Source organism: Lutjanus erythropterus, chromosome 8 (assembly GCF_056507025.1).
Source record: "Lutjanus erythropterus isolate fLutEry1 chromosome 8, fLutEry1.hap2, whole genome shotgun sequence".
Classification (NCBI taxonomy): domain Eukaryota; kingdom Metazoa; phylum Chordata; class Actinopteri; order Lutjaniformes; family Lutjanidae; genus Lutjanus; species Lutjanus erythropterus.
In genome coordinates, this window is record NC_139324.1 from 41,008,681 (window position 1) to 41,585,396 (window position 576,716).

General features: G+C 39.8%; 2 protein-coding genes across 2 annotated transcripts; both read left to right on the top strand.

Annotated features, from left to right (window-relative positions):
- Nucleotides 1-4,245: 4,245 nt before the first annotated feature.
- On the top strand, nucleotides 4,246-316,133 carry LOC146323346 (partitioning defective 3 homolog B-like). Its single transcript, XM_084725533.1, has 26 exons — nucleotides 4,246-5,274; nucleotides 23,456-23,557; nucleotides 64,073-64,226; nucleotides 72,471-72,565; nucleotides 85,867-85,937; nucleotides 96,936-97,019; nucleotides 98,963-99,088; nucleotides 104,338-104,587; nucleotides 105,719-105,827; nucleotides 108,009-108,148; nucleotides 108,854-108,982; nucleotides 129,615-129,806; nucleotides 132,672-132,830; nucleotides 137,824-137,977; nucleotides 145,827-145,932; nucleotides 146,239-146,369; nucleotides 154,290-154,334; nucleotides 171,299-171,514; nucleotides 177,171-177,399; nucleotides 194,789-194,899; nucleotides 195,342-195,719; nucleotides 224,946-225,063; nucleotides 285,408-285,484; nucleotides 313,637-313,852; nucleotides 314,875-314,985; nucleotides 315,165-316,133. The coding sequence occupies exons 1-26, from the start codon at nucleotides 5,158-5,160 to the stop codon at nucleotides 315,277-315,279; spliced, it is 3,735 nt and encodes a 1,244-aa protein (XP_084581659.1). The 5' UTR covers nucleotides 4,246-5,157; the 3' UTR covers nucleotides 315,280-316,133.
- Nucleotides 316,134-399,677: 83,544 nt separating this feature from the next.
- LOC146323347 (neuropilin-2-like) lies at nucleotides 399,678-550,828 on the top strand. Its single transcript, XM_084725536.1, has 18 exons — nucleotides 399,678-400,620; nucleotides 421,877-422,057; nucleotides 441,931-442,112; nucleotides 457,205-457,432; nucleotides 461,782-461,937; nucleotides 462,041-462,210; nucleotides 470,741-470,896; nucleotides 483,251-483,395; nucleotides 490,494-490,669; nucleotides 491,375-491,548; nucleotides 493,422-493,566; nucleotides 515,377-515,445; nucleotides 516,369-516,536; nucleotides 523,435-523,703; nucleotides 524,623-524,719; nucleotides 528,622-528,654; nucleotides 545,811-545,873; nucleotides 548,028-550,828. The coding sequence occupies exons 1-18, from the start codon at nucleotides 400,545-400,547 to the stop codon at nucleotides 548,351-548,353; spliced, it is 2,814 nt and encodes a 937-aa protein (XP_084581662.1). The 5' UTR covers nucleotides 399,678-400,544; the 3' UTR covers nucleotides 548,354-550,828.
- Nucleotides 550,829-576,716: the final 25,888 nt, after the last annotated feature.

A 576,716-nucleotide genomic window follows, 5' to 3' on the forward strand; every position in this document is an offset into this window, starting at 1 on the left:
TCCATAGTCGGGGGTGATGGAGAGACTGCATGGTGGACAAAAAATTAGGTGTCCATGTAATCAAGTGCTTTCATGTACAGTATGTATTGTATGTGTACCCTGTGTGTGTGTGTGTGTGTGTGTTTTACACCATCTTCTTATAATGCTCTCTTCTCTCCCACTGTGCACTTTAATGCTCCTTTTTTTTTGCAAAGCAGAACATGTTCTACTACACATATTGATTTGTTTGCAAGAGTCTGGATGCACCTGGCCCAGCAGCAGGGGAGCATTCACATCCTAGCATGTTCGCTGTGGTTCATAATGGAGGAGGCACGACACGGGACACTGCTGAGGTTACGATTTTACCATATGGGGCGAGGAGAGGGAATGAGCAACCATATGGATCAACTGGGCAAGGTTTGAACACGAGTGTGTGTGTCTCGGTGAGTGAAAAATTTGGCAGTTGGGTTAAGATTGGGTGTAGGGTTTGGCTGAAGAAAGTCAGATCAAGCTGTTTTTATGTCCTTACAAATACTGAGCTAAATAATATAAAAATACAGTGCTTTTATGTCACGAGGCAGAGCATTAGGTTTTACATTTTTAATTTTAAGCGTTTTCATAGTGAGTTACCATTGTTATTACCTCCATGTGCAGCCAAGATATTCAGTTTGGTGCATTGACATAAACAAAAATGAACAATGTAGCTCCACTTCCTCCCACTGCACAAAAATAGAGCCCAAAATATCTCAGATACAAGCGCTGCTGTCTTGCACTGGTGACGTTATTTTGCATCTTACAATAGGTGACTGCTTTTGGCCTGTGGCCCACCATTAAGTTTCAGTTTAGGCCATCCAAGGTAAAATTTTTGTGCCCCCAGGATAATAGTCCATTTTCCCTCATAAGCAAGACTAAGCAGAAGTTAAACCTGCCTCTTTGAAGATGAAGTTTCAGTTTAGTCTGAGAATAGCTCCATTCCTTCATTCTGCTTAGTTTAATCCAGAGCAGACTAGATCTAAGACTATTTTAAGGTGTGTCTGTTCAAGTTGCCTTGACTTTCAACAGTTTAATCAGGCATTTTAGTCTTTGCTATGCTGCTTGTTTTGTTAATCATATTTTAGCCTGTGTATTATTATATTTGGATGCTTATTAGAATTTATTATATTTGATTTAATTAGTTGGCATTTGTTACACTGTCTGATTTATTTTGTTTGATATGTTGGTCTTCTATTTATCATCACATTTCAAATAAATAAATCACATAATTTGTCTCCTCGGGATGAATCATTAACCCAAAGATTTGTCTTTTTCATGCTGTGTCTTGGTCCCTTATACAAGGCGCTACACTTGATTTACCCACTCTTCTGTGTAGAGCTGCAATGATTAATCCATTATTAGTCAACAGATACATTAATTGTCAATTTTTCTGTTAACTGACTAAACGTTTTGAGTCATTTTTTAAGAAAGATGTCAAAATTCTGTGATTTCAGTTTTCTCCCCCTCAATTTTTTGCTTAAGTCCTCCACATAAATTGAATATCTCACAATTTCATTTATCAGAATATGTTTGGATTGTGGATATCATTTTATGATCAATTAATCCAGAAAATAATCGACAGATTTACCAATAATGAAAATAATTGTTAGCTGCAGCCCAAATTCTGTGGCTACGGCATCAAGCCTTTCTAAAGCAAATATGTTACTAATGTGGCTTTGTTCCATTCATGGGTACAAGTGAGCCATAGCAGTTTGACTGGAGCCTGCATGAACAACACCCTGAAACTGTAGCAGCTAAATGGAATTCAGCCATCATTCATTTCATTATTTATACCCGTGCTTTGATGACATGTCAAAATGTTCTCTGTGAAAAATGGCTACTGGCAGTGTTGAAAAAAAAATCTGATGATAATACAGTCTGTACAAATAAATTCTAAATCGATGTTGACAAATCTCATGTCATGTTCTATGAGATGAAATAGTGACATTAAACCAACTAGCTTGCAGCACATTCATTTATAATTATTACATTTACCATGTGGCTCTGGATATTTTTTTGAAACACTGTGATCAATATCATATTCATGTTATTTGTGGAATTATAAGTCAAAAACTATTCATTCCAAACAGACATAAAGGGGAAAGGTTTTTTTTTCTGTTACTCTGCAACTTTGCAGTTCTTCAAACATTTCAAAATTCATATCCTCAATGATTATTCAAGTGCACTTCTAACTTTCAAACTTTTTACCAAAGAAAGAAGAAAATGCATGCATGCACAATGTTCCTCCTCCCCTGAGGTTCATTAGTAGCAATGGAATTCAGTGACCCAGAAACTAAACCTAGCCCAAATCAATTAGCAGACGTACACATGCATACATTTGAGCTGCTAATTACAAAGCCAAACCCCACCTCACAGGGAGGGTTCTCCTCTTTGAAGATGAACCAAACTGTGAGAAGTCAAAATGTTTTGTAAATACAGAGTTTTTGTTGGCTTCAACATTACAATGCTGAGACGGTGTCAGCTGCTGGATCTTCCAGGGGTTTGATTAGATTCCAGTTTTTGGGGAGATGCAAATTTCACTGTCTGCTGTATTAATGTGGATCCCTTTATTAGAGCATTGACATTCAATTATACCCACAAAATTGTCACTGCAGGCATGCCATCCTAAGATTTTAGTAAGGTAATTATAAGGTATTTATTTCCATTTATAATATTTAATAATAAATCAAACAGACTGGTGCCTTTTTTTTTGCATGTTTTTACTAATATTTTATTGATTTAGCTTTTTATAAGAGAAAAACAATGATGAAAAACAAATAAACAAAACAATGACAAAAAAACCCCAATTAATTAAAAATGAATAATGACTTTATTTTGTTAAAATATCCCAGTAAGCCATGACAGGCTGAAAGTGAGCCAGCATGCATGTCAGCATCAGTGATGAAAAATGACTGCATTTATTTGTACTTTAGTTATGTGTCATAACTTTTATGCTGCTTTATACTTCTACTCCACTACATGTTAGAGGGAAGTACTGTACATTTTACGTCACTACATTTAACGGGTGCCTTTAGTTGCAGGTTACTTTGCATGATGAAGTTTTTAAAAAATGATAAGGAAACATATAAAATACTATAAAGTCAATCACCCACCATGATAAATAATCAATAAAATTAGTTGCATTGCAGTCAGGTTTCTTATCTCAGAATAATAACTTAGTATTCTCAAAATATTGATTTAGCAAATTGAAATAATGAGAACTTTTTCAAAATCAGGACTAATGATACTAAAAAAAATAAAGATACTACAGAGAAGTCATTATTCTTAAGTACATTTCTCATAGTTTTGAGATGCTTAGTCATTATTTTGAGATCTTTTTTTTGTCATTGACATACTGATCATTCTTTTGAGTTAGTTATTATGTAAAGGATAATGTACAGAAAGCAAGTCGTTATTGTGAAATAAATCCTGACAGGATGATGAAAGACCCTAACACCAAATATTAATTTTAAAATGATTTTATGGCTTTATTTTACAATAGTGACCTGCTGACTGTACATGATCCTGCTTGTTAGATGGTAATGTACCAAAAAATATAAATACTTTGACACAAAATATTAATTTTAAAATGATTTTATTGTTCCTCCAGAGTCTATGATCAAAAATGTGTCCATAGCAACAAAGATGTTAGAAATTGTCTGCTGTACAGAAATAACAGACTTTAGAATACTGTAACTGACCAATCAGAATCAAGTATTTAACAAAACCATGTAATAATGTATATTGTCCCGCTTATTAGAATAATTTGATGATAAATATTAATTTCTAAATGATTTCATGGCTTTAAAACTGATTTTATTGCTCCACCTCAGTTTTTGATCAGGGCTGCGTCCATAGCAACGGTCTGTCCTTCCTAGCAACGGTCTGTTGGACATAGCAACTGTCTGAAATAACAGACCTTATTTTAAAATGCTCTAACAGACCAATAAAAATCGAGTATTTAACAAGCCCATGTAATAATTTGAGATGCTAACTCATTATTTTGAGATACTATCTTGTGATTTCGAGATACTAAGACACTGTTTTGATAAAATTTCTCATCTGGGTGAGAAACTTTATCAGACAATGATTTTGTTTCCCGTTTTGGTTGATCAGTAACTGTAGGATAACTTATAATGTGACTCCATGGACTGTACCTCTCTCTGCGGTCTTTCATCCGGCAGTAATTGCAGCACTTCCCCTTTAAGAAAGTGACAGTAACAAGCGGTGGAGGAGCTGGTCAGGAACTGGCCAGGAGCGGACGGCAGTGAAGGAATCTCAAAACTTTTCCAACACACACTCCCATGGTCCGTTAACTGCTCTCACTTCGCCTCCTGTTCGTCCACGAAAGTGAAAATAACGGCCCCGCTGTCCTGCCGTGTGTGTCGGTGATGAAGTGGATGCCACTGGGCGCTTGGAAGAAGGAAACTTGCGAGAGGAAAAACTTATGGAGTGATGCCCGAGCGACTGCATCCCTCCCTCCAAAGTTCAGCTAAGGTGGCTAACGTTAGTTAGCTAGCGCAGGCTGCTAACTCTGCTGTGAAAGTTTGGATAAACTATTGTTCATCCGTCATAACAAGTAGTGACAAATCACCTGATGTAGTGGAGGAGGGTGAACTGACGGCTTTCATCCCGGGCTTGTTGTCTTAGCCGCTCCAGGTTACAGTATCAAGCTAATCAGGAGCTAGCTGACAGACAGCTAGCCTCTGTCAAGTGAAGTTCCCCAGAGTTAGCTTAGCTAGATTAGTTAAAGCTAACTCCCAGAGAGAAATGACAATGCAATCATTTCTCGTTTACTCCATCATGAAAACACTGCGGTGTTTTTAACGTTTCTGGAAACTGAAGTTTATACATGAACCGACTGAAGTAGCATCGACTCTTACTGGATGTTACTTGAGGAGATGTGAGGTGATGAGGGAGGAGATCTGTTGACTCTGATGAAGCTGCGTGACTTTTGAAGAAGTTGGTTTGAGTGATGTGAGTGTTTTTCAGCATTTGATCCCAAACCACGACCTATCAGCCCCGCAGTTTTGTTCATTTTGGTCACATCTCTGCCTCTTAATCGAAACTTTCTGGTGGATATCCTGCATTATCATCACCATTGTTCATCATCACTGCGTCTTGGATGAAGTGGAGAGTGCTATAATGAAGGTGACGGTGACATTTGGGCAGACAGGTGTGGTGGTGCCCTGCAAGGAGGGGTGGACTGTGAGGGACCTCATCCAGCAAGCCACGCAGAGATACAGAAAACTCCTGGAACAGGTATCACTCACACAAATACAACATGTTTTCTCATATAATTATCCATCAAATAGTTCTATTTTGGAGATCTAAACAGACCTTAAAGGGATAGTTCATCCAAAAATGAAAATTCAGTCATTATCTACTCACCCTCATGCTGACTGAAGGTCGGGTTTAGTTATTTTAGTTCACAAAACACAGCTGGAGTTTCACAGGAAAACAGTGTTGCGGAATCTCCCAAACAATGTAAGTGAATGGTGACCAGTTTTCAAACATAAAAACAACAGCAGAAAACATAAAATGCCTCCATGCTGGTAATCCGTTGTAATCCAAGTCTCTCAAAGCCACCATCAGGTGGTCAGAAACATGGCATCTTTGCTTTGTGTCTGCCAGACGTGTAAAACCATATGATAATAGATTTGCCAAAACAACTTTATACATTCATGTTTTTTTTTTTTTTTCAGCTCCACAAAGAGTTATTAATACAGCTTTAAGCATTCTGAGTGCAGGACTATTACTTTTGATTAAATTTATGCAGTAACAGTGATGAAAAATGACTAAATTTGCAGTAATCACTGTAATTAAGCACAGTTCTGAGTTGTTTGTACTTTATTTATGTGTTATCATTTCATGCTGCTTCATACTTTTACCCCACTACATTTTAGAAGGAAATACTGTTCATTTTACTTCACTACATTTATTAGGTGCCTGTAGTTATTTTTCATATGAAGATTTTAAAAACCTATAGAGAGTAATGCTCTAACCTAGAACTGTGTTTTGGTAAAGGTGCTGCATCCAGTCAAAGATGGTACACAGATATATGATACGACATGATGAATCAGATAGAGTGAGACAGATATATTGGTTGGTCAATATTATTGGCCCGATATTGGCCTGTAACGACTACATTGTAATATATTGGTGTAGGCGTGTATGTTGTCTGATATGCACAACATGAGGACTTTTTTTTCTACAGAACATAATGGAGAAAGTTTTCATTCATAGATTTTTACAGGCAGCATTTAGGAACTATTTTTGATCCTTTCTTTCTAAGTATGGTTATAATTATTAAGAAGAATGAAGAATACAGGCTGATATGTCAATATTATATTTTTTACTCTGTTTTATTGGTATTGGCCCCAAAAAACTAGTATTGTTAGGGCTCTTTAGTGACTTGTTAATGTGTAATTCCAGAATAACTGCCTTGAGGACAATATAGTAGTTAATGAGTTACTAGAGAACAGACTAATTACTTTCTGCATGAGTCGCTCCTCATTAACTCTGATACCAGAGTGGCACAGACTCATGAACACACTGAGTAGTTACTTAGTTCAGACGAACTCAGTATGTTCAACTAATAATGAAGTAATTAGTAATTAATGAGTTGTTACTAGTTTGTGCCACTCAGCCTCTGGTTCATTGATAATCAGGAGCAACTCGTGTAGAAAGTGGTCAGTGTGTCGATTCACAGATATTTAGGAACTAATCATTACCTAATGATTTATTAATACATTATCTCCCAGTCAGTTATCTGTTAAATTATCATTATCTACTCTGTAGCCCTCAGATCACATTAATCAAGAATTACTGATTAATGATTCATTAATTAGGCTATTAAGGTGTTCTGATTCATCCCTCACTTGGTTTTTAGTAGCTATGACATATTAATATACAGCAGTCATTCCCAAACACTGGGTCAGGACCCACAGGTGGGTCACAGGAGATTTTATGTGGGTCCTCAAATAAATAAAAGACTATGAAAAAATTATGCAAACGTAAGATTTATATCTGCAGTACAGCTTTTGTAATTTAGTTTAGTTATACACTGAGCATGACCACTGAATTCTACCCAGAATTAACTGATAAGGCTTATTGTGACTTGGGTCGCAGTGATTTGTGATTTTTAAGAAGTGGGTCCCCTGGAAAGAAGTTTGGGAAACACTGATATGCAATATTGTAAGGTGTTACCCAAACAATTATTCACTCAAACAAAGACTAGTAACGATCATTTTGAAGAATGTGCAGCAAAGGATATGCAAAACTATCATGCTGGTGGGGTATTTGAATGTTATATATTTTTTTTGTTTTCCCCAAAGATGTTGGTTTTTGAATCGAGGCAGACATGACACAGACATGCAGAAGAGGTACTGCTTGTCATGTTTTGTAGTTGGTACCAGCTTACTATGAATGGAAACACTTAACAGTTTTTGATGCTTGCTATTCAAAAAAAGTTGTATGATTTTGAAGTAACCCTCTACTGATACTGTGGCAGGTACATCAAATGTACTCACCTCATACATCACCTGCAAGGTACATGATGGAAATCATTCACTTTCATCGATACCAAATACTCCATCTCGCTCAAGAGCATGAAGAAAAGCATGAAAAAATGTAATTTTAACTCTTTCTGAGTCTTATTTGACCTTTGAGCCACCAGTTAGCTACATTATTCATTGCCAGAAGTAGTTTTGTAATAATGTCTTAAGATTTTTATGAACTCCTGGAAGACTTAGAATAGAGGCAAGATAACTTTTTATGAAACAGCACTTTCATAAGATTTGAGGTTTCCCCTGAAGTCATAAAAGAATAATCAAAAGCTCTGTCATTTTTACACCATGAAAGCGCCATACGATTTTCACATCCCAAAGTCTTGGGAAATTAGACAAAGCCATGGAGGTCCAGTTCTCCATAATTGCTGTATAAAAAATTAAAAGCATATCTGATATGAATTGTGATGGTGCAGACAGGAGCAGCCACAAGTCGTTTCCACTTTAGTTGTGAGTGTAAAATGCAAATGACTCCCTCTGGTGATTCCTTTATGACTGCTGTTGATTCCGCGCGCTGCTCTCGGGGCAGGAACCCCGTGACCCCCATCAGACGACCACATCTTCTCAGTGACTCGCTTCATATTGGCTCCATTATTCAAAGAGCACACCAGTCGTGCAGATAGACAGCCTCAGTTGTGATGGAGGGGGAAGCTGTTGAATCTGCGCGTGTTTGTGTTTATGTGAGACGGGCAGAACTTGGAGATGCAGTCATTTATTCCACCCTCCTCATTTTCTCGCCCTCTCTACCTTTTCTGCCTCTTAATCTGCTTTCATCTACCTGTACATTGGCCCTCCCCCTCCGTGTGTTTTCCCCGCTTCGTCTTATTTATCATCCTTTTCTTCTCACAAGTGCATCGCCTCCTCACTTTCCACGTTGCTCTCCACATAACTAGAAACCCTTGCTTCCCTTTGATTTGAACTTTTCTTCCTCTTTGAACACTTCCTCCTTCGCCTCTTGTTCTCCTTTCATGAGATAACTCTGTTCCACCTAGAAGTAGAGATCAGTAGCCTACATTTTAAATTTATTTAAGTCTCTAAACTAACAGCATCTGACAGTAGGGCTGAATTATCAATCAAATTGTTTATCTAAATTGCAACATGGCCTACTGAAAATTTCAAACTGCAGGAGGGAAGTATTAGTTTAAGACTAAATGTGTGTCATGATATCATTTTAAATATTATTTTATTTAAGTATTGTCATACAGAAGTGATGTCCTGGCCTACACATCATATTCTACAGACTTAAGATGGAAAAATGATCATTCCTTCTAGTATCGCAGTTGCAGCATCTGTCAAAACAATTGCAATTGGATATTTTTTCAAAGTTGTTCAGCTCTTATAGGCAGGAGCAGTATATACTGCCTTAGTTAAAGTTGTGTCATTTTAAGTGCTCAAACTAACCAACTATTCTGATATTGGATAAATCATTTTGAGCATCTTTTTAAGATAAAAAAGCCTCAACATTCTCTGATTTGAACATCTTAACAAGCATCTACTTGGTTGTGGACAAAACAAGACCTTTTAGGAGGTCATTTGGGGCTTAAGGGAACACTGATCACTGAGCATTTTCTGACATTTTATTGACCAATTAATCAAAAAAATAATCAACAACTCAATTGACGGTCACAATAATTGCTAGTTGCAGCCAGAATAAACTGATGATATTGCAACTCTTTTGCATTTTCTAACATTTGTGTAAACGGTGTCTAATCTTTAAGCCTCTGGGTTTGTGTTTCCATCAGTAGCTGTTGACTGATAACTGAAGGCCTGCGTTTTCACACCAGACGTTTCGGTGTGTTGCAGCAGGAAAAGAACAGGTGAAACTGATAACATTACAAACAACTGCATTCCATTTCGGTGAGGTTGTTCCAGGGACCTACTGTTGTGCACACTGGCTCACTGGGACATGTGATGGAACTGAGCCATCCTTGATCAAATTTTGTTTGTGCTAATCAGCTTGGCCAGCTAGCTATCACTCGGAAAATGGAAACTAGTTGTGATACCACAAGATGTTGGCCTACTTTTTGTTCACTTTGTTTCATCACCTGCTGAGACATCGACAGCATCTGCACACTCAGTAGTGTGTCTGTTCACATTATCAGGAGGGGATCTGTCCAGGATCTCTTTCATGAGTCCAGTTCTGCTGATGACACGTGATCAGACTGTAACCTCCTCACTCCGTATGTTACCTTGTGATCTGAGTGATGACACAGAATACAGAGACACAGAGTTACACAGACGGTGCTCAAATAACAGACGGGACTAAGCAACTGTTAATAAGCAAAAATGTCAACCCCCAAGCTGGTTAACTGCCTTTAGAACTGAAGTGATTTTACAAAGATTTTTAATACCCCCATGGATATTACACCAGGCAAACAGCCTGCACTGACATCATCAGTCGGAACCAAAATTTCACGCACCATGGATAACATCAGGGGATAACTTTAGGAGACGATGTAGGGGTGGGCAGTCTGATGATTTCAGATTGAGATAGTGATCTAAGACTTCCACTTTTAATGCTTGAGGTAGGCTTTTTAATTTTAATTATAACTCTTCAAATCCACATTTAAACAAAACTCTTGATTTTAAGACCATGATTCGATTAGACTTTTTTTTTGCACTGACCGTTACACCATTGTTTTTTTGTTTTTCTCGAATAATTGTTCTAAAGATAGTCTTTGTGGTGTTAAATATGATATGAAGCTATTTATTTATTTCTCATGGACAGTGCATATTAATAAATATTATTGTAGATATACCAAAACTAACCAAAAGGCTAGTTTTCGTCTGTAGTCCCTGGCCAGATGTGAAGTTGGCTACCTGAAATCAATATAAAAATTGAGAATTATGCTTTGTCTTGTTGTTCTTTTTCTTCAGACATGGTGGTTGGAGAGAAAAAAAATACTGTGAGAATCTCAGATCCTGCCTTAAAATTCTGTTATTGAGTTTGAAACCTCATTTGGATCTGTGTTATATGAACAAACCCAGAAAGTGTTGAAGCAAACTACTCTGTGCTGATTGGACTGATTACTTCTTGTGGGTCTCTCATGGGTGATGTGTTGTAAACAATGCAGTTGAGTTGTGCGTGATTAAAAAGTGTTATTTTATGATGATGTTACCTTTTGGCTTCCGTTTACAACTTCAGATTAAATCTTTTAGTCACCATTTTGAAACCTGTGTAATATCTTTAATGCAATACTGTGTTTTGATGGAGAAATTTATAGGGTGTGTTAAGTTACAGGTTAGTATGCTTTTACTGCAGAAAATTCTATTTCTTCTTCTTTTGGTATTTCTGGTTTTAACTTACTAAGTACTTAAGACAAAACAAACACCAAGGAGATATACATTGATTTTTTTTTTTTTTTTTTTTTTGGCTGGGGGTGGAATTTAAAAATGAAAAACAGAAGGTTAATGCACACTGTGTTGTGGTGGTACAGTTCATCTCTGGACTAACAGGAGAGCAGCAACATGTCAGGTGTTATTAATGTTGACTGAGAGACGGAGTGAGTGCTCCAGGTGTGTTTTCCTGCAGCCGCGGTGTGTTTAATGATGCACCTCCCTGCTCCATCGATTAGGCCTCCAAGTGTTTTAAATACTTAGTTTCCTGTATGAGTGAATGAAGCGCCTTGTTAAGTAGATGCACACTGTGTGTTTTGGCCTTCTCTCCTACAGCTCTTCTTCTTCTGTTTTCTTTTCTCTCTTCCTACTCTCTCCCACACCTTTGTCAGCACTTTAAAATCTCCCTTTGTAATTTCTGTTTTTACTTCTCCTTTCGCTGTAATTCTTCCCACTTTCTGATAGTTTTGGCGTCTGTCTCTTCTCCTTTTTTGTTGTTTGATGTTTTAAATATTCTCCCGTTGTTTGTTTTCACTTCTGTCAAACTCCCCTTTCACCTCCTTCGACTGCCTCCTCCTGAACGTCTTTCTCCTCCCCCTCTCGTCCCTCCTCTCTGGGATGGGGTATGCGAATTCTCCTTAATTGCTTCATCTCATCCCTTCTTCTTTCTTTGTGTTTGTTTTTGTGTATTTTCTTGCTCTCTTTCCATCACTCAGTCATTTCCCTGCAACACTAATCTGTTGTAGCTGTGTAATTATGGCTGTTAATGTGCTCCAGGATTAGAAAGCCAGGATATGTGTGTGTTGTGGAGCAGTCCAGTCCCTAATCCTCCCTCCCAGTGCTCGGCAAATCACGTTTTTAAATTGTCACATAGACAGCTCGCTTTCTGTCTGTCTCTCTCCCGGTTCCCCTACCCCCATTTCCTTCACCCTTCTCAGAAAGTATGCCACTTGTGTTAAAAACATTTTTTAATCATCTGTGTTGCCGCATGCATCCACTGTAGCTAACTGACTCTTATCAGCTGCTTTGTTGGAGTTCCCACAGCGGTGCTTAAGAGGAGCTAACGCTCAGAATAGGCTTTAAAGCTACTTTTTAGTGACGGGATCCATCAGGTTTAGTCTTAAGTTTGGGATTTGTTTTCTGTTTTAGCTGCATTGATTTTAAGTTTTAGTTTTGCATTGATTGCAGCCTGATTACAATTTTTTATACTCCTTTGTGTTCCCCGTATGGTTTCGTCAAAGAATAGAAGGGATAAATAGATAAATGGACTTTTAAAGTCCATAATAGTAAGTAAAAAAAAAAGAGGCACAAAATCATGATCAACGACATTAAATAACGGCTTTTTTTGTTGCTAAGGAAAATTTGAATTTGAAAATGTTGTTAACTGTTAATGTTAACTGTTAAAACTTTAAATATATAATTAAATACTTAAGTTTACATGTCAAATTAAAGTAAATAAAACCTAATTGAAATGCACTGATTAAACACTTAAGTAACAGTTACAGCAACATAGACTTCAGTTGGTTTTCATATTCACTGAACTGAGGCATCATAATTTTAGATTTGGTCCAGTAGGTCCCAGTCATGTAGGAACTGGCACGCAACCCTTGGTGTGGTTGACAATTGATTTTCTCTTCATTCATTAAAACACATTTTATTTAAAATGTCTGCTTTGTTAACACAACTTGTTGATAATATCAGTAGATACATTATTATTTGTAAAACAGTAGGTATAGACGGAGCACAACTATAGAAAGAAATGGAATATGATTTGGTTTAATATAGCAGTCTTGATATTTGGTCCATGCAGCCACACAGAGGGGTTTGGGACACCCGTGTAAAACGGACACCCGTGTAAAACACAGTTTGCCAAGCTGAAGGTTGGAACTGTACTTTTGAATTTCTAAGTGTCTTGCCAGATAAGTCAGTTAGCAGCCTGTCACTCAGCAAGAGTTTTATTATCAGGTTAATTGCTTTCACCTCACTCAGTACATCAGGGAACTAAGTACACCATGATCTGTAATTATTTGTTATAAAACCAGGAAACAAAATCAGCTTGCTGACAGCTATAATATGGAGCTATCACTCTTGATGGATGAACATGGAGGCAAATTAGGAATTGTGTCATGGGAAAAGGAGAAAGTGGTATCAAAGAATAAATTAAACAATAATATACAAGGTTCTTGTAGAGATGTAAGGGGTGAATAAACCTTTAGAAGTAATCAGAGCAAAGATGATGAATGCAAAAAGGGAGACAGCTGGTGTAGCAGGGTGAGGAGGACATGTGGCCAAAGAAAGAGGAGGGAGGGAGGAGAGTGGAGGTTGTTTTTTTTTTAAGGGGAGTTGTCAGGAAGTTATCAGCTTGTTGACAGACTTCTTAATTACCTTTGGACAAACAGAGAAGTGTGTGCTTGTGTGTTTATGGATGCATGTCTATGTGGTTTCAGTTTTAACTGCTGTAGGGCGGCAAGTAATGATTATTTTCATTCGATGAATCTGTTGATTATTTTCCTGATTAATCAATTATTGGTTGTTGGTCCATAAATTGTCCAAAAATGGTGAAAGCTGTAGATCACATTGTTTTGCAAAATCCAAGATGACATCCTCAGATGTCTTGTTTTATACACAACCACAAAATATTTAATTTACTGTCCTAAAGGAACTAGAAAATATTCACTTTTAAGAGGCTGTAGTCAGAGAATTTTGACTTTTTTCGTTTAGAAGAATTACTCAAACTGATCAATTCTCAAAGTAGTTGGTGATGAATTTATTGCAGCTCTAGTCTGCTGTATTTTGTGTCACGTTAACTTTGACAATCAGTTTCAGTCTGCTGCAGGGCTGCAACTAACAATTATTCTCATTGTTGATGAATCTGTCGATTATTTTCTCGATTAATCAGTTAGTTGTTTGGTTCATAAAGTGTCTGAAAGTGGTGAAAAATGTTGATCAGGTTGTTTCTCAGAATCCAAGATGATGTCTTCAAATGTCTTGTTTTGTCCACATCACAAAGATATTCAGTTTACTGACATAAATAAACTAGAAATTATTTGAATTTAAGAAGCTGTGTGTAGTATTTATTTGTTTTCAGTGAAATGTGGTTTGAATTTCCATTATATATGCATGATATCTTTTTGGTATTAGTCTGCATCTATACTATACTATACTGGTGCGACATCTTTTTGTGTGTGTGGTCCAACTCTGCCAGAAGTGTGGAAACAAACTGTGAAACTTGTTGCTTTTGTAAGCTGACGGTGTGTGTACACGTGTGTATGCTTACTCTTGCACTATACTGTAAGGTGGATGTGTATGAAAGGGTTCCTGCCTATGTGGGTGTGTGCTGTACTTTCATTAGCCCGGGCAAGGAATGCTGATGAGGTGTGGCCAAACAAGCTGATAGAAATGGCAAAACATCCTGGCCCTGTGCCAGAGCAAAGGCAGTTATATCTGAGAGGGAGGGAGGGGAAGGGAGGGGAAGGGAGGAGACACGTGCCACTGTCTCTGCAGACAAACCGCAGGAATGTGTTGATCCAAGCCTGACACCTATCCTGTTCTGTTCTGTTTTATTTCCCAGGTTATGTAGGGTGCGATGGCACACATGCTTTTCCAAATTAGCCTAATAAGCTTGCCAGTTAGACTATTAATATAATATAATAATATGATGATTGTCCTGTCAGGATGATCTGCTCACCAGACAGTGAGAAAGTTAAAAAAATCTCATTTATGAGTTCTGACCAGTAGTTATGATGTTAATGAAGTCTGAACCATGAATATACACTTAACTTTGCCTCATTAGATAAGTGAAGAGTCGCTTTTTGCACAGATTAAATTTGGAATGATGAAATGTTAACGTGGTGAGTAATGGTTACCATGGCATTTCCACTGGCAATTTTCCTGCTTTGCTTTTCACAGAAGACTAGCTTTGTTACTGCCTGGTCACGAGGTGGGTCAAGGGACCAGCTTTCACTATTTTTCTACAGAAATTACCTGCAGCATCAGTACCTGCCTCTACGAAATAATATTTTGTCACAATAATACTTTACATTATTGGCAGAACTGACCTGTTTGATGACACTGTGATGATTCCAGACCTCTCACCTTCGGTTTAAGACTTAAATATGTTGGAATTTTTTTCTGGTGGAATTGATGTGAGCTGTTGCAGACTCAACCTGTTGCAGAGGTTGCCAAGTATTGGAGATATCAGGCGTAGAGATTCCTGTCTTCTCCCAAATATAATGGGACTAACTGGAACTCCCATTTGAAAAACTCAGTATCTCTTTCAAGAAATCATGACCCGGTTACTCAAGATTAAATGATTAAACGTTGCTGCCCTTGCTTGTCAGCTCCAGAAATATTAGTCTGTTAAACTATTAATCAATATTTTGTTCAGTCTGAAAAGTTAAAGCATTTAGTGAGTTGTTATGTTTTGCAGGATAATTTGCAGTATTCGGATCACATGGCGCAAAGTAGCGCTCATTTCAGCAGCTTTTAAAACACGGCATGCCAGTTTGATTAACAGCTTCAAACTGTCTTAACATACAGTATTTTTTGGACAATATTTAACATTACCAGTTAATAATTTGTACACAATTTTAACTCCCTTCCGAATGCTTTCTTACTATTAGAGTAGTCAACTAATCTAAATTAAAATTTGCGTTTAATCGGCAGGGAATCCCTATTTCTGGTAGATTCTCCCATAGAAAGAAAGTAGTTCTTACATGAACCTGCTCATAACAAGGTCTATGGATTCTCTTGAGTAAACAGGCATGAGTTCTTGAAAGAGACATTGAATTTTTCAATTTTTTTTGGTGCTTTGAGAACCACAAGCCAAGTGCCATCTAGTTCCATTTAATAGCACTACAGTTTAGCTGAAAAATGTGTATTAGTGACTTTGCGTGAACTGTCCCTTTAAAGTAAATCCTGGATCACTGTTTTACAGTGTAACCAAGTCCACTTCTTTGCCCTGTGTCCAGTTTTGGAAACAGCATGCATACCAAACTCTTGTGTCAACTGAACTGAGTAGAAAGGCTTTTACTGTTCAGAGATAAAGGATGGGGGAGGGAGAGGTGGGGGGTTAAACACATACCTGAAAACACTGATTAATCTACATGGTGTTTAAACTCTGGTGGGATTTCACCACAACCTAATAGAATAATTTCTAGATCATGTCATGAGAGTCAAGTACCTAAAATTACCCAATATTATCTGTAATAGTATCAAGCAAAACACTGTATTTAGTGCTAATCCCCTTGATTTTCAGATTAGATCAGTGTGTTTACAACTCTTATCTCTAGTCCTACAATATCTAAGTGCCCCTCCAGGTTTTTTAAACTGGCAGACTGTGAGGCACAGGGTTTCTGCAGTTCACAAAAAAATATGTAACACATTAGCCATGCACTCCCCCCTGAATATCAGATTAGATCACTGCGCTCACAGCGATTATCTCTCCACCTCTGTATTTATCGTCATCTTAGCTGTATGGCTGCCTACTGTAAAAAGAGATCAAAAAGAGTTTTTGACCTAAAACCACAGCAGTTTTCCTTGTGCAATTAAAACCTATAATTTGATAGTGATTCCTGTGTCCTGGCTCACATCTGCTGTGGTCAGTTTAAATACAGAAAGTTAATGTGTTTTTCCACTGCGTTTGCAGTTCAGTTTGTGCAGCTACACTAGGGATGTTCCAGTAGTACTGTATTCTAGTGCCTGCTAGTGTTGCAGCGAAAAAAAAGAAAAAAAAAAACTTAATTAGGCCTTCTCTAAAATTTGGTATCTCAATCATCATGCACAAAATCAGTTTAATAAACCAGAAAACAAAGAGTTCATTTTAATTTGTTTTAGAGTTTCAGATTAGTCAAAACAAACTATATTTTCCTCTTGCAGTGCAATTTGAACTAAGGATTTTTTAAAACCACTGGCACAATCACAGTAATAATCTGAGCAACAATTATTTCCAGTGTTCATTTATGTCGACTGTGTGGATGGATAAATGAATGTCCAGCAAAAGGCTTCACACACAGCATGAGAGCAAATAGGAATTTAACGAGAGTCCAAATTTAGCATTCTGCCATTCAGTGTTCAGATATTAAAAAAGAGGTAGCAGAATTCACTCTCTAATGAAACTGATGAGAAAATGTATTAGCAGATTCACTATTAGAAGCAGGGATGAGCGTCCCTAGAAATCACAATGGTCAGTAATTATCCTTCAGCAGCAAAGTAAGGTTTGCAGAATAAAAACATCCTTGCTGTTATAACACTGGATTTTCCCTGGATGTTTTTGAGACAAAGGCTGCAAAGGCTGGAGAACATGCATGACATGCCCAGTGTATGGAATTTGTTTAAAGGGGTAGTTCACCCAAAAATGAAAATTCAGACATTATTTCCTCACCCTCAAGCCGACTGAAGGCTGAGTTTAGTTTTGTAGTCCACAAAACACTGCTGGAGTTTCACAGGAAAACAGCATGACAAGATGCCTCCATACTGCTTGTCTGGTGTAATCCAAGTCTCTTAAAGGCCCAACATACCAAGTTGACTTGAAAGACATCATTTACACCATGTTTTAGTCTAAACCTTCACTGTGGATCCTTAGCTTGGAGCCACATTCACGTGAACACCGTCTGAACTGTGTGTGTGTGGTGTGATAGTGTACACACACAAGTGGACAGAGCTTTAGGAGACTTGGAATACACCGATGAGCAGTATGGATGTACTTTGTTATATTTTTGCCAGAATCTTCTGTCTCTGTTTTTGGATAAAAGACAAGTCAAGAATGATGAAGGAAAATAACTTTCCAATGTGACCAGTGAACAGGTACCAACAAGTGGGTACAAAATGCTCAATTTTAATTAAAACTAAAACTAAAAATCATAATATGTAAAAGTAGAAGCACTAAAATCTAATAAAAAGAGGTGTGTATTATTTGTCCTGTGTAGTAGGCAGAATAATGTTGGGTATTGATTTGGAGTTATTGGCTCACAAGCTGTTGAAAAAAAAACAACCAAACTCTAATTAATTAATAACTTTCGCTAATATAGTAAAGTCAGCACACAGGCATAAAGGCATAAAAATTAAAAGCCTTTGTATTTTGTTGCAGTTTTCAACAAAATTGGCAGTTAAAAATACAAAAGTGTCCCACTTCTGAGTTAGATAGAGTGGGAAAACCCTTTTTACCATTTTGAACTTCCTGATCTTGTCTTCGTCTGTCTCTCTGTTCTCTGTTGTGCACCAGGTGTTAAATGTTGGAGCTCTTTCAGTCCCATAGAACTCAGGAACATCAAATCTCTTAACTCGTTCTCCAAATCCTGCTTGGAAAGTGCTTATGTGCTTTTATGTGTGTTGGTCTGTGTTGTGCATTCTCTCTGTGATGTTGTATGGTATGTTTTCTTAATGTTTTTCGTTGTATGGTTATGTCATTGTTTTGCTAATTGTGCTTATGTGTTGTTGTTGTGATGCTTTACTCTGTGCTTATGTGCTCCTGTATTTACATGCTGTCAATCAGCTTTTATCTGTGCTTATTTGCTGTTTTATGTTACTTTTAATGTTATTTTTTTTTTTATTTTATTTTACTTTTCTCCATACCATCTACCTGCCAGGGTCTGTGGATGAAAAAAATAGCCTGTATGGTTAAATCTGGCATAGTGGGTGATCATATTCATTAATGTGCATTGTCCCTTCTTAAATAAAATAAACATTAATGTAAAAGAAAGCGAGTGATAAAATGGCATCACTTTAATGGCTAATCCATCACTTTAAAGGATAATTGCGGCAGCAGTGTTGCGTATTCCATGTCTGAAAAGGGCTCATAATAACGTGAAATGGAGAAATGAAATCACCATTGCTTTTATGATCACATGACATCACATAACCAAGTTTTTGCTCGATAATTGACTAATGTGGTTAGTAATAATAATAATAGATTTTTGTCAGCTGACTTTTGCAGCACTAATGCAGCAGCTTTGCAAAACATAGAAGAAAAGAAAAAAGATTAACGACAGCCCAAAGAAAATATTATACTGCACAGATTACTAACCACGCTAAGCGAGCAACCTGCCTGACGGCCCCACATCCCCAGGGCCCCTGAAAGCTCCGTGTTTACGATGTGTCAAATAGCCTGTTGTAATTTGATGAATTGCTAATTTGTTCGGGACCATGCACTTTGAGAGCACAATATTAACTGAAATGAAAAGTGCAATGTGTAGTCGGCTGTGTGAACTATACCGCGGGTCAGCAGGGGCCCCCTAGGGCCTTGATGTGGTTGATGACGAGAGTGGGCTTTGTCAACATAAAAGACTTAATTGAATACAAGCTGTACTGTAATATTTTACTGTAAGCAAGCCAAAGAAATAGCACAAGTTATTAACCATTAAGAATGTAAAACATGTTAGAGTTTGTCTTTTTGTGGGCTAGTCACTAAAGTCACTTGTGCAGTGACTCACTGTGTGTGTGGTGATGGACTGAGGACTAAATGTGCAAAGCAGAGGGCAGAAAAGATAGAAAATATTTCACATGACACTTTGACACTGAAAATTCCCCTGGTAATCATGAAAATATTCACATATGCTCTCCCAGAGTTAATACGCCCTCAAACCCTGATTGATAGTGCTCTAGGAAGATAAACGCCGTGCAAAACGGAAAATAAAACAGTGTAAACACAATGTTTGAAAATCTCTCTCTCTCTCATGCATCTGGCCTGGGTGTTGGCCAAGTCAGAGTTACAATAGAATCATACAATGAATTCCAGCAGGAGGGGAGGGAGGGAGGGAGGAACAGGGAGAGACGATTTAACGGTACAAACAGCCTCAGTGTCTGAGTCTTGTGTAACAGTGATGGTTGGTTTTGTGACATCGTAGAAAGACATTTGTGTTTTTTTGTGGTTTGGACCCAGGCCATATTGAAAGTGAGAGAAATGGTTTATCTTAAGTAAGAAAACACAACCGTGTTGGTTAGTTACATGTACATATCAGCTGGTACCAGGTGGCAGTGAAGAATGACGAAACTCGAGATCAAACCTGATCTGTAGTTTTTTTTTTTTTTCGCGTAACACATAAATAACAGGGTGGCTACAGGTCGTAAAATATCTTAAATTTACATTTACTAATAAAGGCCTGAAACAGTATCAAATGTCTTAAATTCTGCTTGGGAATGTCTTAAATATTTATTTATTGAATACCAGTGAGTTGAATTCAAATGGTTCTGTTATCTTGATAAAGTCTTAAAGGTCTTTGCCAATAAATTTCAGGGCTCAACAATAAGGACTGTCCACTTTTCCAAGACAAGTAAAATGTCAGGCAAGTAAATCTAGCAACTCACTTGCCTGTGAAAGTGGTAAAAAATAATTAAGCTTATTAAATTGAATATCCTGGGTTTCGGACTGAAAGAACAAGACATTTCAAGACATCACCGTGGACTTGGGATGGACACTTTTTACTATTTTCTAATATTTTATAGACATCGTGGCTTTAGAGTTAACATAATGGTTAACCTAAGTTTATGTTGTTGTTTGAAATCTGCTAATAGATAAAAATGTTTGTACAACAGCAAGTAAAAATCAACTTTGGGCAAGTAGATATCTGACCAACTTTATTAACGTTGAACCCTTAAGATATTCTGTTTGTAAGCCAGAGAGGGAGCACATGTGGGGCTTGTCTGTAAAATAATTGGCTGTTCATGTGTCACTCATAGCACGCTCCGTTATCATGGGATCATCAAAATCAGTTGTTTTGTGCTTTCATTGCGGTTTGCATTCAAAACATTTAAATTAAACTATACATAATGACTCTATTGCTGATAGCTGTTGGTATCATTTTATCGCCCAGGTGTATAACTGATAGTGTAACATATGTATGTGCTCAAAAGAGTATGCCATATATTTTCACATTTGATGTTTAGTATTATTGCAAAATTGTCCTTAAATTGAATTAAACAGTGTCATTAAAAGTCTAAGAAGTTAAAGTAAAGTAAAGTAGTTACATTTAACTACCTGATACATGTAGACACCCATATCTCAGTTTTTTTTTTTTTTTAAACTATGGAAAAGTTTTGTCATCAACAACACTTTTGTACTCCTTACTGCTAGTTATACCACACTAAGTGCACTTTAAAATGTTATTTGTGTTAAATGCTGCTTTTAGTCTTATTTTTGATCCCACATTCAAACAGCTTCAAACTTTTGGACCAGGTTAGTGAAAATAAAATCTTCTCAGCCCTTCTCATCCAAAACCGATGCTGCTTTGTCATTTCCGGACGTCTCATACGAATATGCACAGTGTACCTTTTAGTGGCTGTATGGGATGCTGCCAGAGCACATGGTTAACATTGTGAAGTGGTTGCAGTTTGGGCAGATTTAGGCACAAAAACTGCTTGGTTAGGTTTAGGAGTCATATTTTGGAGTTGCATGATGCATGTAATGCAATGTACTTTTAAACTTTTAATATCTTTTTGGTTTCACAGGAAACATGAACCCCGGTCTCTTGTGATTGTTTGAGCCATCCATCCACCTCACGTTTTACCCTTTTTCTATGTCCAAAGCCTGCTGTATCTCACACTGTAAAGCTGCTAAAGAGTACCTTCCTTGTGCATCTGTTTGAGTTGCCAAGGGGTGTGACAGAACATCAGTATTTGATGACTTTGGAATGAGAATGTACTGAAATTAATGATAGGCCTATTTCATCTGTTGGTGTGTTGATTTCTATGTAAAACAGGTGAGAAAGGAAGATGTGTGTCTAACCAGATCTCATGTATAAAACAATTTTACACTCTGAAATGATTCAAAAAGTGCTTTGCTGCAGAGCCGTGTATACTGCAGGAACTGATATTGACAGTATATCCAGGGACACAGAGCACCTTGCTCTCTCTTACCGTCTCCCTGATGGGAGTTTTTGAGAAGCATTGACAAGCCCCTGACCCTGAAAGAGTGATTTAATGGAGCAGCATCTTGCAACATTTTGAGTCATACCTTTCCTTGGGCTGTTCGCGATTTTTGTATGTGCGCGTGTGCTTGTGTGCGCAGATGTGTGGTGTTGTCTCAATATGTTGTTCAACAACCAGCTCTGTGTAGTCAGCTGTCCAGTGCAGTGTCGATGCCATTAATCACAGAGCCAACACGGCGGAGAGCGGCAGCGAGGAGGGAGAGAGAAAGGGCTGGGCTGGAGTTGTAATCTGTACAAGGCACCTAGGGGAAAGATGTGGAAGATGTAAGGAGGAAAGAAACAAAGAAGAGGGCATAAATGTGAGGAGTGGGGAGGGGGTGCTGCACAGAGAGAGGCAACCTTTATACAGTAAATGAGGAGCAGAGGGGAGGAGTTGGTGACCAGTAGTAGGAGGTCTTTTGCTATGAGCATTCACCATATTTTATCTTAAAGGTCCACTGTGTAAGATTTACAGGGACCTATCTGCAAAATATATCAGAAATGGAATAAAACATTGATAAGTATGTTTTCATTAGTGTATAATCACATTCGTTTATTCGTTCTTTACATCTACGGAGGGTGTGGGTCCTCTGTCATTGAGGCCATCATGTTGCACCACCATGTTTCTACAGTGGCCCAGAACAGACAAATCAATACTGCTTCTAAATCAGTCATTTTGCATTTTTTGTGGGTTTCATGGCCACTGTAGCTGTGTTCCTGCAAAGTAAAAAATGTCTGGATGGAGGTGTTTCTTTCCTCTCCTCTGTGTTTTATTTCTGGGGTCGGAGCAGACGCTGAGCAGAGCAGAGAGAAAGAGACAGGTGAAGGTGAAGTAGATGGCATTATCTCGCTGAGCTGCTGCAGCTCGCATGCATGTGATGTCTACACAGACAGTGTTGCTGCACTGTCTTTCTACATTGAGTTTGCAGAAGATATATAAGGAGAAGAAAACACTTGTAACCGCAAAGCAGTGTGAATTTTCACTTTTTTTTACTGTTTCGCTGAAGAAATGCTGAATCTGTAGATGAAGTAATAGCTGGGGAAACACTGCTGTGGGTTCTCTTACACACTTGACAGGAGAGGTGAGGTGTATGCCATCTCCAAGCTAATCACTAAATATCAAATACACCACTATATGTGGGTGAACAAAAATATTAAAACCAACCAAAACAATTTAAAAACGGCCTTTCTTTATTTTGTGTTTTTGATCAACCCTCCCTGCTTTGCACCCCACCCTACCACCATATCTTGTTTTAGTAGGAGATACACTGCTTTAATGAAGTAACATGCTTCACTGTTTTGTTGACTGAGTTGTTGACTGAGAGTTTCTGGGCTTGTGCTCGTCTGAACAATGTCTGTATTCCTGATGGACAAAATGCTGCACATTCTTGATTATTTTTATCAAATTACAATGAATGTTTTGCTGCACTGTAAGTCATTAGTAGTTAAATTTTACTATTGAGGCCCCTGTACTTGTGGTTTGATTTGATGAGATGTGATAAATGGTCCTCACACCTGCAGCCACCATTTACAGGAATCAGATGTACATAAACAATAGTAGAAGTAAAATGATTAGAATAGGTGTCAGGTTTATTCACATATTACATTTGTTCACGTTGGTTGTGACCTGTGTTCCAGGAAGGAGATTTCCTTGTCCGGACTCACCATGTTGAATACTGTGACGGGGGGATTCTGGACCCAGATGACATACTCAGTGATCTGGTAGAAGACAAAGACAAGGTAAGAACCTCTTGGGCTAGAATTCAGTGTTTTGCGTTTGCTGCTTTTAATCTGATTAAGTAGTTAAAGTGATTGGTGAGGCAGTTTTGCTTCATTTAATTTCACTTCCTTTAATATGAAAGCACGGTCATGTGAGCTGTTTGCATTCAGTGGTTTTATGTGACCACAAACAGCCATCTGACATTTATCTTCTTAATTAATATCCGTGAAGTGAAACTAACACGTGTGAGGTTAAGGTTTAATAGCCTTTAATTAAAATGGCCTGTTTCCTGGATGACCAGTACACAGATGTGCATGTGACTCGACAAATATCTGACCAGGCAGTCCACAAAGGAGGGGAACGAGTGCCGGGCAGATCACTATTTAATTCAACCATCTTTATCCCTACAATCCTAAGGATACCTCTCAGATAATGCATATAATCCTTTTGATTTATACCCATTAATTAGTCACATAACCGTGTGTATGTGCTTGTGCTAAAACTTAAGCGGGTATCTGTGCCTTGTGTGTTGCGTGTGTGTTCACACTTGAGAGTATTGAGCTGCAGTGGCCTATAAGCCACTCCTTTGGATAGAATATTGCCTCACAAGCAAAATTCAAAGGGAAAAGGTTTTAACTTGCCTTCAGCGTTAGGCAGTGTCATTAGCAATTCACTTTTGGAGACTTTGCAAACTTAATCCATATATTCCCCGTTTTTCTTATTTTTCCCCTGAGGAATGTGTCATTTTTCATTTTCCCCTTTGGAAAGTATAATTTTTTTTCATACCATCCCAAAGACTGCGGCATTATGAGAATGTGATGAATGCCCCAGATTAAGAGCTTTTTGAACCATGACTTTGGACCTTAAATGAATCTCAAACCTTCTCTTTGGTGGCTCTGCACATTAAAACAGTGTCAACATGTTTTAATGAGTCTGTGTCCTGTAGTGAGCTGAATTTTTCATTTAGGTCACAGTTTTAAAAAAATGCTGAAGAACCTACTGGCTAGAAAATGTAATGTACAGTATATTTTCCTGTCCTCGGCTCATACTGTATGCCTTTAAGGATGTATAAATACTGCAGGATGTGTTGGAGATTCTCTGAACTAATTAAGAACAAAGTTGCATAAGTTGGCAGTTTCTCTCGGGGCCCTAAGAACCTTTGAAAAGTACTGAAGTCATTTCTTTCTCTCTAAACACGACTGGCGCCTCTGTTCATGCCAAAATCATTCTGCTGGTTCAAGTCTTGTTTTTTAGATCTTGTGACCAAAATAATTTTGTTAGGGTGACTCTGGCTAAATGGAAAATGTCTATAATCTTGACAAGGTAAAACATGATGCTGAAATAATATTCCCACATGACATTTTTAGAAATATTTGTAGCCTAGATTGTTCTTTCTGCTGGATGAGTTTTCTTGATTAACACCATCAGGGGGGTCGGTGTTGCATGTCACAGCTAAGCTGCAACCCAGGGGCCGTATGACTCCTCTGTGACAGCAGCAATATAGAGTCAGGAGACCAGGAAGTGACCTAGGGGATTACTATTATGAGAGTCTGTTGCCATGGTTTCATGACTCAAAGAGCAGCATGCACTGGTCCTGCTTAGTGTTAGAAACCAACTTTTTCTTCCACCAAAGTAGCGGGTGGATTTTAACTTTTACCAACCACTTATATTTTTTACCACTGTACACCATTGTAGTTTAACATATATCACATTTTAAGTCTTCTATTCAGGGACTGTGACTTTTCAGTGATGTAACTGGAAAATTGGGCATGCGGGTTGTCAAAAAAAGAAATCATAAGATTGTGATGTTCATGCTATCTTTGGCAATGGCAGCTCTGTCTGTCGTCCTGTCTGTTAGACAGCAGGCGAGCGAGCTACAGGCCGGTGATCTGACTTTGGCAGTAATGGATTGCATCTAACAATAGCATGTAAGGTCTATACAAAAAAGTAACTGTATTTCATTACAGTTTTAGAGAACTTTGACAATTTTGGTGACTGGGATGGTGTGTGAGTAAAAATATAAACCCCAGAATAATTTTTTGACAGTCAACTTTTAGTGTAAATAACACATAACAAAGTACATTTAAAAGCACAGAGTTTACTGCACAACAGCGCTACTGTTACTCTTATCAAATAAGTCTATAAAGACTGTCCCCTTGTGGTGTGACTGGAACAGAAATGGTTAAAAACAGAAATTACTCAGGAATTACTTTGCTGATATGAATCATTTTGTTCAGTTCAGATTTAAAGTCAGGCCTTTGTAAACTAAGTGCATCACTGTTTAAATGCACTTCTGTATCATCCGCAACATGGCCTGAAGCTCAGTGCTGATTGTCTGCTTGGGCCGTGATGATAACTGCATAACCCTGATACCGCGGTCATGGGATGCCTTCTTAAAGGAGTTAGACTACTCTTATGACAGTCCAGTAAAACCTAATTATATGTGCAGCCGTGGTAGACCGCCGTCCCATGGGATTACTTCTTTTTCACTGCAGTAAGAAAAAAAAAACATACTAATTGTGACTTTCTTCAGTTCAGTAGTTTGTTCGGTCTGCAGTGGTTTCTGTGGCATTTGCTGCCTTTTAATATTTCTTTAACAGAAAGTAACAGAGCTTACAACAGCACCCTCAGTGACCAGTAGGGGAACTTCACTGCTAAAAGCAATGATTTGATCAGTGACCATGGTGACTGAAGTCATTTCACTTTAAAAATTCACAGAGGATGCATTGAGTTAGTCATTTCATGTCAGAAAAGCTACCTCACACTGGCTAGAAGTAACATGATTAGATAAGTGCTGGATCATTTGAATAGTAGGTTGAGAGCTGAAGCTGGTTTAGCAGGTTTCTGTATCATGGACAGATAAGTGACTGTAAGTGTGTGTGTATGTGTGTTGTTTCAGCTCTGTCTTAAACTCTCTCTCCTTATATTCACTCAAAAGGAATAGTAATTCTTTTTATTAATATGCTTTGAATGCAGTGAAGCTGCACAAAATACATTTGCAGCGCAGAAACCAAATATAAAAGCACACGCATACCACAAAATACACTTTTCAATACTGGGATCAAATAAAGTGCCACACACTAATTCCCCAAACACACATATGGCGAGAGACATAGACACACACAGAAATAACTCGCGCAGAATGATACCCAGCAATACACACTTCTGAGCACCAGAGATTGCATATGAAATGAAAGTGTGAAATATTCATTGGATTCTGAAGCGAGGCTCTCATAGTATTACTGAGCTGAGATTAATAAATGGCTCATAATCCCAGATGAGTGTTTTACTGTAGGCAGACTCAGACTGCCTGGCTTTAGGTTTATAACCACAAAGAAAGCAGAGAAGATTTTTGAGGTCTGTTGAAGACAGAGGTCAAAAATACAGCTTCAAAAATCCATGGCTGAAATATACCCAAGTGATGCGTTTGAGAGAGAGAGGGCTTGAATTTATGAAGTTTTGAGGTGATACATATGAAGCAGCTGTGAGGAAATGTGGGTGTGTGTTCTTTAAATTGATGTATGCAGCTGTGTGTGTCTGTATACTGTCTGTCTGTCTTGCATAGACATAAAAATGCTGTAGTTTGTAACAGTATAATGCCAACAATGGTAACACTCGTTCCAAACTGCTGAAGTGATGTACCTGCAAATAAAGGCACAGCAACACATCATACAACAAGAAGAGAGATATTTTGGAAAGCACATTTTAAGTACATTCATCAGTTCAGTTCATTATACTCAATATGAATGACTTGTGAACAATATTGCCAAAGCATTGAGGACACAATAAAAAGGGTAGTACAGTTCATTTCAATAATGATATTAGAGAAACGTAAAGATAAAACATAAACATAAAGATCAAGAAATGGCATAAAACTAGTTAATGCATGCTCTGTGTGTATGTGTTTTCCTTATGTATATTAGGCTTAAGATATATTTGTCACAGTTCAGTGATGTTTTAGTTGTGTCCCTCAAGTTGTGGCATGCAGTCACATATTGTGCAGCTAAATGTGCTGCACGTCTCTCTCAAACTGTAGTAGAAAGTTTAGCTTTTCATTGTCATCTACGTCTCTGAAGTTAAGGATTTGTAAATCAAATTTTGAAGTATTCAGCTCTGATGCTTTTGTATTTGTCACGTTTTAAGAGGAAGCACATCTCTATCTCTGCTTTACCTGCCGAGCAGGAACCACACTCTTTCATTTGTTGGCAGGCAGACTTCTGGCGTTGCCCTGTCTGACTCACCTTGTCCTCTGCTTCCACACACACTCTATGCAGGAGCCACTCGATGACGACTGCAGGACATTTTTCAGGATTAGTGAAAAAGAAAAATGTCTCTGTGCCTGTTTGGGAGTATTTTGGGTTTAGTCCCGATGATAAAAGTGAGCCAGCCAACACGGGCAATGGTGTCTGAACATCATCTCCATTCAGCTCACTGCTGTGTTGGTATATGCCGTGGCAACAAGTGTCATCTGGTCCTCCAGCAGCTTTCTGTGGAAGAAGGGTGCTTGCTTTTTATCTATTCATTTCTTTTTTTTTTGTTATGAGCCAAAAATACTTAAACCCAGCAAGTAGAGCTGCACAATCCACTCTTTTTCATCTGATTCTGAATTACTGATGCTATACTGAAACCACTGCTCTTTTAGTCTTGATGATGATGACGATGATGATGGTGATGATGGTGATGATGCACATCCAGTCAGAATGTCATTTGAAAAGCTTGTTTAGTTTGTGTAATGTAACTTTTGTAGTGACGTCCTTCAACCACTGAGTAGCGCTGTTGTATTGAGGCTTGTTGCATTCACACAGCAGATAGGCTGAGTGACGGCCCACATTTGCATAGTTTCCCATGATGCATTGCAGAGAGTTTAAGTTCTTTCTTTTCTCTCTCATCAGTAAAACAATATACACATTTTAAATGCTTTACAAAATGTGAACTGCAGATATAAAATGTTAAGTTTGCAGAATTTGTTTTATAGTCTTTTATTTATTTGGGGACTCTGATAAAATCTCAAATGACCCACCTGTGGGTCCCGACCCAGTCTTTGGAAATGACTGGGCTTGCCTACACGCAACAAGAACCTTTTTTTTCTTTTTTTCTTAAACAGAAAAGCCATCATAACTGAATACCTCGGTGAAATATCAGGAAGGTATGAAGGTATGAAAAAAAATGGTCTGCCCCAGCCTGCTCTAGATGGTTATTTAAACTGAGTTAGAAAATCAGAAATTTTATTCAGTAGCGGGACCCTCAATATCACCACTTCTACCTCAAAGAAAATGATACAACTACAGCAGGTGGAAAATAATGTGGGGAACATATTTTTATGTGTGTGGTGTGCAAGTTTACCTTTGGACCACCACTCTCTCCCCCACCTCCTTTCTCCATTACCCTAATGTCTCCCTTGCATGTTGTTTTTCAAGCCCACTCACAGCTTTCTGCCAAAGAAAATGAAAAGTAAGCAGGAAGTATGGATTCCCATCAGCAGTTTCTGTGTTGCTGGATGTGTAATTCCTAATGTATTTTCCCCGTCTTGTAGGTATTGCAGAAACAGCCTTACAGAGACCAGGGTTTGTTTAAAAGGTTAGCTGGTAATGGAGAGAGAGGGGAGAAACACTGCTGCCTTGTATGATATTGATGTTTGCTGTGGGACATTAATAACACACACTCTTGATCAAATAGGGTACAACCAGACACACTCACACAGCGTGCGTCTCTTTTCACGCATCAGTGTTAAACATAAATATTCTTTTTCAAGCACGCACACACATGATCACAGCAAGCATCCATTTACAGTACCTGTCTCTTTTTTTCCACTAATACACACAACCCATTCTATGAGTCTATTAGTATGCACCGTGTGCATCTGTGTGTTCATATGTCGTACAGTGGAAACCTCTGATCACATCTGTCTGGGTTAAATCATCACTAAAAGCAGATCATTATAATAGTTTTTTCTCTTTTTATTTTTCATGCAGATTACCATCTAACTGACATTTGTATATTTTATACATGAATTTAAAGTAATAACACGCACAGCTTTGCTATTTATTGACTTTTACTGACTGGTTGATAATACAGTAGGCATACAGCTGTTTCAGACCCTTTTCAAATTACTGTATAAATTACTGTACTGTACTGTGTGTAATTGAAATACGCTACAATACAGTCCAGCACTGTATATATATAGTGCAGTAGTGCAGTTTGTCATAAACTTTGAGGTGAATACGTTTTTTTATTCAGTGGAAATTATGATTCATGATTTCAGTTTGTGCAATGCCAGCTGGAAACACTGCAAGGCAAAATTTCATGGGAGTAAAGAAAAAAAGAATTACTGTAGTTTTTAATGTTTTTTCCATATGTAATCATGTATAAATTTACTCAAAAGGAGCACTGTTTACAGACTTCATTACTATAAGTGAATTATTTAAAGGAGAAATATGTAACAATTTCGTGTTCAAAAATAACTACTGCAGTCCAAATAGTGAGTTGGAACCATAGACCTTGTATTAGATAGGTTGAAATCCTATTTAATGTACAGTCTCTGGTTGAAGCGAGTTGTTTCCCTCTCTGCCCCTTCCTCTCCAGACACGAGGAAAGTCAGGCAGATGTGTGCAACATCGTGAATTGACAATAACAAGCGATAATAAGTCCTCCACTGTAAGTTGAACAACTGTTTATAACTGACTGTTGTCTGTCAATGTAAAGTTGAGTCCCGTTATCCTGAAAACAAAAGCCAACTGCTCTGCACTACTCCTTCCTAAAGATTATTGATGATTTCTTATGACTCATAAACAGACACTTGCTCTTTCGGCAAGCACCAGGCATTAATCTGAACTCTAATTAACATGAAATGGGCAAACAATAATAGTTATTATGACCCGTAATGGATATTTGAAAGGAGAACACTGCAGCTGTATTGTTGTTGTCAGAGTAGTGAGTATTTTAACTTAACATGCTTCCTTGATTTCTCATGACATGTTATGGTCATTTTATTATTTATAACAGTAAATACTTTGCAAATCTTAAACTTTTTGATCCATGGAAGTGGTCAATCATTAAAAGTGTGATCACTATAAGCCGCTTCCACTGAATATGTGCTTTGCACGTCCAACAAGTGTAGCTTTTACCAGGACTTTCTGTTGGCTCTGTTTCTAGCAAAATGGTTATATTCATGATGAATGAAAGCAGTTTGCTTTCTTCAAAGGATTTTTTTTATTGGCCCTTTTCCACAGCATCAATATTCATGACAGACGATACACTGTTTATTATGGTTTAAGATATATCTCAGTAAGTACATGATTCAGATACTCTGAGTTATGTTGTCAGAATCTGCGTTAGGAGAGGAAAGCAAAGCAGATTGATATGTTCTTGTCATTTTTAATAATTCATACTGTACTACACGGTTTATTCAATACCTTGGAAACTGCACTGGAACTGTTTTTTTTAATCTCCTTGAATAGCTTTATAACATATTCATTTATTATGTTAATAAACCTGGTATGAACATCAGAAGAAAGAGTTTGACATCTCTGAGGTTTCTGGGTTCTGCAGTGGGCAACTCATCAAAGAAGTTTAGTTCAGTCAGGCCATATGATGGCACAACAGTGTAATTTTCTGGAGAACTGTTTGTAAATGGCCTTGTTAATCCTGTTAAAGTACACTTTAAATTGATCAAACTTGAAGCATGTCTGGCGATTATGCTGTCTGGCTGGCTGATGAGATGAAACAACCTCTAAAAGTCTGACTTGGAGACATTAAGATGGACAGTTGGTGGACTCGAGCCAGCTCAGTGGGGAGCGTATTGTGTGTTTGCCACACACACACACGTGTTTTCACCCGAGTGTGTGTGTGTGTGTGTGTGTGTGTGTGTGTGTGTGTGTGTGTGTGTGTGTGTGTGTGTGTGTGTGTGTGTGTGCGTTAGTTTTCCTGTCAGCCAAAACCATTTTCCTGAGAAGACAGAGGCCAACAGTTCAAGTCTCACTTTTGTTTTGTATTTTAACAAATGCTGTATTTTCTTTCTTTCTTTAACTTTATTTTTTTGTCCATCTGATTTCATTTCTGTTTGTCTAGTCTGTTGCCATTACATGTTGGGGGGGGGGGGGGGGGCACACATACAGTCAGACTGGCATTCATATAAACAGCGTCTGTGGTGTTGGCATACTGACTGAAAATGTAACATGGCTTTAAAATGTGCACTGAAGATAAACTTTACATTTCACAACAAAGGAGAACCTGTGTTGAGAATTTATTTTGTTCAAAACAAGGTTGCACCTTATGATTATTTTCATTATCCATTAATCTACCAATTATTTTAATGATTTATTGATTAATTGCTTAGTCTGCAAGGTTCAACATTAATGTTCTTCTTGGGCAAAAGGGTCAGGGTCATTTTTATTTATGCCTATGCAAATTGTTTTATTTACTTGTGGTTATTAAAAAAACATGAGAGGCTAATGTTGATTATCATATATACTATATACTATAACTAAATAGTTTAATAGTTTAATTAGGTTTTACCGCTTGCCCAGTCTGGCAAATGAGTGGCCAGATTTACTAGCATAATGTGGCATTTTACTTGCCCCGGCCTTATTGTTGAGCCCTGAAATGGAAAAAAAAGACAAAGAAAAGAATATCCTTACATTTGAGAAACTGTAAACCAGCAAATATTTGATTTCTTTTCTTGAAAAATGACTGAAATTAATAACTGAAGTATTTATCAATAGATGTCAGTTAGTTTTCTTTCATTTGTCTCATTTCATTTGTCGACTAACTCATTAGAGTTCTAGTTTTAGATAAAGTTATTTCACCCTAATTGCATTTTTTGACTCCAGCCTACATTTTAATCAAAGGTCTGACATGGCTTCAAACATAAGCAATGGCCCATGTCTGAATGTCTGTTTTTATTCACTTTAAATTCTCTTTTTCTCCTCTAACAACTCTAATCCGACTTTGAAATGATTTATCCGCTAGTTAAACCTAAATAATTAAAATAATTAAAGATCACTACACTACCAGAGTCATTAACAAAGTATCCAAATCTCTGATAATGAGGAAATTATTCAGATTAGGTTCCCTGATATCAGCAGGCCCTTCCTTCCCTTCTGTGCTCTCTAATTCTACAGTTTTCCATATCAATGATCATGAAAACTCTGCTGATCAGTGGTGAATAACACAAGCTGCTGCTGCGAACAGATGCAGCTCTGTCAAACTTGCTAATTTATTTCTGTCTCTCTGCCTCAGCACTGCCTTTGTAACTTGTAGCATACACGCGCATTAATGCTATATTTGCTAGACGTGATAGTTCTTGATAGAAATTCATTAATTAAGGGCTTACAGAAATGTTCATTTAGCCAGTGTAAGTGAGAAATGATAATGTCAGGCTGTTGCACAACCTATTTAGACATGCACACACAAATAAACACACACAGCAGAAGTAATTTGGCTGAGCTAATGTATGTGTTGCATCATTTACAGATTGATTTCTGTCCTCACTGATAGTGTGAACTCATAAAAAGCATTACAGTGGAGCTGGAATATCATCATTCAGGCATTCATCATTACTGATCGTCTTAGTTTAACTTTTTATAAGGCAGTTAACTGTGGGGCTACTAGTTCTATTCTTAAGTTCAAATACAGTTTTTTGTTTGTTTGGAAAGTATTTAAGGCAGTTGATTTAATATTTTGTGTGCTAGTGTCTTGTTCGACATCTGTGTATGTTTGTATCCTGTAGTGAGATTAGCCAGAGAATTAAACAGAGGAAAGGAGAAAAGGTGACGAAACTTTAAACTTTGGGAATTTGGATAGTTGGACTCATGAGGCAGGGAGAATATTGTTGCCTTTTCCTAGAGACTGACTGCATGTAAACTAGGGGTGTGCGATATGACGATATTAGATCGTGAAGGATTAGAACGTGTAGACGATCTGCCAAAGTGAGGAGATCGTATGGATCGTTCAGGGTCCCTAACAGGCGGACCCACACGCCGTCCTATACGGACCCGGACCTATAACCAATAAACTATTAAGAGATTTTAAATTTTGACGGGACGCTTCTATTTTAACTGGCGCAACTTTTCTAGTCTTTACGGCGCTGGTTTATTTGATCAGGAAACACACAGACCAACTGCAGAGAAGCTGCGTGTGCGTGTTAATGACGGAGTTTATTACAACAGTCGAAACTAACGTGATGGTTAATGACATCGACACCAACCAGATGCTCTTATAAAATTAAACAATTGTCTATACGTAAAACAGGAGCGTCTGTGAGAAACTTTCAGACCTTCTGACAGCAGAGTGAACAGGTGAGGGAGGAGAGGAGGGCAGACTGATCACTAATCAATCACTGATACCGTCGTCCTCTCGGACTGATTAAAAAATAAAAAATGACAAAACCTGGATGTCCACACAAATAAAGTCTTTGTGTGAAACACTGCAGAGTGTAACATCGTGCTGTTTACAGACAGTCTGCTGTCATTAGATTGCTAGAGACAGAGGGTCGTGTCTAGAAGGGAACCCTAGACCTGCGAAAGATCGCGCGAGTTTGATTATTTTAGTAGAAATAACGGACACAAATCTCGCGAGAGTTGCGCAAACAAAGAGTTACCTTCTAGACACGAGCGAAAGAGGTGCGCAGCTCCAAAAATAGAAAATCATGTCATGGTGTCCATGTTTTTAATGTGGCGGGCCGCCATAAATAAAACTATTCACTGAACCACAGAGAGTCACTGAAACACTGATCACTGGCCTGCTGTGATGAAAAAAATACTCACATTCTTTACTTAGGTATTTTTACATTGTGGTATTAGTGTTTTTACTTAATCACAATTTAAAAACCTTGCATGTTATTGTTTCCTTTTTTGAAAAATCAAACATTTTTATTGCTGTTGTTGTACTTTAATGGTATTCTTGTTGGTATTTTTTGATTACTAAATACAGACCTGCAAACTCATAAGAGGAGAAAAAGTTGGCATGTTAGTAAACCAGTTCCCTGTCCTCTGGGGGTCTGGGAGCATCTGTCCTGCTCCAGAAGAAAAATGTTGTGATTTTAACATGTTAACAAAACATTCTGGTGACTGTTTCAGTTAAGAGAGTTAGTTCCATCCTCTGTTTGTGGCTTTTGCAGACATTACTACCTTTACTTTTACCTTTGTGCTTGAAAAAAAAAGTAGAAAGTAAATTAAAAACAGTAAATGTAAATCTAAATACATAGCATAATACATAATATAAATACATGTAAGATCGTGATAAAATCGAAATCGTGATTTTCTAATAAAAAAATCGTGATATGATATTTTTGCCATATCGCCCACCCCTAATGTAAACCCTTGAATATAACACTTCATGAAAATAAATGTTACGCAGCTCCCCATTTCCATGTGTTTGTTCACAGGTCAGTAAGGCGATGATGCTGACATACAGTCCAAAGGTCAATGCGGTGTATACATATATGTCTATGGTTATAGCTGTGAACGTAGCAGCGAAGCGCAGTGTGTGTACAGTTGAGTCTATTTGTCTTTGAATAAATTAGGGCTGCAACTAATGATTATTTTCAAAGTCAATTAATCAGTAGATTATTTCTTGATTGATTGATTGAGAATTGTGTTTAAAAAGTCAGTTTCGCAAATGTCTTGTTTTCTTCACAACTCAAAAATATTCAGTTTACTATAAGAGGAGTAAAGAAACCAGAAAATATTCACATTTAAGAAGGTGAAATCTGAAAATTTTGAGTATTTATTCTTCAAAACCTACTGAAACTGATTAATTGATTCTCAAAATAGTTCCCAATTACTTTAGCTCCACTTATCAGTTGGCAAAGTTAAAAGGCTGGTGAATTTTTTCACTTTTTTGTATGTCATGTCTTTATTTTTAACATCAACTTATGGAAAGCAAGTCACTGATTACCGATGACCAATACGGCGCCCTATATAGATAATTCTTAGACCTTTTCTATAGTGCTTTTCACACTACACTTAGCCCCAGGCTAAGGAAGCTTTCACACTGGCACAATCCTGGAACATTACAAAGTGGGCTAACCCTGACTTTAACCTAAGGCTTGCTGGCCCTGCTCCAGAGCAGTGTTAGCCCTTAGTTTGTGGTGTTCTCCCCTGAAAATCGAGTAAACCCTGGGCCAAAAAATGCCAGTTTGAAACAACGCTAACAGAGTGAAGTTGTCAGGGAACATTCTAAAATATTCACATCAGTCGGTGTATGAACACAGAGATGTAGTAGAAGTGCAGTGTGAGTCATACACCCCATGCTTAGCTCAACCCTTGCTTAACAATGTGTGTGTGTGAAAAGGGGCTCAGTAAGCCCAAGGTTAAGGATAGTCCAGGGCTGAGAATATGCAGTGTGAAAAGCCCTTATGTGGACTGTGCACCAATATGACTATACACAGGTACTCACAAAGCTTTCCATACCATCATATACATTGCCAACAAATTCAGTACAGTTCTTACTTATAGTATTGAAATATATTAAATCATGACCCTGTATCTTGATACGTATCAGATTCTTGCCAATACACAGCTCTAGTGAGCATGAACTTTGGATGTAGCTACTGGAGATGAATGGATGGGATTAATGAAAACCAGTAAGCAAAGATGGCTGGAGCAATGGAGAAAAGTTCAAGAAAGAAACACAAGAAAAGGAGAGAAAAGGTGGAGATGGGTGGACTGATTTCTGGTGTTCCAGTTACCACAGGAGCGCCTAATGGAGAGTAAGTGAAAAATACAAAAATCTTTTGCAGTATGAATAGATTGTCTTTATTTTAACTGAGGTCTGGTCTGAAAGTGCAGAAAATGTGAAGTTATTGTTCACATATGGCATCAGCTGTATTTTTAGATCTCTGGTTCTGTTTACCCCTCTGTCTTACAAACTCTCTCAGTCTGCTCTCTTGCTTTCCAACCTTTTTTTGATGTCTCCTCCTCCTCAACTCTTCATCCAGCTCTCCCACAGCTCCACATTTCTGTCCTCTTATTCTCTCTTCCCCTCTCCCTTTCCATCTCTGTTCTTTCCCCTTTCACCTACTCACCAGCTTCATTCTGTCATTTAGAGGAGCAAAACACCAGAGCCAGTCAGAACGAGGCAATTATGACCCTGTTGGAAGGGTTATTATGCATAATGCCCCATAATCCTCCTCTACAGTTTTCATCATAGATGACATGTACATTAAGTCTGTGCAGTATATACGTACTGACAGAAACCTCCTAACAATGTGTGAAGAACACCAGCCTCAGCCTCATGCACACTCTCACATACACATGAAGACGGCTATAAAGCACTGATTAGTAAAGATGATGCACTTGTAATGTGATTATTTATAGCTGCTTATTCTGGTGTGACAAGATAATGAAGACAATAGACACCAGACAGACGGACAGTATTTGACTGGATCCCTATGTACAGTCTGCTGTGTACGCTGCATATTTGTGCATTAACATTGTTGATAATAAGGCTCTTATAGCATTTTGTGTGTGTGTGTTGCTGGTTAACATGTTGACATTAATTGAACCATGATAAAATTCGTGTGGGTTAGCTTCTGACACAGTCCACATTTAATCACAATGTTTTAATCCCAGGCAGTTTAAAAAACCCCCTGATACTTAACTCAAGCAGACAGGCATCCAGCAAATCTCATTGTTCACCTTGAAGCTATGTCTTGAGCGTAATAATCACATTAACCGTGTGTTAAGCATTTAATAAATTAGGATTTTTTTGTAGCTTTACCAGTATCCTTAAGTCTTGCTGGCATTGTTTCCCTGTGCTGTAGTGACTGAGTAAATTTAAATTTAAATTTTATTATAAAATCAATTAACAGGTTTCAATGGTATTAACTCTATATTTAGGTGGAAGCCAAATATTTGGCTTTTGGTATCCAAGTTTCATCATGTGTCTGTAGTCGACCCTTTCTGCTCTTCTGTATGCAGGTCTTCTGCATCGTCTTCTCAAACTTAAGAATATCATGGCTACTTTTGATATGTGCAGATCTTCTGCAGGCCACACAAACCTTTAATCACAACTCTGATCAACCCACAACACTGATCTTAACAATGATGAAATATAAGATACGTGTTGGTGTTGATGTGACAGGTCACCAAACACGGTGTCACACCTAAAACTAGATTAAACTAGGTCAGATCAAAGAAGAATAACATGTGGGTTTGTTTTATAATATTAATTACTTATTTAAAAAAGTAATCAGAAATATATTAATTATATAATTATGACCTCTAAAAGCCCACCATTGGGCTGCAGCCCACACTGGGAATCACTGGTCTGTACTGGAGGGTGACATGGGAACAACACAAAAATCCCCGTGTCCTGTCCCAGTCCCATGACAGAGTAAAGAAATAAGTCCTGTCCCATCTAGGTGTGTCAAGATTCTTCAAATACATGATTCCATTTTGAGGTCATATTTTTTTTTAGCAGTGATGGTTATGCCATTTTAGACGACAGAGTCTTCATTTGTAAAGACAGCAGATCATTGACTTATTGACAGCTGACATACACATTTTCAGATTCTCTTTAAAAAAAAATACTGCGAGAATCATTGATTCTGCCTTTGATTTTGATTATTAAAACTGAAATCTCTTTTCGATTGAAATTTTGATTTCATTTGAAAATGTTCCCCCCTCAGTCTCGTCCCAGTCCTGCAAGAATGATCCTTGTCCCATCCTGTCCCCGTCAAACCACAGTCCACACACGTCATCCACTGGTCGGGACGCTGCAACCAGCCACCAGAGCAGACAGGAGAGAATGAAAAAAGACAACAGAGGGACTAACATTATGTTTGATACAAAGAAAATGGTGTTTATTCATATTAGAGCTCCATATTTATATGTAATAAACTGACCTGTTGGTTTTGTGATTCCTGCTCCTGCCTGCTCTCGTCTCCCCGTCACATGATGAATAGTGAAATTGACTCAATCCCACAGGAATCCTGTGTCATGTGGGAATCTCTAAAAAATGTTAGCCTCTAGTCTTTACCACTTAGAGTATGTCCCTCACCTGATTTTTGTCTCTGACTGGCTGCTCTGTTATCTCGAGCTCCCGGGGTTGACCTGGCTTAACCCTGGACTCAATCCATCTAATGAAAAGCTTTTCTATTCAAGTGCATGTTTGAGTGTTTTCTGTTGATATTTTACTTGGCCTGTGCTTTTACTTTGTTATAAATTATAGGTTATATTATCTTAATTAATGAAAAACAGGTCAATCACCTGCAGGTTCCACTATGTCTGGTAATGGCAGTGGTAATGGTTCTAAAATTCTGCTTTTTGGCCTGCTGCTGGTCTCAGAGTTTCTTTGTCTTTACATTTAATTTAATTTGCTGAATGTTTAAAATACCTTGCGTTTCACTGGACCTATTGAGGTGAATAAAGACGCATTGAGAATAAAGGCCTGTTGTCTGTTTTTCCAGCTTGTCCTAATCATATTTATCAATAGATCTTTCAGGGCAGCAGAGTTCAGACATATTTTCCCTTTAAAATGTGCAAAGCTTACAAACTGGCAAAGGTTAAGTGAATGAGTGGGAAGGGCAAACATACACAAGCATGTGTTTCTCACACAGACCCACACACACACACAGTATGGTCATATAATACTAACAGTATTGTTGCCACCTTTGCCCCTCGGCCCTCCATACGAATTGGCCAACATGGGGAGAATAATATTGACCTTCCTCTAAAGAAAGCAGTGCTGCTTATTGCTTTCACACATTGCTGTTTCTTTTTTTTTCACTGGGTAAGTTAGTGTGTGTGTGTGTGTGTGTGTGTGTGTGTGTGTGTGTGTGTGTGTGTGTGTGTGTGTGTGAAGATGTGGTGTGATTTATGTTCCACCCGTGTGTTTCTTGGGTCCTGACAACGCTTTGTATCACTGTAGGGTTTTCACAATACCAGAATTTTAAACTTTTATATAACACTGTCTTAAAAAAAATACATAGCAATACTCAGTACCTTTTTTGATACCATAACAAAAAGAAAAAAAATCCTAGACACAGACAGCAGGATACTTAATTCTTTTCAGTGAATTAACACCCTGCACACAGTGCTGATCCAGTCAAGTCCCTGAACACTGTCTGGTTTTGCTGCAAGCCAAATTTCAGGCAGAACAATAAAGACCGAACTGAAGGGATGTTTTGAACGAACACTTAAAGCTTTTCTTTTTTATAGCTTTGATACTTTAGATACTATCAAACATTACTATTATACTGTTTTAAACATTGTGGTATTGAAAAATATGGACGTATTGAAGCTTTTGACAGCTGTCCACACTGGCACCTCCCATTCTCCACTGCAGCTCATGCTGTCTTCCATTATAGTCAGTACGATCATTTATTTTTCTTTTATGCCAAAGGCATAATTAAAACAGATCAGGACAGGAAAATAATAACTCATACTACAGCTACATTATTAATCAATTATTGAATTAATCAAAAACTATTTTGATAATCATGAAATTGGTTTGAGTATTTTTTTAAGAAAAAAAATTCTCTGATTCTAGCTTCTTAAGTGTGGATATTTTATGGTTTCTTTACTGCTTTATGACAGTAAACTGAATAACTTTGGATTTACAGCAGGAAAAGACATTTGAAGACGTCATCTTGGGCTTTGGGAAAGACTTATTTACATTTTCACCATTTTCTGACATTTTGTAGACCAAACAAGTCAATCAGTTAATTGAGAAAATGATCAACAGATTAATCGACAATGAAAATAATTGTTAGTTGTAGCCCTAGCTCATATTTACACACGCTTACCAACCAAAAAAAATTTATTGGTCCAAAAACTTCACATAGCACTTTCTCTTGTAAATTTGAAATTATAGTAGTCTGTATGGTTTTCTGTCTGTTATATATACAGTATGGTATGACACTGTAACACAGCGTCAACCAGCATCTTACAGACTGAAAAACATTGATTTATTGATAAGTATTAATAATTAAAAATTAAATAATCATAATAATAATAGTAGTAATAATATGCTTTACAGTGTGGCATTAAAAACAACAACATGCATAAAAGAAACAAGATAAAAAAAATACATAAATTCATAAAAATGCATAAAATCAGTCAGTGTATTGACACTGGATATTTGACATTTTTCAGTACTTTCAACACTTTGCAGTGTCTACACCAGCTGTGCTTTCTCTTCTCTCTGACAGCGAGGAGTAAATTAACTTGGATGCTGTTATGTTTGGGCGTACTTAATGTCTTATAATAGTTAATGAGATGATTCAGTTATGTTTAAGGGCCTGATCAGAAGAGAAGAACACAGTGTTTCAACAATGGTTAGGGTTCTCATCATGTTATAGCCATGTTATATTTATCTTTTAAGAAGAATCTAACATTTTATGTCCTCCATTTTGTGTCAAGTTTTCCCTATGGTATTAGTATTAAGTTAGTATTGTGTATCGTGACAACACTACACCACATCATCTTCACTCATTAAATGTATGAGTGCCAACAGAAATCTGCTATGAACGCAGCTTCTTGCATCTTTATATTTTTGTAACCATCTTCAGTGGTTCATCACACACGGCCATGTATACTTGAGTCCTTCAAAAGGGTACGAGAGCTATAAAGTCTTGCCTGTCCACTCTGCGTGTGACTCAGATGTCATTCCTTTGTCATTTTCTTTATGTGACCGTGACATTTTTCATCATATAGTAATCATATGTTTTAGTTGTCACTGATGGGTTGTCTTGTGTGGGTGTGTGACAGAAGGTGCATCTGGTAGTCCTTGAGAAGGGTAGAGGGACCATAAACCTGATCTTTCTTCAGGTGCTGAGATATCTGCTATCAGATGACTTGTGAATTATATTTGATGAGGCTATGGCCTCATTGGTAGATTGCGTTACACTGACACATATATCAGTCTACACTGACAGTACATATATATTAAAGTGGCACCATTTACTATATGTGCATACTGTATGTACTTGTGTCATTGAATTATCAGCTTTTAGTGATACATGACTTACTAGGTCCTGTCTTGAGCATTGATTTAGTGTCAGTCTGTATAGTGGCTATCCTCCTTTGTATTTTTGATAGGCTAAAAGGGTTTATGTATTAGTAATTCAGGTCTGTAAGATAAAATAATAACCATGATAGTGTGAAGGGCTGCATGATTTGGTAAAAAAAAGTCATATTGCGATTATTTTGGAAATGATCAGTTTTGCATATTTATTTAAGATTTTTTGAAGATTTTTCTCACACAGTTTTCCTTTTTCAGAAAAATTTGGTTTTGCCGTATTGCGATTAATTGTGCGACCCTAATAGTGTGTGTGTGTGTGTGCGTGTGTGTGTTTCAGGGTGTGGGCTGTGGCCAAAGCAGGGCAGCACTTTCTTAGATCATAAATCGTATTTGTCAGTTAACTCTAATGGGGATATTACTGTGTCTGTGTCTGTGTGTATATATTTTAGGTTTGGTTATTGGTGCGCGCGATGAGCTCTTTATGTGTGTGTGATCGCAGTGAATCACCTGTCAAAATGATGCTGACACCCGCCACCTCCATCTGTACATCTTTCTCTTTTGCACAGATACACAGACGCTCAACATAACTCACGAGGAACACAAAGACTTCAAACGTAACCTTTAATGCTGCGGAGCCTCGTATGTTACAGACATGTCATGTTTCACTTGATCACACACACAGATGGGTGATACAACATAACGCATGTGGCACATTTTGAATAGGTTCGTAATGTTCCATTAGTTTGATTGCTTACAACCTGTCACACATGATGAGTAGAAACAATAAAATCAGAATAGAGCTAAACTCGATTAAATGGCTGTTTTTATGTTGTAATTTAATGGTTTAATTTTAATATTGCTCATTTATGACACAAGTGATGTGAGTAGATTGTTTCACTTAGGCACAGATACATGGAGATGAAAACACATGCACAAATATACTTCTGCACACACACACACACACACACACACACACACACACACACACACACACACACACCCTCACACTCTTCAAAAGCAGTGGAGTGGAATAATGGACAAGGCGATGGAATAGTGGGGAGATTTTATCATTCACACTCTCTTAACCACCAGCCATCTGCTAAATGCACACATTCTCGTCTTTGTGTCTGTGGGTGTGTGTATGGTTGCACATGCATATGAACGGATCAGTGTAATTCCTTGAAGGCTTGGATGAACACTCATCATGTTAAACTGGCTGATACTGTTAATTCATCGGCGGAGTCTCATTTCAAACAGAACTGTGTGTCTTGCTTCTCTGTTACTGATAAGTAGAAAAGACAAAACACACAAAGTATATGGTGTATACATGAAGTATGCTTATAACAATGACTGAAGTGCTGTAACTGGAGTAGAAAAATGCCATATTTGCAGTGTTTGAGGTAGTTATCCCACATAGAGAAACCAATGCAAATGCTTCGCAGTTAGTGTGGTGATAGTTGAAACATGCAATTCCTTGCATGTGCATTTGTGTGTGTGTGTGTGCATGACCAACAGACCTGGAGCTTGTCCATGGTTAATCTCAAGTACTCCTCGACTCATCAACCTAATTTTTTGTGTACATTTATGTCTATATGCTGAAGGACCTCTGTGATTCGAAAAAACCTTGTTATCATGCCTCCATACTGGCAACAGCCGTGTCCAGAGGCATTACAGTGTTTCCCATACATTCATTTAATAAGAACATCGGCTGCTAAGAATTGTTTCTCTTATTTTTCTTTTGGCTGTGTTAAACAGGGAACCCTTGTTTTGCAAAACTTCAGTGCCATTTGTACTCTCGTTTCTGTTAAAATTATCACTCTTGTGCAGTCTTTTGTGGGTCTGTAGTCTTCTCTCTGTTTCACTCTCACAAACTCATGACAGAGGACCTGTCTGTGAATAACATGGTGTTCTACACTAGACTTTATTTGGGCAGGCATCCAAGTAACAGTAACATCATATGTACTCTACAGAGAAACTCAGAGAAAGAGAGTTTCTTGTTTAATATATGTCTCTTTATGAAGTTGTTTTGTAAAAGCTTGTACGTGCACGTAGTTGGTGTTGATGTTATTTGGTTCTACGTTGGTTTAGATGGTTTTAATTGGCGACGTCATTAACAACAATCCTCAGCGAGTTGTGTTTTTTAGGCGACTTTGTAAAACATCCTGCTGATGAAGAAAGTCAAGAGTGTGTGACTGAACAGTAAAATAAGGCAGAGAATTAAGTAGAAATAAAATGGTGAAATAAGAAACAACCTACTAGAAATAAGGCAAAGTTTTCTTTGAAATATTTTCAATAGGCAATTGCAGGAGTGGTAAATTTGCTCACAGGAACTTGATACTATGTAGTCTCTGGCTTTTGTTTGATATTTAGTGTTGTTTCTTACGCCTGGTCTGTTGTTAGCTTGCACGCCTTAGCTTAGACGTTGCTTGCTGGGTAATATAATCCAGGATTTAATTTTTTATTTATGTTACATGAATGCTGCAGTCACCCTGAACCCTGAGAGCTATACATCTGAGTCGGGTACAGCTCTATTTACATCCAAAAAGGATGAAAATGGACTTGAAAATAACAAAAAATAATCTTGTTCTTATTATTTCTAGTGAATAGATAAATGTCTTCATTCACTAGATTGAAAAATATCAAAATAGCCTAAATGATGCTGTGTCTACTCCAACTGCCTATAACATGGCAATGAACCAGTGTTTTAATACACATAGAGCTCCACCACCAGAGTTTCTAATTAATGGAAAATTTTGCTAAAGGTCATTCAGGCTTGGCTCGTGTATCATTATCGTAGCGAAGTTGCTCGTTATGACAGGATAAAGAGGAGACAACAGTGAAATCTCACAATAATGAACCTAAATGTTTCATCTCACCTTCACCTCATCCCTCTGCTCTCCCCATCCTCCACCTCAACTCTCCCCATTTACAGCAGTTATCCTCTCCACACTCATTCGTTCCATCATCTCTCCCTACTCCAGGTCCACGCTCTCCTGGCTGTTTGTGCTGCCTTCGCTTCTGTCTTTTATATATTTTCATTGAACGTGGCTCCTCTCTCTCCATGTCCTGAGTCCTCTGCCGGTACTCCACCCCTTCACTTCCCCTGGCCCCCTTCCTTCCTCTTTGCCACGCACCTCTTTCGTTCACCCTTTCCTCTAATGAATCCAATGATTTTTGAGTCACACCTCAGTGTGTGCATCTGTGTGTGTGTGTACTCCTAATTCGTCAAAGGCACATACAGATGTGATCCAGACCTGATACATATGTCGACCCTTCGCCAGGAACCAGGGGGGTTAATTGAGGGATGGCATTTGCGAGAGAGGGAGGAGGATGCTGGGAGGGGCGATGAGACAGAAAGCCAGAGAGAGAAAGAGAGATGCAATGAGTGCATTAAGGGAGCAGGAACGAGACAGATAGGTGCAATTTACAAGAGCGTATGAAAAGAGGAGCAGCAGGAGGGTGCAGGAGAGAAAGGGGTTAATTGCCAGAGTGAAAAAATGGAAGACAGAGGGAGGCTGGTAATTAAAGAATTGCAGAAGAGATGGTGAAATAAAGACAAATTTGGGGTTAATGGTGACGGTGCGTGACGGGTGCAAGGTGACAGCATGAAGCAACCAACCAGCAGGACGCTGAAGACTGATTTTAAGTGGTAGTGAGGGGGTTAACAGAGTGATTGAAATGAAACAAAGAGAGAGCCAGAGTGGGAGAAAGTGAAAGGGTTAATTATGAATATAATAAACGATGAAGCCTGTAGTCTTCATGAACCTTGGCTCTTAATTAAGAAAACACAGCTGCACCTGGGACCCACCTAGAATAGATGGATACACAGTACTGCATGAACGTGTGTGTGTGTGTGTGTGTGTGTGTGTGTGTGTGTGTGTGTGTTACTAATTGTTATTGTTATGAAGTCCACCTCCTCATGGATTCATTGTGCTGATGAATTATCTTAATGAAGTGCCTGCTGAATGTGGGGTTTGCTGGGATAGACTAACTAAATGACCAGATGACTTAGAATTGACTATCATAATGCCTGTGTGTGTGGGCACACAGGAAAATCAAGCATAATGGGCAGAGCGATAAAAGGGAAAGAACAAAACAAACTAAAAAAAACAAACAAAAAAACAGCAGAGTAGTAGTTCTCATTTAGAGCCCCCATTCACTTCCCTTTTGTTCTGTCTGTTCTTTTTCTTTTTCTTTCTGTCTGCTCTACTTACAAGATCTTTGACAGCGTGTTACAAACTTGGAGGACTTAATCACATTTTCAAGGATTAAGAAAAGAAGCTTTGTCTTCAGATTGATGGTGTGGCATTTCTGATTTCTGAATATTTTGTGAGCTCCAAATCATGAGGCCAAGGCAGCACATTAGAGTTGTCACAATACCAGAATTTTAAACTTCAATAAAATACTGGAATAAAAAAAACAATACTGGATACTACAACAAAAGGGGGGACAAAGTCAGAGGAAAACAAAAAAGATTTATTTATTTATTTCAGGTATTTAACCAAAAAGCCACTGACTTCAGGACCTTGGAGGTGCAAATATGTCAACTCATTTCTGTGTTTTAGGACTCATTCCTGCAGCACTCTTTTACTTTTAGTCAGTATAAATACTGTATATGTGCATGCAGTAGGGCTGTCACAATATTAAATTTTCACTACACGATAACTGTGGCCAAAATATTTCACAATATTGTATGTAGAAAACAGGGAAAAATGCTATGAGTCAAATCCATTGTTAACTTGGTTTATTGTATGTTTTGTCTCTTTTTTTGGCAAACGATTTGCACTAAAAATACAAGTACAGGGAGGTGGAAAGAGTCTGTTTTTTGTTAAATGTGAAGAAACAAATTATTTAGAGCATACAGTATGTTTATGAGTAAATAAATTCTTTTAAATTGGACTTTGGTTTTTATGTTTTAGCTTTAAAAGAACTGATTGCTGTCCAAATGAGAAATCAGATGAAATAATCCAACTCTTAACTGGCAGGGCACTCAGCCAAATTCCCTATCTCGCAATGTTAACGAAAGTAAAAAGTAATTTGTGTATCTGCCTCGTGCTTTGGCTTCAATCCCAAATTTAATGGGCTCCTCCTTGGCCCCTGTTACACCTTTCCAGCAAGCCTGATGAAAATCAAGGCAGTAGTTCTTCCGTAATCCTGCTGACAAACAGACAAACAACCGGCACTGAAAACCTTGGCAGAGGTAATAATTATTTTTTGGAGTATGAGAACAGCCAAGTTAGCTGCGACCCAGATCTGAATGGATGAAAAAAAAAACCAGCCTTTAAATCCCTTACATGGAACCTCTGAAGACCTGCCAGTCTCATTCTGTAGTTCATTATGGTTTCACTGAGACAGCATAATTCGCTGCTTGATCTAATGACTTAAAAGCCTCAAGTCGTAGCCGTGCAAGTGTTTGAAGGTATTTTGCATTTTGCTGCAGCACGCCTCAGGCTGTTTCAAGAAAATAGCGTATTGAAATCAACCTGAGAGATTGTAGGCTAATCTGAAACTTCATCTACAGACTCCTACAGCTGAGATTTTGGCAGTGTGTGTAATGCATATTGAGGCGGATTGTCCCTTTAAGTACACATCATTTAGTGTCAAGGTGGATTTGATTCATGGTCTTGTGAATAGAAGATATGATCTGTTAGGAAGATTAATGTAATCGCTCTGTGTTGGCTATGAGCTTTACTCTTCACCTCAATCATAGAAATGTTAGAAGGACCACCTCTCATGTCAACCTTTTAGAAAGAAAAGCAGTGTGTGTTTGTGTGTGTGTGCTTTGTAGGCAGTGTGTGTGTATGTGTTCAGGAGAGATTTATGTGTGTTTTCATCACACATACACACACATACACACACACACACACACACACACACACACACACACACACACACACACACACACACACACACACAGCTACCAGCAGTTAGCAGAAAGATTTACATACATTGACAGAGTAATGCGCTGGGCGGTGAGAGCTTTATAAAGAGTGAACCTGTCCCTGAATGTGTGTGAGTGATGATAACAGCCCCATTTAATTGCCTAACCCCTGCACACACACACACACACGCACACAGATCATCAGTTCCCTGAGTGGGCGTCACATAATTTCTGTCATTCACCTTGAGGAGGTGGAGGTAAGACAGTGTGATGGAGGGGTGGGAGAAAGGTAGTAAAAGAGTAAGAATCAGTCAGCAAGAGAGATAAAAAGCTAATACGAGGTCAGAGGTGTTTGCATTAACTGTTTCTTGGCTTTCACTTTGGGAAACAGGTGGAAATTCATTTAAAGCTCTGCCTTTTTTAATGTTCAATGTTCCAATGGCATCTTGGCAAGATAATAACTGAAGTACAAAATTTAGTTTAATCTCGTCACAAAAAAAACTTTTGCACTGTCTTTGTCTCTCTAAGGTTCCTTCCTCATTTTGTCCCTGAACTTCCTGTAGAGGACCTGGTTCTAGGACCTAGATGCACAGGTCCTCATATTTTTGCAAACCTGGCACTTGCTGCTAGAACCATGGATAACATCTTAGCTTGTTGCTGTTAGCTCCTAGTCAGCAGTACAGGTTAGCAGGGCTGCCCCTGACTAAAGATTTTCCTAGCTGACCAGTCCTCAGTTCAGTTCATTAGTTGACTAAGCGTTGCCAGAAGCAACCCTTTGCTCCGCTTCAAACACATACATAGTCTATTTTTGATGGATGCTGCGCCAATCAGCACAGAGCAGATCGAGCGTACAGGAAGTCAGACACAGTAAAAGCTTAAAGAGTCCAGTCAATTTTCAAAATAAAAGACCCTGTGCAGACTCATGATCATGAAGACAGACAGAGGAGAAACTATTTAAAGGAAAGAGGACCAAATCAACAAAATCTGAGCAAGTAAACATAATCAGGCAGGCAAAAACAATCCACTGCTGAAACGCTCCTGGTGGGGACGTGCAACCGTGTGGAGGACGGGTCAAACCCGTGGCGCAGACATGCCGTGCTCAGCGGTATCGAACAGTAAGAACTGATGACAGACTTAAATGGTTGGGGTAGCAGGCAAGTAATATGACTGGTGTATCCCTGAACACAGAGTAACACAAAGATTATTTTAAAGTAAGCAAACATTTTAAATTGCAGATTTGTGTTGCAGGTCCCCCTTCCTCATGCACAGATGCACACTTTATTATGGGAGCATCTGCAGACACTAATGAATAGACAGAGTGATGTTACACAACTCCACATAGGAAGAGATCCCTCCAATCAAGAAGATAATTTAGGTCAAGCTTTAGGTCACAACATTGTTGCCAACAGTCTATAATTCTCAGTGTGGAACACTTCATTTTCTAATTTTCCCATCTGCACAGTTTATTTTGATGCTAATGCTTTGGCATATAAGCATTTGCTTGAGATTTAAAACCCATACAAATTCAAACATGTAAAAGACAAATTCTGCCACTTCACAGACATGGCAGTTTAAAAGCTACAAGAACAACACCATGATCAGAGGGAAATTCAGTTAGACAACACTATACATTATAAAACATGAGAAAATTATACGTTTTACTTATCTGTCTGCCTTTGCTTCTGCCTCCTACTTATCTCCATGAACCATCTACAGATAACCGCATAACAGTATGTTCAGACTGCCAACGACAAAGCATCGGGCTAGAAGTCATTTTCGATTGAAGCCGGCAACGCGAATCCAGGAACTGATGTCAGACACTTGTTGCCGGCCGTGAGGTGCTTCAAATCAAAGCTGGACTTTTAGCGCTCCAGTGATGTTAATGACACATCAACCAATCAAACAATCTTTATTTCCCCACTTCGGTATCCTGTCTCCCCACAATTCCTGTGCTGTCTAAACAATGGAGGCAAAACTTATTCTTGCTGTTATTTTCCATTTTTATTTAAGCCTACCCTTTTTCTTAGCTTGACATCAACAAAAAAATGCAGCTTGACGATTAGTGTTAGCTGACAGTACACACAAGCGCTTGTTGATGTCAGCGAGTACCAAGCGACACTCGGCAACTTGGCAACGGTGTAGCTGACTACGTTTTGCTATTTTGTAGTTATAACACCAATAATGTGAATGTACAGCAATGACAGAGGATGGAAACAAGCAATCATTTGCATTTTCTTTTGCTGATTTATTTGAAATTTGGTGAAAATTTGTGCTACATTTGTATGAAAATGTGGCTGATGACATATGATAAAGACAAAATGCACAAAACATGAAGTCTTGGTGAACTATGTAACGTTCAGTTTAGCTTTACAAGAGGCGGTCCTTTTTAGAAGACATGGACTGAACCAAGGAAGCTGCTTTAGGGTGATGGCTTGAGGTTTTTTTTTCCCCCCAATTTTTTCATTTGAAATGGAGGATTCTCTCTTGGACAGAAATGTAAATTTTTTTCTTCATTTTGGGTATATAATTGGTTTGAGGTGACGTCAGCTCTGAAGCAGATAGGCTGTCTGGGGGTCAGGAGACAGCCTTTCAACAATTAACCCCATAATCCCCAGAGCGGTTACAGATTATAGACATGTGAATGACTAAAGCAGCAACCCTCTGTTGTGTAGAACATGACAGGGACCCTCCACCAAACATGTTTAAAGATTTCAAAACTCTTAAAGCTACAAGAGAACCGAGGATCATTAAAGAACACTCTGAAATCAAACAATGTTTGTTTCAGTCCCTCTTGAGAAAGCTAATAATACATGTACTGATACAATCTTTGTGTTCTCTTTATTCTCCTGTGTTTGTGCGTGGATGTATGTGTGTAGTGCATTGATCCAGGTTCAGGACTGTCAGCTGACAGTTATTACTGCTTAGCATTTTGACATGTTAATCCTCAGATAATCACCATCAAGAACACTTTGTGTGCAGTGTGAAGCTGTGTTTTCATGTATGTGCTCGAGAACATGGTGTGTAGGGGTGTGTGTGCAGCCTAATCAGTCATATCTGACAGACAGCAAATCCTACTTCAAAAGCCACTCAGACACCCATTGTTATGTGGAGAGCCAATTGAATGAGATAAGATGTTGGAAAGAAAAGAGAGGAGGAAGGAAAGCAAGGCTGCTTAAATGAGCTATCAGGGGATGTGAGAGACTAAACCTTGACGTTGGTTTGAACACTGACAACTTTCAAAGGTTCCATGAATCACGCATGAACATCAATAAATCATCAACATCTTAGGCATCGCTGTAATTACGCACAAAATGAATACTCTTTTCTTTTTCAACTTGACAATAACCTCCTGTGACAAAGCGAGGGCCATAAAATGTTTTCCTGAGTTTGGTTGTGAATAAGCTTGATGAAAAGCAATGACCTTGGTTTTGAAATGAGATTTTCAACAATCACACATGGGTGTAACATTCAAGAGTTGACTCTTGTAATAGTTGAATACTGTGTGAGAGTTTGTAAGGATAATGCTCTTGACAGTGGTTAGAAAATGAAATGTCAGCTCTGATAACTAATAGAGTTGTCATGATACCAGAATTTTAAACTTTGATACAATACTAGTACAAAAAAAAAAACTTAATACCACTTTCAATACCGTGTCATGTCCCAGGCACATGAAATGGGATCAGTTAGTAGTTAAATGTAACTAGTTAGTAATTAAATTATAAAACAGATGTCATTGTAATAAGGATCAGTATTGAGGCAGATGCAGACATTTTAATCAACCTGTTAAAATGCAGATCTTTTCTTTTCTTAACTTCCCCGTCTTTTGTCCACCTCCGCCTGTTAGTGTTACTGCATTGCTCTCCTCTGAGACAGCTGGCCTCTACAGTGTAAGCTGCATGTGCAAATGAAAATTAAACTACTTTGAATTTGGGTGAACTGCAACTTACTCAGAGATCTGACACCCGAGTTGGCAAAGGACGCAGATTTGCTAAACTCTGATGCTAATGAATCGGTTATGTCTCTTCTCACTTTCCAAAGAGCAGTGTACAAAACAGTCAGGGAGAAGCTATTAGCCGGCACGAACAGATGCTATCTCTGGTTAAAATCAAAAACATTTTCAACGACTGGTTGTATCGGCTGTTGCTAATTAACTTTAATTCAGTGAGTAACTTGATGGTGAGCCAAAATTAAATTTAGCTGTTGTTAGGTTTTCGTGCTCTCAGCAAGCTGATATCCGCTCTGCAGAAGCACAGTACGATTGTGAGTGTTTTTGTAGATCCTCCCACACTAACAAAGATTTTCTCTGGTAACTCACTCTGATTGCATTGCTATATTTTCCCAGGTTAACTGTCATCAATGTTTAAATGTAGTAGTTTTGAACTAGATTGTTCATTAAGAAGCCTGTAAAAAATAAGGTGTTTCAAATTTTGTAGGCATCAGCTGTTATTTCAGTATGTCAGATACACATTTAATAATCATCCATATTCACAATTAATCAACATTTAAATAAAAGATAAAAGATGGACATTGTGGCTCCACCTCTTCCCTGAAAACAGAAACCCACCCACACAGCTGGATGACTCAATCACAAACACAGCTCAGCTGGCATGAAACTCCCTTTTTATGACGCCAAATAACTTGTTAAACCAAAAATGAACACATGAACAAACATCAGAGTGATAAGAACTGCTTTATGCCTTTAATCAGTAGGACAAATGAAGATATAAAAGGAAAGGGGGTGAGAGAGTGGGGGAATGACAGGCAGCAAAGGGCCATAGATGGTAGTCGAACCCACAGCTGCTGCTGCAGAGGACTCAGCCTCAGTACATGGGGCAAACGCTCTACCAGCCGAGCTAACAGGCCACCAGAACTCCTGACTTCAGCAGCATTTTTTGCATTGTCCATTAGCAAAAGAGAATGTTTCCAAATCCCATTTGCTTTCACTATTTCCTCTAAATTTGTGAATCATAAATCCACCTGTAAAATCTGATTTGATACACAGTTTACTCCTTTCTTCCCAGTGGGTGGAGCTTGTGCAGTTTCATCTGGTTAATAGGCTCCCATGGTTTATGAGCGCTGTTGTTCAGACGGCTACTGGTGGATCATTGAGAATATGGCCTGCACAGAATGTGTCCATCTGTGCCACTGTGTGTCTCCATAATGTTGTTCCATATGGCCAAGTGTGGTCTACACACAGCCTCAGGGAGGCCGGTGGTAGATGGTTAACACACACACACACACACACACACACACACACACACACACACACACACACACACACACACACACACACATGCTCACAGACACTTACACACAGATATTCTCTCATGCACAAGCAGTATATGTATGAATACAAGGACAAGCACACAAACATTCACGCACACGCATGCAAATATGGATGCAGGCAAGTACACACACTGTCTGCATGAATGAGGAAACAGAAGTTGTCATTATATTTTGGCTGTGTGACAGACACTGAAGTTCTGCCTTTCTGAAGTTCACAAAGTTGCTGCTGATGGAGGATGTGTTCGTTTTGACAGCTGGAATCATTTCTGCTTTTTCTGTCTCTCAGTAACATGTCTATAGAATGTCTCTCAGTATGTATTTTTATCTTGCTGTCTGTTGCCTGTATGTAACAGTCTGTACTGTATGTCTCGACCCCCCTCCCAGCTGTCTGTCTCTCTTTCTGTCTGTGTTTCTCATTCTTCACTGTGTTTCTGTCCTCCATTAATCCTTTTCTTCCTGTCTGTCTTGTCTGGATTTCTCATGGTCTGCTGAGAGGTAAGGTGACTGGAGATCAATAGAGGGTCACACACACACACACACACACACACACACACACACACACACACACACACACACACACACACACACACACACACACACACACACACACACAAACAAACCTAAGCTGCTGAGCAGGTGAATTTCATTCATCCATATTCTCCATACGGAGACATCACCATCCTGATTATCGATTACTGCGGCGATGGATCGCCTGCAGCAGAGAGGTCATAGTCAGAGATATGTGTGTGTGTGTTTGTGTGTGTGTGTGTGGATATTTTTGTCCCCATCCTTGTGTGCAATGTAAAGAGGCCCCACAGAACCTTATTTCAGAAAACATATCAATGGTAGTAATGGTGTCACAATTCCAATATTAAATTGAAAACTGGCCAAAATAAGCTTTCAATTTCAAGAATAAAATCCACCCCCGCCTGCTTGCGGCGACTGGCACATGTCCGGAGGAAAAAAAACAAAACACTTCAAAGACGACACAGCAAAGCTTACTGACCATCATATCAGACTTTATACCATATTGACTGGATCTTCTTAAAGAAGAATTCGAAAATGTAAATAACAGTTGAGGGGGGCGGCTTTTATGCCTTTACTTTGATAGGACAGCCGAAGTGAGGACAGTAAAGGGGAAGAGAGTGTGGGGGGAATATCATGCAGTGAAAGGCCACAGGCAAGGAGTCATGCTACCACTGCTGAGAACTCAAAGCCCAGCATGCTCTACACAACTGAACTACCACGGTGCCCCATCTAAATCACAGTTTTCGGGGCAAAGAAAAAAATTGTGACCGTAAAATTGTGAATTGTGACACCTTTAAACAGTAGTCAATGGCAAGAGACAATTTTTTTTTGTTGTGATTGGAGTTTGTCAATTTAAAAGATAATTTTACAAGTCAGGAAAGTTGCAATTTATTGTACTTTTGTTGTAGTTTAGTTTAGTTTTGTGTGAAACTGCTCAGTGAACTACACCTCTAATCTCACAGAATGTAAGTCATCAACAGCAACAAAGCTGTCCCTTGTGATGGTTATGACAATGACTGCTTGTCGTTTTATCAGCTGGGAAGTGAAAAAACGAACAAGACCGCTTTGCTTGTGTGACTATCTCCTGCACTTAAGTGCCCACTGGGTATGTAGTCTTCACTAGGGCTGCACAATTAATCGCAAAATAACCTAAATCACAATGGGGCCAAGGTATTAATAGTTAGTTTTTTTTTGTCAGTGAAAGTGAAAATTGTTATGTAGAAATGACAATTCCCACTAACTGTGTCGCATATCACAGTCACAATTTGAGTCAAAATAATCCCAATGACTCTTTTACCATATTGTACAACCCCAGTCGTCGTAGTCTTATATCTCAGCAGTTTTCTGACAAACAGCGACTTTCTTGATTTGTAAAATTATGTTTTAAATTGGCAAACATCATATGCATAATTTGTGGCACAATTCAAACAGGATCAGAAAAATATTTGTCTCTTGCCGCTGACTTCTGTGCATGTTTTTTATGAAGTAAGGTCCCATGGTGGTCCACCAGAAGGGGAGGGACTCCACCTCTCTATATGTGAAAGCTTGTACAGTGTATATGTATCCCTTTGTGTAATTGTTCAGTTTACATGTATTGTAGTTGATGTTTGACTCTTTGGAGATTACAAGAGAACAGAACAAGAGAGAGATGGAGAGAAAATAACATGAAGGAGTAAAATAGTGAGATTAAGAGTATGGAGGCTGAGAGAGTGAGCGCGGGTGTATCACATTCATGTGTTAATCGATAAGCTCTTTGTTGCTTTGTGGGTGTATCCAATAGAGCAGAGTGCTGGAACATGATGATTTACATCAGCTGATTTGTAAGGAACCACTACAACTCAGAGGAGACATGGGGACAGAGAGGAGGAGGAAGAAAAGGAGCAGGAGAGGAAAAAGAGAGCAAAAGGAGGCAGGGTAGACGAGAGAAAACAAAATTATGAGGAAGGGAGGCGACCGGAGAAGAGGAAAGGCAGGAGGAGGGAGAGGATGCTAAAGAGAGGAGGTGAAGTGAAGCCAGAGGGGAAAACGGGGCTAAGCAGGAATATTTGCTGATGAAAGACGAAAAGGCCAACTTGTACATAGCCTAGCATAGAAGAGCTGACCCGCCTCAGGGTTCATTCAAATTCTCTTTGTGATCTGCACAATTATTTTTATGGGCACCACGCAGAAATGTGCAAGGCTTTTTAAAAATTACCTCTCATGCTAGGTTTAGAGTGTGTGTGCCTGAGTGACCTTATCTTACCAGCACTGCACTGACTTCTTTAACTGCTGCACCACAAAGAGCTGCATCAAAATTATGTCATGAGACATAAAAGTACCTTTTTCTTACTTTGGCATTACATCAAAAGGGCAGAGACGGGAATGACGGCATGCTGATAGAAAGCGTCTCACAGGGCTTGTGGAGTGTAGCACCATAGTTCAAAAACACATTTAAAGGAGAGCTCTGTAATATATTTACTGTAATAAATCATGATATGTCATCAGAGATTAAGGAAACATGTTGAAATACTTGCTTCTCTGACAACAACGCTACAGCCGCGGCTGGAATGATTGTTTTAGTTTGCTCATTTCTTCAGAGTGATTGAAATTAGTACCAAATGTTTGCTAAATGAGTAAGTGCAGGGTTTTTTCTGTCTCCAAATGAGGCTGAGGTGGTGTCATCCTGATAATGTGCTCACATGTCCATGTGCCTTCACCTGAGTCAAGCAATCATTTTATTTTGTAAGCGATGTATTTTAGCAGTTCTTATAATCAGATTGAAGAAAATGACAATTATCATGTTGTGTTTATTTTATTAAAAAAAAAGATGCCCTGTTTAACATTAAATTAAAGGCAGCATAAAATCTGATGTGATAATTTACACGTTAAGCAGTTAATTTTTAAAAATTCAAATCAAATTTCATAACCTTTGTTTTCATGCAGTTCTGCAATTCTAATTACATATGACAGAAATCTACTGAGAGCAGTGCTTGTTAGTATTTACCATGAAGATGAATGTCTCGATAGCTGGAGGCGGGAAATTTGATGGAGGCTTCCTCGTAATTCTCTCTGTGTCTGTTTCAGTTGTAAGAAATCATAGTCTTTTACTGTTAAATTTAGCAAAATGTTAATGAAGTCTAGCAGGCAGTGAGACAGGCAGCCAGTGAACTCAAAGCCCACAGTGTGAATTTTCAGAGCAGTGGGCTTTTGTTTTCAGGATATCAGGCTTAGTTTTACATTGACAGATAATGATAAACTTACAGTGGAGGACTCTTCACGGCTTGACATGGTCAGTTTATGATGTTGTGCTCGTCTTGCACTCCTGCAGTGCTCTGGGGCAACAGCTCACATCAACCATGAATTGTATTTTAAATAAGATTTCAACCCATTCAATTTACAGTCCATGGATACAACTCGCTATTTGGACTGTTGTGCTCATTTTTGCGTGCACCTTTGCTACATATTGCTCCTTTAATTTACAAAGCATGGAGTTTAAATCACTCTGCACGTCCCACAGTGTGTAGGTTTTCTGTCTTTTAGATGAGAGCGACAGACAGATATACAGGCAGATAATAACAGTAATTGAAGCACTTTGTCTTCCCCTTTCTTTGCTTCTCACAGGCAGAAAACTGCTCTTTTGTTTAGAGAGGAAACACACGGATGACACAGTAACAGACAGTGAAGGGCCAGGGGTGGGAGCTGCCAGGGGGGCAATAAGGTGCACTTCAGATGCAGCTTCTGTTGTGTAGAGCTAGGTGGTGCTATCAGTCTATCCACTGTTATTGTGTGTGTAGGTGTGTGTGTGTTTGTGTCACAGTGATCAAACCTGGTCCCTTTCTTATGAACATCAGAGTAAGAGCTTTGTGATTTTGAACCCTGGAAGACACATTTATTATCCTGAATTTATTGTCGTATTCAGATCATTGGAGTTCATTAATAACACTCTGTTTTAATGAAAAAGCAACACCAAAAGCTGAAATAGCACAGTTGGCAGTAAATTAGCATATTTGCAGGAAGAAAAATAGAAAATTGTTATTTTAGTACACCATCTTACCTTCCCTCAATCCTCTAATGTATCACACCCAGATCCAACTGAACCAACTGTAACCAGCCCATAATATAATCTGCATGTCCTGATTATACACAGACCTGCACACATTCCACATATGATGGACAGGCACCTTCATATGTGGCCATGTCACCCTTTCAATTTGTTGTTAAGGGTATGGTGATGGATTGATCATTGCTAAAGAAATTGCTGACTCCATAAGATGCCTAAGTACACACACAGACACACATGTACACAAGCCTGAACATCATAGATTTTTTTTAATGGTAAGTGGTCATGAGTGGAAATCAAAGCTCAGCTGAGCACAGATAGCTTAAGCATATTTAAAGATTGGCTTGTGCGTGTGTGTGTGTGAGAGTGGATGTGTGTGCCCTGTCTGTGAGCTGTGTATATGCCCATGCATTTGGCTGATTGTAGCATTTCATTGATCCACTCCAAACTAATCAATCAGACCCTAATCGACCCGATCAAAAGGGCATGATGTGAAAAAAGATGGTTGTTTGTGTGTGTGTGTACGTGTGCGCACACTATTGCCGTGTCATGCACTTAAATCCTGAACTGCTATTAATCTGCCCACCTTTTTCATGTGCTCTTTTAATTTTAATAAAAGGAAAGGAACCGACTCTGCACTTCTCCCTCCGCTCTTAAACCCACTCAAACTTTGGTAGATGCTGAGCAGTGCACACAATAACATGTACGTTTTATCAGCTGTAGTCAATTAGTGTGAGTTAAACTAAACTTCAGAATAACACTGTGGGCTGGTCTCTGGTAAACTATGTTGACATTTATAAAGATAGTGATTGAATTATGTTGTCATTAATCATGCACACAGTATATGTCCAAAGGTAACGGTAAGTGGATCCATCCAGTATCAGTTGATCCTGGTCCACACAGCCATACAGGTGTTGCCTAATTACAGACCTCCTCTCAAGTCTGTGTATTGATGAGCAGGTAGACTGTGTGATTGCCATCTATCTCGTCTTAGCTTTTTAAAGGTGCAGGTCAACTTTATTGTGGCATATATAATTATACAGGGTACAATTATGTGTCTGCCTTATGGTAGCTGTCCTCCATGCAACTGCAGGTCCCACCACCAGCGTTTCAGAAGTGTCTCAGCAGCAGAGCGTTTTGCTTGCCTGATTGTGTTTACGTGCTCACATTTTTTTGATTTATTTCTTGCTCCTTGCTTTTTGTGCTTCAGTCATGGATAATTAGGCTACATAGTTAAATAGTTTCTTTTTTGTCTGTTTTTATGATTGCAAGCCTGCACGGGGTCTTTTTATTTTGAAAATTGACCGGCTTCTCTGTGGTGTTTATGTGTCTGACTTCCTGCCCGCTCGATCTGCTCTGTGCAGATTGACACGGCAGCCATCAAAAGTGGACTGCACGTATTCGAAGCTGAGTTCAGAACCCCTTCACAGACAGTGCTGCGGTGCTGCTGGTGGAGTCACAAGCACTGTGTAGAATGGCCACGATCAGACATGAATAAAGCTGTAAGACCTACATGTTTTTGATGGTGGGGGAAACCAGAAGGTTTAGTAGTGAAATTGACCAGTAGTAGTAAATGTTTGGTTACAAGGTTACAGTTTGCATATGAATAAACACTGCAGAAAAAAGTTCAAGAAGCTCCTGTGTCTTTCTTCCCAGCTGTTGGCTAAAAGTGAAGGGAGTCTGTGGGATTACAGATGGGAGCAGAGTGAGCTGATCTCTGGCTCAGGAGCACACTGTGGTCCACCTAGGCTAGATAAATATATTTATTCAGTGCTGTTTTATTAGAGCTTTCAGCTTTTGTGTTGGGTATGAAACTCACATTGTCATGCATTGAAAAAAATGTCTTGAAGCATTGAAACAGTGGTCACTTAACTCACTCATGTATTTTCAGAGCATTTGGCTTTTGTTTTCAGGATGACTTTACATCGACAGACAACTGACAGTTATAAACAGCTGATCAACTTATAGCGGAGGACTTGCTGTCGCTTGTTATCATCAATTTACAATGTTGCACTCGTTTTGCGCTCCTTCAGTGCTCGTGCAGCAAGCCATTGTGTATTAAATAAGATTTCAACCTATTTAATACACAGCCTATGGCTCCAACTCTATTTGCTGCCGTTCTCATTTTTGCATGTGGTTGCATCTTGCTACTTTACAGAGCATGGAGTTTAAATCATTCTGCTTATAGTTAAAGGCATGGATCCATTACTTTTACATGTAGCTTTTCTTTCTTTGAGATGAGACAGACAGGTAGTCAAGGGGATGCACTGACAGCTGCATAGATTAAAATGAGAGCGCTTCTGTTGCGGACAAATGTGAGTTAAAAACACATCTGACATACTTGTGCTCTGGACACTGGGTAAATTTCAACCTGCAAGTCTGTGAAGATTTCCAGTCATCCAAGTCATGGTATTCGTAGCAAGGGTTGTTGTAGGCAACTGAGTTTCATCTCTCATCCAAGAAGCTTCTTCATTTCTAAAGAAGTTTCTTCCGTTCTGAAGAAGCTTCCTCAGTTCCTCAGTTCTGAAGAAGCTTCCTGGATGAGAGACGAAACGTCTTCAAGAACTCTATCAAGTCCAGTCGCCTACAACAACCCTTGCTATGAATTTGAACCTGCAAGTTAAAAACAACTGATTTTTTCCAAATATACCGACTCAATTTTACAAGCATTTGAGACTTTGAGAACTAATAGAGTGGACCAGTGTGACACACATCAGTGTATTAGTTTCTGTGTGGAGGTGTTTGATTCTGGTTTGTTGGGTCAGGCCTCTCATTGATTTCTCAGGTCAGGTGGTCCAACACTCCAACACACAAATACACCAAGTTACCTCTCACTTTCTTCCACTTAAGGAGTATAAGGAGTGGAGAAGGAATGGAGATTCTCATCAAATTCTTCAAATTCAAATTCTCAATTACAGTGGCGACCTAGACCTGGGCTTTTACTAGTTTTAGCGTTGAAACCTCCATCTTCTTTTCTGTGTAAGGGTTTAAATAAAGTTGAAATTATTGAATAGTTGACCACCAAATGGATCATGGACATTTTTGTAATTTAACAAAGCAAAGTGGGAGTCAATGAGCAATGAAACCTAAGAATCCCAACAAAATGACACAACAGACAAGGGTTGGAAATCTCTTAGCACCTCATGATTCGATGTGATTACAATTCAGAGGGGTAAAACAATTATCAATGGATCTTGATGCATCAAAAACATTTTTTTGCTATGCATTCTCACTATATGACTTTGTGCTCCTTTTAAACATGGCACATTTGTAATGATTATTACCGCAGTTAGACACAACTTACATACAGTGTGGCTCTTACAGGTCCCTTTCCCCTTGAACTCCATATTCTGTAAGCCCAAAGGCTTCCATATGTGAGCTGGTAGGATGGCTCAAACTCACCCATCCTCACAAATAAGAATTGTTTTACATTTCTGATATTTGACTTTTCTTTATGAATTCTTAATCTCACTAGAAAAAATAGATTTTTACCTCCCAGTCCTACAACAAATCACAGTTTCATATAGTTTGTACTGTAGCCGGTTGTTGTTTTCCACTTCTTCCCAAACCCAGATGAAGACAAAATAAATCATGATACAATTCTGAGCTCAAGTACTCAAGCTCACTCATGGATAAAGGCATTTCTACATGAGGTTGTCAGGAACACAATCAAAGTAAAATGTGTGTTTTGACAGTAAGCTGAAACTGAAAAACAGAGAACAAAATCAGATGTTTATTAGCATCTTTGAGTCTGTCGAGGTTGTTGACAGGATAGCTGATGGGAAGGTTAAATGTTACGTATAATAGCATGACGAGAGACACACACCGGCAGCGGCGCTCAATTGTGAAAGGTAATGATTAACTTATTACTTGAAGGCTGAATTTGGTGTCTAGTGTACCTGAATACAATTACTTTCAATTAAGCACTGTTCTTGAGACCGGGGGAAAAAATGGATTCAGGTACAAGAGGTTGACTGAAAATGGACGCGTCATTAAACTGCCACTTGACAGTGTGACTCTCTCAGACAGTCTGAGGGTTTATGTTTGGTTTCTGCTCTTACTCTCTGACATCTCAGAGGTTTTTACAGTACAGCACATGTGTCAGTCCCTCTCATCATTATCATTATGATTCTCCCTCAGCTTCTGTCTCTTACATTCTCAGTGGCCATTTCTGTCTTTGTCTCTTTCTGTGCTTTCTCTCTATGCAGTCTCACCTTTCTGTGTCTCTCACTCCTCTCTGCTTCTCATTCTAAGGCGGCGGTGTCATTTTGTTTGGCAGGTCTTTGAGTCCCCTGTCGTACAGAACACAGGCGAAGTCCTCCCCTCTCTCTTCTGGCTGTCTTTGCTTTCTTTCCACCTCTGCTTTTTAAGAAACTCTGCGAGGCTATGTTGAATTTGTCTGCCCATTTTTCTTCTTGTCATTCTTTCAGATGTTCTTTTTTAAGAATCTCCGCCACTGCTCTTTGTGTGTGTTTATCTCAAAGCTATTAGTCCTGTTCTGCTCTCCCCAGCAGACAATTACTGAAACCGGATAAAAATGTAAGCTGTTTTTATTAAATACATGTGTATTTTTCTTCCCATCTCCAACTCTGCATCGCCCTGTTTTTCCTTGTCTGCTTAATTGCCATCTCTGCAGGTAACTGCTGGACAATAGTTGCTAAAAGTTTTGCACCAAAGCACCGTGATAGAAAAGTGACAAATGCTAACTATCATTATCATATTAAAAACGCTCTGGTTACATAACCAAACCAAGGTTTTATTCTCATCACAGAAGGGTGTAACTTCACTGCTCTGACAGGAGAGGGGGTAGGGGATGAGGAAAGAGCCGAGAAAAAGGGATGACTGTAAACAACAAGCAAGTATAAACAAAAAGTTTTGTTATTAGAGGGAAGATAGAACCAGACCCTGAGAAAGTTGTGTGTTAGATGGAAGAAGGGAGCGTGAGAGAACATGAATGTGTTAGAGAGGCATCTGTTGTACTGAATAGTTGGTGAGATATGGATGAGGAGACGGTGGGAGAGGTGTGATATTGTAAAACACTGTTCCCCTTTCTGCCTGGTGAGGTAATGCAAGAAAGAAAGTGCACATAGTGTATCTACACACAGACACACTCACCTATAAAAAGCTTGTTTACTTTTGACGCAATGACAATGTTTGTTTACATCAACTTTCAGCAAGAAAAACATATACATATTTAATGGTTGCATGTTGATTTTTTTCTTTTTTCATGATGTGAAATCAACAACTATTTTGATAAATAGATATTTTTTTCATCCAATAAATTTTACTATATTTACATGTTACCGAATAATCACATACAGCCTCTAAACCTAAGAAAGAGAGAACACAGTGTTCTTTGAATTTTTTAATATAACCATATAAGTTAAAAGTCTGTGTGGTTCAAATATGGGAAAAATTGTTAGTACATTTGTGTGATTATCTGCCAAAACTAAATGTTACAATATCACTGTGGTGCCTTTACATTTACATTTATTCATTTGGCAGACACTTGTGTCTAAAGTGATGTACAAATGAGGTACAATTCAAGTCTCAGTAGATCAAGGAGAAGCCTTCATGAATAAGTGCCTCAACCATCAGTTCCACCTGACACAAGTGCCACAGGGCTCTTTTTTGGGAGAAAGAGCCAGAGAAGAATCAAGGGGGAGAGCAATGAGAGCCTAATTTATCAAAAACCCAATGAAGAAACTTCTAGTTAAAATCTGCTTTAATGTTTAGGTTGGTCCTGAAGAATAAAGTGCTGGCATCACTTTGCGTTTTAGATTAGAATTACATTTTCATGATGTTGGCTTTGTTGTTTTTTTGCTTTCTTGTGCAGAAGAGACAGCCAGCAAATGACAGTGCAGTAGCTTGCATCAGTGCGCACACTTTCATATGGTTTGTCCCTGTTAGTAGCACGCATGTGTGCGCTCGCGTCTGTATGTGTGAGAGAGTTTGTTGTACACTTGTGGGTTCCAGTGTAGCACGAAGCCTCTGGCTTTACTGGTAAAGTCCCCTTTCTTTACTCTTGGTCACTATAGACACGAAACACACACATGCATACGGACACACACACGCAGGTCTATTCAGCTTTTATGTGGAGGCCCCTAGAACACTGTGTTGACAAGCTCTGTGCTATGTTAGGCTAAACGCAGACTCAGTGCAATACTCAATAGACAGGGATTCCACTATATAACACAGTTATAGCCAGCACGGTGTCGCACACACGCAAAAAGGGAGACACGAATGGAGGCAGTTGTCACACAGTAGACACACACTCTGTCGCAGGAATGCTGGGCTCCTTGGACGTCCTCTATAGCGTCCTCATCCACAAGGTAACACAGGACTTGTGTGCATGCACACACAAAACAACACATGATTTCTTTTATCGCTTCGTTTAGAGAAACGTGACCAGTAGGGCGTATTAGAGTCTTTGTCTTCAGATATGCCATGAAATGGTAAAATTAAAGTATGGCTCATGTTTAAACATTTTTAAGTGTGAAAAATATGTTTGTCTTAGGTTGAGCTACTTAACGGTGGATCTGAATCTGGTGGCAACTTTTCCTTTACTTTGAATGCCTCTAAATTTTGCTTCAAATTATATTGTATAATGCAGCTGAATGAAGCTAATTGGAGTGGCTGTGAGTGCAGAGCCTGTAGGGAGCAGCAAATAGAAAACCTGAAGTGACTGTGAGTGCAGTTATTTAAGAATCTTTGAACAGAATTCCTGCTGCTGCACTCTGATCAAATACTGAGCTCATAATGGATGGAAACAATAGAAGAAATTAAATAAGCAGGTACTTATGTTAGTGTGTGTGTGTGTGTGGTTTTTCTTTTCAGCTGATGGCGGTGTATGAGGAACAGGAAGCCCAGCAGAGAGGTGTGGCTAACACAAGCCTAGCTCCCAGCCCAGACCTCTACCAATCAGAGCTCTCCGTCTTCCAGCCAATTGCAGGAGGCGAGATCGAAGTCAATTCCTCAGCCCTCAAGTCCAGTGAGTAATTTTTTTATTCGTATACTGTGTATTTGTGTTTGCAGCATCCAGCTTCTTCTGCTGTGCTCATAAAATCAAATCAAAGGAAGTCTTTGTTTGCAGACATAAGTTTGAAGTGACGTTTGACAATTCAGAGCTACATTTTGAGATTTGTGTGATTTACATGTAGACATTCGATGGCTCCACTTCATTGCTTCATGCTTTGCATTCAGTTTACTGTCTAGTATTTTATGTTCATTCCCAGAAGACTTTGAAGTACTCTAGATTATAGATTATTTTGAAAATTGCACAAATTAAGAAGATATTTGGCCCAACGTAGGTGTAATATAAACTATTACTCATTCAATATTTATCCCAGCCACATTCATGTGCTCAAAGTTATAATGTAGTGGCTCTTTGTTCTCTAGGAGAAGAACAGTGACCTTAACATTAGTTAGGTCCTGACATTTATCATGGCATCACTACTAGGGGTGTCACAATTTCAATATTAAATTAAAAAATTGAAATTGAAATGACCTCCAGTTTCAGTAATCAAAATCAAAGGCAGAATCAGCGACTCTCAACTTTTTTTTTTCCTGTCCACGCCCACTTACTTGCATTGTCTGGTGTGTAAAGGACAGCTGTGAGGGCATGAAACCAATGATCTGTTGATCTTTACAATTTAAGACTCAATGTGACTATAGTGTGATAATGCCGTAACTGCTGGTGCAAAAGAACAAAAAGTATCAAATAGTGACCTTAACATCAAATCGAATCTAGGATTTGGAGAATCACACACCTCGTTCAGTCGATGGCAAAGAAATTGTATTGTAAAACATTTGTTGGTTCCAACTTCTTAATTGTGAGGATTTGCTGTTTTCCATGGTAATTTATGATGGTGAATAAAGAATCTTTGGGTTTTGATCTGTTGTTTGGACAAAATAAGCAATTTAAAGACGTCACTTTTGGCCCTGGAGAAATGTGATGAACATTTTTTGACTTGTAGACTAACCAAGATAATAATTATAAAAATAATCTGCAGATTAATCAGTAATGACAATAATCATTAGTTGCAGCAATCTTGTCCAAACATCTTGTCCAAAATATTTCTCTGGCAACCACAACCACTTTTTGTCTGACCTCACTGGCTCTGAGAGACCAAACGCCCCAAGTATTTCCAGTCCTTCCACCGCTGCCGAAGAGGGTCAGACTCTGTAAAGAAGAGCCAACACTTGTATTACAGGAACTTTGACGTTTTACCAACTCCATGCACCTTCCAAGGTGAAGTGGTAGCAGAAATCCAGAATGTTCTGCTTCTGGGAGTTTAGAATTCCCAGGTTTAGTGACACATGGGTTAAATGCTGTTTCAAATGAAAAAACGTCTTCAGGGAACGTGATTTTACCTTTAAGGGATAACCTGCAGGTCAGTGCATAAAGGGGTCAATGTCAAAGCCAGTGTTCAACAAGAAACAGGTTTAGTGGGGCTGAAAGTTGATGTGGAGGTTGACTGCAAGGCCGAGTCAATGAAGGGCTGGACACATGGCTAAAATAAATTATCTGTAAATTTAAACATAAAGGAAAGTAATAAATTATAAAATACATGTTTGACATTACTTAATGTCATACTGGGTACAGTATAGTCTCGAGCCACATATTCTGTAGACAATAGGAATGATGTTAACTTTGAATTACAGTCCAGATAAAGGTCAGGATGTGATGGGCATTTTCTGCAGGACAGTGATGAAAACAAGACGAGGACAGCTGAAATGTTGGCAGCACTGTCTCTGAGATGCAGATTGAGATGAGGATGAAAGAGAAGACAGGAAGTGTATGTGTAATGTCAGACGGCAGGACGAAGCCTGATGTTTGTGTCTGCTTACTGTTACCTGGAATAGACTTATCTCAATGACCTTTCTTTCTTTTTTTTTCTTTCTTGGTTCCTCTTTCTCTTCCTCCCTTCATCTCTTTCTGTCTTATTTCAAGTCAAGCGGCTGCTCAGTAGAGGTCCTGTAGATGTGAGTGTGAGAGGGCTCAGAGCTGTCACAGTCCAAATTTTATTTCAGCTTAACATAACAAACCATGTGTGTGATGGATTGTGTGTACCTACACTTTGCCAAACCCTATGCATTACTTCCAGTTTCCTCCTGGCACCGGCTAATCACAGATCCCACTTCCTTTAGTTATAAATTGTAGACTCTGTATCTGCTCTGTTGCAGTCTGTACCATCCATCCAGTTGAGCGCTTGACATTTAAACATAATCTGTCATGGTTGTTTTCAAAATGTCATTAATATGTCAAATGAGGTGAGATAATACTCCTCCAGCTATTGTAAGTTGCACTCTATCAGCAAGTTTCATTATTTTGCATTCTTGTTGTGTTTGATGATACTATTGAAATTTCTTGAAAGATGTTTAGCAGTTTCTTGAGCTCAAGGACTCTCACGCTGAATCAAAATAAATAAATGTTGTACATCACGGCTGTCCTCAACTTTCAGTCAGATTATATTTGGCTGTTGAACATGAATATTTGATGATTCACGCTTTTTTTGTTAAGTTCAGTGCACCACACTATCAGCCTTCATGATTAGGGCTTCAACTAATTACTTTTTTTAATCTGCAGTTAACCTGTCAGTTATTTCTTGATTAATTGATTGATTTTGTGGTCTATAAATTGTCAGAAAATGGTGTAAAATACTGTTCACTGTTTCCCAAAGCCCAAGATGACATCCTCAAATATCTTGTTTTGCTCCAAAACCAGAGATATTCAGTTCACTATCATAAAGGACTAAAGAAACTGGAATATATTCACATTCAAGAATATAAAATCAGAGAATTTTGACTCTCTGGTCTTAAAAAAATGATTAACGGTTTATGTAGATTTTGACATAAATCTAACTTTTGTTAAATGGACATATGATATCATCTGATATCAATCGCAGGCCATTGAACTGAATCAAATTGGAACTGTATTGAGATATTAACAAATATCCTATCATTTTCCAAACGATCAATATAATATGTTGTGATGAAACCTGTGATTTTTTACGTCTGTTAACCACCAACACATGTTGTCACACATAAATATTTATGATTATTCCTCTTTGGAATTTATATTCATGGACATTTTTTTGTAATTTTCTGTTTTATCCTGCTGTTGTAATGCACACTGACTGACAAAGGAAAACAAAAAAAGACGTTCGGCTGGAAGAATCTCGGTCGACTGAGGCGTCTCTGACATGGCTGGAATCTGTGACTTTCAGGATTCAGCTCTACTGTACAGGAGATTATAGCAGCAATATTCTCTTCCTCTCCTCTCGTGTTAAATCTTATTTCAAATACTGTATATATTACAGCAAAACTCATGTATCTTGTATCTGAAAAGAGAATTGACTTTTCAGCTGGTCTGACCTTGCCGAGTCGTGAAGGGACTTCAGCTGTATGATCCAGACACTGTTAAGACAGGAAGTTTAGTCTGTTTCACTATGGTCTCCTGTCAGCGGAGATTAGTAGTAATGTGTGACTGTCATGGTAGATTAGAGGTAACAGAGCTCTGGAGACTTTCACTGTCAGGGTGAGGAGGCCAGACTTAGGCCTCTATCTCTGTCTAATGTTTTGTCTCTGACTCTAACCTCTCTCTCTGTCCCTGCATGTCTTGCTCTCTGTCTCTTGCTCATTGTTTCTGCTTCTCATTGTCTTTTTCTGTGTCTCCAAATCTTCTTTTTGTCTTTTTTTCTAATCTACTTTTCCTTTGTGTTAATCATCTTCATTCTTTTTCATTTCTTGATTTTGTTTGTTTCTTGTTTTTGTGATTGGTCTCCATCTCTCCTCTTCTGTCCTCCCTCCCTCTACTTTTGAGTTTGTCTTTACTTGTTATTTCACCTATCAGCTCACACAATATTTAACACTTGAATCTCTATGAGGGACATATAGTCATGTTAACAAGGATCACTTTTCAAATTTAAGTGAAATAATTAGCTAAATACCTGATCAGTACAGCCGTTGTAGTCAGAGACCTCCGATTATAGTGTTTTTTCAAGTGGTGCACTTACCATGACTGTTGCAGCTGCCTTAATTTTACTCAGATTTTTATTTTAATAAAAGGAATGCTGAAATGTCAAGTGTCAAATACTTTGCTTTACATATACGTAGTTTGAATAATGAAACTAATGATGGCACGATTTCAATTAGCTCCTTCAGTTTCAGGGCCATGTTGTGTTTTATATGTCTTTACTACAACAATGCAATTATATTTCATTTTTTTGGCTTTTAGAAGATATATACTGTTAGTATAATTTTCACCAGTGATATTGGAGCATTTATTGTTCATTGGAGGCACAACTATGTTAGCTTAACTTTCATCCTGGCTCTCGCTAGGGGTGCAACGGATCGCAGTTGACCCGTGTCCCGAACCGTGACTCAAAACCATGATATGATCCGAACTGTGAGTTTTTTGATCCATTGCACCCCTAGCTCTCACGGACCAACTGGTCTGGCTGGGCGACTGTCTCAAGGCCCACTGCATTTTTTTCATTGTCCAGTAGCGTTGCAGTGGATCACAAAACTTATGGTTCGGGTCGGGTTTGTGTCTTGACAGGCCTGCTTCAGTCTAAAACTGGGTGTGATGGTCAAGGGAAATGTAAAAGCATAGAATTAAATTGAGTGTCTTTAAATTTTGACCAAATATTTTCTGTTTATTTTTTGTGTTCTCTTTTCTTCATTTTAATTTCATTTTTCCTTTTTGTCTCACTGATTGTCTTCTCCCGTGTCCCTTTATATATTTGTTTCCTTCATATCTTTCCCATTTTTACGTCTTTTGTCCTCCATCCTTTTATCCTTCTTTCATTGGCTTTCTTTGAAGAGATGAATTGATTAAGGGGCTTCATGTAATCCATACCCCCCGGCCAGTCTTAAGAGCACCAAGGGTCCATTTTGTGACAATCAATATATGACCCTACAAATATCATTTGGCATGTCTTCTGAGTATACCACTCATTTAGAGGCTTCCTCCACCCTCACCACCACCTTTCTCATTTAATTCCCAGTGGAACTATAGAGGCTAACATGACAATGTTCTTAATGTATATGTGGATTGATGGGTCCTGTGGATGTGGATGGTAGATGAGAATTGGAGTACCGCACGGATCATAATAATACCTCCAGTGATAAATGTTATTTATTTTTAGAGCTTTCTACAGTGTTCTCACCACTTCACTTTTTTCAGCAGCAGCACAGGCAGCAGTGCTTGTGTGTGTCATCCATCAGCTTCTGTTAAATGGTGATTTTATGCAGTGGGCTGGTGAGATGTGAAGAGGGACACACGATCATATGTTAGCTACATGCACACAGAGATCTGCAAATCAGCCGCTTATTAGCTATTTGGACTCATGAACACCAGTGTGTTCACTGAAGGGATATTAAAGGAATGGATCACACATTAACATCTCTCTCTCACACACACACACACACACACAGATCTGCTTCTTATAGACCTTAATGAACACATGGAGCAGAGCTCGCTCACATCTACAAAAACAACATTCAGGAACGAGCTCCCTGATGACACTACAATGGTATGTAATCAACAGATATGGACGTACGCACATAAATGTCTCAGGCTGTGCAGGCTCATGAGTTTGGATGATTAAAAGAAGAAGTAATGAAACCCTTCACTGCTGTTTCTATCTATCTACTATCCACCAACCACCAGTCATAACATGGTATCATTCTTTATTTATTTCCTCTTAATAAGCAAAAAATGGTAGACATATGTGAGTTTCCATGGAGTTGGCAAAGTGCAAATTGGACATCTGTTTGAAAAAACACTTTCTGTTGTGTGTCTTTATTGGCATTTTGACTTTTTGTATTAGCTCTATATAAAAAAAGTGAATACAAATATAATATCTTATTAAATTTGTCTTGGATTAAGTTGTAGCTTTGAAACTGTATGTGTTGAAATCTGCAGCTGCTCCAGTAAATACTGAAGCGTATGCAGACACATTTACATTTATCTATTTATACTGAGGATGCACTGATCATGGCCAGAGAACGGAAACGGACCGTTTTCACCTGGACCAGCTGTGACCGTTGAGCAGCCGGTCAGCGTCACATGTCCGATTTTGTGCTCATTTGTTTCCTGTTCTTTGTTTTTGAAATGAAAATTGGAAAATGAAAAACACACAAGCAGAAAATGAGCTGTTTCCTGTTTTTTGTTTTGATATTAAAAATGAAGCATGAAAAAATTATGTTATCTGTTTTTCTTGGACATGTACGCCTATTATAATTCTCACTTTCTATTTCGGTGCACATTGAAGAACAACAATGGGAAACAGGAAACAGATCATTTTCCTTTTCTGTTTTCCATTTTTTTTATCATCAAAACAAAGGACAAGACATGAGTTGTCTTCCTTTTTTTCCTCTTATTTCTAAATGGGAATCCGTAAGCAGCTTCTTTTCCATTGTTGTTTTTCTCATTTTAAGACGGAAAACCGTTGGTCGCCAAGTACGCAGACGAACATCAACGCGGTGGTCACAGCCGTGCACACGCACACACACAGCATGTTGTTAGCATTAAGAGAAGTGATAAACTCCAGTATACAAGAGATGGACGCAGCTGAGCAGCTGATGGTGTTGATGCCGTCATTTAATTTTTGATTAAAGAGACAAAACTATTTGTGTATTCTGGCGGTTATTGTTCTTGGACTGAAAATTGTAATTGGGCAAAATTGGAATTGGCAGGTCAGACTTTTAAAAAAAATCAGAATTGGCCAAGAAAATTGCAGTCTCAAATTTATATAATGGTTTTCTTTTCTGAAACTAATATTAATACACATATGAGACGTATTGTGTTCTCGCAAAAACGTCAGATTGGGAAGTTCTTGTTTTTGTATGAAAGCACACTTTGACTTGGACTCATGTCACAGGTACATTGCAGTGACAGAGTGGAAATTCATTTTGTCAACTTAACAACATAAAAATATTCATCTCTCCTCTGTGTTTCTTCCTCATCAGGCTTTGACACTCCTCTCTGTAGTGTGGCTCAGGGTCTGTATCTTGTCATCTAAAGGATTATTATTAGACATGAATTTTGCTGAACTGTGAACTCCATCAAAATAGCATTCGCAATTTTAAGGCAGTCACGTGTGTGTGTGTGTGTGTGTGTGTGTGTTTGTGTCTGTGTGCACTCATATTGTGCATGTGTCACACAGACTGGCTGTAGACTCTGAAGCAGTACAGATGCAGTCTTTCTCTTTTCTCACAATTTTTCCTTCCTCCCTGTCATACCTTGTGTTCCATTAACAGTCTGATGGGAAGTAGTCAGACTGTCATATTGGACTGACAGAGAGCCTCTGGTTTAACTGAGGAAACTGGGAGGGAAAAGAGCTCGGCTTAAAGAAAATGCAGCAGATTTAATGTGGATTAAAACAGAAAAAAAATGTTTTAGAATGGCAGATCAACAGGTTGTAGAACATCTACTTTAAACATTTTCACTCGTTATCCAGTGTATGCAGATGTGCAGCACCTGATTATTAATTGATTATTAAATTAATCACCAACTATTTTGATAATCAATGAATCTGTGAGTAATTTTTTAAGAAAAAAAGTACAAATTCTCTGATTCTAGCTTCTAAAATTAGAATTTTTTCAGGTAGGTAAACTGAACATCTTTGGGTTATGGTCAAAACTACTGTATCCACTGATTAATCTAGTCAAAGTTAATTTAATAGTTGATTAATAATCGATTAATCCATTAGTTTCCAACTGGGCCACTCTGAAGGGGGCAGGAAATATAACAGGGGGTCCACAAGGCTTTGTAAAAAATTAGATTTGCACGTTAACTAAAATGACAGTTTATTCAAAAAATCTGTATACAAAACTATTAATAAGAATTTTTAGTGGGCCTCACCTCTGACCTCTTAAGCTCTGTGATAATGAATCATTATACACTTGGTGAGGATGAGTGTGTACAAGCCTTCGCTGTTGGGTTGTTGATTGAAAAAAAAATGTTGGTTTATAATAAAATCGATCAGTCGTTGCAGCTCTAATCTCCTCTGCTAAACTGTGACTGTAGTCTGTAGTGAAGATGCTCATAGAAAAGCAGCACAGTGACTAACCTGAACTTTGAATCATGTTGTTGATGTGTAGAGTACATTTTATCACCTTGTCATTGATCTCTAGGTATCCACTCACATCTCTAAGTGCAGGCTTCAATAGAAAATTCTCGAAGCACTTATCAGATGTGTGTGTGTGTCCTTGTGTTTTCTAATAGATACCCCCCTGTTGGTGAGAAGCAGCAGTGACTCAGCCCTCAGCCCCCCACCGACAGAGACTGAACCCTCCCTCAATGAAGACACCACCATCATGGTAAGAGCCTGAAGTGCACACTTACAACACATTATACACACTGAACATACACACCGAGAGACAGAGGATACAGATGTACTGGTGAGAGGCTGACGCACACAAACACACGTAACCAAGTGATGATGATATATGTGATATCTGATGCATATAATAATCAGCTTTGAGTCAATTTTAAAAGCCTTAATTCTGGAAAATGGCCCATAAAAGCTGTATTTTTTTTTCCAGCTTTTGTTTTAATTCCATTTCCTGTTGATATTTTTCATGAGTTTTTGTCCCAGTAGCAACAGAATGGTCGTGCCTAAGAATGGCGATGTCTGACATTTTGTAGGTCCCCGAGGAAGCTTCTTATTTTTGTGACCCAGTCAGCTTTTGTCAAACACCAGCGTCGGGTCAAAATCTCCACTTTGGCACAAAAAGAGAAAAAAATCTAATTGGAGCGTTTAGTAAGCACATTCATCCTCCCCAGAGAGTAAACCTTTATCCTGGACATCCCATAGTCGTATTCCTCTAATGTCAGCAAGTGACTCTTAAGGTTTCACAGACGAGGCTTTGGCCTAGACTCTTGACTAAAATGTCTGCTGAAGCTATCTTGACTCAAAGCAACTTGCGCAGACTTATCTCATAATAGTTGTAGATTTAACCAGTAGTGGATTAACCTAAACTGCAAGAGGATTAGAGCTAAATTGAATCTAGTACTGGTTAGTACTTCCAGCATGATTAGTGCTTATATTAATGTTTGAGAGGGAACATGTAATATTTAAAAAAAAGGGTGCTCAAACTTTTTCCATTGGAAAAACTGAAATTTAATGCTGGACCGTCGGCCAAAAGCACTCATGAATTGTTAAGATGCTTGGATCCCAAGTTCTCCTAATTGACTGACTTCCTGCACAAAGTATCACTCTGCCTGCCACGCTCAGATTATGAAAAAATAATTAATAATGAGGGATCCTGCATACTTAAAGAAAGGCCTTTTTCTTTTTTCTGCTGTGATAAAGACCACAGCCTCAGTACAGGGTGCATGTTCTACAAAGTCAGCTAACAAAAGAGCATATTTACCTCATAAAAATAAAACAGAATAGATAACGATTTATATTTGAATTTTTTAAAATTGATGGTAATTTTTCTTTCACTAGAAACATTCTGTAAGACCAAATCGAACCTTATGGCGGGCCAGCTTTGGCTTATGGGCCCCACTTTAGGCAGCGCTGGACTCCATAGTCTCTGACTAAGTAAGCCAAATTTAGCTAATGAAATCTACTTAAATGTCCCAGTTTAACTAGTACAGATTAAGATCCTACTGCTGTCCTAATCTAAGCCCTGTCTGTGAAACCTGCCCTAAATGTGAGAAACATGCACTATGGCTCAATAATCGCTATCATATACAACATATATTTGTTTAAGAATATATTGATTTACGGGAATTAGACAGTGTATATTGCATTTTCCTCAACATCAATCAGATGATGCCTTAAAAGGTATAAAAAATGTCTTTCATCAGTTCTTTTTGTCGACTTTTCTATCGTGTGGCGTTCACATGTGGGCTCATCAGGTTTTGTAAGATGTCGATTTAGTTTGATGAATCATCACAGTCACTACGAGCTTTCCTCTGTGCTGTCGTAATCTTATAAGCAGATCGCCATGAAAGATACTAAGCACATTAACACTCCCAGGGGGATAAACCCTTTGATTTTCATGATCCCTTGGCCTCTGCTCGAGTAGGATTCCCAGGACACCGCTGCTGGTAATGCTCAGATCATAGCAAATTGTTGATCAAGTCTTTTATACTTTTACTACAAACAAATGAAGGTATTTCTTATTGGAATGACCAAACGTCCCTCATCAATAAATGTCACTGTTTCTGCCTTCCAAACACACCAAAAATGTGTAGTTGGCCAAAGAAATTTGAGGTTGAGGGTGGAGCCTGTGATGTCTTCATGTTCCTTCTAGTTCAGAGACACTTTGTCACCTCAAACTCCACTAACTAAGATGAATGGCTCTTCTTTTTGTCCTTCTCTTCTCATCCTTTCTCAAAAGGGCAGAGGGCAAACACTTTTTCCTTTCTGCTTTTTGTCATCTGCGTCTTCCTCTCCTCCTTACTTACCCTACTCGTCTCCCTTTTGTTTCACAAATCTTCTCAAATTTTCAGCATTTTGGTATAAAAAAAAAAAAAGAATAATTATTATTATTTGAGACAATTTTAATACTGATTGTCCACATTATTGATGCACCAGGACCAGCTGCACTCTTCTCTCTGATAGTGGAAGAAGAGAGTTTTTATCAGCTGTTGCAGTGACCATTGATGCTATAATATCAGATTGAAAACATGGGAACTGTGTGTTCACAGTAATGCAGGGCAAGCTAGCTAGCTAACCAGTTATCTTAACTCTTAGTGAGGCTAACCAACATTACAGTGGTAAAGTTTACATACTTACTGACTGCCATAGTGCTGCATGAACCTTCCAGCTGTCATACAGTTTACATTGTCAGTGATTTCTGTACCAAAGATCTTTTACAGCCAACTCAGTTTTTATGAACAGATGGAGAAGATAACAGACACAAGCCTGTGATTTCAAAATAAAATTTCAAAATAAAGGTCTCTCAACATTAACATCTGAATGTGAAGAATTCACAAAATAACGTGGCTAAAATACTTTGTTGCTAACGGTAGTGGAAATACTGAATTTATTTTTTAATGCAAATTTAAATTTTTAGTGTTAAGGCTGTGTCAATTTTCCCTCCTTATATTGAAAATTGGGGTCAAATATCAGTGTTTTTCAAATCATTATATTACATTATTAGTTAGAAATTCTAGTATTGTGACACCACTCATCCAAATGGTGTCAATATTAATAATGTGGATCAGTGTCTAATGTAAAGCCATACAAACTACAGAATCTTTCTTTTGTTAATCATATCTCATATTTTGTTCTTTTGTGTGAAAACTTACATTTAAAACATAACCAGCAGTCCAGCATGACTTAAAGTAACATTCAAAAGTGACAATAACAGAATTAACTCTCTAATTTTCCCATATATCCTCTGATATCCTCACCATTTCCACTCTCACATCTTATAGGAGGTAGAAGGTATATTATATAATTATCATAAATTTTTTTTTTGTTCTCTATGTGAAAGTGAAACACTGAATACTCTCCTTTTCCTTCCTCTGTTCTCCTCTTCCTCTCCTTTGCTCTACCTTCTTCACTAATGACTCTAGTTTTAGACAAATACACATCTTTTCACTAATTTAATCAAACTGCAGAGTCATGCGCACAGATATGCATCGACTTACAAGAATGTGATCATAACAGTGATCATAATACGGGGTGTCAGTTGCGTAGAGACAGAGTTTTGAGTACTTGTTATGATAGTGTTTCAGTTTCATACACCCTGTAGACCGTTGGACACTACAAATCCCCCAGGTTCACTGGTAAAAGGAACTCCACGCCTGATTGGACTCTTGAGTGGCGAGCCCTCTTCCCCTGAGATTATTCACTGGACAAACATCCTTTTTTACTCGCGCTGTATTCCCCGTAGGACAACCTGTTTGCAAGGTTCAGTTCTTTAGGGGAATGTCTTTGGTTCTCGGAGGTGGCCAGTCTCCCTGCGTAATGCTGCTGAGGCTGCTGCAGTGGTCGGAGATGATGTTGTTTTTCAGAGAGAAGTAAAGACCGACTGCATAAGGAGGAACAGGAGGACAAGTGTTCTAATAAGATAACATGTGGCACGGAGTATTTTTGTCCATACACAGGTTTTTATAAATGAGACTGTCCTTGCTCACCGCAGTTTCAAAGCAAGAAATGCTCAGACATGGTGTTTACTGCTTATTTCACTCCTGATATGTTTTGTAACGTGAAAAACACCACATGGACATGTTAATAAGTTTAAAAACACGATTGCTGAAATCTGAAATCATTCCTCTTCTTCTTCAAACTTGGTGCCATCCTGAAGCAGCTGTGTTACAGTTTCAGCCCTGCTCTCTTTCTCCACAGGCAGGCAGTTATGTTGTTTTTTTTTTCTTTTCATCAAGTAAAAAGAGCCTCAGGTCATGTTCACTTGATGCTGATTACATCTTTTTTTGCCAAGGTACAATTTTTTTTTTGGAAGCTTGATAATTTATTCTCAAAATTGTGTTGCGCTTGATGTGGATAGTCAGGCAGGTTGCAATTTCTGCTCTAAAATATTTGCAATTTTGTGCCATTCATTCGTGCCGCTGTTGGTGTGTAAAGGCCTTGAGTGTCAAAAATGTCCCTGTACTATTTTTTCCCTCACATCGTTCTGTGTGCTAGATACTCGTCAGTGCCTCACATCTCTTTCCTCTGTCTGTGCTTTTCTATCCCACACCTGCTGTGCTACAATAACTACTGCCTGAGTGCTGAAGTGGTAAATGACTCTGTGACAACTGTAAATAAAGGAATTCTCTTTTCTGTTTTTCTCTCTCGTCTTCCTCATACATCATTTTCTCAGCCACTGTCAGTCTCCGTTACTGTCCCTCGCTCTCACTCACAGGCGCACTCACACTCCACACTTAGTCGCTCGCTCGTAGGTCTGTCTCTTCTCAACCAGCCAGGTTCAGATAGAGGTAATGGCTCCGGGTAATTGTTCAAATTGTCACTTGGCCTTTTGGTGAGAGCGATGAGGGGAAGAAAGTACTCTTCTTGCAGTAATTCTCTGTCTTTCTTCTCTCTCTGTCTCCTCTCCTACTCGCTGTCCCCTCTCTTTATTTAATTTCAATCCACAAAGATTTACTGGCGCAGCTCTTTCGTTCTAAATGCCACGCACAAATGAGTACAGTAAGCCGGTCCCTCGGTCACGCACGCACACACACGCACGCACGCACACACACACACACACACACACACACACACACACACACACACACACACACACACACAGGGCTGCAGGTTAATCACAGTGTGTTAATCAGACTGGGAGTATTTGTTCTTGCCCAGAATACCACTGGGGCTAATAAGGACATACAGCACTTATTTATCATGCTACACCCAGGTGTGTGCGCACATGTGTCTGTGTGTGTGTCACGGCTTTTGTGTATTCAGCCTACTTGTGTATTTGTCAGTGAAGCAATTTTGTATGTCTGTGTATGTGTATACTGAATGTGCAGGTTGTTTTTACGTGAATGTGTCACCTCTTTTGTCTTTGCACCTTTCCTGTTCGTGCTGCACCCAGTGCCTTTGTGTACAATTGCAGAACTGAACACATATTCATTAAATATGCCAAATGAATTGGACAGGTACTAAACAGAGCTGTAGCATAACAGGAACCTATTATTTCCACCAGGTCGCACTACTGATGCCTGAAGGAAGTAGTGTTGTACTTATGATGTGGTGTTGTTTATTTCCTACTTAATTAATTCATTAATTCATGCTAACTTGAACATAAAAACATAAAAAACATGTCTCCTTATCATTGGACTCTATTCTCCACACAGCACAGAGCTAATGCAGGTAAGCAAATCTGTGTGCTCATGAATAAAGATGGGTATTGTTACGATTTTATCAATACTTACCGATACCGCTCATTGATCTGGTACTTTAACTGCACTCTTATTGGTTCTTTTTTCACTACTGAATAATTGCTTTTTAGAAGAGCTACTGCCGCCCCTACAGGTGGATTATTTGATTTCCTGTTCACTTCTCAAATTTGCCAAATCTGTCATTTAAATAGCAGTGTGCCAGGTGCAGGCGATCTAGATCAGTGGGTCCCAACCTTTTTTCCTCAGAGCCCCCACCTCTACTTGTATATCAGGAAAGCTGAATCGAAGCATGAATTGCTGATAATAGCTCAGTAACATCTGATTTATTGTGATAAAGAGCTGAATTAAACATTTTGTACATAAATATGTCATTTATCAAAGCTCTAAGGTGCTAAAAGAATGAAAGTACACCTCACAAATGCTTGAAAAGTGCAGTAGGAACCCGAAATTGTGATTTTAGTCGACGTGGAAATTAGATTTTGAGGACCTCAGAGCAGACAAAGTCTTGGGGGTCCCCTGTCACTTCTAAAGAGGGCCCAGACCCCAGGTTGAGAAACCAGTCCTCTAGATAATCTGAATAGAGTCTGCTTTGTCACTCACTTAAACTGATACTGTACAAAGAAGTAAGTCCTGCAATGAAGTTAAAAGTTTGAGAGTTGGAGACATTGTTATTCTGTACAGTTTAGCAAATTTATCTAATAGAATGATTAGCACAGTGTTATATTTTGAATATTTTTTTGTTTAGCTCCCTGCTGAGACCTCTGCCCCTCTGACATGGCATTTATCAAAACACACGATCAGTTCAATTCATCATCCGCATCCCTGAAGAGATATTTCAAGACAGATCGCCTCAGGTTTATCACTTTCATACAGACGCACACACACACACACACACATGCACACACCAGACACAACGTACAGAGGCACACAAACTTTCTGTTCATTTATCATACTCAGTCTGGGAGCGTTTTCAGGGAACACTTAGCTTGATTGGTTATTCAGTAATTAGTAATATCACTAATAGTTCACTGTTTTTATCCGCTTTTAGCAATTATTAGATTGGACCGAGAAGACTAAATGCTTGCAGCCCATTTATTATAAGAATAGTTATTCAAGGTAGGATTATCCATCACTGAGTTAAAATGGAAATTCTGCCTCTGTGTTCTCCAGTTTTTGGAGGACCACTAATGCTCACAAGTATTGATTGAGCTGTCCAAGGTCGGCACACTAATGCATTAATTTTTTCCCCCTGCAGTTGTCCGTGATATATTTCTAATAAATCTTTGTCATTTAATAGGTATATTTTTGAGCTCTTCTCTTATAAAACATCAGGATTTTCAATCATTACTTCTAGTGAACTTTTACCTCTCATGTAGAAAAACACGAGAGGTATTTATGATACTTTACAATTTCATAGAATATAATTATTAATTACTGAAAGCCATGATTGGCTGACAGTGCTGATCAACCTTGAAACATATGCTGCTCATATTAAGGCTTTTGGTTTTCTTTTTTCCAATGAATTTTGCAGCTTCAGTCATTGTTTAAGAATGTGTAGCTTTAAAAACCAATGTTATTCAAGGTACACAATGTTTCTACAACTGGAAAAAAGACTAGTATTATGTAATTGAGCTAATTCATGAAAATAACATCCATAAATGAAAAAGTGAAATGCTGTCATTTGTTGTCATGGCACTCCAGTGACTAGGGATGATAATGATTAATTGATGATCGATTATTCCAGGGCTGCAACTAACATTTATTTTCATTGTTGATTAATCAGCCAATTATTGTCTTGATTAATTGATTAATTTGTTTTAACATCCAAAGCCTAAAATGACGTCCTCAGATGTCTTGTTTTACTGACAACCCAAAGACATTCAGTTGACTGTCACAGAGAAGTGAAGAAACAAAAAGATACTCCCATTTAAGAAGCTGGATTCAGAGAATTTTGGCTTTTTTGCTGTCAAAAATTACACAAAATGATTAATTGATTATGACAATACTTAGATTAATGTAATAATCAATTTGTAATTGATGAATAGTTGCAGCTTTAGATTAATCAGCTATTAAGAATTTGGGCGATCAAGTAACATTTAATCGATCTACTATAAAATTAAGACCTGAAATATAACAGATTATTAGATTAATTCTATGCCTGTGCTCCACATATTATCTGATATTCGGATATACATGTTTAATATGTAGGCCTTTACATCTTGATATGTTTAATAATCTTTGTAATGCTGTGAAAATAAAACTTTGGTTGAGGAGGAAAAATGTTTATGCTTTTTTAAGAACGCTCAGTCAGTTAATTGATTGTTAATGTTACCAATGATCGATAAAGGACAGTGCTGAAAATTTGCAACCCCCACCAGTGATGTTTTTTGGAAACTTGACATGCATTTAAAAAACAACCCTGTTGTATCCACAGCAAACTGCGCCCACATCCTCAGACACCACCACACTGATCTCCAGTTTTCAGGATGACTGAAATGTTCAGTTGTGCCTCAGCTCAGAAACTTTGTCTTTAGCTGCTGCAGTTTTCTTGTTAGTGCCTGATTTGTACTGTGCAACTCTCAACAAAGATGACAGGAACAGAGATGGCTCCATCATCAGCTGTGTAAAAAAGAAGTTTAACTCTTTTGTAGTTGTTTTATTAATCATTAATAATTGACGTGGCATTTTACTTGCCCTGGTCAATCCTTACTGTTTTTTGGGCTTTTGTGCCTTTGTGTGAGTGTATTTCTGTCATATCTTCAGGACAGAGAGACTAGGGGAATGAAACCTAGAAAAGGTCCACAGGTGGGAGTTGAACCCAGAACATGGAATTGGTAGAAGCATCCACATGACGGGATATCACTGTCTCGAAAATTACGTAAGGTTTTAAGCTTTTTTAAAGCAAAAACAATTGAAAACAATCCACATAAACCGTTCAATGTATATTTTACTATAATACTGTGTCTATATGATATTGTAAGGTTAATATAAATAATGAGACGCGTTTATGCGTTCAGATTCATTTGCTTGTTCTAAATTACCCTTTGATAAGTAACGCACATCGCTGGCCTGTAATTAATATGCTGCTCCTCCAAAGAGCAGTAGAGGAGACTATTTCTACTTGCTGTTATTAAGTGAGACATACAATTAAGCACCAGAGACTTTCCAATTAATGTATGAGTGGCTGTTGTTATGACAAAGAGGTTAGGATAATTAATGTTACCTGTCATCTTGTTGTAATTAAGCTCACATGACAGCATCTGCAGCTAGGCCAGACTAATTGATTTCCAAGCCACCAAATCCCAAACATATGGTTCCAGTATCTCCAGTCTGTCATTCACTGTCTTGTCTCATCTCACCTCTGTCCAACTCCTCCTTGAATTTTTTTTCATCCTTTTCTTTTGTCAAATCTTCAGCCATTGTTTCTCGACCCAGCCTGAATATCTTCAGCTCCCTGACATCCTTCTTATATTTCCTCTCTTTGTTGCTCATCTGTCTTGCTCTCAGCCTCTCTGCTCGCTCTCTTTCCCTCCCTCTCCCCTTGTCTGACAGGTGGTGTAGGTCATATGGCAACAGGATGAGAGGTCAAATGTGAAAGGTCATGTTAAGAGTCCATTAATGCCTACTGCTAACATTGAGCCTTATTGACCTGCGTGTGTTGGTCTGCATATGCTCACACAAACACGTGGACACTGTGAGTGCACGCCTCAGCTCAGATATCCACATGTGCATATGAATGCATGATTCTGATTATTTCACCAGATGTTTTCATACAATTATCAAGACAAGGCAGATGTATTTATGTGGCAGTTTTTTTATAACAGTTCATGAGTAACGGAATTTCAAAATGTTTTTATTTCAAAATAAGATAATAGCAGAACTGAACTCAGATTTAGGGCAAACCTTTGGACAGTCACTTATAAAGTGATTTCAGGAACAGGAAGGAGTACTTTATTATTTCTCTGTCAAATATTTTTTTCAAGATAGCACACAAGATTTTGAACAAAACATCATGAACACCTGAGCTCAACCCTAATGCTTGTGGTTATGATGTGTTGCATTGCATTACATTGTAATGTTTTGGGGTGGTCCTTAAAATATCATGCAGATCACTGTGGCAAGTATATTCAAGCAGTTTACCCTAATATTTCTGGTTTTAGCTTACTTCATTGGCACAAGAGATCTTGAAGGTGTCGACCAACCCAGTAATAACCCAGTAATAAGAATTATTACACACACACACACACACACACACATATATATGTATATGTACATGTATTCCAATCAAATGATACCTGCTTTTGATCCTCTTTGTACCCAGATCTATAAAAGACTTAAAAAACCCAAAACAAAATGTATGGTTTGCTTGCATTCAGTTATTGCAAGTGTTCTTTAATTTAATGCGACATGTAATTGGCCCTCTACCTCAGAATCTGGACCCCATACAGTCTGTGGTGCGGTAAGGTCATGTGATGTATGTTTGTCAGAGCGGGCAGTTCAGCATGTTGAGATGTCAGGCTACAGTATATGACACAGCAGCAACGTCTGATAAAAATAAATGCATTAAATGCGGCATTATTTTAGGAATGCTTACATGCACATGGTGGTATTGAATGAAGTAAAGAGGGTACTGGTATTGGTACTAGTATTGTAATTTTTTAAATGATAGCCAGCCCAGTGATTTTCAAGAGAATCCAAACCACTCACCTAAAGGACGTAGCAAACCAAACGGCTGCAGTCTGAGCTCGACACAGAGGGCAAAACATTTTTCAGACAACAGCGCTCATAGTTAATTAAAAAAACAAAACTCTGAAGATGACATTGAAGTATAGTATCAGAAACACGCTACACGCCTGTAAAATTTCATTGGAGATGTAGTTTTTTTGTTTGCTAATGAAGTAATTGTTGTTAAACTTTGGTAAAATTCATATTGGAAATGTTTTGTAGATTATTTTTCTTAAAATATGGATAGAAAACCTCAGGAACATGTATCATATTTTCCAAAAGATTAAAGCACCCCATGATGGTTTTGCTTTGAAGCGCAGAAGCTAACAATAAAGCAGCTGGCCTGGAGGTGACATCAGAACTTTGGGCCTCTGCAGACCAATTAAATCAATACTTCACAGTGTTTTACAAAACATTATAAGCTAAATGTCCAAAAGCGTATGCGCTTAACAAAGATGGAGTTTGTTGCAGGGCTGTTGTGTCTAATTTTATTATACTCTGCAGATATTCATGATACAGTGTGAACTCTGTGGACTCACAGACACATGTGGGAATGATGCAGATGTGTGCTGTCATACACAATGAAATGTGTACATACAGACAGACTGATAGCAGATGAAAGCAGGTGGCCGCAGCAGGAGGTCGTGACAGAAAGCTGCATTCAAGTCAAACAGTTTCCAGCAGCCTTCAGAGAATATACAGGAAATGACAGAAATATGTACATCCTGTTAGATCCTGTAGGCTGCCTGTAGTCAGATAGTTACAGCTGAGGAAACAAAATGTTAAGTGTTCTTGATTGCTGATAAAACAGAATAGATCCCCCTACTGTTTAAGGCTGAACAATGTAGAAAAAAAAATCAAACTGTAATTATTTTGACTGATATTGCAACTGTGATATGATTTGCTAATGATAATTGTTTTTTTTTTTTTTTACATCGTTAGTGTTATTTTGATTGAAAAACATGTTGAAATGACTATGGTACATTTTGCCTTTAACAAATATTGCACCTCCTGTGATTTGAAAATTGCAGAAAGCCGTATTGCAATTTCAGTAAAACAGAGATTAATTGTGCAGCTCTAGTACTGTTCCCATAACCCTCTGTTCTTTGTCTGCCCTGTAAAACCCTTTGTAAGTCCTCTTTTTGTTAAGTGACACATTAATAACCTTTATTATTGTCAACTACACAATATGTGCTTGATAACCTTCGTTGCACAACATTAAACTGATATATTAGCGTTAAAATTACAGTTTCTCAGAATCTGTCAATTTTCCCAATGTGTTTGTTGTAAATCGGAGCCGGTTATTCCATCGATCGGGCGACAGCCAGATATTTGCAGTCAGTGAAGAGCAACTGCGGCGCCTGATTCTAAAAACTGTGGCCAGTTTGATCTTGTGAGGTTATCGTTGCCCGCGTGTACAACGGACACAAATCTAACCAGCGTGCTTTTTGCTGTGATCGCAGCTGATCAAATCTGCGCAGGCGTGGCTCATCTTGAACGTGTCTACTGGAACATGTTGGTCATGTAGCTTTGTCCCTGTGGAGCTCACCTCCTTGTGTCTCTAACACACACACACACACACACACACACTCACCCTCCATGTCATTGTATAAAGCAATTATTACAGCTCCCTCGGCTCACATTTACACTGCTCTTCCTCACACCTCTCTCTCTCTCTCTCTCTCTCTCTCTCTCTCATTCGCTGTTGCCAGGCCCATTGACAGTGTTATTTATTACTGCTTGACAACACTGTCTTCTTGCCTTCACATATTAATTGCTATTTGTACATCATCCATCCATCAATTTAGCAGCTCCTCCACTCATCACTTCATTCATTCTCTTTATGTATTCCCCTGTCTTTCAAATGGCAGAGACGTACTTGTTGAGCTCATATTATGTGCAGTGCAGTAAAGCCAACATTAAAACAGGAAGAGTTCTTTAAAGGTGTTGAGTACAACATTCAACCTCGTTAGATGTCAGCAAACAACTATTTTATGTAAATTACTTATACTTCTTTCTAATAATGTAAAGATATAGTGGAGATATGGCTTTCTGGGCAGTGCAGGTCACAATCCCTGTACTCTATTGTTATCTGAGCTTCTCGGTTTAGCTGGGTCAGCATACTTCCGTGCATATTTGTGCATGTGAGTCTCTCTCCTGGCTCTGAGTTTTAGGAGTCTCCACTGGCAATAATCATGCCTAGAGGGGAATCCTAAAATTTGGGAAATTTTTGCAAGATTTGTACACATTGTTTTTTCATTGTGCACACTTTACCAACTAATTTTGTTTTATAATGTGACAACGCTTTGTTTAAGACCTGGGTATGTACAGAAAACTATTAGTTTGGGTTAAAATTAACAGAACTGGGGTTCCCTTCTAGACAGTAGAGGCAAAATGGCAGCTGCCTGGTTACAACATTTCATCTATTACAGCTAAACGGTACACTAAAATATGCTTCTTAAAACATTTTAAGCAAGAAATAGACAACGTAGTAACTAGATCAATCAATTTATAAATTGATTATTCATTGATTATTAAATTAATCACCAACTATTTTGATTATTGGTTAATCGGTTTGAGTAAAGTCAAAATTCTCTCATTTCAGCTCCTCAAATGTGAATATTTCTGGTTTCTTTACTCCTCTGTGACTGTAAACTGAATATTTTTGGGTTGTGAGCAAAACAAGACATTTGAAGACGTCGTCTTGGGTTTTGGAAAACACTGATCCACTTTTTTTTTTTTTTTTGCCACTTTCTGATATTTTATAGACAAAACTATTAAGAGATTAATTGATAAAATAACCGAGACACCGGTGCTCTGCTGTGACCTCTGGAGTAAATGTTGTATACAGAACCTTTTCTTAGTCTCTCACTCGCAGCTTTTTGTTTATTTATGCTGTTTACAAGTCAAATCCATCCACGTCTCTCACTATCCACGTCATCTGTCTTTCTTTTTTCTTTTGTTCCACTTTTGGACAATGTGAATGTGCTGTCGGAGTTTGCTGTCCTTCTCCTTTTATTGTCTCTTCTCCAAATGCCACTCACCGACTAACAGGAAGGTGTTCTGTGTGTTTTCTCTGCAGGCAGCCGGTCCCGCTGCGGAGAGGCCAGCAGGGGCAGATCGACCCCAAGGCAAACACGTCTTCAACGGCAGGTCAGTGTGTTTGTATATGTGTGTGATTGTAGCTCTTGTGCTGCAGTACTCCACCTATATATACTGTGTAAATGTGAAGAGAGCTTTTGCATATGTGTGTTTGTCTGCATTCATGTTTATTGATGCTCATGTGCGTGTTTGTGTCCTACTTTCTCTTCATTAAAGCTGGAGTCTGATTCAGATCAAGGCCCTTACAGATATAGTTAGTGTGAAGAAGCTCCATCATTAGCCCAGTACAAAAGATTGCAAAAAAACAGGGTCAGGGTCACACACACACATACACACACACACATGTGTAGACTGCCATACACACATGGCCTCAAAAATAAACAGCTACAAACACTTATTTTTTTTCTTTTTTTTTTTTTTTTTACAAACATCTGAACACATAACACACACGCATACACTAATGAGTGCTGCTTAATTAAGGGTTAGGGGTGCAGAATGCCCCCATGTCTCCTGTGGGCCTCTTAAACGTGTGTGTGTGTGTGTGTGTGTGTGTGTGTGTGCTTATTTTGGCAGTGTGTGGGGGGGAAGAGGAGGGCGGCTCTGGGATTCTAACAAGGACCCAACCAATACTGGATTTGGGGGCCGATACAGGATTTTTAGATCCAATATTGATATGTTTGCCAGTAATCTTTTAAACAGAATGTAACATACAGACACACATTTTTTGCAATTAAAGTTCTCAAAGCTACTGCAAGGAGTTTTTAACTGGTTATCAAATAGTCTCAATTTATGGTCGATACCTTTATGTGACCTAATTAAGTTAACGAGATGGCTGTTTCTGTTTAGTTCTTCTTAATGCCTGCCAATGGGTTGGAGTTTCCTTAAAATCAGATGAAACGAGCCTGTGTTTGCACCGTCCCAGCCAAAACTAAAGTGAGTGAGTGCGTGAGCTAATTCAAAATAAACAGAAGGATAATTTAGATAATTCAGATAATTTTATTTTTAATGTTATATTTTGAGGTTATTACAGTGGAAACACTACTGAGAATCAACAACATATGAAAGTTCCTTGTAAAAGCTTTGGCACTTGTGAGAAAGATTAGAAAGATTTTACAGATTAATAATAAACTTAATAATTATAAATTAAATAAAGCAATATACATATGTTTACATTAAACCTGAGTTGAGCAAAGTGTTCAAATATACATACAGTGTATACAAAACAATCTATATTATGCTCTGTTAAATTCATACGGGCACATAGCAGACAACATACACGTTGATACCGAAATAGACCAACTGTTGTTTTATTGATCCTTAAAGAGTTTGTTTTGTGCGTCTCTTTAATGACCAGGGTCTTATTGTTGTTGTTTTGGACACCAGACCAGACAGATCTGAATCTTTCATAGAGTAGAAGAAATAAGTTACCATGCACCCACGTGGCATTTTTTGCAACCTGTCTTTTAAAACCCTCATAGTATCCAGTTAAGGATTTGTAATGTTGGCGAGTTCAGCCAACGTCCCATGGGGTTTATTTGGCAGCCATCTTGAATTGTTGTCCTGCTCACAACCCAAAGATTCAGTTTACTGTCAAAGAAGACTAAAGAAGCTGACAACAGAGAATTTAACTTCTTCTAATTTTTTCTTAAAAATTAGTCAAATAAATCAAATTTAGTTGGCAATTAATTTAACAGTCCATTAATAATCGAATAATTGTTTTTTCATTACAGCTCTAAATCTCACTCAGATATATTCTGCGTGTCCTCAAATAAACCTTAAAAAATGGTTATTTCATGGGTTGATGGATTAGTCAATCAACAGAAAACTATTCAGAAACGTTTCTGAAAACTGATTAATTGCTTTTTGCACCTTTTTTTGCAAAAATGCCAAAATCACTGGTTCAGACCTCTCAGATGTGAGTATTTGCCGTTTTCCTTCACAATATTGACAGAATAAAGTTGTGGAGGAATAAAGACACACATTGAAAAGGCTGGAATCAGATATTTTTTCTTAAAACTTTTTCTTGTTGCTCAAACGATTTATTGATGGTGATTGATTTGTTAACTGATTTCTTGATTAATGGTTGCAGCTCTACATACAAAAACAAACTAACCCATTTTGTCATGTAATTTGGACACCAGCAATCAAATGGAAAGGTCACTGACATGGTACAGTCGCTCTTTATAAGTAAAAACAGGCAAATAAGACATTTTAAGCTCAAAACAATGTAACTTTTGCTATCTTGTTTTGTAGTAATTTCCAGCAATAGTAATGAAAATAATCACAATTATATATCTTTTCGAAATTCTTCATCTGTAGTCTATTAGAGAAAGCAGCAGAAGTGGTGAGATGATGTTCACTGCAATCACCCATCGCATGTAATATGCATTTTGCATACTTATTTCTAATTATTTTTTGCCCTGTTGAACTCATCCTGTCACAGAATAACTACACACCAAAAAACATCATCGTGACGTGACCCCAAAAGCATTCTGTCCCAGCCGCCCGGTTCCTCCGTTAATGGCCTTGGCGCAAGTGAAAATAACTTAATGCAATTTAAATTTTGCTCATTTTCGTGACGTTACCCGAATGTCTCTCTCAGACAGTCATAAAAACACCAAACCAAACCAAGGCCAATCTTTGCAGTAGCATGACCAATATGAAACCGAGGAAGTGAATGGTTCAGCTGTAAATTTAACAAAGTGGCTTACATCATGTTACATCATTGATCAATGTGCTGCTCCGTCTGACCTCTGGTAATGGATAGGGTGTTACTGTGTTTTTAAAATCAGCAGGTCATCACGGCCGCGCAGTTAATCCACAGTTAATTCATAAATACTAAAACAAAACAATATGCAGTTAACCTGTAAAGAGGAGATGTAGGGACAGAGAGGCCTGAGAGCGCTGCGTCGAGAGAATAATGTCTGACCTCAGCCTCAGCTGTTTTATCCTCTCTCCATGGCAACCAGCTGCAACCACAGAGCAGAGATTAGATCATAGCACACAGACACACTCCAATCCATCAAGTGTTAAATAAAGGTGCTCGCTCTCCTGACTTTGCTTTCTTTCTATTGAGTCGTCATGATCAAGATGTGACATGTAGTTACTGTGATACAGAAGTCACCTGGATTAATAATGAGAGACACATTCTGATTAAAATAAACTTAATGTTAAATTCTGAATAAAAGTGAATATAGTTTGACAGCTTACCTAAACCCTAAATTACTGAATAGTGCAAATATATGATGATCTGATAAAATATGACACATTGCTATAGATTACAGTACCCAACAGCATTAAGTGTTTAGGGCTGGGCGATATGGACGTCGTTTCTTTCACAAAATATTAACACAATAAGGTTTTTGATAAAGAATCATCAATAATTTGGATTTAAAGACCAAGTTTGTAACACCAAATAATAGAACAGCTAGAACAGTCTGATAAACTTAGAAAATGACTTCACTTTAAACATAACAATCGTATAATTGTATATCACAATATATAAAATCTAAGCTGATATCTAGTCTCATATCATTATATATATATTAATTGATAATTAATCATATGGAAATGGCAGTAATTGCACCTCATTTTACTAATTTAGTTTTGTCTGGTGGAGCCGTCTGTTAGATAAAGACACTTAAAATTAAACTTACAATCAGAAAAAAAGTGAGAAAAAATAAAATTTGCCTTTTGTATCTTATTAATTATTAATGATCAATCAACTGTTAGTATTTTCAACCATTAGTTAATGAAAATGCTCAAAAATGCAGCAGTGATATTGATGTAATGTCACTATATTAACCAGCCCGATAGCCCGAAGTACGTGTGTGCCATATCGCTTTAGTTTTCAGTGTTCATGCTGTGATTTATCGTGATAATGGAAATATTGTGACTTGTTAAAAGAATGAAGCCACACCGTTTCACACAGCAGCAGCAGCAAACATAGACCCTGTTACAGCCGACGTCATCAAAACACTGAGCGCACATTTCAATAACGGAAACGGCAGTCTGAAGTTAACAAGCTGCAAACATTGAGCTGCATGGTTTATCAGCACCAAAATCACCAAAATGTCTGGTTGTTGCATGTACAGTTGTCAGAATCAATATTCCACTGGTCGACTCAAATTGTACAGGATCACAACCGTTTCAGAGCTGAAAACGAAAGCAACTTTGCTACCAGCTCCACGGCGGAGGAGTTACTTAGAAAAAGGGGAGCAACTTCAGTCATGTGGAAGTGGTTTTACAAAAGATCAGATATATAATAAACCACAATAATATGTATTGCCAGGAGAGTAGTATTTTGTCATATCATCAAGAATATAGTTATCACAGAATACCCTTAAATATTGTGATATTATATTAGACCATATGGGCCACGACTTATAGTACTGTAGAGTTTAGTGCAGTGAATAAAAAAGTAATGGATTAAGACACACATCCACACACATTTGTTTGATTTTCTCAAGAACTTTTTTTTTTGCTCGTATCCTCTCATATACACACACTCTCACATGCACATAAACCATCATCTCAGCTGTGAGTAATGTAAAAGTGAGGTAATGGTTTTTATGGTCGCCGGGGAAACGATCCTTGAAATTGCAAAAAAAGTCCAAAATGAGTCGAGGAACGCGGCCATAAATACTGGACCAGTAAAGCATACGTTAAATGAATGTGCATGTCTACTGCTGTGTATGTTTCTATGCACATTGTGGCCCTCCCTGTGTGTGTGTGTGTGTGTGTGTGTGTGTGTGTGTGTGTGTGTTTTAGTGTGAAGCTACAACTATAAATACAGTAATGGCTCATCATAATTTTAACCACACAGCACGGTGACCGGAAAACTCATTACCTTTGAATCAAAATGTGTTTTTTATACAGGGAAACAGATTTACTGTAAATTGGTTTATTGAAATAGCATTGCAAGCACATTATATTTCTTTGTGAAATAAGGCACTGTACTGGAGGTGTTTTAGAAGCTCAGAGGTGAAAAGGTAAATAGGTTCCACTGGATGCACAAGACAAACTGGATGTGAAATGGGTTTTCGGGGGTTAACAGAGTCTATTCATATGTTATTCTGGGCCTTAACACTTCTATTCATCAATAGTGACGATCCCTGCTGAGATACTTGGGTCTTTTGACCGCTTTTCTGTTCCTTTTCTTTTCTGCTAAACATTATGATGTTGTTTTGTGAGTGGAACGTATGTGGAGGTGGAAAAATTACATAAACATGTTAGCTTACAATAGCTAGCAGGTTTTGTTGCCTTGCTTTGCTTTTTTTTAAATAATGGCTGAAGAAGGTTTTTTGAAAATGTACGGCCACTCACTCTCCAGGGCTACGAGCATTACTTGAAAAAGTTCATATTAAAAGGGATAATTCTGTAAATTCAGACATTATCTGCTCACCCTCATGTCGTTTGAAGGTCCGGTTTAGTTCTTTAGTCCACAAAACTCTGCTGGAGTTTCACAGGAAATCTCCAAAATAGTTGAAGTGAATGGCGACCAGTTTGCAAATGTAAAAACACAAATCATAAAATGCCTCCATACTGCTTGTCTGGTGTAATCCAAGTCTCCTGTGTGAGAAAACAGCATTATAATAAGGTACTGTCATGCTGCAGAGATGCCCTGGCCTAAAAATCTTGTTCTCCAGATGTAAGAAAACATGTTTATTTGGTAGAGACACCAACAAATCATCAAATCATAACACTACTAATATTTTCCTTTGTAAAAATGAAAATTGTAATGCACAAAATAACATTCCCAATGACTGTATTGCATACAGCTATTTCAGGCAAAGAAAAATGCGAAATGATATTTTTTACCATATGGTGCAGCCCTAGATTAATGATGTATATAAATAAAAACACAGGAATGTAAGAAACTGTAAGATACTGTAATGTTAGTAAGTACGCACAAACATCATGTCATCACTGCATACGTCTGTGTGCCACGTGGGCCACCAAGGTCAAAAAAGTCACGAAACACCCCTGACAAATATATCAACGACTGGCTGAGTCCATTGCCTGGCTGTTAGTTTTTGTGGGGTGATTTTTGTCATTTTATTTTGCTAATTTAATGGTCTTCATGAGTGACAGGTGCTGCGCTCTGAGTTATATTTTGTTTGTGTTTGGTCAGGTTTATATGAGGTGTGTTAATGAGTCAATTAAAGCTTATCTTAGTTTGGTAAAAGAGAGAAACTTGAATTCACAAGGTCATCAATTGTACTTTTCTGTTTATTTTGTCACAGCTCGCACACATCTCCCATCAAGTTTAAGCTTTACTTATCTCTGTTTTTCCGTTTGTCTTTTTTTGACTGGCAGTGGCTTCAGTTAAGAGATTAAACTTCACTTTTAAGCCATCACTATTTCGATTTTTGCACTCGACAACACAGCAAGATGACATTTTAGCTTGGTTATGTCGCCTCCTAATCTGTGTTTGGCTCCAGTTTTTCCTTCGTTTTACCTCCAGCCAACGCTGTGACGCAATCTGGACATCGGCCCAAAAAAGACTATATCCATTCATCTGTCCGTGTCCATTTTCGTCTGTTGTTCCTCTCGATCTGTCCAGTTCTTCTGTGTTTATTTGTGTTTAAATGTTCATTAACCTTTAGCTGTATTGTACATTTTTACTAGTTTGCATTCTCTTTACTTCCTCCGTCCCTGATGCTTTGCTCTTTGAAGACCAGCTTAGGGAGAAAATGAGAGAGAGAAAGGGAGATGATAAATAAGAAGAGGGTGAAATGTAGTGAGAGGAAGAGAGTGGTTTGGTAATGCACATTCTCCTTTTTTGTTATTTCTCCTCTGTGTTTCTGTCTTTCATGGCGAGGATCAGTGAAGTGGCAGGTGGATAAAGAGAACACCTGCTCTCTTCATCTCTCTCTCTCTCTCTCTCTCTCTCTCTCTCTCTGCTTCGCTCCCACTCTGTTTGGCTCTTTTCTCTCTTGTTCTCTCACTGCGCTCCCTCTCTCTTTTCTCAAGTCTCACCCATTTTGTCTCTCTCTCACCCCCACTTCATTTTTTGCAGTGATGCAGCCTGTCAAACATCTCACACAAAAAAAAAAAAAAAAAGGAAACGCAAATGGATCTCAAGTGCTTGTGTGTGTGTGCTTTTGTGTGTGTGTGTGTGTGTGTTCTAGTGGGAGTGTTAGAGATCAGAGGCACAGCAGCAGGAAGGGATAGAGGGAGGGGTGGATGTTATTTTTCCTCTCATATTAATGCTATTCATTAGCCTTGTCTAATTAATTCAGTGCCTCCTCCTCCCTTCATTTCATCATGTCTTGCTTCCAAATCTCCCTCGCTTCCTACCTTCCTTTCCCCTTTTCTCACACCCTGATTTCTTCTTTTTATCTTCAGTTTTATCTCTTTATCCATGTTTTTTTGGGCACCAGTTTTGGTTCAACCATTGACAATGCATTGACTTTTACTTTAGCACCACCATCAGGTCCAGATTTATTATAATATATATATATATTTAATTTTTTTTGCATACATTGGTTTTTGACCAAAACTAATGGGATAACACCCTCAACTGAGATGCTTAAAATAAACATTCTCTGCTTTACATCAGCACATTAGCACTGTCATCATAAGCATGTTAGCATTTAGCTCAAAGCACCGCTGAGCCTCAGAGAGCCGCTACAGTGTCTGTCTGTAAACTCTCATGTTGTGTCCCAAATCTAGACCACATGCAGACCAAGCATGCTAATTTTTTAAGCAGTGGTGAAATCACATTTTTGGTGGTCCAAATATAATCATACGTAAAAACAATACAGAAGAGGCCATTTAGCACGGCTTTGTTTCACTGTGACACTTGTGTACTTTTCCCAGGAATTGTGATGTAGTGTTTCCTGAAGCCATTGTTTGCAATGAAAAATGAACTAGACTTCACAGCTAGCCGAGGAAACACAGTCCATTATGTCCTTAAATGTGTCAAATTCTGACATCTGAAACTCCTGTTTCCAGTCACTCCTAAAGTTTTGTTGCTATTTCATTTTTGTCTTTTTTCTTTTGTATTTCTGGTTCTTCTGTAAGGATCACGTTAGTAGTTAGAGTAGACGTAGTAAACCAAAAGTTGAGTAGCTTTGACATATTGGCAGCTAGCTGGTGACGAGTACTGGTCATTGTTTTCACACAATGTTGATCTGAAAGACACAAAAGAATTTGGGATGTTTGTGAAACTGTTGATGAAGGTTAGCAGCGTGGGGATTAGGGTTGCATATTTTGTGCATTTTTCTTAACCAATAGTTGTAATCAACTGATTTTGATAAATTATACAAAACAAATTGCAACTTTCTTTTGCGTTTTCACTCGCTCCTGCAATTTCATTGCAAAAAATGGCAGAACGTTGCAACATCCGTTGCATATTTTTAGAAAAGCTGACGTGAAAATCAGTCATTTTAGGCTGTAACAATACCCAAAACAGCCATGATATCGTAGACGGACTGGATAACATGTGGAGCATTTTTTTTTTTTTTTTGATAAATAAACTAAATTTTACTTAATCCATCAAAGTCTTGTTATCATCCCTGGTTTAAACATCTGACTGCTAGATGGCAGTGTTTTTATCTGTCTTCACTGTTTTGCATAATATAGTAAACTTTTTGAACTCAGATTTTATGCATATGGTGGTGTGTTCTTTATGCTATTACAGTTTTACTAAAATTAGATACAAAAACAGCAATATATCAACTTGATTTCAGTATTGCAGTAGGCATATATTGCATTGTAACCCCTGTGTGAGATTCTTCTACAGACCCAACCCACTGCCTTTACTCTTATATCTGTTTTAACCTTTCTTCTCTACTAATATAACCTCTGTCTTTCTCTTCTCACTCCATCTTTATTTTCCCACCCTCTCCTTCTTTCTCCTCCTCCCTGTATCCTTCTCTACTTTTCACTCTCTCTCTCCGTCCTTGCCTCCCTCTCTCTTCCCCTCTCTTGCAGTCCCTTGTTTCCCATTGTCTGGATTAACTGAAATTTGCTGAGTGACGAGGAGGCAGCATCACTTGTGTGTGTGTGTGTGTGTGTGTGTGTGTGTGTGTGTGTGTGTGTGTGTGTGTGTGTGTGTGTGTGAGTGAAAGAGAGAGAGAGTGAGGGAGAGAGAGAGGAAGACAGAGACAAAGAGAGATGGAGAACTTGTTTTTGCACTTTGCATCTCTCCCCTGTTGCCACCCACCATCATCAACCACCCTCTCTCTGGAGTTTATCAGCATCTGTACTGCTATCAGTTCATGGGGGTTTAGGGATGGATGGATGGTCTAGAGAGAGAGAGGAAGACAAAACGAGCAGAGTGTGTTAGAGACAGAGAGAGAGAGAGACAGAGAGAGAGGGTAGAACTAAAGAGCACAAAACTAAGTTCAGACAAACTCACTTAGAAAAAAACACACACACACACACACACAGGGAGCAGGGAGAAGGTCAGGGGAGGATTAATGGCTGTGCTCTGATAGATAAACTAATCAAACAAACAAAGACTTCAACACGCACACACATTAAAACACAGACAGAATGTAAAGCAGACACACACTTGAATAATCCAAACTAGACAGAGAGATTGAAAGAGAGGAAGAAACTCATAAAGATGAATGGTACAAAAAGTTTTGACAAACGCACTCACAGATTCACACACACAAACACAAACACACACACACACACACACACACACACACACACACACACACACACACACACACACACACACACACACACACACACACACAGTGCAGTCTGTAGTTTTGTTGACTTTGAATAGAGTGAATAGAGTGTTGGCGTTCCCTTCTCTAAGGGTTGGGTTCACAGCCATGGATTAAGTCCTTTACAAAAAAGTAGGCCTATTTTTAGCGCAGTGAATGCATCCATGGAAAGTGATGTCTAGGAGTCTAGGATGGCGCCTTTCAAACTTTTCCTCAGAGACACACACTTTGAAGACTGTTTTTATTTTCTTCTTCGAGTGTCTGTTTGTGTTTGTATGTGTTTGTGCGTAGGGCTGTGACAGTGTGGACTTTTTCTTTCCATGGTGATAAGGCAACATATGACATATTACACACAATGTGCAGATCTCAGCATGAGACTGACCCTTCAAAATAAAATTTGTGGTGATGACGGTAATGAGCTCAACCACACAGTAGGCATCACATGACCAAGTTTATCAGCACAGCTTTTTTTGTGTGAGAGACCTTATCTCAAATTCTGATATTGTGCTTTTTTTTGTCTTTCTCTGTGTTATTGTCCCTGTATGTTTTCTTCTTCTTTAAGTCCATATTGGTTGTTTTCTAGTTAATGTAAATCTTGTGTCACAGATTTGTTTGTCTGGCTGGTTAATTGTTACGCAAAGTGTATCTCAAGCAAACAGGAAGCCTTGAAAGTAGATATAAACTCATGACAGTCAAGTGCAACATTTTTTTTGAAAACTTCACAGTGCTGTAGCTACAATTAAAATGCTTCAGTGTGCCTCAGATTTGCCTGTTGATTTTTTCTTCATCCTGGGATCAACACTTTCCATAAATTACAACAGAGCAGTACAACATTTTTGAAGTATACAGTAGGCCTATTTCTCTCACTCCCCTTGTCCAACATTTGCAGCTATTTTCTTTTGCAGAGCAACTCTGGTTCCCAAAAAAGTGAGGAAGCTGTGTCAAATATAAATCACCCATTCATTTGTGGTAATATATTTAATGTTTTACCTGATCAACTTCATTGATTTTTGTGAATATATGCCAGCAACTTGATTGGGTATGAAAAGGGCGTCCTTGAAACAGTCAGCAGTGCACAAGCGTTGATGATGTGAGGTTCACCGCTTTGTGAAACACATGACTGTATGACGGATGATACTACATGGGCTTGGGAACACTTTGTAGAACCGTTGTTTTAGTTGACCAAGTCAAAGCTGCCCTCTACTGAAGTGTGACAGAACCGGTGCCTCTATTGCATTTCATTATACTAATATTACACATCTTGTTTTCTTCCCACTGTTTTGGTGTTTGTGGTGTGTATGTGTGTCTGTGTGTTTAATTTAATGTGTGTGTGTGTGTGTGTGTGTGTGTGTGTGTATAGCTTAACAAGAACAGTGGAGATCATGGGAGAGGACAGTCCCCTGGGAATCCATGTGGTCCCTTACTGCTCATCACTCAGTGGACGGTGAGATCTATACACACACACACGCACACACACACAGAAATCCATGCACAACAACAGATGCCCATCTGTGTGAGACCGAATTCTGCCCCTTAACCCCGAAAGGTCTTATTTACCAGCCACAGAACATCCTAGAGTTATATTCTCATAATCCTGTTCTGCAGTTGTGAGGAATTTTGGACCCTGGCACGACAGTACACAAACATTGCAACCACACACACACACACACACACACACACACACACACACACACACACACACACACACACACACACACACACACACACATATGCACACAATGGAAAAAAAGAAAAGGAAGAAAAGTTTTTCTTTGGGTGTGTGACAGTCAGACAGTGGACGGGGATTTCCTAAAGGAAAGCAGGATGAGTTTTTATGGCTGTTCTCATGACTCACCTGACCCTGCCAATCTCCTCCTTAAATTCCTCTCTCTCTCTCTCCGTCTCTGCTCTCTTTTCTCACTCTTTCTTTTTTTGCTGTCCTTTCCTGAACACCGCTTCCATCCCTTCCCGCCATTCACCATCATCCCTTTCACCTCGTAACCTAGTTTTATCTTTTTGCAGCTGAAATCTTTTGTGTGTCAGTGTCATCACCTCTGCTGTGTTGAGCTGTGACTGATGGTACTGACATGTTTACTCGTTTCTCCCATTTTACCAACTGTCTGTAAATTTCAAAGGCTCTTTATCTGGTCCTTTATCACGTGTTAAGCACAGATTAAACGTGATTTTATTACATGCCTTTGTTAAATACTTGAATCTGCAAGTCTTGCTGTGAAGAACAGACGGTTGCTATGGACACAGTTCTGATCATAGAGTCTGGAGGAGCAATAAAATCATTTTTAAATCCATAAAATCTTTTTTAAATTATTTTTTTCTGTCAAACTATTGATTTCTTTGGTAAGTTAATGTTGCATTGGGATCCTGGGTCGATGATTTATAATGCAGGACGTGGGAGACTGCTGCTAAGTTAAGTTGATGTATTTACTGTAAGTTTCTCAAACTCAGCTCAAGTCAGTTTTATTGATATAGCACCTTTCATGAAGCTCAAGGCACTTCACAAATCAGAGTTTAAACAACACGGACAAGAAACTAATACAAACAATAAATAGGGCTGCACAATATGTCTTTATTTTGACGGAAATTACTATTCTCATATGTGATACAATTAGTGGGAATAATCATTTTTGTATCATAATTTTTGTTTTCAATGAAATAAAATCAAATCATGATGATGTAATATTTTTGGGATCTGGACTAAACAAACATTTGGAGAACGAGATTTGCAGAAATCTGCAGCACTACAGTACTTTTTATATTTTATAATGGTGTTTTATCACACATTTTTCCGTTATCAAAAGATTACAGGGTTCTGTTTGAACTCCGCCATATTGGGATTTTAATAATATTGTGATTAATTGTGCAGCCTGAACCAAAATGAAAAATTTTGCAAGAAAATGACAATGATAACATAAAGAAGCTGATAAATAAAAGTAGAATTGAGAAAAAGACACACTAACATAAAAAATGTAAAAACTATTGACTGAAGCTTAAAAACCTAAGGTTATTACTATAATTAAAATTTGAAACTGTATTATTAATTATTAAGTTAATTATGACAGTTCATCATTATATCTTGTTTCAGTGTGTGCTTGTGTTACTCAGCCTCTCTGTCTTGTTGTCTGTTAATGTGACCACTTTGCTCCCAGGGTGGGTTTTATCAGTTAAAGGTGAATCATATGAGCACTGATAGAAATCGGGGGGGGTGATCTGACATAGACTTGTTTGACTAAACCATATGGATGGTCTCTGTGGACCATCCCATCAGACACACAGGTCCTCTGGGACACACACTGAAAGTCATTCTAAGAAAGCGTGCATGCAGTGCAGTGACGGGAACATCCCTTAATCTCCCTGTCCCTCGTTGCTCAGGTCTCTTGGTCTTTCTATCCGTGGAGTGGAGGAGGAGAGTCGCTCAAAAAAGGAGGGTTTGTTCCAAGAGGAGGAGTGCATCGTCAAGATCAACAACACCGACCTCATGGACAAGACGTTTAGCCAGTGAGTGTAACACTGTTTGTGTGTGTCGGGTATAAAACATGTTAATAGCTGCAAAAGCATGTCCCATTTTAGAGACATATTAGAGAGCAAAATAAATCTGGCTGCATCTACAGTATTTCTAATGTATCATATTACAACATGGTGCAGCAAGGTGCTGCTTTTCCAATAAAATGAATGTATTTGTTCTTATATATACACATTTATTCTCACCTTTAGCACTTTTTCGTTGTGACTTGCTGAGAGATGTCCGCCCTCTCTCGAATGGCGCTCTCCTCGTGGTCCTCAAAGTGCCAAAACAATACTAAATTCAGCGCCAAATCATTATTTTTATCAAATTAAACCCACCAACCAAATCCCCCGTGCAGAATGATACATGCATCTACTTGTGATAGTGTGGGATGTAAACATTAATAGCAAAGTGTAAATAAAAGAAATCTTCGTTGTATATATGAGTAGATTTATTTCATGTCTAACAGCACTTGAAGTCAGGTCTGGACGGTCTTTTGTTGTTTTTGCTTCTGTGTGTCTTGTTTCTCTCTCCATTGTCAGAGGACTCATATCACTGTTGCTCTGCCATCACAGAGAACAGCAGAAGACACACTTGGCAGCTGTTTGTTGAGCGTCGTTTCCAAATTCATTCATGTGTGTCTGTTCGAGCCTTTATGTGTCTGCGTGTTTCTCAGTACAGTTTTCTTACTGTATCTCCGCTTGAAGAAGTACATTAACATGAGAGTATTTGAGGATTTAACGTGATTACAGAGCATTAAAATGACAAAAGACACACCTGTAAAAACGATTGCCACAGATTACAAGGACTGATGTGGATGTTCTAATGATTACAGCACATTACAGCGTCCATACAGTCGACACAATAGTCCTTGTCCAGCGTTCAGTGTGGTAATAAGATTATATGTGAGGTATTTTATGCTGTACTGTAGGTAAATGGATTATCACCAGAGGGGGTTTGCACCTATTGTTCAAAGACTTGTGCACAGTCCCGTGTGTGCTCACACACAAACACCAATATGCACACACACACACACACGCACAGAGTTTTTACAGTTTTTTTTACTGGCACACACTCATCTTAAAACATATGTTCATAAGCATCTGAACAAATGCAGAAAAATGTCAATGTGAATAAAACAAGCTAGTCTTTAATCCTGTGTAGAAACCATTTCTTAACACTGACAGGTTTGAGTGTGATCTTACACACACACACACACACACACACACACACACACACACACACACACACACACACACACACACACACACACTCTTGCCAGTATTGTTCTGTCATGGCAGGTGTATTGAGATGTGTAGCTTGGTCCAGTGAAATATGTGTAAGTAGGCCACTGAAAGTCCACTGCTCTCTGTGAGTGCACACACACACACACACACACACACACACACACACACACACACACACACACACACACACACACACACACACACACACACACACTACACCCCTCCATTGTCCCAGCTTGGCAGCTGTATTGAGGTAGCCTGCTTAATTAGAATATCTCTTTTACACAAATGTGGCTGCACACGTTGTCCAATCAGGAACAATAATGATATCATCTGTGCACAATGGTCCCAGTACACACTTCAACACACACAGCTCTCACATCTAGTTTCATTGTTCCTGTATTGTGGTCTTAATACAATGAAAATCACTACAAGTGTCATTCAGCAAGGTGTGACTCAAGCACTTGCTTAGTATGTTCAGCGGTTTCAATATGCAAATTAGCAGAGCGGAGAAGCGATGGCCACCATCTCCAAACACACACGTTCACATGTAGAAACAATTCTTACTTAGTGCATCATTCACAGAAGTTGTCCTCTGGGTTTACACACAGAATAATATGAATCAGTCGCTCTGTACTCTGTGAATGCTGGCAGATATAAGAGGTACAGTTTTTTTTATACTGTGTGCACACAACTCGGTCATTCAGTACGTTTTACCTGTGAATTAATAGTTTTCACCATGTAGGGCAAATTTCAGAGACAGAGATTAGATTCATCCAGGAGCTTTCATGAACGAGACTGTGGTGTAGGGCTGCACAATTAATCGAAATTTTATCGAAATCTCAATGTAGCTTTCTGCAATTTTCAAATCACAGGAGGTGCAATATTTGTTAAAGGCAAAGTGTGTATCAAAAACATTTAAATGAATGAATGTGGTGAGGCAGAGACATCCTGTCCTTCACATGAGATTCTACAGATTTAAGAAAACATCCTCATTTAGTACAAATTCCTGCCAAATAAAATCACACTTTAGTCATTTTAACTTGTTTTTCAATCAACATAACAATAATGATGTAAAAATGATCATTACCTCTATTATCGCAAATCATATGGCAATTGCAATATCAGTCCAAATAATCGCAATTAGATAGTTTTTCAAAATCGTTCAGTCCTGCTGTGTAACTAATGGTCTTCACAAAAACCTGGAATGGAATACAGAACACCATGACTGGTGTGAATCTTGAGATGAAACAACGACAGAGACAAAAATAATTTATTCACAAAACTTAAGCAAGTGTGAAAAAATATTTTAAAACAGATTGTGTCAAACAATCCAGTTAATGAAAGTAAAACCAGACTCCTCTGGCTGTCCTGGCTGCCAGAGGTTTCAAGCTAAAAAGAAGTTAAAATTAATTTTAGAAAATTCTATATAATGATTATTTATAGCACTAAGGCCATAGTCCTTATCACATTGGCTGGAGTTTGATCCAAGCTTATGGTCTTTTGCAGCATGTCATCATAGGATCCCTAATAATAAATTAATTCTGAATCTGAGCAGGAAGGCAGTGAAACACTGTGTGCAGGAAGTCAGTCAGCAGCATGGGATCATTGTGCCGTTTTGCATCTTAACAACACATTACAGCAGGTGTTTGCTTTTGGCCCACTGCCCAGCATTAAGTTTTAGTTCTGGCACACCTGATTTAGATTTTCACAATAGTCCACGCTCCCTCACAAACGGCACTAAGTAGACGTTAAACCTGCCTCTTTGAAGGAATAATTTAAGCTTCGGTTCGGTCCTGGAGTAGCTCTGATCCTCCCTTTTGCAGTTGGCTTACTTTAATCCAGAACAGGCTAAATCTGAGACTGTTTAATTAAAAGTCGCCTTCAGTTAAGACGACATTAAAAGGCATTTTTGTCAGGGACTAGCTTTAAGTCTTGTCTGTGAAACCGGCCCTTTATCACTTCATTTGTTACCTGCTCAGGGAGTTTAGTGCATTAAATTACATTCTCTTATCTTCACCTCCTAAACACCTAGCATACAGTATTATATTTGTAAATTGATGAAGTATGATAAGACATACAAGTACATGTACTTGGAAGCCTTCATTTAGAAAAGCAGCTCATTGATTGATTTATTAAGAAGAAAAACTTGCCTTCAATCACATTTTATCACCAGTTTTGTCCTCAAGTCTTCCTCTTATATTAATGTAGAATTTTAAAATATTATCATTGCATATCTAATGTATTCAAATTTGTATATTCTTCATAAATGACTCTCTAAAGATAGTCTCTAGTTACAGAAACATTATGATCATTATACATCTAATAATAATCTAGACGGGAAATAATAGGAGTGTAATCCAATCAAATTGAAATAAACTGGATTTTCTCTGTCGGTTATCTGAGGTGAATGATGGCGTGCACCGATCGCCTCTGACACAACGGTCCCTCTAACTTACTTAGTATAATGTGATATAAACTAATTCTCTGCAAAATTGTCTCTTTTATAGATCATGAGATTATAATGGGCCACTGTACAGGTGTCATGCTTCTGTGTTGCATCTGCTGCTCCGTCCTGCCTTCAGTTTATGAAGATAAATAAACAGCAGCAGACACAGTGAAATGCCAGAAATAGATGCAGCTTAGATGACTCTGGCATGCTTTATTTTATATAAATAAAGTAATTTTGTTCGTACAGAAATAGTTGTGGGAACTTATGCTGCGTGTTTTAATAACAAAAAGTCAATTTTTACTTGCCCCTGTACAAAGTAGCTTATTTATTAGTGATAATCACATAGCAAAATATATTAAAAAGTAAAATTAATTGTCATGTTTCATCTAGAACCGGAAGTTTAATATGGTAATAAAGAGAGAACAGCCGGAAATCTCCATATTTAAGAGGCTAAAAACAGCATTTTCCGAAATTTTTGCATGAAAAAAATACTTCAACAATTAATCGATAATCAAAATAGTTTAATGGTTTAGTTCTTTTTTTAAAAATTGAGAAGTCTAGCTTGTTTTTTATTGGAACAGTTTCTTCAGGAAACGTCACATCATAATTCATGGGAAGAGTGGACAACTGCTGTGTTGCGTTGTTGTGTTAAATTACATATGTTTATTTTTGTGGTGAACAAAAATGCCACCAGATTTAGGGGCTTTGTGGGCCGCGGGGTGAGGGCTTAAAAATGTTAGCGTCTGTCCGCGGTCCTGGGTCCAGATCCCTGCAGGGGTGGGGTCTTTCTGTGTAGAGTTTAATCTGGGCGTTCAGGTTTCCTCCACCATCAGAAACATGCAGATTAGTCCAGTTACTCCTGTCAGAGCCTTTGACTGGAGAACGTGGCTCAGAAGTGGACATGCTCCTCTGGTTCTGTGGCACAGTGGCTGCTCACTAGTACTTGGCACAGAGAACTCATTTCCCTGTAGGTTGTACTGTGTGTAACTGTGTATGCAGCAAATAAACTTGATGTAACCTCCCTTACCTTTTTACAATTAAATTACAGACTAAATAATCAGTTCCATTAATTTCAAAAGTAATTAGTTACAGCAATAGTCATCAGTCTTAGATTTGACTATCATTTAAAATCAGTTTAGTAAAGATGTATCATCCTAAGAAATGCTACGGTGTATTCCAACTTTTGAAAAACTTATGCCACATTTATAATAATTAGTAATTAACTGGAACTCTTTTCATTTGTCATTTGTAATTAGATTTATACCATGCATCTTATATTAATATTTTTCTCCTAATTGAGTTATATGTCCTTTGATGCTGCCTTTGCTTCTCAGAGATTGATAACTACACACAGTGTGTAATGGTGATTAATGGCATGATTAGTTTTAATGGTGAATGTGTGGCACATGTAGTGCAAGTACTTTACTTAAAACTCAATCCATAAAACTTTGTGTCTACTCTTCCCTTTTTTTCATCTGCACTGATCACTCACCTCTCTGTCTGTCTCTTCTTCTCTCCCTCTCTCTACCTCTCACCCTCCCAGAGCTCAGGAAGTGTTCCGTCAGGCGATGCGTTCCCCCGTCGTACGTTTGGAAGTAGTTCCCTCCTCCAACAGGGAGCGCTACGAGAAGAGCCTGATCGGTCAGCTGTTTGGCAACAGTGCCGGTCCGGACAGCAGCCCCCGAACCGCCAAGACCAAAGAACCTCCACCTGTCAAAGCCAAACCCGTGTTTAAACCCTCTGAGAGTCCAGCCACGCGATTGGCAGAGGACGCTGCCACCATGGAAGCTGCTGTAAGTTGTTCTGCTGCAAGTCAACTTCAGAGACATCTCGACTTTGAGAACTTTGTGAGAGTTTCTAAATCTCGCTGACAAACAAAATAAAGTAGCTGCAGGAACACTTTTTAAAAGTTAACAGTTCAGACACTGCAACACTTCCTGACTGGACATAAAAAATGGAGACAAAAGAAAATGTGACATTGAATATAGGAAACAAGAAGACATAAACATTCAGTTTCTCCTAGTTTATCACGTTCATTGCAACATGAAGAACGTTCTGCGTTCTGTCTGCGTACCGTCAGTGCCCTTCACCCACCTGATAACTGCTTTCTGCAAAACATCCTTCCAACAACTTGGAGCTGCTCATAAACTGAAATTTAAACTTATTTAAAGGTATCAGATGTCATGATTTCCCATGCAGTTATCAGTCTTTCCACACTCTAGCAACAGCTGATTATCGTCTTTTTTTTAATAGAAATAAAAAAAACCAACTGTTTATCTTTGATTCTGTAATGCAGATAGTGACGTGAAATCTGGTGGTTCCTAGTTCATAGTTAAATAATTCAGCATTGATGGCTTTGGATCCTTCATTTTCACTTTTAATAGTGTGTTTGGATCATTTTCACACATCATATTATTGAATTTATACTGATACATGTTTGTCAATAATCTCCACATAATACCAACAATAACAATATGAAAATATGGTGTTTAAAATGTTAAGCTGCTGTGAACATCTTCAGTTCAATTCAGTACAGCAGGGGCTGGTTGTTACGGCAGCTTGTTATACAATAAAAAAAACACTTTCTAAAACACGGTTGCTAAAGCACAGTAAAAAGATCAAATAAAAAACAAACTGTAGAGCATTCAGTTGACAGATTGCAGAGAGAATTAAAGATTTTTTGGTGGTTAGATTTACAGGCAGGTAAAACAACAACACCTCAACGGTAACAGGAAAAAAAAAATCACTAGTAAGAACGTCCAGATTGTTGCTTTTTGGAGGAACTTAAGGAAGGAGCTTTGCTTTTCAGACTCTTTCTGTCTTTTATAGTGAGGCTGTGAAACCAGCAGATAAATCTCTCAATAGAAGATTGATAAACTTCTGTTATAGCCTTATCTTTTGATGTGTTTCAGTGCTCCACTCAGACACCCAAGGGGAGAAGTGAGAGCCCCCTCCTGAAGAAAAGCCCCGCCCTCGCCACCCTGGTGACCAATAAGAAAGGAGGACGAAGACTGAGAATCGATCTAATGAAAGGTGAGGAGAGCTCTTCTGTAAATTCTGTGCTTTACTGATGAGTGGATTTGGTCTTGTGCAGTTTGTCTTTTAAATTCTCTCTGTTCAAAGATATTCATATTCATATATACGTTTTCCACGTGGTGACTGTAGTGCAGCCATGTGGATTACCTGTAGATCAGTGACACTCACTTTGACTGCCTTACCTGGGGGTCACTTTCAATGTTATTGATCAGATAAAATGAATGAACATTAAAAGGCCCATAATGCTTTATTTTCATATTAACTGACTTATTTACTGAATTAACTTGCTGCAAGGACTGACAGATAAATCAGATACTTTACTGCATTTAATAACTGCACTGCATTTTAGTTATAAAGGCTTTGGGACAACATGAAACATGCAGTGAGCTTTTCCATTTCACAATCACTGACATGTTGGGATGATTCATAAACATGAACCACAACAACGTAGCACATTCAAGCTCTTTTAGTGTGAAAGACACATTTATGGGATCAGAATTATCCTCATTTCTGCAAAACTTTCCAGCAGTGGTCCTTGAGGTTTGACTGTAGAATTTATATTAAATACAATTTTAACCTATGGCTTCAACTCGCTGTAATTAGTTTGCAGTGCTCATTTTTGCACATGCAATTGCTCCTTTAAAACCAATTTGGATTATTTTTAAATGTTTTTATCTTTCTTTTATCTTCAAACCTAAAAATAAAACTTGAAAATACTCAAAGGAGATTTCTTAAGACAAAATACTCTCAGATTTGGGGTCTGCGGGGCGCCCTCGTAGCTCAGCTGCTAGAGCCTGCCCCCCATGTACTGAGGCTATCCGTCCTCTGCGGCGGCTGCTGGTTCAACTCCCGCCTGTAAGCTCTTCAGCTGTCACTATCAAAACTAAAGCAAAAAGCCTAAACCGTGATAATAAAAAAAAAAAGATTGGGTGTCTGGTGTCTCATGTACTTCTCTTGTGGGGGTCCTTGGCTTGAAAAAGTTTGGGAACCCCTGTCCTAATTTATCCCATCATGCAAAACTTGCATATCTGTCCCTCCTTCCTGGAAAAACAGTGTAAATAATGTTAAAACTGTAAACTGACATGTTTTGTGTGTGTGTGTGTGTGTGTGTGTGTGTGTGTGTGTGTGTGTGTGTGTGTGTGTGTGTGTGTGTGTGTGTGTGTGTGTGTGTATCAGATCAGCACTCTGGTTTCTCATCTGTTAGTTTTATCTACATATTTTTCCACTTTTCTCTGTAATGTAATGTTCCTAGTGTACATTATTAACTCTCTTTATTTCTTTCCATTTTCTGAATGTACATAATTGACCTGCTTTATTTCTCCTGCTGTTGGCCCAGCATTGCTTATTTTTATAAAGCTTCCTTTCTGTGTTCCCTGGCTGACTCTCCTTCCTCTCACCCTTCCTCTCTCCATCTTCCTGATTCCCTCTCTTCAGGGTCTATTAAGTCTTTATTGATCTGTTCATTTCTGCTGATATGAATTCATACTGGACCAAACTGCTGACTTGGCACTGCTAAAGAGACCAGACTAAATGAAGTCTATAAAACACACAACTAGTCCCTCTGTCTGTGTGTGGTCTTCTTTTTTGTTCATGCATGCGTGTTTATTAGCGCTTTCACGCACTCTTGTGTCTGCACGTGTTTTTCCACTGATTACTATTTTAATCTTCATCACTTCTCTTTTCCAGAACATTCACTCTCTGTTTCCGCTGTGTTACACTCATTCCTCTTTTACCTTTTCCTCGACTCCTCCTCGTCTTCTTTTCCTCCTCTCTGCCCCGCACCTGAACCCGCTTTTAAAAACCTTCACACCTGCAGATACTGTAGCAGCAGCTACAGCTAAAGGGTTTAAAGTGACACACACACGCTTTATGAAGGCTTTAAATTATCACACTTACAGTATATAGTCAGGAGCTGAGTCAACAACACTGTGTTGAAGTTCTCAGAAGTAGTTTCAGGTGTCTGTGTGTGTGTGTGTGTGTGTGTGTGTGTGTGTGTGTGTGTGTGTGTGTGCATATGAGATTTTTACTCTGTTGAAGACGAATATAGATGCAGCGAGTAAACAGCCCTCCAGGATGTTTGTGTGTCGAGATAAACCTCGGAGTGTTACTTATGCTCACATATTGTAACTTTTCTCTCTCTTCACATTTCTTTGTGTGCGTTTGCATGTGTGTGTTTAGGTTCAGAGGGCCTCGGTTTTACAGTCGTAACCAGAGATTCTTCAGTCCACGGTCCCGGTCCCATTCTCGTCAAGAACATTCTGCCACGTGGAGCCGCTGTCAAAGATGGACGCCTGCAGTCTGGAGACCGCATACTGGAGGTACAGGGCAGCTGATGGTTATTATCTCTGTGAGGCGCAAGCCTGGAGGGGTCTTGTTTGGCCTTGGTTGTGTGTGTGACTGTTACATCTATCTGTCTTTCATAAGCTGTAGCAGGTTAGTTTTAAAGCTAAATTAAAGATATCGTATAAAACTGGACGACTTTAAGAATACATTGGTACCAAACACATCATGCAGCTTATTGCTGCACCACAGTTAAGGCCTTTTCACACCACGTGTTCTGTGTTTGTCCACGGCTGAACAATCAATTGAAATTTTATCAAAATCACAATACGGTCTACTGCAATTTTCAAATCACAGGATGCACAATATTTCTTAAAGGCAAAATGTGTGTCAAAAAATACCTTCAAAAAAATATTGCGGTGCTGCAGAGATGTACTGTCCAACACATCATTCTCTAGACTTCAGAAAACATCTTTGTTTAGTGCAGATCCCTGAAAAAATCAACACACCATGATCATTTTAATGTGTTTTTCAATTAAAATGAGAATAATATATTAAAATGTCTACTATTGTAAATTATATTGCAATTGCAATATCAGTCAAAGAAATTGAATATTAGAATAGAAACGTTCTTGTGTAACGCATTTTATTAGACTACAAAAGATGTGAGGCATTGAAAGGATGGCGAGGACAGGTGACGTATGCTGATAACGGTGGCGTTTTGTTTTTGTGTGTGTGTTCAGGTGAACGGTGTGGATATCACAGGCGTGGGCCAAGAAGAGTTGGTGTGTATGCTCCGTAGCACGCGGCAGGGAGAGAGTGTGTGTCTCGTGGTTCTGCGGCAGGAGGACATGTTCCTGCCCCGAGAGATGGTAAGAACCAATCACCATTCTGCGTTGTCAGCCAGTGTAACAAGATTTTCTGATTGGTTGTCGGGTCAGTTCTAAGAATAATGGTTTGTTACTCAGTTTTTTTTAAACAAGGCAGCCTCAAAGACAGGCGGACACACGACTACATCGCCAGTTTTTGTTTCAAATTTCCTCTAATTCTGCGATTTTTGGTCCAATCAACAGGCTTGCCTGGATGATGCACAGCTCAGCAGCCTATAGGAAGGCTGTTTATTAAAGGCATTAACACCAAACATCATCAGTTTTTTTCTTAATGATCTGAAAGATGAAACACCTCCCTGTCCAGTGATGTTCACTACTTACTACAGACCATGTAATGACATGTTTTATAGAACAACATTCTGATTGAATCAAATGAGCCCATTGTAAAACTTTATACTGATAGTATTTTGTGCCAGTCTTTCCCTGCCTCTGTTTCTGCTGAATTTCAACACTGTTTTGATTAATAAAACACTTATTTTATTCATCTCTGTTCTATTTTTCCGTGCTTCTTCCTTCATTCTGACTTGGCATGATCATCTACTGTGCACGCATTGATGTTAATTATATTTCTCTTCATGTTCTCCTGACAGTCTCTTAACCTGTCGCTGTCTGCTCTTAAAGGGACAGTTCACCCCAGAATCTCCTAATATGTTTAGCACTATTTATCAATTTAGATTGTTTTGTTGTGAGTTGCAGAGTTTTGGAGAAACCAGCCGTAGAGAAGTCCGCCTTCTGTCCCGTGTATCAGGACTAAATGACACTTGGCTTGTGCTGCTCAAAGCACCAAAAGAATATGTTTGAAAATTTCAGTGCCGGTGTCAGTTTCCAGAAATCATGACCTCAAGATGATCCACAGACATTGTCGTGAACAGTCGCACCACAAGTACACAACTAGTAGCACCAGATGTCTCCACAGCCGATACCTCCAAAACTCAGCAACTCATACCAAAACTGTCTTATTACTAATAGCACTACTGGCCAGGTTGAAAATTTGAACTATCCCTTTAAACACAACAATTCATTTTTCATGCTATTTTCTTCTCTCCTGTCTGCTTTCACACTTGTACATTAAATCTGTCACTCTTTTGGCATCCTTTGTCCTGGAAAGCAGTGGTGTTTCTTGCAATAATCAACGATATTTACATTTTATATTATGTTTTCAAACACAAAGAGCAATAATATAATAATAATAATGATCGCCTTTTTAAGAACTGTTTAATATGTAGTTGTGCTGCAGCTAGTGGCATGATATGGTCGCACATTGTCATAGTAACAGACTGTGCTTTTTTGGGAGTTACTTAGGAGCCAAGCAGTCAGAAAAATAATGACCATCAGAGCAAGTGATGGAGAGTTTTGATGGAGTTAAACAGAGCTCAAAGAAATCTCACACACACAGTCTACGACTTTGATTTGTCACTTCCTCTCACATACATCTGCGCTCAGACAAACAGGCTCACTTTCTTATTATGAGACCACCGTTTTTTTATTTGGCCCAATTTGCTTTTGTCTCCTCTCCACCCATCATGTCTCTGGTTCATTTTTTTCCCAACTCCCACTGTATTTTATTCTTTTTATGTTGCCTTTTGTGTCTCTTTTCCCTTTGTGTCTCTTTCCGCTCTTATCGACTGATGTTTCCTCAACGGCTGCCAGGAAGTCACACACACACACACACACACACACACACACACACACACACACACACACACACACACACACACACACACACACACACACACACACACACGCACACACACACTTGCGACCCTGAGCCCCGTAGGAAATTCTGTTTCTCCGGACGGGAAAAGGAGCAGTGTGTTGGAGTGTGTACATGTGTTAACATTAAGGGTCATTTATGAGTGTTGTATCTCGTCCATAGTTTGTGTGTGTGCACATGTCTGAACTCCATGACAGTCGTCTTTGTGTGCTGACCAAGTGTTATTGAATACCTCCACTTGTCACAGTGTTCCTCACATACTTCTTTACCACCATACTGCTCAACCTCTGCTTTGTAATCAATTTTTAATTATGTTTTAGAGCTTCTCAGATAGACTGTTGTTGTAAACTGGGGAAATACATGAGACTTTTGTAAACAAAGTAGGATACAAACACAGCAAATCACTCATCAAGGAAAAAACACTTATGCAGGTGCCAGACATGCGTGTTATAATTTCCAGCATATTCTGCCAGATAATCCCCATAAATTCCCATTGACTTGTTGATTCACTTTTCAATTTCTTCGAAAAACACATCTTTGACAAACTTCAGCACAAAAGTTTAACTTTGAGTCAGTTGCTGTATGACTTGACCACGTGGGTACAATACCAAAATATCACTCACACAGTCAGGAAACCGATGTCCCTCAGGCACAGTATTATTCATGCACATGTTCAGACGCACTTACTCGTCTGCGGCAAGAAAATAAATGAGCATTGTCCTTCTGCTTAAAAAAAACTATGCGCAGAAATGTCTCCCACAGGTAAAGTTTTGTTCTCTTAATTGTTGCAGTCTATCTGGAGGGCTGCTTAAAGCAACGATTCAAGGACGAGGCTGCTGTTTATGGCTGTGTGCCGGTTATTGTGTGTGTGTGTGTGTGTGTGTGTGTGTGTGTGTGTGTGTGTGCGCGTGCACTGAAATGAATTTTATACGCTCAGACCAACTTCAAAGGCTGATTCTTCCTGTTCAAGTATATTTTTTAAAAAAAGGACAGTTTTAAAAGGACAGTGATATTTAGCTTAGTCACGATAAGATATGATGAGGCCTTTAGTTTTTCTTTCCTGTATTTATGGAGTTATTAATTTCTTCATGGACAAGAAAAAAACTTTTTTGAGTAAGTCAATGCAAACACTAACTGTAAGACTCACAAATAGACAGAAATGAAACAAGAAAAAATCTATTTGACTGCAGATGCACAGCAAACATATAGAATTTTAGTTCATATTAAATAAAAAAAACAAAAAAACTAACTAACATATAAATAGATAATGCTATAAGGTAAATCCTCAATTAAATGATGCAACAAATATCCAAGTAAATGTAAATATAAATATATAAATGAGTCACTGCAGTTCAATGAATGAATATGTTTTTATTTAAAAGGCATGTTTTTGAAAGGACTATTTTTATTTATTTCAGAGGGCTTTTATTTCATAATGCAACATTTATTTCAGTGTTTTTTCAGCTTTGTTTCCTGCTCTGTGTCTGAATCTGTGAAATAACCACAAACCTTAAAGAGCTGGGAAACAAATGAGCCATTGTAAAGTAAAATTCCCCTCAAATAAAGACATATTGCTTTATGGAATAAAAGTCCCATGAAATAAATGATACTAGTCCTTTGCAAAACATGCCCTTTAAGTAAAAAACCTATTTATTTATTTAACTATGTTAACTCCCTGATGTATTTGATATATTGCCTCATTAATTTTTTTCAGGATATTTTATGTTCATATTTATTTATTTCATGGGTATATTAACTTATATATTTATTTATCCATTTATCGATTTAATGTGGATTAAAGTGGCATTCAATACAAATGCAGTTGGCCTAAATGCACAGACAGGGTTGCTCTTGTTTATTCGTGAGAAAGTCATGAAGCCTCATCAGTATCAGGACATTTTTTTGCTGAAATAATCACAACGATGTCAGATTGAATTTGAGCTGATCTGTATTCTTTTCACTTATTCCACGCGATCATGAATTTTAGTTTATCGCTCCTCGTGCAGATATCCAGAGATCCAAAGCAGCGTGTCAGGAGGACCTTTCAGGGCTTTCTTTATTGCAGTGTTCACAGCTGATGCTGTTGGTAAGGAGGTGTCGGGAATATCCCAGTACACTCTTTAAATGTGAGAATTGTTGTTGCTGAATTTAAATGAATGAGGATGCAAATTATATCTGGGCAAAATAGAACAGATGTGGCGGAAAGATGTGTAAAAGATGTATCGCTCGAAATGCAGACTGATGAGGCTCCAGCCTCATCGCGCTGAAATGAAGACTGAGTATGAAAAATGGATGGTTTGACTCTTTATTGCAGTTTAGTGTGAAAACTGATAAATTACATGGGTAAGCTGCAGTTTCTCATAGACACGCTTAGCTCAGCTTGAATACATCATTCGAGGTAGATGATGAGCGTGTGTGTGTGTGTGTGTGTGTGGATGGATGATATTAAGACTGAGGAAGATGAAGGCCTGCAAACTGAAAAGGAGGGAAGGCTCATTACATCATATACCAACGCTGTGGTGCTCTGCTTCGTGTCAGACTTTGGTGCTTCTTCTACTGAAGCCTGTGGGAGATGATTGGAGAATCACACTGAAAACCAACGTATCTATGTTGGTTAGCTAACAGCTGCGTACATGATATAACATTAATGCTAAAAGATGGAGGCTAAAGCTAGCTTACATCTCAGCAAATATTGGTGAGATGGTGAAATACAGGATAGATGACAGAAATACACTTGTTAAGGTGGGAAAAGGAAGCACAGGAACTCGATTAGTGCAGCGGACCTTGAGACGGATCGGCCAGCCAGACCAGCCGGACCGCAATCGTGGAAGACAGACAAGATAAGAGCTAAGCTAACCCAGTGTAGACCTGATACAGCGAGCCAGAGAGAGATGCATCATAGTTAAACCACTTTGATTCTGCATCAGCCCACATCCTCCTCCTCAAACCCCACAGAACAGGTGATGCAGCGGTATCTAACAAGTTTGGCTGGAGGTAACATTACGGCAGCTAGTAAACTAGTGTTAGTGTTTGCAGCTGATGTTAGAGCAGATGAAGACAGAGTTTAATCCACTCACCACCGGAGACGCCACCGTCCAGACTCAAGAAACGCAGAGTATCGCTCCTCTCTGAGCTTCCTGCACACCTTCAACATGGAGAGAAATGGAAAGCTTGACGCCTCTCCATGGGAACTGAAAAAAGAGAGTAGTAGTAGTTTTGGATCAAGAAATATTGTTAACAAAGTCTGTGTTCCTAATTCCTCCTCTCTTCCTTTTTTTTTAAATCCTGAGGCAGCTGCTTTATGATGATTGACAGGCCTAACAGCTAATGTTCTGGGAAAATCACATATTCAAATGAAATTAAAACTCTTAAGTGGATTATTCTGGTTTTGCACATACATTTTGTGTTTGTGTTGATCGTGTTGATGAATTTTCATTTAGTGTGTAAGGTATAAATTTTGACATATTTACATCCTGTGTGGGTTTATTTAAATCCGACTAAATAGACTTAGAACTAAACAAAAGAAAAACCTAACTGATGAAAACTAACAGTGAATTTAGGATATGATCACAGTTTAGCTAATTTAATAACGTTAATCTGTTACTTAACTCAAAATATACACAAGAAGCTCATTAACAACATTAACATAACTTGCATGCAAATAAATTCAATTAACATACAAATCAAATGAAATCAAATGAACATTTAAAACACATACAAGGATAAAAGGAAACAACAGAAAAGTAAATATTAAAACAAACTTTTTCACGCTGCTGCTACAATTCACTTTTGGTGGAATGTACTGAATGAGTTTATTGTATTTGTGAGTGAGGAGGAAAAATTGTCAGTGTTGTCTTTCACACTGCGAAGAGTATTTCAATCAGCAGACGTTTCCCTGTGTCTGCCGTCTCCCTCAGTGTCTCTCTCTTGTCCTCAGCCTCTCTTCCTGACTGACAGCGCGCCCCAATAGAATTCACCTCTGTCTAATTAAGGGCTGATGGAGTTTGTTCCACAGTCATAACAGCTTTTGAGAACAAATGCATTTGCAGTTCTTCACAGTGAAGCTCTGAACGCACAGCGTGATAGACATTTTTACATGTGCTGTAGTGTGGAACTATAACAGTGTGTGTGTTACAATCCCAAGTTGCTCTAGAGGAGAAGGGAATAACATAAAAGTAGACAAAGAATATCAGCAAATTTGTTCAGTATTTCAGTCTGCTGTTACTAGATGTGGACACTTAAAAGTAAAATCAGGGAGAGTCCCGGCCAATATAACGAACAAACAAGCCCTGTGTAGAAATAAAATGACAGTGCTAAATATACGAGACAAAAGGAAAAGTTGCAGTGCTAAAATCTAACTCCCTATCAACACAAGAAAAAAAAAAAGAAAAAAAAACCAAAGAAATAAACGTAACAAAAATGACAGTTCTGTCCTACAGGGCCTCCCAGTGTAGAATTAAAAGTAGTTTTTAAGATACAAAACAAACTGGGAATAATAACTTCAAATAATTAATTGACTGACTAAAATGTAACTGCAAAATTATTCTCCTGTGCACCTGTCGACCTGCCAGTTTGCAAAAGTTTTTTGCTCTTAGTAGCCATCTTTTTATTTAATGACAGTTTTGCACAGTGTTGGTATAACCTGAATATTTTCTTATAAAAATAAAGACAGTGAATGAGAAGATTTGTCCAAACTTTTGAGTGTTACTATACAAAAGATCTGTTGACTAAGTCCTGACCAGAGGTGCAGCTCCTCAGCCTTTATACAGTTACCCTCAGATAGGCTGTGATTGGCTGCAGGCACCCAGATTCACCAGCTAATGGCAAGATATAGACATTGAAACTGTGGTGAAAGGTGTCATGTTGTGGGTATGATATGTTCATATTATTTTTACTATTACTGCTCCTGTTACTGAGAAACTTATGCATCACATGCTGGAATTAGGCAGGACGTTAAATCTCTAAATGAAACAACGCTGCAGCCCTTACCAGCTCCACAGTAGAGGAGTGACCTCAGTGTGGAAGTGGTTCGGTTACAAAAGATCAGATGTACAATAAACCACGGTAAAATGTAAGAAGTGCAGGAACACCAACAGCAAAAGGAGGCAACACAACAAACTAATTTACCACCTCAAACAGACGCACCAGGCTTGAGTATGAGGAGAGACAAAAATCCTGTGAGGAGAGCTCAACAGCTATCGTGAGTTCTAAACCAATATTGCAGAATAACCTGAAATATTGTAATATTTTTTTAGTGCAACATAGCCCACCCCCTGGTAGTTACTTCAACCTGTTGATGTATGCAGCAAAATGAAAAGCAAGATGTTCTGTGACGCACAAACACCACTCATGCAGGCAGAGGCAGTGTGTCCTGGGCGTACAGAACAACACAGCTCATATTAACACATTTTATCAGTTACTCATTCACCCCTGAGTGTGTCCTGAAACCCATCCTCCCACATGCACACTGTGGGAGGAAAGTGGGAGTCATCCGTTACCAAATGTTTTAGCGGTGAGGATTTTGCTCCTCGGTTAGCTTTCTTCAACTTTTGTGGCGTAGTTAGAATGAAGTAAAAGTCTAGGTGGGAGGAGACGGTAGACAGAAAAGGTCAGAAATGTGTGTTCACATTCCAGACAGCTCAGTTTATCAAGCATCCCAGGTTATTTGAATGCTTGTTTGGTGAGCGCTAGTCTGCAGACATACGTGCACATGCACACGTTTCACATCATAGCTTTCTTAAACAGCAGCCTTTTGTGATTGTGTGGATAATGAATGTCTTCTATTAGAAGCAAAAGCAAAATCTCACAGGGAGGTTGGACTTATAGTGTGTCTGACTTTGACTTACAGGCAGTATTATTTGCTTTTAACCACAATCACACTCTAGTTTTTGTTGCCAAAACTTAACCACACCTAAAGGTCTTATGTTAGTTTTTTCAGGTTGTACAATTTTCAGTTAACAGTTCAAATACGGAGTATTCAAAACAGGGAGCGCATAGACGCAATTAATTTCACACCATGTTTGTCTTTTCACAACTTAAAATCAAGCATAAGCCTGGTAGTATTATCACACCTCACTAACTGACATACTTTCCAGGTCTGTTTCTCTTAAACTGCAATCACACAAACTTGTGTGAGTGTGCCACATCACATTCAGCCAATGACCACAACTTCAGATAAATGTGCAAATGATGCGTCTTTGTATATTTGAGTGCACATTCATCAGACATTTTATAAACTAAAAAACGTATCAATTATTCAAGAAAATAACTGACAGATAAATTAACAATAAAAATAATTGTTAGTTGTCATTGTCAGTGGTGGAATTAAGGAACCTGCTCAAGCCAAAATATGGGAAAAATATGAAAAAGATGATCTCTGATTGCAACAGTAGGAGGGGGTCAAAGGAAAGTCTTCATCACGGAGACAGAGGACGGAGTAAGTGCCATAATAGGTGATGTTGCATGGTCAGAGATTACAGCGGAGGATGTTTCCCTGAACAGCGATCTGCATAAATCTGCATGTGAAGATACACCTGACACACCTGACAATAGGTAATACATCATTAAATTAATGATGATAGGCTTTATGTGTAAATTTACAGTTTTATTAGAATTTGAAATGCAGTCAAACAGGATAATGTCAACTTAATTATGAAGTCTAATTGTCTTAAAAAGTCTTCAAACTAATGAAATATACAATCATTAGTGAAACTCTAGCCAGCAGACTGATTGCACATTACTCCTACAACAGGTCTTGACCACTTGTAAATTGTTTTTGCAACAAGTTCTCTTAAATCACTCGTGCTTGTTCTTGCATGAGGCCCAATATTTTGTATTCAAATTTTTTGTAGTTATTTTTCTGCTATGTTCAGTTTGTCTTTGTGTGCTAAGGACAAAATTGCACATCTCCATTTCCCATCATTTGTCAAAAACTGAAAGAGATTTCTTCAGTACTGAGGAACAGCGTTGTACCGCTGCCAAAAGCAGGAAAAAAAAGCAGGTTGTGCCATTTTGAAGTCTTTTTCTGTTGATAGTGTGAGGATGCAGATGGGACGGGCTGCAAAGGGGTCATCATTTCTCAAGATTTTTTTTGTATGAGTTTAACGTTGTTGTTTCATAAAAAAAAACAAAAAAAAAACATCATGCATAGTTCCAGCATTTTTATATGGTGTTCTTGCAGACTTTTAACAGTGATATAGCTCCAGTTTGTGAGAACTTTTTTTTTGTCTTTTAAGATTTGATGTGAAGGTTTATGCCAGCTTGTTTGTGTTAACTGAGAGGAAACAGAAGAAGGATGATGATGAAATGATGGAAGGATCTTGTCTATCTTCTCCTCCCCCTCTTCCGTTGTCTCATTTTAGCCCACCATCTGGTGCTGTCTGCTAATGTCTGTGCTCGCTGTAGAACAAAGACATTACACCACCTCTACACACACACACACACACACACACACACACACTTACTCAAAGTCACTCTTTCTATGACATGCAATCATACTCATACAAATTCCACAATATAACAAGTATACATCCACCTGCTGTGTTGGCTCTCTGTAAAGGCATCTTGTGCACACACACACACACACACACACACACACACACACACACACACACACACACACACACACAATCAGTCACACATACAACGTAAAAAGACATTTCTTCAGTCATTTTCTTCACACACGAACAAGCATACGCCTGCTGAGTTGGCTAGTGCCTTGAAACTAATGTTTGAAACAAAGATGCTCTTTTCTGCTTCCAGACATTTCACACCTCTCTTTCTCCTTCTCCCTCCCATGCGCTTGTTCTTCCATGGAGTATAATTTTTCTTGCATGTCACCGACAACTCCCTCTCCCCCCCTACTTCATATGCCAGTCTGCTGAGAGGCTCTTAAAAGTTTTCAGTCCAGCACACAGGAATAAAAATAAAAAAACAAAACAAAAGGATACTTTGCTTTCATTTAAAAGGTGTTCTGTTCAGTATCACAGCATCAACATTTAGTGATTTAGCAAATTATTAAAGCATATTATGTACTGTGGACTTTGAGCAGCTTTTATCTCTGTAGAGAATTTAAAGGCATAATATGCAACCTCGTCCTAAAAAACGCCCATTGCAGAGACTCATTAAAACACAATCCATTTCAATCATCACTTATGACCCACTAAAGGAGTGTGGTGTTTCTGTATCTGCAGACACCCTGCAGCCCTCTGCCTCTGTTTACTCACTGTCTCATTATTTTACTGTGCTCAGGATGCTTTACCAACCCAGAACGTCAATATTCGATGTCCTGGCAATAAGGCTCAACAATCAGATATCTTTTGGGGGCATTTAGGAAAATCCTACTGAGTCTACCTTTAAAGCTCCTGTCCAGGTATGTTTTAGGACATTCAGAAGGGCAAAGTTCATTAAACTACTTACAGGTTCTTAGAGGCACACTCACTCCTTTCTCCCTCATTGTAAAAATCCTGAATGTCTGAGTTTGAATTTTGTTTTTCAGAAGTTTTAACTGCTGGACACAAGATTAGTCATAGACTGATTTTTTTTCAATGGCTGGTGGCGATATTTAGAGAGCAGGGCAGCCAAAACAAATCTAGTCTAAAAATTCATGTGTAATTCCATTATTCCTTGCACATTACAATCTAATATACTTGGTTATCTTAGCCAGTAAAATGTTGTTTTAGATGACTGTTTTATTATTATTGAAATAAAAAAATCACTGGGTTATTCTGTGTATTATATGATATATTTAATGGTAGCCAGTAAAGGCTTTAGATTGAATTAACTGTCATTTTGGATGGGAGAAACATGTTATCATTTAGGAAAGACGACGGTGACTGCCGTTTTCAGCAAGATGCACCGTCTTCACCACCTTCCCAAAACTCACCCGGGGGAGCGTTCACCACATCGATCTATCACTACACAAGACGTCTCCTTCTTCACTGAGTCCGTCCTCAGTGTGTGTGCTAAGGAGGCTTCCACTTTGCAAACTTAGTTGTGTAGTTGACCACGATTGGCTTCCAGACTGGTTTCCAGTTCGTGCTCGTGTCTGGACTTTTTAAACTGAGGTTTAAGGTCAGCGCAGAGCAACTTCCCTCCTTCAGCAGATAAATGTGAAAACAGCCTCTGCACAAAAAAACGTCTGCACAGTGAAGCTCACTAATCCAAGTAAAGTGATGAAAATCAAAAAATGTTTTAGCCTCTATCCACATTTTAGTGTAGGGAGGCTTTAAGTTAGGATTGATTTATGGATTACCAAAAACAGAAATAAACAACATAAAAAACAAACAGAATCGAGGCATAGTGGGATTTCTGCTATTACATTCATCTACATCTAAATCTCTGTAAACACAAAGGCATAAATAATAAGTAATATAGCACAACCTAACATGATGGATGAGGATATAAATATAAACCACTGACAAACACAATCTGGCTGCTAATACACAGGATGAATGAAATGTTTAAGTGTGATTCCATCAAGCTATTTATGTAGCTCTGCTTTTAACATCCAGAATGTGATGAGCTGCAAGACTGTCCTCCGTCCTTTTCCTGTTTTTTTTTTTTTTTTTTCACAACAGGAAACATTCTCCTTAGTGCCAGATGCTCCTCACACACACACCAACATATTAAACAGTTGGCAGCTGGTGACAGAGCACATTCAAAACAAAACAACTTTATTGAACAGTTTCTTCATTCTGATTATCCCTCATCCATCACCACTGCAGCATGAGTGAGTGTGTGTGTGTGTGTGTGTGTGTGTGAGGAAGAGTGCGTGTGTGTCTGCAGTCTGTTGTCTTTCTGCGCGTGTGCGCGTGTTACATCTCACTGATATCGTCACCAATGTGACCTCACAGAATCACAGTAGATCCCCCATCTGTTACACCCTCAGAGACCTGTGTATGCACACACACACACACACACACACACACACACACACACACACACACACACACACAAACTCGTTGGCAGCTTGGCGTCTCTGCAGGAGCTGCCATCATCCCAGTGGAGAGCAGCCGAGAAGGGTATCATGTCTCTGTTCTCTCCCTCTCTGGCTCCGTCTCATCTCCCATCTCTCTGCTGTTTATTGAAGGTTTATCGGCTCTTTCGTTGGCCTATCATCTAAAGTCGCTGCTGTGTCTTAAAGCCCTCAGCACATGAGTGTCACACACACTCGTACATGTCAGTTGTGGGTTCAAGCCACCCGGGATCAGCATCGGTATTGTCGGAGCAAGACGATGACTCACTCTTATCGGCAAAAACGTTCAAAGTTACAATTTTGTTGTTGAGAGGAACAAAACATGGAAGAATCATCCACAGTTAGTTTCAAATTCAAGTAAAAGTTCACAAGTAGAGTGTTTGGAACAGGCAGCCTGCACTGCTAAAATGTTTACCACAGTGAGAAGTGAGCGAGTTTGATGTTGTCAAGAAAAAGGCAGGAAGTATGGCGTGCAACTGAACGCACGCTCCTACACAGAGCTGCTTCCACGCCTGTATGTCTCCGGACTAATGAGGATATCCTCATTGCAGGGGCTACTTGAAAAACTATGAGAAAACACTGGTGACAGTTGCACAGTAAGCATTAAAAAGTCCACTGAAAGTGTTGCATTTTTCTTACGTGCAACACAGAAGTTTTATAGACTTAATGAATTAACAAATGTATATATTATCTGTATTTACATTGCGCTTTTCACGCTAGAGCAGTTCCTAAGATGCATTGCCGTAATGGAGCCCTGCCATATCAGGAAAAAACAGGTTTTACCTCACACTGTATTTTTACCGTTTAAAATGTCCTGCACCACTTTTTTTATTTTTGCTGTAATGTCAGATGCCCTAAATGAAGTTTTAATTTTTCTTAATTACAAAAGTTCTGAGCAGTGGTTGAGGGAACAGGTGGTTTTAAATAATGATAGATTTTTGTACACTGTGTGGGCTAAAACACACTCTACAGTATTTCTCTGCATATTAACAGTTGAGAAGTCAGACTGATTAAAATATGCAGTAATTAACAGTGGCCACCAAATTTGGGTTTTTACAACTGATATCTTTGCAGGGTGCGGGTTACAGGAAACCCCTGGCTGGACACTTTTTCCCCACTGGACGGCCACAGACTGCATTCCTTGTTGTTTCCAAAAGATAAAGCCTGGTGTGCAAAAGATTCCAAATGGGAAAAGAAAGCTAGATGTCAAATATGGTCTGAAAAATCTGCTAAAAAGTCGAGAAATTTGAGTTTGTAATAGTATGGAAATCTGAAATGGAATATATGTCGGATTCCTGAGTTTGACATTTTGGGAAATGCATGTATTTGCTCTCTTACTGATGAGTCAGATGAGAAGATTGATTCCACACTTATGTTTGTAAGTTAAATGTGAAGTTACCACCATCAGCTGGATAACTTAGCACAAAGGAAATCGCTCATGCGTTTCACACATGGGAAAAATTGGCCTTCAATGTTGCTATTTTAACCCAGACCATGATTTCTTTTACCCTGAATATGAATTGTCTGGCAGAAAGACTTCCCCCAGCACCACCTTGTTCTGTCCAAACGTAACAAAATCTGCCTACAGCACTAATCAAGCTCAATAATTAACAGTTTCTATCTGTTTTATTAAACTTGTATGAAAAGTGAAGTGATAAAAGCTAGAAGAGAGAGACATACATGTCAGCACGGGTTGAAATAAACAAACTAGACATAACAGAATCATCACTGGAACAACATTTATGATTTGTGTAACGGTAAACAGCGTGACACTTCCTCTATCTGTATCACACACATAAAGAGAACAGTTTTGCAGGTTTGCACAGATCTATATCTTTTTTTTGGAGAAACTGCTTGTTTCTTCTGCTTTTTGCAGCACAACCACACGACCTTTCAGACATTTTTGCCTCTGCTCCCAAAACACATAACACTCCCAACACTCATTTCTTCAATCAAATTTCATCAAAAACGTTCTCTGTAAAATATTCCCTTTCAACATGCAGAAGAACAACAGCTCTGCTTTACAAACTGTTGCCAAGAAGCAGTTCGGTGTTCATGCGGGGAGCTTCGGCACATGAACAGAAGGCTGCCCAGCGCGCACCATGACCCCGTATTACATCGTGACCGCCCATGACCACTTGTAGCCTTGGAAAACGAACCCTGTGCAGCCAACATCTGCTGTGGGTTCCACGAGACCTGCAGGCTGGCCTGCCCCGCGTACACCGACCTCTAATACGCAGCTCCGGGGGAGATTGTGTACTGAAGGCATTAGTGCTGGACTTCTGCTGCAGAAGGCTGTAGACATCAACAAGACAGAATTAACAGCACTGTATCTGTATCTCTCTGCACAGCTCGCTCACAGTTTTATTCCTGCCAACCAATTCCTTTTGTTTCCACCCCCTAGATCAGGGCTGTCACAGGCCACATAGATCCCAATTTGTTCTCAAATGGGTGGGACCAGTAAAACCACTGTATAATAATCTATAAATAAAAATAAACATCTCTAAATTTTGTAAAGTGCAAAGAAGTGCAAGTTCATTCTCAAAATGTTTGCAATTAATGAGCCATCTTTATACAAAACACATGATGAAAGAAACACAAGTGCAATTTCAGCAGCGTCTCAGTTTTTCTACAGTCAGTATGCTGATGTGTGCATTACAATAAACAGATCACAGTGGATCTTCAAATACACAAAACATTAATGTTCTGTAGAACTCAACCACAATATAGAGTTTTACTTTTTTTAATATTTGAAGTTGAACAGTGTGTCGAGATCTAGAGTAGAGCTGGAACAAGTATTCGATTATTAATTTATTATCTAAGTAACTGACAACTATTTTGATCATCAGTTAATGGTTTCAGTAATTTTTTAAAGGAAAAGTTGGGAAGTTCTCTGATTTCAGCCTCTTAAATGTGGATATTCTCTGCTTTCTCTACTTTAGTCCTACAAAACAAAATAAATGAAAGGGGCAGAAGACTCACATGCAGCGCCAGAGCCGCAGGTTACTGACCCCTGTTCTGGACCAAACAACTAATCGATTAATCAGGAAAATAATACACATATTAACTGACAGTGAAAGTAATCGTTGCAGCCCTAATCTAAAAAATCTTTTTAATTTCTGCAAATTTCCTGTAATGCTGGCATTCCCACACAACATCGACTGAAGTGGAAGCATTTACAAATGGTTTCCAATGCTGAGTTTTGGCAGTGACTTGCTAACAAGATTCCACCGATACTGTTGTAATATAAAAGTTTGATACAGATAGTTTTGTACTGCAGCTGCTCAGTATCTTTACATTGTCTGTGTTTCAGAGAACTGTATTCTAGTCTGGAATCAATGACAGCTCTGCAATCTTTTACACTTTGCAAAGTCATTCGCTGAGCAAGATTAGACCCTCTGATGGACCGGTTCTTGCCTGTGAACTGTTGTTTCACAGACCTGCCCGAGATACTGACACGGCTCCCCTGTACTGTGTTTCTTTCCCCATGGACAAAGTGTGTCAGTCCTAACAACCACTGTGGTTGGCACCTCTCTCCCACCGTCTCTCTTGTTCTGTGTTTTGTGTGTCTCCTTATCCTTATAGGGTTGTGAATGTCCCTTAGTCCCACTAAGATTGTGGACGAGGGGTCTACTGCTACAGCCTTTACACTGACCATTAGGGGATGGAGGGAGAGGAGGGTGCAGGGGATTGGACGACAGGGGCCCATAGCGAGTGGTCAGTGATGGGACAGTTATTTTCATAAATCGAAAGCATAGCCTATAATGTCAGGGTTTTTTCCCTGGGAGTACTTACCTCTGCCATTTGTGTGTGTGTGTGTGTGTGTGTGTGTGTGTGTGTGTGTGTGTGTGTGTGTCACACCTATCACCACATTTAAGCACAGCAGCTACTGTTGTTTGGCCTTGTAAAATGGATCCTTGGGCAGTCATTTACACTGCATGGGGCTGTACACACACACACACACACACACACACACACACACACACACACACACACTCACACACTGCATGGCTGTGTGTGAGCAGCTCTCATTATGAGACCATGTTGCTGAAAGCAGGTGTCCTTAAACACAAATACACATATAATGGAGTGACAATGAAGTGTGCAGCGCAGCAGTATTAAAGTACACCCTGAATATCACTCACACAACTGATAACTACAATTCTCATCATCACTCTTCTAAGCTCCTTCCTCATTTGATCTTAAAAAAAAAAAAAATCTTTCTCCATTTCTCTCCCTGGCTTACAGTTCATCTTGACCTTTAAGGGTGAGTTGAGGGCAATAGCTTTTGAAAAAATCAACAAAATTCTAGTTTTTTTTAAAAGAAATAAAACGTAATTTACAACACTTCTTTGCTTTACAACAAAGAAATTGCATGCAGCAAGTTCTTCACATAAAAAGAGACATACTACAGTGACCATAAAACAGAAATATAATGCCATAATTAATGTAAAATAAGTTAAGAATAGAATATATTTTAACATAGATAAAACCCACTTGGTAATACTAGTAAAAGTAAGATAAAAATAAGGATAAAAATCAAATGCATAGCATGAGATAGAAAATAAACCCATTGAGATAATAATAATCATAATAATAATAAAAATAAATATACTGTACGTGGTAATGAAAAGAATAGGCCAGTTGCTGCGAGTGCTTAGCCAATCAGAAATGTTCAAGCGCTGCAGGCCTGAAAGTGGTACCCTCTGAGCAGGCGTTTTTGCGGTGGCAAAATTGTTTCCCTGTAACTCATTTTGGACCCTGGTCCCAGTGGTGGACAATCACCTTGTTCCTCTGAAGGTTCCTGGTCCCTGGTGAAAGTTCCTGTGGTGAAAACGTGGCTTTAGTTTACTGCTCTAAGCCCATTTAAACATAATGTGTTTTTCCTTCTTTACTCCCACACACGTTTCTCCGGCTGAGTTAAATAAAACAACACACATACTCGTTCTCACACGGGGACAGACACTGAGCTGTCTTTTTTAATAGCGTGTCCTCCTGTTGATCCATCATTGTGGCAAACCCATTTAAATGTTAAACGACCAGTGTGAGCAGGTTCATCTATGCAAACAGCTTTTTCTATAACCGGATGGATTTGATAGAGTTCATGTAGCAAAGATACAAACACCTTTTTATGGCAGAGAGCAGAAAACACACACATGGGTGCACACCACTGTTTATTATTTTACTGTTACACACAGATATAACCACCTATCATAGCAACGGGGCTGAGATAATAGAAATGTTTCATGAAATTGCAGCATGCACCTTAGCCTTGTCCACCCCCGTGTGTGTGTGTTTGTGTGCGTGTGTGTGTGTGGGTTTAAAGCAATTCCAGTTAATGAAAGCGAGAGGTCTTGTTTAATTTTAGGTTTTTTTTTTTCTTAGCGCAGCCACGGAATAGAAACACTTTATTTTTTATTCACTCAGTTGTAAAAACCAACAGAACAGTCAGTTTGACACAAAGTGATGATTCTTTTTTTACTGTTTGTTTGTCTGGTAAAGTATCAGAGGAGGCCTGGAGGCTGTGCTTATTCACTGTTTTATGGGGAAATTGAATTCATCACCTAGATAAACAACTTTACATACATTTGCATATTTTTGTCAGATTCCATAAAACATCTCCCAGCCCTGTGGGTGGTCCTGACCCCCAAGCTGAGAACTGCTGCTTCAAACTTTCCTGCAGTATAACAACACCCGTCCTCTGCTCTAAATTCATTCTGGCACCGGTTCTGTCCCGTGCTGAGTGCAAGAAAAAGAAATCATAAATTAACAAAGCGGGGAACGTTAAACCGGATAAATAAAGAATGTAGAGGTGGCTGAAAAACTGAAAACTTGCCAAATCATGAACATTACTTCGGACAGAATCTCAGACACTAATAAATTCTCAGTGTAATTATGCTCAGAAAGTAGCTAACATTTCTCTTCTGGGTGTTTTGAAGTTCTTTCCAAGGTCGTGGAGCTTCCTATCAGGTCTGGGCAGTCTGTCTGATGGAGGGGAGTTTTCCAGCAGGGAAAACAGTTTTCTGCAGAGTAGAGGACTTTGTGTCGGCTTAACGCTGTTAAACCTACAATCCCCACAGACAAACACTGTCTAAACCTGACTCTGCTGACCCACGCAATCACACACATACTCACACACACACACACAAAAAAACACACACATGCTCAGACTGAATTCATGCATATACATAGAGAGGCACATGCAGACTAAAGCTTGGCACACGCACACAGACAGAGAAGAGTCTAAAAACTGAAAAGTGAAAACTTCAACACAGAAAATATATTCACAGGCAGTTCTACAGACACACAGCTCATCCTTTACCTTCCTAGAGTCGTCGGTGTTTATACCCTTTTCCTGTTTGTCTAAGAACACTTCTCTTACCTTGAAATATGTGTTGAATATTCAACAGGAAACACCTCTGGATGCTTGCAGCCCAGTCACAATTTAGTCCAATACCTTTAAATCACGACCACACTCTCTCACAGATAAACTTCACTGTAATTGCTTGGCGTGGATTTCTTCAATAAATCATACAGTGGGAACTGACGAAAAGCTTGGGAAAGAGTCATTATCTTACAAACGCTGTTTTAAAAAATTGTTTTTAGTAATCAAGAAGTCCGCTTCCAGTGTGCATTTTTGATCTTTTCATATATGACAACTAGGGTTGTTCTAATATTGATACCAGTATCAGAAAATGTCTCTGACACTGTATAAAATGTAGGCTAATTCTGTTTTTTTAAACTTTACTCCCTGATGTAAGCTAATGCTAACACTTAACTCCTTGAGTCAGCTGAGAAGTCCGTCTCCAGTGGACTTTTTAATGTTTTTTAAAATACAAGAACCTTTGACAGGTGATACCTTCATCCCCCCGTCTCTCCTCTTCCTGTCCTCTTGAAACAGAGAAATACAACCATTTACCATCTGAATTCAAGTTCTTCCCATTTTACCGAACTAAGACGAGCTTAAGTGGCTCATTAACTCCTTGAATAACAGACTTGAAAGAACTTGACAGAAAAACATAAAACCCACTCTTCCAGCCATCAGCAGTTCTGGTTTGGTTGAATTAAATCCATAATTCCCAGCTCATGCTCTGGTTGACTGGGTGTTGCCTGTTGCACTGGATGACTGGTTGATTCCATCAAGCACGGCACGTCTGCGCCACGGTCCTGATCCGTCGTCCACATGGCTGCAAGACCCATCAGCAGCGTGTTTTGCTCGCCTAATTATGTTTCCTTGCTCATATTTTTTTTGATTAGCTTTTTTTTCCTGCTCTTTGTGCTTCTATCATGGATAGGCAAGCTACGTGGTTAAATAGTTTCTTTTCTGTCTGTCTATGATTGTGCACGGGGCCTTTTATTTTGAAAATTAACCAGATTCTCCCTACCTTTTCTGTGTCTGACTTCCTGCTTGTTCGATCTGCTCTGTGCTAATTGATGCGGCATCTGTCAAAAATAGACGTATTTGAAGCGGAGCAGAGCGGAGAGCAGCTTCTGGGACGCACCGAGTCGCTGCTGGTGGAATCACAAGCATTTTATAGAATGGACAAAAACTAGACCAAAGAGTGAGAGACCGAGATATACGTCCTCAAACCTTCCACATAACAACTCCCAGTTCAGCCCCTGAATAAGCTGTGAGTTTGGTAAATGCAGTGTTATCCAACACAAATTTGGCTGAAGGAAACATTACTGCAGGTGGTCGCAGTTAAACGAGTCAGCTGGACACACATGTGTTTGCAGCTTACATCAGAGCAGATAAAGACAAACCTCCCACCCTCCAAACTCATGAAACATGGCGTATTGTTTCTCTCAGAGCCCCGTGAACTTCGCTTCAATGTGCAGAGAAATGCAAAGCTTGACAGGTCTGCGACTGTTAATCTAAGATCTGACGGCTGCTGTTTGGAGGCAGGGTTTTGTGAGGGATCAATTTTTGCAGATCATCCAATTTTAACATTGTGTCTACTGATACTATGATAAAATATTAGTAACAGCAGTGGTCTAGTTTTTAGATAATAACATTTCACATTTAAAGCTCCTTTTTTGTTTGTTCTTCTTTTTCTGACCCTTTGTTATTTTGATGTTATAGTAAGACAAGAAAATGTTTTAGAAGTATAAACTATATTGTTAGAATATCTAGTTTCACAAATTACATGTATTTGAGTTTTCAGAGTGATTTTTGCTTAGTGCATTTTTGATAAATGTTGTTTTTACTCATCATCACATTTTGAAAAAGTATAATCCATATGTAATGCAGCAGTGTTACGTCTCCTTCGGAGGCTTCAAACACACACTTTCATCTGGTGGGATCCACTCGGTTTCTTTGTCTCTGGTGTTTTTCCCACTCACTCTGTCTCGGACTTAGTCATTACTGCCATACCTCCTCGCTGATAATATGGTGTTTTTCACCATCCCTCTGGGCTTATAATAGTCATTTTTATCTATACAGTCAGTCTTTCGTTCTTGTTTCTCTGTCATTTTTACAATCTTTCTTTCCTCTCCATATTCCCTCCGCTCTCACTACTTTTGTCTCTCTGGCTCTCCGTGTTTGCCGTATTCTCCAATTACCTCTTGAAAATGCACAGGTCATTTTATTGATATTGCTGAGCTGAGAGAAGAAAAAAGGTGCGTATATAAAAGCAGACAGTCCAAATGGCTTTTTTCTTTTTCCTTTTTTTTTTCTTCTTCGAAAATAGACTCTGGCTGCAATTTTTCACTCATAGAGAAATTTAGCTGAAAAGCTCCTTCTGATGGTTTCTCTCAAATGGAAAAGCTTTTAGTTTAGCTTTTGGAGACTATTCAAGCCCAATGAGCTGACCTCTGTCTCCTCACCCTCACCCTTTTCCCACCCCCCCCCCCCCTCTGTCCCTCATCGATGTCTCTCCACTTCTACCCCCCCATTACTTGCTCTTTCTCTCTCCTGCTCCTAGAAGGAAGAGGTGTCCCGTGTGCCGGGCTTTGTGTGTGAGAACGGGAAGGAGCAGCTTATGTTCGAGGTGCCGCTTAATGACAGCGGCTCGGCGGGGCTCGGCATCAGCCTCAAAGGAAACAAGTCCAGGGAGACGGGAGAGGACCTTGGGATCTTCATCAAATCCATTATACATGGAGGGGCTGCGTTCAAGGTGACATAATGTTCTCATACAAACAAACAAAAATAAATAAAAACAAAATGTCCTAGAATTAATTGGTGTATTTGGAAAGCTTCAACTGAAGTTAGCGCTTGGTAAAGATGCAAAATATTCTCCAAAGGGAGTCAGTGGGAGTTCAACTCTTCAGTGAACATAAAGTGAAGCAGTATGGGAAATAAATAACAGAACTTACCGGTGTTATTTATGAGACAGTCTTCTGGGGAGTGTTGTTACCACCTCAGATGTCTCTGCCTCTCTGCTGCCATGTACCTCTGTTCTATTAACTGGACATTTCACCCAAAAAATTATTTTCCTCTGGCCTATAGTGCTATTTATTCATCTAGATTGGTGTGAGTTGCCAAGTTTCGGCCCGCCTTCTCTTGAATATAATGAATGAAACCACTCACAAAAAGGTCTATGGAGTATCTTATGGTAACCAAGTCATGATTTCTTGGAAAGAGACACTGCTAACAACAACTTTGATAAAAAAAAATTAAAATAAAACCACTGTTGTCCATTAGTATCAAGTCAGCTCATTTGCTACACAAACAGTTAAAAGATCCTGAATAATTACTGGTGAGGTGTTTGTAGGAGCCTAAATGCAATTTATTGATTTTTGTTCTTAAAAAGCAGGTAAATAATATATATAATAAATAATTTAAGTTCCTTAAATGAACAGTTAAAAATAGCAGCAGTTTAAGTTGATTGATGTAGAAAAACTTTGAAGACATATTTCCAGGTATTTTCAGTTCATATCTAGAATAATTTAATAATTTAATCTTTCAAAATAGAATTGAATAATTTAAAATTACCTTAATTGATGCTCCTGTTGGGGGGTTGACCTCAGATCAGTTAGTCACGGTATACTGTACTTTGACCTCTCCCTCTTTTTCTCTGGTTACAATGAGTAATTTTGTAATCTTGGACACTTTTGATCATTTTTCTGAGCTTTTTGTGTTCATCATAGTAAATAGTTACATTTTCCGAGTGGTTCGAGGACTTTGATGTGGATTAAGACGAGGAGAATTGTTAGAGCATCAGTCTTCATTCAGTGGACACCTACAATGTTAGTGAGATTCAGTTCTGTGACAAACGTTAAGCTGATGATGTATTGTATAAAAACATTAAATGGCATTAGTTACTTAAGATTTGTTTAGACGTTCTATAAAAAGTAAAGAAAGTTCACCTGTAATGTTGTTGGTTTGTCTCAGGAACACATTGACCAAAAAACTCCTTTTATAAATGTGTCGGCTATCATAAAGGCTCTAGATGGCATGAAATTATGATCAGATGTCTATTTTAAGATGCAAAAAGCCTCAGCTTCTGTAGGCTGCAGACTGCTTTAATGTGAAAACAGTCTGGATGGATAAACAGATCTGCAGGTAAGAGGAAAAATATGTATTTTTTATTTTGGAGTGAACTGTCCCTTTAACCTTTGACCTCTTACTCAGCAGGACACACATGTCACACAGTGTGAGACATGTCATACACAGCAGAGAGACAGACAAGCACACACACACACACACACACCTGTACTGTGTTAATCTGACAGACAGACTGCAGTAGATGGAAGCAGGTCTGCTGCAGAGACACTGTAAATAACACACCAGAGACGTCAGACAGATGGAGCCGATGGTAGACTGATGGTGTGTGTGTGTGTGTGTGTGTGTGTGTGTGTGTGTGTGTGTGTGTGTGTGTGTAGATGACTAGAGTCAGACAGCTAGAGGAAAATGGTTGTGTGTGATTAAGTGTCTGTCAAGTCACGTTTTTGATATTTTGGATTTCTGCTCTTTTGACTTCAGAGAGAAAGCTACAGGTGAGCGACTGTCACGTGTCCTGGTGTTGTTAAAAAGAGGAAACATTTAGGGCTGCAACTAATGATTATTTTCATTTTCCATTGCTCTGTTAATTAATCAATTAGTTCTTTGGTCCCTGAATTTTCAGAAAATTGTGAAAATATTGATCACTGTTTCCTGAGGTTCAGATATTCAGTTTACTCTCATAGAAGAGTGAAGACACCAGAAAATATTCACATTTGACTCAAAAAGATTAATTGATTATCAATATAGTTGGCAATTCATTTAATAGTCTATTAATAATTGATTAATCAATGAACCTTTGCAGCTTTAGAAACATAAATGTACTGCAACAATATTCAGTATTCCTGCTAATTGTATAAGGACACATGAATGGGTAATAATAATAATAATAATTATTATTATAATAATGATAATAATAATAATAATAATAATATCTTAATTTATAAAGCACTTTTCAAAATTCACAGTTCTTCACAAAGGGCAGCAGATAAAACGGACAGATTGGAAAGTCATCAGGTTTTAAAACAAAAGAGATAAAATAATTTTGTGTAAAATGGCAAGAATAGGAAAATAAAAAAAATGTAAGAAATAAAAACAGTTAAAAACTCGGGTAAAATCAGGAAAGCCTCTCCGATAAAAGAAGGGATTTAAAAGGGACCATTGACTCAAGATTAGATGAAACACAAAGTCCTGTAAAACAAACACAGGTCTGCAGTCCAGTAAACTGAAAATCCACACAATGTTTTAATTAGGGCTCCACAATAAAATCAAAATTTCCCATCATTTTGACATCACAATTTTCATCCTCACTGAAAAAAACTTTAAAATCATTTGTTGGGGTCCTTGTCTTGCTGGTCCTGTTGGGGAGATTTGTCGACCAGAGCATCTCTGCAGCACGACAGTACTTCATTATGATGCTGTTTTGTGTTTTACCTTTATCAGAAAGTTTCAGCTTCTGTTATATGGACATTGCACTCGGCCATGTTGCCGTTCCAATGATATTTTGATTAACTGTGCAGATCTAATTTTTGTTTTGCAGGATGGCCGTCTGTGTGTCAATGACCAGTTGGTGGCGGTAAACGGAGAGTCCTTGCTGGGATGCTCCAATCATGTGGCCATGGAGACACTCCGCCGCTCGATGTCGCAGGAGGGAAACGTGAGAGGGACGATCCAGCTGGTGGTGCTGAGGGCTCTGAAGGTACACACACACACAAGCACACACAAACACACACATGAACCAAACGTCAGATTTTGAGCCATTGTTTGGGTTGTCCATTCTGGGCTACTGTAGAAACATGGCAGAGCAATCTGGCAGCCTCTGTGGAAATAAATGGCTCATTCTAAGGAAATAAAAACACAACAGCTCTTATTTTCAGGTGATTTTACACAAACGAAAACATTCTTGTGCCAGTGGATCCACCTAAATCTTACACACCGGACCTTTGTGGTATTTACAATAGGCTTAAATGCCTGTTTTTATTGTCAGAGACAGACAGAATCTAGGTTAGGACACCTGCTGTGAGGACATGCATGCCATGACAACAAACAAGCATGCTTCTTTTATCTTCACTCTGTAGCTCCTGTCCCCTCTGTTGGCTCTCACTGACTAAAAGCATCTTCTTTTTTTTTTCCCAGCTGGCTATCGCCTCTGCCTCTTTCTACGTGTACTGACTTTTTAGCCCTTCCATCCATTCTTCACATACTTGACACTAGTCTCCCTGCTCTTACCAGCGAAGGCAAAGGAGCATTTACACTTCAGCTATTCAGATTTTGTGTGTCTGTGTGCCTCTTTGTGTGTGAGTGTGAGTGTTCTTTGCTCAGCTGTATCTGTTTTCTTTATAAGTAAAAAAAGAAAAAAAGATGCTTTTCATTTCAGCTGGTTTCCAGCTGATGCCTTTTACGCGGCTCTGCAGAATGTTTGTGCAAACGTTTGTGTGCACAAAGCTGAGCTGAGTGGTTCTTTGCATGGTGTGCTGCTGGTGGGGAAAAAAGCTACATATAGTATACATCCTGCCTCATATGCTCGCACACGAGCACAACAAAAACATATCCACACACACATCCAGCTTAATTCAACCAAGCTCAGAGCCTATAACTGTCTGAAAATGCAGCACAACTCCTCATACAGGCTCTCATAGTATCACACATTGACAACTGCAACTCCTTAGTGACAGGCCTCCGTTCAAACATCTGCAGATGATCAAGAACGCGGTGGCACATCTGGTCTTCAACCAGTCCAAAACAGAACGTGTCACCCCGCTGTTCAGAACCGTGACGCTCACCTACAGAACAGCAGCCAAAGCAGCTCCTGCCTACCTGAACAATCCCTCCCCCTCCCCCTCAACCAAAGCACGAAAAGCACCTGATACAAACACCACAACAGGTCGCTAGCTGGTCTCTTTGCTTTTGAAGTTCGCTAAACTTCATTTAATTTGAAGAGCTCAACCTCCCTCTCATTCTTTAAGAAAAGACTAAAGACCCTGCTTTTGACAGGCGCACTGCATACACACAAACTGTTGCAATAAAAAAAAAGATCAATTCATGTGAAATGCATCCCTCGTATGAATTTTAGAGCAAGTAAAACAAAGTCAGATGCAGCAATACCTATTTTTCAAGATAGTATATGTATGTATATGCCACCTATTTAAACAGTAACTGTGATGCAATGCTGCTACTTGTATTCTGTTGCTCTCCGAGCCTGTAAATGGATGAGCACAACTAACAACACTCAGAAGAAGTTCCTGTATTTAGGTGGAGGTAGAACCTCGAAGTGTAATGCAGCACAGTTCAGCAGCACAAACTACAGCCTTCAAAATGACATCAGTTTGAACCAGTGTCTCTCTAATTGTACATTATTAACCCTCATGATTGTTGGGTTTGTTGCGAGGCTGTTGTATTAAACTGCATTAGTTTTAGGTATGTGTGCCTGATAATAATACATGACCGTGTGTGTGTGTGTGTGGGGGGGGGGGGGGGTTGCTCTGGCTCGCAGGACTCAGGACGTCCCCTGTCAATAGCTTGATGGTGAAAGCTGTTAGTAACATCAAAGAGTTGCATCCATGTTTCCCTCTTTGTCTTAAGAGTGGGAAAGAAAGGAAGATAAAGGCAGATAGATAAGAGACTGTACCTTAAAAGCCTTTTTTGGGCTTCAGTATTGATGCTTTTAACATTGCAGAAGTGGACCACTCTCCCTTTTTTTCCCCCACTCTGATCTATTTTCCCCTTTTTTCTTGTATATGTCCTTTGCTCTCTCACTTCTTCCTACTATATTCATCTCCATCCATCTCTCTCTAATCTCTCTCTTTATCCAGCTGCTCTTTTCATTCAGTAATTGTCCAAACAGCCTCTGTTTCCACGTTAAACAGGTATGAACCTGCACAGGATCCATGGACATAATCTGAGGCTGTTCCTCAACATCAGCACTGTGATTATCACAAGATCTGAATTTAGAAAACCGATACAAAAGAAAGTCTTGCTAATCTAATTCTTTTCCTGTCTGTTTTACAGTATTGTGGGTAGTTTTCCAGTGATTTATGTCTTTTATTTCATCTTAATGATTTATATGTTTATGATGAGGTTACATGAATTACCATGAATTCACACATCCATAAAAAAACATGATTCCTTCATTTAGCGCCAAGACTTCACTATCAGAAATGTAAACGAATTAACAGCATGTGATGCATGACTCAATGCAAGAATAATACATTACAATTTTCATGTTCACTGAAAAAAAAAAGTTTTCTTCCATCTGGAGAACAAGATTTTTAGGCCAGGACATTTCTGCAGCACTACAGTACCTCGCTATCATGCTGTTTTCTCAAAAAAAAAAAAAAAAAAAAAAAGGGATTTGGTTCTGGTTCTGTAATTTGGATATTGTACTTGGCCACATTGTGATTTCATTGCAACTAAATGTCCAGCTTTAGATGATTTAAATACCTTAGTTGTTAGTTAAGATAATGTTCTAGCACTAAGTATGCACGGGATAATGTCAATTCTTGTACATTCCTGATAGATCATTAAGTTCTCAATGTTTTTTCATGCATGAAGTCATGTATATCTTTATTATAAAGTGTTTCCAATTTATCATATATTTAGATTTACTTGCTTGTCCTGACAGATAATAAAGTTACACTGGAAAAAAGACCAACAAATGTAATGTTAAAAGGTTTTTAGAGCCCCGTCCCTCGTAAGACTTGTGAGTGCAGAGAAAAACAGGTGATATATTGCAGAAATGAAACACGTCTGACTGAATCTAAAAACAATGTTTTTATACCCCAATAACTTCTTTTTGCTGTCTGAAGAAGCATTTGTTTTTAGTGAGTAATCTGATTGCACTCTGACTCCGGCTAATGGGATGTGTGCTGGGAGAGAGCAGAGGAAGGGAGGGGGCCCACAGCACCTCTTAGCACACTGAAGAGTGATGTGTCCTGGGTTGGAACTGGGGAGTAGCTGGGGCAGGAGCTGGTGTTGGTTGGGTGGGTGGGGGGTCAAGAGGAAGATGACAAGAAGGATTTATTACACACAAAGTACTTCTATGTCTCCTTTGTTGTTTGAGTGGAGGGGCCGAGTCCATGCAGAGAAGACGGAGAAACACTGAACCACACAGCCGAGATGTCATACATATGCATACATGTTAATGAATACATACAGTCTGCACACTAAGATGACAAATAAATGCAAATTAAATTCCTAAAGAAATAATAACACACTCAAAGACACACATCAACACTGGAATACATGCTTTGTTTGACTATTACAGGGCCCCGAGAGGGACATCCCTCATGGGGATAGGTGTCAGTGTGAGGGCCTCTGCCACACACACAGACACCCGAGGCAGGTTCACAGACAGTTACAACCCCACAGGCCATGGGAAACAGGCTCCCCTCTTTCACCTTGATCCTCCACCGTCTTTCGAGTGCCTCCCTCTTCCTCGCTTTGTTCTGTCTTCTTGAAATCTGACTGTGTTTGAATAGACTGCAAAAAGCCCTCACTCACTCCTCTGGTCGTCGCTCAATTTAGATGCAATCTGCATACCAGGCGTTTACATGAAAAAGGTTCAATAAAGGTAAATAAGATAGATAATGAGAATCATAAAAATGTGTTTTATATGTACATTTGTTAAAGCTACAAGACACTTCCATATTCTGTTGATTCTTGAGGCCCCTGTAGACAAAAGCGGCAGTGTTTCCACCGTAATAACCACAATATATAACATCACTCTAAAAAAAAATGTAAATATAGAGGCTAAAGCTTGAGATCCATACCCGAAACCGACGGGACCCAGGGGGTTTGGGTTGATCTGGGCTTCATTTCTAACATATTTCACGGGCTCACGTCGGGTTTGAGCTGTACATTTATTTATTTAGTTGTTTTTTTAGTTGTTGCCAATTAAAATTCCCTGCATGTATTATCCCTGTCACTGAAAACTCCTACTGTTTGGTGCAGAAAGGAAAGCTTGTTAAGAAACATGTCGGGCTGTAATCGGGTTCAGGTTGAAATATGCTAATGAGGGTCGAGTTTGGGTTGGTTTCAGACAGAAATTTATCGATATTGGACCTCGACGGGCTCAAATTTTCAGGCACGATTAAAGCACTCATAGAGGCACCAGTAATAAATTGAAACTGTATCATAACCAGTTAAAGGGCGACTTCGTCTTCATTCTTTTCCATTTATTTTTTGTAAATAGAAACTCCCACTCAGCTGTTAGCAAAAAGCAGTGACCAGTTACTGATCGTCTCAGTGTGAGAGGAGTGCGAGCGGTGATGTTGCTACTTTCATAAGATCTTAGCTTTTACAGAATAATTAACAAAATAAACTCACATAATGTCGGTAAGAAGCCGTACACATTCTGAATTGGTTTGGTTGAAATAAATTCTTAATCCACCACCTTAGATGTGAAAATATTCTGTCTCTCTGCTCCCTCTGAGATGCCCGGGTCCCCTCTCGCTCCTCTCAGCTTTATGTCTCTTCTGCCCCTAAAAAATAATGGACTTGCCCTTTAACAACTGCTTATAGTAGCTTTAACTTCATTTAACATTTTTAACAGATTTTTAAATAACATTACTCTGTAACAATTGTAGGCAAACACAGAAAACTAATAATAACAAAAAATGTTTGATAGCAACAACGGTAAACAACGTGTGTTTTTGAAAATGTTCAGTAATATATTTTTTTTGCCTCTGTTTCAGGATCAACCCGGGGTGTCGCCCAACCGCTCCTTTGACAGCTCCTCTGGCCTATCAGGACTGAGCAGCCCAGTGAACGGTCAGTCAGGATTGGTCAGTCAGACTAACGGCCCCGTTCAGCCTCCTATGGTGAACAACAGTCTCTATGCATTTAATGGTGAGTGGAATTTTTTTCTCAGCAGATTAACCGACATAACGTTTACAGTACATACAGCGTGACTTAGATTCACTTTTATGATTTGTATTTATTACTCTGTATCTTGTCTGTCTTGGTCTTTGTATATCAGATCACCTGACACCTGAAAAGTTATGATACCAGTACCCTGTTAGCTAAAGTTGGCGATTTTGGTGAGCAGTTTAATGTAGAAGGAAAAGTCAAGATGTAAAATGTGCTGTATGGCTGAGGGGGAAAGCTTCATAAAAAAAAATGGATGAACTCTTACTGGTTGATCCTACCAAGCACGGCACATCTGCGCCACGGTTCTGATCCGTCCTCCACGCGGCGGCACGGCGGCACCAGCAGCATTTCAGAAACATTTCAGCAGCGGAGCGTTTTGCTTGTCTGATGTTTACTTGCTCAGATTTTGTTGTTAAGGTCTTCTTTCCTTGCTCTTTGTGCTTCTACTCTTGATAGGCAGGTTACGTAGTTGTCTGTCTTTATGATTGTGAGTCTGCGCGGGTCTTTTATTTTGGAAATTAACCGGATTCTTCCTGCCTTTTCTGCGTCTGACTTCTTGCCCACTCAATCTGTGGCGCGGCCATAACATGATGCAGCTGTACCTGCTGGTATTTTAGGGTTAATTTGTTGGGCTTGTGGGGACAGGTAATGTTACCTACGAGCTCAAAGAATTCAATGAAACCAATCACAAATCCTAAAAAGTTTTCCTGTGCGGCCCTCAATCATTTGCTGACTCCCTAAATTGATACTCAGTCGTCCAAACTCTGAGAAACCTTGAAGAGGAGGATTAGTGAAATGTAGTGTAAACTCCTGTGAATGATGAGTTCAAGTCTCATTAGAGGCCTTTAAATGTTTTTTTCATTTTTTTAATATATAAATGTAATGACGTAGAGTAGTTCCAGACGGTGGACTCTATGTCAGCTTTAGCCTCACAAGTTTCAGGATGATTTAAAACAGTGGGTGCAGTTTTTAGCCATTTTCAACCCATGAAATCCCTATTTTTTGATAATTTTGTTAAGAAATGTCAATATTAACACCCACATTGATATGTTTTATTACAGTACAGTGATATAATTTAGTTTACAGCTTAAAAAAACAAGTTTTAAATGTGCACTATCTCTCTAAGCACAGCCTCTCTGGTTCTTTTTTATGTTTATTAAATCCCATCGGGTGGTGATATAACTGTGGTTATCTACACTAAGCATTATTTCCTTATATTGAAGAAAATGCCATTTGCAAGCATTCATTTGAGCTTTGGCTACTGGCTTTTGGAGAAATGCTGCCATATACACAAACGCTAATTAGACCATTTAGACAGTTTGCACTTGATGTAAACCCAAATGCTTTTACCTCCTTTTACTTTCAGGGCTGTTTCCATCCGAGGCAGTGGCTAGATTTTACCGGGGGAAACCCTGCGTGCTTTTGTGAAATTGCTCAACACTGATTGCTGGTTTCTGACACATTTTCAACCTGATCTCACACACACACACACACACACACACACACACACACACACACACACACACACACACACACACACACACACACACACACACTTTATAGTACAGAATAGCTACACAGATGCATTCTTCTCTAATAGCTGGGGCTGACGTCTCCTCAAACAGTGTTCCTGTTCATTCTGACCCTGTTCCATCCCCAGTACTCGCTGAACTCGATTCACTTTTCTGTTATTTAGTTTTTCGTTCTTTCTTTCCTTTTTTTTATTGTGTTGCCATTGAAGTAGCATCAAAGGTGGGCACATCATTTGCAGTAAGTTCAGTAAAGCACTGAATAAGTTTAGTAATCATGAAAAATGAACAATGTCTCTGAGATAAAACAAACTAAAAACAAACATAAACAAAACAGATATCACCATCTACACTGCAGCCTTAATTAGAGACTATTCTGCCCCTGTTTTTCTTTTGATTTCTCACCCAAGCTCTCTCTCTCTCTCTCTCTCTCTCTCTCTCTCTCTCTCTCTCTCTCTCTCTCTCTCTCTCTCTCTCTCCCTGCTTTTATTTTTCTCAAGGTTGTTCTGTTTGTTTGTTACTGCTTGCTTTGGCCTGCTGTAGAGAGTTATTTTAGTTCTTCTTTGTGCTTCATATCACTCTTTCTCGCTAACTCTATCTTCTCCAACCCTGTATCATCTGTATGGAGGTGAAATAAACAAGAGTTTGCTGATACTATCATGCTGACCATTAGTTCACTAAAATTTAACCTGAATCCTTTTTTATCAGTTTCTTCCACCATTTTTGTTAGTGATAATGTTTTAATGTTATTATTGGGGAACACTGAGTGACATTTTTTATCATTTTCTGACAATTTGGACCAAACAACTTTCATGATTAATCAAAAAAAAAAAATCCACAGATTAATTGTTAATGAATATAATTGTTGCAGGAAGGACTTGTGACAAGACTCATATGACGAGATGTGACAGGAGAAGTTGCAGCTTTAGAACCACTGCACTGACATCAAGCATTTATTTTCAATGGGAAGTGGAGCAATCAGCATATTTACAGATTTAGTCGAGCATCTGAATGGTGGATAAACATTTTATTTCCTATAGGTTCTTCACAATAAAAGCCCCTCGTTATTTTGTTATTGAAAACCTAGATTCTCAAGCTGAGGTGTGTGTACCACTGGTGGTACACCAGCTCCCTTTAGGGGCATGCAAAGGGATGTTAAAAATATATTTTTAAAATGAAATAAATTAATTTAATCGGATCAGATCACTGACATGTTTCAATATCAGCCTGCTACACAGTCAGATAGTTACAGGCTGAACTCTGATGGCAAGATAGTAAGCAGAGGTAAAATGAAGAAAATGAAAATGGTTCAACAACACTGTGATTGTGACTCCAAACGGGAACTATAAAGAGGAGCAGTGCAGCTCAGGAGGAGAAAATGACGCAGATGACAGTAAACCGAACACAGTGCTTGTGAAATGTTCACTAAACCTGCTCAGAACAATAAGGTGGTACTTTGAGAGTTCAGTATTTTTTGCGGTGGTACGCTGTGCAAAAAGTTTGAGAAACACTGATCTAAAAGCTTTTTAGTTGAAGCAGCAAAACTGGGAAGTGTTGGGTTTTCATGAGCAGGACAGCATTACTCCTGTCCAACTGAAAGCAAACCTTAAACAGTAAAATAAAGCAGATACCTGAAAGTACAAACAGCGACCAAGGAGTGAAACCAAACCACAGAGATTCAGTTAGAAGCTACAACACACAGAATCTCTTTCTCTCTGCTCTCCTGCACCAACATGAGCTGAAATGGAAAAATCTCATCTTCTGGCAGTGGGAAGAGGGTCAGTCGAATTTTTAACAGGTTTACCTGCATTTTAAAAAGTGAGCATGCCTGACTGTATCCATGTTTGTGTTATCTTCCTCTAAGCCTGTATGTGCACCTGTTTGTTAAAAGGTGTGTGTTTCTGAATGATATCTGCCTGTTTAGAAGTGTGTTAATGGCTGCTGAGTGTGTGTGTGTGTGTGTTGGATCAGGGATTGTTGGCTACTATCAAACAGTGTTGTTTTTGTGTGTTTACACTGAATCTGGTAAACAGCTCTGACCTTGAATACACTTTGCTGTTCACATTCACCTCAGCTGTCGTGTCATTTACATACAGATGTGTGTGTGTGTGTGTGTGTGTGTGTGTGTGTGTGTGTGTGTGTGTGTGTACAGTAAGCACGTTTCTCAGAGTTGTTTCGTGTGCTGATGTTATCGTCTGGTGTGTATTTGTGTGTTTTTGTGTGCACTTGCCAGTATTTTACCCTCCTAATGAACTATTTCACATACTGAATCCATTTTATTTGGCATTGAAGTCCAAATGAAAATGAGGAAATCTTTTCCTCGCACTGATGTGTGCTTTTGCAGAAGAATAAATTGAGTTTAACGATTCTCTACATATGTATTTATGCAGATGTGTTATTTTTGCATTTATAGATCTTTTCTCTTTATCTCTTATCCATTTCTGCATCTCAGTCTCCTGCCATGATTCTTTCTCACTTCTTTCTTTTTCTGTGCACTCAGTATCCTCCCCCTCTGCCCCGCTCTCTGGAGGCTTCATCTTCTTGATGGGATGAACTAAAACAAAGAACAGTTTTAGTCGAGCCAAATATTTTGCAGTCTTCCACAATTTTGACATTGAAGCATATTTAAATTGATTTTGTGATGGAAAACCAAAATTGTGCTCATGACCCACAGTGAATTGTTTTGAAGTTGGGCTGGGTAAAGTGAACTAAATCAAATATCACAATATTTTTAAGCATATACCTCAAGATTGCTGCATTTGCTACAACAATATTGTGAGGGTGACTGCCAGTGTTTTCAAAAAATATGACATTTTTGACAAATAATAACCACAAATGTTGGTACAGTGACTAAATGGTTAAAAAGAAATAGACCCTTTTACAGCTGACGTCATCAAAAAGTTGTGCATACATTTCAACAACGGATGTAGCGTCCTTTCCCCGGCCATCCAGAGGAATTGTCAAGCTGCAAACATTGAATTAGATTTTTTACCAGCAAAATCACAGAAATGTCTGGTTGTTAATTTGCCCACATAAATCTCTATATTCTGTATTTCTCTCCTGGTCATCCACACCTTACCTACAGTGGCTCTGCCCCCACTGCCCCCCCCCCCCCTCCAGTTTGGGATCCAAAGCATTTATGTGTGTTTTTTTTTTTGTTTTTTTTTTTTTTTTAACCATTTCTCCAGAGCTGACAGGTTCTCACGTGGTTTGCTTTGGTCTGCGTTGTTACAGTCTAGAAATGGCAGTAATTGCACCCCATTTGACATGGCTTTGTTTGCTGAATAAGGACAGGCAGAGAAGAGACGCTGTTTTTCCAGCGAGATCCTTATTATTTCATTATTCTGTTCGTTTAAATTATTTGTGCTTCATGAATTAATGTTTCTGCTAGAATTGTTTAAATAAAACTTAAAAAGAAAAATACATGTATTTTGTATCTTATTAATGATTCATCTGTTGTTTCTGGTCATCAAGGAGATGTTGTTAAAGATTTGTTTCCAGAGGGCTGCATCAAAATGAACTGATACATCTTTCTGTCAGACTGTGGTGGGCTGGTTTCATGGATATTTATATTGTGGACTGGTCTTTTACTAATGGTGAGAACTACAAGCTGTTCTGTGTGTTCTGTTTTTTTGAGGTATGAATATTGTAGAAAATATTCTTGAGTAAAGTCAAACTTCAGGGTTAACATGGTTTTGTTTCCAAAAAGGTGTTGCAAGTAAGTGACTCTTTTGGTTTTTCATTAATTAAAAGAGGAGGTGCAACTTTTTAATCTAATACTTGTAACGCGATGGAAGTTTATTAACACATTGTGTTTGTTCAGAGGTCAACTTTATTGTCATACAGTTAAGTTGTTTTAGTAACGTGAGTAAAATCTTTCACAGAACATCAGTTTCAGGTGAACATCAGGTGAACCTTCATGGATTAATAATCACAACCGGTTCATTCTGGTTGATGTGTGATAACTGTTCAGACAGAATAAACTCGAGAGTCTGACCAGAAAAATTAAACATCTTTTAATGATACACTCTAAGAATAAAGGTGCTAACTAGAAACCATACGAGTTCTTTGGCTTGTCCTCATAGGGGAACCCTTTTTGGTTCCTAGTTCCACTTGGAACCCTTCCGAAGGCTCTTACATAGAATCCAACATAAAGGGTTATATCTAGTGAAATCTGTGAAAGGTTTCCCTTAGTCTTGGTCATACAAAGAACCCTTGAGAGAAGATAGAACCTCTTCTTTTCATTGAAAAACCCTTTTGGAACCCTCATTTTTAAGAGTGTGTGAGCCTTTGTTTTAAATAATTAATTGATAAAACGTAAAGGGAACCCAGTGGATTTGTGTGTAAAGTTGTTGACACGCTGGTTGTCTCTCAGAGAGGACAGAGACGCAGTGGAAGAGACGGGAGGAGCAGAGATAAAGATGATTATACAGACAGGATGTAGATAAATACAGACAGACGGACGAAAACGTTGAGTGCAGAAGAAGTGGATTCATATATCTGCCATCGGAGCAAACCGTTATTGATCTGTCATCCGCACAGCAAACGCCTTTTTCACTTCAAAGAGTGGGAGTCAGTGAGAACAGCTTTGTGTGTGTGTGTGTGTGTGTGTGTGTGTGTGTGTGTGTGTGTGTGTGTGTGTGTGTGTGTGTGTGTGTGTGTGTGTGTGTGTGTGAGGTGAAAGAAGAATGAGTTTTTGACAGTTCAGCTGATTAAGGTGCTGGCAGTGAGGAGGAGGGAGGAAGTTTAGAAAAAAAAACTGAGTGGGAGATAAAATGATTTATGGGAGATCTGAAAGGAGAGATAAATGACAGGCAAAATATCAGATTGCAAGAACGGGACGAGAAGAAAACTAAAGCAGGTGATTAGTGCAGGGAGAGAGAGAGATAGAGATGAGAGGATGTGATATCTTCAGATGCTGCTGTTTTCCCTCTCCTGCGTCTCTGCTTTCAGTCACATGTGTGGATGCAAGCACATAAAGGACACGCGGTGAAGATTGTGCAATAATCCCAGCATGTGTTGTGTGGCAGCCACGCGCTCTGAGAAGTGATGACTGTATGTAAATTGTGCTTGGGTGGATTGTGCGTCTGTGTATCAACTTGTCATAAACTCGTTTATCAAGCAGACGCAGCCGTATCGCCGAGCTACATCTGCAGCAAAGTTCTGTAGATGTGGAGCAGCTGCGTTCGCTCTGCGGTTTTCATCCTCTTTTTGTTTCTCCACATCCAACTGCTTATCTTTCTCCTTTCTCTTTCACCCACTCCAGGGATTTTATTCTCAAGATCTTTCGTCAGTGAAGATCTCAAATGTTTTTAAGTTCAACCTACATCTTTTTAATAACAATTCAACCGTGTCTGTTTGGTCAAAGTGATCCTGCGTAATTTTTTTTTCAGTACACAGGCTTCACAGTTGGCTTCACAAACTATGTCAGCTGTAGTTAAGTTAGTTTTTTACTTTTTTATTTCAGAAAAAAGTATCAAGAATTTCTCATAAACTGCCCGTGTCAAGCTTGAGAGCAGATGGTTGGGTTGGTTTGTGTAAAAGTGTTGGTCCACTACTTTCTAAAAGCACCAGAAAGACAGCAAATTCTCACAAACTGCCGATATTTTTGTTCACTTCTTTGAAGGGTTGGGTGCTGCTCACTACTCAGCTGTGCTCTGCTCTGTCTGTAGAAAGTGCAGAACAGAGCAGTTCTCCTCAACACTGGAAAAGCAGGAGTCACCTGCTAACATGCTCATCAGTTATCTCTTTCTGTTCCAGTTTGTGCATCCAGTTTTGAACCACTTGGATAATTATGACCAAAAATAAATACGTTCGGATCTCAAACAGTCAGTGGGTGGGTCATATTCTACAGGCTGGAAAAAGAGTTTAGTTAAAGCTGCAGTGGAGAGGGACAAGTTTTTTGGATAAAAAAAATATCTATATTGCCAGAACAGAGGCTCGTAGGTAATCCGTGCACTCAGTGCTGTGGTGCATCCCTGGTTTGCTAAATAACACCAAGATTCTGAACAGAACTGGTTCCAGAACCAAAGCTAATTTTGTGCAGTGACACTGAGTGTCTCAGCAGCTAGAGGAGGAAGTGCATTTTATTGTAATTTGGTTTGTCTGTTCAAAACATCCTCACTGTAGCATATGAATGGACGGTGGAGAGGGAGGTTTTTCTGTAGTCTGAGAAGATTTTTTAAATATCAGAATTTGTTGTAACCAAAATAAAATCATAGCTTCTGCGCTCCAGAAAACAAAATCTTTCTGATTTGCTGCGTCTCAAATCCTCTTGTTGTTCTTTTTTTGGTTTTCAGCGACCAATGGGAATTATTCTCACATGGACGAGGAAGAGGATGGAGAGCTGTATGGACACGATGCAGAGTTCAGCAGCTCTACACAACACTCCTATCTGCAGGAAAGGTACGTGGAAGTTGATTTTCTTCGTACAAAGTTTGTTTTGTTTGTTATAAGTCTAGTTTGGTATTTATTTTCAAAACTTATATTTGAAGTTGGATAAATGTGTTCCCAAATATTTTGTTATTCGTTATTTTATCAGAGAAAATAAGATAAGACAAGCAGTGATGTTAGACTAGCAGTCACTTTGCATGTTGTCTTCATAGGGTCACCCGAAATTAACACAATAAGAAGAAAGATAAAATCACTAGTGTAGTGTAGGAGTGCACTACTTTTCCAACAATATTGATTATGATTATCAATTTGTTCCAGGGAAAACTGCCACACCTCCAGCCTGGCTCAGCCCCAGTCTCCCACCCAGAGCCAGAACCAGCGGCAGTTCCAGCATGTCAAAGCCTCCAAAAGCATGGACCTGGGTACGACTCAGAACCAGCAGCACACTGGTGGGGAGATTTTACTGTTCGTACGCTCTGCATGGTGGCTGCATGCATCTTTTCCTCACAGAGAATTTAAATATTCCCGCTGACGCACGGCTGCTGCACCAAAAGCCAAAAGGCATGCTTCTTAAAGCCACCTCTGCAAACGCACACCTGCAAATACTGCACAGACACACACATGCTCACAGCTACACATGCAGGTGGATGAACCGTTTCTGCTTGTTGCATGATGTCTGCGATGTGTGTTTGTGGCTCCGTGTGCCTGTTTCAGATAAGAAAAAGTTATCTGCTCATCATCGTCCGGACATGATTTGGCCTGTTTATTTTGTGTGGTCGTCTGAATAACGCGCACATCTGTCTGTGTGTTCATGGTTGTCTTTATGAAAGCATGTGTGAATATTTTAAACAAAACTCTACCCTGTTTGCTCCATCAATATCAGAAGAAAGTTCTTATGAGAAGAAGATCCGTAAAGCAGAGTATAAATGATGATGATGGTGACAGGAAAATAAACTGTAGAGGTGGTGAGAAAACGTGGAGCGACAGTTGATTTTCTCTTTGCCTCGCAGTGTTTTTGTCTGTGATTACAGCAGCTCTGGTGGCTGGAGAACACTCTGACCTCACTACAGGAATGACCAGCACTGACTTTTTTTCCTATACTGTGTAAATCTACAGTCACTTCTTAAAGCTGGTTCCAAATTGTGCGATCCGTTGGATGACGATGGTTTATGGAGAAAATGCTTTTCGAGCTGTAAGGGAATTTTTCACTGCAATACCGCGAGTGGCCACTGGGAAAAACTGGAGTCAAGGTTGAGCAGCACGGCTCTGTCTGGGTTCATACATCACATGAAGCTGGTTTGGAAAAAATATCAAAATGTGATTTTTTTGGCTGAAATTCTTTAATTGATATATGATTTGAGATAGTACAGAAAATGATTGTTTTTATATCATTATACTCATTTTCATTGAACAACACATTAAAATGATGTGATTTTTCTTTTGGAGCGATCTGCACCAAACAACGATGGCAACGATTTTGAATAATTTAATATCGCAGGGAACCAGTGAAAGCAGAGCTCAACCGTAAGGATTGCCCACTCGCCAGGGGCAAATAAAATGACGTGTCGGGCCAGTAAATCTGGCATCTCATTTGCCCGACTGAGCAAATGGTAAAAAATAATTTAACTATTGAGCTATTTTGATTTTCGATTAATCCTTAAAGTAACTTTTCTGTTTAAATACAGAGATTTTCTGCAGTTCTCTGTTTATTATCATATTAAACTAAATATCTTTGTATTTGGACTGATGAAATGAGACATTTAAAGACAACACCTTGAACTCTGAAAAACTGAGAGGGACGTTGGTCCTTCGACTTGAATCAATAATCAAGAAAATCCTGTCAGTACTTGTCCCTACTACTACTACTTTTGTCTCCCAGCCTTGATTTATTTTAATCTAAACGTCTGACAATCAAAATGAGATGGGTCAAAATTTGTATCACGGCTTCATCATCGTCTTTTATTTATGAAAAAAAAAAAAGAAGAAAACCGTGGTCACCTGTTGCTCCCTGACTGCTGATATATTCTGATGCGAAGGTTCAGTGACATTTCAGTGACTGTTGAAAAGTGGACTTTAGAGATCTGTGTTTGTGTGTCTGTGTCTGTGGCCGTGCATACATCTGTGTAATATGACAGCGGATGGTTCGGCACAACAAAAGCTTATTGTTTCAAATGTCACTTCCCTCAGTACTCCTCCTCAAGCTGGCTCCTCTGCCAGCCGAGTGCGAGTGTGTTTGTGTGCGTGAGAGAGGAAATGAGACAAAAGAGCAGGAGACAATTTGAATAGCTCATAAACATCCATTTCTCCATGAATAAGAGACTGATGGTATGTGCTGTATGTCTGTATGTTACCTCCTTTGTATTTTTACACACTTGCTCTTCGCTGAATGTTTGATAAACACTTCATTATCGCTTGAATGGTGTGATGTGTTTGTCATAGCCAAACTACCCGGCAGTAGTAATAACAGCTTATTAACAGACATGTCTGTCTCAGTTTTTTCTTTACTGACAGTAGGGGGACAGGATTTATGTAAGATTAAGATGTTTTTATATCCAGAAATAGTGTAAAGGAGGGACCTTACATCTTTGGGGATAAATGTTATCCCTGTAGACTAGCCTGAAATCCTTCTAGATCCCCCTTCTGCTGTTTTTTTTTCTTATTCCCAGCCTCTCCTCTGTCTCTGTAAAGTTCAGGAGAACAGCTTGCTTACACATCACGAACATGACAAGCCACAGCCACAGCTAAGAAGGTGTACACAGTTTCAGACCTGGATGAAAAACAGTACACAAATCTAATTATGTTTTCACTTCAGTGATGACAGTTCCAGTTTTCACAGAACAGGGGGAATGTTCTGGAAACAAATATATAGAACACAAACGACAAGAGAGACCTGAGCCTCCAGAAGTCCTGCAACAATCACTACAAAATATTAACCATAACCAGGTCGCTAATGAGGTAATAAAGTCAGCTAACTGGAGCATCAATTAGCAGTTTTTTCTTTTGTCAGCATACTTGCTGTAACCATATGGAAATGAGATTTTGCTCATTAGTACTGTATGTAAATAGTCTTTCAAAATCATTTCAGCTCTATAGAGGTGCATGTGGTGTAATCATGAAGTTCTGTTCATGTGTAGTTTTTGAGTAGCTGAGTTTTTATTATTTTTTACACACACACACACACACACACATACACACACACACACACACACACACACACACAACTTGTATAATGTCCTCTGTACCAACCATTTCATGTGCGGCTGCATAATTAATCATAAAATAATCGAAATAGCACTAAGGTGAAGTGTGCCATCCAAACCACAGAATCAGAACCGAATCGCATTTTTTTAAAAATGTGTCCAAAAAATGTATTATAAAGAAGAACTTAGTCCTGCAGAGACGCTCCTGGCAACAAATCTTGTTCTCCAGATGTAAGAAAACATGTTTGTTTGATACAGATCCAAACAACTGTCACGTTCTTACAGTTTGAATTTTTTTTTCAGTAAATATAAGAATCTTAACACAAAAATGATCATTCCTGCTAATCCTATCACAATCGCAATTTCAGAATAATCATGATATGACTTTTACCAAATTGTGTAGTCCTACATTGTAGTGCAGAATTTAAAGTAACAGAGGCAGAAATTTGTGTCAGAATTACTGTGAAGTCTGATAAAATGCTAAAAATCTGGTGGTATCACATAGTTTAGACCTCTTAGCTTGACCCTCTCAGAGAGTAAATAGCAAATTCTTAAAGATTAGAATAAAATTATTGTTCTGTGAGTTATTGTAAAATGTAATTTTGAAAAATATATGTATCATGTCACAAGCTGTCAGTGTTGACCTGGTCTGCCATGAAGGGGCTCCGCTCCTGAAATTTAGCGCTAACCCACAAAAGACTTGTTTTTGAGAAGTGAAAAGATTGATGAGCAGACCAACGGCCCAGCTGACAAAAGCTCAGCTGGGCCGTTGGCCAATCTGAAGAACTTCTGGCCAAGAAAAACTTGCAAGTATGATTCAGCGCACATAAAGTATGGATTTACTGCAGCGTGTAGCCATTAGTGCCCTGAATGTGTTCTCTGCTCGGAGACCTTCTCAAATGAGTGTTTAAAACTATCTGAACTTCACCGTCACTGGAAACAAAAAGCGCCCTACAGAAGCTGAAAAAACAGTTTGCATTAGTGTTTTTTTTTAACATCTTGCAACAGGAGGGTCAAGACCATAAGCAAATGCTGTCTGGGGGGTCTTGGCATGGAAAAGTTTGGTTTAGGCTGCTTCACCATCTTGGACAACTTGATTTGAGCCCTGTTAATGAGTAAAGCTGGCTACACCTTGCAAAAATAAATATTTTTACTCTTACCTGTAGTGCTTAATCGTTTTGGTGCGAGTTGCAGAGTCACAGAGATATCAGCCATAGAGATTTCGGCAGAAACTCAAAAGCAATGTCTCTTTCGTGACCCTTTCACCCAAGATAATCCAGTTTCCTGCAGGAACAACCATAGAAAGAACTAGAAAGAAAGTAATTCCTACATTGAACTCCTCACAACACAGTCTGTGGATTATCTTGAGTAACTGAGTCATCGAGACGTTGCTTTTGAGTTTTCCAAATGTATTTTTGGTGCTTTGAACACAACAAGCCAAGTGCCATCGAGTTCCATCATAGTCGAGATAAAGCAGACATCTCTATGACTGATATCTCCAAAACTCTGCAAAGTACACTACAGGCCAGAGGAAAAATATCTGGTTTGGATTTTGTGACTGTCCTTTTAAATGAGGACAGGATACATGCAGCACCAACATCTATGCAGGTAGAATTATCTTGTTAGAGACTTTGTCCTGGAAATATTTTCATTCTTCATTCTTTGCTTAAGCCTTTTTTTTTTGTTTCCAAACAGCATTACATGTTTATAAATACTGTGTCAACCAACTGGTGATAATAATGTATAATTACTGCATGTTATAATTTTGATCAGTGTCATAGAAGTGCTTTGTGTTGTGTGAGAACTACTTTTAATAACCAGTGCTGGTTGGGTACGAGTCCATGCTGTATTTTGGCTGTTGTTTGTTTTAAAGAAAGAAAGAAAAGGAGAAAGAGAGAGAGACAGAAAGCATTCTCAGCATTTTATTTGTGGGTCAGTTACATAATTTCATTTTTATTTAATTTGTCCTGATTTCATTTTCCAACCCATCCCAATTAAAAATTTAAGAAATAATTTAAGATTGGTTCCAAATGATGAATGAACTCCCTCCCTGATCCTCGCTGTCCTTCTCTTTCTCTCTCCATCTGTCTTGCCTTCGTCAGTGTTTGTCTCTCTCCTCATCTTCAGCTTTTCAGATTCTTTCACTGCGGATATGATCAGAAAAATGTCAGTTCTCAGACTCGGTTTAGGATCAGGCTGGCTAGGTTCTGTTCTTGTGGTGTGTGTGTGTGTGTGTGTGTGTGTATGTGTGTGTGTGTGTGTGTGTGTGTGTGTGTGTGTGTGTGTGTGTGTGTGTGTGTGTGTGTTGGCATGTTTGTATGCAGGATTCAACATTAGCCGTGTCACAAAAAGTTACTCTGTGGTTACAGAATATTCCATGTAGGTGGCCCTGTGTGACCACCGAGTTTTATTCCCATACTGTGAGCCTTCAACAACACAAAGTTCCAGTTCCACAAACATCCTGATCCTTTCGCACATTTTGTATTTTTTTTATATTTGTTTATTTGGTAGGATCCCCATTAACCCTCCCTAAATCAAAGCCAGTCTTCCTGCGGTCCACGTCTAAAAGAGGAACATACATTAACCTTACAGTCCACACAAATCAACATGTAGAAACATAGTCATCACAGATAGATAACAGATCCTTGTGGCTCGGTTGATGGAGCGTGCCCCCCATGTACTGAAACTATCAGTCCTCTGCAGTGGCCTTGGTTTGATCCCAGCATGTGGTCCTTTGCTGCATGCACCTCCTCCCTGCTACTCCATTTCCTGTCCTATAATAAGGGTGAAAAAGCCCCAAAATTACTAAGAAAAAGTGAAAAATAGCACTGATGAGTTCCCAGCAAAAACTATACATGGCATCCTACCAGTATGATTTTCCAAACTGTTTCCTTATTTGCTTCTCAAACAGATTTCTGTGTTAATTTCGTTAATAACAGCGGTGAAGAATTCCATGTTTTCATTGCTCTATAAAAAGCTGTGCGCTTGAGAAGATTAATGTTTGCCTTTGGGGAGTGAAAACCGGCCTGCTGTTGCCTGTCTGCTGACATATGTGTATGACTCTAAATTGTGTTTTAATTGACCGTATTCATATGATGGAGCTTTTGGACTGATTTACTGAACCTACTTAAAGTTCTAACATGCAGAGGAACCACAAACACAAAAGGGGGACTATGGAAAAATGAAACAGCAACAAAAAATTACATCTAAGGACATAAAGTACTGCAGCATGTGTTTGATCTGAAACAATGCCTTCAGCAAACACCACATCCTGATTCATGGGAAAAGTGGACGACACAAGTGTCACATGCCTTGGACCACCAAAAATGTACATTGGCCACCAAATTTAGGGATTTGGTGTTCTGTGGGGCTAGTGCTTAATATTATTAGCATCTGTTATGGCTGTGATGTTATGGATTTTTTTGACCGCGGTGAAAAAGCAACGTATTCCTGCAGCTCAGCTCAGTGGAAGGATACTGTTATAATGGCAGCCTGTCTTCTGTAAGGCACAGGGCTGTTCGTAAATGCGTGTGTCGCGTGCAAGTGAGGGCGAGTGAGCAGCAGAGAAGTGGGGGTGCTGCTAGCAGAGCAGAAACTTAAACTTAGCAGTAAGTAGTCAACCTGGCAGTAAATGTACAGTACAGGTGACAGTTAATAAACACTAAATCTTCTCAAGACCAAGAAAAAAAATCTGTCTGTTGTTGTTTCCCCACTGATGCAAAAGTGACAGGGTTAGCTGTGGAGGACAGGCTAATGTTAAGCTAATGCTAACGCGAGCCCTGTACCTTCACAACGTCGCCTCGGTTGTGGTTGCATCCCCTAAGAAGCTTTGTAATCCAGCCTTGAAGTGCAGTGTCTTTTTGGAGATGGGGGAAATAAATCAATCATGATAAATCCTGCGCTGAATGTTATCTGTGTTTCCATGATGAAAACAGTAGCTGTTGTTGTTAGCATGTTGTTACCATTCACTGGCAATCCCATGATTCCTTGGGTTGAGTATGAACCAGTCAGAGTCTGTGTTGCTGACTTGTTTGCCAGGATGTATTAATAGATCAACATGAGATTGACCCTCCAAAGTAAAACTGACTGTAATGCAGTTATTGATGCAGAGCCCGAGTGTCTATAACCGGTATGTTACTGAGACTGTCTCTGAGACGCCTCTGTGTGCGTCACATACGTGGCATCTACAGATATGCTGAAGTAGGCATACACACACACACACACACACACACACACACACACACACACACACACACACACACAGTGATCCACAAACTACTGGGCTGCTGAAGCAGTCATGTTGATTCACCGCAGACAGATGCCGTCAGACACACACGCAGTTAGAATTACCCGTTAAGCTTGGTTTTCATTAGAAAAGTATTTGCTGGGAGAAACCCATGTTACTGCTTGGTTTTTGTGGTCTGAATGTGTGTGTGTGTGTGTGTGTGTGTGTGTGTGAGAGAGAGAGAGAGAGAGAGAGGGTGCTACCAGTCAATCTGGTCCTCGTTGGTACTGGCCTGCTTTGTGGCTTCAGGAAGGAGGGAGAAAAAGCAAAAGAAAGACAGCAGGACAGGTAGAAAGTGAAAGGAGGATTAACAAGGAGCGATGGTGGAGAGAACAATGATCAAAGGAGGGAAGGAGGGAGGAGACCACCGCTGGACAACGTCAGTGTAACCAAAGGAAAAATGAAAACACTGGAGAGAAGTGAGGGTAAAGGGCAGAAGGTGAAAGGATAAGTCGAGGGGAAGTGGCAACAAGAGAGAGGGGATAAGAGACTAATGGAGAGAAGGGAGGGTGGATGATGAATGAAGTGAGAGAGAAAGGAGGAAGGGAAATGACTTCAGTAGCAGTGAAGCTCACTCAACATCACAGGGAAAAAGAGCCGCCACTCCGCCATCTTGTAAAACAAGACAGAAAGAATAATAGAGTGATGGAGAGACGAGGAGAAGCTGAGGAGACGGCAGGAAGGAGAAGTGCAATAAGATTACAACAGGGTTTAAGTTTATAAGGTTAAAGAACATGTGGACAACAGTTTGACTTTTGACCCTTTGACAAGCCGGGAACAAAAAATTAAAAATACCAAGGAAATGTGAAGGGAAGGGAGAAATCTGTCCAGCGATGGACAGAGTGTGAGGGCATTTATGTTAACATGTGTTTCTTCTGTTTCAGTGGCAGATGAGAGCAACGTCGGATCCCTGGTTGGAAACATTCCAGGTGAGTCACACCTACCGTACACCTGCACAGCATCTTTGTAATTCTCTAACAAAAAAATGGATTGATGGATTGATGGTCAAACAAACAGGACTTTAACTGAGGAGGCCAGGATTTGTGTCCTGTGTCAAACAAAAGTCATGGTTTTCTAAAGTTTTAAGTTTCTTTTCGTTATACGTGTCAAGTTCATCTCAACCTACTTATGTCATGTGTTACCTTTTTTAAGCCAAACCTTGATCTTTTCTTAAACATAACCAGTTAGCTGCGGTGTAAACAACAGTTTCATTACATTAACCACCTGTTAAAAAGGACGGCTCCAAACTCTGTCAGCGGAGGTTCGGTGAACAAAAGTTTTACAGTAGTTGTCAAAAGGAGATCACACAGAACAGCCTAAGTGTCTGTTATTTAGAGAAACAGTCTTGATTGTGATTTTTTTAGTGTATCTCTCACTTTCCAAGAGTCAAAAACTAATAAATGCCTTTGGACGGACCTTCTTTAGTGTATTTGGTGAAGTCTGGAGTAAAGCTACAACTAACTGTTACTTTCATTGTAGATTAATCTGCTGATCATTTTCTTGATGAATCAATTAGTTGTTTGGTCATAAAATGTCATAAAATTGTGAGAAATGTTGATTATTCTTTCCCAAAACCCAACATGCTGTCCTCAAATGTCCTGTTTTGTCCACAAGCCAAAGATATTCAGTTTACTGGCAACAGAGGAGTAAAGAAACCAAGAGATATTGAAGTAGCTGGAATCAGAGAATTTGGACATTTAGTTTGTGAAAAATGACTCAAAATGATTTACCAATTATCAAAATAGTCTGTGATTAATTTAATAGTTGACAACTAATTGATTAATAGTCTAATCTTTGCAGCTGTTGTCTGAAGTTGTGTTAAAAAAAAAGCAATATTAGGTTTCTTGGCTCAATTGATCATCATCACAAAGCAAGTAAACTAAGGGGGGGGACATTTTTCAAACTTTGTCTGATGGGAAGTCCACAGTCAGACTTTGAACACCTCTGAGCTAAAAGGTACCTGTGAGACGCAGATGACTGAGACAAATATGTCTGTATTTTACGACCTGGGACCCTCCCTTATTATGTGTCAGGAGAGAAGTAGATACAGAACATGCAGTGAATTGTAGTGTTTTAAAGACACAAAGAGTTCTCTGTCGTTTCAGCTGCTGTTTGTATCACTTCTCAGGATCCACCTCCATCATCTCTCTATGTTTGAAGTGAATATATACCATGTTCCCCTCGTTTCTCTCCCTTCTCTTCAGTTGCATTTGCATGCCACTTCACTTTTCCTCTTGCATCTTGCCTCTTCTGTCCCCTATACACTCGGCTGCTCTCTACCCCTGTTGAGAAATACCTCCTCGGTTTGTCAGAAGTGCAAATGAAAGTAAGATCTGCAGAAGGACCAGAGAGAGAAGAGAAGGGCAGAGACCACGGGCACTTAAAAACACGTGTAGACAGGCTTGTTCTTAAAAGGTAAGAGACAGAGTGAGAGAGGACAGACGGATGCTTTAAACCCTCTCGCTATAGTCACCTGCACACGCTCCTTTTTTAAAAGTTTGATGCCAAACTTTTCTTTTTCGCTTTGCCTTGAAGTCGTCCCCCATTACATTTGTAGCTACTTGAATGTAAGAGCACTCTGCTTCATTCCACTATATGTGCGTCTGTTGCTGTTTGCCACTTTATTGTTGTCAATCAGTCCGGCCTTTTTCCACATTCTGCTGCGCCTCAGTTTATACATGCTGGTAGTGACTTTTATGTGCTGGGTCATGACCATTTTAAAGGGAGCAAGCAAGACATGAAAGACAAGATATGGAAAGAATGCAAGGCAGATTTAATATCACTTTTATTAGAGTGAAACCCTAATAAAACAAAAAAAGACTCTTGTCTTCTTCTGACAGCTGAAAGGATGGAGGAAACATATTTTTCTCTTTTGAGTTTTCAGTTCATTGTTGGATTGAAGCTTAAGTGCACCTGTATAGTACAGCGAGTGTGTGCTGTATGAGCCAGAACTTGGGACAGCGGTTAAATGTGTTCTGGACAAGATACACTGATGTAAAAGGAGGAAGGCAGGGGAACATGTTGTTCAGGAAAAGAGGATTACTTCAGAGGGATTGAAATGGTAAACACTGAGAGGTAAGGCTTTGTGAGAAGGAAAAAAAACAGAACAGAGATACAACTGTGGAGTCATAAACTCTGGTTGCATATTTCTTGTGGGTTTCCAAAAGAAACTTTTGATCGTCAGTGAGCTGAATCTGAACATCTGAAGCTTTTGTCAGCTTTTATTAACTATGATGACATTTATGTGGCCCTGTTCACTGTCAGAAGAAAATGGAAAGACCTTGAGTAACTATGAATTGCTTGCAGATGTAAAATAGGATCAGTCTCATTGTCAATTACTTCATTTGTTTTCCAGTGCCTGGAGAGCACATTTTCTCTCACTGACAGAAAGGAAGCTTAGGAAATATATACGGGTAATTTGGGTACAGAGGTAAGTTAAGGTACAGAACACAGCCAGATTAACACTGGAATCACCTGCATTTACTTACATTTTCAAATGTAACTCTGTTAAAAGAAAATCTCTGCATTTCTTAGTTTTCTTAAAATGGGTTTATTAATCATTTAGTTAATTATGAGGCATGTTAAATCAAAAGGAGAAAAAAAAGAAAAATCATACCAAACTGCTGAGGGGTAATTTTTTACCTCTGAGAGAAACATTGGCTCCACATCTGGTTGCCTGGCAACACCCTTTGTTTACTCAAGATGTATTTTTGGTTTAGAAGTTTAAAACTTTGAATATTGTTTTTCCTCTACACAGATGATTTTAATTTCATTTCATTTCAATTTAGGGCATGTGTTACGTTTTTAAATAATTGTACAGTTTATAAGTGAATTTCAAAATATATTTGACTTCTTCTGTCTGCAATTAAATAAAGCATAATTGTAAATTATAAACTTTCTTAAACTGAACTTTAAAAAGTTGTGTTGAAGTTATTATTCAAACTAACAACTGCTGTAAATGATCCCTTTTGTGATTGCAGACACTGTTGCTCACTGGGGGGTAAAGGCGACCCTGTGGTTTTTCTAGGACGTACTGGAATGTTGGCAGTTCTAGGGTTATAGATTAATAAATATAAATATATAATAATAAGACATAAATAAAATGAATAGAAGTTTATATTATTCCAAAGAAAATCTTGTGGCAGAGATTGCTCAGATGCTGAAGGCATTCTTGTGATACTGATGACTCAAAAATCTTCAACTGTTGCTGGTGGAGGCATAAAAAAAAGTTTTTTCAAGGTATTTCAAAGAAAGGTAAATCACAGAGGCCTTCAGCATCCGGTCATGAACGTGCACAAAAATAAATTAGGCTGATCAGTCCAGTAGTACAGTATAGTATGAGCTGTGGACAAGCTTTAGGTCCGCTGGTCATGCACGCATAGACGAACGCATGATCCCCTCCTCCACACCTGACAGATATTCTAAGAAAATACAGGCTAAGGGTCTGGTATGCCTTTAAATGATATATAGAGGATCTGGAGTTTCAGTGCCCCTGGTCTTGGTAATGGAGAATTACAGGGAAAATGTGGTACCTGACTGTACTTTCTTGAGTTTGCTCTCCTTTATTGTGCTGCTCTGCAGGCTTCAGGTTGTTTTTGATACGCCTGTCTTGAACATGTGCTGCAGAACGAAAATACTTTATATGGTTTACCCTGTCCTATAACTCTGTTTTTATTGACTGGAGTCTGGTCCTGGACGGACAACATGGCAATTTCCAAGTTTAGATGAGTCATTTTGTTTTATTGTTGCCTTATGTGTTATCACTGAATCTAAATTGACCTAAATTTTAGGTTGCAGTGATATTTCCAGCCAGGTGAAAACTGATTGTTTTTAATCTGCAGTTTTGACTTCAGTTTCCAACCTCTTTTAGTTTTAAGCCTTTAACGACCCCTATCTTTTCTCCTCGGTTTGATTGCCAGACTTTTTTTCTTTTAACTCAAGCTCTATTTACACATTTCCTATACCTGTTGCTTGTCAGTGTGTCTCCTGTTTTATAATGCCACATAGCCTAGAGAGCTGTTAAAGAGAGTGTTTGCCTGGCAAGCGTGACAGTTTTTTCCAACCCACTTTCCTTTGCTCTAATGTATTTTTTATAACTGAAATGCTTCCAAAAAACCCTGCGCCAAGACGTCAAACAGCTGCATGGATTTTGGGGGGGAGGCGGTGTGGGGCGGGGTCCAGGGGAGTGAGGAGTGTAAGGACAATGACTTCTGGGAATGCTGTTTTCTCTTCCAGCAATGGTCTTTCCCTCCACACCCGAAGAAACCATGGGCACCACAAGCACACACACACACACACACACACACACACACACACACACACACACACACACACACACACTCTCTCTCTCTCTCTCTCTCTCTCTCTCTCATATGAAACTATTACCGTTATGTTAATGTTATGGTAATGGAAAGTCTCCATCATCCTGTGGAAAATGTGAACCTTGGAAGATTTCATATTATATTATAATTTTGCAGAATCTGAGATGCAAAGTGACGGAAATGGGAGACCGTATTACAAAGTGTGTGTGTGCATGCATGTGTGGAAACCTTCCCCGAAAGTGAGTGGGTGTGTGTGACTGAGTGTGTTTTTGTGACTAAATGCTTTTCCCGTGTGTAGGGGCTGCAGCTGAGTGAATTTATGAAACTCCCCTCAGTAAGTAAAAAAAATAAATAAATACTTGTCATTAACAAACACTCAAAAAGTCCCAAATTCAGCAGTCTGCTATTATAAATATTAACATAGAATAAAAAACACTTGTGTGTGTTTGTGTGTGTAGGGCTTTGTGGTCAGACAGGCCTGACGTCTTTGTGGTGGCACAGAGAAATAGGAGCTCAGTCATTCCAATAATAAATCAAATCAGCTGTGGGAGAGGTTAAGGCGTGAAAAAAGTTAGTTACAGTGACAGAAGAGATGCTTCAAAATAAATTTCAATTAGATTCATTCATGTCGCTGTCATAATATACAGTTCAGCCACACAGATATAAGCAGTGTCACAGTGAAAAATGGAGGGAAATAGAATATATCAGTCCATGTGGAGACTGATTTTCTCCTCAAGCCACTTTAAATAGGACAGTGAAGCACACACACTGCTGACGGGACATAAAACAAATGGTTACAGCTGTGTTTCTTTCACTGTGTTTTCCTTTGGAGATGGGGACAGGCCGGAGCTGTGTGTGTGTGTGTGTGTGTGTGTGTGTGTGTGTGTGTGTGTGTGTGTGTGTGTGTGTGTGTGTGTGTGTGTGTGTGTGTGTGTCTGTGTCTGTGTGTGTGTGTGTGTGTGTGAGACTGTGTTAGAGATATTTCCCTGTGAAAATAAGTGATGAGCAGTAAACATCCACAGGAATGATGAAAAGCTGTTGGTGTGAAAGTAGAAGGTGGTGATCTGTGTGTGTTTGTGGACAAATGTCTTTAATTGTAGACTTCTTAAGAAGCGTCCTTAATTGTGTGTGAGAGTGTTTCATACAAATAGTCCTAACACAGTTCCCTCTTAAACTGGTCCGTTCTCACTCCTGGTTCAGATACAGCAGCTGGGTCGGCGCCCCTCGGCTTCAAAGTACGATGCTGTCGCTGACGCTCTAGCATCATTTCTGGAGGTACCTCCCTGGGGCTGTGTTTTGATGTACCGTCAAAAGTCAGTGATGCGGAATCACAGCCTTTTCACATCACAGTACTTTAACCACCCTGATCAGTTACTAACTGAAAGAGTGATCCCAGAGAAAGCAAAGACTTCCTGTACGCTGCAGTGCGAGGCTGCGAGGACCAGCGGGTGATTTTGTGGATGTCATAGAGTTGTTACAACCCACCCAAAGGTCCAGAATATGCATGTTAGTTTGGTAGAAATGTTGCCCCAGGCCCAGTTTTTCTTCTGATTGTCCTTGTACGTGTTAAGTGATGTTGTTGTGCAGCTCTGGCTGCTCAGACACCAACATTATCAGCTCCTCCATGACTGCTTTGTTCTGACTTCAAGATAGTTTCTGTTTCCACGATGCCTCCTTCTCTTTTATTGGCCAAAGCCAGAGCTTCGAACTACTACCACTGTAATCGAAACTGCTTCCCCTCTGCCGCCGTGCACTTATTGAAATGACTGGAGTCCACATACAGAGGAGGTGGGGTGGATGGACGGATAAATTAGACACAAGAAACCAAAAGTCAATGATAATTCTTTTCAGAAAGTAGCATACATACGGTACGTTTCATTTGTGAACACCTGTATCAAAGTTAATTATTTTAACCCAAACCCAGGGGTCAGTAACCTGCAGCTCTTTTGCTTCTCTCTTGCGGCTTGATTTTTAATTTGCATTTATCATTTTCTAGGCCTTAAGTGGTTCTTACATTGTCAAGTTAAAAAAAATGCATAGCTTATACACAGAATATCAAAAAAAAGCTTTAATGTTTCATCAACTGAAATGTGCACCATAACTCATATCTGTAGCTTAGAGCCTTTTTAAATTTTTGTGGCTCATCTTGAGTCTCCCCAGGCCAAATCCAAAAACAAAAAGTCTCTGAGAATAATAGATAATTTGACCGTTTCTGCTCCAGACAGATTTTGAGTTGTTGTGCTTTTATTTTGAAAGTCTACACAAACATTGCATATTATATTTTCTACAAACTCATTATTATCTCCATGTTTAATCTACAGTAGTTACTGAGGCTGCACAATATGGTAAAAAAGTCATATTACAATTATTTTGACTAAAATATAATATGATACAATTTTTGCATCACAATTTTTATTTTCAATGAAAAAAAACTATTAAAGTCATTATCAAAGAATTGCAGGGTTCTGTGATTTAGTTATTGCACTTGGCCATACAAAAATATTTTGATTAATTGTGCAGCTCTTGGAGACTGCACAGCCCTGCACGTGCAAAACTGACACTCGAGAGTCACCTCCAGCGTCACAGTTTGAATCGAGCCACCGATACAAGTCGAGTCACGGCCGAGCTGGGAGTGAGAACGTGTTCCCTACAGAAGTGACGAGTGGTAACTTGGTCTCCTTTTGTGGAATTATTCTCATTTGTCGACACTTGTGAATACTCACTCCCGTGCAAAAAACACAAACAGGTTTTTCATGCAGTAAAGTGGTATTTTGAACACTCAATAGCTTGTCTGCTTCTGTTGTAGTTTTCTGTCTGAATATCTTTGTATTGTCTCCTTTTGGTTCCTCCGCCCACCGCCACCAGCTCTCGGTCACTCTCTCGCGCTCTCTTGCTCACTCTCTTTCTTGCCAACGCCATTCAGGCTTAGAGGCTGACAAACAGGCAGAGGAGCTTAGTACGAACAACATGTGTGAGTGTGTATCTGTGTGTGTGTGTGTCAGGGGACCAGTGTGATGCTGAGAGAGACTGGTGCAGTCCATTGTCTGAATCTCTCCCTAGTGGAACTTTGACTTTGACTACGACAGTCACACACTGACAAGACTCTGCCAAAACTGTGTCTTTAGGGAGCCACATCTCCCCGTATCCCTCGCTGTGATTGTCTCTTCATTTCTCTCATCTCTCCCTCTCTCTCTCTCTTGTTTTTTCCCCTCTTTTTTTCATTGTTTGTGGCTCTCTGTCTCTTTCAGACTTTGCTGAGGATTTAACCTGAAAGCCACCTTGTTAGACTGATGTGGATTGATGGATTAATTTGTCACACAGAGAGAAGTGAGAGGGGTGCATCATTGTGTGCGTCTGCGTGGTCGTGTGCACGTGTGCCAATACTTTTTAGACACAGAATTCAAACAGCTGAACTAAGCAATTGCTGCTTCTTCAATCGTTTTTACACTTATGCTTCACTTCATGTGCACAGGTGTGTGTGTGTGTGTGTGTAAGCCTTTTACCTTGTGCATGTTTTTTTTTGCCTCTGTCTGATGTGTTTAGCACACACTGATGTTTCATTGTCTTTTTGTGTGCACTCTTGGCTGCCTCTCTGTATATTGAATGCCCTCTGACCCCTCTCCATCTCCTCCAGTAAGCCAATAAAGGTGAGCAGTAATCAGGAGATGGTCGGCGCTGTCGTTTCTTGCTGGTGCAGCCATTCGTCTCTATCAGGCTCTGCACACTGATCACTGACATGTACTGTACTATATCGTATGATGCTTGAGGGAGAGAGGGAAGCCATTTGTTTCTGTCCCGGACTAATCAGTTAGATTCCCTATGATGGATTCATTCTGGAGGAGTTTGTGGAAGTGTGTGTGTGCTCGCTTGTGTCCAACAAAGATGTAACTCTAGTCCACATCTTGAACTACAGTTCTATTAACTAATGCTAAATTGAATTCCTGTCACTGCCCACAAAATAATACTAAGAAAACAGATTTGTTTTTTCCAGTAACAGACATTAAAAGGTTATTCAGGGTCCACCTTTCTCCGTGCACTGAGGTGATCTGGAGTAATGGCTGACTTTGAAAAGGAGAATATCAGTAATCTTAAACTTGCAGATAAAACAAAATGACACTATTATGGGTTTATGGTAAGGCAACAATAGCAATTGTGGGGCTATTAAAGATTCATGGTGTAACTTTTATGGAGATTTATTGGCAGAATATGGCAGAAATTGAATATAATATCCATAAGTATGTTTTAATTAGTGTATAATCACCTGAGAATAAGAATAGTTGTGTTTTTATACGTTAGGATGAGTTGTTTTTATCTACAGAGGGTGCAGGTCCTCTTCCATGGAAGCCACCATGTAGCAGTACTATGTTTCGATGTTATGAGCCAAACCCTGACTGTAGTTAGGCTGTTTTGGTTTTGCACTAGTTGGAGGTTGCTGGAAGAGGGGACCGACTGGGTGGGTGGGTGAACGGTTGTATTTCACTGTTCATTCTGCAAATAGTTCTGTTTACTTCAATCATTTGCTAAAACAAACAATTCGGTTCAGTTTGATCCTTTGAAAACAGTTCAGTTCATTTGCAAAAAAAGAAGACAGAAAAGGAGAAGGGAAGCAAAATATATTTCTCACAGATTTACTGGAGTTCCCTTCGCTTGAGTCCAGTCAAGGCAAGTCCAGTCTGTGTGTCAGTCAGGTTATCTCCAGCAGCAGCTGCAGCTTTTAGCAAGATCTGACTCAAAAGACGATCGCAAGACTCCAAGGAATGAATTATCTGGAGGTTTCAGCACAAGAACCACACAGGTTTATAAATGTAGACTTCAGAAGGGAAAAACAAAGAGGACAGACGCCACACACCTTCTGCTCCAACAGGACGGCCTCATCACTTCTGCTTAGCATTACGCCATCTTGAATTTCAGCAACATCGTTAATATGGAAGGTTTAAGTATGAAGGTGAATGCATGGTTTGGCTCATGAGTGGAGGCGAGTCTTTGACAGCGATGGATTGATGTGATGAGCTGAACTATAATAACCTCCCTCAGTGATGATAGCAGATCGCTACAAACAAACTAGTCATCAAACCACCAAAGCACTGATGCATAATGGGAACTGTGGGCCAGCTCTGAGAACTATCCTCAGCGCATGTAAACCTCACAAGCCAGAATCCTACAGCGCCACACATTGGACGTCAGGACGTCATCACACCAGTTCAAGCCTCTGAAGCTGAAGCCTTCCAGATGGTGAAAACTCTGAATCAATGTAAACTCAAACTCAGTCCATCAACATCGACTGACACAGAACTTTTCATCACTAAACTGCACTTCAGTCTCAGCCATCGTGTAGCTGGTCAACAGATTCAGATATCAGAATCAGATCAGAACTGGGAAAAAGTGGATTAGTTCATCTCTACGTTTATTGACTAAATTGCTTGCATCAAATGAAAGCAAAACTGACAAAAGAGTAAATTGTAGACACTATAATTGTGATAGTTATTTTGGTTATACTCTTATTTTCTTAAGTTTTGCATTTCAGATAAAGCGTGAATCATGGCCTGATTAATTACACTTTACCATTTGCTTCGCCACCAAATTCACCCTTGAGGATATCAGTGTAGAACTTTCCAGACATTGAAAGCTTACATTGGCCACTGTTGGGAATCAGGCCCGGTGCCTTGTTGTTATGGGATGGTTTCTGGCTGCCAAACATATGTGCATTGTTATTTTTTCAGTATATCTTTTAAGTTGTTGCTGTTCAGTGCAGCAGCATGTGTGTTAAGCTCAGCGGGAATGAGTAAATACTGACATGAGGCTGAGGATGATGTCACATGTTTTTATGGTTTATGATGCCCATTCAATTATTATGGAGCCCTGCGGGAAAGCAAAACCTCATTTCATCTGCTGGGAGATTGAACCAAATAGCTCACACACACACACACAAGTGTAATGTGTAAGAAACTGTTGCTTTCAGGAATGATCTCCCCTCCACAGCCTAGAATATACCTCACAGTAGCTGCACACAGCGGTGCACACACCTTACCTCTTATGAATGCTCAGGCACGTAACTATATAAATACATACACAGGAACAGAATTTTGACAGCCTGTAGGATGTTTTATATAGAAATTTCAGTATACGTCCTGTGAAACATTCACATAGCTACTGGTGGTAAGCAGTGCCCTCTTAGATGCCCCTGTGGTACATAAAACATGATAAAGGGCCCTCCAGGGTGCCCCTCAAGCGAAGAAGACGTGATGCAGGGTCCTCTAGGACAGCACTGCAGCGTTAGAGGACATGCTGAAGTGCCCTCTAGGGTGCCCTGCAGTGGAGAAAACAGAATGACATGTCCTTAGCGTGCCTTCTGGTGGACAAAATGGGATGACTTGTCCTCTGGGGTGCCTTCCAGTTGCTAAAAACATTATAAAGTGCTCTTTAGAGTGCCGTTACAGTGGGGAAATGTGGTAAAGTGCCCTCTAGCCTGCCTACCAATGGAGAAAATGTGATGACATGTCCTCTAGACTGCCCTTCCAGTGACAAAACGTGGAAAAGTTCCCTCTGCCTTTCAGTGTAGTGACTTAAAGGCTGCCTTACATGCTAGAACATCAGTCGGCCTTAAAATGGTTCAGTAGTTCTCTGTGTGTGTTTGTGTCTACAGAGATGTAGTAATTGTTTTTTACTTCATGCCACATAATAAAACCATTTTAATGTATCTGAACTGTTTCACCATAGATGCATTACTTTTGCCCCCCTGGTTCCCCACCAGATTCAGCCGGTGTCCGCCACTGATGACTGGTTTCACAATTCTCTTTTCTGTTACACATCATATCCTGCTATAGCGGCTGGGTGGGATAGTGAAATATCTCGTCCGTGATGTAGCATTTTTCTTCAGTTCTGTGTTAGAACATTGGGGAACTTCCACTGATGGGACAGTGAGAGAAGTCCAATTCACTCTGCACTGAAAAAAATAGGTCCTGGGTGTGTGTAATGTAGCGACAGAAAGCAGAAATTGAGTTGCATCTCCTCATGAGAGCTTTCTAAAGTGTGATTTGGTGCACTAGAAATTGGTGCTGTTGCTGAGTCCTGCTGGCTTTGTTGCTGCAGCGTGCTGCTAAGCCGCTCCTTGGTGTAATTTTGACTTTGAAAGTAGCCCATTGCCGTCCTGCCAACAAAATAGCCTTGGGATAGCTTGGCGTTCTCTCTCTTTGTGTGTTGTATTTAATTTTTTATTTCTTTTTTTTTCTTGCTTTCTTCTCTCCTACTCTCTCTCTCATTGTCACTCCCATCCTCTCTCTATCATTCCCAGGCTCTGTCTCTTTGTTCCTCTTTCTATAGCATCCTCTCACTGTGTCTGTTTTTCCCTGCCAACCCCCCGCTCTCGTATCGTCTCCCTCAAACCACATTTGTTACTCTTGTCTTGCTTGTCGTCCTCCCTCTCTCTGTCCCTCTCTGTCTCTGTACCCCCCTTACCCCCCCTCACCCTCCATCTCTCTCTTTAAAAGCAGCTTAATTCTATCATCTTACAGTTGGACAGCAGTAATTACATTTATGACACAAATCCTGCTACTCACAGCAAAATATGTGTGTGTGTGTGTGTGTGTGTGTGTGTGTGTGAGAGAGAGAGAGAGAGAGACCTCGTGTGTGTGTGTGTGTGTGTGTGTGTGTGTGTGTTAGAGTATGTGGATGCATGCTCATCACCCAGTGTTTGTGTGCTTGACGTTATATGTCTGCATTAACGCAGCCCAACACCACTAAGCTATTTTTAATACTATTTATTTCATCCTACTGTCCAGCTCTCTGCAAACAGACAAGTTTGGACTCAGAGGTCACTATCTCTGTATTCACTGTGTGTGTCTTCTGTGTTTGACTTATCAAACCGACTGCGATTGGCCTCAAACTTGTGTGAAATGACCCTTGACCCTGCCTCCTTACACTGAATTTAAATGAGGAACATCACACGCATATTTCATATGGAACGTATTAATCTGTAGAGAGCGAGGCGTGACTGATGTGTACAAATCTAGACACGTCTTTTGAGCCTAAGTGTGCCGGATTATGAGTTTATTGCAGCTAAAATAAAAATGTCAGATGCTGGTTTAACTTTGAGGGCGCTTGTGTTTTCAGAGTGTTGTTGGCAGCTGCAAACATGCTGGCTTTCACGACTCTGATTAGAGACTGAATAAAAGGAATAATACATCAAAAATCCTGGACAATTCCTGTTGAGTTTGTTCATGCCTTTACTGGCCTCGGTTCAAATGTTACTGGCAGCTCTAATCCGTGGTCCTTAGAGTTTTCAAACTGGGGATTATCTTTTGAAATGAGCGCATGCAACCTGTTATAAGAGTACACACCCTTCTCAGTCTCACAATAGATTTGTTTTTGCATACGGCATTTCTATTTATTTTTTTTTTATATCTTTGCCAGGATCGGAGAATCTACTGTGCCCTTTGACCAACGAGCTAATAAACTTTTTGCTTTAGTTTGCTTCAGGCTGGTGACCAAGGGAACACAGCCCTGTTATGAAGTTGCTTATTAATGGTCATAAGACATGAAGATGCTTCCATGCAGATGTATTACATGATAGAACTAGAAGGGCAATCAGAGAACTTCTAGACCTCTGGCAAGGCCAACGTTCTTGAGTATTTGCTGCCTTCAGATGGGGCTGCGTTTTCAAGAACAAGAGTTCAAGAACACAACTCTTGTGTGGTATTCATGGTCTCTCTTAGTTAAAATTGACACGTGTTGAGTTCACAAGTCATGTACGTGACTTTCTGGCGTTCCATATGACAACAGCAGTTGTTGCTCAAAATAGTCAGTTTTAGTCAACCCTATAAGCTTGTGAGAATAACAAACTATTTTTTCAATCAATTGACTTTTTTTTAATAAATCACCAAAGCACCTCAGAAAAATATTTTTTTAGTTTTTTGGGGGAACACTCTTGCAGAAAGGTGGTTGTCAGGGTGGTTACTGTGCATCTAGACCAGGGTCCTAGACCAGTCGTAGACGGAGGCTATGATGCACATTTTGGTTGGAAAAATATTAAACTTTTTTCTTTTAATTTGGTGTATAGGCTATACATATTTACAGGTGGAGAATATAAGAATCATTTTAGGATTACAACAATGAAAACGAAAATTTACACTTTGCACATCTTTTAGATCTGACAGGTGTGTAGGAGAGGCGACTAGACCAGAAAGTTGCAAAAGGACTTCAGCACACTGTCTAACTCGCAATATAACATTTATTTATGATGTTGCAGTTCTAGACCTTTATTGGGCAAAAAGCTTTTTTTCTCCTTTGTCCTATTTTTTTTAACATTTAAATTTTCATTTATCATTGTTGCAAAAAAGGTATTTTGCCTGATGAAGGTCTAGTACCAAAATGTCACAAATATATGTTACACTGCAAGTTAGACAGTGTTCGGGAGTCCTTTTGCAAATGTTAAAAATAACCACTGGAGGGGGGCAAAAGAGTCGCATGTAGCTCCAGAGCCGCAGGTTGCAGACCCCTAATCTAGACATTATTTTGAGAACACAAATGTCCAAATCAGCTGGACTGGACATTAACGGACTTTAGCCTGCCAGCTGCCCAGTGAAATGTCTGTGTGTGAACAGAGCTGATCATTGTCTGCAGAATTCACAGCGATGGTGTGTGTGCATGTTGTTGACATTTCTGTTGTGATGATGCATGATCAACCCAGGCGTTACGCCTCACCTTGAGTACATTTGATAAAACAGCTTAAGTCAAAGGAAACGCTTGTGTAAATGTTTTAGCATCAGTCACTCGATCTAAAAATGCTTCTTTGGAATTTCATATGCAGCTGCAAAGTTTGGAAATTACATCTGTGTCATTTTTGTAATTAATTGGTTGATGCATGCATGGTGGGTGGGATATGACTTGTTGTGACAGAACAATATGATTTACTGTTACAGCATGTGACACAAGATTTTCTCTGTTATCTTCTGTAGATGTGTGTCTGCTCAGCTGCATCAAAAAAGTAGAGGACCAGACTTCAATATGAATGAATCACATAGCTCTTGTATAATGTTTAGTGCTTCAGTGTGCATCTGAATGTCATGTGGACTGTTTATAGATGGGAGTGTCACACGTTATGGCCCTTGTCCGTCTCCTCTCACAGCAACCGACTTACATTATGCATGTGCATACCTTCAGTGTGTGTTATTACTCTTTGTGTGTGTATGTGTGATTGGTTAATGGTTGTTTAAATAGATGTGGAAGTCACATCAGCCCTCTCATCTCCTCTGCTTTTAGAAAAAAAACACACACATACACACACAAAGAGCAGCCGTGTGTATAGGGAATCATTAGCTAAAGTGATGCAGGTTTAGCTATCATGAATCACAGTGGCATCATATCGACAAGCCAGAGCCAGCCAGGAATCCAAAATGTGTGTGTGTGTGTGTATGTGTGTGTAAGGATTACCAGTATTTTGAGCTGGCAGCAAGCCCAGCCTTCCTCCCTTCTCCCCCATTTTTCTCTGTCTTCCTCTCTGCCACCGTGGTATTCCCCCGAGGAAACTTAATTTGCTCTCTCCCTGTCGTTTGTCCCTCCCATCCCTTTTCTCCACATTCTGCCCACCATCAGACTCCCCGTGTTTTGGGTGGCAGACACGTTCCCTTCTCTCCCTCTTTTGTTTTACAATTAGCAATCCTCACAGGTGGTGGGAACATCACAGCGGGCCCGAGGCTGAACTTGGTCCAACTTCTGGGTTTCTGCAGCAGGATAGAACAGTGTGTTTAAAGGAGAACATGTTAAAGAGATAGTTAAGATTTTTCAAAGTGTTGTTGTACACAGTGATTATCCATAGTCAGTGTATCTCTTACAGTACACTGGTAGAAATAAATGCGCAAAGTAGAATCATAAAGGGTTCTTTAGCTTGGCCCCATAGGAGAATCATTTTTGTTTTCTTGAACACTTTATAACCTTTCCGAGAGTTCTACCTAGAACCCAGTATAAAGATTATTTCTTTATGTTGGGTTCTGGAACCATCCGCGAAACGCTTCACCCAGAATCCCCTGTAAGAGGTTCTACAGGTCTTCAGAACACTGTCTGGGGGTCCTGTCCAGAACTTTTCCACCTGCTAAGGGTGCCAATAAGAGCCCACCCAGGGGGTTCTACTGAGAACCCTTTTATGTCCAAAGGATTTATTTAGCGCCTATCAAGGGGATCTGCTGAGGAGTTTTTTATATTCCCAGGATTGTATCTAGAACCCACCCAGGTGGTTCTACTGAGAACTTTTTTTTTATATTCCTAGGGTTTAAAGAAAGGATTTGTCTAGGTAAGATGTTAAAGATCAAAGATAAATAAACCCTTGGATTATTTATTATTATTTGTTGGATTATTGGTAGAAATCCCTGGCTGTGTTCTAGATAAAATCCTGGGAATATATAAAGGTTCTCAGGAGAACCACCTGAGTGGATTCTAGATAAAAGCACTGGCTATAAAAGGGTTATCGGTAGAAACCCTTGAGTTTGTTCTCGATAAAACCCTGGGAATGTTAAAGGTTCTCAGTAGAACCACCTGGGTGAGTTCCAAATAAAAAAAGGGGTTTATGTACTGAGAACCCTTTTGTGTCCAAAGGTTTTATCAAGCACCTGTCATGGGGGTTCTAATGAGAAGTTTATTATATTCCCAGGGTTTTATCTAGAACACACTCAGGGGTTTCTACCAATAATCCAAGGGTTTTATTTGTCTTTGATCATTATCATCTTAACTTGATGAACCCTTCCTTAAAAAAAGTTTTTTTCAAACACAAAATGGTTCTGGGTAGAACCACAGCCCTTCAGTAAGAACCCTTTTGGAATGTTTCTTTCTAAGCTGTCTATAGATGGTGTAGTTACCAGGACTCCTGCTGCTGCTCCAGACTGGTTGTATGACCGTCAGGTCACACACTGACTATGAATAAGTATCTCATACAACCCCACTTCAAAAAATCTGAACTGTTCCTTTAAGTTTGGATGCCTGACTTTTTTCTTTGTGAAGCCTCACAACTCATCTTCACAACCCGTCTGATCTTTACCTCCCTCTCCCTTGAATACTTCCACCATTGCTCTGTCTTCTCGCCCATCGCTCTCCTCTTCATCATCCTTTCTGCTGCATCCCTCCCTCCCTCAGTAATATCTCTCACAGTGTACTTGTGATGATGGATGGAGAACCAGTAACAGAGAAGCAGACCTCGCATCCATCACAACCTCAACAACAGCATAGTTAACTGCATCACTGTATTTTTTCTTTCCTGGCTTTGCTCTCCAGAGTTCAGCCATGTCGCAGTCTTTCTGGCTCCTCGCCAGTGTCTCCACAGGATTTTTAAACCAATCAGAGCGAGGCATGGCAGAGTCTCACAGTCTGATCACTTCCTACTGTGCACATGAGGTTGTTGTTTTTTGATTGTAGCAATATTTTTCATACCTATTTTAGTAAAATTAGAATGAAACTATTATCCAAAAAAAATGTTGTGCTCCACAAAATTTTGGAAGCAAATTCTGAGGGTTTCAAACGAGCTGCCGAAATCAATCAGGCTGACAGAAAGTTATATCTGACCCTTCATCTCTCTCTGTCCCCCTCAGCTCCATCAACCCCCATCGAACTCGGTCCCACCCTCGGCCTGAAGAAGTCCAGTTCGTTGGAGAGTCTCCAGACGGCCATGTCGGAGGTTAACAGAAAAAACGAATTCCTACCGTTCCACCGTCCTCGCCAAAATATGGTCAGGGGAAGAGGCTGCAACGAGAGCTTCCGAGCAGCTATTGATAAATCTTATGATGGGCCACCTGAAGATGATGATGGTAAGGGATGAAGAGGGTCATTTATGTCTGTTTTTGTGTTGTATTTTATTTTAAAAAAATATGGATATGCAGTCACGACGGAAAAAGTTCTTTTTTTTTAAGAGTTCTTTTTGACTGCTATTGGTATTGTAAATAATATTTCAATACAGAAACTTGTGAGTTTTCGAGAACCTTTTATGCAATCGAGTTAACACTAGACACCGTGCTCCCTTTGGTCTGCAGGAATACACCAGTCGAGTGTGAAGTTGATCAGATAAGCAGTTCTTGAGATGTGCAAAGGACAGTGGTCCACACAGACATGCAGCTACACAGACAGTGGCTTCAGTGCCGCTTATCGGCCAAATGGCACCAAATCTATCGTGGCTGTTCATTCATCACATCTACAGATGTCCATGAAATGTGGTCACAGTAGCACAAAGGAAAACTTTTCAAATTAAAAATTTCAAAATCAAATTAGGCACAGATGGGTCTTATATGGACAGATTCACCTGGACCCACAGAATCCGAGATACTTTTTTTTTTCCTCTGATACTTACAGTTCAGAACTTACAGGCCAAAACATGAAGTTCATTGAAATAGCACCACCCTTTGGCCAAACTGTGCCAAATCTGACGCTGTGCTCCCATGAGTCCTCACAAATACAACCGCCAAGTGTTAAATTGATCAGATGAACGGTTCTCAAGAAAGACATACATACAGCAGAACGGCAGTCTGTCCTCTATAGTTAGATATCTCTTTCACTTCTGTTCGTCACAGCAGCTGCTTTTTTCTTGACAGTTAAGCAGAAAAGAAATCACTGATCAATCACTTTCTTTCTTCCTGTACATGCATCCTCGGTGACTCTGGGTGAAGTTTTTCTTACCTGGCCTCTATCATTCTGAAAAGCCACCAGTGATCTCGGCACTGTTCACATCCTTATTGAGGTCCTGGTTAGTTTAGGAAATATCAAACTTTCTTTTCCACCAAAGCAACACAGGGGTATTGCCAGAAGAGCACAATAAGTGTCAGCGCTTGCAAAGCAAAGCAGCAGCGTTGTCTTTCGGTGTCTGTTTCTATTCTGATCCGGACTTCAGCTTTAAATATTTATCCAGGAGTTAAATGATAGCTGCTTGGTTTGTTTCACTGGAAGGTGCGTTTCAATTCCCAGCTGTGTTATTAGCAGCAAACTCTTATCAGTCAGCACCAGAGTAATGAGTCGGCCTGTTTCAGATCACTACACTCACACAGGACAGGACTAATAGGGCATGTCAACACCACACACACACACGGTGGCCACATCTGTCACTATCTCTCTAAATGTTCAACACTCTGAGAGCCGCTGTTAATTGACAAAGAACAGTTCTCTGAAGTTTCCTCCTTCCTTCCTTTATTTCTCTCCTTCTTTCTCTCTCACTTCAGCACTTCATCAGTCAGTCAGTTACCTCCTGACTTCAGCGTAAACGCTTATCAATTACTGTCTGTCAGTTTTTTGAGAGCTGGATTAGCAGGAAGGCGAACGTTGCTAACATTTTGACAGTGTAAGTGCACAGTGAATATTTAGTCGGGGGTCCGTGTGTCGATGATGCATTGTGAGCTGAATCCAGCTAATACCACAGTGCTTCACGGTTTCCAGTGAATTTAGTTGTCAAGAGGACTATTCAACACAGACTTTGAGTCACTGGCTTTGATGTCTCTTGTCAGCTGGGATGGATTATAGTGCTGGATAGTTGTTTCTGTCATTCTCTGCTTGTCTTTTTTTCCCATGTTGTGCCACTTTACATTGTGTTACCTTAGCTATGCTTCATTACTCTCTCCTTATATTTTCTTTATTTTATACGTATGTCTCCTTTAGGCACAATACAAAATATTAAATATTGCAAGAGAGATAGCATTTCTAGAATAGTTGTAGTGTAGTAGAAGATTGGTTTGTAATTTTGGTGCATTTTCCATAAGCAATAGTAGAAAACATTAACACTGTATAAAATTAAGAAGTTGAGAAAATTTTCAAGGCAACTTACTTCAATAGATTTTTGAGACCAAGTCAATCTCTGAAGTTTTAAAGAAGTTTTACCAACCATTAACTGTTTGCTGAGATAATTAGTTTTCTCCTTTAGGTAAACTTGAATCTTTGAGCTCTAGAAACATCCAAATATTTGCTTTTCAAAAATTTCTGAGTAAAATCATTGACATGTTAGTGAATAATAATTAATAATGTAATATTTTCAATTGCAACTATTTAATTTTCAAGCACCCAAATAATGAGAAATCAGGTTCACAGCTCACTGTAAAAGTTAAAGATTTAGGTTTGTCTAAAGAAGAAAAATAAATCATTGTTAAAAGATTATGAGTCAGCAAAACTTTATTTAGTATATTTCAAAACTCAGGAGTTTTAGTTTGATTACAAAACTCGAAAATGTAGTGAAGGCAGCTGCCTTGAAACAGTGAGTTCTCTCATCTTTTATACAATGAATTATTGATAATTGACTAATAATTTTTAATTAATAAGATAGCACATCTTCTATACTGTGACCATGAAAGGAGAGGATGAGTCCTCGACTGTAAGCTAAGCAGCTGGTTTTAACTGTCAGTTGTCTGATAATGTAAAGTTAAGCCCGTTATCTTGAAAAAAAAAAAAAAAAAAGCCCACTGCTCTGAAAATACACAGTTGTGAATTGGAGGTCAGTGGCTGCCTGTCTCACTCTTTTTTTTATTAAACAGGAGAAATGGCTACTTTCATTTTGCTGCTACCCACAGTTCATTTCAGCTCAACCAGCCTCAATTCACCAAATGTTCCATGTTGGTCAGAACCAACCGGTGATCTGCACACATGCTGGTAAAGAAGATGGAGGGTTTTCCTGACGCTGCAGTTTGTTTTTAACAACACACTTAAAAGAGGAAACAAAAGTATTTGTGATTGAGGTTTGGTGTTTCTGTGTGTAAGCTTGCTCTCTCTCTCTCTCTCTCTCTCTCTCTCTCTCTCTCTCTCTCTCTCTCTCTCTCTCTCACACACACACACACACACACACACACACACACACACACACACACACACACACACACACACACACACACACAGCTGACCACTGAAAACTGCTGAAAAACTAAAAAACAAGGTTTATGTGAATATCTGCTGTGGTCATTTTCAGTTTTTAATTCCTTTGGGAAAGACGAACCAGGTCACTGCACAAGCATGAAGCTGTAAATCTTAACATACACACACACACACACACACACACACACACACACGCACACACACACAATTACAATTCCATCCTGTTGCTAGACAGTCTTTGTAATTAAGGCTGAAGTGAATATCCACACAAAGTTAAATCTCAATTGAAGTAACTAATTTGGTTTGGTTATCTTATAAAATCTGACAAGTGTTCTGTGTGTGTGTGTGTGTGTGTGTGTGTGTGTGTGTGTGTGTGTGTGCGCGTGTGTGTGCGCGTGTGTGTGTTTGTGTGTGTGAGGGAGATCATTGTAATTCAAGGCCAGGCCTCCAGTCTGTTGAAGAAGTAATGAAGCATCACAGTTTACGCTTTGAACGTTTTTGCTTTCTTATTTCCAAGAATTAATTAATTCACTATAAAGTTAATAAATCTGCCACGGAGATGTCGAGTAGGGACAGTTTAGCGTCGTGCGCCTGTGTGTCTGTTGGACTGCTATCTACATTGTTGTGCACTTGTTTCTTTTGCGTGCTCGTGTTTGTGTGACAATATGACGTCTTCACTGTAAAGTGTCATACTGGGATTTTGCAAATGTTAGGCCGTTGGTACGATGGGTAAAAGTAAAAAACAAAATAAAACAAGGCAATGATTTGAAAAAAATGTTTAAACTGATAAACTTTATTATTTTTGTAAATACACACTCATTCTGAATTTGATGCCAGTAATAAATGAAAAAAGACAGGACAGGTGCAACAAACGACTAAAACGGTTGTGAAATGCTCAAAAAAGATCAGTTTGGATCATTTGACCGGTTCATTGGTAATATGATTGGACTTTAAGGGGGCATCCTTGATAGGTGCAGTTGATCACACATAGTTGGGGTCAGGTTCACCACTTCATGAAAAACTGCATGAGCAAATGGTCAAACAGTTTAAGAACAACGTTGCTCAACAAAAAACTGCAGGAATTCAGGGATTTCACCATCTACAATCCATAATATCATTAACAGATTCAGAGAATCCAGAGAAATCTCTGAATGTCTGTGACCTTTGACCCCTCAGGCAGCACTGCATTAACACTTCATGGACTCAGGAACACTTTGGAAAACCGTTGTCAGTAAACACAGTTTGTCTCTGCATCTACAAATGCAAGTTAAGACTCTACCATGCAAAGAGAAAGACATATATCAACAACATCCAGAAACACTGCAGACTTCTCTGGACCCGAGCTCATCTGAGATGGACTGACAGGAAGTTGAAAAGTCTGCTGTGGTCTTCAGATTGTTTTTAGAAATCATGGATTTCATGTCCTCCAGGCCAAAGAGGAAAAGGACCATCTAGATTGTTACCAGCGCTTTGTGATGGTATGGGGGTGTGCTAGTGCCCATGGCATCATGGGTAACTGTCAGATCTATGAAAGCCTCATTAATGCAGAAAGATGCATACAGGTTTTGGAGCAGCACATGCTGCCATCCAGATGTCTTTTTCAGACCCGTCTCCTACTGAAAATGTGTGGCACATTATGAAGCACAAAATACATCAACAGAGACCCCGGACTGTTGAGCAGCTGAAGTCGTGTATCAGGCAAGAATGAGAAAGAATCTCATTTTCAAAACTTAAACAGTTACTGTCCTCAGTTTCTAAATGCTCACTGAGTGATGTATCACCGTGGTAAACTTGTTCCTGCCCCAGCTTTTTCTAAACATGATGCAGGAATCAAATTCAGAATGAGGGTATTTTTACAAAAACAATAAAGTTAATCAGTTTGAACATAAAAAAATCATGTCTTTGAACTGCATTCAGCTGAAGACAGCCTGAAAAGTTTTTGCAAATCATTGCATTCTGTTTTTATTAACATTTTATACAACGTCCCAAAGTTTTTTGGAATTGGGGTTGTGTAATGAGTCACTCTGGCAAAGACTAACTCCATGGTTTTGTGCCACTGGACCTCATTCTGACTTTGTTATTGAAATTTAGACGGATATTGATGAATCCTGACAACGCTGACCTTGTTTGTCCTGAACTGGCAAAAAGTGATTTTCTTTGAGATGTTTTGAAATGTTTAATCAGCTTTTGATCAAGCCACCGCCATTCGTCTTGGTTGTTATTTGATCATCTTTGATAAATTAGATTGGTTCTTACATGGCAAACACATGGCACCACTCTTACAGCCTGTGTCACATGGTGGTTGGTTGAGTTATTCCAGCTGGCAAGCCAGTTGTAACGAAAAGTAAAGGTGTTTTTTTTTATTTATTTATTTTTTTTTACCAGAGTAACCAGTTTGAATCGATATTCCAGTGGTAAATCTTTCATGGTCTGGGTTTAGCACTTCTATCAAGCATCTAATTGGTTGTCCTGACTTACAAAGTTCATCTCAATGTTCTACAGTTGTTTATGATGATCGTTTTGAGAAGCAGCCCAACGTAATTATTTTCTTTTACTACTTTTATTACTCTCCCACCCTCTAATCCCATCAACCCATCTCTCTCCTTTTCTTTTCGTGTTCTCTAGACGATGGTTCAGAGCCGAGTTCGGGCCGGGACACCCCTGCAAGTAGTTCATCCCGCCAGGGAGCCGGGGATCGGATAGAGGAGAAAAACAAAAAAGACAAGAAAAAGAAAGCGAAAACAAAGAAGAAAGAAAAGAACAAGGTGAAAGGAAAGGAGAAAGAGAAAAAGAAAGCAGAGGAGTCTGAGGAGACGGAGAAGAAAAGCAAGAAAATAGGCTTCGCGCTGCTGAGGTTAGTAACTACATATGTGTGTGTTTGTTTGTGCTTTTTTGTGTGTGTAGGTTTATGCAGAGTGACAGATTCAGTGCTGATGGTACCTGGTAAAATTCTGTCCAGCATTTGATGTCTTAAACTGGTGTTTCTCAACATTTTTGAGACAAGATCCCCCAGAATAATCAGTATGGTGTCCGTGTTCTCCCCAAAAGAATCCATACTGCAGAAAGTCAGGGTGATCTAAGCTTGCTGGGAGCTCAGGGGGTTCTGTCGATGGTGCTGCTGTTTGACTTTCAGGTGACCCACCTCGAGACACAGTCTCCATTTTCTGTCAGTCTCCTGTTGGTTCAAGTCTCGAGCTGGAATACTTTCTTGAAAAGCCATCGCTGCAGTCGTCTTTCCACGTGGCAGCTACCAAAACTGACTATAGCTGTTTGGTTAAACACAGAACTGTGGAGCAAAATCTCTGTTTTTTGTGTACTTGTTAGCGATGAGAAGTCAGGCGCACACACACCTGGACTGTCACAACCACACTCAGTGTATTGTTAAAAACACAGTTTAAGATACGGCCCTCATTTCCCATCATGCAAATGTTACTTTTTCATAATGTTTGTGTGTGTTCAGAACATGGTGGATTTTGTTGGCAGTTGTAACTTTTGTGCTGATTTATAGCTTTAAAAGAAAAAAAAAATACTTAGGATCCACTGCAGATGTGCGTCTGAAACCATTTTCAGCTACACTGTCAGTGTGTGTTTGAGAGAAATTTTCTAAGTTTGAATTAAGGAATCAATCAAGGAATCAAGGTTATTTATTATCATGGGACAACACAATGAAATTTATGCTGCACAAACAATACAAGACAAGATAATTAATTAAGTTCAGAATAGAAAAGGGTAAAATGTAAAAAAAAAAAAAAAGAAAGAAAGAAAGAAAACAATATGTACAATGATTTACATATATACATATACAGATATACTCCCAGGAAATAATTCTTTATTGCCATGTTTGACCTTTTGTCAGGTTGAATGTGAACAACAGCAACAAGATGGTGAAGATGATACAATCAAAATCTTCACATTAAAAGTTTAACATCACAGAAACATTGCCAATCAACTTTGAATAAATTTGTCCACAAAGATGTAAGTCCTCCCCTCCTCCTCCTGCCTGAGCCTCTCCTGTTGCATCCCGTCAGCTCAGGGTCGACCTCGGTCTCGGACGTTGTGGTCACTTTAAAATGTGGGCACAAATGGCCTCTGGTTTCCCGTTGTTCGGCCGGCTCGGTTCCATTTTCCCAGCTGTACCGCTCACCTCTGCTCCTCCTGAGACGGTCTGCTGGCTGAACCGGCTGGTGGTTGAAAGATGCTGTGTGCATTGTTGATCGTCTCAGGATCAGCTGCTCTTTAATCCAAAGCCACGCTTCATTTTCTGATGCAAGCGAGTGTTTCCTTCATGGGTGAGGCATGTTTCAGCAATAAAGCCAAAAAAAAGCAGTATATGCACAGCTGTTGCCAAAAAAGACAAAAAAAAAATTGATAAACAACAGTGAGTGTGTTTGGTGTCATATAGAATCAACAGTCATGTTTTTATTCTCTATATCATATCCTGATGTCCAAATAATAGACTTGACCTAATTTTCAGACTGGTCATTAACAGGTTAACCCACTGGTTTGATGTAATCTGTCTTTTTAACATGATGTCAGAGTTTAATTCAAAGCTAAATGCAGATGTTATGTGACAGAAATCCTGTCTTTATCTAAAGTCAGAAAATCAGATAAAAGGAGTTTGTCAGTTACAAACACATAAACATTTTATCCGTTCACAGAAGCACAATATTGAGCACAATCTCTGCACACCTCATGCATTTATATTGTACCAGACAAAAATATCAGTTTAACGTGAACACTGGGGTCTTTTTTTCCTCTCCTGAAACACTATCACAGACACACAAAGACCCCTCTAAGAGTGGTGCCCCAATTTCCTTGAGAGGTGTGGAAAATAATCTCTTGGAACTATTTCATGTGATTAACTTTAACACTATATCTTCCTCTGTTAACGGAGCGTACGTCGACGCACAGCATGAATGAGGCGAAGTGTTTCGGCGCGAGTACTTTCTACCTTGATTTCGACCCGCTATCAGGGTTTTTTTTCACTGTGTTTGTTTCAGAAATGGGATTTCACATGACCATTACATAGATACAGATCTTAAGAAAAACACTTGCAGGCGTTTTGATCTACAAAATAGAGGCTCAGCCTTTCAAAACACACTTTACAAAAGCGGTCTGTGTGAACCAGAACACAGAAAAACACGTCCAGATTTCAAAGTCTGATTTTATCACCATGATTAAATCTCAGAATTGCATGTTATTTAAAGAGAAATATTAGGCAATTAGACTAATATGTACTAATTTTATTTGACTGAATAGGTTGAGTGTGCTTTCTTTGAAAGTCTCCACCTTTTTCTTCACCTCTTTTCCACCTTATTTTTCTCCCTCTTGCTTCAGTGTGCTTTCACTCTCTCGTAGCTATAGTATTTAGTCATTAGAAAGACATTTTCTTTTGGTGAGCAGAAATATTCCTTTTATGATGTTAAAATGCTTTCTTTGTCATGCAGATGAGAGTGTAAATGGCTCTTTTTACCTGGATGGGGGGTTGGTAGAAAAAGGTATGCAGTGCGTACTGTACAGAACGTTCCCTCCGTCTTCACCCTCTTATTTTAGTAATTTTATTTTAATGTCAGACCTGTGAACCTGCTTAAATCCTGCCCCTGTCTTTTTCAGTTCCTCTAAAAGTGTCAGCCCTTTAGCCATGTCAACCCAGCAGTGCACAAAATGCAACTTTGAGTTATAGGAAAAACTTAAAATAGTGTGTCGGTTTCATCAAATGGCCTTTTGTTTTGTTTTGATTTTCATACCATTTAACTTCATGATGCAGTTATTCAAGCTTCAAATGAAAGAGACCCTGCAACAAGGAAAAAAGCCCATGTAAACTTGTTAAATGGTCAGTTCATCCAAATCTTAAAAGACCGCCATGACCTCACAAGCAATATTTTGTCACTGAAAAAAATTCTTTTGACTCTGCTCTGAAACGAGGGTTCTTGTAGGGTCTAAGGGGTTCCCCAGCAGAAAGGGGAATAATTTATTTTCACTGCAGTTCCATTCATAAGTAACATAATGACAGATTTTATGAGTACTTGGTCATGAGTTTCATACACCAGTATTTCTGCTGTATCCATTAAGCAGTACTGCACATAAAAAACACAATTTAGCCTTAATGTTTTCTAAAACTAAAGCAAGTGTAGTCCAAGTGCCTTAGAAGTAGTGATTATATAATTAAAAAGATTATCAGAACATTAGAACCTCAACCTTAAGCATAACTAAACAACAACACTAACAACAGATATGAGACAAAACTAGAATTATTGAAGGACCACAGCTCTATTAAAACTACCGAGGAAATACTGTACTTTGTGTAATAAAACATTTAAAGGCCAAAAAGTCTCATCAGAAGGGTAACCCTGGGAAAAATCGTATCGAATGGGAGTCCGTGGTCTAATTTATGTCCGTTTAGAGGGTTCTTGATGCGAAAACATTTGAGAAACACTGATTCAGACGTGTAGCTCTTTACATTAATCTGACGTCAACGGAACATGTTCACATGTTCGTCTCATGTCTGAGCTCCCTGGACACTTTTATATACAGGACTGTAATCTTTCCAGGTGGGACCAGGTAACATTTCCTTATCACTTCAAACACGCGTCTGAAATGAGAGCTGTCAGATTAACGTAAAAGCTGCAGCAGGTAGAACATGCGAAGAGATGGAGAGAGAGAAATACTCGTCTTGTACCGTCTTCTAAGTTTACTGTAATAAATGTAAATACAGTACACTGTGAAAGAACCAAGTTGAAGTTATCTCCTTATCTGAGATCAGTCAACAAAAACTATTTTACCCTCACAGTGCAACCAGAAGATCAAACGAACAAACAAAAATCCCAAAAATCTCACCAACAGTCTGTCTTATACATGTTTTCAATGTTCCTGTCAGCTTTGTGGATGAGCCACACAGTTCGCTCCCTAATAACATTAAAGGACCAGTGTGTAGGATTTTTTAGAATTTATTTATTAACAAAAACATGACACAACTCACCAAGCAACAAAAAAATTTAAAAATAAACAAAAACAAACCAAAATACACAATCAAACCTACAAAAAACCTCATTCCAAATAAAATAAACACACAGCATCTATCATCATGACTGATATCTCAAGATATTTCAAGGCCCAGCAATTTAAGTAACAAAATTAAATTAGATATCATTCCAATATTAAATGGAGAAGAAGAAAAGTAATGACAAAACAAGATACCTAATAACACCAACATTTTTAGATTTTTTCCCATCAGACAAAAAAAAAATATGAAAAATGTTTAACTGAAAGACTCTTGTACATTTGTCTACTGCTGTTTTCACTCTCAAATAGCATTAAAGGACGTCTGGGCCTCATGCAGGAAACACTCATGTGAACAGATTTGTTCTTAAGTGATGTGTTCGAGTGATTCAGGAGAACTTAGTGGTGGCCCAGACCTGAGGCAGGAGTAGTATGCAGTCAGTCTGCTGTTAATCAAACCAAAGTTTTTTATCAAAGACCGTAGTCATTAGTTTGAAAAATAAATTACACTTCATAATTATGTCAACATTATGCCGTTTGACTGCATTTCAAATTACAATCTTATTCTAAAATTACACATAAAGCCTGTCATCATTAATTCAGTGATGCATTATTACCTGCTGTCAGGTGTATTGTCTCTGTATCTGTATCTTGTCATGCAGGTTTATGAACTCAGTGTCCATGGGGACATCCTCACTTATTCTGTCCTCTGTCACTGTGATGGAAACTGCCCCTCGACTCCCTGCTCCCGTTATAGTCAGAGAAATGTTTTTTTTATTTTCTTCAAAGTCATTTTCATATCGAGACATTTCCTCTTTATGTCAATGACTGCTCGACCCTCAGGTAACGCAGCATTAACAGCGCTCGTTTTTCCTGTTTCTTTGCTGTAGCAGGTCTTTTAATTCCACTGCTGACGCTGTTAATTACTGATTTTCCTTCATGGATCTCCAAAAGCAGGATGTCAAAATTATGTTGAACTTGTGAAGTTCTTCTTATATGTCTCATGCACACGCTGATAGACCTTCTGTGCCTCTGAGGTTTAAATGCATTTAATTATCATGTCTAAATCATGGCTGATTTATAATTAGAAATATCAGATTCATGACATCGGATTTTCACTGTTGTGCTGCAGATTTTTGTTGTTTCCTTCTCATTGTGTGTTTTATGCTGGTAGCATGAACTAATGTACAAACTGTAAAACCAACAGATCATCAGCAGCACAATGTGATATATTCCCATAAATTCACAGATTGCACACCTGAGAATCTCTATCATTCCTTCTACGCCTCCATCTTTCCCACAATCCTCTATTATTCCTTTTTCCGTAACAGCTCCGAGGCAATCCGAGACTCACCTAAAGATATCTTTTTTTTTCACCTCCTTCACCCCCTCACTGCGTCTTACCATCTTAACAATGTTTTAAGTGCTTCAGGGTTCAGGGAAGGTTACGTCCAATCCCTCCGTTCTGTGTTCAACCATTTCTCTTCTGCTCCGTTTGATTATGGTCTGGACGGCCTACGCAGCACAGCCGAGAATATCTCCAGTGAAATCCAACCGCTTCCCTCTATGCACCTATCCCTCCATCCATCCTTTCATCAAACCACCAATTCCCCCATCACGTCTTGCCTTAAGTGCTTTAAGAAACCATATAATACCACACAAGGATATATTAGACCTTTCCTCTGCACCCCATCTCTCATCACCATAAGAGGGCCTTGATTAGAGCCCAGTGATAATTTCACCCTTTCTCTCCATCCCTTCATTGTAGCCATATTCCTGTAACCTCTCTCGCTCTCACTCCCCCGTAATCTTTGCATCATTCCAATTTTTCCTCTCAGTCTGCAGCCTCCAGCTCCGACTCCCTATCTGCATTTGATTGCATGTAATGGTGGTAGACTGAGAAGGCAAATTGGTGCCATTCAGCGCAGTTCAATCCGGGCCGAGCTGCTGATTTGTCATATTCATCTAAGGCCAGCTTTGATTGGCCTAATGGTCTGGAGGAGAGGTGGTGTGAGATACTCGACCTGACTCCAGGTCTGTGGCTTTCAAGGAGTAAATGTTAATATTTGTCATATTGAACACAATATGTGATGCTACATTATGTTTCTGTCCATGTATCAGCTGTAAGGTTCACATTTCTGTTATTGTTATGATAATATAATAGATCATTTTTGGTTTTTGTCTATGTTTAGGTCACAGCTGGCCACTTATAATTTATTTAATTGAAGAAGGAAAGCAGAAGCACAAACATTTTTTTATACATCCTCATTTTGCCTCTGTGCCGGTGAAAGCCATGACCAGAGGCTTTAAGCCCTTTTTAAACAAGCGCAGGCTCTAAGGTGGATGGTGCTCAGGCATTCAGAGCGTCTCCAACTCCACTTTGCTAATTATACAGTTCACAATCTGACAGGAAAGTACGACACAAGGCACAAGGTTTTATTTAGTCTGTTAAATAATCATAGATGTGTTTTAAGTCTAACATGATTGCAACCAATCAGAGTGTCACATGTATTAAATTATATATGTATTGTTTTATACGTAATTTCTATGACCTGGTCCGCTGGGTTAACTTCACTGTCCGCATCACAACAGATGGGTCATTTCAGCGTCTCTGTTCGTATCTCTAACTTGGCAAATCAGTCATAGCAATGCGCCAGAGGCGAGCGCACCCGACTCGTAAAGGGAATGAGAGTTGATGTTATGATCACTAGCTGATGGGCTGCAAACGGGTGAAATAGGATGGAGTGTTTCCTTGTTTTTGTGCACATTACCGGTTGAATCCACCAAACATGGCACGTCTGCACTCCGGTTCTGGTCCGTCCTCCGCATGGCTGCAGGCTGGCTGCTCAGATTTTCTTGATCCATCCTCTTTCCTTGCTCTTTGTACTTCTACCATGAATAAGCAGGCTACATGGTTAGATAGTTTTTTTACTGTCTGTCTTTATGATCGTGAGTCGGCACAGGGGCCTTTTATTTTGAAAATTAATGGGTCTGTGTCTGATTCCTTCCCACGTGATGTGCTTTGTGCTAACTGACGCGGCATCCGTCAAAAATAGACTTGGTGCGTATTTGAAACAGAGCAGAGCGGAGAGCCGCTCCTGGGATGCGCTGAGGCGCCACTGGTGGAATCAAAGGCGTTGTGTAGATCGGCTGCGATCAGCTCCGGCTGACGTGGTGCGGCCGTTAACACGACGCAACCACATGTGGTGGAATTTACCGGTTACGTGCAATCAGACACACAAAAAGATGACTGCTGTGACATTACAGCCCACATGTAAACATGACTACAGCGGGTTACTTACTGAAAGCAGCCTCTCAGGTCATTGAAGTAAGAGGAAACCATATCGACATCATTAAGTGATGTTTTAATGATCAGAGAAGCTTCACTTTTGTTTCCATGTGCGCGTAACGCCACTGCCACAAATATTGTTAATAATTAAGCAGAAAAACTAAACTTTTAGTTATAAACAGACAGGACAGAGGGAACTGTTCAAAGGAAATAATCTTTTAGACAGCTTTGATGGAAGTCAGTATTTATGCGGCTGCTTTTCTCCAAGCAGTTTAAGTGTAAGAACTATGACTATGTTTGAGACCTTTTGGATAAGTAGAAGAACACAGGTGCAAAATTGTTTGATAAATTATTCTGACTGGCTTTTTACTCACAAAGCTTTTATTGCACTCTCAGTAACAAGATTTTGCTCTACAAACGGAAAATCGACTTACGTTTGGCAGCTTTTAAATCACAATGTTACGATGGTAACTGAAGGCTCAGTGGTCGACGGCTGTTCGGCATCGAGATGTACGATGTCATCTTCCATCGGCCCGACCCTAATTGCTAAAAAGGCCAGATTAAAATGCAGTTCTTTATGTCATTAATGAAGAGATGGTGCAGAAGTGTAGGAAGGTTTAATGTAATTACTGTAATCTTTCATTCACATTCACAACCCAGACATTAAAGTCTGACTCTGACTGTTTGTTTCTGATGCCCTTTAAAGTGGACAGCTGGCTCTGTCATCTGAACTGCTGCCACCTGCCAATCAGACATGCCAATCATCTGTGTGTGTGTGTGTGTGTGTGTGTGTGTGTGTGTGTGCGTGTGTGTGTGTGTGTGTGTGTGTGTGTCTGTGTCTGTGCACGGTGGTAACCATCCTTCCCTCATGAATATTCATGTGGTGATAAAACATGATTGGTCACACAGTCAGATGGTTGTCATACATTTGGCACATGAGTTGCTGTGAATCTTCCTCAGATGCTGTGTGTGTGTGTGTGTGTGTGTGTGTGTGTGTGTGTGTGTGTGTGTGTGTGTGTGTGTGTGTGTGTGTGTGTGCATGTTGTCTCAAAATTGTCTACAGTTGTGTGACCCTTTTGTTTCTTTCTCTTATGTGTATCTTGTCTCTTACTTGCTTTGACTGTTAAGGTTGATGAAGTCGACCCTCTGAGCATTTACTTTGCAATCACACACACACACACACACACACACACACACACACACACACACACACACACACACACACACACACGCACACATCTACAACCATAAGTTAATGTTTTACTGACGTAATGAACATGGGTTGAGAGTATGGTTCTCCGAGCTGGTCTGACGTCTGTGTGAGTGTGTGTGCATGTGTTTGTCACTGTGTGTGTGTGTGTGTGTGTGTGTGTGTGTGTGTGTGTGTGTGTGTGTGTGTGTGTGTGTGTGTGTGTGTGCGTGTGTCTGTGTGTGTGTGTTTGGCTGGTTGTGAAAAAGAGAGACGGCCTGCACAAATGAAAATATGGTAATCTATTAGGTGAGACTGGGAATGAACGCGACTGACCAGAACCAGAGACAGACTGGTGCTGCTGCTGTTGCCAGTGCATCATGTTTATGTGATTGTTGATTTGCGTCTCTTCATTTTCAGATTGAAAACGGTGTGAATTTATGAGAATCTATGATAATAAATGCATGGTTGCCTGTTTGGTTTCACGCACCTCCATCAAGCCCACATTGCTCTCTTTTGTGTGTGTTCTTGCATGTGCATGTATGTTTTCTGACTTAATATATTTTACATTCATAAGAATCTTTTTAAGGACCTGTATTTACTAAACTAAAATTTCATTGCTGCTTAATTGAAGAATGCAACAAAAAGCAAAAAAAATGGTTCCAGTTACAACCATCTTTCTCTATCAGCACTGAATTTGCTCCCATTCTCTACCTCTCATTGATGCTTCCTTTTTCTTTTTTCCTTCTTTCTTCTCTTCACTCTCTCCAGCTGATTATAATGTGGCACCTGTGGTTAACTTAAAAGGTACTGCATACTTTTACGTGTTTCTTCACTGTAAACTAAATTATGTCACTGTACTGTGATTAAACACATCAACGGTGGTGTAATTTTGTCATTTCATAATAAATTTATAAGTATCTGTATTTCATGGTTTTCATGTTTTTTTGCTAAGAGATAAGATACGATAAGATATTCCTTTATTAGTCCCACAGTGGGGAAATTTTCAGTGTTAGCGCAGCAAAGTGTATAGCAAAAATAGTAAAATCAACAGCAAAAAGAGACAATAAATAGCAGCAAGCAATATAAACAGGGAGATATAACTAGGAACAGGGAGATATAACCCTCTCTTTAGTATTTTCCGATGTCCACTGTACTGCAGCAGGGAACTGCAGGGCTATGGCTACGTACTGACACTCTTCCACAGACACTTGTCGGCCTTTTGGATTGCGACTTTTGCCCGTGTTGAGTCAAACCGTGCTGCGCTGATTTGTGTTGCATGACTTCTCATAATACACCGAGCTGTTCCCGAGGTCTCTTTAGTAGGCCCAAAGCACGCCAGATCTGCCTCCAAGCAGGCTGCGGTGACGTCTCGCCATCTGCGCCCTACCCATGACTGCCGCCCTTCTCCCCCTCAAACAAGTGTGTGTCGTGAGACTGCGTGCAGGAACGCAGAGAAAAGTGTTTTTAAATGTCAGCTGTCAGTACTTCTGTAGCTTCTGACTGAATCTCTGTGGTCTGAAGTTTAGTTTCTCTCCTGCATTGCTGTTTTTACTTTCTGGTATCTGCTACTCTTTCGTGTTCACTTTTAGCCATACGGCAGTCATGAAGTTACAGCTGATGAAAACTGAACATTTCTGCATTTTGCTGTTTTTTAAAAAGTGTTTCAATAACAAAATAACAGTGGACATTTATTATGAAGAATATATATGAAATTAAATGGTTATGCACCACTTTCGAGCCACTCAACTCAAGCTTCATCAAGCTTGTCTTCAGCAAAAGTACACACCTTGAAGTGGGTATCCTTATTGTAATGGCGATGTAGATCCTTTCCTTGCTGGGCTGATGTGCCGACTCAAACTGAGTCGAGCCCAGCCAGCACCTGTGTATGAACAAGAAGTAGCAGACAGACACAGAAACCTTTTCAAAAACAGCCACAAATGTGCTTCTTGTGTTGTCAAAGCTCCAGTGCTCTCTGAGTCTCCAGTGTGTCTGACAGCAGCAGCTGTTCATGGTTGGTTAGCTCTCACTGCTAGCTGAGCGGTGATCACTCTCTCTGGTCGATGTTGTAGCCACAGCGCCTATGGTGCTTGTCCCGTGCACCCCGGCCTGCCCCTCCTGCTCAGCATCTTGCCCTCTTTTTTAAAATTATACAGTGGGTGAAGTTGGGCTCAGACCTGGAGGTGCAGTAACACTTTAAAGTGCTCCTTCGCTGGGGCTTTTAGACCATCTCGATGGTGAGGGCTATAATTGTGCAGCCCCATCAGGTTTTGGTTAACGCATAATTTGTGGAAGGAGGCTGGTTAAAGTTCTTTATGCAGGAAAAAACCTCGTCATTTGACCAGACAGTGCCTGTCATTGTTTCATAATTAGACAGCACATGCTTGAAAGGGGGGAAGGGCCCACCAGCTGCCAATCAAACATCATGACAGGAAGTCATTGGAGTGTCACAGAATTATGTCATGCCTGCCAATCATGGCTGTGTGTGTGTGTGTGTGTGTGTGTGTGTGTGTGTGTGTGTGTGTGTGTGTGTGTGTGTGAGTGAGTGTGTGCTTGTGTTAGAAAGTGTGCTTTTCTTCCACAGTGTCTATCTGCTTACATGTATGTTTGTGTGCTTGCGCTCGTTATCGCAGCACACCTGTCAATCATCCGTTCCCTCAGGGATCCTTTGCCAATGATAGCAAAGGGAGGCGTGTCTGTGGAGTGGCAGAGGGAGGGAGTGAGAGAAGAGCAGAAGAATAGAGAGAATAGGTGAAGTGAGAGTCACAGATGTTTGCACTCGTTTTCTGCTCGTTTGTCAGCGGCTTTTCTCCTCATGGACCATTCAGAAGCACAAGTGTGGAACAGCCCTCTGAACACTCACTGTCTGTCATTCCAAGTAGCATCTCTTTGTGCGTGTGTTTGCTCTTTTAAAACAAAACTTAAATTTAAAAATTTGTTCAAGGAGATCAGCCGGGAACAGAGTGAGGAAAATTTAATCATCCTTTTATATGCATTTTCCAGTCGGTAAGCAATTATGAGGATATATTATGTACAACAGATTTTGTTTGCTTTATATTACTTACTTACAACTGTTTGGTAGCTTAACAAAACCGACCATGAAAAGAAACAATAATGGTAGATTTTTTTTATCCATCCTACCTTTTCCTGCACAGATGGAAGCTTTAAGAAACCTGTGCATCTATTTCTAATTAAATCTTTCACGCATGCAAATGAGAGTAGCCATACACTTTCCATACAGATTGTGGTGTTAGGCCATGAATATTCACGAGTCATCATTCTGTTCCCACTAATGGCAGAACAAGAGGTAATTTATTCATCCTAACTGGCTGTTAATCAGCTGTTCTTACTCTGATATTCCTTGTGAAATTGTGCTCACGCCATGATGTCGTAGCTTTAAAACACGTTCTGGACGTCCATGCGATGTGTGCGTGCATGTTAAACTTGCAGGTTTTTAGCCAGCTTGATTTTTTTCCTCCCTATCACACGTTCTTTTCAATTTTTGACTTTTTACTAAATCATTGTAGGAAAAAAAATGGCAAAATCAAAAAGTAAAATAGAGAATGAGGAAAATTAGTCTCACCTCCAGCCCCTTTCTAAGTCTGTAAATGTGAGCTGTGGTGCCACTCAGCAAATGGTTTGTGATTCATTACTCATGTCGGTCAGAGGACATTTTAAACAACTAACATGAAAGGGAAGTTCCTGACAGGCAGAAGTTATGACTAGAAAAAAGAAACAAAAATTAAGCAAATTATGTTTTTGCCTTCTGTTCAACACAAAGTTGCAAAGAGAGCGAAAAGGTCAAAGGTGAGTGTCATGACATAATGAGACAATCTACTCCCCATTCACTAATGTGGGCATGTACGAAAAGACAAAAGGCACTCAGCTGAATACGGCCCAGTCGGTCTTTGTGCTCGGCCTGGAGGCAGGAGAAAGACTTCTCGCTCTTCTCGGCTTTTCTTTGATAATTTCTTTTCCCATCTACGCTGTGGCGTCTCAAGTGTATATCCCTCTGTGTCTATTGTTTCCTCACTCATATGCAAAAGGGCACATGCACGCACAAAACTCCACACTTCCTCATTTAATTGCTGAATGTCTGTAGGTTCTATATGCTGCTGATTGTATTTTACGTATATCTTCATTCATTTGTGTGTGTTTGCATCCAGGCCTCCCAGGACAGTCCAGTAATAACAATATCATTAGGGACTGGAGAGAGAGAGCAGGTCTAATTAAGCTGTTAGGTGTCCATTATCTTTGTCATCATCTTTCTTTTCTCTCCATACGTCCCTTGCGTGTGCTGCTATATGTAGGTAAATCAAACATAGTTACAGATGGTTGCTTGTTTAATGTAGTCAGTATCATTCATCTTGAGTGTGAAACTCGGCCTTGTGGAGAAAACGCCTTTGCAAATGAACGCAGGGAATTAGGGAAAAAAAGACTTATGATGGAAAGAAAGTAACACAGTAAGGCAGGTCGAGTCTCGTCCCCAAACTCTTTAATGAAGTCACACAGTTGTAACTCGTGCAGAAAGTGTCTTGGCATTATGTCACTGAAATGAGCAGGGACATCCCTGAAAAACAAGATGTCTCTCCAAAACCTTTATGTACCTTTCTGCATTAATGGGGTCTTCACAAATGCGACAGTAACCCATGATGCCATGGGGATGAACTCAACCCTCATACCATCACAGTTGCTGGCTTTTGAAGTTAGTGCTGGTAACAATGTGGATGGTCCTTTTCCTCTTAAGACGGGAGTTCATGAAGTGCATAACTTCCAAAAACAGTTTGAAATGTTGACTTATTACACTTTTCCAACATGTGTTAGATGAGCTCGGGTCCAGAGAAGTCTGCAGTGTTTCTGGATGTTGTTGATATATGTCTTTCTCTTTGCATGGTAGAGTCTTAACTTGGATTTGTAGATGCAGAGACAAACTGTGTTTACTGACAATGGTTTTCCAAAGTGTTCCTGAGCCCATGAAGTGTCCTTATCCATCAATTCATGTCAGGTTTTAATGCAGTGCTGCTTGAGGGGTTGATGGTCACAGGCATTCAGTGTTAGTTTTTTAGTCTTGTCCTTTACGTTTTCTCTGGATTCTCAGAAACATTTAACATTTTATGGATTGAAGGTGGTAAAATTCTTTTTTCATGAAGTGAACGACTGAGCCTTTTGAGGATGATCCTTTAACACCCCTTCATGATACTGTCCCTGTCATGTGTTTGCCTCTGTTATGTTCCAAACGGGTGATTTTTTTGAGCATCCCACAACTTTTCCAGTCTTTTGCCGCTGTCCAAACTTTTTTGGAACATGTTGCAGGCATCAAGTTCAGTCCATATTTACAAAAAAAAGTTTGAATATTACATATCTCACCTTTGTACTGTATTCAGATGAATATAAGTTATAAGTTATAAAGTCTGTGTTTGCTTAAGTTTTGCAGAGTGACTTTTTTGGAATGAGGGTTGTGTGTCTGTCATGTCAGGTTTTATCTGTTTAATCTCCATCTGTCGGCAGTATTCCTTTTCAATTCATGGGTTTTTGTCTTTGGGCTTTTATCTGTTAGATGTTTTACTTTACAGTGATGGGTGTGTTAAGTTTGGTCTTAAGATATTTTCAGTCGCAGGTAAGATAAATTATGAAACCCAGCCTTTCCATCTTTTCATTTTCTCTTAAAAAGAGAAATAAGGATGATGGTGTAGAAGAGAGGAGAGGAGGGGATGGGAGAGGTTAAGTGCTGTGAGAGAAGTGTTTGATATCAAGGGACGACATGCTGAACGAGACGGCGAGATGAAGGGGTGACGGCGAGGTGAGCTATGCATGGAAGGAAACTGAAATAAGGGTAATAAGAGAAAAATGAGGTAAAAAAGGAGGAAAAGAGGTGAAAGAGGGGTAAGTGAGGGGAAGACAGAGAGTTGAAGGAAAGGGTAAGCCTCTAACTCGGTAGGTAACCGTAATTAGAGCAAGGCTCGTCCCCTGTGAAGCAAATACACACTGTTGCGTGCACACACACGGCTATAGCCTCTCATTGCCCATTGAACCCCCCTCTGTGGGCAGTGAATAGGCTTTTTTTTTACCCCCCCAGTCCACATTAAGCATTTCAAAGAAACGATATTAACTCAGCTCACACACTGCAGCCATGCACAGACATGCACAAACGAAACTACTGAACAGTCACGCACAAAAATCACACACTTTAAACGATGACCATGAATGTAGTTTTAAATAATGCACAGGCAGGTATAGTGATACTTCAAAAACATCAGCGGGCGTTGGGATCGGAAGTGCAGACAAAAGAATAATACATCAATAAATTCAGGAGATAAATAAAACATAAGGCGTGCGATAAGGTCACAGTTTGCATGTCGGGGATATTAACTATTTAGCAGGTGTGACTGGCTCAATTAACCACGTCCGTCTCACTGTAGAGCTGCTGGGGTAGAAAGAGCAGAGAGTCATAATGAGTAGAGAGCTGCTTTGTTTTCTTTCCTCTTTGCGTCATCATGTGAGCAGGGATATAACTGCCTTTTTATGAATAAATGTCAATCATCTTTTCTGGCATAAAAGTAGTTTGGCTTTTTTGAAGTGGGATTGCAGGAGGTACTTAGTTGTAGGTGTCGGTCGCCGCACGGCCACAGACGCATCAGGAGTGTCGATGTAGGAAGCTGAGCAATGTGTCACTGTGGACAGGCTCAGCAGCAAAATGAGTTTTAGCCACGTAATAAAAGGCCCACATAAAAAAAAAAAATCTGCATCATTTTAAGTATACACTATTTTTAGAATATTTTCACCCCTCTATCAGGACGTCAGACAGCCTTTTCCAACAGGAAATCGCTATCATATCGGCCAGATATCACCCTCTAGACTCCTTTAGCGAAAACACCAGTTTTACTTTGCAGAATACAGAGTTGCTCGTCTCCTGCTCACTTGCTTGGTGAGTTTAGATTTTGCTGCTTTGTGAATTTGGTTATTCCGATGTCATTTTTTAAAATGCACACAACAACAAACTGACTAACCAATTAAGGCAGTGGGAGATGAGAAACTCATATAACAGTAGTGTACCGTAAAGCAGTGAAAAATATTCTAAATATAGCATACACTTTAACAGATATTAATTTTTAAGTGGCTAAAAATATGTTTTACTACTAAATTTGTCCACTGCAGTTTATTGCTTAGGTCCCTGCACCCATACTCTTGATTTTCTCCAAACTGGGGTCGTTGCAATAATATAATAATATAATGAGGCCTGGTTGTAATCTGGAGCACTTTTGGAGAAAGTGAAGAAGTTATTTAATAGTCAGTGTTTTGTTACAGACATCCAATTTGATTTTAGAAGAAAAGTTGCAAAAATGTTGGTGAATGCTGTTAATTAGAAAGACTGAACAATCAGAAATCGGCAGGTCAGACACTTGAAAAAAAGAAAAGAAAAGAAAAGAAAAGAAAGAAAATTGGAATCGGTGCATTCCTGTTCTTCTATTAAGAAGAAAAAGAACAAAACAACAACAGCAATTTCATCCATCATTCCCTTTAAATATCTTTCACACCATGTATCTCCATCCACTGAAGTGGTGATGCGCTTAACTGATTTGTCTAAATGTTTTTTTTTATTCTCTAGCAAAAGCCAGTCTGTCCTGAAGCCATCATTGTTCATGCACATGTGGTCATGAAGTTTAGTCAGGTGTGTGTGTGTGTGTGTGTGTGTGTGTGTGTGTGCATGATTCATGCTGCTCTGCAGGTAATGACTTGTCCAGCGTCCAGTAGTGCTGAGTGTGCCGCTGATGCTGACCACACACAAACCGTATTGACTGCTGTGGTTTGAGTATTGATATGCGACCACTTAAAACAGGTGTCTAAGTCCATTGTGTGTGAGCCATCTTTTAATTTAGATTAGAGCTGCACAGAGCTCGTACTCGCAGTGTGAAGCAATACTTTCCATTAGTGCTGCAGCTAACAATTATTTTCATTTCACACTGTCGATTATGAATAAAGAAGCCAAAGGAGAATTTTGACTTTTCTTTTTGAAAAGTCACCCGCACTGATCAATCAATTATTAAAATAGTTGGTGATTAATTTAATTTAAAACTGGATTGTGACAGAACAGCCAGGGTTGTAAAAATCAAAGTGATGGACAGCGAGAAAGTCTAACGCATCCTCTGCTCCACACTTGTTTCTATGTAATAATGATCTTCTGTTCTAAAGAGGAGGGAATCACAAAAACAGTCAGGGAAGTTAAAAAAAAAGAAAAGCTAGAAACTTCACTTTTGGCAACATTTCAATTTAAATGTGACTTGACTGTAACGTTAGCTGCAGGGCAGCGCTGGCAAGACTTTAGCAACAGCAGCAGTAGTGCAGGCTAAAGGGTTACGTTTAGCTCAGGACTGTTAAGTCGCCTGCCAGCGACAAGTGGTCGATGTGGAGTCATATCGTTTAGGAGTTACAGAAGAGTGCGATTTACCTTCATATATGTGTGTGTGTGTGTGTCTGTGAGAGTCTAACGAGGGTCCTCTGGTCTCGACACTGAGTCACAGGCTGTGTCAGAAGCTCGGACACAAATAACTCGGTGTGTGTCTGCGTTCATGTCACTGCATTTTAGACGTGCATGCATGTTGTCTGAATGGTGTTAATGTGCAGTTTATTCCTCATGTGCTTCTGCAGCACCACATCCTGCTGAAGGCTGTTGAAACCTCCATACAGAGTTATTATATTATTCTGTTTTTTTTTTCCCTCTAAACTTTCTCAATGTTTCTGTTTGTTTCTCTGCTTCTTTCTGTCCAGATTCGGGAAGAAAAAAGAGGAGAAGAAGGAGGCCAAAGCAGCTCTGCAGCGACAGAAGTCAGACATTCTGAGCGACCATGAGCTGGAGAGGATGAAAGATGAGAGGGAAAGGTGGGAAGCCCTCTGAAAATGAGATGATTATGTTTTTTTTGGTGCTTTAAATTTGCTGACATCCAGCCTGAGATACTGTGTGTATTCACTTCTCTTTTCTCAGTGTGGAAAGTTCTGTAGCCATCTTTTTTTTCCTTCTTGGTTGGTTGCAGATGATTGTTCACTTATTATTATCATGGAGCTCATTGAAACCACTTCAGTGCATCTCTGCCATTCTTTTCCTTTATTGCCTGTCATTCCTTCCATTCTCTCCGTCCCCCTCTACTCCGTGCTTGTCATTCCTGAGCTCTGTACTAATGGTATGCTTCTGTGTGGTTTGTTTGAAGATGTTAAGATGTGGTAACCCTTGTTGTAACTCATCATCATTTGTCTTCTCATCAGAATTGTCAGCATTTCAATAATCTTTCTAGACTTCTTGACTGGCTCTCCATCTGTCTGTCAGGATCGAGGCGTCACACCCTGAGCTGCGAGACCAGCGGTCCAGAGACCAGCAAGGCGGCGGCGGCGGCGGGGGCTCTGCTTATCCAGATGTTGAGGATGACGATGCAGACCCCAACTACGCCCGCATACAATCCTTCAGAGACCGAAACGCGGGTTCGGTGCCACAGCCGCTGCCTCAGTCGCCTCCCTACAGCACGATTCAGCACGCTCATGCCCGCACTCCTTCCCCTCAAGGCCCGTCTGCCTTTCCAGGTCATGGGAATCACGACCCTGTTGCCCTCCCTGATGACGACCCCCTTGATAGGCTGTACGCCAAGGTCAATAAACCAAGAGGAGGTGGAACCACGTCTCCTCCTGTCTCTGCTTCGGCCAATGACAGGTAAGGAAACCTGGTCTTCTCTGACCAGCAGCATAAAAAGGTTTGGTTTAATAGTTTGACACTCACACCTTGAATTAAAATATGTCTTGTCATATTTTGAGTGTGATTTATTTCCCAAAAAATAGACAGACTGCACATTAAAAAAATTTACTGAAAAGTTGCAAAATCCAGCAACAAAGTTGGCAAGTTTCTGCTGACGTACTTGTTGCATATTCACATGATTAATGTGGTCACAGTTTGTCCCTGACCACTTCAGGTGCGTCTTGGGTCATTTACACACATGCTTCCATGTGGTCAAGCACTATTCAGTTGGAATCTGATCACCCAAACATTTTAATGCAAGGTGTAAAATGGGCTGTGAGGATTCATACAGTCTGTCTTGAATTGAATTGAATCATCTAATCAAGTATTATTGGTTTTGTCTTTTTGCAACCTGTGGATAAACGTGTTCCACTCTCTTCAGTTTCTCAGTGCAGTATTACGTTGCTGATGCTTCATATTTTCCCCTCTCTGTTCCCCTCACCTGTCTCAATCAGGTTTATGTGCCCCAAGCCTGTGTGTGTGTGTGTGTGTGTGTGTGTGTGTGTGTGTGTGTTTGTGTGTGTGTGTGGTTGACAGCAGTAGAGAGATAGAGTCAGACAAACAAAAAGGAAAGATTGAATTGTTTGTGCTTGCTTTGAGTTCCACATGCCCACTGACATACATATTGTGTGTGTGTGTGTGTGTGTGTGTGTGTGTGTGTGTGTGTGTGTGTGTGTGTGTGTGTGTGTGTGTGTGTGTGTGTGTGTGTGTGTGCCCCAGCAAAAAAAAAAAAAACATACCCGCAGGGCTCAGTGTGTTTCTCTCAGCTCCACAATCCTTACTCCTTACTTTTATTATGTCAGTCACAGTTCACTTACTTGTGAATATTTCTACCAGTACAGATATTCTCTCACACAGACACACATCCACCTTATTTCAGTACCTGTCTTCATGCAGGGAAGTAAACCTGTCTGACGGACAGTTCCAGGCTTCACAGTAATGTTTTCTGACACTGTCTTTCTCATATTGTTTCCTCCGTGCATAAACAGTGTCAACACTCATTTGACCTTGGTTTTTGAGGTGCACGTCTTTAAGAATTTTATTAAAAGCAAACTGCTGTGCGAGGCCAGTCCAAGACAAGGATGTAAAAGTCATGCCGGGTTCATCCAGAACTGCACTCAGGTCAAAGGTGAGACGCCACTGTCTTCAAGTAAAAATAAGTAAAGGCTGCTTGAACTTGAGTGTAATAAAAATAATTTGTCCTAAATAGAGTTTAGTGTTTAATTGTCAGTATGTAGCAGAGGTGGGTCCAAGTCATCGTTTTTCAAGTCACAAGTCAAGTCCTGAGGCCTAAACTTTGAGTTTCATGCTCTCCACCAGATGTTAACCAAAGACTCCTGACTTACTGTTCTTTGTGCAAATTCAACTGTTGAACGAAGTTGGAAGTTGTTGCGTCCACTTTTGTAATTTTTCAACTTGCACATTTTGCAAACTGTTCATTTGGTTGAACGCCTCATAGCTTTTTTTCCGATGGGAGTAACATAACGTCAGTTCTTCATGGGATCTCCTGAAACTTGTTTGGATGCTGTCAGACCAATTAATTAAATTAAGTGTCAACTTACTTAGAATGCATAACGTTACGTTAATCTTAGTTGGTTTAGGAAATTAATTACTTCATGACGTGCATTTTAAATATTCAGATGCCAGGCTTGGTGGAAGGTGTCAAGTGTTTTCATGTCAGAAGGCTCAACTTCAAGTAAAGTCATGAGTCGCTGATGTTCAAGTCCAAGTGAAGTTTCTTGTGTTTTTTAATTTTGTGAAGTCGTGTTCCAACTCATATGTCTGTTATATACTATGTTCTACAGGTTTCATCCCTTAACTGCAGAAAATGAATATTTTACATGTTTTAAAGGGGCATGTTAGTTAGGCTGCTCTTATAAAAGATCCGTCCCTTTCCTTTAAATCTTTATGTAAGAAACAGGAAGTGAATTTCTTTCTCTCACTACTGTCCATTTTTGGAATGGATGTATAAAAGAGAACTGGACACAAACATTTAGACACAAATGTGTGAAAATTTGTCGCAAATCAGGAGAAATGCAAGAGAACTGTGATCTGTGGAGAGGGGCGATGAAACACCAGAGTCTTCTGGGAAAATTGTGAGAGTTGACATGTATGTTAAAACATTGTATTTTTATTTATGTACATATTTTATATTTTAGAAACTTGTCCAGTACTACAGTTTCTAACACACTGCTACTTTATTGAACAAACTCATAATGAACTAGATGAATAAGTAAGTCTCATGGATCCAGTTTGGGCTTTTCCAGAGGACTTGATCTCAATGCTAATTTGTGGCTGTTTAGTTTAATTTAACCGATATTTATTTACTGATGTTCTTCCGTCTCTTTCCCCTTTTTAAAAGAAGAATGAGTATAAAAATGTCTGGATTTTGGAAATCTGCACCCGCAGTGCAGCCGTCCTGGCAGATAGTGCTGTTCATTTATCATCACTTCCTGAAACCTGATGATGCAGACAGGAGGAAGTGCAGGTATTGGCTGACAGTAATCAATGATGCCAAAAAAAGAAGGCAGTGTGTCAGCGGTGTATGTGTGTGTGTGTGTGTGTGTGTGTGTGTGTGTGTGTGTGTGTGTGTGTGTGTGTGTGTGCGTGTGTCTGTGTGTCTGTGTGTGACTGTGTGTCAAGGGAGGACAGGGCCGCCACGGTTTGCATGTGGGAGACGGAGATAAACAAAATCGCTAAGGACTCCATTCCATCAGCACCTCGGCAAAACACACACACACACACACACACACACACACACACACACACACACACACACACACACACACACACACACACACACACAGTAAGAGTAATGGAGTGATAACAACATGTAGCTCACAAATGTACAGAGTTGTGTGTTCATGGAGGCTGAATATGAGATATAGATAGACTGTCTGTTAGAAACTGAGACATGGATATTAAAAACCCAGACAACGAAGCAGCCACTGCCTCGGCCTTCATAATGTTGGATAATGATGATAATTTAAGAGATGAAACAACACCATCAGCTGAACTTAGACCACCCTGTCTGACTCGCGCCCTCCCCTGGACGCTCCGTGTGTGCGGCTGGAATTAACCTGTTTGCTCAGTCAGTGCATTAATACGAACTTTTAGACGATCTTGATTCAAAAATCCAGATCAGCTGGAATATTCAGTGAATAGCATCATTATGCTTGGTTTAAATTTGGCTGCCTCATGAACTGAAGAAGCCTCTTGGATGAGAGGCGAAAACGTCTTCAAGAACTCTGCCAAGTCCAGTTGCCGACAACAACCTTTTCTACATTTAAAGAAGTATAAGTCTTATTATACATCATATTAAATTCTTTGTGCTTTGAGTCTTTGCTTTCTTTTGTACTAGTGGTGAAACAAATTGTGCCTGATCAGTACAGGTGTCCAAATTTCAATATTAATGTGATTTTAATTTTATAATCAAAATCAAAGCTAGAATTTGCAACCGTCCAGTTTTTTCTCTCATCCCTGACTACTTGAATGTGGCGCTTGCGCAAAGAAAAAAATAACAATTCAAAGAAGACACAGCATAACTTACTGACTGTTATATCACACTGAAACTTAATCATTTGAACAGATAAATGACTGCTGTCAGGATGTAAAACCAACAATCTGTTTTCTGTTGTTTTCTGTCAGTAGTGTTATCTGCCTTCAAACTTTGAAGTTTCAAGGACCAGTTTGTAAGATTTAATGGCGTCCAGTGGTGAGCTAGCAGATTGCAGACACCTCTCTTGCGTTCCAGTCGTGTTGGAGAGACTACAATGGCGGGGAAACTTGCAAAAGGCCGTATGTAGAGCCGGTGTTTGGTTTGTCCATTCAGGGCTACTGTGGGAAACTAGGGCTGCACATTTTTTAACTGATAGTTATAAAAAACAGATAAATGCACATTAATGTATAAGGTCGGGACGCATGGTTGATGCAGGGGGAAAATTCTTACCCGTAACCACAGACAGTTTCGATGCTCGCTGTACTCCTGCTTTAGTTTCTTTGCGCTCCAGTTGGCATCATGTAAACTGGCTGGTGTGCTTTTTCTCAAGTTTTCCAAGGAATTATTCAAATAAACAGCACCAAGCTTTCTGCAACAGTTTTATTGTCTTTGCAGGATTTTGAACATCATGTCAGTTTCTATGGACAGCTGCTGACAAGGGCAACAGTGTGTGGTAATTTATATAGGTCTTAAAATGGAGTCAATTATATCCCCCAGCACATGTGCCTGGCTGCATGAGTGCGTTTGTGTGTGTGTGTCGGAGAGTTATTTATTTTTTATCAGTGGTTTGCTTTAAACAGCTCTATTATGGAAGGACAGTTATTTAACCACACAGCACAGTAATATATCACACTGTCTGCTTCTCAACCAGCCCACCACCTTTAATTGTAAAGGGCACAGCCAGCTCGATTCCTTATGCATGGCAGAGTTTAATGCAGACTCATTTAGTAAACCCATTATACACACACACAGACACACACAGACACACACACACACACCAGACATTTGGTAAAGATTATCCATACACCAAGGCATGAATGTGTTTTGGTAGAAGAAGCACTCACACAGACACACTCTCACTCACACAGGCCCAAAATAATCTACTTTTTCTTCTTGATCCTTTCCATACAACTACAATGAACTACATTTTCACAGGAAGTTAGCACATAGTTAGCTACTTAGCTAACTCTGCTGCAGAATAAACACATTACAGAAACATGAATTTATTTTCTGTGGTAGCAAACACAACACACATCCTTTCAGGAACTATTATGCTGCAACCTGAACACTTCAGCCTCAATATCAGTGTCACCGTTGTTGTTATTACTCCTCCTCGATGCTTTATTATCACTCTTTCTTCACTGGTCTTATATTTTATACTCAAGAAGCAGCTGTTACATGTCACAATGCCAGACGAGAGAATTACTCAGTGGAGTGGGTGAATTCAAAGGTCTGGACCCGAGCAAAGTGTTAACCAGGGACACACAGAACCTGCACCCACACAACTCTGTTTTCACTTCTGCAGATTTTACGCAAATTTTAAATAAATAGAGAATGTTATCAAGAAGCTAATTAATATTATTCTTATTATTACTTACAGATGTATATATTATTTATGTCTATATTTGTTTGAATATGTGTTGCAGAATGATTACTTGTTTGTTTTGCAAATTCATATTTGGTCTCTCTGCTCTAAATGCTCCAATGCTCTCTGCATTTAAGTAGCTGTGTGTCCTACATTTTGACTTTTCCAACGAGCGTTTGCTTAAATCAAATTCAAAGGTCCAACTCGAGCAGGGGTTCTCAACCTTTTGGCCCACTTCTTATTGTTCAAAAATGTCAGAGGACCACATTACCGAATAAATAACAAACAAAAACAGAAGACAAAAAGAGGGAGAAGAACTAATCTGCGCTGTGACAGGATTTCACCACATGCTTTCGGCTCAGCATCACCGTCCTCCATTATGGATCCAAATTTAATGTAATCAGGGTCATGTTCCCTCTCCACATGCACGCTGTCGAGCTTTTACTTAAACAGGGTTACCTCCCACCTCACTTTTCTCTTTTAAAAACAGATTAATTATGGGTCACTGCATCTGAGGGAACCTTGGCTTGTTAACAGTGGCATAACGTGATATTCAAACAAAACTAGACATTAAGACAAAAAGATTAATTTGATGTTTTTGAGAATTCTTAACCACGTTTAGAAATAAATATAACCAGCTTTGTAAATAAACAAAAAACAACAGCAACAACAACATATCTATTTGTCAGTACCACTGTCTCAGGTTGTCCACTGGTTGAGAATGACTCTACTAAAATCTTAATCATGTTTTAATGTATTATTGCTCAGAAACAATCTTTGTTATCTTAAATAATTATCTGTCACATCATAAGCAATTACAAGTCATCATCTTCACATTTATCCACACAAGACTGTTTTCAAAAATCTTAAGCTTCTCCTGAAATTCCATACTAACAAGATGTTTAGTACACTAAAACAGTATATGAGATTTTAATTTTTAGAATGAAACCTGAGTATGAACCCAATAGTACACAAGGTGCATACTGGAAAAAATATGTCCCACATTTCAATGAAGTAATGATGACAACAGACAAAAGAGGACGGCAACCAAGGCAGCTCTGGCATGACATTAATAACAATTAAATTCAAGTACGGTTTCACTTTTTCTTGCTATTATGGGTTACCATGGTTACGTGTCTCCAAACACCAAGCAAGCTCTCAGGAAGTGACGCAATGGACGCTGAGCAGTGTGTCCAACAAGATAAATACTACCGTTTATTCACACAAAAATATGTTAAACAGTCAAATTTTGGGTTTGTAGTGATTTTGGAGGCATCGTACGTCTATGTGAGTCAAAAATCCAGATCAGAGTGGATGAAGTGCTAAATTAGACAGAAAAAAAATGTGTATTTTTGTAAATGTAGTCATCTTAGTGTGGACGTACAGTCATTCTCCTGGTGTCCTCCCTCCTGCAGCTCCTCTGCCTCTCTTCCATCTCGGTACACAGATGGACAGATTGGGAGGCTTGAGGGGCTCACATAGGGAAGGAAGCAGCAAGGGAACCAGGGTGGGAGAAAAAAAAAAGAAAAGGAGCTCTTTAGAAGATTTTCAAGTGGAGTGCAGGATTCTTTGCCCACCATCTGCACACACACACACACACACACACACACACACACACACACTCTTTCTCACTCCCTCTCGTCACTGGAACCATTTTGTGTGCTCACACTCTTAGCTGCATGTACAAAACTGAGGTAGTTAGGATGTCAAACACACTCTCTCTCTCTCTCTCTCTCTCTCTCTCCCTCTCTCTCTCTCTCTCTCTCGCTCTCTCTCTCTCCCTCTCTCTCTCTCTCTCTCTCTCTCTCTCTCTCTCAGTCCATTTTCTGAAGTGACCACCCAAGCCTTGCATGAGTGCTGCCCTCAGTTTTCTTGAGTGGGTGCCCCCTCCCACCCTCGCCCAGCCACTACCACTGCCACCCCCTAACCCTTCCAAGTGCCCCTTGCAGGTTACCATAACAACCACGACCTCTGGCACTCCACCAATTAGAAAACAATCAGCCTGGAGAGACCAGAGTGGAGTGAGAGAGCATGAGAGAGGGAGAGGTACTGTAGCGCATGAGTGAAAGATAAGTAGAGAGCAAATAATGTCAAGACTGAAAGAAAGGTAAAGAAAAAAAAGACAGGACCAGAGAGGGTTTTTTTTTTATGGAGAAAGCACAGCTCCCCATAACCTAAGAAAATGAAAAGTGCTTCATATACACACACACACAAATATAAATGAATAAACAAAGCAGAAATAATTTCCAGTATGAAACACAGCACAATGAGGCAGTGACCAACCTGAAACAAAACAAAACTAAAACAGGACTGGAGATCTACAAAAAGGCTTGCCTCTAAAAATGGATTTTATGAAGCCGCTTCAACGAAAGATGAAGGAAATCTTGTTAGAGTTGATGTTGACAATACAGTTTAGGTTACACTTATGATACGATACGATACGAGATACTTTCTCAGACCCCCGGGACGGAAACTGCACACACATCTAAAAGCAGCTCAAGATAAGTGGAGAACACAGCAGCAAAATAAAGTTAAACTTGACAAGGAACCTCAACAATTTTTCAGGGTCAGCCATGTTTTTTGTTTACTTTTGGCACCGTCCTCCTGGAAAGCTTTGATTTGGGAAGTTGGACATTTCTACTGGGAAATTTCAACTCTTGACGTTGTTTCGAATGCAGCTTAAGTGTCAGCTTGCTGGGAATGAAAAGTGTTAACATTAGTTGATTCAGGACATGAAGGGAAACTGACTTATTGGCGGCACATTTTTAAATAACATACATTTTAAATTAAAGGGGAAGTTATCAAGTATTTCAAAATCAGAAGGCTCAAGTTCATGTGAAGTCACGATTCATTGGTATCAAAGTTTGAGCCATGTTGTGATTTTGGCGAGTCTAAAGTCATCAAATTTATGATTCAACTGTGACTTGAGTCCAAGTCACGTGACTCAAGCCCAGCCCTATAATGAATTCAGTATATACACAACTGACAGTTTAGATAGACAGCTGCCATAAACAAGTAAGACCATCCTCAAGAGAAAAATAGTCCCTCCTTCCAGTATTATTAGAAGAATAACCATGTGCAGGATTGAAAACACTTATCAAATGTTGTCACTTATCGATTGCCTCTCTGCTCCCTCTTCCTCCTCACTGTTGCTCCGTTTGTGTTTGTGTTTGAGTTTCTTCGACTAAAGAGGATAAACATGTTTGAAGTGAATTTGCGATTGGCTCTCACTTGTTACTCCATCTGCCATCGCGAGAAACTCTGAAAACTTTTGTTTGGTTTTGTTTGTGCTGGAGGAGAAGCCATTTTCTGACTGCTTTATTTCATACAGTAGCATTCTTTCCTTTTGAATCACAATGCATCAGACTTCATTTGAGACACTAGAGAGTGACGTATGTCAGATGTGATGTAGTGGCGGCTTGGCTTCTTTTGATCGCTAAAATGACACACATGGGTTAAAAAAGATGATTAGTGTTGGCTGGATGCAAAACAAAGGAAAAAACTGTAGGCAAACATAATAGTTGGCCACACAATTAAGCTAAAATGGCAACTCAAAGTTAAATAAAAGTTCTGGTTAAAACCTGATAAGTCAAAACCTGTGTGACAAAATAAACTCAACTAACTCATTTGTTTAACTCATTTAAACTACAGACAAGAAACAAGTAAAAATAAGCAAAGAATGATGAAACTACAAATAAATAAAATAAAAATGCAAGAATAAAATTACAACAATAAAATGAAAATTATTAGAATTAAGTTAAAGGAACACTGAGAAATAGAATAACATAAAAAACAATGATTGAAGCTTAAAAGACCAAAGTCATAACATGACTCCCAAATTAACATTTAAAAGCCAGACTAAAATGATAGGTCTTTATTTTCCTCTTAAAAATACAGACAGGGTTTGATGATCTAATGTACAAAAGTAATTAGTTCCACAGTTTAGGGGACATAAAAACAGAAGGCTTTTGTGGGACACATGAGGACTTTTAAAAGAAAAGCAGTGGAGAACCTCAGTGATCCGGCTGGAACGTAAAATGAAAGAAGATAAACTAAACAAAACATCAAGAAAGGAAATATCCTCACACCGGTTTTAATTATTAAAAAAGAGTTTAAAATTAAATAAAAATAAAAATACAACAGATCTCCTGACTTCAAGTTTCTCTGTTTGACTGAATTAAGACAAATTTCATTTAAACTTGACTTGTCCGGTCTTTCCACTGTTATAACAGTCTCATCCTCCTGGCTTAGTGCAACGTTGTGCAGACCGAAAATAAAATGTCAAAAATCACCCTAAAGAAACAACCAGTGATGGAATCAGACAGTCGACGATGTATTTGTCCAAACCCCCGACGCTGCAGAGGCTGCACACTGATCATCCGTCCGTTGAGGGAGCGAGCACGCCGCCAGTCTGCTCTCATTGGTTAATGTGAGCTTTTTCAACAAACACTTCCTGGAGAGTGAGTGACTGTACATTATCACACAAACTCTTCTTCAACAAGCCAAAACTTTCTAGCTCATTTCAGCTAAGGGAATAGTTTCCAACTAAGCCCCACCCACAAAAAATCATAATGAAAAGGGGTCTATACAGAACCTTATCTAGCATATTTAAATTACTGCAGATTGTGTTCATCTTACTTCACAGAGTGCATGAATGGAAAAAACATGCGTTCCCAAATTGTGTATTAAGAGTCAGAATGATGAAATAGAGACCAGGAACAGAGGAAGCTCGTACCAGAGAGATGAGCTTTTAGCTTTGCTTGGCTGGTCACTGGAGAGGCGTTCTTTCCTCCATGTTAATTAATCAGACATTCTTCTCAGCTTAATGACTGCCACACACACACACACACGCACAAACACACACAGACACACACAGGCCCCTTTTCTACACAGCAGTACATACTCACTGTCTTTATCTTGCACACTTCTCACACACTGTTCAGAGAGCTTTTAGTAGGTGTCAGGTTGGTCTGTGCGAGTGCTGTTTTCCACGTCATTCTCCTGTTGTAGGTAATTAGTTTTGGTGGGGCTGGGACTGTGTGTGTGTGTGTGTGTGTGTGTGTGTGTGTGTGTGTGTGTGTGTGTGTGTGTGTTAGAGGATGAAGCTTTGAGTAGTTACATGACTTTGGCGCTAATAAGCATTAAAGCAAATAATCTAAGTCACAAAATGTGCTGAAAAATAGAAACTTACAGGCCTGATCTGTAAAGGTGTCTAACACATTTCAGTCTAATGCAAGTCCTGCTGCCTCTTTGTGTCTGTACATGCGACTCTTTGCCGTTCTGACATGCAAGAAAATATTAACATATTTTTGACAAGTGACATGCAATTAATGACTGTCCTCTGCACAAAAACAACAGCTTTGGTTGTTTTCTAAAGCAGCTTAAAACAACTCATCTCATCCCTGACCATCTGTTGATTTCCAGGCAGTCTTTCCCTAATCTTTACAAACTACTTTTACTTTTTAAACCTTAAAAGAGTGCTGCTGGCTTGTATTTGTCCCACAAATTGGCAGTGCAGATGTACAGTATGCTCTTATGGGTTATTTGAAAGACTTATTTTGTGTCCATGTCAGTGACATTCGTCTGTCTGCACATCCCCTTCTTATGAACGCAATATCTCAAGAACGCCTTGACAGAAATTCTTCAAATTCAGTACAAACATCAACCTGGACTCAAGGAAGAAGTGAATAGATTTTTCAGTCAGATCTCAAACTCATATCCGTCCAATTCTTGTGAACATGATCTCTTAAGAACACCTTGATTGAATTTCTTCACCCACTTGGACTCAAGAATAAACCGATTAAAATTTGGTGTGTGATGTTTTTGGCCATAATTCAAGAAGTCATGACGTCTCATATTGAAAAGGTCAAAGGTCAACTTCACTGTGTTATAATGTTCTGCTTTCTATCAGAGATTTTTATGGAGAAGGACAGAAGACTAAGAGAAGACGGCATGTTTCTCAATGGAAATTATTCACTGGTTGGTGGAGACATTCAACTGCAAGGAGGCAATTCTAGTTTTGTCATTTATAATAGCAAATACAACTGCATTGTTATGGAAACTCTGTGGAAGGGAATGTGGAATTTTCAGCTAATTTAAGAACGAGTGGTTTCAAGGACTGTGGCGGATATGAGAGAGATGTTTGGAGTGTTTTTAAACTAAAGGGAGGTAAAATGGAAGGTTAAGTGGGATTAGGAATAAAGAGGAAGGGATGTGAAAAGAAGGAAAACGGATAAGAAGAGATGTATGGAGAAGAAAGAGCTAGCATGAGTGTTTGGAAGCTGCAGAAACAAATTAGCAGGAGGAAGTGTTGAAGAAAAGGGGGACTTCTTTCTGAAAGCAGGAAGAGAGGGATACAGAGTAGACGAGTTTAGGGAGAGAAGGGAAACATGCAAAAAAGCAGAATGTAGAGAGGAGAGGTTTGGAAAAGATGATTGAGTCAGAGCATGTGTAGGATTAAAAAAAGAAAGAAAGAGAAGAGGAAGAGAGAATATGGGGATCCAATTTTTGTGCGACTGAAAGGAGACATGAGTGGACCCAAATAATGGCAGGAATGAGAAAAGTGGATCAACGAGTGAATTGAAAAAGGAGAAAAGAGGAGGTAGCGAGGGATTCAGAGGGGAAGAGAGGCTAAGTGGATGTTTTGGGATAATTCAACAGATGAGACGGGGAGCAAGGTGGACGGAGTGAGGACATGCAAGGAGAATGAGCGAGGGGGGGGGGTCGGTGAATGTCCAGGGGTAAAAGGGCAAATTAGACGGAGAAAAGGAGATGGGAAAGTGGAAGAAAAGTGAGGGATAAACCAAACTGAGATGCTGGGAGGAAAGAATGTGAAGAGGACTGAAAGAGAGGAATGAGAAGAGGTTGTTTGGGGGGTGGGGGGGGCAAGTGATGGAGAGCAGACGAGAAAAGGGCCAGAGTGTGTGTTTTCCGGACTCAAAGCGCGTGATTCAGCCTGGCTAATAAGGAAAAGCTCTCAAGAGGCACTCGTCCGCTCCATCCCTCCCTCCCCACCTCCCCCCTTTGCTCTCGTCCCTTCAATATACCCTTTCTAGGTCTCTCTCTTCCCCCTGTTGCACTCTCTTCCTCTCATTTATGATTTCCGCTGCTCGTATTTGCACAAGTAGTTCTCAGTGAAAAATAAATTCCATGCAAAGGACATCCTCCCGCTGTGGAGCACGCACACGGTAAAAGGACACATGGGCACATAGACTCCGGCTCTTAAAAGGACACACACAAACAGATGAGCGCACTAAAAGTTTCTAGACACAAAAGGGTATGCACTCCGGGATGGAATTAGCTTTATACATCTTCCATGTTATTTTCCGTCTGTATAGATCCTGTACTCAATCTAATACCTTTTTCATACAGGGGGGATTATGAAAAAGTGAATTGAAATGCAATTTCAGTAGCTAAGCAACATGCAGACTCTATTTTTGTGGTCTTTGTTTGTATATTACATCTCAGACTCTATTTGGTAACTTTTTTTTTCATGTCTATAATTCATATGGTGCATTGCATTAGTGGAAGTTTTTTTTTGTGAGATTATTATTTCTCACCAAAAAGCCAAGACAACATGTATGTATAGTGTTTGTTTGTTTTCACGTCCATATATTCAATATTAGCTCATGTTATCACAGCGAATCCAGTTGAGGACAAGAAAACATATTTTTTTATGACTATTAAGTCTGAGTCATAAATGATACGCGACATTAACAGGTGTTTAAATATTAAATGTCATCTGTATTGTCACATATATATAGTGAGATTCTGTCTTTACATTAAACCATCCTGGTATTAAGAGCAGCCGCTGTGCAGTTATTATTATATGTTATTATTATAATTATTATTATTAGTATTACATGGCAGTTATTATGGGCATATTTCCTGAGTTTTGGTCCAGATCAGATAACCCTGAATTTATCGTTGCCCCTTGCAGAAAAATTGAAACTCACTTTTGGGGTGACAGTTTCACTAAAACATTGTTTCTCAATGTTTTTACTCAGCGTACCACCTCAGAAAATATTCGGCTTAACAAGTACCAAAATTATGACCATCATTAAAATACCAAAGCATAGGAGGCGGGGTTTATTCCTAATATTAAGATTATTTATTGTTGACTGCTGTCAATTATTTTAATTAGTATTTTGATTATTTGTTTTTAAATTACATTTTTTATATATTTTTTTTTATTTTAGGAGAGGGAGCTCCACCTGTGGTACTGATACCATAATTTGAGAATCTAGGCAGAATTTAGAATAAAGGCGTAATCATTACCTCACCGACTTCAGTCATTTCATCCAGGTGAAGGCGACAGAGAGGAAGTGGTTTCGATCACGTTGGCAGGGGGAAGAAGCAGGTACTGTCCACATGAATTATGTTTGCCCTCCCGTTTAGAGTTCACGCTGCTGAACTTCTGGTGGTTGCCGCCCGACTTTGTCCATTAAAATAGAAGAGCGGAGGCATTGTGGAAGTAGCTTGCGTCACGTGTCAGAAAGAAGCAAACGTGGAGGAGCTGATAAAGCTGATGTCTGAGTATCTGCTGTACAACACGGCGCCAGACAAGTACAAAGAAGAAAAAAAAGAAAAAACAAACTAGTGTACATTTTATGGACCTTTGGGTGTGTTATACCAGCAACATGACAATCATTAAATCACCTGTCTGTCATCACAGCTTTGAACACAACAGACACTTTTTTAAAAACACACTTTAGGTTGGATTATATTATTCTGATTAACGTAATGTCTGTTCAATATAATCTAATAAAACTAGCCTGGTTGAGTCCACATGGCCAGCAAACATTTGTCTAACAACCACGGGAAATTTGAGAGCCAGAGAGAGATGAGGTCATGTGAAGTAAAGGTCAGTTGGAGTGACTTCTCAAACTGTCTGGAGTGATTAGAAAGATTCTTAGTCGAGCTGAAATCAAGTGTAAAACAGGATAATGGTAGGGTACATTTTCAACAATAGGGACAAAAGTAATGGATTTGACTGTGGAGAAAGCCATAACACTGTTCTTTGGTTTGCGTGCTGAAGTTTGACCTCTACCATCTGTCATTTTTTCTGCTCTCGGGGAGCCTGAAACTGCACCTTTCTTTTAACAGTTCTCTTTCACAGTGCTCCGACATGGCCGGATATCTTTTTTTATCCCACTGTCAAAATGTGCGATGACAAAAAAGAGAAATGTCCTAATACTTCCTCAGAAATATCAAACATAATATTTCTCTAACGTTAACAGTTTTTGTGGCTAAACTTTCCCAAACCTTAAAAGTACTGCTGGCAGATCAATCGATGCTCACATGAATCATTTTAGTAATGATTTAGGAAGCCGCTGACAAACAATGTTGTCATGCCAAATGGGCATTAAATCAGAAAACATTTTTATTGATTTTTTTTCTTAAGACAATGACAAACAACCAATTTTGTTGTTTAATTAGGAGGACTTGGAAGATGATGGAGTACAGGGACCATTAAAAGGGTTATAGAAATACTTTGATTGGCCAGCTTGGGCTGCTTGTGGTTTCTCCTGCCAGTTTCTGATGTCAGTAAAGATTGTTGAGAGAGAAGACAGGAATCAAGAGTTGCTTTCTCTTCATTGACAAACATCTGGCAAAGCCCGTCCTCACTGCATGTCCTCAGTTTGCTGCCAAGTAACATGACTTGGACCTGATTAACAAATCTGATGACTTGATGATAACATAAAAAAAAAAGACCTGCAACTCAACTTGGACTTAAATTCAGTGACTCATGTCTTCATTGTCTGCGTTTATAGAATTTCACTATAAAATATCCATCTGATTAAAGGCTTTTTAATGTTTTGCCAGAAGACAGACTCTGACTTTTCTTCTTTTTTGGATGCCTTTGACTTCAAAATAATTGATACCTACCCCCAAGCTCAAAGATTCAATTCATTTCCCTTCATTTTCTGAATCAACTGACATTAATGTTGCTCATTTTCAGTAAGTGGACACCGAAGTCATAACCTAATCGAGTTTCAGGAGAGAACAGTGAAGGACTAAAGGTACTTTTCTGAGCTCCAGTTGGAAAAAAATGAGACCAAAGATAATTTTATTAACCTACAAAAACTATTCAACACTCAACCAAAACAACTCTTGCGTTATCCAAAATGTGCGGGTCAAATGTTAGGACCCTCCAACTCCTGCAGATGGTTATTCATTTTAATTTGGTAAAACTACTGGAAGAAGGCCTATTTTTCTTTAGAGCGTGGTCTTAGACTCATGACTCCACTTGGACTTCTCCTCCTGACTTGAAAATACTTGATACCTTCCTCCAAGTCCAAAGATTAAAAAGCCTGTCATGTAAAAAGTTACTATGTGAAACTAAATGCACTGTGCACCACGTAAGGGTCAAAAGTTACAACTCGCCAACTTTGTTCGACATTTGATGTTGCACAAAGAACGGTAAGTTGAGACTTTGTTGTTAAAATGGCGTCACATTAGTTAAAGAGCACATCAGGATCTCCATTAGCTGCAGCCGGACAGGAATAGGCTCTAATCATCAGTTTTTCTACGTAGATGCAGGATACCAGTGGCTCATATGTAAGTTAAAACACAGACTTTGGCCTATTATAATCAAAGTCAACAACAAAATCAAATTGGTCTTACAGAAAAGCTTCCAGGTTCTTCCAAGGATCTATAAAAAGGTTTTACAGCGCTTCCATCATTCCACAGCATCATTTCATTACAGTGACACACAACCAAAATACATTTTAACATGTCTGTTTGTCTGCTTAGTCAGGAGATGTTGGTTTAGTAATATTTTAAAGTGATCTTTACTGTTTTCCAGGATGAAATGCTCAGGCAGACAGTTCCATGCTACCATCACTCTGTTCTTCAACATACTAGTCTTGACTTTTGGTCATGTAAATCTACTATTGGTTACATGCCTGCTTTGATAGTTCTGTACATCTGACTCAGGTGTAACTGTTTCTATAATACCCACACTCAATAATCACTTGTTTAGGATAAGACTTGAGACTTTCTTGTGACTTACAAAACAATGACTTGGTCTCACATCTGGTTTGCTGCGATCGCCGTTCTGTATCACAGTCAATGAAAGAATGTAAAAAGGCTATTATAAAGATTTGGTCTCATATTCAGTAATTAGAAAAGGTGAATCTTCTCGTAGAATCGCAGTAGTAAATATAAATAAAACACTTATGACGTGGTTTCTGCTGTGACCAATCAGCCCTTTAAATTTAACACTGATTAGTGAATCTAAACCTACGCTGTAGGTAACCCCTCGTGTCAAGTATTAATCCAGCTTTAGAGAGTTGCCATCCACAGCTTTTCAGCTTGGCAGAGACATTCGGCAAATAGGCCTCCTGCCACACACACGGCTGTTAAAGTCAAAAGGGAGCGTTGAGCCAGACATCCTGCCTACATGATTTTATGCCAGCCAGTTTGCCACCTGTAGCACTCCCTCTCCCTCTCTGTCTGTCACACACACACACACACACACACACACACAGAGAGAGAGAGAGAGAGAGAGAGAGAGAAGGCTTGTCTAAATAATGTTATGCCAGACAATTTTCAATCTGTACAATACACACATACACACGAGCGCTGATTGTCAAGACGATAGGATGCCAACCTCTTCTGCCACTGTGAGCGTTTCCCTTCCACGCACAGGCATTTAGACAGCTCGTCTGATTGATGTCATGGCAGTCGATAGAGCGCTAATTACTCCCCGTGCTTGGACGGCGCCGCGTAAGGAGCAGTGTCATATCCTGTCAGCTGCATTTTAAAAACACGTGTCACTTCCTGTTAGCCTGCAGGGGAAAAGAGAGCAACAGAGCAACCTGACAGCACAAACCCCCCCACCCCCCACCACACATCTATTCTTGCCCCTTTCTTTCTTCTTATTCTCCCTCTGACTCACCTGCCAGCGTTGGTGATCTTTTGTTGTCAAACTTCATTAGTGGAGACGTCAGCTAATTAGAGCCCGAGCGCGAGCTTGGGAGATTACGAGGAAGAAGATGATGAAGAGCGAGATGAGAGAGATATGGCGGGAGGGAAGAGGGAGGCAGGGCAGAGGCGATGGAGGTGAGCAGATGATGAAGAGATTAAGATGGAGTGGGAGAGGGAAGGAGAGATGGATGGTATCAAGGCAGGGATGGAAATGACAGCGGAGATGATTACCTGCATCAACTGTGGAGGATAGAACGAGGAGAGATAGTGGTAAAAGGATGAATGGAGGTGCAAGAAATTGAAAATAGATTATGGAAACAGGTTGACAGAATGGTGAATATTTACAGCTCTAAATGAGTCAGTAAAGAAAAATGTGAACGGGAAATTGAATACATCCCGGAAATGTCAAAATGACAGAACATATAATTTAAAGAAAGCTCACGTCCATGTCAAGACATGAGGGACACGAGCTCACATTGATTAAGTTGTTTTTGTTACTTGCAAATAATCCTGTACACACGTGTGTGTGTGTGTGTGTGTGTGTGTGTGTGTGTGTGTGTTTGTGTGTGTGTGTGTGTGTGTGTGTGTGTGTGTGTGTGTGTGTGTGTGTGTGTGTGTCTAGTGAGACCAAGCAGCCGAGTGAAACAGAGATACAAGATACAGGCAGAGAGTGAGATAATGCATTGACCTGTGTCTGCTGTTGTGATGTAGTTGATACTTGTAAGACACAGCTGATAACGATCCTGGACTCTACAACTAGACACCAGGGACAACACACACACTCACACACACAGACCGGCAGACATTTTGTTGATGTGTGGAAAGAAAAAGACTACAACTCCCTCTTGTCATCATCCATCAATATTAAACTATATTTCCTCTGTTACACTGCTCACAGCTGTATCGACTGTGGGTTGTGCCCTGTCATTGCCATGAGATGATACCCTAGTCCAAAAATACTAAAATAGATGTTATCATTGATGCCTTTTTTCGACTAAACTACTGAAGAGTCCGATCAAATTGCCTTGATCATATCTAGTATTGAAAAACACCTCGTCATTCAGTACCAAAGTTCAGTACCTAAGGAGTAAATCTCATCAGCATCAGCATTTTTGTACAAAGATCTAATAATCCTGGTGATTTGCCCACATTACACGTTGTAGAAGCATGTTAACGTTACACCCTGAGACACGTTTATGACGGCAGGCGTGGTGTGTTTACAGACCGTCTGGTAAAAGAATTGAAACACTTGAAGTTGAAGGCCAGAAGCAGGCGAACTGCTCTGCTACTAGTCGACTTGTCATGTTTAGCCTGTTCATTTATGAGTTAATGAATTCCTGTGTTATGTAACAACATATATAATTATATTGAAGTTCCATTGAATTTAATTAAGTAATTATATAATTAAGTTTATTTATGCAATTTGTATCACTAGCTTAAAAGTTTTAAGGTTCCTTCTTTCCATTAGATCTCTTTTGAATAGGGAGTCGATGTTCATTTACTGTTGCATTGAAAAGGCTAATACAGTCATCTGTAACCCTGACATTTTAAAGTTTAAAAAAAAAGAAGATGTTTTTGTTTTGCATTGATCAGCATCAGCAGGATGCAAAGTCGCAAATTTTCTACTTTCCCTGAAAAGGGTGAAGGAACCATTTGTATACAGTGTGTACCATCTCTTAAGCTTCTAAATCAATTGCAGTTTACGTTTTCAAGCTTTATTGATTTTTCCAAATGGCTATCATGGCTTTGTGTTTGTGCTAATGAAAGGAAATCCTGCTTTACTACTTCCATTTTTTTCAGAAGGTCAACAGCTCTGCCAGTGGGTAGCATTTTTATCTTTTTCTTGTCTTTCTTCCTTCCAAGAATGCAAGACTTGACACTTACCCTGTTTCACTCAAACACACACACACACACACACACACACACACACACACACACACACACACACACACACACACACACACACACACACACACACACACACACACACACACATTGCAATATCTGGAAGGCAAACACAATCTTATTCTCTCTGAAACTGAATTTTAACACTCTACATCCATGAAAGAGATGTCAGTCTAACAACAAGAGCTTTAGCAGGTTCCTGCACATGTTTTTGTGTAGCCTCTCTCTTTTTTTACACAAATACAAACACAGTCTTACATGCACACAATTGCAAACATGCTATAAATCAGATTGAACTCTGAATGACATCTTCCCCACTGACATGTCTAAGAGGAGACCATACATCACCTGTAAGATCATCCACCCCTTTATGTTTGCGTGTGTGTGCTTACGTGTGTGTTGCTTCCTGTGTGGCAGATTACACCTCAGTCCTTTATTCCAGATTTATTAAACCTTTCAGCTCAGAGTCATCTGTTAGAGAGTGCTGGGAGACATTTGCTTCACCTGTTCTTTCTCTCTTTCTTTGACCGAGCCTTTTTTCTGTTATCAGTCTCTTCATCTCTCTGTCTTTCCAACAGTTTCTCACTCTCAACTCATCGAATGCAGCAGTTTGTTCAGTGGACCTACACTTCAGACTCTACTCACCCCTCTCATGTCAGTTTGGTACATTTGAGTTAGGAGTAATAAATATGAAACATCCAGTTGTACTTTCAAAATATAACTTTTAGGTTACTTAACGTAAATGAACTATGTGGAGTTGTTAAGTCATAAGTCTTAATTTAATACCAGTGCCTTGTACATGACCTACATAACCAAACAAGGCCATCAGTGAGAATATTGGCTATTTCTCATGATTAGTTCTGATGTGTGCTGGAAAGCAGAGTCTCAACTGAAGTGTGTGCACAAGAGCAGAGTAGCTTCTAACTGAATCTCTGTGGTTTGAAGTTTATTTTCCCTGTACTTTCAGATATCTGCCTTATTTTACTGCTTCATGTTCGCTTTCAGCTGTATATGAGTTAAAACATTTCCAGATTTTCCTGCTTCATAATAAAAGCTTTTAGATAATGCTATAACTGGGGGCTTTTACTGTGAAGAATTTACTGGAAGTAAAATGTTTATCCATCACTAAAGAAACGAGTGTCATCAGTTTAATCTGAGTCAAGCCAAGCAGCGTGTGTGTGTGAAAGAGGGGCTAAAGATTCACAGAAGAGGCTGGGAGGGATAAATACCTGGAACCACTACAGAGTCATTTAACCTGGGACTGAGTGCTGAATGTACCTTTTCCCACTGAGGACTAAAGTCAGATGTTAGTGGTTGTTAGTGGGGTTTTTCTCAAGTGCAAAAGGGGCTGTAGTTTGAGGCATACGGGCGCTGATGAAGCTGCCATGTTTGACGTGTTAGGAGTGAGAACGTTCCAGTCTTTCTATGCATACACCTTTTATTCATTATTCTGATGGAAGGAAAATACAGATGGATCATCGGGTGCAAACGCTGGTAATGGATTTGCCACATCACCCAGTGTGTTTTTAATTACTGATGTTTTTATTAAGCCTAGTTTTAAGTAAACCAGGCTGATAATGCCTCTTCAAGGTGTTAACACTTAATGTAGACGTTAAAGTTTAAGTATCTTTAGAAGAATTTAAATGTACGCTCAGTATATTTTTCCTGAATGGATTGTGTTTGACAGATCCCACATCATGTCTTGAAAGATAAATGTTAAATAACCATGACTTATGATCACATGTCGCTCTTTATCCTGGCTTCTACAGTGGAGTCTCGCTTTTAGATGACAAAGATCCCAAAACTGATTAAAAGCCAGCCAGAAAACACATTTTAAGGGTGTTATTATAAGAAATTGCACCTTTTATGACCAGACTTGTAAATATTTATAGGCTTTAATGACAAAGACATATCCTTTTACTGTGAACATTGATATATTTTAGAGCATATCTCACCACGTTATTAATGGAACTGGAGTCTCAATTATTAATAGCAGCATTATTAACAGCTATGCCGAGTTTCCGATTCTGATTTTAAACATTTATAGAATTATTATTGGTGTGACAGAGCAAGAGCAAGAGATTGATCTCCCTGGGCTTGTGGGTATGTGTGTGTGTGTAAGTCTGTGGTGTGTGTGTGTGTGTGTAAGTCTGTGGTGTGTGTGTGTGTGTGTGTGTGTGTGTAAGTCTGTGGTGTGTGTGTGTGTGTGTGTGTGTGTGTGTGTGTGTGTGTGTGTGTGTGTGTGTGTGTGTGTGTGTGTGTGTGTGAGAGAGAGAGAGAGAGAGACAGAGAGAGAGAGAGGAGACTGGACTGAAACTCATGCTTATTTTGAAAGATGTAAGTTTTATACATTTCATTTTAATTTGTTCTGCTCATGTAAAACACATCTCCAGAAAAAGAAACAAATATATGAAGTTGTTCATGATCACTACACAAATTAATTTGCACAGCTCATGAATGAAAAGGGGCAGGAAGAAGATAAATCTTATTTTGACCCGTACTGAAAGTATAAATAAGCAGCTGAAATAGATGGTCTGTCTATTACAGTTACTTGATAACCAGTGTTTCCACAGTACTGGACTTTCATACCTTGATACAACACTAATGTAAACAAAAACACAAAGAATGACAGCACCATCGATAACACCACAAGACGAAAAAACTCCCAACCCCACGAATTAGGACAATGGCACAACATGACAACAAAGAACTGAGGTCCCAGAAGAGTACTCAGATATACAGATTTTTTTCTTTATTTTCTGTTAAATAGTTTTTACAGCTTCAGTACACTCGACACTGTAATTGACAGATGTTGTACTGCTGTTGTATTGTTCCAAACACATGGAGTTGAGAGAACATTTAAGCATCAGTGTCTCTGACAGTCAATACAAACAGTAAAAAAAAACAAAAAAACAAAAGAATCCAGATCCACACAATAATTCACACAGTAAGTTAACTCATCACTTTCTTAAACTAAAAGATATATTTTTAAAACACTTTAAATCATCTTGTAGAGAGTTCCACTTTCACACTAACCAGTGAAATACACATCTGCCTTAAAGCAGTCAATATAAACATACACTTCTACAGACTCTATACCATGAATCATGTTACCAGAAGCAATACACATCACATAAGTCAGTCTCAGAGTTTTATTTCAGCAGCATCATTGCTATACTGCATATAAAAGTAGTAAATTAAATACTTTTTGTAAGTAAATGTTAGCTCTTCCTGCTCATCATGCTAGTGCCATTAGAAAATAATTGTTTATACAAGATGTTAGACCAAAAAAAATAGAAAACTGCACACAGCACAGAGACCCTTTAAATCAGCATCCTTCACATATGAAATTAACTTTTAAACTGTGTATATTGAGTTTGAGTTTTGACCCCTTGAGGCTGCCGTAGCTGGTCAGTGTGGAGTGTTAAAGCCAGAGTAACAGACTGAGTTAACAATATGAAGTCAGCAGCTATTTCCACAGATCTGAGTAAATATATGTCTGAAAGTATGAGCATGCATGTTGTTTTATTTTAAACGTGAAGTAAAATGGATCAGTTTTTTTGTTTTTGTTTTTGAGATATTGCTGCATTTGCAATGCTAATTTCCATTAGCGTGTCAATGGGAATTCCCATTATATATTAGCATTAAGCTAACTGATTTAGCGCTAGACATTTAGAGATAGAGAAAATCAATTCAGCAGTCAAAAAAATCGACTCAGGGATTGTAAAGAAGGATTTATTCCTCTCACCACTACTGAACAGTAACTAGAACATGTACCTTGTACCTTGTAATCTAACACATATTTTGTTTTGTTCAAAAGAGAAAAACTCAAGACACGTTTTTATATGACTTATTTTCTGTGTCAGTCCATCTTCCATTTTTCACTCCCAAAAATATACTCTATACTCTATAATATACTCAAAAACAAGAAACTTATTTTGTTCCACTTTAAGGATAACCTGACTTGAACCTGACTTTTTAGGAAACCCAAAATTTCCCAAATGAATGCCATACTCACAAAGTTATTTCTGACGTGAGATTTGAGTAATTAAAGAAATAAACATTTCAGTTGCAAACATGTTTTTGGTACAGAGTCATGTATCGTGCACAAGCCCAGAACAATGCTGTGTCTTTAGGCTGTTGCCAAATGAGCCAATCCCATTGGTGTTTAACGTCTACAAGCTAGTTAAAAAGTGAAGTCATACTAAAGTCTGCTGTTTTTGTGGCTTACTTGTTTCTCTGCAGCTAATCAATAGCTTCCTCAGGCTGTGGTCATGGAAATATTTGCATAAATGTGTGTGTGTTTGTGCGAGTATTGTGTTATGTCTGTGTTTATCATATTTATTTCTTCTTGAGCCCACCCTCTTCCTTTTATGTGGGGTCATAAATCGTATAAAGTACCCTTTTTGTGTGTGTGTGTTTACCTGTGTGTGTGTGTGTGTTTACCTGTGTGTGTGTGTGTGTGTGTGTGTGTGTGCATGCATGCATCTGTGGACAGAAAAAGAATGCTGTGTACGTTTTACCACCCTATTCTCCGAGGCCCTCTGTCAATAAAATGGAGCGGAGGGTGAGGTGGTGTGTAGGTGTGTACGTGAGCGCGAGTGTGTATCATCTGGAGCTCCTTTGTGACACAAATCATTTTCTACTGTGATGCATAAACATGAAACAGCACAGAACAGAGCCGAGCCTGCAGAGGAATAGAATAGAGTAGAATACACTTGACCATCGTCCAACAACAGCTTCAGGATAAGTGCAAATTCTTTGCTGAAGTTGAATATTTTTTCGCGTCTCGTTGAATCCTCCCGTGTCTTTTCACTGTCTTTACATGCAATCACACCACTTTTAAAATACACTCTTTAAGCAGATCTTAAGCCTTTGTTCCATTCCTCGCCTTCAGCCCCCTCCCTAAATTCCAATTCGTCCAAAGTGGCACCAATAAAAGAAAATGGGATGCCACTCGTGACTCGTGCACTTAAGAATCCAGCGAACAAAGCCGTCATAAAAATACTGTCAACAAGAGCGGTGAGAGACATTCAGTTTAATGAGGATTTGTGAGACATTATGGGAAGCCCTTAATGCAAAATATGTTGCTGAGAAATCTACATCAAGTGGATACGGGGAGAGGATTTGCAAGTTGTATTTGGGACGGTGCTACTCTCAGTGAACACATGCAGTCAGAAAGGGGTGGTCAGAGGGTGAGGGCAAGAGGAAAAGAAAGATGTGGGATGTAAATCGATTGCCTATAAATGTGAGTGTTTTATTTCTGTCTATGTGAGTTACACTTGTGATGAGCTGCCAGTTTGCCTGAGGTGGTTCTCTGCCTTCTACATTCTGGGTTACCACGGTCCCCATGGTGATGACTGAGGTGGTGATGAGCGTGATAATGCCTGATAAAATCATAAAATGTAATGTCACTTCAATAAAGCTAAGGAAAAGGATTGTAAACACTTAACATTTGGCTTAAGCAGAAACGGAAAAAAAACAAGGTGATAGAGCAATTAAGAGTAAAACATTTTTTTACTCAGTTATTAAGTGCAGTTAACATCTGATTTCTGCTGCTGACACAGCTCTCTTACTCTCCTTGGTTAGAATATGGTGCACAGACACACACTAACCCCCCGTCTCGACCACAAGCGAGTCAGATGTGCTTTCCACTCACACGTCTCACGCAACAGAAACACTTTCCTTTTTATCAGTGTGTCTTATGTCTCAGCTGTGTGTGACAGACATACACGCAAACTGAGGTGTTTATTTAGACTTAGAAGTCTATTTTCTTGATAATAGATGCTGGGTTTTTGCTCCGTTAACAGGCGTTGAATATCTGTTTTATCCATATTTAGCAGCACACTCCGGTTTAATCCCACAGACTCTCCCTTCACTTTACCCAGCAGCTGGTGAGCAAGACACAGGAATTTCAGTGTGTTTCTGTGCACATACCTCTTTTTTTCTTTGTGTGATTGTATGAATTTTGTGTGAAAAATTTTTGCTTCTCAGATTTTTACTTTTGTCTGAGTTTTGGATTGTTGATCAGACAAAATGAGACCTTTAAAGAGAGTGTTTGGATTACTTTAAGTGGAGTTTTATGAAGTATTTGAGGGAGTTAAGCCACTTAAAACAGATCCACCTAAAAAAAAAAAATCTTTACCTAAGCTCCGCCCACATGAAAAGTCATAATATTTAACAGAAAAGAGGTCTCTAGCTGGTCTCAATCTGCAATGTCACGACTGTGCTTCCAGTGAAGTATTCAGTCTAAGCATTTGATAATCACTTATATTAAACATATATAATCACAAATTAACATCAGCATTTAAACCTAAATGATATAAAGATTTAATGAAGTTAAACAGTACAACAAAAAGTAGAACACCAAAGTCTGTTCTGTTATGTGAGGCTGAGAGCAGAAACAATACACATGATTTGAGATGTGGGACCTGGTATATTGTGTTTTCAGTGCTGGAGATATTATAGTCATTCACACAGCTCTCTGGGTTTGTGTTTTCAAAGAGGGAATGAAAGGGTGAGAGCAAAATAAGAGAAAGAATGAAGAAAAAATGGGGATATAATTAGAAACCTGTATTTTTGAAAGGAGCTCACATTTTGGAAAACCAGCTATTAATGATTTTTAACTTCTAATATTAATATTTTGAAGGCAAAGATCAGATAGAAGATATGTCATTTTCTAGGAATTAATTAGTTTTGAATAGTTTTATTTTTTAAATTAAAATGGAATCAAAATTGCACTTTTTGAAATGTTCGTAAACATTTCTCTCTGTAAGTCACTCGCTAATCTGCGAGTAGCCTGAATGTGCTGCAGCGATGTCTAGCAGGTTGTTAAGCCTTTATTAGCACGCTTCTGGTATGTAATGTGGTGTAATTCTGGTTTTTGCCACTCCACCATCATCACTGGGGAATGTCTGTGTCTCGATGGCCAGACATACATGGACATAAGTGTTTGTTTGTTTGATTTTTCCTGGATAATCTGTTCATCTGTCAGGGAGAAATACTGCTGAGGACACACACACACACACACACACACACACACACACACACACACACACACACACACACACACACACACACACACACACACACACACACACACAAGCAATGCTCAGTCAGAGAGAAGATCAGGTGCATTTACATACATTTTTTGTGCATTTGTTAGTTGGTGGGTTAAGCACATATTTAGCTTAGCTAACATGTTTATTCTATTGCTTTAGTTTTTAGGGGTTAGTAAACCCTCTGTAGAACAGGGTGATCTTTGACTTAACAGCGTTTCCTTTCAAAGTGTGAAAAAGTTAATCTAGCTAAGTCTAGAGTTAGGATTAGTACAGTAATACGATTTGTTATTGTTAAAAATGTGTTTTTAATAGGGGAGCTGGGGGACTCGAGACTTCACTTAAGTCAGACTTAAGTCACAAACTTGAGGACTTGAGTCTTGCTTGACTTTACAAGACTCAGCTTGACTTTCCCTCGATATTTACTATTTGATTAAATATGTGAATTTTCCTAGATACAGGAAGAAGTTAATATGAGAAGTTTGGGTGATTTCTAGTGCAATACACACAAACCTGGCAACCTACAATGATGGAACAGAAATGAGAAAAGAGACATTAAAATAGAGAGGAGATGGAGAAAGCCAACATTAAGTTAAAGGTATGTTTGAGCTATAGGACCACTGTTGGACTCAAGCGAGGGGGTAAAGGGGGCAGTCACTCCCCCTGGTCCCCCCATGTTTGAAAAAACAATGCAAAAGTGCCCTCTTGGACAGCCTTGTGTTTCATAAAACGTGATGAAGTGCATTCTAGGGTCCATCTCTAGTGGACAAAATGTGGTAAAGCACCCTATTAAGTGCACTTTTAGTGGATAAAATATGGTAAAGTGCCGTCTAAGGTCTAAGGTCTCTAGTGGGCAATTTGGTAAAGTGCCCTTTAATGGACAAAACATAGTAAAGTGCCCTCAAAAGTCCCCTTCCAGTGGATAAAATGCAGTGCTTTGTAAAGTGCCCCTCTAGTGGAGAAAACACAACGCAGTGCCGTAGGTTACCCTACACACCAAATAATCATTTAGCCTCAACGTGCCTTTAAATAGTTAAATAATTCCCTGATGCCCCTCCATGTACAGGTGGTGCCCTTTTCATATTTTTCGCCCCCTCCTCTCAGACAACCGGGACTGTATAGGACTTATCTTATGATTTCAGAGCCACTCTCTCCATTGTTGTTCATTTACGAGGCTTGTTATTGATTGTTAGAAATTGTAAAATATCAATAAGACTTTAGGTGAAGTCTCAAAGTAAACTACAGAACTGAACTGATTTTACTGTGACTTTATTAAGAAGCTGTGCACACAACTTTTCATGACCGCTGGTTTTTGACTGATTTGAATTTGGAAGCTGTGGAGATCAGCAGACATTTGTATGAATTAACTTGTGACCTGCTTCACCTGAGCAGTGACTTGACTTCTCACCACGGTAACATGGGAATTGCTTGAGACTTTTGACACATGTGATTTACTCACACAACTGGGAACAAATGCCCCCAAAATCTAGGAAAGATCAATATTCATGTCACATTATGGGTCACATGCTGAGAACTGGTAACACAACACTTTTGTGTGACCTCTCAGAAGGCAGAGTTTTGTTCACAGACTGCCCTGGAGACTGAGAACGTGTATTGCTATTTTTCAGACTTTTCATGAATCGCCTGGCGGTGCATCGATGTGTTTCTCCGCCTCCTTCCATCAACTTGGTTTATGAAATTGCACACTGCAGTTCTAATGGTGCATATGGGTACATATGTGTATAATTTGACTTTCCATATTTCCATTATGTGTGGGTGTGTGGATATGTGTGCATGTTCATGACTCACTAGGGTTCCCAGGGTTCAGTGTTGATATGCTGCATATTTCCTCTGTTGACAGAGAGAAAGAATATTCATATGATTGATGTTTTTGTTTTCTTGGCTTTTGCCAGAGAAAAAGCAAAGAGATGGAAAAACAGATATAGACGTAGGCAGTCAGGATGATCAGCAGATAGATCTGTGCGTTGGTGTGTGTGTGTGTGTGTGTGTGTGTAGTATGTGTTTGCGTACACATACACATGTGTGTGCATGTGTACACAGGTGGGTCTGTATAGTCTTTATCTCCGCAGTCAAACTTCTGCAGGCTTTTGAATAAACAGATGGCTTCTGTTGTCAGCCTCATCATCAGGACGGCTGATTGGAGGTGATGTCAGTCAAAGTTCTCGCTGTGTTTTATATTATTGTGATGCTCATGTGATCCAGTTACAGTGCGACAGTTCAGTGAGCGTGACTTCTGTCAAAATCCTGAGTCCTAAAGTGACACGTTTCCTGTTATATGTGATTCTCTTGTTCTTTTTGTTAAATATTCATTTTATTTTACTTAATGATTGTGTTAATCTTTTCGCCTGTTGCACCATGGAGACCTGGAAGAGGACAGGCCGCAAAATCACATTAACTACAAAACTTTGATAACGAAGTTTAATTTATTAAAATATAAAATATGTGTTTAATAATACAATAATAATCAAATCTGGATGAAACAAAGGTGGCAGTTAAGATCATTGTAGCTGCCGTGGACAGGAAGAACCTGATTTTAGCTACGTTATGAAAAGAAAGTGAAGAATCAAACATAACACCAAGATTCTTGACAGTTTGACTCAAACTGAATATCTTTTGGTTGTGGCCAAAACAAGACATTTGAGGACGACCTCTTTGCTTTGAGAACCAATGATAAAAATTGTCCATCCTGTTCTGACATTTTATGGACACAACTGATCGATTAATCAAGAAAAAAACCTGACAGATTAAACAACCATGAAAATAATTGTTAACTGCAGCCCTGAATAATTGCGTGTAATTTTGCCAACTGGTGACATATAAGAGAAAAGCAAAGAGCCGAGAACAGAACCCTGAGGTACTCCATATTTCACATCAGTAAATATTAATGTATTATTGAATAAATATTGATATACTGGCCCTTATCTCTTAAGAGGGGTAAAGGATTGTGGATTGATGATAATACAGTCTTATAATTTAATTAAATTGTTTTATTATTATTGTATTATGCTGTACATGTGATGACCTGAATGCTTATTTCTCAGAATAAGTTTGTGTGCTTTTTTGCTTTTGTTCCTTTGTGTGTGTGTCTGTCCATATTTGCATCTTTGCGCCCACTTACCTGTGTGTGTGTCTTTGCGTGTTTGCAGCGTGGACAGGATCCAGCAGCTCCGAAGAGAATATCAGCAGGCAAGAAGAGAAGGAATGGTGCCGCCTTATGAAGAGCTGGACCCCCGACGCAGAGGGCATGAAAACGATGCACACAGGGTGAGGACCTCAGACACACACATGCACTGACATGCAAATGGAAAAGCCGCAGACGTTCATATGCGCATGATCTCTTCATCTGAAGTGTTTCTGTCCTCATATTTGTTGAAAGTTTCATCAGTCTGTGCATCATCAGGTTGAGATAACAGAGTGATCACTGTGTGCTTGTGTGCGCACACATCACTGTCTCCGTACAGTGTGTGTGTGTGTGTGTATGTGTGTGTGTGTGTGTGTGTGTGTGTGTGTGTGTGTGTGTATGTGTGAGGTTTCTAATTCCCTATCAGCTATCAGTATGATGACTGCTTCTACTGCGTTTGGCTCCTGATCAAGGCCCTTTAGCTGTCAGTTGTGACGCTCGTTGACGTGAACGGCTCCTGTAGGCATCGAGCTGATAGGACTTGATACGATCCACTTTTCACTGAGGATGAGACACGGAGTCGAGGTTTTTACTCACTTGTCATCGTGCAGGTTCTGTTTTCAAATCGCAGAATCATAATCACGTCCTCGCAGATCCACGTCTGGTCTCAGGCTCTGTCTGAGTCATGCTGGAAGAGGCTCAAAAACACATCTGTGATGCCATAATAACGGGCAAATTGTCGGTGTGCTAACACCATATCACCTCCCACGTTGGTACCAGGTGTCAACCTGCAATGACTTTGTTGCTGCTGTTGCTAAGCGAATTTAAGTACTGCTGTTATAAATATGTCTCTGGATATCAGATTTAATTTTTATAATTCTGAGAGTGCCATTAGTTTGCCCTCTTTGTTCATCAGACACTGACAATATGTTTTGTCTTCTTTGCTGCTGTCCATGTTTTATTTTGCTTCAGCTTTTCATACAGTACATCATTGCTAATGCTAATAGTTTGTTTCACTGAACAAGATTTTTATGGATTATGTTGTTAATAGAGCAGGTGCATGGAAAACCCTGTTAAATGTTAGCAGCACAGCATCAAGCTAATGATTTATTTCAGATTTTTGAAGGTTCTGCCAAAGCATTTGTACCACTTTTGACATTTTCAGATACCATTAATTCATACAACACTTTGTAACAATTTGTCAGTCAGAAAACCAGTGTGTAGGATTTAGTGGCATCTAGCAGTGAGCTCGCAGAATGCAAACTCTCATTCAGGGCTACTTTTTAGTGTAAATATACATTAAAGCCGGGCTCAGACTGCAGGTGTTTTGGGCTGATTTACCTTAGATTCACCTCTTGTGACAATCCCAGAGGAAATCTGTTCCAGGACCTTGATCTGTATTAATGATCGGCCCAGATTATCTGGTAGAGTGAGGGGTTTATAGATCCAATCTTAAACCCCCGACCTGCTCACAGACTCTTTGGGGCCGCCCCAATTAGATTTCAAATATGTTGGACATTTTTGAGCAAATGTGGACAATCACATCAGTACTTTTTGAGCAGGATGACAGCAGCCAATGAGAGAGACAAATCTACATGGAGAGGCAAAGCATACGCACTGGACCTTTAACATTTAAAATGGGTAAGACTGGCTGTTCACAGTGAAACTCTCATGCAGCTAGTTGAAGGTTGCAAATTGCATGAGAAACAACTTGGCAGTTACAAAGCAAAGCAAGAAACTGGCTGGCCAGATTAGTAGTTTCAATGAGGACAGTCCTCTGAAGCAACCACAAGATTATTATTATTATTGTTTTGTTCATTTCAGCGATAAGCCACGGTTGAGTTGAAACCAATCAGTGAAAATCAGGTGCGGCGCATCATAGTTTGTTGTGATCATCTGACACGTTCTCAGCATTTTGATCAGCTGTGCATGAAAACGGTTCCTCAAAGTTGAGAGTTTTGCAACTGTTGCGGCTGAGTTTCAGACAAGTTTTAAGTGAGGGCTTTACACCATGCAACTCAGTAGCTTCTTAGATTCACCTCACTTTCACCTAAGCGTGAAGGTTTGACTGTGTAAAGCCAGCATAAAAGAACCTCCTGAAACTGAGAGCTGATGTCATGGAAAATCTAAAATACTTACCAGCTATTGTCAGCGACTATTAAAACTCTGTAGTGATACACGAGTCAGGTGCCTCATGAATTTCACCTTCCCTCTTCTTGTCACCATGACATTTAAGCTTCCATGGCTTTTCGTGGAAAAAGTAAAATTGCCCTGAGCAACCAAAATGAGTTCTTCACGATGGAGCTAAAATTAATCTGCTATGACAAATGGACAGGTTTATTGCAGCACATCACAGTTTCACCGCTGCACCACGGTCCTCAGTCAGAGTCAGACACTTCGCCTCTCTGTACCAGGACGCTGTCAGGCCTCACCATGCTGTAGTTAAAAGGAAAATACAAAATAAATAGATGTTTGTTCCCTTTATTGAGTAATGAAAAATGCATCCCAGGGTTTTTATGGGCTTTTTGTGTGTTCCTCTGTGGTCATGAGTCCTCCGTTTTATATAAGAGAAGTACAGTTAGTACAGTAGAAGTCAGTGCTGTTTTCAGGAATCTAAATGTAATAACTTCGGTGTAATTCAATGCATGAATTGAATTACTGAACTTCTTACTCACAAGAACATTGTGGCGCCACAGAGTTTTGTGTCAACAGGTTGAGTCACTCACTGCAGCCGTTAGTGTCCTTCCACCTTCCATTGCATTGCTGAAATATCAGTTTCAAAGTTATTAAAGTTTTCTATATTTGGTTATTTTTAGATGACTTACAGCAGGTCTGGCAAGTGGGTCCAAAGTCAATTTTTACTTCCCCCTATATGTTTTTTTTATTTTTTATTAGGAGTTATCAAATAACAGCAACAGTCAATGGTGATGACTTTAAATGTGTCTTTAATCTAAAACACAAAGATATTCAGTTTGTTATGATAATAAATGAAGAAATCAGAAAATCTCCATATTTGACAAGCTGAAAACAGCTTTTTTTCTGCTGAAGTGCATGAAAAAGTGTTTTAACAATTAAGTGATTAGTCAGGATTTCAAACGAGGCAGATTAAAAATGATTAAGATAGAGGGGAGAAGAATTCAGTAAAATTGGACTGAGCTGTTGATAAAAGTGAGATCTCTTCAGGCAGATTGTTCCAGAGCAAAGGAGAAGGCTTGGTCACTGCTCTGTTAAACTTTGACTGTGGAGTAATTCTAAAGGGCACCGCTTCAGGACCTCAGTCTTAACTATTCAATAATGTACCGCGGTGTCAGGTCATGTGATGCTTTAATAGCCAGTAATAGAATTTTAAAATCAATTCTGAAATGAACTAATTTAATGAGGCTGCAACAGGTGAAATGTGATGCCATCATTTCATTTTTAGTAAAAAGTGTTGCAGCTGGATTTTGTGTCTCCTGTTTTTGGTTTTTAATTTCAACATGTGAAAAAGGCATCATAGTAATTAAAGGTCCAGTGTGTAAGATTTAGGGGGATCTATCAGCAGAATATTATAAAAATTGATCTTTAAAAGTAGGTTTTTGTTAGTGTATAATCAGTGGAACTTAAGAATCATGTTTTTGGTACATCAGAATGAGCTGTTTGTATCTACAGCGGGCGAGCGCTCATCCTCCACGGATGCCGCCATGCAGGTCTAATTACAATCTTCCACGGTTTTCGCAGCCTCTGTAGGTTCGCTTGGAAGTGGAGGGTGAGGAAAGGTGTTTGCAGTCTGATAGCTCACCTCTAGATGCCACTGAATCTGACACACTTGTCCTTCAAAGTATAAGGAAATGAACAGTCTCACTGTCTTTAAAAGAGAACACAAGTTTATTTTTTGTGTACTTAAGTTTGATAGAAACAAAAGTGCAGTGACTTGATGGTTAAAGTTTAAGTTGGAGTCAAATATTTTACAATATGTCATTTTATAAGGAATCCAGTATAAGAGGCTCTTTTAAAGAGATGATCAATTGTTAAATCATCAGAAAATTTACCAGCAACTTTTTAATATCAAAGTCAAGTCAAGCAAAAATCTTCCTTGGTTGTAGTTTCTTAATTGAGGGCATTTTTTTGCTCTTCTATGTGTGAGATGAAAGATACTAAAACTAATATCACTGTGAGCTATTTAAGACTTGGGTTTCCACATTTTATTGACCAAGTGGTTTCTTAAGATCATCAGCAGATTAACTGGTAATGAAAGTGTTTCAGCCCTATTCAGTTAGTTTCTTGTTGTTGTGTGGGATCATGTGTGTTCATGCATAACTGATGGATCTGCAGCTTGTCCACAGCTTGTCTTAAATACTACTGGACCAGTCAGAAACTTTTTTTTATGCGTCTTTGCCGGCAACAGCTGAGGCCAGGTGCATTAAGTTTCTATGATATCTCAGAAACGCCTTGAAGGAATTTCTTCAGACTTTGTACACCTACAACGAGCTCATGCATTCAGATGCACGCTTAAATTGTGGCTCATTCATGTCAATTAACGTCTGTTTCTATATGGGAAGTTTACATACATTAGTCAACTATAACTGAGAACATGATCAGATGTTAGACTGACACTATGAAGAGTTTCATCACATTGAACATCGTTCCTGTGCGCCCCACAGCTCGACACCAAAAGCTCAGTTGGCGGGAGCTTGTGTAGAGGCAGCACTGTCCACAGTCCATAGTAACGGAGCAGAGGAGATCCATAAACGGACAGAAAAAGGTTCAGGTTTTGTGGTTGTCATTTCCCCCTGTTGTGCACAATTCACAGACACAGACCTCCGCGTTGAGGATCTTCAGGACAGGGTGTGTTTTGTGCACTGAACAGATTGTAGGCAGCTTGTTTGAGACTGGATCTGTAAACCTCTCATTTTACCAGACAATCCGGGCCCATCAGCCATACAGATCAAAATCCTGGACCAGATTTCGTCTCGCATTGTCAGGAGGGGTGAATCTGAGGCAAACTTTGATTTGTGATATTCGACTACATAAATAAAAACTGATTTGACATAAAAACTGAGAAGGGAATCAAGCGAAGTGAAGGAGCAGTCACTGAGAGAGAGAACTGCAAACTATAAACAGCTGTTTTATGCACCTCCTGATGACTTTGAGCGATTATTATGGATGCTCTGATTAATCATGTAAATAAACAACGCCTTGTTTGTGATGACACTGGATTTTTGATGCGTTACGTAACTGGCCGGAACAAAACCCCATCTGTGCTCCAGGACCTTCTGATGTACAAATCAAGCGCTGGCTTTGAGAGAAAGTCTTCAAATGTGTTACAAACATCCACTTGGTCTCGTGAGCTGCTCGTATTTCGGTGGTCAAAGATCAAATGTCACTGCCACCTCACATAACTCTAGACTTCACACGCTAATTAGGACAAAGTTTCACACAAATGTCTAATAGTACACTAGCAGTGCTGGAGAGTCACTGCTTATCTAGGTATGATTAAATTATAAAACAAGAGTAATCTGAAAATCAAAATGTTGGCTTACATCCAAATATTCTTTTTGGGTTGCCCGGCGGAGATCTGCTCTCTGCTGACCGACCTCCTCTAGTTTGTATGTATTAGCGGTTCTGGGGTTCACTGAAGTAATCAGTTTTATGTAACAAAATACTCGAACCAGCACTGAGTGATTCAGAAACGTAGGACCTTTGTCATCGAATCTACACGGCGTGTTTATCCAAAGTTATACCCGACCCAGTTTAATTCAGATCTTAAAGTCATTTGCTTTGTGACCAGCCAGGGGCAAACTCCCTTCCCCTGCGATCGATAGCCACACATTACACTGTTCTCTGCCTCCAAATGAGAAAACTTTGTTGTTGTTTATAAAGCTGAGGGGGAGAGCAATTAGCATGCTTCAGAGGTGGGAATTAAGTTTGAAGTTTGAAAGTTATAAAAAGAAAAAAATCAAAAGAAAATCAGACCAGTAGCAGTTGCCACAGCGCCTAACAAGCCCCTCTCATTAAGGATGATGCATTTATTAATTAAAGCTGAGGCGATTATTTACCTGACTGGCTTTCCGTTGGAAGGGGTGAGGAAGGAGTGATGGTTATGGAGGTGAGCCGACGGCAAACTAATTCAATTTCACTTTTATTGGTTTGTTTGTTTCTCCTTAAGACGTTTTTATTTTTTGTGTAGGATTTGCTGAATGACTATGAAAAGCAAAAGCGATGGAAACTTAAGTGTAGGAGGAGAGAGTGAGACACAACAAAAAAAAAAAAGAGAAAGGGAGAGAGAGTTCCTCATGCAACGTTGCCACAGTATACTGAGTGTGTTTTTTTCCCCCTATGGCTCCATTACCATCTCATTGATTCATGGTTATGGGTTAGCTGTCTCTGCTAGCAAAATTATGTTCGCCTAAAAACAATTATCAAGCAACAAAAGCCACACCACAAGTTTGTTTCCAAGTGAGTGCTTTGTGTGCTTGTGGGTGGGTGTGTGTGTATTTTGGAAGACAACAACAGACTTTCTCCCTAAGGAGAGAGGAACTAAATCAACAGGGCGCTGTTGCTGTTGTCACACACACACACACACACACACACACACACACACATCCGCACACAGAGGGTATGGAAGCCAATTGTTATAGTGGGCGGTGTGACACATCCTTTATTATAGGATTTAATTATAATCAAAAGCTCTCGTCTAGTTTTCCTGTACTTTGGGCTTAAATATGTGTGCTCATTTGCAGTTACTCATTTAATTACTAATGGCATTTTGTTGTGGGATGCAAACAGAAACAGTATTGAATCCTCAGATTCTCTCAGGTGTTGCTGCTGACTGTGCAGGGTTTTCTGGGTATGCACTCCTTTTTTGCACCTGTTTTATGTCACAAGATTAAAGTTTGAGGAAAATGAGGACCTCTGAAATATAACATGGAAAAACAAATATTCCCAAGCCCTCCATGTAGCTTATAAGTGCAGTTCAGTTTATTTGAAGTGGGGTTGTGTGAGGTACTTGTCCATAGTCGGTGAATGCGGTAGATGGCGGTCGATGTGCCCCCCCCCCCCCCCCCCCCCAGAACCAGCATGGAAGTATTTATTGCTCTGGACTGGTTCAACAGTTAAAAATAAGCCCACTGAAAGAGATCAATATAATTTTAAGCCTTTTCTTACAGTAAACTGCTTTTATTTAAGCCAAATATTGCCCACTCTCGCTTAGCCAGACTCCTTTTGCAAAAACAGTAATTTTTCTTCTCAGAACACGGGGGTTGCTGGTCTACTGCTGTCTCCGTCTGTGACTTCGGTAAATCTGTACTAACCTTTTAAAACACCAAAGTTACAGAATAACATGAACAACCGAACCGAGCAAGGCGGTAATAGACCTGCAACTCCCACGTTCTGCAAGTTAAAATGACTGATTTTACTAATGAAGTTTGGTTTGTTTGGAGAGAGAGATACAGCAAAGTGAAGTGGTGAAAATATACTAAATATAGCATGCACTTAAAGTGATACTGATTTCTATGGGTGTTTTTTTTAAAGGGATAGTTCTGATTTTGTGAAGTGGGAGTTGTATGAGGTTCTTATCCATAGTCAGTGCATTAGCTACAGCAGATGACTGTCAGCATGGTCTCAGTTAGTAGAAGGAGAGAGAAATCCCAGCTCAGCTGCAGTACTGCTGCAGACGGGGATCAGCAGACAAAAACCTATTTCAGCCACATAATTAAAGGCCTACCATCATTTTTATTTTCTTATACTGAATAAATTGGTGTAACCCTGAGCCAAACAGCTGATCTGCAGCGTGATGCAGTGCAGCACAAGCTGGCGTAGGAATACAGAAGCACTGCGGTTGAAATATAGTACCAAATGAAGAGCTGCCTGATGTCAAGGTTTGATTTTTTTTTTCAGGTAGGTCTTTATTTTATGTGGCTAAAAACCACATGTGCAACATTACAGCACTGTCCCAACTGTCCCTTTAATGCTGTTAGAGCTGTCACTTTATCATTGAATAGCGAGTGTAATGAAACAGTCACAGGCTGTTGATTACATTGATTTGTATTACGGTAACCTGTTCTCTTGTTTCTGGTAACATTCCACTTTAAAGAAAAGAAGTTTGAAAGTGTGTCAACTTTCTGTCCACTGAGTTCTCAGTCAGTAGTCACTGGCTTGAGCAGCATTAGATACTGGTTCAGAGTACTTATCTCCACTCTGTCATGGTCTTTTTTGTCCATTTTGTAAATTTGCTGCTCTCATTGTGCACTTAACAGCAGCTGAAGTTTAAAAGAGCCATTTAGCTGCCTGAGTCCCAGTCAGAACCACCCCCACAGTTATCGACAGACAAAAACAAATTTGTCGGCTTGTCTAGGGGGTCAAAGTGTTTTACTCTAATTCTAACCAACAGGAGTATCTTTGTCTTTGTGTCCGAGCCTTCCTTCGATTTCCTGTTGTTTTTTTTTCCTTGTTTTTTTTTTTTAAATAAATGGCTAATGTTTACTGTAAGAAAAAAGCTGAGTGGTGGTGATGACAGCAGACCGTGAGGCTACTGTTCTGTATTCTTGCATGTGAGCCAAACATAAGAAATATTACAGTGAAATATGTTTTGTCTGGAAGAGATGGTCTAAATTTTCGATAAATGTTTATTTTTATGCAAAAGATCTACAGCTAAGCATAAAAAACTGTTTCCCCTGCTCATACTGTACATCAACTGGAGAAGCAGTAAACTTTCCATCCTTGAGGAACTGTGATTAAGATGGCAAACGAGATGTTTTATCATTTATCTATTAGTTTGAGTCCTTGTCTTTGTCTTTTTTTTTTCTATCTTCTACTTTCTCTTCTTTTGGGTTCTCATGACCTCTGAGTATTTCACATGTGGACCTCTACTGTAGCACAAGAGTAAACAGATATCTAATATTTAAAAAGTATTCAGGCAGATGATTGTTCCTGTTCCTTGATAAGGTTCATTTTCATCCATGAAAAACATCCTCTCACAAAGATAAGTGCAGGCAAAGTGGACTTTGACCTTCAATGCACAGGATGAAAATCAGCACATTTTTCTTGACATAGAAGCCTCTAAAGCCCTTTTCCCTGCCGTGCACTTCAGCGTCTCCTTGCAGCTCAATTATTTGCATGTCAGTTCTGTGCGGTAAAAAAAAAAAACTTGACCGATACAGTCCTGATGACATTTACAGACTCTCACGTACTGAGCCAGTATCTCCAGGACTGGGAAGTGAGTCAGGTAACCAGTAATGTGTGTCGTGTTGATGTCTTAATTTGAAGTTGAGCTCATTCAGGCCTCCTCTGATGCTGACTGTCCAGTTCTCCATAGGCCTTTGAGAGGTTCATGGTATGATGGCATCTGAGTTACCTTTTTTTTTTTTTGCAGAGCAGCAGACTGGCCTGTCTGTGATCAAGGTTAGAAATATGTTCTCAGACCAGATCACCAGACTTCATTTAACGGCTGTTGCAGTTCTGGAGACAGGTCTGGCTGACCCTGTGGTCATTTTGCTATAGGAGAAAAACTGCTCTGGCTTGTTTGTATTTTTAAACCAATCACAATCATTGAAAAGTCCAGGATGGTGGACAGTGACCTTGCAAAATGGTGTCAGGGGAGACGTCTTTTGGTGGAACATTTGCACGTGTGGGCATGAGCTCTGGTATTAATATGGTTAAATCCCTGCAAAAGAAAAGGTAACAGCCACTAGTTGGTTTACATTTGTACTGTTAGCAAACAGGTCAGGGTCATTTTTAGTGTGTCGGTTCCCGGCTCAGAGGTTCTTCTTATTACTGTTTCATGTAGCGACAGGGATTTTAAAACAGCGGTGACCCTCAGATAGAGAAAGGAGAGGAAAAACGCTGACTGTAATAGTTGGCCAGTGGCAGGTTTATACCAACAACCTTCTTCCAGTGAGTCAGACTGGAATGGTGGAGGTGGAGGTGGAGGTTTGGCATTTTATCATGAATTCTCCTCCACTTTGGTTCTCTAGCTAGTCGTGACGCTGTTGTTAAGCTTAACTGTGGCAGCTGCATTTGATCAAACGTTTCCAGTGATTCCATCAACAAAAATGTATTTGCAGTTCAGTTTTGAGCTTGTTCATCTTTTTGACTGCACATAACATACAATTATGACAATTTGTGTTTGTTTATTAAATTAAATTCATAAATTCAAGTACGGCGGTGTCTCATAACATGTAGAAACACTTTATTAGAGGTGTAAATTACACTGATAAAAAATTCTGAATGCGCATAGATTCTTAAAAAAAGTTAACAGGCAAGGAAAATAGAAAAAAAATCTATATGAGTAGGAGGTAGACGTGTGTGATTTTGGTGAATATTTATTACTGTATTTTAATCCAAATAATGCTGACTTAACTCAAAACTAAAAAATGTGAGATCATTTCAGTAAAATAATAATAATTAGTGTTTCTGTTGTTATCAGTTCATCCATCTGTTTGAAGTGTCTGGATCAGGACGTACCGGCTCAGAGGGGTGGTGCATCCTGGGCAGGTTGACACTTTATCATACTGAGGGAAAAAAAATACATTCACTCTCATATTCTTATGGACAGGGAATTTGCATTTGATGTAATCTTCACATCTTCGGACTGTGGGAAGACGCCCACACAGAAACAAGGAGAACATATAAACCCCACAAGAAGGTCCTCGCGGGCCGTCCGGCTGATCACCAGTCTCGGAACTGGGACTTGTGGGTTTGGAAAAGTAAAACTTTGCAGTCAGAATTGTTTCCCATCCGCTCATGATACTATGCATGTGTGTGTGTGTGTGCGTACTAGCATGTGTATGTGTGTCCAGTCCACTGATCCCTGCATTCCTTTATTTGTTTTCCAGTCAATATAATGTTCCCTCTGTTTAATGAAGCGTTGAAATCAGTCATAAGGTTTTTATTTAATAATTTGATATTCCATTTCTCCTCCACTCACATAAAGACACACACACATGCGATGCTTGTGCAGAGGAACATTTAGAGCCTAGCCTTAAGTCAAAGCCCTGTCACGCTCATGTCCATAACAGTTATTCAGTTTGAATAAATATAAACATACTCCTCTCGTCAAACTCTATATTATCTATGTTATTTGTGTTTTGGATCCTCCACAAAATCAATGTTATTTTACTAAATCGCTGCCAAGAATTAAAGTAAAGAAATGTGGTTTTTAACCTGTATGAAATTTAAATGGTGCTCAGCCAGAAAACTGAGATTTGTTGTTCAGCCAGAAATGTTGTCAGCTTCGTCCGTGTTTGAGTCGAGCTCATCAAAAACCTTTTTAAAATCTGTCCAGTAGATAGATGACTGGATTTGACTTTTCTACATTGAACATTTAACAATATGTACACTTGTGATTGTTGGTGGTTCAGCAGTTATCCATGGCACCGTCATCTTTGTTTCACCCTCTCTTCATACAGGAAATATAAAGATGCTAGCTGGGACCCAAAAATGAGTCTTTGGACTGATGCCATAAGGTGTTTTCAGACTGGAGGAACTTTTCTGTAGTTCTAAGAACTGTTAGAGGCCTTTTTTTAATGGTTCTACACCACAGGAACTATGAATGATCGCAGTTCTTGAAGGACTTTTTTAGCTCCTTCTTCAGAGCAGGACTGACAGTCCAGGCTTCTTTGAGTGTGAGTGCGACAGAGAAAATACAACGTGATTTTGACTCGACTCAGAAATGACGTTGCTCTACCAGCTACTGATTGGCTTATGTCAGTTTAAGATTCCTACTGTGAATGGAAACAGAACAAAGTCCCTGAAGGTGTGTGCTGTTTGATCTGAAAACAGCTCATGGAAGAACCATTTTCAGTTCCACAAAGAAACCTTTAGCAAGATTTGTTTTTGTTTTTTTTTGCAAAATATGTTCATTTTTTTAATACCTTGTTAAAAGAGCTTACATGTAGCTCTACACCTTGTCTTCATTTAATCTTCATGACATGCAAATAATCTCCGCCCTCTCCACACACCCAACACCATCCAACCTCCACCCCATCCTGAAGTAGCTACACCTGGCTTCTCCCTTGTTTTTGCTAGATAATCACAATAACTACCAAGAAATAACAATCAAAAAATGGTTCTTTGAGGCACCGTTGTTCTTTGTGGGCCTTAACTGGTTAAGTGAAGAACCTCTTTTAAAATGTTCTTTGGAAATATTTCAAAATAAATGGCTCTCTGAATATTTTTCTTGAGAAATATTTCAAAATAAATGGACGTCTGAACATTTTAAACAAAGTTATTGTGGGTAGGTGAAAAGACAAGTACACAAACGTCATCATTGGCCATTTATTGATGTTCCTTTTTAAAAGTAAAGGTCAACTTTATTGTGACAAATACAATTATACAGTCAGACTCAGATGCAAACCCACAACCTTTTTGCTGAGGCTAAAGTGCAAATCACTTGGTCACAGTTTACATCACTCAATTATAGACAAGTAACTTGTTGTGCACAAAGTAAATCCAGTGCAAAAATACAAAATCTGCCACTGTAATGGAAAACTGGAGTCCTTATAATAAATAATAATATAACGTAAGGCTTTTGTGAGCTACAGACTCAGTGTCATAAATATATTTTTTAACATTCTGTTCACAACATGAAAACTTTACAGCAACCAAGTTTCTGCAGGGTTTCAAGTTGAAAAACTGTTTAAATAATAAAAAATGAAATAATAAAAATCATACCTGCCACCAAGTAAGTCCAATACAATGAATAACCTTTAGTACTTTAAAGACCACAAAGAGGTTCTTTATTTGATGATGGCTCTTTGATTCTTATGAAGAACCATTCAAGAACCATTATTTTTCTGAAAGTCTTTCTCAGAAACAGAATTCTAGTTTCAGTAGCAGCCCTTTTTTCTTTTCTTTCCTCCGAACATAATCATCGACAGGCGGTATTTAGAAGCAGAGATCACTGCTGCCTTCAACAAGTCGAGGGGAAACATATGAAATAAATTCAGTTCGGTTGTTTTTGGCAGCGAAGATCAAAAATGGCAAAACGCTCCTGGACTTGAAGCTGGCAGCATTGCTCATCTGTGCCGCCTCCAGATGTTGCCCATGTGCAGTCATGAGAGGATCTTGTATTATATCCTGTTGATCGGGACTGAATTCCCTGTTCTGTCAGAACCATGTCCGGTCCTGTACTGTACGCAGACTGTTGTGCATTCATGCATTTGTGTGTCTGGCTCTTATGTTTTTATGTGTATTCATTTTCTGTTCTGTGTGTGTGTTTCTCTTTGTCTTTTGCTTCAAGGTTGCAGTCCTCTGAACTGAGTCCAATATTCTTTCTAACCTTGTCACCATTCAGAGACAGACACACCATTGTCTGATTCACAATAGAATTTGGGAAAATCCCAGCATGCGATTCCCATAACCTTTCTTATTTTTATCTTACTTTTTTTGCCCGTCACTTTTGTTAAAAAAAAAAAAACAAAAACAAAAAAAACACCTCTTTTCTCACTTTCATCCCACCAGCATGACTACAGTGTGTAAACAATGTGGAGTTACTTAAAAACCTATTGTTATAATTATTAACTGTATCATTCAAATCAGTTGAAATTAGCCAACAAGTGTGTGTGTTCTTGATATAAAGAGAGACATCTTCAGCTGCCCTTTGAATTAAACCCATAAAACCCCCAGAACTATTTAAAGAAAAACAAAGAAATGCTGGACTGTTACTGTTGACCCGAGCAAAGACAGAAACCCTTTTCACAATGATAAGACAATTTCGTGCCGTGATCTGTGGGCACATTAGTCATGAGTATCACCCACTGAGACCCATGACTAACAATAAAAGCAGTTTTTCCATCCTGTAGCAGCAGAATGAAACAGTGCCACTGAAGCATGTCTCCCTGTTTGGAGTTCAGGGTGAATTAAGGTTAGGTTCTTCGGGGGATAGTTTTTATTTTCCCCCAAATATCTCTCACTCTGCCCTACAGACAAGAGTGGTATCCTGTGAGAGAATCAGTCTCATTGTGTCGCTTATGTTTCACCATGAATTAACCTTTCGTGGTGATATTTTGTGGTACACTCTATACAACTCTGTGAAGCCCTCTCATCTTTTGATGTGGTATTAAGAAATACCAGTTTTGGGATGGGAAAATGTTTTGAGGAACTTATTTCTAGATTAGGGAGAGATGTTTTTTCCAGATCTTTCATTGAAGAGTCTAATCAGTGATACGGTGTTCTCACAAAACAGACCAGCGGGTAGGACTGCTCCTGAAATCCCGATGATTGGAGACGTCAGTCAGGAACACCTGAGTCAACTTGCATTTTCTCAGTCGAATCTTCGCGCTTCTAATTTTTTTGCTGCAGCCTGCAGTGAGAAATGCAGGAGCAACAACATGGCAGCCTGTAAACTTCACAAACCGAGTCTGAAACCACAAAACAAACTGATGGAAGTGGAGAAAGGTGATAGAAACTGAAGGCAGCGTGTGGCAGGGCAGCGGCTGCTCTCTGCTCTGGTGATGACTGTCAGTGAAGTTGACTAAATTGTTTTTGAACCAGACGGTGTTACGACTTTCTCTGCTGCCGTCTACAGTGATTGACTCTTGGGCTGACAGGGCCGCAGCAGCCTAACAGGAGAGACGCTTCATGCTGCACTAGTGGGATTTTATAACCGAACTAGCAGGAAACACATTTTTACTTTTCCTGTCTGTGTGGAAATCTGAAGATCTCACATCACAGATAACGAAGAAAGGCTTTAAGACACAAGCTAGGCTGATATAAGAGTTTAGTGTGGTGCTGAACTGAAAAAAAGGAAGATATCTTTTTCTTTGTATTTTGCCAAATCTGATTTGATTGACAAATTCCTGTGTTGGGTGCTAAACACTTTATCAAATGACAGTATGAAAACAATGTGAGAATGTAATAAACCTACAGAGAATTATCAGCCAGATCTTCAGCTTCCCTCATCTTTATGGAGCTGTACAGTGAGTTTCAACTCGTCGTTTAGCTGCCTAGCCAACAACTTTACTGTTTTGGTTCACTCGCATAGCGTTGTTTTCAGATTTTGTCATAATTAGTATGAGTTATGGACAAAAACATGTTTTTTGAGGTCACAGTGATCTTGACCTTTGACCAATAAAATGTAAACAGCTCATCATTGAGTCCAAGTGGTTCTTTGTACCAAATCTGAGTAAATTCCCTCCAAACATTTCTGTGATATCACGTTCACAAGAATGGGGTGTGTATGAGGTCACAATTACTTTGACCTGTGACACCAAAATTTTATGATTTCATTCTTGAGTCCAAGTGATCATTTATGCCAAGTGTGAAGTAATTCCCTCAAGGCATGACACTTCTGGCCATAGCTGTTGCTCGTGTGGAGGCATAAAAAAGGGGTTTTCAAGGTTTCTCAGAGATCCTTCAGCAGATAATTATGGATGAGCCAAAAAAAAAATTAGGTAAGCGATTGCATGATCCTCTCCAGGTTTACACCAAGCAGAGATCATAAACCCACTGCACGTTGTCTGCTCAGAACCAAACAGCAGTTAGCAACTAGCTGGTGAACAAAGTAGAGCGTTTAATAGCTAACGTACCTCTACATCTACTGTATGTGTAATCAGTTGTTTGCAGAGAAATCTTTCATATCGACTTCATCAAAGGTGGTACATCAGTGTTGGGTTCACAGCTTTACAGGAGGCTCTTTTAGATGTAGTCCTGCAGTTTCAGGACTATGCAGCAGGATAGTGATTCTAAACACATAAACAAGGTAGCCGTTCTTTATTTTGGCTGAACAGTAAGGTCTTCTTTATTGGAAAAGTCACTCACCTGACCTCAGTCCAACTCAGCATGTGTTCGTCTTACTGTAGACCAAACTTAATGTAAAAATACCCAAAACAAGCGACCTGGTTCAAGCTGTGAATTAGTACCTTCACACCGTGGTCTTTGTTCGCTTCCCTTTAAAATGTTCCCTTTAAAACCAGAGCCAACACAACGAAAAACGTGTCCTCACACTTTCTGGCCGTGCCGGTTGCAGTCGGTAGTGTTCATAAATCTGCATTTACAGGTAATAATTCCAATAACAGTTTCTGCTTTGGTAAAACTTCTGGCTGCTATAAAGCTAGGCCTTACAAATATGTCACAGACGTAAAATAAAACATTTTGTCCATGCCATGGAGTCGTACTTGGCAGATGTTAGTATTTCTCATTTTATAGCCATGCTGGGGAGACAAAACCCCGTCGCCCTCGCTCCTTCTGCACACTCTGTCCCTCTCACGCACACAACACACACACACCCCTTTTGTCTGTGACCTCGAAACTGCTCATGTGATTTCAACCATTATAAAATAGAAGTAGCTGCATTACCTTGGGTGTTTTATAGGTGGACAGGCTGGGGATCGAACCCCAACTCTCCATTAGAAGGAAGGGACGGCAGTAAACCTTGTAGCTGAGTGTGGCTCTTTGTTATGACGGACAGGGTTAAGAGAGCTGTTTGTGCTCTACATAAAACTGTTTCTCAACTCCCTCTCAGTCCATTCTCTCTCTCTGTCTCTCTCTCTATCTCCAGTTTAATCTAGTTTTCCATCACATTCAGTTTGGTTCATGTTCTTTCAGCATTCTGTCTCCCATTTTTCCTTCTCCAATAAGAGGCATGTGATTATTTTTCTATTAAATTTGACATTGGGGAATAAAATGTTGTTGTTTGGTTGGACTGATTGATAGATCCATCCATTTACAAATCCTATATCCTGCTGTCACAGAGTTCAAGCACTTAGAGGATGATGGAAAAACTGAAAACTTCATGCTGATCACACATGTAAATACTTGAGGTGCACACAGACGTCATTAGTTGTATCTGTATTTGTATCTTTTCATCCAACAAAATGAGCAGTCTCTGCATTCAGATAGAATACCAGTGTGAGTCACAGGTAAATGTTTTTATTCTCTAACCTAAACCTTCATCGAGTTTTGGCTGCATGTCACTGTTTACTGTACAAAAAACCCAAATTTATTCACTGATTTTGTTTAAACTGGATTTGATTCCCTGTGTTGTCCTCCAGCTGTCCTGCCTCATCATTAGGCTATTTAGAGTTTTCTGATTGCCAGACAAGTTTTACACGTTCTTAGCGTCTACTTTAGCTGCTAGTTGGCTAGTTAGCTCAGAGATTGTACCATCTGCGCAAGATGACAGCACCTTGAGTGCTTTCATGCACCTTAGCATTGAAAATAGCAATATGAGACAATGAATTTAATTAACTTGCTGTTTATCAGACCACAAACAAGACAAAAATGGGTTTGGAAAAACAACAGACTGATTGTGATACACACAAGCGTACAACTTTTATACTTTTATTCAATGATTTTGATGTCCTCCGGCTGCTTTGTCTCAACAGTGGATGATTTATGAAGTTTCTTGATGTACAAAGTTTTATTTTGTCCACCGCAACAGAAAAAAAATCTCTCAGTGAGACACTAAACACAAACATAATCCTGAGTGGGTGGGCGTGCTGTGCAGGACGGATGACCTTACAAAGAAATACACAACGTGCCAAAGTCAGCTGGTCGCGTCACATCATCGAAAGTAGAAATGTTTAAAACATGCATATAGAGCAGCTGGAAGCCTCACAGGGGTTACTTCTATATATGTTCACCTTATTATCTGACACTTAAGCTATGGTTTATATGACATGCATACATCCAACATTATTATACATGTGACAGAAAATAAGGAAAAGGTCCTCTTTAAATACTTCCACGTCCTTATATTGTTGTTTTTTTTATCTCTCCCTCTCTTTTTATTTTTTGGTAAACATTTTATGAAGGTTTATGAACTGTCTAAAGCCTCCCATCATCTGTTTTGCTTTGAAAATAGAATCTCTACAGCAAAGATAGACAAGTTGATAAAAACATCCTTCAGTTGAAGGGAATAATCTTGGTCCATGAAATCAGTGATTGATCAAAGTAGACAACCTTTTTCCACTCTGCCGAGGTAATCATGGAGCTGCCTGTTTCTGAGTAATAATGACAGGAGAAATATCCGTTTCCATCACATTATTTGTGCTTTCTCAAATAACATATTTGGATTCGGATGCAGCATGTAGTCGGAGCAAGTGCAGTGAGAAATGCAGCCTTTGAGAAATAAGGAAAGAGAGGGAGAGTTTTGTTCTCCAGAATGTACCGAGTAAGGCCATATTTCTCCAGTCTCCATTATTAATGCCAGCTCTGGGTGACCATAAATCCGCTGGAATATACTGTACCACATCACCCAATCACCAAAGACTGCACTGCTGGCAGCAGACACACATACACACACACACACACACACACACACACACACCACACTTGCGGACTGCATTTCTAATCTGATAATGTAAAGGGGATGCGTTTCAGAGGGGTCTAATATGTAATTTTTTGCTCCATCAGCACACATACATCTACTCCCCGCACATACACATGCACACACACAAAAATCACATGCAAACACACAAATAACAAAGCAGAAATGCAAGCAGTCTTAGCCAGCCAGCATGCTAACACGAACACACGTGCACATTCGCACACTCGCACATTCACTGCCAAGTTTAAACACTCAACCGCAGGTTTTCTCATGGAAAAACACATTAGAGCCGTTGAAACCCATTGCTCAGATCAAATTCTCTCCGTTTCTGTCTCCGTCTGAATGCAGCCTCAGTGTAATTAACTCATATTTAACTGCGGCTCAATCGTATGAGAGACTTTTCAGCTGTGAGAACTTTATTTGAGCTAAGCATTTTTGCAGAAAAGGCCCTTTATTTACTTTGCTGACAGATTTGACTAAGAACTGAATCACATTACAGATTTTACCCATTGCGCAAATTGGATAAGGTTTAGTGTTTGGCATCTCTGGGGACTTCCAATGTAAATTTATCATCTGACAAATCAGCATTATTCCAGAAACAGCAGTGTAAGACCTGCACTCTCTTGTTGGCTTCAGTGAACGCAAGAATGACTGAGTGGATAAAGAATCGAGTGCTAATAAAGAAGACAGGTCAGACCGTCTCCGAGCAGATGTCTGAATGACTAAGATAAGCCATTTTGCAAAGGTTATGTGTCGCAAGAGTGACACAGACACCATCATCCCAAGAAACACACAAACATTTGCATGCAAACACGATCCCACACACATGCACACAACTTTTCTTACATCATTTTAGGTAATTGGGGGGATTCCTACAGTCGGTGGTTAAATTGGCTGAGGCTGTCTGGGGCGTCGCCTGTCCTTTGTGTCAAAATTGGGTGTCAGTGTTTACTAGTTAAATGAGAGCATGAAGCAGGACTATCCTCACGAAAACATAAAAAAAATATGAGAACGACTTGTGGGAACAACAATCAGGTTAACTTGTGTTCTCTTCTCCAAGTTTGATGTCAGCAAATAGCAGTAACAGTAAGTTAATGTGCTAGCTGGCACTGCTGTGTATGTCTCTCTCTCTCTCTCTCTCTCTCTCTCCCTCTCTTGTGTGGTGCTCTCTCAGTCTGTCTGGTCTTGCTGTCTGTGTTTTGTAACTTTGTGCCTGATGAAAGTGAAAGAGAAATACAAGTATTTATTACACCAATGAACAACTATGTTTGTAAATGAAACTTAAATCATATCTCCGTAACGTTACTGCCCATAATAGCTGTTTACAGACCGTGTGAAAAGACAATGTTAGATAAAACACACAGGAAACCCAATTCTCCTTTTCATTAATTCAATGCCTGTTTACACTCAGGTCAGGATCAGTGTATACCATACAATAGTGGCATTAGAATGAGCTTGAGGCCCGCACATTTGGGCTTTTATGGCCAATTTTTTTCTCCTGGGGGGCATGCGGCCTTGGACGCTCCTAGCTGGCTGTTTTTTTGTTTTTTTTCTCCACTGGTTGGCTGTTCCGCAGACTTGTGGAAAGCCCCATATATCTAAACTATGTTGGGGAAAATTGATGACAATCTGACTCTCTTACACAGAGGTACAACTGACGTGACAAAGAGTGATGTGTAATAAAGTTTGATTTAGTAACCAGGGCAGGTAACACCACACTTAGTCTGAGGGTATGTTTTAATGGGAGGACATTGTTATACATTAAGGACATGCATGTAAACAGAAAATTAAATTGATCTGAGTGTATTAAATGTTCTGATTTATTAAAGCATTATCACATGAGAGGGAGTGCTGAGGCCCTCAGCCTGCAGCCACAACCGAATCACAGCTGTGCTGATATTCAGTACAACAGCACAACCTCGAGTGTGATATTGCTTTTATGCAACACTTTTACAAGCGCTATTTATTAGGAATAATTGGTGACCAATTAGGATTTCTTTGTTTTTTTACTTATTCATTTGGCTCAACCAAAACAAATAGTTCTGCAACTGAATTGAAACTGGACTGTTGCCGAGCAACACAAAGACTTTCCAGCTCAGTAATGGTATCTTGCTAGCTACTTTGTGTATAGGTTGAGACATTACCAATAGAGCTGCACTCTAGTTGTTCAGATGGATCCATAAAACTGCCTCAACACTGTATTCAGCTCGATCTTCTTAATAGACTGAATGTCCATGTTTATATTTTTGAGATATGGACCAAACAATTGGGCCGAGACTGCTGGAAAAGATGGGTCTGTACCAACCAGATGATTTTATGATAGCAGATATGTGAGTTTGGCATGGTTTCAAAAGCTGAACTACTAATAAGTCCATCTGCTGATCACGAAATCTGTTCAGGAATCACCCTTATAATTGATTTCTATACGCCATGTATATATTTATGCAAATCGTTTTGTAACAATGGTAATGTCTATGCACATAAGTGTGGGTATTTTCCCTGATTAACAAATCAAAAGCTGTTAAAACTGCTGTGCTTGCATCCCACTCTCTGTAACTTGTCAGATTAAAAAGTGTGTGACAGCGATCCCACAGTAATAAGCCCTGAGTCTTTACAAGACGCCTCCTGTCTCCCTCCGGTCTCTGTTACTCATTGTAAAGTTAATGTAGGCTAACGGTTATTACCACACTGTGAAGTGGAGTGATACTTGTAGTTAAAAGTCTCAGTGATGTTGTGCTCTATATCAGCGCTCATGGAATGTGTCCTGTCCAATCAAATTACTTGGTCGCAACTAACTGCTGTATAATGTAGAGCACAGGCTTTTGTCACATGGTTAGATGATATCACACTGTTGCATTTTTTCAACGTTTGGTAGCTCTCTCTTTTTTCATTATATATGTGTTTGCATCCTTGTGCACGCATGTACACGTAGTCACACATCTGCAGACAAATACATACTTTGCAGTCAAACAGTGGTGTTTCCTGTGTGATCACAGGATTGAGCCCAACGCTGTTCAGTCAGTCTGGCCTTATAAGGACAAGTGGAGCGCTGGAACGGTATAAAAGTGCTGAATCTAATGGAACAGAGAGGAAACTGGGCTTACACTGATGGTCCAGAACAACTGTGAGACGGAGAGGAGGAGGGATCATGACAGATTAGAAGAGCGGGGAGGAAAATACAAAGTGATTCCTGAACATTCTACCACATCCTTTATTATTGCCTTTACTACCACTCTCTTTCATCTATATCCCACTGCTCCATCTGTGTGTGTGTGTGTGTGTTGATGTATGTGATCACGCCCAGCAGCAGGTCAGGAGGTTGTAATCCCCAAGTCAGACAAGATGGGATCAGTGCCGACTCAGTGGACCCAGACACATCTCTGCGTCTGCTGGGACTCAGACACACACTGCAGACATGATATACATCCCCTCACTGTCTCAGTCAATAATGGAGATACTCTCATGCTCAGACATTTATTGTTCTTCAGCTCTCCTACATTCTCCTTCTGTCTCTTTTTCTGTCCCCATGGACCACCGCACCTCACACACACACACACACACACACACACACACACACTGAGTCATGAGGTAATCTTAAGCAAGGTTTGCTGGTTATGACTGACTGGAGCAATTAACGACTGACTCATCGTCACAGATTTGGAGCCATTAACAGTTAAATCATTCACACCGACTGACCGACTAAGATATTGTATGTGTGGGCGTGTGCATTGATGTGCGCATGGGTGTGTGCTGGAGTGGGGCGCTCTAATAGCACATGTGGTTACAGAGAAAATGTAGAGAAATCTTAAAAGTGATTCCAGTTTGAAGAGCACTCAGAGACCTGTGAAGGTGAGGATCATCAGTAACCTGTTCATGTCACTGGTCACAGTTTTGATCCGCCCTTCACACAATGTTCCACTAGCAGTGATTCAGAGGTGTTTCAGCAGCCAAGTGTTTTGCCTGATTATGTGTATTTGCTCAGATTTTATGGATTTGTTCATCTTTCTATGCTTTTTGTGCTCCTACCATGGATAAACGGGCTACGTAGTAAATTATTCTCTTTTTTGTCTGTTTTTCTGCATGGGGTCTTTTAATTTGAAAATGGACCCGATTTGCTTTCTCTGCATCTTCCTGCCCGCTCGATTTGCTCTGTACAAAATTATTTTTTCAAGGGCAGCAGAGCAGTGAGCTGCTTCTGGGGGGCGCTGCAAGCATTGTGTAGAATAGCAGCGATCACCTTACCTTGCAAGGCATCTTGATCTTGATCTCGCCAGGCTCCAAGTTATCAGTTTGCATCCACACCAGAAGTGGTGCAAGACAATCAGCGTCTTTGGAGGGCGTGGTTTAAGGAGTGACAGTGAGAAGCATCCATGGAAAGAACTCGTCTTGAATAAACAGTGGTGTCTTCTGAAGATGTTAGCATAGATACTGTGATAGCATCAGTCATATCAAAACTGGAGAGTATTTCTTTGTTGACAGAAGAGCATGTTTTTATCGACGGAAAAGATGTTTTCGCTCATCTTCTGGCTGGCTTCGGCTTCAGTTCAGTGAGTTTATCTGATTGTTTGAAGTTTGTTTGTAATAGAGCGGACAGATGGTTCATCCAATCATCTGCCAAATGTTTTTTTTGAAAGTGTGTGCCCTTTTCCAAACAGTTCCAGATGGTTCCGTGTAACAAACCATATGGTGTTTCAGGTTAGAGATCACCTCCGGTGTATATATGGAAGTATTGTAGACATTAGTTCCAACTTTACAATAATCTTCCAGATAATGTTTACAGGCAACACGTTCTCACTTCCAGCAGTGTGTAAGTTTAGCTAACTTAAGTTCTGCTGGAGGTGAGAACGTGTTGTGTTGTGTTATGTAAGTAAGGTATCATAATTATCAGTTGCAACTTTATAATACCAACCAAATAATGTTTATAGACAGTTACAAACGAATTAACAGAGTGTTACAAATATCTGGTTCATCTCTCTATGTAATGTTTTTTTGACTGTTATAATATTGTAGATATGTATATGTGTCTGTGTCTGTGTCTCTCTGTGTGTGTGTGTGTGTGTGTGTGTGTGTGTGTGTGTGTGTGTGTGTGTCTGCAGTGAGGAGTTAACTTCAGGCTCAAATGAAAGCAGCCTGAGAAACCGCAGAGTATCAAGCCAAATGCATAACCATTTTGACTCAGGCTGGTTGAAGCCAAGTCACACAGCCTCCATTTGACTTGGCTGGAGAACAGTAGAAAGAAAACCTGGTACTGATAGAGATCCACATAGGCACACACATGCAGAGACTCACTCTCTCTCTCTCTCTCTCACACACACACACACACACACATTATCCATGCAAGTATACCAAAAACAACACAAAGCTGACCTACAGAAAGTGTACTTCTGTCACACTCTTGCAGCAGCGAGACTCGGCACACTGATGGAATTATTGCCGTCCTTTGCAAAAATTTGATCCAGAAAATCTTGGAGCTCCCATCCAACAGTCTACCGTGTTGCTCTTTTCTCGCCAAAGTTTTGAAAATCATAACCACAAAGTTCTGCTCCTTTTTAGGATCATAAATGCATGTTTGTGTAACAAGGGGAAATGTTCTAGCTCTGTAGGGATAGATTTCTAAATGAAAATCTGTCCTGTTATGGAAAGACGGAAACATGGTCATTATTTACTTCCTGTCTCGTAAAATTCACCATGTTCTTTTCAAATTAACCCAATCAAACGTAGTAAAAAATTGCAATGACAAGGTATGCGGCTAATAATCATTTAATTATCGATTCATCTGCAGATTACCTTATTAGATTATTTAATTAGTCCATCACAACTTCACAGAGGTAGAGGTGGCAGGTTTTTTTTTTTTCGTCTTAGGTCCAGATCACGCAGAGCATGTCTGACAAGTTGCAAGTTGCTGTTTCATTATAAAAAAAACCCTGCTTGGTGTGTTTTTTTCTTGTTGCTAGGCAACCATCGAATCAGCTGTCCTTAGTGAAATGAATGAACGAACGCTTTAAGTTGAAAAAACTTCAACTCACTGCAGAAAAACACCCAACATATTGTTAAAATATCCTTAATTGAAAGAGGAGCCTTCTGTGGTGGTGAAGACAAAGTTTATACTTGGAAATAATCATCGAGGAAACCAGTGCTGGCTGTTTGAACAGAAAACAGCAGCCTGGAGGCAGGTACTTGAGATTTTGGGTAGGTTTTTCTCATTAATTTCACTAAGAACAGGTGATTTCAATTAAAAAAAAAAAAAAAAAATGCAGTACCTCCTGTTACGCAGCCTGTCAGACCTGCTCTGTGTGATCAGCGCCTAAAAATTAAGAAAAGCAGTAAATCCTCCAGAGAACATTCAACATGTTTGCAAGAAAAGTTACTCACAATTATTTGATTAGTTATATAATAGTAGAGGATTATTTTTAAAAGGGAAATTCGCCACTTTTGATGTGGCTGTCCAATCATTGTTCATAAATGGAAGCAAATGAAACACTAGATTCTTCAGTGCTGCTATTCAGAGAAAGATGAGTTCTCCTGCTACAAATGCTGGTGTTCTTCCTCTATCAGTGATGTCTTTGGCATTAATTTCAGTTTGGATTTCTAGTCTTCACCGTACTAGATGAGCGTGCTTTTCACCTGATGTTATGTTTTGGCCAACAAAGTAATACCTACAGGCTCGGGTGGTGATACACAGAAATGTGGGCATGAGCATCAGACCCTCATGCACAATGCATCCTGGTACATGTAGGCACTGTTGACAGAAGAACTCACCCTTCATTCCAAACTGCATACTTTTTACTTCTAGTATCTACTGCAGCTGCTCCTACAAAGTACACACTGTCGCATGCAGTGTGCATTAAATTGGGACATACTTCCTCATAACATGGCACCTTGAACTTTGACCCTCTTGCTCATTCACCCATCACAAAGGATTGTTGGTTAGAGCAGCCAGAAAGTATGCTGGCTTGCAAACTGCAAAATGCGACTGGATGCAGTAGGACATTGTGGTATTTCTTGCATACTGAATTTGACACACTAAATATTTTTCTGGCATGCTAAATATTATGATATTATGGAAACTGGGACGTGCAGTTAGTGTTCTTGGTCACGCACTGACAAATTTACTGCTTCAGTCGACTACATTTACACTGATTGACATCCACATAAACAGGGTGAATTTTACCTTTAAATGAGTAACTGTTTCAGATTTAGTCATGATGTAGTTTGCTCCAGGGAACAAGTAGCTAATGTGGCATTTTGTTTTAGTATTTATGGTTCAATGTATTTTAAGACCACAGAAGTGCTGCACAGTAGTCAGCATTATTACACTTAGACATGGACAAAGATTTTCCCTCTGAATAAGCTTATGAAACCATCACATATAATATAATCAACCCACAAGTGAAGGAACAGCAACTTCCAGTTCACAGGTTCACTGAACTCAGAGTCGAACAGAAACCAAGTTGCATTCAGATATTTTCTCCAAATTAAAATGTCAAGGCAGAATAGATAAAGGTAAATGAAAACTTTGAACAAAATCAATATTGCATAAAGCTTTTCCCCACATTGAAGCTGAGCTTTTTGCTAGTTTTTTTCTGATAATGAAACAAGTGTATTTGTTGAATAAATGAGATAATGACATAATGTAATCCCTAAACTCCGTGCCCAGTGTCAATCCTTTGTACAAGGTGCTCATCATTGCCCGTAATTCTGTGCCCTCTCGATTAATTTGGTGACCTACTGTGATCAGACGGGGACAGAATATACAAGGTCATTAGACAGGAACGAGGGGGATAAAAGAAAGATAAAATGGGATTTAATTTGAGGAAATGAGAGGACAGTTGGAGAGAGTGAGAGAGAGAAGAGAGAGAAAGAAAGAAAGAGAAAAACATACAGGAGTAAAGTCAACAAATGAGAGCACTGTTGAAGGGCAGAGATGGACAGAATAGTTAAAAAGAGGCAGGGAGAATGAGGTGATGAGGTAGATAAAATCAAGAAAGTAATATAGGCGGGGGGGACGGAGGGGGTGAGATGGAAAGCATGAGTAAGGCAGATGGATGGAGGGAGGGAGAAAAAGACTGAAAAGGGAGAGTTATGCGTTGGGTCATTATGGAGGAATGTTAATATGATTAGTGAATGACTCTGACCTCGCTGTCTGGAACTGGTGCCTGGCTGGTCCAATGACTGCTGAACGTCTGTTAGGGGCACACACACACACACACACACACACACACACACACACACACACACACACACACACACACACAAAATGTTATACAAGGATGAAAACATACATCAGACACATATGCCACAGTGCACGCAAGATTGAACGCATGCTCTCCCATTAACTCATAAGTGAGGAAGCATGTCCGAATACACATATTTCCTCTTAAACACACACACACACACACACACACACACGCAGACGTACGCAGACTCCCTCACTGGCGTGTGTGATTTATGTCTTCTTTCTGCCAGCAGGGCAGAATGAGTCAACATGTCATGACTTATTATCTGTTTTTAACATGCATGATTCCCTGCAGTCTGGCCTCATAAAGTTCGGGTCAGGATCCAGAGCGGCTCATGGATCTGTGCTTGTTGGGTCCTCACATGACTACTTCAGTGATTTGTCCCAGGGTTAAAGACAAAATTCAACATGTCGGCCCTGACATGAAAAACTGAAGAAGCCTTTGTATCATTATTTAATTGTCTTTGTGTGAGTCACACATTACTCTGGGCTAATGGCTTTGGAAAGAAGGTTTTGCTTCTTTTCATTGTTGTTTAAAGAGACAGTTCACCACAAAATCAAAACTATGTAGTGTTCCCCTGGCCTTTAGTGCTATTTAACCAACTAGATTTTTTTTTTTTTTGGTGTGAGCTGCAGAGTAGATGTCTGTCTTCTCTCCAGTATAATGGAAGCACTCTTGTGTAAAAACTCCAAACCCTCCTAAAATCATGACCCAGTTACTCAAGATAATCAACAGACCTTTGTTCAGTTTCATGTAGGAACTACTTTCTCTCTAGTAGAAAAGTAGTAAGGTAGTAAAGTACAGCAGGTCCTACTACAGTAAGAAAGTAGTTACATAAAACCTCACCACAAACCATTTACAAGTGCCATTTAGTCCAGTTATATTGGAGAGAAGCCAGACATCTCTACAGATGATATCTCCAAAACCCTGCAACTCATGCCAACTCTGTGTAGATGGATAAACATCACTACAGGTCAGATGATTAATATGTATTTTTGATTTTGAGGTGAACTGTCCCTAACCTCTGCCAAATGTCAGAATCAGAAATCGATCTTGGGGGAAACTGATCACATTACAGATGCTCCTGTTCAACAACAGAAAATTATAGAAGCATAAAGAAATAAGTATGAAAAACTGTTTACAATCTACAATCAGTATATACAGAGACAAGTTAGCAATAATATAACAAAATATATACTATAAGAACTATGTAAAAAAAAAAAAAAAAGTATGTGCCTTATTGTACAAACAGAAGTATATAGATATAAAACAGTGATATATGTACAGGAGCAGTCAAAAGTTTGGACACATCTTCTCATTCAGTGTTTTTCTTCATCTTTATGATTTTTCTACGTTGTAGATTCATACTGGAGACATCAAAATGCTGAAATATATGGTGAATAAAAAATGTGAAAACAAGGCAATGAATGTTTTGAAATTTTAGAGTCTTGAAAAGAAATAAATACTGTCATACACTGTCTTCTGCACTTACAGTCAAAGTTTTCATGTGTGAGAGTCTTTCTGCTTTTCATTGTTGACCCGCGGTCTTCTCCTGCGCACCTGTCAACCCGAGTGTGCAAAAGTTTTTTGCTCTTTAACAATTAAGAGTCGTCAGAGTAGCTCCCCTTCTGCTTTGATGACAGTTTTGCACACTGTTGATATAATCTGACTAATGTAACTAGTTTGCACAGAGTTTTTATCACCACAAGCTAATGTTTTGCACATGTCACCAATTGAATGTTCTTATTTATTGGTTTTTATACTGTAACGTCTGACTTGATGCAGCATTTTTCCTTTATCTTAGGTAAATTTCTCCTAATAAGGGAGAAAAATAAAATAACCATAATCATAACCATAATCTGAACCATTTTTATGAAGAACAAAGGAGAAAAAGTGTGCTCAGACTTTTGACTGGTGGCGTATATAGAAAAAATAAAAGAAAAAAACAGAAAAGAAGAAATGAGATATCTAAGATTTATGTTCAAAATGTGCATCATGATACAAAAATATATTTTAGTGTAAATAACAATTGTTATTCTGATCTAATAAAGATCCAAGTATGATCCAAACTTTTTGTGGCACGGAGTAAGTGTGCAGGCATTCCATTATTTCTGTGAAAATGTTTCTGATAACCTCGGCACGTACGTGATGTTAATATAATTATTCTTCCTCTACTGTTCAGTTTTTGCACAGGATTACTATAAAGTCAGTCAGTCGTGCATGACCACGTTTCTTACACCCGTCCTCTCTTGCAGTATAACGCTGCATTCCAAACAGTGTCAGAGGTCAGAATTTTCCTGTTGAAATCGTCAACTTTCAAGCTTAAAACGCTCCAGGTGCACGACGCCCAAAGCAAATAAAAAACATGGCTGACCCTGACAAATTGATGAGTTTCTTGTGAAAGTGTGCACACAACTGACCCCTCAGCAATGAAGTCTCCTCGCATTAACAACACAGAGGAGGAAGAATGACTTGTGAGATACCAAACACCATTATACATTTTGTTTTATGGTACATATTTTCACATCAGTTTATATGTAGAACAGTTTCACTATCATTGTCTTTATTGTGTGCTGCCAGTGTTGTGTGATGACACACAGCTGCGTCTTCATGAAGTCGGGGTTCATGGATTTTGTTCTCAAGCAGGAACTCCAACTTTAAGTGCTTTCCATTGTACTTTTTCTAGTAGGAGTTTGGAAATTTTCGAGTTCCAAGCAGCCTGGAATGCAGCATTAACCTGATACGCTGACAAAAAAGTCCAAAAAAGATTCCATGAGCTGTATTTTAATCATTCAAGAGCAACCATGTGCCAAGAAGTAAATCTTGGCCGCACTGACCGTGTGGGCGTCTCCAAGCTCACTTGATAGTTTGGTTCATATATGACCAGAAGCACAAACTGCAAAATGTCAGGGTGACGTCACGTATAAATCGGAGGTTCTGGTGATTAATAAATGAACTCTCAGCTGGTGACATCACTGGGCTCATAGTTTTGAAACAGAACAATTAGATTAGCATGATAGCAGCAGCTCAACAGATGGAAAGACGCCCTTCAGGAAGTCATCGTGTTGTCAGGACAGCGTGGACACAGCATTATGAATCTGCAGCTAGATGCACATGGTGTGGGTTTTTATTTACTTTGTACAATGCTGATAGAAATGAATAAACAATGTTTATAAAGCAGATTATATGGCCACAACAACAACTCTTCTTCTACTGTCATAATGTTGTGTCATTAATGGTCACATCAAAATGTGATACAGCAGCATTTGCAGTTTGAAATTAAAACGTGATTCAGCACATTTGCTAAAAAGAAAGTTGAAAACGTCTGCTGTTTCAGACAGGAGAATCTTTAACATCTCCCATATAAACAGGCAGAAAACAAATAGCAGCTGACCAGTCTGGTGAGTGTAGAGGTGTGTGTGGTTATTCTGCAGTGACCTGGAGTCATTTGCATGTGATTTAACAGCAGTACTTAATGGTTCTGCACTTGGATGCATCACTTCTTAAATCAGAGGCTTCAAATTTATCAATTTATCTCTTCAGATGCCTTCAAATGTCTGCAGGGATTAAATTAACTAGGGGAGAGACTTTTATTACAGTTTGTTCATGTAAACTACTGTTTATCAAACATGGCGTCAGAAGCTTAACCTTGTGACTCAGGCTTCTCTTTTCATAAAAAAATCCCTTCTGAGTTTTCATGCTGGAAAATGTTTCATGTGAAACTAGCAGGAAGTGATGTCTTTGCGTTAAAGACGAGCTCGACTGACTTCTTTACAGCTCTGACTGCAAAGCTGATATCTGTCACGTTGAGGTAAAAACAAAAATGTGGTGATGCTAAACGGCTATCCAGGGAGCATCAAAGCAGCAATGTGCTGAAATGTGAGCAATGGGAGCAGGGCAAGGACTATATCATGAACGTCCAGTGCCGTGGACGTCTCGGAGTGCGGCTGTAATTCCCTCTCCTCCCCTCACGACCAGTTTGGCATGCCCTTTTTTGAACTGACCATTGTGACATTAAAAGTAGATTTCTTTGTTTAGATCTGTCACGTCCAGGACTCAGAACAGCCTGAGTGCATCGCAGGGCCTCGTGTTTTTCATTTCAGCAGCCGTATTAACAGGTTCGGCTCACACACACGACTCGGGCACGGCTGCAGCTTGAGTGACACATGCAGTTCTCAGCAAAAATTTACAGTAAAAAATGATCTGATAACAGTGAAATCCAAATTATTCCAGCAACACGACACCTCCGACTACAGTTACAGTGTCTTTCTGTGGAATATGTCACAGACATGAAAAAATCGAGCGGTATTATTCCTGTGCATTCCTGTGATTTGGTTTTCTCTGGATTATATTGATGCCAAATTGACAAGAAGGCTGTCAACATATGACAGTCTTTATCTCGTGTGCTTCTAGAGTTATCTGTTTTTACTGACGTGAGGAATTGTTCATATGTCGTATGTCTAGCAGGGAGCTGACACTGAACTCAGACTGTTAACATGTATATTTTTTAACAATTCTGTCGCCTCTACACCAGCTTCTAAAGTATAATAATATTGTCTGAGGTTGATTATGGGCTAGAGTTGCAAAAATTAATTTATTATTAATTGATTGTTAAATTAATTACCAACTATTTTGATAATCAATTCATTAGTTTGAGTATTTTTTAAGGAAAAAAAGTCAAAGTTCTCTGAATGCAGCTTCTTACATGTGATTATTTTCTGGTTTCTTCACGGACTGTAATGACCGATTGACTGTAATCTGAATATCTTTGGATTGTGGGCAAAACAAGACATTTGAGGACATCATCTCGGGCTTTAGGAAACATTTTTCATCATTTTCTGACATTTTAAAGACCAAACAGTTCATCAATTAAATTGAGAAAATCTACAGATTAATCTGCAGTTAAAAGAATCTTTTGTTTGATTGGTTTACTGCTGTGGTCTCAGACTCAAACCGGCTCGAGGCCACTGCTGGTGTTGTTATTTCATAGAAAGGCCTGTTCAGTGCTGAATACTGTGAGAAAGCTCAATATTTCTGAAAATGTAACTTTTTATTTCCATTTCTAATATATTTTCGTCACATTTAACAAAAACAATGCAACAGCAGTTTCTATACATTTAAATTCTCATGTTCTTCAAACTGGTCTTAAATAATTAAATAAAAACACCCAGTTTTGCGGGCTGGATTAAAGTGTATATTTGACATCATGCTGTGGGCCAGAGGGAGGGGGAGCAGGGCGAATTGGCCCCGGGGCCAGCAGTCTGAGACCCCTGTTTGTAGTCTAATAATGTGTGTTTGTATTACTAACAGAGGCTGATGAGGCTAATTATCAGCTAATTGTACTAATGAGCTTTTGTCTTTATACAATGTAATTATCACTTATTGTTATTGCACTGTTATTGGCTTTGGTTCCCTACATTTTGGCTGTGATCCCTCATAAGTTTATAGATATCAAAGGCCAAAGTGTCCTTTCCCTAAATCTGATTTAATTCCAGGCCTATGGAAGCTTTTTCTGTATATCCTGTATATTTAAAAAAATCATAAAACTGCATGGTAACTCAATATTAAACCTGAATTTTACCCAATAGCCCAATAAATGACTGCCTACAAGTGATGACCTTTTGTTCCTTTGTTTCAAGTGGCCGTTCTATATTTGTATAGTCAAGAGCATGTACAGTTCACATTTTTCAACACCCATGCACACAATGGCCGTTGCTTGCAGAGATCAAATCCCTGCATGTGTTTTCATCTGGTTCTTCGGCGTATTCAGCAAAGGGCCATATCAATATCACATGCAGAAATAGAAATTATCCTTTAATCTAGCGTGAAAGCCTCTCTTGTTGCAGGACTGCTGGCAGAAATGGTTGGAATAATACAGTTTAATATGTGGAGGTCACATTCTTGGAAAACCTATTTGTGGTTCTGGTCATGGTTGTGTGTTTAGCTCTGTGTGTGTGTGTGTGTGTGTGTGTGTGTGTGTGTGTGTGTGTGTGTGTGTGTGTGTGTGCGTGTGTGTGTGTGTGCGTGTGTGTGTGTGTGTGTGTGTGTGTGTGTGTGTGTGGTGTTCCTTTCAGGTTTAACTCATGATGTCATTACGTGTTATCAAATCTAGATTTTCTATTTACAGTAGCTCTCATGACTTCTATTCAGGCTTTGATAAAGATGCCAACAAACACACACACACGCATAAAGCCTGGTCCAGGTATGTGTGTAAAGAGTGATGAGTTTTGGTCCAGTGGAGAGTGTTATCAACAGTGACCACCGCACTGTGGACAGGACAGATAGCCAACTGCCGTGCGTGTGTGTGTGTGTGTGTGTGTGTGTGTGTGAGTATGTTTGCTCGTGTGCATGTACATGTTTTTCTTGATTGTTGGCTCAGCTGTGTTGTTGAGGACACACACACACACACACACACACACCTCTAAGTGTCAAATATGTGTACCTGGGAGCACACACTTGTCGGTGTGCAAGCATTCGAGGATGAAGTGCGTGCGCGCCCGCGTGTGTATTTGGAGATTGTCAGCGATTCTTAAAGCAGCATGCAGCTCTTGAGCCTCCGAGAGAGAAAATATCTGACGCTGAAATATGGTGAGTCATCTGGTAGATAAGCAATGCTGAGAGATGGAGAGGGGAGGACGGGAGGGAAGGAGAAGGGGGGAGAGATTGAGAGTTGTACAGTCGTAAGAGTCAGTGAGTTGCTCAATGACAGCGGGTTTAAGAAAGTCTGGATGTCAAAAGAGACTGAGTGAGGCGGCGGTGAGACGGAGTCACCTGAAAGTCATATGGAGAAATGAGAGTGTGCAGGAAAGCCAGGGAGAAGAAGATCAGGAATACAAACATGCCCTTTTAACCTCCTGTTGAATACTTCAAAGCTGCAGTGCTGGAGGTGTCATTTTTTTTATATAACACACTAGCTATCACCGAGTTAAAGGAGCAGAACGTTGCAGCTGCATGTGCAAATATGAGTCCAGCAGTCCAAACAGGGAGTTGGAGCCATAGACAGTACATTAAACAAGTTGAAATCCTATTTGATATATAGTCTATGGTTGAAGCTTCCCCTCCTCCCCAGACTTGGCAGCAGAAGCACCACAGGAGTGCCAGACGCACACAACAGTATAATTTGACAATAACAAGTTCTACACTTAGGGGCGTCAGGATTCTCAATTTTAAGATCATCAGTTGGTTAGATTTTTCTAATCTATTGTGGACTTTGAGTTCAGTAACTGCCTGCCTTCTGCCTGTCAGACTCCATTAACATTCTGCTCAGTTTAACTGTTATAAACATCTACACTTCATACAAGATTATTAATGATTTCCTACAACTCTTTAAGAGATACTTACTCAAATGAGGAACATTCTGTATTTATCTGAACTCTAATTAATGTAAAAACAAAGGTGATACTGCATAGGTAGATAGAATCAAAATTAGCAAAAGTGCACACAGTCTTTACTCAGGTAGAAGTACAGATATTTGTGTTATAAAATTAGAAGAACTGATTCAACTTCTTTGCTGAAGTCAGTGTGAAGAAGTACAGGCTCTGAAATGTACTTAACGTATAAAAGTGAAAAGGACGATCTGAAGGATATTTCTACCGGCTGTTTCTGTGCAAAATGAACTGACCAAAACTTTTTTTTTCTGCGGTAAAATCTTCCTTTCTTGTCTGTTTCATTTTGTTGTGTCTTTTACGTGGTTTTCGTCCTATTATGTCTGTCATGCATGATGTGCACTGACAGTTACACCAAGGAATCATCTATTTATGTGTTATATTCATTTAGGTTGAATTGGTCTTGATTTTGGGAAGACGATGTGCAGTGATTCCCCCTAAATGCCTTAAAGCATATGAAGCAAGCCTGTTTTGAGAATGTAAGGAGTAGAAAGCACAGATAATTAAATAAAAACATTATAATGGAGGAAGTAAAAGTAAAAAGTTGTTGTGCAAATTACATTTCACAAGAGCTATCGCAGAGTTGAGTTCACAGTCATCGTTTACTCAGATTTTTTAAATAGAAGCTCTTCCTATCAGGGATGCTGGAGTCAATATTTGTGTCTTTTTATATTTGTGTTGTGTTTATATTTTATATTTGACTTTTATTTTGTATCGCCTAGAAGATGGTACATGGAAGGACAATTACATTATATGCATGATTAACGTTGTTATAATGGAACTATTCTATATCCATAAATATAAATTTCATGTTGTGAAACTGTGGTTCATCATGGCCAGGTTAACTTATATCCATAGTTATTAACTTGATATTTCTAAAATGACAATTTACAACAACTTGAGAACATTTTACACTTCAGCAAACTGCACATTTAGACATCAACATGATGAAATTTTCAACTATTTACTCGAAAAGTCTGGACTTTCCAGTTAAACTTGAACGCACTGTTCTTACAGACGAGACGAGACAGAGGTGATGAGTGTATCTGTCTGTTTCTCAGTGTAACAGAGACTCTGGTCTGCAGTGTAGTTCATACACTACACGCTGCATGAAAGACGCTACAAAGAAGTCACTTCAACACCACTGTTTCTGACAAGGTAGAGCACCATTATCTCTCTCAGAAGTCCTCATGTTCAGGTTCTTTAGATATAAAGGGCAACGAAAACAACACAAATTCTAATTTTCAGTAAATGAAAACAGCTTATGAATGTCATATTCCATTTCTGCCATTTTCTGCCAATAAATCCCTGTAAATCTGGACCTTTAAAACTTTCTCCTTCAACTCACCGTTAGGAGCCACACGTGAAGTTATGTCCCGTCTGTAGATTTAATGTTTTAAATTATTAACTCTATCTTGCCCGGAGGGGACTGTGAGTGAATGGTTGTCTGTCTTCATGAATTAGCCCTGTGGCGTGCCCCGCCCTCTTCCCCAATACAGCTGGAATAGGCAACCTTGCATGTGATTATTGGGTACAGAAAATGGATAGATAGAATTAGGAGGCAATGCCTTATCAATTTCAGGTAAAGGTCATGGCTATTGATGTTGTTATATTTGATCAAATCTTGATTTCTGTTTAGCTCTCATGACTTCTATTCAAGCTTTGAGAAAGATGCCAACAGGCAAACATGAACACACACACACACACACACACACACACACACACACACACACACAGCTTTGTTTAAGTATGTGTGCACAGAGTGATGACTTGTCTTATGTAGATTTAGCACTTTGCATGGATGCTGCATGTTTGAATAACACAAGACCGTGCATAGAGATGAGTGTATTCATACAAACATGCCACTTAAACATTTTCTGTACATATTTGTTTTATTTATCCCTTTTCTCTTGTACGTTCCCATCAGCACAGATGAGCTTTCATGCCATGCCAATAAAGCAAAGTGAAAGTGCAATTGAGAGAGATGTTGGGGGGGTGAGTGTTATCTCTAAACATGGGGAAGAGTGTGTGTCAGGGGAAGATTCAGTGAGAGTTGTACAGAAATAGAGGAAATTCAAGTCACATGCTGAGATATTGAGAGAGGGAGAGCTTATGTAACTGTGGCATTTCAATACAGCTGTCCAAAATGCTGACTGAAAGAAAGTCAGTTTCACTTAATGTTTTTTTGTGATAAAAAATAGACATACTGCTAAAATGCTGGGAGAATTTTCACTCTGAATCAGTGTAACTAGCGAGGCGAGGAGAGCTTTTCAAGTTCCCACTCTGCACTTTGTGGTATTTTCTGTACACAGCTTTCTGATTTTTTTTTTTTCTTTCGCCAACCCACTAACATGTGGGCCTCTCCATTTAATACTGAAAATTTCACTGTTTGCCAACTTTTGAGTGCTCTTCATTAAATTAGGCTTAATGGATTAAGCCTCTGCTATGAGTAACACATCCATATCAACAGTCACAAGCACAAACTGTAGCACTCTGGAACCCTAGTTATAGCAGAGCAATTTTATTTACTGTAATAATTCATAAAATGACCATAAGAAATCATGAAATTTCTATTCCGGCCTGTAGTTGTGTTATTATTTGTCAGTTCCACGTTAATTAGAGTTTAAATTAATGCCGAATGATTGCAGAATGTGTTTGTGTCTGTTTATGAGTCATCAGAAATCATTAATAATCTAAATAATTAAGTAGATGTTTAGAAATGTTAAATTGAGCGATTTGTTAATGGAGTCTTGCAGGCAGAAGGCAGGTGAAGGTGACTGAACTCAAAGTGAGTCAGTGTGTATTTTCAGAGCAGGACAGCGGGATTAGCTTTACATTTTAGGTATTTTCTGTACACACCTTTCTGATTTTTTTTCCAACTAGGTAACATTTATAGGCTTCTCCATCTAATACTGAAAATTTCATCGTTTGCCAAGTTTCGAGTGCTCTTCATTAAATTAGGCTTAATGGATTAAGTCTCTGCTGTGTGTAACATCCACATTAACAGTCACAACCACAGACCTCTGTGGCATATTGGAACCTGGTTATGGCTGCAATTTTATTTATTGTGATAAATTATAAAATAAACATGTTATGTCATTAGAGAAAAAGGAATCATACTGAGCTGAGACACTTGCTGCTCCGTCAACAATGCTCCAGCTACAGAGCTCTCCTTTGAAATTTCTATTCTGGCCCGTAACTTACGTTAGTGTTTAAGTTAATGATGAATGTTTGCTGAATGAGTTTGTGTCTGTTTATGAGTTCTAACAAACCATTAATGATCTTTTAGAAGGAATAGATGTTGATAACCCCAACCCTAAATGGAGAAATATGTTAATGGAGTCTGAGTGTGTATTTTCAGAGCAGGATAACATCTTTATAATTGACAATTATAAAGAGCTGATCAACTTACAGTGTAGGTAGAGGTGTCACTGATTCCTGAATCAGGAATCCTGCCTCATTACGGCATCTTTACAAATCAGTTTGATAATCTTAACATTGGCATAACACTTAGTGCAAAAAAATGTTTAAATCAAAAACTTGTCATCTCTTCCTATTGCAATGCTCGTCTTGCACTCCTGCAGTTTTCCTGCAGCCTGCCTGAGCTTCCTCAAGTTTCGGAGGAAGGCAGCAGGGGAAACAACCCGTTTCAACCATAGTCTGTATAATGAATAGGATTTTAACCTATTAATATACAGTCTATGGCTCCAACTCACTATTTGGACCGCAATTGTTACATATTGATCCTTGATCCAAACACTTAATTATAAAATTGAAAAAAATGTTTTACTAATTGCTTTTTAGGGTTTTGAAGGAAATTTTCTGTTAAGAAAATAAGAACAGATAGTCTTCATCTTAAAATCTTGCAGTTTTCAGTTTGGTTTATATTTATTCTAGTAGCATTGAAATTCACCCATTGGTTGCTTTTAAATGGAGAGATTTGTCTCCAACTGCTAACTCAAAACTAGCCAACCTCTTCAGTGAAGATGTCTCAATAGTGTTTGGGAATTCAGGCCAAGTCCCTCACACCCTCTCTCCACACACACACACACACACACACACACACACACACACAAGCACACACTTCCTCTCTCCCTCTCTCTCTGTCCTCCCATCTGTGAGTTCAGATGAACAGAAGTCTCCCGGGGCTTTTCATTGGCCGAGCTCCACACTAAGAGGCGAGCTAATTGGCCAGCTGGGGCCCAGCCGGTTGTTGAAGACAGGGCATTGGCCGAGAGAAGGGTCAAGTGACATGTCATTGGTCAGATTGGCCAGTAACCTGGCAACACTTCAGGCTTTCCCTCTTGAGAAAAGCCTGGTGAGAAAAAAAAAAAAATCAGGGAAAGACTGTTGAGCATAATTTGGCAACCAAAAAATTGTTAGTTAATTTGCAGCTTTTTAGTGATGTAAAAGTGTGTATTTGTGGGAGCTGCAAGTCCTCGCAGTCCTCGTGTGAATTTGCACATAACCCTCAATCATGAGGTCCCAAATTGTTGGAGGCACTGTTTCACCTTCAGCTCTACTGAAGAAGACGCAGCCAACTGGTTATCTTTCTGCTTCTGAGCAGTTTGAATCTAACCACCCATGTTTAACTTCTCCTCCATTTTTTGCCAAGTCTTGCGTAGCCAGACCTGCAAATCTCCACAGCACTGTGTCAGCGCTGGATAAAGGTCTGGCTCCAACACTTTCTTGAAACCAGTCACAATCGTCTTGGGTGGCGCTAAGCCCAGGATGCAGTGACAGTGCAAAACAGTGTTGCAGGGCGACTTGTTTTGGTGGATCATTTGCATGTGGGGACGCGAAATCAGGCGGATATGGCGAATGCTACTTGAAACAGGCGTCCAGTGGCACATTCATACCCACAGTCTACATCCAGTGAGCCAGACTGTTCTGTTAGGGAATCTTTAGTTTCTCTGTCCTTAACTTTTCCCATGGTTTCCCACCTTTACCGCTCCTTCTGTCTTTACTGTATTTGTTTTACACTATAATGGAGGCTTCTCACAGTCCAACAAGTCTTGCAGGTTGTTTTTCATTGCCTTTCAAAATAACTCATATGGGCATTTTTCTGATTTGGTAATCCTGTTGGCAAGATGGCCAGTAGCATTGTTTGTCAGCGCCCTCAAGAACCATTAAAATTAAGCATCACAATAACTAATGAATATCATTGTTTTATGATTTTCCACATCTGTGGTTGCATTTTGTTTTAGTTTGAGCAGCTCAAACTACTTCTGGGCCGGCAGCAGCTCAGTCTGTAGGGATTTGGCTCAGGAACAGAAGGGTCGACGGCTCAAGTCCCGCACAGACCAAAGTAAGGCGTGTGGCGTGGTAGCAGGATGGGCAAGGCGCTGCCCACTGCCCAAAGAAAGATGTAAATTCCAGAAAGGAATTCATAAAATGTACCTTCTTCTTCAACTCAATCTACGATGGAGGTTAGGCAAAATTGTGGGCCATCACCCTTTTGAAAAATCAAGTGTGAGAGAATGAGAATGAGAGAATGAATCACATCATACTCTGAGAACCACACCGACAGAAGGGAAAAACAGTCAGAACCACAATACGCAACCAAGGTTTGACATGATAACAAAATATCTGTAGCTAAGGGAGGGTCTTCCAGAGAGGAAAAGTTAGGTTGGCAAACTTAATTTTGTGTCCTTTCTCCTCTTGATATGATCCTACTGAATGACCAGAAGTGAAATTAATTTTATGACTCTTTGATCGAAGCTCAGTTAGCGTCAAGCTCTACAGTTAAAGAAATGCTTGCTGCACACTCAGACATACTGAGTGTCAGGATCCCTCAGTTTTCCAGTTCTTCCTGCTGATGTCTTGTGTCTGTATCCACTTTTATCTTCTTGAAGGCTCAGTTTTTGTGGTTTAGCAGCTTGTTAAAGACGTAGTTCTTCACCCTGTCGGTTATGCATCACACCACACAGCTACTTTTAGGCATTTATCTTTTGTTTACCAGCAGATGGAAAGTATAAGGAGGCACCTTGATGCGATTAATTGTTTTCCCGTCTGGTGTGAGCGGAACTTAATTGCACTCTGTTTCTATGTAATTTGTTGCAGTGAACTATATTTGTTCTCGTCTTGGCAGCCCGCTAGTTTTTCCTGCGTTCTGTTGACGAAGAGCCCAAAAATAACCTGACAGGGCAGCAGGGCATGCAATTTGTCAGATAGTCGGTTTTTCACCAAGTTCAAAGTCCATACGAAAAGTGACCCTCGGACTGTTTAGTTAAGGTTAAAGAGTGATTGTGGTCATGCTTGAAAGAATCCCATGGTGTCGGCTGGTAGATGAGATGCGAAAAGTGGTCTCCCATGTCAAAATCACACTCTTTATCCACTGCAATCATCTCCTTACAAGGTTTTCTGGCACTCTACATACTCCGACCTTAGCTTCTCAGAGACAACAGCCATTATTTACGCAGCCATAAGAGGTCCTTGTCAGGAAAATACAGACAGAGGTAATTTTCAGTGTTTGAAAAAATGACTAATACTGTCATTTTTTAAGTCTCCACAGTCAGAGAAAGAGACACAATCTTTCTTTTTTTTCTCTCTTTCAATGTAGGTTAATATCTATCCACCTCTACCTTTTTTATTAAGTAGCAGAGAGAGCTAATCCAGAGGAAATGAGAGGTAGAGGTTAGTCACTAAGATTAGTCTGGTCCCAGGACATCAAACGTTCCATTCCCACCCAGGAGATAATCATAGCCAGGTTAGGCAGGAAATTAAGTGACTGCCTTTCAGAGGGTTCCTAATCCCCGTCTTGCTCTCTCCTTACATTTCTCTTTCTTTCCCACCCATCCTGCTTTTTTCTCTAATTCTGTCCTCCTCCCCTGCCCATCCCCCCTTTTTCCTCCACGCACCTAAGTCCACGTCCCGGCCAATCTGCAACAGACTGCTTGTGTCTGCAAGAAAACTTCCATCTCCATTTCTTGCAGGGTGTTTGATAGATGGTACTGAAGGTAATATCTGACCCTTCAGCCAAGTCAGAGCTTTCAGACAAATTGAAAACTGCTCAGTGATGTTTCTCATCTCTTTGTCAGGATTTGGAGAATTTTGTGCTTACAACATGCAGTTATTTGCCTGGAGAATATAATTTTTTTATGCTCATCATGGCACCTTATCGCCCCAACCATTCCAAATATATTGCAAGATAAAGTGTCTGTGAAACAAGCTTTTTTTTTTGCCCAATTTCAGGAAAAAGTTGGCTACTAGAGAACAGAAGGTGTCTCAGGAGTCGTGAGATATAGGTCAGAAAACGCTTAAGCCTGTGAGACTTTGTGTATTTGTGTGTGCTTCTTTTCATGGACGACCCCCAGAAAGAACAACTCCCGGGGAGCTTTGTGTGTCTGTACATGTGTACATATCTGTTCATGGATTCAGGTTCACATACCGAACAAAAGCTCAGCGTAGCAAGTGGATTTCTGCCTCCTTCCACTGCACGTCATCTCAGCACAAAAGCAAATATTGCCTCAATTTTCCACACTTCTTTGTCCGGTTTTCTTTTTTCCCTTTCTTGTGCTGAGTGTGTCTGATCCTTTCACATGTACACAGTCATACATATCACATAAACACACAAACAAACCTTGCACACATGCATGCATATGGGATTAATACACTGTTGTTATTTAAATTTTTAAATATTTCTCTCTACATTTCATACAAATTTGAGGTACAGTATATTCACTCACTTGAATAAAGCTACACCCACAGTTTCAACCTAATACTGATGCCTCTATATGACTTATATAAATTAACAAGACCATAAATGTGAGAAGACTGGCTATTTCAGTATAGTTATTCTTAATGCCTGCCACTGGGTCGAATTCTCCTTTAAAATCTGATGAAACAATCCTGTGTTCACATTTTCCCAGCCAGTGTTACAGTGAGCAGCAGGAGGATTTTTATTTAGATATTTTTTATTTTTGATGTTTTACTTTGTTGTTATGACAGTGGAAACATCACTGCTTTTGTCCAGAGCAGCCTCGAAAATCAACGAAAACTGTAAAGAACTTCAGTTATAAGTTTTTAATTAGTGTTTTGTGTTTTTCTCATTCACTACAAATGTAAAATAATGGTCTGATTTTTGTCTGTGTGTACCCACTGTTGATGTCATCCAAAAATTGTGTTAGTTACTGTACAAATAAAGATTTGAAACAGTAGATGTGAGGTAACTGTCACCCATCTTAACTGGGTATTGCTTACAGTTACCACTTATGGCCAGTAATAATGGCTGACGGCTGTGCAGCACTTTATTGCTTTATTAAAACGACCAAAGGGACCAGGGAGTAGAGCTGGGTATTGTTTAAAAAACTGCAAAACCAGTACCAATACCAGTACCCTTAAAGTGATACTGATCTGATTCCTTTTTTCAAATTTTATTCGATACCCATCATGCAAATGGAATCATTCCTGATATAATCCTTCCACATTTGAGGGTTGTGGTTGCATCTCAATACATTTCCAACTCTGTCAAAAACACCATGTCCAGCTTCACCACCGGAGCCTGTGTGGGTTGTAGATGCTGCAGTAGCGGGCCGATCACGTCTCATTAATTGAAGTTCCAGTATTACCTGGTGCTGGGTTATTTCAGATGTTAGTTTAAAGGTTTTGAGTACCAATAATAATAACCCTTTTGGGGAGGCTGGGATTGTTTTCCCCATGTCAGTATAGAGTAGAAGATAGATTCGTTTTTTTTGAATCATAACAAAAGTTAGTAAGGTAGGTAACTCTACTATTAGCTACCAAGTGATTCCTGATTGTTAGCTCTGCAACAGCATTGATCTGTTGGCTAAACAACAGCAAACATCGTCTTAGTGTTAGGTATACCAGCATAGAGCTCAAAGGTAACATTTAATAATGTTAACATTATAACAAAGTTATTAATATTACGCTAAGACTGCTAAGCAGCTAATTCCATGTCATGCCAAACATACATATTTTATGAGAAGGTGAAGGAGTCGTCTGCACTGCTTAATCCTTTTCCACAATATCACAAGACAAATCCCAGTAATGTTAGTCAACATGGAGCACAAACTAACCACACAGTCAGCCATCTATATTGTTATTCGAGGCTGAGGAGTTACATGTCCTCCTCTAGCCGAGGAAACATTAACCGCCTTGAATCCTGCAGTCAAAGACACAGGAAAAGAAATATATTTTGCCTCAGGTGCAGTTTATTACCATCAGGCAAAACGGAAAAATAGAATCATTGCCTGCGATATGAATGCACAATTATGAGATTATCTTCACAATTGAAAGCATGATTTGCTCTCTTGGAGCTATAATATTAAAAATTCTACCAGAATCATTGTGTTTTTTTGTTTTTTTTGTTCATTCTAGACAGGCATGCTTGTCTTGTGCTCATTACTCTGAATAAAAACAGTATTAGTACGGGAATTATAAAACCTCTTTGAAGATTTCTTTTTAACCTTAGGCTCCAGTTACAGAAAGTTTTAAACTGAACCCAGGTGAGGTGGCAACTCTTTATGACACGTCACATTATATATTTATGTTTTATATCTACATCTACACTAGCTGGTGAGAGGAAGTTAGGCTCATAGCCATACTCTTACCTGAAACTACTTTAGACTGAAGGGGATGAGAGGAGAACCAGAGAAGACGAAAAAAAACCAGAGGAGATGAGAAGGGAAGAGAGCGATGTAAAAATGGAGAGGGCAAGATATAAAACATGTTGAGACTGGAGCAGTGTGACACAGAGAGACAATAGGAGAGAAGAGGTCAAGACTTTCATGAGATTAGAAGAGATAAGAAATACAGGAAATACGGGAAGGAATCAAAAAGACACCCCGGCCATCAGTAACCCCCGACTGGAGCCAATCATCTGAAAGAGCAAGAGCAAGAGAGAGAGAGAGAGAGTGTGTGTGTGTGTGTGTGTGTGTGTGTGTGTGTGTGTGTGTGTGTGTGTGTGTGTGTGTGTGTGTGTGTGTGAGGGAGCCAGAAAGAGAAAGTGTCACTTTCATCCTATTACAGCTCCATCTAACCTGCCACTGTAGCCACCTGCTCCCACTGTCACGCAATCACACACACTCACACAGGAAAAAAATGTGTACTTTCAGACTCATATTCAGATTTTGTACGCACACACACACGCACACACACATGCACGCACACAGTGGAAAGGTGTCTGTGCTGCTCTTTTGTGCATATACTCTTATGCTAAGTCCTGCTCCTGAGATATCATAGAGAAATAAATAAAAAAAATACGAGGATCCACAAATAAAAAAAGACCCAGCAGATTTTCCTACCTAAGACGCTGACATTATAAAAATGGCAGAAATTTACTCCGCTCCCATCTTTGCTGTCTCCGTCCTCTCTCCCATCATCTGTACGTCTCTGTCAGGTGAATTGTCTCCCCTTTAACCCCTCACTCTTTTGACTCCCCCGCGCTCCTCTCTTCCACTCTCTCAGTCTTCCTTGGAATTCACCTTTCTTTGTTCCCCCTTAATCCTCAAAGGGGAACTTTTTTAAGTCGGGAAGTTTTGGGGTAGCGACTCAGATAGAGAGTGTGGGGGGGTGGAGGTAGAGGGATATACTATCTGGGTGGCAGGGAGGGGGCTTAGAGGAAACCAAATTATATTCCTTCACTTTTCCAGCTCCCCTTCTTCTCCTCATCCTTCTCTCTGTCCCTCTATATATATACCGTCACCCCTGACACTCTTTTTCTGTCTCTCTGTCCCCTTATCAACTCCACACCTTGCACTTTCAAGGACAAGCTTAACTGTTAAGAACACTAAGGACTGGATAAATCTGTGTGTGTGTGTGTGTGTGTGTGTGTGTGTGTGTGTGTGTGTGTGTGTGTGTTGTTTGGTTGGTTTTAAATGTAGGCATTATTTTGTGTAACTTCAGTCTTTTATTTTTATATTTTACTGCATGTATAATATGTGTCTGTGTCACTGCATGCATGGATGTGTACGCACAGCTGAATATTGTGTGTGTGTGTGTGTGTGTGTGTGTGTGTGTGTGTGTGTGTGTGTGTGTGTGTGTGTGTGTATTTCTCCAAAGGCTTTGCAGCAGAGACTAATCCTATCCTCTCTGCTATCGCCTTACCTTCCTTCTTACTATCATTTATTTATCCCCATCTCCCCATATCCACCACACTTGCCGTTTCCCCTCTTCTCTCTCTTTTATTTCTATCCCTCACTTCCCTCACTCTCTCTTCCTAAAATATATAAGTATATATAAAATATACACTCGCTTATAGCTGCGTTTTGAACTGAAAAAGTGCACAGCAACAGCTCCTATTTCACTGCTCAGGATCTGATTTTTTTTTTGTCATTGTGTGTGTATGTGTGTGTGTGTGTGTGTGCGAATGTGTGTGCGCACTGTAGCTGTGCATGTGTGTTAATCTAGTTGAGGTGACAAAAATATCAGAACATATTCACATTATGTGGACTCAATTCACATTTCGAGACAAAAAGTTATTCCCCACACCTGATTGGTTTGTTTTTCTTCTTTTTCTCATTTAGTTCAGTGTGTTTGTATCCTGCCACCATTATACTAGAATCTCTTAGTTCATTCAAGGTGCATTATCAACGGGTGCAGACCAAAATGGCTCTGCCAAGTGATAGACCGACAACCAATTAGAGCAACGAACCATGACCCACAACCAATCATAGCAACAAAATGTGTGGTGTAGCACTGGGCGGCACATGCCAGCTCGGTCCATTTTCAAGAGGGAAACAATGACGATGGTGACCTGGTTTGAAAACTTTATCAAATTACAGTTAACATCACACTAAAATGTGTTTACAGGAGAACAGTACTGCCTCACAGAGTGAAGATAGATGTCGGTGAACATGAATAAAACTGATGCTGATTATTACATTATCTCATCCTAATCAGATTTACAGCAGATAGATTTGAATCAACAGTGGTGGTTGTTTGACAATGAAGAAAACAACCCACATGATCCAGTGATACTCAACGACATCTTCAAAGTTTTTTTGTTGTTTTGTATAGAGTGGACACAGTCTCTGTGACGTCTCCCAAAGGTTTCTGAAGAACCATTGTGAAGCTCTCAGTGTCATGGATCAGGCCGTCGCCATCTTGTCAGTGCCTGACTCCACTTAACTCCTGGGTGAGGTGGAGGTGAGGCCAAGTACAGTGGCTACCTAGCTGTGACTCAAACTGGTAACGGTCTTAATTATGCATAACTCGATATAATTGAAAGTGGTGAGTTATATAAAAGTCCACCCCCCGTACAGTTGTCATGATCAATGAAATTAGCCATAGAGACCAAAACCTTTTTCTTGTGCCAGACTTTAAACGTGTTAATCTCTGCTTTTTAATACGGGGGCCTATAGGGATCAACCTTAAATGGCTAATTTGAGGAACAGCGGTTTTTCCCTCATTGGCTTTATTTTTTATTTTTTTGGTTGAGCCACCACTATTTCTACAAAGGCCCGACAAACACTTGCTCTATTTTGCAAGTTTCATTGTCACTACGCTTGGAAGGGGAGGGTGAAGTGAGGTGTTTGCAGTCTGCTAGATGTCACTAAATCTACACACTGGTTCTTAAACTGACAAATTACAGTGTTGTACAAATCAACAGTGTCTGAAAAGTCAAATGATTTGGCAGGGACTTAAATAAATTAAATAAATCCTTAGCCTGATGCTAAGCTGTTAGCATTTGACAGTTTTTTCTATGTACCTGCTCTATTGACAACATAAAGCCATAAAAAAAACTTGTACAGTCTAGACTTAAAGTTTAAAGGAAACAGCATCGATGTACAATATGAACAGGAAAAGCAGGCACACCATTAATTATGCATGACTTAATGCCTTTATGTAATTTAGATGGGTGAGTATAAAAATTCACCCCTTCACAGACGTCATGAATGATGAAAGTAGCTACAGAGGCTAAAAATATTTTTTGTATCAGGCTGTAAAGTTTTTTATTTCTGCTCTAAATTTAGGCATTTTATTATGGGGATCTTATTATACAGATCAACTGGCTTTTGGAGCCTCAGGTGGCCATTCAAGGAACTGTTTTTGGCACTTCTGCATTGGCTTCATTCCTCAGTCCCAAAGGTTGCTGCTTGGTCTTTTGTTACTGTTTTGATTAAGAGACCCCTAGTGGCAGAAATTACACGCAGTACATTTCATGCATTGCCCTCCTGTGTGTACGTGTCAGCGTGTCTGTTTCTGTTTGCTGCAAGTTTGTTGGGATGCCACTTGCCTGATAACTTTTAAATGCCATTTTTAAGAAAAGGAATTAATTTGATTGATAGCTCTACACACTGATATGCATACAAACACACACACACACACACAAACCTAATATGCAGCCACTTCCACTTCCTCACAAACCTACGCTAAATAAACAGGATATGCTGTGCATTAAGTAGCATTAATCGCTGTATTCATGTGAGACGCTCTAAGCTGCGTGCTTTGGGGAAAATTGACCTTCTGTGGTCTTAATTGTATGAGAGGCTCAACAGCGCTGTGACATTTAACTGTGCACCAGTCTTAATTCTTAGCCCTTTATTCTAGTGCTTCGCTGACATTTCAGTAGGAGGAGGTTTGTGAATAAAGATGCTTTGTGCCTCTTTGGTGTTGTAAACAAATAAGCAAATTTTCCCATGATTATTTTATTCTCCCTCTATCTTTATCTGCCTGTCGTACAGTTTAGAGACGTTCGCGTGTGCCGTCTCTCACCTTCACTCTTGTGGCTGTCAGTCTCTGCAGGGCCGACTGAGATTTAACAGCCCAGTGGTACAAAGTGACCAAAATGGTGTATGTCTGCAGAGGTTTCACGGGGTGGGTGATCAATAGCAATGACTCAGCGATTACTTTGCCAGGTGCTGAGATTTCTGGTTTTGAAACTTCACTCCCCGGCCCACAGCTTCGACTGTGTTTTGTAAACACACACACACACACACACACAGGAACACCACCCACTTACAGTAGACATATATATTTTTTGCTCAAAGAGAGATCACAATGCTACAACCAGGTAAATAACAGTCCAGTGTATTTTGTTCTAAAGCAAACAAAAGAAAAGAAAAGATATCTTACTCATGTAATACATGGATATACTTTATATTTAGTTTTATGTTTCCCTTTTAAAGGAATACTTAAATACTCAAATGCTTCCAGGCAGAGTGTTGGATGGGACGGTAGCTTAGCATAAAGACTGGACACGGGGGAACCAGGGGTTTGTCCAAACGTGGTCTGACTCACCGGATGCACACTGCGGGGGTCATTGATCGCTTGATTCAAGCAGCATCATGGTGTCCTCTGTCTATGTTTTCAAAGTCCCCAGGAAACAACAGAACAACCACCTAGTTGCAATCTACATGCAGAAAAAAGGCAAATTATCACCTGGAACGCTAATGGTACAAACATATACAAGCCAACATCTGTTACCTTTTCTGTTTCAGTGATAGAGTCACTTTAATTCTGGAGCTCACCTCCCGACGTGCAAATCTTCCCCCAAACAAATTCCCCCTCGGCACTATTTTGCAGCCGCAGCATGGATGATTTAACATTCGCTCTGACTGAGTCTAATCTAACTGACATCATTATTACAACAAAAACAAAGAACGGTTCTGATTCTTCAAATGTTATTTTTTTCCAGTATGTGCACAAAAAAAACTTCACAAATACACTTTGGCTTTTGAAGAGGATTTCACCTAAGAATTAATATTAAATGCTTTGATATAATTTCTCAAATCAGATATTATTATAACATATATTTATCAGCTATAATTTATTTACTGGAATAATAAATAACAATATAACATTATCATTATCTGCTGACAGTTTACCAGCCCTGATATTTATTGTGCATACCTAAAAATGTACCAAACTCTCCTGTAAAAAAATACTGGAAATCTGTAAAAGGGTTAAGTCACAGAAGAAAGTTTCTGGTTCAGTGTTTTATGCTAGCTGCTAACTTATGATGCAGGTGCATGATGAACAGTTGATTTTGGTAGAGCGACTGTCACTTGTGTGGTCAGTACAGACTCATTAGAAGAGTGAAGAACTACAGAAAGGCCTCATTAGAATAGCTGTGTGTGTACAGAGAGGTGAACTTGTGTGTGAATGTGAAAACGCATGTTCTTGCGAGTGTACTCTCTTTCCTTTAGTGCTACTTTGTTAAGAGAGAGTAGTAATTAGCCTGAGAAAATGGATGGCTTTTCACCAGCAGCTGCAATTACTTCCTCCTCTAGAATGAATGGATGGACGGACGGACGGACAGACGGACGGAGGGACGGACGGAGGGATGGTATATAGTAGTAAATGAATGGATGCAGAGTTACAAATGGAAGAATAAATAACGACTGGGATGCTGTGATGGAGAGCAGGGATGAATGAACGGGAGGAAGTATGTACGGTTGGCAAGCGGTAGGGGGAAGAAAAGATGGAGTGTGTGAGGAAGAACAGGGTGAATTAGCTTGTTTTGCCACGTCTTCTTGAGTGGATGGCATCACAACTCATTGCACGGGGCCTGGAGTTCATGAGGGGTAAAAGCCAAACTCGATGTAACTTCAGAGAGGAAATGAAGGAGAAGAATTTACAAATTGACATCTGGTAGCAATAAAAAGAAAAAAGGCCTGTGTTAAGATTTCTTCCTGATGTGTGCCATTTAGAAAGCTGGAACATAACTTGCTTCACACACAGGAGACAGGTGTAATTTGTTCTTCTCCCTCACGAGGCACTAAATATAACATATTACTTATATCAGTTTTGATTAACATAAGTGCATTCATCTATCAATAGAATGTGGATGCGCAAGACTGTGAGATGTGATTGTGTGTGCAAGGATTTCCTTTGTGTGTGTATGTGTGTATTTAAATTTTTCTCCATACTCTTGAAATATTAAGAGCCTGCCTGGGGTGAAGTAATCACAAAGAATGGCCTTCAATATCAACCGGTGACAAAATCCAACTAATAACACACAGCCAGGTGTTGTTGTAATTTTCTGAAAACCCAGAGCAGTTCTTACTCCACGTAACAAACCAGAATGACAGCTGGAAGGCTTTTTCCTGAAAAAAAAAAAAATGTATTATGTTAAAATATTCTTAAGACTGAGTAATATTGGCTATGTGTAACTGCAGTGGGTTTTAAGGGAATAAAAACTTGGTTATTTCTCATTACATCAGGGAATGAGATTTGTCTCTGCATACTTAATTTTTTAAGGTCAGACATATACAGAGCCACTTTTATAATTTTACAACTCACCAGGGGCACCACTGCTGTTGTAAAATGCACATGATATTGTAAAAATGTAGAAGTTCAGAAAGCCCAAAGAAATAAGGGAAAAGAGCTGCAAACTCTTTTGAATTTGCTCAACTTTAGGGCCAGAAGCTGAAAGTTTAAATTAGGCATATTGTTCAGGAGCCGTTAGACTCAATTTACAGTTGTGTTTATTTGTCTAATGTAAAGCAGTTCTAGGTTTGATTTCCCCCGTGCACCACACTGTGTAATAACTCTAGCTTGTTATGGACTGCTCACCACCGCATCCAAACAGGTTAAGAAGGAAGAATGCAGAGGTCTTGTCATGAGGGTAGAGATATTAGTCAGCAAGTGAACATTCAGTTCTTAAAGTTGACGTGTTGAAAGCAGGAAAAATGGACCAGCTTAAGGATCTGAGCCACTTTGACAAGGGCTAAATTGTGATGTCTAGACGTCTGGATCAGAGCATCTCTAAAAGAGCAGGTCATGTGGCTGTTAGTACCCACCAAAAGTGGTCCAAGGAAGGAGAATTGGGAAACCAGTGACAGGATTATGGGTGCTCAAGGTTCAGTGTCGCACATGAGGCTCATCATTCTTGTTGGATCGTGCAGAAGAGCGGTCAGAATGACCACACTGACCTCTGTCCGCAGTGAAAAGCACCGAATGTGAGCATTAGCGCTGAATCATGGAGCAACGGAAGAAGGTGGCCTGGTGTTGGCAAGGTGCTGACTTCGCCTCCAGGGTCTCGATCTAATCAAGTATCAGTGGGACGTGTGATCCATGGCGGCCCCACCTCGCAACTTACAGGATTTAAAGGATCTGCTGCTAACATCTTGGTGTCAGATATCACAGGACACTTTTAGAGGTCTGGTCAAGTCCATGTTTCGATGAACCAGCGCGAGGCACAAGGCTTTAATGTTGTAGTTGATTAGTTTAACTTCATCGTGGTTTGAATTGTTTTACATGTGAGATCCTGTAGCATGGTGTCAAAAATAGGGGATGTCTCTGGGTGTCCAGAACCCCATGATTGATGCAAGATTCCCGTCACTAAAATGTCCTTTAAAAATGTACTATGTCTGGTATTCATTATTTAAAATGTTCATTTCCTGTCTTTGATTTTTGTGCCACTACCATGGCTAAGAGGGCAACATCGAAAATTATAAATATGCTGTTTCTGTGCCTGAATTCCTGTCCATTCGATCTGCTCTGTGCAGATTGACTCGACATCTGTCAAAAATAGACTCAAACAGGCGCATATTTGAGGCTGAGCAGAGCAGAGAGACGCTTTTTGGGATGCACTGCAGTGCCTCTGATGGAATCATAAGCATTGTGTTGCCACGATCAACTCCGGCAACATGGTGCAGACGAAACACGACACAGCCGTGCCCAGAGGGATCAATTCGTAAAAAACTTCAGCATATGTATTTCTCACATAGGTTAATCTACACGTATGTCAGGGAATATATGTTTATACAGTGTACCACTAGAATGGTTACTCATTGTTTTCTGCTGTTTGCAGTCACAGATAAGCTTCCTCAGGTGGCCCTCCTCCAAACACAAGGCACAGATTTTAGGCATTAGGTGTATCACAGGCAGCAGATTCTACACACACACACACAAACACACACACACACAAACACACACACACACACACACACACAGAAATCGTAGCCTCTTCAGAGCTGTGTTTTAATTGAGTCAGCCCAAAGTGCTGGCTGTGCAGAACGATATGACTGATACGGATTAGAACCAGCCTTCCCTTATTCATCGATTTCTACATGGGTGGGAGGCAGGGTGCGGTGGGGGGGGGGGCACGATGGAGGGATGATAGAAAGGGAGCAGAATCTTTCTCCATCGATTCAAGGAAGGAGAAAAGGACATTGGGAGCGAGGAAAAGACAGATGGACTGAGAGTAAAAGAAACGTATGGCAGGAGGAAGGTAGGGGATTGATACAGAGGGACCCCCACCACCCCACCCCCACCACCTTCACCAGTTGTACAGAAGACAAGAGGGAAGACAGCAGGGGGTTCAGGAAGGAGGAGAGCACTGAAAGGGAGCAGAAGGGACTGATAGAAATTACCCTGTTCCTCTTTGTCATCATTGATTTTAGGATGGGGTGGGTTCGTGTAGGACAATAGAGGATGGGATGAGGGTGATGGATGAAGTAAATGGGAAAGAGCACGGAGATGAAGTTGTAATATCAGGGATAGGTGATAGATGGGTGCATGGAAAGTAGAAGGGTTAGGAGGGTCACTTTAATAATTTTTTCTAATTACTTATCTAAAAATGTAGTCAGTAACATAAACCAGGTTTTACAGTATTAAAGTAACTTGATTACTTTTAGATTACCTTAGATTTGTTTGTTTGGTCTGGTGCCATTCCTTCCTTTGTTATGCTTGAACACACATTTACATTAATCAAGCACATTTAAATACAGGCTTACTTTGTTCAGTATTCTAGGGGTTACATCTGTTGTTACCCACACACACCTCACACCCTCCCAGACACACAGCTTCATAGTTTTCAATAGTCACTGTAGTATTAATGACTGATGTCTGTGTAGCTAATGTTAGCAGTTGTTCTGTAAGGCTGACATTAGATGTTGGTCTGTGTGGCTAACATTCAAGGCTGGTCTTTGTAGCTAACATTAGCTGTTTTTCGGTGTAACTAACAGTTGTCCTGTGTAGCTAATGTGAGCAGTCGGTCTGTGCAGCTAATGTCATCAGCTGGTCTGTGTAGTTTACATTAGCTGTTGGTCTGTGTAGCTAACATTTGTACTTGGTCTGTGTAGCTAGCATGAGCAGTTAGTCAGGGTAGCTTACATTAGCTTTCGGTCCGTGTAGCTAACGTTAGCAGTTGGTCTTTGCAGTTAAAATTAGTTGTTGGTCTTTGCAGCTTATGTGAGCAGTTAGTCTTTGTCACTAACATTAGCTGTTTGTCTGTGTAGCTAACGTAACATTTGGTTGTTGCTGTAAACATTTCTTTAAATTAGATGTTGAGTGTTTGATGACTGTTTTCACAGCTAAAGTTACTGTAATCTGATTATGTCTTTTTTGCAGTGGAATATAGTTACATGTAATTTGTTACTCCCAAAGCTTGGGCAGGACAACAGATTAAAGGATGGAGGAGAAAATAAAGATCTTAAGTAAGACTGAAGGTTAGTGGGAGGGTTTAAGAGTACTCACAGGAACCCTTTATTTCACTTAAGGAGAGCTGCTTAATGAAGGGAAAAGACGAGGTGTGGACATGGAGAGGATGAGGGAGAGCGGATGAGAGGGGAGCTGGCTTTAAGAGGAGGAGGGAGATGATGAAGAAGAAGTGTTGAAGAAGAGCACAAAAAGAGTTGAAGAAGGAAAGAGACACTTCACATTTGAGCTAAGTAGGCTCGTCTCCCGAATACTCGATGTCGATCAGAATCCCTCAGAAATCCTTAAAACAGCTCGAGGAGGGATAGGATGTTTGAACCATCGTGTGTGTGTGTGTGTGTGTGTGTGTGTGTGTGGCCAAGAGAGAAAAACAACTGTAAGATAGTAGGAGAAAGTGTGTGTGTGTGTGTGTGTGTGTGTGTGTGTGTGTGTGTGTGTCAGTGTAGAAAGTGATGGTGTGGTCTGTTTTATGGGTAAATTGAAGGGTCTGTTGAAAGGAGAGAGATGAGCCCCTCTTACAGTGTGTGTGCCTGCATGAGTGTGTGTTTGTGAGCGTCACTTCTGTGTGTGTGTGTGTGTGTGTGTGTGTGTGTGTGTGTGTGTGTGTGTGTGTGTGTGTGTGTGTGTGTGTGTGTGTGCACTCCCTCTCCCCTCAGTATCAGTCTCTTCTGCTTGATTTCCGCGCTCTCCTCTCTGCCTCTCCTCTGCTCGCTATGCCGTGAAATGGTTTTTCACTAGACCATTACCCCAACCAGTGCGCTACACTCCTGCCACGGCCCTCTGCGAGCGAGAGGGAGTGTGTTTAAGTGTGTGTGTCTGTGTGTGTGCCTGGGGAGAGAGAGAGAGACTGTGTATGTGTATGTGTACAGTATCTGCACTTGAAAGAAAAAGATTGCATGTTTTGGGGGAGATGGATTTTGTGCTCGTGCCTTGTACAGGTATATGTGTGTGACTCTGTGTGTGCATGACGGGAAAGAAAGAAGGCGTGTGCAGTCTGTCCCACGCACGCTCAGCTGTCATACTGTTTGCCCTGCACTGTGCTGCTGTCACAGTTGTGAATGCTGAGTGTCTGCTAACATCTTTGTCTCTGTCTCTAACACACACACTTGCACGCAGCTACAGACAGGCCAATACAGGCAGCTATAGTCAACAAGTCCCTCTGCTCACTAACCAACCGATTCTTTTAGCTCTGCCTGAGTTGTTTTTGGATTTTGTCAAATTTGCAGCTAGAGGCATCTTTCTGTGGAGACTTACGGCAGAGAAACACTGCCTGCAGAAGCGCCGCTCCTGGACACAGAGCTGCATGGCCGGCTGCAGCAATAGTTTCGGCATCTTTTCTATTTTTTCCATTCTCTTCAAGCAAGTCTGGCAAAAAAAACACAATGATAGTATACTATAAACAATATAAATTATATATTGTGTGTGATAGAAATTATCTGAGTCTGATAAATGATGAAATATGCATTCCATCACATTTCATTTCCTATAAATTCTTCACAATAAAAGTGTCCCTGGTATTTTGTTATTTAAAAACGTTTATTATGAAACAGCAAAAGCAGGAAACTTTTTGTTTTCATTGGCAGCAACTTAATATGAAAAGGGACGGAGGAGAGAGACTTAACTTCAAACCACGGAGATTCAGTTCAAAGCATCAAAAGTAGATGATCTCTCTACTGTCCTGCACAGACATGAGTTGAGGTTTCGGCTTTCTGGTGCGTCCATCTCTTGGATGAGAGGTGAAATGCCTTCCAGAACCCAAACCCAAAGTCCAACTGCCTATGATAACCCTTCTACGAATGCCATGACACAGATATATGTGTGTGTATGTGTGTGTGTGTGTGTGTGTGTGTGTGTGTGTGTGTGTGTGTGTGTGTGTGTGTGTGTGTGAGTGTGCAGCCTCGGTTTCTTGTGAATGAAAAACTCTCCAGTTCATGTTCAAACTGATTTTGCTGCAGAACTGTACCATAGCTGTATCAATTACTCAGATCTGTATACACACACAGTGTTACTGAATCAACAGTAAGTGTCCTTCATGAACAAACTCATATCAAGTGATACTTAACATTCTTCCAACACCCTCTCTACATACCACTGTGTGAGATATTTGTTTACTTTCTATACACTCCCTCACTTCATACACGAACATGCACATTCACTACACACTCATCTGTTTGTGTTTGCTCAGTCTGTGGCATCACACAGTAATCTCCTCCTCCTAATCCATGTGTATGGAGACACACAAAGACATGCACACTTGAGCAGAAGAGCACCAAACAACATACTCACTCACTCTGTCTGTCTGTCTGTACGAGGGCACCTTACAGGTTCATGATCCACTGCCTTTTAAAGGACAAGACTGGCAATATTTTATATTTCTCCTTATTGCCCACAAATCCCACGAAAAGTCCAAAACCAACAGTAAACTGATCCTAGCCAAAGCCTGATGTATCTTTGTCCTCTGTGCCATAGAACCCAACTGTTCTCCAAAAATACAATGAACCAAAGACCAATACCATGAACTCTAGTTTATTTTAAGTTAATCCCACATATCACCGCCATGAATCCCCACCAGTGGGGAGGAGAACGCAGGGGGAGGCTTTTTGCTTCAACAGTAGACTGTATTTAAAATGCGATGTCAACCTATTTAATGTATCATCTATGGCTCCAACTGACTATTTGGACTGCGGTACTCATTTTTGGATGTGCAGTTGTTAAATATAGCTCCTTTAAAATTTTATGTCTTCATAGGAACAGTTCTATCCAAAGTCTCTCTTTTCCTTCTTCCATCTGACACCTGCCTCCCTCTTTCATTCATTTTCTCCTCCCTCCTCCATTCATGACTCTCTGCTGTCTCCTCACCTCCTTACTCATCTCTCCCATCTCTCAGTCAGTCTCCGCCGGATGTTGCAGTCACTCTCCCGCTCATCTCTCACGCCCGCCTCCAAAGCTATCTCTCTCTCTCCCTCCTTTAACGTCTTGTTTAAATCGTGTCGCTCATGTCCCTCTCACCCCTCTGCTCCGCCGTCCTCGTCTTCACCCCATTCACTCCCTTGTTTTATAATTCACCTCTCATCCCTTCTCTCCGCCTGCCACTTCTCAATGGCTTCATAATATCCCTCTCCTCCTCTCTATATCTCCCTCACCCGCTCTCTCTAACTCATTTACTTCTCATTCACTCCATCCCTCTTTCCTCCCTTCTTTTCCATCTAATGCCTTTTCATTCTTTCGCTCCACCTCTCTATTCCCACCTAATATCCCGCTCTCGCTCTCTCTACCTGAGATATTGAAGCTATAAAGACAGGTGTTCAAAAGAAAGCAGGACCAGCAAATCTGTTTTATGTGCCTCCTGGCATCATTCCCTGGAATGCAGAGAGAGAAGAAAGAACTGTGGTCTGTAATATCTAATTCTCAGCTCCTTTCGCACTGACAGTATTACCCCGAGTCGAGGAGAGAAGAAGAATCTAGTTTTCCTATAAAGCCTTCAACCTTTTGTCTTCACCACCTGGGACACACACGTACACTTCAACCTGCTTCCATTAGTTTTAGGATTTAATGCCACTCTTTGACTCTTTCCTTCACTATGTAGGAACAAGGTAAACACCTTACATTTACAGGACCTTGTAATTTGAAGCACGTATGGTCAGGGCTCAATAATAAGGATTGCACACTTGCCCGGTGTGAGTAAATGTCAGGCCAGTAAATCTAGCAACTCCTCATCTAGCAACTCTTTGCCACTTGCCTGATTAGGCGATTTTTAATGCAGAAATGTCAGAAAAGGCTGTTTTCAGCCTCTCAAACATGGAGACCTCTTGCTTTTCTCTTACTACCTTGAGTCGAGGAGAGGAGAAGAACCTATTTTTTTCTATAAAACCTTCAACCTTTTGTCTTCACCACTTGGGACACCCGCAAACGCTTCAACCTCCCTCCATTCTGTCTCACATTTAATGGAGCTCTTTTACTCTTCCTTCCACCGTGAGGGAACAAGATCCACCCTGCGTTTATAGGACATCGTGGATCCAAGATGTGCAGATGATAGGACATACCACAGGCATGATTCATGCCGATGTACTTTCTATACCGTGTACCACATGAGTCAAACTCAAGGCCCTTGTGCCAAATCCAGCCCGACACCTATTTTTATGTGGCCCTACATATCCCATAATGCATCCAGATTTTCTTACTTGCGCACTGAAGGCATCCAGGTGTTAGATGTCGGCATGCACCAGGTAGTGTCTCAGTATCATATAGCTGTTTCTAACAGTGGCCCTCTAGAATAGAAGCCTAGCAGAATGTTCAGGAAAAGAGGCTGACGCAGAGAAAGGAAGGCACTTTACTGAGCAATGGGAAAGCCAGTACGTTTGTCTTAAATAGAGACAAGGCGGTTTGTCTTCTTTGTAACGAGGCAGCGACGGCGCCAAAGAAATAAAATTAATAGCGACACTTTGACACAAGACAGTTTTACTAACCTTAGAAGTTCACCCAAAAATGAAAATTCAGTCATCATCTATTTTTTATTTTTTTATTTTAGAAATTGCCCAAATGTCTAAATGTTTTTTAGAGGTGCATTTTTTAACGAGTATTCGCTGAAAACATGAGAACAAATGTGTCCTGATTGTACAGTAGTTCTACACTTGAGTGTCTGCTTGGCATCACTTCACATCATCTTTCAGAGCTAGTTATTAATCATGGGTTATTACTAAAACCAATAATAATCAAATGAAGAGGCAGTTATTTAATATGATAGCCAGTAGATACCTTCTCATATTCACAACTGGCCCTTTGAGGGGAACCATAATGTTAATGTGGCCCGGCATGAAATTGAGTTTGCCACCCCTGCTGCCCCGGCAGATGACATACAGTTGTGTCCTGTTGTCATAAGCATAACAGTGTACTTGAATAAATAGTTATGAGTTATGCAATTTCATCTGGCAGAAGTGTGCATCATCAACAAAAACACCATTTTGCAGTGGCAACAGCGTGAGAGGCGACATTTGATGGGCTATTTTCAGAGAGTCAGCATCACACAGACCCTGAAGGGACTTTATAATGCAGCGTATGGAAGCCACGAGGCTCAATCACCTGAATCATATCTCACCCTCTCACCCCACATTATGTTAAAATGAGTTTCATTTACGTTATTTAGTGTGTCTGCATGAGTGTGTTTGTACTTGTGTGTGTGTTAATGGAGCCTGTTGACGTTTAGGGGGTTTAGTCGGCTTCTTTAAGGAGCGCCGCGGCAGCTGGAATCTCCCTGCTGAATAGCCCGGGATAATCTCTGAGAGAGGGACTCTGTGTGTGTGTGTGTGTGTGTGTGTGTGTGTGTGTGTGTGTGTGTGTGTGTGTGTGTGTGTGTGTCTGTGTGTGTGTGTGTGTGTGTGTGTGTGTGTGTGTGTGTGTGTATGGGGAAAAAAGAGAGGAATGGGAATAAGTGGAGGAAGAGGAAAAAACGAGATGTGAGGGTGAGAGAAGCAGTGAGATGAGGAGCAGGAGAGGAAGCAGGAGAGATTGAACTGTCAGCAGCTTGACTTAATCTTTTTTTTTTCACAAGATGGAGATGAGACTTGACTCTGTGTGTGTGTGTGTGTGTGTGTGTGTGTGTGTGTGTGTGTGTGTGTGTGTGTGTGTGTGTGTGTGTGTGTGAGCAAGATGACTCCATCCTGTTTTGAAGTAACCTAATCTAGGATGGAGACCCTGTCCACCCCACCCCTCCAAAAAACCTCGGAAGACCGAAACTCTAAATCCCTAATAACCTAATAACTAGCCTTTGTCAGTCCTAAATTAGCCCTGTGTCACAAACACACACAGAAACACACTCACAGACACACGTACGAGGAGAGCGAGGGGCTTATGGGTGCACACTGCATGTGCTTAAACTCACAGTTTTGCAGTTTATTAGTACTTGAGGCAGGGAAGTATATAATTTAGGCAGTGTAGGGTAAGTTGTGATGTTCACAACAGTTTACACACATTCAACCAATCACAGTGAATCCTGCATTACCTTGCAACTTTGTCCAATCATCATAGCTTCCTGCAAGTTCCTCCAATCAAGGTTTGTCATTGTTATCAACATGTCTCGGTGCTCTGTGCACCTCTGTATTTTGTCATTTTGTGTTTGCTGTTTTGACAGCATCATAGATGATCCAGTTGCTTCATGAAGGTGCGACGTTGCGATGGCAACAATTAATGCAAATTCAACCAACCCCCCCGGAATTCTGCACGACTTTGCAGATTTGTCTGATCACCGCAACTTTTCCACAATTTTGACAGTTCATCACAGCTTCCTGTGAGCTCCACCAATCATAGCAGTCCCCTATGCAAACATCAAGCGTCAGACATGCATGTCTCAGTTAAACTGACTCAGTGTTTTGGGTTTTATTGTTTTTTTGAATTTTTGTTGCTTTATTTTGTCACAAACACAAAAAGAACACAAGGTTTGACAATTACCAACAATCTGTGCACTTTAATGTTTTATAATTTTGGGCTGTTTTGACTGAGCCTGAACTCCAAAATGATTTTGCTTCCTTGTGGAATACCCCCCAAGGTGCACCTCTTCATTAACAATTACATAAGAACATAGGAACATGCATCACTTTTTTTTTTGAAAAGTTGCCATGAAAATCTGGCATTTTTGGCTGCAACAATCCAAAAAAGCCTGTGAAATCCTGGACGGACAGAGATACATGTATGTAAAGCCTTGTGTCACAAACTCTCATGTAGCTGATGCCAAATAATGTGAACGCTGCGCTTGTATCCATAACAGCCCCTCAACTCAAAGTGAGTTGATATAAGTTTTCCACTCTGAACACACCAATCTTAAAGCCAAAAAGCCGTTACTAAGTAGACAGATTAACCCTGAAATGTTCTCCTCTCTCTGAGATTTTCTGTCTAAAAAGGGACTCATCTCTTTCTCCTTCTGTCTTTATTTATCTTTCTCCCTGCCTCTGCATCTCTGTCTGCATGTTTCTCTCCTTGCTGTCAATTAACTCAAGAGATATTTCAGCATGTGGAGAGTCAGTGAAGATTGACATCTGCAACCACAAACTGCAATTTTCTCTTTTTTCATGTGTATAATTTGTATATCTGCATGTTTATGCCACCATGTAGGGTGGTGTATAATAAAAACAAAAAAACTCCCTAAAAATCACTGCAACATGCATTACATTTTTATAGAAAAGCTGCTGTGAAATCAGGCATTTTATACTGTGACAATTCCCCCCAAAAAATGCATGTAAAATCCTGGAGTGACTGACTAAGCAATCGTCTCTCTTTTCCAGATGCCGGGCAGGGGGACAGATCATCGGTTGGCACCACGGTATGAAGAGGTGGAGCGTCAGTACGCCTCCTTACCAAGGTACCCCTTCTTGTGCTTCTCCTTGTACGAGCAGGTCCAACAAGTAAATGTCACTGTTCTTTGCTCTTTTTTCTTCTCTTCCCCCCTTTTCACTTTGAAGCCTCTAATTAAATCTGTGTCGTCTGTGTGTCTTTGCGAGCGTCTCTGGAGGCCTCAGTCTCAGCCAGGGAACTCACCTTACACCCTCCCTGGGGAACACACACTCAGACTGGGGCTGAAAACTGATCCTCAACTTCACAATCTGCTCCCCCACCTAAATGTACTTTGGCTCATGCACAATCAGTAGTTGTCAAAGTTGTCATGAGCGAATTCTCTGGTGTTTTATTTTCTTTTTTGTTTTTTTAAACCTTACAACCTCAGCTGTCATAGTTTGGTGTTTGTGTGTTGTATTGAACTACAGAGGCAGCAGATTTCAGTGTAATGTTTCCATTTTGGCAACAGTCTTTTTTTAGGTTGTGGAAGAACTAGCAACACAATTTCAAGAATTTCACTCTATCAGAAATATTGCATACATTATTAGAGGATAAGGAACTCGTCATGGGTTTGTTCTCTGCTTTTCAGATCAGTAACATGAGCTGATGTCACTATACACTGTTCGTTCTCAGTGCATGTCTTTGCACCCTTCACAAAACCACGATTACATGATTTTAAAGGTCAAGTGTGTAAGTTTTAGGGGGGTTTACTCAAAGAATATGGCATAAATTAAATATAATATTCATAGATATGTTTTCATTAGTGTATAATCACCTGAAGATAAGAAACATTGTGTTTTTGTTACCTTAGAATGAGCCATTTATATTTACATCTATATCTTTGCCTTTTTGTGAGTTTTGTGTCTGAGGTTCTCTTACACACTTAGAACAGGAGAGAGAGATAGTGAGTGATACTCAGCTTGCGGCCTGCAGGCCAAATCTGGCCCGTGACAGGGTGCTGGGTGACCCACTGTTTTTGTGGGGGCAGATATGAAAGTTTTGTATTTGATTAATTAAACTATAAGTAGTGAAGAAGGCTAATCTTTGCGTGAGGGCCTTTCAGGCTGTGCAAAGTGCACAGGAGAACGACTATTACCTGAGGAGGAGCTGAGCTTAAATATGCTGTTCAGTGTGTCCCTGGTAGGAGCAGTTTTCAATGAGTCATTCCAACATTTGCACGATTGCATGATGGAAGAGGTTCTACTTCTGTTTAAATGTTGTATAAACTCTTTCAACTAATATTAAAATGCAGTTGCAGTTAATGCAGGGAAGTATCTGATTTATGGTCAATCCTTGCACCAAATTAATTTAGTTAATTATTTAATTTAATGTAATTTAATTTGAAATTAAAGGACAAAGAAGTTATTATTAATGTTTGTTTGCAAGTTGAGTATCCCTGCACCAAAAAACTTTTGAAATTCATATTTCTCAATAAATAAACCTCCTTGTGTGAATACTTAAAGAAAAGATTCATTGATCGTCTCCTGATGGGTCAGGTCAGTACAGAGATTTAAAGGGACAGTTCACCCCAAAATCAAGATATCAGCTGCAGAGATGTCTGCTTTCTCTCCAGTATAATGGCGCTCAGCATGAGGTGCTTAAAGCACCAAAACATATATTTTAAAAAGCTCAACAGCGATGTCACTTTCCAGAAACCATGATCAAGTTACTCAAGATAATCCACAGACCCTGCTGTGAGCAGCTTCATGTAGGAACTACTTTCCGTCTGCAGCAGAATCTACCAGTTCTACTTTCTTTCTAATAGAAATAAAGGAACAAAGTAAGAATCTGACCCTTTAAGCGACTGCTTAGTGAAAGCTGGCTAAATTTTCAAAACAACTTAATTCTAAGCGGGATGCATTTTGCTTTGAACATGATATTTCTTATGTTGTAATAATTATTGCTTGTGAATTTCTTTTATTTTTCCAGCTTGTTTAGTCAGTCTAACCATTTCCCAGTTGTTTCCTACTTATTCAGACAGGAGCTCTGACACCTCTAGTCAGACTTGACGGTCGACCGTCTCTGTGCAGCGTGCGTTCGCACATTGCCCAGTGCATTTTGTGGTTTTCCTCCCTGGACAGCATGAAATATCACTAACATTAGCCAACACAAAAACAATAACAGCTTCCTGAGCGTATTAATGAAGTCTCTGAAGGATGTTTTTTTCCCCCATTTGTTTCTCATGATCTGTTTTCTGATGCAACCAGATAAATATTCATGTCCAGGATGACCGGAGCTGTTCAAAAGGTTGTTTGAAATTTGTGCATGAAACCACAGCTGTTCACCAACCATTTAAACATCTTAATGTGAAACACGGTCGAAGACGTACTATATTTCCAACCGTCATCAGTCACTGCTGGTCTTTCAGCATCTCATTTTTCATTTGCAACCTTTCCACTTTCACAGCCTCGGCTTTAATTCCCTCTTCTCTCTTCACTCTTTCACTATCTTTACATCTCCATATTTTACTTTCTCCCACACCCCCCTCTCTTGATTCCTCCTCCTCTCCTCCACGGTTCCTTATTTTTTTTATTTTTCTCTCCATTATTTTCCAAAGATGAATAGCACTGCGGTAATGTGATTAAATAAAGCCCCTTAACACGGCTGATATCACCGTACAGTAAACCCTTACTGTACCTAAAAATAAGATGCATTCAAGTGAAAATAGAAGTGTAAACTTTAACAGAAAAAATGTTGTTACTAGCTTCTTCTCACCTCGTTTTATTTTGCTTCTAAGAACCGACACCTCAGCAGACTAACAAGCCGACAACAAATGTTTGTTTGTGTGTGAGAGAGAGTGTGAGGAAGTCAGCAAGTGGAAAGACAGAAGTTAAGAACGTTAGAAAGTTTATAGCCAGGTTCCCACCCCTGTTAAAATGGTGAGGGATGGCTATTTCACACCTCTTTCGTGTGTGTGTGTGTGTGTGTGTGTGTGTGTGTGTGTGTGTGTGTTGGTGAGAGAGAGAGGGGAGAGTGTCTGTGTGTGGGTGATGACTTTGGCAGATGGGAGCGAGAACAGTGATGATAGTTTTGAGGTCTGGCTGTGGTATCTGAAAAGCCTTGGGAAATTGGACACACACACACTCACACACACACACGCACACACACGCACACACACTCACATACAGTACACCCTGTCTCTGTTTCCACTTTCAGACATGCACCGTAATCCGAAAAATGCTGTGCCAATTTTACATGTAGGCCTCGTGTTTGAAAAGGACCCCAGTGATTTTTCCATAAAAGTCGCTCTGACAGTCTGCCTACTTACAACCTGGTTACACTTCTGAAACATTTTCTACATGGCTGAAGTGTGATTTAAAAGTCAAGTTGCCAAAACTTTTTTTTAATAAATTAGTGGAATAGCCTTTAATTAGTGCTCTCTGTACAAAAAGGTGACAGGTTAGACAGACGTTGACATAACAAAAGTAGTTTATCATTTGTTTTTAGGATGGATTTTTACACCTAGGCTTTACAACCATACAAAGTACAAGTATACAGTCAGATTCAGTCTTTGCATTTCACCCATCCTAGTATTCGGAGCAGTGGGCAGCTGCTGTATCTGGGGCCTAAACCAGAACCTTAGTCAGGGGTATTGACCAATTGTGGCTCTTTCCCTTACACAGAGCTGGCCTGACTCGGCTCGGTTTGACTTCGGCCCGTCAGCCCAGCACGGCAGGGGTTTGCATTTCCATGACAACAGGGCTACCAGCTTGAAGATGTGTCTCCTATCTGAAGACGAGCTCGATGAGGCTCGAGTCGAGCTGCTATAAAGCAGCAGATAAACTGTTCATATGTGTCTCTGGGACAAACACACTGCTTAAATTCCTCACAATAAAAGTCCTGTGTTGTTTCATTATTTAAATGCTTTTATTATGAAGCAGCGCAAACAGGAAATGTTTTCATTCGGAGGTTTCATCAGCAGTAACACGACTCCAACACAGCTGAAAGCGAATACAAAACAGTAGAATAATTTCTGAAAGTACGAACCACGACTCAAGAGAGAAACTACATTTCAAAACATGAAGATTCTGTTAGAAGCCATAAAGACTTAAAGAAATATCTTCCTTTCTACTTTCCTGCACACACAAGCTGAGTAACATAACATTTGCTTGTTCACGGGGGAGAGAAGGGTCGTCACAGGTTGGCCGCGGCTGGTGAGACGTCACTGCAGCCCACATGGAGGCAGGTCGGGCTCGTTTTATCACCACTCCAGAGTGGGTCCATCTTGGGTGTGGCTCAGCACGCTGAAAATGATAATAGAAATGCAATTCAGTGCGGTACAGTTTGACTCGGTGCGACCAAAAGCTTCTGTATGTGTTTACATGCATATACAGTATGTATAGCACCCTGGTACCTCACTTGGTATATTTCTGTAGGTCTGACCAATAATTGTAGCTTAATGTGAGTTCCACCAGTCATAGCAGTCCCTTAATGTGCAATATGCAGCTTTTTTTCACCTGCTCCCACAAACACCTAAAACATTGCAACACGCATCACAATTTTTTAGAAACGTTACCATGAAATCTTTGCAACAATCCCTCCAAAACCTTCCAAGCCTGTGAAATCCTGGACGGACAGAGATACGTGTATTTAATGCCTCGAGTTGCATCTTCTCACATGGCTGATGCCAAATAATGTGAACGCTGCGCTTGTATCCATAACAGCCTCTCATATTTGAAGTGAGTTGATATAAGTTTTCCACTCTGAACACACCAATCTTAAAGCCAAAAAGCCGTTACTAAGTAGACAGATTAACCCTGAAATGTTCCTCTCTCTCAGAGATTTTCTGTCTGAAAGGGACTCGTCTCTTTCTCCTTCTGTCTTTATTTATCTTTCTCCCTGCCTCTGCATCTCTGTCTGCATGTTTCTCTCCTTGCTGTCAATTAACTCAAGAGATATTTCAGCATGTGGAGAGTCAGAGAAAGAGCTCAGGTTTGGAAACCGCATCCAGACTGTTGACCTTATCAAAACATATTATTTTGCCACTGGCCCAGAAATAGCTAGGAGGCTGTGTGTATCTAGTGTCTGCATGCCTGTATACCTGTATGTATGTGTGGGAGGGTCTGTGTGTGTGTGTGTGTGTGTGTGTGTGTGTGTGTGTGTGTGTGTGTGTGTGTGTGTGTGTGTGTGTGTGTGTGTGTGCATGCATGTATTTGTGAGTGTGTGTGTTTATATTATTCCAAGTGAGTCCAAAAATAGCTGTGGGGTTGCTTAGTCAGGTACTGTACGTTTGACTCAAAGTCAGTTGACTGGAGCACTTGGTACGTGTGTGTGTGTGTGTGTGTGTGTGTGTGTGTGTGTGTGTGTGTGTGTGTGTGTGTGTGTGTGTGTGTGTGTGTGTGTGAGCGCTACCACTGCGAGACAAGATTGTGATGGCTCTAAAATTAAAACATGACGCAGCACTGGATGATGTTTCCTGCACAAACACTAGCAAGTAAACTGTCAGTAAATGTCACTGCATGAAATAAAGACCAGTCTCTTGCTGCTATCTTGTAAATTTTGCTACTCCATAAAACTAATCAGGGTGTCAAAATTAAGAATGATTAAAAAAAAAGAAATAATAGACTAAAGAAATTAAATTAAAATTTAGTTTTCCTCTTTTAAATTGATTTATTCATTTTTTTATCACTTTATTTGTTATTTAATGTATTTTTTTTTTTTTAATGAATTCATTTTTTAAAATTTCTGTTATTTTCTCTTTAAATACCCCTCCTAATAATTTCTGCAAATGTATTTATTTATGTTTTTACTTTTTATGTTTCTTCTATTTCCATTTGCTCCTCAAATTTGTTTGTGTATTTTCATTTGCTTTTTACATTTCTTTATTTTCAATTTGGTAGTTTCGGTCTTCCATACATTTTATAATACACGCATGCTGAAACAAAATCCTTTTGCATGTAAAATAATCTCACAGAGTAAAATGATCTAAATACAAATTCCCTCCTGCTTCTTCTGAACTTGCTGATGCACCAGCTCACTGTAACTTTGACTGGGAAAATGTAAACACAAAAAAATATTTTCATCTAGATTCACAGAGAATCTGACCCGGGGGCAGACGTCTTCTCACGGATGGTCTTGTTAACGTTTGTAGATCATATGGAGGCACACAGTATTAAATTGCAACTGTTTCATAACCTGTTAAAAGACTCCTTGTAGTTGCTTTAATGCATTTTTCTTCAGGGCATTTTAGTCCATCAGCAGCTTGTGGCCCTTTGGAACATCCAGTACTTCACCTGCTCATATATTCAGTACTATACATCCTGCGCTTCAGATTCAGAAAATGGCAATCTTAACTCTCTTACTCTTTTAAAGTATTTTAAGAGCTGAGAGACGGTCGGTTTTCATGGAAAAGGGAACATTGACAACATAGAAAAAGGAAAGTTGGGGGGGACACACACGCAACAGCGCATGTCCTTTCACTTCAAATCCCCCAAGGTCTGCTCTCACTGCCATTTTCTTGAAATTACCTCTCCATCCTCTTCACCCCCCGTCCTCCACATCTCACCTTCTCTCTGTATTTCACCATTTTCCTGTACGTCTCCCCCCTCCATCTCACTTCCTCTCAGTGGTGTTATTATACGGAAACAAAGGACCCCTGTTGAGTGTGTCCCTGTACCCCTACCCATTCGAGAACCAGGTTGAATTTTAAAAATCTGAGGACGTTTGTTGGAGATTAAGGCTTATTTTCATTTTATAAGGCTAGATAGCGACTGAGTGAAATAAAGAGAGAGAGGTTTATGTCAGACATTTTCCAGTACCATTTTTCCTTCCCAGCTACGATACCTTAACTTTGCTTTTATGCTGATACTGAGTACCGATCCGATACCAGTGCATTAAAATATATATATGCTAATATTATTTTTCAACAGCTGCATACTATTAACACTTTATGGAAGTGATATGATTGCTGTCATTGCTGCATGGCCTGGCTCAAGTTTAAAAAAATCTGGCGTACGAGCTGCTGAGAAGTAGCAAGGTCCCATTTCAAGGCTAATAAATTATGTGATATTGGATCAGTGCATCAGCTCACATACTCTCCGATACCCAATCCAACATTTGAGGCTATATTAGAGGCATTTTTGATACTGATATTGGTATCGGAGCGACCCACATGAGAGAAACATTCCTGGTTGGAATCAAACCTGAATGGTTCATGTCTTATGCCGCGTCCCACTTCAAGTTTTAAAAGTCTTTTAACTGATGAAAACAACTTTTATTTTGAAGTTGTCACAGGAAATACAGGGTCTTAGTTGGTACGCTTAGCTTAGCTGCATCAGTATGGTAATTTTCTGCGTTTTTTAAGGATCGGATCAGTTTGAAAGGTGAAGAAAATTGTTTCTTTGTGTTTCAAAATAACGGATTTGACCTTTTGTGCTTTATAATCATGTTGTGTATATGTATACAAAAGAAAGCAGTCGGAGAACACTGGATTTTGAAATGTTTGTTCTGACTCCATCTGTATCTCTGCTAATGGCCACGAGCACTTGAAACTGCTGTGTTGATATTAGAGCTAAAGATGGGTTGGTGATTGTGTGTGGGTGTGGATGGAGGCCCAGTTTGGAAAATTTTGCCCCCCTTCCCACGGTTCCTAATGGCTGGCCCGAGTCCTGGCGCATGCAAATGTAAACAAAAAAAAACATGGCTGACCGTGACAAACCGATGAGCTTCTCTGGCAAGTGTACACACAACTGAAGTCTCAGCAGTCCATATCTAAACGAAACAGAGGAGGAAAAATGATGCATGAGGTAGCAGACGCCATTATTATTTTGCAGCACTTTACTATATGATGGTTTGGATTCTTTTAACGGAGCTTCTGTTTGCATGCGGGTTCAAACACGGTGACACACAACAAGTGTTTGGGTATTCACTGGTCTGACAGAGGTCAGAAATGTTGGAGGTGTTTGGTGAGAAGTTGTCTGGAACGCTGGCACTTTGACCAGCTACCAACGTTTGAGCATTTATGAATGTTTGAGTCTGTTAGAAACAACTTCTGTGATCTGTGTGCATGTGTGCCTTTTATGTTTGTAGGTGTGTGTGTGCACCTGTGTGTGCGTTTCAGTCAGCTGATGGCCGTCAGACTGTGTGAAATATCAACATTGACAGGTTGCGCCCCTACCATGTGTGCACCATTACTGCCTTATTTACATATTCTCTTTTATTCAATTTCAATTTTCAATTTAATTATCTTTACTGGCATGACGTTTTAATTCAAACATGTTGCCAGAGCAAAACGTCACATTATGAACAATACATACAATATAATATACAGTAAATATAGAACATGTAAAGTGAAATAAAACAAGAAGAAGAAGAATAAAGCTTACACTGAAATATTTCTTGCTTTGTGACACACAGTTACATATTCTGCTGTCAGTGATTTCTTTGTATTTGGGGCAAGTTTTAAGAAAATGAGTTTCTATTTCAACACAGATTCTTTTCATTCTTTCCAGTCATTCTCTTTTATGTTTAAATTCAGTTCATGGTCACTGTTAGAGTTTGTCTTTTTATAGGCTGTTTGATTTGGGTTAAACATTTTGGCTAATTGAAATGATCTTTCTAGTAAATTATAGCATTGTAAATTCATTTATTGATTTGAATTATGTTTTCCACTGATTGAAATATTTCCCTCATTATCTTTGTCTATTTGTTTTATTTGTGAGTTGAAAATAATTTTCAGAGCATCACTTTGACATATAGGTGCACACACACACTTTCTTTATATTATTCTTTATATAAAAATGTAGACAAGAGAAAGAAAGACGGTGTATAACCCTAAAGAATGGGAGGACAACAGTCACCATAGTGACAAATAATGACTTTAGGTTTACATGGGGTTGTTATAATCCACTCACAGAAATGAGCCCTCCTCCTGTGTGTGTTCCTGCTGTCTGGTGGCCCCCTTTTCTTCCATGAGCCCATATTTCTTTTGATTACTGTTTTTGCAGCCGTCAGTTCTGTGCATGCGAGTTTCAAAGCCCACTGGACTGGACTAAGTCATCGGTGATTAACAACAGGATTCTGCTCCCAGAGGATCTCTGCTGATAACAGCGATCAGTTGTTTGAAACACAGCCTTGACCCAATTGGATTAGCCAAACACCCTTTCCCATTTGTCCTTGTTATTACTCTTATTGGTTTAAAAGAGCCAATCAGAATTGCTGCGCAGGTTTCTGGGAAGGCTGTCACTTCCTCGTTGTAATGCTAATTGGATGATTAGTAATTAGAAAGCAGATGTTGTTCTCTGTGTCTTCCACTCTGTCTCTGTGTGTCTCTTTTAGTTGCGTTTCTTCATTTGTTTCCCTCCACTTTCTGCCGTTCCTCTTTTCATCTCTCTTTCAGCCCCCCCCCCCCCCCCCCCCCTCCTTCTCTCTGAACTTGGGGTGAAAAGGACATTGTTGAATATTGTTTCACTCTGCTGAGGAGGGAAATGAAATGTCTCTCACTTCTCTTTCTGTCTGTCTCAAGAGGACCTCCCAGCCAGGCCCGAGGGTTTCCCAGACCACTTTACTAACTGCGGTACAATCCACCCCATTGTCCAGTTGTTTTCCTGCGTCTCTGGACTCGAGTATCTGCTTGTTTATTAGTCATGTAGGGGGATCCCAAGAAAGACCCTGCCCCCCCCCGCCCCAACTCCCTCTCTTTTTCTCTCTTGACCCTACCTTGTTCTTGGCTTCTAGTGTTTCTGATGTGTTCACCCGTTGCCGCTTTAAAGAGTTCTGGTCACAGCTTTGATCTCGATCGTGGACTCTGAAATAGTTGGGTTACAACCCATAATGTGTTGCAGAACCGGTGGGCCCCCCCCACTTGACAAGAGTATGATATGCTTTCATATGTCTGGACCCCGGGGTGAGGGAGGAAATCTTTCTTTCAGGTCCCTGCCGGTGAATGTTTAACAGGTCGGCGGGTGTGCTGGAGTGTAACTGGTGTTAAGTGATACTGTGCTCATGGGGAGTGAAACAGGTTTGCTACAAGCTGTGAAATCTGCACATTTGTACATTTTGCATAGTGGCAGAGTAACACACAGGTGAAGTTTAATCTTCTGGACTAAACATCATCCATGCCTCAATTTCAAATCTTGTAGTGCTATTAATCCATCTCATTTCTTTTGGAGTGAGTTGCAAATGTCTCCAGTATAATGGGACTAAATGGCCAAAAAAAATACATTTGAAAAACTCAACGTCTGTGTTTCTTTCTAGAAATCATGACCCGGTTACGTTGTTGTGAACAGTTTCATGTAGGAACTACTTTTTTTCTACCAGAAAGCAGTTAAGCTAATGTGAAGCCAACTTCAAAATGAATGTTGCTTTCATTACCGCAATCCATGTGGTCATTTTCACTTTTACTTAATTAATTTTAGTGGGAGTAATTTTACTTTTTGCTGAAGTAGTTTTTTCAGTATTGGGAATTAGGATCGAGTACTGTTCACATTTGAACCGATATACTACCAGTACCTTGGATTAGGCAGATACTTTAGTCTCTCCGTCCACACTTCTAAAATTCAAAATTGTTCCTTATTTTGAATATTTTGTTATTTATTTAGAGCATTTTGCACACCACATGAAGTAACATCCCTCTCTCCTCCGTCTCAAACATCCCTACCACCTGCAGCCTGTCAGTCTGTTGCCAGGGCAACGCTGTTGTTTATGTCGCCAAGGAAGCACATGTGATATCCTTCCTGTTATGTTGTTGTCATCGTTACGGCTGCTGTGCTTGCATACTGTAATATTTCCATGTAGACAGAATGCACTTCACAAATATTGGTTTCATACTAAGGTTTCGAACATGCTAATAAATCTCACACACAGTTTGTAAAGAGTTTCAGATGCAGACAGCGGCTAAAGCTAGTAAAAATGCTTAGCCAACCAAGACAGTTTTCACAATAAAAATCCCTGTTACCTCCAGCAACAACTGATCTAGGGAGCCAATCAGTCACCTGAAGGTGTGGATGAAGTTGTCAATGCCTCACTAAAAGTTTTGTTGACCTGGAGTGTCGGGTTACACTGTTTAGGCGCTGGCTGCAGGCGTGCTAACATTAGCTGCAGCTGCTGCAGGGGACCTTCATGAAAAACAGTGCACTCTTTATTTTTTAATTACACTGTGTTTTGTGTTCGGTTAGATGTGTTACCCTAGAGCTTTGCATTTCAAACATGCTGTCTGTGTTGAATTTTGAAAAGTTAACCACACTTGCAACTGCTTTTGGCTCACTATTGGCCTGACTCACTCACTCAGTCACTCCACTCTGTGACTGAACAAGCTGTTGCTGCTCACTCTAACATCACTCTCTCTCTTTCTCATGGTATCTATACTCTCACATCCTGATGCACTCACAGGTACCACTATTTGGCACCGATCAGTACTGACTGAGTTCGGTACCCAACCCTGCTGGGAAAGTCTCAGTATTATTTGTGTCTGTCTGAAGAACAAAAAGATGGACTGTGCCTCATACATTTCAACATTTGCAGCTGTGAAATGTTAACATCTGGCAGCAGCCTAATGAACATCTGCCGTCCCTGTGCTGTTACATGCTTCTTGTTTTTTTTCCAAAGTTATATTGGATAGTTAAATGACAATGAAATGTTTTTTTTCTGCATGCATGCAAAGTTCTTTTTCTAAATTACGTGAACTGTGAAAGGCAACAAGATGAGCTCGTGCAAAAAAAAAGATTCTTTGATACCAGATGGAACGTATCGTAAATTGTTAAGATGATTTATGAATCTGCCGAAACAGGAAGCAACTCATATTACCACAACAGGCAGGGGTTTAGCGTTAAAATAAAGCAGCGAGTTGTCGAGTTAGTGAATGGATGTACACATTTACCTTCAGATCCAGTGGCCTACCTTCACCGCTGAGGGTCACTTGGTTCACTTTTTAACTTTTTTACCACACAAATACTAAGGACATGTTTGTGTCTGTGTGTGTGTCCCTTCTTAGACAGTCCTTTCATATGAATCTCAGACCATTCTTGAGTCAGTGTGTGTGTGTGTGTGTGTGTGTGTGTGTGTGTGTGTGTGTGTGTGTGTGTGTGTGTGCGCGTGTGTGCGTGTGCGTGTGCGTGTGCGTGTGCGTGCACCGGGGCTTTTACAATCTCCCATCTCCCTGTTGAAAGTACTATTTCAGAACTCCTCTTCATGTGCCAAATTAGTGGCTATTGAGGGATCGTAATTTTGTCAGCAATTTGTATCCTGTGGTCATGCTCAGAGCAAAATGTCCCCAGCTTGAAACTATTACATCTTGCTGTGGGGGAACCTTATTGGCTCAAGATGTGAAATAATGGAGGTTATTTGAATGGGCTGTGGTACTATCAGTAATGGATGTCATGATGTTTCAGGAAGTCAACCACTACACTGCCTGTAAGTGGGTATGTATGATACTGAAATAACCAAATGTCATCTTCAGTTTGAGTCATTTCAGCGACCGTATATGAAAATGTCCCATTCAGGTACTTTGGAGATGCAGCCAGTTCACAGCCGATGTGATCAATCTGTCTTTATGGCTGCTGCACATTCAAGTATCTAAAAGTTGATCTGGGTAGCGACTTGTTCTGCACCATTTAACATGAGATATGGATTAATTTCAGGTTGCCAATTTTAGAGAAGAAAAACACAACTTTTTTTTCTTTAACTCATCGTTAGGAATGGAGGTGTCACAATTTCAAAACGAAAATGGATCCAAAATAAAAACAAAACAACGCACACAAAGATGACACAGCATAGCTTGTTGATAACCTGCACTTTTCTATTAACTTTTCTTTTCTTTTTAAAGAGGAATTTGAAAATGTAAATGACATAAAACCAATGATCTGTTGATCTTTACAAATCAAGACTAACAAGACTAACAATGGCATAGACAGCAGTTCTAAATGAAAAAGAAAAGTTTAAATCAAATCGTGACTGGTTCTCTTTACACCTCGCGTTCATTAGTCTGACGCCGATCCCTGCTGTTACTTGTTTGTGTGAAGTAATCAAGTTACTCAAACTATGTTATTAATATGCAAACTATGCAATAGCTTACACATGTTCACAAATTCAATTTAAAATTGTGGTCGTTCCAGCGTTCCTCTTCAGTGCACATGCTTCTTTCTTCTCTCTTATTTCCAAAGTGGCGTTGATCATTTCTTCACAGAGGTCGGTTCTGACTGATTGGTGGTGCCGTCCGTGGTTTCGGGGTAAGTTATGCTGAAGTGTAGAAGAGTATGGTAAAGGTGAACACACATCGACAGGGAAACAGATTTCAACACAACATCTGTTGACTTTGCCACTGTGGCTTGATTTGTTCATATTGTTAAGTTAGTGTTCTTGATCATTTTGATCTATAGATAATCATTAGCAAGGTTAGCTAGCCACTCTTTTTTTACACATGGTCGCTTGGAAGAGCTGCTCAAAATGAAAATGACCGTTGTACGCTGTATTGTTAAAGCGAGCACACACACACACACACACAGGTGTGTGCGCTAAACAGACACACACACACACACACACAGACAGGAGGAGAAAGATCTTCCCCACATCATCACACAAGGTGTCGATCTTTTTAACTTCTCTGTAGCAGAGGATGCGACGGCCCGTTTATCCAGGAACATGTTAAAACCTTTGTGTTATAAATCCATGAGGTTATCAGCTCTGTGTGTGTGATAATAATCCTGGTGACCGGTGTGTTGCTTTGTTACTGCATGCCTCTTTTTATTCCACGATGCAAGCTCATCGTAAGGACACACTGGGTTGGCTTCAGGGCGGGGCCGCTTGGTCGGTGTAAAAACACAAAGCTGACTGAAAGGCAAACCCTCATTGCAACGATTTTGCGAGATTTTTGTGTAAAAAGCCTTCGGTGGAGCTGACCATAAACCTTTACTGCAGATTTTACACTGGAAGCCAAGTGACTGACGGTCTGTAAAGTAAATGTACATCACACCACATTGTTCAAGTGGAGAATATATATGGATTCCTATTTGTGGCTAAGTAGAACTTCTGTGATCTAATCTGACAGAGGGATAGATAGAACTTCAAGATGCTTTTCATTAAGGGCGGAGTTGATGTGCAGCAATCAAAGCGAGAGGATGAATGCAATGGAAAAGGAGCTGCAGTTACATGAGCAAAGCTTTTGAAGGACTTTCAACCCCATGATATGGTTCACAACATGTTTCTTAGTTTGTTGAGCTCATCTCTCGTTTGTTTTGTCGATCGTAATTTATTTTTGAGGAGCTGCCTGCAGTAAATTGTGGATGTCTGAGATTTTTTTTTTTTTTGGCTGCAGTTTTAGCGCTCAGTTTCCAAATGGCATGGCCGTATTATGATGGGATGCGAAACACCACTCCAAATCCCCATTGTTCTGCCCTCTCTGTGTTTCCGCGGCAACAGTCTCCTACCATCTGGAAGGCCCTCATCCCTCAGTTCCTCTCACTTTTCTCTAATGGGTTTCTCCACTGTCCTTCTTCCATCTCATTTTCTTTTTCTGTCAGTGCTGTTTCTCTTTTTATTCTCTTCTTTTTTCTTTACTTTTTTTGTTCGTTTTCTCATACTGTTCACTGTAACTACTTACCATATTACCATCCTCTCTCGATTGTTCTTCAATATTCTTCTTTTTTATCCTCCTGTGGTCATTACCGTCTCATTCCCTGCTGTCTTTGTCTTTTTTTCTTTTTAACACTTCAGCTGTGTTCTTTGATTTAAGAACTACCCTGTATAATGCGCCCTCACACACTCACAGTTACACACACTCACACCCTGATACACACATGGCATATTTCCAAATGTGTATAAACACACACACACGCTTACACACACAGGGGAATGTAATCATGTTAGTTTCCTGGACTGGTCAGTTTGTAATTCATGATATCCAGGCGGATTAATCATATTTGACAGAACTTTATTGACAAAGACAGATAGGAGCCCCTGAAAGGTGTTTAGTTTCATTTGAACGTGAACTGTATGAGCAAGCATCCGGGAGTGTGTGTGTGTGTGTGTGTGTGTGTGTGTGTGTGTGTGTGTGTGTGTGTGTGTGTGTGTGTGTGTGTGTGTGTGCGCGTGCATGTTCCTCTAAAGTAGGGCCCATTATTCTCAGCAGATGCTGACCTTCAGCATGCCAGTTCTCTGGAGGGCAGCACTTGTTTCTCTCCCTTTTTTCTCCTCTTCTTTCTCCATCCTTCTCCTCTTCCATTACTTTTCTTTGTTGTCCCTCCCTTCTCATTTTCTGCTCCCTTCTTCCTTCTCCTCCTTTCATGTTTTTCGTCTCAGGCTCACTCACAAGACATCCATCTGGGAGGTTCAGTCTCTCTTACTTGTAGTCCTATGTGTCATTCCTTTTTTATTCAGCTTTCAGATGTAAAACTCTGTTCTTCATTTTCCTCCATCTTATTGTCTTCCTGCTTAACTTTTTCCCCATTGTCTTCATTTTTACTAGACTGTCAGAACTCTATAAGAATCTTTTTTTACTCCTTCTGAGCTTAATGGCTCCCTGGTTCAAGCTAATTTTTTCTTGTTATTTAAAGACAACCCCAGCTTCTCCCTTTCTCTATTTCTCATCCTTGTGCTGCGTCTGAAATCACCCCTTTGGTATCTCATTTATTACTCCCCAAATAATGTAAAATCTGTAGTTTACTCAATGCACATTGAGATTTCAGACACTAATCATCATCACTTTGCATCAACACTAACAGCTGTACAGTCACACAGCAGTCATTTTCATATCTATAAATGCAGGGCATTGCATTGTGGGATTGTTGGCAGAAGGTAGCATTCATCCAAATATTTTCTCACTGTGGGATTTCGAGGGCACGTGGAGCCATTATCACACTCAGCACTGAGTCCCTAAATAGTGCAAGCCCAGTTCCAAAAAAGCTGGGATTTTGCGTAAAACATAAATAAAAACAGTGATTTCCAAAAAAGTTGGAGATGGAACAGGGACGTCCCCAAAAAGATAATTCTTCTCAGTTTCATGCCTGTGTCATGTTTCAAAAAAGTTGTGACAGGGGCGACAAAAGAACGTTTTTCAACACGAAACTGCAGGAATTTAGGGATGTCACCATCTACAATCCATAATGTTATTAAAAAATTCAGAGAATCAGGAGAAATCTCTGGCTGAAAACCAACATTGAATGTCTGTGAACTTTGACCCCCACAGTCAGTACTGTATTAAAAAACCACTGAATTGTACAAAGGATACTACTCAGTCAGTAAACACAGTTTGTCACTGCATCTACAAATGCAAGTTAAGACATCCAGAAACACTGCAGACTTCTGACCTGAGCTCATCTGAGATGGACTGACGCAAAGTCAGAATCATGGACGTTGTGTCCTCCAGGCTAAAGAGGAAAAGGACTGTTCAGATTGTTACCAACGCTACCTTCAGAATCCAGCATCTGTGATGGTATGGAAGTGTGCTAGTCCCCATGGCATCATGGGTAACTGTCACATCTGTGAAGGCCTCATCAGTGGAGCAACATATGCTGCCATCCAGACAGTGTCTTTTTTTAGGGACATCCCTGCCCCGGTCCCAACTTCTTTGGAACGTGTCTACTGACAAAAAACAATAAAGTTTGTTTGAACATTTAATCTCAAGTCTGTATACTGTGTTTAGTTGAATATGGGTCAGAAAGGATTTGCAAATCAATCATCAATTATTTATGTTTTACACAACGTCAGACCTTTGTTTGAATAAGGGTGATAAATGTAGTGCACTATATAATAAATAGGGAGTGATTTCAGACACGGCTCTTGCCTTCCTGCCTCCTTCCTCCTCTTCCTACTCTTCCTCCTTCCCTTCCTGCCTCAGTCCTCTGCAGTCACATCTCTGTCTCCTGTTTATGCTAACTTCCTACCCTCTTTACATTCATCTGCCCTCTCTCTGTCCTTTGCTCTTTGGTTGTCTCTAGGAATACAGATGAAGATTTTGTTCTTTAGTGGTCTGCTCTTTGCCTTGAAACTCCTCGATGGCCGGGTGTTTTAACACAAATTTGCCCCCACTACGAAGCCCTCAGTAATTACATCTTTTGCACGTATCCAAAACAGAAAATTAAAGATTCCATCTTCATCTTTGTTAAAGTTTAATGATCCACAATGAAATACCGTTGATCTTTTTGCAGTCTCTTAACCCTCAATTCAACCTGTCTCACCAACAATATTTGACTCAGATATGCTTGGTATTCAGGTTTGTTTCTTATGTAGCAGCCTTCCTGTTGACCCAGGTCACCACTGCAGCTCATTCAAAGTGAGCTGTAACAAGTGAGTTTCCTCTCATCATTCTGTCCCCAGCTATTAACATTTCACTGATACATAATTTGAATACAAATATTTTTGTTTTCATACTGTAATAAGAGGTGAGATAAAAATACAATACTTAATTCAAAGTGAGGTCCCATCAATTTGAACGACGTCAGGCTCCATACTGCAGAAAGCTCTCCACTGACGGTGTGTTTATGTTGTTTTCAGGTTATTTGTGAGGGCAGTGTTGAACGTGTAACAACAGAGACGGTTCAGATAGATTTTCTGTATCTGTGTCACATGTTTCACTACTGCCCCGCCCGTTCAGGAGACAAGTGGCAGAACAAGTGTCAACATAAAGTGCAAACATTAAATATGTACTGTATATAGTGCTGTTCCACTTTCATCCATCCCAACAGCATTCATAACCCTTCAGACCAGGCCCACACAGGAAACAGGAAGTATTTACCACTGCACTACATTTGTGTGACTTGTAATGCATCACCTTTTGTTATAGAGCATCTTTGGAGTGCCGTCCTCCAGACCAGGACTTATATAGCACCTTTCATACATGACATGCAACTCAAAGTGCTTCATGGTGTGGAATAAAAACAAAAGCACAAGATTTTAATAGCATGTATTTTCGACTTTCTAGAAATGTAGCGTGTTACCTAAGTGCTTGCCTGAATAAGTAGGGCTTCAGTTGAATGTTATAGGGTGTTCTGCAGTCTTGGAACTTAGTAGCTAAAAGGGTTTTCTCCTCTTATTTTATGGGCATTAGAAGATTTAAGCGCTCTTGTTGGTTGATAAGGAGTTAAAAAGTCTGAAATGTATAAAGGTGCTGAATCATTAAGAGCTTTGTATGTGAGTGAAAGAAGATTTAAGTCAGTCCTAAAAGAAATGAGGAGCCAGTGGAGGGTAGCTAAAAACAGGACTAATGTTCTCTCTTTTCCTTGTCCTTGTTAAAAGTCTGGTGGCAGAGTTGTGAACAGGCTGAAGATTCCCAATCAGCCTCAATTTCTGAGCATCCTGCTTTGCTCAGAAAGGCCTTACTTTGGTAACACGTCTCAGGTGGAGGAATGTTGTCTCGGTCACTCTGCTAATGTGGGCCAAGATGACACAGTGATTAGGTTTGGTGAGCCAGGTTCTGTTAAAAAACCGCCTCTCTCTTGCATTTTGGTCCTAGCAGAGGTATTTCATTAGAGGTGTCCATGAAAATAAAACATCAAATTAGCTTTGCTCCCACTGCAGTTGCAGGGTCACCAGTGGTGCAATCCTCCACCAACTGGTTGTTAACTTTGCCAAATGGTATTTGAGGGTTTGAATGTTGTGTCTGTGTATTTGGTATGCCCCTAATCCTGGCTGATAATACCCTCCCTTAGCCTTTGACCCCATCTTCTAAGTGTTTGGTGGGAGCTGATGGAGTATCATGTGACCACGAGGGGTCAGGAGTCGAGGGAGGTTTAGGGGTCTCTAACACACGCACACACACAAGCAACAACACAAACCCTATTGACAGCTGAACCAACAGAATACCATCCCTGACACACACACACACACACACACACTCACACAGTATGTAACCACTTAACCGTAAGCAGGAAAACAGCTTAGTGGCTTCATCGGGCTTCTCCTAATAAAACAGAAGAAACTCTCTCTGCTGCTTCAGGCGTTGCTCTTAATGACTCAGGTCTGTTCTGCAAAAGAGTTTGTTTTTTCACTTTATTCACAGTTAATACAGTTCCAGATGCCGTGTACTGTACCTGCGCTCAGGCAGCAGCTTTGTGTGGCTTAACTTAATCAAACAAAGACAACTGCCACTCACGCTGAAAGCCTCCATTCTCTGCTTGATGACCAAAAATCTTGGTTAACCAGCTGCCAGATGCCTCTGAAAACCAGCGATTCATGAATATATTTTTTGCACATGCACCCTTAACGTGCGATGTATACAATAGCAGTGGCACAGATTATGTCCTCATGTTGGCACTTGTGTTTCTGTGTGGACACGTTGAAGTAAACATAGTCGTGACAAACAATACGTGGCAGACACTTCTTAATTACATCTCAGGTTCTCCCAAAGGATCACGTGATATAATTGGATTTTGAAGCAGTATAAATACGCATATTTATAAGCAACACCTGATTTCCTTGAAACTCGTTTAATGTTCCAAAGCTCATAATGATGCCACATATGTGACGGTGAAATATTTATTGACTGTCCTTGTGTAATATGTATTACTGTTACACAAGGACATTGTGTATTCTTACCACTCCATTTATTTTCATCCAACATATACAAATGTGTTTATAATGAAGATAGCTGGACTATTGGCAGTTCCATTAGACATGGGTCAGGTCTTCTGTTTAGTCCGTGATCAACATTGTGTTAATATTTTCTGAGTACCAGGGCAGAGGTTCTCAATTTGTTTCACAACCAAGGACCCCTCACAAGACAGAAAACATATCAGGGACCCTGTCATGTACTTCTACTGAGTTATATGAAACAGCAGCCAAAGAAAAATATATTAGTGAGATATTAGACGTGTATTACAAACATTTGAACCATGTCAACACAGAATACCCACAACATGCAAACACACACATCAAGACAGTGTGTTTCATTCTTAGTGCATACATAACATTTAATTAATTTAAATAAAATGCACTAAAAATATATATATTTATATTATTATTTTACAAGTGTAAAATATTTTTTAAAAAAGAGGAATAATAGGCCACAAGTTCATAACTCAGCGTAAAACAAAGTTAGCTGGCTAGCTATCCTGAGAAGCTAAGAGAACAATAGTGCAAATAGCAACAATATGATTTAAAAAACAAAAACAAAGAAATGGTCAATTTGAGAATTCATCAACAATCAGGTAAAAGTCATTTAAAAATCTGCAGGAAAGTCTAGTTGCAGTTGTAGTTGTGCAATTAGTAAAAAGTCAATCTTTGTAAAATTGAAGATCACAAAAAAATTAAAAAATAATTTCTGCTTGAAGTTGAAATTAGCCATGAGGTCTCATGTGGGTTTAGTTTTGTGTTTAAGGCAAAAATCAGGTTAATGAACAACTTTTCAGGTTGCAGTTTTGATAGAAAGCGATGAGACGACCTAAAGGGAGCCAGACATACAGGCGCACAGCAGTGTGACACAAGATGTAAGGCACCGCCCCCCGGGCTTAATACCAATTTTTTTAGGGAGTCCCACTGCCACCAGTGTAACAGAACATTGGGTTCACGTTAGTACAGTGACCAGCAGCAACAGCTTCTCGTTATTTTCTCTCCACCGTACTCTGAGGGGACACATTACCTCAAAGTCAGAAGGCTTTTAAATCATGATGGTGGATCCCTCAGTGGTCAGTGACTGAACCCAGCCATAAGTACCACATCGTTTTAATGACGATTTTCTTTCATAGGTCAGTTTCACAGGTATCTTGCCCCACTGATTTACAGTATACTGATGTACTAAACTCGATTTCATTTACAAAGCAGCTCAAATCCAATAATACATGTACTTTTTAAAGACCCCAAGATATGACGCAGCTTTCATTTTCATGCCAGTACAGTCCTCCCTCAAATATACTTTCCTCTCTTTTCCTGCCCGTGCTTAGACAGAAGATAAAATATTTATCCGCCCTTCATTATTTCTCACTTAAGCTTATATTGCCTCATTGTTTGGGCTGTGATGCCTCTGTGATTAAAGCTTCATAATGAAGTATCACATTAAGAAGATGGAACTCAGCGAAACTTAGTTGAACTCCAGGGACATTATACCGCAGCGGCTCCATTTTCACTGCGGCTCGGCAAATGACATTACGACAGCAGTTGTGGAACAATTTGAGCTATTAATCTGTTTTATTACCAGACTGTCAAAATATCGTGACTCTCATTGACAAAGAATCTGACGCTGTTGAATGCAATTTGAATATATGAAGCACTCTCCCAGCCTCAAACCTAAAATCACTTTTAAATGGATATCAACACAAGGTGAGCTCCATAAAGACTCATAAAGAAATAACTGAATTAAAGCCAAGGTAGTTTATCTTCTACTCCTTCCGTCGCTCCTCCGTCACTCACTTTGAATATCACTCTTTACTCCCCCCTCTGTCTCTCTGTCTCACCTTCCATAACACCCCCCCCCCCCCCCCCGCCCCCCATCATCCTCAACTTTTTCCCTCCCTTTTCATTTTGTGGTGGCTTTGTTTGTGTTTGTATTTATTGAGACGATCCATCTGCCACGCGTCTGTCATTGGCTCTCAGGGGTTTTTTAATGTGTTGTGTGACAATGGTACACTCTCAGAAATAAGGGTTCTTTAAGGGTTCCTCCAGTAGGCCCGAGTTTCTACCCAGTCAAAGGTTCTTTGAAATGTAAAAGGATTCTTAGTAAAAACCCACTGAGTGAGTTCTAGATGAAACCCTTGTTCTTGGTAGCACCCTTAGAAGGCGGAAGGAGTTTGGATAGAACCCCCTAGAGAGGGTTCTGGGTTGAACCACCGCACCATCAAAGGGTTCTGCTTTAAAACCTCTCATAAGGCCTTTTCTACCGAAGTAGCTCTGGTTCTTGAACCAGTTCTATTCAAGTTTTTTGGTGCTATCTAATGAACCAGCATTTCCACTGGTTTTGAGTGGAACCACGCACCTACACCCTCTCAGTGCAAAACAACCTGTAGAACGTGACACGCCGACTTTGGTTCCCAAAGAAAACATTCTATTTCAGGTTCTGAACCAATTTACTTTAATGTGGAAATGCTCCAAACGGTTCAATGTTCTTCAGTTGGAATGGGGCAGGTTCCATGTTGGTGGAAAAGGCCTAATGGGAGGTTTCAGGTGAAACCTTTCATAGATGGTTCTAGATATAACCCCATACTTAGAGTTGCAACCTTTATAAACAGTCCTACCAGGAAACAGAATGGGTTCTCCTGTTGGGACAAGTCAAAGAACACATTGTGGTTCCAGTTAGCAGCTTTATTTTTAGAGTGTACCTCTTGTCTCCCTTTCTTAAATGTATTTGCATCTGTCTGAGACGAGCTGGGATGATCGATGGCTGTGAATGTGTGTGAGTCTGTGTGTGTGTGTGTGTTTCCACCAGTATAACAGCTGTATCCAGCCCTTTTAGAAAGACTAAGTGAAAGTGTGTGTGTGTGTGTTTATGAGAGAGAGGGGCAGGTGCAGAGGACATATAACAACTCCTTGTTTCCTCCAAAATCCATCAGAAATCTCTTAAATACCAGGGAATTAGAAAGGCTCACATTACTCTCAATTACTGTCAGACATGGAGAGAAATCTTTCCAATTATCCTTTCAGATATCTAACCTACACTCTGAGTGCACTATCTACATAACAAACAATATTAAAGAAGTCATCCTTAAACAGGTATTACATCGCTGGATTTCACTTCAAACTGAGCCCTCAATAGCTTCTCTGTTCTGCTTGGAACGTTTTCAATTCTTTCATTTTGCTTTGATTACTCTCTCAATTATGTTAAACTAGTTGTTGCATGTGCCAGGAAGCTGTTCTCATTCATTACATCTGTTTCTATCTTTCTCTCTGTCTCACACACACACTCATGCACTCACACACACGCGCGCACACACGCACACACACACACACACACACACACACACACACAGACCACCAGCCTCCTCATTTGGTCTTAACTCCTCTCCAGCTGTGTGCCAATTTGCCTCCTCCAGAGTACGTGGGGTTTGGGAGGGGGTGATTAGGAACTAGCACTGCATTTAAGCAAAGGTTTGCTGTGTGTGTGTGTGTGTGTGTGTGTGTGTGTGTGTGTGTGTGTGTGTGTGTGTGTGTATGTGCCAGTAATGGGTTCCATCCTCATTACCCCATAATCCCCAGCTGCTGTGCAGTGCTGACTGGGTTTCCTGGAGGGAGAATTCCAAACTTGCCACCGGATTTACAGTGAATTCCCTGAAGATTCCCACTGGATTTCCACTCTCTGTTCCCAATACAGCAACTCACAGAAGATTCTAAGGCTGAAGATAACAATCATTTTCATTTTCAATAAATCTGTTAAGTTTTTTTTTTTTATTACTAATCCACTAATCCTTTTGTCTGAAAAATGCCCATCACATTCCCTGAGCCAAGGTCAGTGATGTTTGTTTTGTCTGGCCAAAAGATATCCTGTTAAAATGATATCATATAAATGCAAATAGCAAATTCAACATCATTTTCTTTTGTCCACTTAATTGTTTCTCCATTTTTACACTCTGTGGATTCTACTTTTGCTCTCTTTTTTGCTTTAAAATATTATCGGCTTTGTCCTGCACCCGTTAAACCCCAACACTCCTAGAGATCCAATAAATTGACGATATTGACGACATGTTTTCTCACGTGGTTTCCAGTTGATCACTGTCACACTGCCAACAGACGGTGGTTCAGAGATTAAATAAAAATCTAAGCAGGGACCAAACAAAAAGCTCAAATTCTTCGCCCAGAGTCATTCTAGCCAGTGCAGTAGTTTATACCTGAAACCACTGGAAGACTACAGAGCTGAAATCAAAGCTTAATGGTGAGAATCTAAATAAATGAGAGTTAGTGGTGAGTAGGCCTGGGCACTATGGCTGAAAAACACTGATAGTGAAGTTTCATTGGTGAATATCACTATTTATTGATCAGGTAGTTCATGACTGATGACATGTTATGTACTCCAAAGAGTGGAGGGAGTGAAGGTGATAAAAAAAGGTTGTTTCACTGGCGCTGTGGAATATTTAGCGATATTATGACAATAACATAGGGAGGACTGTTGGTGCTTTCACAAGATATTAACATAAAATCTCAATATGGCCAAGCACAATATCCAAATCACAATTTTTTAAATAAGGAAATGTGTGAGAAAACAGCAGTATAATGAGGTACTGTAGTGCTGCAGAGATGACCTGACCTAAAAAATCTTGTTCTCCAGATGGAAGAAAACATGTTTGTTTGGTATAGACCCCAGTAAATATCACATTTTTATGAGTTTAATTTTTTTTTATCAGTGAACATCCACTAATCGTATCGCATGTTGCAATTGCAATTTCAGTCAAAATAATCACGTTTTTTTTTATATCAAATTCTGCAGCCTTAATATTAAGACGGTGACATTTTTGATACATAATAACTAGTAATGTGGATATATTGTTTAAGTGAGTAAAGGAATATTCTAGAACAGTTATAACAGACTTAGACTTATACCATATCACAATATAATATCCAAAATCTAAGATGATGTCTGCTCTTATATCATGTTACGATATAATGTTGATATTATTGCCCAGCCCTGGTAGTGAGGAATCAAGTTTCTTATCTTTTGAGGTGTCTGACTGAGAGACTTGTCTTAACTAGACATCTTTTGAGACATTTAACCAAAGACCCATTAAAAAAAAACCTACTGACTTGAAAAGGGAAGAGTTGCTAATATGCGAACTCATTCTGGGCTTTAGGACTCATTCCTGCAGGACTCTACAGATAAGTTAAGTTTGTTTGCAGAAGCTAATGACTTAATTACCTGTAAGATGTCTTTATTGTATCTTCTTCACCTATTTTCTTGTCCTTGTTTTTTTTTTTACATCTCTCCCTCTTCCATCTTATCTCTCTCTCTCCCGTCTCTATCCTGCCTTCTTCACCTCCCCATCACCTCTCCACTGCTCTTATCTCTGCCTCGGTGACGTTATCGGGGCCGGGGGGGCCAAATGCTGAGTGACGGATTGACCGGCTGATATGGGCACAGGTATACAGGCTCCGAGATGGATGGCGAACCATGCAGATTAGCTGACAGGCAGACGTGTAGCCATAAAATGTCTAAAAGGAGAAAGAGACAGAGAGAGAGAGAGACGCATGGACAGACGGGGCAGCTGGTAGACTTGACGTGACGGTCGGCTTTCCAGCAGAAGAGAAGCAGACAAAACGGCTGTGGCTATCAAGAAGGGAGACATTTGAGACATGTAGCCGATACGCTTACCCACAGCGACTTACAATAAGTGTAGCAGAATAAGTTGAAAACCAGCAGACAGATGACAGATAGGTTGACAGATGAGTTGACAGAGAAGCAGAAATGTGACGTGTGTGTGTGTGTGTGTGTGTGTGTGTGTGTGTGTGTGTGTGTGTGTGTGTGTGTGCGCGCCGCTCGTGTGCACTCACATGGCGGGTATGGAGCCAGGAGGGGCAGCAGCAGACATCCCAAACATGATGGGCATGTAGTTAGTTAGACACTTTCCACTGCTGACCACCCAAATTGACACACACAGGCGTCAGCATGGAGCACGGAGACCACCAGCACTCTGTGTGGGTGTGTGGATGTGTATTACTTATGTTGTGGGGACACAAATCTGTTTACACACTCACATTGTGGGGACTTAAGGGGACAAAACGCAAGTTCCCATAAAGAAAATCATTAAATTTTAGGGTAAACACTCAGGTTGGGGTTTGGGTAAAGTTAGGTACGTCTCCAGAACATGAATGTAAGTCAATGTCATGTCCTCTGAAGTGATGGAAACACAACGTGTAAATATTTATGTACAAATCTGTGTTTGGTTCCGTCTGTCCGTCTGTGATTGTGTCCACGTTAAAATTATCTCCAGGCAACAGTCGACAGGTCAGCTCTGTGATTGGCTGGAGGCTGTGGAGCCCCGCCCACTCAACTGTGCATATCAGTGATAAGTGTCATTATGACACTCAGTGAGAGTAACATGATTCTGCTCTGGACACATTTAAACACAAGTGCCTGCTTCACTACACATTATTTTGGAGTATTTTATTCCAAAATGGTGCAGAATTTCCAGCCCGTCCTCACCAGAAAAACATGCGTGTTGAAGTGCAAGCGACTGATACGTTCATTGTTTGGCGACACCCCCTAGTGGACGTAGTAAATATGACAGGCGCAGGAAAGTCACAGGAAAGACCCAGGAGACGAGCGATTGAGTCCTGTGTGAAACAAAATGTAAACGTAAAGGGGTTTTAAACGGTTTTTTGTTGTTTTTTATTTTTTATCTGCAATTTTAAAAACTATACAATCACCCAGGAGACCGGGCTTCAAATCCTGCATAAAGTTTTGTTTTATTTATTTATTTTTTATTAACAGTACAAAAAACATACAATCACCCAGATGACTGGGTTTCGAGTTCCATATGAATGTGAGTTTTCTTTTATTTATTTGTTTTAATTGTTTATTTTTGTTTACATTTAAAAATGTACAATTACTCAGGAGACCAGGATTGAAGTTCTGTGTGAAGGAAAACTAAACATAGGGTTTTCTTTTCTTTTTATTTTTTTTATTTAAAAAAAACATACAATCACCTAGGAGACTGGAGTCAGAGTCCCATGTGAAAGAAAAGAGTTTTGTTTTTTGTTGTTGTTATTTTATTAACAAAAAAAACATACGAACAAGTTATTGAGTTATTTAAAGTTTTGAGTAACTTTAAATGACATTAACATCACTTCTGTTACATGACATATATGGAAACCATGATGTTTTCCTAAACCTAACCAAACTATGACTGTTTATAATGTCACGTGATTTACTCTCACCACTTTGGTCTGGTGAGCCTGTTACTCCCAGTCCTCCTCACTGGTAATAAATGTCATTTTGGGAATAAATGCCTTATTCTTTTGTTTAGCTATGAGGATGTGTTGTGAGATTAGAGGGTGTATATATAAAGAAATTCTCATTTATGTTCAGACACAAACAAACATAAAAAATAGAAGAGATAAAATTACATTTGTAAAACAGAAATGACAGAAGGGAGAAACAGAAAGGGAACTGCGTCAGATGTGTAGATATAGAAAGGATGAGAGACATGCAGACAGATTTGAAGAGACTGAAAGACAGAGAGATAAAATGTAATACCTCATAATGTTAGCTATGTGGACAACACATGTTTGTGTACTTGCTATCCACTGGGCACAAGACATCGATATCTATTAACAGGACTGGACTGGATTACCGCAGCTGTGTGTGTTTGCGTGCATGTTAACTGAGCCCCAGCCTACTTAAAACTGTCACATGTCACTTATATTCTGTTGCTATGTGATCTTTGGCTGGGATGGGCTGTTGGCCGTGTGTCTCTCTCTCCTCTCTCCAATCCAAAACAAAGAATTTTCAGCAGGTTTTCATGAATATTTCAGCCATTTAGTCGACAGATTTACCAGAGAAACTGGCAGCAAGTGCGGCATTTGAATTTACTGACATTTTCTTAATAAAAGACATGAAATCAACGTCACAAACCAAACAAACACAGCAAACCCTGATGTGATGTTCGCAGTGCCAGCAGTTGGTTGATGATGTGTTTTATTTTGAGTGATTTCAGGCAGAGCGAGAGGTTAAAACCGCATCGGTGTAGTGGTGTCATGCAGGCAAATCATGTTTATTTCGCTGATTGCATTTCATGACATTATGTTGTTTCTTTCCATTCGATACAGCCATCAGTCTGTTAAATGAAAGATGTATTTGTAAGAGTTGAGCCAAGGGCAACATGACCATTCTATCAGTGGCTGTGAAACATGCATCTGTTCATGGATGAGAGGTTACAGCTCAGCCGAGGAGGACGCCATTAATGTTAACATCCCACGCTGTTGTGAGCAAGAGCCTCTCGAGTCTCCATGAGTGGATGCTACCTTCCTTCTGCACGATGGTACGGTTGGCAGATGGCAGGGACAAGGTCTGTGGATTATCTTGAGTAACAGGGTCAGGATTCCTGGAAAGAGACAATGCTGTTGAGCTTTTGAAATATATTTTTCTTGCACTTTGAATGCCACAAGCACCAAGTATGATCAAGTTCCCTTATATTTAAGAGAAGGAAGACATCTCTGCTGCAGATATCTCCTCTGCAACTCACACCAAAACAATCAAAGTCAATAAATAGCGCTACAGGTATGAGGAAAAATATATTTTTTTTTATTTTGGGGTGAACTGTCCCTTTAAGTGTAGAAAAGACACCTGTTAAATTTCACAATTATTTGTTTCTAATTGTGCCGTTCTCTTCTCCAGACGAGGTCCATTGGATCCAGCTGAGTACCCCATGCAGCCCTGGTCAGGTCATTACCCCGGACCTCCTCAGACTTCACAGGGGTACCCTCAGTCCCCATCCTACCCCAACCCCAACTCTCAGTCTGGCCCGTCTTACTCCGCCTACCCACCCGGTCAGCCCTACGCACGCGCAGTTGACCCTCGGGGAGTCGACCCTGGGTATTACCCCCACCCAAGGTAATTAGATGCAAGGAAGGAACAATTAAAATCTTCATTGTTTTCAGGGTTCCTACAATGGACAGAAAAGAATGGAAAGTTTTGAATTTCAGCAGTTTCCAGGTTTGGACAAATATTTGTGTTTCCATGTTTTACAAAATACAATTAATCAGCAGAGTGTTTTTCATGGCGTTTGAAGCAGGCAGACAGCGCTAGTAAAATGTTAAAATGTACCACCGTGTCAGAGCACAGGCCAGAGTGAGCTTGATGCTGCCGACAGCAGGGAAAGAAGTATGGCGCACAACTGAACGTACACGCCTACACAACTGTCTCAACGCTGTACTTCTCAGCCCGAAGTGCCCCACAACTAAACTAAATCCAGACACCCACGACCAAATTAGTTTGCAAATTAGTTTGAAAGAAAGTGAGGCGATATCTTTGGATTGCATATATACGCTATACAGCGGCACAAATTTTAACAAATATCAAGCTTGTCTGGACATTTATTAGTTATGCAGTGGTGTAGTTATCAGAAAAGTCAACAGGCTGTCTTTTCTGCATAAGGAAACTTGTCTGGATCCAGACCTTTGAATCTGCTCACTCTGCTGAGTGGAAATGTCTGTAATGAGCAATAAGGAATGGACGAACCTTAATGGCTGCCATCTTTGTCATTTCTGTGGACATGGACTAAACAAGACTGCACAGAACGATGCTGTGAAAATTAGATTTTCAGTCCTTATATATAAAAGAGACTAAAGAAAAATGGGGGAACAATAGGATCATATTATTTATTCACTATGCTGAGGGAAAACAGGCAGTAAAAGTTTAGTCTGCATCCTCTTTGGGCAGAAATGTTTGAAATATAAATATCAAATTAAAAAAAAATAAATAAAAGCCTTGTTGGCTCAGGATTCCAAAAAATGCCAAATAATCTACTGAGAAGTGTGGAAATTTGAGTCTGGCAATAAAACGAGAGGAAAACACGGGTCCTCACCCGTCCTTCATTTTGTGATAATGGTTGACTTCTTGATTTCTGCTCCTAGCTCCCAGCAGAGGGGCCCCCTGCGGCAGGACGTGCCCCCCTCTCCCACCCCTCCACTGCGTGGAATACGGTACGATACTATGACGCGTGGAACTGGGGGTGGAGCTTACAGGTAGGGGCGATTTGTGGACGAAGATTATCCCAGGTAAATTTTGAGATCCAAAACCTCCGTTTTTTTTTTTTTTTTTTGCATTTATTTAAGAGAGAAACACAATTTTTTTCACACAAAATGTGTTTTTTACATGCAAGTGACACCACAAACATTCACTGTGAGATCATGTTTGTTTACAGGCACATGGTGGATCCCAGTCCAGACCAATATGGCTATACTGGGGAGGGAGGAAGACAGCAACAGCAACACCAAACCAACCCGAGACAGAAGAATGCCATGACTGCAGCTGTGTAGACCAATCAGGTCCAGACATGAAACTGAGCAGAATACTAACTGCTCGTGTTGTGCAGCTCTTCTGCTTCTGGTACTCCAGTGAGATAGATTTGAAATGGTGTGATGTGAATCACCATCATTATCAGACATTGTCTACGCTGTTTGAAGTATATGGTAATACACAGACAAGCAAGGTAAAGGAGGTTAATTATAGAGTGGCCTGTGTGATGCATAATGTCTTGTTGTTTGAAGTCATTTAAATTGCTTTGAGTCTTCCCGGAGCATAAAATTAGTAGGGTTTTTACTTTTCACTATAGTCTGATTAAGTCGTCTCTTTCAAGAATCAGTCCGAGCCACAAAGGTAATTGGATCCATTTAAATTGAGGTAATAAAGGCATACATTCAGCTCGACGCACCCTCATGTTGCACCTGGAGGTTTCACCACAGTGAAGAAAAATAAGATACTCTGTGTAACGTGCAGTGACAGAAACAAATAACACATTTTAGTGTCAGTATTTTAGTGCGATGAAGCCAGACTTCTTCTTGAGACTGAAGTTGTTTACAAAAAAAGTGACTGGAAGGGTTTGAGGCTCCTCTTGGGGACGAGTTGAGATGTAGACGATCATGACAAAAGTCTAAATGTTGCTGCTTTCCAAGCAAAAACATTGTTTCTCCAATTTCAACAGAGTGGGCTTTTATCCATCAGTGCCAGATTAACAATAAATGTTTTCGACGACATAAAATTAGTGTGACAGTTACTGTATGTTATTAAATGAAGTGCATTTTGATTCCTACACTGTAAAAACAACAACAGTGACAAAACTCAGTTTCATGGCACCTCACTTCAACTGATTGTTTTAGTTTTGAGCCCAACTAGGGATTTAGTTATTCATAACACCCATTAACCAGAAACTAACCAGTTAAAGATGTAAAATGACATCAAATAAACTCTGGTCCTGAATCACTGTCCTTTTGGAGGAACTTTTTCAGTTTGCTTTGCTTAGTTTATTATATATTTCTTTTATTTTTGCTCGAGATTATTTCACCTACCTAATATATTCTAATAGCACAAGTGCCAGGATCGTGCTGTGCTCTGTGCTCTCCAATGAGCTGATCCTGCAGCTAGAAAAGAGAAGATGTCAAAGTGCACCATTTCCCTCCCGCGCACAGTAATGAGAAGATAGAGGCCATTAAATAAACAGACAAATTTTTCCAAATGTGATCTTCATTGTTGACTAGCAATGAAAGAAGTCATCTGTTATCAAAGACATTAACTAGGGGTCTTACTCTTTCTCCGTTTTGTCTTCTCCCTCTTTTTCCCTGCCTTTATTTTGCAGGATCTAAAAAAAGCTTTTGAACTGTCGGATTTAAAATGGACAAAGAATTGATTTTGACGATAGCTGCACCAAATCTTATTTGCTGTTAAGCTGCGCACAATGAAAGAAACAAGGTGTACAAATTCACAAATCTAGGGTTCCCTTCTAGACACAAGTGAAGCACACGTATATGCGCAGTTAATAGATTAACGGATAAACATTACCATCCCTCAGCCCAACGCAAACTTCTAAGTTTTGAAAAAGTTTTACCAACTAAAATGTTTTGTTGATATTTTAGATAAATTTGAATCTGAGTTTTAGAAACCCCCAAAGAAAGTTCAACTTAAAACTCAAACATTTAGTGAAGCCAGTTGCCTTGAAATTATGAGTTTTTTTAACTTTTAAATTTGAACAGTGTATTATCTCAATTTGAATACAGGGAAAACGCCACTACACCAGTTTTAATGAGTGAGTTTTGTACTTGTGACTGGTCTGATGATCACATACAGTGTTTCCTCAATGAAACACGGAAACATTTGAATAATTGAAGTGCATTAAACCACAGCAGAGCACTATATGAATCATTTTAACATTGTATAATAAGTTTTTATGATTGTCTTTCATTTTTATCCAATAATATTTCTCTCAGTAGAGACGAGTTTAAAAGTATTTTTTAGTCTAGGACTACGTATCATCTGAGTCTGAAACCACTTCTGGCTGATTCTGTGACCCTGCTCCTCCTTTAATCATCCTGGAATAACAACATGAATGTATTAAAACTTATATTTTCAGTCATCTGCACTTCATCCACAGAGTCAGCCTGTGTTTATTGAATCCTTCCTTTGCGACTTGAGTTTTTGCTCACTTCTTGTTTTTTCAGTCAGACATCAAATTCGCAGATAATCCACCGGTTTAAATAAAAAGCTGACAGCTACATTTTTGAAACTTTTCATCAGAATGCTGATCAACCTACAAACTTTGGGGGAAACTTTGTGAAGAACAAGACGGCCATTTTGTAATAATGCTGACACCTCAATCAAGTTCATATACGCGCCGAAGCAAGATGATTCCAGCACTTCATTTTACAGCTTTTTAGTGCTGCCTTCTCCTCTACTGGTTTTAACTCCCAGTATTTAGACAGTGTTTCAAAGCATATACTCTTTAAAACAATTAAATAATCAGAGAAGAACACACCATACGTAATAAAGGTGTTCAAATTAAAATTATAAAAGCACCTATAGAGAAAGCAAATGTCAGTAGATGCTCTTTGGATCCAGTGACATCATGAGACCATCACCTATTGGTCACCAAGCAAAATTCAAGTTTTACCTGCTTCTTTTTTTGGTCTCCAAAAGTAAAACGCATTGGGAAATGCAGGAAATGAGCAAAACTCCAATAATGGTGGAACAGTTTTTTCATATAAAATATCAAACCACTATAAAATGCTTTCCAAACCGAACCGAACCAGAAAGGGTTCTTCTATTGGGACAAGCTGAAGAACCTTTTATGGTTCAAGTTTGCACTTTTACTTCCAAATCCACCAGGCGCAGCCGCGTTGCGTCACGTCCGCACCACATCTTCACGAAGCTGATCGCGGCCATTCTACACAACGCTTGTGATTCCACCAGCAGCGCCTCCATATGTCCCAGAAGCGGCTCTCCGCTCCACGAGTCTATTTTTGACGGATGCCGTGTCAATTAGTACAGAGCAGATCGAACGGGTGGGAAGTCAGACACAGAAAAGGCAGGGAGAATCTGGTTCATTTTTCAAAATAAAAGACCCCGTGCAGACTCACAATCATGAAGACAGACAGAAAAGAAGCTGTTTAATCACGTAGCCTGCTTACCCATGATAGGAGACAAGGAGCAAGGAAAGACGAGCTAATCAGCAAACTGCGGTGCAGACGTGCCGTGCTCGGTGGAATCAGTCTGTAAGCCCGTGTCCCAGAACAGACAAACCAGACACTGGCTCTAGATGAGGCCTTTTGCCTTTTTTGCAAGTTTAACTTCAACTCCTACACACTCAGAAGGGGAGGGTGAGGTGAGATGGGTGAAACCTGCAACCTCATCACTCGATGCCACTAAATCCCACTAATGCTTTAAACTGCAATAATAAAAAGTAATTCAGGTTGTTGAATGAAGGAAATGAACAAAACTCCAACGACTGTTGAACAGCTTATTTCACATAATATATCAAACCACTACAATATATTTTCTTGTGCTAGTACTTTTACTAATTTTGTTTTGTTTTTTTTTAACACCAGATGTACTGGATCAGAGTTAAGCCTCACAGATGTCCATGCTGTTAATAAACTGGGCAAGAACGGCTTTTCTTTTTTGGGTTTAACTGACCACTCTCTGTTACTTACCAGCCTCTCTTCTCTCCGTGTTGTCTGTGTATGCCATGTACTGTAGTCAGGATGAGATGGCTGTTCATGGCACATCTCTGTGACCTGGCGGCGTGGGCGTCACGGTGTGCTGAAGTGCACACAAGCCCCGTTGAAGCATGAATTGAGCTTCGGAGTGCTCTTCTCACTGCTGCGCCGTAGTGTGTATCCATTTAGCCACTTAACTAAACCATCAATTAAGTGTAACTAAGAGTCTAGCTTAACATTTCTGCGTTTCGCTCCACAAAGCTCAGCAGTATTTATATCAGTGGAGATTAAATGTTAAAAATGACATTTCAGGATTAGGTGAGTTGCATTTCTGTTAATATGAGTGAGGGTGAAATCCCACTAAAGTGAATGTTGAGAGTAAAAACTAGTGGAAAAGAATGTGAAGTCTTAAAACCATCTCATTTACTTGTTTGTTTGTTTGTTTGTTTGACAAATCTGGATCTTGAATGGAAAGAGGAAAGTAAGCGGGCAGATTGGAAGGAAAGGCGAAAGAAAAACAGGGAAAGGAGGGAAGAAAGGAACAGAAAGCAGGAAAAATGAAGCAAAAGGACGTAGAGAGAGAAAGATAAAGTGGGATTAAAGAAGCATGTAATAGACTGAAAGTATGGATGGAGAAAGGTGGAAAGAAATGTTAAGAACAGATGCAGTGCAGGGACTCCAGCGCCTCTGTGGTTCACAGCCGTTTGGATTCAGGGAGTTTTCAAAGAACAACAGAGCAGAAGAAAGAATGAAAGTTCAGAAAAACTTGGGCGGCAGTTGATCTGCAGTAGGAGGAGGGTCACAGGAGTGGGCTTGTACTGACTGAATGTAATGACTTCTGGAATTACTTACAAATATTTGTCTTTTTTCATGATATTATCACTTTTCAGCAACAGTATGAAAACCAAACTTCAAAATAAAACTGTCAAAGTGTTACTGAACGTACGATAATGAAGCACATTTTTAAGAGACTGGCCTGGTGGCCAAATATAGAGAATTAAATAAATAAAGTAAATCACATGACCCTGGTAGATCATTTGGCGAGAGGCCGAATAGTGTGTCTAACATTACCTCAGGTATGACAAAAGTAGGTCAAATGATAACTGGGAAATTGGGATTGAAGTGAAAAATCAGAAAATGTTTTTGCACATTAGCATGTTGTTTTATACAGCCAAAACACTAAAACGAAAAGAATAGTGTTTATTACCTAAAGGCCAGTGTGTTACAGTCTGTGTGTTACAGTATGTTAAAGGAATAGTTCTGATGATTTGGAGTTGGGCTGTGTGAAGCACTAACCCATATTCAGTGTATTACCTACAGCAGATGTCGGTCAGCACGCTTCAGTCAATCAGCAATATCACTTTAAGTGCACACTAGAATATTTTCCACCACTTTACCTCGTCATCATACAGCCTTTGCTGATGGGAAACCAACCAAACTCCACTGGCAAAATCACCAATTTGTCTACTGTTCCCTCGATCTGTTAGTTTGTTTGTGTTACTGTGATTTTGATGTTTTAAATGCTACGTTCAGATTCAGTCAGCGGGAGACCAGCAACTCCTGTGTGTTATGAGTGGAGAACCAGGTGGGGGTGGGTTCAAACACACATCTGTGGAGACGGGCAAAAACTACAGTCTTTACTGATCAAAAAGTGGGTTCAGTACACAGAAGATCAGTCAGAGGAGGCAAACAAATCCAACAGGGAAGAGGCAGAGGCTGAGGCAAACAACAGGCAAAACCCATATAAACAAGAAAAGGACACAGGGAAACAAAAGGCTGGAACACTAGACACACAAGGAGCGAAGGACAACGAGACACAGGTGAGGCTGATCAGGGTGGGACACAATCAGACACAGGTGAAGCCGATCAAAAAGGGAGAGAAAACACACAGGGGCATGACGTGAAGTGATCTGAAACAAGAGGAGATGTGAGTTTCAAAGTCAAACTTGAGCCGTGTTTTGCAAAGTAAAATTACTGTTTTTGCTGATTAAGTCTGATTGAGCAAGAGAGAATAATATTTGGTTTATAAAATAGTGGTTTCCCATCAGAACAGTCTGTCTGACAGCAAAATAAAGCAGTGAGAATATTCTAAATATTGCATACACTTAAAGTGATACTGATTTTTTTAGGTGAGCCTTTTTAAGTGGCTAAAATACCTTTTGTTGCTGACTCCATCCACAGCTGTTACTCCTCTCTGCTACACCGAGTACTGATTCATGTCTCATACAAACCCACTGCCTTTTTAAGTGGAACCATTTAGCACCAGAGAAAATGATCTGCTGGGGTCACAGGGATTCATGTTGCACTCCTTTAAGACAGAATGATCAGAATGCAAAGATGGAAGTTGTCTCTCTCTTTTTTTTTTTTTTAAACTGTGTGTATCCTGATGCTGCGTCGGTGCCTGGTGAAGCTTTACTGAGCTACAGTACACTGAGATGTGAACATTACATGAAGGTGTATCATTGTTACTCCTCTGATACTAGTACACAATTCACACGTATGTTATCCTTCACAAGCATTTATTTTGTATGCATTTATTTTAATGATAGTCTGTGTTGTTTGGTGTACCAGAGCCACAGAGTGTTTGATTGCTGTCATCATGCTACTGTAAGAAAGATGTACACTGCAAAATCAGTTCGTGATGGTTTTTCTAACACTCATATTTGCAATTTGCATTAAAACAATTAGCTGTGATTATCATAATAAGCAAGTTTTAACCAACTTCTCTGGAAACTGGGGAGAAAAATACACAAAAAAGAGACACTGAAGGCACTTTGCATAGCATGGTTACCACGTCAAACATTCTGTTTGTTTGGCTCTTTGTTTTTTTGGCAGTCATAGTAGGAGTTGCACAAGCTGAAGGTACTAACCAGAGTCTTGTATATAGAGTTCTGGTACTCCTGGTTCTCCCTTTGCAGAGACCAGTAGATGAAGGAGCCAACTAAACAACCTCTATGTCATAGAAGTATAGCTTTTCTTTTTTTTTTAATTAAACTGCTTGTATCCAAAAATCCAAACAAACAAATCTCCTTTTATAATGCTGTAACAATAACAGTGATTGTTTTCCTACATTTTATATTTATGTATATAACATCTTTTTTGCATTAAAATATTCCTTTTAAAACAGGAGTTTGTCCTATTTTCAATATTTGAAACATGTGCTCCTTCTTTTTTGAGCCACAATGCATGCCCAGCACATCTGCTAAGGTTAATTAAATATGAGTCAGGAGAAATTATTTCCCTCATGTCCCCCATACACTGCAAGGTGAGTCATTAACATTGCCAACCCAATTTAGTCCATCATTTAAGCAGCAGATAAATTGTACCTTTGTGATAAGAGATAGATGTTGGCCCCAAATTAATGCAAGACTAATTATCAATTAGAAAAAGAAGATAAGGTACACTGATTGTGGCACAAAGTTTTTTGAGTTTTCCTGGCTTGGTGCCATCGCACTGCTAGGTCATATCCCTCCGATTAATAAGCGTTTAGTCACAGCCTGTGGCTTAAGGTGCTTTTCTTATTTATCAGACACTATGGGTGCTGGACTCGGCCTGCAATCAGAGAAGTTAGTGGTAATGAGACACAGAGGCCAAGGGAATATTTTATCAGTCAAGGCTTGATTAGCATATCCCAGACCTCTCGGCCAATGGGGAGAGAGAAAGAGAGAGAGGAAGTAATTAAATTCTCCCGAGTCACTTCCAAGGTTCATTTTGTGCAGGATGAATCTGCAAAGTGCATCTGCATGTTTCCAACATTCAGGATTATGATTATAATGGTTATTCGATCCTGACTGAGAGAAGAGCCCAGACTGCCTGTTACTAAAACACAAACGGCTTAAATATGTCACTGAAGGACTAAGCAATAAACTTTTGACTCCATAGATTTTTTTTCTGCTGCCTGGGTGGTTGACTGAAAGCGTGAAAAGCTTGCTGGCTCCCCAAATCTCAGTTGGATTATATTCTACATTTTACCACTGCAATAAAAGAGTTCTGTGAAAGTATAATGTTGCTGCTACTGTTGATCTCACTGAGAATCCTCAGTGCGCTGTAAGATGCAGATCTGTGCAGCTGTTAGAGGCTTTAAACTTAAACTATTGTTTTGTTTCAGTTGCAGTATGGATGAGTCCTAATGGTTTTCACCAACCCACTCAGATGAGTCAACCGTGCAGGACGTCTAAAACATGAAATAACAGACTGTAACTGGTGAAGAAAGTCCAGATTCCAGTCAGTTTGTCAAATAAAGTGAATATGTAACTTACAGATAAGGTAAGATAAGTTTGTACACAGCTTGCTAATGTACAATCAGAGGTGCTCCACCAGTTTTTACACATCAAAACTCCTTAAGGACCTTATCACACCGGGTGTGGGGTTGTTCTTGTGCGATCAGGTTGCATGTTAATAATATTTTTCTAACTGGGCTTTTATCTTTTTGGACGGAGGTCTGTTTTTCTGAGTTTTCACTTTTGACTTGAACACACCAGTCAAACTGCATGTTGTTGCCAACATCACATCCAAAACATCCAGCATGGAAAATCTTTTGTTTCACACTTCCACTCTTTTAAACTTCCAACCAGGCATCCCATCTCCAGAATAAACCAAATGTCCACCACACACAGCAGGAACTGTTTACAAATCATATGAAACATGTTATCTGTGACCAGCTGCTGCTCCGGGTCAGTCGGGTCTCTGATATCACTCCTCTGCTGCTCCGTCTTCTGTGCCATACTGAAATACGTCCCAACACAGCTGTGATACGGTCTCAGCTCGTGAACTAAGCAGTGCGACTCTCCAGGTTCTCCTCTCTTTCTCAATATTCGCTGCTACCTGGTTCGTTTTTTTCTTCTTATCATCACGTAAAGGAGCCTCAAGTCAGGGTCACTTGATGTTGATGACATCTTTTTTGGCGCAGCGTGATTTATAATTAGGAGCATAATAATTTATTTGCTAAATTATTTTGCAGTTGTTGTGAAGTCAGGTTGGAATTTTGCCTCCGAAATGTTCACAATTTTGTGCTGTTTATTATTAAGAACAGGCCGTTGTCTCGTGGATAACACTACATGTAGTACAGTAGCATCTCATTTGTTGTGGACAGTCTTGTGGGTCTGCAGGGAGGCGTGCAAAGTGTTGTCACGCAGCTTCCTGACATACAGTGAGTGAGCAGACGGAGGGCAAAAAATTATCCAGATATGCTGCCAGCGATATCGCAGCAGTGCAGCTTGCGATTTCTCCCTCTTTGAAAAAAACAAGCTCTGGAGTTGGAGTTCAGTGACTCCCTGCTTTACTGCCTGATAACGTTTAGATATTTCTGAGTTTGATCCAGGAGTCTCAAACTCAGATGGACTCAGGACCACTGGTGGGATGTAATTTCATATGGGGGGCACTTCAATGCTCAGGTACAACAATAAAGTGCAAAATTGCTGAAAATGTACTTTTTTATTACAACTACTATATGATTTTGTCACACTTAACAAAAGCTGTAAACAGCAATTTCTGTCCTTTTTTAAGTTAGGACTTTAGTTTGCCGTGGATTGAATAAACTCAGCAACTGGTCTTTCACGTTGGCAAGATGAGCATTGTTTTTTCTGTCATCTGAATAGTGTTTTTATTTTAATTGTTTATGAAGGAGTAGTTTAAATTGTTTTGAAACAACTAAACAAAATAATTAAATTAAACAAAGTAATATTGCAGGCAGGATTGTGTTATATTATTGATATAATTGTGTCCGGCTTGAGGGAGGGAGAGCAGAGACGGAAGAATGGTGCCCTGGCTCAGCAGTTTGAAACCCCTGCTTTAACTGTTATAAGCTTCTATTTCTTCTAAAAAAAATTAATATTTTTTTATGACTCATAAACAAAACCTCACTTAATTCTAATAAATGTGAAACGGGCAAGCAAAACACAACGCTCCGGACTGGAACGGAAATTTCAAATATGACCTGACAGTAGCGTCTGAGATGGAGAAGCCGCTATTTCAACGAAGCAAGTTGCCTTAATCTCTGAGATATCATGGTCATTTTATGATTTAGAACAGAAAATTCATTATATTACATATTTCTCCTTTACATTTCAACGTAAGTGGAAGAAAAAAGTATCGGTTTGTGTTCTGGGTGAAGTCAACTTGATTTCTGGAGAATAAACTCATCAAAATTTTGCTTTGTGTCCCCAGACTTTAGGAGTTTGCAGTATTAAATATGGGAGGTACTCCTTTATGAACACCATGGGCTGATAGTATGCGAGTATATCATCTGTTTCTGTGAGACGTCTGTCTTCCTGTCACAGTCATTTAATGCAGATTTAACTGACATGTAATCTGTTCAGACGATGACAAACTCTGCGGTAACTTCCCGGGTTTCCTGATGGACTGACTGGAAAAAAAAAGGAAAAAAGGACTGATGCTGTGTTTGAGAGACTGTCAAACAGCCTGCAATGACTGTATGAAGTAGTTACTGACTGACTGGGTGTGTAATTGCTCCAACCCCCCTCCCAGGGCAGGTTTGGCATGCTGTAATTATTAGCAGTTATTATTAGTAATTTTAATAATCATTGGAAGCCATTGTAATTAGGATTTCCTATTATGAGTGGCTGCCAGTTTGTGGACGTGTGCGTGTGTGTGTCTGCCTGGCAAGGTATTGTTCAGTTGTAGCTATTACTGGCAGCCTGGCAGCCTGCTTTTTGTTCCCCTGACTTCTGATTGTTTTTCATGTACACACTGCGCCTGAAGGCCGTCCTTGGAGCTGCCAGACCTCCCCAAATCCTCATTAATTATTGTCAACTTGCGATCTTGTTTGCTCTATGACTGTGGAGTGTGACAAGCACGTATCACATCCAGAGTGTTTTGTTTTTTTGGACGCAGTCGCGTGCGCACACACACATCCATTTTAATCCTTATAATACAAATTCACCACAGAAAGTTTAGTGAGTTTAAATCGCTGTCGACTGAAACTGATGGTGCAGTTCAGTGCTGTGCAAATCAGCATTGGTATGCAGAAGTTATACACAAGGTCAAATGTCAGTTTTCCATTAAGTCATCAGATTTGATCATCACATTCAGCACTTTGTGTGCACCTCAGGAAAATATAGGAAGCAGCAGAGTGGAACCGCAAGTCTCTCGCATGTCAAAGTTAGGTCAGTGCAGCCTTTTTTTTTTTTGGAAAATTGCTTTTGTGTTTGTTACATTTAGGGAAATAAATCTCCTTGGCAACAGTAGTGCATGCAGATGCTGGTAACTCCTTCAAACTGCACTACATTCTTATTTTAATCTGTTATTTTTTAAGTTTTATTGCTGAAACTTGTATTACCTGTGACAGAAATACACTCACAATAGGAAAGCATGGGGTTGGGATTACAGAGCAGTAAACCTTGAGACAATGAATAATACACAGAGCATCTTTCAACCGTGCAGTCAGATCTGCTGGATTTACTGCTGCGGGCTGTGAGACTTTCACCCCAAGAGGAGAGGACAGCAGGGGTGGAACCCATGCTAACCCACCTTGGAGTTAAAAGTTGGGGTAGGCAGCATGTTCTCTACACCTTCTGATTTCTGTACCTCCTCTTGGCTCCTCTTGACTTTGACTAATCATGAGTCATCTCAGAGATCAGGCATTCCTATTTGCTGCTCTACTTGTGCGGCTGCACACGCATGTCACTTGAGCAGAAACCCTGAATCAATGGTGGAAACTTCTGCAGGAAATGTTGCTATTTCAGCATCAGCGACTATAACTATAAAACTATAAAATTACTAAAAAGGAAGATGGAATTATCAAGAAGATAATTGTAAAGAGAGTCTAGTTAATGAGCAACATGTTTAGCCCAGGGGTTTACTTTCAGTCGCATTCATTTGTGTCCATATCGGGGCTCTTGCCAAGCGTTGTGCAGAGAGGACCGACAGACAGCTACTGAGAGCTTCAGAGCTTCGGGGGAGAGAGCCGTGGACGGACTGGAGCTTCTGAATAAAGAAACACCAGCGTCACACTGATTTTGCTCTGATGCCGACCACTTTACTGGCACAAAGAGAGCTCAGTGTTTATTTTTCAAACTTTTGTGATTAAAGAGCGAATTTATCTTCACTTCTCAATCTGTCAGCAGTAGAGACCCGCAGAGGAGCCGACCTCACTGGACTGTTCACTGTCAGATGAGGGGGTGGGGGTGTGAGGGATAAAACAGAAAGAACCTCTGGTCAGTGCACACTCACACACACCTGGTGCCTGCTGGCTGGTATATATTTCATCCTTTGGATGAGACGTTAAACCGAGGTCCTGACTCACTGTGGTCATTAAAGATCCCATGGTGCTTATCATAAAGAATAGGGGGTTCTGGCCTAAATATTTGTGTGTGTGTGTGTGTGTGTGTGTAGTATGAAGGGACTACACGTTTACTTTTGTTGTGCAACCCTGTGTTGTATTATGTTCTTGACGCCTGCCAGCAGGTCAGATTCTCTGTGAAATCAGAAGAAACAAGCCTGTGTTTCCCAGACAAACTTACGGTGAGTAGCACATTAGCCAGATAAAAAGAAGCAGGAGGAGATTTTTATTTGGGTAATTTTACTTTTATCTCTGCCAGGTGTTCGCCTGGAGGGGATCATGAAGTCACTTGCATGTCTGCATGACCAACGGGGCTGGAGCTTGTCCGCAGTGAATCTCTCACACTGCTGGACTCAACCTATTTTTTTGTGCACATTGATGACGGTATGCTGAAGAACCTCTGTGATTCACAATTTTTGAAAAAAATGTTAAAGAAAACACTTTTTTATGGCAACAGCTGTGACCACAGGCATTCTGTTTTCAGGTCATCCTGTTCTTGTGAACGTGATGTCTCAAGAGCACCGTGAGGGATTTTCTTCAGATTTGGTGAAAATCTTCTCTTCCAGTTGAAGTTGAACTGATTTGATTTTGGTGCTCAAAGGTCACTGTGACCTCACAAAACGTGTTTTTGGACGTAACTCAAGAATTCATATGAATTCTTGTGCTCGTTATGACAAAATGCGAAATAAGTTCTAATACCTTGTCAAAATCAGCGATCAGCTAGTGCTACCATGGGAGGTTACTGAAGTTCATCTCCATTCACACACACACACACTTCCTTCACCGTCATGTACACACCTCCACTCCGGAGCCAATGGCCGCCGACACCTCTTTGTCTTATATTGATGACGATTCTCCAAGATGGCGCGCACAGTCTGACAAGGGGGCGGTGAGGCCATCCTGCGGAAGAGAAAACTTTGCCGTGCATCTTTCTTTTTGTCCCTAATAATCCGCACATTCGCTGGACGCCGTGTGGCAGAAGTCTGATTCGTTGGAAGTGTGGTTGTTTAATCACTGGAGAGACGGAGCGGCGGGCTACATCGTCCTCGACCTCTTCAAGCTGCAGCGACTGTTGGAGTGACTCCTGACTGACTCGACGGAGACGTGGACTGAACCAATGAGAGGTGATTCTGGGAAGCCGTGAGTTTATTTTTGTTCTTTTTTATTCCTTCTGCTTTATTTGGGGAAAAAATACTGAACTGAACTCTTGTTTTTTGAACCAAGTGGATTATTTCTGCTTTTGTGCACCGAACTGAACTGTGGAAAAAGAAGTGCTTTTTGTCTGGGATTTATTGAGTGGGAAATTACTGGATTTTTTTTTTTGAGTTTCTGGAAGGAACTGACGATTTCATTTGTCTGTTGCTGTTATGTGGTTTGCTTTGCTTTAATACACTGATTGCACTCAATCTTAAATGCAGTGGTTCTGTGTTGGCTTTGCTGGTTGATGGTTGTATATTCTTTAAGAAAAAAAGAGTTTTGTTGCACATGCTCTTATTTCATTACTTTATGTGCAGTTGACAACTTAAAAAAAAAATACTGACTCACACCCTGGCGATGTATTGTTAGGCGCTGACCTAACTCATTTAGCATTCAGCAGTTCATGAATATGTAAGTAGTCCCCGCCCTCCCCAGCTAATCATGCTAACTAGCTATATCTGGCTTCTCCTGTGGGCTGGGCATTGATACTAATGATATGTATAACTCCATCCCCTTGATTAATGGGATTGGTTCCTCAGGTTTATGACATCATATACTCAGCCTAACTGACTCCATTTTTTGAGACTGAGCATTTCTTGCTTTGAAACTGCAGCAACCAATGTCTTGTAAAAACACTTGGACACGTTAACAAGGTCCAAGTCTGGTGAGGGGTTACATCCATATATTATTTTCAGGTTTCCTGGTGGAGATTTGCACTCTTCTAGTTATTTTGTGTTCATGGTGGTGGAAACACTACAACTTTTGGCCCCAGGGGCCTTAAAAATAAACACAACATCAAAAGATTCATTGTAGTAGCTTTAAATATTTTTAGGCCTGAATAGGGAAGATCGTCTAGTGACTCACAAGAAAAAAAAGACATAAGTGTAAAACAAACCTTGTGTTGTTCAGTGGAAACATGTGTTTTCCACTTTCTGATCATGTCAAACATCTAACAGTCCTTTTGTCAGGGGTCAAGAACCAATAATTTACTGTACATGAAACATGTGTCGACTCAACTTCACCTCAAGCGTGGGAATGTGTGAACAAAATGACCACAAAATAAACCAAACAAAAAGCCGAGAGGAGCAGAGGTGAGTCAGTCAGTCAGTCAGTCCTAAGATTCACATCCTGACAGGGTCGTGGACAGTGCATTAAGAACACTGACTGTCTGACTGTGTCCTATTAAGTGTTTGTGTGTAAAAATTACATTTCCTCTGTCCCCTGCGCACGGTAATGACTTGTGGTAAACTCCACCAGCAGCTGTTTCCCCTTTTCCAGTCTCACACACACACACACACCAACTCAGAGGTAACCTTGAGGCATCTTGCTACCCCCCCCCCCCACACACACACACACATACACTCATGCTGGATCCTGCAGGCTGCTTAAGAGCTGAGGGTGACTGGTTTTGTGCGTCAGGCTCGATCCGGGTCACGCTGGGTGGGATCTCTCGGTGTGTGCGCCACCGTGTTCAGCTGCTTGCCAGCATTGTTTCATGATTCAAGTTCAACGTGGGGCTTCCAGGACAGAAGAAAACAGCCCGTGTACAGTTGTACACAAACAGAAATCACGTATGAACAGTTGGCATCACGCTCCTGCCAACACAAAACAAACATGTCATCTGCTAAAACACCACTTGTCTTTCTCACAAAGACTAGTTAAGTTGTCACTACCTCCATGCAAAGCAGCTGAAGTGTCTGTAAACCTGAACCTGGAGGAGTTCGCCGCAGCTCCATGTGGTTTTCTAAGCAACACTGCATGAAGCAAAGAAAACCACAACACTGTCGGTTTGTGTAACCAGACAGAACTCAGCAGAATATTTTATTCTGTTATTTGACAGATTCCTTTCCACAACTTTCTTTTACATAACCACAATATCAGTTATGAAGTTTTTTTTTTCTTCCATGCCGGCGGGTTGTCCATCCGTCCCATTTTTGTCAACGTGATATCTCACGATGGCTTTGACAGAATTTCTTCAAACTTGGCAAACATGATATTGATTTACAAAGCCCTGCTGCTGTAATAATAACAGTTATTAATGTAACTGTTACTAATTCTTTTTTATTGAGTATCTGATGTTCTGTGTGCTCACTGTCCTCTTGTGAGTGTTCTTGTTGTCAGGCCTCTCTTGCAAAAGAGATCTTAATCTAAATGAGACCACCTGACGAAATAAAGACTGAATAAAAACCTCTCCACTTTGAACAATCATCCATGTCAATATAACGATAAAAAATACACTTAATACCTTTTATTAAATTCCTTCACACTCTTCACTACATATATAAACTGGAATTTGGCAGAGGCATGCAAACATGAGGTGTTAACTTTATGTTTTTTTTTTTTAAACTTTAAACTCAGATTCATCAGTTGGACTGGCTGTTACAACCTCTGACTACTAAATGACCACTATATGAAGATACATGCATGACACATCATCAGTTGTGGACCTCTTTGGGTGTTCTGGCCTCAGTCAGGGCAGACCCCGCCCACGCTGATCAGATGTGGGCGTGTGTCTCATGGTTGATCACTTGGGGTCTCTTCTCTTCAGCCACAGCTGAGTCACCTGTGGCTCTGTTGGTGAAGCATATTGCAATGGAACAAATACTAAATGACAGGGACTGAGATTTTTATTTGTAAACTGAGGGAGCAGCTGATTAAAGTACAGAACACCATTTTAAACCTAACAACTTACATCGTACAATTAACAAGGGCTTCACTGTGGCCTGACAGCTTGCACAGTGTTATGCTGTGTTTATGTAACCTATAATACAGACTCAATTTCAAAGGCAAAAAAATTGGAGGGGTTTATTTGCAAAAAAAAAAAACCCTCTGTTTTGATTTATCTTCCTAAGTTGTGTTTTTGTGATCTCAGGGGAATCAAACGGATGTCGGGATTTTTTTAGTGTGATCACTCCTTTTTAAATTTTTTCTAAATCATGTTTTTCTTTGGCACCGTCTCAAAACTGATTGTTACAGTTTTACTACAGATGGGCCCAAATGCAGGACACAGGTGAAGAAGTGCTGATTAAGACAAGGGGATGGATGAGGAGGGGGGGTGCTGGTGGTGAAGGCAGAAAGGAGTGAGCTGGTGGCAGGGGAACGAGGTGAGGCTGGGGGGGTTGGCTGGAAGAGAGCATGGCTGGGAGCAGGCAGGCAGGTGGCAGACTTCAGTCCCGAGGTACAAGGACAAACAGGATCGGCCTCTGGGGGAAAAAACACAAGCACAAAGTAAAGTTAAAATCAAGGGCCTGAAGCACCACGCTACCACTTTGCTAAAACAATGTGGCAAGGACTGCGTGAAGAGCTGGTGTTTTAGACTGCAGGGTTGATTACTGGACGGGTCCCAGGTGTCAGGTCAGGGAACCAGGAGACAGACAGACAGGGTAGGACTAGAAACACAAGGAAGAAAAGAGAAAACACAACAAACACAGGGACAAATGCTGAAAATAACTGATGGCACAACCACGGCCATGACAGTGATACTGGTTTATCCATTTTAAGGATGGTGAGATCATGCATTAGATCATTTGTGTGCATGTGTGAGTGACCAACGGGACTGGAGCTACTGGCCATGTCTTGGTTTGCTTTATGTGAACCCAGGATGTTCGGTTATAATACCAGACATATTCTACACATGTAAAAGAAAACAGAGGTTATACTACACAAAAACAAATTCAAAACTGTGCATCTGTCTAGTTAAGAAAACGTACAATGAACTATAATAGACAAAAAGTCTCATGCAAATCTCCGCTGCTTGTGATGGGCAGCTGTGGTGGCATTGCAGTAGGTGCTTCACAATCTGTTGCTGGAGTGACCTCATCTAGTCAGATTTTACAAATTAAATCTAACTGTTTAAGTCTTTTAGCAATATAAAGATAATTTACACTGAATAAGATGAGGGTAGAAACCAGAACTAAAGGATGAATGAGAAAAACCTGGTATAAGTTCAACAAGGACTAAATACAATCAGCTGCACTGTGTTTTTTTTTTATCAAAAGGTCTCAATTTCTCCTCCTTGGTGGAGCTTTGAGTGTCAACTTAGTTTTTACTCAACGTGCAGACATACAGATATTACTAAACACACCTGTGCGTGTGTTCCTCATCCTTGGGAAACATATTTCTTCACTGCAGCAGTATTTAGTTTGTCGGGAAAAGGTGATAAAAGGAGAGACAACACCCATCAGAGAGAGAATACACAAAGTGAGAGAGAACAGGACGACTGCCGCCTCTTCTCTGAAAAGAAAATGACGTTGCTTTGTTCACCTCAGTAATTGTCTGCTTTTCTTTCATCTTTTCTCTTTTCTCCACAGCAGAGTAACAAACCACCAAACAGACTTTACTCGTCTTTTCATTAATATGATTCTCTTGTCTGTTTGTATCTACATTTTCCATCACCCCTTTTTGTTTGTCTTTCACTCGCACATACATCAAGTTTAAACATAAAATTTGGTTTTGTAGTTTTTTTTTCTTCTGCAATTATTTCAAGAAATAATAAAATGCTTTAATTTTCCATCAACGCTAGTGTGTCACTGAAAGTTTCCAGTGGAGTTTGAGAGGATTTCATTGACTCTGCGGTCAAGAAATAAATTCACAAGCACACGCACACAAGCTATCGAGGCATTTCAATTAGAGAAAGGAGTTGTGAGGCTGTCAGTCAGCAGCTGTGACAGCGCTGGCATTGTTCTATCTGACAATTGATAACAGATTTTGTTTTTGTGAATAATTTTTACTTTTCTGAAATAATTACAACAGAATAAGCTGAAAGAAAAGCTAATCAGAAACAACCAACCATGCTAATGTACCGTAAATGACCAGTAAAGTCTAAAGTTTATTTGTAGAAAATGTATGAAAAATGGGTGAAATGGTAATTAACCTCATAATTCCTTTGATTTTCATGTTTTAACCTATCAGAGTACACCAGATTATCATTACATTCCTATTATTGAGCTAAAACAATCTATAGTTTGACTGATATTGCAATATACAATTTACAGTATTAGACATAATGCTATTTTTTTTACATCTTTTTTCTTATTTTGATTAAAAAAACATGTTAAAGTGACTATGGTGGGACTTTTTTTGCAGGAATCAGTACCAAACGAAAATGTTTTCTTAAGTCTGTAGAATCTGATTTGTACGACAGGACATCTCTGCCTCACAACATTCATTCATTTGTAAGTTTTTGATATATATTCTGCCTTCAACAAATATTGCACCTCCTGCGATTTGAAAATTGCGGAAAGCCATATTGCAGTTGTGATCAAATTTTGATTAATTGTGCAGCCATACAGAAGAACCTGAGATATCATTTTTTATTCTACACATTCTCGTTCCTTGTAAAAATCTGGTGCCTCCATTACCCACAGTCACAACCGTCACATGGGCTGTGCAAAGTGTGCACCCACACATGGCCTCACGCCTCACGACAAAAATCAAAGTGAATGCATCCCAGCCCCAGAGCATACACAATGGATGACTTTATTGCAAGTGAATTTGAGTGGATGAAGAGTGAAACACTGCTTCCTAATTGGAAACGATGAAACGAGTGAATGAGTGAGTAGCTGGTTGGTTTTCTTCATTATGGATGTCTTCATCTGCTCCGTGTGTCAGCGAACAGGCTGAGCAACGTGTTTCAAAAAACAGTCATGGCTCTATTTTAGCAAAGTTTTGGATACTTGCTTCCCAACCATCCTGCCACGTGTAATTGTTACATACTGCAGTATATTTACTGCCATTACTATTCCCACCTGTATATACTGCATCTCACAATCCAAGTACGTTGCAATCCAAGAGTACAACATACTTATTTGTCCTAACTTGTTCTATACTTTACGTCTCTTTAAACTTTTTAACTTTTCTTGTCCCAGTGTGCTGTATCAATAATTCAGTTCCCTGTGTACTTTGTTCATTTGGTGAATAAAGCAGTTCTGATTCAGATTCACCACCAACATATTTTACCTAGTGTGAATCAATGCTGACATCTTAAATGTTTCCACTCCTCAAAGCAGTGAACAGGACGACTGGAGACTAGGGTTGAGAAGCAGAACCTTTTACCTGGTGTACAGTGGCATTTTTATGTGAAAATTGCCCAAAAGCAATAGGTTTGGAATGAAAACCAGGTTTACAATCGAAAGTTATGATAAATCCACTTTTGAATCCCAAAAGTTTAAAAAACAAACACTGGGCATTCATCTGGCTGGTCCATGGGTCCACGATTTTTTGTGGATTGCTCCTGCAAAGGTGATGAGAAGCAGGGGTGAAATTGAATCTGCTTTTTAATCCAAAAAGTTTGAAACATGCACTCTGAGCTTCCCTCCTGCTAATAAAGCAGCTGTCTGTTGGCTCTGTGTCTCAGCCCCGCCCTGTCCTCTCAGCCCTCAGCAAAAGCCCTGTGATAGACGTGAATGAATGCAACTGAAGGTGAACTCGTTGAGCTGACAAACTCCTGGGCTGAGCATGTTGCTCATTAGCTGGACTTTTCTTGAGATTCTCTTTCTGATAATTCCGTTTTATAGCGACTGTCCCAGCAGGAGTTTCTGCCATTGATTCAGGGTCTCACTGAGGGAACGTGCACGGGCAGCTGCTGTAGTGAAACAGCCAGCAGGAACGCCCGGTCTCTGAGATGACTTGTGATCGATTTAAGTCTACTGTCATTGGCCAGATGTCCTAAAGCCTGAAGACAGCCAAGAGGAGGTGCAGAAGTCTAGTGTTCTCTCAGACCACTTGATTTACAACATGCTGAAAGGCTGCCACAGCTTTCAGAAAATGATGTTAGATATGAATAAATAGATACTCAACTTTCTCATCCTCAGACTGTTCTGCTGTGACATGGCTCATATTATATCTAGACAAAAAAGTATCATACCGAGATTATTGTGCAGTAATGCAGTAGAACTACAACGTGTGCATCTGTGATTCATGCTCATGCGTGTCACACAGTCTTACGTCTTCTAAGCATCTTGAGGATGCAGCTGTCACCATCTTTGTTGTGAACAGTTACTATAGTAACATGTTTTGTTCTGGTCTATAGCGAGGTTAGTGGTTGTTCACACACAGTGTCCATGTCACTCTGCTCTGCAGTAATTTGGGCAGTTTAAATAGAAACGCTCACTCTTTTATTCCTGCTCATCTGACTTTACCATAGAGACTTGTGCTCTGCTTTGCAGACCAGCTCATCATTCAAAAGCTGGATTCACTCACCTCTTCAATAAAATACTGGCCTTTTTCTGGGTTTAGCTTGAGAGGAGAATGCAGTTGATAATGTAGTGATATTATTTTTGTGAAGAGTGAGAGGAGGATTTTGATGGTTGACCATCGACGTTAATCCTGAAAGTTATACGTGGCGGAGGATACTGTTCTACCAATCAGGAGTTGGAGTTGCCAGGGTTGTCAGTTCAGTCTGATATCAACCTAGAGCTCGAGGCTACAGTGTGTGATCCCACTTTTGAATATAGGTTGTTGAATAAGACTTTGCATTAAAACAATAATTAGTTAATTTATCCATCTTTTATGATTTATTTAACTGTTACTAACTGAACACATTTCATTGTAGTTCTCCTTTCGAAATGTTACTTTTTAGTCGGTTTTTGTCTTGTTTTTTCGTGTGATTTTCCAACTTTTTTGACTTTCCTCCCGTTAGTCTGTCAGCAACACTAACTGTAGTTCCCCATTAAACAAGCCTCCACCTAGCAGGATAGAATAATTGGCAGGAGGCTTGAAGTGTTTACATTACAAAAACACTTCTAAATTAAGCAGTTTTGGGTTGTTTTAGACCATCAGGCATTTTCAAATCACCATAAATACATGTGTGATTGAAAACAATTTATTGACAGACTTTTTAAAAGTAATTTTATGGCACTTTATCCATAACTAAACATATTCTAAGGCGATGCTTTCTAGCAGGCTGTGTGAAGACTTCAACACCAATCAAATGTGTAACTTGATGGTGGTAAAGATCTGGGTTAGGCTTTCCAAATCCCATCAAACGGGAGCCTGACAGCCTTAATTCAGGGCACGAGTAACCCCATGTGTGTTACATTTAAACCAAATGGATAACTAGAAAGAATTTAAGGAAGTTTAAAGCTCTCCTGGTAATGTCACAATGTTCATACAGCTGTGGGGAGCTTTCAGCCTATATATATACTGTATATATTCACACACACACACGCGCACACACACACACAAATCACACAGTCAGTTCCAGTCAGTCACAGGGATGGGACCAGCATGACATGAGCAATTATAATCTTCCCAAAATACATCTCCCTCTTTACACAATCCCTGTCCGAGCTAATAGAGTCTGTAGTTGAGGATTTGTGTTCAGATCGCTGGAAGGAAGGAAGCAAGAGAGGGGAGGCTGAAAGAGAGAGTGGGCTTAAACTTGCATGCATAAATATGCAGAATGTGCCTTATTTAGTTTCTAACCCTGAGCCCCACAAAAACACTCAACAGTTTTCTCTGTGATGGTTTCTAAATACAGATTTTTGGGTTCTTTTCTGTGCAGGGCAGTAAGTCAGAAAGGGAATGATAGGTTAACAGCCGTGCCTTGTTCTGCAGACAAGATGCTGAAAAAGAAACTGAAACAGACAAATATGTGTGAAATAGGAGGAGTGATTGTGCTTTTAGGAAAGGTAGAGAAGAGAAAGGAATCATCTCAGCAGACGGTGCACATAAGGACAGAGAGGGAAAGATGACAGGAGAATGAAAGATGAAGATAAGAGCAGAGAAGAGGATATTGCACACTTGTTTTTGTGTCTTTGTGTTACGCAGTTAGACCACCAATCTATCATCTCTTCTGCTTTTATTAAGATGTTCATGCAACAATGAATGACAGTGTGGATTTAATTTGAAGCCAATTCTTTTAAATTATGAAGTCTATTTACTTCTTTAAGTAATGACTTAATTGTTGTTCTTTTTGTATACTGAGGATCTGGTGAAGCACCTCCTGCAATGCAACAACTGCCAGATGCAACCACAGTTCTGCAAAATTTTGTTTAAAGTGTTCTTGTATAGTAATTTCAGCTGCATAAAATAGTGTGATGGTGTTGTGACCGAGCATCTTGGGTTTATCTAACTGTATAAACCTAGTGAACACGGCCAGACCAGGATCGAAACATCCTCAGAGACCAGCAGAGGTCAGTTTGATGACAGGGAATACACCACAGTACTGACGTGGTGTTCTTGCTTGGGGGTGGTTTCCAGGGGCCCTGCTGAGCTGGCAGCCAAACCCTGCAGAACACGGGGCGCCTGTGGCACAGGAAGTAGAGCTAGTCGTCTACTAATCTGAAGACTGGCTCTTCCAGTCCACATGCCCAGGTGTCCTCAGGCAAGGTACTGAACTCCAAATTGTCCATGATGGCTGTTCCATCAGTACATGACTGTGTGAGTGAATGGGTGAATGGTACTAATTGTTGTAAAAGTGCTTTAAGTAGATGATAGACTAGAAAAACGCCATAGAAATGCAAGTCCATTAACCATTTACTACCTTGGTACTGTACCGCTAACTACCGTCAGCTTAGTTGTTAACTAAACGCTAACTGCCATTAGCTCGATTAGCTCAAGAGAACACCGCCTCAGTACGACCTCGGTGCTGTTCTCCCTGCTGGTCTCAGAGGCTGTGTTCATCCTGGTCAATGGTTGTGTTCACTGGGAGGCAGCTAACACCTAACGCTCCACTGTCAGTGAGAAAATGTTTGATTGGATATGAATTTAGTAAGACCTCTGAACGCAGGATGTGTCATTAACCGTTTCCAGAAAAAGATGAGCTCTGAAATGCTGAGGATACCCACAAAACATACATTTGTCAAGTGACGTATAGATCAACATTTATGTGATTAAAACACATAAAAAAAACATTTTGACTTCATGAGAACTTTAATCAATGTGTTCATCCTACCATTTCATGTCAAAATGGCTGCTGTGAAAAACTTGTGTTGGCTACAGCAGTGATGATTTTGGTGTTTTTTATTAAAGAATAAAACATTTGTGTATTTGTAATTACTTTATATGACTTTGTATAGAAGAGCCTTTTTTCTGCCACATTTGATCCCTTTTGATTCAAAGCTATAAAACAATAAAACATGACCATTTTCAAGGACAGTGAACACTTTTTATAGCTGCTGTAAAAACAGGTAGCATTTTATGACTTTATTTGACAGCCGACAGTGGAGGCATGACAAGATGTTAGGAGAGAGAGATGAAGATGACGTGCAACAAAAGTTCAGCAGATTGGCTGCAGATAAAACAGACTGGCTCCCTGTCCAGTGAGGAGAAGGGGAAAATATTTTACTTTAGTTTCATAAGTTTTAACCATGCTTGAGGAAACTTTACTTTTTATGATCAGGGACAGACTAGGGAGGAGAATGGGCTCCTTTATATACCCATTTTCTCTGTGACTTGCATTAGAGCTCCACTGATGGTGGTTTTATATATTCGACACTCAGAGTTGATTGAACAAACTCTGATCACCTGCTCTGGAAACAGAGAATTTACCATCTTGTCGTTAGTCGACTCAGAGATCAGATTTAGATTCAGAGTTTGCTCAACAGGCCCCCGTGCCATCACTCCAATGCTGCCGATACTCCAGATGGCCGGCTCGGCTCTGGTCTGAGTCACTTGATAAGAGTTTGTTGGTGGTGCCATAAGTTGATCTTCTCGTGACTGAGTGCCATGCGCTGGCATGGAGAACTGGTGGACAGATTCTCTCCTAAAGCCCATTTTATCCTCTGGAAGGCTGGAACTGAGTAGGAAATGCACAGACGAGGACATGAAAAGAGTGTGAGAGGGGTTTATTAGGTCAGGACCCTCCAAATGTCACCCACTTTCTTCCCTCCATCTGTCTGGATGTAGCTATTGTTCATGTCATCTCCTAGCAGACCAGTAAAAATTTGTGAAACAATGTACAAAATGAAACCTGTGGTGACAAGCAACGATTTGGAGAGCGTGTGATGGATGAAGGGAAGAGTTAAACATGGATAAAGGAGTTAAAAAGGATAAAGAGTTTGAGAGGAGGAGGATTAGCTGACGTTTTCTGCACTGAATTGGTGTGTTCCCAGACTGTGTGTGTTTATGGATGTTTTCCTCAAAGCCAATATTTCACGATACGTCACCCTTTAACCAAAAGTTGTCACAGTAACCAGATGTTGGCTTCCTCTTCACTGTAGTTCTGAAGCTTTTCTAACTCCTCTGACTTCATTAACTCGGTCCTCAGACACACAGACAGCTGTCCTTTTGGCAGCCTCGGTTTGTTCTGTGTTTGCACTTTTTGCATCATAGCGTCTTCTCAGAAGCACGGATGCAAACACCTTAAGCTGCCCTCAGACGCTAAGTACTTTGCTCTTGGCTCTGCATGAGGGAGGGTGCAGAGACCTGCAGAGACATGTCTGCCTGGCATAAACTGTATAAACAGCTAAGCTAACTTTAGCATCGGATTTAATAAAGTCTGTAAACTGCACGTTCACAAATCTGCTATCTCCATCTGTCTGTTAATATGTCACCTTACTTATGCTGGAATACTATACATACCACACTGCCTGGTGCTCGCAGAGCTCTAAACACTTTTTTGGTACACACATGTTGAACTCAGCGCTAAGAAAATATCTGTACAGTCTCAACCCTCTGCACTGCCAGCACAGGACCGCTGTTACTGCAAAATTGTGACCTAGCTTGAAGTTGTGGCGTTCACGTGTCCAACCAAAATAGTTTTCAATAATCCACTGGATGTCCATGTAAAGTTGGAACAAACATAAAACTTTTATTCCACAAGTGTCCCAAAATATCCATAGAGTTGTCTTTTTCGGGATAAAATACTCAACAGGACAGGATCAGCTCAACAGCCCCACGTGTGAGGCTACACTCTATTAAAGGAACAGTCCGCAGGTTTCCAAACTGAATGAAATAGTGTATTCTAGACAGGACATGTTAACATTAAAGTCAAATCAGTAAAAAATAATACATGATGATTAGACCACTGTTAGTATTTCAAAACCCAAAAGCTATAATGCAAAATATACATTTTATTGTAAGGAGAAATTAGAAAAATAACAGCTTGCCTCATACAACCGCTGATCATGTTTGGGCACCTTTAAGGTCTAATGTTATGTGAGGCCTGTGCTGTTAGCAATGTGCTCTTAAGATGGAAAAGGGCAGTTTGAACTTACACAGTAGAAAACCTTCCACCTCTCTCTGCTGCCACGTATCACTCAAATGTTCAAATAACTAAACACAAAGGGGCGGGTGTTCACAGACAAGTGTTTTAATTCAAGTGGACCTTCAATTAAATATTGTTACTGACATGCAATGCAAAGGTCTGCGGAACCAGAACCTTTTGTTACCTGTCACTTCTGTCATTTTGTAATTTTTGAATCAAAAGAACTGAAAGCTAAATTTTGTTCTTAACTTAAAAATGTTCTTTAATTTGATATTGTGGATTTTTTTTAAGTAGTGTTGTGTATCGCCACAGAGAAACTCCTCTAACATACTGTACATACAGCATCACAGAGACCACAGAGCCGTTTCCAAACATGTCACAGTACAGTGGGCCTTTTGTCTGCGTGCTCATGTTTGTTCATGACATTTTGTCTGTTATGTTGTTAAAAAATAGGACAAGGTGAAGCTCTAATGATTTCAGTGTTTTCATGGCAGAATCAGAGCACACGAGGTTCTCATGTCCCTTTGTGAATCACTGTGAAGAACGTATTTCATAAACAGGACGGTGAATTAACATGACCTGAAAAGCAAAACTTTAATTTTATTGGACTGTTTTTGCCAGTTTGAGTTAAAAAGCAGAACAATCACAGTTAATAAATCTTCATACTAGAAATAATTTGAGCACTATCTGAGAACAGTAACACATAATATTCTGTGCAGTATTACTTTTCCAACACCATGTACAATATTTATTTTCTCTTGCTTATTATCACATTTTAATAACGTGCAATATTTCTTTTTATCATTATTATCATGTGCAATATTACACTTAATATCATGTACAGCTTTTGCATTCATTATCTGGTGCAATATTTCTTTTTATTAATTCTCAAGATCACTGCCAATGCTATATTTTCTATTTTAGCTTCCTTTTTTAATTTAACTTCTACTAGGCGTTCTTTCTTTGCATTTACTCCTCATACACTTATATTTTATATTTAATTATATATTTAATACTCTGTTATTGTTATGGTTACTGTAATTTTTTTTGAGCAAACTGGCACAAGAATTTCTGAATTTTCTCTGGGATTAATATCTTATCTGAAATTAAATTATCTTAAACCAGTCAGTGTTGTGCAATTTGATCAAAGGTTGTAGAGTTAATGTGGATTGTGTGAAATCCCATTTTCTTCGATTTTAATCCAACACAAAGAGACGTTACCACTGGGAAACAGTGCCGAGCCAGATTAGTGGTTTTGGTGTTGTATAAAAGGGATCTTGGTGTACTTATTGTATTTCAGTTTGTGTGTCCGTTTGTATGAACAAGTGAAAGAGAGATCAGGAGAAACTGTTGCTTTGTTGGAAGATGGAAGTTTGGCAAACAACAAATTAAGTGGAAAAAACCAACTGAAGAGGAAGAACGATGAAGTTGCAGAGAAGAGATCAGAGTGTGTTTGAGGTTAGGATATAATTTTTTGTTGACAATCTTAATGTGGATCAGCTCTAAGCTCTGAGTGTGTGCTTTGGTTTGAAAGGACTTTGCGACGACGGGGTTTAGGTGAATTTGGCTAAAACCGGCGACAAAGCCCCGTCACTTGTGCCAACCCACGTTTTGGTGTGTGCGGTGATGAAAGGCCTCTGGCGGTGGACTCAACCTTTTCTCGTGGAAACTGATATGGAACTAATCCATGGTGTCCAAAAGCATTTGAAATGGAGCGGGCTGCCAAATATTCATCAGCGCTCAACCACACACACATATATAGTCTTATAGAACATTGTCCCCATGGAGGGACATTTTACACTTCACAGTCATGAGAGAATTTACGGCGCCAGAGTTGAAACAAGCGTTTAAGAGCACTGATGATACTGAGAAACATTTTATAGTCAACAGGGACTTAATTAATTTTCCAGAATGTAGCGTCCATCGCAGCTCTGCTTTGTGAGCCGATTCTGAAATGCAAATAAGCTAACAAGCAAAGTGTGACATTATTCTCTGTGTCATTTCATTTTAAGCTCTGTAGCAATTGTGATTTGTTCATTATTCACTTGAATAAATGTTGTAATGTGATAAAGGTCTGCCCAAATTATAGAGAAGCACTGTCTAGCTTAAAAGATGAGCCTTACACTTAAATATGCATTATACTTTTTTCAATATGATAAAATATACAAAATTTAACAGAAAAAATGGTTTTAAAGGGACACTTTGCCTAAAAATCTAATATTTCCATGCATTTATATAATTGATACCGTGTGTCTTTTTCCAGATATTATGACCCAGTTACTCAAGATCAGGCTTGGGTCAGATTACTTAATAAGCAGTCAATAACTGAAAGTAGTAATAAAATCCACTAATCTAATTGGAATACTTTTGGATTACTTCAAAATAAAACATGAAAAAGTTGCACCCTGTGCTTCTGATTTCTTTCTTTTTGTTGACCCTCTACATGTGGCTTTAAATGCCCGTCAGACCATCTGTATTAATGCCACATAATTCAAGTTTAACTAAAACATTCTGATATTCTCTCTTTTATCAGTGACCCAAAATTCTCATCACATAAAAGCATGTTTTTAAACTTACATACCTTTGTTTTATGTACATTAAAACAGGGACTGAGTGTTATGGATATGGGAATATGGTCCCATATCAAGGATATTATGAATCTCTGAATTCATTACATTCTGAGTTAATGAATTAGACAATAATAAATGGTCTATCCCTACAAGAGGAGTTATGCTCTTTGGAATAAAAAGTTTATTCAGGAGAGAGTGAATTACCATGTTGCCACACATCAGTTAAATCCAACATCTTCTGGAGTTCTGTGAGAGCAGCAGAGAGAGCATTTCTTGCAGGGAGAGGATGAGAGCGGTCTCACAGGGGGTCCTTTACCAAATTAAAATCCCCGCCAAGCAGAACAGATAAAAGTTAAATTTGATAAGAACTCAACTTGCCCAAAGCTGTGAGATAAATGTGCATGAGTGTAATTTTCTATTGCACAATATACAAAAAAAGAGGATGCAGCCATGTCTGAGTTTGACAAATATACACATTCATTGCAAATAAATGAATCTTTGCAGTTGTCTGAGAAAATCCCATATGTCAGATGTGTGTTTTATGAGTTTAAAACCAACATAATTTAAAGATGGAATTTAAGAATGTAATCAACTAATCCTCAACAATGTAACTATATGCACATTTTTCAAATGTGATCTTTACTGATTATATTCACTTATTTTTTGTAATCTGATTGTGTAATCCCAATTACATGTAATCTATTACTACCCAACCCTGCTCAAGATAATCCATGGTTTCATGTAGGCACAACTTTCTTTGTGGTAGAAAGAAAGTAGTTCTGGTAGATTCTACTGTAGTAAAAACTGCTCACAGTAAAGTCTGGATTATCCTGAGTAAACAAGTCATGCTTTCTGGAAAGAAACATTGATTTTGAGTTTTTCAGATGCATTTTTTTGGTACTTTGAGCACCACAAGCTGAGTGTTCTTTAGTCTCAGTATGTTGGAGAGAAAACAGACATCTCTACGACTGATATTTCCAAAACTCTGCAACTCACACCAAAGAAATCTAGATGGATAAATAGCACGACAGGTCAGCGGGAAAATATGTATTTCTGGTTTTAGGGTGAACTGCCCTTTTACTAAATTGCTTGTTGAGGGTTTATTCTTTAAATCCTGCCTGTATGCTGTTGGTGATGGATTAATGTTGCCTTATTCATGCTGTAGAAAATGTCTGTGCAGCGACTGGCAGGAATGGTTTCCACTGTGGTTCTGAATCATCTGTCTTCTGCAGGACTCACACACGCACTCGCGCAAGTGTGTAACTTTGTGGTTGTGCATACACACTTGTTAAGACTTCTCACACGCTCTCATCACAAACACTTAGACATTCACACGTAAGAGCAAAGACAAAATCCAGAGGACAAGAACTGTGAAGGTCTGTTTGTCCAGATGAAACGAAATGTCTTTTCTCTGATGCGTGTCACTCTGCACTTCTCAACACTTGATATGTTTTTCATCCAGAGCTCCTCTGCTGTTTTTCGCTCTTGTAAACACACTCAGTCTGTGGTTTGTGGAAGCGGAAACAATCACAATTGCTGGAATAAACATAATAAACAGATTTTTTAAGCGATTGCTTATTGGAACTTCAAAATGTTTAAAAGACAAAAATACCCCTTCAATCAACTTACCATAATTACTGCAGCCTGCTTATGAGGATGACAATGTTTTTCAAATTAAAGAAGCTGTTACATATGAGAAATCAGGATCTGCATGCACGCTGCTTTTCAGAGGAGCATGCAGAATGTGTTTTGCAGTTTGTTGCTCGTAATGTGATGTGTGTGATGTAATGTGACGGTATTCATATAGGATGACAAAGACTGCTTTTTAGCAAAAACAAGCACACAATACAGCAAAACAAGCTAACATTACCTCACTGGAGTTGTTGTCAGAATTCTGTGTGTGCAGATCTTGTGTGGACCTGCAAAACACAACTACAGTGTAACATCCCATCAGCCTCTAAAAGTCATAAATGTAGATTTTCATGAGTTTCCCAACGATGAGCATTACGGACAGATGGGTAACGCAGGCTGATGATTGGAAGGAACCAGATTTAGCGCTTTGTTGCATTTGTTCCCTGCAAACATTTGAGCTACTTTCTGTTGCTTTTGAAGCGTAATATTACCGTCTTTATCCTTGCTTCAATCAATCCAGATGTCTTTTCATAAATCTTGCTGACTGAGGTTGACTGATGTCCACGTTTGGACATATTGTCAACATTTCCCACTCTGCAACAGCTGCATAATTTCAGTAAAATACATCAGAAAGGTGAGAGAATAACAGTGATATGAAAATTCAATAAATCTTAAGTCGCAGGCCTGGCTTTCCTCTGAAGTTGTCTGCTGTGTTGACTATAGTGGTCTGTGTGACTGTGGGAAAAGAGTAGGGTGAACAGACGTCCCCATTTTATGAGGAAAGTCCCTGTTTTTGGTGGCCCGTCCCTTGCTGGAGCTGTCCCCAGGAATGTCCTCGTTTTTAACGTTGTGTTGAAGAAGACAAGAGTCAAAGAGTGAAGGAATTCTTGAGGAACTTCGGTATACTTTGTCTTAGTTAAGTTCCTTAAGACCTGGGGACCTTTAATTGATTAAATTAGGAGAGAGAAGTGTCATAGTGGGACCTAATCCTGTTGGACTGCATCGTGCTGTGCTGTGTTGTATCACTGTATCATTCTTTGCCAGCCTTCCTTGACCTCAGTCTGTCTCAGCAGTATGACCTCTTTCTCTGACCCACCATCCACTTGTGGACACCTCAGTCAATGTACGGTCTGATGTGTCCATGTGCAACTTTTTTATGAGCTGGCAGTTTGTTTTATTTCGTTCTGTTTTGTTGTGTCTGTCTGTCTATTTTAATACTGTGCTGTGTAAAAAGAAAAAAGACATGAGTACTAAACCTGACAGGTTATTATTCCAAACAGTGTTTTTGATATAAAATGCAAAAATTGGGTGAGTAATGAGAGTCTGTTTATTATTATTTTATCATTAAAGACTGGAGAGGAAGCAGTTATCTATCGACCTGCATTATAGTTTATTAACGTACAGACGTTACCATGTTGAGAATAGCTGGAATTGTCCCCCGTTTTATTTAATAGATAATAACACTGGATATTTTAATAATATATTGATCGCTGAGCTGGAAATGTCATTTCAGAAATCTGGTCACCTTAGGAAAGAGGTTTTTCTGAGCAGACTGGCTGGCTGGTTAGCCCTGCAGGCGCTTGTGCTTCTTAATGCTGACTCTGAAAACATTTTTTGTTTTCCGTCAATTTTGGAAAAAATGCCAATACTGTATATGGTTGATTTCTTGCATTGGAAAATTCTCAGAAGTGACTAAAGTGATGTACAAAAAACAAACAAAAAACAAACAAACAAAAAACAAACAAACAAAACAAACTGTTAACCTGACTGATTGTTGTGATAATTCCAGAGCATTGCATTGTGGGATACAGTAGATGAGGTAGACTGTTTGACATCCAGGTATTTTTGGCATACTGCAGATTTTGCTTTTGTTTACATACTGCATACTACATGCTACAGCTTGGCCAAATCGGTGCATACTGGTTAGTATAATTGGTGGTTTTGCATACAGTCAAAGATTTTGGATGTAGGAGGAAAAAAAAGTGACCAAATTTCTATCTTATTATAACAATATCAAGCAGGAATGAGTAGATTTCATTTCAGAGTTACTTCTAACTATAAAACCTTTACAAGCAGACCACTAAGCCAAGTCTACTACTACATCTACACATAAAAACTATGTTTTAATATCCACAATTTTACACTGCCTGCCTCTGTAAGCTAAGGAGAAAGTCTGCCATGTGTCCAATTATGGAAGCTTACTTTTCATACCTCTTTCATTCTGGTGAAGGTGTGGTGATGTATGTCTAATGGATTGTTTCAATAGGAGTTCTGCTCTGTGTTAAAACATAAAACACGCAGCTTATATGCTCACAAAGATCTGCTTTTATCCCTCACGCACACATGAAGACACATAAACAGAACATGGGTGCATATGTTTATACACAGACACACACGGAGGAATCTGTGTGTTCAGTCACATCCAAACACAAAAGCGCGAGAAATGGTTTTCACCTGGTGTGGATTGAGTTTCATCCTTTCAGCCATGTGAGTTTATTAGCTGCTTAAAACATTACCACAGAGGGAGTTTCCCCTGCACTCCGAAGTGCTGCATTCCTCACACACACACACACACACACACACACACACACACACACACACACACACACACACACACACAGAGTAAACCAAACCTTCACTTTCCATCCTTCTGTCTCCATCAAGCCAATCTCTTTCGCTCTATTACACCAGCACACACACTCCTGCTTCACTCACTCACACTTGCAGACACCCACACACTCCTGTAGGTGTAATGTTACGATGCAGCCTGTTAACATTCCCGGGCCGCCCGCTGAAGCTTTCCAGATTGTCCTGTTTATACAAACGCTGCCACAGAGGAGCGGCGGAGACGGAGAGTAGAGGTAGAGGGATGGAGGATTGAGGCCGCATGGCAAAAATATGAATAAACAAGGTGTGCACGAGCTGACATGCAAAGAAACACACGTGCATCCTAATACACAAATACACAAAACTCTGCGTACCATGGGTGTGTTTTCATGTGCAAATTGGCGTCCAGACACACTCGCCCACAGTTACCATACTTCCTACAGAAGGACCCTCGGCTCTCCGTATCTCATTAAACCGCTGAAATGTCAGCCTAGTTAAAGTGGCCTATTTGATTTAATTGAGAAGCAGAGTGTAAATAAATGCTTCAGTCCAGTTTGTTTTCACTGCTCTCTCCAGCACTCTGCTCTCATTCCAGACCAATTCATCAAAGCACCCTTCACTCTCTATGGCTTCCTTTATTTCTTTATTTCTTTTTCTGCTCCTTCTTTCCGTCTTTTGCCCTCAGTCCTTTTTTTCATTCTCACCTTTTCTTAGTCACTTTCAATTTACAAAGTCTTCTCTCTTCCTTGCCCTCTCACTGAGGACAAAAACCTGAATATAACTGGACTGATTCTTAGCTTTAACTTTAAGGAGCAATATGTAGGAACTGCGTTTGCAAAAATAAGTGCTGCAGTCCACGTAGCGGGTTGAAGCCATAGATCATATATTAAGTGGGTTGACATCCTGTTTAATGTACAGTCTTTGGTTGAAGTGAGTTATTTCCCCCTGCCCCCCTGAACGCTCTGTAGGCTGCAGGAACACTGCAGGAGCGCAGGACACATGCAATATCATAAACTGGAAATAACAAGTTCGACACACTTGTCTATTAATGTAAAGTTTTTCTGTTAAGTGGCTGTCTGTCTCACTACCTGCCAAACTCCATTAACATTTTGCTCAATTTAAGTGTTACAAACATCTACTCCTCCTACAACATTGTTAATGATTTCTTGCGACTCATAAACAGGCACTTAACTCATCTGGCAAAAATTCGGCATTAATTTAAGCTCTAATTAATGTGAAATGTGCAAACAAAAACAATTATTCTGCCCCCAGTTTCCCAAAGAGGAACACCACAGCTGCACAGTTGTTGTCAGAAAAGTGGAAGTATTTCAACTTAAAATTTTCCTTGTTATCTGATGACATATTATGGTATTTTTTATGATTTATTGCAGTAAACATATTACAGATTTCTCCTTTAAGGCAAAATACCATGAAAGTGGTTCATCATCCTTGATTGTGATTAGATCCCACCTGCACAAAATCTCTGTAAAATGTCAAAATTTCAAGCTTACACAAGACTTGACATGGCTATGTAAGCACCCTCCTGCAGCTCCGTGTAGCGGGTTTAAGATATTTATCTGGCGCTCATGTTTTCTGTTCACATCAACACTAATTTAGAGCAAGAAAATGTTTCTATAGGCTTCTTTGAGCCCCAGTCTGTGCCTGTCATAATCTTTTAAGAGGCATTTTTTTGTATTGATTAATCACAAATATAATCCACAAGGCAATTTTTTTTTCCAAAAATCTTGCAGGTTGCTTCACAACATTTTCACAACAAAATAGTGTCACACCTTCTGAAAAACATACAACATTTTAGTGTGCAGCAGACATGATATATTTATTTTTATATAAGATTTGTCAAATTACCTGCTGTATGCTCTTTTTTGTCTGCTGTGTTATTTAGCTGTGAAGAAAAACATATCAAACCTTTGAGGCTTAGATCTGTGACTATAATCATAAAATTGTAAAATGTAAAAACTGTGATTACTTGACAGAGACACTTCACAGTAAAAGAGTTTTAATGCAGAGAAAAAATCTCTCATGAAGGTTGTCATTAGGAAAACTGGTAATGAACAATTCATTCACCACTTGTGAAGCTGCAAAGACATGATCTGAATTTAAATAATGAGATTTTTTTTTTTTACTTAAAAACATTTATTCAATGAAATAACCAAGATTTTTATTCTCTTGTTCAGATACATCTTTGTAAAAGGTGATTGTAATTAGAAGCAGATGGGGGTTGGATTTATTCCTGTCTTGTTCTGTTTTATTTCCTCTCATCTAAACTGATCGCTTCCCATTCAAATCCCATTCCAATTACTTCCAATCCAATTTCGGTCTGGAGTTTTGTTTTGTTTTTTTCTCATCTTTTGGCCGACGTGGCCCAAGGGTCAAGGTGGCAATCAAGAACCAAAAAGTCCCTGGTTTGAGTCCAGCTGGGAACTTCTGTTGCATTCCCTTATTTCTCTCTCTGCTCTTTCCCGTCATCTCTCCACTGTCAGCTACCTGGTTAATTCATAAAAAAATTATAACCAATATCAATTATTATTATTTAAAGTATTTTAACATTTGTATATAATACATAAAGTCATGATACCTCATGTTAGATGTCCAATATGGTCCAAAGAAAATCACAGATAGACAGTTCCTTCCATTTTCTGGGGAATGTTGCTCCTCTTGACCTCAGAGAGAAAATCATCCTTTCTGTTACAAAGATTTCTTTGACTGTCACATCGTCACATGAAGCTCGGAGGCTCAGGTTTGTACCAGTTCTTTGTAATCACTTTGTTACTGGCAATTTACATTATTTTGCATATTTTTTTAAAATATGCACCTATTTTCTTATGACATCAAAATACAGGACCTTAACATCATCAGAAATTTCATATCCCAAAACTTTTCTTTGTGTTAAAGTTGTGTGCATGGGGCTCTGAGAAGAGCGATACCCAGCGTTTCATGTCAGGATGGTAGTAGGGTTTTTTTTTGTTGTCTCTCAAAAATGGGAAACACACTTGTGGTGCATGGATTAAACTTTGTCTTTATCTGCTGTAACGTAAGCTGCAAACGTTAGCATGTCCAGCTAACTGGCGCTAACTTACTACAGCCAAACTTGTTAGATACACTACATCAGCATGTGTTATGTGGGGGGTTTGAGGAGGAGGATGTTGGCTGATGCAGAATCAAAGTGGGCTGACTATTATGCACCTCACTCTGGTTTACTGTCTCAGTTCTAAGATGGCTTAGCTTATTTTAGCTTAGCTTATTCCTGCTCTCTCCCTGGGGTGGTTGCAGTCTGGCTGGTCTGGCTGGGTGACCATTTCAGGGTCCACTGCACAGTCATCAGCTAGAAATGAGAGGTTTCGGGCGGTGCTTAGTGCAGGGTCAACTTGTTGAAAAATCAGAACCATGCATAAGAATGTCTTCACACTAAAAACAAACTGTGATACAGTCTGATCTGGACCAAGACCACCTCTTTCAGTCCAGCTGAGATTTGGCTGTTCGGGTCGGACTGCGGTCCAGGAGGTTTTACACCTGTTATTTTGGTTCGGATCAAACTTGACTGAAAGTCAAGAACAAATGAAGTAGGTGTGAAAGGGTCTTCAGAGCATCCACCCATACAGATTCAGTTTAAAACTCACCATTCTCCACATGTTCTTTACCTCCTTTATGCTCATCTGCCCCCCCATCTACTTTCCTTTCATCCACCCTCATCGCTCTCCACTTCCTCTCAGTTTATTTCACCTACTAGAGTTACTCGCTGCCGCTCTGACACACACTGAACCCTCTCTGACCGACACAAACACTTGCAGTGAAGCAAAGACGCAAGAATGAATGCTCGATTGCTCGCTCGTACTATACACAGACTGACTCGTTGACCCGTGCAACCTCACAGACTGACAAGGAAATACGGCCTGGACTCAAAAACAAACACGCAGCCATACACTCGCTTAAATGCAGGCACAAATGTCACACTCCAAATCCTCTCATTTCCTCTTTCCTGTAGCTGGTCAGTCAGGCGTGTGTGACACTCTGAGAGTATCGATAGCAGGAACAGGTTTTGCTCGCCCTCTGAGACACACACACACGCACAGACTCTGACAGCACACACACTAATATATGCACACGGCCTCACACCCCTGTGGTCGCCAGAGATGTGGTTCAAATCCTGCCTACTGAACCTTCACCGATACCAGCGCCAGAAACAGGTGTGTGTGTGTAAGTGTGTGTTGCTCCTGGATGGTCAACGGTGGATTTCAGAGGCAGGTGATAATGAGGTCCTAGTTGACTGCACTACCATGTCGCTGCAGGGTTTTATATGTGAGTGTGTGTGTGTGTGTGTGTGTGTGTGTGTGTGTGTGTGTGTGTGTGTGTGTGTGTTTGTCCAGACAGGTCATAGACTGTTGCTCTTTCCTGAACTGTGTTCTGCTCCCCAGACAGTCGTCATCACCTGCGGAGGGTCTGGCTCTCTGCATTGATTTGCTCTCGCTCAGCTTAGTGTGTCCATGTCTGATCATGTGTTTGAACTTTCGAGATTCTTTTTTTTTTTTTTTTTTGTATTTATAATCTCTAAAGTTATTAAAGTTATGTAACATTCTGTGAGATATTTTCAAAGTAGGTTTTGACTGAAGTGAGGATGGCACAGGGCAAGAGCTGCCAACTGCTTTATCCAGGGGCCAGAACTAAAACAAATAACATGTTTTTAGGCCTAAGTAGCCTTTTCTTTGTTTAAAGGTAGAATCAATAGGATTTGTCCGAGCTGTTCGTTAACACAGCGTGTAAGATGATATCTTGGAGGTTGTTGTTGTTATTGTTTCCCTTCCTGATGGGGAGCTTTGAAAGCGAAGATAGAGGTTATAGCATGTGCCGTCTGTATCTGTACAGTCAGACTAGGTGGTCATAACAGGTCGTCACATCACAGGATTCTGAGAGCAGCAAAACAAACAACTATCGCTTTAATAAAGAAGTCAGGAAATATGCAGGTGTGCCGCCTGTTGCTCTTCAAAAAACACATCACTGTGGCTGCTCCTTCTTGTTCCAGTACTTCCTGCGATATTTCTACTGACTGATCTACTGTCAAAAAATATGGGAAATGACCATTGTCAGAACTTGACATTAAGCTTTTCAGGCACATGGTAATATGAAAGGAGGTCTAGTGGGTTTGTGGTGAAAGTGTGCTAGCTAGTTAGCAGCTACGAGTCACGTTGACGACAATTAAAATAGGCTAAAACTGGAGGTCTGCCAAATAGGTTACAGAACTGCAAAACTGGAAATGGAAAAGTTTTTATGCCACAGAAACAACAACAGAAAACAGCATTAGTAAGAAGCTGCTCATACCTGCTAATTGGCTGACTTTGAGCTGAATGGAGCGGGCAGCTCCACAGAGTAACTACATGACATTTTATAAAGTTCTGCAGTGCATTTTGGATCAGAGCTGCCACACAGTCAGAAACACAGAAAAATTGAAAAAGGCATCACCAACTGCCTTGTTTTGGAGACACATTTTTGATGAATGATAGCGGTAAAGCTTATTGACAAACACACTGCATTTCCTGTAACTAATTCATAATAAAAGACTAGAAGATCTATTGTTCTACCAGTTAATACTTTTAATATGAAGCTTCATTCATGAAAAATGTTCAGTTTTCCAGAGTTTTGGCCACAGACACCCAATTCATAATACTGCAAATATAGTATTGCAATGCTTTCATTAGTGGCCATTCTGTGGGCTGGATGAGAAGCTTTGTTGGACTGTACATGGCCCACGGGCCACCAGTTGACAATCCCTGACGTGAGAAACTAATGTACACTTTTAAAACATACAGTTTTTGTTACAAATTCATGATTTTAAGTTTCCTTTAACACGCAGCAGAACAAACAACAGTTTGATGAGTAATTCAATGCTAGTTTTGAAACTACACAAAGTGACATTCAACCCTCTGTTTGCGTGTACTGTAGCACTGCAATGACCTGCATCGTGCTCGCTGCCTCCTGACGGATCATCCCACTCTGAAAACACGTGTAAACACAAACTCACAATAACACACAGTATACACAATCATCATAATTACACTGACATGAAGGCACATGTGAATGTTGAGTAACACAATGAGCTGATGAATATGCAGATGGGTACGTTAAAAAGAACACATGCACAGTATTGATCGCTCCATACTGCATTTAATCACCATCTTGACCAGGATAACCTTGTTATTTTTTCTGCACATGCACATATGGATACATGTTTCTTCCAAACACATACACCTACACACACACATCACAGAGATACAGAAATACTGATGCTCCTTTATTTTCATACTGCCGTATCCTTGTGATTTCACTTAAGACAGTCCTCACTAAAATTGCTCAAACTTTCCATGTTTACATTTTCTTGTGACTGTTATTAGCAAAGGTAGAAAGAGTGTGACATTGTTAGACTGCTGCCAACGAGTCTTAAATGGATCAGCGTGCAAAGTTTGTGACATTAACACAAAAGACCGTCTGCAGCAGCGGAGACTGTTCTGGTTTACATGCCGTCTCCTTATAAACGTGATGCTCTCCTCACTTTAACAGAGTAGCTTTAAACTTTCATTACCACAGAAGAAAAGGGTTATGTTGGAGGGCACAGACAAACCTAGTTTTCCATTTAGGTCTGAGGATTTGCTCTTTTATTCTTGTTGTTTTTCACATTAAAAAGTCATAACTGTAACTTCGGACATTCTCACATTGCAACCTCAGTCAAAGGACTCTGTTGTCCTCGGTCCAATAAAGGCTTTGAGAAAACCACAGGAAGAATTGAACAATACCTGTTATTTTCCTTCATTCCTAGAAAGTTAAAATTTCAAAGACTGTCATAAACCACACAGGTCTGATTTACCACAGAAAGATGGGTGTGCCATCCCTCTTGTTAGCATAATGATCAAAATGCATCCCCCTAGCAGCAGAGAGAGAGCAGAGGCAGAGGAGTTGTTTAGTTAAATATGTTAGTCTAGTCTCTCTGACTCATTGATCCTTATCTGATGAGCTTTGTGCAAGTTAAAATTGATGATCCTGACCGTGGCTCTGAATCATTAGCAGCCTTAACTGTGCTTTATGTTGATAAATCCAAGCTTAAGTTTTTAAGTATGTCTTTTTCTTTCAGTGTCACCCTTTTGTCTTTGGATCTATACTATGCATTTTTGTGACACTTTCAACTTTCAAACTAATGCATTAGCCAGCATTCTGCAGCCATTGTGGTCAATTTAGCAATAACAAATATGCAATATCTGAGTACACATTCAAAATAAAGGCCTTCGGTTGGTTTAGGCACCAAACCTGCTTGGTTAGATTTAGGAAAAGATCATGGTTTAGCTTAAAATAATAATTTCCATAAAACAATCAACAGTGACAGATCGGTCTCACACAGAAACCAAACCCTGGGTCACACTGAATCTGAAAATGGTGTGCACCGTTTTGCTTTGGTTGAGCAACATATTTTCTCAAAACAGTGTGTGACGGTAACCGTAGGTGTTACCAATCAGCAGCAACGTGTACAGTATGTAAAGGCACATTCAGAAAAAACTGATTTGTAATGAAAAGTTATCAGCCAGACATTTACTCTCATCTGCCATAGTTCTGCTTGGCAACTTGTGTAACAAAATTTTCTCAGACTTTCCAAGTTGTTGTTCTGACTAGAAGTGGCATTCATTTTTCAGATTGTTCAGACAGCACATGACTGCGCTGCAATATTATTGTATTAAAAAGGCAGCGAAGTGTGCTTGTGTACTCAAGAGAGTGTTCACTATTTCTGCTTAAATAAACTTTTTGCTGTTTTGTTCTGGCTTAATGCGGCTCTGGTCTCTTGAGTTAAAGTCCTGTGTTTGTCTGACCCGTCCATCGACCCCACCTGGACTTTCTTGCTCTTTATGTTATATTTGTCCTTCACTTTAAAGTCATGCTGCAGACTTTTAGTGTCAAGAGAAATACTGGAAATTTGTGTCCATGTAGAAGAATCTATAGCCTACACTTTGTGAATATTTCACAAACTGCTGTGATAGTGGGCTGATGGTTAAAGCTAGTACCAGGAGCTTTTGGAGACCCCTGTGGAGAAAAGCAGTAGTGTTTCCACCTTAATAACCACAAAATATAAAATTATCTGAATAAAAACCTCCTTCTGGCTAACATACTACTCACTGTAACTTTGGCTTGGAAAATTTAAACACAGGTTCGTTTCATCTGGTTTCACAGACAAGCCGACACATCAGCCTGCATTAAGAATAACTGTACAGAAATACCAGATCATCTTGTGGATATTCTCATTAATTTATGTAGGTCATTTGGAGACATCAGTAATAAACAGAGACTGTTTCATAACAAAATAATCCTTGTTATAGCTGTAAACACTATGTGATCTTTAAGTCCAAATAAAAAAAATTATTTTTCTTTTATCTCTGTTCATCAGAGAAAATCAATAAGACATCAACACTTAATTCACCTGTGTGATCTACATTATAGACCAATTACTTTACACGTTTTGGGCTCCGACTGCTGATCCTATTTGTACAAGATGGTTGCTCTGTTTTAATTGGCCGGCGATGGTGCAAATACCTGCATGTTAGTAAAGGAAGCTGTTGCATCAGATGAATGATCACATATAGATACATATACATGTATTCCTTCCTGTGTTGTTTTGTTTTGCTTTACGTTCATGTTTCAGATGCTCTCCGCCTGCGTGAGCTTGTGTGTAGGCGGAGAGGAAGCCACTTACTAAGCCTTCTGCAATAAACTGAATGTTAACATGAGCCAGGGTACGAGGGGTTGTGTGTTTCTGTTTGCAATGCTCGGGCAGATTACTGATTCGTCTGATTTTTGTGCATTTGTGTGTTTAGGGTCTTGCTTGCATGCATTTCTGTGTGTGTTTAATAAATGAGGAAGGGCAACAAAGGTTGAGCGCAGTGCTTGCTCCCCAGCTGGCTTCGTTGTATCATAGCAACTCCACATGAATAATAATCATAAACACACACACACAAACAAGCACACACACAATAATGAGCCATTCTTCTGCAACTACTCTGGATAATCTCTCTCAGCTGTTTATACTCTACGCTGAGATCCAGTTTACAGTAAGCATCCATTTACTTCATGATCATTTAAATGATGATTTAGATTCTAAATGATTTTGACATTTTCTACAATTGCGTATTTGTTTTTTTGTTTTTGTTTTTTCTGCTTGTGCTACTCCGGCAGCTTTTCTAATGAAGCCTACATGGCAATTAATTGATAATGTCCCATCCACCTGTTCTCAAACTCAGTGATCAATTTGGTAATTACTTAAAAGCGAGCTCCGCCAATTTCACCCATAAAGGTCACGGTTTACATCTTCAGAAGTGCTTGTCTTCTGTCTGACATCGAGAGAGAAAATAAGACAGGTTTGTTTTACTCTTTCTTAGCTCTCTTTTGTCATTCTTGACAGGGGCTTGGTGTTGTTAGGATTTCATCAATACCAATACTGCTTATCAACACCAGTATTCATCTATAGTCTCATTGATACCACGTCTTTATCTGATGCAAAAAATAAAGACATGACATGATAACATGTTAAATGATACAATAGTCTTTGAACTCGGATAACTGGGGTTGAGTGCTGTGGTCATCTCCCTACAGCTGAAAATATTAACCATAACCTCCACCATTTACCTGCACCACCGTTGCTGTGGCGGCATATCCTGGTATCTGTCACTGGTCGTGACTAGAGGTGCAAAAGTCTTGCGAGATTTTCTCATTGTTTCAGTTTAAAATGATCACTCTTGCAAGATCTTTCACAGGTCTGGTGTTATTTTCTAGAGAAAATATCTGCTGTTTCCTGCTGGATAATTGGATTGACGATATTAGACAGAGACCATCAGTACCTGATGAAAGCACCTCGTGGTGCCTCTTCAATTCTACATCAGATCATATGTTAGATATTGGTTGTGACAATAACCAGAAATAGAGAAAAAATGGTCAGTCTCCACACATTTAGGTAATGAAGCACTGTGTAAAATATACATTAACTTTGTAAGATATTAAACATAAAATAAAAAAAATAAAAAGAGCTGGCACTGTGCTGGACGAGACTAGACAATACTATACAATACTATATGATACTAGACTAGACAAGACAAGACTAGACTAGACTGTACTAATCTGTACTGTACTGTACTGGACTATACAAGACTCGACTAGACTAAGCTAGACTACTAGACAGGAATAGATACTATATAGTACTAGACTGTACTGTACTATACTGTATGAGACCCGACTAGACTACTAAACTAGACTAGACTTTATTATACTATAATTTAAACTTTATTCAGAACTTAAGATACATCCAGGTAACAACACTTACATTCTGCTATATACAGAAGAAAACTTTATACAAAACTTTCAATGATCTTTAAAAATATCTGCTGGTTGCATTTAGCAGTTGTGGTGGCATTGCAGTAGGTGCTTCACCAACCTTCGCCTGGCGGAGATGTGGACTCTACTGATTGACCTCTTCTAGTTGATACTTTTTCTTATCAATAATGTGATTATTTGGGTCAGGACACTACAGATTCGATGACAACAGCTGCTGAGTTTCTATACTGAACTCTGGTTTGCACAGACTCATATATCATCAAGAATATGGGCCCAGACATGCAAGATACAGAACTGTTTCCTTCTACAGTGGAAGTCAATAAAAGTCATGTGGACAGTTGGACAGTAATGACAAAAGCCAGTGAAGCTGCACTCACACTGTTTACAGCGTTTCAATCGGTGCAGCCCTGGTAGAAACAGCAGTTTATCAGTGCTTTTAAGAAAGTGTGTGTATCTTGGAAGGAAAATAGTAGTTGAATGAAAAGTCTTTTTATTGACCCCGCTGCCTATCTGTTTGGTTTGCTGCCAAAGCCTGTAAACACTCTTTGAAAGAAGCCAAAACATTAAAAAAAATCTGCTATTTCAGAAGTGAAACCAGCAGCTGCAGTTGTAAAGTTCAGCCAGCGTCTGTTCCTACCAGAACAAATAGTACCTAAAGCTGGAACGGTGGACGACTGTTGGTGTTTAATGTTTAAAATGGCTGATCTTTGATTTGTACCTCTAATTTTCTGTAAAAATATGTTGAACACCACAGAGCTACACTGAACAGAAATAAAGATTTAAAGAGGGGTTCCTCCTGAAGGACTGAGGTTCTGCCCAGAACCATTTGCTTCTAAAGAACCTTATTCAAAGAAATGGTTCATCAAGGGCTCTTTGTAAGACTCAGAGTTCCATTAAGAACACTTTTCATTCAAAGAACCCTTTTTAGAAGAAAGAGCTCTTCCAGGACTGTTGAGATGCTTGAAGAACTCGTTTGTCAAAGGTTTTTGTAACTTAATAGAGTTCTCAGTAGAACATCTTGGTTGCCTTTCTGGATAAATCCCTTGGAATATAAAAAGGTTCTCTGTAAAACCCCTGAGTAGGTTCTAAATAAAAACTTTGAGTATTAAAGGGTTCTCTGTAGAATCCCCTGGGTGGGTTCTAGATAAAACTTTTAGAATATAATAAGGTTCTCTGTAGAAATATTTGAGTGTGTTCAAGATAAAACAAAATTTCCAGCAAAAGTGCAAATTTCCAGTTTGTGTCATAGATAAAACCTCTGGAATATAAAATTGTTCTCTGTAGAACCCCCTGAGTGTGTTCCAGCTGAAACCCTTAGAATATAAACATTTTATTTTTCTGCAGAACTCTGAGTGTGTTCTAGATAAAACCCTTAGAATATTAAAAGGTTCTCGTAGAACCCTGTGAGTGTGTTCTAGATAAAACTTTTAGAATATGAAAAGGTTCCCTGTAGAAATCTCTGAGTGTGTTCTAGATAAAGCTCTTAGAATATAAAAAGATTCAATGCAACCACTTGGGTGGGTTCTAGATAAAACCTTTAGAGTATAAAAAGATTCCCAGTAGAACCCCCAGGGTGTGTTCTAAGGTGTAGACTTTAAAATGATTCTCAGTAGAACCGTCTGAGTGTGTTCTAGATAAAACTCTTAAAATATAAAAAGGTTCCTGATAAAACCCCTTGGGTGGTTTCTTTTTGGCAACCTTAGAGGGTGGAAAGGTTATGGATAGAACCCCCAGAGAGGGTTCTGGGAGGAACCATTACACCATAGAGGGGTTTTCTGTAGAACCTCTCAAAGGGTGTTCCAGGTGAAACCTTTCACAGATGGTTCTAGGTATAATCCTTTATGTTGGAGTCTGAGTAGAACCCTCAGAAAGGGTTCAAAGTAGAACCTTTAAAAAAGGCTCTACCAGGAACCAAAAAGGGTTCTCCTTTGGTGAAAGCCAAAGAGCCCTTTATGGTTCTAGTTAGCACCTTTATGTGGTTGGACTGAACATTTTCTGTCCTTCTTTCTTGTCTTCTCTCTTACTCTCCGTCCTCCTCTCTCCTCTTCCTCAGTAACTCTCTGTCCTTCTCAGTCCGGTTCTTCTCTGAAGAAAAGCTCAACAGTAAATAGTTGTTTTATCTCGGCTGTGTGTTTTTGCCATTAAGCTTCTTCCTCCCTGAGCCTCGTTCAGCTGGTTGTTGTAGTGGGTGTGTGCGTCTCTCTGTCTCTGTCTCTTTCCAAGTCAAATAAAAAGGTTGGGTCAGAGGGCTGGTCCAGCAGGGACTGTTCCAGCAGTCAACATGTCAGAGGAAAGAAAACAAACCGTTTTTAGAGAAGTTGGGAAATAAAGAGAGAGATCAGGGATTGTTTGTCACACACACACACTTCCTTCTTCTTTATTATCCTTCTTTCAAATACTTGACCTTTGCTCATCTCTCTTTTCATCTGCTGCTCTGTCTCCTCTTCCTCTTCCTCCCTTCTGTCATTTTGACACCCAAGTGACTTCTACACCTCCCGTGTCCATCACTCTCGCGCTCTCCGTCTGTCCGCCCGCTCTGTTTCAGGATGTCATACTCTCAAGCCTGCACGCACACGAAGTCCGACACCACGAGCGCCAAAATAAGCGACCCTGTTTAATAAACAAGCAACAGAGTGTGTGAGAGTAAGGAAGCTTTTAGTGGCGCCTCTTATCTCGTTTCCTCTTAACACACACACACACACACAGGAGAGAACACTGCACTGCCTCAAAGTCTGAATGTCGTCTTTGACAGTCATTCAGTCTCCTCACACACACACACACACACACACACACACACACACACACACACCCCGCTTTATTCCCTCTCAGTTACACACTCCATCCACCAACATAGACCGGCTGTTCTGTGAAGTGGCTCAATGAAAGAGCCCTAACAGTAGTTTCGGTTCGTCAAACACACATGTGTGTACATGCACACAACTGCTTTATATGAGAAGGTAAATTGCGGAAAGAGAAGTATGATAACACTTTAGATTACAGCCCACAATGCACAGTGTAATTCCTCCCAATTTACACTGTAATTATTTGTACTAGCTGTGCACCAGAACAGATTGTACCCTACTTGGCAACTGTGAGACCACAAAAATAAAAAGAATTTAAAAACAAAAGTCTGGTGGTCCTCCACTAAAAAGTTTGCAATTTGCACACAGATACTTATCCATACCCAGTCCAATTTCAAATTTGAACACATTTCACTTCATGTTTTTTGAAGGGTATGTTAGTTTGACTGTTCTTTCCCTTAAAAGTTCATGTAAGAAACAGGAATTCTGCTACCCAGGACGTCTGAAATTTATTTCTATTTCTTTCTCTTAATACTCTGCATTTCCCTCTACATCCTGAACTCAATTAAGAGGAAAAGATGCAAGCATGGATGCATTACAGAGAAGTGGAAACAGCAGGTGTGAGCAATTGTCTTCATTTCATGTTTGCATTCAGCTGGATAGGAGTCATGTTACATAACAGCTAAGGTATCGATTGAAATAACCCGCTACCAAGTAGTATTGAATCTTCTCCAGTCAAGCGATATCTGCTAGAGAATAAAATGACTATTTCTATGGTTTTGCTTGCAGCCAATCACAGCAAGTGTTATTTATAAAGAAAAATCACTAAAAGGGTACTGGCTTCAAAATTTTTAAACGATACCCAGCCCTATTACTGAGATGAAAACCAAACATTTCATGATTTTGCCTCTTCCTAATAAATTCTTATAGGCAACAAAATAATGGAGGACTTTAACTGTGAAACATTTATAGGCAATATCCACCGTTTTACAGATGCTTGACTAAAGATGAGTTCATGAGTTAATGCACACCTTCAAGCAGGTTCACACTCTGCTGTGCTGGACTGACGCTTGAGTCAAACTGAGTCAAACCAGTCAGCGCAGGTGAATGAGAAAGGGGCAAGAGTTGCACTAGTTACAGATGAAGGTGATGAGTCTTTGTTGCCTCTGCTGATAAGGAGCCAAAAATGAGTGTGTCCATCAGGATGTCATGTTCACATCACCGCCGACTGGAGCTGGAACCAAAGACATACCTGTGACTGCTGCAGAGTCATTTGTCCCAGGAGTGAATGCCGATTGTACCCTTTCCCACTGGAGACAAATGTCAGATGTTAGTGGGGTTAGTGCAGATGTGAAAGGGTCTTAATTTGGTCCAGCTAGGATCCTGTTCAGATCTCAGGTCTGTGTGAATGTTTAACACTTGAGTGAATCCAAAATGACTCACAATCAGCTCTGATCATGTGGTGTGTTATAATCATCACAGGAGACAATGTGGAGAGTGTGAACTACCATCTTGATTCTTCTATGACATTTATTGCTTCTCTTTTAGATTCTTCTTAATTGGTAGATTTTTGTGCTAAAAATGGGCTTTTCCAAAACAAAAGTCTCCAGATTTAGTTAGAGTGAATCTGAAAATGCTGATGTAGACGTCTGAACTTCCTGTGTCTTCTAATGTTGTCTGTTATCATCATCACAATCATGAAATAAGGATTTTATCACTGCAGTGCAACAGCTTGCAAGTGACTGCTAGTTAACATGTAATATTTATGAGCTGTGATTGAATCACTACATTTTTGGACAAGACAAATGGAAAAATGTGTAAATGAGAAGAACTAAATCGTGGATTTGGCTGCATGAAAACACTGTAGGTGATCACAGAGAGCAGAAGGGGACTGAACAGAAGTTTTTACATGTGTACAAATAGATTCAGCAGAAGATAGATTACTGGTTCACTTGTCTTTTACACTTTGATGTGTTGTCATGGAAATTGCTTTTATCTCCTGTGGTTGCGTGTGTGTGTTTGTTCATTAAGCTGATTATAGGTGAATTAGTTGCTTTTGATGCAGGCATGTACAGCAGGGGAGAAAGTTGAACACAGAAAGAGCTTGAAACCAAACCAGAGAGAGGAGAATGAGAATAACTCATAATGAAGGCAAGGGAGAAGAGGATCCAGACTGAGGCCATGCCACACTAATGTGGATAAAGTTGAAAGGGGCCTCAATACTGCAAAGGTTTTGTGGACGTTCGTGTTTTCAGATCATTAAAAGTTTGTGGTCGACACAACACCAAAACAAAACACCAAAGCAAAGACATAAACTCAGACAAACTTAAATTTCTTTTCAATTTAATATTGGCTTGATAACAAGAAAACATTTTCTGCCACCATCTGATGAAGAGTGTGGGTGAACTAATTTTAGAAATGACACACTCTGCTTATTTTTTTCAGGATATACAGAAGGTCTTTGCTATTAACTCTCTTTGTGATCACTTATTTTATGTGTCAGTATACTTGATCATTGCAAACACTGCAGGTTTGTCAGCACACCTGATTGAAATGATGAGCTAGTCATCAAGCCTCTGCAGGAGCCTGATAACGACCTCATCATTTGAATCAGGTGTGTTGGAGCAGAGTTGTTTTGCCCTGCGCCCTCCTTCCCAGACTTAGGGAGGATCTACAGGCTGCAGGACACTCACAACATCGTAAACTGACAACAAGTCACGACGAGTCCTCCACTGTAAGTTGATCAGCTGTTTAAAACTGTCAATTGTCAGTCAATGTAAAGTTAAGCCTGTTATCCTTAAAACAAAAGCACTCTGCTCTGAAAATGCCTGCCAGACTCCATTGACATTTTGCTCAATTTAACCGCTATAAGCATCTATGGCTTCTACAAGATTATTGATCATTTCTTATGACTCTCAAAGAGACACTTACTCATTCTGCAAATATTTGGCATGAATTTTAACTTTATTTAATGTAAAACGGGCTAACATAAACAGCTATTCACACCTGAAGTAGAAATTTCAAAGCTCCGGTGGCAGCGGTGATGTCAGAGAAGTGAGTATTTCAACTTAACATGATTATTTTATGATTTATTGCAGTAAATATATTACAGATTTCTCCATTAAATGCATAATGGAATATATGTATGCATACACGTATACACCTAGGAAATGATGCTATAGTGTATTTTCTGAATTTGCATCAGGTTGAAAGTAAAGAGCAGCAACATGATGGTTTTCACATTGAAAGTTCAACATCTGGGAAACAGTGTCCATCAACTGTGACTTTTTTAAGCATGAAATATTGATGTGAGCACAGAGTCCTCCTCACCTTGTCCTGTTTTGCGTGTTGCGTCCTGTCGGCTCGGAGTGTGAGCCGACCCTCAGGTGAAACAGCCTGATCCAGGATGACTGTGGAGCAGCTCCCTCTGTGTGGACACAACAGTCTCTGGTTCCCCGTTGTTTGGCCAGTCCCATTTCATTCGTTTCATTTTCATGGCCGGACATTATCCAAGAGCAGCCTTAAGTCCCAGCTGTAGCATGGCTCTTATCTGCACTCTCCTCCATTCCTCCTTTATAGCTTTTGTTGTGTAGTTAAAAGTTATTTGGAGATTAGTTACGAGGAAGCCTTTGTAACTCTGTAAAATCACTTCCAAAGTTATGGTGTTTTCAGTGGAAAAGTCCCATTTTGAGGTCCCTGCTGAGCTGCAGTGGAAAGATGGTAACACAGAACTTGGAAAGCCACACATTTGATTTGACTAATTCAGGCCACTGAAGCCTCAAATAAACTTCAGCTGAACTTTCCAGTCCATTTCTGCACAGAAGGAGGACTGTGGATTCGGTTATGCCTCCGTACTGCGCTTTATGTTTCCGGGTTGTCCATCCGATTCTCGTGAATGCAACATTTCAGGAATGCCTTGAGGGGACATTTGAGTTGTGTGTCATCTTGGACAGTGTCTCCCACCCGCTCCATGATGTGCTGGTCAAGCACAGGAGAACATTCATTGCAAGACTCATTCCACCGAGATGCACCACAGGAAGTCATTTCTGCCTGTGGCCATCAAACTTTTCAGCTCCTCCCTCGAGTGTCAGACACTTTGAGTCAATAGATTGACCCTTGTACTTATTTCACCCATGTGAGCAGCTATAACCCATCATTTATTATAATTTATATCTTCTACCTTGAAATACTGACCGAACAGTACAATCATTTTGTGCAACACCCTGGTACACTCTTAGAATTAAAGGTATCCTATTGGTTCTTGGTAGAACCTTTTATAAAGGTTGCACCTAAAACCCAACATAAAGGGTGATACCTAGAACCATCTGGGAGAGGTTTCACCCAGAACCCTCCTATGGTGTAATGGTTCTACTCAATTTTTTTTCTAGGGATTCTATCCAGAAACTTTCCACCTCCTAAGGGTACAAACAAGAACCCATCCAGAGGTTTCTATCAAAAGGGTTCTATCAAAAACCCTTATATATTCCAAGGGTTTTGTCTAGAACCCACCTGAGGGGTTCTACCAAGAGCCATTTTATATTCCAAGGGTTTCATCAAGGACCAGGGTAGGCAGGTTAACCGAGAACCCTTACATATTATCGTACAAAGAAACTATTGACGAAAAGAGGTCTTCAAGAATTTCAACTATCCTTGAAGACCTCTTTTCATCTTCTAAAAAGGGTTCTTAATGTAACCCTTAAGGACCGTCCACATATGTTCTAACTCAAGTGGATGGTGGAATACAGACTGCAGCTTTATAGTTGTGGTGTGGCTTTCTCCTTCTACTTGAGTTAGAATGATTTTTAGAACAATATAGTTTTAGTTGAGGAACCCATTCCTTTAAAAAAGGGTTCTTCAGAAGCAAATGATTGTGAGGTCACAGTGACTTTGGCCTGGTGAACCTCAGGCCTTCAGGAAGAACCCTTTTGGAACCCTTATTTCTAAGAGTGTAAACGCTGTCATTAATATTGCATTTACCTATTTATACACTACATTTCAACTGATACATCACTGTTCATGTACACTGTTATATATTGTCGTATACAGTATATATATGTATTTATATATATACAGTGAAATGAGGCTGGAAATGGAAAATCACCCTAACATATGACCCTAAACAAGCTAGCAGCTGTTACTTTCTCTTTTGTAGGTATTTATCTACCAAGATGATTGTGATTGGTTTAAAGAAATACAGACTTTCTACTCTGCTGCTTCCAAAATATAAGGCAGACTATGTGGCATTTGTTGCCTCATTAGCAGAGGTGCCTGATTTTACAGAGGTTTAAATCACCTGTATCCTCTCTCAAACCTCTTGGATCAAGGGCTTCTTTCAATTTTTAAGATGGAAAAAATCATAGGTATACATTAAATGGTTCACTTGCTACATTTAATAAAACTTGTGGACTTTTTTTGCATTTGCTGAGGTGTTGGTGTTTGCTGCTATCCCAGAATAACTGCTCTGATTATATGTTTGTAACAACACTTACAATTATTATTTATCTACTGATGGTGGGTTATTTCCCCCCTTTTTTTCTCTATTATACTAATTTTATATTTGACTTGAATAAATCTGGTCAGACATGGATGTAAATTGCAACTTGAGTGGTTGGCAGAGGCATACAAGCCTGAAGCAGTATCTCTAGTTTTCTTTCTGGTCTCCTGCCTTCTTTCAGTGTTTTTTTTTTATGTTCTGTTTTTATATCCCTTTTATTATTGTTGATCTCTCCCACTCTGCTTTTTCTTTTTACTTCCTCGGCTCATTCTCTTTCCTTCTTTGAAGAGAAAACTGATAGAACACAGAGTTCATGAGCGAAGACCTCCGGTCCTCATTTGTTTGTTTATATTCATTTATTGAGATGTAAACCACTGGTGGAGTCAAATCTTCCCGCTCCTGCTGCCTGTATCAGTGTGGACGCATGTGGACGCAAAAGGAAATTAACTTTGAAACTGTACTAAAACTTTTTTAATGTTCCTTGCTCTTTTGAACCGACTCGTGTTTCTTTCTCTGCCTCTGGTGTCTGTCTTAATGCTCACCACAAGTACACTCATACATATGAATAACATGCACATACAGCTTTGGCAACCTGTAGCTTTTCCAAAAAACCTTTTGTGGCTGCATCGTGTCTGGCGTCCTAGAGGGCCAGCGGTCTGGCATGTCTGCCATGTGTCAGTAACATCTCCAACTCCTGCCATGGCCTGTCATCTTTTTCTCAGGAGACACTTTTGGTGATAGACCTATTTAAAATTGTGTCCTGGAGGTTTAAACCACTTGGCCTGCAGAATGTGTTCAGACTGACAAATCTGTCTGTGGAGTTGTGCAGAGGAATGCCTTGGAACATTGCATCCCCTAAACATCCTGGGATTTATTGGCAGAATATGGCAGAAACTGCATATAATATTCAAAAGTATGTTTTCATTAGTGTATAATCACCTGAAAATAAGAATTGTTGTTTTTTTGTTACTATGATATCTACAAAGGGTCCATATCCTCTTGAACGGAGTCCAACATGTTGTGCCGCCATTTCTAGAGTAGACCAGAACAGACAAAGTTTTGCACAAGTTTCACAGCAACCGTAGGCTCTCATGCAAACTCACCACTAGATGCCATCAAATCTTACGCACTGGTCCTTTAATAATATGTCCTGGAGTCAAATTAACATTTTGTGCTAAATTATGACTACATATTCTGCAACAACTTGTTTCAAAGCTATTGAAGAGTGTTGAGCAAGTTTATGGAACTCAGTAATTTGTTACGGTAACAATTACTTCTCCCCCCCAAAAAATTGCTGCAATTAGTTTGTTACGTGCAGAGGTGGGAGCAAATCACACAGCAAGTCACAGAACACTGATGACCCCCTTCCCCCAGTTTCAACATTTAGGGAAAGTGGTCATGAAAAGTTGTCTTATTTTCAACATTAATAAGGATCTTTTTTCAGTCTTAGTCAAGTCCCAGGTCCTCAAATTTGTTACTTAAGCCTGACTTTAGTCAAATCATGTGACTCAAGTCCCCGATCTCTAGTCACTAGATAAAGTAACTTTTATGTTATTTTTAAATGTCTGTTTTGGTTCTCTTATTAAGACTCAAATAGCTATATCATTTCAGTTTGATTATATTATTCTAATGGCAACTTAAACATTTTTATCTATCATTCTACCCATTATCACTGTTAGGTGTTAATAATACACCCAGCCACCAGGGGGCAGCAACAACTGGCAAGCCTACCTTTAAGTTACACGTGGACACATGGACAGTTTATATTGGGTCACATTACCTGAACTGTACCGTGAGGTTGGGTGACATTACACCATAAATCGGGAAATAAGGTGCATTTGTCTGTTATGTCTGCTGTCCTCGGCAGTTGTCCGCTATTTTCAGGTAGGACAAAAGTAATGAGTAACGAGCTGATTTAAATTTCAGTAGTTGTAACTGTGTTATTAATTTGAAAAAATAATTAATTGCATGTCTAGTTGTCATTAAAATGCATTACTTCCAATCTTGCTATTGAAATTGTGGGTTCAGTGTCTCTGGTGAATATTATACACGATTTCCTCTACATTTTGTTTTTTAGATGTCTCTCAAAACTTCACAAACACACACCCCCGTACATTCATACGCACATGCACCACTGGTTTATACAACTGCAGTAGTTATGTGTTAACTTGTGCTGCTGCAGCCCTGTAGTTGCCTGGCAATGTACTGAGCTCTGTTCCAGAAATAAACATAACCATCATAGATGAGATGTGGAAAAGTATCTGGTGGTACTAATTCCTCTGCATGTGCTTAAGTGGAAAAGTTCAGATTTGCTTTCTTTCTTTTACCGTGAGAATCGGTGACATCATAATGTTGTGATTTACCAGAGCATGTCTATGAGGCTGTTTACACTTGGTACGAGCATGTGTCCTGGGTGATCCGATCACTCAGACCACATTTGGAGGTGGTCTGGAACACATTCAATCACATGCTTTTAGCACAAGTGGTCACTCAAGATGCAAGTGGACACGGATTGTAATGCCAGGTGTGAACTCACATAGGCTACTTAGAGTTGTCCACTTGTGATTAGCTCACCCACAGTGCATGCTTAAGTGATAGCTCGAATTATATGAAGTGGGGTTATATGAGGTACTTATTGCTATTCAGTGTATTACCTAGAGTAGGTGGCAGTGGACACATCTCCAATTTCGAGAAGTGGTAAGGCGTGCCAGCATGGAAGCTAAGCAGTGTACTGCTGTGGACAGGTTCAGCAGCAAAACATTTTAGCCATCTAAAAAAAGAATATTTTCAGCACTTTACTTTGCCATCAGACAGCCTTTCCTGACAGGAAACTGCTGTTATATAGATTGATAGATAGGCAGAACACAGGAGTTGCTGGTCTGGTCTCAATCTGTTGGTTTGTTTGTGTTTTCGTGTGGCTTTGTTAAAGCTGAACTAACCTTTAAAAGCACAAAAGTCTCACAATAACACACTAACTGATCAAGGCAACAACAGAGCAGCAGGTAAAATAGCAGGAATAGGAGAAAAGAAGTCTGGTTGGTTTTGAGAGAGTGATATTTGTCTTTGGCAGCAATCTCCTGTTCGAAAGGCCTGTCAAGGTAAAGCTGCAAAATTATTCTAAATATAACTGAATTGATACTAATTTTCTTTTAGGTGGACCTTTTTTAAGTGACTAAATTACATTTTGCTGCTGACTCTGTCCACAACAGTGCTTTGCTTAGTTTCCTACACCAGTGGGGTTTTTCCATCGGTACTTTTGGCCACACCAAGTCAAACCATGCTGTGCTGATTTGCATTTTCATCACCACCTTTAATGCATCGAGCTCTGCTGAGTCGCACCCCACGTCTGTGGTAATGTCTCGTCCACCTCGGCCAACCCGTGACGACCCCGGTCTTCCACTCCCACTTTTGCGAGACTCAACTCATGTCTGTGCAGGAGACCAGAAGAGACTTTTTAAAAGTCACTGTGTGTTCGGCTCTCAGGAGTTTTTCTTAACCTAACATGCCAGATGATTTGTTACACAGAACCATCAAATAAATTGTCCTTAGAAAGTGTGTAGAAAAGAGCGGGCACTTTCAAAACAACACGTTGCAGGTGATTGGATGGAACATCTGTCTATCATCATGTCTAACACGAGCTAACTTCAACCAGTCAGATCAAACTCTTGCAGAGGCCGACTAGGAGAAGAACAAAAACATCTTTTCCATCAAGAAAAGCCATCAGTGTCATTCTTTGCTCTTCTGTCAATGATGAAATACTATTCTTCTCACAGTGCGTATGCTAACTCAGGAGCCGCCAGTGTTTGTTCGAGATGAGTGGACACTTCTTGTCATTGTCACACCTAAAACCATGCCTGTAGTTGCCAGCAGTCCCTCCTAGGATGCTAAGTGGCTGCACCGCTTTTGGTGAAGACACAAACGAATAGCTTGAAGTCTGGCAAGATGGATTCTCATGTGATCTTGTGAATCCAGCTGCCTCAGAGTTTTGTAGCTTCTTATTGAATCTCTGTGGTTTTAAGTAAGCGTCTTTCCTGCATTGCTGTTTGTTACTGATGATGAAAACCCAACATTTCCTGATTTTGCTGCTGTATAATAAAAACATTGAATAACAAAATGACAAAGAATTTTTATTGTGAAGAATTTATAGGAAATTAAGTGTTCGTTTGCTGTTTTACAGCTGCTCAACTTGTCTCCAGTCAAAAGATGTGCCTTCAAGCTGGGAGCAGTGTTGTAATGGAGATGCAAATCCGTGCTGTGCTGGGCTGATGTGCCGAGTCAAACCGAGTCAAGCCAGGCCAGCTAATGTCTATGGAAAAGAGGTATAGGACTCCTGCTGCTTCTCCAAACTGTGGACGTGCCGACTGCCATCTACTGGAGGTAATACACTGAATACATGTACCTCCTACAACCCCACTTTAAATAATCCAAACTATCCCTTTAATACCAGGTCTAAACAGCCTCTTGAAGGCTGATTTTTCACTGTTCAAATCCTAACAATCATCAGTGTTTTTACACAAAAGAAGACAAGAATGACAGGCGTTTTTCCATAGGTACTGTATACATTTGAAAGACAGAGTGAGAGAAATAGAGATTCATTCATCATCAAGTGTGTGAGTGGGATGATTGCATTGGTTACGTGTGACTCATTTAATTAATGTGTCTATACATCAGTCTTTGCTGTGTGTGTGTGTGTGTGTGTGTGTGTGTGTGTGTGTGTGTGTGTGTGAGTGTTTGTATGTCTGAGGCAAACACATAAAATCTTGCCCATCTAGAGATGCGTGTGCGTATGTGTGTGTTGTTTGTAAGTGGGTGTTAATTGATGCATTCTCTCCTTTTGTCTGTTTAATGGAAAAGCACTTCTCATTAAACTGTCACTCACAAATCTGTGTTCATGTGTGCGTGGAACAAGAGAAAGACAGAAAGATGGGAGCAGGTCATTATAATACAGTGTGAAAGGAGAAGAGAGAGGTTGTAAAAGGGGAGCGGAGAGGGAGAGAGCGACTGCAGGAGAGGTGCAGAGGAACAGACCATTACAACAATTAGCGTGCCATTTAAAAAGCTTTCCTTCAAAGCTGTTTGATATTGAAATGAAGCAATGTGTCTCTGCAGGAGGCTGTTGGGAAATTAGCCTAACAATGCATTGACTGACACGCACACTCGCTCTTCATCACCTGTTGAGGGCTTGTTTCCCGCTCTCTGCCAATTCAGTCGTTTCATTTGAATTCATTTAAATCCAATTCTGTTCACACCAATTCAATTACGTTGAATACATTTCAGTGTTCTGTACCGATGATGAATTTTACTGTTGACAAAACATCACAAAAACATGATTACGGTAAAAGACAATGTTTTTTAGATTCAGTCTGTTTGATCTGGGGTGTGTTGCTGTTTTCTCTACTTCAGCTGTAACCTAAACATATGGAACCCTGTTCTCCTCGTTCTTGGCGTTTTCCATTTCTTCCTGTGGTAATAACAAGCTTCAGTTTTTTTCCAGAAATTTTGTGTCCACTTTATTAAGTTCACTAGTTCGGTTTAATGCAATCAAATCCAAATGTTCTGCCAGAAAAGCTACATAATGATGCCTAATGTTCATTTTTACTATGTATTAATTCTGTAATTGAGGTGTTAATTAGGGCTGCTGGCTGAAATTCGAAGATTGAAATTATCAGTTGTAGACCCCTCAATCGACTGAGATGTGTTACAATCACAGGATAACCCATTGATTCCACTGGACATGTTGCGTCTGCGCCACAGTTTTGATCCATCACACAGCTGCATTTCCATTCAGCAGCATTTTGCCCGCCTGATTCTGTTGACTTGCTCAGATTTTGCTGAGTTGGTCCTTTTTCCTTGATTTTGTGCTATTAAAATGGGAAAGTAGACTATGTTGTTAAATGTTAAATGTTTGTTTGTTGTCTATTTTTTATCATCGCAAGTCTGCACATGGTGTTTTATTTTGAAAACTGACTAGATTCTCTTTGCTGTTCCTGTATCTGACTTCCTGCCCACTCGACCTGCTCTGTGCAGGAATTTTTCCTGCTGGAATAACTTTCCACAGTATACAGCTTAATAAACAACATAAGGATATGATAGTTAAGTAATTAAAGAACATAAAACTAATATACACAGTAACTAAGGCTACACTTACAAAGACAATAATCTGTATTGATAGTGAAGGTAAGACTGGCTGATGACATGTTCTAATGTACATATACACTGAAAACACTCACGCATTTCGAGTCCACACACACATGCATCACGCTCAAAGCAAACTGTTGATCTTTAGGTTATTATAGGGTACAAGATCTTTACTGTAAACCTACTGTAATGGAGGAAATACTTTCCTAGGATTGGAGCTGTGAAGGCTCATTAGAGAAACTGAGTGAGAACTTTGTGACTGATTGGGAAAGTGTAAAAGGGGCAGAGCTCAGTCCACACCCTGCTGTGGGGAGAGGCACTTGGTGTACATTACGTGGCTCCTTCCCTGCCAAGCATACCATCATTGTGTACTCATTTCTGAGGGATGGGTTTGCATGCTGGAAGATTAGAAGTCTGTGGGTTGCAGGGCGAGGTTCTTGCATGGGGCTGGGACCTGACTGGCTAGGGTGGGGAGCAAGAGAGTGTTTGGTTGCTTCTCAGAATGAGGAGGAGGCTCTACCACAGGTGGGAACCTTTCTGTGCAGGACTGACAGCCCCACATCATACTACCAATACCAGGGACTCTCACTAACACGGATTCATATCCTCCCATAGACACGTTACATCTCACAATGCATTACATTAACTCTGTACATTTCACTTTATACTTCATCCTGTGAACATTTGGACATTCCTGGACAAACACTGCTTTTATTTTAAAAACAGACATGTTGTACATTTAAGTAAGTTATTTGTTCTATTTATATTAATGTTTCTTGTTTTATGCAGTGCTTGCTTTTATTTTCTTATTTTCTCTTACTATAATTATTGTTAGGCACCAAAAATTCTTTAAAATGTGAAAACCTACTTGACAATAAACCTTACCACTATCACCACTTTAAAACGTGGGTCAGGCTACATCCTCACTACTACGTTTTCATTTTAAAATGCATATGTTTTGCTGCATTTCTGGCTAATGTCCACACCTACATGTTTGGAAACACTGGGGGTTGTGTTTCAGTTTGGACAGGCAGAGACTGAGATTTTTGGAAACTATGACACAGACACCGTGCACTTCCTCCTGATTGGCTCACGACATGTCATCACCTGATTTGTCACACCACGGCCCTTACAGAAGCTGTGAAGCTGGCTGGATCATTTCAGTTTTAATGCTCTTTTATTTACTTTTAGTTTTAAAGCTCATTTTAAAGTTTGGGTCTCTTGAGTTTGTGACCAAACTTCATCTACCTTTTAATTTGAACCTTGATTACCTCGTACAAGACTGTGCTGTCAGCCGAGTCAACAGCCACAACAAAAAACGATCCACAGTTCAATAACTCTTGGACTTGGACTTGATTTAAAAATGTGGGTACCACAACATGATTAATGGAACTAACCGCTACTTGCAAAGTTAGCATGCTTGTTGTTTTAGCAGAGTGAGGAGGGAAGACTCCAGAAAACTGCTAATGAATCCGGACTGTCCTGACAAACTGTAAATGTGCATGCATGGCTGTGAATAATGGACTCCTTTTGATGCACCAAGGTTTGAAATTTGGCTAGCATATGCTAGTAGATAGCTTTGTTTACCCTGCTGTTAGCATGTTCATCCACTGTTTTCAGACACAAACAGACCAAGAATACAATGATGAAAAATAAAGACCAAAACACAATGCCATGACATTCTTTTCATAAAAATAGCATTATCTGGGAAGATTATGTGAAGGGCAGTGACAGTTCCCTGCCTCATCATTTCTTTTCCTAGAAGTCTGACTGACTGTGTTAGTATGGACAGACATTATTCTTAAATAGTACTAAAATGCCTATAAAGACAGTGTTTTCATCTTAAAGCAGCATTTTAAAATGACAATGTTGTAGTGTCGATGTACCGTCAGTCTTCTCAAGATGGCAGATTAAAGAAAATGTACAGTTACACACAATGACCTCCACCCACTGCACTCTTAAGTAGAGAGATGGATACATTATACATGTGTATCAAAAATGCACATCAATGCAATACCACTGTCACACACATTTCATCATTGCTTGTCATTGTCGAGTTGCTCTGGGTCAACAGTGTCTCTTTAACAGCTTTTCTATTCATGTGGAGTAGTGAATAGAGGAATTAAAGTATCTACAGGTTTTATTTATAACTGAAGGTAAAAGGGTTAATTTGACAGTTAACTGCTGTAATGTGAGTGCTGTATTGGACTGTATTGGTAAAAACAAAGCTTTACCACAAACCCAAGCTCTTAATTAATAATACAGTCTTCGTTCTGGGTTTATTTTTCAATAGACAGAATCCATGGGATACGGTTCATGAGCAGAAAAGGAGCTCAAGAAACTCCGGTTCTTTAATTTTTTTAAGCGCTAGCAGCACAACTGACAGAGAGAACATGTCTGAGTATAAAACCAGGACATGGGGGGTCAGTATGAACATATAAAAGCAGGTGGCAAAAGGTGTTGCTGGGATGTTCTGCTTCCCATGTTGCTGCTGCAAACTTCACTCAGACAATTCCAACATTATAAATACTTGCTAAAGCCTTTTTCACACATCCACTGTGACTCTGCACTAATCTGTACATTACCAGGAGGAGCTGAACGCCAAAGTCCGTGTCAGTTGCCCCAGACTCAACTCCGCCAGCTCCCCAGTCCAAAGTCTGGGTGAGCCACGTGTGTGAATAGAGCAGGACTGTGCGCCCGTGACAGCGCTGAAGATGTGCAATGTGATGCACGATTGTTGAACGGAATATGAATGAAAGATGCTACATATTTAATTGATAAGTAACATCAGCCAACAGTTTATAACTTAGATTTCACCCAAAAATCCAACATACGACACAAAATTGCAAACGGAAATCCATGTTTCAGTGCCCAGATTCCAGGTGTTTCTGTGAACTGCAGCGATTCATTTGCTTCTCTGATTTCTTGTTGATTCATACAGTTTATCTCACAACAGCTCTTTCACATTTTAGACGTGTTTTTTGTGTTTTTTTTGAGTTTCGAGCTGAACAACACCACTCGTCCCTGTGGGTGTAACCGCAATGACTCCGCCCACTGTGACATCATGTACAAACCCTCTCTATAATGCTAACAGACATCAGACTGTGCAGATGTAACATTAAATCATTCAATCACACCCTCGATTCAACCTGCATTTAATTGGCTGAAAATGATGGAGACATCTGATAATCTGGCCACACATAATTCCCCTTTTAAAAAAATGCATTTGTGTATCAAACAGCAGCCAGAGAGTCATCAAAAATCAAAAATGCAGTGTTCAAGTTTACAAACGACAGTAAATGCAGGTTTAACTTTAACTGTATAATAATAAATATTAAAAAGTAAGATTATCCAAATATTTGTTTGGTGAAAACTGCAAATAATTTGTATATTTCTGTTACATTTATTTAAAATGATTAATATTTGATTATGTATCAAAAACACATTTGTTTTACATTTATATACAATGATAAATCTTTTTCTGTGTGTTGGAAAACATTTTTGTGGAGAGTCATTTATCATGAAAAACATTTCTGATTTCAGTGCACATTTATGAATATTGAAACCCGTCTAATTTCCATACAATAGGCTTTTCTCTTTCTTTCTGTTTTTTTTTTAAAGTTCTGGTTCTGGATTTCATTGCTTTGACTTGGCCGACACTCACCTAAATATAAGGGTAATAGAGGTCACAGAGATTGTTGAGACAGATAGGCTGAATGTTTTAGTGTTTTCTCACTGCAGTGGCATGCGTGTGTGTGTGTGTGTGTGTGTGTGTGTGTGTGTGTGTGTGTGTGTGTGTGTGTGTGTGTGTGTGCTTAAGAGTCACAACCCATTAGTCTTGATGGAGTGGGGCAGCAGCAGGGGGTCACAACTGTGTTTATTAGGAGCCAGCCATTGTTTTAGCAGGAGAAAATAGTCCTCTATATGTGACTGTATGCTTGTATGTCCTTCCTGTAACACTAAAACTCTTTTAAAAGTTACAAAGAGATCAGATTTTTCTTTAAATTATTCTTCTCACCCCTCAGTGTCTTTAGTTTCTAATCTTTTTTTCTTTTTTGTCTGTTTCTGACCAGCAAACTCGACCTGCTATTTAAATGGCACCCTCACTGGACTGAATTATAGTACCGACAGCCTGGCCAACTAGTTTGGTCACTGGAGTGTTGGACTATATGGTCGACTTATTGACTGGCTAACTGACCAGCTGAATGACTAAGTGACTACTAAATGCCCCTTGCAGAAGCAATTCTTCACTGACCATTTGTCTTTTGTCTGTTTTATTACGGTGCCATAAAACAGCAGAGTGAGAGAAGAACCCTAAAGAGATGGAGCTGTAAATAGAGAAGCTGCGTGTGTCTGTGTGTGTGTTGGAGAGTGAGAGAAATGCTTCATTAAATCCTTTGTATTTCATCCTGCGCCTTGTTCTACGGCCATCCAGAGCTATAAAGAAGAGAGGGAGAGGCAGATGGAAAAGAAGAAAACATAAAAGATTGAGCTACAGTGGTCTTTTCCATTCTCATCGACACTCTTCGTCTTCGCCTCCCCATCTCCACTCCTTTCTCTTGTCGATAAATCTGCAAAATCTGCCCATATCTCAGAAAAATGCATTGCTTGTTAGACACAGAAAAAGCTAAAAGAAAAAGGGGTGTGGAAGTGGGAGGGAGAATTGTGAGAGAAACTTAACCAAGAAGCAAACACATCTCAGAGAAAGAAACAAAGAAAACACAGGTCAGCGAAAACCTTCGAAAATGTATTAAATTACCCACATTTAATATATAATGTGGTCACTAGAGGTCTTAATGTAACATTTCACTTTGCAGTAAATCATGAAATTGATTATGTGACACAGAGTACAGCCCATCTCTAATTAAAACTCACCAAATATGATGTCCCATCTAACAAATATAGACCATTGTCTTGGTACATTTTTTATACCACTCATTATCATTTCAGAGCTTTGCATTTGATGTCTAACATCCAAAATACTCCTTTGTTTTCTTCTTCTGTTTTTGGTTAAATAGTCTGGAACACAAGCTCAGGTCACAGTGATAAAAAAACAAACAAACAAAAAAACATGTACCTGCAGATACTTTTCAGAAACTCTTCAGTTAGTTTGCATCTGTGAAGCCTTTTCTCCAGTAAAAGTGAAACACCTAAACACTGGATCATATCGTTGGCTCTGGTAATTGTGGGCAACAGGGTCAAGCTCAGCAGCCTCCCAGTGAACATGGCTGGACTGGGACCAAAAACTGCCTCTGAGACCAAAAGAGGGACTAGGCTACAGAGGTGGTTTCCTAGCTGTGTTTGGCTCCTGGCACCCTGGGACTGAGTCAGAGCTAAAGGAGGTCGCAGCAGTTGGCAGCTGGCTGCGTTGGCAGCAAGTAAAGCTATCTGTCCATCTGTAAACTCTGTGAATGATCTCTGTACTGTATTCCCCGTCTGTCTCGGAGGCTGTTTTCAGTCCTGGTCTGGCCGTGTTCACTGGAGATCTGTTACGTTGCCCATTAATGGCAGCAAAAAGTTAAGGTTGGCAACAAATGAGCTAAAGCTATCTGTCCAGGAAACACTGTAATTTAATAACCAAGACTTGAAACTGAGCAGCCAAAACACATCAAACTAGAAAACATTTTCTTCAGAAAATATAATCCACTTAGCGCAGCTGCTATGTATCCACACATTACATGCTGTAGTGCTGAAGGAGGCACCAAAACAGTGTGATCATGGAGGCCAGAAGGATTATAAAACATAAACATAAAAAAATAACAGAAACCTAAAGAGCAATGATCAGAAGGACTGAGAGAGGACGAGTGTGTGGCTATGTTTGTGTGTGAGCATAAAAGAGAGATTTTATGTATTGGCTGTTGAGCAAAAGGCATTGATATATTGATATATTGATATATTGCTGTTTTCTCCTCTTCTCAGTCAGACTAAAACAGAACATCTACTTTAATCAGAACACAATTAACACAGCTGTTATTACAGAAGAAGAAAGCCATCAACATTTCAACTTCAAATGAACAAATTTGCAGTCAATAGATAATGGTCTTGTTTTTCATCATGTGGTCATGTCACTGAAAGCTTGTTTTCAGTGACAAGTTTTTATTTTAACAAAATAACGTCCCTTGATTTGTGGATTCATTCCTGCTCTTGTGGACAAATAAATAACTTTGTTGTGTCAAACTTAATGAAAGACAGTCAGTCATTCTGGTAGACTGTTACTGACAGTTGGCTTGTTCAGCTCATAAACCTCAAAAATTAACACAATTTCACGACAACAACAGCAGTGTTGTTGTCCGTTTTATTGTTCAGTCATGACGCCCGCAGCCTGTCAGCATTATTTAATGATCTTTGAGTCTTTGACCCAGATTTGAGCTCGACAGATTAATGATCAGACATGATCAGTCATGTCCCCTGTTAGCCATCTAAAGGTGACCTGACACCAGCGCATGTTACACTCCCATGGGCAAGCGTGTGTGTGTGTGTGTGTGTGTGTGTGTGTGTGTGTTTTCTTTTCTGAATGCATTCACAGACAGCGCACGTGTTTTCTTTAATGTGCTCACTCAAGCTTGTATGATAGCATTATAAGACCATAAGAGTCACTGTGTGTGTATGCGTGTGTGTGTCTGTGTGTGTGTGTGTGTGTGTGTATCCGTCTTCCTCTTTCCATGTCATCAAGCCATTCAGTGCCACATGACAACATTACACACTAGTATGTGTGTGTGTGTGTGTGGTGTCTGTTAACACACTTTTAGTAGGTCTGGGAAATGAAACAGCTGTTGACCCCCTCATCTCTTCTCCCCATCTCAGACGCTGTCCATCAGCCAACGCTCCTCAATCAATTAGTGTCCGCTAATATCACTATGCACACGCACGCGTGTGCCCATGTGTGCGTATGTGTGCGCAGGGAGGGGTTGGTGGTGGATGCGGTCAACCATCTCATTGAAGCGGCAGCTCCAAATCAAATTTGTGGGCCAGGGAAGCAACCCCTCATTTCCCTTTCTCATCTTTCCTTGCTCAAACACACACACACACACACACACACACACACACACACACACACACACACACACACACGGATGCAGGAACATGGTAGAAATGTTGAATGACGAAATACAATGTGCATACACATTCACACACTCACATAGACTCACAATCACACACACACACACACACACAGAACATGACTCCAGAATCTGTTTATTTCCTCATGGTAGATTATTATGGTAATCTGAAGGCTCCAGGTGCTAAATCTACCAGCTGCAGGAAATGGGATTTTACTGGAAGTCATTCCATCCGTCCATCCATCTACTCACCAATCCATCCATCCATCCATCCATCCATCCATCCATCCATCCATACCCAGCTATGGATATTCTGTCTTTATGCACCCTTTCAACCTCACTGTCTTCTATTTACAGTTTTTTTCCAGTTGCTGTGTTTCAGTATTACTAAGAAAAGAGTTCATGTGGTCATTTAATAGACATGTTTTAGTGCAACGTCATCATAGAGATGCACAAGCAACTAGGGGGCAGAAAGCAGCCTGTGCTGCAACACATTTAGCGACTTTTCAGACCCTTTTAGCAAAGTTACTTCTATAAAGCAAGTAGTGACTTATTCTGAAGACAGCGTAGGGGTCTCTCCCTTCCTCTCCCTCCCTTGGGCTGCTGTCAGGCAGAAGGATGGTCGTGTTTAGAGGGGAACCCCAGACCCACAAAAAAATCTCACAAGAGTGATTATTCAAACCGAAACCACTTTCTGGTGAGAGTTGTGCAAATGTTGAGGTGGACACGACTGAGGACAACACTGTAGGTAATGTTACTGTAGCCTGTAAACATGTAAATAATTTGTTTGAGCTCCTCTCTCACTTTTTCTCTCTGAATTTCTGGCAGCATGTCTGGCAGGACATGTCAGCAACCCATAAAGATTTTGTGATTTGGCTCCTTTTTGGCCAAACATGTATTTGAATAGCGAACACAGTGGGGTGATTTCACTCAGAGACCTGGTGACTGTATTGAGAATCAACTATTGTTAGCGAGCATTTTGCATAATATATGAAAATGATGTGAAAGACAAACAGATCCAACTCTGAAATGGCATTTCATGATTGAGACACAAACCATGCAAAGGAATGTTGACTGCAGTCTTTTGACCAGCTACAAAAGTCCTTTTGCCCCCTAAATGCGCCCACACTCTGTAACGTCTGTAAGCAAGAAACCCGTCTATGAATCTTGCATGTATGTTAGCAATCGAAAAAAATATTCCCCATATCACTGTTTTATCCATCCATCCGTCCATCCATCCATCCAGCTAGTTAGCCAGCCAGCAGCCCAGAGATCCATCTGTCTATCCTTTCCTCAAAACCAGACTGAGAAAATAGGATTTTCTCCAGAAAGCAACTGTGTATTCCTCCCTTTCCCTCAATCCTCTATCCATTCACATGTTCCTCTATCTCTGCCAGACTGCAAAAATAGGATTTTCCCTGGAAGTAACTCCAATTATTATATCACTCTCCCCCTTCTGGTCCACCCCCCCACCCCCCCTTCCTCCATCTTGCCTATAAATAGATGTGTAAAGACAACCGTATATTTGTTCCCCTGTTCCTCCCCTCCTTAATTCACATCATTAAAGTGGAAATCCTCAAGTTTGTCATTTTTAAAATTTGGTTTCTGTAGGCGGAGCTGTGCAATTACAGCATTCGCTTGCCTCCCACTTCTGCTTGTATTTATTCCAAACAAACTTCCTGTACGCCACAGGGTGAATCATTATTATCTATAACCACAATGAATGAAGCAATACAGACATTCATTCATGTAAATGTTCATGTAGGACCACATCTAACAAGCCACGCCTGCTTTCCTCCTTCACCCAGGCTCTTTCCTTTTCCCTTGCTTCTACTTTCGCTCCTTTTAGGTTGTGTTCACACCAACAATAGCACAGTAGTAAATATCTTGTCTGGTTCATTTACATGCACCACAGTAACTGGGTTGCATGACTGAGTGAGTCTTTCTCCTGTAAGCTGATTTGTTAAATGTCATGTAAACAAACACTCTGCTGTCTGGTAATCAGAGCAGGTGATTAGGAAAACCTGGTGTCCCCTCGATCCTACAGCTAGAGAGCTTTTTGCTAGTGTACAGACTTCACACAGATGGAGTGTTGCTGTACGAGCAGAGCAGGAGGATGAAAGAAGACATCCTTATACGTAGCGATGCATTCTCATATTTAGGATAATTCCGTCTCAAGTACAACAAAACCTCTAGAAGTCTGAATAAATCTGTTTCCACTACTGAATGTTTGACTGTTTGTAAATTTCAAACACTTTTGCGCTGTGAGGAAAAGTTCTGCTCTGCCCATTAGGCAAATAGGGACCGACTAACAGTCCCCTTACATGCTTTTTGTTGCAGGCTCTGCAAACCTGTGGCTGGTACACAGACATTACATGTGCCACATAAAATGAAACACTGCAGGCAACTTACAGGTCATGGAAGTATTACTTGACTGGACTTACTTATTTTTATTTCATCTCTACCTGCAGCAGCCGTCCCACACCAGCCTCTTGTTTTTGCCATTTTCAGTCTTAACTTGAACAAGTCTAATATTCTCCTCAGTCTCCTTCACTCCTGCACTGCCTCCTTTGCCCGCCTTAAAATTCTCTGTGCAGAAAAGCCAAGCCATTTCTCAGTCCCTCGGTCCCATCCATCCCATCTCTCTCCTCCTACCGTCAATCCTTCCCTCCAATCCTATAAGTATGGTTGCATAAAGGTCAAAATATTTTCCATTTTGGTCCCCTATAGGAGACGGAAATGTCAGCCGCACTGTATATGAGCTTTAGAAAAGCTTGGAAATGAGCTGTGTGAACAGGGCAGGCTCTACGGGAGTCCTTGGTGTGTGTGTGTGTGTGTGTGTGTGTGTGTGTGTGTGTGTGTGTGTGTGTGTTTGTGTGTGTGTGTGTGTGTGTGTGTGTGTGTGTGTGTGTGTGTGTAGTTTAGTGTTTCCCTTCTGGCTTTCTGTCGTGCTCATGGGTTGCTGTCCACCATAACCGCAACATGATATTTGCAACTAATAGTCCCCAGGTAAATGAAACAAGCTTAAAGCAGTATTAAATTATCTGTGTAAAATTCCCTTACGGAAACCCCACTGTGCGGTAAACCTGATTCTGTGTGTGTTTGCTTGTGTGTAATTGAGTATTGTTCCTGTAATTACAAGCTAAGACAACAGCCAGATCACTTCAAGGTGTTTACAGTCAACATTAGCATACAGAGGGGTATTGAGGAAGCAGAAGACAAACTGTCTCTGCATAAATTTAAATGAATGAAGGCAGGGAGTAAGGAAGGAAGGGAGGAAAGAGGAAAAGAGTTTGAATTTATAACAGGAGGAAGAGAATAGAAGAAGAAAATACTGTGGTCTAAGAAATAACTCCTATAAGAAAATGGTTTGAGGGGGAGTTTGAAATGTAGACCGTATCGACAAAGAGCAGCCTACTGGCCCTGCAGGGTACTTGGTACTTTAGTCAACTTCCTCCTTTGCTTTATAAAAGCAAAATATACAGTCATATCTTGAGTTAGGTAGTGTCAGGAAAACAATAGCAAACTTCCTAGCTAACGTGGCAAACAGATGGCTTGCGAGCTAGCTAATAATTGCTGTAGATTAGCTAGCTAATTTGCTTGCATTTTGCTAACATGTCACATGACTTGACATCTCCCAGCAGCATCCTTTAACCCTCTCCACCTTACTTATGACAGAGCCACAACAATTGATTGATTAATGGATCATCAAATCAATCAACAACTATTTTGACAATGAATAAATAGTTTGAGTAATTTTTTAAGTTAAATTCTCTTTCTAAATTCGCAGATTTCAGCTTCTTACATGTGAATATTTTTAGTTTTCTTTAATTCTCTATCACAGTAAACTAAATATTTTTGAGTTGTGAGTAAAACAAGACAAGCCCTGTCATGTCAGTAGATACACACCACTTTTTGCTTTTTTACAACTAAATAAAAGCTACATTTAGTATAATATAAAAGTAGAATTTTTACTTGAGACGCAACTTAAAATGTCTTGTTTAACTTATTTAAATTACTATAAATAAATCAGATTATTTTCTTCTTGCTTTACATCATCAAGTTACATCATCTTTTCTGTTGTGTACTAAAACACACACAAACACAAAAACTCTACAATGAATTTTGCAACCAGTAACATCATCACTTTAGGAGAAATACACATGTATAAAATTAAGAATTAACCTTAATCACATCCATTTTATCATGGAAAACTGGTCTGTACGCTTTAAAAAAATAGTTGAGACGACTTAAAATTTCAAAGCAACACGATGCAATTGATTTGATAGTTTTGAGCCCAACACAAACTCTCAAGTTTTGAAATAAACTTTTTGCTGATCTAAGATCTTTAGTTTTGATCATTTACTTTTCTTCTTTAGATAAACTTGAATCTTTGAGTTTCAGAAACTAAAATACAGTTAGTTAGTTTTAATTGAATTTTAACTTTTACTTTTACATCAGTGAATTTACTCAATATTTTTCACAATAAATGTTTTCAGTTTCCAACATCCAAAGCTTAAAGTTTATCTAAAGACGAAAAATAAATTTTCTCGACAAAAGATCAGTAGTCGTTTAAATACAATATTTAAAAAAGCAAACAAACTAATAGTTGGTAAACTAACTCAAAAATCTTTTGCATTCTGTTATGTAGAAATTTTGACTTTTCTCAACTTTTCATTTTTACAGTGTACATCTCTCCTTTAAAACCTGAGATATGGAATGTAATAGCCATTAAGAAGTGTAAAAGACAAGAAGAAAGACGAGAGCAGCTTTATGCTGTAACACGACTCACTCACACACTCCGGTGCAGTCTGTGTAATCAGCCCTCTGAGGGGTTAGAGGCCATTTTATCAGCGTTAAGTTTCCTGACCCGTCATCTTATCAATGATCAGAGTGTGTGTGTGTGTGTGTGTGTGTGTGTGTGTGTGTGTGTGTGTGTGTGCGTGTGATTAAGCGACTGCTGATAATCCTATCAGTTTGTGTCGGCTACGACAACAAGGGATTCCCCCCCTGCAAAGAAAAGCAGTACTGTGCTTTCTACTCCTCAGACACATCAGACAAACTCACATATTTCCCCGAGGCTGTTGTTGATAGTGTCATTAGACACTAGGCATCCTGTTTGTTGAAAGTGTGTGTGTGTGTGTGTGTGTGTACTACATACTAGTGACCGGTGACCCGTATTTCTCTGTACTCCCAGTGTTACAGTTGAGTGACTTGTCCATAAACAGGTCTGTCTTTTGTTTCTCTTTAACAATACCAGCATACATATGACTGTACTGTCTGCAATTGGAAGGTAGTGGATCGTGAAAACTGTGTGTGTGCATGTGTGTGTGTGTGTGTGTGTGTTTTTCCCATGCACTAAAAGTACAGTTAGTTCCAATTACTGAGATTCTATTGATGGGGGCCTTTAATAGAGAAGAATGGGGTGACTAATGAACTGATGTGGAGTTAGAATAATAAAAGAGGGAGGAAAACAATAGAGGGTGGTGAAAAGAAGGAGAAGAGAGCTGAAGGGGTGTGAAGGGTGGAGTTTAAAGTGGGGTTTTCTCTCCTCCTTTCCCACCTTTCTCCCCGCTGTAAGCTGTCTTGTCTTGTCAGGCAGTGACTGATGGTGCTAAACACAGAACCTCAGCTGTCGCACCAGAACCATGTAACTGTAAAATGTCAACTTTAACAGAACGGCGAAAATAAATCCCTGAAACCAGGCTGTTGCTTTGGCTTAACGTCTGTGTGTTGCTTTGGCTTAACGTCTGTGTGTTTCCAAAGATTTTTGTTCTGTTATAAGATAAAAAACATTGAATAATTAAAGCTTTGACAAGTTAATAAAAGCCATCAAGATAAGATAAGATATTCCTTTATTAGTCCCACAGCGGGGAGATTTTCAGTGTTACAGCAGCAAAGTGGATGGCAAAACATAAAGAAGCATCAATAAAAACATAAAAATAAAATCTAAAACTATAGCAAGAAGAAATATAAAAAATAGGAACACTTTAAACAGAGGAAATATAAAAAAAGGAACAGTATATATGATATAAAGAGACTCAGCAGCTTAATTATCGCCACTGCACAGATCATGTTGATGATTGTACACCTGATTATTGCACATTGAAATGAAAAATTCGCCTGCATGAAATATTGCAATCAATCTTTTTTTTTAAATTTATCTACATATCCCAGTATCACGAGTCATAATTTTGCCTGAACGGGTTTTATAAGCGACAGCAAAAGGAAAGCCTTTTTTTTGCTTGTTTGCCATTGTAAGTACACTGTGGCTGGTTAACGTTGTCATACACTCGAACAGAACAAGGTCAGAAATCTGTGGTCCATCATGTTGTGAAGTAGTTCACACTTTTTTAGATTAGCTGTCCTTCAAGGAGGGACAAAAAGCTGTTGAAGGAGAAGGGCTTTAATAAGATGAAAAACTCCTGTAAACAAAGAAGAGATGATGGTCAGGCAGCAGAAAATAAAATACTACATTTGCAGGTGGCAAAGATAATTTCCAATGGTGTGCTTATGTTTGATTTACTGAGCATAAAAAAAACCTTGCTTACACAGGTTCCAAGAAGCCCATTTGGGCCCACTTAAGCCCCTGTGATCTATAAATCTGAAATTAACTTGATGACACCTGCCTCGCAATTGGCAGTTTCCCCTTATATAATGCAGCACAAATTAGAGTTCAGCCAGGAAAAGCCAGGGACCAAAACAGAAAAGCAAACCTTATGGAAGATGAGATAGCAACACATATTATTTGGTGGAATAAATAGTGGGTTGACAGACAAAGTCTAATTCCAATGGCATTGTTCATAAAGCTAATGCAAAGTTCACCACAGGTTTGAGCACATATGGTTCCCAAACTGCAATGTCGAAACATGACCAGCAGGAAAATCCCTTATGTTAAGTCCAGATCTTGTTAAGAAATAAGATCATTAGCATGTCAAAAGTAAGGTTTTATTAATAACTACTTAGACTTGGTCTTCTGCCTGGAGGCCTGAACTTGATCCTGAGTTCAGTCATACTCTCTTCTCTCTCTTGAAAGCACAATGGGCCTCATGCATGAATCGTTCAGACACACAGATTTGATCCTGAATTGTGAAATTTCACATTGAAAGGAAGACGAGCATACATAGCACAGATTTAGCTGTTTGTCACTGTTAACAGTCTCCAGTCTGCAGTGTAAATCACAGATTTGTAGAGTGACACTAGACTTTATGATCAAAGAAACTTTATATCACATCGACACTTCTACTCATATTCATACACCGCCTTTCTCAAGCTCAGTCTGATCACTTTGTCAGTCTAGTAGTAAAAGACTTGGCAGTCATAGTCACACACCAGTAACTAGACATATAAGCAAAGTAAATTCCAAGTACAAGAAAGAAAAGAGAAAAGTAATTTAGACAACCTCACAACAAAGCTCAATGGCCATTCATCCTGTAGACTTATAATCACTGTTCAGCTGAGATTCTATTTATGCAGGGCACTCTTTCATTTCAAACAACAGCTGTGAGAGCATACATTACATTCAACATCTAGTCCTAAAGATAATTAACACTCCAGTTATGAGCCCACGACTCGTGCGATCCATAATTTCTACAGTGTAATTTCAGTCCATTTGAAAAAGTGTTTGATACCAACGTGATACCTACTCCAAAAGCACAGGAACATTTCAATTACAGGACTCAAAGTCAGTTTGACATCTTTGCAGTGCCTGTCATTTCCCCACTGAGGAACATGAGGTGCTAACTGCTGCTGCTGCGCTACCAGCTGAGTCAAACATCCAGAGAGGACATCCTTATCTACAACCACAGAAAGAGAGAGAAGACACAGCGAGAGGGGAGGGGAGGGGAGGGGAGGGGAGGGGAAGGGAAGGCAAGGGGAAAAATTATGGCAAGAGAGAGCAGTAAATGAGAAAGTCAGACAGAGGAGAGACAAGAAAATGGTTCAGGATGAAAAACACAGAGGGAGAAAATGCAGTAAAACAGAATAAGCGTCAAATAGCAGAGGATGGAGATGAAAGAGAGGGTAAAAGATAGTTACATGCTCAATATGTAAGTTATACTATGTAAGTTCTGCCACTAGGAGTCTCTCACATCAAATAATAATAAAAGACATACAGTAGTTTGATGACATCATGAAGTAGTGTGGGATCATGGGAGTTGCTTTCTTCATTATTAAACAACCGTCATTGCTGATGAAAATCAGGCAGGAATCATGTTCATGGATGAGGTAATATTAAAGTTTTATTTTACCAAGGAAGGAAATTTTATCCAAATCCATGGCCACCGCTGTTATCACACCAAAAACATCCATAGCTGCCAGCAGTCCCTCCTAGGACGCTGATTGGCTAAACCGCTTTTGGTGCAGACACAAACGGTTAACTTGAAGCCTGGCAAGATGGATCTTATGATCTTGCAAATCCAGCTGCCTCGCAAGGTAAACGAATCATGAGAAAGTATGAATTATCTTTCAGACATAGATTATGTTAATGGAGCCTGGCAGGCAGTGAGGCAGGCTGTCACTGAACTCAAACTCAGAGCAGTGGGCTTTTGTTTTCAGGATAACACGCTTAACTTTACATGGACAGACAACTGAGTTATAAACAGCTGATCAGCTCCTGTTCAGTGTCTGTGCAGCCTGCAGGCAAACTGCCTGAACTTCGAGTCAGGGGAGGAGGAGACGTGGGGGAACAACTTGCTTCAACCACAGATTGTGTATTAAAGGGAAGTCAACCTATTTAATATAGTGTTTATTGCTCCAATTCACTATTTGGACTATTTGCACTATTCTGTACTCATTTTTAATGATAGAGACTTGCACATTTTAAATGATAGCGAGAACAAAAGGGAAAAAGAGACAGAACCCTAAGAGAGAAAGCTGGACAATAAAGTTATTAGAAAGAGCAAACACTTTTCACTCAGCTCTGACAGCCTACTGTGATCCCTGGACACTGCTTGTTTCTATGTATCGGTGAACGTCTGTGCTTGTGTGTGTGTGTGTGTGTGTGTGTGTGTGTGTGTGTGTGTGTGTGTGTGTGTGTGTGTGTGTGCGGGTGTGTGTATATTTGTCTTTTTCTATCACCTATGTGTCCTTGCTAATAGCTGAGTGGACTCCCTGCAGGCTCCACAGGCTGTACTGTGATTATCACCCCACTCTGTTGCGCACACCACACAGAAACACACACACGCACATGAACATAGTATGATCGACACAAATGTACACAATCCTGCACACATAAAACACACAAAATGCACATAGTTTCCAGCAGAATTGTGCATAAAAGTATGTGTGGAATATATTTCCAGCATGTATGTTGACTCTTGTGCTTGTCAGCCTCTCTACACTTTCATCCATGTGGCTGTGTCCGTGCATCTCTGCATGTGTGTAAATCTTCACAGATCTGTGTGTCTATATCTGTCCTGTGCTGTGTGTGTGTGTGTGTGTGTGTGTCCCTGCAGCATGTCTCAGCTCAGCTCCTGCAGTAAATGAGTATGTCAGTGCAGCCCATGTTAACTGTTGACACACTAATTTACTGTGGCTTCCCGTAAGACCTGCTCAGTAATATGGCTTATTGATGAGGCCACAGGGAGTGTGTATGTGTGTTCTGTGTGTGTGTGTTTGCATTACTGAGTGTTTTCAGTGCTTGTGTACCCACACCAGCGATGAAATATCTGCTGCGCTACAGATAAATATGGTCAGTCCGTGGGAGATGTATGCACACATAAATATTTACTCTCCGTGTGTGAATGTGTCTGTTTGTGAGACACTTTGAGAGCTGTGGGTCAGGTGAATATCGTGTCCTATCTTGTTTTTCCCCAATGATTCGATTTTCCTGCATAGACTAGAAAACGCTCTTAGAAATTAAAGTGCTCACTAGAACCACAAAGTGTTCTTTGGTTAGAACCCACTCAAAAAAATAAATAAAGTAAGAAAGAAAAAAGAAAAAGTATGACAGAAAATCCAGCCAATACAAACACTTAGAAATAAAGGTGCTTACTAGAACCAGAAAATGTTCTTTTGCTTGTCTACATGGGAGAGCAATTTTTGGTTCCTGGTAGAACCTTTTATAAAGGTTCCACTTGGAAACCTTTCAGAGTATTCTACCTAGAATCCAATGTAAAGGTCTACAACTAGAGCCATCTTTGAAAGGTTTCACCCATAATCCCCTACAGAGAACCCTTCTATGGTATAATGCCTCCACCCAGAACCCTCTTTGGGGGTTCTATCCAGAACCGTTCCACCCACCTTCTAAGGGTGCAAAAAAGAACCCACAAGGGGGTTCTATTGAGTACCTTTTTATGTTCCAGGGGTTTTATCTAGAACTCACACTCAGTGGGTTCTACACAGAGCCTTTTATATATTCCAAAGGTTTATTTAGAACACACTCAGGTGGTTCTACCAAAAAGCCTTTTAAAGTCCCAGGATTTTATCTAGACTCACACTCAGTTGGTTCTACAGAGAACCGTTTTATATTCCACATGTTTTATCGAGAACACACTCATGGAGTTCTACCAAGAACCCTTTTATGCTCCAGGAGTTCCATCTAGAACATACACTTAGTGGGTTCTACACAGAATCTTTTTATATTCCAAGAGTTTTATCTTATTACCACCTGGGGGTTCTACTAGGAACCTATTTATATTCCAAGGGTTTATTTAATCACCATAATGGTGATTATGGGGTACTACTGGGAACCTCTTGGGATGTAAAGGGTTTTTAATGGAACCCTTAGTCTTCCAAAGAACCTTAGCCAAACCCCCAAAAATGGTTCATTAGAAGCAGGTGGTTCTGGGTAGAACCTCAGCCTTTCAGGAAGAACCATTTTGGACCCCTTATTTCTAAGAGTGTAGAATAGAAGAGGAGAGGAAACATGATCTGTGAGCTGGGAGAGATCTTGAACAGGAAATTGGACAGTGGTGAAAAACAGGACAAAATGCAGCCACTGCAGCGTCTCTGGAGTCTGGCGGTGCCAACAGGTTGACACTACACACACTCATGGACAGGTAAAAAAAAATATCTAATACACCAAAGAGAGCTTCCAACTATGCACTCAGACGGACATCTTTTAACTCTCCGACACGCAGACGCACACACAAACATTTATTCATACGCTCTGAGGTGAGGAGAGGTTGATGGACACGGAGCTGCTGGTCCCTCTGAGATCACCACATTCTCCATGTGCCATTAACCTCAAAGATGGATGGAGGGAGAGAAGCAGGGGAGGCAGAAGTAATAATCAGGATGATCAGGAGAAATCACAGTAAAAACTCGTAACATTTTGGTTATTACTTTGAGTTACTTTACTTCTACTACTTTGCAACCCAGTCCAAAGCTGTTCAAATGGTGAGCAAAAAACAACACGACTGATGCTGCTGATTTGTAAAAAAAAAAAAAAAAAAAAAAGGAAGAAAAACAGCTTCATGCACGGGGGGTCTCAGGCCAGTTGGTCTATATCACTTAACCCTGACTCTGAATCCTACTCGGCCCCTGGAGGGACAGAAAGGGCAAAGAGGTGGAGGGTGGCAATGTGTGGAGAGAAGAGAGGAAAAGAAGAGCAATTTGAAATACAGTGAAAGAGAGATGCACAAAAGAATCGGTTAAAATATGAGTAAACAAGGAAGGAATGCTTGCATTAAAAAATGCATATAATCAATTTATCAAATCAAGTGAACATGAGGGAGTGATCGAGGATGCAGTGTGTTGGCAGGGTGTGGACAGGGAGAGTAGTGTTTGTCGACAGGCCAGCAGACAAGTTCTTCCCCTGACGCAGAGCAAGGATCACCTTACCCTCTACTGGTTTCACAGCTCTCTTGCAACACACACACACACACACACACACCAGAATGTTTTTATATAAATGCATTTGTGTTATACTTCTCTCTTCTCAATAACTGACCCTGATAGTGTCAAGCAGGGCTGCAGGAGAAATGGCAGAAGAAAAAAAAACTTTGGCACACATGAGGGTCATGCAACCTGTCAAAAATCTCTCAGTTACCGTGGAGAAAATAACATCTCAGCCTTGACTAGCCTGTTGAAATGATTCGCTAATGACTGCTTAGAATAAAAAAAACTTGAATATTGCCATTGAAACAAAACTTTATATTGATTGTTTGCTGTTTGACCTAAAGATGTGACCTCAGCCAGCAAGACACCGTCGATCAACGGACGAGGAAACGAGGGGGGCATGATATTGTTTAAATATAGTGAAAACAGTGCACATTTTCATTCAGTCTCTCCTGGAAGGCATTCACAGGGTTGTTCACATGAAAAGCGACAGAAATAGTTGTGTCTAGAGAGAGAAATTCAAACCCTGGTTTCTTTCTCACCTCTGCACAGCTGGGCAATCACAGCATGAAGTGGGTGCGAATGTCAGATTGTCAGTTTTTGCAGTGTGAACGGTGTCTTTCTTCTGTTTGCCTCATGATTGACGTGACAAAAGATGAAAGCTGTAGCAATGATAACTTTCAAGAGTTGTATAATCTGTATGCCGAAGAATTCTAAACTGCTGAGCAGTGTTTTGGTGGCTAAATATAAACCTTCAGACTCATTGTTACCTGTTGATCCCACTGGACATGACACAGTTTTGATCTGTCCTCCAACTGCTTGTTGGCTAGTAGGCTATGTAGCTGAATACTTTATTTTTATTGTTTTTGTGATTGTGAGTCTGCATGAGGTCTTTTTATTTGACAGTGGCGTCTTTTGTGAAGTGTCTCAAAAATGTGAAACACAAGAGCACATGTGTGGGAAATGGATTAAACTCTGTCTTTATCTGTGTACATAACATAAGCTGTGAAAGTAAGCATGTCTGGCTAATTAATGCTAGCTTACTATCTGTAGTAACTTTACCTCCAGACAAACTTCTTAGGTACCACTGCATCTGCATTTGTAATGTGGGGTGTTTGAGGAGGATTATGTGGGCTGATGCAGAATCCAAGCGGGTCAACAACAATGCATCTCGCTCTGGCTAGCCGTCTCAGGCCTGAGGCGGGTTAGCTTAGCTCTTATCCCGTCTGTCTTCCACGGCCTGTCTGCCACGCGTCTGGCTGGGCGACCATCTCAAGGTCTGTTGCAGTAACCAAGTTAATGAGTGTATTTCTGTCATATACCATGTAGATATACCTGCTGTATTTCACTATCCAATCATTGTTTCCTGAGAAGTAAACTAGCTTTAGCCTCAGTCTTTTAGCATTAATGTTGTATCATATACGCAGCTACAAGGTAACGTTACACAAACACTTTCACGGGGTTCTGGTTTTAAAACATATCAGATGGAAACATTAAAACGTCAGCTGGAGACTTCTCAGCTGACTCAAGTTGAATTAGCATTAGCTTACATCAGCTAGCTACACTTATGAAATCTGATTGTAGGTCATTATTTTAGCCAACAAAATCCACAGTCATCAGCTAGAAATGAGAAGCTGCTTTTGTTCACTTCTCTAAGGAATCAAAGTCGTATTTTTAACAAATACTCCCAATTTTGATGTTAAATCTGCCACCTTCATCACCATAGACTGCATAACTGCAGTGCCAGAATAGAAAGTTTGACAGTAACTTAGGAGGGTGGTGCTTAGCAAAGGGTCATTTGTTTCCACCCTGTTTTAGCAGCTGGGAGATGATCCTCAGTCTCAGTTCAGTGAGGTGTTCAGAGACCGGCTTGGGAGTCCACTCAAACTGGCCTTCTGAAAGTCAAACAGTGGCAGTTCAAGACCAGTTTCACCGTGGTGGGGGCGGGCTGGGACCAGTTGTTTTGCTAGAGGGATATCTGACCTACATTGTAATATTGCACATAGTCTCAGTTGACACCAGTTATCATCAACGCTGACTGCACCTCCACGTGGAAAATACCAAATTTTCCCTTTAAAATAACAACTTTGCTGGTAGTTTCCAGTAAGATCAAACACTCAGACTGACTGACTGTGAGGACAAGCAGCATTTCTGTCCATTTCCCCTAAAATGGACTTTCAGTGATGTCAGTGGTGACTTCTGGGAAACCAAGTCTACTGCTTGGCAAGCAGAAAAGGTGTCATGGATTAGCATATCCTAGTTTCACAACATACTGTTGTAAGTTATACAGAAGAATGCGTGAAGGGAAAGTCCAGAAGGCTCGAGTCCCTGTGGTGAGTTGGTGTGAATTCAGAATGATTTGCAGAGGTTATTACTTACTTTTCCTTGCCAGTGTCTCCCTGCCAACTTGGGGAATACTAAAATCTAAGGTAATAGCATTCAGCTATTCTGTTCCCCTGTGAAACCAAAACTGGAACTACAATTGTATATTGTCTTCATTATTTAACTGAAGGACTGAATGCTTCTCTGTTAGATTGACCAGTAGAGCTGTAACAATTAATCGATTAATTGATTATTAATCAATTATTAAATTAATTGGCAACTACCTTAGTATTCAATTATCGTTTGGAATCTTTTTTTTTTTTTTAAATAAAAATGTCCAAATTATCTGATTTCAGCTTCTCATATGTGTCCTCTTATGACAGTAAACTGATCATCTTTGCTGTGGAAAACAGTGAACATTTTTACACATTTTCTTGCATTTTGTGAACCAAACCATTAATTGATTAAGAATCAATTAATCAATTATTATTAAAAGACTCATAAGTTGCAGCCCCAGTAACCAAACGTCCTTATGTAGGCTCTAAATCCTGCTGTTAGTCAGAGTATAACTGATGTGTTTTCAATGGTCTTTTGCAGTGATGAGGCTCGTAAAAAATGGATTGTGGATGGCATTTGACCAGATGACAGAGAGGCAGTCACCAGAAGAATTTCTGATTTTAAAAAAATCTTGAAAATGTGTTTGTAAACTGCAGCTTAAAGAAATAGTTGACCCAAAACTTAAAATTAAGTCATTATCTGCTCACCCTCATGCTGACTGAGGGTTGGGTTTAGTTTTTTAGTCCTCAAAACACTGCTGGAGTTTCACAGTAAAACAGCGCTGCAGGATTTATCAGTGTAAGAAACAACCAACAAAAGGTCACCATTCACTTACACTGTTTGAGAGATTCTGCAACACTGTTTTCCAGCAGTGTTTCATGAACTAAAAAACTAAACCTGACCTTCAGTCAGCATGCAAGTGAGTAGATAATGATTGAATTTTCATTTTTGGGTGAACTATCCCTTTAATCACAATTCTATCTGCTGAAAAGACATTTAAAAATGACTGTAACACAACTGTCACCTGTGCATAAGATTCATGCGACTTGTAAATGCGATCAGGACACTGTGCTTCATCCTCAGAATCTGTAACTGATCTTCAAAATATTAATTACAAATTATAAGAGTTAGAGTCTGAGATTATTCTAAATTATTATATTTTGATCCTCCTGACATGACACGGGTGAGCTCCTGTCCTGAATTTCACCCTTTCTCATCTGGTCACCCGACTCTCTGTATATTAGAAAATATAAAATTCATCTTCAAATACTACTGCAAAAATTGTGAGGCTGTTTTTTGTTCCTAAGTGTTGACAATTTCAAGACTGAAGGCTTTAGCAGCTACAGCAAGAATTTGCCAGGTAGATTCCTGACAGAGCAGCGTGTTTACCTGCTCTCTGCTGGTCAAAATAAGACATTTCTACAAAGTGTGGATCGTTACGTTGGTATTAGCATGTGATTTCTCTGCTCTCATCACTTGACAGATTCCAGTTGGCCGGGGTGGGTTCAGTTTCAGTGAGGACGAGGGGAGCAAGAGGGCAGAGAGGGACAGGTTACAGGGGTCGTACGACTGGAGGGACCCAAGGAATGAGTAGGGTGACTCCACACACACGCATGCACGCACACACGCACACACACACACACACACACACACACACACACACACACACACACACACACACACACACACAGACCTGTCATGGAAAAAGAACTTAATACCTTCAGACCTCCAGAGATGTTAGGAAACATCTGAGTGACAGTTTGATGGTGTGTGTGTGTGTGTGTGTGTGTGTGTGTGTGTGTGTGTGTGTGTGTGTGTGTGTGTGTGTGTGTGTGTGTGTGTGTGTGTGTGTGCGCCTGCGTGTGTGTGTCACATGTCCTGAACTCAAACCAGTGGTTCACCGCTGCTGCTGGGCCTTTTACAGTGAAATAAAATTGATCAGGAAATGAGAATATAACTGATTAACCTCCCACAGTCAGGACTGTGACTGGTGAAATAAGTCATCATATTAAACTATAAAGTATGCCATATCAAATCATTGCCACAACATGTTTTATTTATTTATTTTTTTTAATTTAAGTGATTATTGGACCTTTTGACAAAATCAGAAACATGTTTTTTGAATGTTACTTGTATGTATGATATTTTGTTTGTATCATTTTTTATATGTCAGGTTTTTATGAAAATTGATTAATTTTACTTTAGAGACAAAAACAAATATGACTCATTGCCTTTTGAAAACTTGGCATATTTGAGTTGGTTTGGTTGTCTTCTTTTTTCAGATGGAAAAAAAAAACAGCTTGACCCAAATCTGAATTGGTCAATATAGATTACCACATAGATTATGAGAGAAAAGTAAATGCTTTGGTGAAAATCAATTAAAATGACAATTATTAGCAAGCGCTCACTTGCTAATAATTGCAACATCTAAGTGATTATAATGACAGCAGGTTGCATATAAAAAAATGCATATAAATATCTTTAATTAGTTTATTTAACAGTGTATCTGATGGTGGTAGGTATTATGCAGAGTGCATAATTCAACAGAATGATGACTGAGTGATTCACCGATAAATTATCTCATATACCTGCTCTATCATATTTGATACACATATTTTTACTATAAAATAAGGTACAAAATATTAAGTAATTATAGGTTGTTTCAATAAGGTAAGTATTCTTATTGAAAACTGTTGTTCTTACCATAACTTTTTTTTTAAAAATTAGCAAAGATTTCTAGCATCTGCAGTATACTGATAATCCACCAGAGACAAAAGTTTTTTTCAGGAAAATATCGTTCATGTTGATGCTGTAGAAGTCTTAGAAACTCATGTATCAAGTATGATACAAATGGCCTTACAGATTGTTTGTTTTCAGAAAAGCTTGTGACAGGAAAGTTCAGGGTCTATAAATAATTGTCACATGGCATCAATTGTGTGATTTTCCTTCTCTGTCATAAAAGAAAAAGTGGGTTGTAAAGGGAGTTTCTTCCCACGAGATAAGTCGGCGCACAGTGCGATTTTTACTGAGCGGTCAATGGTGAGTTCAGCTGTGTCATTATGGCCTGTGTGTGTGTGTACATCTGTGTGTGAATGTGTGCAGGGTGTGTCCTGGGAAGCCATTACGGGAACCAAGATTTGGTTAGTTTTTCAGACCACAAGCTTTGGTGTTGCTGTGGGCCTCAAAACACGCCTCCCACTGACATCCACCCTGTACTACACCACTGAGAGAACCAGAGGAGAATGAGAGCGAAACAGTAGCTCAGTTTTAAACAGCGAGTGTACATAAATTCACTCCTAAGCTTAAATGCATTTTTCCTCTGTGAGATTATCCCCCCATGTGCCCTTGGTAAACAGCTTTTTGCCCTGGCCTGCAGACAATTGTGTGTGTGCGTGTGTGTGCACAAGGGTGGTTATCAATTTTTGCATCCAGGAGTTAAAGCATTATTACCAAAACGGCTGCTCTGCATGACAACTAAAGGCTCATTTATGCTCCCTTTACATACAAATATGGATATGTCTGTTTCAAACGATGTAACCGTCACTGCTTCACTGTTACCGGACCAACCTTCCCCCTTTAAGTGGTGGTGTGTGTGTGGCGTAGTTCACCAAGAGTTGTTGCATGATGCAGCTCTGTCTCTCTCTGTGCATGCATGAAGAGTATGTGCGAACTTGCAAGTACATGCTATGAGTAGTCAGTGTTAGTAGTCAGCATAAAAGTGTCCAGATAAGCTCAGAGTTGCAGTACTGCAAGGAGGAGAATACAGTAAAACTCTGTTTTGTGAAGGACACTTGAACACCTCACACCTGTCTGTCTCTGTGGAATCTATTTTAGAGAACTGTACAGTCAAATCCAACGAAGTGCCGGAAGTTAACAAGTTGCCGTTGTTGTGGTGGCATGTGAGCGCAAATGAATGTGAGCCGCAAACGTGGAGGTATGAGGACTTTTTCACTCCTTCTGTTTCTGCTGTCATACTTACTATGTCTCATAGGGGGTGCTGCCTAACAATAAATAGAAATATCATTCGGAATAAACTGCTGGACCTTGCGACCAACGTACACTTTTTTCTGGTGAGGACAGGCTGGTCTACTTATAACCAAAATCCCCAGGTGTTTGTGCATGAATGCTACAGCAAGAACTGCTATTTCTTCATTTTGCTTCTTCCAGAATCATTTCCCGGAAGCTTTTTGTTAGCAGCACACAGCCTGTATAGTTTGTATTTATGACATTAATTAAATGCATTAAAAATACATCTTTGTGTAGACCGACTAATCAACATCATCTCTCTTTCACCCTACAATTGAACACACTATCAACATAATGTTAATAACACCTTGTAATGGTATTTTAGCTGGTTTAAATGAATCTGAAAAGAGGTCTTAGATATTCAGACCACATATCAAACAGTTTTCAACCAGAACTCAATGCTGAAATCCCGGTTGGTGCTCACTGAGTTACTTTTGACTTGCAAAACAATGACTTGGTCCCACCTCTGCTCATTAGACTCCCTTCTATTTTGATCAATTTATACATGCACAAGGGCAGTGTTTCCGCTGTAAACCTGAACCAGGTTCCTTTTAAAGCTCCCGGCACCACTACAAAACTCATAAAGCTGTGCTGTGGGCCTCTTCTCTCCCTGTTCTCTGCCTTTCTTCTCTCCACCTCCCACTACTCTCTTTAATACCAGAGACAGAGAGAAAGGTTTAGGAAGAAAGGAGAGGGATGAGGAGGAGATGAAAGAGGAGAGGGGGGAGAATCTAAAGAGAGAAAAGAACGGACAAAAACTGGAGAAAGAGAGGGTGAATTTAGTGTAAATGAATCAGAGCAGGGGTTCCCAAGATTCCTCAAGTCAAGGACCCCCACAGTAGATGCACATCAGACCACAGACGCCTAATTTGAGAAGATTTGGTGCTGTTTTCCACTCCACCCCTCACCCTACACTTATTTTTGTCACTTGTAGGGAGGGACGGGGATCTTTAGGGTGAGACAGCAGGTCAACAGTATGTCATATAGACTTGTCTCTGTCAAGTTTTTCAAGTCATAAATCTGTAATAAACATTGTATTTTCTTTAGGCACCTATTCACATTTTGAAAGTTTAGAGTGTATAAGGTCTTAGAGCTTTCTGACCATCAGTCCCATGATGCTCTATCATGTCTCATAAGTTGTTGCAGCAGTTTAAAGTTGATTACATGAATTTTATGCACAATTTAAAGGAGCAATGTAGAGCAACTGCACGTGCAAAAATGAGTACTGCAGTCCAAATAGCGACTTGAAGACACAGACTGTGTATTAATTAGGTTGAAATCTTATTTAATATATGATCTATGGTTGCACTGAGTTGTTCCCCCCCCACCCCCTCCTCCTCAGACTCAGGGACGCTCTGGTTGGCTGTAGAAGCACTGCAGGAGTGCAACATCATAAATTGACAATAACAAGCGAGGACAAGATCTACACTGTAAGTTAAATAGCTGTTTATAAGTGTCAGGTCTGTCAATGTAAAGCTAAGCCCGTTATCCTTAAAATGAAAGCCCACTGCTCTGAAAATACAAACTCTGGACTTTGATTTAAGTCACTGCCTGCCTTCTGCGTGCCAGACTCCATTAACATATTGCTCAGTTACGCCTTATACAAGATTATTAATGACTTCTTACGACTCATATACAGACGCTAACTCATTCAGTGAACATTCGGCATTAATTTGAAGTCTAATTAATGAGAAAGGGGCAAACAAAAGTGATGGCTTGGGATACTGTATACTTAGTAAATATATTACAGATTGCTCTTTAAACCATTTTCACCTCTTGAGAATTGATAGAAATTGTACAAGACGTTTTGGAGATTTTTTTTAGAATTTTTGTCAATTTATGTCAATCAGTGATAAAACTAGGATTGCTATAAAAATCAAATCAGCCAACCATGTTTCCTCCCTTGTTGTTCCAATTTCCGAAACAATGTGATAAAAGAAAAAAAAATATTCTAGTCCTCCTTTTGTTGGGGACCCCCTACATCCCACTCAAGGACCCCAGTTTGTCCTCAGACCCCAGGCTGAAAACCACTGAATCAGTGGGAGAGGAAGGTAAGAGAGGGTGAGGCAGAAAGAGAGAGGGAGATGAAACTGCTCTTTAATCAGTGAGGGGCTCTGTGGAGGCGGGCCGAGGTGCCTACTGTAATCCGATACACGCTCGCGCGCACGGCGTGCACGCACCCCGAGACAGGGGAGTGAGTGAGCAGTCCTGCTGCTGCCACAAACCCGGCGGAGAGCGAAGGGGACGGAGCGCACAGGCGGAGCTGCCGGGAGAGGAACGAACACAGAAGCACACACACAGACACTGAGCGTGAAGGAGCGGGCACAGAGGAGCGTGTTGGAGCGGAGAGACGCACAGTTTGCAGGAGGAGAGCGGAGAGGCTGCACGTTTCTTTTCTCCCGAGCAGTTTTACGCTTTACGCACGCCGTAGCTGCCTCTTCCAGGAGATCTTGTTATCTTTTGCGCAAGACCGGACTGTTATCGGGACAGTTTCTCAAGAGAAAAGGCGATGGGAGAATATATTTTTCTTGCTTTTACGAAGTAATTCGGGAAAAAGATCCAGAGAAAAAGATTTTGGGATATTTGTCGAGACGAGGAGGAAACACTCGTGTTACTTTTTAACGAAATAGTCAAACTTACCGGTTGTCAGCGCATGTGTCCTTTTGGTTCCACAGATTTCCTGCTACTTTGTTTTAAATTTGTGATTTTGTCTGTCAACCAGTGCGAGGTTTCTATTCCCACGCGTGTTGTTACTGACAGGGGGACTGACAGCGCGCACCGTAATGGATTTTGAGGGTTTAAAATGTGTTTAGAGTAGAAATCGTGCTGATTTCACAACAGTTCTGCGCAGGTTGGTTTCCCCAAAAGCAGAAACACACTCTCACAGAGCTCGTACGATATTCCTGGAGAGCCCGGTGAGCGCAGCCCGGCGTTTGTGGTGGATTTTGGGGTAACTACTTGAGTTACGCTTCAAAGAAACTGTGAGAACTGTGAACAAGGGGGACTTGGACTGAAGCTTTGACTCAGATATACAGAATAAAAACCACACAGGAGGAGAAGAGGTGTTTTTTCTCCACATCCGAGGGGAAAAGATGGATTTATTCATATGGCTTTGTGGATGTTTACTGGCTTTTCTCTCGCCTTCAGCAGTCAAAGCACAGGAAGGAGGTAAGTTTGACACTTTTGCTGCCCGCTCAAACCACACCGAGGTGTTAAATGGAAATTAACCCGCTTTTTTAAAATAGAACATTTTCCTAATCCACATCAGAAGTGTGCAGTTTAAAAACCGCATATAGATTGGGGTGTTTCATTGAGGAAAAGTCAAATTAAAACGCGTAAAGAGTGTGAAATTTAACATTTTGGAGACCTCAAAATCAAATTCAAATAATGCATTGATCGTTATAGCGCTGAGGGACGTTGATTAGTTCCGTTTCAGCAGAATTAGGAGGGAGATCCCCGCTGCAGGATGTCCTGTCTTCCTTTCTGTAGCAGTGACACATCTGAGAAGTGGAAAGATAGGAGGAAAGGCGTGATCAAATAACTGGTAAATGAGCGACCAACTGAACAAAATCCGTTATTTTTCTCCATCAAAATAAACCCCCATGCAGACATGTGCGTTACGGTTCGTGCAACTTTCTAACAAGGTGCAGAATCTTCTCATCATCGCTCCTCCGCTCCTGGATTTACTCCGTCCGATAATAACTGAAAGATGTTGGCTTTGTATCAGTATTGATTTTTGTCGCCCTGACAAACATCCTTGATTTTTAAACTGCAGCTTCATCAGTGACTGTTCTCTGGAGAGCTGCTCAGTACTGAAAAATCACTACAATGTTTCCATAATATTCCTCGTGTCAGTGCCAGAGGTCTGCAGAGCAGCTTAAATTGATTAAATCGCACTTGTTTTACCTCATAATGTGTCACTATGATGTAAATTGGTCTTATAACTTCCATTAAAAACACTTAGATCTCAGGGCTGAGCAGCTGCAGGCAGCAGGGCTTCCTTTTCAAACGTTATAGTCGGGTTGTGCGGTGAAACTGACCGGGCTACTGTCTCCGTCTGCCGGCGCTCCAGACGCACAGAGGTCTGATTCCACTCTGCCTCCAGCTACCGAGGCTGCGGAGGTCTGACACTTCCCGAGTCCGTGTGCGCAGTCATGGGGTCTGCAGCTGCATTCATACACGCACAGGCTGTGAAGTGAGAAACGTTGCGAACTCTGCGATTTATACTTGATGAAAGGTGACAGAGAAAGGTGGCGCGCTTATTGCGTTGGTCGAATGCGTTTAACGTAGTTCTCTGTACGTTTCAAGTCCAATCTTTACGCACAGGGAGAAATCTGGAAAAACACTTTGTGCGCACTGAGCTTCTCTGCTGCACAGAACAGAGAAGTCTTTACCCCAAGTCAACACAAAGTATATATATCCCCAAATCACAATTTACCTCAACAATGTGTGGTCTAAACTACTCAAAGTGGCCACAGGTGTGTGTTTATGGGTAACTTGTCTCAGCCAATGAGAACTAACGACAAGTTGTTTTATAAACCAAATTAACTTAAAAATGGCAATTTACAGAAAATTCTTAAGAGGAACTACATCATAGAATGAGAGAAAAAAACTATTTGTCTGCTTTCAAAGAAAATGATCTAAATCGTGGGGCTTTCTATTAATTTTTCATCATGAGCTAAGGCATCCGTTTATCGAAGATATGACTGAAATCACAATATGGTGAAGTTCAATATCCAAGAACCTGCAAAGTCTTGATAAAGGAACAGTGCGCGACAAAACAGCAACAATTACAATTACTTTTAGTACTAATTACTTTCTTGATGAATGGAGTAGTTGTTTGATCCATAAAATAAAAAAAAAGATAATCATTATTTTGCATGTCCTGAAATGTCTTTTTTTCCCCTCAACCCCAAGATTACTTTGTTACTGTTATGGAGGAGAAAAGAAACAAGAAAATATTCACATTTGAGATGGTGTATTCAGAACTTTTTTCCTAAAAACACATTCAAACTGATTAATCCATTATCAAAATGTTGGCGCTGTAAAGTACTGCAGTTCTGCAAAGATGCTCTCTGGACTACAAATCTTGTTCTCTAGATGTTTGCTTGGCACAGACTCCAACAAATGACACGTCATTAGGATTTTGACAGTTTTTTTTTCAGTGAAAATGAAAAATGTGCTGAAAAGTGATCATTCCCACTGATCATGAATCACATCGCAAAGTCTGCCAAAATAATTGCAATATGATTTTTTTTTATCATGTCATGGAGCCCTGCTGCAAACAGCTCGACATACTCTCCTTGCCTTAAATGGTTTCTCACTGCTCTCTCTGCCAAAAAAGACAGAGAAGTTTGCGGAAAGATGTTTTAAATCTCACCTAGAGGCCCACGTTTTTGCTTTGAGACAGAGTTGTGTGTGTGTACACAATTTGTAAGAGGAGGAATTGAGAGAAAGGTTAGCTTTGGAGAAGTTGGCTGCATTCTACATTTTATTGATTTAGGGCTTATTCAGGAGGCAAGCCGGGGCTTTTGCAGATCTCATGACTTGGATTGAGTGGCCCGCCTGCCAAATGTTGTTTTGGAGGAAAAACAGTGAACAGAGAGAGCACAGTGGAGGCTTTCTTTACATCACATTTCACCTCTGATGTGAGAAGATCCGTGCCGTGGAACAAACTGCTGTGTGTGGAGATTTCCACAGATAACTGCTGATACTGTTTGTGAAGTCTAGAGTATTTTTGTCTATTTTCTGTCCGCTCATTTGCACAACACCTTAAAATGGCATATATTCATCACCAAAAAAAGCCTAGAGTGAGGTTCTGTGGCGTGGTAAGGGGAAGTTGTGGCGAGTAGAACTGTTATTTTAACTCCAGAGATCAGAGTTTCTCTTCCGTCTCCTACCAACAGCCATCTTTGTCTTGTTTTTAAACCATGACCACAATCTTTCCCCAATCGTCACCACGTAGTCCTTCTTTTAACCATGACAGTCAGTTTCCTTTCCTACCAGGACTTGTTGATATACTGAGTATCATGACTATAGTCTATAGCTGAACCTTCATTTTTCTGGGGACTCCCTCAAGCTCTCGTCGAGTTCTCTCCACCGGTACCCCGAGAGCCACCGGAGCACACTCACTCAGCAGTAAGATGTTCAAGATGAAGCTTCCTCAGCAGTAAACTTTTACAGATGCCTCAGCTCCGTCGTCTCCAGAGAGATGAGCAAGGAAAGCACAGTGAGAGGCTAACAAGTGTGTGTGTATAGATATATAGAGAGAGAGACAGAGAGAGAGACAGAGACAGGTGGAGGGATGGAAGTACAGTGGGGAGGAAGTAACGGAGACCGAAACAGGCAGAGAGGGAAGCTGCAGAAAGAAGTGAACGAAGCGGAAGAATGATTTTTTAGCCTCGCTGTTTGATCCTGTTTCTTCATTCCGTTTGATCACAGCTGTGCCTGGAAGGGAGATAAACGGACATAATTGGCCACTCAAGACCAGCTGTCTGCCTCTATAGTGTCTCTGCTGAAATATGCAGGATGATGAAACAGGCTCACTCGGTTCACAGTGAGAGAAGCAAGCTAGCTAGTGGGGTGAAATACCCCACAGGTATGCACTAAGGACCGCTTTATGAGACTGCTGTCGATGGCTCCTGCCAAACCGATGTGATAGTGAAACAGAGGAAGGCATCTCTTCTCCAGCTTTTGGGGTGAAAAAGTCAACAACTCCATGTTCGGGTGACCAGATCACTTCGATATTAAAAATAAACAGTTCTATTCTGCCCCTTAGTGTGTAACGTCTCTATGGTTCCCCCTGTGGTTTATTCAGTAGCACACAATAGGCAATAGATTAGTAGTTTCCAAGTCGTTGTTGTAGTCTCATTTCCTTCTCATAATGGTTGATTCATTCATATTCCACCTAAATCTGCATGGTTTTTTACTTTGTGGTGAGTCACAATTTTCCCCGTAGAATGTAGGCAGCAAAGACTGTGACAGGTTAAAGGAAAACTAAGCAGGATTTCCCCAGAAAACAGTGTGTAAACACACACTAAAATAATCCCTCCTGCCAGTACATTCTCATTTTCTCATCATTTTGATTTGCTTGGGAGCCTTTTTGTTTGCAAGCAGCAAGTGACACATCCTACATATCCTACCTTTTACCTTCACAGTGTGCAGATTCATTGGCATCAAACACAGTCCTGTGGTGCCTTGATTTCTTCAGAACCACTGGATAAAAGCCAGATTAAAAAAAATGAAAAACTGTCTGTCCTGCAGTGGTTTGACTTTTGGAAACTACATGTGGAAAATCCTCTCAATATGTGGGATGTGGGACAAGGGATGAGGATTGCTGTGCAGACCCACATAAAGTGGGACACCTGGTCACCGTACTCAACATGCATAAAGGAACTAAATATTTAATTTTGTTGTGCAGGCAGAGGTGGCAAATGTACACATATTTGTTACTCAAGTACAACATAAAAGAAAGGTTTTAAAAAAAAAGGTAGTAGTAAAAGTACTGATTCAACTTCTTTACTCAAGTAAAAATGAAAAGTTCAAAGTTCTGAAAGGAACTCGAAGTATGGCTACAGTGCGGCTGCATGTTTTCACTTGTCATTAATTGTTAAGTCATTGTTCTGCAGAATTTAAACCTTTTTTGCTAATGTATAAATTTGTGTTACCCACCGGGCTTTATAATGCATCAGCTATTTTCTCGCCTTAAGCTTTAGCGCCACATCTAACATAACCAGGCGCTGCATTGCCCAGTGGGGCCGGCTTGTAATAATTAAATGTTACATCAGTGTGGGTCATAATGCTCTGTAAGCTCCGATAGGGCATCAATAAAACCAACCAACCATGTCATTTGTTCACACAATGCTGTTATACCCCGTTTTAGCTCACTACGTAATGAACTGACTGACTTACTGCCGCTAATATAGTCGTTCTGTGTAATTACTTTGGAGAAGATCAGTTGTTAGCCAGGAATATTCCAGATATTGTTTTCTATAAATATGCAGTTAACTATATTTGTTCGTTTCACTGTAATTTTGAGTTTCCATGGATAATTACTCTATTGGCACGCGTACTTCAGACTGGCTGGAAATACATCAGCGTATTATGGCAAGTTAATATTAGGAGGATAATACATGGCAGCGTAAAAGAAAGAGTAATTAGTCCCCTGAAATCAGCTCATCCATTCATGTTTGTCTGTGTATTTTCTTGTAATTTTCTGAGTCATTCATTATTGCTGCTGTTTTATCAAATGTGTTTGATGATTCACTGATACAAAAGGAAAAACTGGAAAAGCTTTACCGATCTGGGCTTGTGCACTTTCATCCCATCGTTAAAAAAAGAGAAAGAGCGAGCAGAGGAGAAAGAGATGGAGAGCAGCGCCAAAGAGGGATGAGGGAAAGGGAGAAACGGAGAAGGAGAGAGAGCATGAGAGGGCATTAGCGAAATAAGAGGAAAGCAGCAGAGTGTGAAGGAGTAGTTGAGTGGAGCCACCTGCAGTAAACCGAGCCTGATTTATTCCTCCCCTCTGTCAAGCACAGGAGGGTCTCTGGCCAAGGTAAAGCATATTAATAATAAAAAGATGTATTTTTCTAAATAATTATCTCAGAAAACTACATTGTGACTGATTTAGTAGATTAATATTTTAGATACTTTTTCAGCTTTCATTGGTGTGATACAACAGGACAGAACTGTTCACAAAGGTTCTTTATTTAAGAACAGTAGCCAGCTAAAATTAAAACATCACTTTACTGTACAGCTGCAACCATTATTTGAATAATATCTTAATCGATTGAAAGGAAACTGCAAACAATTTTTCATAATCAATTGTTCAGTCAGTTTTAAAGCAAAACATTTGCTGAGTCCCGCCTCTTAACTGAGAGAATTTGATGCTTTTCTTTGTCATTTATGACAGTAAATGAATTTGGATTTTGGACCGCTGGTTGGACCAAAGAAGCAGTTTGAATACGTCACTTTGAGCTCTGGGATATTGTGATGAGCATTTTTAACACTTTTTCTGACATTTCATAGCCCAAGCAATTAATCGATTACTCGTGAAAATAATCATTGGTTACAGCCCGACTTTTCTGTGATGAACTGATTATGCTAATCTGTGGCAGGTGACACAGGTGCTGGAGACTTTCTCCAAAACTGATTTCATTCATTTTAATTATCCAGCAGGTAACAGGTGTTTTCCACCAGCTTTCAGGATTAAGGGTTATCCTTTTTCATCCAGTGATTCAGGCTGCAGTCTGTCCTTTTCTATTCTTTTTGTTTGCTCCTTTTAAGGCACATGTAAGAAATAGTAAATATCAAGTTAATGCATTTAAAGGAGAAATCTTTAGATATTTACCGAACAAAGTCATAAAATGACCATGACATGTCGTCATGAGATTAAGGAAACATGCTAAATTGAAATACTTGCTACTCTGACAACAACGCAAAAGCCGTGGCGCCCCCCTTTCAAAATTCTATTCTGGCCCATAACTTTTGTTATTTTTTTTTGCCTTTTTCACTTTAATTAGAGTTCAAATTAATGCCAAATGTTTGCCGAATAAGTCAGTGTCTGTTTATGAGTTGTAAGAAATGATTAATAAACTTTTAGAAGGAGTGATTGTTTATATTGATTAAACTGAGCAATATGCTAACATTGCTTCTTATTGTCAAATTATGATATTGCAGTCATCTTGCACTCCTGCAGTGTTCCTGCAGCCTGCCTGAGCTTCCTTGAGTCTGGACTGCAGTACTCATTTTTGGTTGTGCAGTTGGTCGTGCAAATTACCCATTGAACCAAAAAAAAACAAAAAAACAAAACAAAACGTGTGCATCAAACAAGAACATTAGCCTCTCCATCATTTCAATAATAGTGGTTTAACAGCAGTAGCTGGTCCACTGACATCAACAACCTAGTTTGCAGTGAGCGAATAAACATTAAGCTAATTAACCTTCGGCTTTGTCTCTGCCGCTCTCTCTCGTCTGTAAAAGGGAAAGGACAATTAGTGGGTCCAGCAGGATGTTCTAATTACAGTTATCATGTCATTAGTAAACTGTTAGTATTCTAGAGTCTTCATTGGCCAGTGGTAATGACTGGAGTAATTAGAGGGGATGGGGAGATCGGCGTGTGTGTGAGTGTGTGTTCTCGTATTTGTACACTTGTCCTCAAAGGGACGTGGAGAACATGGAAATCTTTCAAATGAGAACATTTGCCTATCCTCACTTCTTTTAAAACGTCCACACACAAAGAAAAATGTGTGTGTGTGTGTGTGTGTGTGTGTGTCTAAGCCTTCTGTGTCCTCCAGTAGTCCCTCCAGAGCAGCGCCGTGCGAGGCCACAGGTTGTTTTCCTTTTTCTCTCTCCCTTCACGCTGAATCATCATGTTGTTTTCCTCTTTTCATGGCACTTCACCTCTGCTTTAATAGCACTCTCTGTCTCTTTCTCCACACCTCCCTCTGTCAGTGTTTTCCCTCGCTCCGATTAAGAAACCCCCCTCACCTTCTTTTTGCCCTGCTTTGCCACGGTGGGAAATCTTTTTACTCTTTCATCCACTTATTGTTTGTTTTCTACTGTTGTCTGTTTGTTCCTACTGACTCTTGTCAATCTGTGCCGATCTGTGTTTTCTCATCCCTGTTCTCTCTGCCTGGACAAGAATAAAGCTCAACAGTTGGAAATCCATTTGTGTGGCTTGTTAGAATGACGTAAAGGTGAAATGTGGAATATATTTACTGTAATTTATCATAAAATGACCATGATATGCCATCAGCGATGAAGGAAATACGCTAAATTGAAACACATTCTTCTGACAACAATGTGGTGTCCTTTGGAATTTTGATTACGGACCGAAAATAAGTGTTTTTGTTTGCCCATTTCATGTTAATCCGAGTTCAAATTAATGCTGAATGTTTGCTGAATGAATAAGTGTCTGTTAATGAGTGGTAAGAAATCACTAATAATCTTGTAGGAGTAGATGTTTAGAATGTTTAAACTAAGCATGTGCCATGTTTGGCAGGCAGAAGGCAGGCAGTCTCTGAACTCCAACTCCACAATGCATATTTTCAGAGAAACAAGCTTTTGTTTTCAGGATAACAGACTGAACTTTACATCGACAGACAACTGACAGTTATAAACAGCTCTTCAAGTTGCAGTGTAGGACTTATCTTGCTATTGTCAATGTACAACATAGACTGTATGTTAAGCAGAGATTCAACCTGAATAATATACAATCTATGGCTTCAACTCTATTTGGTCTAATTTTTGGAAGTGTAGTTGCTACACATTGCTCCTTTTAGCCACTTTTTCTAAAGTCTTCATGACGTTTGCATTACAAACATGTAGCTTGGCCAAATAGTTACAGTTACCTCACCTCCAAAACTCAGTCAAACCACCAAAACACTTAATACATGTTTTATAATAAGCTGAAAAGAAAGAAACAGATTATCAAAATTCCTTGGCTAATAGATTTAGTAGGCTGCCTTTGTTTATTTTATAGTTGCTTATATAAAAGAATACACCAGATTTTGGTTCCACTGGTCAATAATCAACTCTATGGTATATTTGGATGAGCAATAACAGGCTTCAGAGTTTACAGACCGACCTGTTGGTAATGAAAGGTCAGCAATAAACAAAACTGATTAAACATTTTACTGAAACTAAAACCCGTGTTTATGCTTTTACAGTAACGTTGTATGAATATCTGTGTTTTGATGGTATCTGAGGAATTTCTTGAGATAAGATTTGCACAGATTCCTTTGTTTCGGTGCCAGGAGCCTACTGTACCAGAACCTGTGTTTATTTAACCTTTATTTATACAGAGAAGATTGGTCTGTAAACTGAAGAGCTGAAACAGGAACAGACACGCACAGAAAGTCCTGATATCATCTGAATTATCTTCAGGGTTAGCGCAGCACTTGACCTCATGTTCAGTGATATGATTAAAGGTCAACTTGAACAGGAATGCATAAACACAGTGTCAGCTGAAGGTCGTAACACAGGGCAGGTCTGCTCTGCAGGGCATCAAACACAGATAGATAATGCTGGGGCTTCGTTGATCATAGTTGGTGTAGGGATCAAGATAAAAGACAGTTGGTAGTTGACCGATTCAAGTGAAATTCCACAATTCTTGATGCCCAATTCCATACCACAGAAAAAAACAAAACCAAGAATAAAATTTGGTCATAGTTACTTTTTTTTGCCACCTGAAATAAAAGTTTCACAGTACATCAGCTGTCTCCCTCTAGCTGCTGTAGTTAATTATGATAAGACAAAAGGGGGAAGTGTATAATTTGTATAATTGGGGATAAAACCAATAAAAAATTGGTCACAAAAAAGAAAAGTATAACACTAGCATTGGCTTAACGTTAGCCTTTCCTCCTCAGCTTACTTTGGGGCTAACCTCCTTCACTTTTCCAGCTGTTGGGAAACAACAAACAAAACTTTTCTTGGTCTTTAGAAGCACCAGCTTTTATCAACCGACACTGAAACCTGGACTGTACATTTACTGCCAGACTGACAGGTTTCACCCACTCAGACACCACACAAATATAACACAGTGTCCTATTCCTTAATGAAGCTCATGCTTCCATAAAATTCAATAAAACGTAATTATTTTAACACACAAGTCCTGCCATCCTGCCTTTTGGGGCATCTGACTGGAAAAAGTGTCTTTCTAGAGGGCGTGGACACGATGCTTTCAGCACTTAATCTGGAGGACCTAAATGCTGCACAACTTCCCTTTATTCTTTATTCTTTATCCACAAATAAACATGGACAATGCAGCTGTGGGCCCTGGAAGCATGTCGGATCCCAAACCAATTCATTTAACCTAAAACTCTTCCTCTCTAATCCTTCTTGAACCTTGTTTCCACCTTTTTCTGCTGCACTGTTCTTCTTTGACCTCCTCCACTCTGTCATTCTGTTCTATTTCAGTTATCTATTCAGCTACTCTCTCTGTTATTGATCTTAAATCTTTCACTGAATCTTCCTCTTTACGTCGTCATATTCTCGCCCTGCTCTCTAAAGCCCCGCAGATTGGCGAGCGTCTCTGCTCCTGAGTCGAGAAGCTTGTTCTCATGTCAGTTCTCTTTCTGTATCACACACTCATCCTTCTCTTGTCTCCCTCCTCTCCATTTTCCCATCACTCCTTTTGTTTCTCAGATCCTTTGTAGTTCTTCACCATCCCTCCCTCCCTCTCTGTTACACACATAAACACACACACACTTTGCTCTCTGTAGTTTTCCACTGTGGCTTAATGCAGGGCACCTGGAGAAAATCTCAACCCCACCTGTTTGTGTGTGTGTGTGTGTGTGTGAGAGAAAGAGAGAGAGAGAGAGAGAGTTGAATTTTCTGTCCAGTGAGCTTTTCTGAGCTGCTGACTTTCTCTTTTCAGATGATGAGAGACAGATGTTCTGGCATTACTCTTTCTTTCGTCCTACTCTGCCTCCTCCTCCTCCTCCCTTTCTTCCTCTCTCCTCTCTCTTTCTATCCATTCCTGAGGTTTCCCAGGTTTTGGTGACTAAAAGCACCTTGGTTTGGATCCAAAGAAGACATTTCGGCCTGTTATTTTCAATGTTCCTTGTATTCCCAGAGTCACACAAAAGCTTTATACAAATGGATCTGCATTTCAGCCGTTAAAGGTAACAAATGCTTGAAGCGTTTTGTGAGTGCTTCATGATGCTGGAACCAAGCCATCCTGCTGAAAATGCATTGTAAACAGTAAAAAATACATGGAAATCAATGGGAAAATTAGCATTTTATTCCCCCGGGCTTTGATGCAGATAGTCAGACATATTGATTGTTAAATTCAGGGCCTTTTTTTTTCAGCAAGGTCACAATAATGAGAATGTGAGACTCACTGTACTGTTTGGAGTATTGGGGCCAGTGTTGGTGGATAATAAGTTGATCTGCCAAATAATAGCCACGCTCTTAACAAGCTCTCAGGTTAGCTGGGTGAAACACACTTTCATACATAAACACTCACTAAATGCTATCATTACGGGCTCTGGCCAGTACAAATGAATGCAGACTAATGGTCCAGCACATTAGCAAAGTTCTCGCGGACTAGCGAATTCAATGCGACAGGCTGAAAAGTGTCTCTTTAGAGTCAAATCAAGGCTCCCCGCTTAGAGAGAAAAATAATTTGTAAGAGAGCTTTGAAACAAGGTCAGAAAATTGAATTTAGGGCCAACAAATAACTTTTCTGTCTGTTACCAAGGAACCAACACTACTTTTCTCATCTCGACAAGCTAAACAAACAAATGAGTAAGACATGGGTTGCATCAACATTAATTTAATAATTTAATTTAATGTAAGATTAGTTCTGACCAGAGTTTAGCAAAACCAGGTTCAAAATATCTTCAGATTTAAAATGAAGCAGTGTTGTGCTGCATAAAAAAAAAAAAAACTAACCCCAGTTTACTTAATCCAAGTTTAGCAATGTAAACCGAGATTAAGTACCATGGAGATGCTTTCTTACCCAAATTGAAATATATAAATGAATAAAAAATACAAAAGAATCAGTGTATTGTTTGCTAGGTAGCTAAAAAAGAAAGTTTACCTTAGTTGCGGGCTAGCTAAAATAAAAAAAGAAATGTTATATTGTTTGTTAGCTAGTTAAAAAGTTAACAAAGCACAACCGTGTTTACTAGCTAGCTAGGAATTTAAAAAGAAATGTTATATTGGCTGTTAGCTAGCTAAAAAGTTAGCAAAGCATTATATTGTTTGCTAGCTAGCCAAAAAATTAGTTAGCCGAGTCATGATGGCTCGGCAGAGAAGCATAACTTGTTCCAAACCAGTTTATTTGACCTAAAACTCTTCCTCTCTAGTCCTTCTTGAACCTTGAATCTGCCCTTTTTCTGTTTGCTGTGGCTCTTAACAAGCTGTCTGGTTATCTGGGTGAAACACACTTTCAACACTTACTAAATGCTATCATTATGTTCTCTGGCCAATAGACATGAATGTGGACTAATGGTCCAGCACATTAGCAAAGTTCTCGCCGACTCCCAAATCGATTGTGACAGGCTGAAAAGTGTCTCTTTAAAGTCAGATCGAGACTCCCCACTGAATCCGTAAGAGAGCTTCAAAACAAGGTCAGAAAATTTGCATTTGGGGCCAACAAACAAGGATCTAGTTCAATCTTGCAAAGCGGCTCCATGTGGCAGCATGAGTTTTTCTACTTTGTGCGACAGTTTGTGTGCCTCTCAGTGTGCATGTTGCTGTGCATGCATTTCTGTGCCCTAGGTTTTTATTACATTTCTGTTTGGCTGCATCTGTGAGTGTGTGTGTGTGTGTGTGTGTGTGTGTGTGTGTGTGTGTGTGTGTGTGTGTGTGTGTGTGTTGAGGTATGCGCATGTGGGGAAAAGTTGCTGAATAGGTGTTATCAGGATGCAATACTAAACGTGGCGGAGAGCCATAAATAATGCAGTGACCTGTCTTATATCCCTGCTTGACTGCTTAGCACCGTTTACTGCTGCTTATTCTGTGTGTGTGTGTGTGTGTGTGTGTGTGTGTGTGTGTGTGTGTGTGTGTGTGGTCTGAATTCAGTGATGCCTCAGCCAGAGGGGGATAAGCGAAGTTCAGCGGTTTGTGTTTGTGCATTTGTTGTGAATATGTGGTCTAAATACAAGCTCTCCCTGAAGATCACACATACTGATGTGGTTGAGAGAAATGCTGTCTTGTGTGAAGTCTGAGGTCAAGAGGAGGGAAGTGTTTGTGTCTTTTTCTGAGGGACAAACAGAGACAGAGAAAATTTGTTTTGATGTGGCACTTCTGTGTCATGCTGCTGATACTGTTTTATAAACATTATGTTTATGGTTCATGCTGCTCTGAAGGATGATTTTGGTTTATTACAATTTGGATCCAAATGTGTGCATGTGTGTGGCCATATTTAAGAAACTTCCTATCTTATGTTGTAAGTTAAGATAGAAAGAGATTTTTCTCAATTTGGTATTACAAAAGCAAATCCTCCTCACTAACTGCAGGGATCCTATCTTATCTAACTCAGTCCTTTCCCATAAACTTTTCTTATCTTGTTGAGCTAAACTACTTTGCAACTGCTGACTGAGTAAGACTGGGTTGCACCAACAAAGATTTATTTAGTCTAAAATGAATGAATGAAATTAAGAAGTGCTTCACTGCACAAATAAAAAACAATCTCAGTTTGATAAGACCCCCCCCCCCCCCCAAAAAAAAAGCTAGTTAGCTAAAAAGTAAAAAGAAACCTTGTATTATTTGCCAACTAGCTAAAAAGTTCACAAAACTTTACTGTTTGCTAGGTAGCTAAATCATAAAAAAGGAAACATTATATTTTTTGCTAGCGAGCTAAATAATTAATAATATGTTACATGGTTTGCTAGCATGTTTGAAAGTAAAAAATAAATTAAAAAAGAACTGTTGTATTGTTTACTAGCTAACTAAAAAGTTAGTTAGCATGTTCATGATGGCTCAGCAGAGCAGCTCTGATTTCACCTTTGAGAAAAACTTGTTGACTGAATTATCAACTGGAGTTATTATTTTTCTCAAATCATCTCAAAAGGGCAGCGTTTTAAAAAGTCAGATCTCCGCAAGTGTAAGTTTAAAGGTAATACTGGGTCACATTTTAAAATGGAGTTTAACCTTTTGGTGCAACAGGATTAAATTTTACCAAGCTTTAGAATAATAACTCAACTGAGGTTTGAAGAGAGGTTTAAATTTAATCTTTCTTTATTCTAAACTGGTTTAAAAGGTTGGTGCATCATAATTTAAAAGTTAAAGTAAGATTTAATTGGGTTTAAAAGTTGAGCCTAGCTGGTGCAACCCAGTTTTGGAGGCATAGGTGACATCCAAACATGTTGGTTGGTCCTACAGCAGGTCCTAACCCTTATCACCATGGTTACCAAACAGTGAAGGTAGGATTTGCAAGTTAGGCAATTTCTGTAATTCCTCCCCAGCCATCATTTCATCATGATTATTATTATATATTAACATTTGTTTGGTGAGATCTGGGAACACAAATCTGCGGCAAATTATGTTTTCTTTTCCGTCTTCCTTTTCCTCTAAACATCTATAGTATCAACTTTAACCTGTTTAATAATTCTTGACATGAATTCAGGCTTTTTCACCCAACTCAGCATCTCCTCTGTTCTGACACACACGCACACAGACATTACACTTTCTTCCCAGCATGCAGGTCGGGGCTGCTGTGGTGTGGAATACAAATCAGCACTGCTATAGATTTACTTTTGGAAGCTGTGTTTATAGCCGTTTCTTGGTAAATAGACATTAAGATTGCAGTAAGCTGTCCCTCCTGAACGAAAAATGTTTCACTCCTCCAGGAAATTGACATAATAATGACTGACGAGCTCAGCCTCAGCATCCTTTGAATGTGTGTGTATTTGTCGGTGCACATTAAAAAAACACAGCAACAACAAAAAAACAATATTAGAGTCACGCAAGAGGATGTGTGTCACTTCCTGCCCTGTTTGGATGTGATAATCATTGAATGACTTTGTGTGTACGTGTCAGGATATTGATAGACCCTTAAAACAGAGCAGACACAATACTTCATGCACACGCAGTGGCTGCCTCTCCGTCACACCGGCCTTATTCATCAGAAACTTGGAGGTGTTGTCTTTATCGGCTGCACGCCAGAGGTGAAGATTAGGAGAGGAGAAGAGAGGAGAGGGTATTAGTCTGAGTAAAAATATTAAAAATGGATAAACAGACAAACTTGTCATCGCTAACTACCTTCTGCCTAAAGCGATCATTCAAATGGACAGACTATTAAACCAAACTCCATTCTAAAAGCGAGTATTTTATGGTTGGGCCAAATTTTGTCACAGTAAAAACTTTAGTTACACCACCATTAAGACTCTTTCCTGATTCACGTTGATCTGCAGGCACAATCGGCACATGGCATTTACTCAGTCACATCATTAACCAAACTGTGATGAAGAATATTGAAGAATATTCCACAGACATATGTGGCACTTGTTTTCACTTGTCAGTGACAAACACATAAGACCCCACCATAAAACACCTGGTTTTAGAATGGAGTTTTGTTTAACAGTCTGACCATTGGAAGATCGCCAGGAGCAGAAGGAATTTTAATGTTAATAATTCATGTAAATTGAGCTGACCTACCTTCTAATAATGAACCGTGTAAACCACATAAAGTAACAAAGTCCAGGGCTCAGTTTCACAACCGCTTCCCTCCTAAGTTGTAATGAGAATTGCAAACATATTTTTGACATTGGCAAACCAAACATAAGCATCATAAAGGTATGTTTTATTGTAACAGATTGTCTTTTTGATTGTGCATTCATATTATTGCACCAGGGCAATGGAGCAAATGGAGGAGCTACACCCCCCACCATTAGATTTGGAGGAGCACATGTGCGCTTTTCCTTTCTTGCTCTGCTTTTTGATCACATAACTTTGCTATTTTTAAACGTTCGAGCTAGTTTGGGTCAAAAATAGTTCAAATCAATAGTTCTTGCTCTTCCCAACACCAGACAGGAGGCAGCAAACTGGGTAACAGCTGAAAAAAAAAAACTTGTCAAATACTGTCACACACACAGTGTTAGAAGACTGTATTTTAGCAAGAAATCCTCATTTTTCAAACCTTTCATTTCCACCGTCTTCTCCCAATAAAAGAGCACAGCTAACTAACAGAGGCTGGTGACGAGTTTAGGCGACAAAATCAGTTTAAGTTTGTACAGAAAGACAGTTTATCTTTATGGCTTATATTGAAGCCGAATTGACAAAAAGACTATTAACATTTGGCACTTTTCATTTTGTGTTTCTAGATTTATGTGTTTTGCCGGACACTTAAGGAATTGTTAATATGCCACATTTCTAAAAGGGAGTTTAGTGCAGAATTTTCCCTGGAGAGCACAAGGAGCTTTAACTCAAGCTGGTAACATGAATATTTATTAACATTTTGTCACCACTGCAGAAAAAAAATTCCTTGCCTGGCACTTACCTTGCACCCTCACTTTTGTCTAAGGTGCCCATGACTGTGTCTACCCCATCTATTGTATATTTTCTGGATTATATTAGTGCCGAATTGACAAGAAAGCTGTTCACATGCAACACTCTTATCTTGTGTTTCTAGAAAGATGTGTTTTTCCAGACATGTAAAAAATTGTTAATATGTCATATTTCTTAGATGGAGTTTGGCACAATAGAGCGCAGGGAGCTTTATTTAATATGTGTATTTTTTAACATTTTGTCACCACTGCAGAAAAAAAATCCTTCCCTGACACTATTCTTGCACCCCCACTTTTGACTATAACCAGGCGCCCATCATTGTATCTACCCCTCTACAGCTAAAGCAAAGTAAAGAGTACAGTAGTCTTATGTATATAAAAAAAAATAAACCTACACTGTTTGTTCCAGAGTCTCATCCGGGGACTGAATCTAATGAAAACACATTTGTACTCTTCTCATTTTAAGACCTATCACAATAACAACAAAGTGTGCATTATGAGTCCCAAGCAATAAGTTATTAATCAGTTTCATTTCTCTAACAGCCCTTGATGTTTCCCCCTTGCATCGCCTCCGCATAACCCAGATTTTTCGTGAGAGACAGTTAGCTAAGCGCTGTGCTAAAAGTGGTGTTTGGCTGATGGTGCTGTGAGATTCCAGAGTGGTTAAACACTAATCCAGGTGGTGGTGAGATGAAATGCGTCTGGCTGGGTTACATAGGCCTTGTAACTCTACTCCTGTATTACTGTATGTCACCAGGGAGATTGGAAACAGATAGGAGGAGACAGATAGATAGATAGGAGGACTAGTTGGCTCACAGCATGACGGAGGAATGGAGAGCCAGACAGAGGCAGAGAGAGCTATACGGGTGATCACTAATTGTTTGCAGACAGTGTGAGGTAGACACCAGATATAGATGCCAAACTGTCAATCACTTTGTAGTAAGATTTGACCTCCACTTTCTTCCCTGGCTGACTCTTGAGCACACATCCATCAGTCCGTGTGTGTACGGATTTACAGCTGTGATAAGATGAGATAAGATAAGATTTATTGATCCTAGACTGGGTAATTTCACTTGTTACAGTAGCTTCAGGATCAAAAGTACAGATAGAAAAAGGAGAAAATAGAATTAAATATAAAATAATAAAGATCTGCATTAAAATAAACTGTACGCACCGACTATACACCCTTCACTTATACTAACACACCCCAATACTTAAAGGACGGAACAGGTCGACAGTCATTTACTCCCAAAAGAACGTACACTACCAGTGGAGAATACGGACAGGGTCACCAGACATTAACTAAGTCATGTAAGTCACATGACATAACTGACATGACACTATACATCTGGTTTATGTCGTAAAACGGTCACAGTTTGATTAGGTTTAGACACGAGAACTACTTGGTTAGGGTTAGGAAAAGATCACGATTTTGGTTAAAATGACTATGTTGCATAATGTCAAGTGATGGAAATTATGTCACTTGCAAGATTACATAACTCATATGACATTACAAATGTCATCTGCATTGTAAAATGGTCGCTGCTGGTTAGGTTTAGGCACAACAACTGTTTAGTAGTAAAATTATATGGTTAGGGTTAGGAAAAGATAGCAGTTGTTATGTATGTCACATGACATTTCTGTGTTAAAAGGTTGCGGTTTGATTAGGTTTAGGCACAAAAACTACTTGGTTAGGTTTAAGAAAGGTTAAAATAATTTATGTATGTCAAGTGACATCACTTGCGTAATGGAAGAGACGTGATGATTTTGAGTTACTCATAACTTTAAATATCTCTGTTTACTTTGTGTTTCACACAGGACTTGAACCGGTCTCCTGGGTGAAAGTCCTGTTTTTGTTTGAGCCATACATCCACTGCAACTTCTCTGTATACAGACTATTTTGTTCCTACACCTAGAAACTGACATATCAGTTGGAATAAGCTGCTTACCCTTATGAGCACCACATACGTTTTTTAGTGAGGACGGCCTGTTTATACAGACATATGTATATATGTTCAGATAATTGGACAGAATAATTGCACACATGTTGCAATACACACATGGTGTGCAACATAATATTATAAGATAAACAAATCATATCGCCTTGTAAATGGATAAATGCAGAGAAATACAGAGGTGTGGACTGCACAAAATACAAACAGCCAAAATCACAGGATGATTCACAGCATGACATTTTTCATGCATGTTATGGTTTAACAGTGAGATTATCAATATACAGTATATTGCACATTAGAAATGTGTAGAATTAACTGTATGTATACATATAAAATAAAATAAAAGTATATAAGAAATAAGAAAGTGAGATTTTAGATGCTGCATGTTTGTTTTTACCCTCTTATTTGAATTTATTTTGAAGCTGGTGTCCGGTAAAGTGTTTATGCTGCGCGTGTGTGCATGTGTGACTCTCTCTCAGAGTAGGTTTACAGTAGCAGGTCTATTTAAAGCCTGAAGATATGTTGTATTCTGCTGAGTAGTTTGACTTGGCTATGTCACCCTACTCAGCACAGAGGCAATAAATAAAAACGTCACGGCACAGCGGGCGAGACGGAGGCACAGACACAGATTTACACAGTTTTTTTTCTTTGTGACGCAGCTCTGTTGTTGAGGCACATTTAGCTCTGATTGAAACAGTAATATAGACTGCAGTGAGTTTGTTGTCTTTTTTTTTTCTCTCTTATAAACAGGAAATTATCTAAGGGGTTTGCTCACCGGCCAAATACTTCCCAGCAAGCAGCCGACACTCACAGATGCTGTTTTTATTAGCATAACCTGGTCCGCTGTGGCCTTCATTTTACCCAAAATATTTGCTGAAAATCAATCTGCTTTGGTCCAAATGTACAGCGCAATCATCTTGGTGCAGAAATAATTCCTTGGATAAAAATAAAACCAGTTCTTTCAAAATAAAAGTCAACTTAACAAATACAGAGCACTTGTTTTTAGCTTTTTCCCCTCAATCAAATCTACACTTGAGATACTTGCTTGTCCAAATTAAATTATTTGCCAACAAGCACTGAAAGATATTATATTATTATATTATAGATATTATATTTATTACTAAAGCCAGACAGATATATCGGTTGGACGATATTATTAGCCTGTCACAGCTAAACCAGTCCATATCAGTAGTGGCGTACACTTTTTTAGATTTTCTTGTTTTATAGGCCGCATATGTAAAGAATATCAGCTGATATATTGATATTGGAAATTTTGTACTCAGTAATATCGGCATTGACATCGGCCCCAGAGATCCAGTATCAGTCAAGAGGTAGCATATATTTATGTAAAATATTGGCTGATATATCGGTATGGGAACGTTTTTATTAATTTATAGTGGTACTGGCAAAGGCCCCCAAAATGCCGTATCAGTCAGACTCTAAATATATATGTAATATATTGCCCGATATATTGCTATGGGAACTTTTTTACTCACCAATATCATATCTGTATCGCCCCCAAAAACCCAGTATCATCAACCTGTAAGGTATACTGAATATACATAATATCTGTACTCACTAAAATCCAGTATCAATCGGATTTAAATTATTACGTATATTTTATACTTATATTAGATTTGTGGATTGTTATTTTGGGGAAGTTAAATGAGCAAACTAATAACCTCAGTTCTTGAGTCCCCTCAGGCAGATTGCGGCTCATACTGTCCCTTTATTCTGGACGCGCTTGGACTTAACAAAGATGCTACTCACTCAGTATATCCACCATGATGGTTTAACTCAAGTTTTTCGGGTTTTATGCAATGCAGAAGCTCAGCTCATGCACTGAGTCTGCACAATTCATCAAACAGGGCAGCCAGCATGGTGCACAATAAATGCCACAGACGTAATACAGTACAGTTGTGTGTGTTGTGCCGTCGGGTGTCGCAGATATACTACATGAGTTACCCATCAATGTCAGGGTACATCTGCAGCAGTGAATGAACGGCATTGTTTACGACACAACGCAGACGTATGACTGCTGACAAGTGGATCCGCTCTGTGACAGTAACTGTGGCATCTGGAGCTCTCGCTCACTGTGTGTGTGTGTGTGTGTCAGTCTTCATGGGTCAGAATGGAGTCTTTGTATGTCGTGATGCTGAGTTGACCTGTGACACCACATCCACATAGACACACACACACACACACGTCTTTGTTTCTCATATCCTGTATCTGCAAACACATCTCTTACCCACGTTTTATCAGTTTTTACCCCTTTTTATCAGTGTGAAATCTAAAACGTTGACATCGTCCTGCACAGTCACGATAAGCAAACAACACCGGTCTTAATGGAACTTCAGACAGGGTTCTTCTGGGTGCAGGAAATCATTGAAAACACTTGAACTTTAATGTCGTGTTTTTAAGGTTTGAAAAGTAGTTTAATGTTGGATAAAACGCTTAAAACTACTTGAAACTGTAAAAGCATTACTTTCATAATAAATCTCTACCTGACTGAAGAGTTCATCTTTAGATAATTAAAAAAAAAAGTCCAAAGAAAGTTATATAGGATGCGAAGCTACTTACAGACAGGTGACAAAACTTGCTTTGGTAAAATGTTATGAAACCATCGGCTGTTTAAAGCACAATAAAGATCCGTTTTAATGTGATCAAGAAATGAAATAATAGGAAGTTTGATATAACAATATGTCAAATGTTGTGATATCACAGTTAAGACAAGTTTAAATACTATACCGAGCTGTGATTAAATCTATTGTGATTGCAGGATTGATTATTTAATTTATTATCTTTTATTAAAATGCCGCTACTGACTGCAGTATTGGCTTAGTTTTGCAGTTACACATACACAATTCAAGCATTTGTTACCAAAGGCAATTCTTAAACATTTTTTTGCACATGCTGCAACTTTTATTTTATTTTATTTCATTTTTTTTTATAAAAGAAACACAGTTACTTTAAGTTAAAAGGAAAATGGATTTTATCCATTTAAAAAAATGCTACATACATCAGAGTTATTGTTTAATCATTATTATTTCAGAACAGTTTTTCAAGCCATCATTTTTCTTTGTTTTTTAATATCATGAGTAATTGTATTGTGAGTTTTTGATATTGTTACATCCCTAGTAGATATATGTATATACATATGAAATCTTGCAGCTGTAAAGTGCTGGAAAAGCTTGAAAATATACTTTGAAAATGCGTGAAAAGTGCTGAAATTCACCTTGGAAAAGGTGTAGGAACCCTGTCTGGCCCTGAATCTGTTGCTGTGAAGGAAGTTATTATTGTTACATTTTATTATTGGAGATTTATCTGAGCATTTTGCAACCAAATGTCTTTTAATTAACATCCTTATTTCAATGTGTGAACTTTTGTTCTAACTTGTGGAAAAAGAGATTTCCATATGTTACACACATAGATGGACCAAATCCACAGAATATAAATTTGATTCTGCATCCGCTTGGCTTTTCTTATCTTGTATCTGTCTTGTTCCCCATGCAGGGTCTCAGCCATGTGGTGGCTATGTGGACGCCAGCGACGCCGGTTACATCACCACCCCCGGCTACCCACTGGAGTACCCACCTCACCAGAACTGCCGCTGGATCATCACGGCCCCCGAGCCCTCACAACGCATCGTCCTCAACTTCAACCCGCACTTTGAGATAGAGAAACTGGACTGCAGGTAAAGACCGGATGGATGGATGGACGTTATGGGAGATAAACAGAGATTATTAAAAACTGTGAAGATTTAGATTGCTTGAGAAGTTAAGTTTCAACTAAGGCAGGATGGGAATTGAAGGGCGTTTGGTTCTGGAATTTCTGTCTCCACCAGCCGGTCTCTGTGTGAGAGTTGCTGAGTGTATTTGGTGAACTTCAGCCCACTCTCCTCCTGTTTCTCTGGCTTTAGCTATCCCATAATAATCACAGTGGGACCTCTCTCCGTCCCTTGACTCTAATTATCAAAGTATAATTACAACACATTCACTGTTCCAGGATGGTTTTCACACTTTGGAAGAATTAACACAGATTAGAGGATTTGGTGTCCATCATTGTTTTTGGCTGTTTGGTTTTTGGTTGCATAGTGAGACTGAGAGTTCTGCAGCGTGAAATAAAAAGTACAGCATGCAGAGATACAGGCAGACAGAAGGGCATGCTGGGAAGTCGTGGACAAATGCTTGTAGAGCGGCATGAGGCTGGTTAAGATGCAAACACACATTTATTGTAATCTTACTGCAGGAAGGACAGGCAAGCAGTCAAAAAGTTTATATGACATAAATCTCAATAAAACAACTTTTATAGGATAAAACATTAAATTCCACAACAAGAGAATCAGAAAAATGTTCACGTTTGTTTGTAGAGCTCATTTTACATAAAGCACAAAATCTCTCTGGGATTTTTGGGGCCAGCATCTGCAGTGGTTTCTGATCCAGCATAAACACACAGACAAAGTTAAAAGAATTAACACGTTGTTAAAAAACGAGAGAAATTTTAGGACAGGCTCTCAAAAAGGGAGATCCTCTTCTCACAGATGCTACAGGGGCAGCAGCTCATAAAATGGAAACCATACCAGGTATATGGATGTCCAGGTAGAAACAAAAATTGGGATGTTAATATTTGATCATAATTGATTCATCATTGTCAAAAATTTAACCAATTAAAAATGTATTAATCGATAATGAATTGATATTTCAGCACTTCATTTGACTTTGTTTTGTGCAGCAGAGCCATTTGTTGAGTAAAGAAACTTAAACTTGAACTGTAAAAAATGTCTTTTATTAAGTATTAATGATTAATCGATTGTTGGTGTTTTCTACTATCAGTTAAGGAAAATGGACAAAATTTGCAACTCTACACAAAAAATACTTGGAAGCATGAAGAAAGGATCATGGTTTTATGTTAAAAAAAGTTCACACATGTAATGTTTTAGAGCTGCAACAATTCACCGAATAATCATAATTATTAAATTAACCGACAATTATCTTATGATTGTTTAATCAGTTTAAGTAATTTTCAATGGAAAAAAAGTCAAAATTCTCAGATTTCAGCTTCTTAAATGTGATTATTTCCTGGTTTCTTTACTCCTCTCTGACAGTAAACTGAACATCTTTGAGTTGTGGGCTGAACAAGACATTTCAAGACCTCAGCTTGAGATCTGGGAAAAACTGATCAACATTTTTAACAATTTTCTGACATTTTATAGACAAAACACCTCGTCAGATTAATCAAGTATGAAAATAATTGTTAGTTGAAGTCCTATAATGTTACATTACAGCTGTGCATCACCTGATTTCAACACGACATTAAAACAACTCCAGAAAGCTGAGAAGTTTGATGCTGGGAGTGAAAACAGACTGTAGTTTCTTGACTGTAAATGAAACTACTGGCCTTCCCTCCTCTTCATGGGTCTGTCATGTCACGTATGAATCCATCTCATAGTAAAGCAGAGACTCTCAGGAATCTAATGGACACCACCAGCATAAAGGGCCACAGATACAAACGCGCTGACACGGGCGCACAAACACAGAAACACACACACAGAAGAACACACTCTTACACTTCTCCTCCTCTCTCCCGTTATGTCTCTGTTCCCATCCAGTTATTAACATTTCAGCCATATCAATTATAGATAGGTGAATTTCCCCACTCAGATGTACCAAAATCATTCAGACATTTCTTTGTTGGAATTGAAGCATCAATATTTCACCGGCTGGCTGTTTGTTGAAAGGCTGAAAGGTTGAAGGCTCGCTGCGCTCTGCTCTGTCTTGCTTTACTTTCTCACTGTGCTGTGGAAATGAAAAACACGCTTCTCTGTCTGTCTCCGTTTCCTCGTCATTTTTCTGTTTTACTCTCTGTTTCCTTATCCTCGGATCAGTGTGATGCATTCAATGCTCTCTCTCTCTCTCTCTCTCTCTCTCACCCTCTCTCCCTCTATCCCTTCTGTGCTGTGCCTTCTCCCCTCTGCTTCCTTCCCCCTCCGCCCTTCTTTCCTCTTTCTCTTTGAATTTCTTCCATCCATTTAAAGTCCAGTAGTTTCCCAGGAGGACAAAATCTGGTTGAACTGCGTGAAAACAACAGGCTCTGATTTATTTATTATGCTGTACACAGTGTGTGTGTGTGTGTGTCTGTGCTTGTTCTCAGACATTTGATGTGTGTCTAAACATTTTTCATTTTGCATCCAGTATTGACAAGTTACATTATCTGAAAAGTAAATGTTAAACCATGCCAGTAAGAGTGAGATATTTGCAGTGTTGGTGGTAACATCTCAGGTCTAATAGGCTGTTATTTACAACTGTCCTACAGCGCAGAGCTATTTAAGTCTACAGGCGCCCAACGCTTGGAGCGTGTGCGTCTGTGTTTGTGTGTGTGTGTGTGCAGGGGTAGGCTGAAATTGAGCTGTTAGGTTCAGAGGGCAAAGAGGCCAAGCAGAAGACGCAGAAGGTGTGTGTGTTTGCGTGTGTCTGTGGGGGGGCAGACATACGTGGTCAGATATGATTTTCACCTATAACCCTGACCCTGGCTGTCAAATGTTGTCTCTTACTGAATCATCAGCGCCTCTTTTTTCTTTCTATCTGTTATATTTAAAGTAGAGATAAAATGAAGAATGCCTATTTAATCTTTTTAGATCAAATCCCCAGTTCACCTATTTAACAATATATGACAAAAATCAATTGCTTTGCATTTTCAGATCAAAATCAAAGAAAATCTGTTCATTTTCTCTTCCTGTAAAACAAAATAGTGCTTATGTAAGCTAGGACCAACCACTTTCAACCAATAATATCATAGCATCCCCCTGTCAATCAGCTGTGCAGATCTAAGGTTAAGATTCATTAGTTAGCTTGTTAGCACGGTGTGTCGTTCAAGGTGTTTGCCACCTCAAACCTTCTTCTGTTTCCAGAAAATAGTGCTGTCACGGCCCTGCTGGCTAGAATTTATTCACTTTGAGGAAAGTGGTATCTGTGACAGTGGATTATGCATGAGGCCTTTTATAGTGGACTGCCTCAGCAGCTAGCTAACGTTAGCTACATGGAGTATATGATGAGTATATGATTTTTTTTGTCCCACAAAGACATTTTTCCAAACTAAGGCTTTTACTCAGTTGCTGTGAGGAAAACCTGCCACCGTCATTGTTACGTGGAAGATTGTGAGTCACCACAAAGTCATAAGCTAATGAAAATGGAAAAGCAACTGTAAAGCAGTGAGATGTTATGAACTAAGGGGCAGAATAGAAGTGTTATCAAAGTCAAAATCAAAATTGGTAACTTGTCCCAAATTGTCTCGCACAAACATACAAATAGCTTTTGTCCCACATTTGTTTCGTAGGGATCTGGTCACCATAGTTACTGTGCAAAAGCACAACTTAATAACTTGTACAAGATAAAAACACTGAATGACTTTATTCACTGATTTGGGTGAAATTGGATCCTGTTTTATGGAGGAAATTATTTCTGGTTTTTCCCTCTGATGTCCTCCGGCTGTTCAACTTCAGCTCTGGGTCAGAGTTTCTGCTGACTTAGCAGCTGTTAGCGGACAACAGAACCGCGCTCAGCAGCCTCTCCAGTGAACACAGCCCCCGAAACCGACAGGGAATACAGTACCAAGGTCATTTACTGAGTTTCCTGGTGCTTTCACGACTATTCTGAGAGCTTTGCTTTGGTGCTAAAGTAGCTGACGGCAGTTAACAGTTGGCCGTGCAGCTAATGCTAAGTTAGCTTGTTTAACCACAGAGTGCCAGGAGCCAAACCAGGCAAGAAAACCACCTGTGTGCTGTATTCCCTGTCGTCAAACATCGGTTCCTGTGTTTAGTCCTATTCTCGCCGTGTTCACTGGGAGCCCCGGTTAATGGACCTCTACACTGTGGCTATAAGGCTCGGGGGTTGCATTAAAGCTCATTCAGCACTTTTGGCTACTGCAATAAGTCTCTCCCAAACTGCCTGTTTTTACAGGAAACACGTCAATATGTGGAAAACAATGGCTTTCTGACAACTTTAACATTCTTTTCTTGACATATCAGATTGATTTAACACGGTCATAAAGACATTATCCATAAGTTTCTTTTCTAAAGCTTGTAGATTACAGCTTTGAGAAACAGAAAAACTACTGTTAATCCTCAGTTAATGGAGAGGAGAATACACACACACACACACACACACACACACACACACACACACACACACACACACACACACACACACACACACACACTCATTTGTTGAGACAAAGAAGTCGTCTGTGTTTGTAGACAAAGACTACATTATGAACAGGCAATATGGTTCTTCTCTCGATCTCTTTATCACATAAAAAAAAACTCGGTCACATCTGTCTCCCACAAAAAAACCTTTATCAACACACGCGCTCGCACAGACAGCACTGTTATGAATCTGCATGCCCCGGTCAGCCAAGGGTTGTTTTATTATGTCACTACGTTGAAGCAATCTAATCTATTATGGTCCTGATTGCAATTTAAGATGGTAATCTGTAATCTATAATGCATCACATTTTGTCAAGCACTCCGCTGGCTCTGCAGGCAAAATCGATGGAGAGGTGGTCAGACGGAGAGAGAGATGTTTTCATTAAGATTCATATACAGCAGCAGTTTAAGTGCAAGGAGACAGCTGGAGGGGGTGAGACGGATGAACAGGGAGACTGACCGAAAGATCAGTAAAGCCACGGCCAGTCATGACTCACCATGACTTCCCATTTCCAGTCACATGACATACAGGCACCATGGTACCATATTAGTCCATCACTGGTGACAGGATCCAGTTATTACCCAACAGCTGGGTATGTAATGTATAAGACATGCAACTGTTAAAGGAAAGTCTTCTTTATTTAATCTGAAAGAGCCTTATGTGTGGCGTGACTTTTAATTAACACACTCCAACTCCAGTGTGATCTGAGGAGAACTACATCAGGAAGTTTTGAAGTGTTTACGCTGTCTTTCACTTAATCTCTCAACTCCTTTCTGCATTTCAATCATCACTTTTACTCTATAGCTGTAATCACATGGTTTAATCTGCAGCTTGAAGGAATAAGTGGACATTTTGTGAAATACATTTGCTTTCTTGCGAATATTTAATACTGTACATTAAATATGAAGCTATTTCTATAGGCAGTAAGTGTTATGCATGCTGCTAAAGCTAACACTAATCCATGCGTGCCTCACATTTTAGATAAGAGACAAGAGAGCAAAAACAATTTCAATGGTCAAAGTTGTCATATTGACATTTAATTAATAACAAAAATGTGATGCAGACTCGCAGTCACTGCAGAGAGAGACAGTACTCATGTGAATTGACTGCCACACAGTTTTCTCAACTGATGAAACTACTGATAAATTCAGTCTAACATTTGATCGTGTGGTTCATTATAGTTGACTAATCAGCTCTCACAGATAGAGAGCAGCGCAACAGAGGCAGTGATATAACGATTGGTTGCTACACGCTAAACATTAGAAAATACGGTCAGAGGGCAGAGGGCAGGGTCTCTGTAGCTGCAGACACCACCACACACTTCTAGTAGGGCCATCATAAGTGATGATTAAGAGGAATTATTTTTATATGAATCTCTAAACTGTTTTTTAAGGAAATTCCTGTTGTCAAATTGCATAATATGCTGCATAATATTCCTTTAAAATATTCCTTTAAGCTATTGTTTCAATCCTGCCAATAAGTAAGACATCGCCAGTTTGAACCTGCAACATCTAAGTTTTCCATGAATGAATTGTAGAGAAAAGACACTTTATTTACTTGTATTTGTATTCCTAGAATAGAGGAAAGTAACTCTTAAACGATGAATATTTAAAATGCATTTTCATCTGACAGAAAGTGATGTGGCAACTATCAAGTGTTGAGGTCAAAGAGCTGCTGAAAAATCCTTTTTTCAAAATGTACAATACATCATGTAGCCTTTTGAGGCAGCGGTTGGTTGTCTACTTCACATTTTCCTCTTAGCTCACTGCACCTCTCTGTCTCTGAAAGCAAGATCTCTATTTGGAGTGTTTGGAAAGAACGTGCACTCACACAACCACACTCACACACACACACACACACACACACAGCTGCTGAGGGAAAAGTGCAGCGTCAGGGTCCGTTGAGGGCAGGCTCAAATCATCCTGACAGCTACCTCCTCTCTCTCTCTCCTCCTCTCCTCTTTCCTCCTGGCTCCCCTCCCCTCTCCCCTCCATTCATCTCACCCTTCCTCACCCCTCCCGCCTCCTCACCGCTGCCCAATGGACCCCATCTATCATCTTTCGTCTGCTCTTGTCCCACCTTCCTTTCCCTCTTCCTCCTCCTCCCTGCTGCATGACTCTTTCTTCATCACCTCTCCTCTCCTTCAATCTCCCCTGTCCCCTCTTATCTAATTCCTGCCCCCTTCCTTCCTTCCCTTCCCTCCTCCCTTCTCATCTCCTCACCCTCATCCTTCTGCAGAGTGCCAATCTTTTATAGGCCAAATCATTATTCAGCATTGCATATGAGAAAACACCGGCAGTGAGCCAAATGCCACGCTCTCCTCCTTTCCTCTCTTTATTTTCTCATCTCCTTCTCTTCCCTTTGTTTCCCTCTTTAAAATGCATCTATTCTTCTCTCTTTATCATTTATAGACTTTCCCTCAGCCTATATCTGTCTTCATCCTCTTTTATCCTGCAGTCTGTGCCTATCCATCACTTAAATCCACTTTCTATATGTCTGTCTCTTATCCTCATCCTCTCCTCATTCTCCACCCTCTCCAGTCCTCCTTTACCTCCTATCACACCCAAAGCAGATGCTATCTGTAATATTGATATGAGAGAAACACACACACACACACACACACAGTGTAAGGCTCACATACGCTTCCGTAAACAAAAGATGCAAGCATTTCTCGGGTTTATATACAGTTAGAGCACAACAACCAGACAGGCACGTAGGCAGTTTCATGGTTATGTGGCTCACACAATAAGTGTGGAGTAAAGCAGTGAGTTAAGAAGTGATTTATATGACAGAGAGGCTGCAGTCAATGATAATGGTTTCACTAATGATTTAGACCTTGTCTTTGTACTCTGCCTCAATCAATCATTTAACTTCATGCTGGCTAAGTCTGTTTTCTGTCCTCAACTTCTCTTCTCTTCTCTTCTCTTCTCTTCTCTTCTCATCATTTTTAAAGGCATAATATGCAACATTTTCCTTAAAAAAAAGAATTTACTGGCTCATATAAACATAATGCCTTTCATCACTTACGTCCAGAGAGGAGGGTGTGGTGGTGGCTTCCCTCTGCTTGTATTTCCATGTTTTCCCATTTTGCTGTTCTTGAAGACACTTTACCAACTCAAAACCTATTTGACATCCTGGGAACAAGACTCGACTAGCTTTCTGATGCGTTCATGAACAGCTTGGACAAATCTGACTGAAAGATAATGTATTGAAAGATAATGTATGTTTTGTGTATGATTTAGGTTTTCTCATGGTTTGGTTTGGTCTGCCTTGATAGTGTAGAAATGGCAGTAATTGTTGACATTGTTTGGTTTGCTGGATCCATTTGTCGTATGAGGACAGGCGGGTAATAAGAGCAGCTGTTTCAAACGAGTCTTTTTGTGTCATTATTCTGTTCATTTCAATTGTTTGGGCTGCATGAATTCATGTTTCACACAATTCATGATAACTTAAACTGAGTGAAAAACGTGTTTTGTATCGTATTTACTATTAATGAATAAGTGTTTGGCTATCAGTTAAGAAAAATGCACAACATTTGCAACCCTAGTGTGGAACATTTGATTGCACACACAGAGACACACCTGATGGGCAGGAGAAAAGTCCCGGGGACACGACCAAGAGCGAGGCAATAGGTAGAATGATGTGATGTGACACTGGCCTGAGGGCAGGAGGGGGAAAAAAGAGAAAGCTGGAGGAAGATGAAGAGACTGTGTGACAGAGAGAGGAAGTGAGAGGAACAGCATTTGGAGTGACAGTGGATGTTCAGTTACCAGCTGTGGGCATTTAGCAGCTGCCTGCATGTTTGAATTAACATCACAGTGACTCTAGCAGCAGGAGAGTCATGAGTCCAGACAAGCATCCCGGAACAAAAGCTGAAAGACAACATTATTAAGCTACAGAGAGACAAGCCTAGAGAACACCTTGGGATCCAGATGTGAGGTGCAACACAGTTTGAGATTTATGTACCTGATTTTGGTGAATCAGAAGTCCTCACCGGGCAAACTTTTAAGGCGGTGAATACTTAGATCTGCAGTGTTGGGTTGTGACCCATTTTTATTGAGTCTTCAGTAAAATACATACAGTACTTTCTCAATCAGTGTCATGCAGCGCAAAACGAGACAGAAAGCAGCTCTCAGTGACATCAATCCTCCAATAACATTCAATCCAGGGGACAAGAACTCTAAACCACAGCTGCAAAATACAGCTGGGGTCAATAAATGAAAGAGCAGCCTCACTAATGTTTGAAGACTATAAACCGGCACAACAATGACACTCAGGCTACCAACATAAACCACCATATTCTGCACAGTATGAGATGCAAACACTCACAAAAAGCAACATTTGCATTTTGGAACATAAAACAGTAGAGTTAACAGACTCAGCACGAGCATCATGGGAAATGTGGGCCGTCACTGCAGTATTTAAGTATGAAGCCTTGTTTGTACTGCTCCTGTTTTCCCTAAGGTCATTGCATTACGCTGTTACTGTGATACAAACTGAGGTTCTTTATGAGGTGATGAGAAACTTTGCATTAAACTCAGTATTGTTGTGATGTACTTTTATAACATAAATAGACTTTATATACACTCAGTATTCTTGGTTTGTCCTATTCCTTATCAGCTCAGAAGTGTAGATGTCACGGCAATTCATGGTATTTTTGTAAGTTTGGGTACCATGGAGTTCACCCTTCATCTCGATGCCTAAAAAGGGATGCAAACCATGCTTTTACCTCCTACAGTTGTGATGACAACTGAGAACTCTCATTCAGGCCATCAGCAACTGAACAGTTAAAATATACTGAGGTGAAGTATTAAAAAGACACTAAACTGATTTTACTGTGTTTAAGTTCACTCTTAGTAAAGTCACAGTAAAGTCATCTCAGTGCATGGTGGCTTGTTTTAATACCTTACGTAAGATGTTCCTGATGTTTTGTTCACAAATAAAAATCTGAAAAACTGCAGGCTTATGCTTAAAGGGGTAGTTCACCCAAGAATGAAAATTCAGTCACTATCTACTCACCCTCGTGACGATTGATAATTCACTTCAATTGTTCAGGAGATTATGTTTTCCTGTAAAACTCCAGCAGTATTTTGTGGACTAAAAAACTAAACCTGCCCTTTAATCAGAATGAGGGTGAGTAGATAATGATTGAATTTTGATTTTTGGTTGAACTATCCCTTTATATGCTGTGGTAATTACTGTCCGTGAGGTTAGATATCTCTGCCCGGTCAGCAACAAGTACTATTACAGGCTCTCCTACATTTTTGTGGTTGATAGTTACTGTAAGTCAGGCAGACACTCCCTTGTGTTCTTTCAGTTCAAAAGCAGAGAAAAAGGCAGCAGTGATCTGGAGCTTTTTATCAAGCTGAGGTTTGCAGTTTGACTCCCCAAAAAACATGACAAATGCCCAGAATGCATGAACACCAGACACCTCAGTCCTACTGGAGGTTAGAACAAGGCAACTTCAACTGCTTAAAACATGTTCAGTCAGTCAGATTTTTGGATTTTTAGAAGAAAGTAAGAATTACAATTTCTGATGGCACTTTACAGTAGATAAAGTCACACATCCAGTCTCAAATAAAATAGTAGAGGGTAAATGTAGTGCACTATATAGTAAAAAAGGTGTGATTTGTACACAACAATGTGGTTATTGAAATAGGACTGAAATTTTAAGATTTATTTAAGCTCCAAGGCGGCGATTTTAGGGAATACATTGTGCAGGTAATGATGATAATATTAGTGGTCTGATTTACTAACACTCCCTGATGCCCTGAAGGTCTGTCTGATCAATGTCTGTTACTGTAGTGTGTGTGTGTCTGTGTGTGTCTGTGTGTGTGTGTATATATGTGTATGTGTGTGTGGGTGTGTGTGTGTCTTTGAAGGACTGACCCTGATCAATGTGTGTTAAAGCCATAATGAGGAATCGATTGGTTGTCCTGGAGACTACTGCCGGACAGGCTGCACGCACGCACGCACACACACACACACACATGCACACACACACGCACGCACACACACACACACACACACACAAACACACACACACACACACACACACACACACACACACACACACACACACACACACACACACACACACACACACACTGTCCATCTGTCTGCAGTAATAGGCCTATTACTTGATAACAGTGAAGTCAGTCATCCTCCTCACTCTCTATTAACTGCTTCAGTGACAGACTGACTACAGCTGCTTTTACTCTACACAGGTATATGAATTTACTATATATATACAGAGGGCGAGTGTGTGTGTCATACTCAGAAGCTTGAACTAATGCACGGATAATTAAAACTTTAAAGCATTGCAGGGAACCCACTGTCTTATCCACAGGGCCATGCAAACAAAACATTTTACTATGATTAACTTCTGTGAATGAGACAGGTTCCAAAGAGAATTAGTACATTTTTACATTTATTTTGACTCCCTGCCAACAGTTTTCAGAATCCAGTTTATAGATTTAGGCAGTGATGGCTTTGTGGGCTCATGCTTCAACAGGTTGTGTATCTGGAGCCTACTGATGCATTTAATTGCCTCCTGCATTCATTTAGTGGTAATATGCAAGAAGGTTCCTTAGCTTGGATTTGGTGTTTTAGCACTGGCTGTGAACATTAAAGGGATAGTTTGGATTATTTAAAGTGGGGTTGTATTGATAGTTGGTGTATTACCTACATTAGACACGCCCCCAGTTTGGAGAAGCAGCAGGAGAAGCTAAGCAATATACTGCTGTGGACAGGGTCAGCAACAAAACTTATTTTAGCCATCTAAAAAACAGGCCCACACAAAAAAGTGTACGCTTTATTTCGATTGTTTTCACCACTTTATCTTGCTGCCAGACAGTCTTTTCCCACGGGAAACTGTAAGCCAAATATCACTGTTTCCAAACCAACCAGACTCCATTGGCAAACTCAGTCATTTTACCTTGCAGAACTTGGGAGATGCTGGTCTACTGCTGCATCAAGCTGTTGGTTTGTTCGTGTTACTGTGTGACTTCTGTGAATCCCAACTAACCTTTACCTTTAAGCTTTTACACCGAAGTCACAAAGTAACACAAACAGACTAGCTAATCAAGGCAGCAGTGTACCAGAGGCTCCTGTGTTCTGTGAGGTAAAATGACTGATTTTGCCAGTTGGGTTTGGTTGGTTTGACGAGAGCGATGTTTGGCTTATATAATGGCAGCGTCCCATTGGAAAAGGCTGTCTGATGGCAAGGCCAAGAGTTGAAAACATTCTAAATATAGTTTGCACTTAAACTGTTGATTATTTAGGTGGCTAAAAAACATTTTTGTCCACAGCAGTACAGTGCTTAGCTTCCTAAACCAGTTTCTCTGCTGCTTCCTCAAACTGGCAATGTGCTGGCCTCCATCTGCTGCCGGTAACACGCCGACTATCAATAAGTACCTTATACAATCCCGCTTCAAATAATCTGAACTATCCCTTTAAGCTCTATGTGTCAAATACTGTATAATGGCTACTTATGAATGTACGGTGTTTGAAATCCTTTGTCTCCAGGGATGTACATGCATGTGAATAAGAAGTAGGAGTAGGTAAAAAACATCAGTAGCAGCTGTTAAACTGTTGGCTTGTCGTGTGTTGTGGGAATCATCAGTGCTGCTGGAGGCCTTGTGCACAGTCAGAGGGCGCGGCTGATTCCACCTCCTCCATAATTGTTCTCATCCTTCCTGACAATCAAACAGTCCAGTTTTACTTCCTTATGAAACATCTTATAAAGAATTTTAGGGATTTTTTAAGTTAGTTTTTTGTGCATGAATGTGTGGATCTATTCATAGTTGACTGTTTCAGTTCCTCTAAAAATGTTTGTGTGGGGCCACCGATGATTTCACTTCTCTCTCAAAGAAATGTGCATGAGATTATGGCAGAATTGAAAAAGAAAGTTAAGAAAGCCAGTGTTTTCCCTATTTGTCAGAATAAAATTACACAAAGTAACAGGTTTCAGATTCAGATTCAGTCAGTTAATTTCATAATTAACTCCATAGTTTGATCTTTCAGACTCTTTGTTAGATTCATGTACATGGAGAAAGTCTTTCCACTTTTCTGTGTTGATACACAACTTTAAAATTAATAAGTCATGCACTAGGATGGCAAGTATGGTCACACATCACCACAGGTCTGGCCTTTCAGCTGTGCGTCTGAGGCGCAGACGCCCTGTCTGCTGCTCAAGGCACCCCTGATGTTTGAAAGAAATGTGCAGGTGTAAGAAGACAACTCCTGACCTAAAGAGAGACAGAGAGAACGTGTGAAAGGCAATTAAGACCAAAGCAGAGGGGGGGAGTGTGGGGGGAGGCAGGGGGGGAGGCGGGGTGGAAGTGCGTCTGTATGCAGACCTTTTCCTTGGTTCACGTCAGACAGGCTGTGAAGAGCTTTCTCGCTCATGGAGACACCCCCTACCCCCAAAACACACACACACAAGCACACATGGATCTCTCTTAATGTCAAACCTTTTAGTCAGTTTTAAGCAGAGCTGCCAAAAGGACACAGTCTCAGGATAGATGTGTAAAAAAATGAGAGGTACTGATTCAACTTCTTTACTCAAGAAAAAAGTGAAAAAACTACAGGCTCTGTGCTCAAAGTATACAAGTCGTCCTCTGAAGGACATTTGTACTGGTTGTCTGTGCACAGCTAACTGAACCTCGTCCTCTTTTACCTTGTTGTCTTGTTACATCTTTAACGTTTTGTTATGTCGTTTTTGTCTCATTATGTCTTTTTCATCCTCTTACATCCTTCACATCATTTTACGTTGTTTTCATCTTGTTAGATTTTTCACGTTGTTTTATTCCTGTTAATTTCTTTTTGTCTTGTGACATGTTTTACATAGTTTTTGTCCTGTAACATCTTTTTAATCTTGTTAAAGTCTTCTTTATCTCACTGCATCTATTGCATCATTTCCATCTTGTTACATCCGTCACATTATTTTTGTTTTGTTTACATCTTTCATATCATGAAAAATGGCTTGTTGCGTTGTTTTGGTATTGTTGTGTTGTTAATGTCGTTTTGGTCTTGTTATGTCTTTTGTCATTTTTGTTGTTATCTCTGTCGTGCATTATGTACAATAATGGATACAGCAAGGAATTGTCTTTTCTATGTGTTATTGTCTCATCCATTTAGGTTGAAATCAGTCGTGATGTTGGGAAGGTGGCACGCAATGATGCAAAATTAAAATAACATAATTCCTCTCAAATGCATTAAAAAAAAGGAATGAAGTAAAAAGTTGGCATAAAAATAAATACTCAAGGAAAGTACAGATACCTGAAAACACTACTTAAGGACATTGACAAAGTAATTGTACAGTCCATCATGAGTGCTTTGTCCTTTACAGCTGTAACCTGCCATGTTTCATGTTTTGGAACCAGCATTTGTCTTTTCATCATTTCATTCATGTAAGCATGGGAGAAAACACCTCGTACACACTGCTTGTTAACAAGTGAATTTCAGGGAAAAGCGGAGAGGAAACTAATTCAGACTGCTTGTCATTCCCTGTGGCAAGTTCCAGAAAATCACTGATTGGCTACAGTGCAGTATATCGGGGGAGAGAAGAGAGGGATGATGGGATTAAACAGTTTGTTAGAAGCTGTGTTCCTCCTACACGGAGACAGACTGGAGGAAACCTCAAACCCCTCTATACATCCATCTGAGTGCATGGCCACGGGCTCTGTGTGTGCATCGTCACAGCGTTAATGTGTGAAACACGAAGTTAGTGTGTTTGCGCAGGTCTCCGGCGTACGTGTGCGTGCTGACTTAGAAGTAGCTGTGTGTCCTAAAGGCACAGCAGAGCTGCGGGGAGGGAGGAGCGGATGCAGGGAGGGACACCTGTCTCTGTCTGTCTGAGGGGAGGAGCTGGCAGGGTGAATGCAGTGTCATGTTCTCATCTCTCTGACTACGTCCACGCCGCACCGGCTAAATTTGAAATCTGTTTCTCTTTGTTTTGGTGCTTTCCTTCTCTGCGTACGAATCTGAAACAGCCTCATTTTACACTTTAAATTTTGATGTAATGTTTTGAAGGTTTGAAAAGCGCTTGGATTTTGGATAAAATGCTTGGAACTGCTTGAGATTGTCTGACAATTTGCTGTCAGGCCGAACAGTTCGCTTTTTGATAAAGACATAAGATAAGTTGGAGTCAGCCTAATTGCTTTTGCCTGTCATACTGATGAAAATGACGCCGCAAAGTCCTCACTTAGCACTTGCGTATGTGGCTATGCTTTGTGTCATCTGTCCATCTTTTATGATGTGTCCCCTCTGAACAGTGAGTGGGAGGCTGACAGATGAAATGCTGGGAGGTTGCTGTATCAGTGATTGCTTGAAAATTAGAAAAAGAGAAAAAATGCACTGAAATTGAAGTCATTTGTGTAGTGATTGCTTGAGCAATTATTTTATCTTGGTACAGCGGAGCTACATAGGTTGCCAAGTCTACTTACAGACAGGTGATATATTTAAAACATGAAACTTTGTTATGCCACCCGTCTGTAGAATGCTATCATGAAACATATTATTTTTGTTTAGAGCACAGTAACATCTGTTTTAATGTGATGAAGAAGTGAAATAATCATTTTTATATAAATATGCAATTTATCACAGCTGTAAGATGCTGGAAAAGCTTGAAGATGCACCTTAAAATGCTTGAAAAGTGCTTGATTTTGAGTTTGGAAACGATGCAGGAATGCTGGAATGATTATGCAAGGCTGCTCAGACACTGTGGGGGGGGGGGGGGGGGTGGGGGGGGGGGTGACTGTTAAGTTACAATGTTAAAGGTATAATTAATAGGATTTGTCAGAGCTGTTCATTAAGGCACCAGAAAGATGCCAGAATGTCCAATACCAACATTTTGTGTTGGTAAAACGTCCGAAACACAGCAAAATAATGAGAGAAAATAAGGAAATACAGGCAGAGGGCTGCAGATACAGACACCACCACACATTTCCAGTGGGTGATAAGAAAGTTCTTGGCTGATTCTGATTTCCATTTTTTTTAACTCACAAGATGTATTAGTAGTACTACTACTACTACTGTGTCCTGTGGTCGTATTGGCTATACTGCTGCACTGCCCCCCATGATGACCAGAGGTGCTGCTCTGTTTAGTCCGTATCTGTAAGCTTTCAGGAAACATGCAGAAATATGGATGAAATTAGTGCAGCGCATGGACAGAAGGCATAGAGCAAAAATGAGCCTTTACAGTTACACACCAACACAGGCACAAAACTTTGACACGCACAGGACTGGTTTCAAGTGACTTTACATGAGCTGACATGGACAAAGATCATATAAGTGGTGATAATTTTATACTTTGTTACATTAATCCTCTGTTACTTGAGCTGTCAGAGAAACACTTATGTGTTTTTGTGTGTGTGTGTGTGTGTGTGTGTGTGTGTGTGTGTGTGTGTGTGTGTGTGTGTGTGTGTGTGTGTGTATTCATCTTATTATCTCTTGTCTTGTAACAATAGGACATGAAGAAGTCACAGACAATAGGAGTTGATTCAACACTCTGAACTCTAACAGCTCTATAAAACGCTGCAGTATACAGATGAGAGCTCTATTGTGCGCAGACACAGTGTAATGTGTGTATAGACACACAAAAGAGTGTGTTTTTGCTCTGGCTGTCACTGTGTATGCCTGTGTGTGTGTGTGTGTGTGTGTGTGTGTGTGTGTTGTCTGTGTTTTTCTGACAGGTGAGCAAGCTCCTGACATTATGCGGGTCATGCACCTCCCACTCTTCCATCATGCTTTGTGTCTGCTTTGCGTGGAACCAACACCCCAGTTATGACGCACACTGTCGCCGCGCTGTGAGCGTGTGTGCATCTGTGTGTGTGCCTCTGTGTGTGTGTGTGTGTTGGTGCGTGTGAACTTGTCACAGAGCGCGTGTCATATTTTCCCCAGAGAACACCTCATCCCAGCGACAGTTTCCTCCTCCTCTCTTCTGTAATGACAACTTTGTTTAACTCGTATCCTGACAAGATCTCTTTTTCTTTCTCCTCCTGGCTCAGACGTTCCCTAATTATTTTTCAGCGTTTCACTTTTCAACACTTTCTCTTTTTTTCTATCATTCTTTGTCTTCTTCATTTTCTCTCTCTGTCCCCTTTTCCTCTCTAGATTCTCTAATGCGCTGTCAGGCACATAACCAGTGGCCAAGAGCCAACGTGTGGGTGAGGCAGAGGAGGCAGAGATGGGGAAGAGGGAGGATATTAGAATCTGTGAATATTTGAATTTAAAATATGGATAGATAGATAGATAGATAGATAGATAGATAGATAGATAGATAGATAGATAGATAGATAGATAGATAGATAGATAGATAGATAGATTTTATCACTGTAAAATGCTGTGCTTCACAAATGTGCAGAAATACAGATGAAATGAATGCAGAGTGAGAGACAGACAGAAAGCTCCATCCGCCTAGGATGCAGCAATGGCGCTGCTGCAAAAATTCTGTCAAGGGGATGTCATTTTGGGGGAACATTTGCACGTCAGGAGGTGAACTCTGGTGATAAAATAACTACATCCCTGCAAACGAAAAGCTAACAGCTGTTTGCTTGTTTATGTTAATACTGTTAGCATCCTAGGTGCTAATTTACCATTTTCAGCATGTAGGTTGCAGCTCAGATGTTGTTTGCAAATGTAGACAGCAGACGCTACAATGCTGCATGAAACAAGCGACCGATGGCGGGACTTATACCCACAGTGTACGTCCGGTGAGTCAGACTCAGGGCCTCACAGACCACCATCGTCTCCAACGCTGCCTCCACTTTTACCTCTTACTAAGCGGTGCATTATTATAACCTCCTCTAGAATTGGCATGAAACTTTTGACTCTTCTTCTGCATCTTTGGGGTGACTTTTGACCCCGAGTGGTGCCCTCTAGTGGCTGTTTCACATATCCATGGCAATATAAAGGACAGTGATTTATAATCGTTTGAAATGGATGTATCTATTTTCATACATAAATGGCTCATTAATGAGCCTCAACAGTAACTATAAAACTCTGCTCCCACAGCCACATTATGAAGAAGACTTTCTTAGTCAAACTAGTAAACTTCAGGGTTAAGACTGAGGGTTTAGGTTTGTGATAAGTGTCCAGGGAATAGCTATAAGCCCATGCAATGTCCTCCTAAGTGATAAAACCTGTGTGTGTGTGTGTGTGTGTGTGTGTGTGTGTGTGTGTGTGTGTGTGTGTGTGTGTGTGTGTGTGTGTGTGTGTGTGTGTTAGTTCCTGGGTTCAGGAATGAGCCACATAGCTGTGAAGGCATGCTAACGAATAGTGAAAAGATTAACACCCCTTCTATATTCATGTATATTAAATGTGTCTGTACAGTAGCAACAAAACCTGGTACATGAAACTCGCCTTCATCTGTTTGAGTCACTGGGAGGCTTTTTGTCACTGAATCATGGAAGTTTGAAAAGTAAAAAAAAATGTACTTAAAGCATGTATCTTTGACTGTGTACTGTGTACCTTGGGTTCTTTTAAGATTGCCCATTTAATTACCTTAGAGAAATGCAGGAAGCTCAGTATTGTAGCAGTTAACAGCACTGTGGTCAGAACTGATCAATACTTCGACGAAGATGTGCAAATAAAATCTAGCCAGAGTTTAGCTTTACTGTAAGAAAAAAAAGCAATAATTGAAACTGAATTCACTTCTCTCAGGATTAAATGTTATGTCTTCTTTCGTGGCAAGCTGCTCCAGGAATTTTCTTCCCAGGAAGCTATTTTAGAGGCAGGCAGGTGTGTGTTTGGTATCCAGACTCAGAGGCAACACTCCTGCTGTGGGTCTGCAGGCAGGTCCGAACATTTGTGCTCAGAAAACATGAAAGAAATGGGAACAAAAATAGATTTCACAGACAGAACCTTCCCTTTAATGGACAGAACAAAGTCTCAGGCAGCTTTTCTGCTAATGTGTAACGGTCACATCACAGTTTTTCTCAGGACTTTTGGCTCATTTTTTTTAAACAGTCTTTTCTCTAAACTGTATGTACAGCTGTTCACATCACAACCCAAAACATGTATTTCAAGCTTCAAAACCTAGTTATTGTGTTACCTTTCCCTCCACATTGATTGATACTGTGAATTTGCTTGAATGATGAGAAATTCAAATCTGCTTTGAACAACAAAGTCATTGTTCAGAGATCTGAACTTAATGTTTTGAAAAAAGTAATTGTCATTCAAGAATTGAGCCGAAGTGAATGAGAAAAACTGTAACATGTTTAGTCTTTGCATGCTGAAAAATCCTTATTATACATAATCCGTCTTTTCTTCATTTAGTACCAATTAGTTGTAATTCAGCACAACCCTCCTGCAGCATAACAGTCAGTATGACAAAGTGTGAGATATTTCTGAGGAAAGAGGGTCCAGGAAAGTAATGAAGCGACTTTAATCCACTTTAAAAAGTGGAAAATGTGAACTCAGGCCGAGTTATAAACATGATTGAATTAGACCTGGCCAAAGATGTAAACTAGAGTCATTTGTTCCACATTAATCCTTCTAGCATCAAAGACTGGAGGGTTCACACATAGTTTAAAAGCTTGACCATTATATCTACTCTGACTTTGACCCTTGTGTCTCTCTGTTTTCTTGCTCTATATAGGACTTGTTCATCAGTCATTTCCTGTGAAAGAAACTTTTCATTTACTTGAAGGATAACACGTAGAAAATGCAGTACACATGTGACACCACTGTTTCCTCACGCAAGCTGAAAGGAATCACATCATCTTACATCCCCACTCAGCTCATGTTTGTATTCTAATATAGTTCTTATCCATAAAATGCTGCTGTGTAGCAGTTGGAGTATAAAATCAGTCAATTACAGCGCAGTTATAGAATCTTAAAAAGGTTTCTCTTCCCATTTTGCCTCATGCAGGTGGTTCTTTTCCTCCTCCGCCATCTGCAAGCTGCCAATGTCTTCTGCTGCATTCATTTGAATTGTAATGACAGCCATGCTTCTGCTGCTTTCAGAGGTCTCCCCTCACCACAGATAGATGCAAACAGTTTGCTTCCGTTCTGTAGCCAAATCCAATGCGATGCCTGCCAGATGAGAAAACTAATAAAGAAAAAAAAAAAGACTAATAACATCAGAGTCAAAGCAGCTTGGAAGGATTTAACAATTTCCTTTTTCTCAAATTAAATTCTTCTTTCCCGTCTTCTACAAAGTATCTCATCAGTACATTAATTTAATGTCTGTACATCAAGCAGGATGAACAGTTGTAGATATTTAGTATTATAGGTTATTACTGTCCCTGTGTTGTTGCATTTATTGTCAGTTTTAACAAGCAGTAAATCTAAGGATAGTAGTAAAATGTTAAATGCAGAAAAGAGAGGATGTATTTAACAATATTTGTTTGTCCTCTGCAGGTATGACTACGTAGAGATCCATGATGGGAACTCGGAGTCGGCTGACCTGCTGGGGAAGCACTGCAGCAACATCGCCCCTGCACCAATCATATCGTCGGGACCCTCACTCCACATCAAGTTCGTATCGGACTACGCCCACCAGGGAGCGGGCTTCTCACTGCGCTACGAAATCTTCAAAACCGGTAAGTGGATGATACTAATGTTTTTGAGCGTGATTGTAGCAGGGTGGAAAACACGTGTTGCACAGCCAGGACTTGGTCCAAATTCCAACCTGGAGCTGACACTGGAGTTTTGGGCCTGATGCCAACCACTGATGAGCAAAAACAATTTTGATATCAATATATCAGCTGATATTCTTTATGTAGTAATAGACAGAATGTAGACACACATTTTTGCAGTGATCCCTCAAATGTGGTTTGCAAACACTTCTGACAAAAATATGTAAAGTGGATTCCTCCACTTTACATATTTTACTGTTTAACAACAAACTTCGTCATTCAAAATGACATTTGAGCACTGAAACATTAAACTTTCACTGGTATTTTTAATAACTATGAATAAAAAAACACAAAGACATGTACATGTTAGATTTTTAATAGTGCGTGCAGCTAAAAAAGGACATTTTTGGTTTTGATATTGCACTCAGTATGAAGTTAATGAGGCATTGGAACAAGCATACACAGATAAACAGTGTGTGTTCAGTTCATTATCAGGGATTCTCTCTTATGTTTTTAGCCATTACATTTTATTATTTATTTATTATATCTAGTTTATTTGATAGAAAAGTGAAAACAGCCTTCTGATCAAGTATCATAGAGTCTACAGCGGATGCTTATTTTCATCAAATGTCCCTAGAAGGACTTTTATGAAAATGAGAGATCGAGACATCGAGGTTAAAAGATTTTACATTTAAAAACTTGGACATGAGTGGGTGAGGTTTGCTGCTAACCAGGAACCAGGAGTGGTGAAGGTGCAGCAAATTTCAAGTCAATCAGGTAGCAAGTTGCAGGACTTTGCTCCTTTTACAGAAATAGCTGTCTGAGCTGCAGATATTTTAGAGGAATGGAACCAGTTGATCTCCTGCGGCTCTGTGATGTCTTGATGCATTCGCAGAAAAGTTGAGGAGCAAGATTATTTAAACATTTACGTGGAATGGAAATCAAAAAAGTTTGCATAATTTGACATTTTGTATTTACTTAAAGTGTTGCAGTGGTATGGTACCTTATTGCTTTTAATCCAGTATTTTAATTTCATTGCACACCATAGACAGACAGGGAGTTCACACCGACAACAGATATCTCCAGGATGTCCCAGTATTTGACATTTTTGTAGGATTTCTTCTTTTGATTAAGTGATACTCTACCCAAATTTAGAATCTAAAACTCACAAGTGGGACATTATCCCTGTAAATGTCCCTCAAACTCGGACAGAGGCATTGCACCTTTATAAATAGGCCATTAGGAGCTGTATTACAAGTTCCTCATCGAGGCCTCAACATGCTTCATTAGGTGACCGAGCCTCGTTTATGGCCCTGGTGTCACTGGAGACAGACAGAAAGAGACGAGAGACACAGCAGAGGACCCTTGAGAGCCCTTTAGACTGTCCAGGCGAGACATCGCTCCCCTTCATGGCACTTTGTGTGTGTGTATATATATATATGTGTGTGTGTGTGTGTGTGTGTGTGTGTGTGTGCCTCACATGGCTCCCCTTCACGCTGCCATGGGTCAGTCAGAGCGAGACCAATTGAGATCAAGGGCGAGTGAGACAGAGGGGCGCATAGTGTCGGCCCCACAGCCATCTTGTCCCGTTCCCCCTGAAAGCATTCCACACATGTCTGCTTAATTGAGTCCTGAGCCCTGTTCCCCTGAGACACACACACACACACACACACACACACACACACACACACTCTCACAGAGGGCTGAGGTTACTAACACAACACGTGCGGTTGTCGGTGTTTCTCACTTGCTGGAAACAGCCTGTTGGGATCTTCTGTGTGTGTGTGTGTGTGTGTGTGTGTGTGTGTGTGTGTGTGTCTGTGTGTGTGTGTGCGTGTGTGTGTGTGTGCGTGCGCTTGACACCGTCCACCTGATGACTTTAAAACAACAAGCGTGTCAGTGTTCACACTCCAGCACCCTAGAGAGAGAAAGACAGACGGACAGAGAGTGATTTGTGTATTTGATTTTGGATTTTATGACATTTTAAACATAAAACATGAAATATTATCTTTGTAGTTTGTGAAGGAACATAAGTTACAGCAGGTTTAATCATTCAATTCATAATTTCAGTACCATTATTTATAAAAAGTGTTTAAAAGTTGGCCTGGTAGCTGAGTTTGTAGAGCATGCAGTCAAATTTAAAAATTCAAAGCCTTTATTGTCATATGCACAGTTAAAAACAGAAAAAAGTTTCCCTCTACAATGAAAGTCTTCTTTTGCCACTGAATGCTGTTAAAAAATAGAACACATATATGAAAAGTGAAATAAAATATAAAAAACATACAAGAATACAAGAGACATAAAGATATCAGGGGAAATAAAGAGAAAAGAACATAAATAAGTCACCCCCCTGCTCTCTCTCCCAATTTATTGACCTTGTTTGAGCTGTCCTATCAAAATAAAGGCATGAGACCCCTCAAAAATATATTTTAAAAAGTGTTGAAAATAGTTATGTTATTTAGTTACACCTGGTTTTAAAAAGGTTTTGTGAAATCAAGTGTGGTGCAATTTTGTCTACTCAAGAGGGGCTTAATAAGAGAGAGAAAAAGAGGTATGTAAATAAAAGATAGAGGAGATGAAAATATGTAAATAGCCTTAAAATGTTTGGGTTGGTTCGCTTCCTGGACTCAAACAGAGTTTGTCTGAGTTGTTTTTTTCAGAAGGATACATGTGTATTCAAAAATCATAATCACAAAAACTCCAAAGCACTCTCTTTTATTGGTCCAACATTTTAATTGTTTTAAGAGACTGCCTTGGAGGTTTTTGTGATTTGTGCCATATTTGCAGTTGAAGTCGACTTGACATGACCAAAATATTCTATTAAAAAGATTTAGGTTTAAATCAGCCACTTTATCGGCAGCACTGTTGTCAGTGTCGTGCACAAGCTGTTTCAAATCACTGCTGAAAGATAAATCAGCTTCCATAACCGGTTAGCCTGTTAGCTCAGTTAGCCCTGGGGAGCTGCGAGCCAAACCAGCAAGAATCACCCCCTCAGTACAGTTCAGCTAACTGCCATTAGTTGGGTAGTTAGCTAACCGCTAACTCCTGAGGCTCAGTTAGCCTCAGGGTGCTGTTAGCCAGCTAAAACACCACGTCTGTGCTGTGTTCCCTGTTGCTCTCAAAGGCTGTTTCCTCCTGCTGACTGGCTGCGTTCACTGGGAGGCTGCTGAACCCGGTTCTGCTGCCCGCTAACGGCAACTTGCCAAAGCAAGTATATCCGTCAGGAAACTCTGCAATAAAATTACTGAAAGTTGAAGCTGCAACCTGAGGACATTCGAGGGAGAACCAGAAAATATTGTCTCCATAAAATATGATCCAGTTTTCACCCAAATCACTGAATAAAGTTATAAAGTTGTGCTTTTGTAGAGTGAGGCCCCCAGAAACTCTGCAGTCCGCTCCGTTGAACGGATGTATTGGTCTTCAATGCTCCGCTGCATCATAAGTGAGAAAGCATTTGATTCGCTGCAAATTTAGTTACACCCACGGGTGCAGGATGTGTCATCAACCATTTCAAATCAATTTTCAGAAAAAGACTAACTCTGAAATAGCAGTAAAACACAGAGAATAGCTTCAGTACAACTTTTTTTTGTCATTGTTGGGACAGATATCGGCATAGGAGTGACGTATAAATCAATATATATATAAGATAAAAATACTTTAACATTGATTTGGACGAAATGGGAACTTTAAAGTTTGATGTTTTGTTGACTCATCTACCAGAGGGCTTTGTCGGTTTGATGCAAATGACTGACGCTGTTGTTTCTCTTTGTTGGATGGTCTCTGCTGAGAAGGACTCCCACTCAGGTCGCCATCGGTCATGTACGTGAACAAGATCTCTGGTCTCTGGGATCGATAAAATCTACAGTAGCACATGTACGGGACTTCTTCTAGTTTTTTCTCTGTCTGTGTAAGTTTGTGTGTGTCCAGCCTTCCCTGGCAGTGATGATGGAGCCATTTGGAACGATCAAGCTGTTGCCATACTGCTAACACGATCTTGTTATCCTGGAAGGTGCAGCAGAACGTCTGGTTGCGTGGGTGACTGCATTTTGTTTGTGTGTCTGGGTGTATGTGTGTTATACTGTATAGCCTCACAGTGAACTGTCTAAAAATGTATCTATCTGCGCTACCCCTGCACATTCTGCTCTGCTCGACCGAAAGCGAAAACGAGAAGTCTCTCCTCTCCTCCTGCTTGTGTCCACAGACTCCGCTTGGCAGCAGATATTCTCTCTCTAGAAAAACAAGGATAGAGACACTCGTAGTGAAGAGGTTACAAACACAGCTGTAGTTTTTGTGATATTGTCTTTTGAAAATTTGGCTTTTGTCAGAATTACAGATCTTTGTTTCTCAGGTTTTATCTTTCAGAAATTTGGCATTCATCAGAGTTTCTTTTTGAATAGTTTGTGAATAGAAAACAGTCGGAAGATTAACCACTGATTGATTTTTGTCTCTTCAATCTTGCATTATCTGCGCTGTCGCAAGAAGACCTTGTTTTCTTGTAACAGGATACAAACTTTAGTGACATGAAATGAAAACCAAAGCAAAACCAATCTGCTCTTTTTCTAAAAAATCTGCCTATTTCTATTTAATTTAATCACTAAAATTTAAAACAAGGAATCTTTGTGATGAGATGTCCAGTTATTCAATCCATCTGAATGTCCCACGTGGACGGCCTCGCTGATAGCTTTTGCTTTTCTTCTCTCGATTCCTTCGTCCCCTTGACTGAATATTTAAGGGAGGGTCTCTGTCACAATCCCTTCTTGTTACTGGGGTCTGTGTTTCAGAGTAATGAGAGGGTGTGTGTGTGTGTGTGTGTGTGTGTGTGTGTGTGTGTGTGTGTGTGTGTGTGTGTGTGTGCGCACCCACACACACATTGGAGGAGATTGTCCTCCGCTCTCTGGGTGTCCTAATTACTGGACCCCTCAAAGATTAACAGTCTGATCAGTCTGGAAATGTCACACAGACATTTACATTAACACACATCTACCACAGAAAGCATGAACCTACAACAGAGAAGCATGTAACTAACGATTATTTTCATTATTGATTACTCTTTTTTTGTAAAGTAAAAATAAAAATAAAAGTAAAAATGCTCATCACAATTTTTCCAGAACCCAAAGTGATGTATTTCAGTTGCTTCTTTTGTCCAACCAACACTCAAAAAGACCCCAAAACTGAATGTATTATCATAAATGACAAAGAAAAGCAATGAATGCTTGCTTGAAAATAACTGAAATGATTAATCACTTATCAAAATAGCTGGCAACTAGAGCTGCAACTGATGATTGTTTTCATTTTTCATTGATCAGTTGATTATTTTATTGATTAATCAATTAGTTGTTTAGTCCATAAGATGGTAAAATATGGTGATCTGTGTTTCCCAAAGCCCAAGAAGACGTCCTCAAATGTCTTGTTTTGTCTGAAACCCAAAGATATTCAGTTTCCTGTCATAAAGGAGTAAAGAAACAAGAAAATATTCACATTTCAGATGCTGGAATCAGAGAATTTTGATTTTAAAGTTATTTAAAGTTTACTCAAACTGATGAATAAATCATCAAATAATAATTCAATAAAGAAAGGTAATAATCAATTGATCGTTGCAGCTCTATTTGCAGCTAATTTTCTTTGCAATCCTTGCAGCTTTAGAAGTGTGCATGTGTTTTCTGTTGATTTTACAGTTACATTTGCAGAGCACAGAGCAACATCTTGTAAATATAAGTACTTATTACATGGTTTTGTTAAATACTTGATTCTCATTGGTCAGTTACAGCATTCATAGGTCTGTTATTTTTGTAAACAGACCGTTGCTATGGACGCGGTTCTGATCATGGACTCTGGAGGAGCAATAAAATAATTTTTAAATCCATAAAATAATTTTAAAATGAATGTTTTGTTTCAAATTATTGATTTTTTGTGAGTAACCATATAATTAGTGGAATAATTTAATGTAATGTAAGACATCAAAATTAACATTTAGGCAAACACAAAAGTTACTTGAACACAAAAAGAAACTACACGACACACTTGTTTTTGTTTACAGCTCTGTCACTATGGATACTGTAGTAAAATTCCAGCCAGTACGAACGCAGCCAACAGACTGTGGCAACCAATCAAAATTCACTGTCTAGGCAGGGTGCCCCCAGCTGTTATTGTGACCCAGAACGAGACGCACACACACACACACACACACACACACACACACACACACACACACACACACACATATATATGAATGCACTGATGCAGGCTGGACGGTTACTCACAGGGCAGGGCAGCTTGCGTGTCTGCACGCAAATGTTAACTCCCACACTCACAAACACACACACGTGATTTATTTTTGTCACTTAAGAGGGCATTTAATTGACTTAAGATTAATTCCCATGACACTTATTCTTACCTTAACCACAACACGCCTCATTCCAAACCCTTAACTTCATTTAATCTTCACCATAATCAGATAAACAAATCTCAACCTTAATTTTTAATGGTTTACCTTGTGGAGACCCACTTTTGACCCAAATGAGAAGTGACTCCCTGCAGCGCAACTGTGTGAACAGATTCCTGTGAGTAACACAAGTACACACAAGTACACACACACACACACACACACACACACACACACACACACACACACACACACACTCCTCAGGCGGTGTAATGTGGAAGCTATCGTGACAATCCTTCCAATAACTGCTGTTGTTTACAATCTACCAAATACCTTTAGGCACTTCCTCTCTGCGTCTGTCCGACTACCCAACGACTCAGTTTACTCACCGTCTGACCAATCAGAATGCTCGCTCCTCCCTCCTCTGGCTTTCATTGAGGAAAGTGGATCCAGATCTGACCCAGTGAAGAGCGAAAGGTGCTCTGTCGTAGAGCTGACTTAACTCCAGGTGCTAACTAGAACCATAAATGGTGTTTCGGCTTGTTTTTTAACATACAAGGTTACACCTAGAACCATCTGTGAAAGGTTTAACTGAGAAGCCCCCTTCTGTGATTCCATCCAGAACCCTTCCACCAAATTAGCTCTGGTTCTTGAACCGGTTCCACTCAAGATTCTTGGAACTTTGGCGCTATAAAGGATACCAGCTCACGTTTGCTCCAGTTTCAGTGGAACCATTGAAATCAAGGATGTCGTCAGCAGAGGGTGTCATATATGACACATTCACCTCGGTTCTCCTGGAAAACACATGATTTTTGGAAATGCTCTAAGTGATTCAGATTGAGGTGCATAAACTGAAATGGAGACGGTTCCATGTTGGTGGAAAAGACCTATCTGAGGGTTCTATCCAGAACTTTTCTACTTCCTAAGGGTGCTGTCAAGACCCAATCCAGGGGGTTCTACCAAGAACCCTTTTATATTATGGTATGACAAACCTTTGACGAAAGAGTTCTTCCAGGATTTCTGCAATCGCTGGAGAATTTTTTCTTCCAATTTTTCCCAGTGGAGAACCCTCTTTGGTTCCTGGTAGAATCTTTTTTTAAGGTTCCAACTGGAGTTTTACTTAGAACCCAACATAAAGGGTTATACCATGTGAAAGATTTTATCCAGAACTCCCTTTGAGAAGTTCTACAGAGAACCCCTCTATGGTGTAATGCTTCCACCCAGAACCCTTCTACCAAATTAACTCTGGTTCCATTTAAGATTCCTGGAACCTTGGTGTTATCTAACAAACAAGTTTGAATGGAACCATTGTAATCAAGGATGTCATCAACAAAGGGTGTAGGATACGACATGCCCACATTGGTTCCTCAGAGGAACCTGCTGTTTTTTTGTTTCTAGCTGGGAAATGACTTGGAGAGTTCAGGATCAGTTTAATTTTGATGGAAACACTTTGAATGGTTCAAAATTAGTTGCGGAAACTGGTCCATGTTGGTGGAAAAGGCATATGTGGGGGCTCTATCTAGAATTGTTCCACCTTCTGAGGGGGTTCTATCAAGAACCATTTTATATTCCAAGGGTTTTAACCCCTGACAAACCCTTGGTGAAAGAGTTCTTTGAGGATTTCAGCAATTCTTGAAGAACTCTTTCTTCCAAAGAGGGTTTTTGGATGAAAAGGGTCCTTTCATCAAAAAACAGGCTCTTCAGAAGAAACTGGTTCCAGGTAGAATCACAGCTCTTCAGGAAGAACCCTTGTGGAACCTTTAGAGTTTAATAGTGTAATGTAACAAACAACAGAGGTACGGTTCCCTGCAAAACAAAAATCTAATAATTTTCTCTGTCTGCAGTAAATGATATTGTTCCCTTTTGAAACACATTCAGTGAAATAACATTTCTGCTTACATCGCTGTTCAGAGCTGAAAACTGTTTTTCACTCTGCCACTGACTGATGGAGATTTTAAAATGGGAATATTGTGACAGATGAATGTAGATTTTAGCAGATGTTTGTTTTTTTTTGTGGAGGAGATGTTCTTTGGTGCAAAAGATTTGTTTGTGTGTAAATATTAGAATAAAGCAGACAGTGTTTTTGAGTCTTGGCAGACTGAAAATGTTCCCCAATTTCATCTAGACGTCAAATTCAAGAACAAATCTGAAAATATTTCCCTGAATTACATCATCAAAGTAATGTTGGGTTGGAGCATTTAGCAAATTGCATTAGGATGGCTGAAGGGGTGGTTGTCTTGTGACAGTTTGATTTCATATGTCAGTGGTAATTTGGTTGAATGGGGAGTTTATTATGGAGGGAAACCCCTGCTGTGACTCAGTGACAGAGGCTGAAATGTAACTACAGACGAGCTTCAGCACCACAAGCCTCCAACTTGACTGACAACTAATGACACTGAAGTGGATCTAACCATACACATGGAAAAACTGTACTGCTGAGCTGTGTGTGGGCCTGTGGTGTGTCTGTCTGTCTGTCTGTCTGTCTGTCTGTCTGTGTGTCAAGTCTCCTCTCCATGCACACTTATGTGTGTGTGTGTGTGTGTGTGTGTGTGTGTGTGTGTGTGTGTGTGTGTGTGTGTGTGTGTTACAGATCAGTGGAGGGAAGGGGGGAATAATTGTGGGTTTGATCCCGACTAATAGCCCATTGGCATGAAAGACAGTTTGAATAAAAGTAGACGTCTGCAGGCCAGCTTACCATGCACACACACACACACACACACACACAAACAGACATCCACATTTATTCAGGAAATGTACACTCACAATTTAGATGAATTAAAGTGTTAGCATGCCAGCTCACCATACAAATAAACAAAAACAGCCCTTTTCATGCAGGGATCACACAATACTGCCAAAACGCAGGTTCATCTCTACGTTGGTTTTAGTTTTTTGCTTTTTTTAACACCCACCCCAGTGTGTGATTTTAGACAGGATGCCAGTGTTAAGAAAGCAAAAGCGTAACACAACATCATCAGTAACAGTGGGACGACCACGATGTTCAGCGAGTGATTCTTCTCCTTTTCTTTTCTAATCACATGTAGAGCTAATTTTATGTGGTCATCTAGAAGGGAACCCTAGATTTGTAAGTTTTGTGAAAGTGTCATGTCTGCGCTGTTCCTTCATTGTGCAAACCTTTCCTCAGGCTGTAGGTGCAACCACTTATTGTACTCCACCATAAAAAATAAGTTGTCTTTTTATATTTATAATTTAATTCGCTCTTTTTTTATATAAACTTTTTATAGTTTGTATTAATGTTATGTTAATGATGGTGGGGTGGAACAATAAAGCCCTCCACTGCGTGTTCCTACCTTTCATACAGAACAGGGAGGTGGAACAGCGGTGCAACAGTCCCGCCTTGAACAGTCTGTGTAAAAGGGGCTACTGACAGACTTTGTCCTGTCTCCCAAAAATCAGTGAGCCATAACAAGCAGCGCCAGATCTACCCAGCAACACACACACACACACACACACACACACACACACACACACACACACACACACACACACACACACACACACACACACACTCTCTGTCTCACTCACACACTTCCTCTAACCTTACCCCATAGTGTAACACGTGTTTCTTTCACACTTATTCAATTCAGACAGATGGGAAGTGAGGAGAAAAGAATAGGAAATGAGACAGTGGGAGGGACAGGAGTGATGGAGCTGTGGAGGATGAAAGGGTGCACAGGAAGACGGTAAAGAAGAAACAGCAGGAGAGGAGAGAGTATGAAAGATCAGAAAAGACAAGGAAGGAAAAGAGAAGTCATAGAAAACAGACAGATGCACATAGATTTAGTACGGAGCCCACAACAAGCTTCCTGAATGATTTAACTCAGTTAAGTTGGATTTGAGTGAATTGAAAACAGAAAAGAGGGACGAGGTAGAGAAAGACAGGCGAAAGGAGGGCACAAGTGTTTTTGCGATGTTCATGGACATGAAGTAATAAGAAGGGAATCAAATCGCTGCCGGCAACAGAACTGGTCAGGCGTTCACTCTACACACTCTCTCTCTCTCTCTCTCTCTCTCTCTCTCTCACACACACACACACACACACACACACACACACACACACACACACACGGTCATAGTCACGCAGACCTGCGCTGCCCAGCGACCGACTCTGCAGGGGGGCCAGACGCAAGGGGAACCCCATGAGAGACAGGGTGTGTGTTTGTGTGTCTGTGTGTGTTTGAATCTGAGGTCACTGCATGAACGGGAAGGTCAAAATAACAAGCAAATCAGACGGGAAAGTGGGACAGAAAAACAGACAATTTATCAAGACAAACAGACAATCTCCATCATGCTTAAATAGATGCTGTAACGGAGAACAGAGGATCACATCGATGTATAGGTGGCATTCAAGCACATCAGGAAAAATAGACTCCACACACGAGAAAATCAGAGTTAATGTTTTGGGGTTTTTTTTGTTTTTCTTAAATCTGCCAAGTCGGGCAAATGGGTCAGAAATCTGCTTGCCCGGAAGTCGGTTCTTACTTGCCTCTGCACGAACTGTTTTGCTCATTAGTGGATGTCAAATAAATAAAACACAACAAGATGAAAGTTGATTGTCTTGTTTCATCTAGAGCTGTGAAATGTCTGTGACGTCTTTAAATGTCAGTCTAAAAGCTAATGATATTCAGTTTAATATGATAATAAAAAGAGGAAGGCAGGAGATCTCCAAATTTGAGAGGAACTGTCATTCTTGCATGAAAAATTACTTTAACCATGAATTAATTATCAAAATATTTAAACAATTAAATTCTTTTTTGCCGCATGCGAGGTCAGGCATGTGAGTTGCCAGATTTGCTCCCCTGACACGGCATTATACTTGCCCCGGACAAGCTGGCAAATCTTATTGATAATGCTCCCATGAACTCGTATCGATATCCCACCATGTGGCTTTTCTTCAGACATGAAATAAATTCAGAGACACATTGTACAGGTGACTATCCAAAGGTTCACCTGACAGGTTATGTGATTACAAAAGTGGTAAATCAAAAAAAGAAAGAAAGAAAGACATTAATATAAATATACCATAACAAAATTATCAGGTGAAAAACCGTCATCCTATTATGATTAATTGAGAGAAGAACCTTCTCAGTACTTTAAGAAGAACATATAATTAAAATATTCATAAATGCTCATAGGAGCATTATCTAGTGTGCAGACCGCTCCTTTTTTGACCTGTACTTCTTCCTAATTCATACAAATCAGCAAACATGGGGGTAAAGTATATTTGGTGTTAGAGCCCTTTTGTAACTCTACTCTGTTTGCTCCAATCAGTCAGATGATAGATTCTCACGCATATTTCCCCAAACTGTTGTTGTGCAGGATGAGTGAAATCCCAGAATAAGCTCCAGGAAGGGTGGAGACACGAAAGACAACATTGATATTCCTGGTTACACCTTCAGAAGTTTATTTAATTATCATGAACTTACCAGAAATGAAAAAATAATTGCATGCACACATTCTAACTGCCTCTGAAAACATCTTCCAGTGTGCTAACTGGCTGACTGAGTCTGTGCTCATCCTGGTGTAACAAGCTAGTTTCCATGGAGATCTCCAGATAAACTAACCACTTTAGTTGTGGACCAATTTCATTATTGACAGCAGAAGAAAATAGATTTAAGGCAGTTATGAGCATAACGTAGAACCCATGAAACAGCCGATGTAGACAGCTGCTGTATTGATTCAAATCGACGATATCTGTTCTGTTTGACACACGTGAGAAAGATGAAAAATGTGGCTCAGACACGTCTGATGGAGACAGGTGGTTACAAACACACATAACTGAACTTTGCATGTCAGAAAACACTCACACACACTCCGTGTAATGTGTTCTCATTCACTTTCTCTTTATTTACTCATGCAAGCACGCGAGCACAATAGCAGACACCCAAACAGACTGCAGAGAAATGGGTTACCATAAGAGGCTTAGACAGTGTGTGTGTGTGTGTGTGTGTGTGTGTGTGTGTGTGTGTGTGTGTGTGTGTGTGTGTGTGTGTGTGTCTGGGTGTTTGGTCATACATGGCTGGGTGGACTGGAATAATGGTCCAGTTGGTGTGACCACATACCCTCCATAATAACATGTATGTGTGTGTGTGAGTATTAATAGAGAGGGTATTACAGTCATTCAGAGATGAAGAGCCACAGATTACCTCCAGATCACTGTGTGCATTAGTGCATGTGTGTGTGCACATACAGTATGATGATATCTAAAGCTTCTCATAACTGTTAGACCACCCAGCCATGATACTATCAATAGCTTCTATATTTGTCTTTCTCACTTTACTTTTTCTGTTTTTTATCATACATATCTTCATCTTCTCCTCTTCCTTGTTACTATCTCTCTCTCTCTCTCTCTCTCTCTCTCTCTCTCTCTCTCTCTCTCTCTCTCTCCCTCTCTCTCCCGTGGCACAGTTTTCTTATCCACTGGTTTTCTTTCTTATTTTCCTCTGTCTCGTTTGAATTCCTCGATCTCAAAGAGCATTGTCGTGGTTGCCCCTACATTACTCTGGTACTTTGGTACCAGTCCTGGTACTTTTTTTCTTTGGAGCTGCTACACCTGACTCCTTCCCCACATTGCTATTTTGGAGTTACATAATTCATGAGCTCTACATTAAATGACCTTTAGTTAACACACCAGTTATGTCAGCCAGTGTTGTAGTCAAGACGAGCTAAACCGAGACCAAGGTCTGTCATGTAATAATAATAGAATATAATTAACTATATAGTACTTTTAAAAAAAAAAAGTATTACAAAGTGCTTCACAGCTCAGCAATTTCTGGCATCATGAGTCCACTGCAGACTGGGAAGCTCATGTCTGAACTATATAATCTTTAAGCACTTTGGGTCCAAACAACATTCAACATCCAGAACTCTATGACCGTGAGACGGGTTGTGAGTGAGGTATCTGAGCCGAGGTCCAATGGATTGACAGAAATAGATTTGTGCGTCATCACAAACAAAAACATAACATTACCTAACTAGCTTTACAAGTGTCAGGTACCCTTAAACTTATCTTTCTTTGTGCTGCCAAAAAAAGGTGGTGATCCAAGCCGTCTCTGTAAGAAATTCACACTGCTGTCTTGTAGATGAACTCTTTGGTTTTGAGCCGTCTTTCAATAAAATACTGAGTCCTCTTTGTCTGAGACGGAGACGAGACTGAGAGCTTCAAAACGTGGTCTTGAGACCAGTCTTTAGTGTCACAACATTAACTTCAGCATGTCTAACTGTGCTCTAAATACTTGAAATTCATCTTCTACATCTTTCCAAACAATCACATTAACTACATTTTGCTGTGTATACATAGACTTCTATCCTGTTAAAAGCTGTACTGGGAATTATTCATTTCTTTTGTCATCATCCGAGCTCCTCTAAAAACAGCACCTCTGAGTGTCTGCTCAGAATAAAATAATTAGTTTGAAGTAGAATCTGACATCTGCAGTTTGCCCTTTTCTAAATACACTTTTCAGAGTAATGACTTATACCAACTCCACACTGCTATAAATATGTTTTCTAATTAATATAGGCTGCGTCTCTCACTCAAAAATGTGTTTTTCATATGTCTATGTCACTAAAACATCTGACCTTGACTTTACTGACTCATATCTGTGCAAAGTTTGTCAGTAGGAAGGTGTTTTCACATTCCTCTACTGAAAGAGGAGATATATGTGCACTTCCGCTTTGGTACATAATAAATTCAAAAGCCAGTTGCTGTAAAGAAGGCAAGGAACCCTGAAACCTCCAGCCCAGAGTTTGCATTAGCTGTCCATGCCACTGCCAGTCACAAGCTAACAAGCAAACAACCAACATGAACAAATAAAAGATTCCAGCTACACCAATTGTTCTAATATGTTTGTAGTAAGTCACTGAATTTGGTGCACAACCGACTGAGGCTCGAATAAATGGCTGAATCTCTCTGATGTTTCCACTAATGCTAACACTAGCCGCCATGATGCACACTGTTCTTTCACCACTACACCTAGAGCAAGCAGCAGTTATAGGCCAGATCTCAGCTACCTCAATTATATGGGAAAATCATTCTGAACAAAATATTATCTGTGGATGCAAACTTTAAGCTCTTTGTTTAATCAAGTGGTTCCCAAACTCTGGCGGCAGAAGACCAGAGGAGAGATAAAGAATGAAAGAAGGTGATTATATCATGCTAACCTTTATTTCATTAAAAAAAAATCATCCATCCATCCATAAATATTATTAATGACTGATAAAAAAAAATTATGGGATGAGGGGTGCAAACTTTTTACGGCTTCTAAAACAGTTTGGGAACCACTGTCTCAATCAGTCATTGGTGAAACTGACAAACAATTAATTAGGAAAAATGTGTGAGAAAACAGCACTATACTGCAGTACTGTAGTGCTGCAGATATACCCTGACTTAAAAGTCTTGCTCTCCAGATGAAAGAAAACATATTTATTTGGTTCAGACCCCAACAAATGTCACATCATCATGATTTTTATAGTTTCTCTTTTCAGTAAAAAGGGAAATTTTCATGCAAAGATGATCAGTGCCACTAAAATAATTGCATCTGATGTCTTTTCTACCATATTGTGCAGCCCTAATTTATAGTTATTGCCACAGTCCTTGGTGTGGACGGCCCTTAAGATGTGTCTAATTATGCATTTTGTCTCTGTCTCTCCATCCCAGGTTCAGACTGTTCCCGGAACTTCACCAGTCCCACAGGTCTCATCGAGTCCCCGGGCTTCCCCGACAAATACCCCCACAACCTGGAGTGCTCTTTCATCATCATTGTCCCGCCCAGCATGGACGTCACCCTCACCTTCCTCACCTTTGACCTGGAGAACGACCCCCTGCCGGGCGGAGAGGGAGACTGCAAGTACGACTGGCTGGAGGTGTGGGATGGGCTCCCAGGAGGTGAGATCTTTTTGGATCTTGTGATGATGGTGTTGGTGAGATTTCTTCTAAAAGTGTTGGTGATGATGTTAATGGAAATATTAAACAATAATTCATCCATTTCATGAGTCAATACCCAGAGCAAAGTGAAAGTGGTGTGTGCTCTGCCCTGCCTACATCATTATTGACTGAGGTGGAGTAGCAGCTATTTTAGTAGCTATGCGTTGGTAGATGAAAGCTAAGCTTACAGGCTGGATGTTGGCACCCACTGTGGAGAAACAACATAACTTTTCAAGGGGAAAATAAAACAGGAGTTGGTGGAGAGGAGGGAGAAAAAAGGGTCGGTGAGAGGAGGAACGGTGGGATATTTCTGGTGTAGCTGCTGGAAGGACTGGAAGAGTTTAGAAGGACAAATCCAAGGCACAAAGACCTTGGATCTAGTTCCAAGAGATGGAAGAGGTAGAGAGAAAGAGAAGAGCACTGGAAGGGCAGCGAAAGGTCCTGTACTGCTGGGAAGACTGGAACAAAGGAAGGAGATGTTGAGATGAATAAATGAACACCAGAAGGCCCTCTGGTCTGCCTTCAAGATGAGGACTGGGAGAAAAGAAAAGAAAGAAGAGGATATGAAGTGAGTTCAGCAAGTTGGACTGGAAAGAGGAAGTCTGCATGGAAAATAAGCATTTACTATAGTATTTTATACTATTTTATTTTAATTTTTGATGAGTGTATTTGTATAATAAATACCATCCATTGTTTTTAGTTTTACAAATTGAACAAATTGACTGGAGACATTTTTAATTTAGCTTAATTCCCAAATCTTGTAAGGTACTTAGAAATCACCCAGCAAAGGCTGAACAATGTAAGAAGCAAAGGAGAGCAAACAATGGTGTTTTTGTTCTTATGAATAACTTTACTATAAATATGAATTGAGCCTGAGGAGAAAAGAAAAGTCAGAGAGATGGTGCAAAGACAAGAAGGCGTATAAAAGAAGAATAAAGAAGACTACAGAAGAAGCCATAACACCGTTACTCTTTCTTGTCAGGAGATTAAATGGAAGACAAGACAAGTTAAGCAAAGTTGAAAGTAGAAAATGAAGATGACCAGGGAGGAAAAAAAAGAGAGGGATGGAAGAGATAGACAGGATGAAAGGCTTCAGCTGTGAGTGATGGAGAGGCTGCAGTATGAGAAGGTTAACAGGATGAAAGAAAAGGAAGGAAAGTGAAATGAAGTGGGAGGAGGTTGAAAGGGAAGGAAATGTACAGGATGAGATTCGGAGGTGAAGGACTTAGTTTCGCCCTTCGCAGGCGTGTTGAGTCCTGAGCAGGAAGAGAAGACAAGCAGGAAAAAAGAATGACCATGTGTTGGAAGACAGGAAGAGAGGTTGAAAGAGGAAGAGCTGGGCTAAAAGTCTATTAATTCAAAGTTAAGGGTTGTGTCTAGATGGGAACGGCTGGCCTGCAAAAGATCTCGCAAGACATGATCCTAACCCTAACCAAGGGTTTTTGTCCTTAAATCCTTAAGCAGATCTTAATCACAGCGTTATTATAAAACATAATATATATATTTTTTTACTATATATTACATGGTACTCCATCACTAAAACATGGACGTTGAGGTGGTCTGTTTTTTCTTTTCTCCATTATCCATTTCTGACTATTGTCACAACCAATGTCTAACTACTGTATAAAATTTTAAGAGTTTAAGATTAATATAGCCATCCTAAAAGGTACCTTCATCAGTTACTGAGGGCCGCTGCTCATCATCATCATCATCCAATGCGAGAGTCCAGCAAATTTGGGGTTCCCTTCAAGGCACAACCAGCAGACACCGAGGATAACGGACAGGGATAACACTGCAAGATGGCAGAACACATAAAGCGGCCACCAGATTCGTCTATAGATATGGACAAAGTCAAACATCATGATATTTTTGACCAGTAACACTGCTATCATTGTGTATCTGCTGTTTGTGTTACCACATACTGTATGTGTTTGCAGGGGTCAGGCGAGGGACAAATGTGCCTGTTGTTAACTTTACACACTGCTGAAATGAAATTCAAAAACACAGCGGGAGAAAGAAAAATGAGACAATTTTGCGTGTAAAAAAAAGAAATATTAAATATTAAATCCCGAAGAAATATATATTGAACTTGTTTGACCAGAATTTTATGCAAACATGGGTCATTATTTATAGAAATCATCTCTGTGGATTCGAGATTCTCTTCCCCTCTATTTTTTTCCCGTTTTTTCCTCGCCACTATCAAGAAAAGAGTTATTACTGTTATTTGCTCAAGAGCCCTATTTCAAATATCCACCCGTTCCAAAAGGGAAGAAAAAAATCAATACCACTGATCGATTGCCGGCTATTTTCTCGTCTTCCTCCTCCTCCTCCTCCTCCTCCTCCTCCTCCTCCTCCTCCACAGGCCTCCTCGTGTGTGTATCTGTAAGTGTGTGAGAGAGGAGTCAGGGAGTAGCAGGATGAATCTACTATCTGTGCTCCCATCCCCACACACACACACACACACACACACACACACACACACACACACACACACACACACACACACTCATACACACACACACACACTCATACACACACCCTAGGGCTCTAAATCACACTCATCTGTTTGTGTTGACATATACAAGTTGTGGTATTAGAGAAGAAGACAGTAGAGGAATCACTCAGATCCTTGGATTTACACACACACACACACACACACACACACACACACACACACACACACATATTTATATATAGCACACGTTGTAAAACCGTGTCCAGTCCAGAGACGGAGCTGATGGATGGAGGGAGGAAAGGTGATGACATGAGAGGGCGGAGTGATGAGCTGATGTCAGGGCAGGAGGGACTGATGGAGATAATGGAAGACAGGAAAAAAACAATGCAAGTAGTAAAGGATAGAGACAAACACATGAGAGGATTATGGGATTGATAAAAGAATGAAAACCTAATATACCATCGTGACACCTGGATGAGTGAGATCCATGCGTAACCAGCGAGGGATGTCAACAATTCGATTTAATTTTTGATTTAAACATTTTTTTTCCAGCAATGACAGCTATCTCATTGTTAAACTGTAAAGTTCTCACTTGCAGAACGCCTCAAGCCTCTCTTTAGGGAAGGCGGTGTTGGGGGTAACCTGAATCCTAATATGTGTTGTGGACTAGAGGGTTGCTGCAGTCACAGAAAAATGCATGCATGCTCTAATGGGTAGCTAAATGCACAACAAGTAGTTTTTAACCGGTTAATAACGACTGGTAACAATCAGAAAATGCTGGGAAAATTAGATCTGAAAAATGTGACACTCCAACAAATAACAGTTAGAGTATTGTGTCAGCAAATGATAACTCACATAAATCAGTCCCTCCAGGATTTCACAGTCTGTTTTTGGGATTGTTGCAGCCTAAACTGCCTGATTTCACTGAAACTTTGTGGTGCATTCATAACCAATAATAACCTGCTTCTCATGGCCAATATCAATAAAATAACTGATCATTTGAATGATGGATGATTTAATGTTCCACTGCTCTGACTGAACCAAATTCCACTGGCATCACTATCACAACAAAAACAAAGAACAGGTCTGTTCTTCATAAATATACTTTGCAAGCATTTTGCCTAAGGATTCAAATTAAATGCACTGACATTACCTGTCAACTTAGATATGATATTTATTGGCTAATATACACTGATACTGATATTAATTGATATAACTGTAATAGCCAATACTGGTCAATAATTTGTTGGCTCCATTATTAACTGTGCATCCCCAGAGAATTGCCAAAAAAAAAAGGAAAGTTTCAGGGGTGTTTTGTTTTGGTTTTTATGCATAATTCATTAAAAATCAAAGGCAGTTTGTTCCATGGAGAATGAAGTGTTCCAAGTAAACCAAAATAGGCTCAGATTTACAAAGCTTCTAACAAAATGTGCTTTATTTGTAAATGAAGAAGTGCACCCAAAATCTTTCTGGACCTCAAACTCAGTTATAAAAAGTTATAAAATATAAAAGAGAAAGAGTGAAGTGAGACAACAATAATAATAATAATAATAAATATATGTTCACTTCACAATATAACATGTACAACAAGAACACTGATAAATGACAGACCTTGTGTTGTTTTCAGTAGCTGTGACAGTAGTTAAGAATAAAGCATTGAGTCAGTTCACTAAGACATGTATGATGTTATGATTGGTTGAAGTCCTGGGAAGTTATGATGTTTGGTCAGAGGAGGAAAAGATGCAGCGATGCAAGGTCATGCAGAATTCAACTTCCTGGAGGGACAGATAAGTTTCTAGCAGAAATTTAAGAGACTGATGGTTAATCCGATATTTCTCCCTCTCTTAATCGACAGTGGGCCCTCTGATTGGTCGATACTGTGGGACCAGGGTGCCTCCTGAGATCCAGTCATCGACTGGGATTCTCTCTCTGTCCTTCCACACCGACATGGCTGTGGCTAAAGACGGCTTCTCAGCTCGATACAACATGACACACAAGGAAGTCAGTGAGAGTAAGTTCAACTTTTTTATTTTATTTCATTTATTATAAAATTTAAAAAGGCTGTATTATAGGTCTAAATATCTTCCTCTCCTCCTCGTTTTCACCTCTTGTAGCTTTCCACTGCAGTAATGCCTTTGGGATGGAGTCAGGAAAGATCACAGATGACCAGATCTCAGCCTCGTCAAGTTTCTACGATGAACACTGGCTGCCGCGACAGGCCCGACTCAATTACAACGACAACGCATGGACGCCCAACGAAGACAGCAACAGGGAGTACATACAGGTATGAGTTTGATGTATTCGCAGATGGTCTTACGGCTCTATTGGTGAGGGTGTCATGGCTGCATCAAGGCTTCATAGCGCTGGATTAATGACACTTGCTGTACGGCTGCACAGTCCTAAATTACAACAGACTGGTTCACTGATGGATGAACAGATGCACATGTAACCCAAAAGCACCGGTCTTGGACATTCCTGTAATCTTTCGGGTGCATTTAGGAACACCTCAGACAAATCCCACTGACTTTACCTTAAGAAAACTTACTTTTGTTGCTGAAACCAAGGTTGCAATCTCCACGAGGCAACCTGAAAAGATGTCAGAGGCTGGGTTGGGAACACATAGTGCAACATCAGAAGCATATTTTTATTAAAGTTTTTTTCTTTTTCATCAGGGCGTGCCACAAACCCAAGATCCTAATCCTGGAATGCAGAATCTTATTCTTGAAAACCTTTACTCTGCCTAAAGTAAAAACAGACTGCACTCATATTTTAACAGCATCCTTTTTCCCTTATGTTGACATGTCACACATAATAACTCCACCACAGCTATATTTGTGTCAGCGTACGTGTGAGAGAGAGAGTGGGAGGTGTAGTGATATCAAGGTTTAGCAGCTAGATGCTTGGGTAAGGCATTGTTTCCTGTGTTCTATCACAGTGCCAACTTTGTGCCATCCCTGCACCTGAGCCTGAGTTATGGGGCTGTCTGGGTGAGAGGGGGAGGTTCACTCACCCTTCAGAAAGAAATGAATTCAAATCAACCCACAAGGCTGTGAGACGCCTTCCGCAAACAGCAGATTATTTTGTTGGGTGTCACCTTCCTGCAGCCTTGCAAAGAGCCCACAGGTTATGCTTTACTCATTGTTAATAAGCTTATTTTTAAATAGGTGTTGATGACACGTGTTTCCCTTAATCAAGTTATCAGTTTGAACATTTCCTGTCAGGTACAGTCTGCTTTATCCTGTACAACTTTAAAGTCAACTTTTTTGGCTTTTTTCAACTTAGGTGGAGGAGCAGAGGGGGGTGAAGGGTAGGGGTGCACAGAAAAATCATTATCTGTGTCTGTATCTGTCTCTGTACCTGTGATTGGATAGAAGACCAGAAGTGGGTGTGGTTTTTACCAGAAATGTAGCAACACCTGCAAGCCAGTTCAGGCAGACAACTCAAGCTGCACTGCAATCACATGTGACATGCCTCATTCTCTGTAGTACAAACCATACGGCATCTGGTGGTCTATTAAAACTTTTAAAACCATCACTCCCTCTGCCTGTCAGCGCCATCGCTGCCCTGCAACAGTGTCATTACCTGTTCATTCAGTCCCACCACCACCCCAACATCCACCTGCAGGCTCCGACAGGGGGTCCAAGATACATGTTCATCACTCCTCTGTATCTCTATGTAAACATAATCTGCGAGTGAGCCTCGACATCAAACTCTATATATGTTCTGCTGCTGCAATAAACATTCTTACATGTGAGTTGTCCAACTGAAGTCACATTAAATTGTGCATATGTTGTATTTTCTAATCTAATATTCACTGACAGTGCAATTGTGCTTTTAAAGAATCAAGCTGATCTGGTACTAGCATAAGCTAGTAGCTTTTCATCTCTATCTCTATCTCTTATTTTATTTTTATTTTTAATTAAACTAAATTTTATGAACTGAACCTCACCACCACCTTTAATGTTATTATTTTTTTAATCTTAAACTTAGTAAAGATATAGAAAATATTCTTTGAAGTTAAAGGGATAATCTGAAATTGCAGTGATGCTGCAGTCATGTTTCTTGATGTGTTCATCTTACTGTCCTGCACAATATTGCACAACGAACAACTTTTGATAGCAATATTTGCTTCCATCATATTATTTGTGTTTTCCCAAGTAACATTTCCTGATTCTGGTGTATCTCTAGTAAGGGGAAACAGATATCAACAGGGAAACTGATTTCGACACAACACCTGTTGCAGATCAGGAATTTCACGGTGGCCAGTGCCCCCCTCAGTTTAGCTTTAGGCACCTCAAAAATTATACACCGTGCAGCCACAGTAGGATTGATGTCCTGTCCACACTACCTCAGCTGATTCTGCCATTTTCTCCTCTGCCTCTTTCCTGTCAACATCAAGTGAAATGCTGCACACATAGCTGGTTGGTTACATTTGGAGCCTGGTGAACCTGTTGAAGTGTGATGACTTGCAGTAGAGACAGAGCGCTCAGGGAGAGAGCGTGCAAATATAGACAGAGGTATCAACATGATACACTCTTCTTTGACCATGAAGCCTAATGTTACTTTACAGTTCTGTGGTTTACACTGCAGACTGGAGTCTCTGTTAACAATGACAAACAGCTAGATCTATGCTATACCCTCATGTTCTCTTCAATGCACTGCTGGATGCGCTGCCTCTCTCTACTGAAGCCCCAAACCACCAACATGATGAAAAAAACTTATTTGGAGATACTACCTCTATATATTGCATACCATTTAGTATGTCATTATATAGGCTGATGATTGATTTCCAGTGTCCCTAGAAAGAAATTTTTAGAACAATAAAATCATCCTTAAACCTTAAATCTGTTATTTTTCTGAACTTAATGTCATTGTATTATTTGGTGTCCTTGGTTTTGACCCTAAAATGATGAAATCCCGGGCGTGACCTGTTGTCTTTGCTACAGCGGCACAACAATAAGACCACTTGGAAACGCTACGTGGCTGGAATGTTGTCTGTTTCCACTTTAAGGCCAATTTTCATGAGCCAGAAACTCACATCATGACCTAAACCCATTTCTCATAGTTTGCCAACTGGTCAGGTTTAGAGCTGCTTCAGTCACACCACAAAAAAGCTTGTGAGATTAAGGCCTGCTTTACGCAGCTAACATACTCCATCCTCTGAAAACCCTGTGATTAGACAGCCCAAGATGTGCTGCTTCAAAGAAATGAAGATGAGTGAAGTTTGTTGAGTTAACAGTCAAAGGAGCCAGTGAGCGATCAGTGTTTTGCTCGAGGAGACAAGAACCAGGCGAGCACCTCGTCTGTTAATTTGTAAGAAGGATGACACAGCCGCAGATAGCCACAGACAGATGTGGAGTAGAAGCAGTAGTTCTGATTGTCAGAGCTGCACTGCGGCCAAACTCCAGGCCAGCGAACACAGGAAGGGACTGTGGCCAAGAGGCAGCATGAGGCCAAGGTCCCATCAGTCTCACACTTCCTTCCTGTCTCACCTCAACTGCAGCTGATAGCTCGCTCTGTTCGCCTCACTCTCAATATTAGCTGACAGTGAAGAATCTGCTTAAGGTGGATCACTCAAAAGATCCTCCATATGTTTTTATGAGCAGGGACCTCTGATTAGAATTTTATTGTTGGTGACACATCAGATCTTTGCATGAAATCAACTTAACAGTTGATTGGCTGAAAACGAAGCTCCTGCCTCTCTCATGTTGTCTTTCTGTCTCTCCCTCTGTTCACCGGTGTTGTGGTCGGGTCGCTGCGTTCCACAGAGGCTCTCAGCTGTTCCCCTGCGTTAACACCTAGCACAGAGAAAGGCCTCTGCATGTGTGTGTGTGTGTGTGTGTGTGTGTGTGTGTGTGTGTGTGTGTGTGTGTGTGTTTGTTTGTGTGTGTGTGTGTGTGTGTGTGTGTTTGTGTGTGTGTGTGTGTGTGTGTGTGTGTGTGTGTTTGTGTGTGTGTGTGCAACCTCCTGTCTTGACAAGCAGCTGTCATAAATGCCAACATGCCTCTCCTTCTTGCATCTTGCACCCTGTGGTCTCTTATAACAGTGTGTGTGTGTGTGTGTGTGTGTGTGTGTGTGTGTGTGTGTGTGTCTGTCTGTGTGTGTGTGACTGTGTTGGAGTGTGTGTTTGTTGATATCTGTACCCATGCAGCTCAGGCATGTGTGTGTGTTGCTATGTTGGCTCAAGAGCCACGTGTGTGTTTTAAATCTCTCTCTCTTGTTGTTCTATTCTATTCTATTCTGTTCTATTCTATTCTATTCTATTCTATTCTATTCTGTTCTATTCTATTCTATTCTATTCTCTTTAGCACTAGGCACTGAACTTGATGCTTTTATGGCATCGACCAAATTGCTTCGATCCTATGGAATATTGAAAACTGCCCTGTCATTTGGTACCATGTTTCAATATTAAGGATTAAATCTCTAACTGTCAGTCAGCCAATGAGCATGCAGCATGCTCATACCAAGATCTAATAATGCCGATGAGAGACACAGAGACTGGGATCGTTTGTTTTTTGACTGCAAGCTACTTATCCTGGATGAACCCCTATTTGTTACAACCCAGCTCTGTGACAAAAACAGGAAACACAGGGTAAATTATTGAGAAGGTAATTTATTTACTATAGAAATATTAAAAAAAAAAAACACACAAAGAAGTAGATGGGATAAATCTGTAGAGTCAGTAGTGTAGGGAGTGGGTGAGTGCCCAACCAATAAGGAATTTTTGAGACTGATACAATGTCTATTTTAAAGGGGAAAAATTCACAGATTACCAATATGGTGGCTGATATAAAAATAGAACTTTTATATGTGGATTGTACTCCAAAATGACTGTGCAAAGGTACTCAGAAGGACCTTTATTAGAATATTTATCAAAATAATATATTTTTTATTTAAGAAATTATAGAAAGGTGCAATGACAAAAAAATAGATGAAAATAAAATAAACTGCTAAATAAACAAGTACTGTTCAGTGTCAGTTAATCACAGAATATTTTAACACAGTCAGTAAACTGTAAAACAAGAAGCAGCTAGTCAGTATTTACATCAGCCAGAGCTCCTCTTGACCCCATATATGTTCCCTGTTGTACTTAATCTCCATCAACCCAAGTAAAACAATGTTTTTACATCAGTGCATAATTGAAGATATATTTTGCAGATACTGATATATCTTTGATCAGCCCATATCATGCCAATATCAGGACTATATGTCAGTTGGTTGAGCTCTAGGTATGAATTATTTTTTCTTAATAATTAAACTTTGGATATTTCCCGTCATTTTGTTTCATTTTAGTCCAGTTGATTACAGTGTGCAGTATCATTCAGGAACCCAAAGTCAGGGTATTGGTACTGATACTAAAAAAATTTGAAAGCCCTAATTGTATTCTGTTTTATTCTATTCTATTCTATTCTATTCTGTGCTGTTCTGTGCTGGTCTGGTCCAGTGAGGTGTGGTGCAGATTGATGATGTGAGTTCTGGTGGCTCTGTTATTCTAACAACTTTGTGATTGATGAGAAGCCTCCCTGAGAGGGGCTCACTTACCGTCTCTCTCTCTCTCTTACACACACACACACACACACACACACACACACACACACACGCTCATATTCATTCATTCTTCACCTCCTTCTCTTGTCCCTTTCTCTCTCTTATTCCTTTACTCCTCACCCCTCCTCTTCTCATCCATGCGTCTCCTCAGTTCCGGACTATCGATTAGTTGTCTTGGTGGATCTCTGTCTGGCCCTAAGCGTGCAGCTGTGCATGCGCGCGCGCGCGTGTGTGTGTGTGTGTGTGTGTGTGTGTGTGTGTGTGTGTGTGTGTGTGTGTGTGTGTGTGTGTGTGTGAGTGTGTGTGTGTGTTGGAAGTAATCTAAAACACCTGTCTCTCTGACAGATAACAAACGCAGCATTTTACCTCCCCCGGTGTTTTGTACTATACCCCAGTGGGACACACAGCACACACACTTCTGCACACACACACACACACACACACACACACACACAACAAGTTCTGATTAATCTACAGGTTTCAGCAGCTCCAATGGAGGAGAATAAATGTTATAACCTACAGTAGAACCTTTCTCATCTTCTGCTCTTTATTTGCCTGCAGCCTCTCTTTGTCTCTTTTCACTTCCATATGAAACCTTGTTTTGTATCACAGAGGCTTGGCTCTCCAATCACTGTCCCAACGTAGCAGAGAACATAAATCATGTAATTGGAAAAACAGCTTAAGAACAGTTGCAGGTGTGCTGGTAAGGAACTGTAAATGTAGAGACTGTACCCCTCACAAAAATCATGTTAGACCCGAGATAAAAAACCCTGAAAAAACTTTTTTTAAGGCTCCACACTGGCAACAGCTGTGACCAGATGCTTTATGTTTCTGTGTCATCCCCTACTTGTGAGTGTGATATCTCAAGTCTTGAAGGAATTTCTTCAAACTTGGCACAATCTTCCACTTGGGCTCATGAACTGCTTATATTTTGGTGGTCAAAGCTCAACAGTCAAGATCATTGTGACCTCATCAACGTGATACTTTAAGAGTGCCTCCAGGAAATTTCTTCAAACTTGGCACAAATATCCACTTTGACTCAAGAATAAATACTGTGACATCACTAAAAACCTTGGCTAACTCAAATAAGTAGAAAAGAATAGAATTTACACACTAAATGTGACAAAACATCCAATAGGTAGAGGTGGGAAGTACAAATACTTCTCAGGTATTCTAAATATCTGAAAAAAATCAGACTTGTTACTTTAGTGTTAATGCATTTGAGGGGGATTATTGATTATTTTGATTTCACATCATTGTGCATCACCTTCCCAGAATCAAAACTGATTTCAGCCTTAATGAATGGTAGCCAGCAAGACAATTCCTTGGTGAATCTGTGACATAACAAGATGTAAAAGACACAACAAGACAAATTCAAGGCAAACATAAACGTAACAAGATGAAAGATGATATAAAAGGTGTAATAAGACGAAAAAAACAGAAATTATGCAATAAGACCAAAAAGACCAAGAGGGAGACTCAAATACAGAGAAGAGTTGAGGTTCAGTTAACTTTGCACAAAAACATCCAGTAGAAATGTCCTTTAGAAGGTGACATTTTACTTTTAAGAGCCTATACTTTTTCACTCTCACTACAGTAAAACTACAACAGTGCTGTAATTGAATTTCAAAATAGATGTTATTGTTATCAGTTACAATGTCTGAGACAAATTGTGTGATTAAATTACAGTTACTAATCAAAATGTTGGTGATTCTTAGATTATGTTCTAATTTAATAATCTTTAACCCTTAATAGATATTTATATAAATCTTCCTCCTGCTATATGCACCTGTCACCCACACTATTTCTATATCATACCTTTCCATTTCTCTTGTGTTGTTCTTTCACACAAGTGTAAAAAAAATTAGGTTGCGTATTCCAACGAACATGCATGTACTGGTCCCTGTTATATTTTCTATCTTGTGAAGGTTCCTCAGCTGAGAAAAATATGAGAACTTCTGATGTAGAACTCAGTTAGTGATGTCAAAAATAGCTTTTACAGCACGTCTTTTTGGTTGTAAACAAACCTGATTATAATTCCTTGTGTGGATTAATACATCTGACCACGGTGTTTCAAACCTGCAGTTCTCAATATTTGGTCCATTGAAGCACAGCAGTTGTGTCTCCCTCACAAATTGAGAGAGTCTATCAAAATATCTTTTTTTTTTGTTGCTTTCTATTGTGATTTAGAGAGCTACATTGTTCTGCTTGATCTACTCATTTTCGGCACTGTGGAGCAAAACAAATGTGTATCTACTCGAGGGACCTTGAAATGAAGGAGTGTGGAGCTTGCATCCACATATAATGCAACACAGCGAGCAGCATGCCAGACACGTAGCGTAGCATCCACAATCAGGATGGGGTGGTGATTATGGCTATTGTATGGGAGGAAATTAAAATGAGCCCCAGGTCATTACTATCGATCTGCCAGGAGAGAGACAGAGAGGAGAGATGGAGAGGGGAGAGGAGATGAGGGGGAGAGGAGAGGAGAGTGGTGAAGGTGAGAGATGGATCCTGATAAGTTCAGGTGTATATTTGTGTGTTTATGTCCATTTTTAAAAGGACAATTGCCACTTTTATGTTTTTATTGACCATGAAAGATGAGTACCATGTTCGCAGAGCCATGCCAGCAGTGCCTACATCTACCAGGATGCATTGCACATGAGCTTCTGTGTCGCCCGTGTCACCACCCACACCTGTAGCTATTACTTTCTTGGCTAAATATAGTGTTAGGTGACAGTAATACTCATCTAACACACCCCCTGGCTACCCAGAGGCAGACACTAGAAATCCAAGCTGAAATAGCCTGAAGTTCTTCCTGAAAGCCAGTGACATCACTGTGACATCACTGGGATGCAGGAAGAAGAAGAGATTTTGCAGCAGGACAACACTGAGAAAGTTATTGTTTCAACTGACTACATTTTGGGGATTTTTGGCAATGCTGGTACCAATAACATTCTGACATTGATATAATATATATATATATATGTGTATATATATATGTACATAAATAACATAATAATAATATTAATACAACTGGTTGTGCACATCCCCAGAACTACACAACCATGTGGTTAAAAAGCAACTGCCTTTGGCAAAATTCTCTTTAAAAGTCAAAGTATATTTGTAGTTTGTTAGATGTTAAATAGTTGAATAGTATAGTTAAATGACTTTACTAGAAAAAATGAACATTTGAAGGGTTCAGACTGTTCTTTGTTTCAGTTGTCAGTTGTGTTTATGATGTTTTTATTTTTTATTTCCAACAGGTGGATCTTCATACTTTGAAGGTGCTTACAGGCATCGCCACCCAGGGTGCCATTTCGAAGGAAACTCAAAAGGCTTACCACGTGACCACCTTCAAGCTGGAGGTCAGCACCAACGGAGAGGACTGGATGGTCTACAGACATGGCAAGAATCATAAGGTAGGCTCCAACTCATGTATAGATGCATATACTCTGAGATGCATTGCAAAGAATTCGGGGTGGCTGGAGAAAGTCTGGATGCTCTTAGGTGACATACATGCCTCGACATGCACACACACGTGGAGAGGGAAAAATATGAGACGGAATATATGCAGCAAGGGTTGACCACAAGCCCGAAATTCAACCGGTGTCTGCAATTACAGCCTTTCCACTGCCGTTCAGTCGGCCCCATTTAAGGGTTTACGACCAAGCCAGAATCAGCGCACGGCTCCAAGCTCCAAGTGATACCTTACATCATTTAATGCAGCTACACTTCAACTGCACGGTCTGCTTTTCACATCCCATCTGGTTTCTGTTACTCACTGGTCAGAGTTCTGCCTAACGTCGACCTGGTTGGACAGGTTTCTTAAGCTGTTTCTCTCAGAGGTGTTCGAGCACGATGAATCATCAGCGAGCGTGCTGCAGTGTGGGGGTGCCGCGTAGAAATGAAGCAGACAGTGCCGAGGGTCTTTAAAATGGTTGCAACTGCAATTAAAGTGGAGGAGCGTTCCAGTGGTTGTGGCTGTTTTTTCCATCATGGCCGTTCTCTCCCTGCTATAGCGGTCACATGTGTTTGTCCTGCGGTCTAACGCCACGTCTAGCTGTGTGCTATAAACCCCTTATTCCTCCATGAACGCTAACGCATGCACACGCTCTCACAGATGCATACATACAAACGCTGTGAGAGGGAAACCACAGATTCAGTCTAACCATCTGGGGTTCCCCTGTGGACTGCAGATCCCACAAGGCTTATAGCTGTAACTAACTCCCAGAGAAGTGATTGATGGATAAAACACAGGGAGTTGTGGAGAAAGAGAGTTGGGAAAAAAAAATAAATAAATGAAGTGAGAAATGATAGAAGGAACATGAGGAAGTAAGTGTAAAGCAGATTGGTAACACTTAACACTAACAGTCCATTAATTAACATCAGTAATGCAGTAATAAGCATTAACTAACAGTTAATTAATGTTTACTTAGGTAAGGTTAAGTAAAACCTAAGTAAGTAATAAGTACTACTTATTCAGCATTAATAAATGTATAATATGTTTAAGTAATGCTTAGCCAGCATTGTTATGCATTTATGAAGTCTTGCTTAAGGGATACATGTTTTCAACTTTACAAAAAGGGTCACAGTGAGCATTAATAAATGGTTAATTATGGTTAAGTGCTACTTATTCAACATTACTTTATAGGTAATTATGGTTAAGTAATGCATTTTTCAGCATCCTTATGTATTTATGAAGTGTTATTTAAGGGTTATATGTTTTAAACTTTACAAAAAGGGTTACAAAGAGCTTTATTAATTAATAAGAGATAACTTAATTGCTCAATCAATCAGTTCTCCATTCAATAACTTGTGTTGTCAGTCAAATAGTGATATATTCTGCTGAAAAAAAGGCTAAAACAACAAAAATCCAATATGCAAAAAGGATTAATAATGATATTTTAGGGTTAGTTGTTGGTGTCATCACCCATAATCCCCCTTGATTCCCCCATAACCCTGGAAAGCTGCTTCAGAGCTCACCGCCCAGGGAGGCACAGAGGGGTGTGTGTGTGTGCATGTGCATATGAATGTGTGTGTCGAGGAGGAGGAGGGATTTAGAATAAATCAGCAGCAGCTTCTGGTAGAATATCCCTCCCTTGTCTTCCAAATACGCACACACACACACACACACACACACACACACACACACACACACACACACACACACATACATCTAACTGGTGAGGGTCTTTTGAGCCTTTTGACCCCCTGGTGAGTCAGTCTGTGCTGCAGTCTGATGGTTCAGCTCAGGGTCGTCCGTCGTTTCATTTGATCCACTGCTGTGTATCAATCAGGGTGAAGTCAGAGAAGGAAAAAAAACACGAGAGGGACGGTCATTCATCTGATGATGAAGCGATGGTGTCAGCATCTTGCAGCCTAATGTGTGTCCTCCTCAGCTGACATACTGCAGATGGACAGTCAGCATCAGGCCTTGTCATCCCAACTGTCTCTGTCAACTTTTGGGGTGTAAAGTGAGAGTTTTTTTATGTTGGAGAGATACACACTGATACAGCAGCCACAACATTAAAACCATCTGCCTAATATTGCAGTATTGTGAAGGTCCCCATTGTGCCACAAAAGAGCTCTGCCTCATTGAGGCTTGGACTTCACAAGACCTCTGAATGTGTCCTGTGGTATCTGGTACCAAGACATTAGCAGCAGATCCTTGAAGTCAGTGGTTTCCAAACTTTCTGGGCTGGTACCAGACAAAGGTATCAAACTTTTATGTCATCCAATACAAGATTTTAGGGATTGAAAATGGAGCATTTTTGGTTGGTACTAACCGCTGCACCTCACAAGACCTGCATTTTTAGAGATTGCCCGACCCAGTTGTCAAGCCATCAGGATTTGGCTCTTGTCAAAGTCGTTCAGATCTTTAAATCCTGCACATTTTCCGTCAACTTCGAGAACTAACTTTCACCTCTTGACAGGTTCCATTGTAATGAGATAATCAATGTTATTTACTTCACCTGTCAGTGGTTTAATGCCGTGGCTGATCAGTGCATATAAATAAGTCAAAAGCAATGGCCAAAAGGATCTTTTGGCAGACTGTTTTATAGTTTGCGTGCATATCTCTATTTTCAGGATAATTCAAGGCAGTCTTTTTTCTAATTGAGATAGAATCATGAATCTGGATTTCATGCAGAGATCTGGTCTTTATCTAAACATGAATGTACATGAAAGCCACTAAGAATTCACTATTTATGGGTTTCCTTCAATAAAAAGTAGCGTTTCTACCAATTCAAAATGAAAAAGTGCTCCAACTCTTTCCTGTTAAACTTGTTGAACCTGCTCTGAACTGTCCGTTTATCCGTCCATCCATCTCTGGCTTGACATTTTCATTCACTCACCTCTTCGCCGGTTCTCTCAAAATCCCTTCATCCATCCTCCTCCTCCTCCCCCTCCCTGTCTACACACTCCATCTTTTCACATCTTCATTCACCTTATCCTTCCTCTCTTGCGCTCTTTTCCATCTCTCTTTTTTTTCTCGTGTCCCTTGACACACCGTCATTTGTTCTCCGTCCCTCCCGTATGTTTCTGAGAAAGTCATCAGGATCGAGACAGATGAGTTTATGCTGCTCGAACAAATGACTTTTTGTGCGTAGCTACAGTGATGGCTGTGTGTGTGTGTGTGTGTGTGTGTGTGTGTGTGTGTGTGTGTGTGTGTGTGTGTTAATCTGGAAGAATTATTGAATTAGTGTTTTATGAGCAAGAGGCATTAAAGAAGGACAAAAAGTAATGAGAGCCACATGGAAAGAAATAAAAGAAAAGTATGAGCGTAGAATGCATACACTCTTAGATATAAGGGTTCCATACAGATTCTTCCTGAAGCGGCTGAAGTTCTAACCAGAACCGTTTGCTTCTCATTAACCGTTTGCTTCTCATTATTTTTTGAAAAAAGGGTTTGTCAAGTGTCCTTTGTAAGACTAAGGGTTCCATTAAGAACCCCTTTTGGAAAAAAATTGTTGAAATTGTTGAAGAACTCTTTCAACAAGGGTTCTTTGTTCCTTGAACTATAAGAGGGTTCTAAGTAGAGCTCCCTTGGTGGATTCTAGATAAAACCCTTCAAATATAAAAGTGCCCTCAATAGAACCCTTTGGGTGGGCTCTAAAAGAAACACTTGAAATATAAAAGGGTACTTGGTAGAACCCCCTGGGTGGGTTCTAGTTAAAACATTTAGAATATAAAAGCATTCTCCATTGAACCCTCTGGGTAGTTTCTAAATAAAACTTGTAAAACATAAAAGCGTTCTATGTACAACCTGCAGGGTGCGTTCTAGATAAAACCATTGGAATATAAAAGGGTTCTTGATAGAATCCCCTTGGTGGGTTCTAGGTAAAACATATGAAACATAAAATTGTTCTTAGTGGGACCCCCTGGTTGGGTTCTTGGTAGCACCCTCTGAAGTTCTCCGCCTTCTAAGATTCTGGATAGAAACCTCAGTGAGAGTTCTGAGTGAAACCACTACACCATAGATGGGTTCTCAGATAGAACCTTTCTGGATGAAACCTTTGACAGATGGTTCTATATATAACCCGTTGTGTTGGGCTCTTGGTAGAACTCTGAAAAAGTGAAAGCTTTATTAAAGGTTCTGCCAGGAACCAAAAAGGGTTCTCCTATCGGGGCAAGCCAAATGAACCATCTATGGTTCTAGTTAGAACCTTTTTTTCCAAGAGTGCAGTTGTCTGTGTTAATGCACATCCACATACCACAGATACCTGCGCGCACGTGGACAAATGTGTGTTTACAACCTCTTTATTGTTTGTTGTCTCAGATGAGTAACTCTTAATAAAGCAGCTACTGTTCACACACACACACACACACACACACACACACACATGCAGACACACACTCAGAGACACACACGCTCTGGTTTTAAACATCTGGGAGCCAGCCTAGAGGGGCGGCGCCTCTGTCACACAGCATCACGATGATTTGTGTGATCTGTAATGTATTTGATAATGTCATTAAAGGCCTGTCGTGAACCAGATGGCACATATGGAATACATGTTAACTTACAGAGACGTTCAGGAGAAGTAACATTCACACAGCATTTATTCTTACATCAAACTGACAGGCGCACAAATGACACATGCTGACTGAGGACATGCAGCAGAGAGAAAGGGGAAAGATGCAGACAGATGGGTAAAGTCTACGACTCAGGCGGGAATACCGGGAGAAGAAGATTATATTAGAAATCATCACTGCAGAACCAATACTCTGTGCTGTTTCTCTGTTGGAGTCGTATTTTAAGCTTTTCATCCATAAATGTTTCTGTATTCCTCTGCTGCTGTGTTTTACTGTGCAGCAGCCAGTTTTCACATCCCCTCTTGATCATCAGGTCATGTCAGATCATTTGACTGTTCGTGTGCACTTGCATACAGAAGCAGAAATAAAATAACGACACGATCGGTATAACTTCAACTATTCTATGATTCAGTGCACAAAATTGGCCACGGGCCTGGTTACGGGAGGTTGCCCACATGACGAGAGAAAAGCAGCGATTTTCAGTGACCCCAGGTCTCCAGTTGAGAGATGATGTTGTCTCAGTTTGAGTCTTCGTCTGGAGGAGTCTGAGACCTTTCGCAGAGAGAGGTACATTTAAGCTCGACGTGGTACAAATGTCATTACGCAGCCCTCCTGAATTGCTGCAGGCAGAGCTGTCTGTGGCCATTACGACGCTGGACCTCGGCCAAGACCAAAACCTCCTATTCCCACCTTAATCTGTGGGAGGGAGGATGGATGGAGAGAGGGATGGAGGAGGGAGGCGTGGGTGGAATGAGAGGGATCGTGATGAGAGGAAAGTTTTTGGAAAGTTGAAAAAAAAAAAATTAGCAAAGAAAGAAAGAAACGCTGAAAGAAAACACAAGCAGAAGGTCAAGCAGTCGAGCACTGAGCTGATAGAGAGCGGAGAAACTGAGCCGCGCACACTCTGAGAAGAACAGTAGCAACTAGAACCAGAGAGGGTTCTGCGGCTTGTCCCCACACAAGAATCCTCTATGGTTCCTGGTAGAACCTTTCATCAAGGTTCCACTTGGAACCCATTCAGAGAGTTATACCTAGAACCCAACATGTACGGTTGTATCTAGAACCATCATTGAAAGTTTTCACCCCGAACCCCCTATGAGAGGTTCTACAGAGAACCTATCTATAGTGTACTGACCCCATCCAGAACACACTCTGGGGCTTCTATCCAGAACCTTTCCACCTTCTGGGACCTAACAAGAATCCACCTAGGGGGTTCTACTGAAACTGTTTCATATTCCAAGTGTTTCATCTAGAACACACTTAGGGGGTTCTATGGAGAACCCTTATATATCCCAACTGTTCTATCTCGAACCCACCCATGCCTTCTACCTAAAACCCTTGTATATCTCAAGGGTTTTATCAAGAACCCACCCTAGGGTGTTCTTCTGAGAACCTTTTCATATGCCAATAGTTTTATCATCAACCCACCCATAGCGTTCTACCTAGAACCCCTTTATATCTCAAGGGTTTATATATTTTAAAAAAATGTTCTTCAGTAATGAGAGCCATATGGATAGAAAAAACATAAAAAGATGAGTGTAGAATACATGTTCTCTTAGAAACTAGGGTTCTAAAAACGTTCTTCCTGAAGGGTTGAGGTTCTGAAGAACCATTTTTTTGAAAAAATACTGAGAACCTTTTTATATGCCAATTGTTTTATGAACAACCCACCCCAGGTGTTCTACTTAGAGCCATTTTATATCTCAAGGGATTTATCTACAATCCACACAGGAACCCTTTAATATTCCAACGGATTTATCTATGACCAACGCAGGGTGTTCTGCCAAGAACCCTTTTATATCCCAACAGTTTTATCTACAATCTACAAAGGGTGTTCTACTGAGAACCCTTTTACGTTATGGTACAAAGATCCTTTGATTAACCCTTCATGAAATGAGACAAAAATCCTTGAAGAACTCTCTCCTTCAAAGAGTGTTCTTTGGATGAAAAGAGGTTCTTAATAGAACTTTTAGTCTTACAAAGAACTCGTGATGAGACCTTACTTAAAAAAAAGGATTCTTCAGAAGCAAATAGTTCTCAGGAGATCCTCAGTCCTTCAGGAAGCCACGTTTTAGAACCCTTATTTGTAAGAGTGCGGAGGTGGAAACCAGAGGGAGAACGGCGAGGTTCATAGGGGAACAAGTGAGTGAAGGCAAGAGGCAGGAGGGGAGGAAAGAAGTGTTCACGGGGGAAACCAGGGAGCAGAGGAAGGAGGGATGGATGGATGAACGGAGGAATAATGAGGATAGCAGATCAGGGTGTTGACCACAAATCCCTCTGGATGGATCAGAGGTCTCAGCAACACAGCCTGGAAGGATGTCAGGAGAGAGGAAATTAAATAAAACGACAGAATAGACGGCGGAGGGCGGGGCGAGGCGAGGTGAGGGAGAAGCAGGAGGGAGGGGGGGGGTCAAAGGGGACGGGGGGGAAAGAGTTTGTGACAAATGAAGAAAGAAAAGCAGGGAGGAAAAGAGAGGAAAGGGACAGAAGGGGATATTATGAGGGTGCCATGTGTCATTTGGTTTGCGAGATTTGTGGACTGAACTGTCAAACTCGCCAGGATTCAGCTGTCAAAGACGGGCCACCTCCCCGAAGTGTGTGTGTGTGTCCTTGTGTGATGAAATTAGAGGAGATGGGGGGGTGTTTTACTATTTTATAACTCTATCCACACACAAAACACACACAGCGCGGACATTTGAATAATTCAATGCGTCTGCGCTGGTCCTCACTCGCTGACTGACTGTGGCCCTGCAGGCTCACGACCACACACACACACACACACACACACACACACACACACACACACACACACACCTGTTCTTTTCTTTCCCATGAGGTGAGCATATTCCTCTTTTTCAATCCAGTAGTTACACGTTAGACCTGGTTTGCCACCTTTTGACTACAAACCAGAAGCAGTCGCGGCAATATGTGTCCTCCTGCCCTGCACATTATTGTTATTCAGTAGAGACGGTGTGTGTAAAATGAAGGAGAAAACAGCAGTCACTCCACGTTTATCACCTTTGACCGTCACTCAGAGATGAAAGTACCATTTGAATCAGGAAGATTTTCCTTGCTTTGAACTGTTCTTATAGCTGGGTTTAAAAGGTATTCATCAATAGTCAGTGTATTACCTACAGTAGATGGCAGTCGACACACTGCCAGTTTGGAGAAGCGGAGAGGACAGGGTCAGCAACAAAGGGAATTTTAGCCATTTTTAAAAAGGCCCACTTAAAAAATCAATATCAGTTTAAGTGTATGCTATTTTTAGAATATTTTCACCGCTTTACTTTGCTGTCAGACATCCATTTCTGATGGGAAACTCTCACTCTCTCCAAACCTACCAAACTCCATAGAAAAAATCAGTGATTTTACTTCACAGAACACAGGATTTGCTAGTCTACCACTGCCTCAATCTGTTAGTTTTTTGTGTTATTGTGTGACTTTGGTGTTTTAAAAGGTAAGTTTGTATTCACCAAAGTCACACAATAATACAAACAAACCAACAGATTGAGGCAATGGTAGATCAGCAAATCCCGTGTTCTGTGAAGTAAAATTATAGATTTTTCCTATGGAGTTTGGTTAGTTTGGAGAGCATGACATTTGCCTTATTTAACAGCAGTTTCCCGTCACTTCAGAAAAGGCTTTCTGATGGCAATGTAAAGTGGTGAAAATATAGGGTACACTTTCTTTCTTAGCTTTTTTTGTGGTGCCCCTCTCTGCCTTTTCTAAGTGGGAATGTGCCAACTGCCATCTGCTGTAGGTAATACGCTGACTACCAATAAATACCTCACACAGCCCCGGTTCAAATAATCCAAACTACTCCTTTAAGAAACGAAGCAAGCTGACACCAGGAACACTTGGGCAAACAGATACTTGACTTAACACCTCCTCTATTTCTCACACACACACACACACACACACACACACGCACACACACACACACACACACACACACACACATAATAACCTGAGATGGCTTGTGGGTGCAGTCCATTAGCTGATTGTTGCAGAAGCCTTTTTGAAAGAGCCTGTTACCTGTGACTTTAGGATTTTAAGAACTCAGAGATGCTACATATCCCCTTACACCCTCTGACCGTGGATTCTTACTGCAGAGCCACAACCTGCAGGGCAGGCTCCATTGTAAAAAATATTTGTTAATAAGTGTGCACTATGATGCACACTATTGAACTGCATAAGCGAGCAAAATTCTTCAAATTAAATATACTTATTAATCGCTTGAACGTGGGTTGATAAGACCATGCAGGGAGGTTAAAACTGAAGATCAAGCCACCCAGCAGTTTAAAATATGCCCTCTACATCATGTTAACAAACACATTCAAATTTTGACAGCAGGGTCAGCTCAGCATTGATTCAGAATATTTATTTCAATGTCTCAAAAAAAAAAAAAAAATCAGCGTGTGTGGAGTTGAACTCTGACAGAGATCACTGCTGGTATTTTCTTATCATGTTTCTGGTCTGTTTCTAAAGGGAGTTTAGTTTACTGAAGAGGTTGGAAAACAGCTGCTGTAACAGTGAAAGGTTTGCATCAGGCAGCAGCTGAAATGGAGTTGCAGATCTGTTTAGTGACCCTGAACAAAGCTGATGAGAGAAAGAAAAAAGTAGATACCAGATTTGTGTTCATGAACAGCAAATATACAGAAAACAGAAGAATCTGCTGCACAAACAAACAATTTCCAGTTCAAAGAACTGGTTAAGTGCAATAACAAGGTTGAACAATCACACAAAAACAAAAAAATCAAAAACAAAAAAAAGACTCTTAATCTCCATTTACACTGGACAAAAAAACCCATGATCATGTGACCTTTGTCTTCAGAGGGAAAGGGTACAGTTGTCATTCACTCCCAGGTCGACTGACACTGCAGTAGTCACAGGTATGTATCAGCTCCAGCTCTGGTGAGCAGTGATGGAAACATGACATCCGGGTGGACATGCTAATTTTCACCTCTTTTCGTTGGAGGCATTGAGGGCTTTTGCCTCCATGGGTAACTTCTGTTTATTACATCTTTTTAATACACGTGCTGTGCAACTCAACTCACTTTGAGTTTACATCTGCTTGAAGGTGTGCACTTAACTGATGACCCACTTGTCTTTACTCTAACATCTGAATGGTGGATTATTATTTTATTTTATTTCCTATACATTTATCTATTGGAAATGGGAAAAGGGTCAGTCAACTGTTTTTAGCATGTTTACTTGCATTTAAAAAAAACCTGCATATACGCATGAATTTTGGTGTAAAACCAGTATTGGAGAATTCACACTCATAGCACATACATACAAGTGCACACACACACACACACACACACACACGCACACACACACACACAAATACACACAAACACACGCTTGCTGAGGGAATGTTTCAGTGTGCACCAAGGGAAATCAGAAAGAACCCGCCAGCCCCCGACTCCTTAGAGTGAGACTTCATAATTACACTTTTATGCTCACACAGACACACACGTGCAGACACACACTCACACTTGTAATTACAGTCCGCTGCCACAATCCCATTAAGTCTTTTGGGGCCTTTCGGCATTTTTCCATCATTTAACTGGTCACAGTTTCTGGTATTAAGGCCACTGTAAGGGCACGAGTTCACTGGGTCTGACTTTGTAGCGTACACCCAGTGGGTCATGAGTTCAGTTCCCAGCTGGCCCAGTAGCCTGCTCCTGTTCCTGCGAGTCAGAAACCCCTTTCATCCATATTTTGTCACCCCTGACGAGCCCTGCTGTTTAATTGATTGGGAGCAGGAAGAAAATAGTGACACACACACACACACACACACACACACACACACACACACACACACACACACACACTCTTTTAAAACAAAGCGAACATCTATAAATGAGTACCCAAGCAAGTAATTGCAAGGCCTTTGGCTCTGTTGAATGAGATTTACTTCTCTCTGTAACAAACACTGTGCTGTGTTTTCATGACTGATGTAACATAATAGAAAGAGTGTTAAGGACACAGAGGGGAAACAGCCTTTGAGGTTCTCTAATAAAACAACAGGATAGATTTTCTGGATTCTTTTTCCTCAATTTACAGCAGAATATCGTCATGGCAGCGAGGGGGAGATAGAGATGTTGAAAAGGAAGACAGAAAAGAGGCGAGAAAGTGAAATGATAGGGAGAAGAGCAGAAGCCCAGCTGTGTTTTCCTGCAGAGAGCTCAACACAGACGACAGTCGTAGACAGAGAGAGAGAGACATGACACTTCGTCAGATAGGCAGAGATATAAAGTCTCGGCGTCAAGAGACAAAAAGAGTGCTTCTGGCCATGTGCGCTTGCATTCAATTTCCCTTTTATCTGTATTTGTGTGTGTTTTCAGAGGAAATCATTTGTGTGTGTGTTGTGTGTGCTCATGGCGGGGAGTGCAGGAGCTCGGAGGCCACTTTGTAACAAGACAGTGTGTGTTCTGCGTGTGTGTGTTGTGTCTGGAAGCAGTGTATTTGTGAATGTCATCTTGTGTGTGTCTGTGCGTTGAGGGGTGACAGCCTGTGTTTTTCTTTGCCCTCTGTGCGTGAAGGAGTAAAGATTATGTTTTCCTGTGTGTGTGTGTGTGTGTGTGTGTGTGTGTGTGTGTGTGTGTGTGGTTAAGTCAAGAGGACGTGAGAAGAGGATGCTCTCCCACATACTTGCACACTTACACACTGCATGCCCTCAGATTGTGTGTGAGTGTGATAGAAAACCTTTGCACTCATTTATTCCTTTGCGAACAGAAATGATATATTCAGTGTGTGTGGGTTAATGTTGGTATGTAGATAGAAGAGAAATCTAGATATCTGTTGTGCAATATTCTATATCTGCCTCCCAAATTATTCTGTTTAAACTGTTGACCATTAAAAAATTCCCGTTATTACATTTACAGTACATTTTATTTGTATATGCAGAGGTTAACCAAACAAAATACAAGTTAGGCTAAACTCATTCTGACTCCTGAGATTAATATTGATCTTATCATGTTCACAAAATGGTGAACTATTTCTTTAAATGATTTGCTAAAACTTAACAGCCAGAAACTGACAGAAACACAATCTAACAGAGATGAACATCATTTTGTTTGCGGAACAAATAATGTTGGAGCATGACTGCTGTGTGAGTTTACAGTCATGTGAGTGACTCTGTGAGGATGCAGTCAGGCTCAGCGGTGCGTTGAGATAAATGCATGGTGCAAAATACAGGAAGTTTGATTGACAGTTGAGGTGCAACAAAAAAAAATGTATTTGTCATTTGTAGTTGTCTCTAAAATATCTTTAAAGAGATTACTACGCCAGTCACACCTTGCACCTCACTTTAGAAGCTGTTGATATCTGCTTCGACATCATGTTTACACCGGGTTAAAAATACAGACTCAAATCATGTTTAATGCTGAAGCACAACACTGGAGCACTAGGAAGGGGGAATCCCCTGATTGCAACCAGGTATTTCACACACTGGATAAATGCTAACAACAAAGTATTTAAAACAAAAATAAATAAAACACTTCTCTGTAATCTGTTTAACAGTAATTTTATCCATTTGCAGGGATTATTGTCAAAGAAACATTCATGTGCTTCTTTTTAGGGGGCATACATTTAAAAGGAAAGACACCTTTCTGACAGAAAGTGCATGCAACTCAAGAGACTTTAAATTAGAGGGTAACAAGGGCAAGACAGAAAAACCCTGAATAACCATGAATGTAGTATATTAAATCCCATCTTTTCCTTTCTCTATACAGGTTTTCCATGCCAATGCTGACGCCACGGAGGTGGTTCTCAATCGGATCCCGCAGCCGGTCTTGGCCCGCTTCGTACGAATCCGACCTCAGACGTGGAAGAACGGCATCGCACTGCGGTTCGAGCTTTACGGCTGTCAGATTACGGGTAAGAAAGATGAAATGTCTTCTTCTGAAGAGTTTCTCAGACTTTTTCTGTCCCGTCTCCTCATGGGACCAGTGATATACTGGTTTTCACACCGGGTCAGTAGGTGGGTCACAGCATAAATAACTCCCGTAGAAAACATTTCCTGGAAAAGTTTTTTTTTTTTCTCTTCATTTATGTGAGCTAATGATAAATAATTCCTGAATTTGTCTATCCATCACTCCACCAATGCATCTATTCATACTGTCTCTCATCCATCTTTCACATGCACACAACACACCCACTCTCATGTGCACTCACACTCTTGCCCTCGCTCTTTCATATACATATCTCCCTCCGTCTCCCACTCACACACACACACACACACACATAGAAAGAAACACACTCAGTCCTAATAGAATAATACTAGAGTGTGATGTGTGGGTGATAACATCAGAGAGTAACAGGCTCTCAGCTTTCATCTGCAGCCCTGGCAAACAAACACGATTTCAACCAGCATAATCAGCTCAATACTATAAATAGATAAAACTTAATTAGACTGTCTGTGTTTGTGTGTCTGTCTGTCTGTGTGTTATAGAAATGGTAAAAAGAGAGTTTCAATCCATTTGAGCGCATGTGCGTGTGTGTGTGGGTCCCAGCTCCACCGTATCATTATTAGGTTAGGGCCTCTCTCTGCTGCCATCGTAGTGGCCATTGAGAGGGACAGATATGCTCTTATCTAGGAGGGCTATTTCAGCACCCACACAAATCACAGTCACACCAAAACAATATGATACTGCCTATGTGTGTGTGTGTGTGTGTGTGTGTGTGTGTGTGTCCCTGTGTGTGTGTTTGTATGATAGAAAGGGATGTGGCATATATCAGGTATCTTTGCCTGTGTTCTTGTCTACCAATTGCCTATTTTTCACCCTATTTTAACACCCGAAATTGCATTATACATCACCCTACTTTTCTCACTTTACGCTCAGCAGTGAGGTCCAATTCGACACATCTTTTGGCCATTTATGTCTCCAGTGTATTTCCCATCTCTGCTGCCTCGTAATGTGTGCAATCCATCACAAGCCCGAGGAAAACACTGACTTTATATGCAAAATCCTGACAGTTTCAGACTAGTTTTAGTGTCTTTTTTGAAAGTTTGAAGCTTTAGAGGCAGAGACTTTATAAAAACTTGGTATTTCACCTGGATGGACATGGTTTTGCAGGACATAGCAGTGCCATAGATGTATTATAATGATCTAAATACAACATGCAAAGATGGCACCCATTCAGTCTAATGAGAATGGCTTGCTTGGCGCATAAACCAAAATAGTTTTCTTGCTCCTGAGTTTACTTCCTGGACACACGGCCCACTGAATATTAGCCCTTTTCCATACACACAGCTGGCCTGGCTCGACTTGACTCTTACATTGTGATGACGTCACATTGCTTTTTTCAGCTCTAGGAAAGTTTTACTAATAAGTGGTCAGAGTGGCCACTGGGAAAAATTGGGGTGGCAAAATATAGGCTAAATTTATTTCTAAAAGAATTAGAATGAACTAGAAAAAACCAGAATGATAATAAACAGGGTTGTATTTCCACTTGTATTGTTAGAATGAAATGAGAAATAGACATGGAAATCATCTGCATAGAGGTGGAAACTGATGCTGGAATATGTGACCCTGAAGGTAACATATGAATTGGGAATAATAAGGGGGCCAAGGACTGATCCTTGAATCACTCCATAGGAGAAATGAGAGGTGGAGGATTTAAAATCACAGATGGCAACACAGAATTTACTATTAGCACTGTGGGTCAGTCCTCACTACATCCCTGATTTAGGTATATTTTCCTGTAAAATGCTCTAATGGTCAGTTTGAGACTTTTTTAACAGTCAGGCAAAAGTTGTAGTTGTAGTTGCAACCGTGCCAGCAGTACAAGGAGTAGAAATCTCAGTGTATCTACATAAATTGATGATGTATTTATTTATTTATTTATTTTTAAGTTTGAGGTTACAGCGTGGTGTACAGTTTAACTTTTTAGTTAAAACAAAGTTTAGGTTTATAAACAACTTGATTGAACTTGAATGGCTTTGGGAAATACTGATCAACATTTTTCCACAACTTTCTGGCATTTTACAACAACTACCGTTAGGTTGCGGTTTGATAGTTCATCCAAAAAGTGACAAAGTGACCCAAAGCGAGCTGACAAGAACAGGCTAAATACCAAGTTTTTAGGGATTTCAGCAGAGAAAAAAATGCACCATTCTTGCACATTGTCAGTGGGACCTGCAGTGAAATCTTCATAACCAAACATCCCTGCTAATAGCTATGCAGTATCCTTCTTCTTCTTTCCCTGCACATAGACATTATTGACAAGCACACACCCGAACACACCACCAGGGGGAATGTGATAATGCCCTACACAGGCCTATAAAGGCAGACATAAAGCAGTCAGTCAGTGACATGTCATTAACTTAAATCACACTTTTATGTCTCTCTTGCTCTCTACTCTTTTTTCCTCTCACTTTCTACCTATCCCTCTTCAATGTCGCTCTGTTTTTTCTTCCTCCTCATTCTCCTTTTTTCCTCTGTCCTTCTATTGCCTTTGCTGACAGCTTCCATTCCCACTTTTCTCTCGCTGCCTCTCATTTTCTCCTCCCCATCCTCTTTCCCTTAAATCTTCCCTGTCCCTGCCTCATTCAACTCCTACGTCCCTCCATCTCTCCTTCCTTAAGCTCATTTTATTTTAGCCCTGCAGCACCTATCAATCATTTATTTTTAGCACTTTTATAATCTTTTTCTCTTCTTGTCGAACTTCTGTATGTGTGCGAGTTTGTACACTGAAAAACTACAATAATTTTGTGGAATTGTCTAATTATTTACTCATTAACTTGTAAATATACAGTTATACAATTGCATACAATATATAATGAGTTTTGTTCATTCAAGTTAATTAAACTTATATTTTCTAATATATTTTTCATACATGAGTTCATGTATCTTGAAGTCTTTAGACTTGAATGCACCATACAGAGTTCAATCAACTCATTAAATTAAGTTGCTAAAGAAACATGATCAGCATTATGGCAGACTTCCCAGCATTCATTGTGTGAGAGTTCAACTCTACTGAGACCCATCATTTCTATAGTTTGATACACTCTACGAACCATGATGGTGGTTAGTATGAATTCAGTCCCTGTCCCCCTGAAATATTTACACTGGGAGCAGTTTGACATGTTGTCTTTGTTCCAGTGTTGAAGCAAAGTAGCTCCAACAGGAGCAGCTGCAGATGGAAGTACTTTATGTGAATTGAGGAACTGCCTCTGGAGACTGAAAAAATGACAGGAAATCAAATCTGTTTGTAATGTTTGACAATTTGACTGAACAGTTTTTAGTTCAACTTAATATTTTAAGCTTATTAAAAGAGGTTTATGAAGTACAACAGAAACAATATCAAGTTTATCTGACATGTTTGTTTGTTTTGAAACATAACATATTTACTACAGGCCCACACTGGATTTTTTCTGAGTAAACAGATTCCAATATCTGCTGATATTCTTAATAATACACATAATATAGAATATTATAAATAAGATCCCTCAACACTGCAAAAACAGAAAAGTTGAGAAAATTTCAAGGCAACAAACAAAATTTCAAGGCAAAAAACTTCAATAGATTTTAAATGTTGACTCAAGTTTTGAACAGGTTTTACCAACTACTATTGTTTTGTTGATATAATTAACTTTTCTTACTTAGATGAGCTTCAATCTTTGAGTTTTAGAAATCCCCTCAAAAAAATTGATTTCAAAAATTGTTGAGGAAACTTATTAATGTGAAAATGGATAATGGTTAATAATTTAACCATTATTAATCTCAAACATTCCATTTTGAGCACTAAAATGACAAATTGTGTTTTGCAGCTCACTGTGAGCAATTTTGTGGGGTTTGTAAAACTCAATGATTCAGGTTTATCTAAGTAAGAAAAGTAAATTATCTCAACAAAAGTTTGCAAAACTGTGTCTAGTTTAGTTCAAAACTTTAACCTACTACAAGGAACTTTTTATATTTGGTTGATTTTGGAGGCTCTTGTGGACAAAAGAGGTAGTGATTCCATCATAAAACTACAAAATATAACATAAAAAATAAAATTATGTGAATAAAAATCTCCTCCCGCGTCATTTTAACTGGCTAACACACCCTTCACTATAATTTTTCCTGGGAAAATGTAAACACAGGCTTGTTTCATCTGATTTCTGTGGAAGATATAAGAATAAGTACATACAAATAGGCAATCATCTCAATAATGCTCTTGTTAATTTATGTAGGTCATATAGAGGCATCAGTGTAAAATTAAGACGGCCTTGAAAATATGAGTTTTATCTCTCGTTTTTTAAATATTTTTTATAGTGTATGTGTGCACAGGTAGAGCCTCAGTGGTGTACTTTACAGCTTTTATAAGAATCTGTTATCAGGAAAAGCGTAGTAGGAGTGTGTGTGTGTGTGTGTGTGTGTGTGTGTGTGTGTGTGTTTGTGTGTGTGTGTCCATGTGTGGGCTAAACATCAGAGCATGTGTGAGTGAAAGTGTGTGAGACCTTTATTATTCAAATTTTACATGTGTGCGAGTGTGTGTGTCCATGTGTGTATATATATATATATATATGTATATATATATATATATATATATATATACATATATATATATATATATATACATATATATATATATATATATATGTATATATATATATATATATGTGAGTGTGCATGTGAGCTGTAAGGACTCTCATGCTGCTGTGTGTGATGTCTATCTATATCTGCCTCTGTGATCTCCAGAGGTGATATTCTCATCGACTCCCACTGCACCCCTGCATTAAAAAACCCTGCTGGAGTGCAGCAGCTTAAAAACAAAGATAGATGCAGAAATAAGAAACATAGAATAAACAAATCCAATAATAGAATTTTCTTTCTGGCTAATCAGTTTTTCGTTTGCGTTGCAGAGCTTAAGGGAGCTCGTAGAGCAGCGTGGCTTAGCTGTTGTTGTTTATTGTTGATTCATTATTTACCACAGTGAGGCGCGGCTGCAAACGTCACGCCATTAAACATTCATCTCCATGTGGACCCGAAGAATGTCACCATCAATCACCGTCACCCTTCACTGTCAATCTGCTCTCCCTCTTTCTTTTCACCAGCAGCCTTCTTTATCTTTCTCACCCTCTCTATTCACAGTCCATCTTTCTCTTTGACCTTTTGCCCATCTCTTTATCTCCTCCTTGTCCTTTAACTGCTCTTCCTCACCTTTTATCTCCACTTTTCACCCCTTCTTTTAGAAATAGAAATGGTCACTGTTTTCTCTTCCCTTTGTTTTTTGTCATTATGCATGGCAATAACATTCAGATGCTTGTTAGACTAAAACACATTTGTCAGTATAATAAACAGTATCCCTTTGATCTGCAACACGCTTTCATTTAGTTCTACCATTTGGGAGTTCTCTGGCTCAATTCCCCATGAAGAATCCCCTCTGGTAGCTTGGTTAAAGTTATGCATCAACTTTGCAGCCGCAGGAAGGCAAAATAATGAAATGGGTTGATGGAAAGCAGCAGCGTGTTGTTTTAACGATTCATGTCACAGTCACACAAGAGTTTTGCTCTCGAGATGAGATCAAACAGTGACACACCAAATTATTCCTGACCTTAAAGTCACATTCATTCATGAAGAGGTTTTGAAGATGTTTAGCAATGCAGCAACCTCATTTAGCCCCACCGGATGAGAGCTCTACCAAATGTCATTTTATTTTTGCATTTAAAGCCCCTGTTGAGGTTTTTGCGTAAAACTGTGAATGTCTGTCGTCATGTTTTATGATGTCATCATGCTAAAAAACTCTTCCTTCCTCAATTCTAATTTGAATAAAATGATTCATCAGACTAAAAGAGTCAAACTGAGATAGATTTTTTTTCTTATTGTGGTTGTATAAATATAATTTATGGTGCTGGAAATGCTGTTTTTAAAAGGCTAAATGCCAACAAAATATTTCACTGGATAAAAGCATGTTGGGAATTTTGGAAAGCCACAACTGGAACCTACAGAATTCTACAAGTGATGGAAGTACTAATAGAATAATACCAGAGATAATAGTGAAGCTTAATCCAGGTATAAACAGAATAAAATGACATGCAAGACAAAACAAACAAACAAAAAAGCTGTTGCTGATTTTGAATTTAAATGTCAAACCCAAAGAACTATTTGGTACAGTCCTAGACTAGATTTAGAGAACAGGGGGAGAAAAATCTTAAAATTTAGTGAAAATTCAAAAGCCCTGAAAGTACAATAGCATGTATCTGCCTGTTACTTACTTTAAATTACTTTAAATTTATATCTCCCTTCCTGCAGCCTCTAATTTAATTTCACTTTTTCATTTCTTAGACAACATTAACATCCAATTAACTTTTTTTGCTAGTTATATTTTATTACTGTGAGGTAATGCAGTTGCATGCAGAGGGTATTTTGAAAAAAAAAGTGGTTTGTTCATTCAACAAAGCTTTAACAACAATCTTTTGATGCAAATAAGCATTGAAAGATTGAACTCATTAATGTAATGTTTTTTGCAGCTGACTTGTAAATCTTGGACACTGTACTGATCTTTGAAACAATAAGAGAGAGCAGAGGAAAGTTTTCTAAACTCTGCTTCTAATTACATTTCTATGCAATGACAAATATAAAAAAGAAACAAACTAAAGGCATTAACATTCCTGCTGTGAACTGATTTTAAAAACAGAATGACCAGAAATCACCTTTTATACCTGTGAGTTTAACTTGCAGTGTGGAACTGTTGTCTCCCCCTTCTGGCAGTGAGAGTAATTACACAAACATTGTCAACACGTATGCCTACAATTTTCCGCCTTACTATAGCTTCCACCTTCAACTGTGACAAACCAATCATTGCTGTTTGATGTGCAACTCATCATACACCAGGTTTAAAAACTCTGCTATACTGCAAAAAGGGAAAGGGCTTATAACGGACTTTAATTTGTATGTAGAAGTCCCACACTGCAGGTTTAAGAAAGCATGCTTTAAAAACAGTAACATAAAGTCTTCTTATTCTGTTGTCCCTCTGTCTCTTGTTCAGATGCTCCCTGCTCAGAGCTGCAGGGAATGCTGTCTGGGCTTCTACCCGACTCCCAGATCTCTGCGTCATCGATGAGAGACATCCACGGCTCCATGGGGGCAGCCAGGCTGGTGGCCAGTCGCTCAGGGTGGTTCCCAAACCCGACACAACCCATTGCTGGAGAGGAGTGGCTACAGGTACATCACTTTATCCTTATGAGGGTTCTAGTTATCTCTTACATTACAGTATATGTTCTACAGAAGTGGTCGCTTGTTTTTCCCTCTTTATATCTCAGGCAGCGTTTTATGTATATTTTTCGCTTTTCTTAATTTTTGTTTACATATTTATTTTTGAGTTTTTTCATTTATAATTATAAAAAATACTAGTGTAAGTTTAAGTCAATAAAATAAATTTGCATGTAGTAAAATATCCTCCGCCTGTTACTTAACTTTGTGTGTGAAGCTACACTTGCAGTATCTGCTGATATATCGATATCAGAATGGTTTTACACCCTTGTATTGTCATCACCATCAGCCCCAAAAATCTGAAGAGTGAGACACATTTAAGAAAATAAAACAATACCATACAGAGATCACGATGCATCCCACAACCTGCCAACAACAAAGTGATTCACACAGTGGACACCATTTTGAGCCACCGACAAGCTTGTATTTATGAACCCACTCTGTTCATGAAATACAAAAGAAATGCAAAGTAGAGCTCAATACTTAAACCCGGCAACTTGTTCAAAGTTCTGTAATGGAAAAGCAGCACAGATCGATTTTTTGTGCTACAGGGAAAGTCAGACTTGTCACAACAGGCAGGGGATCTGGAAAGTGATTGGCTCCTGTGGTGCAGAGCGTGTGAGCTAACAATAATAATTATGTTCCTCCTTGTTGCAGGCGGACCTCGGTGTGCCCAAGATGGTGCGTGGTATTATTACCCAGGGTGCAAGAGGGCTGGAGGGCAGCACCAGTGCTGAGAACAGAGCATTTGTCAGGAAGTACAAACTGGCGCACAGCTTGAATGGCAAAGACTGGACTTACATCACCGACAGCAAGACTGGCTTTGCTAAGGTAAAGGAGAGGAACAAACACATGCACACATGCATGCAGGCTTACACACACACACACACTTGTGTTACTATTTTTGTTATTGACAAAATGCATTCCCTAACCCTACCCACTAAGCAGCTCCATTTGCAGCATCACAGAAGACAAACATTAAGCAGAGTGTTGCAGTCCACATAGCGAGTTGGAGGCATAGACTGTACATGAAATCGCTTTAATAATAAAATTTAATATATGATTTATGGTTGAAGCAAGTTGTTTCCCCTTGAACACAAAACAAACCAAGCAAACAAGCGTGCTGAGATTCTGTGCAGCTGAACAGCACACAGGAAGATTGGGTCCCCACAAAGCTGGTCGGTCCTCACAAGTAGAGTTGGCTCTCAGGTTTTGGACCCCACAAATATACTTAAACAATTCTGTAAACACACACACACACACACACACACACACACACACACACACAATCTCTGTCTGTCGACACATACATATGTACTCTCTTCTCTCTGATTGTCACCGTCAGTTCTCCCTCATTTGTAGTTTATTTATAGCTGTCTGTCTCTCAGTCCCTCTTCACTCTCCTCCTCAGTGTCCCTCTCTTTCTTTCTTTCTTTCTTTCTTTCCCTCTCTGTCTCTCCCTCTTTCTCTCAGCCTTGTGATTTTCAGGGGAAAAAAGCTATTTTATTACAGCCTCTGCTCTGATAATAATTCAATTTAATCACCTCACTCCTCATTCTCACTGCTACTGTCTCTCTCTAAGTCCTCTGTACTCGTCTCCCTCTCTGCTTTTCTCTGTGTCTCATCCTCTCGTTCACTCATCCTCTGTCTCTCATGGGTGTTAATTAAAAATGTCTTTCCTGCATCACCACTCAACACTGCTGGCAGTGGAACACACTGCGAGACAGGGCACTTTAAACTCTGTTCTCCTTTCTGAGACTGTCTTAAAACGCTTTAATAGTACTACTGAGTGCCTGGCTTTCCTCCTGATGCTAAAACCCTGTTCTCTCTCATCTGCCTGTCTTTTTAAATGAGCATCCTGGGAAATTCATCATATGTTTTTTTTTCATACTCCAAAAAATGGGGAAGACAGAAGATACAGTTCAATTAATGAAACCAATATTACAGCTTTCACAGCCCACATTTTGGAGAGGATCTGTGCAGTTTTTAGCTCATAATAAATCTTGTGTTTTTGCCAGAGGCGGATGCACGCTACCTCAAAAAATTACTTGAAAATCAAAGGAAACGCGGTCTCTGTTGTTATTTTTATGACACATGTCACGCCGTGCTTGGAAACAATGCTGATTAGGAGTGTCATATGACTTTGGAAAGACAGGCTCAACATTTTGCTATTGTTTTACTGTGTGAACGGTGGTGAAATGACAGATTTTACTAGCAACGGTTACGTCTTTCCCCATTCAGGATACTCGTCCTCAACGCTGTCTCTTCACCACAGAACAATGTATCAGTGCTCCTACTCTGACAGATGTCACATGTATCAAACAAACATTGGAGTAAAGCCTATCACTCATCATTTTGTATCTCAGACAGCTTTGGCTTTAAGACAAACTCTAGGACAAGCAGTGAGACATGTAAGACGTTTTCTTTTGAATCAGCGCTGAGAAGACGCAGCAGGATCTCACTCTGTTGAGCTACAGTTAAAAAAGCAGCTGTCATCGGTGGAGCAGGCTGCAGAACTTTGCCATATTTTCCTGTTGAGTGCACAAATTGAGCTTAGGAATGTCAAAATTGGCAGAAAAATATCCCTTACACAGGAGGGGAAATGTTTCATCCTTATTCTCCCTTGTTGTAAAATGAAAAGAGGAAAGCTGTCTCTGATAACTCTCTGAACACCAATAACGTCGCTATCAACATCTGCTCTTAGATTTTCGAAGGGAACAGCCACTACGATACTCCAGAGGTGCGGAGGTTTGACGAGATAGTGGCCCAGTACATCAGAGTCTTTCCGGAGAGGTGGTCGCCCGCTGGGATCGGCATGAGGATGGAGGTCCTCGGCTGTGACCTGCCCGGTAAGAACACGCACATGCAAATTTAAGATAACAGAGGGACACACACACTTCCAGACAGAAAAATACATGCATAACACACACAAACACGCTGTCATGCACGCAGCTACAAGTTTGTGGGAATGTTTGTTTGTTCACTCACATATAAATGCATGCAAATAAATCAGCTCGTTGTCATTCCCACGTCTCCAAATACTGACGTTTCGTCATGCCCTTTAGCAACTCATAAAGACGCACAATGTACCAGTTAACAGCTGGATGCACCACACCCGGCTTTTAAGTGACTGAGAAAGTCAGCATCTGGTGGAGGTGGGGTGGATGAATGGGTCAAACAAACACAGGAGCTGCACCCAGGAGATCATAGTTTGTGCTGATCCTGATGGGAAACCAAAAATTATTAAAGGTACATAACATTACATGCATCACTTTTGACTGGCAAATTGCTTACCTGAAGTCATGTTACATATGTAATGTAACGTACTTACTTTAACCCCAAACATGATCTTTTCCTAAAGCTATGAAACTATGGAGAACATATGAATGTCTTATATCTGACTCTGGTAATACACGATTAATGTTTCTTGTAACATGTATTTTTCATAATGTGTCTTTTTTTGACACAGCGTGTGTCATTGTGTAATATAATGTGGTGTTTTATGTTTGAATCATCATATTATCACATGACTATGAAGTGAATGAAGGAATGAATCTTTTATTTTTGTGTCTGGTCATTTTTATGACCCATGACATCATGGGATTATTCAGACACATTAACTAAAAACAAAACATTCCAGCATGTTAACCCATCGCCATCAAACAGAATAAATCATCCAGGCATAAACATAAACATAAACATTGTTCCAACATAAATATAATCTCTCTCAAACATCGTTCCAGGAGTTATCCCACAATACAAGCACACAAGCACAGAACTATAAACACAGAACAGACAAACACTGTATTTTTTGATGCTGTTCATAAACCAATATTTCATAGTCCATATAAAAATAAAATAAAATCTGATTTATTTATCTATCATGTTACTTTTTACCTTCTTTCCTTCCTTCTCCTTGCTTCCTTTCTTCTACTATTAGATAGCCAGAGCTTATAAAATTAAAGATGGCATTTCCTAAACATAACCAATTAGTTCTGTTTCCTAAATCTACCTGAACTGTGACTGTTTCACTGCACTGAAGAGGCTTTCTGGCAGCGTCTCATGCAGACGTTACCTTGTGGATAAGCATCAGATGCTGGATGGTCGTGAGAAAGCAGTGTCTGTAGTCGATGAGCTGGGATGAGAACGTGCTGCATAAATACATAAACACAGTAATTCACAGTGGCAGTACCCTCCTTTCTTTATGATCCATACTTTAAAATAATACACAGCCTTAAAAAAGTACAATTAAGACAAATTATCCAACTGTGATCAAATGCAATCTTCTCCAAATCGTACATATATCATCATAATTATTATGATATGTCTGCATTTATGTATATTACATGATCCATAAACATAATTACAAAAATAACATTAGTGCTCTGTAAATCACACCATTAATCTAGTTGACATCTATAATTAGTGTGCATGCTTTATGAGCATTTCGAATGCGTGTGTGCTTCCTTAGTATCTATGTATATATGTATACTTAAGCGTGTGTATGCCTATACTTTTGTGCATTCTGCGTAGCGGTTAAAGTTAATCATCTTGCTCTATAGGAGGTATTGCAGCATGTCTGGACAGGGATTAACATGTCTAGGTCATGGGACTTTTACTAATAGTGGCCAGCTGTGTAGTTGCACTGTATTGTGTTCACAGCCTATTATGTTAATAACATGTTGCTGTTGCTGTGTAGTGAAGGATTAGGTGCAGTGCACGCTCTGCTGAATGTCAGTGTTCATGATCAATCCAGAATCTATTCTGCTTTGCTTTCTCAATATGTTCCATTTGATTTATCTGATGATTGGAGAAAAGAGTGATGATTTAGTGTAAAGAGTGGTGCATGCAGACCATTAGTCTGTATGTTTCTTCACTGAGCTGTGTAAGTACCATTTATTACAATGTGGAGCTTGTTAGCTGTGGCAAGCAAATTATTCTCAGCTGCACAATAACTTCAGAAATGAAGCAGGTCGTTGTGTAAATCACCCCACATTTATTACTTAACTTTAGCAATAATGATGTGCTGCATAAATTCGGCAGCAATATGGACTTTGTCGCTGAAGTTGTGATATTTTTCTAATCTGTGGTACAAAGAAATCAGAGCCCAGATAGAGTCTCCTGTATGGATGAGAGCAGCAAATCTGGGTGCTTCGCTTCTGCGTCATGCCGCCGCCCCTTTTTGGGTGATTACAACTAATTTGATTGGTGGTCAGTACAAATTCTGAGTTTGCAAGTTCAAACACATAAAATAAGAAAAATATCACTGTTTAGTTGTAGCTGTAAATTCCAAAAAGTTAAGTTTACTTTTTAAAAAAATATAGGAAACCAATTACCTTGGGAAAAGTAAATAAAAGAACTTAACTGTGTCACGTTGTGCGTTACTGTCCCCAATTTACTCAGACAATCCAAGTCAGGATTATAGAGTGAAACAAGTATGAGGGAAAACAGTGCTGGAACCTCAGTGTATGGAAGTAAAATTAAAAGACTAGTAAACATTAAGTTTAAAGACACTATGGTCAGTCAGAGGAACAATTAGCTTTGCAGATCAGTAATTGGCATTGTTGAAAAAATTAAAGAAATAATAGGGGTCCTTTCAGTCTGCCTCCATCAGCATCGATGAAACTGACATACACAACTACCTTACTGAATCTTCACATAATGTGTTTGTCACTGTTTCACACTTTTTTTGCTGTTTTGGTGCTGTTGAACCAAACTCCATTCTAAAAACAGATGTTTTATGGTAGAGGTATGTTTTTTCAGAGTAAAAACTTTATTTACGGCAACACTTCAACTCTTTTCTGATTCATGTTGATTTACAGACACAATCGGCACACATCATTTACTCAGTAACATCGTTAACTAACCTGTGATGAAGAGTTTGACACTGATTCACATACTGACTGGACGCTTTGCAGTGATTCTTTCACCCAAAGCAGGAGCGTGACGTATGGCTGCAACTACAGCCAACCTCCTCTCCTCTCCTCTCCTCTCCTCTCCTCTCCTCTCCTCTCCTCTCCTCTCCTCTCCTCTCCTCTCCTCTCCGCCTGTGTGTGCCATCAGATCTTACTGCTTTAGGCAGGTTGTGACGTTTGAGAGGTGAAAACAAGAACAGGAAATGACACGTACCTGTTCCCAGCAGACATGAAGTGGGCCGTTGGCTGCAACTGATGGCCTGCCGCTAGAATTCTGTTTTTCTGAACTGTGTGTGTGTGTGAGAGAGAGAGAGAGAGAGAGGGAGAGAGAGAGAGAGAGAGAGAGAGAGAGAGAGAGAGAGAGAGAGAGAGATAGAGAGAGAGAGAGAGAGAGAGAGAGAGAGAGAGAGAGAGAGAGAGAGAGCCCAAAGGGAACAATATATCCTAGATGTGTCAGGACTAGCCAGGAGGTTGGTGATGATGGGGAGAGAATGGACATCCCGTACTGTTAACACAGGTTTGAACAGGTTACCATGACAACTGTAAATTAGAAAATAACTGGCATTGACGCAGATATAACATCAAAACAAGGTCTACACACAATTTCATGTGTGTCTGATTAAACATTTGACAGCCAAAGTTAAGTCAGAAAGCAACAAAACAACAGAAGCCAAACAAAACCAAGACAAAATGGAGATTAACGGCTTTAATTAAAGACAAAAGAAGAAGACAGAAAGATGCTAAAATAGAATGTGTAGAGTGTCAAAAAGAAATGCAATATTAATCAGTGTATTATATATACAAATGACAATATAACTAAATCCAAATAAGACAATAAAACCAATAAAATAAAAACAATAAAGCAATAAAAGATAAAACAGTAGAGGCAATAAAAAGCAATAAAAAAGATGACATCAAATAAAAGCAGACTATAAAAATGAGCCTCATGAAGTAGGGCTCCAACTAATAATTATTGATTAATCATTTACTCTATAAAATGTCAAAAAAAATCCAAAAATGCTCCTCATGTTTTCCCAGAGTATGAAGTGATGCCGTCAAGTTGCTTTTTTTGTCCAGACAACAGTTGAAAACCAAGATTCTTCATTCACTATCACAAACAGCATTTTTGTTAACATCTAAGAGGACAGTTTTACTTGAAAAAATGATTGATTGATTATCAAAGCATTTCACAACAATTTTTTTCTGAGTAACTGATTGTTCAAGTAACAGTTGCAGTTCTATTAAGAAGTGATTTAAAAGAAGTCACTGATTCTGCGAGCTTTATCTCCTCCTCTCAGGCAGGTCGTTCCAAAGTCAAGAGGCCCTGATGGCAAAAGCACGGTCACCTTTAGATTTAAGCCTCGACTCTGAAACAGCCAGGAGGATCTAAGACTGCAAACCAGCTCATTTGGCGTCAATATTTCCACTCTGTAGCCCAGGGCCAGACCTAAATGGAGTCTGGATGCTTTGAAAGTGATCAGCAAAATCTTAAAATCAATTCTAACAGGAACAGGAAACTGATGGAGAGAAGCCAGGATTGGGCGGACATGATGTCAGCTGTTAAAACAAGTAAGAGGCCTTGCTGCTGCATTCTGAACCAGTTCAAAGAAGGAGACTTTTGGTTTGTGCCTGAAAGGAGAGAGTTACAGTAGTTGAGTCTAGAGAAAATAAGTTTATTTACCTGCTCTTTCAGTTACTGTAACAGCATGCTTAAAGGGATAGTTTGGATTATTTGATGTTAGGAGGAACTCAGTATTGATGTATTAGTTACAGTAGATGACAGTTTGCAGAGGGGAGCATTTTCACCGCTTTATTTTGTCATCAAACAGCTTTTTCTGAAGTTAAACCACCATCAAGCCAAATATCACTTAATTCAAATCAGCCAAACTCCACAGGCAAAATCAGCAATTTTACCTTGCAGAACAGAGGAGCTGCTGGTCTACTGCTGCCTCAACCCCTTGGTTTGTTTGTGTTATTGTGTGACTTTGGTGACACTGAACTAGCCATTTAAAACACTGTAGTCACACAGTAACTCAAACAAACTAACAGATCAAGGCATGAATAGACCAGCAACTCCTGTGTTCTGCAAGGTAAAATTACTGTTTTTGCCAATGGAGTTTGGGTGGTTTGGAGAGAGTCATATTTGGCTCATATAACAGTGTTTTCCAGTCAGAAAAGTCTGTCTGACAGCAAAGTAAAGCTGCACACAAAAATACCTTTTGTTGCTGCCCCCTTTCACAGCAGTACATTACTTAGTTTTTGTACTAGTGCCCCTCTCTTCTTCCCGTTTTTCAAGTTGAGCTTCAGGTGACTGGTTGAGAGCAGAGTGTAAAATATGTACACACTGATATAAAAACCCTGCAGTGTGACAAAGTAAGACAGAAACCTTGACATTAAAAAAACAGGGCTTTTTACCTGACTGATTATCTAGCAGGTACCACTTATATATCATGAATGGCAGCAAATGGTTCTTTCTAATGGAGATAACTGTGCCCCAGTATGTCCACTGTGATTGCACCGGCAGTGTTTTATCCTGTCCATACACATTGCTTGTTATTGCCCCTAATGACATCATGCACATCATATCTGGAGCCATCATCTCCACGATCACAGCGCGGCTCAACCTCTCGGCTATTGCACTGTGTCAGTGATCGTCTGCTGGTCTGGCTGTCTATGTCTGCATGCCAGATGTTTGCCTTCTGGATGTAATCCGTGCATTAGACTTGATAACACTTCATTCCCACTTTGCATGAGCGCCACAGCAACTGCACCCGCTACCATCCTAAATACCACACACAACCACACACACTGCGATGATTCTACATCTTACAGGCTTAGAGCAAGTTTATTTTGTTAAATTTCACTTTGTCTGGTTTTTAATTGTCTCCACGCTAAATGACGTTAGGATAATAACACTGAAAAACACATGATCTCACCAGTCATGCAGTCACAATTGTTTTGCCGGTGCTATAAATGAGACAATAAAACAGAAAAGCACATCTGACTGAAGACAACATTTGTTTCTCTTCTCGCTTATGTGTGTGAGTGAGCGTGTGTGTGTGTGTGTGTGTTTGTGCGTGTGTGCTTGCAAGTGTTGAGTTAACGGGAGAGGTAACGGCAGATAAAATATTCAACAGAGTGCATCAGCTTCAGTCCACTGAACACAGCTGTTTACACATAAGTCACAAGCACATAAAAACACACACGCATTCAACTCTAGTGGACGTCTCGTATAAATTCACACACACACACACACACATACACACAGGGGCACAGATAGGAAGTACGATATACAGTCATCCAGGAAAACACCCAACAGCACCTTTCCATCTCTGCTCTGATTAAATCCTATGAGGTTGTCTTTCTTCCTCTATCTAATTCTGTCCATTTCTCTGAACAGGAAGCTTTTAAAACGGCTCAAATCCTGATTTGTCTCTTCTGTTCACCTACTATGATATCCACCCTATATTAAAGGTCCAGTGTGTAAGATTTACACAGGTTTACTGGCAGAATATGGCAAAAATCGAATATAATATTAGTGTAAGTATGTTTCATTAGTGTATAATCACCTGAAAATAAGAATTCTTATTGTTTTTGGTACCTCAAAATGAGACATTTATATCTTCAGACGGTGTGGGTCCTCTTACATGGAGGTGGCCATGTTGTGGCGCCATGTTTCTAGTCTAGAACAGACAAACCGAATCCTGGCGCTGAATATATGCACATAAAAACATGTGTCTGCACATTCCCAGTCATTGTGTGAAACATTTATTTTTATCCTATTTATTGTGGATTCTAGATTAGATTAAGATTAAATTAGTCTTTATTGTTTCACTCATAAGAATTTCTCCAGTGGCGTATAAAGGTTAACCTCCTCCTTTTGCATTTTGTGCGAGTTTCGTGGCCACCAAAGGTTCTCCAACACGTTGGGGAGTGAGACTGAGATGTCTGCATTCTAGATGCAGCTAAATTCTACAGACTGGTCCTTTAAAAGGAACACCCTCCCCTGCTTAAAGAAATTTGAACTGTAGGAGTTCCCCTTTTTTCCTCAGAGCTTCAGTCGAGCCACAGCCCCGACTCTCTCTCTCTCTTTCTCTTTGTGCACTGCACAGGAAGTACAGGAGAGAATTAATGCATTGATGAATAAATAAAAGGAGACATCGGCAGTGTAAGGCAATCACATGTTCACTGACACACTCACAAACACACACACACTCACAGGCCAGCCTGCAGTGGATGTAGCAATCAGAATGGCCTCTGTATTATTCAGGAGTTAGTTTCAAACCTCTGTTCCCTGTTGACATAAATAACAAACCTGGATGAGTTCAAAGTGTTTGAAATCATGAAACATTTACATAAAATAATTAACATCCATGTTTAGCATTACAGATTACAGATGTACTGTCATACATTAGGCTCAGGTGACATGATACCAGTTTTGTTACAGTTTTGCTGGTACTGATAATTTTTTAATGGGTCTGTAATTTTTCAAAACTGTGATGATTTTTAGAGAAAAAAAGATCAGAAAATCACGTCACCCATTAGTAACAAATTTATTTGCACAATTAGATTACGTGTTTTTGCTAATAGGTGTATAAAGTAATTTATTTTCTAGAAATACTTTGTTAGATGTTGGAAGAGGTTGTTCCTGTTGCTGCTGTATAGCATTATTGTCACAAATAGAGCGTCCTGCTGTATTTTTATCTGCAGGTGAAAAGTAGCTCCACGCCACGCTTTGTTTCCTTTCTGCCACCTCTCACAAGTATTTTTTTTTTTTTTTAGATATGTTTTTGGGCTTTTTTGCCTTTATTTGATAGGACAGCTGAAGAGCAGACAGGAAACAGGGTGAAGAGAGGGGGGGTGACACGCAGCAAAGGGCCGCAGGTGGGAGTCGAACCAGCGGCCGCTGCAGAGGACTGACAGCCTCAGCACCAACTGAGCTATAGGGCCGCCCCCTCTCACAAGTTTAATGCTGAACCCAGGCCAGCTAAATAAAACTGTCAGGGCTGTTTATTGGCACAAACATCATACAAAAGTACTGAAAATGTTTAGAAACGATGCAGCCACCCACGGTTTGTATTTATACAGTGTTATTATTAATAGTTGTTTTGTTTTTTAAAGAAATTGATACCGAATGCATAGCAGAATCGATCTGCCCATCCCTATTATACATCATTCAGCCAAGCATCCTCTAAGTCACAGTTTCACAAGTTTTACACAGACAGTATATGTGAAAGCTGAGGTGGGAAAAAATATTTATTATTTTAAGTATCTTGATTCTTTTTTTTACAATTCCTGAATTGATTTTTCATGTATATAAATAAATAACCAGCACTTATTCCGTTATCTCCCATTAACGCAAATTAGGCAATATTATCTTAACAAATGGATCCATTTACTTCTTAATATAAAAGGATTATCAGGCTTATATTTGTGCTAATCTGTGGAAATTAGTTATTAGTTAGTTTGCTAACTTGATCCATTGCTTCAGCGCTCTACGTCACCAACCACAGAAGCCTCAAAGGGTCAAAACTCAAACTCGAATAATGAGTAAGAACAGCTAGATGTAACATTTAACTTTAAAAAGTATACATTTATATTCATTCTATTGCACATTTTATTAACTACTTATACATTCGGTCAAGTCCAGGGTTTTAAAAACACAAAGTTTCCCTTCAAGGCTCACATTTGTTCTGTGTGCAGTTTTCAGGGACTTTATTCATTTTGGCCTAACATTTTGTTTTACTTAGCTTGATGAGCAGAAACAGCATTGATTGGCAGTGATTTTGGAAATACAACTCAGGATATACAGTCTCTAGAAGTGCATGACTCAACCTTTCCCTAAAAAAAAGCAAACAAAAATCGCAATAAATTGTGATATTGAATTTCAGTACTTGTAGACCTGCAATAAGTATCACAATACATATCGAATATGGAGATGAGTGTATCGTCCCAGCCCTGTGAGCAGCATTTTGTTTTGCTGTGAGATTGGTTCATTCATTGTTCAAAAGTCGAGAGAGAAAAAGACAATATGATACAATGTCAATCACAAACCTCATATCCTCTAAACACCAGCTTTAACAAACTCACAAAGAAATTGCTTTTCCATTACTGGCCCTGTATTGTTTTCATATTGCTACAATGAGGCGCAGTGACCTGGCTTCAGGGCTGTAAAACAATTTCCTCACATGGGAGAGACAATCCGAGCACCCAATTACAATGAAGAAATCTGAAATTACGGATTCTGGGTTCTTTGACGTGGGGGTGGGGGGGGGGGGGCACACAATAATGTAGTTTAGCATCTCATTATTGCACCAAACCCCCGGTGCGAAAACAGAAACAAAAGCCAGAATATTATTGCAGAACTCATTCTGATCATTCACGCTAGCTGTAGAGGCAACATGTAATTTAGGTCTTGTAACCCCCGACTATTGGATGTGAAGAGAGAGCTGCCGAGCTGCCAGTTTTGTTCATGTTTTAAATGAGCGAGCTATCAGAACATCTGCTATGCTCTCATCTCTTTCACTCCACACCTAGTTGTTGGCAGGCAGGCGGGCACATATGTACACACACACATACACACACACACACACACACACACACACCACCTGTTTGGCAGAAAGACAAAGGTTTGTTCTTAGTTGTGTAAATACATGCTTAGGTTCTCATCTCCATTGAAAATGGCAGTGTTATGGGTGGGGTACTTGGAGGGGGAAATAACAGAGAGAGAAAAACACTGACAGAAAGAGAGAAAGAGGCTTTTTGTCCAGTGTCTCAGAGGCTAATAACATCTTTGTCTTCATTCATCTGCTGCTGTTGCTGCTCTTTGGATCGTGGATCTTCACTTGTCACGAAACCTTAAACACTGCCAAGGAGATTCTGACAGAAATTATACTCCTTACGTCTGTGCTCCGACAAAACCACAATGATTAGATCAATTGGGGTAGACATCATCATTCATGGCTGCTGGTTTGTTTCAGTCGCCTCTCACTAAAAGATTCGTGTGTAACTGTGTAGTTCGGCCAATTATATCGAAGCGGTCGGCCCCCGGTCTGACTCTGAGGAGGAAGCAGGGAAATACCTCAACAACTGATCTCAAACAGTCAGTCACCAGTCCTAGAGATGAGAGATGAGTTTGATGAATGTGAACTAGGTCCGATACGGGAAATCTTTCCTGCCCGGGAACAATAACTCTTTAAAACATCTCACTTCTATCCAACATAAGATGCAGCAGGATAATCCTTTATTAGTACCACGGCGGGGAAACTTGCAGATTCATAGCAACAAAAGAAAACAAGCAAAAATAGAAAGCAGCATCAATAAAAAAGTGCAATAAATAATAAGTAAAAAAGTAAGATGCATACAAGAGGAAATAAAGCAATAAAAACAATTTAAAAATGTAGAAATATAAAAAAGAAACAGACTTGACAGTTGTATGTAAACCACTGACAAAAACGCTGTCATGGTTATTTTGCATGTCTTCATATTTCTACGCTACCACATTTCAAATTTCTAATGTATATACATTTTAGCATATCTGTAGTGTATTATATCTATCTATTGATCTATCTATCTATCTATCTATCTATCTATCTATCTATCTATCTATCTATCTATCTATCTGAGTTTAAAACAATAGTAAGTTTGTAACTTGTGCTGTAATATGCAGGGAGAGAGACAGATATCCAAGAAGCCTCACTTTTTCTGTCTTTCACATGATGATGTTGGACCTGGAAAACGCACACGTGTCCAAAGTTACAGTGGCACCCGGGAGGGAATGTTGTTTAGAGTTCTTGTTCTAGAACATTCTAGAGGTGTTCCGCTGTTCCAGGTTTCCAGCCAATCGTTCAGGTTTAGCCAAGTGTGTGTGTGTGTGTGTGTGTGTGTGTGTGTGTGTGTGTGTGTGTGTGTGTGTGTGTGTGTGTGTGTTTTCCAGGTCCAACATTGCTGATCGCTTTCACATGTGAACCGTGGCTCCAGTCCAGAGTCTGTCATGTGATTGGTGGGATGCGTCCTCAGTTACACCCATTCATGTCTCTCCTCTGCTCCTCCGCCTCCTCCTGTCTTGTCTCTCTCGTCCTCTTACTGCACGGATTACAGTAATAATACTACAATGACCAATAATGACAACAAGATTGTCAATTATGTTTAAAAGCATACATTTATTTCTAAATTAATTTGCACAGAAGGTAAATGGGACACACTTTATCTATGAAAATACAGTGTTAAAAAAATACTGGTAATGAGGTACACATATTATTTTTAATTATTTTTTAATCACTCTGTGTTGGAGCAAATGTTATTTAAAAGTAATTGAAAGAAAATGCTGTTTAGCAAAATGATGAGACTTAATAGAGAAATATATCATATATTGTTGCTGTGTTCTGAAATTTCCATACTGGGCCAGAATGAGTGTTTAATATTTCTTTTTTTGTGCCTGTTTCATATTTATGAGAGTAAATATTAGTGCCGAATTTTTGCCAAATAGGCAAGTGTCTGTTTATGAGTTGTAAGGAATCCTCAATAATCTTGTAGAAGGAGCAGATGGTCAATAACGGTTAAAATGAGCAATATGTTAATGGAGTCTGGTGGGTGGTCCCTACACTCCAACTCCAGTGTGTTTTTTGGGAGTAGTGGTCTTTTGTTTTCAGATGAACAGGCTTAACTTTACATTGACAGACAACTGACAGTTGATTGACTTACAGTGGAGGACTCAATGTGACTTATTATTGACAAAATATAATATTGCACTCATCTCTAAATAAGGATTTAACATATTTCATACACCATTTATGCCTCCAAATTGCTATTTGGGCTCCAGTGCTCATATTTGAATGCTAGGGTCTTACATAAGTCTCATTTAGGTATACAACAAGCTGCCTGCTTGATTCTATTATTTTAGCTCAGACCTGACCCTGCTCTTTTTTTCCAAAGAGGTATAAATACATTAGAATGGAAAATGGAAAATAATGTTAGGGATGGAGGTGGAGTGTGCAAATGTTTGTGGCTTCTGCAGCAACCTCTGCATCTCCGCCCCTTTGACTCCCTCCCCATCACAAGAATTTAATCACTCCCAGCTCCTGCCAAGGCTCCTGTAACAACCCCACCACACACACACAAACACACACACACACACACCACCTCTCCTGCGTCTTCACCTTCACTTTCTCCCCTGACCCCATTACCCTCATGGATTTGTTTCCTTGTCTTCTTCTTGCTCTCACTCTTCTCATATTGTTTTCTGCAGACCCCTCTTTCTTTTTTATTTTATCCCTCACCTGTCTGTAAAAACAAACCTGTTGCCTGCACTACCTTTTACTTTATAGTTTTTGAGAGCTAACTTTATCTCCCACAAGCAGTAAATGTTTCACGACTCCACAGCCAAGCCAAACCACAGATGAGGTATTGTACAATTTCCAAGTTTACTGGTGTAAAAATGGAAACTGACACTGTTTTTTAAAAATCTAGCTCCTGAAGGGATAAGTGTTCGGACTTTTTACAAGACACCAACAGTATGTTTCCATGCGCTTGTTCAGGGGCACTGGAGTGAAAAAAAAAAAAAAGTCACTTGCCCAGTTCCAGTGTCAGGTACCTTAAAGCCAAGAGCACAGACGAAGAAGTCCTACAGTTATTTTAAAACATATACAATCATGCTCTGTTCGCTTCAGGAGGACAGTAAAGTTTATCACTTTCCTCTCTTCCGCTGTGAGATATCACACATGGATATACTTAGGTTTGGGCACTGGTATTGGTTTGTTGTGTGTGTGTGTTTGTGTGTGTGTGTGTGTGTGTGTGTGTGTGTGTGTGTGTGTGTGTGTGTGTGTGTGTGTCTGCATGCAAAAACGCTTGATTTTTTCCAATATAAATATTGAGGTTTGGCTCACCGTCTCTTTGCAGTATTTCCCATATATGCCTGCCTCCTTCCTCTCTGTTTTTTTATCTATTTATATATCCCTCCACCCATTCATCCATCCCTTGTTAGAGTTTTGATAGCTTATGCAAAAATTCAACTGCAGGGTGAAAGATCCACTGTTGTTTTCTCCCCTCACTGACCTTTAAATGTTAAAAGGGATAGTTTGGATTATTTGAAGTGGGGTTGTATGAGGTACTCTGTATTTACCTGCAGTAGATGTTGGCAGCACACGAACAGTTTAGGGAAGTAGAGAGCAGACCTGCATAGAGGCCAAGCAGTGTACTGCTGTGGACAGGTGTTTTAGCCACTTAAAAATAAAAATCAATATCAGTTTGAGTGGATGCTATTTTTAGAATGTTTTCAGCACTTTACCGTGCCATCAGACAGCCTTTTCTGACAGGAAACAGCCATTGCATAAGCCAAATATCACTCTTTTGTGCTCAACCAGACTCCACTGGCAAAAATAGTAATTTTACTTCGCAGAACATGGAGGTTGCTGGTCTACCCCTTCCTCATTCTTTTAATTTGTTTGTGTTATTATGTTACCTCAGTGAATCCGAACTAACCTCGTAAAACACCAAAGATAGACATTAACATAAACTAATTCACAGATTGAGGCAGAGCAGGCCTGCAGCTCCCATGCTCTGAGAGGTAAAATTTCTCATTTTAGCAATGAAGTCTGGTTGGTTTGGAGAGAGCAGTATTTGGCTCATGAAACCAGGGTTTTTCATTACAAAAGGCTGCCTGATAACAGGATAAAGCGGTGAAAAATATTCTAAACATAGCATATACTTAATCTAATATAGATTTTTTTTTTAGATGGACCTTTTTTAGGTAGCTAAAATACATGTTGCTACCTTCCCCTGTCCACAGCAGTGCATTGCCTCACTTCCATGCTGGAAGTCCTCTCTGCTTTTCCAAACTGCCATCTACTGAAGGTGACACGCTGACTAACGATAAGTATCAAACACGGTTTTAAACACATTCAAAACACAGAATAAGAACTTGCAATCACGCTCAAGTTGAGTCTTGTACACACAGTAGAGATCTATCTGTGTTTCTGATGATTTAGTGAAGTTCATAGAAACTTCATTCACTACATTTTTTTGACCGCAATCCAAAATAACATTTGATTAAAAAAAGAAAACACACTGATTGGGCTTTGGAAATTGTTTAAACCATGTCCTAACATATTACTGCTTGGTGGATCAGAAAGCTGTCTTTCTTTTCTCCTGAGCGGTTAATGGCATACTTAGCTTAATGGTTTTTGCCACACTTAAACTCATTTCCTTTGTAGCCGACTACTGTTCACTGATGTAGTTAACCATTCATCGCCAGCAGCTTCTTTTTATCATCTAAGTTGTTGTCGTACTCAACTTCACACTTAGGGCTACAATTACAGTCACATACCTTATGGTGCTTTGTTGCACAATCTGCTAATGAGCAATTCACTGTCTGTAGTTTCCTGACATAAAGAGCTTCTTTGCTTTTAGTGTCTCACTTGTGTCGTGCACGGCTCTGCTTTTTTAACCACTCTTTAAGCTCTATTATTGGTGGTTTTTTAACTACACTCATATGCTTGGTCTTCTCCCGCCGATGGATTTTAGTGTGCTACAGAAATTCTCCTTCCCCGTCTACTAGACATTAAAACTTGTGGTCCAGTGCAGCACTTACCGTAAAACCAGATATTGTTGGTAGCTCGCTGTACAATGGGCTAATTAGGCATTTAGTCTCCAAAGAGTTTCCTGCTGTAAAGAGCTCATTTTCCCACCCACTCATCTACAGAAGAGGGAGTCATAATTAGTCCGCCACTTTAAGCTGCGTACAAATCAAACCTGCACTTTTTGGTTTTTAAGTACAGTTGTCTGATTTGCCATTCAGATCACTGGTGATGATTTCCATCCAAAAACACTCATGTTTTCCAGCACAACGTCTCATCTGATGTCATGCTTTAACATTTAACGGCCCCATTCTTGGTAGTGCCATAACTAAAATTTCACTCACTGGTTTCCAACTTTCCTTTCACTTAGATCTCCTCTCTGTTCTTTCCAAATGTAGCATACAGTTTTAGCGTTACATATAAACATGCACTGTAGTATTGATTGTTTCCCAGAGCATTTGTAGCAATAACGTTTATAGCAAGTACACCTTGCTCTACACAATGTTGCACTGTACAGAGCTGCTGGATACAGTTTTAAAGGTCCAGAGTGTAAGTTTTATGGGTATTTATTGGCAGAATATAGTAGAAATGGAATATAATATTCAGAAGTCTGTTTTCATTAGTGTATAATCACATGAAAATAAGAACTGCTGTGTTTTCATTACCTTAGAATGAGCTGTTTATAGTTGCAGAGGGTGCTGTTTCTCTTCCACAGTGTCCGCCATGTTGCACTGGCATGTTTCTAGTTGCCCAGAACCTACTTTGAACCCACTGTTAGATCAACCGTTGGTTTGTGGACCACTATTTTGAAGCCTTGAGTTCCATATTTTATGGGTGGCCATCTTTGTTTTATGCAACCAGAGTATGTGCAGTACTGAGGAGCGTGCAGAGCTGTGAGTGACGGCTGAGTGAGTGACGGCTTTGCACAGTTTGACAATATGATTGGAGTTTCAGGAGGCTCCGTTGGAAACTGTGCACAAAATGGCAGCAGCCTGGTCACAATCGTATTACAGCTAAACAGTACACTAAAATATGTTTCAGACACTGTAGTTATAGCATCTTGATTCATATTTGATAGTTTGACAGTTTGAAAGTTTTGTAACCCTGGATGAACTCACTGAGAATGACTTGACCTTGTCCATCACTAGGTAGCCTCACCCGAACGCATGCTCTGCTATATCATCTATTTTACTCTAAATGGGTCTGTAATTTACATTTTCCACAAGTTTCATAGCCACCATAGTTTCTCCTAGATGCTTGGAATAGGAGGGTGAGGTGAGTTGTTTACAATCTACAAGATAAGTTAAAATAAGGTGGAACTTTATTGATGCCAAAGGAAATTCTTGTGCCAGACGTTGCTCCAAAATTACAGTAACATAGAATAAAAAGAATAATTAAAAAAACAGTGTATTAAATATAAAGTGAAATATAAAATAAAGTCTATAAGGAGTAAATGCAAAACAACTAAGTGATAGAACAAAGACAGAAGCCACATAAGTTAGGCTAAATAAAATTCAAGCTAAAATAAACTAAAATAGAAAAATGTTTTTAGCAACAACATTGAAAGTAATAGTATAGTGATAAAAGTGGTATTGCATTGGAAAATGATTGCAATATTGCACATGAGAGAGCATAAGTTAATTGCTAGATGCCACTAAATCCTGCACACTGGTCTTTTAAAGTTGTTAAGGAGTTTTTACTATCAGTGAACAGAAAATGGTGGATAGAAATCTTCCTTTTTAAAAGAACAAAATCTACCTACAGTGAACAGATGCATACAGCAGACAGGTTGGCCAGCAGGATCATAGCTAATAGTCGTTAACTATAAGTGGAGGTTCTTGTTATATCAACGACATTTTTCCAGCTTGCAGAGTCCCACAGTCAATCAGTCAGTCAATCACACAGTCATTAACTAAAGGAAACCCTCCACAGACACACACACACACACACACACACACACACACACACCCTGTCACCAATAATTTGAGTAGGGACGACATTTCTCTCTCTTCCCTCTGCACACACAGACACACACACACACACAAGCTCACATACTGTGTCAGTAGTCATTATTTAGGCTGACAGAGGTAGATTTATACCCAGAGCTCTTTCCATAATTGAACAGTTTTCGTCTCTCTGTTTCCGCCTCACCCTGCCCAGTCAGCAGCTTTACAATGAGCCCTGGGGCCTATGACAGTGTGTGTGCTTATGTGTGTGTGGTTAACTGACTGAACCGAACACCTTTTCAGTTTCTCAGTTTGAGGTGTGTGTGTGAGAGAGTGAAAGAGCTGGAGAGTCGTGGCAGGTTGCTGTAACTCGGTGGTGTTTGGGCTGACCCATGTGCAGAATACAGATGTACAGATCTGTGTTTCTTTTACATCCCTGTTTGAATCCTGATGTTTAAAACATGACCGGCTGCATTATCATCCAAGCTTTTTCCCACACAAGAGACTAAACAGCCTGCAATGTGTCTGTCAGTCTCATTTGGTTCAGCAAATAAAAGAAAAACTTCCTGCAAAAAGAAGTTGAACACTACAAGTTTGGATGAATTTAATTATAAAGTCATTTACTTAAATTATTTCACTGACCTTTCCTGTAGCTACGGAGCGGGCCATGATGGATGGAAATAAAAGGGGGGAAGGAGGATGATGAAGAGGAGGAGGAACGGGGAGAAATAACAGGAGAGGAGACGACAGACAGAGAGCAAAATTGGATTAGACGAGCGGAGTGGAGATGGAGTTAGAAATGGGGGGCTGACAGGAGCTGTGTGTGGTCACTAATTAGGAAAATGGTGGTGAGAGGTGGAAAGGGTTATGTTCCCTTCTCCATGTCGCTCTCTCTCCATCTATCTCTCTGTATCTGTGTGTCTCTCCATCCCTCTCTCATCTCCATTCCTCCCCCTCTCCTCTCCATATGGGGGGCTAATTACAGTGGTAAAGGGCACCAAATTAAAACAGCTTAATGTCAGCAGCTGGGAGCTACTTATCCAATGTTAATATCTAATTCTGTGCGTGAACGTGTGTGTGTTTTTGTGTGTGTTTGTGTGTGTGTGTGTGTTAGGCCACTCTGTTTGGGCTTACATAATAATCCTGCATATTTTCACTGTGAGCAGACTGTGTTAACAACTCAGTAAAGTTATGCACACACACAATATACACAAGAGAAATGAGGACTGAATTTGCAGTAAACTCAATGCTAACAGCTTTAGACGGGACTGATCCAACCCAATATTGATGTATTCATGGGATACTGGACTCGTGACACCTTCACTTTCCATCACGTGTTTGGCCCATCTTTTCTTTTTGCAAATACTACACTGAGGAATGTGAATGTAGAACAGTATAGCATTTATCACTTCTATTTTCTCTCTTATAAAAGAGAATCGTAGTGCATCACTGTTAAATGATACAGCATGAGTGAAGAAAATACCAGCCACCTCACTCATGGTATTACCCTTCATAAGTCTTGTCCCTTTTCGCACTGTGCTCCAATAACAGTTGAGAGATACTTGGTTCCTTTTTTCCTGTGAAAGCAATATACGGGGTCATATTTTAAATTAGCTGATGTTAGCAAAATGCTAGCTAACTAGCCAGCTAATGATTGACTGTTGATTGTAGATTAGCTGGCAGGTCAGCTAGCATTTTGCTAACACTAGCTAACTGAAGATGTGAAAATAGTGGCCTTTAATGGTCTCCCAGCAACATCTTTTAACCACCTTAAAAATTTTGTTTTCTTTTCGACTTTGAGAAACCTGATCATATAGCATATTTAAGAACAGGAAACAGGAGAGGAGAAAGTTTACTGAGGCGCCTAGTTAGCTCAGCTATTATTGGAGCACAGAGTGAAAAGGGGCTGGACTTAGGAAAGGTCAATTTCCAACATAAGCCAACATTACAAATGCATTACAAACAGTACCATTTGCATTTTTGCAATACAAAATAGCAAACTTATGCAAAATGCATCATGGGAAATTATGTTTATGAGGTTTGACTCTCACCCTATCACTATAACTGTAACAAGCCAGAATCCTATAGTGCCCCACAATGGTTGAAGGGTGCCATTACACAAGTTACATTACACAAACTACACAAGCTTTCTAGACTGAGGTTCAGTTTCAACCACATTTAATCTGTTGTTCAAGTGTTCATTTTTATGATTACTTTGGTTTTAATTAGCTAAAATGAAGTGCTGGTCACTGCTGTGCAGACTCTCTCCAAAAGACATCAACAGTGGAGGATGGCAGCACTCTTATCTGGGATATTTTGGCTTCAGTTTTGTACGGGAAGGAGGACGTGGAGCCATGGCGTCCATCTTTTATTTATTTCAGTGGCACAGCATCGGTACTGGCAGATATCCAAATTCAGAATTGGATTGGATCTGTAGAAAGTGGATCAGTACATCTCTAGCAAAGGCTAACAGAGGTTAAGAGTTCACACTAAACAAGACACACACACACACACACACACACACACACACACACACATATAGATCACCAAGTGAGTAATGGAAACATCTAGAACAACCAAACAAGCAGTAAATCAACAGTTGGTCTCAGATTTACTGCGCTGGTGGTTAGAGCCCGACATAAAATAACACCAGTCAGAGTTACTGCACAGAGAGAAGCGCCGAAAGGTTGAGAGGAGAGCGACGGATGGCAAGAAGAGAGAAAAAGACAGAGACACAATCTTAACAAAGAGAGACAAAGATCTGCGGGCAGACAGAGGCAAAGGATGAGTGAAAATCAAAATATGCCTCCGGGAGAGATGACAGAAAGGGTGCGAGAGAAAGAGTTATGGAGAAGAAAATTGCGGTTGTGGTAAAACAGAAACAACACAAGATAGGGTTTCACTTCTATGCCGGAGAGAGAAAAAGGAGAGATTGACTTTGTGTGTGTGTGTGTGTGTGTGTGTGTGTGTGTAGAAGGAGCTTTTTTGTGGCGGTGATGTTGGTTTTGCAAAGCAGAACTGAAACTGGTCAGATTTATTGTGACAAATGACAGAGAGAAGATGGAAAGATGGAGCGGCTTTGCAGAGCCGAATGATAGATGAAGGATGGAAAGGAAAAAAGAAAGACAGACCGTATAATGAATGGCAGAAAATAACAGAGAGAAAGAAGTCATTTCTAAGAATAATTTGGTTTGTGGAGTCAGCCTTGTGCTGCACAAGCCAGACAATCTTCTGTTCCCTTACGTCAACATATAGGCTTACAATAGTGTGTGTGTGTGTGTGTTTTAGTGTGTGTCAGTGTGTGAGGGAGCTGGTAAGCATTCAGGGCCATTTAAGGAATCTTAACCAACAGTAGAAAACTGCTTATTAAGACCAGAAGGTCTTGGGGTTACACTGGCATACCCCACTGCTGACGTGTGTGTGAGTGTGTGTTTGTGTGTGTGTTTACTTCTGTTTGATCTATCATACACTGGTCGCATGCTGCTGCGCACCAAGGTCAGTTTGAGTGCAGCATCTATCATCATAGTGTTGTGGGCGTGTGTTTTTGTTGTGCGTGTGTGCCAACCTGCAGTGGGTAAAAAGAGTGTGTTGTGTCACAGTGTTCAGCCGAGTGCCAGCTCACTGCCTCAGCTCACTCTGTCACTGCCTGGACCATGACAAACTTCAGCCCTAACACACAGTCCTGGAACACAGCAGTGAAGTGTGTACAAACATCATCAGTTACCGTATAATATCTAAATCTTTCTTTGCTCAAGCTCCACTGCTGTGCTGCTAAAATACTGCTATTTTCCACTGTGCCATGCAGCAGCTGTAGAACAAATTGTGAATATTTAACAAGAAGAGCTCAGATTTGGTTACTCTAAGTCCAGGATTGTCTCTATTTAATAGGCAGCTTGAGAGTTTGAAAGATAAATATAATTAAAGTGGATTAACTCGTTCCAATTCATATACAACTAATTTGCAACAGGGAATTTGATTTATATAATGAGAAAACCTGGAAAGTTGCAAAAATGTTGAACTGAACAGTAAAATAACATATTTTATTTGTTTTCCACCAAAATAGGCAATTTTAGAATGCACTCTTCAGTCATATTGACTATTCAAAAGCCGCAGTGGCTGCAGACATGAGATGTATAAATCACAATATTTCCTTACCCTAACTGAAAGAGTCCTGTAGTTTGTCCATCTGCCATCCACCGCTTCTTTATGAATCCATAGAATTAGGGTATATAAATTTATTGTTTCAAAGAAAAGTTGTGTGTGAACATTATTCAGCGTGGAAATTCTGTTGTCACCACAAAATAATGTAGTAATATAGAAACACAAGTTCTAGAAGGCAAGGTTGTTGCATTAAATATAAGGGAATCTTAGGCCAAAACAAACATGTGATTTTGTTGGGGTGAGAATGAAATCTGAACACACTCTGCTCACAAAAAACTCAGATCAAACTGCCAGGCGGTGAAGTGAGAAAATATGGATCAAGATTAGGTTGCAACATTGCCTATTTCTCTCCTACAATGTCTCTAATATTAGTTAGCTGTAATACAAGAAAATATCATGAACAGGTGACCGCTGTTTTGGGTCCGGCTTCCAACGAAAGCCCCCAAAACTCACATCAGTCAAACTAGGCAGTGTTGATCAAATATGGATCAAAATTACATTACCACATTGTCTATTTCTTGCTTGTAATGTTTTCAGAAACATATTTCAGTGCGCAGTTTTGCTGTAATAGCAGAAATATTTTGACCAGGTGGCCGCCATTTTGGATCCAGTTTCCAACGGAGGCTCCGGACACTATCAATTCAAACTATCAAACTAGGCAGTGCTGATCAAACATGGCTCAAGATTATGTGATATTGCCTATTTCTCATTGAAAATTTTCTCAGAAACATTTTTAGGTGCGCAGTTTTGCTGTAATAGCAGAAATATTTTGACCAGGTGGCCGCCATTTTGGGTCCAGTTTCCAACAGATGCTCTTGACACTCAAATCGAACTGTCAAACTCGGCAATACTGATTGAATATGGATCAAGATTGTGTAACAACATTGACCATTTCTCACTTGAGTGTTTTCAGAAACATGTTTTGGTGCACTGTTTAACTGTATTTTAAGAAAGTTACTCACCAGGCCGCCTTTGAAAATGAATACTGGGAGGACAAGGAGAGACTTGCATGCTATTCTTTTCTGTTCTCTTCTAACCTTTCATGTTTTTATTCCTGTTGGCAGAAACCACCACTGTACCTGACACTGTGACCCCCACCCTGCCCAGAGAGACGACTGCTGCAATGAGACCCGGTAAACACACACACACACACACACACACACACACACACACACACACACACACACACACACACACACACACATTTTTTAAGCACTCTCACACACAGCATCAGTTTTGTCTCTGTCTCTCGTCCGCACACACTCAGCGCTCTTAAGGTCAAACTCATGATGTCATCATGCACCACGGGGCCTCTGGGCTTTGAAGTCTGTTAGATTCAAGAGTCCCACAGGAAGCTCTGTTTGAGTGAACATAGGCTCTTACAGCCAGAGGATCCCACACACACACACACACACACACACACACAGAAACATACACACACTCATTGAAAATATGACTTCACAGCTACGGGTCAACGACTGTCAGGCAAGTAGCTTTACAGAGGTAGATGTGTAGTGATGTAGTTTAAGAAGCTCCTTGCTGATCCACTGAATCCAGTAACTTAAACTGAATACAGCATTTTATAAATCTCTACTTATTCTGCTCTTTGTCATCATGTAGATTTTCTTTTCATTTGCTTTCATATTTATGCTTTTTTTCTCCTCTCGAGTGTCTCTTTTTGATTTGTATCTACACCCCCTTCACTGCTTTCTGTCTGTCAATTTTCTGCACTGATTCTTCTATCTAGCCCATTCTCTCTCCACATGATCTCTCTTTTGCTCTGATGTTTGTCTTCAGCATGATTTATTGAGATGTCATATTACATGAGCACCATTGCCAAAACATCTAAAGGCAGTGGAAATGTCTCTCAAAGCACTATCAAAATAAAGAGGATAATAAATAGGATAAGACACTGAGAGAAGGTTTAAATTTGATGTGGTGCTAAAAGCACTCAAAGGGGCGACTTGATAATCGGTAATATTTGTTGTAAGCCAAAACAGATGCACTATCAAACGTCTTTATTTACAATCTGTGTGTCTCTCTTCATGCCCTGCAGCCACCACGCCGTCTCTGTCGGCCGTGTGTGACTTTGAGCAGAGCTTGTGCGGCTGGTCGGCGGACCCCCAGTCAGGCGTCAGCTGGTCCCTGCACACGGCCAGCAGCAGCAGTTCAACTGGACACGGCACACATGGAACGAGGCAGGATCTGGCGCTGGGATCAGACAGTGAGTGCTGATTTGTCCCTAATTCACAACACGTAGTGGAGAATTCAGTCACATACAATTACATTTTTCATAATGAGACCTTTAAAATATCCTGACAAGTCTGTGTTGTTTTTACAGTCTTACTAGAGTTTCAGATCAGCATCGGAAAGTTCAGACTCTACAGTTTCTCTGGGTTTAAACGATATAGCATTTGAATCACTGCCTCTGCTGTTTGTATCCAAACAACCAGCTTGGCATCGCCAGATCAATTTGCAAATGTAAATTAGTCTGGAACCTTTCAGTTCATTTTCAATTTCCAAGGGGTGTTATCAACAGACGCAGACCAAAATGCCTCTGGACCGATTTGGACAACCAATCAGAGCAATGGGACATGTGACGTAGCAAAGCTGGTCAATTAAAATGACCAAATCCTGTCGGAAGTATGGCTAGTACACCAGCCAGCTTGCTATTTTAGACTGACCCTTAGTAATGACCAGCAATGAAGGAGATTTCAGAGCTAACGTAATGCTTTATAGAGATCATGGGATTCATCCAACTGAATGAATACCTCACGTATAAACCCAGAACTGCTGTGCGAGCTCAGTCTTGCTGAAAAAACATAATTTGACATGGGCAGATTTAGCTACTGCTTCTGCAGACTTCACATGTGTTTATAAGCACCTGTCACTAGGGTTGCCACCTTCAATGTGGAAAAATAAGGGACACCTTGGCAGTAACCCCAGGCACAGGGACACAAATAAAACAGGGGGTCTTAGAGTCCTCCCTCATGAGATTTTATTTTGTTTCCTGGTGAATCACTGTGCGCCAATTTGTCCTTTTTATGCATCAGTTTCAAAGGCTTCTTCTCTGAACATGAATGTAAAGGGAATAAAGACTGAATAAAAGTAAAAACAAAGTTGCATCGGCTATATTAAGGATTCAAACATCAGATCATAGACATGAGGCAAAATGTGTCCCACAGGTGGACTTGAGATAAAGGTATTTGTCTCATGCATCTGTTTTGGTTCTGTAAAAACATACTGTTAACAGGATGTGCATGAAAATAAGGGATAAACTGCATCCTGTATTGATTCAGTAAGGGACGGTGCATTTTATTTTTCCATAGGATCAGGACAATCTTGTATTATTCAGGACAGGTGACAGAGTTTCTGTGTGATCCAAACATTTGCAATACCTCCAGAGCTTTGTCAAGCCCAAAAATCTGAATTTTTGGATAGAGATAGGTTTCTTAAATATTTGTTATACATGCGTTTAACCTTTTAAAAACAAACTTTTCACTGCAAGTAAAAAAAAAACCAGTTTGCTGTCTGGTTTGCCACACCTGTATTAAAGGGGTGGTGCAGCAGCAATCTAAGCACCATAAATTATATTCATTAAAGAAAGTTGATTTAATTATTCTATATTGCCTAAACAGCTGCAAGAAATTCCCTAACAGAAGGTTCCAGTCTAAACTGGCCCACTGTGGTTTGTGATTTATTTTCATGAATAAAAACATTTCAACAAAACATTTAGTGATGAGGTGTGCTGATCTGAGCACGTTCTAAATATCTAGTTGACCAGTAAGATTGCTTGATCAGAACTACTTGTTGTATAATACATATTATAATATTATGTTTTTGTACGAGGATTTTTCCCACATTCATTCTTTTATTTTTAACCAATACTATACTCACAAGTAACAAATAATCTAATGGCTCTGTGTCCAACCAAGCATCAGTACTTTCAGTCTTTTAAAAACTCTGTATTGTGAGAACCCATGAGAACATTTCTGAGCAGGTCTTCTCCTCTACGTCAACGTGCAAACTTCCCACATACTTTCTGCGACCAGTAGAACCACATTCAACCTTTATCTTTCCGGATTTCCCTCATTTCAAGACATTTCTCATCTTGTAAACATCGTCACGTCGAGACGTTACTCAGCACAAAGACTCCAGCAGCTAATTAAGAGCAAAGTGGTTGTCCTGTGGAGGAATAATACAGATCCCAGCGCTGGGAGGAACCACTGACAGCAACTATGATGCAAGGATTTCACTCTGATCTGCTCAAAGTGTACACGACGACTTAATTGGAGTCTTAACAGTTTCACTTTCCTTAACCTAGTTTGTTACTTTATTGTCTGTTTTCTCTGTTTTTCTACTTTCTACTCATTTTGAATCGCAACTTTTTTGTCTTCTTTTCCCTCTTCTTTTTTAACTTTATGTCTGTATTTTTCCCCCTTCATGAACTCTAATCACCTTGTTCGCTCCTCTTCTGTGCTCTTTTTTTATTTTGTCCTACATTTTATTTACTTCCAATGTCATTTCAGTTGTTCTTGTTACTCCACTTCTTTTATTCCTTCCTTCCTCAGCTCTAACTCACACTGAAGGATGTAATTTCTCTGTTTTTCAGCCGCTTTCCACTTCCAGCCCTCTCACTCCATCACCTCTTCCTCTCCTCACTGACCTCTCTCCCATTTCCCTCAGTGGTACTTGCCTTTTTCCACATCTGTCCATCTTTAATAAGACAGCAGGAGGATAACCAAGACTGTTTTATCCATCACACACACACACACACACACACACACACATTCACTGCCTCACGTACCTCTCACACACATACTTACTGTACTTACACACCCATAAGGCACACACACTCGCCCAGAGCAGCCAGATAAGTCAGATGATGGCTTTGACAGAAGTGCTGCCTTAGCTCTCCAGCTCCCCCGAGGCTCCACACACACACACACACTCTTAAACACACCACTCAAGGTGGGACTGTCCGCGTATTAAACACTCAAGGTGTGTGGGTTAGTTTCCCACTCACACACACACACTCGACCTTGCCATCCTCCAAGGTTTCCTCTGTATCTGTTGAAGCCATCCAGTTTATGGTTGACTGAGCAGCTCCTTCATAAACAGACAGGGCCGTGACATAAGGCAGGGCTCTACATCATACCAGGCTGCTGTGTGTGTGTGTGTGTGTGTGTGTGTGTGTGTGTGTGTGTGTGTGTGTGTGTGTGTGTGTGTGTGTGTGTGTGTGTATGTGTGTGTGTGTGTGTAATTGACATAGCAGCGTCCCTGTCTGCGTGTTAGACAGCAACATGACATTAAGTCTTGTTCTACAGAAACATTAGCGCAGCACCCTGTCTGGAAGCTGTCTCGATATGCAAATCAAATCCCCAACCCTTGTCATTGAAAGCCCTTTTAGGGTTTTAAAAGAGAAAATCCGACCCGAACAGAGCTCATAAGTTATTCTTTTGATCTCAGATAGGGCGAGACAGAAATTCTATACCCTGTGGAGATTTTCGTTGAAAGAAACCCTTCACGCTGCTCCTTGTTGGAAGTGGTTCAGTTATTGATAAGAAGAGGAAACGAGAATGAGGGATGGCTGAAAGGAGATTTAAAAAATGACATCTTAATATCATTTTCTAACATCTGATGTGAATTTGAGTTGTTTTGATGTGATCCAACAGGTGTCACTGAGGTACAAAATTTAAAACAACCAGATTTTTCTGTGATCTTTTCTTGACAACCTGAACCCAGAGCTTTTTTTTCCAGTTAATGACAGGATAATGCAATACAATGATGCAAAAATTAACATTTAATTATGTGAACTGACACAGTTTAAGGCTGCGTTCACACTTAACTGGTTCAAACAATTTGTTTGCCAGTTGTTTGGTTTCTCCAGGCTTTTGTGGATTAAAAAACTGCACACAGGTCGAAAAGATGTGTTATGTTTATGATTTGAATGCAAATCAGCACAATTAGGACTGTATTATTATATAAATATGTGATTTTAAAAAGAATGGAACAGCTAAGCATATATAGGATTTAATAATCTCTTGAGAAATCTGCTTGTAATTGCTCATAATCATGTGGTCACCATGGACAGATATTTGTATTTGCATGAGTGCAGGTATGTTTAGTACTTGAGCCAGTCCAGAGTTGTGTTGATAGCAGGAATCCAAGAAGTGAAACATTTTCACCAGCAGTTACCAACCTGTCTCCTAAAAATTACATTCATATCCAACTAAACTGCAATGGCAAATATGCTTTGACAATGTGTTTCAAAACTTTTCAGTTAACATATCTGAAAAAAAAACATGACTGACAAAGTATTTCATTTATTTTCCATTAACAAGAACTAAGACATGATTTGTGTCAGTAAAGATAATCATCCAAGCAACAATTGACCCTTCGCCAAGCTGTACTGTTGCTACGCCTGTCAAACCTTCCTTTCAAACATGCTGCATGTTGTGCAGTTTTCAGTCATGACGTATTCAACATTGACAGTGAAGGTAAATTTTGATTCCACAGAGAAGTAAACAAAAGCAGGCCTCTCATTTCTAGCTGACATGGATTTTGTTAAATAAAATTATGACTCTCACGAGCAGATTTCATGAGTGTAATGTTAGCTAGCTAATGTAAGCTAATTCTAAGATAAAGCAGACTTTTTATTGTTTCCATCTCACACATTTAAAATAAGAACCCTTAAATATGTAAAGTTACTTAACAGATGCGAACACGATAAATATTAATGCTAAAGGACTGAGGCTAAAGCTACATACAACCAAACATGGGTTGGCCTGTGAAATATGAAATGCATATGTAGCCTATACGATAAACAACATAAATACTGAAATACACTTGGGAATACAGGTGGGAAAAGAAAACACAGGCATGAGGTCAGTGCGGCGGGCCTTTACATGGCCACCTAGTTGGACCAGCCAGACCACAGTCACCCCAAGAACTTTTTTCAGTGTTGGAATGGGGGCGTGCCAGAGAAAGTGTGGGAACCACTGTCCTATTTAACCCCTGGGAATAAGCCATGAGTTTGTTAATGCAATGGTATGTAACGTATCTGTGGCTGAAAGTAATGTTACTGCAGCTAGTAAGCTAGTTGGCCGGACGTGCCAACGTTTGCAGCTTATGTTAGAGCAGATAAAAGTTTAATTCATTCCTCAGCATGTAGAGAAATGCAAAGCTTGACAGGTCTGCAGTGTCTTGTTACTGTTGCTTGAAATGAAGGCAGCATGACCATGAAGGCAGCTCAATTCTTGTGTTCATTGAATCAACTAAATGAGATGCTTTTTCGCATTTTTGTGATGATTAGGGAAGTGAGTAATCAGTGTGACACATATTGAAATAAAAGGCCCAGTCATAGTCTATTTTGTTAAATGAAAACAAAAGTTGACACTGACCATGCACTACTTTTGTTAGCTTCTTACCTCCATATTTAAAGTTAAATTAAATCCTGCACACATCTGTGGAAATGCAAAACCATGAACTCATACTCACACACAAGGCACTGGCAGGTACACACACACTCACACACACACAATGACTGACAGATGAACTCACTCACACACACACACACACCGATATAAACATAAATGAACCAACACTCATGCAAACAGACGCCAACACACACGCATGCACACATTTCCCTCCCTCCCTCCCTCAGAGCCAATTCTACATCCCTGCCTTTCCCTCCCATGGAGAGTTGTTAATTAATTCCCTCCCTTTGTACGTTCGCCAAGATCAAACGCGGAGAGACAGAAAAACACTGCAACTTTCTCTAACTGTACTTAATGAGCAACGGTAATTTAGGTCCCCATTTTCAGTGCCTCCCAGTGAAGAAACAGAGTTACCTCAACCCAAATCCATTATTCATTAAGTGTGATGTGCTGCAGAATCTGTCGAATGTTTTTATTTTTCTGTCTCAGCTTAGGGAGGAAAAACAAGGGTGAGGATAGATAGATAGATAGATAGATAGATAGATAGATAGATAGATAGATAGATAGATAGATAGATAGATAGATAGATAGATAGATAGATCATCCTATGAGATGTTCTGTAGAACAGCTCCCTATTTCTCCCTAATGGTTCCACCAAGAAACCTCTGTGGAGGGTTCTATCTGGAACCTTCCCACCTTCTAAGAGTTCTAAGTGAGAACTCACCTAGTAGGTTCTACCGATTCTGATCTATCCTTCATATCTCACCCAGATAGATAGATAGATAGACAGACAGACAGACAGACAGACAGACAGACAGATACATGTTTTTGTGAGGTGTTGCACACATCGTCTGTATGTCGTTAAAAAAAAGACTATTTGCAGCTCCAGCGAAGCTTTTACTCTGCGGCCATAATAGACAAACTAGACAAACAGCCAAACACAGCAGCAAGCTAATGATTATGATCCTGTTTGGGGAGGAGAAAACGCTACAGCACCATCTTTCTCTCCTTCTCTCATGTCATGTTTGCTCACTCACTCTCCCCCCTCCTTTCCTTTGCGTCCTTTGCTCCCTGCTCATCAATTCTTTGAGGAAAAAAATAACGTATACACACATGCAAACATGCAAAAGCATTGTGAGTGTGTTGGTGTGATCGCCGTGCTGAGTAAGTAGCAAAAACAGGGAGAGCAATAGAACGAGGCGTCAGCATCAGAATGATTAGGGCTGTTTAGCAGGGTGGTGTGTGTTTTTGTGCGTATACAGTGTGTGTGTGTTCATTTGTATCTATAGCCATTAGCGGCCATGATAAAATAGCAGTCTCATTTGCGGTTCAGCCTCATACCACAGAATGATGGGGGTAATGCCTTAAACTCTAAGCAACCACATCCTACTACATCATAAAGTGTGTTGGGGCTGTTTCACCAGCAGAGTGAATCTGCTGCCTTCACAAATCATAAAATTCATTAAAATGGAATCCAGCAAATGAATAAAATGCAAATAGCGCAGAGGAAACCATATATGTGGCTTCAGATTTACAACCGCGCGCTAAAAAGAGTGGTGCTGTATCGGTTTAAAGGCCACTCGTTTATCATGTTACAACTCATTAATCTGAAATACATCACTGATCTTACAATAATGTAGCATCTGCCACCTCTCTTGTCTCTCTTTCCTTTTCCTCCTCCAGATTTCTCAGGGAACTACCTCCACTTGGATGCGGGCGCCCACACCCAGCGCAAGCGAGCACGGCTGCTGAGCCCCGAGGTGGGGCCGGAGCAGGGCCCGCTCTGCCTCGTCTTCTACTACCAGCTCCAGGGGGAGGCGCAGGGGAGCCTGAGGGTCCTGCTGAGGGACACCGACCAGGAGGAGACGCTGCTGTGGGCTCTGAAAGGAGACCAGGGGTCTCACTGGAGGGAGGGCCGCACCATCCTGCCCCAAAGCCCCAAAGAGTATCAGGTAAGGGTTGGTTTTGAACTGAGGAAAATTATAGATCTACCCACTTTTTTAACTCCTTGATTCCACATCACCCTGCCAGGAGTGTTTAAACTCAACTGATCATGTTGACTTGCTCAGATTGTGTTGATTTAGACATTTACTTTTTGTGTTTTTACAATGGTTAAGTTGTCTGTTTGGTTAAATAGTTTCTTTTTTATTTGCTTTCATGATCGCAAGTCTGCCCTGGGACTTTTATTTTGAAAATTCACTGGCCTCTCCATGCTGTTCCTCCAGCTTGATGCAGCATCTTCCATCAAAAATAGATTTGGTGCAAAACAGAACTCAAGCTGTAACTTTAATTGGCTTTGACAATTTGTTGATAATTTGTGGGGCAATTTAATTTTTATTTATTTATTTTTTTTAAGGATTTAAATATCGTGTTCAAATACACACCTACAGTTTTTTTTAAAAGGTTCATTCATGAATTCATTTCTTAAAAACGACATGAACAAAAACATAAAATAGTTCAAAACTATCGGAGAAAATCTGGAGAAACCTAATTTTATAAGACTATCACCTTAAAAACGTTATAATTATGGTAATTATGCACACAATGAAAACTAGTTGGAACAATATAATTTTATGAGTAACAACTTAAAAATTTCTATTATTTAGTAAGTGGTAATTAAAAATACCTTTGATTTGAAGAGGAAGAGCTAATTTTCCCAATTTAGTGTAAATCATTGATAACTCAAAAAGATTGATGCAAACTCTTGCATATTTTTTTTCTTTAGCCAAAACATTTCTGTACAATTTGGTCAATCTTGGACCCTTACTTTTGGCATTGCAGTAGGTGCTTCACCATCTACTGAGCGCACTCTTCTAGGTAACTCATTGTGTTTAATGAAGATTGTAATCTCTCTCGCTCTCTATACTCTAGGTGGTGTTTGAAGGGTTTTTTGAACACCCGACCAGAGGCCACATCAGGATAGATAACATCCACATGAGCAACAGCATCGAGCTGGAGCAGTGTACACGTAAGTCCCATAACCTGTCTGTCCAATCATCAGTATGTCAGGACAGGCTTTATTCAGTCAGTCAGTCTGCCTGTCTGATTCTCTCACTCCTTTACACCAGACCGCTTATTCTGTGTTTTCACCAGAGACCAGTTCAGAGAGAGAAAGAGAGAGAGACGGGAAGAAAGCTCATAATGTTTCTCGTTTACACACACACACACACACACACACACACACACACACACACACACACACACACACACACATGTAAAAAAAAGAAAAAAATATATAAAAAAGAAAGTAGGCCACAAACGGCCTTTGGGCATGGATTCTAATCTATCTTTCATATCTCACCCTCTCCATCTCCCTCAGTCTTTTCCTTTACCGCCCCACCCCACCGTTCTATGATTCTTCTCATTCTTCCTCTCTGTCTCTCGCTCTCCAGCCTCGTCTTCCATTCAGTCCAGCCTGTCACTGGGCTACGCGAGCATCACCACCAACAAACAAACAAACAAACAAAAAAAGTGGTTATGCTTGTGCACGATTACACTATGGAGCAACATGTAGTTAATCTGTGATTAAAATGTCTCTCAGATAAGTATTGGCTTCAATTATGGGCGCTTTGTTATAACTGTAAAAACAGAAAAATGCAGACTTATTTTAAACACAGACTAGACACAGGATTAAGTTTGAAATCCTTAATATTAACATAACACACACACACACACACCCACACACACACACACACACACACGCACACGCACACACACACACACACACACACACACACACACACACACACACACACACACACACAGTTTGTTCTCTCTGTCAGTTGAATTAATGGGAATATTGTTATCATTTAATGTAGCGAAGCACCACTGCACTCACAGCACAGCAGGACAGTGATAGTTAGCCCGATATGAGCACATATATTAACACACACACACACACACACACACACACACACACACACACACACACACACACACACACTAATCTATCATGACATGTAAAAACCACCACTGTTGTTTCATGACACAGGGAGACACACACACACACACACACACACACACACACACACACACACACACACACACACACACACACACACAGAGCAGTGTACTGCTTCTCTTTCAACCCTGTTAGTCTGTCTCATCTCTGTCCAACGTCTTTTATATTTGAATTCTTGTCCACAATAAAATCATAGCGAGGGCCACAACTGTTCTTTTGATCACTCGTGGGCTGGCGGTACGCTTTAATGAGACTTGCAGATTTGTTTCATGAGAATTCCATCGATTTTACACATAAAGAATAAAAGGTTTGCTCATAAGAGGAGGACCGTTTAACCTGTGAAAACAGTTGTATAAAGTCCGTCTGGAGGAACTCCATGGAGTTTGCAAAGACACTGATGATTCCACCAGGTATCAGCAATCAAAGTGCATTATGGGAGGTGTAGGATTCCAGAAGTCCACAAAACCTCATGGAAGTGAAATACTACATTGCTTATACTATTGGCTGACTGACAGGTTGTCATAATATTAAATGATTAGTCTTTTGATTTTTGACTGTTTGTTGGACAAAAGAAGAACTGAAGAAGTCACTTTGGGGTCTGGGAGATTGTGATTCGCATTTTTTACAATTTTTGATATTTTATAGACTAAACAATAACTGATTATTCGATTAATTATGTAATCAGTTATGAAAATAGTTGTTAGCTGTAGGCCTACTTCTAATTTGCTGACTGGTGAAGAGGGCTTTAATCAAGAATGACTTACCTGTGTCAATACTCCAGTGAATGTGTTTTTCTGTTCATATTTGTTTCTTATTATTCCTCCATCTTATCTTATCTCATCATTTTTTCTTTTGTCCATCTTTTCTCAACACACTGCTCCAACCTCCTTATGTTTGCTGGCATTCTGTCGTCTTACTGGTCTGTTTTTCTTCGCCCCCCCCCCCCCCCCCCCCTCCCCCCATCTTCTCTCTCCCTCTCACTTTCATAATAGATGTCACATCCTGCGGCAAATAATAAACAGCAGTAAATTTCAGTCCCTGTTCCCACGACCCTTTAACTTACCTCCACCCTTCCTTCCCATTCCTCTATTTCCCTTCTCTTCACCCTCCTCTCACTCTTTTCACCTCCATCTTTCAATCCAGACCTTCATTTCTTCTTCTCTACCCAACGTGCCGGCCGCCACGAACGGCCTGTGTCTCACCTCAGGAGACGAGAGTCAGACAGCAATCACAGGAAAGGGGGACGTAGAATGACAAAGCAAAAAAAGAGAGAAAGTGAGAGCAAATCAGAAATGACAGACAGAGAGAGAGAGAGAGAGAGAGAGTCACATTCAGGAAGGGCACGCTGCCTCTCCTCCAAACCTGTCATCCCACACTTTTGTCTTCTTCTCTTTATTTTCTCTCCATTTATGAAAAAAATGACTGTCATCCAGGAAGATTTATCGGCCTTTAGACTCCTGAACCATCTCGGAACTCGACAAATCTGTATTGATTTTCTCAAAAAGGGGTAACAAGTGCCTTGGCAAAAAATGCAGCATCCTGCAATTTTGCAATTCAGCTGTATCAAAATGCATTTCTGTTAACGGTCATCAGCGATGCAGTTGTACCGTATCAATTTAATCATGGAAATGTGCCACAGTACACTGAGATGGAGCTCCGATGTGGATGCTCTCCTCTCATATACTCCATAATGGAAAACTCTTAAGATTAAATCACAACATTAAAGCTACCCCAAGGAGTTTTTAACTGGTTATAAAACAGCCTCAATCTAATATTGAAACCTCTATATGACCTTCACAAGCAAACGAGAAGATCGGCTATTTCTATATAGTTATTCTTAATGCCTGCCACCGGGTCAAGTCTCCTTGAAATCAGATTAAATAAGCCTGTGTTAACATTTTCCTAGGTTAAAGTTGGTCTCAAGAGATTTTCATTTACGTCATTTTATTTTTGACACCATAGTTCGTGGTTATGGCGGTGGAAACACTGCCACGTTTGTCCACAGGGGTCTCCAGAATCCACACCATATGAACATTAGTTGTAGTAGCTTTAAGTGTAGATTCAGGCATTGCAAGGGCCTTCTTGCTACCAGCACTTCCTCACTTCATTCAGACTCTAGCTTGAGTGACCACAGCTGCATGCTCTCTCTCTCTCTCTACGCACACAAACCAATCAACACAAACTGAAGGAAGTTTATCAGTGTTCTGGCTGACTGCAGAGTGAGTCTGATTGTCGGCTCTTGATTGGCCACCATAGCATGACATCTCCAAAAGTTAGGTCTACCTCAACCTTTCCAGTGCACACAGCTGTGTGTTTTTTTGATATGCTTTGTTGCCATGTCATACTGGTAATCACTTTTGATAGTGAACATCCATGCTAAGCTAGTTATTATTGTTTATAGTAGTTTAGATTATAGTGCAGCCGTCATCACGACCGTAACATATGAGTTGTTGTTTATAAAATAGGTATAGGAAATGCACTTAATTTATTCATTCTGACCAGAAGCAACGTTAACATGCATACTACTGGAGATAAAAAATGAATGACCACAGGGGGTGATATCAAAAGCAAAGAGGGGGGAAGTACCCCCTACCCATCCACCAGCAATTTTCACCTCACCACCTGCAGCGCCTAATTTAGTCTGAATGTGGTCTCTGTGTAAAATACTCTACCTTAAAGCCAACAGTAATAAACTTAAACAACAATGGACGCTAGGATCCAAAGTTTTGTACATGAGCAGCTCCAGAAATGAAGACTGAATTTGTGACGTATAAGTCACCCGAACTTGAATCTCCAACTTAGATTTACATCACTGTCGCTCTATCAGTGCTCTTCATCACTTCATCATTCATATCTGTTACTAACCATCATCAGTAACATTTCTTTTCCGTCTGTCTCTTTTTTTGCAGAGCCTTTCCCTGCCTTAACTCCTGGCATAACCAGTAAGTTCTACTTTCAGTTCTACTTGTTCTTCCTGTGTCAAATGTCTGTGCTTTCTGCTTGTTGCTAAGCTCAGCTCGCAGCGCTGCACTGCCCCTGAGTAACCTTGTTAGACCATAACATAATGTTACAGACAGCTAAATAGACATAAACCACACTTATTCTGACTGAAAATTCAAACCTTTAAGCTATTAAATCACTCCCAAACAAACTCTTGGTTCTTATCCATATAACTTTACATTAACAGATTTAAACAGTGTGTAAGACTTTGTCAGAGTGTATTTTTTTTGTGGACTTTCTCCACATTTAAGAGGATTATGGTGACAACATTGCAACCTGCATTGTTCCAGCATGATTCCCTGCATGCTGGGCCGAGGCTCTTGGTTATGTAGTTTGGTATGTTCCTCTGTGAGAAAATTACATTTTCCACGACACAGACTGTTTACTACAATAGCAACACTGGCAGACTGCGAGAGCAACATGTGCAACAGAGTCAGGGTGTATTTACACATTCCACAGACTGACTAATGGTGTGCACCATGTTGTGCGTGATCTGTCACTGGTATACGAGTCTCAGGAGTGCATGATTGTGCCTATAGTGTGCACAGACTCACAGTGAATTACTGAAACAGTGTTGTGCTCATATGGTAAACAGCTTAAAGGGATAGTTCAGATTTTTTGAAGTGGGGTTGTAGAAGGCACTGATCCATAGTCAGTGTATAAACTGAAGTAGATGGTGGTCAACACACCCCAGTTTAGCACCACCCCTGACTATCGCTAAATACCTCATACACCCCACTTCAAATAATCCAGACTATCCTTTGAAAAGGTGACATACTGTAGGAATGAAGGTTAAAATCAAAATGTCATGGCTGAACTGCTCAGACAAAGTGAAACAGCTCCAACATCTCCATCTGTTGTTTTTTGTCTGATTATCAAGGAAATTAAACAAAATTAAGCAGAGCATTTACTCCATCAGTCCAACTCAGTTGTAGAGAACAGCACACTCACTCCCTGTTCAGCACCATACAAGGAGCCTCACTTTTTTCTTGTTCTCCTCCTCTGCCCTTTCTTTTTTTTTTTTGCATCTCCCTCCTCTCTGCTTCTCTACTTTCATCCCAGCTATTCTTTTTCATTCCCTTCCTTGCCTTTGTTTTTAGCTTTTCTTCCTTTTCTTTATCCTTTCCTCTCCTCCTCCCTCTCTCCTCTCCTCTCTGCTCCTTTGCCTCCATTTCTCACTCGATTACTCTGCCCAGCAAACTGCTGATCCCACCTGAATGAAATGCAGAGCTGATCACCATCCAACTTCCCTCTACTTTTTTTTTTTTTCTTTTTCTCTCCTTCCTCCTCAAATAGGCCAGTCTGAAAGCAGATGAAAAGGGCTTAGACAGATTATGCTACTGGATCTCTTGCTTTCAAAGTCTGGGTCGGCACCTAAAACACTGACTGTAGGACTGCTTTTGTTTAGAGACACATTAGTGACACCGAATTTCTTCACAGTATTTTTACAAAATACACTGTATAGGCCTCTTATTTGACCACGATGATCAATAGTTCTATGTTTTGTGGGTGTTTTTTGCGCTGGTGATTAGTATCCACGTTGATCATAGATAATTAAGACCAGGATAAAACTGGAACACATCTGTGTCTTTAATGACCTTTTATTTCTTAAGGCGGTGTTTCTCAATCTTTTCCACGTCAGAAAGTATTGAGCTCGGTTCATCCACTTCACTCTCAGCAGAGCTGCTCGAAATATTCTTCTCATGATCTGCACCTCTCTTTGTAATAGTTCCTGTTTTTGAAGTGTTTTTGAGGCATTCATTTCCAGTCTTCATTTTATCTCCATTTACGTTCTTACCATTGCAGTTTGAGCTCATAACTACCAGTATTCATGCATGACCTATGCGTGTACTGCGTGAATGATTATGACTGATAATGTCTGATATTGCACCAAAAATACAGGAAAGACAAAACTTATTTTAAAATATCTCATATTAAACTCATATTTTATGTATTTTCATTTGGGATTTTATTTTATTTTAATAGTGTTATGTTTTTAAATTAATTTATTAAATTTTTAAAGACATTCAGGGACCATTGAGAATCTAGGACTTAAAGGGACAGTTCACCCCAATATCAAAAATGCATTTTTTTCCCCCGGCCTGTAGTGCTATTTAAGATTTTTTCAAGGTTTTTTTCGTGTGTGTTGCAGAGTTTTGGAGATATTAGCCATAGATTGACAAACAGGCACTACAGGCCAAGGGAAAAATATGTGTTTTTGATTTCGGGGTGAGCTGTCCCTTTATAGTGCAAGATCTCATGTTTTTAAAGCTGGTGGCTAAAGTGCAAGTAACTATTTACTTGGTTTATGTTCATTTTATCGATGATGTGTGCTTAATTTAGTTTAGGTCTGTGGCCATTTACTACTCATGTTGTAGGGGCTTAAATTGTGGGGACTCACCTTCCTTATGGGGACAAAACATAAGTTGTAAATTATTAAATGTTAGCGTAAGGACTCGGGTCAGGGTTAGGGTTACATAAGAAGTGGTTATGGGTAGGGTTAGAGTAAGTCTCCATGAAATTAATGTAAGTCATTATAATGTCCTCTGAAGTGATGGCAACATGACTGTGTGTGTGTGTGTGTGTGTGTGTGTGTGTGTGTGTGTGTGTGTGTGTGTGTGTGTGTGTGTGTGTGTGCGTGCGTGCGTGCGTGCGTGTGTGAATAGATCAAAAGGATTCTTTGAATACTGTCAGATCTTTGAGCACTTGGTTTTGTTCACAGTTCAATAAAATCATGACTACCATCTCCAAAAATAGTAAAAACCAAGAGTTAAACTCAGAAAGCTCTCGTCACCTGACTCACACGCTAAATATTTGACCTATTGCTTGCAGGCTTATTAGACTATTGGACCCTGAGCTGATATCATGTGACTCCCAGCATGACAACAGTGTCAGTTCAAACACGCACGTGTTTTCATGAGAGCGAGCTGGGGTACGAAGGATTAAGTTTCTCCTTTGGGGCGCCCGTTGAAAAGTAAAAGAAGAACTGAAGTGTTTCTCTTTGGGTGAGCAGATGTAGTTGAACCCAATTCAAGACTTAATGGGATAGTTTGGATTATTTGAAATAGGACTGAATGAGTTACTTATCCATTGAAGCAGAGAGGGAAACCAGCACTAAAGCTAAGTAATAATGCTGTGGACAGAGTCAGCTGCTAAAGGTATTTTAGCAAGTACTACTTAAAAAATCAACATCAGTTTAAGTATAGGTTATATTTAGGACAATTTAACTGCTTTACTTTGCTGTCAGACAGCCTCTTTTGATGGGAAACTCTAGTAATATGAGCCAAATATCATTCTCTCTAAACTAACCAAACTCAATTGGCAAAATCAGCAATTTTACCTCTCAGAAAACAGGAGTTGCTGGTCTATACTGCCTAGATTTATTGTTTTGTTTTTGTTATTGTGTGACTTTTAAGAGTCAAGACTAAGCTTTTAAAACACTGAGGCCACACAATAACAAAAAATAAACTAACAGATGGAGGCAGTGGTAGGCCAGCAGCTCTCATGTTCTTCTACTTAAAATCACCAGTTTTGTCAGTGGGGTTTGGTTGGTTTGGAGAGAGCGATATTTGTCCTGTATAACAGTAGTTTCACATCAGAAAAGGCTGTTTGATGGCAAAGTAAAGCTGTGAAAATATTCTATATATAGTGTAAACTTTTTTAGGTGGACCTTTTAAAAGTGCCTAAAATACCTTGTCCACAGCAGTACGTTACTTAGCATCTGAACTGGTACTCCTTTTCCTCTCCAAAAGGGGCTTGCAAACCACCATGTTATATATATAATACACTGACTATCAATAGGCACCTCATACAACCCTATATTAGAAAATACAAACTATTCCTTTAATCTCTTGACCCAAAATTGACCCAAAATCTCACATTATGGAGAACCTTAAGGAGAACTGGACATATTCAAAGTGTTTCTCCTTAATTGTAGCCTGATGACATGATCATTAGTTAACAGTAGATAGGCAGTTTCATTGTGCTGTGATATGAATTAGTGAGCCACACTGTTGAGTTTTTGTATCTATGGCAACCAAGGAGGCATTTCGCTTCTGGCAAGAGAGAGCTGACTGCACACCTACTGATCATACTACACACGCGCACACACGCACACGCACACACACACACACACACAGAGAGAGAGAGAGAGAGAGAGAGAGAGAGAGAGAGAGAAAAAAGAGGCTAATTCTGGCTTCATTTGACTATAGAGAAGACTTGCACTTTCGACTCCACTTTTTAAAAGTATCTCATTCAGATAAGGAAAGATTATTGAAGTGTGAAGGTTAAGACCTGAAATGAGAGAGACACAAATGAACTGATTCAGAAACTCAAGTAACCAAAAGTTCCTTGAAAGCCACACTTTTTTTTAAGCTCACTTTTAGGAACAGTGCTCTTTAGAAACTTTAGCCCCTTTCTTCCCTTTTAGATTAAAAGAAGCAGTAAAGTAACGGTCAATTTTTTTTTGCAGCCCTAGAAATCATCTGTGTCCTAATCCACTGGTGGGAAGGCTCTCTGTGCAGGCTGCTTAGAGCACAGCTTTACAATCAAAGCCAATTTTAAACCCTTAAAGAGTACGTCTGAACTTTCAAAAAAAAAAGACTAAATTAAGCTCACTGGTTTCCTTGAGGTTCTAGGCCTTTCTCTGCACCTCTCCTTCCTCTGTGTTTTCATAATTTCTCTCCTCTCTCTCTCGTCTTCATCTTGCCCGCCCCGGCTCTATCCCCTCTTTCTTTCTTCCTCACGTTCTTTCCCTCTCTCCCGTTCTGTCTCTCTTTCTTCCTCAACCTCTCTCTCAGCGGCTTTCTTTCACAGTGAGTTGACAGAGTATTGAAGTTTCAGACAAACCCTCTAATGCAGGATTAAAGATATCATGGCAGGATTAGCTCTCTCCTTTCACTTCCCCTCCCTCCCGCCCTCTCTCCTCACTTTCTAGCACCCCTCCTCTATTTCACTCCATTCTTTCTTCCAATAATACCTTCTCTCTCTCTTATCCTTTCTCTCCCCCTGTAATTTCTCTCTGATTTCCCCTCTTCCTCCCTCCACTCGACTCCTTTCAATGTGATCTTGCCCTGATAAAAGCAGCTGCATCCTACCGAATACAACCACTTAACACTCCCCACCCTTTGTCCAAATCAGCCAGTCACTGCATAATCAAGGCTTTGCATTCTCTGATTGACTCTGAACGCATGGCATGAGCCTTTGCGTGTCAATGTGCAGCTAATGCTTGTGACATTTGCATCAACCAAAAATACGGTGAATAAAACCAGCACAATCAAAGCATATATGCATCAGCATTTTTTTAAGAATGAAGACTTTAAATGACATAATAGTAATATAATATGCAATTGGATGTGTAACTACTGGACTAAATCTAGGAGCTGACCATCTGTTTTTTGCCTGCTGCTGTCTTCCACATTATGCTTAGTCGAATACCAGCCAGGCATAATCATGTCAGCACGCCGTTGCAGTAATTGACCATTCACTATGTCCCCCCCCCCCCCCACTTAGTCACTGTTACCAGGCCAGACCTAAGAGGTAGAAATAAACAGGCTTCACATTTCTAGTTTCTAGACAGTTTTCACCAGTTATATCAGCTGAAATGCCTTTTTTTATCTAACCATTGCTCGGATGTTTCAGTTCTTGCTAGATCGCTAACATTAGCTCCGTGAGTTAGGTGAAAATGCTCATTTGAACTTCTGTAAAGGGGGTCTTAAACATGTACTTGATGGCTACATACATGTTATTTTGCCAAAAAAAAAAACCCCAAAAAACATTGATCTAAAGCTAGTACAAGGAACTCTCATATTTAATAATGGCTAACAAATTTCTCACTGTAACATTAGTTATGAAAATTTAAACACAAACTTGTTTCATCTGATTTCAAGGAGAATTTGACCCGCTGGTATCCATCCAAAAATAACTATATAGACACTGATGGTCTCATCTGAGTCTTACAGTCTTTGCTATGACAACTTGACATTAATCAAGACAACATACCCTGTTATACACGTATATTTGACACTTAAATTGATGTAAGCAGAATTATTATTATTTATTAATGACACTGTTATAAACATCATCTGACAGTGTCTTTATGAACACTGCATACTGTTGTAATCATGTTCATTCAGTCAGTTATGTAATTTTTAATGCAAAGTGACAACTTGACATTAACCAAGACAACGTCTTTGTTATGACAACATGACATTAAGCAAAACAGCTATGTTTATGCTTTATGAAAACTTGACATTGACCGAGACAACGATGTCTTTGTTATGACAGCTTGACATGAACTAAGATGTCAAAACCAACCACATATGACAATATAATTTAATGTTAAAACATGGAGTTGAATAGTCTCTTTAAGTTTGATAATATAATATAACATGATATATAATAAAATAGAGAAAAAGCATTAATAAAAAATGATAAATAATAAATAAGTAAACATGATATAAAAAAGAGGAAATATAAAAAAGTAGTCCACAAACTTTGTAGTTTTTGAAAGGGACAAAAAACAATATCCCCCTCAAAACACTTTAAATGCTAAGTGTCGCTCTTACTGAAAGCTTGACAGAACCGCTATGCCCAGTGACCGTTGATAGACTTTGATTTGACAAACACTGTCAGGGGGAGGAGTTTAGCGAATGGTCAATTAGACGATTAACAGCTCTCCAATGCGGTCTGCATGCCTGCCTCCCTTGTCCGTAGTGCCGACCAGTAATGTGTCCTCCTGCCCTCCAGGGGGTGCCATGTCTGGGATGGAGCCCACAGTAGACACAGTGGCGGTGCAGCCTGTCCCTACCTACTGGTACTATGTGTTGGCGGGAGGCGGTGCCCTCTTGCTGCTGGTCACTGTGACCGTGGTGGTCATACTTTGCCGCCGTCGGTACTACTGGGCGCCCAAGAAGACCAGCGCTGGTCATCATCATTCAGTGATGTACCACAACAGCCAGCATCCAAACCAGCAAGGTCACCAAAACTGCTACCAGAACCAAACCCTCAGCTATAATCTGATCCACAGCCCCAACCAAAACCACCTGTACCCAGGTACCGGGCAGAGCCTTGAGCCCATGCTCACCATCAGACTGGAGAAAGAAGACAGCTGTGATTCCCAGTGTTAAAAAAAAACAAAAAAAAAACAGCTGGACTACATATGAATGATAGAATTTATATCAAAGGAGGATCTACATGGAGGAGATGCAGCAGTTCCTGATTGAATTACGAGATCAGGATGCACCTTTGCTAAACTTCCTTGTTTGCTGGAATGAACTCCTGACATCAAAACTTCACATCTTCAGTGGGGAGAGCAGATGAAAGAACTTCAAGTGCCCATTCTGATGGCTGATGAGGGCCTGATAACAACATTAGAGTGCAACTTAAGAGCATACTGGCTTCTGCAGCTGCACCCCAACCTGAGAATAAAATGAATTATGATCAGAAAAACAAGTAAATCACAAGTTGGCTGCAGGCAAAACACATGTCCATGCGTTGTACAGTGTAACAGCATATTTTCCACTTCTATAAGGATGTGTCTGTCTGTGTGCAAGGCTCTGATCTGCAGCTTGGACACTGCCTGCCTCCAAATACCCTGTCCGACAGAGAAGGGATTTACACACAGGTACAGGGAGATAGAAGTCACAATGTGCGCTGCATAAAAAGAGAGAGAAGGCTGTTTCTTTTGGGTCAGACTGAAGCCGCTGTGTACTCGTCCACTAGCCTTTGAGAGACTGGGAGTGACAGGGACAGATTAAGAACAGAAAAGGAAGAGGTAGAGGAGGAATTAGTGCTGCTCGTCCAGCCGTGACGGATAGACAGCTACACATCCAGCTCCTTTTGGTCTGCGAGCTGGGGAGGAGGAATCAGTGTTGTGCTGCTGTTCTCTGTCTGGTTTACACGAGGGGAAGATAGGATGAGACAGCTTACATCCTGCAGGCCCAGAAACAAACACACTCTCGACATCAAGACACACAAAGGCTCAAAAGTCTCACAAGCATATGCACGGACACTTCAAAACTTTTTTTTTCATTACATCCTGATATGCCTTTTAAAAAATGTGCTTTAAAACTATTACCTCTTCGGGTAGTGCCTCCGTGTCAGATTAGAGTATGAATGGACTCTACACTGTTTTTTTTTTTTGTTTTTAAATTGCCTGGATCTCATTGATAATCTGATGCCTGTGTCTGTTAATGTTCAAACTAAACATCTTTGAATGACCTGCACATTAGACTGGGTGAATGAAACAAATCCAAACACATACTGTATGTACTGAGCATTTAACCCTGCAGTTCTACTTTTATTTGAAGTCTGTGGAAGTTAAAGTCTTTACCTCTGTTAAATATTTTCTTGTGTTGTTCTAGATCAGTGGTTCTCAACTTTTTTGAGTCATGATCCCTGAGGAAAAATCAGGTTGGTGTTTGTGACCCCTCCGTCTGCCTGAGACTAGCGTTTAGTATCGCTTGAATTTAAGGATTCTGATTCTGGTTCTTGTTATCAATTCCAGCTCTTAACGATCCTCGATTTCGACTTTTTAAGATTATCGGTTATTTTACCTAAATTGGAAATTATTTTGAAAGTCTTAATTTTTTATGCAAATGGTTTTCATTGTTCCATTGATGATTTCCTCCAACTATTGTTGGGTGCAGTGGGATTGTGGGTCATGACATTGAGACGGCCCTCATTTGCTTCATTTCCCATGATGCATTGGTGAGATTTTAAGTTTGCTATTACACGTTCCCAAATACAGATGCTAATTTCTGTGAGTGTTTGTTCAGAACATGATGAGTTATGTTGGTATTTGTCATTTTTGTGCTGGTATAGAAACTTTGTGGTGGTTCGAGGTGGTTAGTATATTTCACCACTCCAGCTGGGGCAGGTTGGAGTTGATGCAAAGATTTGTTAATGGCATTTTTTCAGCATTGTGATCATTAACAATAATGTAATTATTAATTGGGTCAGTACACAGAGGCGTAAGTGTGCTGTAAAAAGGAAAAAGTTGAGGAAACTCAAAATTTCTAGGCAATGTTCTGCAATGGATTGTTGAGTTTTGAGCTCAGCTCAAATTCTACCATCCTCCCAACTTCTAATCTTTTGTTGAGATTGTTTACTTTTCCTTTTTAGACAAACGCAATGCTTTGAATTTCAGAAACTGAAAATGTTGCATTTAGAAAAATACTGAGTAAATTCATTGAAGTAAAAGTAAAAGTTAAAATGTTTATAATTTCATTTCAATATTTGAAAGTTTTTTTTAAGTTTCTAAAACTCAAAGATTTAAGTTTATCCAAAGAAGAAAAGTAAATTATCTCAACTAAAGATTATAGGTCAGTAAAACTTTCTAAAGTTTATTTCAAATCTAATAAGTATAGCAATCAATAAGCTGTACTGAAATTAAAATTCATAAATTTAGAACCAGTTCCAAGTTACAACTGGTTCTCGATGCTCAAACCTACCTGGGACTGATCAGGAATCACTGCATAAAATGTAAAAGCTACCAGACTCACAACACCTGAGTTCTTGTCTCTGATATTGAATGTCTTTAAATCACTGAGAGCTGCTTCCTGTCTCTCGTTCCATGCTGCTCGCCATAACTGGTGATTTTATTTTATTCTCCACAACCATCTGGAGACCCCCAGAAATTATCTTGCAACCCCCGTTGGAGGTCCCAACCACGGGTTGAGAACCACTGTTCTAGATTACAGAGAGTATTAGGTAACCTGAAAACGTGGTCCACTTGGCAGTTTTGCTTCTATTGAACAGGTGAGACCAAACACATACTGTGAGAAAGAGCTTCTAACATATGAGGCCTTTTAGGAAACCACTCATCCAGATTTCTTGGTGTTTTCTTAATCATCTGTTTAACTGTATGAGTGTCTGCATTCTTTTTTTTCCATATGTTTCCCATGTTTATAGAGTCCAGATAAGTTTGCATAGAAGTGAACCAGACGAGTGTGACATAATGCATTTTTGAAGTTGGTTTATACATTATTTTGCAATGCTGAGAGTAACATTAGCACTTTTCTGCTTTTTAACAATCATCTGATGATTTATGATAATTTCTTACTTTTACTGTGAATCTTAATACAAAAAGTAAGTTGACTGATTGTGAATTAAATAACTTTTTTTCTTTGTAATCACATGTTACAGTCGGCCTACATGTGCTTCTGATGTATAATAGTTATACAATGTTTATTTTTTTATACTCACTGGCTGTTTGAAGGCAACAGTCCTGTTGATTGTGTTCACTGAGATGATCTTAACTTTTCTTAACTTTTATTTAATGTGTTGAAGTTGAAGCCATTTTGCAACAGCGGATGTTTGTCCTGCATTTAAAGCATTCAAGCTTAAAGGGATAGTTCACATTTTTTTGAAGTGGGTTTATATGAGGTACTTATGTGTAGTCAGTGTATTACCTGCAGTAGAAGGTGGTTGGTACACCCCCAGTTTGAAGAAGTAGCAGGAGTACTGGTGTTGGAAGCTAAGGAATGTATAATATATAATATTTACAATAGTTTCACAGCTTTACCCACCAGGAAACAGCCGTTATATAAGCCAAATATCACTTTCTCTAAACCAACCACACTCCATGGGAAAAATCCATATTTTACCTCACAGAAGAGCTGCATCGATCTGTTAGTTTGTTTGTGTTATCGTGTGACTTCTGTGCTTTAAAAGGTTCATTTGCATCCACCAAAGCCACACAGTAACACAAACAAACGAACAGATTGGGGAAGCAGTAGACCAGAAACAAGGGCTGCAACACTTGTCGTCATTGTTGTCTATTTTCTTGATTAATCAGTTAGTTGATTGGTCTATAAAATGTCAGAAAATAGAGAATAATGTTGATCACTATCACAATGGAGTAAAGAAAACAGATTTAAGACACTGGAATCAGAGAATTATGACTTACTTTCTTTAAAAAATCCTCAAACTGAAGAATTAAATATCAAAATACGAGATTAAATGACTGTTTTGTACGAGAGTCAGCAATTTTTGTCTTTCTCGTTGAAAAAGGCTGTCTGATGGTGAGGCAAAGGTGTGAAAATATTCTAAATATAGACACATACACTAAATACCTTTTACTGTGGGCCCTGTGGCATCTACTGTACGTAATATACTGACTATCAATAAGTACCTCATAAAACGCTTTAGATAACAGAACTATCCATTTAAGTTAGACAGGGATGCGAAACAGAATCAGATCGGTTATGTGAGATCTATTCAGATGATGTAAAAACTGAAAAAGAAATTAATTTTCCTCGTCTTGGAATGAAAAGCCCAGATTCAACTTCCATTCAGATCCACGCCTGTGAAATCGGGCGCACCACTGTGGTACTCCTCAGCAGCTCACCATCTCGTGTAGTGTGCTACCCCCCCCCCCCCCCCCCCCCCCCCACACCCCCACATCATTTTGTTCATGCCCAAATCCCCCAGCCTTTTTTATCAAAACCCGCTTGTTCCTATTCTACTCCTTCCCTTCATCACAAATCCTCCCGGTAAAAAACACAGGAGAGAAAATGAGAGGCAGAAATGGAGGAGAGCAAAATCTCTCAGAGGAGAAGGGCCCATTAAGCGAGGCCCCTCTCCCTCCAAAGAATGCGCCCAGAGATGGAGGAAGATGAAAGAAGCAAAAAAAAAAGGAAAAAAAAACGCTCTCTATACTTTCTAAAGATAGATTTTTCTCTTACTCCGAGAGGAGGGCTAACAGGGAGGCAGGTTGGGGTTTGGATTGAAGGAGGGAGAGAATTGAAGGAGGAGGGCAGGTTGTTTCAAACACAAAAGCAGATGAAAGAAGTCTTTTGGCAGAATAGACAGTGTGATGGAGACACACATTATAGGCATGGTCGCACACACCATCTAACAAACACAAACCCCTGTTAGCAAAGAGTCCTGATTTCCAACAAATTCAACCATTTAAATCATTGTTTCATGCATGTTTAAAAGGAGAAATATGAGTCCAGTAATCCAAATAGCGAGTTGGAGCCATAGACTGTATATTTGACAGGTTGAAATTTTATTTAATACACCATCTATTGTTGAAGCAATTTGTTTCCACCCCACCCCCTCATCTTCAGGCTTGAGGAAGCTCAGGCAGGCTGCAGGAACACTGCAGGAGCATGAGACGAGTGCACCATTGTAATTTGACAAGCCTGTTATTCTGATAACAAAGACTCGCTGCTCTAAAAATACACACGAGGTCTTAAGTGACTGGCTGTCTTGCTGCCTGCCAAACTCCATTAACATTTTGCTCAATTTAAGTCTAATAAACATCTATGCCTTCTACAAGATTATTAATGATTTCTTATAACTCATAAACAGACACAAACTCATTTGGCAAAAATTTCGGCATTAATATGAACTCTCATTAATGTGAAAAGGACATACAGAACAGTTATTTCAGTCCAGAATGGAAATTTTAAAAGAGGATGTCACAGTTGTAGCGTTGTTGTGACATACCATGGTCATTTTATCATTTATTGCAGTAAATAGATTTCCCCTTTAAACAGTGATTTACTCTGTAGCTCTCCATATCGACTCATTTCATCAAAAATGCAGCTCATAAAATCTGTTTTTTTGCTTTAGTCAACAAGTATTTTACTTTTTTTTGTGCTTGCATATCCATCTCCTCTCCCTTCCATTTCAATCGACTTGTGAATGATTTACACATTATATGACTCATTCTAGCAGCCTTGTGCTGTATAACCCAATCAATGTGGGTCCGAAATTCAAATAGAGGAATGATATATGACTGTATTTATGTTGTGCTGCCAGTGCACTTTTCTCTTTCATTCTCTCTCTCTATCAAACTTTTTGCAAGATTTGGAAAATGTGCTGCAGCGCTTTTAAATCAGCCTTCCTTCACTTCCCGCTCCCTTCTCCATCACAGACTACTTTGAAGCCCTTTAATATTTCTAATTAGTTAATGGAGCTGATTGCGTTCATAAAACCCTGCGGTAAGCACTTCTAGCCCTCAGGCCATCTCTGTGTTTTTTTCACCCTCTCTCTCTGCCTCCTCCTCCTCCTCTGTTTCCTGCAGAAATATTATGAGTGAAAGCACTCTAACAGGTCCTCGGGCCCCCACTGGAACAGCGTATGGTGCCAAAGAGCCATCCATGTCTTTGCCTGTATAAAAAAAGCCCCCCCCCCCCCTTTTTTTTTTTTTATTCTTCTCTTTGCTAATTGGACAGTGGAGATAAAATGGGGCTACGGGGAGTTTTAATCTCCTTTCAGATCCGCATGATGATTCTTCTCAGGATCCTAGCCTGGGGGCTTTAAGCCAGGATCATTAGAAAGTGTTCAACAGTCGTCCAAAGAGTGTCCGAGTTTTTTTTTTTTTTTTTCATCCCAATTCTTCTTTTTCTATCTCTCTGTTAGTGATTTAATGTTTTGTCAGTGCCTGCAGTGATTTCCGTTGACTGTGAGAACGGAGAATATAGAGCCCAGAGGGTCTGTTGTGAGATTGTACACTTACATGGAAGAGAAGACTGATTAGATGCTTTCATGTTCATGTACTAAGCATGGTCTTACATGAGGAGTACACGGAGAGTACATGAGGCGCACATTTCAGCAAGGCCTCCATGAATTATTAGCATTTACAGCGTAACTACTAGGATCAGCCGTTTTTAGTTTAGCAGGTATCCATCGTTTCGTTTCAGGGCTGTTATTTTATTTATGGTCAAGACTTCTGCCGATAAGTTTATAATCTGCAGGATAATCTGTAGTTTTCAGAGCTTGCATGCTTTGAGATGTTGGTCTGGTTGGTCAGATATTCTTTGATTGCCTTTATTTTCACTCCTTTGTTCTAATTTTTCACTTTTCGCCTTAATTTCAGTGATGTGAAATCACACATTTTAGGGGTAAAGTAGGGGAGACCGGGGATGGTGGAACGCTTTTTGTTAGAGCATCAGTAACTCAGTGGTTGCTTGTGCTAAATCTCTTAAACTTTGTTTTTGAAATAATAAAACTCAATTGGATGTCTACTGAATAATCAAAGATTATGTGAGTTAATGTCAAATACAAAGAGTTCCATTGTTACAACCTACCCCACTACTGGAATGACATGTGACCAGGTTCAGATTGCTCATTCAGTGACTGAATGCAAATCATAAGGCAATTCTTGTAATTAGTAACATAATCCACTGTATTACAAAAAATGTAATCTTCTCTGAATACTTTTTGGATTGACAAGTATTCTTTCTCATAACATTTCCAAAGCAAATAAAATCCATTTTTATTGCATACAGTTCTTTGTTCTGCTGCCAATTCCACCAAGTGGAGCACTTGTCTACGTCAGACATCAAGTTTCATCATTTTAAAATCGCTTTAATTAAAAATGTAATTAACTAATTCAAGACAGTGTAATTATAATGTAATTATGCATTTATAAAACGTAATCTGGGCTGATTATAGTTACTTATTCATGGTAATCTGATTATGTAATCCTGATTCCTTGTAATCTGTTACTACTAACCCTGGTTGAAATAAACTAAATAAAATTTTAGTTTCTCACCTGAGAATAAGTTTTTTGGTCATTAAATCATCAGTGTTGCTGAGAAAAATGCCACTTCTGTCACTTTCACTTTTGTGCTCAAAAAGGAATTGGTAAAACTGACAGATTTACAACTAACCTGTTGTTACACCACTCCCCGGTCTCCCCTACAACTACATGTTGAGTTTATCGACCTTGATAATGTCATTTTTATCCAGTGAATTGATGATGTTGTTCTTTGAGTTCTTTTGATTGATTTCTTTTTTGTATTAATCAGATCATTCTGAAACATGGCCTCGGCACGGGATGAATTTAAATTAGTTTTAATTAGAGCCCGACAGATACTGGATTTATAGACTCCAAAATGACATCAAACACAAATACAACAGTATGTATAATGAAAGAAAAAGGATCAAATGGAAGAAAATGCAAAAAACATGTCTTTGTTAAATACTCAATTGATACTTAATTCTGATTGGTCGATTACAGCACTCTAAGATCTGTTATTTCTGTATACCAGACTGTTGCTGCTATGGACACAGTTCTGATCATAGACTTTAGAGGAGCAGTACAATATTCTTTAAATCTATAAAATCATTTTTCAATCAATGTTTTGTGTCAAATTACTGATTTTTTTGTTTTTTTTGTGTGTGTAATAACAGTGTAATAAGTGTGATAATGTACAGTGAGCAGGTCATTATTGTGAAATAAACCCCAACAGGGTAATGCAGGACCCTGATGCAAAGCATACCGTACATTATTCCTTACATGATATTTCCCAACCAGTACATCTGTCTGGCTCTAGTTTTATTTCAAACTGTGACCAGTTTCGACTCACTCAGACTGAATAAAATCAGCCCCGAGGTTCTTTAAACGTTCATCCCTGGCTTCTGGCGCATCACTGTTATATTTACTGTGCACTTTCTCTGCGTCTGTAAAGGAAAGACCTCAACTTTATGATTGTCTTTTTGACTTGTGCTGAATGTCACCGTCTTGTACTTCGAGCAAATTAAATATCGAACCACAGAGACACACGCGAAGCCCAGAGAGGCACTGATCAAATAATTAAACAAGCTAATTCTCAACAACCAAACATCTGAGTACACTCCATTTAGCATAGGGTTTATTGGTTGCTGTAATACTGGAATTGAAATTCTTTTGTTTATTCTCTAATTGGGTTTGGAAGTCAATTTTGGGTCAATTTTAAACAATTAAAGATGTGATTGAGTTGCTTCTTTAATTTCAGGGAAATTAACTCATATTTAATCCATGAGCAAATATTTTCATTTGATAGATAGCAGGTCTCATTTTAAAGTGTAATATTTTTACTGTTATTTACAGACTAAAGAGTTTTGGAAGTTCGTAATGTCTGTTTTTAATCGGGGTGTTAAAATTGTCTCGCAGAAAAATGACCTTATCTAACCGAGGAAATGAGGCTCTGTATCTTTTTTTCATATCTACTAAATTCGTTTTTCACCTCTTGTCTTTTGAATATCTATTAAAGGTTCACTTCATAATGCCTTTTTGGTTCCTTTGCCACAGCAATAAATGATTATCAGCTGCCCAGATATTGCTTTATTTTTTCTTTCTTTCTGAGGACTGTAATATCAATTTCTTTGAATAAAACAGAATTGAAGCAGAATTGAGCTTCCAAACCTTTCAAAGCCTTGCACTTCGGCCTGCCTCAGAAATATAATGTGGTATTTTAGCTTGTTGAATTTCATGGTCTTGGAATGAAAAGAAAATATATTGTGGGGAATGTGAAGGTAATAAAAGTGATATTTTTCTATGAAACAGTTTTGTGTTTCTTTATTTTCACAGTTCAAGCTCCTGTTGTCTCATTCTCACCCTCCTGTCTACACTCTTAGAAAATATGGTTATAAAAGGGTTCTTCCTGAAGGGCTGAGGTTCTACACAGAACCATTGGCTTCTGAAGAACCCTTTTCTTGAAGAAACTCTTTCATCAAGGGTCGTTTGTACCATAATATATAAGGTTCTAGGTTGGTTCTAAACCCAAGTGAGTGTTTTTTACACAAAAACGGTTCTTGGTGGAACCCCCTGGGTGGGTTCTAGATAAAACCCTTGGAACAAAAAGGTTCTTGGTAAGACCCCCTTGCTGAGTTCTAGGTCAAACCCTCAGAGTAAGTAAGAAAAAAGGTTCTCAGTAGAACCCTTAGAAGGTGGAAAGGTTCTGAATCGAACCCCCTGGATGGATTTTAGATAAAACCATTGGAACAAAAAAGGTTCTGAATAGAACCTCCAGAAAGGTTTTTGGGTGGAACTGTTACACCATAGAAGGGTTCTCTGTAGAACATCTCATAGGTTTTGGGTGAAACCTTTTGCAGATGGTTCTACTTATATCCCTTTATGTTTGTTTCTAGGTAGAACTCTCCAAAAGGGTTCCAAGCAGAACCTTTATAAAAAGCTCTACCAGCTTTCTAAAAGTGCACTCATTGTCTCCATCTGTTGAATCTCTGTTTTCATTTCTTCAGAAAGTTTAAACAGGATCGCTCACTCTTTGAGCTGTTTGTGTGGTTTGGTTCCCGTGTTGATGTCATCATGACTGAATGGTTGAGATTTATACGGTTCTTCTCTCTGTCTCTCTAACAGATCCCAGGCCTATAGATTTCGGGAAAGATCCTGTTTTCAACCCCAAGCCGCCCATTGATGGAGGTGAGCTTTCAACTCTTCTTCTTCTTCGTCTCTTATCTTCTACCCTCCTCTCCTCGCAGCCCGGGGCTGTACCAGCTGTTTTACAAGTCTCACCCAAAGAATGGTGAAATAGCTCTTTAAGCAGAGGCACGCTCGTGGCTCTTCGTTCCACTTGTGGTTCCACAAGCAGAAAGCCTGTGGCAATAGTGACAGACAACCTCTGCTGTGTGTGTGTGTGTGTGTGTGTGTGTGTGTGTGCGCAGACAGGGGCAGAGTGTGAGCGAGCATCCAAAAGTGTGTGTGTATGTGTTTCCTCTCCTCCTCTTTCATATTCTGTGGCAGACAAAATGAGACAGACAGCTTCCTCCTGGGCACCTAGAAAACATCTGTCTGTTACAATCACGGTTTACTTCCAGTGTGTGCAGTGCATGTGTGTGTGTGTGTACAGTAGGAGTGTGCGCCCACATGTGTGTGTTACTATGCCTTGTTTCTCTGAGCCCCTTGGCAGATACAAGAAGAGTACTCAGCCTTTACCTCACTAAACAAGTCTGTTTACTGCTTCCCTTTTCTCTCTCTCTCTCTCTCTCTCTGTGTGTGTGTGTGTGTGTGTGTGTGTGCGTGCGTGCGTGCGTGCGTGCGTGCATGCGTGCATGCGTGTGTGCGTGTGCGCGCGTGTGTGTGTGTGTGTGTGTGTGCGTGCGTGCGTGCATGTGTGCGTGCGCGTGCGTGTGTGTGTGTGCGTGCGTGCGTATGTGTGTTCTTCCATAAAACACTCTAAATGCAGTACTTAATTGCGGATTGGCTTCTTCATGTGTATACATTCATTAACTGGATTAGCATGATTGCTTATGCCAACTAGACGCGTGCACTTCAACACTTTCACAGCACACACACACACACACAAAACACACTAAAGAGCACCTTTACAGTAATTTCATTTTATTATGTTTTCACATTTCTGAAGTCAGTAATAACCGGGGTTGTGTTTAACAACATTAGCTGCTCTTGAATATATCAGCCACGATGTGGGACTTTTGCCTCTGAACTAATTAAATTAAGTTCCTCAAAGCTGGAGTAGGCAGTTTATTTTTGGCATTATTGGGCAAAATTCAATAATAGCCTCTAAGCATAAAATAATCAAGTGATCTGAGAGAAAACCATACTTCTGCTCCTCCTCTTGTTTTCAGTCAAAATCTAGCCCAGTGACTTTCAAGGCGCGGGTCCTGGCGTCCTAAAATTCGTCTGAAAAAATAAAATCAAGTTACCATTATGTATATTAGTATAAAATATAATCTATAATAAAATGTAACATATAGAAATCTTATTTGCTGTGCCTATATGTCTAATTACCTGCCAGTCAAAACCTGATTCATCACATCATAAGCCGTCAGTGTTGAGCTGAACTGCCACAAAGCTGCTTTGCTCCTGAAATTTAGAGCTGTATCACAAACATGGAAACATTTTTGAAAAGGAAAAGAGGTGACGAGCCGACCAACAGCTCAGCTGACAGAACCTCAGCTGCAAAAATCTGAAATATGTGACACAGTTCAGATATAATTTGGATTTACTGCCGCGTGTAAGAACTGTCCCAAATGTGTTTTCTGCTTCGAGACCTAAACTTCTGATTTGAAGCGAAAGCACCTATAGAGGCTGAAAAAAAACTATTGACTTTAGAGTTTTTGAAGACATCTTGTAAGGGGGGGGGGGGTGATCATAGGCTAATGCTATATGGGGGGCCTTGGCATGGAAAAGTTTGAGAACCCCTGATTTAGCCCAGTCACAGCAACGTAATAAAAGTTGATTGTTGAGTGTCAGTATTTGATGACCTGTGAATGAGACTAAACAATCAAATATCTTTCTCCAGAATTGCTACTACACCTTAAAGGCAAGACTATTTGAGTTTTGAAAAAAGCAAGACCACATTTCTTCCCTTAGACATGAAAAATTGAATCTATAAGCAATAAAATGCATCTTTATTCAGTTCAATGCACTCAAGGGCTTTGCTTGCCTAGATTATGGTGGCTAATGCTAGCTGGTGTTAGCTAATTTTAGACAGATATTAGTGTAAATGACATTAATGAGTGCAGTCTGTTCAGACCAAGTGGCAATTGTACAAAAGTCAATAGAAACAAATGGTTGCCTTGGTTTTTACTAAAGTTTTATGTTTTTCTACAGGATATGTTTTCCCAGGGTGGTCATCCTTCTCCACCCCCTCCTCCGCCGACGTGGACCCCTCCTCCGTCACCCTGGTATCAGAGAAAGACAAGGACAACGCCTGGCTCTACACGCTGGACCCCATCCTCCTCACCATCATCGTGATGAGCTCCCTAGGCGTCTTGCTGGGCGCCGTTTGCGCCGGACTGCTCCTCTACTGCACGTGCTCCTACAGCGGGCTTTCATCGCGCTCCTCCACGACGCTGGAGAACTACAACTTCGAGCTGTATGACGGGATTAAGCATAAAGTGAAGATTAACCAGCAGAGGTGCTGCTCGGAGGCGTGAAGAGGAGCACGATGGGGAGAGACGCGTCCCGTGATCCCCTGCAAAAGTAATTTTGTTCTCGGTTTGGACAAAGAAAACATGAAAGCACTATCTGTTATTTCAATCCCCAGTGTCCCCCTCCTAATATCCTGCTCTGATGTCTAAAGGGGGAACATTCAACCCAGTTTCCCCACCTATTTGCGTGCCAGTGGGAACTTGTGACCTTGATATCCCCTACATGCTATGAGGCCTAAACTGGGGGAACACCTGACCCCAGTCTCCCCTACCTACAGTACCATATCTCCTCCGCCTGCAGGAGAGAGCCTGCTCGATTCTAAAAGCCTGTGAATGAATGAAGGAATGAATAAATGAATATGAATGACAGATCTACCATAGAATATAACCCACCAGCCACTGGAATGAAGCTAGAAAAGAGACGGACTACAGCACCCATGACCATCTGGACATTTGGACCACGAATGGCAGCACAGTCTTGGGTGTTTGGACATGTTGGTGATGGGATTCTCTAATGAAGAAGAGAATTTCATCGAAAAGGGCAACGGGAATTTTGTCCTCATTAGCTTGAATTTGAATGTGGCCAATAGAGACGGCATGCAGAAATCAAAGAGTTGCAGCATCTGACTGTTTGTGGAGACTTCAGCACCAGTGGACCATTTAACGTGGGGACTTTTGACTGAAATCAACACATATCAAGCGAATGCCTATCCCCCCCGAAGAAGTTTTAAAAGATATCAACTCAAATGAATCTAGATTTCTAAAGGCGAAGAAGGAAAAAGAGGATGAAAAAGGACCTTTTTTCTTTTTTGTTTGTTTCTGAAAGTTTTAGATATGAGTTCTGTGAGTTTCAAACGTCCATTAGCCTGCCATATGGCGCCTGCTCGCTCCTTTGTCTGCCCTCGGTCTGCGCTTTGTGAAACCAGTGGCATAGAAGAGTAATGGTGACTGTTTTTGTTTTGTTTTAGACTTGTGTCTATTTGGAAAAAAAAATAAGGTAAAGAAAAGCCAGCTTCAGTTCGTAGCCGCCCTGTAGAGCTCTTAACGCCATTTTTAGACTTTCTTTAGCATTGTGTTGGACTCCACAGTCTTAACTGTTACTTCAGTCCTTTTCTATTTTGGCACATTTTCCATTACAGATTATCAGTCTTTACAGAGAGTAGATGAAAGTTAAAGTAAGATGGAAGACAGAAAATCAGAGGTTTATCTAAATCTAACATGCTGTTATGGAGTCGTGCTTTAGATTCAGTATTCTAGGGTTTGTCTTTGGTATATATCTATATTTTTTTGCTTTTCAGACTGTATGATGCCCAAATGATGGACAGACACTGTGTGAACAAAATGTCAGTGATTGTTTTATTGCAACCTATGGATTGCCAAAGAGCTGTGTATGTGCGCAGGGGGTCTGAGAGGCCGGGTGGAGAGCAGACTGAGAGTGATAAATCATCCTGCCTTTTATCCACTGCTCTCAGCGTCACCCCCTGAATGAAGGACGCTCAAAAAAAAAAGAAAGAAAAACAAAAGACAGAGGAGGAGGAGGAATGACTAAAGGAGGAGAACGGAAATCGTACCGTCGACTTTCTTGGACACACAATCGAGCCTTAAGCTAACTACAGTATACGCTGTATCGGAGGACAGCCATCGAGGAGGGCCAGTGCTGCTGGAGAGACTGATGAAGAGGAGGAGACACACATGCACACACACACACACACACACAGAAAGAGAGACAGACAGGGAGGAAGAGAGAAATATGGTGGTTTTGTTTACATGCAAGAGAAGTCTGAACGTTTGTACTCAGATTATCAAAAGCCTAGTGAGCTTACTGGTCCTACAAAAATATTTAAGTTGCATGTGATTATTTTTGCATGCATTGTGCAACAGTTTCTCCCAAAAATTGACCCTCCCAAAGTCCTGCCACTTGTTGCTTCATGCTCCAATAACAGTTGATCAACCGCGATACCCAGTCACCATTCACTTTCCTGTTTCCTGCACCTAAAAATGCTTATATGCAAGACTCACCTACGTTAAAAACATTGTAGATGGTTAAAAGCTAAATGTTAGCTAACAAGGTAGCTAATCTACACCAATCATTAGATTGCTAGTTACATCTCAAGTTAGCTGATAGAGCTCAACAGTGAGAATCGTAGCTTATATGTTGCTGTGGAAACCACAGGTTAATGAGATATCAAACGTGTTAAGAAAGATTATTTTTATTGGCAGTGTCATAGAAAAGTACTGCATTACCCACAATCCTAAAGTACAACAGTGAGATAGAGGTCGAGCTCACTTTTAACATGAGTTGAGGTTTACTGCGCAGCAAACAGGTAGTTCCACCAGCAGGCTGGCTGGCTATGTAGCTAACATTAGCTAAAATTAGTCGTACTAATAATATCTTGCCAATGTTAATACTGTAATAATGACAAAAGTTAAATTTAAAAAGAAGTGCCATCACTGGCAGTGGTTTATGGGATGAGTAGTTCCTTCACTCTTAAAATAATCATGTGCATAGTGTTGTACCTTTGCCTTTTTGACTTTTGCCAGTCTTTTTTTTCTCCAAATGAAATATGATATATAATACAATTTTCCTCGTAGTTGGTTGGTTTGGTTCCAGGCTTAAAACTCTTTACATGAGGATTTTCAGAAATGTTAACGGAGTGAACAAATGGATAATTAACTTCTGGAACCGCAGTCGTAAAAAAGTGTGCGGTCACTGTTGAGCTCTGTGTTAGCTAAATGCTAGCTAACTACCTAGCTAATCTACACCAAACTACACCAACCCAACACATAGCACATCTAATTACAAGAAACAGAAAAGTAAAATGTTGACTGAGGTTCTGCCAGGTATCAGTCTTGCTAAGCTGTTATTGGTGCACAAAGAAAAAAGGGGTGGGGCTTAAGATATGCAGCCATTTAGCTTCAGATAAATACATTTTGGTAGAACTTAAAGGCACTCTGTTGAGTTTTTACCACAGTATGGAGTGTTTTCCCATTTTGTTTGTATCTGATGCACACACACAAGAAGAAGAAAACTGCAAGCCAACAAATACTGATGTAAACAATACAGAACAAAAACTCCACAGAGTACCTTTAACACCTTACAGAATGTGTTTTTTTAAATCAACATATCGTATATAACAAAATGCTCATGTTAAACATATCTGAAACTTTTCTCCCACAATTCTCACTTGTGGCAACTAAAGCATCACTTGAGCTTATATGGTTATGTTTCAACAACTAAAAGCAATTCATAAAGGTTGTGATCCTTGTTTTAAAAAATGAAGAAGTTGTGTCAAACAAACATGAACACAATATAGACTATAGAAAAGCTGCATATGAGTGGAAATCATGGGAGACTGTTGCATTATGGGCTATATTTTTATGGCAACAGATCAGCATATAACTGCATTTATCAACATTTTTTGTTTTTGTTCTTGAAGTAAACTATCTGTAGTTAAAGGGACAGTTCACCAGAAAATCTAAAATACATATTTCTCCTCTAACCCGTGTGCATCCAGATTGTTGCTGAGTTTTGGAAATATCAGCCATAGAGATGTCTGCCATCTCATGAGTATAATGGAAAGATGGATTTGAAAAGCCCGACAGCGGTGTCTCTTTCCAGAAATAATGACCAGGAACTACTTTATTTCCAGAAAAAGTAGTAAAAGAGAGAAAGAGATAAGATATGTAATTTTGATTTGGGGTAAACTGTCCCTTTAAAGATGCTACTTTGGTGTCTTGCAGACTTGTTCAAACTGTGGTCGGGAACATTTAATTAACTTGTCAACATACTTAATCAAAATCTATGAAAGATTTATATAGAAAGGTTCCATATAAACAGTCAGAATAAGGCCGGTCGGCAGGTGATTCTCTGCATGTAAACACATCCAATGAGATGCTGACAGATGAGGAGGGCAGACAGCCAAAATGAAACCTAAAGTGAGGCTGTCAGCAGGACAGGTGGACGATGAGACACAGAGAGACTGATAAAAAGCAAAGAGACAACATAACAAAAGGCAGACTGGGAGGGAAAGTCAGCGACCCAGACAGAAATCTTAAAAAATGTAATTGGAGGTTCAGACGCTGTCCTCTCCCCCATCTGCCTTTGTGTTTTTCTTTTCTCACTCTGCTCGGCCGCAGCAGATGAAGGTCAATCCCAGAAAGTCCTCTTTGTTATTCTGTGAATCTGTCAAATATCCGGGTCAAGTTGTCGTCTTCTGCGGGGTAAATTGAAAGAAAAAAAGAGAGGAAGGAAAGTGTGGAGGTGGGAGGGGGGTAACACTTGTTGTATCTCTGCCTGGAGCCTCGATTCTCTCTTTTTGTCTTTCTCTCTCATCTCTCTCTGATCGAGGGCATGTATGGATGTAACCAGGAGGCCTGCTGAGATGAAACAAACAAAGAAAATAAGGGAATTACAAAAAGGTGTGTAAAGACGGTCAGAGACGGAGAGATGGAGGGAGTGAACAATGAGGAGAGAGATGGAGGGTTTTCTGTCCATCTGACTGTCATTGGACTGTTTTCCAAGTGCCTTGGAGCTCTTTTATTATGTCTCTCTATCTCTCTCTCTCTCTCTCTCTTTCTTCCTCTCTCACACAAACACACAATCACACAGAAACACACACACATACACACATCTCACCTATCGTCTCTCTCTCCTGATTGACTTAAACTCTTTCCTTCTGGAAGTCCAGATAGTATTACCTCTTCTGTCTCGATGGATACACACATTTACACACACATACACACACTGACAAATGCATACTACATTAAGACACACACACACACACACACACACACACACACACACACACACACACACACACCTACGGCACTGGCCAGATAACTCAAACTGTTGTTTGTAGACTTTGTACAGAAAAATTTCTTTTTTAATGTTATTATTATTATTATTTAATAAAGGCTAAATAACAAGTGATTTGGTTCTTGGTGTTTGTAGTTTTGAGGGTGAAAGTTTGTGCGTGCTTTTCATATGAATGTTTATTATCTCTGCCAGGTGTAAGCTTTGAGGGAATTTCTTCAAACTTTGCACAAATGTCCACGTGGACTCAGGAATGAATCGCTCAGATTTTGATGGTCAAAGGTGGCTGCAACCTCATGAAAGACATAACTCAAGAATTAATTTGCTAATTATGACAAAATTTCACACAAATGTCTAATAGGATACTAGCAGTGCTGGAAAGTAACTACTTATATGCAAATACATGTATTCTGAAAAAATGTAATTAAATTTCTTTTACTAATCAACATGTTGGTGATGACAAAGAGGATACATCCAAATGTTTTTTTTTCTTGTTGCCTGGATGAGATCTGCCTCTGACTTCTTCTAGTTTGTCTATTTAAAGGGATAGTTCACCCAAAAATGAAAATTCAGTCATTACCTACTCACTGTCATGTCAATTGAAGGTCCAGTTTAGTTTTTTAGTCCACAAAACATTTCTGGACAGAAAAATAGTGTTGCAGAATCTCCTAAACAATGGAAGTGAATGGTGACCAGTTTTCAAATGTTAAAAAACAACAGAATAAAAACATAAAATGCCTCCATACTGCTCATCTGGTGTAATCCAAGTCTCCTAAAGTTCCAACATGCCAAGTTGACTGAAGAAATGTCATAAGAAATGTGATTTTTTTTTTTTACCACGACATTGTGTTTCTTTCTCATAGCACTCTTCATTACTGTCTTTGTCTTTCATACGTTCAGGACGACAGGTTTAAACATGCAGTGCCCGAAACAGGTTGTGATAACAAAAAATACAAATCTACAGATTTGTCATAAATCAAAAGACGTACGGAAATGTTGTGATCCCAGGAGGAAACGAGGACAGAGTAACGAAAAACAATAGTCTTCTGGGAAAATCAAGAGGCTCGGGAAGTGTGCATCTAGCACTATTTTTAGGTCAATTTTTCACCTGGACCAGCACTTTGGTTTATGACCAAATAGCCTCAAAAACAACAACATACCTATCAGCCTCAGCTGTACTTTGTGTTTAGTGCTAATTAGCTTATGTTAGCATGCTAAGATGCTAAACAGATGATAGTGTCTGTCTGTTACATGCCACAGCTGTGATCTCCTGTGCCCAGGTTCTGCCCCTCCCCCTCCTTGCAGACTGCAGTGATTGGCATCAGGTGCAGCTGCTCTGCAATCAGGACCTGACCCTGCTTAAAAGCCTGGAGAGTGCAGCCGATCAGGGCCAGTGGGCCATTTGGTGGACAGAAGTCCACATGTCTGCTAGTCTGTAGCCTAATCCTAATCCTGCAGCAGCAGGTTAGACTACTTGTGGCAGTCGCTGAAAGTGCTTCGCTAGCACTTTCAGCTAGTGAAGTCACTTGTCTTTGTGTTTCACGTGCTTTGTTTACCTCCATGGTTGGCGAGGGCATTTGTTTGGGCGCCCCCATGTGCTTTGCTAGTCCTGCCAGCTAGCAAAGGCACTCGTTGTTTTCTGTGCTTGTGTTCTTGTTAGCCTCCCTGGCTAGCATGGACACTTGTTGTCTTTTGTGTGTGCATTTGTTGTTTAATTTAGTAGGTTAACATGTTTTTATTTAATTAGTTAACTTAATTTTGCACATTTGTTAAGAAAAGACCTTTTGTTTACATCTTTGTCTCAGTTCTCCTTTCTTCCTTTTTTTCCGGGGAAAATTTATTTAATGTTGCACCCCTCATCCCCTAGCCCAACTTGGGGTCGTAACATTTTGGGGGTTCGTCCAGGATATGAACCCGGGACCTCTCGCATATAGAGGATGTTCAAATTCAAAACTAAACCATAAACTCATTTTTTAAATAAAATCCCCAAGTAATGAGCCGGGCCCTTATTTAACTTTGTTTTGGCCTTCCCCTTCTTTCTTCCCGCTCTGCTTTTCTCTTTTATTTTCACTTTTTTTCGTCTGTCTCAGGGGCGTTCTGGCATTTGTGCCCATGAGAGGCCGAAGCATCGAGGATCAAAGATTGTCTTCGTTTAATCGAGCCGTGAAAGCTTCCTCCTAATTAACACGTATCCATGAAAACACACAAACCAAAGCACCCGGCCTCCAGATTAGCTGCAAGATCACAAAGAGGAAATTTGTCGCCCACTCAACTCATTTATCTTAAAAGTAAGAAAGTGAGAGTAATGATGGAACAAAAATGATAACATTTTGGGATAACTAACTCACTGTAGGACAGGACACACACTGTGACACACATTATGAGTGTATGTTTGGGTGTGCGCATTATGAATGAACATATTTCAGTGAGTTTTTTTCTTTCCAAAGGTCCAAATATCCTCACCACAGACTGCTCCACATCCCTGACCATCTGCCCCACTTTACTTCTTAATTGGCTGTAACTGTATACAGTACAATGCTAATTTGGTTTGGCCCTCTAATTAGCTTAGAGAGCCCTTATCAGTGATTTGTCTGCATCAGCATTTCTTCACCTCTTTCTTCTTCTTTTTCTCATCACTCCTGCCCTCATTTATTCTTCATCTCTCTGTTACTCCCATCCTCAGGAGACTGACCCGATTCTCACGCTTCCTCTGACATAAAAACACACAACTGTACACACAGATGTGAACAGAAGCATCAAAGTGTCTGCACGCACTCTGACTGCATGCTGTTTAAGGGTGAAGGAGTCTCAGCCTACTTAAAGCTCATACTGGTGCCTCAACAGATAAATGAGGCAGGATCTGGAACGATGAGATCTGGAGCATCAACAAGGTGCAACAGTTAATGTTCAGACATTAAATATGTCTTCATATTCATATATTACAGAGTAATAAGAGGCAGTGATTTTCATTAGACAACAGACTACCTGCACTAAGCTTTTACTTAATTATGATATTTTGTTGTATTTAGTTTACCATCTTTTATCTCACTCTTCCAATCTGGTATAGTTTTTTTTAGTCCACAAACTCTGCTGGAGTTTCACAGGAAAACAGCACTGCAGAATCTCCCAAACAGTGGAAGTGAATGGTGACCAGTTTTCAAACGTTTAAAAAAAACCCAACAGAATAAAAACATAAAATGTCTCTATACTGCCAAACATGCCAAGTTGACTAAAGAAATGTTATTTACACCATGTTTTTAGTCTGAATCCTCACTGTAGATCTTTAAGGTGGAGCCATGTTTTCATGCACATGCACGCTGGTCACCGCTCACTTCCACTGTTTGGGAGATTCTGCAATGCTGTTTTTCTGTGGAACTCCAGCAGAGTTTTGCAGACTAACAAAATATACCCAACCCTCAATCAGCATGAGGGTGGGTAGATAATGATTGGATTTAAATTTTTCGATGAACTATCCCTTTAAGAGTTACAAGACTTACACCTTTATACATATTTAACGTCTTATACGACTAATGTTACCAGTTTTTTACCAATGTTAAAAACTTTTTGGTTTATGGTGAGTTTTTACCTGAGATTTTCCTGCGACCGACCAGCACCTGATACCTTACTGGCTGTGCAGAAAGAATTCTGTTTACAGATAAATAAATTCATTTGAGAGAGTTTTGTCGAAGGCAGTGGTTTTCAAACTAGGGTCTGGGGACTAACAGGGGTCCTTGAGTAGATGATAGGTGGTCCCCAGCCAAATGTAACTTTAATGACATTTTTTGGGAGGTGGAACAACATGGAAAACTATAAGGTTGTCTGTTTGTGAAGACCTTTTTATCACCAAACCTAATACTAGAAAATGGTTGCACTTTATTTTATAGTACCCCAGTAAGACGTAACAAGCTGTACTTCAATCAGATTAAACAAAAACTGCTACTTCCTCATTTAAAAGCAATATTTAACCCAGATCTAGAGGAATATTTTGTCTATGAGAGACTGTGCAGACTTACTGTGGACACTTTACAGTACAGTTCTGTTGCTCATCAATCATAGAACACAAGGATTAATTTCTCAGAACATTCATAGAAACAAACTTAGTTTCCTCATTTAATCTCTGTGTGTTCAGTGTAAAAATCCCTTTCAGCTTTCTGTGTAACACTTTGTTCACAATGTCTCTTCCTCTTGACATGGAGGTGAGGAAAACCTTACAATAATCCAGAATATCAGGGTTGAGGCAGATCAGTGATTTGCATCAACATAATGACGTGCCGTCACATACCCAAGAAACTATAGCGTGAAAAGCAGCCGTACGTTTTTACCTCTTCTCCAGATGCTGAATGCAGTTTGACACAGGCTCATACAAACTCAAGCAGTGTGAATGAGTCTGAACATGCAAACACACACTTCAGACAGGTCTCTTGTGGTTGGCCTTTGCTGAGAGTGTAACCTACTAACACAGATTTTAACTCTGCTTACAGCAGCACAAATCACTCACAGCATACACACACAAAAACACACGAACACACACATATAATGAAGTGTTCAACATTAATATTTGAGGAATTTATCAGCTTTGTTTGGGGAAATGTTAATAATCTATTAATTTAGTACTTTTAAATGTCTTTTAGACTAATTGGCACTTTAGATTTGATATTTTAAGTAAGAGAAAATATTTTTTAAGAAAAACAACCACATTATAAAGCAAAATCCCATTGATCATCTTCAGCTTGATAAGTTTAGAAGTTATGTGGGTGAAGCCCTGCAAACATTACCGAACTGTTATATCACTCCTCCTCTCTCAGCCTCCCTTATTTTCCATTCCTGCCTCCCTGTCTTTTATAACACACACAGCTCCCACATAAACCAACAGGCATTCCCCTTATAAATGTGGTAAATCTGGTTCTTATTGGACAGCAGTAATACTTGTGTACTGCACAGAAAAGGCAACGGAAAGCTGCTGGCTACACGGCCTACTTGTTGTTATATTAACCACTGAGATACTCTATTATGAACCATCACTCCTAATATAATGTCAGCCACAAATATTAAATTTGCATAATGCATAACAACCCTAGTAAAATCTAATCAATAAAAACTCAAAATTTGCATTAAATACTTGAGCTCTGGGCCTCACTGAGGTTCCACGTGTCCTGAGGAATGAATTTTGTGTGCTCACATTTGTTTGTGTGCGTAAACCCACACTGTCAGGTTTTCACAAAAGCCCAGCTGATTTGGTTATCTGCATTATTTCCACCTAGTTGGCAAAGTTGATAAAAACATAACACCTCCAGCTCAGACAGAAACTAGTAACTGGAGCCAAATTACATGAACAGCACAATTCCTTATCCTCTTTCCTTCCCTCCTCAAAGCGTTTGGATTATTTGATGCAGGGTTGCATCGATAGTCAGCTCATTACCGACAGGAGATGTCAGTTGGTACGTCCCCAGTTCACAGAAGCAGAGAGGAGCATCAGCTATGATACAGGAATAATTTGATTTTTGACATTTAAAGAAGGAAAATAAAATAAGTGCACTGCAACAGCAACTGCGATTTAAGACTTTTAATTTTACTGTCAGTTTTCATGAAAAAATACTGAATAATTCTCCCTTGTGGTGTGAACTCCTTTAAAATTTTCCATAAAAAACATGAATTCTTCTTTTCAGAAAGTCTGGTTTGGTGTTTCAGGTTGGAGACCAGACTTTTAAAGTCATAGGGTGTATGCATGCTGTACTGTGTCAGTCAGAAACAGGTTGTGATAATGAAAAGGAAATTTTGGTATACACTATATTTAGAATATTTACTAGGCTGTCAGACAAGCTTTGCCATTGAGAAACCACTGTTCTATAAGCCAAAATTGCTGTCTTCAAACCAACCAAACTCCATAGACAAAATCATGAATTTTACTTCACAGAACACAGGAGTGGCTCATCTACCACTGACTCAGTTGGTTAGTTTGTGTGTGTTATTGTGTGACTCCAGTGTTTTAAAAGGTTAATAGAAGTCACACAATAACACAAACAAACTAACAGGGCAACACAGCAGACCAGTAAGTCCTATGTTATTTGGCAGTAAAATTACTGATTTTGTCTATGCAGTTTGGTGGGTTTGGAGCAAGAGACATTTGGCTTACATAATGGCAGTTTCCCGTTGGTAAAGGGTGTGATGGCAAAGTAAATTGGTAAAAATATTTAAAATATCATATACAGTTAAACTGATATTGATTCTTTAATAGGTAGACCATATTAAGTGGCTAAAATATGTTTTGTTCCTGATCCTGTCCACAGCATTTCTCCTCTTTGCTTCTCCCAACTCCTGGTGATCTACTGTAGGCAGTACACTGGCTGTTGAATTAATCATCCGAATTGTCCCTTTAATTTGCTTATTTGCATTTTATTCCCTCATACATCCAGGCCTCCAAATTATTTTCATCCAGTGAAATAATTATTTGTGTAGCAAATAATTTGGTCAAATATTTAATTAATATTTCTTAGTCTTTCACTCTTTCATCTTTGCACCTGTTCCTCACTTCCCTGTTCTTTCTCTGCTCCAGCTAATTCCCTTTAATTGATAAACTTTAATTATTTGATTATCATTTTGAGCGTACACAGCAGCAACGATATCAGCAGCGAGAAAGGGGAGCATTTTTAAAATAATGAGCTACAAATTCAATTTGCATGCTGCATGCAGCCTCTTACTGAATCTTATTTTTCAATTTGTAGAAAACATAAAGTAAGATAAGTGCAAAACGTCTCCTTTACTGACTGTTTAAAATCCATTACATGTTTTGTTTCTTTTATCTTGCACCACCTGGGTGGGCGTCTGGCTGAGAGAGCTGTTCATGGTCTTGGCAGCTTCCAGCACCCTGCTCTCCTAATGTCCCGAACTCACTGGCTGCATGCTGCTAAATCAAATTACATTTCATCAGACAAAAGCTTTTTTTTTTCTCACTACACCAGTACAAATAAGATTGTTGTAAATCTAATCACAGTATAAGCTTTATTGCTTTCTCATTTCTGGGTTTTCATTTGTTTGGCTGTTTGCCAGGTGCTGGCAACTGTCCCTGAATTTTCGCCAAATAGAAAAGTTACACTAAAGCTGCAAAGCTCACCTGAAAAACTTTGTTTTGTATAATTAATGTTTTATTTGCATGCTTCACTCCCCTGCCTCTGTTTTCTGATTTCATCTTTTATTGTCTCCTCTTCTTTTTTCATTCCCTCCATTAATCCCTCACTTTGTTCAATATTTCTTCTTCTTCTCTCACTGTAAATCATCAGAAACATCTCATCTTCCCTCTCTCATTCCTCCATTCCTCGCCTCGCTTATGAAACATTTTATCATCAGCGTCTTCCTTGCCTGCTTCTCTCCGTTTTATTGTTTTTCATCCCTCTTGTTCATTTGTAAAACATTTCATCAGTCACCGGCGCTGAGAGCACATTCTGTTATGATGATATCAGTCTTTCCGTTCAGTAGCCTTTGGCTTATCTAAAACGGCTGCTCGGCCACAAACACTTGTGCTTTTAGAGGTGGCTGTTGACATTAAGACACTTCAGCTATCCAAGGCTGCGGTTTTTCCCCCCTCGCTGGATTGTGTGTGTGTGTGTGTGTGTGTGTGTGTGTGTGTGTGTGTGTGTGTGTGTGTGTGTGTGTGTGTGTGTGTGTGTTGAGTTATGAAGATCCAGCCACAGAGTGAAAACCTTCCAGTAAGCTCTACACTCACACACACTCTCTTTACACTGTTATGTGAGTTGCATAAACACAAGAGAGCCACACAAACACAAAAAACATACACAGCATACACTGTAAAAAAAAAAAAAAAAAAAGTCATACAGGAATTTAGTGAAATCAACTAATCTTTTCTTATTAAGTCACAAGTTTTGCTCATGCAGGAACATGCAACACCCAAGACTGAAGTTAATCTATGGCTACACTGTCACTGACACGTCAAGAAATAATGGAAAAAGTGCATCGCCTATGGTGAAGTCTTTAAATGTCTTGTTTTGTTAGTCTAAAACCCAGAGATATTCAGTTTAATAAGATAATAAATGAAGAAAATCTTCAAATCTTAATATTTAAAAAACTGAAAACAACATTTTCTGCCATGTTGCATGAAAATATATTACATTAAATAATACTTTTATAGATGTAGTTTATAGAAAATCAAATTAGTTTGTAATGTTTAGCAGTGTCACTGAAGAGCTGTTGATACAGCTTCATATCTTAATCTTATTGAGCATGTTTGAGCAAGTAAAACTGAATTAATATCACATTTATTTGTTTTAAATCATTACAAAAAGTTCAGTTAACTTAAATGTTTAAGGCAGCCCTGACACTAACTTTTTTAAATTAAAGCAAATAGTTTCTTTTTTACAGTGTACTGTACAGTAAACACCGGCATGTGTGCTGACTCTTTACCCTATAAATAACAACAATGGACCTCAACAGGGCCTCCAAGGGAGTCACAGAGTGGTGTGCCACAAAGCCAATGCTTTCATCTGGGTAGGTGGCACAACTGTGTGTGTGTGTGTGTGTGTGTGTGTGTGTGTGTGTGTGTGTGTGTGTGTGTGTGTGTGTGTGTTTTGCAGGGGTTGTTGCTGGCATCAGCAGCAGAATGCCTGTGTTTTGTACTCCCTGTCCTCACCCACACAGCCAACTTTACCTTGCTGCAGAGGCTCATGCCCACACATACCTGTCAATATGTGTTGGATCAAACCCACTCTGCCCACTGAGCAACCTCTCACTCTGTGAGCTGTTCACTGTTACATGAAAAATCACACTTCAAATATTTTTAAAAAATGACTAACAGTATCAGCAGTGTGTTCGGGGCAAGCAGAGCCCCAGTGGGAGTTCAGCCTCCTGTCTGTCAGAGCAAATTTTCACCTGGCATCACCTGCATGAATTTGACCACTGGACCATTTTGTGCTTTCTGTGTTTATTTTACCCAAACAGCTAATTATTAACTGTGCAGACATTAGCTGCAAGCTGGCTAGCATCAGACGCACCGACCTTGTCTGTGGGAGTGCACCTGAACTCCAAACTCAACAGAAACTTTAGTTGTTTCTGTTCGTTCCCTCCGGTCTCTCTGTTTCCCTCTCATCGCTGTACTTCTCTGAAGAAGACTGATAAACCCCCAGAATATGTGCAGGTTTTGCTTAAGTTGAAAATATTTTGAAATGGCATGATGAATCTTTTGCCCCTTTTGCACTGGACAAAAACCCACTGGCTTTTGCTCAGCTCCGATCAGCAGTGTGAGCTACTTTTCTGTGCACTCTTGCACACTTTTGCACTGCACTCCCTAATGCAGATGAAATAAACCTGCACTGTTACCAAAACCTGACAAGCTCTGAGAGGATAATTTAACCAGAAGACATCTAACAAAAGGTCACACGTGGAGGCCGCTTATTTTCGGAGCCGCGGTCGAGGCCGTAGATTCCTACTTGCACAAACCTCAGTCAGATAAAGCATCAGTGAGTCAGGCAGACTAGACAAACATATTTAACAAAGCAAGCCCTCTGTCCCTGCACTCTCTCTGCTACTACAGGATGGAGAGAGGGGACAGCAGGTTAACGAGGCGGATGTATTTTGGACATTTTCCTAACGAGGTGGATGGCATCCCCATACAAATCACCAACTAGTGATACTGATCCATTTTTCTTTTTCTGGTGTGGCTGCAATACACTTCTGTAAAAAAAAAAGAAAAGAAAAGATTGATGATATAAATGAAAGTTTAAGTGGGAGACTCTGATGTGACCAGAGAGAGTCATTCACTAGAGAGGTCTTATCACTCTCGTTCTCTCACAGATGATCTTTGGCCAGGAACAGACACCGGCTTACAGACAGCACACTTACTAAACATTAGCCAAGTTTCATTTTGGCAGGTTACCTTAAGCATTAACGGTAAGTAGATACAGCTAATATAATCTGCCAGCTGGGACATTTCTGCCTGCAAAAGTGACAGTCAGGTGTGTCTAAAAATGAAAAACCTGCTGTCTCCATAACTGTTATGTACATTATCCTTTGCGAGTAAAAGAAGAGGAACCATTTTCTTTCCTATATAACATAATTTATATCTCTCTAACATTATTTTGGGCTTTCTTCCGTGTGCAAATTAGGCAAAAGCTTACAAATTCAAATGCAAATGTAAATGTAGTGTCATGAGCCAAAGAAGACGGAGAAATACTCTCATATAATGACTCCAATTTTTAAGAGCTTCCTGCTGCCATAAAGAAGCAAAGCTCCTTCCAGTGTGCCTCATGGGACCTTAAAAAAAGAGAAAGACAAATGATTTTTGGTTCTTGTTTGAATTGTGCTGCAAAATACACAAGATGTCAATTTAAAAGATAATTTTACAAGTCAGTTAAGTCACTGTTTGATATTAGTTTGTTTAGCTTTGCGTGAAACTGCAGCATCTCTCATCTCTTGGAATATATGTAAGTAACACCAATATCGCTGCCCCTAAAGTTATCTTACCTGAACAGTTTTGTCAGTGACTCCTGGTCCTTTTATCATCCAGGAAGAGAAAGAACAAGTAAGGCCCATATCTGTGTGTCTACATCCCAGTACGGGTAATTTACATATGCACCGTGTAGGCAGGGTTTGAAATATAAAATATGAGTAACTGTATTCGGTTAAACTAAAAGAAAATAGTGGTGGCTACAGACAGGTTGTGTATTTTCTTTTTTGGCTGAAAATGGCTCTTCAGACAGTAAAGGTTGCTGATCGCCGCATTAAGGTTACAGTTTAAATTGGTGGAATTCTCAGTAGTCACTATTTTTAAAAATTTAACTTGAAGGGATTACTTTTTTCTTTTGTTTTTTTCAGCAAAAATTCACGTGAAGCCTGCATTTCCCATAAACAGACTTTTTTTTTTTTTTTTAATGTGAAACAATTTGTGCGCAGGCAGTGCACCTGACACACACCACACCTGAGGAGATGCACAGCCAGGATGCTGTCAGGAAAGAAATATGAAGCAAGCATTCATAACTATTCAGAGTGACTCAGGCAATGGGCTCAATAAGACAATTTTGAAGTCCTCCAAATGTAATTTAAAGTATTTAAAATACATTACATAACTTGAGTAATGTAATGGAGTACATAACAAATTACATTTCATAGCATGTATTCAGTAAACTGTAATGGACTACATTTTGAAAGTAAGATTCCACTGGGTGTATAAAGAAAGCTGAGGCCTGAATATTATGCCAGAAGAATTCAAAGCAGTGAATATGAATCAAGTTGGACAATTTTTGCAGTCAGTATAATTATGGAACATTAGCTCTTTAAAACTCGTCCCTGATGAACTCTTAAATGCATTGTGATCAATTTGAATACGAGGCAGATGTTCTTGAAAAGGTGACAGTTTGCTGTAATAGTTCCTTTGTTCTCTTTGTAACATTTTACAGGAATTCTTTGGAGGGAAAAGGAGGCTTCTGGTGGTTCTGTGATATTTTGCATGAAAAATGTCACATAATGAAACCAAAGAAGAAATAAGTAATGGTGTAAGCCAGGTCTGTCATCATGAGGTTTCTAATAATGCCTCTCTTTCTTTTCCTGTGTGTGTTGCACTCTTTACCTCTCCAAGGGATGAAAGACCTCTATCATTAATTTTCTAATAATGCCCCCATGGCTTCACATGTGAACAGAGCCCCGACACATCAATCACAGCTCAGTGTGCGAGTGTGTGTGTGTGTGTGCAGGGCTGTTATTTGTGGTTATTTGTGTGGTTTCCTGCGTGTGTGTCTGGGGGTGATTCTGTGTTTCACCATGCTGTGCATTCACCAGCAGCTCGGGGCAGTGTGTGCTTATTGGATTGGTGACAGACTGGTGTATTATTCATCACCTGATGGAGAGTGACAGATGACTTCCTTTATGACTCCATGCATGTGTATCGACCAGTGGTGGAGGAAGTATTCAGATCCTTTACTTAAGTACAAATACCACACTGTACAAAAAATACTCTCTCTTACATGTAAAAGTCCTGCATTGAACATGTGATTTTAGTAAATGTACATCGCTGAGTATCGTTTAAAAAATGAACATCGTTACCAACACCAACACTTCTGGTACCCAGATCTATTGTTGTGAGCAATGTGACTGTTATACTCATATAACATTATTTTATTATTATTCGTGCATAATGTAAAAGCAGGACTTTATTGTTGTAGTTGGTTGAGGCAGAGCTCATTTTGAACTGTTTTGTACATGACTGCAACTGATGATTATTTTTATTATGGATTAACCTGTTGATTATTTTGTCCATTAATCAAGTTGGTTGATTGATTTGTAAAAAAAATAAGTAATAATAATAAATCCATAATAATGATCTGAACATATTAAGACATGTAATCAAATTTCCCCAAAGCGGAAAGTGACACTTTCTCAATGTTTATTTTGTCCAACCAACAGTGCAAAGTCAATTTAAAAAAGGAGAAGGACAAAAAAGAAAATGATCTTTCACTCTTGTGACTCTGAGACCATGAATGTTTTTGCATGAACTATTATTAAAATAGTTACCAATTATTCATTCATGTCCGGGTAGAGGGCTGGAGCCTTTCCCAGCAGACACTGGGCGAGAAGCAGGGTTACACCCTGGACAAGTGGTCAGTTCATCACATTCACTCACACTCACATTCACAAGTATGGAATATTTAGTCACCAATTAACCTATTAAACTGCATGTTTTTGGACTGTAGGAGAACACCTGGAAAGAACCCACACAGACACGAGGAGAACATGCAGACTCTGCACAGAAAGCTCCTGCTCCAGCTGGCAGGGAGATTTGAACTCAGATCCTTCTTGCAGCAGCAGTGCACCACTGTGCAACCAGCTACCAATTCATTTTCTACTGTCAACTGACTAACTGATTTGTTGTTTCAGCTGTACATTTTTACATTTATGTGCAAAAATCTTACTTTATAAAGTTACGGGTAACTTGTGGTGCGATGCTGTCAGTGACCGTTAGCTTATGTATCTTATCTTAATCAGTAAGGACAGCCACTTCCTGAAGTCAGCCTGCTACATCTGGCTAACCATCAAATAGGTGCTCATTTTAATGTGTGGACATGATGCACATCTGTTACGTGTGGCGTGCTGTGCTCTCTCCTTGCCAGCCGTGCTTTACATAAGAACTTCTATTCTGATTTACACTTTTACTCCACAACATTTAGAAACAAACATTAATAGTTTGTTATTAGATTAAAACACATCATGTCTGTTTTCTGTTAACATAATGAGGGAACATTATTAACATATCTGACGTGTTTATTTTGTCTTGGCAAAATGTTCACTCTCAAAAAAAAGTCTGTTTTCCCTCTAATGCACCCTCATAGCAACTAAAACATGATTAACATTCTTATGGTTATATTTAGGCACTCGTCGTCTAGGTGAAATACCTAAAAAGGCAAAAGTGACTTGAAGCATGAGTCATGACACATTTTTGTTAGTAACATTTAACCAAAACCCTGACATTTCCCTAACAAAGTGCTTTTACTGCCAAAACCTAATCACACTCAGGACTCAGAGTACTTATACTATTGATGCTAAACTATATTTGCTGATAAAGCCAGTTTTGAATGCAGAACATTTAAAAGATCTAAATAGATTTTTTTTTCTGCTTCTGGCAAGAAATCACAGAATCAAAAAGACACAAAGAAGCTACAAAATACATTAACACAGTAAAAGACAGACAGAGAGAGAGATTAGGGGAGGTTCATCCATTTCCTGCTGAGTTAAGAGAAGGTTACTGGACCGCCAACACCTCCTGCACAGCATGACACGTGTGTGTGTGTGTGTGTGTGTGTGTGTGTGTGTGTGTGTGTGTGTGTGTGTGTGTGTGTGTGTGTGTGTAAGGTGCACACACATAGTTCCTTAAAGTGTGTTTGTAGGTCTGTGTGTGTGTTTGTGTGTCCTTCTCTGGTCTCCTCTCAGCATGCAGTTGTGAGTGACAGCTGGTGATTTTGAGCAACAACTGTTCAGACCTGAGGAACCCCAGTGTGCAGCTGTAAATAAAAGCTCATTCTGATTTAAACAGCAGCTCTCAACCAATTTGGCCCCCGCGCCTTCTGTCCTGCCTGTGACTCCACAGGCAGATGTTTTCAGAAAGAAAAGGTCTGACAAACCAACTGCACACACTACCTGCCAGCACACAATCAAAGTTAGCTGCTGCTTTATGAACATAGTGGAGCATTTCAGTTCAGATCAATCCATTTCAATGCAAATTTATCAATCCCACTAGGGGCAATTTGTTGGAGCATCTTGTTATACATAAAAAACACACAGTAACAAAGAACAAATCATGATGGCAGGGAGGTACTGTGGGATAAAATCTATAAATAATACTTAAACACAATAAAAAAAACAATGATAATGTTTTTAAAAAAAATAGCATTAAGTAGAGAAATTGCAAAGGGAATAAAAGATTCAGAATGGAGGTTAACTTTACAGGCAAGTAAAACAGAAAATCCTTGAGCATGAATGTGTCCAGAAGAAGCCAGGATATAAACCAGGATATATTTGCTTTTTGGAGGATTTGTTGGTTGCAAAAAGAACTTAAATCTGTTTGTTTCACTCCAAGATCATAGAATAGATTTTAACCTTTCTGTTTCTGTCTTTAATTGTGAGGCTCTGAAACCAGAAGCTTGAGCAAAAACTCTGTAAAAGACTGATGAAAACAGCAAAGGATGACTGGACTCACAGAGAAAGAATTTAGTTTATGAAGAAGATGGATTATCTGTCGCCCCTCTCTTCAGAAAAGCCTCAGTTTCCCCATCAAATGTAAGGTGGTCATCAAATACAGCACCCAAATATGTGTCAGAATGTATGATTAGGGCTGAAGTCACCCTTCTCCAAGGTGACTGAAACAACCAAGTACCAAGTCATGTTTAAGTTCAGCACCCAGATCTAAAAGAAGACTATTTGTTTTTGCTCCCAGCCAATAATACAAGCCTTCTTGGATTTAGTCCAGCGTATGATTGGTCCACTTCTGCAGTTACAGCTGGAATCTACATACAGTTTGTTGTCAGGCGCTGTAAATTTTCCAGAGTTTGCAGGTCACCATGCTGAGATGCCACCAAAAAGTTCAAAATCATGGCTTATGGATGCATATATGTAGAAGGATTATATCAGAAAACGTTTGGAATAAGGGTAACATGATAAAGCCTCTCATCAAGCATGGAGAAAACTTCAGGGTGAACAGCTGCACCGTGTAAAAACAGTAACAAATGTACTGGTATTTGTACTAGTGTTGTGATTTTTTTTAAACAATACCCAGCCCTATGTATGATGCACTCCTTGGCTGCATCCCTGTTATGTCTAAAATCAATAATTAGTCCCTTGATTTTCAATTTCTTGTGAAGGAATGTCATCACATTACAAAATAAAATTAGTGAGAACATCCCCATGGTCAGATTCAGTGCTTGGTTACATGAAAGCACTTCTTTTTGTAGCTTCTGCTTCGTCTTCGTGGGCAAACTGAAGCCAGGCGGAGCTTTACTACCACCTGTAAAAACATCTACCGGCTTGTTTATTCATTTCTGTTCAATTTCACTTAATTCAACATGAACATCCTTTTAATTCTACTTGCTTTTGTTGGCTCTCTGTTTCTTGGGGGGTTAGAAATTCACCATAATCTCTGACGACGATGGACTGACCTTCCCTCGTCCTACTGGCTGATAACACACAAATACGTTGATTTATATTTGATTCACTGTACCAAATTTCATGTCTCAATCCAGTGATAGTATAGTGGTATTTATATATAAAAATACATGCATGACTTATATCTGTATAATCTGATGTTCATGGTGGCCACTGTAGTCACCGCAGCTGCTTCCATGGGTGTCTGTGCTGCCATGTTCACAAGTTTGGTTGCCCTGCCTCTTCCACTGCGTAGACATGATGGCCAGCATTTAGGGCAAGAAAATGTCAAGTGTTCCACACTCAACTTTTTAGCAGTTTTGATTACAACATATTTGTACTCACAGTGTACTTTGTTTTGCCATGAATGTCAATGTGAACGCACCTATACTCTCAAAACAGGAAGAGTAAGTACAGAAGTATGCTGATTGAGACATGATATTAGTATGTTAGGTAAGTTAGCTAATAACTGACAATAATGCTCTCTAGTAACATTACAGAATGCTGAGCGTAACCATGGTAACTGGACAGTAACTGCCGTGAAAGCGTTAGTCTAAACACTAGACAGTCTTGTCCAGACAGTCTTAAGGTTTTATGCAACACTCCTAAGTGAAAACCTTAGCTTAGGGAAATATTTTGCTCAGGGGACAAACTTGAAACTTAAGGTGGTTTATGTAACTGGGCACTGAACCTGGGAGGAGGGACAGCAACTCAGGGTTACCACACAATTTAGCAGCTTAAGAACTTTGTAAGAGTTGGCTGGTGGAGACCAAAACTGAGCTAAAAGGAGAGTGAATATTGGGTTTGCATTCATCAGGTAGACAGAAACATGACTCCAGATGAAAGCTAATGTTGCTCTGGATGTGTAAATAGCCAACTGTTTGCTAACAGTCATCCTGAAAATGTGTTTTTTAAGTAAATGAATTCAGCCTCTGAGCACACAGGTATCGACTGTTTATAAAAACACGCACCCACATACAGTATAATTACCACAGGGAGGCTTGTCCAAAACTGCAGCAGTGTACCTGGAGAGTTGTTGGCTCATTATGTTGCACCTGACAACAATTAGACTGGATACATCCAACAGACCCACACACACACACACACACATGCACAGCCACATACATAACCCCAACAGGTAAACATACAAATACAAGCACAATAAAGAGTTCAACATGGAACAAAGATGGTGCAGTTCAGACATGGGGTATAAGGGGGGTTGTAGGGGGTAGAAATGACACTAAGAATGCACAGACTTACCTTCATTATGTGTTGGAGGGTTGCAAGCTTCTGTGGCTGCACATCTTGTCCCACGCAGTTCACTAATATAAAATTGTGCCACCAGCACGAGAGCGGCCAGTATGTTCCCAGAGGGTACAAATTATTCTTTTCGCTTTTACTCACTTTTACTTCCCTTTTACTGTGAAACATCAGAAGGGACTTGTTGAGCTTACTTTGTGCTGTGCTGTCAGCCTGGTCTTGCCAAAAGGTGTAAGAATAACACGCCAATGTTTGAAGTAATTTTACATGTTATCTCAACACCTTTTCTGCTTTTCGTGTGTCATTTCCTCACATTTAGTTTGGACAGACTGTGCAGACCACAGACCATATCGTAAGTGGATGCAGCTTTCAGGTTTGGAAAGTGAAGACAATGTGAAAGTGACTTAAAGCTGTATTCTTTTTAATGGCCAGCAGGGGACGACTCCACTGGAGGTCTGATCAGTATGTACTCTACTCATCACTTGATTTATGAGCTCAGCAAACAGTTTCCTAGTGGGTTTATGGTCTCAGTCTCTAGTTTCAAGTTTACTTCAATACTACATGATGTTCATTTTGTAAATTCTGGTTCCATTTAGAGTAAAATAGGGGATAAAGCATTGTATGATTTATTTAGGGTGGAGCCATTCTCAATCTCATTCCAGTGCAACCCAGAGGACTCACCAAACTCAGATCACATTGTCAGTGATGATCAAATATGGCTGCCGTTTTTCCCTATTGTAGGGACAAGCCAAAACCAAGGACCGCCCAAACCACAATATGTCACCTACCAGCTCTACACTGTTGTCAGCATATGATCTAGTTGCAAAAACAAAAATGGCGACCACGATAATGCCAAATTCGAGGTTATAAAATGTTAATTATGATAGGTACACACTTGATGCAGACTTATGCATGGTCCCAACCATAGATTGCATATTAAATAGGATTTTAATCTATTTTGTATACAGTCTATGACTAACAACAGTTCATACTGCTCCTTTATGGTACATAATGTTACATGCATCATGAGTCTTGCAACTTGTTTCATTTAAGTCACATAACTGTGACAGTTTCACAACATTAACTACAATAAAGACCACTGTGACAACAAAGGTCATCTAACTATTGTTGCCACATACAAAACTCATAAAATGCACCTGAAAAAATTATGATGCAATGACTGAGTCTGCCCCACCAGCTTGATTCAACTGGGCACGGCTACGTCACGTTATTGCTGCGCCATAGCCACCAGAGCCACGTGATGCTTATTATTCATTATTCAAATGCGCGCCAAGTCTGTTTTTGACAGATTCCACGTCAAGCTGTACAGAGCCGATGGAGCGGGCAAGAAGTCAGACACAGAACTCCATAGAGACTCTGTACAATTTTCAAAGTAAAAGACCCCTTGCACAATCGGGTTAATAAAAAAAGAAACAGAAAAGAAACTATTTAATTATGTAGTCTACTTAGCAAGTGAGCAACTGAGCAGGTCAACATAACCAGGTGGACAAAACACTCTGCTTCTGAAACATTGCAGTCGGGGCATACAGCCTTCTGGAGGACGCAACAAAACCGTGGTGCAGACGTGACGTGCCCACTGGAAGCAAGAATAAGCCACGCTGTGATACTGCTTTTAACTGACTGGCTGAACATGTGTGGTCATACACATCACTATGATCTACCTTTTATAAAAGGCTGACAGTAGTCATGTTTTTACAGTCCCAATCCTGCAATTTCTGTAGTTTTGAATCTGTTCTTACAAACATCTAAGAGGTGTCAGTCTCGCTATTTTCTTTCTGCAGTCAAAGCTGTAATTTCTCTGTTAAGCCATAATGCAAACTTGCCAGCTCCTGCTGCTCCTGCTTCACGTTAAAAGCTTTCTACCGACAAACCACAGGAAGGCTTTGATTTTCACCAAGGTAAGCAAACTCCTGCTTACTCTGATAAAAATTAGATCAGATTAGAATTTACCAAAAGTGCAAAAGCTAACAAAGTCACAGTGAACTGAATGGAAGTCTTAGGAGGCAAATGTTTACTGCCATTTGGGTGAACTTCAAACAATAACCTCCAAAAACCAATAAATACTGATGTGTGTGAGGTGGGTTTTATGGTTTAAAGAAAGCAGCACTGAGTTGCTTTCAAAGTCTAACAATTCATACACCAAAAATTCAGTCTGACCTCCTTTCTGAGAAGTTTTGCAGCATGAAAACATCACAACCACAAGAGATCAGATCTCAGGAAAACATAAACATAAATGATATTAAATATTTGAACATTGCTGTCGTCTTTATGGTGAGGACAGCCTCATTATGCGTGCATGACTGTCTCTGTGTGTACATTCTTGCTCGTCCAAATGCTTTAGGATGACTGTGAAGCCTGTGTGTGTGGTGTCATTATCCCTAATAGAGAATCACAGGTGGCTCTATTTATCAGTCTAAACACTGCAGCAAACAGTGTGACACGCACTTTGTGCACAAACGTATAGACGCCAGGTCCTATTTTAAAATAGAATTTGTCAGCATGATAAAACTCACAAGTATTTCTTGTTGTGTGTAATTCAGGATGGATTCAAGCTCAGAACAATTTAGTTTGTGAAATGTTACATGGTCTAGTCCTTCATATTATAGGAGCAGGATGTAAGACTTAGGTCAGAAATGGAAAATAATACTCATAAGTATGTTTTCATTAGTGTATAATCATCTGAACAGAAGAATTATTGGTTTTTTTTCGTTACCTTAGAATGAGTCATTTATATCTACATTACACTCTTGTGTTGATCAGAGTTATGATTAAAGTTTGGATGGGCTGCAGAATATTTTCAGATTTCTGATTGGGCTGTGGCATTTTTAAGTTTGGGAATGGCTGGTGTAGGGAAAGTTGATCCTGGCACGCCAGATGATTTGCTACACAGAACGATCTGAAAACTCATACTTAGAAACTGTGTGGAAAAGGGCAGGCACTTTGTACAACAACACTTGCCAAGTGATTGGATGAACCATCTGTCTATCACATCTAATGTGGGCTAACTTCAGCCAATCAGATCAAACTCTTGCCGAAGCTGGTGGGGAGAAAAGCAAAGACATCTTTTCCACCAGTGCTGTTCTTTGCTCTTCCTTCAATCACAGTATCTGCACTATCCTCTTCAAGAGCCGCCATTGTTTGTTGGAGATGAGTCGCTTCCCTGGTTGCTTCCCACTGTTGTTTCACACTCGCTCATGCTGCCTGTAGTCCATCCTAGGATGCTGTTTAGCTGCACTACGTTTGGGTCAGAAATCTTGAAGCTGAAGCTGGCAAGATGGATTCTCACACGATCAGTCGAATCCAGCTGCCTCACAAGGTGAGATCATGTCATGATGAGTCTGACTCACCAGATGCATACTGCCGGTACAAGTCCTAACATTGGTCGCTTGCATCAAGCATCATCGCGGCATCCACTATCTACGTTTTCAAAGTCCCTGGGAAACAAGAAAAACCTCCTAGTTGCAACCTGAAAACAGCAAATTAGCACCTGGGATGCTAATAGTGATGTAGCTTTTTTAATGCCAGAGCTCACCGCCCGCCGTGCAAATGTTCCACCTCAACAAGTTCCTCCTCAACAATATTTTGAGGCAGCACCGTCGCTGCATCCTGGGCTTAGTGCCACCCAGCAAATTTGTTATTGGTCTTCAGAAATGCAAACAGGGCAGGGCATTTATTTTCTTCTATAGCAGAATGTGCGTGCATAGAGTCAGACCTTTCTCCAGTGCTGAGCGCTGTGGAGAGACGTCTAGATATGCAAAACTCTGTCATGATGGACCGGCATTTACCAGGCCCACTTTCAAAAACCCAAACCCTCTAACTCTAACCCTAACCAAGTAAAGTTTTTGCTTAAAAATCTAACCAAACTGCGAACAAGCAACTATTTTGCAACGTTAACCACATGTGTGACTAGCCGGTCCTCTCCACTGGTCATATATGTCATTTTGGGTGTCACTGGCAGTCAACCTATGCTGTTTTGTAGTTATGAGGACATGTTGGTCACAGAACAGCTTTTCTACTTTTCTGTTGAAGATGTATCATTTTTTCTGTGGCCCTTGCTGTATATAATATTCTTATGTCGTAGTAGAAATAAATTATCAGACATTTATTTTATTTGCCAAGATGCCTTTAATAATTCATAATGACACCCTTACCAATGAGGTTTATTTTCTCCAGTCACTCTTGCTTCCCCCTCTCTCTAGCTCTGTATAAATACTCATTTTCTTTTTGCCTTTCCCACATTTCTCCTTCTCTTTTTTTTCTCTCATAGTTCTGGTGCTTTCTCTCCTCTCTGTTTTTCTCTCCCTACAGGCTACAGAGGCCCTTTTCTTATGAGAACCCTAGATCTCAGTCGCAGCTTTACAATGGCTCAATATTGTATCATCTATCACTCTGCATAGAGCTGCAGGCCGCATCAGCCTCAGCGGACAGGAAATAAGATTTATTACAGAGGACGACGCCCTGCATGTGTGGTGGGAGGAGAGACGGAGGAGAGACGGAGGAGAGACGGAGGAGAGACGGAGGAGAGACAGAGCAGAGACGGAGGAGAGACAGAGGAGAGACAGAGCAGAGACAGAGCAGAGGCGGAGGAGAGATGGAGAGAGACAGAGATACAGCTGGACAAAAATGAAGACTCAGAAGTGTCAGATAGAAAGACACAGACAGACAGAAAGACAGACAGGCAAACAGATCAATAGATAAGCAGACAGATTCTGAGAAAAAAAGGGTGTTAAGTAAAACCATATAGAATTCTTTGGTCTATAAGAGAACCTTTTATAAAGGTTCCTCTTGGAACCCTTTCAGTGAGTTCTATACAGACCCCAAAAGAAGTGAAGGGACCATCAGAACCATCAGTGAAGAAGTCCACCCAGAACCCCCTATGAGGGGTTCTAAAGGACAACCCTTCTATGGTAAAATGGTTCCACCCAGAGCCCTGTGAGTTCTAGCCAGAACCTTTCCACCCTCTACAGGTGCTAACAACAATTCATCCAGGGGGTTCTACTGAGAACCCCTTTACATTCCAAGGGTGTTATGTAGAACCCACCTGAGGTGTTTTGCAGAGAACCTTTTTATATTCCAAGGGTTTATCTAGAACCCACCCTGGGGGTTCTACTGAGAATCACTTTATATTCCAATTGTTTTATTTAGAACCCACCCATGGGCTTCTACTGAGAACAACTTTACAAACCAAGTGGTTCTACCTGGAGCCTTTTCCCTGAGTTCTATCTAGAACCCAAAATGAAATGTTATAGCTAGAACCATCTGTGAACGGGTCCCCCTATGAGAGGTTCTAAAGGAGAACCCTTCTATGGTAAAAAGGTTCCATCCATTTTACCTTAGAAGGTTACCTGTCCACCTTCTATGGGTGCTGATGACAATCTACCCAGGGGGTTCTACTGAGAACCCCTTTACATCACAGACATTTTATCTAGAACCCACCCAGGAGGTTCTACCAAGGACTCCTTTGCATTCCAAGGGTTTTATCCAGAAACCACCCTGGGGGTTCTACTTAGAATCATTTTATATTATGGTACAAAGTCCTTGAATAACTCTTTCTTCCACAACGGGTTCTTTGGGTGAAAAAGGGTTCTTAATGGAACAACAAAGGAAGTTTGATAAACTGTTTCTTCAAAAAAGGGCTGTTAAGAAGCAAATGGTTCTAGGTAGAACCCTCAAACCTTTTGGAGCCCTTATTTTTGAGAGTGCAGACAGAGAGGGAGCAAAGATGGAGATCAGTCATCACGAAGTGTGAAAAGAGAGAAAAGAGTGTTTTTGTGAAAGAAAGAGACGGAAGCAAAGAGAAATGAATGTAAGAGGATGAGAAATAAGCAGAGAGAAAGACAGATGAAGTAAAAGAGACGACTAATGAGCTTGACTGATGGAGAGAATAACGTGTGTGTGTGTGTGTGTGTGTGTGTGTGTGTGTGTGTGTGTGTGTGTGTGTGTGTGTGTTTGTGTGTGTGTGTGTGTGTGTACATGACAGACATAGTGCTTAAAGGCCAGTGCCGGGCTGCGTGTCCATTAGGTGTTTAGTAATGACTGAGGTTGTGTGTGTGCGTGTGTGTGTGTGTGTGTGTGCGTGTGTGTGTGTGTGTGTGTGTGTGTGTGTGTGTGTGTGCCTTCAGTAATCTGTGTCAGCGTGATTGATGACTGACCACAGTCGCTGTTTAAACATTTAAAATCTTTCAGGACAGAGGAGCAGAGGGAGGAGAGTGATGGTGAAAAGAGGTGAAAAGAAAGATGGAGAGAGCAGAGGGTCTTAATGATCAAATTCAATCCTACACAAGCAGAAATCCACATCAGCACCATCGCAATCAAACCTTTCTTCCCCAGCTCTGTTCACACTTCGTAACGGAAGAAAAAAGATTGAACTCCCACATGTAACAATCAGCAAATGACTCACCACATTGCAAAGTAGAAAAGGCTCTGATCAAAGCCAATTTAAGCTATTTAGGACTGTGTATTAGGTAAGTATTAAGGAAGATAACCAGCCAGTTTAAGAAAATATTTCCAGTTCTTTAGTACTTAAGTTGTTGCAGGAACGAAGTTGCAACCTAACTTTTGCACCATGTGATGTTGTGTCCTTTTAAACATTGCCAGTATGTTGTCACAACATTTCTACCACTTTTTGGGGATGTTGTGATG

Bases quoted from the DNA above. Each gene is read 5' to 3' on its own strand.
- LOC146323347 (XM_084725536.1), top strand. From the start codon at position 400,545: ATGGATTTATTCATATGGCTTTGTGGATGTTTACTGGCTTTTCTCTCG. The intron at 491,549-493,421 runs GTAAAGGAGAGG...ATCTGCTCTTAG, and splicing joins GCAAGACTGGCTTTGCTAAG to ATTTTCGAAGGGAACAGCCA. The intron at 528,655-545,810 runs GTAAGTTCTACT...TCTCTCTAACAG, and splicing joins CTTAACTCCTGGCATAACCA to ATCCCAGGCCTATAGATTTC.
- LOC146323346 (XM_084725533.1), top strand. From the start codon at position 5,158: ATGAAGGTGACGGTGACATTTGGGCAGACAGGTGTGGTGGTGCCCTGC. The intron at 5,275-23,455 runs GTATCACTCACA...CCTGTGTTCCAG, and splicing joins ACAGAAAACTCCTGGAACAG to GAAGGAGATTTCCTTGTCCG. The intron at 97,020-98,962 runs GTGAGATCTATA...CTCGTTGCTCAG, and splicing joins TGCTCATCACTCAGTGGACG to GTCTCTTGGTCTTTCTATCC.